General features: G+C 39.3%; 1 protein-coding gene across 1 annotated transcript; it reads right to left on the reverse strand.

Annotated features, from left to right (window-relative positions):
* Positions 1–95,554: 95,554 nt before the first annotated feature.
* On the reverse strand, positions 95,555–485,574 carry sorcs1 (sortilin-related VPS10 domain containing receptor 1; the record flags this gene model as incomplete). Its single annotated transcript, XM_079813234.1, has 27 exons — positions 484,758–485,574; positions 308,744–308,811; positions 284,075–284,174; positions 247,675–247,833; positions 241,264–241,337; positions 234,230–234,294; positions 233,718–233,836; positions 232,190–232,279; positions 228,796–228,975; positions 220,147–220,293; positions 217,418–217,520; positions 213,264–213,340; positions 208,520–208,611; positions 208,136–208,243; positions 206,320–206,437; positions 198,107–198,240; positions 184,691–184,804; positions 182,451–182,622; positions 178,901–179,087; positions 167,959–168,092; positions 167,679–167,802; positions 162,735–162,847; positions 157,655–157,789; positions 149,427–149,526; positions 149,071–149,176; positions 142,751–142,917; positions 95,555–95,979 (listed from the first exon to the last, which is right to left on the reverse strand). The coding sequence occupies exons 1-27, from the start codon at positions 485,433–485,435 to the stop codon at positions 95,555–95,557; spliced, it is 4,089 nt and encodes a 1,362-aa protein (XP_079669360.1). The 5' UTR covers positions 485,436–485,574.
* Positions 485,575–533,449: the final 47,875 nt, after the last annotated feature.

The following is a 533,449-nucleotide window of genomic DNA, read 5'->3' on the forward strand; positions in this document are numbered from 1 at the left end:
AGCCAGACAGGATTTAGACTTTGACGGCTGAAGACCCAAGTTTGGTTTGAAAACGAAAAATGTACCAAGCACAATGTTCTCTCACCATTCCTGATTCCTGGTGGTCTTGCGGCTGTTAGAGCAGAAACGAAAGCCGAAGCCTTCCGTATGTTTTTCCGTCGCCTCCGCTCACGTTCATCTGTAAATTGCGCACGCTTATTTTGTCCATTAGGAAAGATTTGAACAAAACCTTATAATTTACCCACCCATAGACCGTCTCCTCGAAGAAATCAGGACAGAAGTGGTTGAAAGTGGACAAAAGAGACGCCAGGTGTAAACGGGTATGTGTCTCCCTTGTCTACTTGGGATCCGATCGACTAAAACGCATTTTGATACCAGGTGTAAACAGGGCCTATATTACAGCTTTGCCTTCATGTTAGCAATCCTGCTTTGCAATCTTCTAAATTGTTGGTTGTTGAAACATTTCAACTTTTAATTACACATTTATCTCGCATATCTAGCCTTGGTCTGAAGGCGGAGAGATATGAACTAAAATGTGAATTTTTTTCAGTCAAGAAGTGAGATACCTTCCCAAAAGCACTGTGATAAAATGTCAATTTGAAGGCAAGCTTTTTGTACTTCTATAAAGCGAGAATACTATTGAAAACCACATCTCTATAGCTTGCTTTTTTTGGATCTCAAAACTTAGTCCATGAAATATCAGACGTTGAGAATGTTTTGTGGAATAAATCTCTTGCTATACAAACATAGACACAATAGCTTGATATCTTTCTTGAAAATGTAAACTTTAAATCTAACATACCTTCAGCTAAAAGTTCCTGTATAAGCTCCTCATGTATATAATGTACTGTCGGTGTGCATTCCATACATTCAGCTTGTACTTTACTTTTTGTAGATAAAATGGGTTACACGATCATTTTGCTTCATAAGTGAATGCCTTACAAATAAGAATGCCTTTTGAATAATGTGTATTCATCATAATAGCTGGCCATTTAGAATCAGAAAATTAATTTATAACAGTTTAACGAACTGCCATGATCGAGTTAAGTGCATTTTTATTTTATTTTCTTTCTTTCTTTCTTTCTTTTATTTTGCAAACATTGTTATAGTGTCTCATCTCCCAGGGATTGAAAAACCATTGAACTGTACAAAAGGTCTCAAGTTTTAATTTCTCTGTATATACAGCAAGTGTATTTTCATTTCATATCCTTATAATGTAAATATAATAGAAATGAAGACTGGACTTGACTGGACGTGGTCTGCTATACATTTCCGAAAAGAGGGTGTTTTACGTATAGAAACAGTGATTTATTGAAGTGCTGGAGATAAGCCAGCGCTGTAAATAGTTTTTTTTGTATTCATGCATTGTACAAGAAAAAAATAGTAAAGATGTATTGCATATGCTTCAGTGTTGCCATTCTGGATTTTGACCTCAGATTTAAAGTTGAACCTATAGAGAGCAGTGTTTGAGTATACGGTTAGACATTTTATATCAGAGTTGATTGCCTGTTTCACACGAAATTCATGAATAAGCAGGTGGTTTCTTAGATTCCATTGTGAATGTAAATGTATAGCAATATATCAGAAGATAAGGGACTTTGGCCAAAATGACTTCCCCCGCAATTCATACCTGTTCTATTCAATTAGGGACATATTACAAACCAAAACATTGTGCTTCATGTGTCCATAACTTTTTTTAAAGAATATTTTTCTTTATTTTATTTTTTTGCGTGACACAGAACAATCAATTTATTCTTAAACATGAAAAAAGTCAATTATGCACTAAAAATCTAAATGATAAGATGCCTCTGTATTTATCTTAACTTGTGCTGAATTAGTGAAGAAATAGATTGCCCTTTTTGTTGTTTTATTATCATTTTAATTAATGCATGCACCATACATTAATGTTCTGTTTTGAAACTTAGTCAGCTGCCTTGCTGTCTTCTAAGGCAGCATCCTAATTTAAACAAAACCCCTGTTTTGGAACTAGGCAGCAGTTGTGTGTGTCATAAAATAGTGCTCCTTACGTGAAGAGACGAGTCGTAATTGATTTCAATGGTGTTTGCTGTTAGCATGTTGCTAAGCTAATACTCTGATACTGTTAATATGCTTAATACAAATATTGGGTAAAGTGATATTTTCATTATATTGAACTAAGAATTGTATTGTTTATATGTATAACAGAGGTCGCGTTAATCAAATATTGACCACATTTTTTAGCAGTGACCGAAAAATCTGAAATTACACTAAGGGGCTATTATAACTTGTAACTGTAACCTCTGTCCACTTGGAGGCGTGTGCACTCTTGCTGACTATGAAGTTAATAGTCAACGGATGGCTTTTCTGAGTTAAGGCTAGGGATGCGCGGTATACTGGTACTGGGAAAATACCGGTGTATATTTTGTTTCAAACGGTACAATATCATGATTTTGCTCAATTCGGTATATGCGGTATATAAGTTCACCGCTAGGTGGTAGTGCGCTACCCAAAATGACGTGAAACCGGCAAATGTAGAACAACATAGAACATAGAACAAAATGAATACAGCAGTTTAATCTCACTCAACACACACAAAACTAATTAATAAAGAGAGGAGTAGACATGAAATTTGGAACCATTAAACATTGCCAAGCATCGGTCACTTGCCCATCCTGGCTTGTGTGAGTTATAAAAAGATCGACAGGAGAGTGCATAATTCAAACGATCTAATTTAGACATTTATTTTCTTTTAACACTGATATACGCACATACGATCGTACCATTTAAATATAACAAAATCTCCAGCGTTTGATTTCAACCAGTGACGTTTAGATCTCATAATATTTGCATGGATACTATTGCACTATTTACATTCGCGTAAGACTACTGTGTTTATGTGACTACTCACTAAAGATGGACATTTTTGACGTAATTTTGTGTGTATTTGACTAAGGAAAAACAACTTAATTTGGAATGTGCAAGCTCTTTAGGCTTGTGTGTTTGTTGTTGGTATGAGCACAAAGAAAACTCTCAAAGAGCTCCCATCCCATCTATTACGAAATGCTATAAGATCACTTGCATGTTCAAATTGGCAAGGTTTAAAAAGACGTGGGCAAGCGATTTCCGTCAACTCTCCCGAAACGACAGCGAAAGTGTTGAATTGGAGCGCGCAGATTGCTTTTATAGTGCAGGTGCGATTTCTTTTGAAGCCAGAAGCAATTTGCAAATTTTGAGAGATGGAGAAGAGAGACGCGCAGTATTGCTGAAATTACTTCCCACAAGAAAGTTTCCAAATGGCTGATTTGATGTAATAATCTTTGTTTAATAATAAACATTTGCGGTCATTTCCCGCTTCGTATACCCTAAACTTGCGAGAGCGAGTAAAATTATGCGCAATACGCGCGCCAAAATTCAGACCCTGTAGGGTGTCGATTTAATATTGGTACTTCGGTATTAGATTGTGGTACCGTGCCGAAGCCAAAATTGTGGTATCGAGCCATCCCTAGTTAAGGACAAAGTATCCTTCACTTTTTACACATACGCGAGGGTCAGCGTGTACAGTGTGCGTGATGCGAATTTTGTCATCAGAAGAGTATACGCGTACTAAGTACACACCGCAAGATTTTTTTAACCGCGCGTACAAGTCAAAATAAGTATACTTGAGTGTAATACAAGTATACTTTTTATACTTGTATGTGAGTTCGACTGTGTGCATACGTTCGCATACACATAAAAAAAAAAACGTATAAGTATACTTTTAATTTAAAGTATAAAAGTATAAGTATAAAAAGTATACTTGTATTACACTAAAGTATAATTTTGGCTTTACGTGCCATTGTTTATAAGCTGATTTATTGACGATTTTATGCAGTTGAAACACTGATTGATCGATTAACGTTGTTTGACGATACGGTAAGTTGGACTTTATCTTTCAACACATTTTCTAACGTTCATTTGTGTTTATTTCGTTCTGTAACGTAAAGAGTAATGCACTTGAAAGCTTCGCTTGAACTGAGGCACTACAGTGATCTCTCGCGCCACATTAAAGAGCACCAAAAACGTTTGAATTTTGAGATTAAATGGACAGAATTTGAAAGCTGAAAGTTTGTTTCATTATAAAAATAACAAAGCTCAAAGCTTATTGTGATTTATCGGACATTCATGATGAAACCTGAAAAGTAACCCACAGTCAACTTTCTCTTCATAAATAAATAAATGCATAATCTAGCCTACATGCTTGTCCTGTAAGTGCATGAATAATAATTAAATGTGAACAAAAACAGAGCCTTTTAAATGGATTATTATCATTAAAATTACAGGCAATATTATGACAGAATTTTTTACTACCCTGTCCGGACGATGTGGAAGTCTAACGCAACCTCTGATGTATAATCAATATTTTGCCATCAATGCATTATGGGATTTATTTTCCATGATGGATGCATTGCTGACTCAGAATTTGTCCCCAAAAAAGTGTGTTTTAGAATGAAACCTTTTTTTTTTTCATTGGGAGCACTATGATGCCTTAAAATGCTGCCTACCTAGGCAGCTAACTAGGTTTTTGGAACAGATTTCATATTATTCTATGTATTTCTATAATTTCATCATTTCAAGATTACTGATATACCAGCGAGACTAACCACAACCTCGACATGTATTTTACTTTAATTTTAATACAATGTGACCTCACAGGGTTCGACATTAAGCCTGTTCACATGCTTGTCCTTCAGACAAGTAAATCTGTCATTCACTTGTCCGAGTAAAAAATTAGCTTGTCCGGATTTTTTTTTTAAATTTAATCTATTCTGAAGCAATATTCTCACCAGTATTCAATCAGCTATTACATATTTAAATATGCATATTTGTGATATTTTTAAAGGACATTTTTCCATAATCTTATTAAATATAGGCTATGCTTCAGCTTTCATTAGATTTTTTTAATATTTGATCTATAAATTAAATTAGAATAAGACACTATAGGCTGTTACAATCAAATCAAATTATTTACACTGAAAAATTACAACTGCATTAAATAATGTTATGAGATTATTTTAAATATTTTTAAATATACAAATAAGAAATGTTGGGAAGATAAAACTAAACCACCAGTAGGTGGCAGCAGGTGACAATCTTAATGAGTGAGTCATTGAGTCGATTAGTTCAAACGGCTGATTCATTCAAGAATTAGGCAGTCGTTTACAAATAGGTCATTGAATCTTTGATTCAACCGATTCATTCAAAACGCTGAATCATTCAGTAACACACTGTCTGTGAGATGCGTTCCGTTTCTGTGGTGATCTTTGTTTGGAATTATTTTCGCTGCTGAAATAGATCAAAAACAGTCCATATTGCATCTAAAATGTAAGGGACTTAATGTTAAATAATTGTTTATGGAACTGGCGTATGAAATCAACGTCATTTTCAGTCGTGATGGTATTCAGGAAAACAACACTCTTGTTAATGTGATGTTGCTTAACTGTATCATATGTTATAAATATAAAAACTACACAATTTTAACCGTGTATGTTAAAAAAAAGTTTCTTTGTATGAGCGGCGCTCATTTGTTTTTGATTTTCTCCTCGAGAGGCTGCGCGAGCCTCAACAGGACAACCTTGTTGTCAGTTTGTTTTAAATTATTATCCACTATCGATCTCCACTTACACTAACTGAATGCAGAATCATTATTGCACTCTGGTGATTCCCTAGTTATTTTTTGTTGTGACGTTTTAGGATACCAGGATACTTGTCCGTCCGGCGAGTAAAATTCTTTTTCACTTGCCCGTTCAAAAAATCCACTTGTTCCGGACAAGCGGACAAGCGTTAATGTCGAGCCCTGCCTCATGTTTCGAATGTAGAACATCTAGTAGAATCTGACCCCAAATTCTGTTTCACCACAATATTTCAGGTATTTTACAGAAGTGAATTCAAAAATATGAGTTTGAAACATGCACTTTTGTTCAAAAGTTTATTGTCAGTAAGATTACATTTTTTGTTTTTAAGAAATTATACTTTTATTCAGCAAGAATGCGTTAATTTGATCAAAAGTGAGTAAATACATTTTTCTATTTATCAAAGAATCCTGAAAAAAAGTATCATGATTTCCACAAGAATATTATAGCATATTTTCGACATTGATAATAATAGTAAATGTTTCTTGAGGAGCAAATCATCATATTAGAATGATTTTTGAAGGATCACGTGACACTGAAGACTGGAGTTATGATGCTGAAAATTCAGCTTTGATAACAGGAATAAATTACATTTTAATACACAGTATATTATGGTAGCTTGTTTCCACCACGGAATAAAATACATTTTTATTTTGCAATTCTGACTTTTTTTCTATATACTATATCTATTATATACAAATATATAAAGTATAATATATATATATATATATATATATATATATATATATATATATATATATATATATATATATATATATATATATATATATATATATATATATATATATATAAACTCGCAATTATCAAGTATAAAGTCTATTTTTCTCGCAATTGTGAGTTTATATCTCGTAATTCTGACAATATAACTTGCAATTCTGACTTTTTTCTCGCAATTGTGAGTTTATATCTTAAAATTCTGACTTATATTCTCAGAAATGAGAGATATAAACCCTCAATTAAAAAAAAAAAAAAGAGTCAGAATTGAGGAAAAAAAAGCCACAATTACATTTTTTTTTTATTCGGTAGCAGAAACAAGCTTCCATATTGTATAAATTGTAATACTATTTCAAAATATTACCGTTTTAGCCAAATAGATGCAGTCTTGATAAGCATAAGATGCATAAAAAAATCTTACCACCCCAAACTTTTGAACGTGTGTGTGTGTGTGTGCACAGCCTAATTGTATTTTTGCATAACACTCTTACTTTAGGCTACATTTTCATGAACCTTACCATGGCATTTTGAACATCTCTAGAGCTGCTGAAAACAGCTTTGCATTTGTAAACGTGAGCATAGTCTCCACAGATGCTGGTTATGTTTAACATGCTTCCTCCCTCAAGAAACTTAAAACGGGACCAAGAGACTCATTTAATGCATGATGTCTGTGAAGTCCAAAGCAGTGTGACATAAAACAGTGTTTTACCCTTAATCTCGACTTCTCAGAGGCTCTACAGTGTGCTGAAGTCAGCATGCAATTACAGTAGCACAGGCCTTGAGTCGAGGGAACGGGGGAAAACTGGTACTTTACCATCCTGTCGCACATTCCCTCATTAACACTCGCGGGTTCGTCTTTGCCGCTTTATCTCTACAATTCATTTGTTGTCTCGCTCTAATATTGACATAGATTTTTATTTACTCATTGTTACTCATATCTTTAGTCCTAAATATATGTCTCCTTACAAGATCTACAAGACATAAAGCTAATTTCCCCTAGTTAAATCGTTTTTGTCCTAACCATCCATATTAAGTTACAAGTAGCAAGGCATTTTGGTGGTCCCTTGGGTTGACAAAGTTTTCGTTAACATTTACAGACCTATCAATTAATTTTGAACATATTTACAATATGAAATATGTGTTAATGATGTTATGATATATGTAGCCACCTTAAACTGCACTAATACATTTTGTTGGCCCAAAATTCAGCTCCACATCTGTGGCCCTGTTTTAACCCGGTATTAAGATGCATTTTGGTCGATCAGATCACAAGTAAGACAATGCTAAATACAGGTGGGGTCTAAAACATTTTGATCTTGTCCACTTTCAACCACTTCCAGAGGTAGTTGAAAACACGTCACTGTAAAAAAATTGTTTCAATTGTTTCAACTTAAAAAAGTTAGTGTTCGTGCTGCCTTAAAATGTTATGTTTAGTCAACTCAAATATATTAGTTGTCACTTAGTACAAGTTCACATTTCAAGTTGACTAAACTTAAAATTTTTAAGGGGTGGCTGATTATGATTTCACTTTTTTAACTTTAGTTAGTGTGTAATGTTGCTGTTTGAGCATAGACAATATCTGCAAAGTTACGACGCTCAAAAGTTCAAAGAGCAATATTTTCTTTTAAAGGGTAACTAAACCCTAAACCAACTTTTTTTTGTTAATGATAGAGTTAGAGTTAGAGATAGAGTTAATGATAAAGACTGGGGCTTTATTAATGCTGTTTCAATGATTCGAGTAAATGTTTTGACATTTGAGTATAAAGTCTTTCAATTTTATAATATATGGTGTAAAACCGTATAAGTGCTGCCCTCTTAAGGTTGAACGGTGGCTACTGCAGTTGAACTTTCCTATTGGACGTTGTGGGTCATCGTGACGTAGGATGGCACTTCCAACGGCTCACTATCCGCGCCCCTGGCACGAGCTCACCACGCCCTCAGAAATGTTATCCCCAATCACATGATGAGAACGGCTTCACTCCAGTATGAACTGTCACTACATGAAGTAGAAACATTATGAACGAAACTTACTTGACACTTGCTTTAACATTGTAATGAAGAAAATGTGGTTACATAATGCAGTTGTCCGTACACGTCGCCGCCCGTCATGTGTACAGATAAGTTTCATACATAAGACGCACTTTCAAACCCTGACACGCAAGTGGTTGTCACGGTAATGCACAAAACCCTGTAATGTGCTGGCATATATAGTCTTTTATTTGAGGAAATCTGTTTATAATAGGCTATTAGGTCTGAACTTATTGGTCCTGCGCTGCTTATTGATTCAGTTAATTTGAATGAAAATACATCGTATGTATCTGATCTATTTTTAGTGGCATTCAGTATAAGGATTTGACTGTTCATAGATTAGGTCAGTTCTCTTGCGCTGCTGCTTCACTAGCATCGTCGGCATCGGGAGTTAAATCAGTTTGAACCAGCGGCTCGCATTGATAAGGCTCTGGGTCTGTGTCTACAGACAATTCACCCTCCTCCACTTCAGGTGAAGGTGGGGAAGAATGACCGCTCTGTTGCAAAGCTACTGGGGTCATTCCAGTCATCCTCCATCTTTGCGACTCGCGAGTCAGACAGCTGTCAATCAATCCATGCCCTCCGCTCAGTCCCACCCTCGGTTCGTCCCCTCTGTCTCCGCCGGGCTCTGCCCACTTTTCCAGCATTTTTCAAAAATTGCCAGTGGGTGGAGTTAAGCTCTGAGCTGGGGTTTAGTTACCCTTTAAAGAAATCATTTTTTAAGGACTACAACAAACTAAAATTGACATAAACCCTGCCCCCGGAAACACATAACAAATGCCATGTTGACAAGAGGAAGAGTTGTTGTAGAGCACATTTGAGAGTCTGCTCAAGCCGTCACATCCGTCTTTTCACATTTATTACATTTATTTTAACGCAGATGCAAAAGCATGTCATAAAAGCAAGATGACACTAAACTATACTTGTTCTATCTTCATGCATATATTCTCTGGCTCTGCAGGCATCTTACAACAGTTCCCACATGACAGATTATGCTAATCAATGACTTGAAGATCCACTTTAGTGACATAAATTCCTCAACTAAGCATTCAGAAACGTCCTGTTGCATTCTACATGTTGTCACTTCTTCTTGACTCTCTCCATCATTGTCCGACTCCGGTTTGAACATAAAACATTTTCAGTGCGTGTCTGCATGAGGTAATCAGAGCTGCTAACATGAGCTCTTGAAGCTCCGCCCATTTCTTGAAAGGGGGCCGGGAGCAGTAGCTAATTTGCATTTAAAAAGTGACAATTTTAATTCAAAAAGTTTATCTGTGGGGTATTTTGAGCTAAAACTTCACATACACACTTTGGGGACATACAATACTTATTTTATATCTTGTAAAAAGGGGCATTATAGGACCCCTTTAATGCAGCACAAACACGTACTTTTTTTAAAGTTGAATCAACTATTTTTTACAGTGCTGACTGGATGGCTTTCGTAGTGTAGACACATGTGGTCGAATATGTTTGAATAGCCACAAAAGACCGCCTACTTGCCTAATGCGTAAGCATTATGGGAAGCGCGCTAGCCAGATGGGATTTAAACTTTGTCGCTAGAAGACTCAAGTTTGGTTTGAAAACGAAAACGTATCAAGCTCAATGTTCTCAATGTTCTCTCACCACTTCTGATTTCTAACACACACTCACTGTGAGCTTATTTGGTCCATTAGATCGAAATATATGAAAAAACCCATACTTTTACTCGCCCATAGACCCTTTCCTCGAAGAAATCAGGACAGAAGTGGTTGAAAGTGGACAAAAGCGACAGATTAAAACACAAGGTGTAAACGAGTATGTGTGTGTAAACGATCGACAAAAACACATCTTAATACCAGGTGTAAACAGGGCCTTTATGTCAAAAAAGAACATGTTCTGATTGGCTGTGATAGTGTTGCATCACGCATATTATCACAGCCTTCAGTGTAAAAGTTATGGTTAGTCTGGAGAGCGAGGACTATCTAGGTTAGTGAGAATCTCTTGCTAATATTGAAAAGTACTTGCTGATGTTTACCATCTATTTTTCTTTTTTTTATCTTATTTATTTATTGCCCTTCTGTGCTAATGAACCCTCTCTCCCTCATTCAGTGGAGTTTTATTTGCTGTACTGACACTCTCTTTGTGATATAAATCATAACTTTGTAACAATAACGACACTGTATACATTAAAGCAAAATGAAGCTGATTGAAAAGATACTTGCCATCCGATTTATGTGTGATAGAAAACCAGTAATGTTTTTGACGAGCAGATAATTGTAATCTCCCGTCGCACAAAATCTACAGCTGCATGACTCATGGTTATTGTTACATCTTTATTTCAATATTTCTATGGAAAACTACTGTCATTTTGGAATCGTTTCAAATAAATGTATTTTTGTACATCAGATACGGTTTCCAGTCTGATATTTTCAGAATCACAAGTTCACGGTTCGCACTACAGTGGCGGATCCTCGGTTTCTAATGATGTTTTGTTGTCATTAGTGTCTTTAGGCAAAATGTGCACAGCTGGTGTGTGCTGGAGGCAAATTGTGCAGGTACACAAGGAAAACCTTAGGCGAAAACGTATAATGCTATCACAGGCCTCTCAAGTCGTTCTATAAACAGAGGCACAAAGGTGCCGTGGGTATTTGGAGCTGTGCGACTGCGTGACATGTTTGCTGGTTAGATCTGCGAAATGAATTTCTTTAGTCGTTGCTAAAAATGACTGCCATTCCAGGGAGGAAAACAATTTTGTGTTCGGCAGCGAATCAGAGAACAGATTCGGTGTAGCGTTTGGTCTGATTCGCTGATCTAAAAACACATACGCACACAAGGTGTCCTTCACCGGCTGACTTGGGAATTCTTATGTGGAATGACAGGTGGATGTCTTTACTCTGATACAGCGTAAATGATAGTTGCTGTTTATGTGCGGATGAGGGAATCTAAATTTAGCCCAAGGCTGAGTTCCCATGCAGCTTTGCGGGCCCGTAAATACATAAATTCTCCCAATGGCAGAGGATTTGTGAGTTCAGTAATCAAACTTTGATATATGAAAGATACTCCCTCCGGTGTTCCATTAATTATCACTCGCTAGGGCATTTTCGTTTGTAGCCTTGAACATATGGGACACACACACACACACACACAAACAAACACTTTCATCAAAGCTACATTTTCTCAACTACAGAGACTATTTATGTGATTTCTATTGAATTTTTATGAAGGTCATATTCTTATTGTCCATCATGTACTTTTCAAATGCCTTCGTGTGTGTGTACATTTTATAGCCTGACGTCGTCATACTCAATTCTAGTCAGAATATGAGTCTGATACTGCTCTATTTTAATGTGATTATGGGGGCGTGTTTCAACCGAACCAGGGGAAAAAATGCCTCTGCACTCAATTGGATAGACCTACAACCAATCAGAGCAACGGAGCGATGCATAGTTGTCAACAGAACTCGACTGCACGCACGCTGGAAGAAGAAGAAGAAGAAGATGAGTGTAAACAATCTTTGCTGGTGTTGTTAAAATAATTTAAGGATACACAGAGTACTTACCAACACAATCATAATTTTTAGAGAAACAGTAAAGGTGAATGCATATACGAACAAGTTCTCAGTTTAGGATTAGAATGAATTCAACCCAAGCACTCTTTGGTGACGTGGATGATTACGATACTGTTGATCATCTGTCCATCATCGTATAAAGCACTCCCTGACAATTTGATTGGTCCGATCAGCTCTGGTTCGAGCATAGTTGCTCAACAACGGATCAAGTCCAGACCGAATTTCCCGACCTCAAATGTTATGGGCGGGGCTAAGTTCGGCTGGCATCCAGGCTACACATTTTTATTGTTTTCCTTGAAAATCCATCTTAAAGATATTACTATATTTATAAAACTATTGTAGCGACTGAGGCGAATCAGACACATAATCGCCGTTTACATTTAACAAATATGTTTCAAATGCTTTGTGCTTAGTAACAGACCTTCCCCCAACACAACAGAGAACTGTCCTCAGTCACAACTGGAAACGAACTGATAAGACGTTTTAAGGCCCAAAAGAATGTGGCCGCATGAAAAGTCCACAGTTAAAGACACAAAGCCTGTAAATCACACACTTTTGCCTCAAGTTATAGACAAAGCGTCTATAAATGAACATGCACCCCAGGACATTGTATGTACACATATAACTGTCTTGTAAAGTGTCCCTTGGATGTTATTTCCAGTAGCGTACCGTTTGGTTTCAGTCAGGGCCTTCACTAACAATCAACACACCCCTACTCTTAAACAAACAAACAAACAAACAAAAACACGGACCAACAAGAATATCAGCTACCGTTACTGGCTTGATATCAGGATTCACACGAAGCTCGCGCAGCCCATCATCCGCAGCGGCAATAGCTCATTTCACATTGATCACTCACAATCCGCAAAAATTGCAAACGGCTGATCAGCGGGGGGTAGTGCTGCCACATCGCTGGGCCTCTGGGTTGTTTTATCACTACACATCAAAATTTGATTGGCTGATGACCCATGTCAGTCAAAGTTATGATCCAATGGAAAATGGCAGCTTCAACTGAAGGCTAGCTATTCTATTAGTGCTGGTCCACGGAGCTGTGATGCGTTTAGATGATGACATATGGAAAATACAGCTCAGCCTCACAAAAAATAACCACATTCTTTCTGGAAATATAATTGTAACGTACTGAAATAGACAGTAATTGCATTTAGACATGTTCTGACACAAAACATTTTTTATTTTTTATTTTGACAGGGCCAGCAGAGAAGGCCCTGATGGCCATGACAGCCCACCACTGGTTATTTCGTTTATGCATGTCTTATGAACAACTTACTATTTCATGTAACCTCATATATGTCGTGTCTCCTATCAAATTAATGCTCGCTTCACGACTTACACTTTCATATATGTGATGTGATCTACGAAAACCCATCACATGGTGACATTTTACCTTTTACAGCTTTTGATACCATGTGAAAGCTGGGACCAAGCCCTTTTCAAATCTATTTGTATTTATTTCAAGGCTTGTCTGAAATAAAAGTTATGGTTATCTGAATTCGGCTGATCGCGATGATTTTTAGGAACGGAATTTTGAGAAAAACGGGTTTAAATATACGCCACCCCTTTTTTCGCATGGACGTGAAAATGCACTATCCAAACTTAAATGGCTGTAATTCAAGCATGCTCTATATGGAATATAGACCTAAGGTTGGTCTTGCTTTAAAGAAGACACTTGGTAGATTATTGTAGATGTCAAGTAAATTATGAAAGTAAAAAAGAAAAAAAGTTGTAAAAGTTTAAGTTTATGAAAATGTAAAAATATATATTTTATAATAATATTTTATAATAATATGTATTTTACAAAACATGTTTTACTCTAAAACTACAAGAAAATCAAAGCCAGAAATATGAACAAGTTGTGTTAAAAATTTTAGGTTGATATATCAAAAAATTAGCTTTCAGTAAGAGTGTGTTTGGGCGCAGTACCAAAATTTTCCTTCTAGATGACATCCAAGCTCCATACTGACCATATGCATCTCCACTTCGGTTTGAGTGATATGAACCACATATTTCTATAATTGTCATACATTTTATGAAGTAGACATCCTATTCAGAAGTATAGGCAGTTTATCAGTATTTGATTTGAATTCAACCTCTAATAAATATAAAAGAACATGTGCATTATAGCTCATTGCTGCATCACAAATGGCAAATCTTTATATATTTTTCCTTTATATTTAAAACATTTCCAGAACTTTTTATCTCGAAAAATTGACTGCATGTTATATTTTGAACTCTTGGCATGAAAACAAATTGGTTGTCTACAAATCTTTCAATTGTTCCGTGTTCATCGCTATTTCAAAATAAAGGTCTTAACTGAATATGAAAATATGAAAACTAGAATATATAAGGTACATCTCTACACAAGGGGACTAGCTAACGTTACTCTGAAGAGAACAGCAATTTAGTAAGTAGTGAAATACGTTTTCTATTGTTTATCATGGGCAGTCTCTGAACTTGTGGTCACCCGTCGTATGTTTAGATCGCACAGCTAGTGTACGTTTAGAATAGCAAGCACAGCGCACCTAGAGCATATCTATCTGACTTCTCTTCATTAACTTCTCCATCATCCGATCCTTCATCTCTGGATGTGAAATAATCCATTATATGGTCGTTTACGGCACTGACATCACCAGGATTAAGCAGATTTAGGCGAGCGAGATCATAAAAGCGATCAGTTACTTCTGACTCCGTTGTTCTCTTGTGCTCCGCCATCTCACGATATGATAACTTTGTATTAAATAAAAACTTTGCGTGCCATAGTTTACATAGGACTGGAGGGAAATGTGCATTTGATACACCTTTATTCTACAATTGCTGGGTTTATTTTGATCGGTGAAATGTCTTTGTGGTGTTAAGAGAGCAAAAACAATGGCCGTGTTTTTTTTTTTTTTGCACCTCCACCAGGCATGATCTAAAACATAGAAGACACAGTCTTTTCAGTTTTCCGCTATAAATTGCTATTTTTCTGCACTATACTAGTGATTTTTCTATACTGTGCAACCTCGATGGAGTCGAAACAACCATGCAAGCTCATCATTTCTTCTTCAATCGATGCAGAAGATCGCCACTTCAATGCCATCGGATGGAACCATCAAAACTTTCTCCTGCGATTTCACCTCTAACAGTCTTCTACAGCTCAGGCTAAATGCAAGTAAAGACAAAGGAGTTTGTCAAAGATGGTTCTTCCCAAGGTTTAGACTCTTTGCATAACCTCATCCATCTGTTCTGACCCTTTTCCCTGCATCCACTTTAACCTTACCTCTTGTCATGTATGTTTTGTGTATGTATGTTTCATGTTAGTTTTAGTCTTGTCCGCGCTTTAGTTAATAAAGTCTGTGCACAATAAATGTTTGGTCCTGACTCCCTGCCTGCAAACAAATTATCCCTTAAATGATCGATCTTGTTATGCACTCTAGGCGCTTACATGAATTCAAAGAAATAATTATTTTTCTGTGGCCATGAATAATATCCTTTTCTAAGAATTAATTAATAATCAATACTGAACGTTCATAGGATGAACTAATTTGAATTAGCTACATCAAGTTAATCTATTTAACTGACTCAAATATTCATAATGAACAATCATAATGAGTTATGAATAATTATTAATATTTCCCATCAGAGCTAATTCGCTACACTATGATCAGAGTGAAACAATCATAAACATATCATATTGTGTCAAAATGATTTTTTTGTTTTGAAGTCATTTGCACCATGACCAACAATTTTGACTCTAATGTTTTTTTCTTCTAAAGTTACTGTGGATTTAACAGTGTATGAAGTCTGTGAAATGAAATGTGATGTTTGAAGAAAAAGGACATCAAGACAAATATCACATATTTTATTATGTGTCGATTCCAATCAAGATGTATTTTTGTCAAATTATGCAGATAGTGTGAAATGTTTTTACTGTCTGTAACTGCACACAATTCAATGGAAAGAGATGCTTCAGAATTTCTTTTTGGACTAGTGCGATTGTGAAAAGTTTGTGTTGATTTATTTTCTAAAAGTTCCATTATTTATGTACCATAGTACTGTCAGGGTTGTTGAAGGGAAAGGAGCGAGGACTCAGATGCAGAGAAAATATGGGCTTTTAATGATAATAATAAAATAAAACAAGACAAAACATAACTACCCCGAGGGGGAAAAACAAGACTTGACTTGAGCTTGGCTTGGCGTAGGGAGCAGGGAAACACAAGGTACATTCGACGGGTAACAGTTGACGACGATCCAGCACTGGACTGCACAAAACATGACAACATGAAGGCACACAACACAAGACAAAACACATGGACAGAAGAGAGCACACTCACACGACAAGACAGAGTGCACAAGAACGAGCAAATGCTCCCAACACTCCCAACAAAAGACAAACACATGGAGCATGAATATCCCAATCCCAACACAAAACCAAACTAGACCAAAGTGCTGGGATCCGAACACCACGCCCCACACAGAGCATGCTCAAAGCTGCGCGCTCGCACAAGACAAACAATACGGGAGTGTCAGGGCTCTGTCACAAAACCATGAATAAACTAGACCGAAGTGACAGAACCCTGACAAGTACATTCATATTTTGAAGGTTTTATTTTTTTGTTTAATGTGGTTTTGTCATTTTTATTAGAATGTTTGCCTTCAGAACTGCCTTAATTTTTCATGTCACAGATTCAACAAGCTGCTGGAAACATTCCTCTGAGATTTTGGTCCATATTGTCATGATACATCATGCAGTTGCTGCATATCTGTCGGCTGCACATCCATCATGCGAATCTCCCGTTCCACCACATTCAAAGCGGCTCTATTGGATTGAGATCTGGTTACTGTGGAGGCCGTTTGAGTTTAGTGAACTCCCTGTCATGTTTGAGATGATTTGATCTTTGTGACATGGCATTATCCTGCTGGAAGTGTCAGAAGATGAGTACTGTGGTCATAAAGGGATGGACATGGTCAGCAACAATACTCATGTCGGCTGTGGCGTTTAAACGATGCTCAATTGGTACTAAGCGGCCAAAAGTGTGCCAAGAAAATATCTCACACACCATTACACCAGCAGCAGCCTGAACCGCTGAGACAAGACAGGATGGATCCATGCGTTCATGTTATTTATGCAAAATCTGAATGCCGCAGCAGAAATTGAGTCTCATCAAACCAGGCAATGTTTTTCCAATCTTGTCCAATTTAGTTGAGCCCGTGTGAATTGTAGCCTCAGTTTCCTGTGGCACCCAGTGTGTCTTCTGCTGTTGTAGCTCATCTGCTTCAAGGTTCAGAGATGCTCTTCTGCAGACCTCGGTTGTAATGAGTGCTTATTTGAGTTTCTATAAGCTCGAACCTTTCTGATCTGCCAGAGAACCATCGCTCGCTGGATATTTTCTCTTTTTCTCTGTAAACTCTAAAGTGAAAAAAAAAGTCAACATCCCAGTAAATCAACAGTTTCTGAGATACACAGACCAGCCCGTCTGGCACCAACAACCATGCCAGTGTTAATTTTGACTGCAAATTTTAATTTAGTTTTAGTCATAGTCTTTTGACTAAAATGCCATTTAGTTTTAGTCATATTTTAGTCACCTGAATTGTTTTCAGTTTTAGTTTACTAAATCTACAGTACATTTAGTCAACTAAAATCTAATGAGTTTAGTTAAATTGTAATGCATTAATTGGACATTTAAGCATTACTTAACTGACTATTACTTGAATACGTCAAAACTGATATTTTGTCATAATTGTGTTTTTTACATAAAAAATACACGAAAGAGCTCAATTCACTTTTTTTTTTTTTTAAACATATATTTTTTTATAATGTTGTATTTCTGTTTAGTATATCAGGTTCAGCTAAAGCTTCAAATACACTGTAAAAAAAAAATCTCCAATTGAACATTTTCTAGTGACTGATCACATCTAAATTTTTCAATTGGCCAAATTGAATTTCTGTGAATTGATGCAATTTAATTACATAAATTATTTTTGCCCAACTAAAAAAATTAGATGTGATCAGTCATTAGAACATTTTCAATTGGAGACCTGATTTCTTTTTACAGTGTAAGCTAAAGTTTTTATTTTTATTTTATATCAGTTAACATTTATTTAATTTCAAATAATGAATATTTTTAATTGTTTTAGTTAACTATTATAACCCTGATACTTTATTGAATAATATGTGTCAAATACTGTTCTTAGTCTTTCCTCCTGACTAGGAATTAAATGGGAATTAAATTAAATACAGTTTATTTTGTAACCAAAAACATATATATAATGTGTGACTTTTAATTATAAACAAGCTCGAAATACACTGTGACTCTTATTTTGAAATGCATGCGCCGTACTATTGCAGTTGCACCTGCTCGTTTAAGTTCAGATGAGGGAGATGAAATATGCATTGTTACAGCCGTCTAAAACATATTACTGTGTATAAACATCGTAAAGTAAACATTGTCATTATTCCTCAGCATTAGTCCATAAACAATTACCTGGCAAAAATGTGCGCTATTCATTGATTGCTAACCGCTCTGGGGTGCGTTTCCCGTACAACGACGTAACTCACTGCTTAACTACCATAGTACGATGCAAATCTGTCGTTCAACCACGTTGGTTAATGATGTCACGCAGGTGGTAAAAATGCTTTTAATTAATTATTTTGAGATCGAATTCATGCTAGATTTTTTGCTACACATTATGGATATGGAACCTGAGGAATAATTCAAATTTTTCTCAGTAATTTTGCTTTATTTCCAGATTCAAATAGGCTATTTTTTACGTACTAGAGTACGTCCGCACATGCGCACTCTTCAAAAACGGTGCTTTAAATCTCTTGACAAACTAAAAGACATTAATGACATTTGTATGTATTCTAAATAAAATATATAGGTTGTACTGAATGTCAGCTTGCTTATTTTGCTCTTTTTTTTTTGCTTTATAAGAATTTATTAAGTCCACATGTTATGCAAACAAGAAACTATGCTTCTAACCACATGTCGAGAGCTGTCGTTGCAACCACACAAGTTTGCGACGCTGTTTGCGAACGTTCGTTCGAACGACGGTTTCGGGAAACACTGACTGGTTGAACTATGTTGATAACGACGGAACTTGCGACCATAGTTGGCTAACGATGCTTTTGGGAAACGCACCCCTGAAGCGCAATAGCGCCGCATTTCCCCGCGGTTAGATCAGCATGTTACAAATCAAATGTGCACATCTATTACACAGAATATCAGTTCTAACTGGATATTTTCCCTAATCATCCGAAAATGGTAGATTTTCGTCATGGTTTTTGACATCCTAAAACCGGTTTTTATTTAGTTATCGTCTCGTCACTGACGTTTCGTCAGTGAAAAAAGGTCATTGACGAAAATGATGCCGAAAATCATTTGTCAGTGAAATGAACACTGAACCATGCCACGTTCAAAGTCACTTAAATCTTTCTTCCCTGTCCTGATGCTCAGTTTGAACTTCAGGAGATCGTTTTGACCATGTCTAAATTGAGTTGTTGCCAAATGATTGGCTGATTAGATATTTTCTATATAAGAGAAGAGGAGCTTGAGTTTGTTGTCCGTGAAAGCTTACACTACTCCTAAACTGTGTCAGGGTTTAGTCTTTTGGAGCAAGTCGACTTACGTAGGCCGTCTGCCGGAAAATAGTTATTTTAGTTTTTAAGGTTGGATATGGATATTTAAAATATGGCAACCTGTTCTCACTCCCAAGGCGTCAAAATCTGTCACAATAAAGACACTAAAGGTACCCCTAGGTATCACTATATTGACGTGCTCCATTCATTTCAATGAGAAACCTTTGGCGTCATACACAGACGCGTTGGGCATGGGAACGTTATTGTCATGATGATCATATATAGGGTTATGATTTTGCCATTATGACATGCTGGAGTGTGATTCTCAATTTAATCAGCCAGCATAATTGTATTTACGCTATCCAGACACTTTTTAACATGTAACCCAACCCCATTCCACTCCTAAACCTACCCATTTGTGTGGTATATAAAACACAGATATAACAGGCAGATACGACTGCATGCACAATTTATTAAAAAAGTACAAATATTCCGAGGCCAAGCGATTGATTTGTGTGAAGGAAATCCCCAAAAGCGATCAGCGTCTCCATCCGCAGAAGATCACGAACACATTAAATTTCAAATATTGCCGCCCGTTACGTCAGTTTTCATAGTGAAATTGCATTGGCTCTCGTATGCCTCGTGACCAATTGCGTCATTACGTCAGCTTTGATTGTAAAATGTCATTGGTTCTCGTGTGTCTTGTGACCGAATGCGTCATGCTAAAGAGTCGTGTGTATTATTTGAATGAGATATGACTGAGTGCGTTTATGGAGCGGCGGGATCATCATCTCAGCGATTAAAACATTAAGATCAACTCTGTTCTTTACATAAAGACATCGCGGGACTTCAGAAGACTTGGAATGCAACATGAGTTAATACTTTTATACTGTTTTTGGTCAGTTTTTGCAATAAATAGATGTGACCGTACTTGTATTTGCCTGTTATGTGTTTTATATTGTTTAGAAATGGGTAGGTTTAGGGTAGGAGTTGGGTTAACAGCTCCAAAATATAAAAATAACCTTTAAATATGAATAAAATATGAATAAAATCATGTCTGCTTTTACAAATGCAAAGAATAACATGCGTCTTGATCTGACGCATTGGGTAAACAACTGAAATGAATGGAGCACCCAGCGCGTCAATATAGTGACGCCTAGGGGTGACTTTAGCGTCTTCGATGTGACGCGGAAGGCACTTGACCATGCTTCGGATTTTGACGCCTTGGGAGTGAGAATGGGTTGGTTTCTATAACTGTTAACCGTAAAAGTTCATTACAAATTAGTCTGAATGTGTTAAATAGATGCCAAAGTAACCATAGAAACAGTAGTTTTCTGGAGCGCTTTTATTGACCAAACATAAGCACTGCCAATATTTATCACTTTATTACATATATTTTATGACAGATACATCACCAAACTTCACTTTTTTTAGTTTAAAACGTGTTTTAAGATTTAGGTTGCGTGAGGCGAACCTCAACAGATAATTACTGGCAGAAAAAGTCACACGCTGTCTAACACGACATCAACTGAAATCCACATCAACAGGAAGTAAGTAGAGTCTATGTGGGTGGATTGTCTCTCTGAATTTTCTCTGTTGCTTACTCTCTTTCTCGCTCCGGGAATGAAATGATTGGGACCTGGCTTTCCACAGAGCTTGATAAAAGACCCTTGTCAGGGAAGTTGGCAGCATTGTCATTGCACATTGGCATTTCAGAACTCGACCCACGAGATCGCTCTCGCCAGGGTAAGAAAGTAGTCTGTCAGTTAATAGGGCTTCCCTCCGTTAAAGTTTATATCATTATTTGATATTTTTGGGGGTGGGGGTACAGCTGGCTGATGGGACTTGGACATGCTAGATGGCAAGTTGGCATAAATACAGTCGATTTTTCTCTATCTGCGGAGGAAGGCAGCCAGACCGAGGCCTCATTACGCCATAGGTTAGATTAATCTCTCAACCTGTCCTTCCTTCTTTCTCCTACCCACATATACTCATTCTCTCTCTTTCTCTCTCATACACTCACGCAATTGCTATCTACCTTTCACATCCAATCTACTCCTCCATCTCTCCCTGTCGCCCCTCTGTCTCTCTCTCTTTCCTCTCTCGGTCTATTATTCTCTCACCTTCAACCTTGAGAGAGGATCACGGTGTGCTTTACATCTCTGTGTCCCCAAACATGGGCGCTCGAGTCTAGTGGGGTTACTGAAAATGAAAGAGGTAATGAAAAGACCTTAACTCAAACAATGAGTGCGGATTAACTCGCAGGACGTGTCGCAATTCTGGCAGGGGTCCTAATGTATAATTGCTTTTAAAAAACAATCAACATCTCATTAATCTTTGTGATGCCTTTGTCACACATGAAGATGTGAGGGGCGAATGTTTTAAAGACCCTTTTTACATCAGAACCGAAGGTGTGCTTGATGTCTGTTTTTGAAGCATCTATAAGCTTGAGTGCTCTTAGACTTTGGCAAAACTAAAGAAATGTTATGCTGTAGTTATTTATTTTTAGTTACTATAGTTGGCTTAAACAAACAAAAAAAAAATGTTGCTTTAAATAAAATAAACGTTAACTGAAATAAAATAAATAAAATCACTTATTTTTTATTTATTCATTTATTTTTTTATGGAATACAAAACAGTATTATTATTAATGTGCTCTCTTGTAATCATTATTTATTTATTTAATTAATTAATTAAAATTAAAATAGAAAATATAAAAACTAATTAAAAATATTAATTTTTTTATTGTTGTTGTTAATATGCATTATTTTGTCATTTGTATTTGTAATTTGCATTTGTTGTTTTTTATTTATTAATATAGTTTATGGAATACAAAATATTATCATTATTATTATTATTATTAATGTGTTATTAATAATTATTTATTCATTTATTTATTCATTCACATAACACAGTTGAGAAACTACGTGCAAAGCTTAGTGTATATTTATTTGAAGTTGATATTTCTTTGCCCTCCCCCAAAAAATGCAATAATTAAAACTTATTTTATTTTAGCTAGTTGCCAAAGGAACATTTCTCATTTGCATTTAGTTTTATGTGATGTACTAAAATAAAAAAAAATATTATTATTGTTAAAAACATAAAAATACCCTAAAAAATCTAAATGAATAAACAATTAACTAAAAATAAATAAAAAATGTGAAATATAAAATAAAATTTTACTTAAAATATCAATATTTTTAATTATTGTTGTTGTTGTTGTTTATATGTATTATTTTGATATTTGTATTTGTTGTTTATTATATGGAATACAAAACATTATTATTATTATTATTATTGTGTTATTTTTGTAATTATTATTTATTTATTTAATGAAAATGGAAAATATAAAATATAAAAATACATTTTAAATAATAATATTTTATTGTTGTTATGTATTTTTTTGTTATTTGTAATTTGTATTTGTAATTTTTTATTTATTAATTTATCGAATACAAAACATTATTATTATTAATGTTATTTTGCAATCATAATTTATTTATTTATTTGAAGTTGATATTTCTTAGCCAATACAACCCCCATAAAAAAATAATAATAAATTAAATGTGTTTTTATATTCATGTGTTTCTCTAAACACTAATGAGGTAAAAATGTTTTTCTGCTGGTTCCCAAGAGATTATAAATAGCTTGAAATTTCTCACAGTATTTTGATCTGATCAATTTAGTTATGTGCTATTCAATGTTATTCAGATACACCACATGATTAAAGCTTATAAAATATCGTATTTCCAATCTTCTCTGCCACAGGTTAGAGATGAGGGGTGGGGAGGATTTCATACATTTATGTATGACTATACACTTGCTTGTCTTCGGAGCAGATGGAAGTGCTAAATATTCAACATATGCCCAACATGAAAATTAATGTGAAACTTTTTGATCAGTTACCACCATCATGGTAACTGATTTATAAGCCAACAAACTACATATTTAGCACTATTTCTTACCTTCTGGTAAACAGTGGGCAGTCAGGAGCTCGTTATCATTACATGTTAATTTAGTCTGAATTATATAACTGCAGATGCATAAATGCTTATGACATGCAAGCATATCACAAGTCCATACAAATACATGCACAATAAATGGGCCTATAGTCCTTTAAATGAATACTTTTCCAGTGTTAATTAACAGAGAGTGACAGGTGACCAGAAAGGTCTCAGTAAATGTGGTATATGTCAGTTATTCTCATAAACTCATATTCAGCCTCATAATTGGTCTTTTGCTGATGTTCTATCCCATGACACGAGACCTTGGCGGATGACCTCTGAAAGTAATATCCAGCAGACTATCTATAAATGGAGGCACATCAATGATTCCAGATAAGAAAATGCCCTTCTGATATACAGATTATAACATTATCCTAGTGATTTTTAATTAAGATATACAGAATATATATTCATAAAGATAAGAGCAATCGTGTGTGAAGAAGTAGGAAATTGAAGTCTATTACCAGGCACTATTTTGTATCATTCTGTATGTCTCATTGGGATTTTATATTAGTTTCATAAGGTTACAAGGCTAAAAGATATCCAGTATCGATTTTACAGTGTTTAATAATATTAATATAAATCCAAATGATCATAATGCTTACTTGACTATAGTCCACACAACAGTTTACATCCTTCAGAAGGCATATGGCTCTGTTACTCTTAGCTAAAATAAATATGACACGACCCAGAAATGTCAATGATAGACCAAAATTGATCAGCACATTTAGTCAGACACACTAATGTGACACACTTTGGACAGGAAATACACTGTGAGTTACCAGGGTGTTTTGGAATTCCGTGAGCGTTCTCAAACTCTTTGATGAAGTCGGATCCCCAAATGATTCCAGACAACATCTGTCCCTTCACTTTCCATTAGTGTAACAAGCATATGGAATCTGTCTGAAGTTATTGTATTCTTTGTGAATACACTCCCAAAGCTTCCTCCACAGACCACCTTTATCTTAATGGAATGTTAATCCTTCGGGCATTAAAGGTTCTTGTCCTAGAACCGATAATAAGAAAATGACAACATCTCTTGCGGTAGATACATTAAAACAACTTTTTTTGAAGTATTTTGAACTTGTCATTGGTGTGGAACTGCATTTTCAATTACATAAGTGATATGGTTTTGTGAAACATGACCACAAATTCTGTGCACAAGATAAACACCAAAAGTAGACCACACACGAAAATAGTTTCCTATCTGCTAAGACTTCTGAAGCCATACAATGGATTTGCATGGGGCCAACCCAATCTCATGAGAAAGTATTTAAAGGTGCCCTAGAATGAGTTGAAACAATATTTTAAATTGTTCTGTGATATCTACATAGAGGGTATGCGACTTATTTAAGGGCAAAAATTGTCCAGATACGGTTTTACAGGTCCATTTACAACCCCTAGAAATTGTCCCTTAATGAAATGGTCTGTTTTTGCCTTATTTGGAAGGGCCATGAATATTAATGTGGAGTTCTGCTTTGATTGGCTGTTTCACTGCGCGGCTAATTTCAGTAGCTTTAGTGACAGAAACACATCTATGCTGTCCGTCATGAAAATGGAGAGATTATGCATCCAACCTTATATGTTTGATCCTGTTTCTGACGAAGACGCAGATTTTGAGGAACAACCAATTGTTTTGAGATTGGAAATGGACACTTCTGAGTGGTAAGTTTAGTCTTTTATTTTCAGTAAGAACTAGGAGTTTTTGTTGTTGTTATTGTTGTTGCACGCATGACTGTATTTTACTTTTCATTGTTAAAATTGAGATTGATGCATCATAATAAACAGCATACTGCAATAAAAATCACAATTCATTAGTTGTTTGCAGTTGTTGAAAATTATTTTAATTGATTTGCAGACTCATACATTTATTTCTAATCAGATGGACAATTAAACATTTACCTGAACCTTAGCTACACATTTTAATTTTACTGTCAGATGGGCAATTAAACATTTACTTGAACTTTAGTTTCAAGTTTACTAAAACAACATTTTAATTATACTGTTATATGGACAATTAATAATCAAATTACTAGGTTATTAGATAGACAGAGAGACAGACAGACGGACAGATAGATAGATAGACAGACAGACAGACAGACAGATAGATAGATAGATAGATAGATAGATAGATAGATAGATAGATAGATAGATAGATAGATAGATAGATAGATAGATAGATAGATAGATAGATAGATAGATAGATAGATAGATAGATAGATAGATAGATAGATAGATAGATAGATAGATAGATAGATAGATAGATAGATAGATAGATAGATAGATATCAACAGAGGGAACTGTTTTCGTTTTAGGGAGCTTATATTTGAAATTGACTTTGTGATGTTTTTTCCCCATATTATAATATTTTTTATCAAAACATTATTTGTGAACAAATATTAATTGGGGGACCCATGATTTCAGCCATTAGTCGACTAATCGTGTGTTTATATTACTAAGCCATAAATCATAATAATAAACCTTTAATTGCCCATATACACTGCCCGACCCAAAAAAAAGTCACTGTTTGGATTTAAATAGGCAAATGCTTAAGAGTCAATGAATGGATCATTATTGCAGTGATTATGTTTCTAGCATGTTATATATTTGGCAACAGTTATTCTAACCCTCATTGATTGAGTGTGTAGCTTTTCATTTCTTATACAACCATGTAGGAAGACACACACTCTAAAAAATGATTCAGTGGCTTAGTAAATATCACAGTAATAATTAACTTTATTAACTTAATAAAATTTCTAAATATCATTTACTTGATGTTTTGAGTTGAACATACCAAAGTAATTGACTAAAAATCCAACAGTTAATTTTGTCTCAAATTTACAGTTATATTTAAGTTTTTTAGTGTTCGAATAACCAATTATTTATTTCAAATATACTTAATATATTTGTGAAATTTCTATCAAAATATTTGAGAAAGGAGAATTAAATCGGTCTGTTTCAAGAACCACAAATATTACTTAATTCGAATCAAGATTATTAATATTTAACACGCACTGAAGAAATTGAGTAAGTTTACTCGATTATAACACTGCACCCCTCCCCTGCCCCTTGACATGACGACAGCTCGACGGTTGAGTGAGCGCTGCTGTTTGAATTCTCTTCAGTCTCCAGAGGAGTTCCTTCTTCTCAGCGTCGCAGAATATGAACATTTCCTCTGTGAAATTCAGGTTTGTGTGTTTTATTTTATCTATAAAATCATTACTGAGCTTAAAATCTTTATTTAATGCAAAACAACATACAGGGACACAATGTGAGTAAACGAGTGCTGCATCTGTCTTTGAAGCCCCTGGTGCCACTGCCTTGCTCAAAACACACAACTTTATTCCTTAAGATAATGAATATAATTAATTTGGATGATAAAATGTTCTTAAAACTGTGCACTGTTTGTTTATTGGCAGGTTATGGAGTCAGGCGCGTTGCAGCATCTTTGAGCTACGAGTGAAACGCTGGACGGCGGTCTCAAGTTCAAAGTCCACCCGGAGACTGCAAGTCCATCTCATGCTCGTGAAACGGCGCTGATATGGTGGAAATTGGATAACAGACAGGTTGATTACACTTGAATTACTTTTAAATGTTTAATTTTTACTTCTAAAATGTTTGTTACATGATTTTAAATGTTGTAAATATGTTGTAAAATATTGTATACATGTCAAAACTGTAATATATGCTGTATTGCTTTACTCATCGACAATAAAGGCCAATGCCTTGTATAAGTGTGGTTGTGTGGAGTATTTTACAAAGGTTTAGAGGAAATTAAAGTTATACTATAAGAGTTAATATTACTCATAAATAAAAACAGTTAATTTTACTCTTAAATATTGGTTTTTAAATGTTTTTCCCCCAATTTTTTCTACTAAATTTTATTTGTAAATGTACCAAATATAGTTACACAGATCTACTTAATTTTTTTACTTGCATTTGCTCAGCTCATACAGTGTATGTAATTGATTTCACTGCTTTAAAATTTACTAAAATTTTTTAGTGTAAAAATGTTTCACCAAAAAAATTGAGTAAATCATAGTAAACGTTTTTAGAGTGTATCATGGCCATATTCTAGGATGACAATGTCAAGATTCATCAGACCCAAAGTGTGAACGAAAGGTTGTGAGGGAGCATGAAGAATCATTTTCACTCATGGACTGGCACCTCTCCAGTCCAGACCTTAAATTCATTGAAAGTCTTAGGGGTGTGCTGGAGGAGACTTTACAGAGTGATGGACTCTTGCATTGGCAAAGCAAAAATCGATGCACCTCTTGGTGGAAATAACATCATAACATTTATTCCTACCAGAAAGACTCGGGAGGCTAGAGGAAGTAACAAATTTATTAACAGACCAGCAAGTATTATATTTAGAGGTTCTTTGGCGTAGGCCCCGTCCATAGCTCTCGTCTCGAGGGTAACGGACTCTGCATTTCCTGTCTGAAGATGAAGGCAGGGGCGCAGCCAACCCCCTGGGAGGTATAGGCAGGGACCATCCTGGTGGTCAGAGCCGGATTAAATAAATGGACTACACTAGGCAGGCTGCATTTTTTGGGCCCCCCTCCATCGATGTTATTTATGAATTGAAATCTGAAACTTACCAAAGTTACTAATAAAAGTGAATTCACATTTTACATAGCCTAGTCTTTGGTTACAAATTGTTGTATATTAAACAGTCCATCAGACTATTTTTTGATATTCATTATTTATACGTCATTACATGGCTCTATTAAATGCTATTAAATTATCCTCATCCATTGGGGGTGTCATTGTTAAGGCAGTAGTACCAGTAAATAAACAATAGGTATCAGTAAACTATGTAAACAGAGCAAATAATTTTATCTTATTTGCTCTGTTTACATTTAATCAACACATTTAATTAAGATTTTCTGCAAAATGCAATAGCTTACAACATTTATAAATGTTGTAATTAAGAACAAGAAGGCAAACATGACCCCTTCACATTCATCAAGACCATTTAGAAACTGTCTAACAATAAATAATAATAAATATAAGGATGGAGGATTTAAACTATGGAAAACTAAAGGTATTCAGACTATTAAAGACTTGTATATGGATGGTATACTTCTTACATTTCAAGAATTGTGTGATAAACACCAGATTCCCTCAAAACATTTAAAAAAAAAATATTCACAGCTTAAAAGTTTATGTCTTCCAGGTCTACAGATATTATGTACATTCCCAAACTGTCATTAATTAAGGAAATAATTGAAAAAAGAGGTGAAAAGGGCCAATTGTCAAAATATTATAATTTAATAATGTCTAACTATAAAGAGTCTGCTGTAGACAAATTAAACGCATGGAGGAAAGCCATTCAAGAATAAATAGAGGAATTTGAATGGACTGAAGCATGTTTAAAGGCGCAAAAACAAATCATAAACACGCGGCTTAAATTATTACAGTATAAATGGTTGACAAGGGTTTATATAACACCTGAAAAACTCAATCATATGTCTAGCAATATTCCTGATATATGTACAAAATGCCAAAATTATAAAGGAACTCTAATTCACTGTCTATGGGAATGTTCTGATATACAGAAGTTCTGGAAGGATGTCATAAACTGTTTGTCAGAACGGTTTAATCTTAAAATACCACATTGTGCCAAACTTTGTGTACTGGGAATATATCCTACAGGTTTCTCACAAACAAAGAAACACACTAGACTATTGGACTTTGGATTGTTACATGCCAGAAGAGCCATTGCTGAACTGGAAGAGCGTGGAAGCACCTTCTATAAAACAATGGATAAAAGAACTTTCAGAGTGCATTGGACTGGAAAGGCTGACTTATATCTCCAAGAGTAAAATAAAGGACTTTGTACAATTATGGGAGCCATACATGATTATTATATCATATGTAAAGTAGGGCCATGCCATTATTCTTTTAATGATTTATTTCTTTTTTTACATTTGTTTTTATCTTTTATTATCATTTTGAATTAGATTTTCTTGTAACTTAATGCTGCGTTCCGCGCGAAACGCGCCTTCTGCGCCGCGGGACCTCCAGACGCGCGTAAACGCGCCTTTCCATTGACTTAACATTGAAATCACTCGCGCCAGACGCTCTATTCGCGTTTGGTGTGAACGCAGCATAAAACTTGACACGGAAATGTTGTTTTACTTATTTTCCGCCGCATCTTCCACCGCGTCTTCGGGCCGTGTCTCCGGGCATGGCTCGGCCTTTGGCTCTGCTGACTCGAGCAGGTTCACAGCTGCCCGACAGAAACTTCTATAAAGCCCCCCGCTGTCTCTTCTTTTGTTCCTCTTCATTTTTTTCTTTTTACGTTTTGCCGCACCGAAAGCATCTTGAATGTTAGCCTACTCAAAACACCTGCCTGCTAGCTTTGTTGTCCCGCTCTGACCTGATTAGAATAAATACAGTCATGGGATGGCGTTAATGTGACGTAATTTAACAGTCTATGGTTAAGATAAACATTGTCACTGTTTTTAGTTAATTAATAAATATTGAAATAAATTGTAGATAGGACATTTGTACATTTTAATTATTTTTTTTTTTGTCCCTCTGTCTGGGCCCCATCCCGCCAATCGGGCCCTAGGCACGTGCCTAGTTTGCCTTTGCGTTAATCTGGCTCTGCTGGTGGTGGTGGGGAGGATGGAGGTAATTTTTGGCATCTGCGAACTCAGACATGTGTAAGTACCGATCGGTTAGGTCTGAATGTGATTAGTGACATAACATTGAATCTTCCTGGCAGAACCTACACTAGAGCTTTAATTTCCATCAAGACATGCATACATTTTTGGTACATGGTTGTTTAAGAAATGAAAAGCTACACATTCCATCAATGAGGGTTAGAAGAACTGTTGCCAAATATATAACATGCTAGAAACATAATAATCACTGCAATAATGATCCAATCATGGACTCTTACGCATTTGCCTATTTAAATCCAAACAGCGACTTTTTTTTGGGCCGGGCAGTGTATAATACATGGCATAATCAGCGCTAAAATGCACACATAAAGCTTGCCAGAGCGCACCGGCAAATGTAATGATTATGAGTGTGTCGTGAAAAAACAGAAGGAGACTGTCTACATTTGAACAGTTTATTAATGTTTATAATAATGTTTTCTGTGTTTTCAGCTGCAGAGATTAAGTCAATGATACTGACTCGTCATCTCCACAGTGGACATAATCAGAGAATATTTATTCTCCATTTGAAATGGTTTGTTTAAAAGCAGATATTTCAAGCTTTCTATAGGCCTAGATATATTTTTCATGTCTATGAGGCAAGTATACGCTGAGTTTAAGTTCATTTTTGCGACGTGCTCAAGTTCACCGAAACCTCAGAAAGTGCATGATTGTTTTCATTATTTTAAAAAAGCACAACGTTTTGTTGTTATTGTGAGTTTAAAGAAATAAAACCTTTGGCAGTTTGTATCACCCTTATCTGTATGACTAAAAGTTAAGTTCAATGCAAGTGATCACGCCAGCGCATGTATTTCCTGCAGTAAGCGTAATATTCCTAATAATAGAGCACATTTATCTAGGTTAACATTAGAGCGAGTAAAAGTTGTAAAGTTGCTACTACTTACATGTTTAAAGTGATAAGCCATATTTGAGGTCAATGCCGTTAACGATCACATCCTGTGGATCCCAACCATTTAAATTATGCCTTTACAAAAAACAAAACATGTTCCAGGATATCCAGGTTCCCTTTCGTTCAGTCACTACGACGTAACGTTAGTGACTAACGAATGGGGGTTTCGCTTAGAAGCCTATCAACTTCGAGTTTTGAGAAAACGCCCAATGGCGTGCCAATGCCATGGGCATGCGGAATTTGCATACGTAACTCCGCCTCACTGCGTGAGTATATAAGGAAGTACGAGGCAATATCGCATTATGTTCTGCTTTCGGAGCCAAGAGTACCTACCTCTTCACTCCTACAGCCTTCTGAGACTCTGTCAGCTTCTTCGAGACGAGCAGCTTTCCAGTCGGTGTTGGTGTGACGGCGCGTTCCAGTGATCGCATACTTCCTGCCTGCTGATCTGCGCAGTGGTCCGTTTGACAGCTGGTGTGTGTTTCCCTGGGCGCTTCGGCATCGACTGCGAGGCTTTCCTCTCACAAAAAGAGCTTGCGCGTGGCACGTCTTTTTCAAGACGGCTCGCCCGTGCACTTCCGGGTGCGATCGATTTTCCGCTGCTGTCTGTGGACGCATTCACTGCTCGAGCGTGTTTGGGCTTCAGCACGTTCGGGCAGTGTTTGCGGATGTGTCACGTTTCCATTGCGGGGGCGTGACCATCGCGATGTCGCGGTCGAGACTCAATGATCTCCGTGAGGAGAGAGAGTCCCCTCTGCCACACCCCAATCTACCGTCCCCGAGTGAGATGGTACTTTGGCTGGTGGCCAGGGTGACCTGAGGGCGGTGCTGTGGTATTAAGAACCCCGACGTTCATTCCTCGGGGAACCCCCCTTCTTATACATCGCTTCCGTGAGTGTTGGGTTGAATCTACGGCCCGTCTTTGACGCCCCGTTCGTTCAGTTCACGCTCCGGATAGCAGTGAGATGTCGATCGCCGCAACCCAAGGTGGGCTGGAGTCCTTTGGGGATGACGATTAGGTTGTGCTCCGCCTCCGGGTGTGTTAGCACTGCCTGATCTGACCTAAAGTTGACAGCCATGTTATCTCGGGCAGCCGCGAGTCTCGCGCTGGTGTGGAACTCCGCCCAGTCGCGGGTGCTCGTGGTTGCGCGATTGGTTTTTGGGGGCGGCACCCGACAGCTGTTGGGCCCCGCCCCCACTGCCTTTCGCTCCCGGGGTGCATGAGGAGATCACGCGGTCCCGGAGGTCCCCGTGCTTCCCGTGACCGTTTGGTGGCCTCCTCCGCCTTCTCTGCCCTTGATGGGGCCGCGGCCTAGGGTACACTGGGGCCCCCTCCCCCCCACTGTTGAACTCTCTGTTGCGCACTACGGTGTCCACAGAGGGCTTTGACGTGGCGTGGTGTGGCTGTCCTAAGCACCCCCCCCCCAAGCCTGTGGGCTCGTCTACTTCGGTGGCGTGGTCCCGCAGAGCTACGGGCAGGCCGCCGCCCCTTTGCACATGCACAGCAGCCTTCACCTGGGCCGCGCCGTGGAGGTGGTTGAGGATGTCGCCCAGTCCGCTCCCCAGCCTGGTTAAACGCCAGGATGGAGGTGGACAACTCAGAGATGGGTTCCAGTTCTTCCCAGGGGATGGTAGCAGGGCCTCTCCTTCCCCCGGTGGAGGGCCGGGGGAAAATCCTTCCGCTGCTGGCCCCCGGGCTAGCAGCGCTTGGGAAGAACTCATGTTCCTGTCTCTGAGCACCCAGAGACCGGTGATGACAGTGCGCGCCACCCTCGGGTCTCGCCACTCGCATCCCTCTCTGTCGCCAGCCCCCTGGCAGAGCAGACCCCAGTGGAACGCGAGTCCTTCCCTGGTCTCCTCTGTCAGGGCGCAGCCGTTAACCGTGCTCCGACCCCGGGACGCCCAACAGCCTCCCTTGTCCGCGCCGGTAACGCTGCCTCGCTGCCCCACCCAGGGTACGTCTGTCGTCCGTATGACCCCGTTGGTGCAGTCTCTGGAAGCCTGGCTTCCGGGGCTGTCCCGCTGGGTTGCCCGGACCGTCAGGCTCGGCTACGCGATTCAGTTCGCGCAGGCTCCTCCCCGTTACTGGGGAGTCCGCTATACCGTGACCGGGGCCCATCATGCGTGCGGAGATTGCCACTCTACTGGCGAAGGGTGCGATCGAGCCTGTCCCTCCAGCCGAAATGAGGTCGGGGTTCTACAGCCCCTACTTCATTGTACCCAAGAAAACCGGTGGGTTACGACCAATCCTGGACCTTCGCATCTTGAACCGATCCCTTCACCGGCTTCCGTTCAAGATGTTGACTGCGAAACGCCTTTTCGAATGCGTTCGTCCGTACGATTGGTTTGCAGCAATCGACCTGAAGGACGCCTACTTCCATGTCTCCATCCTTCCTCGACACAGACCGTTCCTACGGTTTGCTTTCGAGGGGCGGGCATACCAGTACGCGGTTCTCCCATTCGGGTTATCTCTGTCCCCTCGCGTCTTCACGAAGATCGCCGAGGCAGCCCTTGCGCCCCTTCGACAGCACGGGGTCCGCATCCTGAACTACCTCGACGACTGGCTTATACTAGGCCACTCTCGAGAGCAGGTTTGCGGACACAGAGATCTGGTTCTCCACCACTTAGCCCGTCTGGGCCTTCGGGTCAACTGGGAGAAGAGCAAACTTTGCCCCGTGCAGAGGATCTCTTTTCTCGGTATGGAGATCGACTCGGTCGCCATGTACGCGCAGCTTTCGAGCGAGCGCGCGCAGTCTCTGCTGACTTGCCTCCGACAAATCGAGAGCAAGAGTGCGGTTCCACTGAAACTATTTCAGAGGCTCCTGGGGCATATGGCATCTGCAGCCGCGGTAACGCCGCTCGGATTGCTTCATATGAGACCGCTTCAGCACTGGCTTCGCGATCGAATCCCGAGATGGGCATGGCAGTCTGGCACGCTCCGGGTCCAAGTGACTCGGGCCTGCTTACAGACGCTCACCCCGTGGTCGAACCTCAGTTTTCTACGGGCCGGTGTGCCCTTAGAACGAGTTTCCAGGCATGTTGTCGTATCGACGGATGCCTCTGCCACGGGCTGGGGTGCCATGTGCAATGGACAAGCAGCCGCGGGCTCCGTGACAGGACCCCAGCGCCTCCTGCATGTCTATTGCCTCGAGTTGCTGGCAGTACGGTTCGCCCTGCACCGCTTCCGAGCGCTGCTGAAGGGTCAACATGTGCTTGTCCGGACAGACAACACGGCCGTAGTAGCGTACATCAACCACCAGGGCGGTCTACGCTCCCGCCGTATGTCTCAACTCGCCCGCCATCTCATCCTATGGAGTCAGAAGCGCCTGAGGTCCCTTCGTGCTGTCCATATTCCGGGAGTCCTGAACCACGCAGCCGACGAGCTCTCGCGGTTTCAGCCTCTCCCGGGAGAATGGAGACTCCATCCCCGGACGGTTCAGCTGATTTGGGAACAGTTCGGCGACGCACAGGTAGATCTGTTTGCCTCCCACGACTCTTCCCACTGCAGCCTGTATTATTCCCTGACCGAGGGCACGCTCGGCACGGATGCACTGGCGCACAGCTGGCCGCGGGGCCTACGCAAATATGCGTTCCCCCCAGTGAGCCTACTCGCACAGCTCCTGTGCAAGATCAGGGAGGGCAAGGAGCAGGTCCTTTTGGTCGCCCCGTACTGGCACGGCCGGACCTGGTTCCCCGAACTCATACTCCTTGCGACAGCCCCTCCCTGGCCTATTCCTCTGAGACCGGACCTCCTTACTCAGAGACGGGGCACCCTTTGGCACCCGCGTCCCGACCTCTGGAGCCTCCACGTGTGGCTCCTAGACGGGACGCGGCAGGTTTGAGTGGCCTACCACCTACGGTGGTCGCTACATCACTTCCGCTAGGGCAGAGTCCACTCGGCATGCCTATGCGTTGAAGTGGAAGCTCTTCGTCACCTGGTGCTCTTCCCGCCAAGAAGACCCCTGGAAATGCCCGATCAGGTCCGTGCTTGAGTTTCTCCAAGAGGGGCTGGAGCGAAGGCTGTCTCCCTCCACCCTCAAAGTATATGTGGCCGCAATATCTGCCCACCACGATCTCTTGGAGAACAAGAAGGTAAGTCAGCACGACCTGGTCATCAGGTTTCTGAGGGGAGCCAGGAGACTGAATCCTCCTCGCTCTCCTCTCGTACCCTCTTGGGACCTCGCAGTAGTGTTAACTGCTCTGCAGAGACCTCCCTTTGAGCCTTTGCGGCCGGTTGATATTAAGTTTCTGTCTATGAAGACGGCTCTGCTGACCGCATTGGCCTCAGTCAAGAGGGTCGGGGACCTGCAGGCATTTTCGGTTGAAGAAGCGTGCCTGGAATTCGGGCCGGCTAACTCTCACGTGATCCTGAGACCCCGGCTTGGATATGTGCCCAAGGTTCCCACCACTCCGTTTAAGGACCAGGTGGTGAACCTGCAAGCGCTGCCTTTGGAGGAGGCAGACCCAGCCTTGGCATTGCTCTGTCCAGTACGCGCCCTCCGCGCCTACGTAGACATGACACAGTGTTTCAGGACCTCAGACCAGCTCTTTGTCTGTTATGGTGGAGAGCGGAAGGGAAGTGCTCTCTCAAAGCAAAGGCTGTCTCAATGGATAGTGGACACCATTGCTTTGGCTTACCAGCAGCAAGGCCGACCATGTCCCCTTGGTGTGAGGGCACACTTCCGGAGTGTGGCCTCCTCTTGGGCTCTAGCGCATGGCGCCTCGCTAGCAGACATCTGCAGAGCTGCAGGCTGGGCGACACCCAACACATTCGACAGATTCTACAATCTCCGAGTGGAGCCAGTGTCTCTTAAGTCCTCCCCACGGGTAGGCATTTTTGGCATTCCCTCACTGGGATATGCTTCCCAGTGTACCTTGGTATTCCTGTGTTAAGTGGGAGTCCTTCGTCCGTACTAGTCTTACGACAGGGTACTCACACTTACGCAGGGCGCTGGAAGACAGCTGAGTGGCGGGATTATATTGGGACCCCCATTCGTTAGTCACTAACGTTACGTCGTAGTGACTGAACGAAAGGGAACGTCTCGGTTACGGATGTAACCCTCGTTCCCTGAGGAGGGAACGGAGACGTAACGTCCCCTTGCCACATCAGCTGTGCTACCTGGAACGCAGGAGTTCAGTCTTGGCTCCTCAAGCAGGTAACATAATGCGATATTGCCTCGTACTTCCTTATATACTCACGCAGTGAGGCGGAGTTACGTATGCAAATTCCGCATGCCCATGGCATTGGCACGCCATTGGGCGTTTTCTCAAAACTCGAAGTTGATAGGCTTCTAAGCGAAACCCCCATTCGTTAGTCACTAACGTTACGTCTCCGTTCCCTCCTCAGGGAACGAGGGTTACATCCGTAACCGAGACGTTTCATTTAATCACTTAACGAAATTTGGGTTTATGACGTTTCAGAGCGATGCTTTCTACACAAAACATGAAGTAGCCTGAACCATCTTAAAGGTGGGGTAAGTGCTTTCTGGTAACCGATGTTGATATTTCAAATCACCAAAACAAACACGCCCCTACCCCAAAAGGGTCTCGCCCCCTATTTTGATAGCTCCGCCCCACACAAACGTAACCCAGGCAACAGCTGTGACGGAATCTGCTGTGCCAGCCGGCCGAGGGTATGATGTCATCAATAAGTGAAAGCAATGTGTGTTACTATGGTAATCCAGGTCGAATGTTCAGTGAAAAAGTCATCCCTTACATCCCAAAAACACAAACACAGTTCTCATGAACAACTCGATAGCACGAGCAGGACAGTCCAACTAACCAACATATTACAAATATGACTAGACTAGAGGGTTATATCGATCACGAAAAGAGGAACCAAAGGAAATAAACATATATTAGGAGTTTATTATCTTACTTTTCGGACACACTGCGAGCTGACGCTTGAAACAGACAGTGGTTTAACATTATAGGATGTGGAAATGAATGGGTCTTTGTCATCACTGAAGTGAACTACAATACGATCGCAAATGGACAAGCAAGCAAACATGAAACACAAGCATATTCAAGCAAAAGCCAGCATATATTAGTTCTGTGAAACAAAACAAAATCAATGTTACTCGCCTATCGATAAGAAATAAAGCAACCTCGGCCTTCGCTCCTTGAGTTCTCTCCAGCGCTGGAAAGCTGATATTTCTTGCCTGATTGTAAGCCTTCTTTTGTTTCACAGACATCTTCTACATTTGTTTTTTATGTGCCATCTCTCTATTTCTGTCGTCGCTCAGCCAATGTCCGTCCTGTGTCGTGTATTTTGAATAATGACGTGCTCTGAACGCTCTCTTCGCACCATCATTCGTAGACACGCCCCTTACTGCTGATTGGCTACAAGTTTGTTTTGGTCCACGGCCCGAGACACTTTACTAAAGCAGTTTTGAAATAACACTTACCTTTAAGTGAACGGAATAACTTAAAATACTGTTCTGTTCTTCAGAACGCTTGTGTCCTTTTTGAGTTCCAATCCTACTTTCATTTTTGAAAAAAAATATCTTCAAGACACGGAAGAAAGAAAGTCATATGGGTCTGGAATGATATGAAGGTAAGTAAATGACAAATATTTATTACTTTAGGTGAACTATTCTTTTAAGGTTAGGTAAAAGGCTTTGTGAGGAATTAGCTGAGATTTATTTCGAAAATGATTTATTTCCGTCTAAATCTTTAAGCGGTTCTTATAAGGGTGGATTACTTTAAAGGCTTAGTCTGGGTCATACATCTGTCACAGAATTTTCCCCTCACCTTGCAGAGGTGTTTACCTCAACAAGTCTCGGCACTGGGGCTCAAGTCTGTCATTTTGACGGCTCTTTGATCTAAGCGTAGCTGCAAATTTTAATACTTGATGCGCCATTAGCTGAGGATGCAAAGGTGAATCTTCCATCTGAAATTAAAAACAGCCTCCGAATACCACTTCAATAATGCAGTAATGCCCCGATTTATCCAGCTGTAATGGAATATTTTGCCATGGGCTAACTGTCTTGACTTCTTGAATATCTTCTACCTCCAAATGTGCTCAACTGTATAAGAGGCACAATCTGCTCATTTCTTTACTAGTGATTATTCGTTAACTTATGGGCATGATATATGCATACAGAGCTCTGGAAATTGTATAGTCCTCTGCATTAGAAATGATCATTTAAAGTTTACCCCAATAAATGCTCAGCAACTGACATTGAATGTCCAAATGTTTTTCTGAAATGAATGTTTATATTAAAAAAACACATCTTTTTAGTGTTGCACCTGCTGAATTCGTTCAACAGAAAATGAAAGGGAAAACACATTTGGTTTTCTCTGATTGCTCAAGCTCCCTTGTGTTACACAACCAAATGAGCCAAGTCTCTTTAATCTAAGATTTGACATTCAGCGGTGCGAGAAAGTCACTGAACTTGAATCGCATTTGCATCTTTCTCATGATGGATCAGATTAAAGAAACGAGATGATTGCGTGAGGTCCCCTGACAGTTTTTTTTAGGCCTTATACCTTCAGAATTAAAGGTAAGCCTAAACCCGTGCTTCTCTGTATGTCCTCGTACATCAAAAGGTGTTTTGTCTGGTGAGAAGTACATTTGCATAGATAACAAACAAGCGAGCACACCACAGATGCACAATGTTTTGGAATAATTCGAGTGAATATGGATGAAAGACAAGGTTCACGGAATAAGCATCTGGAATGTTCATCTCTGGTCAAGATGTTGGATTAGCTACAAACTGAAGCTTGATCATTGCACACGTGGGCCAATTAAACATCCATCATTTACAAGCTACAGAACACAAGTTTAGTCAAATAAAGGTCAGTCACGAATTGGAATTGAATCAAGAAACCTCTCTTAGGGTTTTTAGATGAGGAAGTCAACAGCTGGTATTTCTATAATGGTCAACAGAAACCATAAAAAAAAATGTGTGTTCCAGTTTTCCCCAATAGCAAAAAAAACTAAAAAGATGAAAAAAATATAAAGAGAGATCAAGATGTCAAATTTGCCATCACTACTTCAGCCATTTTTTTAGAAACACTTGCACAGCAGTGTTAATGGTAACACTTTATAAAAACGTTCAGTTATAAGTCACTTATAAGTTATTAGTTAATGATGATTTTTTTTATTCAGTTATGTCATTTAAAAATTAATAGTTAATGATGAACCAACCATTTACAAAACTTGACTCTACATTCATAAATCATTAATAAGTGATAAGCTAACATTTTATGAATATTTTGTTAATTCAGTTATAAATAATTTATAAATTATTAGTTAATACATTCATAAATTATTCATAATTGGTATGCTATACCGTACAGTAGAGCCCTGCACGGGCCTCAAATCTAGGCCCTGTCCCGAGACACTGAGGCAGGCTGATGCTGCTCGCAGCGGTGCTCGCAAACAAAACGGGCTACACAATCTAAAAAATTAAAAATAAAAAACTAAAAATGCAGGTTGTCTTACCTTACACCTCTCTGCAAAATGAATATAAATCCGATCTTCATTTCCCACGCTATAGGCTATGCACATTTAATGGAGTTCACGTCAACGAAAGCAACAGATATGAGCTGCATTTTATTCATCAAACATCAAAGACTGCAATATGAGAACGAGCAACCTAAGCACTGGTAAGAGCATTTAGTCTCATTAGTTTTAATGAAGATGATTGTGTTTTTGAGAATCAAAGACTTCAAAAAAAGCCGGGGCAGAAATGCAGGGCTCTACCATACAGTCCTTCTGGAAAGTGCACTGTGCGGTAGAGATATTTTCTGACTAAGGCCCTTCTCCCCTGATCGCTCAGTTTGGTCAGGCGCCAGCTCTTGGAAGAGTCCTGGTGGTTCCAAACTTCTTCCGTTTACGGATGATGGAGGTCATTGTGCTCATTGGGACCTTCAATGCTGGGAAAAAAAAATTCTGTACCCTTCTCCAGATCTGTCTCGGACGTCTACAGACAATTCCTTGCACTTCATGGCTTGGTTTGTGCTCTGACATGCGCTGTGACGTTACGTCAGCAGCGTCACTGTGGCGTCGTGAACACGGATTCAAACAAAACCGGAAGAGAAGACAATGCTTAATAAAGTCTTAGTTTTTGTTATTTTTGGACCAAAATGTATTGTCGACGCTTCAAATGGGTCTAACTAACCAAATGATGTCACATATGGACTACTTTGATGATGTTTTCATTACCTTTCTGGACGTGGACAGCAAAGTGTGCATACACTTACATTCAAAGGACTGAAAGCCCTCGGACTAAATCTGAAATATCTTAAACTGTGTTCCGAGGATGAATGGAGGTCTTACGAGTGTGGAACAACATTGGGGTGAGTCATTAATGGAAGAAATTTTATTTTTGGGTGAACTAACCCTTTAACTGTGGGACCTTATATAGACAGGTGTGTGCCTTTCCAAATCATGTCCAATCAACTGAATTTACCACAAGTGGACTCCAATCAAGTTGTAGAAACATCTCAAGGGCTGCGTCCAAAACCTGGAAAATGCAGCCTTCGTATGACACATTTTGAGGTAGGAAGGCATCAAGGTGTGTCCAAATCTATTTCCTGCCTCCTGAGAAAACTTCATCTGATCGATGTTTGAAGGCAGCATATATGTAGGGGAGCGCGAGGTTAGTTGTAACACGCATGTTTTAAACCTTTACACACTCCCAGAATGACGAAACTTAGTATATTTACTAGTTGCCATATCAACATTATTTAGAGAAAAATAGTGTCAAAATTAATAAATCTCTGGAAGATATTACTGAACATTTATTTAACCATAGCAACAGTACATTTCTTACTTAAAGGGTTAGTTCACCCAAAAATGAAAATTATGTAATTAATTACTCACCCTCATGTCGTTCGACACCCGTAAGACCTCCGTTCATCTTCGGAACACAAATGAAGATATTTTTGTTGAAAGCTGATGGCTGAGAAAGGCCTCAGAGAGGCCTCCATTGTCATTCAGTACATTCACACTCCCAAGACCCATAAAAGGCACTTAAAACGTTTTTACAAAGTCCATCTCACCACAGTGGCTCTACAATAATTTTCCGAAGCGACAACAATAGTTTTTGTGCGCAAAAAAAAATCAAAATAACGACTTTATTCAACCTCTTCTTGTCCTCTGTTTTGGCCTCTGCCGTGAACTAGCGCCGGCGTTCGGGAATCCATGAAATGCACACTTTAGCCCCATTTTGAGCACTACGCCGAGACCTAAAGCACGATCAATGTAGAATTCAACAGCTTAGACACGCGCGTCTTCCTATGCTTGTAAACAAATCGCTTCTGGGTCATGTGTCCGAACGCCGGATCTGCTTAATATTCTCACCTATGCGTCGTGGAGGCACACACGGAAGACAAGAACAAGTTGGATAAAGGCGTTATTTTGATTTTTTTTTGCGCACAAAAACTATTGTCGTCACATCGTAAAATTATTGTAGAGCCACTGTGGTGAGATGAACTTTGTAACGACGTTTTTAGTGCCTTTTATGGGTCTTTATGGGTCTCTGAATGTACTGAATGCCAATGGAGGCCTATCTGAGGCCTTTCTCAGCCATCGGATTTCAACAAAAATATCTTCATTTGTGTTCCGAAGATGAACGGAGGTCTTACGGGTGTCGAACGACATGAGGGTGAGTAATTAATGACAGAATTTTCATTTTTGGGTGAACTAACCCTTTAAGTTTAGTTTTCATCTCTGTTTTTTGTGTTTATTCAAAATAAGACAAATCTGATATTATTTTAATCCTATATCTGTTATTTAACAGTTGAGATCGTTCTTTAATGCTGATCTAGCCGCGATTTAAATCCCAGTTGCGCAGGTGGGGTGTGTTGTAACACTGCGTTACAATGAGCCCCTATAGAAATATGCCATTATATTCTATACTTTTATGAATTCTTTTGAGAAACCATTTTGAGAAAAAGGGGAATAATGACTGAGAGTCAATGTTCAGAAATTATTAATTTTTATTATGTATTGAACTATAGCTGTATAGCTGTATTTAGCAAGGTGTTTGTTGTCAAACTCAAAAATGAGTATATTTTTAATGATTAAAAAATGCCATTATTTTATTTTAAAAAGTTAATAATTGTATTTTGTTGACAAAATATTTTTGTTTGTCTTTTTGATTATATCAGGTAACATTTTAAGCTGTTATTTGGTCATGTTACATTGTGCCCCTTGCATGTTACAATGTACCCCACCTATGGGGCATGTTGTCACATTTCACTTAATTATTTCGGGGTAAATCAAGAAAAAAAGTATACACTGAAACAAATTATGTGGTTTTGTTTCAAAAGTATACAATGAAACAAAACCACATAATTGTACTAGACATTTTTGCAATTAATGTGGGAAAAAAATAAATACTCTGAACCCCAAGTGGATTTACACAAACTGAGAAATTCAAAAAGCGTTAGGTTGTGCCCCGCTCTCCCCTATCCTTTGCTGCCTTTGATATCCCACAATCCTGTGCGTTCAATTCTATGACAGTTGAGCTGGAAAAAAAAAAGATGGTCAGTTTGTGTGTAAATGTACGTTTTTTTTACCAACATTTTCCACTTTGATGTCATTTCTAGTAAGAAATTACTAATTTAGTAATTAAACATTTGTTTAGTTCTCACCAAAGCTCTCTCTATTTTGCTGTAGATCATTAAACTGTTATGCTGCCTCAGCAGTATGTCCGAAATTAGTTTTGTGAGGAGCCTTCTGTCACGGCTGTGTGCAGGTAGGAAGACGATGAGATAAGCATAAAGTGCAAAAGGGGGTTTAATATCAGGAACACGGTAGGTACACACAACAATTCACTACGGAAGACTGACAATACCGGGCAAGGAGTGACAGAAATGGTAGAACTTAAATAGCAGACAGAAACGAGATCATTAACAAGACACAGCTGGGACAAATTAACTAATGAGGGTAACTATGGGGACAGACAAATGGCGGGAAAACTGAACAAGGGAACATGTGACAGGAAGAAAACACTGAAAGTCCATGACAAAACAGAACATGAAGGTGACACCTTCATTGCACACACGCTGCCTTACAAGTCATTGTCTGATAAGGCAACGAGTCAACTGCCTAGGTTTTCGGACGCAGCCAAGGATGAAACAGGATGCACCTTAGCTCAATTTTGAGTGTCATGGCAAAGGCTGTGAACACTTATGTACGTGTATGTGATTTTTTTCATTTTTTGTTTTTTATAAATTTGAAAGATTTCAAACAAATTTCTTTCACATTGTCATTATGTGGTATTGTTTGTAGAATTGAGGAAAACAAATATGAATTTAATCCATTTTGGAATAAGGCTGTAACATAACAAAATATGGAAAAAGTGAAGCGCTGTGAATACTTTCCAGATTCACTGTATATCCGTTTATAAGTGATGAATAGTTTACACTTTAGATTAGGGGATGCAGAAAGTGTTGTAAATGACCTGTATACACGCACACGCAATGTAAGAAAGATCTACAAATGATGTGTAACATTTTCAAGTGATGAATTGTTCACACTTTAAATTAGGGGATGCAGAAAGCTTTGTAAATGATGTATTCATGCGTTTACACATAACTCTATAACAGGTGTTGAACACTGTTGTGTAAGTGATGACTGATGAGGGTATAGACCGCTGTCTTCTTTGACACACATGAAGTCTTTAACCGCTGTAGAGCACCTGATGTGAGCTTCATTGGAAGGTAAAACCGGTTCACATGAACACTACATCCCACACATGACCCAAGTCTGTGCTGATGAGTGAAAGGATTCATCATAACCCACTGCAATCCCCTGATAGTAAGTAATTTATAAATGTTTATCCCCTTAAAAACAATTCAATTACTCTTAAAAATATGTTTTAGCATCCTGCTTGAGCTTTTGAACACATACCAGCTTACAACTTAAAGATGAATCAATAAATTATACTGATCATTTATAAATGGTCTGTTCATAAGTTGTTCAAGATTAACCATTGTTCATTGAGATGATCCTTAAACAATTTTGACATAAGTACTTCAATGATGTATAAGTGATAAATAGTGTATCAACTAAGAACTCATCAAACATCTACTATTGACCTGTTTGATTTATTTCATGATTTACATTTTTTAAGATAACTTACAGTACATTTGTATATCGTTAGCATACCACTTATTAATAAGTTATACAAATATAGTCATGTTTTGTAAATGATTATTTCCCATTAACTAATAACTTATAACTGAACATTATTATAACTTAACTTCTTTGTAATGCCAACATAATAAAAGCTAGATTTACGGTGTCATTGGGATCATTTGAATTTGAACTGAGGTAGCAAACAGGATGCAGCAGAATTATATAGGAAAATTTGTCAAGATAGTTCGGTTCGCTTGGTTCGTTTGGTCATGTGAGTACAACTGTCCTCTGATTGGTTAGAGTTTCCTCTGCGTCATCCATCAAGATGATTTACAAGTTCGCTCCATGAGCTTATTGCGGCTTTATTTCTAACTGTCGAGACGCACGCATACGAATGTAGCTGTCATTTCCACTTTAACATTTTAAGGTAGTACTTTTTCAAAGTTCAGGAACTTTTGGGGGTGGGACTTGGGTGCTGAACATGCTGATTGATAGGTCCAAGAACATTTTCTTTGAAAAAAAAAACATTTAGTCCTGGTCCGCTTTTTATCACTGACCCTAAAGATAATGAACCTATGTCAAAGGCAAAGGGATATGTTCACAACCTGATTGGTCGGCTTTGATGAGGTATTGCCTATTTTGAGACAGAACTTACCGAACATCCAAAACAATGCTGTGTTCTGGGAAAAATGCATTCGCTGTATGTGCGTAGCTACATATGATGGTATCTATCAGCTGAGAACTTGTGAAGAGCTTATAAAATGTGTAAAGGAGTCAAAACAGCAGCAGGAATCCCTCCATCAAACACACAAACGAAGATCTGCTGTGAGGAGACGCGCTTCTGATGCCTGTACAGAACCGTGATGGGCAACATCACAACCATGACAAGAAAAAACAATTATACCTGAGCATTCTGTAATTTTTAGGGTCTCATTTTCCTATTATTGGTTTGTTGAATGAAATATGAACACAACACAGACCAAAGATATGTTCTTTGGTCTGTGTTGTGTTCATATTTCATCCGAACCGAACCAGAGTTTGTTTGGAAGCGGACGAGACCCATCTTTCCTGTGGTCGTGGTCCGCTTGTTTGGTGCGCACCAGGGTTCAGATGGCAGCCTTCACACTTATTCATATGAACCACACTAACAGAGCAATCGCACCAGGGTTTTATTTTAATCGAACCAAACATGCCAAGTGTGAACAAGTGTGAACAAGTGTGAAGTGAGAACCACCCCAGCACCAATTTCTGAAACAAACCCTCAGGTGTGAAAGCACCCTTAGTCACGTGACATAAATGACTCAAGTGATTGACTTAAACCTACAATGCTTTATTCATTTAGAATTAGAGGTAGGGTTTAAAAATTGGCATGTAAATTTACATTTCGGGATTTAGTGGCAGAACAAAATGCTACAAAATGTATGACGCTGTCACTTTGATAGCGATCCAGAAGAGCAGATTTGGTTATAGACTTCTTTGGTTACACTTTATTTTCCAGTACGTGTACTTACATGTACTTACAGTGTACTTACCTAAGAAAGTACTGGGTAATATAAGGTAATTACATAGGTTAACTCTAGGGGAGTTGGAAAATGAGCCTATTTTCAAAAATAGTGGAGTGTTTCTGGTTAGGTTTAGGGTTAGTACATTACCCAGTTATTGTAAATACTATAATAAGTACATAGAATGTACATGGGGAACAGAACTGTAAAATAAAGTGCTTCCACTTCTCATATAAAAATATTGTAAATACGAGGAATATTTACACAAATATATTCCTTTACACAAAAAAAATATGAGGAAGTTACACAAATAATACCGTATCCTTCTAGGTTTATGTTGGTGGGGGTCTATTGTGGAGATGCAATGACATTTAGCTCATGAACACTGGACTTCTCAGTAGGGATCTCTCATCGGCTGTCCGTCCAGCATTCTGCGCGTGTTTCTGTGGGAAACCACTGACTTCATCCCAGTTTCCTTGGACGGTGGATGTTATTTATGGACAGAAGCTGACATGAAACAACAGGGAATGACAGTTTTAAAGGATACTGCACAATCTGGCCAAATTCAAATATCAATGCAAAGGTCAATTCAATTTGATTTTCCTCTTGCAGCTCATGTAAAATAACTCTGCACGGACAGAAGAATTAATTAATGGAGCTTCGCAGATGGAGGCGCGTGTCCCGAACGATTGACCAGAAAGAGCCCATAAAAAGTCTCTTTTGTGAGCGGTGTCAGCTCCACAGGAGAAAACACTCGTTATATTATTCCCTTCTGCAGGATGGCTGAGTGTTTTGATATCCGGGCACAGCCGAATAGTAGCCTGTAAATGTCAATATCCCCTGTAGGCTCTTGCATTTGTGGTCAACAATCTGCCCCGCTGGTTCAGAACAAAATGCAAAAATAAACATAATTGTTCTGAATTTCAAAAATGAAAAACCACTGTAAAAGCCGGGGGGGGGGGGGGGGGGACGAATCATTATGAATGAGTCTTGCTGTGTCTTTATTAGATAGCTCTGATTTTGAGGTGAGTTGGATTTACATTGTACAGCGGGATGAGAAATCTGTTCCTAGAATTGTGTAAACTCTCTACGTAGTGCCTGCTGGACATGACTCCAGGAAACATAAGGAAAAATCACAGTCAGTCGTTCATCATCTCAAAAATAAATTCTGAGGGTAATTAGGGCTGCAGCGCAAAACAGAGAAGCCACTTAATACACATGAACATTACACATGAAATATTGATCGGCGTTGAAATAATGTCTGTCTTGTAGATTAGCTGAAAGCTTCCAGTAAAACTATCAGCCTACAAACATTGTGACAAATCATTATATGCAGTGCTTGGTAGATTGCTTGCAAATTGTAGTCCGTTACTGACTACAAATTGCATGATGACACACACACACACACGTGCACACAAGCCTCACTGCAGAGTCAGACAAATCAGCATGTTCAAAACTTCCGCGGTTGTATTTTTCCTTCGAATATCAAGTCAATAGAGTGAACAACGCACATCAAGAAAGGAATGTTATTCCACTATTTAAGATAGCCCGTCTGCAGGCCAGACTTACGTTTTGGTAGCCCGTCTGGAAAACACATGGGCTTTGCGAGCCCTGGCCCATATGTCCGAGTCTGATCCCGAATCGCAATGAACTAACAACACCACAAATAAAGGATTCCTCAGCCTGTGACAGCGTTCTAAGGTGTGTTCAGTTAGACACGTACATAATCAATAGATATCAAACGATCTGTAACAATTCAATACTATCACATAAAAAAAAAACATGTTTTACTCTCATTAGTGTGTTGCTTCATTCATTCATGTAATCTCATCCTGTCTGCAAATCCAGTCTCTTGTTTACAAACGAATCCACATGCAATGTCTTCCCCACGTGAGCTGGATATTCTTTAAAAATAAAGTTCATCCAAACATTCATAATATTGGAATCCGAATGAAGCTTATGCGGCATGTTTATTGCTTAGAAGTTCAATCCGGTTTAGCTCTATGTAGGCCTATATCAAGTCAGGCACGAGTCGGTGGGCGGGGCTACAGAATCAGGCGTTGTTCTTCTTCTGTTGAGGCGGTGTTTCACCGCATGATTTTTATAAAACGCAACTTTATAAAACTGAACCAAACTTTTTCAGAAACTATCAAAAATATGCCATTACAAAAGAAGAAAAACACAACGAAAATGAAAAAAAAAACTCAGTCGCTCAAATTTAACAGCCTCTTCAAATATGCTTCATTCTTTGTTAATGTTTTTCAAAGATTCGTTTTCACAAATTTCGTTTTTGCATTGTCACAGATTTCGCTTACGCTTCTCAGTTTTTCGTTTGCTTTTTTGACACAAACCTCTCGTGGGGGCGGGCTTAACAATGTTGCATAGGGAAAGATCTCGCTGTGATTTGTGCGCAATATGTTGTGCTTTGTATTAAGTATGCAAATAATATTTGACCTTCGATCGTCTCAGGCTGTAAAGACGAGCTCTCAGGAGAGACACGGAGCGGCATCATCTTCCTCATCCCCTTGGTTCCAGAGATCCAGTGCCCTTTATCTGAACAGAGATTGAATTGTTCCCCTGACATCACTGAACTACCCGAGAGCTCTATGTCCAGTCACTTGATATTATAAGACTGTGTTTTACTAACATTTTACTTCTGACATTAAAAAAAATATTTTTTTTAAGAGGTCAAATTAAACAAATAATGTAATTAGGTTATTTTATAGTTAAGATGTAAGCTATCACTGCTTTGTGACTGTGTAACTTTTGGGGGAAAAAGTCGCACCCTGTTGAGGCTCTGTTATAAAGCACATACAGTATTACTTGAATTTAACATGAATAGTTATTATTTTACTACCTTGAGAGCGATAACGATGTTTCTTTTGATATTTGATATTTTATAATGGCGCTCTGCTCTCAGTTACCACTCGTTCTTCATGAAGTAGTAACGCACGCGCGCGACCAAGTAGAGTGAGCGTATCTCACAGAATCATCTGCTGGTGAAAATAATCACTACACCATTGCTCCTATAACCAGCAGCTGCTGTGTGTTGATAGGGCGCTTTTTTTAGCAATATAAGTTATATGCTGGTTGTTTTGAACGAGTTGTAAAACGGGGACAGTTCCAGTCGGGAGCAGATTCAGAACACCAAAAACCGGGACTGTTCCTGGAAAACGGGGACATCTGGTCACCTTATCTTTACAGCCTGAGACGATCGAAGGTCAAATATTATTTACATACTTAGTAATACAAAGCACGACATATTGAGCACAAATCACAGCGTGATCTTTCCAATATGCGCGCCACTGAGTGATGTCTGTCGCCTACTTCCAGGCCAGAGAGCACCTGTCCATTAAAACCTCAATATCCAATCAGAGTAGATCACTGTTAAGCCCACCCCCACGAGAGGTTTGTGTCAAAAAAGCAAACGAAAAACTGAGAAATGTAAGCGAAATCTGTGGCAATGCATTCGGAATCCATGAATCTTTGAAAAACATTACCAAAGAATGGCTGTTAAATTTGAGCGACTGAGTTCATTTTTTTCATTTTCGTTGTGTTTTTCTTCTTTTGTAAGGGCATATTTTTTATATTTTCTGAAAAAGTTACGTTCAGTTTTATAAAGTTGCGTTCAGTTTTATAAAGGTATGTTCATTTTGGTTTAGACAATTCCATAGGTCTGGCACATTCTGAGATCGATCGTTTTCTGGGCCTGGTGTCAATAAAAGCTTTTCTTTGACTAAAAAAGGACGTTTTCAGCTCTGAAACATACGGGATATTCTTATATTACCATGACCTATTATATATCAAAAGCATTCATCACCTCTTTAAATTAAAAAGCAACTAAAAAAATAAATGTTAAAACTAGAAGTACTTTATTTGTTTTCCTGCTTTTGGGTAGTTGGGCATATTTGTGTTCGTTGTATGTGTGGTATTAACCTCACAAAGCCAGAGGAAGGATGTAGGATGTGCCATCAGCAGATCTGATTCTGAGCTGTCAGAACTGTTAGATTTTGGTATATTTGGCCGAGCAGTCGTTTGGGTGGCTCGCCAATGTATTAGATTTCTCCAATACATAAAATAAGTAAGCTTGACCAGAGTTCTTGTGGGGAGAAGATTTTATTGAAGGTTTGTAGTGTAGCAGTCTTTCAGCATCGATGTTATCATGCCGCCCTTCAACAATCTTAACCCACCGTTCTGTGTTCTGAGACAGAACTTTATACAGGGAAGACAAAGGGCTTCAGACAAAGGGAAACTGTTAGGACCTCCCACAGGAGATCGTTCTTACACACCCCAAACGTTCCTGCCATCGATACTGATCCAATCAGCATAACAGTGACATTCAAATGCATAGATGCTAATCCAATCACTCATGGGCTCCAAGGGCCATTAAAGACAAATGGTGCTCATTTTACAAACAGGAACTGGCCTAGAAGATTTACATACAAAATCTATCAATCCCTCCTTTGATCATTTTTGATCACAATATAGATATCATGTACACATGCTGTGTACAGGTTCCTTCTTAAAATTACAGTATAAGAGTTCATGGTGAAACTTATCATCCTCTTGAATGCTTGAATCCTCTTGAAGCTTTTATTTTGGAGTTGTGATCTTTTGGAAATGGCAGATAGTGTTGTGTTCTGTGTTTATTCATGAGAAAACAAACAGGAGCATTGCAATTTGGATGTTTTACTATTAAACTCATTGCTAAGAGGCTGCTAGCCCGCTCGCAAGTGAAGTTAATAGCTGAAGGCCTTGCATGAACAATGCAGTCAGCTCACTGAGAGCTTTACCTGTAAATGCGCGCTGATCTTTGCTTTTAGAAAGTAATTCCCTATTTTTCTGAAAATAAGGCGGAGGACGACCCTTTCCAAGTGACCAGCATTTTACCTCTGAATGGCCTATTTTCTGACAGGAACTGCAAAACCTGTTTTCTTTGCCATTTGGTTGTCTGCTATGTTCTCCTGGAGTTTGATTTAGAAGGGTATGTTTTTGTTCTTCAGTAAGCTGCTCAAACCTCTTGGTGAGATCATTCCCATCTTTGTTTTCATCCCTCATTCTCTTTTTGCATTCACGAAACCAGTGTCCTTCTTTGTTGCAATAGTTGCAATTTCTGTATCGTTCTTGTCGTTGTGGTTGTGTGTGTGTATATCTCCAACCTCCTTTTTCTTGAACATCAATCCCCATGTTCCTTGTGCTCTGTGTTAAAGATCCAGATTGCAGAGTTCTTAGTTTGACCTCATGTGTCCTTTCAATTTTTGCTGACCACTCAACAAGCTGATTCAAAGCTGTTCCAACACTGTCCCAGTCGTCATATCGGATTTTTAGGGCTTTTGAGATTTCAGGTTTCAGTCCATTCACAAATGCAGTTTTCAGAGGCATGCTAGTATCCTTGTCTAGATCCTCACTGTCATTTACACCGGAGTGTTCCAACCAGGTTTGTGTGAAGCGTTCTTCAAACTCTGTAACAGTTTCTCCTGTTTTCTGCATGCATAAGGTAATTTTAGCCCAATTAATCTCTGCAGGTTTCAATTCGAACAAGAAGGTTTTTACAGCTTCCCAGCCAGCCTCAATGTTCTCTTGAGACTCACCTACTCTGGATTCAACACTTCCAGTAAGTTTTTTTTGATCATTGTCTCTCAGGTTGATATTAAGTATCATTGATCCATCCAGTGGGTGTAAGGAATAGATTTTCTGCAACCGCTGAAGAACTTGCCATACTTTTCGTGGTTGTTTGTACACATCTGGTAATTCCTTAGACCACTTGTCTACTTGCTCCGGTGAAGCTGGCTGGTATGTCTTACAGGGAATGTATTTCTTAATAGTTTTCTTTACAATGTGGGTTCGTCTTTCGCCTTCCTCCTCATACCCCTCCTCATTGTCAACTTCAATTTCAGTCCTTCTGTTCTTGACAATTACAGGAGCAAGTCTAATCTTTTTGTTCTTCTTATGAACATGTGTCTCAGGTTCAACATCACTGCCATCAGAGCTCTCAGTTTCTCCTAGCAGATAATGACGCTGTTGAACCTTCTCGAGATCTTTAAAAGGATAGAGTAACTCTTTCTCTATCTTGCTGCTCGATTTTATGGAATTTTGTTGTCCAGAAAGCAATTTTAACAGCTTGTCATTATCATTCAAGAGTCTTTCTTTTTCCCTCTTTTCATTTTGCAGTTGTTCAGCAAGTGCTCGAACTTTTGCCTTTTCCGCATTGATCTCTCGATGTAGTTTGTCAGCCTCACACTTCTGCAAATGTTGCCGAATTTGTTTGCCCAGAATAACAGATAATCCATCTCTCTTAGTGTTTGACCTTAAGTGATGCGTCTTTCCGTAAACCCTTTTAATATCCTGCAAGTCCCATAATCCATCTTCTGAATTTTTAATGCCATATTTCTTCCACATGTCATCATGGCACTTCCTCAGTCCCAGCCTTTTGTCCAAATATTCAAACAGGTTGTCTTTCATTTCAGCAATGGTTACATTTGGGGGTTCTGTTCCATGCTTTTCTGTGGTTGGCCTTTTTGTCTGGTCATTATCTTTGATTTGTGTAGACTCGGCCATGGCAGTACAGCAGATGTGTCCCCAAATTAGAATATTTGAGCTCAGGATAACCGTCAAGTGGTATCTGCACAGAGTTAAGAAAGAAAACAAAAGACAACAGAGCAGTATTCGTTCTAAAATACAGCAACGTTAGGGTTGTCTCATCTGTTCAATCTGAGTCTGCTATTGTTGTTCCTTCTTTCCCTATTTCTTAATTCCTGCGACACCTAAAGAAACAGCGAGGTAAGGATGGACTATTGTGGGAATGCCTATGAAGTAAATCTTCACCCAAGGATTGGCCCCCGATGCCTGTTGCATTCGGATCTTTCCTGGGCTCCTCACTGGTCCATGTGTCCGTCCTATCCTATCCCTGTTGGTGGAGGAACAACTTTGCAGTGTGACGCATGAGTAAGCAGGTTGAGAAATATTTTCAATTTCCTCAAGTCTCTGAGATGTTCTCTTAGCGCCACATAGTTTCACTGAATCAAATGGCACATCAGATACTGATTGAATGGCTACGTCTGTTTCAAAGAAAGCTTGTAAATCAGGATAAATGTTATCAGGCTGACTAACTTCATTCACATCAGTTTTCTCTGCAGCTTTGATGAGGTTCAATTTCTTAGTCAAAGATGCCACTCTAGTACGGAGCTCTTTGTTCTGTTACCACACACTCACAAACAATGACTTCTCTGATCAACAGCCTTGTTAACACAGCTCAACTATTGTTAACTTTTTTTTTAGCAAAACAGAGGACAACACAAATATTAACTAAATGTTAATCTTCCCTGCCTAAAACAGAGGCAAACCAATTATTAGCACGTGATGCTAACCTTCTCTATGAAGAGGCAAACAACTTATTAGCATGTGATGCTAACCTTCTCTATGAAGAGGCAAACACAAAAAAAACAAAAACAAAGGACAAACACAAAAATTAGCCTGTATGCTAATCTTGCTACTCTAGTACGGAGCTCTTTGTTCTGTTACCACACACTCACAAACACTGACTTCTCTGATCAACAGCCTTGTTAACACAGCTCAACTATTGTTAACTTTTTTTAGCAAAACAGAGGACAACACAAATATTAACTAAATGTTAATCTTCCCTGCCTAAAACAGAGGCAAACCAATTATTAGCACGTGATGCTAACCTTCTCTATGAAGAGGCAAACACAAAAAAACAAAAACAAAGGACAAACACAAAAATTAGCCTGTATGCTAATCTTACCTAAAACAACTCTTCCCTGGCAGCGCAGAGGAAAACACAGAGATGGGACTCGAACCCACCACATCTCCTACAATCTCTCTGATGAACGGACTCAATGTGTTTCTTTAACAATTCCTACAGACATCAAAGTGAAAGGACTAAGCCTCAGATGGGACTCGAACCCACCAAAATAGCTCCTACAATCTCTCTGATGAACGGACTCAATTGTTTCTTTAACAATTCCTACAGACATCAAAGTGAAAGGACTAAGCCTCATACAGTTTCTACAGTCTCTGGACGAACGGACTCAATGTGTTTCTTTAACAATTCCTACAGACATCAAAGTGAAAGGGCTAAGCCTCTGCGTCTACAATCTCTCTGATGAACGGACTCAATTGTTTCTTTAACAATTCCTACAGACTTCCAGAGAAAGGACTAAACTTATTTCAATAGCTCCTTCAATCACATGAGAACGGACTCAACCGCTTCTTAAATGATTCTTACTGAGATGGGACTCGAACCCACCACAATAGCCCCTCAGAACTAAATCATTTAATGGGTTCCTACAGACTCATGAAAAAGGCCCAAGCTTAAAATTCTCAACAATACACAGTATGTGTGACTACACTACAAATCTTTACTGGTCTACTTATTTATTCTTTTCAGAAGTGGTTCTTTTAGAGAGCTGATAAGTTTCACTCACCAAATTAGGATATTTGAGAAAGATTCAGTCTGGAAATCTTTGTTCAGCTGGAAGTTTCACTCTGGATTCCACAAGATGCAGTCTGGAAAGCAGATCTTTGTGCTTGAAGTTTCAATCTGGATTCAGTTTCTTGTTGCAGCTGGTGAGTTCTCTTCTTGTCAGTCTCTCCTGGCTGGCTCGCCAAATTGTTAGATTTTGGTATATTTGGCCGAGCAGTCGTTTGGGTGGCTCGCCAATGTATTAGATTTCTCCAATACATAAAATAAGTAAGCTTGACCAGAGTTCTTGTGGGGAGAAGATTTTATTGAAGGTTTGTAGTGTAGCAGTCTTTCAGCATCGATGTTATCATGCCGCCCTTCAACAATCTTAACCCACCGTTCTGTGTTCTGAGACAGAACTTTATACAGGGAAGACAAAGGGCTTCAGACAAAGGGAAACTGTTAGGACCTCCCACAGGAGATCGTTCTTACACACCCCAAACGTTCCTGCCATCGATACTGATCCAATCAGCATAACAGTGACATTCAAATGCATAGATGCTAATCCAATCACTCATGGGCTCCAAGGGCCATTAAAGACAAATGGTGCTCATTTTACAAACAGGAACTGGCCTAGAAGATTTACATACAAAATCTATCAGAACCAATGTCTCAAACACAAGGGAACACATTGCATTTTTAACAGAGGGACTAAAAGAAATGAATATTTCATCATCTTTTTCTCTTTTGCCTTTTCTCCCTTTGTGTCACAGACCAGAAGAAAACGGTGTCAGTGCACATTACAAACAAAAAGCCATATGAAATACTAAGAGCAATTACAATTTTGGGTTGCCCTGAAGCCAAAAGCAAGCTGTGTGCTGGAGATGTGTCACAATGCCTAGTCTTTCTATGAACTACTTGTAGTGTGCAAACGGAAAATGATGCATGTAAAAAAGGATTACATCATGAAATGTAATAGTTACCAAAGTAAATATTTACAAATGAAATGGCTAGTAATTGACATCTAATAGCGAAGGCACTCGATATTTCTAGTGCATCATCAGGAGTACAAAATATCCAAAAGGTGTTCAGGTGTTCTTGGTTTGTTGTAAATAAAATCAGACTTTTCCACCGCTGCAGCTTTGATATTAAACACTGTGTTTGTCGCCCAACCAGTTGTATTTCTATTTTGGCCTATAAGGCCAGCTGCCCTGATTTACACCTGTGAATTCATTTGGGTGTAAATAACAACACCCCCGAAATGCAGTATTTTTCCTGTCCACTTTAATGTGTCCTCACTAAGTGCAAACCCCACTCCTGCAGCCAAGAGCGGTGAATCACGACTTGACAAGCCACAACATTTGCAATTTTGGAGACGGTTGGTAACAATTGCTTGCATGCTTGCAAATTATATTATTTCATAACATCTAAATACACTATGGATTTTAAATCCAATCACTTAATCTTAATTTTGGACATAATTACTATTAATACAATAGAAGAGGTGTTCTTCTAAGATTCAGAACTCTGTGCAAATGCCTTGAAGGGAGTAATATTTCAGTTTGATTAAAATATAAAGCTTTAAATTAAAATGAATTTGTATTTTAAGTTAGCTGCACGGTTGAAGAGATATAACTTATGCAGGCTATAGGTGATCATTAAGCTTCTACTTGAATGTTTCCAAACCATTTGTGTGTGTGTGTGTGTGTGTGTGTTTGTGTGTGGTCCAGGTAAACCCTACGTAGATGGCAATATCTGAAATCCACATTTTTTTTGTCCCCGTGAGGAAATCAGCTTATAAATCATATTAAATTATGCTTTTTGAAAATGTAAAAATTCAGGTTTTCTGTGATGGGTAGGTTTAGGGTTAGGGGATAGAATATAAAAATCATTATGTCTATGGAAAGTCCAGCGTTACACATTTTTCTTCCTCTCCAGCACTGGTCTAATGAAAGGACTACAAGCCTCATTTCTCTAATGTAGTTTGGCAGCTGCGAGACATACATTAGAGAGTGCAGACAACTGGACACTATATGGCCACTGTGGGGTTTTGTAAAGTGACGGCAGTAATTTTGAGTAAACAGAAAAAGAGCGAAGGTTAGTGATGAGTGTCTCAAAAGCAAATCAAGCTTAGTTTGTGGATTTGAGTAGTGGTTTAAGATCTGAGCTTGCAAACTCCAGAAGAGGTGATCCATGAACTGAAGAGCTCCTTAAATCCCACATCACCACTGTGCCCTTGAGCAAAGTGCTTAATTCTAGGTTTGCCCAAAGGGGACCGTTTCCTGTAATAAGTGTACTGTAAGCTGCTTTGGATGAAAGGTATTTGCCAAGTAGCTTCTGTCATTTTGAACATTTTCACCATAAGCGCCCTTGCAGAGAGAAAACTAAATCACTGGTTCTCAAACAGGTATGTTTGATCATATGTGAACTTACCACCTAGTCACAGCAATTTGTTGAGCTAATTGATATGTATGTGAGTGCAGAAGCTGTGTGAGTGACATATTTTGATTATATTTCCTCTGGTCAAAATATATAATCAGCCCCTTGACTGGCCATCTTGGAGGTCTTTGAAAGAAACCCACCAGCGCAGTATAAAGAAAAATAATTTGTGGAATAGGGGAGAGCGGGGCACAAATAACTCTTTTTGACTGTCTCAGTTTGTGTAAATCCACATGGGTTTCAGAGTATTTATTTTTTCCCACATTACTTTCACACCTCTAGTTCAATGATATGGTTTTGTTTCATTAATACAGTGTATACTTTTATATTGATTTACCCCGAGAGAATGGAAGTGAAATGTGACAACATGCCCCGTATGTGGGGTACATTGTAACATGTGAGGGGCACAATGTAACATGACCAAATGACAGCTTAAAGGGATAGTTCACCCAAAAATTGTAATTCTGTCATCATTTACTCACCCTCAAGTTGGTCCAAACCTCTATGAGTTTCTTTGTTCTGCTGAACACAAAAGAAGATATTTTGAAGAATGTTTGTAACCAAGCAGTAACCACTGACTACCATAGTAGGGAAAAAAATACTATGGTATAGTCAATGGTTGCTCTATCTGTTTGGTTACAAACATTCTTCAAAATCTCTTCTTTTGTGTTCAGCAGAACAAAGAAACTCATACAGGTTTGGAACAACTTGAGGCTGAGTAAATGATGACAGAATGTACATTTTTGGGTGAGCTATCCCTTTAAAATGTTACCTGACATAATAAAAAAAATATCCAAGACAAACTAAAATATTTAGCAAATAAAATACAATAATTAACTTTTTTAAATAAAATTATAGCATTTTTTAATCATTAAAAATGTACACATTTTTGAGTTTGACAACAAACACACCGCTAAATACAGCTATACAGCATAGTTCAAAACATAATAATAATTAATAATTTCTGAACATTGACTCTCAGTCTTTATTCACCTTTTTCTCATGGTTTCTCAATAGAATTAATAAAAGTATAGAATATAATATCATAGTTCTAATATGGGCTCATTGTAACGCAGTGTTACAACACACCCCATCTGCACAACTGGGATTTAATTCCGGCTTGTGTCTTCTGCTGGTTAGATCAGAATTAAAGAACTATATCAACTGTTAAATAACAGATATAAGATTCAAATAATATCAGATTTGTCTTATTTAAAAAATAATAATAATAATAATGCTAATTGATCTCCCTCCTGTGGGCTCACCACCTGCAGGAGGGATCGTAAGGGGTCGGTGCTTAGTGGATTGGGCGACATAGGGCTGTTTAGTCCCTGTACGACCGGAGCAGGAGCTTGGTTCGCATTGCCGGCAGTAAGTCCAGACCTGTTCCCGGTGCATGTTGGACTACGGCAGGGCTGCCCTTTGTCACCGGTTCTGTTCATAATTTTTATGGACAGAATTTCTAGGTGCAGCCAAGGGCCGGAGAGCGTCCGGTTTGGGGATCATACGATTTCGTCGCTGCTCAAACCAGGACCTTCAGCGTGCACTGGGACGGTTTGCGGCCGAGTGTGAAGCGGCGGGGATGAGAATCAGCACCTCCAAGTCCGTGGCCATGGTTCTCATTCGAAAAAGGTGGATTGCCCACTTCAGGTTAGTGGAGAGTTCCTGCCTCAGGTGGAGGAGTTCAGGTATCTCGGGGTCTTGTTCACGAGTGAGGGAAGGATGGAACGGGAGATTGACAGACAGTGTCTGCATAATGCGGTCGATGTACCGGTCTGTTGTGGTGAAGAAGTCAATCTACGTTCCTACTCTCACCTATGGTCATGAGCTGTGGGTCATGCCCGAAAGGACAAGATCCCGGATACAGGCGGCTGAAATTAGTTTTCTCCGTAGGGTGGCTGGGCGCTCCCTTAGAGATAGGGTGAGGAGCTCAGTCACTCGGGAGGAGCTCAGAGTAGAGCCGTTGCTCCTCCACATCGAGAGGAGCCAGCTGAGGTGGCTCGGGCATCTATATCGGATGCCTCCTGGACGCCTTCCCAGTGAGGTGTTCCAGGCACGTCCCACCGGGAGGAGGCCCCGGGGAAGACCTAGGACACGCTGGAGGGATTATGTCTCCCGGCTGGCCTGGGAACGCCTCAGGGTCCCCCCGGAAGAGCTGGAGGAAGTGGCTAGGGAGAGGGAAGTCTCTGCTTAGACTGTTGCCCCTGCGACCCGAGCCCGGATAAGCGAAAGATAATGGATGGATGGATGGATGGATGGAAGGATGTAAAAGGATTTTGGCGTAATTTTTTCTCTAAATAATGTTGATATGGCAACTAGTAAATACACTAGGTTTTATCATCCTGGCATGTGTGGGAAGTGTTAAACCATGTGTGTTACAACTAACCCCGCGTTAGGTTGTGCCCCGCTCTCCCCTAAGTTTGAAACAAAGTGTAGTATGAACTATACAGTATGCGATTTCGGACGTAGCAAATCACTAGTCGCCACCGACTGGTGTAACTATGCACTTACCCACCGAAAGTTTCAGACAAGGTAAGTGATTAAGCAGTGAACAATGCTATTATTTCAACACTTTTAGATTTGAGGACCAATTTGGAGATTGCTCTTTTGGGCCAAACTGAATAATACCTTTACTTCCTGTGGTCGGGCGCCAAGCCTCGATCCCCTTGAATGTACAAAATTGCTTTGAATAAAAGCATCTGCCAAACATATAAATGCAAATATCTCGAAATGCACTGCTTGTGAACAGTCAACAATTTGCAGAGGAATGTTTTTATTATTCATTTTCATCATATCTTGTACCACAGCTTGAGCTAAACAAATACACACAAACACACACACAAGGAAGGAAGGAATCGCATAGCTTGACTGAATCATACATTAAGGGTTGAGGGGATATTTAATCAGATATTTCTGAACACTCAACGGGAGTGTTGATATTAGTCAGTCCTCTGAGGCCATCATCATGTCCCATCCAGCTGAGCACATCTGCATCTGTCTCTATAAAACGAGGAGCCGGAAGTGATGTCTCTGATCACCCGGTGTGTGTGCTGCAGTGCCCATAAATAGAGTAGTAAATGTAATTATGGTGTAGAGGGAGCCCAGGTGCCTGTGGTTCGGTGTGTGTATGTGTGTGTGCGCTCGCAGGTCTCGCCCATATGTCTTCACACAGATGTGTACTCTGTAGACACTCTGATATGACTGTTCCACAGAGACCTGTACTCCAGCTGGGAGAGGTGTTGGCAGGTTGTGTGTGTGGATGCTTTCACCATCCTAGCTTACAAGCTGGTTGATTATTAATGCTGCAAGAGTAGCTGCAGTAAACTTTCTTTACTTATTTATTTCCTTATTCTTTTCCATGTCACTTGGCTTTTCAATATGTGTGTTACCTGGTATTATGATGTTCTAGACTATGAATTCAGTTTTTGAATGAAATAAGTCTTTTATGCTTACAAGGCATTTATTTGATTTAAAAAATACTGTAAAAACTGTACTATTGTGAAATATTATTACAATTTAAAATAAGTGTTATCTATATGAATATATTTTAAAATGGTATTTATTCCTGTGATGGCAAAGCTGAAATTTTCAGCAGCCGTTTCTCCAGTCGTCTTTATTGTCACATGATCCCTCGGCACATAGAGAACGGTGGCTGACACAGGACAAAAAAAGTCGTCATCGGAGTGAGCAGAGAGTGACTAGCGCTCTGTAGAGAAGTTTGTCCGTTTAGGGCTACTGTAGAAACATTGCGGCGCAAAATGGCGACTTCACCGTGAGGAGACCCGCTGTGTATGTAGATAGAAATGGCTCATTCTAAGGTAATAAAAACATAACAGTACATTATGTAAGGTATTTATACACCACTGAAAACATATTTGTGTATTTCATTTCTGTCAATAGATCCTCATAAATACTACACACTGCACTTTTAAAAGTTACACCATTGAGATATTGCTTATGCATTTTGTAATGTTTCTTAACATGGCATGTTTATTTTTGATTGTTCTCCTTATTTGAAAGAAAATCAAGTTTGTGTGTGTGTGTGTGTGTGTGTGTGTGTGTGTGTGTGTGTGTGTGTGTGTGTGTGTGTGTGTGTGTGTGTGTGTGTGTGTGTGTGTGTGTGTGTGTGTGTGTGTGTGTGTGTGTGTGTGTGTGTGTGTGTGTGGTGTGCGTGCGTGCGTGCGTGCGTATGTGTGTGTGTGGTTTCAGACAAACTATGTTAAAATTCATAAGTCAACACCATTGGTGAGTATTTTCTCCTTAAAAGTCCAGTGAACAAAACTTGGAAAATGAACACTGGTGTTTCTGATGTCACAAACTACCTAACCAATCCCATCGACGTGTGGGCGGGCTTTAGCATATCATTACTATGACCACTCTGAAGCAGGGGAGTCTCAATAGAAGCCATTCCGGTATTTTTTTCTGTTGATATAAGTTTACATTATAGCGGGTGATTTATGATGTATATTATGATGTTATGATGAACTATTTTACATATTCATGAATTCGCGTATATGAAATGAAGCGAGCATGTAGAGTGACATTCAAGCTATTTTTAAGGCATGAAGAAATTATTTTAAAAGGGAAAAAAATGTAAATATGCAATTTTGGGGATCAAAGATGAGTTTTAAGGGATAAAATTATTGACTACAGGGGGACTCTTATTTATCGTCTATTTATCATTTATTTATTTAACACTTATTTATCGTCTATATAAATAGTTTACATGTATTTTCTTCTTACTTTTTATTTATAAAAATGCATTTGTGGTGATGTATGCAGAACCTGATGTCCTACAACATGTCTTTGCTGATCGTGGAACAACATTTCAATCAACCGATCAGATTTAAGGGGCAAATACACAGTTAAAGTCAAGTTTACGCTTATAATCAGGGTTAGGTGCTTCTACATCAGTGTTATTTATATATATATCTAGCATTTCCCTCTGATTTTAGGGATAATTTATGGATAGGGTTAGGTTTAGAGGCAGGGGAATGACAAAATTTTCAGACAGGAATGTTGTTCCAGAACCAACAAAATATGTTGACCCAGGAATGCGTCTAACTCCGCAAAATTAGGATGTGCAGTGAGGCATAGACAAAACATTTTATTATTTTTTACACAGTGTGTACGTGACAAATAACACTTGAAACAAGTTAAAGGGGTAGTCCCAATTAAGATTGCTCATAGTTTTGTATAAACTAACACAAATCGTGTACCCATGAAATTAAAATCTACCATTTTTAAAAAAAATGCATCTTATTTGTATTATTGTGAATGAGTAATGCATTTTTTTTTTAATGGGTTTTCAGTAAAATGACAAACTTCTCTCTGGTGATGTATGCTTCTCAAAAAATGTAGTCTGCATAAACCCCAAGCTCTTATAAAGGGTGTGTTTCAATGCCTCTGCCCTGCATTTTTTAAATATATTTTTTGATAATGGATTTAAAAACAGAATATTAAAGCTTGTATTTGTTTTTCCATGCAAAATGTGTTATTTGAGCTATATATAAAAAAATTATTATAAATCATTAAAAGTATTACAATCTGTTAGCGCCAAACTACAAGTATGTAACTGGATAGCATGATTGCAAACTTCCTGTGAGGGACCAAGCAGTCAAGGGCAAAGAATACAGGATTTCCAACCAAAAACTAATTTATTAAATGCCAAACAAAGTGACAAATTAAATAACTTGGAAAACTGAATGAACATAAAGTCAGGTCTGGGCCCATAAACAAAGGTAAACTAAAGAGAATCAAAAACTGAACAATAATCAAACCAACAAACCAAACAAAGAAAACATGGCCTCCCAAATGCCACACATGGGAAAACTTATATACACAAAGGACTAGTCCATTACGCACACCGGGAACGACAAACACCAATTAAACACAGTTAGAATGAATACCATAATTCATTCACAAAAAATAAAGAAATGGGTCATAAACAAATTAGTTATATACACAAACAATTATAATTAACAAAAACAAACAAATAAACACACAACCCTACATCCCCCCAGCTAATCTGCAACATGGCCTCAACCACTGGAACAAAATGGCGGCTACTGGCGCCATGCGGTTCTTTATTAGAACGGACCTCCACTGAAGTGCAGCGCTTTAAATTACAGAAGAAGAGGAGGAAGAGCAGGAAGAGCAGGAAGAGCAGGAAGAGCAGGAAGAGCAGGAAGAGCAGGAAGAGCAGGAAGAGCAGGAAGAGCAGGAAGAGCAGGAAGAGCAGGAAGAGCAGGAAGAGCAGGAAGAGCAGGAAGAGCAGGAAGAGCAGGAAGAGCAGGAAGAGCAGCGCTTTGCCCAGACAGCATCAAACCTCCGCATTCCACACGTAGGTAACTTAAACTCAAAAGAAATAACTGTTAACACAATATACCACTCATATCTAGAAAGTGTGCACCCAAACTAGTCATGTATGGTAAAAGTGTAAATTAGGAATAAAGTGGTGAAAGTGAACCAAAGCTGTGTCTGTCTTTATTATGAAAATATATATATAAGGTGATCTGCAACTAAAATGTTTAATTATGAAATATACTAAAAGACAACCAAAATAACATGTAAACAAATGAAAGAGAAGGATGCATGTCTGTGTGTGTGGTTTAGTTACCGCCTTGCTGTGTGGCCACATTGTCGGCCATCACACTTCCACAAAGTATGTTTCTGGCTGCAATGTTGCATCATTCTCAGTGAAAGACACGACTGCACAGTGCACACAAGATCATCTGCACTTCTTGCCTTTCCATCCTCTATCTTTTAGGTTCTCCTGTTTCCGTAGGTGTTGTGAATAAACTTCAGGGAAACATCACGACCACTGTGACATAAACAGGCATCCCAGCATGCTCAGCTAATGAGTATGCAGGCTCTGTCCGCTTCTCTCTCTCAGACACAAGTTCTTTGCGGTCAGTGTGGATAAAGTGCTGGAAGACTGCTGGAGATCTCTGCTGAACTGTCTGCACCTGCTGAGTGTTTTCCTCACACTGTACCTTTACTTTGTGTGTGCACAGCGAAAAGTGCTCCATGTGGTGGTAACATCTGAACAAAACCATGTTATAATTTTCAACATTGATCATAGTAAATGTTTCTTGAGAATGATTTAGAATGATTTCTGAAGGATCATGTGACACTGAATGATGCTGAAAATTCAGCTTTGACATCACAGGAATAAATTACATTCTAAAATATAATAAAGTAGAAATAAGTTATTTTGAATTGTGATAATATTTTACTGTTTTTACTAGACTTTTGTTCAAATAAATTCAGCTTTAATTGGTTAGCATAAGAGACTTCTTTCAAAAACCCTTTGAACGGTAGTTTAAATACATACCAACAATACTACATTTAAAGGGATCGTTCACCCAAAAATGAAAATACTGTCATCATTCATTATCATCACCTGTATGTTGTTCCAACCCTGTATGACTTTCTTTCAACTATTTTTGTGCATTCATTGAATGGCAGTGAGGTCCAATACACACACACACACAAATAGGCCTACAAACATACATTATATTGCCAAAAGTATTGCAGTACACCTCTCGAAATAATTGAATTCAGGTGTTCACTTCCATGGCCACAGGTGAATAAAATCAAGCACCTAGGCATGCAGACGCTTCTACAAACATTTGTGAAACAATGGGGTCGCTCAGTGAATTCAAGTGTGGTACCGTGATAGGTTACCACCTGTGCAATAAGTCAATTCGTGAAATTTCCATACAACTAAACATTCCACGGTCAACTGTTAGTGGTATTATAACAAAGTGTTAGCAATTGGGAACAACAGCAACTCATCCACGAAGTGGTAGGCCACATAAATTCACAGAGCGGGGTCAGCGCATGCTGAGGTGCACAGTGCGCAGAAGTCGCCAACTTTCTGCAGAGTCAATAGCTACAGACCTCCAAAATTCATGTGGCCTTCAGATTAGCTCAAGAACAGTGCGTAGAGTGCTTCATGGAATGGGTTTCCATGGCCAATCAGCTGCATCCAAGCCTTAATTCACCAAGTGCATTGCAAAGTGTCAGATGCAGTGGTGTAAAGCATGCCGCCATAGAGCAGTGGAGACGTGTTGTCTGGAGTGACCAATCACGCTTCTCTGTCTGGCAATCTGATGGACGAGTCTGAGTTTGGCGGTTGCCAGGAGAACCAGGCGAGCCAGGCCTTCTCGTCCAACATCAGTGCCTGACCTCAGCAATGCGCTTTTAGAAGAATGGTCAAAAATTCCCATAAACACACTCCTAAACATTGTGGAAAGCCTTCCCAGTAGAGTTGAAGCTGGTATAGCTGCAAAGGGTGGGGCAACTCCATATTAAACCCTACGGATTAAGAATGGGATGTCATTAAAGTTCATGTGCATGTAAAGGCAGACGTCCCAAAACTTTTGGCAATATAGTGTATATTGTTGGGTTTCCAAGTTTTATGGGGAAATTCCATAGGCATAATGATTTTTATACTGTATATATTTTATCCGCTATACATACCAATCGCTGACAACTTTACATTTTCAAAAAACATCACTTAGTCTGATTTATAAGATGTTTACCTCAAATATTTCTGATATTGCCATCTTTCTGCAGACATTTTGTTCTCATAACAAAGAGTATACCTGAGCCACTAACACACACAAAGGCATTTAAAAAATATATATTTTGTGTTCATAAACAAAACGATGTTGAGTAACAATGTCATCTATATGTAGTAAAATCCACATATGCAAGACCCCACACATTTTTACCCCAGTGTAGCAGCTTTCCCAAAATATGCACCTCATAAAACCCAACATTTGGTTTTACTTTGAGTTCCATTAGGCTTTAATGTCACATATTTCTTTAGTTTGCCAACATAGTCCCCCTATGGCATATTTTTTTACACAACGCCTGAATGCTGAAACTTCATCCCTCCTCCAAAACTGCACAGATTTTTTCTTTGACTTCCCTCGGCAAGTTGATGTTTTACATGTAGAGTGTTGTGTCTGGCTGACCATGACTTCCTCTTCATTGTGAATGCGGGCAGGAAGAACTGATGCATGAAGCTCCTGCTCCTGTAAGGATGAATCCCTCGGAGCATCTGTTATGAGATTATAAATGAGGCAGCCAGTGCCACAAGGACAGAGGAACTATTGATGGACTTTTGATCAAACCAGTCAACACAAACACACGGAGGAGTCTGCTGTCCGAATGGAGAGAGAGTAACAACAAACTGATCTGCAATGGCTAACGATATCCAGTCAAAAAAAAGTTTGTTTATCAGACATGGGCATATATATGTCACAAAAATACTGTTCCTTCAACAGTTCCTGGAAGGTAACAAAAAAACATTTTACACAAACCTCTGTGGAGCATAAAGAAGGAAAGCCATAGGTGGCAACAATAGATTCTCACTGTTAAAATATACTGAAATTAGCTCACAGTTCTAATTATTAAATTACATTACAGACAACCATTCACAATCATTTGGGATCTGTATGAATTTTAATAATTTTGAAAGAAGTCTCTTATACTCACCAAGTCTGCATTTTTTTGTTGAAAATGCAGTAAAAACAGTAACATTGTGAAATAATGTTAAGATTTAAAATAGCTGTTTTCTGTTTGAATGTATTTTAAAATGGAATTGTGATATCCATTTTAGAATTTCTGAAGGATCATGTGACACTGAAGACTGTAGTGATGCTGCTAAAAAATCCAGCTTTGCGTCACAGAAATAATTTACATTTTAAAATGTATCCAAATGGAAAACAGCTATTTTACATTTTAATAATATTTCACAATACTACTGTTTTTTCCCCTTGCCTGTCACCCCCAAATGTCATACCCAAAATAAAATTGTTGCTGCTCATAAGTCATTCTGAATAGACACATAACTAACATATATCTAGAAAGCCAACACTTGAGAGTTTACAGTTCAAGACTCAGAATTACTCAGAATGTTATTAATATGGAGATATTTAGGCTCAAACATTAAAACAAAAGCACAAAATATTAAGAATATATTTTTAAATGTATACAAATATTATGTGAATGTAGTATAACAACTTATAACCACGACTAAAGTGAAGCCACAAGTGTGGTCATGCTTCATTACATTAAAACCTATTATCTGAAGTCTTTCTAGCAAACAAACAAACAAAAAAAGAGCATGTTCTTGGTTTGTGAAATATATCGTGAAATAGAATATAGCTCCTGGTGACAGATGCATTAGAGCTACAGTTAGCATCAAGCTACATAACACAATATAAAAGATTAATATTACACTTTAACTGCAAACTCACTTTAAAACAGCCAGCGAGTGTTTGTATTTACTTCCGATGGCGATATAATGTGGGTTTCAATTATGTTAAAATGTTATATTTAGCATTTTTTATGGAGCTAATCGCTACACCTGCTTAGCATGTATACTGGAAACATTCTTTATTCATATGAAAATACACCAAATTGCATGCAAATCACACACAAACCATTTGCAATCGTAATCATGCTTTTATTAGCTTCTTGTTTTACGTGTTCTGGCAATGTTTACAACAGAGAGATGAGAATGAGGAAGTGCACTGAACAGCATGACCAGAAGGGGCAGGATTATGATCACGTTGAGTCACGTAAGATGATTGACAGCTGTACAGTGAATGAGAGAGCTCTGAGATCATCATGAGTCATAGATATACATAATAAAGGCTAGATGTCTTACGGCGGAGTCGCTAACGTCATCACCGACGGCCATCTTGTCACAGGCAAGCTTTCTGGGGGGGCTCTGTGGTACCTGATGTAAGGTGAGTGATCTGCACGAACACAAATACTCTTATCTCGCTGAAATCTCGACGGATTTACAAATGGTTTGGTTTCTTAAAAACGTTATTGACGTGGCTATAATTCTGGATGCCTTTATTAGCATTAGCCTTTATTATGTATATCTATGATCATAAGTGACGTCCAGCAGGAAGAATCAGACACAGAGCTCGTCATTCAGATCTTCATAATTCAATGAGAAATTAATAGAAATGGTATTCTGTATGACGAAATATTTTTGCAAACATGTGATAATAAATCTATATTTGTCCAAATATGCGCACTTTTGGACTAATGCTGGGTACAAACCAAAAGATTTTTTACATCTTATAAGATTTTCAAAATGTGATAGACCACACACATGAGGACAAATAATCCTAGATTTAACCGTTTTGCTCCTATAGTGACACACAAACAGATTTTCAACCACAGTCCCGACTGTAAACACAGGAAATCTCGCAAAATCTTGCGAGACTTCAGAATAAGCATGGCGGTGATTGGCACAAATATCGATTTCGATCTTGATTCAATATCAATTCATATAGCCTACTGGTACATATAAGGAAAGTTTGCCTTTTTAGCACTATTTTAAACTTTTCTTGGGTAAATTATATTTGCTTGCATTCATTAATATTCACTTGTGTGTGCTTATATAAGTAGCCTATCATTAAAAAATATTAGGATGTAAATTGTTAACGTTTTAAAATTTCACATTTAATGAAATCTAGTGTTTGATCATAAATGTGTATTTAAATGCAAAACCTAAAAATAAGTAAGCAGTTATGATCTGCAATACTTTGAGCAACCAGACTAGATACATGTATATGTATTAAAGAGCCATTCATCCACCTGGTGGGTAATGACATTACTAATAAAAAATAATTTTTCCAGCCACAAAATGACTCTAATTTGCCTCTTTGCATTGGAATTCTCTATTTTAACCTTAATTACTACACTAATTGTAATATAAATAATAAAAAAATATATATATATTTTAAATGGTCATTAATTGACCATAATTATTGCACAAATAGTAGGCCTATATAGTACCAAAAGATATCCTCAAAATATTCAATAAATATTATTAAACTAAAATATAGAACATTTATTTAATTGAAAAATAATGTAAAAAGGTGTATAGTCACATTTGATCACCAATGAGTATGAGTGTGACCAATTAGGAATACCTGAGGGCTAAATACAAGAAAAACATTAACATTAATGTAACAATGTTGCGTATATCATCACTCTCCATAATAAAATGATACTGTAAAAGTAGTTGATGTAATAATCAATGCAAACTACGCTGTACTGTTTACCAAAACTTGCTGCAAACACCTGTATAGTGATATGAAGCTGTTGTGCATTCAAATGTATCAGCGCAGCTTTGTGTGGAACTATTGAGCGCTCCGTGAACCACGTACGTGAGTGTGCGCGCCGCCGGGAGATGAGAGCATGTCGCAACTCTGTTTTTCCACGTCTCTGGCTTTAACTTTTATGCCACATTAGCGCCAAAACGCTATATGTATTGTTTGAATTTCGTATTCAATTTAGAAGCTTAGACTTTCAAGTTTCATTTCAAAAGCAGGGTTGAGAGAAAGAGAGAGAGACGCATGAGTGACAGAGAGATGGAGAGAGAGAGAGCAGGGAAAGGAAATGAAGAATATGCTGCGTGTTTTAAATAGCGTTAAAAAGTTAATGAATAAAAACGAGCAATATGTGGCGGCCGGTTGATTCTGTGGCGCACCGCCACTAATTAGTCTATGTGTGGGAAACACTAATGTTACAGAGTGAGCTAGAGGTGAGTAATGGTTAAAAAAAAAATCCCACTGCTATGTTTTTTTTAATAATTGTTGTCCTCAGGTGTCTCTTGGAAAATATATATTATTCTCTTTGAAATTTCCTTATTAAATAAACTTTAAATAATTGTTTTTATAGTCGGAGTTCTAGTCAGTTCATGAATATTTCATCTCTCAGCGTGCTTTCGGATTGAATATTATTTAATTTCACGTGAGTGTGCGCGCGTTTGTCCTCGGGGTTCCCCCCACACATCAGGATTTCTGATCGTAAATATTCAACATGTTGAATATTTACAATTCGTGATCGGGACGGCTCCGACGTTCTTCCGTGCAGGTTCGGACACTCTTAACACACTTCACACCACAGGAAAATCTGATAAGATAATCTTAAGAACCATCAAGATAATCGGGACAAAGCTAGGATTGTCGGAAGGGGGGAAATCCCAAAATCAGCCCGATTATCTTTTGGTGTGTACCCAGCAGAAGAGCCCGAACGGATGCAGTTTGCATATATGTGACCACAAATAAAACGGAGAAGACCTGACTGGCTTTTCATTCTTGTTGATATTCCATTCAAAATATTGTTTATTACAGATTATTTTTTTATATTATTTTATTATATTTTGCCCTACTTAATTAAAATAAAAAAAAATAATTTCACTTCAACCCAGTTTTAGCATAAACAGGGGTCAAATATCGAAGCTGGAGTGTTAATCTTTGTACTGATACTCAGTTTGTCCAGATGAAGAAAGTGTGTGATGTGAATGTTGAACGTCGGCGATCCTTGACACTAAAGGGGTTAATAAAAATTAATCCAGCCTTGAGCATAAGAGACTTCTTCTAAAAACATAAAATCTTACTCATCAAAAACTTGCAGTGTACTCCATTCTTCAGTCAACTTCAGAAATCATTTGAATATGCTGATTTGCTGCTCAAGAAATATATATCAATGTTGAACATGTTGCTGCTTAATATTTCTGTAGAAACAGTGATGCATTTTTTCAAAGAAGTTTCTGATGTATAGAAAGTCCAAAAGAATTAGAGATAATTTTGCCTTTGACATGACATAAAGTTGTAGTTTAGACCCTTTTTAAATATCCAGATCAAGTGCTAGCGTTTGAAGTTGTGTGAAACCAAACATTTTAATATTTAAGGACAAATTTTGTTAAAAAATTGCTTGCATATTTTTAAAAGCATCCACAGAGAGTTTTGTGAGAGCTTTCAAAAGACACAAAATATTTGTCAGTTTAGCTATCAGAATAGTCATTTCCAGGGCTGTACTGGTAATCTGGCATACCAGGCATTTTCCTGGTGGGCCGACACACTTTGGGGACGATAGCCTACAAGGTTATTTATATATTTTTTTGTCACGGACTGGCCCATCATGCAGGGACAGCGGCCCATTGGTTTGTCTTCTAAATTGACAGGCCAAAGTGAGAGAGACCTTCCCTCGTCCATATTAGGCACTGATTTTTCTTCTTTTCTTTTTTTGAGCGCATGGGAAACTGCAAAAAGCAAATTTCCGCACAGCGCTGCCTCTGACGAACGTGCACTGCATTTCTGCTGCTCTATGAAGTGATGAACGGCACTTTGACTCCGAATTTTGTTTTATACAGTCGTGTCATATGGGAGAAAGCTGAAAAACTAGCTGAAAACAGCTGCGACCATGTAAATACACGACAAGGTAAACCAGTAGGCCACAAAATTTTTTTATTTATTTGGAGTGTCTATTCACACCAAGTGCAAATAGCGTGCCCTGTTGGCAAGAGCTATTTGCACTAGCTCCGCCTAACAATGCCTGGTTGGACCAAACAAGATTTAGGGTGCTTTCACACCTGCCTCATTTAGTTCGGTTGAATCATACTAGAGTTCGTTTTTCCCTTTGATGCGGTTCGTTTGGTCAGGTGTGAAAGCAGCAATCGCACTCGGATGCGCACCAAAAGCAGACAAAACAAGCGTACCGAGACCTCCTGAAGAGGGGTTTGTTTGTTGACAGTTTGCACTTTAGCATGGCAGCTCGCGGACAAACTTGGAGTAGTGAGGAGGTGCGGAGTCTCATAGAAATTTGGTCTGATGACCATATTAGGTCCCAACTTTTGAAAAAAGTTATTCTCATTGTTTAGCAAACAACTCAGAGAAAGGGGGTTTGATAGATCTGTGGAACAGTGCCGGGTTAAGGCAAAGAAGCTCCACCAGCAGTACATCCAAGTGCGGGATGCACTTCATAAAATTTTCCTGCACGTAAATTCTGACCAATCGAAAAGCAGTTTAGGAAATACGCCATGGCCAATGAGTGATGTGGATGTTGTCATGTGACTGCATTTTGGTTAGTTTCAACTGGTTCGGACCAAATCAATCAGTGTGGTGTGAAAAGGAACCAAAAAAGCTGAAAAATGCTGCAATGTATAATTGTTTGCCCTTGTTTCGGACCAAATGAACCGAACTAGAGATGTGAAAGCACCCTTAAAAAAGCATTTGGATTTCAATGTCTTCAGTGGCGTAGTCAGTAAAGCGTATGGCTAATGGATCTTGACTTTCACGCGATTGAAATGGGTTCGAATCCGCTTTTTGCAACGTTTTTTCTTCTCTCTTTTCTCATCACAAATCACACCAGAAATGCATTTACTTTCAATAAAAATTACGAAAATGTTCTAAATGTGGAAATAAAGTGCCTAACGAAATGTTTAATAATAATAAAAGCATTTATTGGGTACAGTTATGGGGTAGGTGTAGGGAGGGCTTTTATTGTCCCATTAAGGCGGCATCCATTTAGTAAATATCATCTATCATCATGTTATTTTCACTTAGTGCAAATAGCGGCTGCCTTATTTATTTACTTGAATATAAAGCAAAAACATTCAGGGGGAACTCGTGGGCCAGATGGGCTGGGTTTGTCCAGGGCCGAATTTTAGCCCCAGTCCAGCCCTGGTCATTTCACATAACTGTAGCTGGTTATTTATGAACCAAACGCTTAATAAGTCACTAAAACAGGTCAGACATATTGATTTTCCAGAGCTGAAATCTCAAAACAATATAATCACTTTCAGTGGACGTAAAAAACTTTTTTTCATTTATTTTACATCAAAGCTCTCTTCTCAGGCAAAATCATTTATTGGCTCTCCTATGTTTTAATCTGGTCGTGTTTTGAACAACAATGTATATTTGATCTGCTTCAAATGAGATATTAGTTAAACCCCGTACACAGCTGCTGACAAAACAATAAATCATCAGGGATAATCAGCCCTGGTTGAGCTGAAGAGGTTGTCCTTATAAACTGACCCTAGACCAGTTTTCACTACTCAAAGTCAAAATGAGTGATTTGGAAATCCGCAGAAAACCATAAAAACTCATTATAGATCGGAGGAAGTGAGCACTTTCACCACATTACCCACCCGCAGTGTGAATTTTCTCCATCAAATCTAACTTTTTATGCTCTGTCTTTTTTCTGGTATTGATCAGAAAGGAGGCAGATGACAGCTAAAATAATGCTTTTTTGAGGCTTGAGCGAGTGTTTCAACAGAGATGAATTACACTGTGTGTTATAAATGTCCCACAGAGCGCCTGTTGGGACCCACCCGGAACAATCTATTTGTAGAATGTCAGGAAAAAAATTGGGGATATAAATCTTTGGTTTGTAAGTAGCAAATCGGGAATAATCATTGAGGTGAATCTGTTTTTGATGGGGGTGTCACATGGGGTGTTTTGGAGATTATGCTTTGGTGCTTTTGGATTTCATCTGTTAACAACAATATTATGATTAGTCTTACAGTTGATCATGTGGAAGACTCGGGTATGAACCTGATCTGATAGGATTAATATTTCATGCAATCACAAGACAAGTCTGTTGAGCGCCTTATTGTAATGTCTTTTGTTTCACATTCATGTTTATGCTCATTTTCAAGTCAAATCAAGTTAAGTCAAGTCATCGCCACATTTCATTCCTTCAATAAACTGCACATGGGTCTTTACTTCATCTTGCGGTGGATGACTTACATAATACACACCCAACAAACATGGCTAACATGAGGGCTAAATGCTAAACTATGGGGAACACATGACCAAAACAACCAATAAAAAGATTGAACTAATGAACATGAACCAATGAAAACAAGACACATGAAGATCACAGGACATGAAACACGTGACTCTATAGACATGAACTTAAAATAAAAGACTCAACATAATAAAAATGAACTATTTAATAATTATAATTTGTTAGATTTATATAGCACTTTTCTAGGCACTCAAAGCGCTTTACACAGAAGGCGGGAATCTCCTCAACCACCACCAATGTGCAGCATCCACCTGGATGATGCAACGGCAGCCATATTGCGCCAGAACGCCCACCACACACCAGCTGATTGGTGGAGAGGAGACAGAGTGATGAAGCCAATCAGGATAAGGGGATGATTAGGAGGTCATGATGGACAGGGGCCAATGGGCAAATTTGGCCAGGATGCTGGGGTGACACCCCTACTCTTTATCGAAGGACAGATTTTTAATGACCACAGAGAGTCAGGACCTCGGTTTAACGTCTCATCCGAAGGCCGGTCCTTGTTACAGTACAGTGTCCCCATCACTATACTGGGGTGTTAGGACACACACAGACCACAGGGTGAGCGCCCCCTGCTGGCCTCACTAACACCTCTCCCGGCAGCAACCTAGTTTTCCCAGGAGGTCTCCCATCCAGGTACTGACCAGGCTCAGCCCTGCTTAGCTTCAGTGGGAAACCAGTCTTGGGCTACAGGGTGATATGGCTGCTGGACTAATATGCAAACATGAATGAACATGAAACAGACGTGACACACACAATGCATGAATTTGGCATTGACCTCCATGAATAGGAACACCTGTAGAGTGACCAAAGTGGTCAAATTATGTTTTACCTGAGAACTAACTTTAAAGTTTAATGCTTTATTTTCTTTGGAGACAAAAAATCTCTGTGATTTTTTTTTTTTAAACGCAATGTGCTCACATGCTTAAGCTTAAAGGAACATGGCATTATTTTTGATAGGCTCATTTTCCAACTCGCCTAGAGTTAAAAATTTGAGTTTTACCATTTTCAAATCCATTCAGCCGATCTCCGGGTCTGGCGGTAGCACTTTCAGCATAGCTTAGCATAGATCATTGAATCTGATTAGACCGTTAGCATCCAGCTCAAAAAATGACCAAAGAGTTTCGATATTTTTCCTATTTAAAACTTGACTCTTCTGTAGTTACATTGTGTAATAAGACCGACGGAAAATGAAAAGTTGTGATTTTCTAGGCCGATATGGCTAGGAACTATACTCTCATTCCTGCGTAATAATCAAGGAACTGCGGTGCAATGATATTACACAGTGCCTGAAAATAGGCTAACTTCCATCAACATGACGTGACAACCTAATCTTTAGTGTATTCCAGTTCAAATAGATACGGTTCAGGATCTGCACTAAAGCAAATATCTTCTGAATCGTCTCTCAGAAATGTCTCCATGGTTACAAGGCACGCTCCCTGTGCAAGCAGGTTGTCATGTTGGTTACGGTATGCCTATAATAAGTGTTTATATTCAGAATATTTTAGACCGGGTGAGACGACAACCGCTGCTGAGAACCTGCGTGAATCATCATAGACATAAACAGAGAGGAGTAGCTCCAACTACAATGTTCTTCCTCTAGACGCATGCAGTTTTATTTAACCGCTAGCGTGCTGTTAGTGAACCGTTAACTTCTTTTTGTGAAGTGCTTTGCTTGAAGGGTATGGAAGATTATTTCCACCAGAGAATAAAAAAAATAATTGAGACACAATTACCTTTTTTAAAATTCTGGAAAAATGCTTCCATATTAAGTGTGTTTTAAGTGTTTAAGTAATTTGGGGCCAATACATCCTACAAATGGAACCTCTTTGCTTTTGACCAATTTTGCCGGGTCTTCAATACTCAGAGCTAGATTACATTCGCAACACACCACACAACATCAAAATTAGCTTTTAAATGAGTTTTGGCGTCTTTGTTACCTCTGCTTCTGTCTCCGCACAGTCAGCAGTCGCTGAGGGTTGACTCTAATATGTGATCGGCAGCAATTACACGTGTCTCCTCTGATGCACAGCTAATGGGACTGGATGAGACCCAGTCCAGCTCCTCTGCCTGATCGGAAATCAATTTCACTTTTACAGCCCTACATAAATTCAAATACAGCGGGCCAGGACTGCTGAGAAGATACTCAAGCATAATGTCATTGGCGAGAACCATGACATATTTCAGCACACCTCTGGATCTGGCTATTTATTATTCTAACGGAAAAATAAAGCATAAAACATAAATGGAGGCAAGAAGCCATACAGCAGGGATGAATCATATTATAAGAGCCGACTGCAAAATAATCAACGTAAAGCTCTGGTATAATGTCATTTCACTTTACAATGGCACATATCCTATATTTCCTATGTACTGTATATAAAATGTGTCATCAGTATCTGTCTGATTCATCAGACATCAACCACGTGTGCATTTGTGCATAAAACCTGTGTGCAAACATTTTAAACAGAAATCATAATTCCTTGGTAAATTCACACTTTACATGTATTGTAAATTAGTGGTAAGCATTTCTAAGTGAGTCTTGCAGCAGGTTACATATGCTAGAGTAACGTTGAGTTATGCATATAACTACTGTTCCCAGAAGGAGGGAAACGAGGTACAACACATGACTATGTGATATCACGCTCTAGCGCCATCTTCTGAAGACACCTTTATTCACGCCTGAAAGGCCAATGATGCATGACAACGTGGGCGGGGTCACTCGCCACAGCATATAAATGCAGTCGTATGTGTCATTCCCTTTGTTCAGTCCAGCTCTTCACCGAGCCCCGACTGTGCGGGGCCCAGAGGTGTTGTACCTCGTTTCCCTCCTTCTGGGAACAGTAGTTATATGCATAACTCAACGTTCCCATTCAGTCGGTCAACTCGGTACAACACATGACTATGGGACATATATTCACGCCCCGCAAGTCGTTGAACTAGAACACAAATGCCAGCAAAGCCACACCTTTCATCCCCTTTTTTTCTGTTTTCAAGGAAGCGATGGGCCCTGGCTTAAAGTCCCTGCGGTAAGCACGGACCGAGCAACTGACGTAGCAGTAACATCAAGTCGGTAAAACCGAACAACTACCCAACTGGCTGCCACACAAATGTCCTCTACAGACACCCCTCTAAACAACGCCCATGACGTTGCAATGCCTCTTGTGGAATGCGTGCGTACACCTGCCGGCAGAGCTAACCCCATACTTTTGTATGCAATTGCAATCGCCTCCACAATCCAATGTGAAAGACGTTGTCTAGACAGGGGTTTCCCACTAACTGTTTTTGCGAAACACACAAAAAGTTGGTCAGATGTACGCACAGCCCGCGTCTGCGCGAAAGGAACTATAGCCGATAACCCCACTGAATCGTACGAAGAACCCACGGTGTTAGTGCGCATACGCGCCACCACTCGAGGCTGACAGCGAGGATCCCTGTCATCGCCTAGGGAACCCCCGCCCCTTTTTGTGAATTTAGTGGTTCTAAAACATTCTGATTGTTCTGAAAAATCAACACTTGAGGCATTGTATGCTGAACACAAAGTTTCTTTATTGATAAATTTAAGGCTGAACCCGCTCTCTTGCAGGTTTCCTTTTTCGGTGAGAGAGAAAAGCGGCTGCCCCTGGACCGACCTTTCTCCCTCATCTGCGAGCTAGGGATCCGACTGCCCCTTCTTTCCTGCAGAGAAATATTTCCCTTTCGCTGGGGGCGGCCTCTTCTTTTGCGACCCCGCCTGCTGTTTAGGATGTGTGTGCTTTCGCCCAGCCTCCCAACCAGGTCTCGGCGCTGTTACTGCAGCCAGCCTCTTAGCTGGTCGCGGCCGAAAAGACGCTCTAAAATCAGGCTGTGCCCCCGACTGCGTCGGTCTGCTGAACTTTCTAGGCATTGACCCCTTCAGCGATTCCGCCTGCTTCTTGGAGCTCTCAAATCGTGCCTGAAAAGTGTCTGGACCTTCTCCAAAAAGACCCGTCGGGGAGATCGGTGCACCGAGAAAAGCATTCCGGTTCCGTTCAGGCAAGTTCGCCACCATTAAGCACAGATGGCGTTGAGCAACCACTGTACTGGCCATCGCATGACCCAAAGACAACAACTAGCAACGTGTTGCACGCTGTCTATAGTCGACCGTGGACCGAACTTCTCCCATAAGCTCCTCACACGGCCTACCTCCAAATATAGCCTCGCTCAGTTCCCCCAAACAGATGGCCTGATACGTTTGCAGCAAGGACATAGTATTTAAAGCTCTGGCCGTGCAAGCTTGATCACTATAGATCCTGCTGAGCTGTTTATACGAGAACCTGCATGGTCCCGTTGGGGATTCGGGGTACCTGCAATCCCACTATTTTGCATTGGAGCTAGGTACGCAGCAAGCATATGCTCCATCGGGGGAGCCGACACTAACCCTGCTTCCCCCACTCCTTCGAATTCTGTGAACTTATTCATCCCCGGCACCGGGCCATGAAGCTGTAAGCTCTGCCATACAATCCGGGAAAAGCGGCAGATGTGTTCTGGCCACTGTTTGTACTGGAGACAAATAGAACCCCCTGAAGCGCGAGCTTTTCTGAATCGGGGGAGAGACTGGCCATTCTACGGACAACTTTCCTGCCGCTCTCTGACACAGCTCAATGAAAGAATCCCCCATTACCTCACTCCCATCTGCCACCTCAATGGGCGAGGAGGAAGCAATGATCTGCTCCACTTGAAAACTTTCGTCGGAGAATTCCTCGCCCGCTTCAAGCAAGACAGAGTCGTCATCCTCAAACCCCTGATTAACTTCCGAAGCAACTAGAGGACCAATGCCGAATGCACCCAGACCATCATTAGCCTCCATACGCTCAGCCCAAGATCCCATAGCCTCCTCAAAAACGGCTATAGCCACATCCGGATCAGCCCCAGAGGACAGAAGTGGACGATCTCTAGCCACTGCCCCACCGAGCACATGCTCAACGAACGCTACGGAGCTGCCGGCAGTGTACACATGACCCGGGGTTGGAGAGAGCCAGCTTGGCATGGACAATCCCCAGACACACCGGGCAGTGCTCGTGAGTATCTTTTTCTGACAGCATATACCCACATGTCATTGGACAGGGGCGAGCACCTTTGCTGTGCTTAGACATTTTCTCTCTCTTTTTTTTTTTCTCTGAGAAAAGTTTTAGCTTCTGTTAGCAATGCTAAACTTGTGCTTAAAAACTTTCTCTTTTCTTTGCCTTTCCACAAGATTCACCACCAGGGGCTACCTTCTTGCGAGAAAAACTGGCATGATGGCGTTCTAGCAGCACGGTGAAGAGCTGAAGAACAAAGGGAATGACGCATATGACTGCATTTATATGCTGTGGGCGAGTGACCCCGCCCACGTCGTCATGCCTCATTGGCCTTTCAGGCGTGAATAAAGGTGTCTTCAGCAGATGGCGCTAGAGCGTGATATCCCATAGTCATGTGTTGTACCGAGTTGACCGACTGAATGGGAACTGAATCATTCATTCAACTGATCTGTTCAAAATACTGATTAATTCAGGAATCGTTTAGTCAAGCGATTCATCCAGAACACTGATTCATTCGGGAACGCGACTTTCATGTGTTGCTTGGAGACGCACAACTGCTGATTCTGCCCTGAATATGTTTGGAACTATTGGTGAAGCACAAATGGAGTAACTAGAAATATTGTGCCTAAAAAGTAAGTCACTCAACTGATAATGGAACTGTAAAAGCAATGTAACGCTGTTTGTCTAAATATCATGTGCGTTTGTTTACCTTCAGCTTAATCACAGAATAACAGCACTCTCAGCGTGATAATGCTAAATCATTGATACATGCTGCATAAATATACCATTGAATAATTACACAACATCTAGGTCTATACATGAAAGCCTGTTTATTGTGTTTCAGCTTGTTTGGAGAGTATTCAAGCGACGGTATGAGATGTTTTCAGTAATTTGTGCGGAAACTTGAAAGTATTATGCTATGAATGTTATTTCACCTTATACCCTGCAAATAAAAAATGCAGCTTACTCTTTTATGGATTATTCTCAGTAAGAACAAAAAACGTGAGATCACCAACAGTATTTCAGTATTTCAATATTTCTCCAAGTTTTATTTTTGACTGCTAGCACTAAAAATACAGCCATGTAATATTCGAGAAAGGAACCAATAATCTGGTAACATTTATAACAACCATTCTGTAGAGGTTTTCTTGCAGGTTAATTAAAAAAGGTTGCAAAGCGTTGTACATTAACGAAAGAGTTCCTTCTTTTCAAGAAGACGCATTCATTGTACTGCTTTAATTTCAATGGATGTTTTCTCTGTAAAAAGAATACACTTCAGAAATCAGAATCGAGTAACTTTTCACCCCTGATTGTTTTTTGCTTGCAATTAATAAATAAACCTGATTAAAATATAAATCTGTTTTATGAAAGTTATTTGCTATATACATGGACTAGAATTTTAAATCACCACGTGAGAACACATTACATTAAAATATGCACTTCAATAAGCTGACAGAAAGCAGGTTAAGGCGATTACACGTTGAGCGACAAAAATCTAGCAGTAACTATCGGTTAATGCCTAATGCACTTTGAAGGCAAACAATCAAGCTAAATGAAGTGTTTCCAGCAGATGGCACCACGAGCTTGTATGGCGCTGACAGAATACGTACCATTTGTGCGGGTATTAGAAAATGTTATATTCTGCAGTAAATTTTTAGTAATTGTTTAAGGCAATTTCAAGATTTTAGTCATCATACAGTAACCAGCAACAACCCCCTTTGCCTCTCACACTAGGCTGGTCACTAATATGGTTGATTTGACAGGAAGGGAGTCGCGTGAGGCATGGAGTCACAAAACTGGTTATTCTTCTTAGCCAATCACGTTGATAGGAAAAAAAATTACGTAATGTAGCGACGGCAGGTTTAGGGAAAATAGCGCAGTAAAAGTACCGATACAGCACTGAAAGGGATAGTTCACCCAAAAAGGAAAATTCTGTCATCATTTACTCACCCTCAAGTTGTTTCAAAACTGTATGAGTTTCTTTGTTCTGTTGAACACAAAAGAAGATATTTTGAAGAATGTTTGTAACCAAGCAGAGAGCAACCATTGACTACCATAGTAGGGAAAAAAATAGTCTTTTTTTGCTCTCTTAAACACTTAAAACCCTCTGGTTGCTCTCTTGGTTTCTGCTTGGTTTTGGCGCTCAGCTCGCGAGGGCAGGACAGGACAACGCAACAGAAGGATTTACGCGTTGTTTTTATCCCCACATTTAATTCAGCCTTTTAAAATTTGGTGAATATGTTTATTTTTTATTTTTTATATAGATCGTGAGTCACCAACAACAAACTGTTGAGAACCTGCTACTGCCAATCAAACCATTTCTATGGCAACCATGGAACATGTATCATTGTGTCACAGAGAGCACTTCCTATAAAGGCTCGGACCCGCAACTTTTGCTGTACTGCGATCATCTGACCTGAGGCGAATTTGAGCGACACATCTTACGTTACAGCAATAACCTAGCGATACTAACTGTGACGGGTGCGTAGCTCACCTCACATTTTGACCTTTACCTTTAGTTAGTTTTGAAGTTTAATTTAATGTTTGTTACTTTATTTAAATCCCTGTATCATAATAACACCGGACAAGAAAATGAGTTAAAGTTTATTAAGATCTTGAATATACAGAAGGGTGCACACTTCTTATATTTCTCTTTGCTGTTTAACTTTACCTGAGTCCTAGATTACTTGAGGTCCATGGAGTGACGGCCGCATTCCATGTGGCAGCAGACAAAGGAAGAGGCGGGGCTTCAGCCTCCAAACTTATGCTGTTCAGAGGAAGCTGGACTGTACCATCATGTGTTGTTTTAGGAGGGATCTTTTAGATTTATTTTGTTCAGTTATTCCTTTGTTTGATTTGAGTATTTTCCTTTTCATATGTTTGGTTATATGATTCTATTATGTTAGGCATGATACTGGATATTGGGTTGTAAATGTTATTTTGTTTGAGTTTATTTAGTAAAGGTATTATTTTGATATTTACCTTTATTTTTGTTTGGTAGAGGCTAAATGGGTATTTATAGCCTTGTGGGTAAGAGCCTGAGTTAGTCAGTCTTGCACAGCCACATTACCATCATGACCTGCTGACCTTAGTGGTTTGAGTTTGTTACTTTGTTTACAGGGGAGGTTTAATTTTAAGCTTATTTCATTTTTGTTTATTTCAGTTAATATACCTCAAGTTTTGTTTTGTTGTTTGAAATCTGCCCCTGAATATAATTTTTCCCTTCATTTTGTTGGAAGAAATAAACTTCTGTTTTTGTTTTCACTACCTGTCCTGCCTGTTCTTGGCCACGACCACCACACTAACAGACAGACAGACAGCGTGTTCATACTCACAGATTATAGACTAAAACTATACAGTCACACACAGTGTGTAGCACACGTACAGTTTTGTACATCTGAGCGTTGGATTGTCAGCTTGCAAAACACACAATGGCTTCAAACTGCAGGGAGGTGTGTCTGGAGATTTATGTGAACGGCGAGCTGTACTGCATTGACAGCTGCTGGGTCCCGGATGAGGAAAATGTGCAGGTGAACTTTATGGTCACCAACCGAATATACAAGCTTCTCGGATGCTCACCAGGCGACATAACCGCAAAGATCAGAGAGAAGCACCGAACATCAGGGAGAACAACTAGTGTTACTCCGCGGCAGCGGAAGCGGCAGCCCTCGTGTGAAGCCCTCCTCGTGTGAAGACCGAAGAGTGTAAAGACATCGACTCTACTCTGTGCGACTCCACTCGGGCAAGGACACCGACAAGGCACTTAAGTATAGCTTTCCTTCCACTTTGTCCACTTTTGTGTTTTGCTTGTTTTCATCTGTTTATTTGTCTGACCTGTTTTCATAATGTGCTTCCAAATCTCTACTATTACCACACACACCCGTAAATCACGCTCAGGACATTCTAGACGCCGTAATCCCAATAATCTGCGTAGTGTACCTATTTCCTCTGCTACATTAATGTCCATTCCAATTGGTCTCTGGAATTGCCAGTCTGCTGTAAACAAAGCAGACTTTATTTCATCTCTTTCCACTCATTCACATCTCAGTCTCATGGCTCTAACTGAGACATGGATCAAACCAGAAGACACTGCCACTCCTGCAGCTCTCTCAAATAATTTCTCTTTTTCACACACCTCTCGCACGATTGGGAGGGGCGGAGGTACTGGTCTGCTCATTTCAAAGGATTGGAAATTTGAGCCCATCCCTTCTCTATCTGGCAACTGCTCATTTGAATCACACTCAATCACTATCACTCACCCTGCTAAAATCCATGTTGTAGTTATTTATCGCCCTCCAGGTCAACTGGGGAACTTCTTGGAGGAGTTGGATATGTTACTCTCTCACTTTCCCGAGGATGGCACTCCTCTGGTACTGCTCGGTGACTTCAACATTCACCTTGATAAACCACAGGCTGCAGACTTCACCACTCTTCTGACCTCATTTGACCTTAAGCGAGTATCTACTGCAGCTACTCACAAATCAGGTAATCATCTGGACCTTATCTACACGCGCTACTGCTCCACCGACGACCCTTTAGTTACTCCATTGCACACCTCTGATCACTTTCTCATCACTCTTAACCTCCTACTGACTCCTGACACAACACACACTCCTCCCCAGATCACCTTTCGGCGTAATCTACGCTCACTCTCTCCCTCCCGTCTATCCACTATGGTTTCATCCTCACTCCCTCCACCTGCTCAGTTCTCAGCACTGGACACTAACAGTGCTACTGACACTCTTTGCTCCACTCTAACATCTTGCTTGGACAACCTCTGTCCCGTTTCAACCAGGCCAGCCCGCACCACTCCCTCTGCCCCCTGGCTGTCTGATGTTCTCCGCGAACATCGTTCCGGGCTCCGGGCGGCAGAGAGGAAGTGGCGAAAAACTAAAAACACTACTGACCTGACCCTGTATCAGTCTCTCCTTGCTTCTTTCTCTGCTAATGTCTCCACTGCTAAATCTACATACTACCACAACAAAATCAACAACTGCTCTGACTCTCGTGCACTTTTCAGAACATTCTCTTCACTCCTTTGTCCTCCTCCCCCCCCTCCTTCATCAACTCTTACAGCTGGCGACTTTGCATCATTTTTCACAAATAAAATCTCCTCCATCAGCAGCCAATTCTCCGCACCACAAACCGACACGCACATCTCAACAACCATCACACATACGCTCCCCTCTTTTTCTCTGCTCTCTGAAGCTGACATCTCCAAACTCATCCTTTCCAACCACCCCACTACCTGTCCGCTTGACCCTATCCCCACTCACCTCCTTCAGGCCATCTCTTCTTCTGTTACTCCTGCACTCACTCACATTGTCAACACCTCTCTTCACACCGGGACTTTCCCCACAGCATTTAAGCAGGCTCGGGTAACCCCACTGCTTAAGAAACCCTCTCTGAACCCAGCACTTTTAGAAAACTACAGACCGGTATCCCTTCTGCCCTTCATTGCAAAGACACTCGAGCGAGTTGTTTTTAACCAGCTCTCTACGTTTCTTGAACAGAACAACCTCCTGGATATCAACCAATCTGGCTTCAAAAGTGGCCACTCAACTGAGACTGCCCTGCTCTCGGTTACTGAAGCACTGAGACAGGCAAGAGCGGCTTCCAAATCCACAGTACTTATCTTACTGGATTTGTCTGCTGCTTTTGACACAGTTAACCACCAGATACTCCTGTCAACTCTCATGGAGATGGGCATCTCAGGAACTGCTCTCCAGTGGCCCAAGTCTTACCTCTCAGGTAGGTCCTTCAGAGTGTCATGGAGAGGTGAAGTGTCTAAGTCACATCATCTAGCCACTGGAGTTCCCCAGGGCTCAGTGCTTGGACCACTTCTCTTCTCCATCTACATGTCATCACTGGGAACTGTCATTCAGAAACATGGCTTTTCCTATCATTGCTATGCTGACGACACTCAACTCTACTTCTCATTTCAACCAGATGATCCCACGGTTGGTGGTCGTATCGCTGCCTGCCTAACAGACATTTCTGCCTGGATGAAGGAGCATCACCTGCAACTCAACCTTCCAAAGACTGAACTGCTTGTGGTCTCAGCCAACCCAGCACTTCATCATAATCTCTCCATTCAGCTAGGATCATCAACCATAACTCCGTCCAGGACAGCCAGGAATCTTGGAGTTGTGATTGATGATCAGCTAAAATTCACTGACCACATTACTGCAACATCCCGGTCCTGCAGATTTGCGTTATACAATATTAGGAGGATCAGACCCTTCCTATCAGAGCAGGCCACACAACTCCTGGTCCAAGCTCTTGTTCTCTCCAGACTGGACTATTGTAATGCTCTTCTAGCGGGCCTTTCGGCATGCACTATCAAACCCTTGCAACTGATCCAGAATGCAGCGGCAAGGGTGGTCTTTAACGAGCCGAAGAGAGCGCACGTCACGCCTCTCTTCATCAGTCTCCACTGGCTGCCAATAGCTGCTCGCATCAAATTCAAGTCACTGGTGCTCGCCTTCAAAGCAACCACTGGCTCTGCACCAATATACCTAAACTCGCTTGTTCAGACTTACACACCCTCCAGGAGCTTACGGTCTGCCAGTGAACGACGCCTTGTAGTGCCATACCAAAGAGGCATGAAATCACTCTCACGGACCTTTTCCTGGACTGCCCCCACCTGGTGGAATAACCTGCCTATCTCAATTCGAGCCGCTGAGTCTGTAGCCATTTTCAAAAAACGGCTAAAGACACGTCTTTTCCAGCAGCACCTAACCAATCAAGAATAGCACTTAACATTCCATTCGATTCATTTTCTGTCTGTCTAATTTATTTAAAAAAAAAAAAAAAAAAAAAAAAAAAAAAAAAAAAAAAATTGTGTGTTCTGTGTTAGATTAACTGAGACTTGTTACAGCACTTGCATACTGTAGCCCTTGACCGTTCTAGTTGCTTCTATTGCTCTCATTTGTAAGTCGCTTTGGATAAAAGCGTCTGCTAAATGACTAAATGTAAATGTAAATGTAAGATGGAGGTTGACACGGATGACTGCATGTCAGTCAGTCGCGCCGCTTTAGACGGGGAGGATCTTCATGTCGACATTGACTTGAAGCGCCCTACCTGTACCTGCAAAACCCCCGAGAACAGCCCGACAGGTGAATGCTCAATATGCACCAATCACAACTTTTCCATATAACTTACTGTAACCATTATGATGATCACAACTTATAATCCGTACTGTCTTATAATGTCTTATAGTAAGGGCTGTGCCAAGTGTGCGAGGCCTTGCGCAAAGTAAAATGACAGCTGGCTTCATGTAAAAGCCATGTTTTTGCTCTTCGAAATACTTTAATGATTAAAAGACAGCTAGAAATGTGTATCGTTCGTGATGCTGTATTAGGGCATGTTCACACTTGACAAGAGTGCTAGAGTGTAGTACAGAGACGCAAAATGTCTTGAGACACCTGCGTAATTACAAAATACTGTTAATGTGTGACGAAATGTAGTTATAAGACTTTTTCAGGCGATAATGTGCTTGTAATTAACTAAAATCTGTGGTTTATTTATAAAGAAAGCACCTGTTTGAATATTTTATCTGGGGTTTTTCGGAGTTGTGAGATCCAGGCGATCAGCGGGCGCTCAGCGCTCATTAACCAGCAGAGAGCAGCCTTTCCTTGGCTAGTCCTTCTGGCGTTTGCCGCTGGCTCTGATGTCTCTGTAGTGGTTAAACATGAGATATAATTCGTCTTGTTTTGATCTAACAGGCGATCTTTGGCCTCATGGATCTATAATTTGTTCACTGGCATAAATCGTTTAGGCTGAGGGCAAAGTGAAGTTTCATAACTTTATATTTTTAGGTTATTTAACTTTAGCGTTGTACTAGCGCTGACTTTGTATGTTTGACTGAATTGTTTGCCTTATTTTTTGTATAGCATCGTTTTCCTTTTACTTAAATCCTAATAATTATAAAATTAGATCCTTGTTTCTTAAAAAATATTATGTTTTCTACTGGAACAATATCTTTAATAATGTAGATTGGTCTCAAGTTTGGTTATTACCTCAAAAATTCCTCCTTACAAATAAGGTTAAGGAAATATAATTTAAATTAATTCATAGAGTTTATCCAACAAAAGAATTTCTACAAAAATGTAAAATTTATATTGATTTAAAATGCTCTTTTTGTGAAGACTACACTTGAAACAAGTTCTCATTTGTTTTGGTCCTGTCAATATACCCAGCATTTTTGGAATAATGTGAAGGTTTTCATTGCTGATAATCTTTAAAAACATTTTCTTTATCTTATAAATATGTGATTTTGGGTTATTATATTAAAGAACACCCTTTAAAGGATGTCGGTTTTATCATAATTTTTTTTAATGTCAATTTTACATTCATAAATGCAAGTTTACAAAATGCAAACCAATTTTTATAGTCCTTGAAGAAAAATAGATTAAAATCTATATAGATGTGATGTCAAAATCTAAAAATAGTAAAGCAGTTAAAATGATTAATAAATGCTCCTCCTTAAACATTTTCACATAAGATAAAATGATATAATGGTGCGCACAGGCAAAGTATATTTTTCTGTTGGAACATTAAATTGTAATACAAATGTAAATATGTATTATATATATTTGTATGTAAACTGATGCTTATGTACCCTCTCTTTATTTTATTTTTCTTGGTTCCTTTATGTTGAGGCATGTGAAATGTGTTTTGTTATACAGTGAGATATGGCTTTGTACATGCTTTTTGTTGAAAATAAAGCATAAAAAAATTACTTATACTTTTATAATGGCCATTATTAATCATACATAAACTTACATTTAACAAAAAGAGACTGGGTTGTGTTCTATATAATTTAATTTTATTACAGTGATAAATATATGCACACTTGTCTGAACCACATATTAATGTTTAATATTGTTTTAAATGTCAACGAAATAAGGCAGGGTTGTGTTTTATTACATATTTCATTTTATTGTAGATTAAAATATACATACAGAGATAGCCGCACCTTCTCAATAGAGAAATGTCTTTGAAGTCAGATTAATTATTCATGCCTAATCTGTGGTTTGAGATGTTTCTAATAACATATGATTTGTTTTTCAGAAAGTACCACAGAATGGATGATGAGAAAAATTAATGGATTCTTTAAAACACTTTTTTGGATGGATCCGGCTGTTCCAGAGCCAACACCAGTTCCTGAATCTGAAGTGAATCTGGTTAATATCTGCTGGCCACCAGAAGTGCCAGAGATTGAAAAGAACAGAGGTTAATGTCAACAGAGCATTTGAGATGCAACATTACAATGGCCATGTACACACTGTAAAGCTTCAGGAGTGACGACCGCATTTAACGTCATTAACAACTAGTTGTTCAGTTCGGTTCCATACACACTGCGTATAGTTTTTGTAAATGCGGTTGTCACTCCCATAAATTACTGAACTGTGTGTGTACAGAACGAATGAGATGCAAACAGAAATTTCTTTCAAGTTGGACTAATTATTCATTTTTGATCTGTGATTAGTAGGGATGCCACAATTCTCAATCTATTGAACCGTTCGGTACGGCATTCACAGTTCAATACGCGCTTGTGAATTGCGGGGGTTTTTTTCGGTTTCGCATTAAATTAGGCTAATTATTTTTCTATTATTTGCCTCCATCCCAATATACTGAACAATGCGACATACATTTACATCACACGTTAGTGGTAGAGTTATACTCACGGAACACTATAGTAATTCACAATCACCAAAGTTAATTATTTGCATGCGTTTTAAAGCCTTGCCGGTTTCATTCGCATGCGCGGTGTTAACATGCGCTTCTCCGAGCGCGCGCACTAAACGCCTGCCAAACACGTGATTACAGGACTAAATAGTCGTTTTACCAGGGGCGCCGCTAGCAATGTTGGGCCCTATGAAAGAATATGATGTTGGGCCCTCTACCACACGAACCTAGGTATCCAAAATCTTTGTCTACAATTTAATAATACTGACCAAATATTCAGTCCCTCCAGAAAAACGCGATTATGCGATCACATGATTTAATGCATAATCAGCCAAAGTCTGCATATTTATGCGGGGGCCGCATTTTTTCAAATACGCCGCACCTTCGCCGCATAAATTGCCTATTTTCATGTGAAAAATATGCGGGGCTAGTATGATTTCAAAAAAGTCATATATATTAGCAGAAAGTTGAAAAATGTTTGTTTACTTCACACAAGAGCCGCCATTTCCCCCTATTGCCATGGGAACATTTTGAAGTGACGTAATTACCCGACGTGAACGTCATCGAAAAGCTGCAAACCCCGTGGTGAAACCATATATATTGGTGAAACCATGATGAAGCACGCAAATTCCCATTGGCCAACAAAAATAACAGCAAAAGACCAAAGCAAAGCAGTTTCCCGGTGTGTTAACCGATTTCAAAACACACCATCATGAAGCTTCGAAGCGTTATGAATCAGTGAGTCGATTCAGCAGTTCGGAGCGTTATGAATCAGTGAGTCGATTCAGCGGTTTGGATCACCAAAGTCACGTATTTCAGCAGTTTGACACACGATCCGAATCATGAATCGACTCGCTGATTCATCACCATACAAGGCGTTATTTAGGGTTTTTTTGTGCACAGAAACTATTCTCGTCGCTTCATAAAGTTATTGTAGAGCCACTGTAGTGAGATGGACTTTTTATCGACATCTTTAGTGTCTTTTATGGGTCTTGAGAGTGTAAAGTGCATTGAGCCAATGAAGGCCTTTCTGAGCCATCGGATTTACACTAAAATATCTTCATTCGTGTCTGAAGATGAACGGAGGTCTTACGGGTGTCCAACGACATGAGGGTCAGTCATTAATGACAGAATTTACATTTTTGGGTTAACTAACCCTTTAAGAGGCTGCAATTTGAGCATTGGAAGCACTCAAATGTCTGTTTTGTAAAGCTACCTCTGTAAATCAGGAAGTTATTTATTCATTTTTTCAGAAGTTAGCATATTCCTTTTGTAAAGCTACAGAACTTGTTTGACTCAATGTTTTGTAAATTTGAGCCATGTGTTTATTAAGGTCTTCAATAAAACAAGATGAGAACTTAAATATTCCCAGCACTTTCTGTGATGTAGTGCTTTTTTTGTCTTTTTCATCAAACCGCAGTTTTTGCAAGTTCCCGTAATTTTATAGCATAAAATTGCATAAATATCCCGCATTTTCCATCGCATCTTTTAAGAAAACGTGCCGCATAATCATGAATTTTTGCCCGCAACAATCACAAAAAAAAGCCGTATTTTTCTGGAAGGACTGAATTAAGCTCTGCTCGCTCAACCCAGAATGCCCCGATTGGCTGATGAAACATTGATTAAAATTAAGATACAATTTATACAAAACAAAACTTAATGAAGTGGTCACAATCATATCTGATCAACTCCATTCATCTTATGATGTGTCCTATCTCATGCTGTTCACTTTTCATAATCAACATAGATTGACAGATTGAAAACATAGACATACATTATAATATTTAAACATAAATATAAAAATAAATACCTTAATGGCTGCACAATTATAGCACAGAGAAATGTCATGTCGGAGTGGGATATGAGTGAACGTAGTTTTACCGGTGAGTGTGAGCGGTTCATGAGTGGAGCGTTTTGCTGGATTTTGCCGGAAATGCCATAATTTTTTTTATATTTGTAACGCTTTGGTAGATTTTACATATATAATACATTACTACTAGAACTGTTACTACTAATAAAACCCATCTCTGGTGGCCCCAAAAGTGTGTGGGCCCTTAGAATCGTCCTAACTTTCCCCCCCTTAGCTGCGCCCCTGCGTTTTACTGCACTGTCAAATACACACATAAACCCAGTCGGTTATGTCTAAAGTGAAAGTAAAATCTGTATATTAGATGCACGCAGGTCTTAAATTGACAACAGCAGCCTAGTGAACACGCGGTCCTTAAAGGGACAGTTCACCTCTAAAATTATGTCATTAAAAACTCACTCTAATGTTGTTTCAAACCTGTATTAATTTCTCGATGACAGAATTTTCAGTTTTTAATGAACTATCCCTTTAATGTTAATACAACAACAAAAGATGAACAGAAAATCTCTCACTGCTCTTGACTGAAAAACTTTAATACAGTAGCTATAATAAGAATCAATGTATATTTTATAGTGAAGTCTATGTAGTGTTTTATTTTTACTTTCATTCATTCAATTTCATACTTTAATGCTGCTTTACAGCTCTGAGCTGCCAGTGTAAATCTTATAAATAATAAATATATTATATTATATTACTGTATATTATACAATACACTAGGAATACAAGGGTTTTTTTAAGTAAAGTTTTAAGTTCAAGGTAGGTTTTTCAATTATTTTAAGTAAAATAAAGAAAGAGCATTGCAATACAAAATATTTTTTTTTCTCCATAACCTCTTGCTGTTCCCGTCGCCTAAGAATAGAATAACAAAAAATGTATTTCACAAGCCATCAGAACCGAACCAAACCGAAAACCGTGGTTAAAAACCGAGGTATGTATTGAACCGTGGACTAACTGTATTGTTGCATCCCTAGTGATTAGTGATATTTCTAATAACATGTTATTTGTTTTCTTCTTTTTTTATTAAAGTGATGAAGAAAATTAGTGAGTATTTTCCGATCGATCCGTCTGAGCCCTTATGTGATCCTGAGACGGAACCTGAATTGGATCTGGTCGATCTGAAGGAATCGTGTGTCCCAGATGCAAGCGTTCCGGAGCCAGAACCTGTGTCTGCAGAAGGTCAGGAGGTTGACATCAGTGATGGGATGGATGCTTATCCTGAAAAAAGGAAGAAAATTAGTGCTTTCTTCAAAAAGCATTTTCCATTGGATCCGTCTGAGCCCTGACCTCGACACACACAGATGCAAGCGTTCCGGAGCCAGAACCGTTATAATAAATAAATAACTTGATAATTTATAACTGTGTAGAACTATTTTCCTTGGAACAAATATATGGATTATACAAGCTCATTTGGGCGATTCATGGCACAGTGTTTCTCCTAGTGCTGGGTGGTATGACCAAAAATTTATATCACAGTATTTTTCAAAATTATACTGGTTTTGCTGTATTTTTCCATATGCATAACTGGGTGTTAAATTCATTTCTACTGACTGAGGGAGGAAATACTGCAGTAGATTGACTAGAATGCCTTATTTTACTGTCATGATGAGTGAATATTGTAGAAAAATTCCACACTAGAATTAATACAGGTTTGCAAAGCCCCACAAAATGATGCTGTGGGGAGACAACAACCAATAAAACACACTCACAGACACATATTAAAATATGATATAATATTAACCCTCTGGGGTACTTCGTTAATGGGTCACACTCAGGACCTTCGGGTAAAAAATTACCCGGAGGGCTGGATTAAGATAAAAAGATTTGAGTAAAATCAATGAAATATATTTTTGTTCAATAATATTTTTTTCTTTTCTTTTTTGGTGTTTTGAGATAATTTTATGATTTATAATTAATATTTATGCAATAATTATGACCCATTTTTTCCCATTGAATATAATAAAAAATGTATATATAATTTATTAAAGCTGTATTTCATTTTAGAGTGAAGCCTAGGCCTCATGAAAGCAATTTTTTAAATGAGATCGGTGCCATCCGGTGGACACATTGAGCATTTTTATCACGCAATAGCACATTTTTACCACTATAGTGGCTCTTGCGTTTTACACAATTTTTTTTAAAAAATCGTAGCTTCATCGGCATGGTCCGAAACTGGTGACTTTATTAGTACTTGGTATATATACCAAAGAAATTGGTATATATACCAAAGAAATTGGGGACAGGATTTGAAAAGTCTAAGTGGTCGTAAAAAAAAATAGTCATACTCAGGACCTTCGGGTCAAAAATGACCCCCATAGGAAATGAATGGGAAATTGGCAAAAATATGAAAATACAGAGTTTTTTTGTGCATACAATCTACAAATCAGCCAGGATGCCGGAAAAAGGACTCAACAGTGAAGGGGTGAATCTCTAAAACATCAAGAGTGCAAAACAGAAAAAAAACCACACACACACACACTTATACTCACAAAAACACACGCACACACAAATTAATGTGTGCCATTCTAAAATCTAATTCGGCTTGTGTGTGTGTGTGTGTGTGTGTGTGTGTGTGTGTGTGTGTGTGTGTGTGTGTGTGTGTGTGTGTGTGTGTGTGTGTGTGTGTGTGTGTGTGTGTGTGTGTGTGTGTGTGTGTGTGTGTGTGTGTGTGTGTGTGTGCCTACAGTTGGAATGCTTAGAATTGATTGCCAGGTAATGTGTATGCATCCATGTAGAGCAGAGATATTTGTTCATTCTTCTCTCTCATTGTTGTCACTACTAGAGCAAGCTCCTGATTGGTTAACGCGGCGCGAAATATCCGCCAAAGTTCAGATTTTTCAACTTGAGCGTTTCGCGCGTTCAAAACGCTCAATTCGCGTCCTTCGCGCCGCCTCAATCGCGCGAATCGCGCCGCAGAATGCCATTTCGCGTCTCTGCATTGACTTAACATGTAAATCACTCGCGCGAATCGCGTCCGGTGGAAACGCACCATAAGAAGTGTTATTAGTTGGGAATTCTGCTACTTGAGGCCAACATCGTTGGGGAGTAAACACATATAGCAATACAAAAGGGGCCGACTTTGCAAAAGGCCTACTTTCCAAGGCTGACTACCTATCTAGGTTGCAGCTATTAATCACTAACCTCCCCAACGTCGGGACTCACTCGCAAGGAGGCCTACAGAGGCCTACCACCTGACCCGGAGTCTACTGCCCAGACTGCCCAAGTTGGCTGCTCACAGCCAACTGGCTTCCCAGATGTCCCAACCTGGGGCTAATCCATCCCAGAGGCCTCCTTTGGGCCTACTGTATGACCGTGCAGTCCTACCGGCAGCGCCTACAAGCTCTGGAACCTAATTACATTGCTCATGACAGGGTACTCGGCAAAAAACGCCCTGGACCCCCTAAGCGGGGGGAGTATCACGTACGCCACCCACCTCATGAGGGCCTTGCTTCAATAGCCTACCATTCCGTGCGAGGGCGCCTGGCTTCAAGGGAGCTCACTACCAAACCAACATATGACAAAGGTTACGAAGTGCTGCTGAGCCCGAGCCATGGGTGAGGCAAAATGATACAGAGCTAGGAGTGGGATACTCAAATCTACCCTGCCTTATCAGAGGAGTACTGCCATCTGGCCAGGACATATAAACAGGGCAAGAGCCAAAAACTGGCAGCTTTTTAAGAGACTAGCTCTGGAGGGCAGGGTTGAGCTACACATACAATCTCTTCGTATTTAAATGAAAGATGGCCTATCCCTGCCCCACGACCACTGGCTAGGTCGCTATCAATTCTGCACAGCACCAACCTGCATTACTAGTAAAAACCCCAGAACGCAGGAAAGGGGGCGGGCCTTGGCCGGACGACTCTACATAGAGGAGGCTACATTAGGGACACAATAAAAGCTACATTCTATAACAGAATAGCTACCCGTAGTGCCAACGCTTTTTGGTGGGTGACTCCGTAATCCCTAGAAAGCCTAGGCCAATATAGATCTATACCCGAGGTCCGAAAAAGGGCCACTATTATTGCATCAAACAAAAAAGGGGCACTCGGGAAGAAGTGCCAGTTGTATATTGAATCTGGCTCTAGATCTAACTGTAGTTCTAACATAGTCTGATCCTGCATTCTCCAGAAAATGTATACTGAGAGAAGATACAGACCGCCTTACCCTGAGGCGGCTACCAGTTACAAGCTTAAAGCTAGGATATTTATACGCACAGCCTTTCCATTTTTAGAGAAAAAACGCTACATACCCGCAGGAATGAGCGGCACTACCAGCGATATTCCCATTTTTTTATTTTTTTTTAACTTGGGAGGTTAAAAAACTGTATTCCATACAGCGAGCAATACAGCTCTAAAATATAACTCTATATCCTTTCTGCTGGCTCTCTATTAGCAACACTAGCTCACCATGGAGCCCAATAGCGACTGCTGTATAATGATCGTTCTGGCCATCTGAACAGGTGAACTACAGGCCCTACAGAAATATCCAACGATCCAACGGTGATCCCGAAACCCTCAGCAGGGAGCATAAGTCAGAAAATATTGATATTTTCCCTCTCATAGGGGACTTACCCGCTCGTCTGCAGCGCGCCATTGATATCCACCCAAATGCTTTAATTCACAATGTGTGTGCTTAGGTGCAACATTACCACCGACCCGCTCAGGGGCGCTGTCACACACAAAGCTAGGCGGGCCGTCAGAGACTGGCGTACTTCCTTTTCCCGCTCATCATGGGCCCACCCGGCCTTATGTAAAAGGCATCGGGGAAAAGGGAATTAAATTGGAGGAAGGGAATGTGGCAGTCTAGCGCCTCCTCGGAGGCAGAGACTGATCCCAGCGTGGTCCTCCACGGCGCTGGTTCCGGGCCACCTGCCCGACGTCCTTCCTCTTCCGGGTGCGGGAGTCACGCTTCTTCCACGCCCTACTCCGACCAGGAGGGGCGCACGAGAAGCGACACTAGCTCGCTGGTCCTGCTGCCAGTCCTCAGACCGTGACGGACCGGAGCCTCCCGCCTGTCTGGGTGCCGCCCCGGATCTCCGCGGAATGCAAGATCTAAATGCCGCCGGGCGCGCCCTCGCCTCTCTGAATCTTCCCACCACCGCCTCGACGGAGGTGCCGAAGAGCTCAGAGGGCGAGACCGGGGCATCGAGGAAAAAGGTATTTTCTTTCCCCCCGATGTCAGCCAGGTTCAGCCACAGATGTCTCTCCGTGGCCACCATAGCCGCCATCGAACGACCGATGGCGACCGCTGTTTGTTTGGTGGCCCGGAGAGCAAAATCCATGGTGCGGCGCAACTCGGCCATCGCATCAGGGGGTAGGCCCTCCCCCTGATCGAGATCCCTCAGGAGATCAGCCTGGTAGGCCTGTAACACCGCCATGGTGTGCAGTGCCGCCGCAGCCTGACCTGCTGACGTGTATGCCCTGCCGTTAAGGCACGAGGTGGTTTTAAGCGCCTTAGAGAGCAGGGCGGGAGTTCTTTGTGTCGATGGCCTCCCAGACGCGAGATAGTTCGCGAACGTCTCATCGATTGGTGGCATCGACACGTACCCGGACTCGGCGGATCCCTCGACATCAGCGAAATTTCCTCACTGATATCGGAAGATCCGAGCCGAGTACGGTTTCTTCCATGCCCCCGAGATCTGATCATGAAGATCCAGGAGGAATGGAAGACTCCCGGGAGCCGCTGGGTTATCGTCGGAGAGAAACCGATCGTCGAGATGGCTCGTACGCGCGGGCTCTCTCCTCACTGCAGCTGCAGCCTAGCGGTGGCACGTTCCATCACCTCTAGCAGCTCCTCATACACGGGGCAGGGCGGCTGAGAGGGTTCGGCCTCAGCCAATTCGTCACCACCATGCTCAGCCATCCCTTGCTCATCCGGAAGAGCACCAGCTGACGAAGAGGAGGAAAGGTCTGACTCCTCCCCCAGCAGCTGCCCCTCGCGATCTGGCTGATCGTCAGAGAGAACTACACCTCTCTCTAGATGATGAGCCAGGTCCAACTGGGAACCCCAAGAGTGTAGCCGCCGCTCGGCCTCAGCACCGGCGGGACCATCCCCAGAAGCTGGACCCACTTCCCTCGAGAAGAGGGCCAGGCGAGAGCGGAGCGTTCGGATGGGAAGCCGCTCACAATTGGCACAGGAGGCTCGCTCGAGAACCTCCCGTGCGTGCTCTTACCCCAGACAGATGACACAGAGAGTGTGCGTGTCCTCAGGTGTAAGGAACCTGTGACACGGATCCGCGCACTTCCTGAAGTTGTGCTTGGATTTCCCTGTGTACTTCATTGTAGACTTTCTTTACGTGATTCTTAACCTCGAAACAGACAAACAGTCCCTGAAGACGAAGAAGCGGTGTCATGTTGGCAAGGCGCCCTTATATACTTCCTGGCATCTTGATGACGTCATGGGCTGTCGCCGGTCAATAGGATTGACGTGGTTCGATTGTGATTCAGACACCTGTCACGCTGGAGGCGTTCCCCGTAGCGTCAGCTGACGCAGCGCGAGTTCCCTTTTGAAAGGGAACTACTAATTCTAATACTAATAACAATATACAATGCACTAAGGATTGATGAGCTGCTGGGTTCATGAATAATAATCACGTTGACAGGATTCGCTCAAACTGATTTGCTGAAATCAAAACAGGGACAAGAAAAGATGAGCGCCAGCCAATGAGATTGCCTTTTGCGCATTAGTTCCGCCCACTACTGAAAAAAGGATGGCATATCTTCTGCTTGTTCTTAAAAGCTGAATAATTCCAAATGAACTCCGTTATTTTGACAGGAAAATACAACAAAGAATATTGTTAACATGTAGCACGTCGATTTTGCGTGGTATGTAAGACTCTCACGTGTGAGTGAGAAATGCGCTTAGCAAAGTGACGGAGTTCTTCACACTAGAGTTCACGGTACGTCAGATGAGCTGATTTGAAATCGTATAGATCGCTTGACAAGAGCGAAACTCTCAAGCGCTCATTCAGAGTGTTCAGCGAGTAAAAATGTATTTATGCTAAACTTATTCTTAGCACCTAACACACACTGGCGAGTCAAATCTGAGAATTTATTAGCCAATGGCTAATGATAGATATTATTTAATCACCCAGAGTGATGATTTGTTTTACTCGCATTGTAGAGGGTTGTGTTAGTCATTAACTTACATCATTGTCTTCGATGTATCATAATAACTCATCGTGATCAGATGTACGGCTGTATCAGTGTCCTTGTTTGCATACATTTCATTTGAAGAAGATGTGATGAAATATGTCTATAAAAAACTTGAGCGCGCTCGCTCTGGTCTGTCTCTGATCTATAGGGCAAAAAAAATTTCACCATGTGGTGAGCGTTGTTAATCTCACGGCGCTCCGTGCAGAAACCGCTCTTGCCTGTGGCATGTGTTGTTTGAATTCTCCACTGTAATCAAGGGCTGAATCCAAAATCGCCCCCTATACCCTTAAAGGGTTAGTTCACCCAAAAATGAAAATGTTCACCCTCACCCTCAAGTCATCCTATTTGTATATGACATTCTTCTTTCAGACGAATAAAATCTGAGTTATATTACAAAAGTCCAGGCTAATCCAAGCTTTATAATAGCAGTAATAGTTGCTCTGTTTTTGAAGTCCATAAAAAAAGGCATCTGTCTGTCAAATAACTGCTCCACGCGGCTCCGGGGTGTTAATAAAGGCCTTCTGAAGTGAATCGATGCGTTTGTCAAATTAAAACTTTATAAAGTAAAGTTTCGGCCCTCATTGGGGCCTCAGAGTCTAATCTCCCATTCCCTTTAAAAGCCAGTTGTGCTTGCACCATAACGGATTCGCTATTTATATGGCGGGATTTGCGATCGGAAAGACTGAATGATTCTCCAGAGAGGAATCCTTTTATTTTTTATATTTACAAATGATTTTGTGCCCTGTGTGTAAAATGAGCATAGTCTACGCCACACAAGCCTTGTGTGCCCGCCTATAGACGCATATTACTAACATGCCCTTTAATTAACACAAAAAAAATACGGCATTATTGTATTTAGACCAGATTTGTGTTGGTCAATGGTGCAGTCGTTTTCAGTTGCCTCAAAATAGCAACGTGCCAACAATGCGCCTGAACACACCTTGTTTTCAGACCAGCCCAAAAACACTATCTTCTTGTTGTGTGGTGGCGACATCATGTGGTCAACGTGAACGTGACTGCCTGGAACTCACTGAGGTCTGAAGTGGGACATTCAATTTGGGATATTCCCATGTCCAACTCATCTGGAACACAGAATACGTTTAGAATAATCCGGATTCGTCGATGTTAGAACAAGAACACATTCATGTTGTAAATTAAATATCTAGGATGTCTGTGCTCATATGAAACTTACTCATTACTGCCTTGCATAACCATATGCTACATACATGCGGATATGACCTAACAGCGTGTGACTGGGGACAACGTTTAACTGGAAATTCATGTCAAGGAAGCCTCAACAAGTAGTTCATTAAAAAAAAAGTTGAAATAAGAACTCACAAGGGCATTAGAATTCATGGCTTTGAACATAAAACTCTGTTTAATTAATTATGAGACATAGCCTTTACTTCTGCCGCATCTATAAGTTGTGCCCGTCTTAAATGGTCGAAGGAGAGATTTTTCACACCAGTGCTACATTACAACTGTAGATTGGGGACCAGCCTTGTGATAAATGCCACATTTAATGCCTGGGGGAAAATGATGGGCAGTGATAATTTCACTCCTGTAATGTTTGACCTGCTTGCAGAGCTGCATGGTGGAGTGATGGATGCTTTCTGCATCCATCAGCCTGGTTATAGTGGTCGTAATGAGGAACGGCTGAAATACTACATAGACGCCAGGGTTCACGGACTCAGCTACCCGAGACTTCCTTAGTGTAGCTTCTTATGACTACAAAACACAAGAGATGTGCTGCAAAATGCAGATTTAACAAAGTGGTGAATTGCCAGTGAGGTGAACAAGCAGTTTTGTCTTGGGGGTTTGTCGATGGGTGTAGCTAATTACACCGCTAATAAATGACAAGCTTTATTCTTCATAGGCATCTGGCCAGCCGCCGGCTCGTTAGGGAGTGTTAATAAATGGGCCAACAGTTCCTTTAGCAAGAAATGTATCTTTAGTCGATTATTCTTGCTCAATAGAGGTTTTGGACTTAAAGTTATGAACTCTTTGTACATATTCTACTGTTAGAATAGACCTCTGCTGTGCAGTATCTGTGCATTTAAGCAGTTATTTTTCTGTTGTTGATGTGAAAAACAAGCTCTTGAGAGCGATTATTAATTTTTCTTTTTGTGAACATGGTTGAAAAATGTCTGTGAAAATATCTGTCACTTACGCAATCTTCTTTTCTGATGCCTGACAGGAAAATACTAATTAAACTGTTTTGTGGAGACAGGCTATAGTTCAAACATCTAGTTTTTTTGTCAATTCTGTCCTTCAAACTACAATTGATGGACATAAATTTTGCTTTGAGTTTCAGAATTTTGGTGTCAGTAGATCATTCAATTGATCAAAACAGCCAGAAGAGAACTTTTATTATGCTAAAAAAAAATGCTATTCTTTTAAAGTTTTTATTTATCAAAGAATCCTGAAAAAAATGGTACAATATGTAAATGTTAAAATCTTAATCAACTGATATTAATATAAAATGTTTTTTTAGAAGCAAATAAGCATATTAGAATGATTTCTGAAGGATCATGAAGATGAAAATTCAGATTTGCATCACATGAATACATTACTTTTAATGTAATTAAATTACTTTTAACAATTAAAATATATTAAAACAGAAAACAGCGACTTTAAATTGTAATAATATTTAACAATATTACTGTTTTTACTGTATTTTTAAATGCAGCTTTGGTGATCATAAGTGCATGACTTCTTTAATAACATTGTAAGTGTACACTCAAAAAAATTGCTTGTTGGTCTAACTTAATACAATTATGACACCTATTTCCACACAGTTGAACTGATTTATTTGAACTTCAACTGGGTTAATTGCACCGATGAGCACAATTCATCCTAAGTGAATGAGATCACACCAGTTTCAATGAATTTTTCCTGAACATAATTCACTCTTGTTGAGCCAACCGGTGCTGTTGCTGTTCAGACTGATGCCTTTGTGTAGAGTTGCATGAGTTTTCTGTGTTTTTAAGAAAATGGAAAGACCTGTTAGTGTTTAAGTGTTTACTGTTTAGTTATTTTGAACATTTACAGTAGTTTGTAGAATATATATATATATATATATATATATATATATATATATATATATATATATATATATATATATATATATATATATATATATATATATATATACACTCACCTAAAGGATTATTAGGAACACCTGTTCAATTTCTCATTAATGCAATTATCTAATCAACCAATCACATGGCAGTTGCTTCAATGCATTTAGGGGTGTGGTCCTGGTCAAGACAATCTCCTGAACTCCAAACTGAATGTCAGAATGGGAAAGAAAGGTGATTTAAGCAATTTTGAGCGTGGCATGGTTGTTGGTGCCAGACGGGCCGGTCTGAGTATTTCACAATCTGCTCAGTTACTGGGATTTTCACGCACAACCATTTCTAGGGTTTACAAAGAATGGTGTGAAAAGGGAAAAACATCCAGTATGCAGCAGTCCTGTGGGCCAAAATGCCTTGTTGATGCTAGAGGTCAGAGGAGAATGGGCCGACTGATTCAAGCTGATAGAAGAGTAACTTTGACTGAAATAACCACTCGTTACAACCGAGGTATTCAGCAAAGCATTTGTGAAGCCACAACACGCACAACCTTGAGGCGGATGGGCTACAACAGCAGAAGACCCCACTGGGTACCACTCATCTCCGCTACAAATAGGAAAAAGAGGCTACAATTTGCACAAGCTCACCAAAATTGGACAGTTGAAGACTGGAAAAATGTTGCCTGGTCTGATGAGTCTCGATTTCTGTTGAGACATTCAGATGGTAGAGTCAGAATTTGGCGTAAACAGAATGAGAACATGGATCCATCATGCCTTGTTACCACTGTGCAGGCTGCTGGTGGTGGTGTAATGGTGTGGGGGATGTTTTCTTGACACACTTTAGGCCCCTTAGTGCCAATTGGGCATCGTTTAAATGCCACGGCCTACCTGAGCATTGTTTCTGACCATGTCCATCCCTTTATGACCACCATGTACCCATCCTCTGATGGCTACTTCCAGCAGGATAATGCACCATGTCACAAAGCTTAAATAATTTCAAAATAGTTTCTTGAACATGACAATGAGTTCACTGTACTAAAATGGCCCCCACAGTCACCAGATCCCAACCCAATAGAGCATCTTTGGGATGTGGTGGAACGGGAGCTTCGTGCCCTGGATGTGCATCCCACAAATCTCCATCAACTGCAAGATGCTATCCTATCAATATGGGCCAACATTTCTAAAGAATGCTTTCAGCACCTTGTTGAATCAATGGCACGTAGAATTAAGGCAGTTCTGAAGGCGAAAGGGGGTCAAACACAGTATTAGTATGGTGTTCCTAATAATCCTTTAGGTGAGTGTATATACCATTGTGGTAAAGAGTTAAGTTTGTGGTTAGGTTGTAGGTAGCTGTCGTGCACACATATATGTTCCATGATCGTTTGATTGCAAGGGGTAGAATTGATGACCATTTATAGACTGTGTAAATGATGTGCTGACCCTCAAACTAAATTATTTTATTTATGTCTATAAAAACTAATAGCAACACAACACTTGTTCATATGCCAAGTGTAACATTTGTAGCATGCAAGTATTGATCACGTAAAAAAAATTCTCATCACTGGCATTAACTTATTTCACATAGCCACTCACAGCCTAACCACAAGGCATACACTTCACGATAATGGTAACCTCAAAAATGTACTCTTTTAAATGTCAAATATAGCTGAACATCAAACATTAACTGGTCTTTCCCTTTACTAAAAAACAATAAACAGCACTTAATTTCAACATTTACTCTCCTGATCAATCCCTATGCAAAGCATGCTGGGAACTAGAAATCCACTGCCCAGTTTCAGTCAATGCAACAGAAATGTATCATGTAGTCCCAACACAAATGGTTTGTGTTAACTTAACATTTTAAAAATGTAATTTCATTTAAAGTAATTCAATTGAATGTAAATTACAATAAAGTAAAAAACTAAAGATTTGTGTTGGTTAAACTTATTTTATGTAAATAAACTGAGCAAAGAGCTAGAATCATGTTTTGAGTGTAGGGTAAATTCAGGGTGATTGGGACACATTTTCCAAGTCATCTCAATGGCAAAAAGTGTACCAATAACCCTGAAATCACCCTATAGAAAAACGTAATTTAAATAGTTTTTATTGAATATAAATATCTGACCACAGAATGCGAATGCTATTTAATGGGATATAATCATTAATCAATAGCAAAAATCTAGATTTACATCTAAAACTACAGTTTATATAACCTGTAAATCAAAAGAAAACTAAAATAAAAATATTTTTAAATGCTAAATGTGTATTTCTAAATGCTAACATTAAAGTTGTGAGTATTCACAATCTGACATTCGCAACTGATGTCCTACAGTTTTACCAGATTACACAGCTGTCTGGATATATATTAAACATTTATGCATCTGTCAACACAAACACTGCACTTAGCTTACTTAGCCTTTGTTGCTGGGGCGGCTAAAATTTGTGCTAGTGCTGGAAAACCGAGAGGTCTCTCTCTTTCTCTCCTTTGTTCTTTTTTCTCTCTCTCTCTTTCTTTTTGCTGATGTGAAACAGGTCTTTCTGGCATTCCTCCTACAACATTAATTAAAACTCCTGCTCGTGATGGATCGCTCCCGCTTTAGCCCATTCATCACTTCCTGTATGAGGCTACGACTCAAAGCTAGCTCGCTCCAGCTCTGTTACTTCTCTCCGATCTGACAAAACACTTTCATATTTTGTGTGATATTGCTGTAAGATCACAAATAGAGAGAGCTGCTCTTTAGCTCCTTGAGTCAAACCTGTTCGTTAGCATTATACAGATTAATCTTGAGCATTAGCGCACATTCGTCATGGCTTGTCGAGACATTGCAGGATTTTGAGATGCCATAAATCAGCGCTGTTGCTTAATGTTTTGACTCTGCTTCTGCATTACAGGCACTGAGAATATAATTCAGAACAGTTGTAAAAGTGACAAATATGCTAGCAATTTACCGTTCCCCCAAAAAACCCTGTCAAGAGTCTGTCCATCTCCCGGGCTTTTTATATGTGGCTCTTGCAACTCAACAACGGTGCCTTTAACCTTCGGCAAAATGAAGCCCGGCACTTTAATTACAGGCCAGGAAAGGCTCTGCTAATGATTAGCTGTTAGCACTGACACCCTAATATAGATCTTTCTCTCCTCGGAGACTAGGGAAGTGATGCATCGTCCTGCTTGGTTCGTAGAGACCCGCACCTGCCAAGCAAAAACAGACCTAACGTAAATTAATATGCAGAGATGGCAGTCACTGCAGGCTGTAGTCTGGATAACAGGGGTGTGTCGCTGATGCTTCCACATGATGAAACGTTTTATTGAGGTGTGGGATGATTTAGGGGCCGCCGGGGACTGCGGAGCGGTAATGTTACAGTTTAGGAGGGGACAATGATCCAAGGATTTTGATGCAAAGAGAATGTCGTAGATTTCATTGTTTAAAGGGATGACCCAAACTCAATCTCACGGGAAAATGTAACTATTAAGGTGGCATTTTTGTGTGAATCTTTACGATGTAAATCATGATTTTTAAATGTATGCATGAGGGTTCTACGCCACAAGCCATCTGAGCAGTACAGTATTCTGTTGTTGAATAAATATATATTGCAATCTGTTCTTGTTATTCATTCTAAATAGGACACCCTACACGTTTGCAACATTTTATTTTGTACACTTAAGTACACTTTAAGTCAAGTCTCTTGCGCTAAAACAATTTCAATCCTCTTTCTGACGATATTAAACAGACCTTAGGCAGTCAGCAGATCATACAAAAATGATTTATTAACTTGAAATAAAATTAAAGTTAACTGAAAAAAAAAATAAAAAAATTACATACATACATTTATAGTGGATGTACCAAAATTGAAATATATACACTGGTCAAAAGTTTCATCATTACTCCAGTATTCAGTCACATGATCCTTCAGAAATCATTCTAATAAAAAAATGATTAAAAAACATTTCTGAAGGATCATGTGACACTGAAGACTGGTGTAATGGCTATATATTAATTTTTAGTTTAAGTTCAAGTTCAGTTTTATTCATAAAGCACATTTACAACAGCCTCTAGGCTGAATAAAGTGCTTTACAACAGAACAAGATTCAAAGAAAAAATATACAACATACTGTCACAGAGTCACTCTCTCCTTCTGTCACGCCCCTTCGTTCACAGTCACCGGAGTTCTGATCACCTGCACCTGTCCATCCTCATCACCGTCCCTATTTCAAGTACACTCTCTCCTCAGTTCACCGTCTGATCTCGTTACGGATACAAAGACCCAACCTGCTCACCTGAGTCCTTACCTGAACCGCCGTCATTGTCTTCATCTTCAACCCTTGTCCTTTCGTCTCGTCATTCCCTTGTCCCTGTGGTCATCCCAGTCAGTCTTTGTCAGCTAAGTTCAAGATCTGCAAGCTACCATTCATTCTTCTGTCTTGTGCCGTGTCTGCTCTAAAATGCTGTAGTATTTAAGGGGGACTCTGTTAAAGGGAAACAGGTCTATTTAGCTCAAATTAATTTATGAATAGGGTATTTTGAAAGAGTCTATTTTACGGCCGAGCAAATGACTTGTCCAGCGTTCATTTGAACGGGCCGTAACTATCAACTCTGCAGTGGATATTAATATCCAAACAATTGAAACACTATTTAAAAGCCAGGTAACCTAGATCAGCAGTTTAAGACATAAAATTCGTAAGCACATAACACAAGAACACTTATCTTTAAATACAAAACTTTTGATCAACGTCTTGGGAAGCCAATAACATGGCGTGTTGGCAGCTGGATGGAAAGTCTCGTCGGTGCTGTTTGAAGTTGAAGCGCACTTGCTTTAGATTCGTTGGTTGAAACTTTGCGGCAAAACTTAACTTGGAACACGAGACTCAACAGAAAGAAAATTAACTTAAGTAAAAGAAAGGAAAGCTAGAGGAGAGTATTCAGATGGCTTGAAATGAAAACCCATTTTCTCTGAGCTTGGTCTGCCACAATGGACTGATTGTCTATCTCGTCATCTTAGGTCTCCTTGAACGGATTCTGGAACTCACTAGGAACTAATTCTTTGTTCGTGTTCTGAGATTAACTCAAAATGTCTGCCCATCCTCCTATATGGGTTGACCAATTAGGCATCATCTTTGGTTCCGAGGTGACTGTCTCCACCCAACCATAAACTGTTGTCTGTGGTCTCTTACTTTCCTGCTCTAAGCAGAGAGTACATTTAGACCTGATTTCTTATTATAAGAACATGATACATTCTACACAAAATTCAATCAAGTCATCTTCTGGATTATAAACAAACAGACCTAAATATACCAAGCACGGTGTACCTTCATTCACTCATTCAATAGTTACATTATTACTGTGTGTGCGCGTGTGCGCGACATGATATTATGCAGTCGAAGGCTGTTTGAATGCATGTCCGACAATCATCTTTTGAATCATCTGATGCAGTTTATATGTAACAATCATCGGTTTCTGTGCGTTTTTCCTATGGATTGTAACCGTGTCACTTTAAAGGTCGTTGTGAAAACAAAGATCTGGTTTGTTTCTTTGTCTTGTGATCGAACAACCTCTGCCAAAAAAAAGTTTGTCAGGTTGTAAAGTACTTAGCTGATGGTTTTGTGGCTTGGCTGCAGACTGACCGGCGTCCACTTCAATTAAGGCCATATATTGTTGATTTGTTCAGTTTTATGTGGAATAATGTTTGAAGGAATCATATCATATCAGATCTGAGATTTGAGGGCACACCAGACACAAATGAATCTTCCATTTGTGTCTGGTGTGCCCTCAAATCTCAGATATGACGTTGTCATACTCAATTATAGTCAGAATATGAGTCTGATACTGCTCCGTTGGGCTGTGATTATGGGGCGTGTTTCAACCGAACCAGGAAAGACCTCAATTGGATAGACCTACAACACCCAAAACCCATGGTTTATCCATGTCCGCGGGTTGAAACGACCCCAATTATGTGATATGCAGACCCAGGGATGCGAATTTTAGCAGGCAGCCCAGCCAAAATAACACATATTTTACCCCCCAAATAAGTTTTTTTTTTTTTCGGAGAACACCCCGGAAAGCTATTGGGCTTGTTTTTGGTTAGTTTTGAGTAGCAATTGGGCGGGTTTTGTTGTAAAAACTTGGCAACCCTGTCTGCCTGCACGCTGGAATAAGTAAAGTTAGATGAAAAAATGAGTGTAAACGATCTTTGTCGGTGTTGTAAAAAAATAATTTAAGGATACACAGAGTACTTACCAACACGATCATCATTTCTGAGAGAAATAGTAAAGGTGACTGCATATACGAACAAGTTCTCCGTTTAGGATTAGAACAAATTCAACCCAAGCGCCTTTGATGACGTGGATGATTACGTTACTGTTTATCATCTGTCCATCATCGTCTAAAGCCCGCTGTGTTGCCATTAAGGCAAAATGTTAGGGACTTTTAATTTGATAGAGACTTTTATTTTGATTTGATGTAGACCTGGAGTTTGGGGTTAGAGTTTATTTCCTGTACAGAAGTAAGGAAGGTGACAGAATGTGAGCACATGTAATCCATTTGTTGTTAGCACTAGAAGCAATGTTGTAAGTACAAAAATAATTTTTATGTTAATAAGTTAATGTTACAATACTGTTTAAAAAGAAAAGACTACACATAGTTACAATATTTATTTACGTTTATTTACAGGTATATTTCATTAGACAAGATTTATGTTAAAACAGTCAAACTTTATTTCTTTGTTACAGTTTTCACTCTGTCATGTAAGATGATGTTGAAGCCACAGTAAACAGCAAGAAATCGCTCACTACGACTTGTCGTCATTTTTGCATCAGAGTTAGCTGGTTGTATAGCTACAGTTGCTACACTGCAGTGAGGACAACACACCCGCCTTGACAATTTCATTGGTCCGAACAGTTTCTGTTCGGGCATAATTACTCCTCTACGGATCAAGTCCAGACCGAACTGCCCGAGCTCAAATGTTGTGGGCGGGGCTATGTTCGGCTGGCATCCATGCTACTCAAATCTTACACTGCTCTGTTAATAAACTTCACCTTTTATCACATCCGCTGTCTGTTCCCTTCTGTGTTGTGACACATGCATAGAAAACAAATCAAAACAAAAAATAATAGCAACATTACCATGAAGCAGGAGGACCAGAAACAGAAATCAAAACTCAATATAAATTAATAAACCCAAAATCAATAATCAAGATAAAACGGGTAGGTTTTTAAAAGAGATTAAAAACAGACAAAGAAGGGGCCGTTCTAATCGCTAGAGGCAGGGAGTTTCAGAGTAGTGGCCCAGCCACCGCAAATGCACGCTCCCCTCTACGCTTGAGACTAAAGTGAGGGACTACCAGCAGATCCTGGTCGCAGGATCTTAGGCTTCGAGATGGGGTGTAGTGATAAAGAAGTTCAGAAAGGTAAACAGGAGCTAGATATTGTAGATATTTAAATACAAAGATCTGAGAATAGGAGTGATATATTCATGTTTCCGACACTTGTGAAGAAGTATCGGGCTGCAGCCTTTTGGACTAGTGAAAGACGAGCAATTTGAGATTTAGGTAAACATATAAAGAATTGCAGTAATCTAGTTGAGATGTAACAAATGCATGAACCGCCATTTCTAGAGGGTCATTTTTAAATGAAAAAGCAGTATATTTCGAAATGTATTTGTCATCAGTGTAAATGAGTAAAATGATAATTTCTTTGTGTATTTACTAAATTAATTAAGCGTTGCTTGCACTAACAAAAACGTAAAAAAAAGCTGATAGATTCATGCACTATAGTAATACTACGGTATGTGAATATAATCATTCAGTACCATGATGTATAACATTATACTGCAGTATGACAACTGTACCTAGTATTATTTCAATTTGAGTCAAACTAGAACATATTGACTAAACTGACTCTGCTGCATTATTGAAAATGAGTAGGAAAATTTGACAAAGTGCTAATCAAAAATAATTCTTACCTCAGATTTGTTATAAATATATTGGATAACTTGACTCCTGGTTAATGATTATACAAATTGAAATATATTTTATATTTATTAGACTATTTTGAGTATTTAATGCGTTCTTTCCCAGAATGGGATTTTTTTTTTTTTCAACGTATTAACATGATTGTCATGTTATTTACAAGCTCAAACTTTTTTGCATCAGTCTTCTTATAATTTACTCCTATTCCTTAGCCAAACAGACTCAATGGAAGACATTCTGCAACCTGCCAGAACAAAAGCAGTGTCATTTCAGCAGGTGTCTGAAGTGGAAGACAGATTGTTAACTCGGGACACTTACTCTTTCTCATACCTCGGATGTCGCCTGTCCCTTCTCCCCCTCTCTATGCAGTCGTTCAGCATCTTGATCTGGACCGTCCTCTCATAAAGAGAGTCTGGCGGTCTACAGTCTCATTAAACCTCTCACAGGACCCGATGGCACCTGCTGGTCTACTAGATATCATACACAGGTGTGACACATGTTAAATGAGCCATCAGAACAGTACAGTATGTGTTAATCATAGTTCCATCTCTGTTGCCGTGTCATAATTGTTAAAAAAAGAATATACATTGTACTTTTTTTTTATCAAGTTCTGTCTGTTCTGGACATTTCAGACACTTTTGCAGCTTTTAAAATTTTTATTGAATAAGCCAAGTTTTTGCGTTATTGTATACTGTTGAATGTTTTACATTACCATTTTTGTCCTCTTTCTGTGCTATTAAACAACATATTTTCGTACTGTATCTGTACCAATGCAAACCTATAAAGAGAGAGAAAAGCACTTTTCACATTTGTAGGAGAATTGTACAAAACAAATAAACATTCTGTAATGGTAAATTCTGTAATTAAATATTTGTAGAAATTCGTTTTTATAATAGTTTGTCAGAATGGACAGGTAAACAGTGTGTCCTTAAACAGAGAACATTTGTTTGTTTGCTTATTTATTTTTAAGGAGAAGAAGAATTATTAGCGACAAGTGTCCCTATTATACTATTTTAAAGGTTTACTAATTTTGTTTTGGAAAAAAACACATTAATTAATAATTCCTCATAATATCTCAAAGATTCTGAAATGGTTTGAGAAAGGATTCAGTCTCTCTAAACCCCTCCTTTCCAAGAGCCTGCTCTAACTTTGTTTAACTCAAAATACTTATCTTCTCGTTTTTTTTTTTTACTACGCCTACATATATAGGCAGAGGTGGGTAGTAACGAATTACATTTACTTCGTTACATTTACTTGAGTAAATTTTTTGGGTAACTTGTACTTTTAGAGTAGATTTAAAGATGGGTAGGCTACTTTTACTCTTACTCAAGTAAATTTCTTGTGAAAAAACTGTACTTTTACTTAGCTACATTCGGTGGCGTTCCTCCGCTACTGTCAAATGGTAATAATTATATTATATATTTTAAAATAAGTGAATATGACTTTCGCAAGTCTCGCGAAACGTTGGAGAGGCTGCTTCGCGAGAGGTTGCTACGCATCACCCGCTTATAATTAGCGCGCGTTTCGTCGGAAGATGATGGCCGAAGCAGAGGAAGATGTGTGTGAGCTACGGGAGGCAGATTGCCCGTGGCCTCAAGTTCAGTCTATGTTTTCACTCCAAGATGTCAAAAAGAATAGTTTCATAATGTGATGCATGTTGTGTGCACCAAAACGAACTGACATCTCTCAGCATACAATAATTCCACCCTGAAAAGAACATGTAGCGGTAAGTGTCACAATGATGCCTATATTTGAACACTATTAACGGTCATTTTGGTAACTATGGGAAATTTTCCCTTATTATAATACTATTTCACACACTGTCCGAGTGTTTTCCTCATATGCGCTCTTGTGCAAGCAATGAAATCGCTTGAATCCTCCAAACAACACACGTCCACGAACAAACGTTCTCATCTTCACATTTACATATCCTTTTCTTCACAAAACGAAACAAACTGAATAGCCTAATGTGACGTCTTGCATTTATACACAAATCCGGACAGACACCTGTCTGAAGTGTAGAAAATAAATACAAATAAAAACGGTATTGTATTTTATTCCTCCCTAAAGAATAGCCTATATATAAACATATAAGAACAAAGTATATTTTAAGAAGAGCTCTAGTTTGCCCAGCACACCATTAATTTACACTGTTTAACCATTAAACACACACACACACACACACACACACACACACACACACACACATATAAGGTTCATTAGCGTACATTAGTTAACATGAACTAATAATGAACTGCACTTATAAAGCACTTATTTATCTTTATGTTAATTTAAACATTTACTAATGCATTATTAAAATATTGTTAACATTAGTCAATGCACTGTGAACTAACATGAATAAACCATGAACAGCTGGATTTTTATTAACTAACGTTGACAAAGATTAACTAATGCTGAACAGAGGTGTTGTTCATGGTTAGTTCATGTTAACTAATACATTAACTAATGTTAACTAATACAACCTTATTGTAAGTTACAGAGAGGTGTGTGAAAGCTCTCCAAGTAGCCTGAAATTCAGGGTTTTCGCTTCTTATCAATCAGATCGAAAGTAACTAGTAACTAACTACTTGAGTAGTTTTCTCATCGAATACTTTTTTACTCTTACTCAAGTAAATATTACGATTGTTACTTTTACTTTTACTTGAGTAAATATTTCAGTAAGTACTTGTACTTTTACTTGAGTACAGATTTTGGGTACTCTACCCACCTCTGTATATAGGCCACAAAAGTATTAAGCAAAGATATTAAGAGTCTCTGAGAGAATGTGCTGAAAGCTAGTCAGTTTTTACTTTCACTTTCTGTATAGTAGCTAAATAATTGACTCAAAATTGAGGTTTGAGACCTCACCAGCATAACTTTTGTGCAAAGCTTGCACATTGCTTGTGTGATATCCACTGACTCGCATTCATGGTTTAAAACACAAAAATGTCCAATCTTTCTACGTGACTTTCTTTATCACCAATTGTAAAATGATGGACAACAGTTCACATTTACCTGTGAAAATATATTTAAGTAAATACACTGAACAAAATTATAAACGTAACACTTTTGTTTTTGTCCCCATTTTTTAATGAGCTGAACTCAAAGATCTAAGACTTTTTCTATGTACACAAATCTAAATCTAAATCTGTGTTAGTGAGCACTTCTCCTTTGCCGAGATAATCCATCTAGCTCACAGATGTGGCATATCAAGATGCTGATCAACCGATTAATCGGAAAAAAATAATCGGCCAACTAATCGATTATCAAAATAATCGTTAGTTGCAGCCCTAATTAATAAGCTAGCCTATATGTTAAAATTTGTAAGCTACAATACATATTACTCTCATCTCAGTCTTTTAAATCAATTCACTGATAGGCTATCTTAATCTTGTTTATTATTTGTGCGTGTGTGTGTATAATATATTATATTATAAGCCTATTAATTTCTGATAATTCCACATTGCTATGGTAGCACAGGTTGTTTACGCATTTAACTTGTGACCATGTGAAATAGATCGTTCCCTCATATCCACAAGAAAAATATATTGTCCCCTCGACAAATGATCTCGAGGCCACGACTTATCACGTTCACCGAATGAATATCTCGTGGCCACGGCAAAATTAACTGAACCAAATATGTCCCCTCCCGGTCACCGTAATTTTATAGTGTTCAACTGCCTTAATTTGTATTTTAGCCATTTCTTACCAAGTAATATTTTAACTGCAATTAAAGAAATTTCAACAACTTTTCTAGTCAACACATGTTGCCTGATTTCTTTTCTTATTTTTTTGCAGTGATATAAACTGTGTTTGGCTAAGCAAAATAATAAGAGCTGGAGCGAACGAGACCCATCTGGTGTGTGCAGTGCACCGCTGTTCTTCACTGAGGTTTAAAGCGCTATACTCAAAGACAGACTCTCTGCTAGGCTTCAAACCGTAGAACAGTCATCAGGAAAAAAAGGCTTGTCCGCGGTACAGCTCATTTTTTCATCATCATCATCATCGTTTGTAGCTTTCATATTGCTGCTGCGCCTTTGGAGGCCTTCCATGCCATTGGATTGATTTCTCTTTGAGACAGATAATTACTCTCTCCGTTTGGCAAAGGAAATGTGTAAATAGCTCTGCGAGTCCCACCCCTGAGACGATGTGTCTTTGCATGCCTTCCATCTGCCAGAGCTCAGGGGTAACAGCTAACAACATTTAAAACATTACAAGCTATTATACAACCCTCTCCCCTGAACTAACATCTATCGTCTTAAAAAAATCAAATAAATAAATAACTGGAAGTGCAGCGTTGAGTTGAGATTCACGGTGGGTGCTGAATTACAGTTATGGCATAAATACCAAACACTTAATCACTGGTTTTAATGAGAACATCGCTCTTAATGAGCACTTGCTTTTATCATTAATTGTTTGCAGTGAACATTGGGGTGTGGGTTTGTGAGGAAATGGGCAGTTGCTTCAGGCAGTATAGCTCTCTAAATGAGTTCTGTGGATGCTTCTGTTTCTGCGTACATTTGTGTCTGCACGTGTGTGAGGGAGTTTTTGTGTGTCTTGACTCTTGAAAGACGCTGATGAGCCTATCGGAATCAACATTGCATAATGCATATTTTTTTTCTGGAATGTCTGGATAACTAACTACACGACAGATATCACTCAAATAGGTGTCTTGAGAAATCACATCTGTCTTTTTGACAGCCCTTGGAAAAATAATCAGGTGAATGGTCCATGTATTTTTATTATTATTTTTTTTCTTAACTAAACTTGCCAATCAGAAACAGAGGGTGCATTTTCAGAGAGTGTGGCGTCACTGGCTACAAATAAAAAATGAACGAATCCCCAAATATGTTGCAAATAATTCCTTCACTAAAATATAAAAACAGCCAGGAACATTTTAAGACCCATTTAAACAGTAAAATATAAAATTGTTATTGTATGGAAATTATTTGATTCATATTTTGCACTCACATTTATTTATTTATTTATTTATTTATTTATTTACAATGGCTTTCAAAAGTTTGGGGTCAGAAAGATTTTATACTGTTTATTTTTTAGAAAGTAATTACTATAATTCAGCAAGAATTGATTGAATTTATCAAAAGTGACAGTAAAGAGGGACGAGAGCCATGGGAAACGGAGCGAGGCCGGTGGTGCGAGCCTTTATGAATGTCACCTGCGTGCCACACCGGTCTCGAGTCCCACAGAAGAGCTCTGGAGGGATAAAAGGAGGAGTGACGAGAGTGAAGGATGAAAGAGGACCAGGCCTGGACATTATGTTGTTCCTTTAGTTTATGCGGCAGTTGTCTGTGAGGGGCTGCCGCTTTACTTTCGTTTTGTTGTGTATGTTTATTTTGTGATTTAAAGTTCCCACCTCCTTATTCCCTGAGCCTTTAACTATGTTACTTTGGTACTGATACCCAGGAAGAAGGAGGTTCCTCATCAATGCCATCGAGCTTGCATTGATCAGAATCTGCTGCCATGGACGCTTGAGGCAGTGGTACTAGAAGAGCTTGCAGAGAAGATCCGCCGGAGGGGCGGCTGCTGTCATGAGGGTCTGAGGAGGTTTCGCCATTTGCCAGAGTCTAGCTGCCGGATTGGGGAGGAGCAAATGCCACGAGTACAAGGCCTCGCTGCCGGACGCTGAGGAGGAGCCGTTGCCGGCCATCAGGGGATGAGGGAGGATGAGGCCATCCACCGAGGGACATCTAGTGCCTCTGCCAGGCACAGCGAAGAGTTCTCCTAGCTGGTGGATGACCGGATGGCAGTGTGTTCTAGGAACCGGACCCAGAATTTTTTTCTCTTCCTCTCTCGCTTCTGTCTCTCCTTATCCTTCCGTCTCCTTTTCTCTCACCTCGTCTGTCCTTACCCCCAGGTGCTGCAGACTGCCAAGGGCGATTGGGTTATGTGGCAAGCAGGGCGAGGCCGTGAGCCGTGAGAACAGGGAAGAAACTAAACCACCATGCAATCCCTGTCAGGTTCGTAATCAAGTCGCTCCCAGGCCTTCATCAGGAACACCATTAAGCCCTGCTGGATCTGAGGGAGGACCAAGAGCATAGGTGCCGAGCCCTCGTCCAGGCGCAGCAGGAGGACCACAAGTTGTTCCGGAGCTGGATGAACCAGGAGGTTAAGTCCACGAGGATGCCATCCAACCCTGTCCACATGCCTCCAAGATGTGTCCAGAAGACCCAGAGGCCTTTGTGGATCTCTTTGAGAAGACTGCCATATAAACTAAAACAAAACAACAACATAAAGTCCTAGGCCTGGTCCTCTCTCGTCTTTCACTGTTGTCACTCCTCCTTTTATCCTTCCAGTGTTCCTCCGTAGGACTCGAGACTGGTGTGTTATTAAAACTCAGGCCACCAGAGTCGCTCCGTTCCCATGGCTCTCAGCCCCCCATTCTTGCCACATAAATAAAGGCAGTTTTTTTTCTTCTTTTTTTCTATTGATTAAAGAATCGTGAAAAAAAAAAATCCACAAATTATGTATTATTAACAAAGTTTGGGAGGAACACGTTCAAATGATCTATCCAATCATCATGTCATTCAAACCAGCTGTCAGCAATCAGTAATCAACATGTCTACCCAATCAGCACAAGTGGAGGATTATATAACTACCCAGTCAACTCACCAATGTTCCTCGACAGGTTTTCAGCATCCCTCCACCACCCCGTCTTCCTCACACTCACCTGGTTACTTTCCCAACCAGAGATACTAGTTGAGTACTCTGGATTCGGGCCAAATGCCGAGCTCGGAGCCCTCTCCTCGGACAGCACGCCAAATAGGCATATTTATTATATCTGACTTATTTGTAACTCGTGAAAAATATTACAAACTGTTTTTAACATTGATAATAAGAAATGTTACTTAAGCACCAAGATCAGCATATTATAATTATTATATAATTGCATTTTGTTGTATATTAAAATGAAAAACAGTTATTACTAATAAATAAATATATATATATATATATATATATATATATATATATATATATATATATATATATATATATATATATTTTTTTTTTTTTTTACTGGTATTTGTGTTCAAATAAATACAGCTTTGAAGACCATAACACAATAATTTGTGATTTAATGTTTTCTTATCTATAGAAAGCTTTAGAATATTATAAAAAAATATCCATTTAAACACACCTATTTTATTATTGTTAATATTTTTCTTTTCAAAATGGTTTCTCTGAACATTTCTGTGGATCCCCTGGTGATCCCGGACCCTAGTATTCATTGGAGTTAGACACTCCCTTTACTAATGAGCATCCATGAAATTAGTATAGTTGCGAGACAGGTGGTTGAACCGTCCCGCCAAGCTGGTTTTTAACTGATCTGCCAGCTGGTCTCCAAGTCTGACTAGCCGTAAAGTCTCCAAGCCTGACTAGCTCCCCTTTAAAATCATCAAACAGAGCATTGGCTAGTTTAAGTCTTTTCCCTCCAGCTTTTAGGACTTTGTAGAGGTGAGCTGATGTAAGACTTGGCCGACATACCTGGGAATCTTGCCAGTCAGGACTGATTGCTTGGTGGTGCTTAAATCGGGAATAGCATCTAACCAAATGGATGAAGTGACACTCAGGATTTCAACCAAAAAATACAATTATGTCATCCTTTACTGATGCCTCATGGCATTCCAAACCTGCAAAACACAAGATATTTTGAGAAATGTCATAGTGTTTTTTTGTTGTTGTTGTTGTTGTTGTTTTCACTGATCTCCAAAACTGCTTGGATACCAACATTCTTTAAAATGTCTTTTGTGTCCAGCAAGAGAAATAATGTAATTGGAATGACTGGGTAAATGATGGCAGAATTATCATTTACTGGATGAACTATCACATTAATAAATCAATCTGAAGGGTTTCGTTTTCAGTGTTGATGCATGGTTTCTTATAAATGCTTTATAGCAAGAATAATGTATTAGTATCTGGTTGTTTATGTTTAGCAATAAATAGACTGCAGCAGCATATGTGATATTGTGTGCTGTAATGTGGGCTCATTCTCTTGTGCTCTCTTTCCCAACAAGGAAGAAGAGTTTCTTACAGGAAAAATACAGAAAATAAGAGTTCTATCTAGTTAAAGCATTTTCTTTGTTAGTCCAAGCATTCCGTTCACACAACAGCATATATGCAGTGCCATCTACTGCACGAGCCAGTGTACTGCAGACAGCTGGAATAAAACCCCTGCCTTGCATTATAACTCCAACAGGAATTGACTAAGTTAGTCAACATTTGTCCATTGTTTTTTTCCCCCCACTGACCCTTTATACTTTCATAACACATGTTCCTTGTCTTATACTACATAATTCATTCTAAGAAATTATATTCATAGTCTGTAATGTAATAAAATATAATAACTGTGCTTTGCTTCTTTTGCAATACCCACTTTTAATGATCCCAATCAGATCTCAATATATACGACTCCTTTTCCTGAATATACTGATACACATTAATATATAAATCATTTATCAATTGAATATAAGTTATCAAACACCTTTCTTAACTGCATCAATTATAAATTATATATAGATTAATCCTTATTAGGAGTGTAACGATACCCTCATGTCACAATTCGATACACATCACGATACTGAACTCCCGATACGATATTATTGCGATACTCAAAGACAAATGGTAAAAGGTTAACAAAAATTTTTTAAATTCTAAATTTGGTATTACATTGGGGGTTTGAATGAATAGGACTTGGTGCTGGTAACCCAATGCACAGGACAATGATGACACCAGAATAAAAATATTCATGATTCTGAAGCTGAAAATACAGAATTATTGTTGACTAAGCTTGCACTCTGTCACTGACTAGATATATTTAACATAATGTAGGCCACTTTTTACTGGAAACATAAGACATTTGACATTATCAGGACCCACAAATATTCCCCCACTGCATTATTATACATTATATTCAACATTATATAATATATAGTATTATGTAATATTATGTAGTACTGGCACTAGAATTTTTTCTCACAGTTATTTTCATTTTGCTTGAACTACACAATATATATAACTATCCACTATCCATATATAATTGTTGTATTTTTTATTGCGATATTTTGCGACGATATAATGTTGCATCCCTAATCCTTATTAAAGCTACAATTTTCTCCATTACCTTTGTTCTTTGATTAACATTACTGACAGACATCACAGTAACTGCACACAGAGAAAAAGGGTGTCAAAATTTTTACCTTTAGGGGTACAAAAGCTTGTCGCTGCACTGCCGTACCCTTAAAAAGACATCTTTGTAAATAGTTTTACTCCTAAAAGGTGCATATTAGAGTACAAATATGCAACTTAAGGTACTACTATGAACCTTTTTGTGTTAAAAAAGATACAAAGATGTCTTTTTAAGGGTACTGCCCCTTGCAGCGACAAGCTGTTGTACCCCTAAAGATACAATTTTGACACCCATTTTCTCTGTGTGTGGTTTATGAGGCTGCTGTCACTTTAAGATCTGCCACTGCCGAACATGACGCGCATCTCATTTTCTCACAACTCTTTAAGTTCATTTTAGACGTTATTGAACTCATCTAAGACTGTTCTTATGAAAATACCTGACAAAACTGGAATTTTGGCATAATTATGTGTTATGTAAGGGATAATGTCCATCCAGCCGCTTGTTATCGCAGACTAAACCCCGACAGAGTGATCAGGACTCCGATGCGAAGGGGTTTCATTCATTATGTACATTATCCCGCTTATTACATGGCTACTTGTCTCAAGTAAATTAGACACAATATTTTATTAGCTCTTACGCAAACCTTCTGCGAATAAAAAACTGTTCCAAACTGCTTTAAGCCTTTATCTATTGCTGAAAAGATTTGTTTTTATATTTAGAAATTAATGCTGAAAGGGATAGGTCACCCAAAAATGAAAATTAGCCCATGATTTACTTACCCTTAAGTGATTCTAGGTGTATATGACACTTGAATTGAATTGCGAGAAGGCACTTTCAACACTTTTCTATGGAAGGCGATCGGCTGGAACTTTACTTTATAAAGTTTAAAATATGGATATTTTTATTACACGAACGCATCGATTCGCTTCAGAAGGCCTTTATCAACCTCCCGGAGCTGTGTGGAGCACGTTATTTGACGGACAGATAAAAATGTTTATGGACTTCAAAAACAGAGCAACAATCACTGCTATTATAAAGCTTGGATTAGCCAAGACTTTTTTAATATAACTCTGAGTATATCATGGGCTAATTTTCAATTTTGGGTGAACTATCCCTTTAAGGTACGTATTTATACTCTTTATGTGCTGGTCATATAACTGGAATATCATCAAAACGTTGATTTATTTCACTAATTCCATTCAAAAAGTGAAACTTGTATATTATATATTCATTCATTACACACAGACTGATATATTTTAAATGTTTATTTATTTTAATTTTGATGATTATAACTGACAACTAAGGAAAATCCCAAATTCAGTCTCTCCGAAAATTAGAATATTGTGAAAAGGTTCAATATTGAAGACACCTGGTGCCACACTCTAATCAGCTAATTAACTCAAAACACCTGCAAAGGCCTTTAAATGGGCTCTCATTCTAGTTATGTAGGCTACACAATCAGGGGGAAGACTGCTGACTTGACAGTTGTCCAAAAGACGACCATTGACACCTTGCACAAGGAGGGCAAGACACAAAAGGTCATTGCAAAAGAGGCTGGCTGTTCACAGAGCTCTGTGTCCAAACACATTAATAGAGAGCCGAAGGGAAGGAAAAGATGTGGTAGAAAAAAGTGTACAAGCAATAGGGATAACCGCACCCTGGAGAGGATTGTGAAACAAAACCCATTCAAAAATGTGGGAGAGATTCACAAAGAGTGGACTGCAGCTGGAGTCAGTGCTTCAAGAACCACTACGCACAGACGTATGCAAGACATGGGTTTCAGCTGTCGCATTCCTTGTGTCAAGCCACTCTTGAAAAACAGACAGCGTCAGAAGCGTATCGCTTGGGCTAAAGACAAAAAGGACTGGACTGCTGCTGAGTGGTCCAAAGTTATGTTCTCTGATGAAAGTAAATTTTCCTTTGGAAATCTCTTCCCAGAGTCTGGAGGAAGAGAGGAGAGGCACACAATCCACGTTGCTTGAGGTCCAGTGTAAAGTTTCCACAGTCAGTGATGGTTTGGTGTGCCATGTCATCTGCTGGTGTTGGTCCACTGTGTTTTCTGAGGTCCAAGGTCAACGCAGCCGTATACCAGGAAGTTTAAGAGCACTTCATGCTTCCTGCTGCTGGCCAACTTTATGGAGATGCAGATTTCATTTTCCAACAGGACTTGGCACCTGCACACAGTGCCAAAGCAACCAGTACCTGGTTTAAGGACCATGGTATCCCTGTTCTTAATTGGCCAGCAAACTCGCCTGACCTTAACCCCATAGAAAATCTATGGGGTATTGTGAAGAGGAAGATGCGATATGCCAGACCCAACAATGCAGAAGAGCTGAAAGCCACTATCAGAGCAACCTGGGCTCTCATAACACCTGAGCAGTGCCACAGACTGATTGACTCCATGCCACGTCGCATTGCTGCAGTAATTCAGGAAAAAGGAGCCCCAACTAAGTATTGAGTGCTGTACATGCTCATACTTTTCATGTTCATACTTTTCAGTTGGCCAGAACATTTTCTGAGATACTGAATTTTGGATTTTCCTTAGTTGTCAGTTATAATCATCAAAATTAAAAGAAATAAACATCTGAAATATATCCGTCTGTGTGTAACGAATTAATATAATATACAAGTTTCACTTTTTGAATGGAATTAGTGAAATAAATCAACTTTTTGATTATATTCAAATTACATAACCAGCACCTGTAGGTACTAATATGCACCTTTTAGGAGTAAAAAAGGTACAAAGATGTCCTTTTAAGGGTACTACCCCAGCGACAAGCTGTTGTACCCCTAAATGTACAATGTTGACACCCTTTTTCTCTGTGTGTAGCCAAAGGATGATAGAAAAACAGAGCTGAAAAAAAATATTTTGACAGCACAAATCAATACACATATCATACCATTTTCCACTATAAAGAACCGTTGTGTGATTTAACTGTTCCATGGTTAAAGGTTCTTCATGGAACCATAGATGCCAATTTTAAGACTGTACATGATTATATTCCAGCTATGAGGCTAATAGTCTGTATCAGTGTAACACATCACTCTTCCCATTCTTCTTCAGAATTCCTCAGGCTACATCAGGTTGGATGGGGATCGATCGTGAACTGCAATCTTTAAATCGTTCCAGAAGACCGATGTCTGAATTCTGGCAGGGCCACTCGAGACGATTAACCTTTTTTGCTTTGAAGTCACTCCATTGTGGCTTTTACTGTATGTTTCAGGTGCTGTGGGAAGATGAAGTGTCTTTAAAGTGCCAGCGTTCTTGCTGATTGCAGCACTTTATCCTATGAGATATTTCTGGAGTTAGCTCCATCCATTTTTCCTTCTTCCTTTATGAGTTTTCTACGGAAAAGCATTCCCCCTAAAAGAGTGATGCTTCCTCCACCATACCTCACTGTTAGGAGGATGATATTCTCAGGGTGATGTGCTGCATTCGGTTTGCACTAAACATAGCGCTTACCACTCAGGCCAAGAAAGTTCAATTTTAGAATCATAGAGTCTTTCCTCAGTCTCTCATATGCCTTAAGGCAAAGCCCATATGAGATATGAGAGGATTTTTTCTCATTCGAATGCTTTCTTCTCACCATCCTTCCACACAAAGAAGCTTTATGAACTGTGTGTTCTATTGCTGTAAATACAGAGGGGAGAATATACCAGGAATAAAGGCTTGTTTTGGAACTGTCTATGTTGTTTTAGCACCTAATTCACTAAAGAAATCATGCAAATTAGATTATAGCGCAAACACGCCCCAAAAACCTGTGCTGAACTCAATTTGCTATTTGCCAAATGCAAATCCATGGCATGGCGTCATTACACATTTCTGTTTTAAATAAAATCCTGTTTACCTCCTGCTTTCTTTGGGTGGCAATAGTGCATTTTTGTAAATGCTCTGTGTTTTATAATACGCTTAATTTGCATGGCAAAGAAGTATGATTGAACTGAAAAGAATGACAGTGACTTAAATGCTCACTGTGCTAATCCAGCACATTTTGCAACTGCTTAAACTGGATTGCTGTTGTTTGATTTGTGTTGAAATTGTCGCTATATTTTTTGCTGTCTATTTCTTGTACTGTTACTGGGTCTCTTCTTATGTATGAGCTCTTTGGAAGACGCCCTCAGCATATTTGCTGTCATCTTTCCTTTTAGGTTAGATCTTACTGTGCTTCCTGTGAAAATGTTTTCTCCACTAATGACGCTTTTCCACTGCATGGTACAGTTCGGTACGGCTCGCTTTGGTGCGTTTCCACTGCATGGTACAGTTCGGTACGGCTCGCTTTGGTGCGTTTCCACTGCATGGTACAGTTCGGTACGGCTCGCTTTGGCGCATTTCCACTGCATGGTACAGTTCGGTACGCCTCGCTTTGGTGCGTTTCCACTGCATGGTACAGTTCGGTACGGCTCGCTTTGGTGCGTTTCCACTGCATGGTACAGTTCGGTACGGCTCGCTTTGGTGCGTTTCCACTGCATGGTACAGTTCGGTACGCCTCGCTTTGGTGCGTTTCCACTGCATGGTACAGTTCGGTACGGCTCGCTTTGGTGCGTTTCCACTGCATGGTACAGTTCGGTACGGCTCGCCTTGGTGCTTTTCCACTGCATGGTACAGTTCGGCTACAAACTACCAGTGTTTTTGGAATAGCTATTCATAATTCAATGCAATTTGTAACTGAATATGATCTATTGGATCATTTGCTACTAGTATTAAAAGTCAAGTAGAAACATAAAATAGAAAATAGTTGAAGGCACTAAATGTTAAAACGGCATGCCATGTGATTATTCGGTGATCGTATAGCAACTGGACGCCGCTCGTCCGAATCTCACTTCTCAAATTCCGTGTTGAGTTGCAAGCACAAGGATTCACACGGTCTATACTTAGCTCTCCCAAACGTTAAAGTCAGCCGCAAGACATGATCTGTTTCTGTCAAGTGACATCAATTGATGTCGTCATCTGCGCTTTGTTGTACGAATGTCTACTCTCTTGTTTTTAGCAGTATTTTGTTTTGCTGCTATCAGCCTCCTTTGAAACAAACGTATTCATCTTGTAGTTTAAAACATCCACATGCCAGAGACGGCACAATTACAACAATCATTCTATAATCCCACCCACTTTAAAGCAGTGCTAACTGCAATGGAAAACCAAAGCGAGCCGAACCGAGTCGCACCACGTAGGAAAAGCGAAGTGAGCTAAGCCCTGCCATACTGTACCGAGCCATACCAAGCGTAACCATGAAGTGGAAAAGCGCTATTGTTCTCACATTCTGGACTTCAAAGAGTAGTGTTGGGTGTTAAAGGTCCCATGGCAGGGCATTTTTCTATTATTTTATAGTGTTTCCTGAGGTGTACTTATATTGTTAGTATGATTTTTACATCATAAAATGTCATAATTTAGAAATAAAAGGCATTTTTTCTATACTGATGTTTGCCCTCTGGCTGAAATGCCCTGTTTCAAGAGTGTCTGCTGTGAGACTTCAGTAAAAACGCCCACTGTTGTGATTGGCTGACATCTTTACATTTGAATGAGTATCAGATCTTGTAGCGGAGGGGGCGTGGTTTAACGAGATCTACGAGGCACGAGCAGGCACGAGCCTTTAAGAGAGACGGATGAACCGGAGCTCACTTCTCATCAGTTCTGTCAGTCTCAGTTCAGTGAACTGTTGTAGTTACAGCATATACTTCAGGTTATTAGTTTATTTCTAGTCGGAGGGACTGTCACTCATGTCAGAAAGTTAGTAACTCTAGTGAATTATGGATCAGCGCTGACTGGAGACGCGAACCGTTTAAAACGATTCAGTCCGATTTGGTGAACTGGTTTGGTTCACTAAAAAGAACAGGTTCAAAAGAAAGATTTGTTCGCGAACCGAACATCACGGACCAGAGACAGAGCGATTGCTAACAAAGTTATTTATAGTAACTACTGAGTTATGAGAGCGCTATCAGTGCAAGTTTATTTTGTTTGTATCTGAGAGTTCTAAATAAACACGAGTCCCAGTCACACCGAGTCCGTCTTCATCATTATTCTACCAACTTTGTAACACATGCAATGTAAGTTACCAGTACAGCTGTCGAGATGAACGAGTTACGAGTAAGTGTTGATTATAGCATTATTTTTAGATATTTTCCTATCATATGAAAAGCGTCAGTGACGCTCATTGAGTACACAGCGCAAACAAAGACACAACAGCATTAATCGAATGTAATCCAGTTTATTGTGGGGATAGCTGGCTAGCCCGGATATGCTCACGCTTATCCCCCTTCTGCTTAATCTCGCGCCGCGTTTGGTGCCTCCGCTGTGGGCCAGATGCAGTACTGGGGGTCGGTGATGGTGAAGGCCGACCGGCCAATGCAGCCCGAGCCTCGGCGTGTGTGAGGTTTATCTCTAAAGAGATGTGAGTCTGCCCATGTTGAGCAGAAACTCATGACTGTATGCACATTTTAGAACAGATAGACGCGATGAGGACGTACAAAAACACTGACTCACAAGATAGAAAACACCGTTATGTCGGGAGAGAGAGAAGCCGCAGCGTGTGCACGAATAATAAAGTTCTGTGTGAACTTGAATAATTATCTACACATCAGAAATCACTGATCACAGATCAGAAGGAACTGAAAAAAGACTTATGTTTTCATTTATACATCCAAACACTGAGAAACTGCCGGCATTCACTCGTTCACAAGCCATGATCTCTCGAGGACAAACAAATATGGCGCTTGCATGGGCGTGCCAAATTCTCTGGGTGGAGGAAAGGGAGGTAACCATTCCTGTTTTGACTTCATAACAGGAGACTTCAAGATTGGCTAGTCTGGCCTGTCATTTTCTCAAAGGCAGAGAAAGACACCCAGAACTCGGTTTTACACCGATCAAAATTTCTAGCCACTTGGGGACAATATTCAGGCTAGGGGAACTCATATTAATGTTGAAAAACCTCATAAAATGAAAATTTCATGCCATGGGACCTTTAATAACCAATAATAACCATAATGAATGGGGTGTTCCCAGATACAGGTAAAATATGAATATGAATGGCAATGCTTCAAATTCCGGAGGGGCAATTGGCTTTGTAGCCTTAATATCAGTTCTTGAGAATTAATAAAGCTAATGCAATATTTCTTATTTTATTGTGCAATTAACTGGTGTAATAAAAGACAATAGAGATAATTATGTTAAACATTATGCATATACATGTTTGTTTGTATTTATATATTCTTTTGTACATATCTTTTGTAATTATTTTAGTATTATTACACTACTGTACTGTTATTTTTTTAAAGAAGCGTCAGCCAATGCTGCATTTATTTGATTAAAAATATAGTAAAATTAGTAATATTGTGAATTATTTCAATTTAAAATAACTGTTTCCTATTTAAATATATTTAAAAATGTAATTTTTCTGATGGCTTTTCAGCATCATTACTCCAATCTTCAGTGTCACATGATCATTCAGAAATCATTTTAATAGCTGATTTGCTGCACAGGAAATACAACCCCAAATCAGAAAAAGTTGGGACAGTATGGAAAACGCAAAAAAAAAAAAAAGAAGTGATTTCTAAATTTACTTTGACTTGTATTTCATTGCAGACAATATGAACACAAAATATTTCATGTTTTGTCTGGTAAACTTCATGTCATTTGTAAATATGCATCCTTTCCTGTCATTCAGACGTGCAACACATTTAAAAAAAAGTTGGGACAGGAGCAATTTAGGGCTAGTAATGAGGTAAAATGGTTAAATAATGATGTGATATGAAACAGGTGATGTCAACAGGTGATTGTAATTATGATTTGGTACAAAAGCAGCATCCAAGAAAAGTCTAATCCTTTAGGAGCAAAGATGGGCCGAGGATCACCAGTTTGCCAACAAATACGTGAGAAAATTATTGAAATGTTTAAAAACAATGTTCCTCAAAGAAAGATAGGAAGAGATTTGGATATTTCACATTCAACAGTGCATAACATAATTAAAAGATTCAAGGAATCTTGAGGAATTTCAGTGCGTAAAGGACAAGGGCGCAAGCCTAAGCTGAACAACCGTGATCTCTGATCCCTCAGGCGGCACTGCATCAAGAATCGTCATTCATCTATAAGCGATATCTCCGCATGGGCTCAGGACTACTTTGGCAAACCTTTGTCAAGTACCACAATACGTAGTTAAATCCACAAATGCCAGTTAAAACTGTACTGTGCCAAAAGGAAACCCTATGTTAACAGTGTCCAGAAGCGCCGTCGACTTCTCTGGGCTCGGAGGCATCTGGGATGGACCATCACACAGTAGAAACGTGTACTGTGGTCAGATGAATCAGTATTTGAGGTATTTTTTGGGAGGAATGGACGCCGTGTGCTCCGGACCAAAGAAGAAAAGGATCATCCAGACTGTTACCAGCAACAAGTCCAAAAGCCAGGGTCTGTCATGGTATAGGGTTGTGTCAGCGCCCTTGGCAAAGGTAACTTGCACTTCTGTGAAGGCACCATTAATGCTGAAAAGTACATAGAGATTTTGGAGCATAATATGCTGCCTTCAAGAAGACATCTTTTCCAGGGACGTCCATGCATATTTCAACAAGACAATGCAAAACCACATTCTGCACACATTACAAAGTCCTGGCTGCGGAGGAAGAGGGTACGGGTACTTGACTGGCCTGCCTGCAGTCCCGACCTGTCTCCAATAGAGAATGTGTGGCGCATTTTGAAGCGCAAAATGCGACAACGAAGACCCCGTACTGTTGCCCACCTTAAGAGTTGTTTGCAGGAAGAATGGGACAAAATTACACCTGAAACACTTCATCACTTGGTGTCTTCAGTCCCTAAACGTCTTTTAAGTGTTGTGAAAAGGAATGGCAACATTACAAAGTGGTAAATGCTTTACTGTCCCAACTTTTTGTGAAATGTGTTGCAGGTCTGAATGACAGGAAAGGATGCATATTTACAAATGACATGAAGTTGACCAGACAAAACATGAAATATTTTTTGTTCATATTGTCTGCAATGAAATACAAGTCAAAGTAAATTTGGAAATCACTTGTTTTTTTTATTTTATTTGCGTTTTCCATACTGTCCCAACTTTTTCTGATTTGGGGTTGTATTTCTTTGGAAAAATCTTTTTGTGGAAAACATTTTTTTTTTTAGGATTTTTTTTTTGAAGGAAGTTCAAAAGAGTGGTATTTAAAAAAAAAGAAGAGAAAACGTTATTATTTTCTTTACTGTCACATTTGATCAATTTTGCCATCATTGCTGAATAAAAGTTTAAATTTCTTAAAAAAAAAAAAAAAAAACTTTTATTCCCAAAGTTTTGAACAGAAGTGTACATCACTTCGGTATTCCATTGGATAAATACTGAAGGTTCTTCAGATAGTGCTGAAGAAAAAACACATGCATATAATAGTGCTGTCAAACGATTAATCACGATTAATCACATCCAAAATAAAAGTTTGTGTTTAATATGTGTGTGTACTGTGTATAATTATTATGTAAATACACACACATGCATGTATAAGAATTTTTTTCATATATATATAAAATATTTATATTTATGTATAATATAAATTATATATATATATATATATATATATATATATATATATATATATATATATATATATATATATATATATATATATATATATATATATATATATATAAAATTATACACACATATTCTAATTAAACACAAACTTTGAATTCCCAAACACTTCCCCTGCCTTCACTTAAACAAACACCTTCTACCCCAAACTGTTTAAGCAAATGTTGCCGTGGCGGCTGGTTGTGATTCTTAAACAGAGAAATGTTTTGATAGCACCACAAAAAGACTCTTTTTGGGGAAATCAACTTCTGAACTACTTACAGTTGTCTGTGCATGTTAAGCTGTAACAGGAGGAAGTATTTTAACAGCGAAAAAATAGCTCAGTTAACTTCTCCTTTATGGCTGATGTCAGAAATGGCACCATTCTGCCAATTAAAGACTAGGACAGCACTTTTCCGTTGCTTTGGCAGAATGAAGAGTTAGAGGGAAAAAAAACTTCTCAAACTGCTCTTTAAATTGCGGAAGGAGAAGCACTCCCACATTTTTTGCCACTTCACCTATAGGTTATGATTAGAGTGTCACCTTAAGTGTTGTTTGGCTCACCTGGATATAGCTTATCTCTCTTGTCACTTGGCATTATAGGTATTTCCGTCCTCATGTGTATTTTGAGCAGGTTAAGCGAAGAAACCTATGTATGATTTGACAGTAATTGTTATTTAAAGAAAGGGAGACCTATCTGTGAGACAGGCTGGGGGAGACAGACGATACCAATGCCCACCATTTAGGTAACCACTTTTTTCTTTCTCCTGTAGAATAGCCATTTCTGTGAAAGATGAACGTGTGCAGGTGGTCCCACATCTCCCCCTGTGGAGAACATATGGTACTGCAAGTCATGCACAGGGGGAGAAAGTTACGGAATAGTTTCAGCAAACTATCATACATCATCTTTCGGGACCAATCACAGCTGTTTCAAGTGGAATGCCTTATGCAACTTCCCCATAATTCGTACTTATCTAAAATATCAGGGGATGGATTATGTGGTTTCATGATGCAATTATCAAATAAATCATTCTCCAATGTCCTCACTGAGCAAAATGGATAACAGAATCTGGTGCGAGTGTTTACATTCACACAGCTGTGATTAATGGCTTTGATTAGAGCTAAGTCATTGTAAGGCATAAAGTCATTTATACACTTCTCTAACTGATATTTTATACCTCAAAAATGTTACTTGGCAAAATAAACAATGTAATGTAGATGAAATTGTCAAAGAATGGTTTATTACTAGCTTTTATTTCATTAACCCCTTAAGTCTCACCCCCCTTTTTGAGGATAGACGTGAAACTCAAATGGTTGTAATTCAAGAATGCTTTGGAACAAGTTTGGTGTTAAGACACTCAGCAGATTATTGCTGAAATGAAAGCACTTCACAAAATGAAAGTATGAAAAAGTTGTGGAAGTTTAAATCAAATGTACTTTTTATTTTATATAAAATATATTTTACAAAATAATTTTTACTCTAAAATGCTATATGTCTAACCAAGTTGTTCCAAATTTGAATTTAATATCACAAAAATTGAAGTTCTTATGAGATTTTGTTTAGGCACTGTACCAAAAATAGCACATCGTACTGATTTTTTTTTTATGCATTCTCATGTAACAAATTAATACATTTGACCTAATATCACTTCTATCACAAAACAGTCACCAAATATGGAACCTTGAGACTCTTTCCGACGATATGTTTTGTCAAGAGTATAACATATTTTGACTATATAAGTAGTTAAAATATATTTTGTAATGTGAAACCTGCAGTGTTGGGCAAGTTACTGAAAATCAGTATTTAGTTACAGTTACTAGTTACTTCTTTTAAAAGTAATTGAATTACTTTACCAATTACTTTATATAAAAATTAATTAGTTACTAGGGAAAGTAACTTTTAAGTTACTTTTATGTCTGCTTTTTAAATGTAAATATGAACCGTACTGAACAGTCAAAACACAATAAACATATTTTTTAGACCGATTTACTGTAATCAACAGGGCAACAGGCCTTCAAATCAAGCAGTAGCACAAAATTCCCTTTTAATACTTGAAACGAAATAACAACTGTCTCAGTCATTTAACGGTGTTTTATTTATTTATTTATTTATTTATTTATTTATTTATTTATTTATTTATTTATTTATTTATTTATTTATTTATTTATTTATTTATTTATTTATTTATTTATTTTTTTTTTTTTTTTTTTTTACCACATTAGGCCCAATGAAATGAAAGTGATTGGCCTACAGTATTAACACTAATTCAAAGAGCAAACAAAGCCTTAAGGTGCTGCATATCATTGAATATGTGATTCAACAAAAGCTTAACAAAATGGTTTAACAAACATGCCTCATAAGGCAAAACTAAATAGAGGTACAACTAAAACAAATGTTTAAAGTCAACATGTAATCAAAACTTGTTTCGCTTTCTTAAAATACATTTCTGTTCATGTTTTTTTTCCTTTCTGATGTCACTAAACCCCTTTAGTTTCAACCCTGCCCATCCAACCACTTCCAGCTTTCTCTGCATATCTATTCTGATATGGAATGTGGAGTTTTCAAAATCCAATCAATTCCCAATGGATAACATCAAGCCCTATCCATTTTATTTCTTATTGAATACCCCGTTTAACTTAGAAGCATGTGACATTACTGAAGTGAAATGGGTTTTGAACATGATTTAATGTTCACTCTACAGGTTTCGTCCATATGCTACTGATAAAAATAGGCAAAATAATTAAAAGATGAAGTTAATTACTGCAATCATGATGTCAGCGAAGTGTACACTGATTACACTCCAGTGGAGCGTGGTTTTAATGACCCTTTCTGCCACGGTGGGTGTTTCATTGTGCAAATACAAAGAACCAGTTTGATCAATACATGAAAACCTTTTACAGGTTGCATAGAAACGATTCAGTTCTCCAGCTCTGGGTTTTATTCAAAACTGCACAAGCAGATTAATGAGTATTCAGCCATTTACATAAGTATGGAGTTTGCTTATTTTGCGGTTCTACTGAGCATGGTAATCAATCAGGCCAAACAAAATTGTTCATTCATTTGAAATATATCATCCATTTTGCCTCGGAAAAAGGAGGGTGTCCCACAAGGGTCCGTTTCCGGTCCGTTTTCATTTTCCCTCTGCCACCTTCAAGGCCTCTGCATGTGTTTCAGCTGTTTCATTCTCATTAAAATAAACTTTTCGCTCTGTTCTGCTGCATAAGTAACAGATTAATCATTGATGAAGGGAATATGCTCATGGAATCACTGTCAAATGATCATTGTTGCTTTTCCAGTGGCGTTAAGAACAAGGACAACGTGCGATAGAGTCTCCAGAAGTGAAGCGTACCCCTGGACCTCCTAATCAAATACAGCTTTTCTGAATGCCAATTACCAACAGACCATGCAAATCAGTCTGCAGAAGAGAGTGGCTTTCTCTTTGCTAGCCTGAGTTAACCTCTAGAGAATGCACTCTGTCCCCAGGGAAGTTAATGAAGTGAATGGCTATTGATGCTTGGTCTCTCTCTCTCTCTCTCTCTCTCTCTCTCTCTCTCTCTCTCTCTCTCTCTCTCTCTCTCTCTCTCTCTCTCTCTCTCTCTAATTGAATTGCATTTAATAATTTTATTCAGCAAGGAGGTATTACATTGATAAAAAGTAAAGACGTTAATACGCAATATTTCTGTTTTAAATAAAGGCTTTTAATTGAACTTTCTATCCATCAACGAATCCTGGAAAAAAAAAAAAAAAAAAAAAATATATATATATATATATATATATACTCACCTAAAGGATTATTAGGAAAACCTGTTCAATTTCTCATTAATGCTATTATCTAATCAACCAGTCACATGGCAGTTGCTTCAATGCATTTAGGGGTGTGGTCCTGGTCAAGACAATCTCCTGAACTCCAAACTGAATGTCAGAATGGGAAAGAAAGGTGATTTAAGCAATTTTGAGCGTGGCATGGTTGTTGGTGCCAGACGGGCCGGTCTGAGTATTTCACAATCTGCTCAGTTACTGGGATTTTCACGCACAACCATTTCTAGAGTTTACAAAGAATGGTGTGAAAAGGGAAAAACATCCAGTATGCGGCAGTCCTGTGGGCGAAAATAATGAGTCTCGATTTCTGTTGAGACATTCAGATGGTAGAGTCAGAATTTGGCGTAAACAGAATGAGAACATGGATCCATCATGCCTTTTTACCACTGTGCAGGCTGCTGGTGGTGGTGTAATGGTGTGGGGGATGTTTTCTTGGCACACTTTAGGCCCCTTAGTGACAACTGGGCATCGTTTAAATGGCACGGCCTACCTGAGCATTGTTTCTGATCATGTCCATCCCTTTATGACCACCATGTACCCATCCTCTGATGGCTACTTCCAGCAGGATAATGCAACATGTCACAAAGCTCGAATCATTTCAAATTGGTGTCTTGAACATGACAATGAGTTCACTGTACTAAAATGGCCCCCACAGTCACCAGATCCCAACCCAATAGAGAATCTTTGGAATGTTGTGAAACAGGAGCTTCGTGCCCTGAATGTGCATCCCACAAATCTCCATCAACTGCAAGATGCTATCCTATCAATATGGGCCAACATTTCTAAAGAATGCATTCAGCACCTTGTTGAATCAATGCCACGTAGAATTAAGGCAGTTCTGAAGGCGAAAGGGGGTCAAACACAGTATTAGTATGGTGTTCCTAATAATCCTTTAGGTGAGTGTATATATATACAGTATATAGTATGATTTTCTGATTTTTCATCATCCATCCATCCACCCACAAAAAAATAAACAACTATATATTTAAAATGAAAGCATGATTTACACCCCCCCCCCCCCCCCCACACACACACACACACACACACACATTTTTTCATCATCCATCTATGAAAATACACTATATTGCCAAAAGTTTTGGGATGCCTGCCTTTACATGCACATGAACTTCAATGACATCCCATTCTTAATATGGAGTTGGCCAACCCTTTACAGTTATAACAGCTTCAACTGTTCTAGGAAGGCTTTCCACAAGGTTTAGGAGTGTGTTTATGGGAATTTTTGACCATTCTTCTAGACATACATTTGTGAGGTCAGGCACTGATGTTGGATGAGAAGGCCTGGCTTGCAGTCTCCGCTATAATTCATCCCAAAGGTGTTCGAAAGGATGGAGGTCAGGAATCTGTGCAGGCCAGTCAAGTTCCTCCAAACCAAACTCGCTCATCCATGTCTTTATGTACCTTGCTTTGTGCACTGCTTTGTGCACTTTACACCACTGCATCCGACGCTTTGCGTTGCACTTGGTAATGTAAGGCTTGGATGCAGCTGCTTGGCCATGGAAACCCATTCCATGAAGCTCTCTACACACTGTTCTTGAGCTAATCTGAAGGCCACACAAAGTTTGGAGGTCTGTAGCTTGTGACTCTGCAGAAAGTTGGTGACTTCTGCGCACTGTGCGCCTCAGCATGCGCTGACCCCGCTCTGTGATTTTACGTGGCATACCACTTCGTGGCTGAGTTGCTGTTGTTCCCAAATGCTTACACTTAGTTATAATACCACTAACAGTTGACCATTGAATATTTAGTAGTAAAGGGAATTTCATGAATGGACTTATTGCACAGGTGGCAACCTATCACGGTACTACGCTTTAATTCACTGAGCTCCTGAGGGCGACCCATTCTTTCACAAAAGTGTCTGCATGTCAAGGTGCTTGATTTTATACACCTGTGGACATGGAAGTGACGGGAACACCTGAATTAAATTATTTGGAGGGCTGTCCCAATACTTTTGGCAATAGAGTATATATAGAGAAGCGCCTGGAGATATTATTCACCTTCGGCACCTTTGGACTTACCGATGGTATTAAAATCATGGTTTCCAGCGTTATTGGGAAACCCAGCTCGATAAAATTATGCTTTGCATAAAGCACATTCATACTGTCCTATAACTTTCAAATAAAAGAGTAAAATGTCCTAGCAGGATATCTGACACAAAACATTCATCAGATGATTGACGCTCTTTGGATATAACGTTACCCTACATTGCCTATCAAAGAAAAGAGCTCCTTTCATTGTTTGGATTATAATAGGAGTATGGAATGAATTACTAATGCAGTTCCCCCTTTGGTGTATGTGTGTGTGTTTCTCTCTCTCTCTCCCGCTGGTCTTTCTTTCCAAAGGTAATTAAACGTGGTGAGTCGGCTGGCTGAGAGCAGAGATGCCAGCGGTGGACACTGTTCGCCGTAGGCACACGTGTCACGAGAGGAAGATTGAGTCTAATGTCCTTGGAGTAACTACAGTTCGAAACCCACAGGGAGTGGATTGAGCTGGTTATTATGCTGGAGGAGACAGGCCTCTAATATACTTGCATTTGTACACAAGAGGTACGCTGATCGTCTAATACTTTGTTGTGAGGGTATCATTTTTTATGAAGAAAATCAAAATGAATCATTAGGCTTGAATTAAGCTGTGCCCTTGACTGCTATTGCATAACAGGCACACAAACACAAACACACTCATACTTACAGTTCCCTGGGCGCCGTTGAAAGTTACCTTGAGATGTCAGTAGAGCCAGGGCCCCTGTAGCATTGATTGCTCCTTAATCTGCAGTCTCATGTGCCTTCCAGTTAACTCCCTCACTGTCTCTCTAGCTGCGCTGTCGCAAAACCATTCATCGCTAATGGCTGCTCATTTCTCCTCATTTCTCACGTTCTTCTTTCTCTAGAAGGGGGCAGAAATCTTACACCCAGCATGTTGTGAGCTCACGTTTAACCAGAACACTACATGTGCATATAAAAGACTTTTATATTGTTGTAAAAATTGCAAGTAAATGGTGTTCTTTTGAACTTTCTATTCAGAGAATCCTGAAGAAATCACCGTTTACACTGAAATATTAAGCAGCGCAACTGTTTTCATCACTGATAATGATAAGAAATGTGCACATATTATAGGGCCCTACAAATTTGATATGCAGAAAACACAGAATCGTGGAATCCAATCATAAAAACGTGTCAAAATCTTGGTTGAATGAATCAAAAGTAGGTCAGTACACTTAATTCAAATTGCGATATAGACTAGTGTCTGTGAATATTATACCACAAAAAGACTATTTAAATATGAATCCTGCATGTTCTAAGTGTCTCTGTGTGAATGAATGCCGCAGACGCATGGTTTCGTCTACCACACACACACTGAAGCACACGTGACGCTCGCGCTGTTTTCAGCCTCTGCCGCCTCACTATATAATGACATGAATGCATGAACTTCATCTCCAGAGCCACTCTGAGAGTCACTCCATCAGCATTTTACGGTTTCATTTGAGAAAAACTATCGTCATATAATAAACACGAAACTCAAAAGGTCTTCACGGCAACCCATCAAAATAAAAGTGGTTTAACCTGAAGAAATTATGACAGAAATATATTACTGTTGTACAGTAGAATTCAGCTATGTCTCAATGTAAAAATATTAAAAAATAATAATTATTATTATTAAAACTAAAAAAAAATTAAGCTGCATTCTGTAACTTTTTTGGGTTAAAAATTATCCTAAATATATTTTTGAGCAAGTAGATAAACAGCCAGTCTTCAATACTATCTGCTTACCTTATCTTGTTTTACAACGGTAAGCTTGTATTAATGTTTTTAATTCCAGTGGTACTGGTGGATTTCCGCGGGAAACTCATTACGTCACATCTGTACACAGAAGGAGTCCCGGCTAGTAGGCTATATTGCGTGTGGGGATTTATAGCCTTTTCTCACAGTACTTGATATAATTTGATGGCGGATCCAGAAAGGTTCAAACGACAATCATCAGTGACAACTGGTTGTAAAATGCAAAAGACTTTGGACTTTCTGAGTGGCTACAGAAAAAAAGAGACCGCAACCGGGCCCATGCGAAAACAGGAATAAAAAGGGCTTTTGAAAGGTGAACTCCGTGTTTTGAAGGAGTTCAAAACGGACTGATTTTTTTCTGCTGGACAGGTAAGACATTTCAGTGGTTAAAATTTGTAACTGTAGCATACTGTTCGTTTAATTCAGTTACGGAGTAAAATTTTTTTGTTGTGCCTTTCTCGTTTTGCTATGTGCATTATAGTAAATATCAATTATTTTGCGCTAGCTATGAGAGGGAACAATTCACCTCTACTCCACATTAATTTGTCGGTATATGACAGTTAGAAAATTAGACTGCACAGAAATGGAAACTGAACTACAGGTAGCCCTAATACACATTAAATTTAGTTACACAATGCTGATGTTTTTAACTTTAACTATTTGAAAACAAAGTATAATTTGCACGGTTTGACAAATGATAAGCGATCGTTAGATTTGATCATTGCGATTTTTTGCAATGCTTTTTTCCCTTAGTTGGTCAGAACAAAAGTGGATGTTATCTACTTACTTGTTCAGATGACATATTCCGGTGAAAATTCTTATGTTGGTCATACTTTCAAAAAGTAGAATATGTGATTCCGAATGACAGCATCCACACCGGTGCGGTGACTCAAGTCATCCTAGGTGTATAAGACATTCTTCTTTCAGACGAATAAAATCTGAGTTATATTACAAAAGTCCTGGCTAATCCAAGCTTTATAATAGCAGTAATTGTTGCTCTGTTTTTGAAGTCTGTTTTTGATGCATAAAAAATGCATCTGTCTGTCAAATAACGTGCTCCATGCGGCACCGGGGTGTTAATAAAGGCCTTCTGAAGCTAATCGATGCTTTTGTGTAAGAAAAATATCCATATTTTAAAAATTATTTCATTTTTTTCTATGGCTCTGCATCAGCCGTCCCCGCGCCATCACTTCCGGCGAATAAGGTCAAAATACATGCAAAATACCGGCGCAATCATAGATATATACATAGATTCCTCATTAGTGCCTGCGCGGATCGGTCGAATGAGGCATTTATGTATATATATCTTTGATCGCGCTAGTATTTTGACCTTATTCGCCGGAAGTTATGGCGCTGGTAATACTAGATGACATTCATCTGATAAGAGGTTTCTCGCAGAAACCGATCGTTTCGCGTCTTAAGACATCAATGTGTCACCACGAGCCGCATGGTTTAATAAGGATTCATATGTCTATGTGTTTTTACTCTCATTGCTCTCATACTCTAAAATATCCCCATTGACATGCATTATACGACTATCACACTGCAACAGTTGGAGTCAAAAATCTTCATTTGTGTTCTACTGAAGAAACAAAGACACATACATCTTGGATGCCCTGGGAGTAAGCAGATACACATAAAAATTTCGTTTTTGGGTTTTTCTTCCATGTTTAAATTTTAACAGCAAAGCTCTGTTGTGCAGCCCTTTCCTTGACAAAAAAAGTTTGTTCAATTTCATATGATTAAAAGATGAATTAAATGAATGTTTATGCCTTCATTTGATTGCCAGAAAAATTAAAATACACAACACAGAATTTCAGATTTTTTTTTTTTAATTTAACCATTAAAATGGGAGTCCAAAAAATGAAAACGGAAAAAAACTGAATTCGGGAAAAAAAAATGACGGAATTTTAACGGAATATTAGAATGATTTCTGAAGGATCATGTCACATTGGAGTAATGATGCTGAAAATTCAGTTTTGCATCAGTTTTTAAAATATATTCACATAGAATATTTTACAATATTACTGCATTTTCACCAAATAAATGCAGCCTTGTAGCCTAGAAATCTAGACGCACCCTAGCGGCAGCAAATCTAATTTGCAGCCAGGGCAGTCTAGCAACTCTCCGTTGGCTTGCAAGCTGGAAAAAACCAAACTCTGGTCAGGCTTTTGAATACTATAGCATACATTATATACAGCTTCGAGAAAAATAACACATTCAATAACAATAAAAAATTTTTTGGACCATATCATTGTTCTTATATTTTAATCATCAATAAAACGTTGCATACACATGAAAAAAAGGCATTATTGCAAGCCTATTAATAAAATAAAAGCATAGACCATTGGATTGATTGATACTTTATTATCTATGATTTAAAGGTTACTTCAGCAAATTACATAATGTTTTTCCAAATACTGTAAGAAAATCAAAACACAATTACAGGGACCGATTTCATTTAATAAATACGATTGCACCAAACAGAAACAATTCCACACAGCACAGAGTCGAGGTCAAAGAAAGAAAGATAGATATATATACATAAAAAAAAAAAAAAAAACTAAAACCATGACACGCCTACAATTTTTTATATATTTATATATATAGATATATAAAATCTTTACAGTAATAAAACACGTCTTCTACAAAAATAATCTTCCTTACTCTTAAGAGTAAAGTGGCAGCGCTGGATTTTGATTTCCCGGCTGCCACAGTTTGTCCATTCAAAGCTCATAAAGTGTCTTGTTTTATAGCCAGTGGTTTAACAAGTTATATAATCTCCGTCTTCAATCTAAATGAACTCGGTTTAATAATTCAAATGTATTTCTCTTCCACCATCAGATAATTTTTAAGTCTGGATCTTCAGACTTTGATTTAGTCTGTGTTTTATTGATCTGCCTTTTAGTAGAAACAATTTAATGATATTGCTGTTGCTCATTTTATAGCCCCTACCCACAATGCCCTGCGCTCATTTGAACGACAGTTTCGACTCATAACTTGAGAGTATCGTCGTCCATTCTGTCATTTGCCAAAGACAGCATCAGACCGCTCATGATATTATGAAAATATAATCTGTACTGTGATTGTATCAAGTCCATTGTGAATTGTCTTGGTACGAATACCCTTTACTGCTGTGACATGGTATTTATAGGTAGTGTACAAAAGGTGACGGACAAGGACAATTCAAATCAAATTACCCATTAAAAATTCCCTTTTAAACATGCTGTCTTCAATATCCTGACAATTGAGTAATAAAGATGACCTCCATTTACATTCGTTGATGTATGAGAATAGAAAGACTGTAATATAACCTTGATATTCAAATATTGAAAGAAGAGCAGAAATGGGAAGCAAAATATCAGTAGTGGATAGATGACGACAAAGATAACGCGAGGACCATGATCTCGGCCATGTGTGTAACAGCACCATTATAATAAACAGGAGGACATGCAGTGGTTCTCAATTGGTGGTCTCTGACCCACTATGAGTTGCAATGCTAAATGTAAATATCAATAATACGAATAAATAATAAAATGCAAATATACACCGATCAGGCATAATTTTATGACATTATGAGGTGAAGTGAATAACTGATTTTCTCTTCATCACGGCACCTGTTAGTGGGTAAACATTGTCGTTTACGAAAAGTTGACGTGTTCGAAGCAGGAAAAATGGGCAAGTGTAAGGATTTGAGCGAGTTTGACAAGGGCTGATGGCTAGACGACTGGGTCAGAGCATCTCCCAAACTGCTGCTCTTATGGGGTGTTCCCGGTCTGCAGTTGTCAGTATCTATCAAAAGCGCTCCAAGGAAGGAACAGTGGTGAACCGGTGACAGGGCCATAGGCGGCCACGGCACATTGATGCACGTGGGGAGCGAAGACTGGCCTGTGTGGTCCGATCAATCAGACAAGCTACTGTAGCTCAAAATGCTCAAGAAGTTAAAGCTGGTTCTGATAGAAAGGTGTCAGAATACACAGTGCATCGCAGTTTGTTGCGTATGGGGCTGGATGATGACAATGGTCCACCGGCGTAAGTGCCAGCAGTGGGCATGTGAGCATCAGAACTGGACCACGGAGCAATGACGAAGGTGGCCTGGTTTGATGAATCACGCTTTCTTTTACATCACGTGGAAGGCTGGGTGTGTGTGCGTCGCTTACATGTGTAACACATGGCACCAGGATGCACTATGGGAAGAAGGCAAGCAGGCGGAGGCAGTGTGATGCTTTGGGCAATGTTCTGCTGGGAAACCTTGGGTCCTGCAATCCGTGTGGATGTTACTTTGACACGTACCACCTACCTAAGCATTGTTGCAGACCATGTATACCCTTTCATGGAAATGGTATTCCCTGGTGGCTGTGGCTCTTTCAGCAGATAATGCGCCTGCCACAAAGCAAAAATGGTCAGTTTGAGGTGTTGACTTGGCCTCCAAATTCCCTGGATCTCAATCCAATCGAGCATCTGTGGGATGTGCTGAACAAACAAGTCCAATCCATGGAGGCTCCACCTCACAACTAACATCTTGGTGCCAGATACTACAGCACACCTTCAGGGGTCTAGTGGAGTCCATGCCTCGGGTCAGGGCTGTTTTGGCAGCAAAAGGGGGACCAACAGAATATTAGGTCGTAATGTTATGACTGATCGGTGTGGTGTCATATTCCAATATGGATACAAACAGTCTATCCATATTGCAATATGACTAATTTGGCTAGCCAAATGGCAATTTTAATAAAAGATTTGAACCAAAATACCAGTTTACATGGACATGGGGCAACAATAAAATTGCATACAATTATATGGTTATTGTTATTTGCACGTGTGTAATAGTGGATGATGCCTACTGAACGTGACATTATTTTGGTATTGCGTGATATCTGATTCATTAGTGCTAATCAATTCATTAGTTCAAGTAACTGCTCGTAGCCTCCCTGTGATTTTATACTGTTAATATGTAAAGAGGGCAAAGTGGGGGAAAAAAAAAGTCTTAAATATTTAAACGTACTTACACATTCATACATTCATATCCGTCAGCTTTTGGTATGACATGACTGAATTTAAATGCAAACAAGACAAACAAAAATCATCATAAAATAAACCAATAAATCATGTAACCCCCCTGTGAGTGCACACATTATTTCATACAAAATTGTTTATGAAACACTAGACAGAACCGTATATGATTATCATCTTCTGCTTGGCCTCATCAAGTCAGTTTACACAGCATATCTGTAAACTAACAGTCAGTTATTTCTACATAGGAATACATCATTTATTTTACTATTAAAAATAATACTTTAATATTTCAGAGAAACTTCTACATTAACCCTGCTTCATGTGTAATCGCATGAAACTTAGTCAAATCAAAAATAAAATTAGTGGTAAATCCTACATTTGTGTGTTACATGTAAAGTACAGATGTGCTAAATATAGTTTTACAAAATGAAACCCAGGAAATGGTTCATTTTACAATAATCATTAATATTGTTACAGTTTATTATTAAAACACTTCCAAAATGTCACACGTCCATGTTTTACTCTCATGAATACTGTACTGCCACTGTTAACGATAAAAAATAAACAGACAGTTAACCGAGAATACTTTTCGTTTTCCACCCTTCATGCTGGCCTTTCCCTCCAACTTTATACACACTGGCATCTTTAGAAATGAACAGCATCAAAAATGATTTATTGAATACACAGACATATAAAAAAGCTGTACAAAGTTTGTTCTAGTATTCATAGAGCACAGTAAAGTTAATGTCCAACATGCACAAGTACTGAATAAAGCTTGAAACCTTTGTGTCCGCATGACCAAAGTCCTTGACATGGCGGAGTCTAGAGTTCAAACGTCGATGTATGTAGGAAGATCTGATGAGAATTTGACACGTGGATGAGGTTTGATGCATTCTGGGAGGGGGGAAAACAGTGTGAATTGCCAGTGGTAACATGTCTCATAGCCACCTAAAAAGCTGAAATGCATCATGACATTTGCTGTTGTGTTGATTTATTATAGGCATGAGCAACCCTGCAATCAACCTTTTCCAACAAAAGCCATTTCCAAGAAGTTGCCTAACACACCCAGACTGAGCCGAGACACAGGTAAAGTGTGTCTGCTTTTTTTCCCCTCAAGAATCAAAGCTACGAGTTCAGTATAAGAGAGAATCTGAGTAGCCAGCCAAGCTCTTCAGGTGTGTTAAATGGAAAGGTAACAGTAGTGGGCGCTAGTGTTGTAGTCAAGACCACCTAAACCGAGACCAAATGTGAGTTGAGACCAAGACAAGACAAGACCAAGGCAGGACTCCTTAACCCTTAAACAGGCACTGCAATTTTTATTTCATCTGGACTTAAATAAAGCATATCCAAAGGATTTTTTTAAATATTTGATGTAGTTTTGATTTCATGAGTTGTAACTCCCAGTTCACGTTGCCTGTTTAGGGTATAAAAAAAGGATCATCGACAGGATTGACAATGAATGGTGTTTCAAGGTAAACTGGGCTCCCTGTACTGGTCATTGCATTATTGCGAATTCCAGGGTGACGAATAGCAAATAGAGCATCAAAATCGCATCTACCGCAACGCAATTTTTAATAATATATTAAAAATATATATTAAACATTAATAGCCACACAAATGTGGTCCAGGCAACGCACTACCTACATAATCTTCACTGCATGTATATTTAAATATCCTAAAAAAATAAAGTCATGAAACTTCTCTTTGCCCTCAGTCAAAACGATTTGGCAGACAACAAATTATAGATATATGACACCAAAGATCGCCCGTTAGATCTACACAAGACGAATTCTATCTCATGTTTAACCACTACAGAGGCATCCGAGCCAGTGGCAAATGTCAGAAGGACTGGCCGAGGAAAGGCTGCTCTTGGCGGGTTAATGAGCGATGAGCGCCCGGTGATCGCCTGGATCTCACAACTCCAAAAACGCAAGATGATTTTTTTAAAATAGGCGCTCTCTTTATAAATAAACCACAGATTTGAACTTTAAACAACTACATTCTCACCTAAAAAAGTCTTAAAACTACATTTTGTGACACAATAGTAGTATTTTTAAATTATGCAGGATTTCTCATCACGTCACTTTACCACGTGACCGCAGCGAGCAGGCTCCTGATTGGTTAACGCGACGCAAATTGACGTCAAAGTTCACATTTTTCAACTAGGGCGTCAGACGCGAATTCGCTTCAAACGTGTGAATGCACAAAAAGCACCACTCGTGCAAGACGCTCAATTCACGTCAAATTCGCGTCATTCGTGCGAACTCGACGCACGAATGAGGCGGAATTGCGTCTATCACGCTCCAGGACCTCCACGTCACGTCAACTACCTTTCCATTGACTTAACATTGAAATCCCTCGCTCCTGACGCTCTATTCGTGTTTGGTGTGAACTTGGTGTGAATAGGCCCTCCAGGCCTCTGGGCCCACTGTACACAGTTCCCCTTCTCAATCTATGTATTTTGAGTTAAAAAAAAATTGTAAATGTTAATACTCACATGCAAAACTGATATTATTACTTTTTTTTGACTACATAGTTGCATTTTGTGGCTTCTGATTCAGACAATTTTATTTCGCTTTCATTAAAAGCATCAAAGCTTCCCACAAATGACCATTAAGTTACACGCAACACATATATACCACATGGTTTTGTAAGCTCACTGTAACACAAATACATATTTATCCTGTTACAGCTATAATTCTATGGAGAATTAAATGCATTCGCAATTTGTTCTCTGCATCGAAAATATATATGAGCACGCTGTTGCATACCTTTGGTAACTTTTGAGGCTTATTTTGTGGAGTTTTTATAAGCCGTTTGGTCGGTTAAATGGCCGTAAAGAGCGGTTACACTCACAGTGTGGATGAATCGCGTTTGTGTCGTAGACTCATGATCTATTGAAGAGAACGTATGCAATGCAGAAACTCATACAAAGCAAAAACAAACACTCGCTTTTGATCCATTAATGTATCTCACTTACTGTAAGCGATCTCACTGTTTGAAGCGCCAGTCAGAGGAAAATGCCTATCAACTCGTGCTGTCATGAATAATTAAGCATGTGCTGTCATGAATTAAGCAATGCGTCTTCGCATAGGACAAGCAGTCTCATGAATAATTATGAGACACCAATGAGTCATCGCCATACTATAGAGAAATATACGAGAAAACGTCACAGCCTATGACGTTGACATGAAGACGAATTTAAACCAGGAAGTTGAAAAGGTTTCAAATTAACTAGTGTTCTCCCACAATCAAAACTAACAGATGGTGACATTGTCTTCCATGATATTCAACACACATACTTCTATTCAAATCTCAGAAAATTTAGTTTAGGGTTTCATGACCCTTTAAGACCAAGACCGGTCTCGAGTACACTACAACACTAGTGGGCGCTGCAGGACTGATCTGATGGAGAGCGCTACTCACCGATGGTCTGGGTGTTGGGCTCTGTGTCCAGAGGTTCCAGTGATGTGAGCAGCTCTCTCTGAGAGCTGCAGCTGGGTGTGCTGTCAGTGGGAGAAACTGGACTCTGGATCATTTCTTGCTCTTTTTCGTCCTGCATCGCTGCATAGATGTGGAGGCCTGGGATCTTCCTTGAGGAAAGATTTACAATGAGACATGGGCAAACAAACCATGATGCTACAGGATATGCTTGGGGGAATCAGCCAGAGGGAAACGGGGGGAGAAAAACAAAATCGATATTATCAAGTGGTAAGCAAGCATAATAACTGAAGGGGACAGGTCTTGTCAACTTTTAGAAATGATTTATTCATCTTTACGTTAGAAATACGTTATTATACGTTTCAGCAATCTTAATCATTTAAATATATACACTACTGTGCAAAAGTTTGGGGCCAGTAAGATAAAAAAAAAAAAGAAGATCACCAAAATAGACAAAAGAGACAGTAAATACATTACAATGTTATAAAATGTTTCTATTTCAAATAAATGCTGTTATTATTAATAATAAATGTTTCTTGAGTATTAAATCATCATTAGAATGATTTCTGAAGGATCATGTGACACTGAAGACTGGAGTAATGATGCCAAAAATTCAGCTTTCCATCACATGAATACATTACATTTTACGATATATTCAAATAGAAAAAAGTTATTTTAAATTGTAATAACATTTCACAATATTACTGAATTTACTGCATTTTTTTAATCAAATAAATGCAGCCTTGGTGAGCATAAGAGGCAAAAAAAAAAATATTTTATAAATAAAATGTATTTATTATTTACATAAACAGACAGACACCAAAACTTTTGAACAGTAGTGTTTATAATGTGAACGGTATATGAAGTGATATTTTAAATAAAACTTGTAGCCAACTGCCTGGTAATTTAATGTGTAGTTTAACCGATTAAAAACAAAAAGGTAGATGTAAACGATTGCTGCCTCCCAATTCGTATACTATACCTCCCAAATAGTATTCAAAAATATTAGTGCGTCCCAAATTGTAGTATATTGAAATGGGTATCCCAAAGATACCCGGATGGTCTACTTCTTCCGGTTAGAATCCGAAGTGCAGATTTCTCTAACCACAATCCGTTGTCCGTTGGACGAGGATTCGATTAGAACTACAAATTCATGTAAAAAACTACAAACATGGTGGATATATGAGAATGACAGTTAAATAGAGAGGTTTATGCTGCGTTCCAGGTCGGTTTTTGAGCCTGTGAGTCACGCCTTCAAACCACGACTCACGACTTTGTAGCGTTCCAGGCAAAGTCACGCTAAACTGCCTGAGCGCGAGGAATTGGGGTAGCTAGATGTAAACAAAGCATGGCGGACCGTACGGGGCTTATGCTCATTTACAATCATTTCTATCGCAAAAGGTGCCTACTCCTTGCTTATTTGAGGGAGAAGGACGAGATTTTTTTTTGGCATATTTTACGTTATTTGTAAAATACAGTGTAGGACTTCCATAAACACCACATCCGTAGGGGCTGCCATTGTTGTTTTGCGGGTCATGTGAAGTCAGAGCTCGTAACTGGGAGTACATCGATCTAGTATGAGTTCATGGGTGGAAAGTCACGTGTTTGACCGCCGTTCCAGTGCACTTTCACGGGTAGAAGGTTGGAAAAACACGGGTTACCGGTTGCCTGGAATGCGGCATTAGGTAAAGGGGATGGAGTGAATAATTATGAGTATCTAACCTGACAAAAATGTATTTATTCACTGTTATCCACTTTATATTTCATCTGCAACAGCATTGTGGAAAATTTAATTAAATTGAAATGTGGAGGATTTTAACTGTGACAGGATGATTGACAGGACATTTTTAACCGGTGGGGCAATTATGACGAAGTAGTAGAAAGCTTGCCGACTATTCTGAAACACACTCAAAAGTATGTACTTTTTCTTCCCAAAAACAGTACATACTTTTAGGGCATAGTAAGTAGGCGACTTGGGACGCAACAAGTGATCTACTGTGGCTAGCAGACACGTCACTTACTGTATCTTTCACTGGGCAAACATTACCTAATTAATATTCATGAGCTGATAAGGTTCATAATGTGCCCTTCCGCACTTTTTCCCGAATGTTTCAGCGGCCCTGGCATTATCAGCTATGCAATTCACATCATTCTGGTCGTTTATCGCAGGAAGCATGTGTTTATAGTTTGTGAATGCGGACTACTGCATTTACAAGACACAATCTGGGATCTGCCTCAGGGAAAAAAATGTACAAAGACACGGGAATAGGAAAAAAAAGCACTCTGTGTGAAAAGTCTCACTAACTGAGCTGTTAAATCAAGGCCTCCCTTTAGAGAGGTGATTTTATCCGACTTGGTCTGCATCATTAAGGAGGGAGAGTGTCACGTAAGCAAAAAAACAGAATAGAGCTTTAACAGGGCATTGCCTAAGAGGATTCAAAAGCAAATTTATTGTGCCAAACACGACCAGAGAGGGATTTAGCAGGAAGAAAATGCAACACAAACGGACAGCTCATTAAGATGTGATATAACACCCTCATTAGAGGACCAGTTCACACAATGAAACGGAAATTCTGACACTATTTACTCACACTCATGTCGCTCTAAACCCATTTACATATGCATTTGGCAGATGCTTTTATTCAGAGCTTTCTGTAATTTACCGGGTCATTTTTGTACACAACTGTACTGTGATTTTGCCAACATATTTAGCTGATCCTGGAACAACATTCCTGTCCAAAAATGTAGTCAAAACCCTATACCTGCCTCTAAACCTAACCCTACCTATAACTTATCCCTAAAATCAGAGGGAAACACTGATGTAGGAGCACCTAACCCTGATTATAAGCCTAAACTTGAAAAACTCTAAACTTGTCCCTCAAATCTGATTGGTTGTTTGGAAAGTTGCTCCAGGATCAGCAACAGGACGTGAGGCTTTCAAGCATCAAAAACGCACTAAATGCACTAAAAGTAGTCCATGCCACTTGTACTTTATATTTAGTTCGTTATTCACTTATATTCTGAGAACTTGTCAGTTCAGAACTTGAGTTTACAACCTTGTCAGTTTGATTCAGGAATGAATCGTTCTGGTGGGTTTAGTGAACTAGATCAACTGAATCATTAAAAAGAGCTGTTTTTCATCATTATTTCTGGGTGAACTGATTAACAATTAACAAAAGTTCCTCATGTTCCTTCAGGAAGTTACCGGCAGCTACAATGTCACTGACTGCCAGACTGTGTTACGTACGAACAAATTAAAGCATCGGAAAATTCTTGGCACTTCTGTTATCTCCCTCTGCTGCCTCCAGATCTTGTCTTATTGACCTCTCGTGCCCTTTTCTCTCTCAGTCCGGTGATGGAAACGGTGCAATCATTTAACATTTCTTAAAGGTCAACTTGAAATACTCAAAGGGCTAAATATTGATAATGTCTGTGCATTGACTGACATTTCTCATTTGTTATGAGCGCTTGGACAAAAGAAAGAAGGTTCTGCAACAGCGTAAGGGTGAATCACCACTCGACATATCCGCTCGGTGGTTTATGTGGTTTTGTGAGCTAAACTGAGCCACAACACCTAAACTTGCTGATCTGAGAGAATGAGAACGATTTGCCTCATATTCCTTGTGCAGATCATAGACGGTAACAAAAGATGGACGACGCCCCTTCACTATCTTCCATTATAGAAGCTGCCAATGTCCGAATATGGTGCTGGCATCTTGCGCTGATTTGGGATCTGCGTCTGCGCAGTAGTGACCTCTGGACCCGAGTCTGCGCAGTAGAGAGCAGGAAGTAGTGTCGCGATATCAAAACCCCACCCGCACTCCCACAGTTTATACTCATTATGTCGGTGTGAAATAAACAGTTATGGAATATTAAAGGGGGGTGAAACACTCAGTTTCAGTCAATCTCATGTCAATCTTAAGTACCTATAGAGTAGTATTTCATCCTAAATATCTCCGAAAAGTCTTTAGTTTTATTATATTTATAAAAGAAAGAAAGGCTGTACCGAGTCTTTCCGGAAAAAAACGAGCGGCTGGAGGCGTATCGTGTGGGCGGAGCTAAAGAATCAGGAGCGCGCGCAGCTATTCCGTTGAGAGTGTGTGAAAGCTGTGACATCCTTAAACGTGGAAAAAAACGTTATCCTAAATAAACCATGGAGATCAATCAGATTTAGCCATACATATATGATCCAGAGTCAGATCTAGAGGCTGAAATTGAAGAGGAGAAGCAGCAACGACGACTACAGCAGGACGTCTCAATGGTATGTAACTTACTGTAACTTAACAGTTTATACTTGCTTTGCGGCTTGTCATGCGCGAGTTTTACAACATTTGTGTGTTTACTTGTGGTTAATGAGGACCTGATTTGGTTTATGGACTATTATATGTGATTTAATGTTAGCAGTAGCAAGCGGAACGGTTTTGCACGTCAGACTAGTGCGTGTTTATTTGAATGAACGAGTCGATAGCTAACAAAACACAGACATTTGAAGCAGTTTTACTCACCGCCTGCTTCCAAAACACGAGTCGCGACCTTGAACTTTAATCGCTGGGACCGCTCCATCTTTCAACATTAGACGAGCTAAAAATCCGGCGTCGAACTGGGCCTTGCTTATAAAATTCAGCCGAAATGCAGGGAACAAACAAAACACTTGTATAACTCCGATGCTGCTCCGAAAAAAACAAACTCCATCCACTGTCCCATTCACCGTTGTTTCTTTGGGAAGCTGTGCAGGGTTGTCTTGCCTTGACAACCAAAAACACACATCTTTGGTGACATTGTTGATGTCGTGAAGTCCTGTGACTGCAGCGCAGCCGAGCAAAGCGCTTTGATGGGCGTACTGCTTTCGCTCTCTCGCTCTGGTCTGTGGGTGCGTGCGCCCTTCCGGGAAAAGTGCCCTTAGGACCCGTATAAGGAAATTCCACCCCATTTGATGTCTCACATAGAAAAAACTTTCTGAAACTTGTGCGAAACCGGAAGGAGTATTTTTGGCACAAAAATACTCTATCAAACGTCCAACTTATTTTTTTAAACTTTGTCCATGTTTAGCATGGGAATCCAAGTCTTTAACAGTGTAAAAAACTCAGTATGCATGAAACAGCATTTTACCCCCCCTTTAAAGCTAACGCTCCAATCTCCTCCTGAAACTCCTAAACAAATCAGTTGGTGCCTCAGTATCAACTTCGATCGGTGAAGCTGTCAATCATAACGTCACACCCCCGTTTTTATAGCATCAAATAACTAACAAAAAAAAAACGTATTTAAAAAAAACGAACACTTGAACTTGAATAAAAACTACCGAAAATGACAGAAACCTTCTTTGGACATTTTTTTTTAAAGTGTAATTTGATTGTTTAGTTTCTCTTGCATCCCATTAGAATACATGGAGTGGGCAGGGTTTATGAGCTATACTGGGACCAACCACCTGGGGGCGATTGAGACGCTTTGGCTTCACTTTTCAGGATGCGTGAGGCACACTTGGTGCAGACACCTGCTTGGCTTTTTTTTGTAGCAAAAACTTGATTACTTAATTACTTGAGAACTTTTTACCTATATTAAGCAATTGCTTATTGCTGTGATTTATATTTTTGGTCATATTTCCCACCCAAAGCGATCATGTTATTAAAGCTAGATAGCATAGCACAGCACCAGCCTTTTTTTTGTAATACCAAACAAGATTCATACATTTTGTTTGTTTTATTGTCATGCGTGACTATTGTGCATTGCATCTAACATAATAATATGGTAAATGTGACATCCTAATTATGAAAAAGAAAAAGCTAATTTCTGGAAATGACCACCCCAAAATCAGTCATTTTGACCTCACATAAATCACAAAAAATCATATAATATAGTGAAATCCTGGTGGGATTGAGCTATGAGGAAATAATTTTGTGATTTTAATTGTGTAATATAGGTCTTAAATTTAATTCATAATGGTCTTAAAAAGGTCTTTAAAAATCTTAAATTTGACTTGGTGAAACCTGCAGATACCCTGGTTATAGCAACAACAACAAAAATTATTATGAAAATAATTAATTTTGACTTTACAGTAAACTGCCAAGTGTCTGCTTTCAAATGCAAACGTTTAGTGCAAAAGATTAATGAACCGTATCTGCTTTAGTTTGGGTATGCCATTTCTTGGGATTTTAGTTTTTTTTTAAAGCTGGCTAACAGGTTAAATAACTTGCCTTTCAATCTTTCACAAACTGAATATTTTCCACTAGACATTTAACAAAATTAAAAAACACTGCAAATACATACATTATGATCCAAGTTGAGGTTTTAAAAATGGATAACAGTACCTTTTGAATTTATAGATGAGGAACACTGCTAAACCCACCACCACCACAGAGAGGAGCATGAGCATAGCTGAGCCGCTGTGATTCTCACTTGTGTCCACTAGAGGCGCTAGACACAGGGGAAAAATAAGGCAGACAGCTGTTGTCAGTGCACACAGTCTGGCATGTTTCCCAACCTCCTTTTAATAAACAAAACACACAACTCAAAGATTTATATTATATTAACAATACGACCAATGTTATATTAGAATTGTTCCTTATCAATGATTCATTTTCATCTTTAGGAGAACTATTCCTACAAGTTGCAAGTCTTGTCTGGTTCATATTTAGAACAACAGTGTTTGATTACAGTTCATTACCTGCTGATAAATGGGCAGCGTATACCGTGATCTGGACTCCTGGTCTGAGTGTGAACAGAACCAGATTCTGATTGAGAGCACTGAGCACCAGTTCTGAGAGCTGAAAGGGAAATCACATTATTGTATCATATTCACGCCACATTTGTGAAGAAAAATGCTGCCTTGTATATAATACATCCAAATCTGTTACTAAATTACATAAACAATCACATAACCCTGCCGAATGAGTCCTGATGCATTGCACTGTAGGTTGAGGCAAAGCGTGATGTTTGTCGTACATGAGCCGGTACCACACTGGGAAGACATTTCAGCATAAATCAACTCTATCACCTTCACTCGCAAATATGGATATATGACATGGGAGGGATCTAATTTAGGCCTAACATCTCTCTCTTCTCCCTCAAACACACACAGAGCCCTTGACTGCCAGGCTCTTTTATGTATGCATAAATCTTGAAAGCAGATAGCAATTCCTCCCTGAAAATGAGTTTGTGTTTGTTTTTGTGCTTGATTATGACACATCAGGATTTTTAAAGGTTATTCTGAAACAGGTGCTTGCTGACCAGTTTGATTTTCGTTCTCTTTGTTTTTTTGTTGTTGTACTTTTATAAAACTTTCTGTCAGACTAATAATGCGTTTAAGTGTTAAAAAACTGACACTGCGACATCTCATGCTAAATTAATTCAGTTTAATGTAGGTCGGGGGATATAATTCCTTCTCTACGGTTGGCGGTAACAGGATTGACAGTGTCACAGTTTAATTTCACACTACAAGCCTTGTGTTTAAAGTCAGAAAACTACAGTGTGTTTCTCAAAAAGAGATCTGAATGCTCAAATCTATGCAAATTTTCACTTTTAGTTTATCAATTGTTTTTCATACAATCATTGCAATGAGGTTGAGGGGATTTTAAGATCATTCAACATAGCAAAACATAAGATGCTAAAACCTTTCATGTTCAATTTATGAAACTATGCTGATTTCATAATTAAAACTTGTTTGTCTTTTATTTATGTATTTGTTCATTATCATCACAAGGAAATAAAAAAGATTATGGTAACAGGGTTGACAGATAATAAGGAGACAATAGATAGATAGATAGATAGATAGATAGATAGATAGATAGATAGACAGACAGACAGACAGACAGACAGACAGACAGACAGACAGACAGACAGACAGACAGACAGACAGACAGACAGACAGACAGACAGACAGACAGACAGACAGACAGATAGATAGATAGATAGATAGATAGATAGATAGATAGATAGATAGATAGATAGATAGATAGATAGACAGACAGACAGACAGACAGACAGACAGACAGACAGATAATAGAGAGATAGACAGACATACAGACAGACAATAGATGGATAGACAGACAGACAGACAGACAGACAGACAGACAGACAGACAGACAGACACACAGACAGATAGATAGATAGATAGATAGATAGATAGATAGATAGATAGATAGATAGATAGATAGATAGATAGATAGATAGATAGATAGATAGATAGATAGATAGATAGATAGATAGATAGATAGATAGATCGTCTAAGGTTACGTATGTAACCTCTGTTCCCTGAGAACAGGGAACGAGCGCTGCGTCTAGCTGACGCTATGGGGAACGCCCTCGGCGTGACTGGTGTCTGAAGCTACTATCGAATCACGGCAAAGTCTTTGACCGACGTCAGCCCATGACGTCATCAACGTGCGACCCGGAAGTATAAAAGGGCGCCGTGCCAACACATACACATCTTCTCGTCTGAAGGGACTGTATGGCAGATAGGCCCTGAAGCATGGCAACGCGACGCAGCGCTCGTTCCCTGTTCTCAGGGAACAGAGGTTACATACGTAACCTTAGACGTTCCCTTTCGAAAGGGAACTCTCGCTGCGTCTAGCTGACGCTATGGGGAACGATATACCAACGCCGCCATGCTGAGGGGAGTGTCTGCCCATTGGCAGTGACAACTGTCAACTCAAGTAATTCATAGAAAAAACCTGAGCGATTCCCCCTCAGGTCCTGGGCTGACAGTGACAGCACTCCCTACGGTCATAGCCCAAGCTATACAACTAAACGGAACCCTAACGCACTGCGTGGAGTTCCATCTAGACAGCTTGAAGGCCCGGGACCACTACTTCCAAAGAAGGGGTCCCTTCAAGGGAATGTGGCTAGGGGACCCGAAGGAACCCCAGCCAGTCACTACTCGGGAAATGTTCTCCCGAGTGCCACCAGGGAGGCCTGACCTGGTGCCCTAAGTGTTATGGACACTTCGGTTTAGCCAACCCTGTCTGTTCAAACAGAGCCTCTGGATGGTGCCCAAGGGGCGTCCAAGCTAAGGGACTGAAACACAGGCAGTCTTACTTAGCCCGGAACTCAGAGACGGGTTATCCAAGAGAGCAACACTCAGCGTAGTGCTTTTCAACCCTTGCTATCGAGGGGAGTCTGCCTGCTCAAATCAAGGATCTACCAGGTGCTTGTGTTTCAAAGCAGTAGGGAGGCCGAAAGGGCCTTAATGACTGATCTAACAGGGAGGCCTCATGAGAGGCCTACGACCGTCTGACCAGGCTCAGGCGGCTGAGCACTCATAGACGACCCTCATAGAGGGGAGCAGCTGAGCCTGCCTGGCGAGTAACCTCCAGCTGTAAGCCCAACTACCACAATTTCTCACAGAGAACTGGTAATCAAAGTGCCTAGCTCAGGAACTTCAACTTCAAGGAGGCCCTGTGGGCCTACTACTTGATAGCGGGTATTCCAGGGAGGCCTATAGAGGCCTACTACCTAACCGCAAGCCATGCTGGAAACCCAAGCATCCAGGCTCGGGACTCCGTCCTCAGGGAGGCCTTAGTGAGGCCTACTACCTGACAGCAATACCGCCTGCTGAGGTTACCCTTGTTTTCTCAAGGAGGCCTATGGAGGCCTACTACTTGACAGTCAAGCTACGCAGGCTAGTCGGGCATCCTGTTTAAGGAACCCGTCCTCAAGGGAGGCCTATTTAAGGCCTACTACCTGATAACCAGCCTTTAGGGAGGCCTGGAGAGGCCTACTACCTGATTGCAATACGTGCTAAATGACTGGGTCCCAGGAACACCTCAGGGAGGCCTGATGGGGCCTACTACCTCGTTCGAGTGACCACCATCTGGGACTCGACAGTCAAGCTACGCAGGCTTTTCGAGCATCCTGATTAAGGAACTCGCCCTCAAGGGAGGCCTATTAAGGCCTACTACCTGATAAGCAGCCTTCAGGGAGGCCTGGAGAGGCCTACTACCTGTTTGCAATACGTGCTAACTGTTTCAAATGACTGGGTCCCAGGAACACATTAGGGAGGCCTGATGGGGCCTACTACCTTGTTCGAGTGACCACAATCTGGGAGCTCACCCTCCGGGAGGCCTATTGAGGCCTACTACCCGATAGTCAAGCTACGCAGGCTTTTCGAGCATCCTGATTAAGGAACTCGCCCTCAAGGGAGGCCTATTAAGGCCTACTACCTGATAACCAGCCTTCAGGGAGGCCTGGAGAGGCCTGCTACCTGTTTGCAATGCGTGCTAACTGTATCAAATGACTGGATCCCAGGAACGCCTTAGGGAGGCCTGATGGGGCCTACTACCTCGTTCGAGTGACCACAACCTGGGAGCTCACCCTCAGGGAGGCCTATTGAGGCCTACTAGTCGACAGTCAAGCTACGCAGGCTATCCGAGCATCCTGATTAAGGAACTCGCTCTCAAGGGAGGCCTATTGAGGCCTACTACCAGATAATCAGCCTTTAGGGAGGCCTGGAGAGGCCTGCTACCTGTTTGCAATTCGTGCTTAACTGTTTTAGATGACTGGATCCCAGGAACACCTTAGGGAGGCCTGATGGGGCCTACTACCTTAGAATTTAACAGCAGGTCTTCAGGGAGGCCTGATGAGGCCTACAACCTGCCTCTGGGAGTGACCACAATCTGGGAGCTCACCCTCAGAAAGGCCTAGTAAGGTCTTAGAGTTAACAGCAGGCCTTCAGGGAGGCCTGATGAGGCCTACAACCTGCCTCTGGTAGTGATCACAACCTGAGAGCTCACCCTCAGGGAGGCCTAATAAGGCCTTACAACTAACAGCGGGCCTTCAGGGAGGCCTGATGAGGCCTACAACCTGATAGCCGCCAGGCTAGCTGTCCCGATGCGCACATCGGTACATACCTCCAGTGAGGCCTGGTTGAGGCCTTCCAACTGAAAACGCGCCTTGTTCAAGAGGCCTACTGAGGCCTACAATTGACAGCCGACCTTCAGGAGAGCGTTTTTGCCCCTCTTTAACCTGATAGCCAGCTAGGCTAGCAGTACCTTGATGCCTCAGCATTGGCACCTGCCTTACTAGAGCCTCCGATCTAAGTGGTACATATTACCAACGGTGGCGGTGCCTCAGCAACGCGCCTCCTTCATCCACATCCCAACTGACGCCTCAGCGTTCAGTCGTTGATGAATACCCAACTCTATACAGGAAACCTGGGGTCTGTAAGAAATACATATTTTTAGTGTAATACACAAAAATGACCACTCTCACCTGCGGCATGCTGAGCGAAGACTCATTGTGCGGTTCTCACCACCATGTTCTACCGCCCTTGAATGCCTGAAAGGGGCGTTCTCACTGAGCAGGTCCGGGTGGGCCATCAGAACATAGTTCTACTCATCATGGGCCCGCCTCAGGCCTGATGTAAGAAGTGCCTGGGTAAAAAATCATTAAAAGACATTAAAAAGGAAAAAGGAGAGGGCTAGGATGTAACCGCCCTCAAGGGAAGTGATCCATCACCAACGGAGAGAGCGTTGGTCCTGGATCACCTCCCTCAGATCCTTTTTCCCCCCCGGGAATCCCATCTCCTCTGTGCCCTGCTCCTCCACGGAGGGGGGGGCACGAGAGGAGACGCTAGCTCTCTGGTCCTGCCTACGGTCCTCAGACCGTGAAGGACCAGGTCCCGCCTGCCTGGGTGGGGGCGCGGATCTCAGCGGTATGCATGTCTTAAATGCCGCTGAACGCGCCTTCGCCTCCCTGAACTTTCCAACCCCCGCCTCAACGGAGGTGCCGAAAAGTTCAGTCGGCGAAACCGGCGAATCGAGGAGAAAGCCTTTCTCTTTCTCCCCGATATCAGCCAGGCTCAGCCACAGATGCCTCTCCGTGACCACCATAGCCGCCATAGAGCGGCCGATGGCAGCAGCAGTCTGCTTGGTGGCCCGGAGAGCAAGATCTGTGGTGCGGCGCAGCTCAGCAACCGCCTCAGGGGACAGCCCGGCCCCCTGGTCGAGATCCTCCAGCAGGTCCGCCTGGTACGCCTGAAACACCGCCATGGTGTGAAAAGCAGCACCAGCCTGACCCGCTGCCGTGTATGCCCCTGCCATTAAAGCACAGTTTGAGCTCTCAGTGTTGATGCCCACGAAATGCGAGAAAAGTCTGCAAACTTTCCTCGCCAGTCGGTAGCCTCAACACATATCCATATTCCCCTATCCCCTCGACATCAGCGAAGTTAAACGCTGATGCTGATGAATATTGGGTCGAATATGGATTCTTCCATGCCCTCTCGATCTCTGTAAGAATCTCAAGAAGGAATGGAAGGCTCATCTGAGCTGATGGTTTATGGCCAAGGAGAAAACGATTGTGCAATCTACCACGAGCGATCTCTCCTCTAACGCGCCAACATGGCAGCCGCAGCCTGCCTGCAGTACGTTCCATAACATTCATCAGCTCAGCATACACGGTCAGGGTGGCTGAGAGGATTCATACCACTCTCACCAGCCATCCCTAAGAGCACTTGCTGTTTAGTCTCGTTAACCGCCAGATCGTCGCGACGATCGGCGAGCTGCATCTGAGAACCCATGATGTATGCCAACGCTCAGCCTCAGCTTGAACGGGACAGCATCATCCAGTCCCAGATGCCAAACTTTCTTCCCTCAGGAAAAAAGCCAGACTAGAGTGGAGCGATCTCAGATTGAAAACCGCTCACACTCACACACAAACAACTTCAAATGAACTTGACTGTGCATGCTCTTGATCCCAGGCAGTAAATACACACTCGTGTGTATTAATAATTGAATTTGTTTTACCTTAACTCGTATAGCAGTTCAAACAGACAGTCCCTGAAGACGAGAAAGATGTGTATGTGTTGGCACGGCGCCCTTTTATACTTCCGGGTCGCACGTTGATGACGTCATGGGCTGACGTCGGTCAAAGACTTTGCCGTGATTCGATAGTAGCTTCAGACACCAGTCACGCCGAGGGCGTTCCCCATAGCGTCAGCTAGACGCAGCGAGAGTTCCCTTTCGAAAGGGAAAGATAGATAGATAGATAGATAGATAGATAGATAGATAGATAGATAGATAGATAGATAGATAGATAGATAGATAGATAGATGATAGATAGATAGATAGATAGATAGATAGATAGATAGATAGATAGATAGATAGATAGATTGATTGATTATTGATAGATGAGTATTGCATTTCTGAGGACACAAATGGCACTTCATTTCGTAAACCATTCTTGCGCTTTATCTTGGGCATCAGATCTGAGTCCTGTGATGATGGAGTTATTAAACCTCACACAAAACTACTTCCTGTTCACAGACTCCCTTTTTTCACTCTTTCTTCCGAAGCTTTATTAAAACCTGTCTCATTTACTAAATGACTCCTGACTTATTTCTGCGTCGCTCTCACCTTCTGTCTCTCTCTCCTTATTCCTCACCCTTTTAAAATTAGACCATTCCATGAATAATTGCATTCTTTATGAATTGTACCACGGTCAGTAAGACTATAATACTTTTTTAATAAGGCTATCTACACATTATACTTTGAACATGCCATCCTTGAATAGAGATTTATGAGGATCTGCTGTGATTAGATTTGTAGATTCAAGGTAGGTTTGGATGAGGGGGGAGAATGCACCCATGCATAGACATCCACAAAGTGGAGATACCCCCTTTCATCTGTGATATAATATCTTAGGCTCATAATGACTGAATGATCTGGTGGATGGATTACTAATGACCTTCTCTACAACATGTATGGTGAGAAATCACTGCCTCAAAAATACAGATGACTCTGCATTGTGATATTGGAGGATATGAGCCATCTTCTCATATTCCATAATGGCTGTTCTCGGTTTTGCCCAGAATTACCCACGACCTAACGATTCAACCCACAACCTTACAGGTGAGCAAGATAATGAATGTGAAAATTAGGGTGACCCGGGACAGGGACAGTCCTGTATTTCAGCTCCACAGTATTTTTAGTGTCCCATATTTCTTCTTTCCTAAATTGTCTTTGCTAGGTGATCATATAAAAGCAAGTAGCAGTCAAAGGTAGCCAATCGCATCATATTATATTTGGGGGAACAAAATGACCATCCAATCACAATTCATTATCGATTAACTTGCAGTTAGTGAAGGCTGGATATTAGAGTGCCCAAATATATTAGAGTCAGAGTCAGAAGTGAAGATCTCAGACATGAAGATGTCAAAGAAGTGTGTGTACATTTAACGGTAACAGCTCAGTGAAAACCGGATATGTGTCAGTATATTAGAAGCAGTCCGTAGCCTAAAATACCTGCCTGTGTCATTGTCAATCAAACAACAAAAGATGGTAAATGAATGTATTCGTGTTTAATAAACCTACTGTACCTGAAAAACGTAGTTTATTTCATTTGTAACTATTGTATTTGTCCCATTGTTTGAAATTTGCTTTGTTCTTTTTTACATAACCAAAAATAAAATAACTATGATATATTTCGTTATTATGAAATAAAATTGCTCATATCATGACATATGTGAAATATTCCGTCCCGTATTCCAGCATGACAAATCTGGTCACCCTAGTGAAAATCTTACTTGGCTTTGACATCTAAATCAGGAAAATCTTTGTTCTTTGTTTACTGATACTTTCTGAAGTTGCATATGAAAGTGTGTTTCTGTGCTTGTCTTTATATGCCAATTATTTAATTTCAGAAGAACAGATTTTCTGAACAAGAGAAAGTGTGAACCAGTAAAAACAGGGTTTAATCAAGTGTTAAACAGGCCAACATTGACATCTGCTGGAGACCATAAGAAACTCTTGCCATGATTTCCCTTTTATCCACTATCCTTACAAACGCATTTGGAAAAAAAAGGACTGAAAATAATGTACTTTCTTCCGAACAAGAGACATACACAAAGCAAAACATACGTTATAGCCGAGTGTTTCATGACAGAGATGTGAAGTCCAGTACCTGGTCTAAATGAGTAGCTGTTTTGTCTGGCTTCCCCTCTGTCAGTTGTTTGTCCGGTAACAGGAAGAACTCGGCCGTTGTTGGCAGTCCGGGCAACACAGTGACCAACAGCTGTTCAGGACTCACTTCTGTCGCCTGAGGACCAGGGAACAGAGTATTAGAGACACAAAAGTTCAGGATTTGAGAAATACAAGGGTCAAAGATTGAGGTAAAAACGAGGAGGCCTTTAACTCTCATGTCCTTGTGCGATTAACATGTCGCCCCAGTCCAAATACCTCATGTATGATTTTATTTCATTAATACTTTTCTATGAACTTTCTACAGTCACAATAATAAGAAATGTTTCCAAAATCATCATATTAGAATGATTTCTGAAGGATCATGTGACACTGAAGACTGGAGTCATGATGCTGAAAATCCAGCTTTGACATACATTATATTTTACAATATATTCAAAATATATTCAGTCATTTTAAATTGCAATACTATTTCACAACATTACTTTTTCTCTTTATTTCTAATCAAATCAATTAACAAAACATAAAATAATAATTTTCTTACAAATATTTTATTGCTGGGCAAATTAACGCGTTAACATTTTTTCAGTTTAACGCATTACATTTTTTTTAACGCAATTAACGCAGTGTTCATAGTTCAGTAGTCAGGGCACTGATCAGGGAGTCGGCCACATTAATGTAGTGTACGTTACACGATATACTGATTCACCACCTAGGAAGATAGGGAGCTCACACACACACACACACACACTCGACGCACAGAAAGATTTGCGCCAGTCTCGTGCACACATCGAGTTCTCTTTCGCTCTTGAACAAACAATAACAACAACACAGAGAATGTTGCCAAAATGCCAGTTTTGTCGAGTATTAGGAGTCTCATAGTCTCATAATAGGAGTCTTAAATGAACTTGAGAAATGACCGTGAGAAAATGAGATGCGCGTGACAGCACGTCAGATCCGCGTCATGTTCGGCGGTGGCCAACCTTAAAGTCACAGCAGTCAATGTTCATTAAAGAACAAAGGGAACAGAGAAAAGTGTAGCTTTAATGATGATTAATCTATATTTAATTTATTATTTATGCAGTAATGGAAGGTGTTTGATAACTTTAAAATTTCTGTAGACTCAAAAAAAAAAAGGTTCTATATGGCACCAAAAATGGTTCTTCGGCGTAATCGAGGAACCACTTTTGGGGCTATATAGCACCATATCTTAACATGTTATGTATATGGTAGCGGTGCTATATAGCACCTTAGTCAAAGAACCTCTGAAGAACCGCTGAAGAACCACTGAAGCACCAAAATTGGTGCTATATAGCACTAAAAAAGGTTCCCCTATGATTACGAACCAAGAACCATTTTTGGTGCCATATAGAACCTTTTTTTTTTGAGTGTATATGTCTAAAAGGGAAGGCCACAGGTAAATATAACATTTATTATAACGGGTTTATGTAAAGATTGTTTTAAGTTCACTTAAATTAAAAGTATTTTTTTAAAGCCTAATAAATGTTGAAATTGGTAGCTTTCAGTTATACTGTAATGTTGATGTTTCATAGAGACATTAGTATCAGTGATACTGGCCTTCATTCATAAAAAGATGCCATTACAACATATATTTAAAATATGCTGTCTTTAAATTGTTGCTACATTAATTTGGAGAGTAACTGAAATTAATATAATATAAAAATATAAAAAAACTAAACAAATATTAAAAACTTGCGATTAATCGCGATTAATTACAAAAAAAAGTGATGAATTAGTATTTTTTTAATCGATTCCCAGCACTATGTACTATTTATTTATTTATTTTACTATACAAAACCTGAATAAGTTGGCAAACCTCAAAAATGGTGAGGTAATCATTTACATCCCAATTATTAAGAAACTCAAAGTTTAAGTAAGCAGAACTGACAGGTTTTTATTTTGTACTTGTTTTAATTGCTCTTTACTTGACATATTTGAGTAAGCTAATTCTTACATTTAACTTAAAATAATCACTGTAATCTCAACTTAAATCTTTTTAGTAAAGGAAACTAAGTTAGCTTTTACTAACCAATTCAATAAATGCTAAATTGCTGGTTGGTAACACGATGCTTTGATAGCATTAGCATAGCATAGCACTTGCAGAATGAGTACAGCAATATAGAATAGGGGAGAACCGGGGCGAAAGTAACACGGGACGAAAGTAACAAAGCGATTTTCTCAGAGCCCTTGACTACATTTGCATTTCAAGATATGACAGCACGTTCAGCACACAACCCTTGATGGATCTGCCAAATATCACGTGATTCCGTCATTGTTTTCCGCGGTTAGGTCCGAAATACAGTTTTCAAGTACGGAAAGTAAATTAATGAAGCGGTACTATTTTTTCTAACTACAAGTTGTGTTTCTTGTTTCATGTGTCACAGTAATGATCAATCTACGGGTTATTTAGTGCTGTTACACACCCTGAAGGTTTGTCTTTTCAGAGTTTTTCAGTATAAAAGTAAATCGTGTTTAAATGTCAGGACTTCCTGTCCGGACGAAAGTAACACTTGTTACTTTTGTCCCGCTATTATATATATAATGCATATTATGCTAATTTAATTTAATTTAATTTTCATATTGTTCATTCTGTTGAAGAAAAAACGTATCGAATAGATTTACATTGCAAATAAAAAAAATATTCTAAACAATTCAAGTTTGTCCTGTCAGGTTACATTTGAAACATTTGATAAACTTTAACATTTAAAATGAAAATGTAATTTAATATTTATTTTGCAAAGATCAAGGACAAAATATGTTGCAGTTACATATTAACATGGTCATAGTCAGGTATGTTTAAAAAAAAAAACAAGAGTATCACAAAAAAATCTAGCTTGTATTGTTGTGTTACTTTTGACCCACTTGTGTGTTACTTTCGTCCCACCTGATGGGGTCAAAAGTAACAATGTGCAGCTTATGTTCAAAGTGAAAATATACTGTAGTCATTCTACATTTGTACAAAATACCACCTGCTATTTATAGACCACATTTGTGAGTTATTGACCACAGCAAAAATATATCTCTGTCTAAAATATTATCTTTTAAAATTACGTTTTTCTGAAAAATGGTACTTTCGTCCCTGCTCTCCCCTAAACCAAACTCATGCTCCACTCGTCACCTCCCAAAAAACCCACATAACAGAAACTCAATTAGCATAATTTAATTAACTCAATAAGCTAAATTAGCATAGCTAAACATAAAAAACTAATCTCCCACTTGACATTAATCTTGCACAAAAAAAAAAAACACGTAATTTTAGCATTTACTCTCCCTTTTGAGTGTCATGGCAAAGATTGCTGGGAAATAGAAATCCCAGCCCGGTTTCAGTCAAATTTAAGTTGGTCTAAATGAAAAGAAACAAGTTCATAAAACTCAACCCAATGAAACAATTCAGATTACTTAAACTGTGCCAGTTTTGTGAACTCATAAGAAAAAGAAAGTTCTAAATACTTATAAAAGTTGATTTGATTGAACTAATTTGTTTAATTTAAGTTGGCTCTACTTAATTATGTTGAGCATTAGGTTTTACAGAGTATTTATCATTACAAAGTCAATTATAGCCTCAATCCATTTACACGTGTAGTTTAATTTACTCCCTCATGTCTTATATATGGTTTGAGCTGATTTGACATCAGTCATGTCACACATAATTCGTTCTCACTCTGGCAAACAAAAAAAACTAGTATTTCTCCTTTTATGTTCCACGAAAAAAGGCCCAAAATTAGGGTGAGTGAATGAAGACAGTCATTACAGTTTCTGTTTCGGACGGAATATAAATATATCAAATCGTCCCTGGTTCATATTACAAGGTCACAACGTCCGCCGCGTTCCTGTCCATATGCCCAGTGCAAAACTCATTACACACATTACCAATAAACAACTGGAGCAGAACACGCATATGGCTCACATGAGAACCGTTATTCTCAAGTGTCATATTCTATAAACATCCATAAAGAAAGTCCCAATGTTCAGTTTTAACGGCCTCTTGAAAATGCCACGGGGTAAGTGAGGGAGAACACTGATGATTATTTCGGTCTGTCGTGCCATATGTTTCAATGTTTGTGAAGCTCTTCCTGTCACGGTGATGTTTCCTTCCATCAGTGAAGCCGAATCTAGACGTTGATTTCACAACAAAAGTGTCAACTTGAGCTCTTCAAGCAAAGTGTGGAGCGTGAAAACCCACCAAAGATCCTGACTACCCTTAAATTTTGACATGTTTTATAACTGGAATTTATATTTTTCGACTCGGATTGGCCAAAATAGCACTTGAAATTGAGATTCTCTAAAGGTTTTAGGCAGTGGTGGACAAAGTACACAAGTCAAGTACTTGAGTAAACGTACAGATACTAAGTAAAACTGCCTTGTTACCATCTATTGGATTTTGGGAGGTTATGACTAATGCATTGTCTATGACACTGAACTCTTTATGCTCATATTTGACGTCCATCTTAAAAAATCATCAGAAGATGCCACCATGTTTCTGAGAGACACATCCATTAGTTGTTTATTGTGGTCCTTCATGTTTAAAATGCATACAGGAGATACCTAGAAGACATTGGTCGTTGTTTGATTTTTCTGCTCATGATAGAAATGAGTCATTTTATACTCTGTTTGTATCCTAGAGCTTTCAGATTGTGAAAATCTTGCTCACACTCGTTTGAACTGCATTCAAAAAGCACTGAAAGACATTAGGAAAGAGATAAAGAGAATGATCAATTTCTTTCCTATACAAATGTTTAACTGAGCATTAATGTTAATTAATGGGCTTTCCTCAAAAAAAAAAAAGAGATAAAGAAGCCGATAAATAGGTGAATCAACCTGAATTAACCCTATATCTTTTATATAGATGACCTCAAAGCAAACAGAAGTGGACAATGTTGAGTTTATAGTATGTAATTGCAGGGCTGTTTGCTTATGCTGTATTATATTGAATACACAATGAAGTATTCTAGATAGAACTCTTTAATGCCACCGAACAGGGGAACCAGATGTTCTGCTGCATGACCAGTGAATGTTTTTTGTATAATGGTATATGAACTCACCTGCACCATGGAGGTTTTAATGACTCGACTCACATCAAGTCTCCATTCGGCCACATCAGGGTTGTGATCATCCAGATTGGATGAAAAGGCAAGAAGATGAGATCTGAAGTATTCTGCAATTGGGACATTACAAAAAGTCTTACATTATTATATATATATATATATATATATATTTTTTTTTTTAGAGAGGCATGTGTGGCTAAATTAATTTTCAACACGTGCATTTACTGTGATATAGCGCTTACAATGGGTTGAGAATGCATTTCATTTAGAGGATTGCTGAGGATATCCAATGAGAAAAATGTAAGGTTGGACTGATTTTGGACTGATTTTTTTATCCATCAGGAATTAATTGCATTGTAAAAAAGTGTTTAATGGTCCCTACGTGATGAGAATGGTTGAAAATTAAGAGACCGTGGTGATGTTGAAAAGATTAACCATTGATTTGTTTAAATCATTTTGATTTTATGTTGACTTTATTTCTGTTACATATTAACATAATATTGTGGAAGTGCTGTTTGTTTGTTTATGTATTCATTTATTTATAATGTTCATTCACGATGCCATATATAATTAATTACAATAGGTAAAGTGTTGCATTTTTTATTAAATATACAACACAATTATATAATTAGACCCATATATACATCGATCAGGCATAACACTAATATTGTGTTGGTCCCCCATTTGCTGCCAAAACAGCCCTGATACATCGAGGCATGGACTCCACTAGACCCCTGAAGGTGTGCTGTGGTATCTGGCACCAAGATGTTAGCAGCAGATCCTTTAAGTCCTGTAAGTTGTGAGGTGGGGCCTCCATGGATCGGACTTGTTTGTTCAGCACATCCCACAGATGCTCTATTGGATTGAGGTCTGGGGAATTTGGACACCTCAAACTTGTTGATTCCTGAACCATTTTAGCTTTGTGGCAGGCGCATTATCCTGCTGAAAGAGCCCCAGCCATCAGGGAATACCGTTTCCATGAAAAGATGCACATGGTCTGCAACAATGCTTGGGTAGGTGAAACGTGTCAAAGTAACATCCACATGGATGACAGGACCCATTCATCAGACCAGGCCACCTTCTTCCATTGCTCTGTGGTCCAGTTCTGATGCTCACATGCCCATTGTTGGCACTTTCGGCGGTGGACAGGGGTCAGCATGGGCACCCTGACTGGTCTGTGGCTATGCTGCGATGCTCTGTGTATTCTGACACCTTTCTGTCAGAACCAGCATTAACTTCATGAGCAATTTGAGCTACAGTAGCTTGTCTGTTTGATCGGACCACACCGGCCAGCCTTCCCGGCTGATGCACGTGCATCAATGAGCCTTGGCCACCCATGACCCTGTCGCCGGTTCACCTTCCTTGTTCCTTCCTTGGATCACTTTTGATAGTCTGACCACTGCAGACCGGGAACACCCCACAAGAACTGCAGTTTTGGAGATGCTCTGAGCCAGTCGTCTAGCCATCACAATTTGGCTCTTGTCAAACTCACTCAAATCCTTACACTTGCCCATTTTTCCTGCTTCTGCTTCTAACACATCAACTTTGAGGACAGAATTTTCACTTGCTGCCTAATATATCCCACCCACTAACAGGTGCTGTGATGAAGAGACAATCATATTATATATTATCATCATAATGTTATGCCTGATCTGTGTATATATATATATATATATATATATATATATATATATATATATATATATATATATATATATATATATATATATATTATATATCCCCTTAAGCCCTGAAGGTGTTTTTTGAGTTTTTTTGTCTGAGTGACATATACAACTTTAAAGACTCATAACTCCAAAACTATAGTAAGGAGAGTCAAATGGTAGGTATCATTTGTTAGCAAACATTTTATATTTTTGGAAAATATAAATTGTATTATATTTGGACAATATATAGCTGAGAAACTGCTGATAAAAGGCATTTTTTTAATATATATTTTTAATAATATTACAAATATGTCTTATTTAACATTCAATAACTCAGGAAGGAAATAGGCCAGCAGTATAATTCTTTTTTGGTGATGTTCCCATATATGTGGTCTGCATCTGGATCAAATTTTGTGGCGATTGCATCAAGTAATCAAAAGTTACAGCATTTAGAACAAAAGTAGCTTTTTTGTTCAATCCTTGACACCCTGAAAAAATCTAGAAAACAGTTGTTATTTGAGTGACATGTACAACTTTAAAGACTCACAACTCCAAAACTATAGTAAGGAGAGTCAAATGGTAGGTATCATTTGTTAGCAAATATTTTATATTTTTGGAAAATATAAATTGTATTATATTTGGACAATATATTGCTGAGAAACTGCTGATAAAAGGGAATATTTTAAAATATTTTTTTAATAATTTTATAAATATTTCTTATTTAACATTCAATAACTCAGGAAGGAAATAGGGCAGCAGAAAAATTCTTTTTTGGTGATGTTCTCCTATATGTGGTCTGCATCTGGATCAAATTTTGTGGCGATATCATAAAGTAATCAAAAGTTACAGCATTTAGAACAAAGGTAGCCTTTTTGTTCAGTCCTTGACATTTACAAAACTGTTGTTTTCTGAGAGAAATACACAAATTTAAAGACTCATAACTCAAATTATAGCAAGGAGAGTCAAAAAGTATGTATTATTTGTTAAAACACTTTTAATATTTTTAGAAAATATAAATTATTATTACATTTGGACAATCTAATGCTGAGAAACTGCTGATAAAACATTATATTATTACAATATTATGTATATTATATTATATATATTATATAATAACACATAATGGGTATAATTTTAAAGCTTAGAATCTCAGCTTTTCAATGAATCTATCATTTTTTATATGCTCTTGACGAGCGCTGAGTTATTCATCTAAACCGGAGTGTACCGCCCCCGGGCGCCCTCTAGCTGCTATATAACGTAAATGGCCATGTTCTGCCAACCAGCACTGATCAACACATCATCTGTGAGGAATATCTCGTGATCGACGCAATGGATTATGGTGTCCTTGGTCTCTTTTTAATCGCGGGAATCTCCTGCAAAGAAGGTTGTGCCATGTTTAACGATCGGAGAAAGTTTCATGAAGCTACAAGCGTAAACGCGACTTTAAAGCTACTGTTTATTAGCGTATGTGCTCCTGTCAGGCTATAATGTGTAATAATTCAATGAGTGATATTTTCTGATTCGAGTGACGGATTGTGGTGTTCTTGGTCTTTTCTTAATCGTGAGAATCTGCTGTAAATAATGATGTGCCATTTTCAACGATCAGAGAACGTTTCACGAAGTTACAATGATAAACGCGATGTTAGTGCAACAATAGCTTATTTAAGAGTATGTGCGCCTGTTAGGTTTTAATGTATAATAATTCCATGAGCCATATTTTCTGATCCGAGTGACGGATTATGATGTCCTTGGTCTCTTTTTAATCGTTGGAATCTTCTGTAAATAATGTTGTGCCATGTGCCATCGGAGAAAGTTTCATGAAGTTGTAAGCATAAACGTGACTTTTGTGCAAAAATAGCATGTGCTCCTGTCATGTACATAATTCAATAAATCATAACTTCTGATCTGAGTGGCCGATTATGGTGTCCTTTGTCTTTTTTTAATCGTGGGAATCTGCTGTAAATAAAGGTGTGTCATTTTCAACGATCGGAGCTTGGTTCATGAAGTTACAAGCATAAACGCGACTTTACCACAACGTTAGCATATTTAGCATATTTGCGCCTGTGAGGTTATAATTCAATGAGTGAGAACTTTGGATGAGTGTGACGGATTGTTGTGTTCTTGGTCTCTTTTTAATCGTGTGAATCTGCTGTAAATAAGGGTGTGTCATTTTTAACGATCGGAGCTTGTTTCATGAAGTCACCAGCAAAAACGCCAAGTCTAAGCAACTGCTATTTTTGTACTCCGCTCATGTGCTCCTGTGAGGTTTTCTGTGTGCCATATCTCAACGAGGGATATCTATAGATCTAAAAGACAGATTATGGTGACGTTGGGGTCTTTTTAATCGTGAGAATCTGCTGTAAATAATGATGTGCCATTTTCCACGTTTCATGAAGTTACAAGCTAAAAACGCCACATGAATGCTGCATCAGTATATTATTTACATATGGGTCTTGCAGGACTTAACTTACAAAAACTTGCTAAAAGTTTAGTCAAAGCCCAAAACAATTAGGCTTGTTGTATTCTGCTCCACGAGACCTTCCAAATGACATATGACACATGACTATCTGAGCTGTATGATGTGATTGACACATGGCAGAACATAATAATCCCCCCCTCCCTCCATAAATTATGTTTTTTTTTCTTCCATTTTATCAGCAAATAACTCATCACTACTTTGGAGATAATCATAATGGCTACATTCATTGTAAAGTTTAGACTCTAAGCTTTCAAATGACACCTATTTTGTGTTGATCAATGCAGTAGTTTTGAAAAATATGACAATTAATTTTTGTCACAGCTAGGTGGCGCCCTCGGGCGGTACACTCCGTTTTAGATTAATAACTCAGCACTCGTTTTGAGTATCCCAACATGGATAGATGCATTGAAAAGCTGAGATTCTAAGCTTTAAAATGATACCTATTTTATGTTATTACATTCAGTGGTTGCTTAGTAACCCCCCCGCGAAAAAAAATCGCGGGGGGGGGGGGGGGGGGGGGAGGGGGGGTGTCCCGGGGCTGGGACACTTCGGGTTTAAGGGGATATATAAACATTAAATTATTTTTTTATTTCCGTTTTAGTCATTTTAGTACTTGAACTTATTTGAGTTAGTTGCCAAAGCAACATTTCTACATATAATTTCGATGTTTTGCTTAGATAAAAAAAAAAAATCTAATATTTTATTTTATTTCGGTTACCAAAAGCATAATTTTTTATTCGTTTTTGTTTCAGTTAACAAGAACAACACTGCTCTGTTTACTCAATATGTAAAACTCACCATGGACAGCGATGGTTTTCCTGTCTTGCAGGATGTAATTCCCAGCGGACACCTGTACAGTGACAACACTGATTCCCTCTCGAGAGAACGTGAACGCCACACTCCCCTCCAGCGTGATCACGGGCTGTGAATACAGCGTGAAAGAGACTCTCAAGAGGATGCCCTGTCAGCGTAGTTGCAGTGAAGATGCCAACTTTATTTACATGGAGCCCGGTGAGGCAAAAACACACACAGACTGAGTCATGCACAGGTGTCCAGTGGGTGACACATGAGACTTTACCTCTGAATTGTTCCCAAACCACCAGATATAGGTGACTGTTCCCACTTGGCCTGGCCAGAGAACCACTGTTAGATTGACTTCTTTATTTTTCACAGCGACAAATGGGGCAGAGAGATGAACAGACTCCAGCTGACCTGCTCGGAGAAAGAAGGAAAGAGAAAAGTGGGGTTGGTCAAGCCAGAGAGTTAAAACGTTTCCGCTAGTTCTCAAATCTTTTTCACTTCATACTATTCAATAAAGAAAGACAGACAAGATAACCTGTTTGTTTTATTTTAGTGGCAAAACTTGGTACTTCAATAGTCCACCTTGGAGATTTTACTAACTATAAGTAACTTTGCAACTATGTCAACTACCAGTCAGAGTATTGGGCCTACTAACTGTAATGGCTGGTAGTTGAGATGTAGTTGCAAAGTTACTTATAGTAAGTAGGCCCAATACTCTGACTGGTAGCTAACATGTAGTTGCAAAGTTACGTATAGTTAGTAGTATTCTACTAATACTCTAATGACAGGTAGTTGACATGCAATTACAAAGTTACTTATAGTTAGGATTAGTCTACTAACACTCTAATGGCTGGTAGTTGACATGTAGTTGCAAAGTTATTTAGAGTGTTAGTAGACTAATCCTAACTATAAGTAACTTTGTAATTGCATGTCAACTACCTGTCATTAGAGTATTAGTAGAATACTACTAACTATAAGTAACTTTGCAACTACATGTCAGCTACCAGTCAGAGTATTGGGCCTACTTACTATAAGTAACTTTGCAACTACATCTCAACTACCAGTCATTATAGGGTTAGTAGACTACTACTTACTATAAGTAACTTTACAACTACATGTCAACTACCAGTCATTAAAGTGTTAATAGACTAATCCTAACTATAAGTAAATTTGCAACTTCATGTCAACTACCAGTCAGAGTATTGGGCCTACTAACTATAAGTAACTTTGCTACTACATGTCAACTACCAGTCATAAGAGTGTTAGTAGACTAATCCTAACTATAAGTAAATTTGCAACTTCATGTCAACTACCAGTCAGAGTATTGGGCCTACTAACTATAAGTAAATTTGCAACTTCATGTCAACTACCAGTCAGAGTATTGGGCCAACTAACTATAAGTAAATTTGCAACTTCATGTCAACTACCAGTCAGAGTATTGGGCCTACTAACTATAAGTAACTTTGCAACTACATGTCAACTACCAGTCAGAGTATTGGGCCTACTAACTATAAGTAACTTTGCAACTACATGTCAACTACCAGTCATAAGAGTGTTAGTAGACTAATCCTAACTATAAGTTAATTTGCAACTTCATGTCAACTACCAGTCAGAGTATTGGGCCTACTAACTATAAGTAAATTTGCAACTTCATGTCAACTACCAGAAATAGTATTGGGCCTACTAACTATAAGTAACTTTGCAACTACATGTCAACAACCAGTCATAAGAGTGTTAGTAGACTAATGCTAACTATAAGTACATTTGCAACTTCATGTCAACTACCAGTCAGAGTATTGGGCCTACTAACTATAAGTACCTTTGTCACTACATGTCAACTACCAGTCATTAAAGTGTTAGTAGACTACTACTACTAACTATAAGTAACTTTGCAACTACATGTCAACTACCAGTCATTAAAGTGTTAGTAGACTACTACTAACTATAAGTAACTTTGCAAATACATGTCAACTACCAGTCATTAGATTGTAAGTAGACTACTACTAACTATAAGTAACTTTGCAACTACCAGCCATTAGAGTGTTAGTAGAATGTCTGCTTAATATCTGCTAAATCTATTTTGATGCTCCCCAACAGACAATATACTGACTAGAAGTAACTTTGCAATATGTCAACTTATTCTAATACTCTAATGAGAGTTAGTTGACATGTAGTTGCAAAGTTACTTATAGTTAGTAGAATGTCTAATATGGACTATCAAAATAAAGGTAACCCAAAACTGATCTTTTTTCACAGCAGTAATATGTGACCAGGTTATGGTGGAATCTGTTTTTTGTTTAAAAAAACATGTATATTGAATGAGATTAATGAAACAAATGCCTAAACAAAGCACAACTAAAACATCCTCCTAATGATTCCACCATATATTCATTCATTCACAAACAGTTCTCTTAGGGACACAGAGCCATCTGCGTGTGAATTTCAGCTCATGCACCAAGGGCCCTATTTGCTTTGCCTGGCACGACAGGATTGACAGATTGGAAGTGTTCCGTCTCCCTGATCAATATGTCAGTGTGGAGGCATCTGTCTGCCTGAAAGCAGCAGGGGGTGGCAAGTTCACTGAGTAGGTGGACATGAGAAAAAACTGGACATTTGAATGAAAACGCTCAGATAATTGCAGATACGTGATGAGCTTCCTTTAGCATAAACGGACTAAACCAAAAAAATAAATTAAAAAAAATGATACAAGAAGCCATCTGTTCTTAGAATGTGTTAAAATAACATCTCCCAACATTAGAACAAGACTTTGTTACATAAGAGGATAGAGTAGTCTGTTCGATTATTGGCATGAAGTCTAATCCATATTCTGGCCAAGAACCACCCACGTATAGACACAAAGAGGCCATTTGACTACCATGTGAAATGACCAATCACACTTTTTTTATTCTTCTTCAAAACATTAAAATGCAAGTCCATCAGAAATTGATGCTTTTTAATGACTTTTCAAACCTTTTCAGATGTAGCATAAATGCAGTTCAATAATGGTCTTAACTTTATGTTATATAGGCAAAATTGAACTGCACACTCACTTAAGGATTTTATATGCATTATTTATTTAACAAAAAATATTAAACAAGCTAAAATATGAAAACAATTCCTTAATCCATTAATACATTTATAGTCCACTTTAGACATTCTACTAACTAAAAGTAGCTTTGCAACTACATGTCAACTACCAGCCATTAGAGTATTAGTAGACTACTACTAACTATAAGTAACTTTGCAACTACATGTCATCTACCAGTCATTACAGTTTTAGTAGACTACTACTAACGTCTCGGTTACGTATGGTAACCCTCGTTCCCTGAAGGAGGGAACGGAGACGTACGTCGGTAATAACCGACGAATTGGGGATCACTTCAGAGAGCCCCTATCAGCTTCGAGAACTTAAGAACAGGCCAATGAACAATTGGCGTGCGAGATTTGCATCTCGCGCTCCGCCCCGCGCCGCGGGTATAAACGGGAAGCGAGAGCACCGCACTGACGTTTTTCACTGAGGAGCCGAACCAGTGACTCGGCCAAGCAGTGATGGAAGGAACTGTGGCGACGGGACGTACGTCTCCGTTCCCTCCTTCAGGGAACGAGGGTTACCATACGTAACCGAGACGTTCCCTTTCAGTCGGTCACTACGACGTACGTCGGTAATAACCGACGAATTGGGATCCCTATGGAAAACGCCACAGTTACTACCACTTCCAGCGCCCAGCGAGAGCCCCTCAGACCCCGTTCTGAAGCGGGCGGGAAGATTCACGCTAGAAGAGTCATACTGCTGTTCCGCAAGACCCATTCAGCAGACTTGATTGGATAACGCTGGGAAAGCGTGCCCGAAGGACGCTGCGGGAGCCACATCATGCCCGGAGGGAGTTACCATGTGGAGAACACGTATGGGCTGGCCGTGGGCAGCACAACATACGGAGTCCCAGGGGAGGCCCCGGCCTAATGCAGGCGGGAGACGACACCGTACTGAGACGGCAGAGAACTCTGCCAAGGGAAAGACACGAGCTCGCCGTAGGGAGCTGTACCGTGGAAATACACGTATGGGACCGCCGTAGGGGTCACGACATACGGAACCCAGCCTGACACAAGTTCCACCAATGCATACGAGTGCCAGACCTGGCGTCGGACGCTCCGCAACATCCGACTGCCGAGGGGTGCGGAGGACTCAACAGGGTTCGCCTATCCTGGGGAACTCGACTGGAGAAAATAAGCGCACGTATCCGTTCCAGGGGAAGGGAATGGCGCAGCAAGCCGACACTAGAACGGGCACTTCAGTGAAGCTGACTATGGGAAGCGAGCACACGAGAAGCCACCGGCTCTACACGCAGGCTATAAAACCTAGCGAACGTGTTGGGTGTCGCCCAGCCCGCAGCTCTACAAATGTCTGTCAGCGAGGCGCCACGAGCCAGCGCCCAGGAAGAAGCTACACCCCAGGTGGAGTGAGCTCTAACCCCGAGCGGGCAGGGCACGTCTTGGGATTCATACGCCAAGACGATGGCATCCACTATCCAGTGGGCCATCCTCTGCTTGGAGACAGCCTTTCCCTTCTGCTGTCCTCCGTAACAGACGAAGAGCTGCTCTGAGGTCCTGAAGCTTTGCGTTCTGTCCACGTAAGTCCGGAGAGCACGGACGGGACAGAGCAAAGCTAGGGCTGGGTCTGCCTCCTCCGAAGGCAGCGCTTGCAGGCTCACCACTTGGTCCCGGAAGGGAGTAGTGGGAACCTTGGGCACATATCCAGGCCAGGGTCTCAGGGTCACCTGAGAATCACCCGGCCCGAATTCCAGGCACGATTCGTCGACCGAAAATGCCTGCAGGTCCCCTACCCTCTTAACTGAGGCCAATGCAATCAGGAGTATTGTCTTTAGAGACAAGATCTTAAGCTCTACTGACTGTAAAGGCTCGAAGGGCGCCCTCTGCAGTGCGGTCAGCACCAGAGACAAGTCCCAAGAGGGTATAGAAGAAGGGCGAGGAGGATTTAGTCTCCTCGCTCCCCTTAGGAACCTGACGATCAGATCATGCTTGCCCAAGGACTCACCATCAATGAGGTCATGGCTTGCGGCGATGGCGGCAACATATACCTTGAGGGTGGAGGGAGACAGCCTTCGCTCCAACCCGTCTTGAAGAAAAGATAGCACAGATCCGATCGAACACTTCCGGGGGTCTTCTCGGCGAGAAGAGCACCAATCGACGAACAGGTTCCACTTCAACGCATAAAGCCGTCTCGTAGAGGGGGCTCTGGCGGAAGCGATGGTGTCGACTACCGCTTGCGGTAGGTCACCTAGAACCTCCGCGTCCCGTCCTTAGGGACCAGACATGGAGTTTCCAGAGGTCTGGACGCGGGTGCCATAGGGTGCCCCGTCTCTGAGACAGAAGGTCCTACCTCAGAGGAATGGGCCAAGGAGGTGCTGTCGCGAGGAGCACTAGTTCCGGGAACCACGTCCTGTTGGGCCAGTACAGAGCTACCAAGAGGAGATGCTCCTCGTCCTCCCTGACCTTGCACAGTGTCTGTGCAAGAAGGCTCACTGGGGGAAACGCATATTTGCGCAGAGCCCGGGGCCAGCTGTGTGCCAGTGCATCCGTGCCGAGGGTCCCCTCGGACAGGGAATAAAACAACTGGCAGTGGGTCGTGTCGTGGGCGGCAAACAGATCGATCTGTGCGGCCCCAAAGCGACTCCAAATCAGCTGGACCACCTGGGGGTGGAGTCGCCACTCTCCGGGAAGCACTGGCAACCGTGACAGCTCGTCGGCCGCACGATTGAGCAGGCCCGGAATGTGGATAGCACGAAGGGACCTCAGATGCTTCTGACTCCACAGGAGGAGATGGCGGGCGAGTTGGGACAAACGGCGGGAGCGTAGACCACCTTGTTTGTTGATGTACGCAACGGCCGTCGTGCTGTCCGTCCGGACCAGAACGTGCTTGTCTTTGAGCGACCCTTTGAGGCGGCTGAGAGCAAGACGAACTGCCAGCAACTCTAGGCAATTGATATGCCATTGCAGTTGGGGCCCCGTCCACAGACCCGATACTGCAAGCCCGTTGTACGTGGCCCCCCAACCCGTGGGTGAGGCATCCGTGGAGACAACATGATGCCTGGACACTTGTTCTAGAGGCACTCCTGCCCGTAGAAATGAAGGGTCCGACCACGGGGTGAGGGTTTGGCGGCATCTCGGCGTCACTTGGACACGGAGGGACCCGCTGTGCCACGCCCATCTCGGGACTCGGTCGTGTAGCCAGTGCTGAAGCGGTCTCATATGGAGCAGCCCTAGCGGCGTTACTGCGGCTGCTGCTGCCATATGCCCCAGGAGCCTCTGAAAATGTTTCAGTGGAACCGCTGTACTGCGTTTGAGCGTACTCAAGCAGCTCAGCACCGACTGGACGCACTCCTCTTTGAGGCGCGCAGTCATGGCGACCGAGTCGATCTCCATCCCGAGAAAAGAGATCCTCTGTACGGGACAGAGTTTGCTCTTCTCCCACTTGACCCGAAGACCCAACTGGCTGAGGTGCCGGAGCACCATGTCCCTGTGTTCGCACAACTGCTCCCGTGACTGGGCAAGAATCAGCCAGTCGTCGAGATAGTTGAGGATGCGAACACCACGCTCTCTCATGGGAGCAATGGCCGCCTCCGCGACTTTTGTGAAGACACGGGGCGACAGGGACAGCCCGAAGGGCAGGACTTAGTACTGGTATGCCCGTCCGTCGAAAGCAAAGCGTAGAAACGGTCTGTGTCGAGCGAGAATCGAGACATGAAAGTACACGTCCTTCAGGTCGATCGCTGCAAACCAATCCTGGGGACGGATGCATCTGAAGATGCGTTTCTGGGTTAACATTCGGAACGGCATCCTGTGGAGGGAGCGGTTCAGGTAACGCAGGTCCAGGATCGGTCGTAACCCGCCACCTTTCTTGGGTACAATGAAGTACGGGCTGTAGAACCCAGACTTCATATCGGCTGGAGGGACCGGCTTTATCGCGTCCTTCGCCAGTAGGACAGCGATCTCCGCCCGAAGCACGGGGGCATCCACCCACGCAATAGACGTGAAGTGAACGCCCCCGAACTTGGGCGGACGCCGGGCGAACTGAATCGCAAACCGAGTCTGATGGTACAGATGACCCAGCGAGACGGGCTGGGGAGCGCTAGCCAGGCCCCCAGAGACCGAACAAGCGGGGTCATCGGTACCACAGACGTACCCGCAGCAGGGCAGCGAGGCGGAATGCAGGGACCCCAGGACGACATGGGAGTGGTCCGTGTAGGGGTCTGGGTCTGACACACGACCTGCATCCGCTGAGGGGGTGCGCGAGTGTGGGAAGGCCGCTTGAGTGCGTTCCCACAGCCGGCACCCCCTGCTGGCGATTTGGAGAGGCACCAGAGGCTGACAAGGCATGGGAGCGTTGTACACCGCCCAGCGCGCTCTCCAAATGAAGGAGGGGCTGAGCGTGGCAAGGCTTTGTGGCGTTGCACACGGTCTGCCTCACCTCCTTCCTCAGCGGGGAACAAGAGCGGCGAGGCATAGCGTCGCGCACTGTCGTCCACACACCGCTGAGAAGAGGGGAATGAGAGTGGCGAGGCTTGTAGCGTCACACACTGCCATTCTCGCCCTCTTGTGGGGAGGGGAATGAGGGCGGCGAGGCTTGTAGCGTCACACGCTGCCATTCCTGAACTCCTGAGACCCAGAGATATTGGAACTGTTCTTCTCTTTTTTTTTTTTTTTTTTAGATATATATTTGGGTACCACTGGCTGTTTTTAACCCCAGTGGCGGAACAGAATTACTAATGGTTTTTACCCGGCCCTCCTCCGGGGGAAGAACAGTCCCGAACCAAATCCGGGTCAATGGTGTTTCTGGACATCGTCTAGCCAAGGGCCAGCGCTGTGCGCAGCTCAACCTCGGCTGAGAACTACCCTCATGCCCTAAGCAGGGCGGAGGTGGCCTGCCAGTGGCACTGCCACCCCACCGATGAGGGTAGTGAGAGAGAGGAAAACTTTATACAGATTATGGCCCTATTGGTGTTCCATATTTTGCCACCAATAGTTCCATAATGCAAAAGCCTTCCAACGCACATCCGGGAAAGGCAAGAGGCAGGCAAGGCGAATTATGCGTTGCACTATGCCTCAGCCACCCGGGAAAGCATGGCTGTCGAGCATGAATCGGATTCAGCACGAGCGCCCACTATTATAGTGGGAATCTCAGCATCATCTTCATTTTCAACACATAACAGCCCTCTCTCCGATGCAGCGATTGACATCTGTCCTCTGCTAGAGCCCCAAACGAAACGCTAGGTCCTTTTTTTTTTATTTTTTTATTATTTATTTATTTATTTTTTAGGACCAGCAATCCCATCTGTAAGCTACCGGCAGACATGTGAGACAGTGGGCGTGGCCGTGAGACGGCACACGGCGCGCTGAACACTCAAGCCCTTATGAAAAAGGCAAGATGAACAGCGCGCCGACGTGGCCATGCTCTCATTAGAGAGCATAGACCACCCACAAACACTGTCTCAACATGCGTAGCCGCCGAGTGACGCGCGCTGAGCTGCCGTGGCAACCCGCGCTGTCACTCGGCAGCTAGACGGCACACGGCGCGCTGAACACTCAAACCCTCACGCGGAAGGCGAGATGACCAGCGCGTCGACGTGGTCCCGTTCCCCTGAGAGAACACGGATCACCCACGAACACAGTCTCAACATGTTTATGCGAGAGGGATCGTGGCCGTCAGGACAGGAAACAACCGCATCCAGAAACGCACGAGTGGAATGACGTCTTGAAAAAGACGCAGTGTCACACCCGTGTTGCTCTTTTTGTGAGGAACGCTCTTTTAAGAGAGTGCTGAAGCACCCAGGGAAACCGCGGCAACACACAGGGGATAGTGCAGCCTGTGTTTGCACTCAAAGAATGGAACGCCCACCGATACCAACAGATTGCTGTGATAACAGCAGTTTGTTCCTTCTAGCAGCTTGAGTTCGCGGTCCCGCTGGAAAGCGCCGTCACACCAGCACACGATCCTCTTCTCTGTTCTGATGAATTCTCTTTCGCTGAAAAGACAGGAAAGCAGTCTCTGCAACTTCAAACGCCGGTTCGGCTCCGAAGTGAATGACGTCAGTGCGGTGCTCTCGCTTCCCGTTTATACCCGCGGCGCGGGGCGGAGCGCGAGATGCAAATCTCGCACGCCAATTGTTCATTGGCCTGTTCTTAAGTTCTCGAAGCTGATAGGGGCTCTCTGAAGTGATCCCCAATTCGTCGGTTATTACCGACGTACGTCGTAGTGACCGACTGAAAGGGAACTATAAGTAACTTTGCAACTACATGTCAACTACCAGCCATTAGAGTATTAGTAGACTACTACTAACTATAAGTAACTTTGCAACTACATGTCATCTACCAGTCATTACAGTATTAGTAGACTACTACTACTAACTAGAAGTAAATTTGCAACTACATGTCAACTACCAGCCATTACAGTATTAGTAGACTACTACTAACTAAAAGTAGCTTTGCAACTACATGTCAACTACCAGTCATTAGAGTATTAGTATACTACTACTAACTATAAGTAACTTTGCAACTACATGTCATCTACCAGTCATTACAGTATTAATAGACTACTACTAATTATAAGTAACTTTGCAACTACATGTCATCTACCAGTCATTACAGTATTAGTAGACTACTACTAACTTTAAGTAACTTTGCAACTACATGCCAACTACCAGTCATTACCCCATTAGTAGACTACTACTAACTATAAGTAGCTGTGCAACTAAATACCAACTACCAGTCATTACAGTACTAGTACTACTAGTTATACTACTACTACTTACTATAAGTAGCTTTGCAACTACATGTAAACTACCAGTCATTACAGTATTAGTAGACTACTACTAACTATAAGTAACTTTGCAACTACATGTCAACAACCAGCCATTACTGTATTAGTATACTACTACTAACTATAAGTAGCTTTGCCACTACATGTCATCTGCCAGTCTAATTACAGTATTAGTAGACTACTACTAACTAAAAGTAGCTTTGCAACTAAATGTAAACTACCAGTCATTACAGTATTAGTAGACTACTACTAACTATAAGTAACTTTGCAACTACATGTCAACTACCAGTCCTTACAGTATTATTAGGCTACTACTAACTATAAGTAACTTTGTAACTACATGTCAACTAGCAGTCATTAGAGTATTAGTAGACTGTCTGCTTAATATCTGCTAACACTTTATTTTGATGCTCCTAACAGACATTCTACTGACTATAAGTAACTTGGCAACTACTCTCAACTATGCAACTATGTCAACTTATTCTACTAACCAGGGCCCGTATTCTTAAAGCTTCTAAGAATCCTCTCAGAAAGCTCCTAAATGACCTTAAAAACTTATACGTAGGAGTCTTAGCTCAAGAGTTATTCAGGAACAATCTGAGAGAAACTCAGGAAAATACAACTACTTTTATCTCAGTGAGGAGGTGGGGCTGACCCCGTTGCTATGTATGACACAGTCTTTAAAAGACTGTGATTGGTTGGTTGTCCAAGAAGGGGGGAAAAAAGAGCGCTTTTAAGTGTAGAATCCATATAAACCTTCACTTTTAAATTACAGGCGCCATTTTTACCGTACTTTCTGTGATGGGCAACATCACGACTGTGACGAGTCCTCCTGTCTTTGGTTTGTTTACATGTCTTCGGTCCGTGTTGCATTCATATTGGAACAGTACCAGAGTTCATTTGGAAGCGGACCGAGACCCATCTTCTCTTTAATGGTCTCAGTCCGCTTGTTGGTGCGCACCAGGGTTCAGATGGCAGCGTTCACACTTATTCAAATTAACCGCACTAACAGAGCAATCGCACAAGGGTTCGTTTTAATCAAACCAAACATCACAAGTGTGAACACACCCTAAGTAAAGTTCATCAGAGCTATATGATATTTTGCGTCCTTAGGACCTTGAAGTGTCTGTCGGCAATAACTTTGAGGGATGATTTCAATCTGGTCGTCCAGTTAGAGACTATGAGCTTGAAATCTAGATTGCTTAATATGGAGTGGAATACGACCGAGGCCAAATGAGATTTTTCTGGTCAATAAAGCATAAATGAGTTCAGAGTGCACAGACCCAGTGGGTCTTTAAAATACATTATGGATATAGAAGTAGAATACGATATGGCTGTCTGTATTATGCATATTGTTACTCGCCCCTCCCACGTCTTGGCTTACACGTAATGTGTAGGAAGAGGAGCACAGTTTCAGAGCCCAGACTGTTCTCTGCCATGGCTGACACTCGGTAGATTCCCACGTTCTTGTAGATGTGTTTAATGCCATCTTCAATAGAGCTCACGTTGGAGTAGGTGAAGGCGTTTCCGTCGCCGAAATCCACCGTGATGCTGGTTTTCGATCCATCACCCTGAGGAAAAAAAGTCATGAAACATCATTGAGTCTGACTGAAAAAAAGCACAGACGAACAAAACAAAAAACAGCCAGGATGGTCTAGCTGGTGGATCTCACAAATGTTCTTTAGTTAGAATACTTTCTGTAATAAAGGTTTTTTTTTTTAGGCAGGAAGCAAAACTGTTCCTGACTACAATACTGCCAAAGCTCTGTGTACGATTTCTTTCAGCTGTCGGTTCATCTGCTCTGGAGGGCATCTTGTCTGGAGATCTATCATGGGAAAACATTGCTCTTGTGCAGGCAAAACGCTCTCTAAGGAGTTCTCAAAATCTCAAACTATGGTAAGGATGAGGGTTATCTCTGTTCTTTTGGGGTTAGCAGCACAACTGTTTCTGTCAGAAGTCCAAGAGAGTTGTGTGACGCAGAGTGAACGAGAAATAGTCTTTTAATAAAAGCAAGGAGCAAGTGCATACACAACTTTTCGTTTACACAAGACAATGAACAGACGGATCACAGGGATTAAATACACAGGAGGAGGAGGATCAACAGAACAGGGAACAGGTGTGAACTAATTAGGAACCATGACAACTAATTAATGACCATAAGGCTGCGTGTCCACCAAAGCGTTTTTAGTTGGCTGAAAACTCCTCGCTGTGGGTGCTTGAGGGCGTTTTGGCAGTTTTTATTTTCAATTGAGACTCTTTGCTTGATATGATACGGAATATCCGCAGAAGTGTTATTAGTATCTCATTTCACAGATAGTTTGTAGTTCTGTATTAATTCGATATAAAAATGCAGATACAATGTAAAGTATTTGCTCTGGCTCTCGTTTTAAATTATTTTCTTCCGTCATTATGCTTGTTGTCATCTGTTGCCGTTGTACAAGCAGGATGTGGCGGTTGGTCAGTGTTGTATTTTTCAACACCAACCGCCACTCCTCCACTGTGATTGGATGGCTGGGTAAAAACTGACAGTGATGAGCGCTGTTGAAGTGGAAAATTCTTCTACTCTTTGCGACTAGTAAAAAACGATGAGTGTTCAGCGGTTGAGCGTGAAATACTCGCTCAGCACCTGGTTATTCTCATGGTGTTCTAAAAACGTGGCGCTCCCATTGAAAACAATTGAATACACCAGCCAGCCGCGTGAAATAACGCTTTGGTGGACACACGACCTAACTCAAATGGCAAATGGTGACAATGGAAACTAAGCAGCCGTTTACAAAACACTGTTTTAAACTAAAAACTGAAAACTTTTTATGCCGTTCATTTACACAACATTCACGAGTTCACACTTACATCAAATTAAATAGAGTAAAGATTATGCGTATTTGGCGTGCTGTCCAGGGGAGGGCTATCCCTATATAAAAATACACGAAAGAGCTCAATTCACTTTTTTGTTTGTTTTTTAAAACCAGCTATATAGTTTTTATAACTTTGTATTACTGTTTTAGTCAGTAGGTCTTATCAGGTTAAGCTAAAGCTTCAAATAAGTTTATTTATTTATTTTTTTTATTTAATTTATTTAATTTCAAGTAATGAAGATTTTTTAAATGGTTTTAGTTAACTATTATAACCCTGATACTTTATTGCATATGTGTCAAATACTGGTCTTTCCTCCTGAATATGAATTAAATGGGAATTAAATTAAATACAGTTTATTGTGTAAACAAAAACAAATATATAATGCGTGACTTGTAATTATAAACAAGCTCGAAATACACCTGGACTCTTATTTTGAAATGTCTACGCCTCTGTTGCAGTTGCAGCTGCTCATTCAAGTTCAGATGAGGAGATAAAATATGCATTGATACAACCGTCTAAAACATATTACTATATAAACATCGTAAAGTAAACATTGTCATTATTCATCCGCATTAGTTCATAAACAATGGCCTGGCATAAATGTGCGTTATTCATTGATTGTGAACCGCTCTGGAGCGCTGGATTGGGGATGCGTGAGCCTGTAGAGCGCGCAACAGCGACATGTTTTCCAGCGGTTAGATCAGTTCAAATCAAATGTGCGCATCTGTTACACAGGATATATCAGTTCTGACAGGATCTCTTCCCTAATCGTCCCTCCCTAACATTTTCGTCTTGTTTTTATTTGTTGACAAAAATGACAGTTGATTTTCGTCATAGTTTTTGTCATCCAACACTAGTTTTTATTTAGTTATCGTCTCGTTTTCGTCAGTGAAAAAATTTTGTTGACGAAAATGATGACACAAATTATTCGTCACAAAATTAACACTGATTAAAATCAAAGAGAGGAGATAGGTTGGTGGAGGGATGCTAAAATAAAAACGGTCAACGAAAGCAGGTAAATCTGCTGTATATATACACCTCTTATCGTTGATTAAATTGATTAGCTTAATGTGCTTCACTTGTGTTTAATTAGGTTTATTTTTCTGCACGTGCTCCTCCCGAAATTTGTTAATAAAACATCACGTGTTTTGGGGGCCTGAAAACGGAATTTTCAAAGTGCAAGATTTGAAAAACAATAGCCTGCCGTTATCGCCTCAGTGTAAACTACAAAAACGCACATTTTTGAAAACGGCGATGCCATGCTCATGCATATGTTCAGTCTATATGCTTGTAGTGTTTCTTTACAAAGTGACATCACCATCTACTGGCCTGGCAGCATAACACTGCGTTTTTAGTAGTTTTCACGGATAAGCCAAAAAATCGTTTGTCTGTGCGCAAATTGTCTGTACGCAAAAAAAGAAAAGGAAAACTTTTCAATTTTATTACATTGTTGTCGTGTTAACGTACTCTAACATCGTATCCTAAATACACGTACCGCGACACAAAAACAACACAAAACATTATCTCAGGTAATGTTTATGTGCTTTATTTAATGTTAAAAGCGTGTAATGTGACTCTTAATATCATTTAGTGCTCCTAGCTTTGTAAAATAGTCATACTAAAAGCAACAATGGATAATTCACCTCAGATCTTAAAATGAAACAGATTGCTCTGATTGATTGATTAGATTTGTAATCTTGTAGACACGCATCTGGTGTGGATAGACAAATTGCTTGTCGCTGGAATCTTATCGCATCGCGTGTAGTTAGGACACGGTGTAAGACTGAAAACTAAACATGACCATGACAGTTTTCAACATGTTTAAAAATATTTATTAAGTAGCAAATCGGCATTTTAGAATGATTTCTGAAGGATCATGTGACACTGAAGACTGGAGTAATGATGCTGAAAATTCAGCTTTGATCACAAAATACATTAAAATAGAAAACAATATTTTAAGGAAATAACAGAACCTATGTTTTTGTTGCATTGATAGTAGTTAGATGCTATTTGAAATATTTCAGCAAAAGAAATATAAGAATTTGTCGCTGAAAAGGGGAGACTGAATCTATCTGTACCTCTTCCAGGAACACGAGGAAGGTGACGTTGCTGGCCAGAGTGGCCGTTAGCTTCCCTTCGCTGGTCACTAAGTGGAGGCCGCGAGGGGCCAGGCTAGGGCACAGCTGCCTACGAGCCGTGTACTGCTCCATCACCCCACCGGTGCAGTTGTTTGACACCACCTTTCTGTACCTGCACACACACAGACGCATAAAACACACTCCCATTAAAACCTATGCACAAAATGATCAGTTGACAGCACTGAAATAAGTGTGCTTATCTGTGACAGTGAAAACACAGACACTAATGAGTCACACATCAAAATCATTTGGGAATACAGATGGTGAAAATTTTTAATTGAAAATCACACACGCACACAAGTTTTCTTAGCTAAATGGGGACATTGCATAGACGTTTGTTGTTTTTATACTGAGCTAGTTATGAAGCAGTTTACTATAATCGAACCTTAACCCACATCCTAATTTATGGAGCTATCAGGGGTTTCCGAAGTCGGTCCTGGAGAGCCACTGTCTTGCAGAGTTGCAACTTGCCTTAACACACCTTTCTGGAAGTTTCTAGTAAGCCTAGTAAGGCCCTTTCCCAAATGGCACACTTCATATGCACTTTCAGTCTTGTGGACTTACAATGGCTGCATTGTGTGCGTGTGTCCGTTAAGTCCACGAGACCGTAGGGTGTCCCATTTGTCATTTTAGGTCTCAGAAGGGTGATTGCGAGCGCCCACTTTGCGGTCGATATGCGCCCTTGATGCGCACTTTTGCTGAGCCTGCACTGATGCGAGTTCCCCAGCAGACTCCCCGACATTCAAAGCGGTGTTACGTCACGAAAGTACAGACTTGTAGGAAGACCGCGAGAGTTTAGGGTGTCATTTGGGACAGGGCCTAAGACCTTGATCTGGTTTAGGTGTGATTAATTAGGGTTAGAGCTAATCTTTGCAGGACACTGGCTCTCCAGGAGACAGATTGGCCACCCCTGCTCTACATCAATTTTAAACTATTTATGAGGTTTTGAATACACTAAAATAAACTGAATCAAAGTTTACTGAAAAATACTGGAACATTTAATTTAAATACATATGAAAAGTCACCATGAAATCAAAATTGACAGTTCTTATTTTTTTATGGAATATTGTAGTATTTATTATAAATTATTTATCTGTGCACATTTTAATTTTTTTCCCATATACACATGCCATCATAATTTTTCCTCAAAATGACTTTGCCTCCCTCTTGCAGTGACATCTCTTCTCTGATGATGATCATGTGTTTACGGGGCGGGACAACCTGTCACTCACATGAGATCCACCAATAGCAAACCACAACTATCCAACTATCCAACCATCCAGCAGCCATATCACCCTGTAGCCCAAGACTGGTTTCCCACTGAAGCTAAGCAGAGCTGAGCCTGGTCAGTACCTGGATGGGAGACCTCCTGGAAAAATTAGGTTGCTGCTGGTAGAGGTGTTAGTGAGGCCAGCAGGGGGCGCTCACCCTGTGGTCTGTGTGGGTCCTAACACCCCAGTATAGGGATGGGGACACTATACTGTAACAAGCACTGTCCTTCGGATGAGACGTTAAACCGAGGTCCTGACTCTCTGTGGTCATTAAAAATCCCAGGATTTCCTTCGGAAAAAGAGTAGGGGTGTAACCCCGGCATCCTGGCCAAATTTGCCGATTGGCCTCTGTCCATCATGGCCTCCTAATCATCCCCCTATCCTGATTGGCTTCATCACTCTGTCTCCTCTCCACCAATCAGCTGGTGTGTGGTGGGCGTTCTGGCGCAATATGGCTGCCGTCGCATCATCCAGGTGGATGCTGCACATCGGTGGTGGTTGAGAAGATTCCCTCCCTTTCATGTAAATCGCTTTGAGTACCCAGAAAAACCGCTATATAAATTTAACAAATTATTATTATTATTATTAATTCCCCATGGACAAAAGTTCTCCCCTACATTTGTTTTTCCTTGTTCAAGAAGCTGTTCCTCTCCGATATACAGTTCACAACTTCCGTTTCATACATAACCTTATCCCAACTATCCAATTCCGTAAATATGAATAACTCCTAATTGATAATTTTCTGCATGCACCTGGAAAAGTTACACTATGTATAAATAAAATAAAAATAATAAGAGAGACATATTGCTGGAACAACATTACCATCAACCAGTCATTGTTGTTGAAGGAACACGTTCAGCATGTGTAAACCTCTTTAAATGGTGATGCATACATCACACAAGATCTCACCCAGTGCTGTTGAGGAACGTGTGTTCTGTGGTACAGGTGCGAGACATGGAGGAGGGGGGGAACCAGAATGCTGGAGTACATTTCCCATTAGTCCTTCTCTCGAAACCATAATCACTGTAAGAAGAGAAGAAGAAAAAAAAAAAACATGGTAAGAACACTGGGACCACAAAACCCATCAGTCCTCCATTTCTTGTTTCTAGGACCATCAACTTCCAATAAGTAATTTAAACACACGTCTTGTCATGATCCCAGCCTGTGTTTCCAAGTCTTGTGAGGACTCTTTTGTTATTTCCTGTCTTGTCATGTTTTGTAGTTCTTTGTAGTTTTTCATGTTGATTCGTTTTCCCAGGGGTTTCCCATTTACCACACCCCCTTGTTATCTTGTTAACCTTGTTTCCCTGTGTGTATGTGTAGATCAGAAATTTGTTATTTTAATATTATTTATATGTATAATTAAATCTATAATGTATTTGTGAAGTTTAAGTGCATGAGAAAGTTATATATACTGCATGAGCTTAAGTTTGCATGACATATTACTGTCATATGGATGGAGAAGGACAGGGAGATATTTTGGTCATACAAGAATGTGAGTACATGTTCTGTATGAAGGACCTCACTGTACATGTAGCACCTGTTTCCGATGATGTAACAGTAGCTTATATTATCAACTGATGTAAGCATGAAGTATACATTCTATTTTAAACAGACCAACATGTTTCTTTACCTTGTAAGGATTTGCAAATCCTGTGGTCAGTGGTATATAATGCTCACTGTTAATGTACAACCTCAGAGAAACATACAGCTGGCACGATAACAACACGTTTCTCTCCTATGTCGAGACATATGACAATAAAGAGCTTTTTGACAAGGCAACTGGTATTCCGGTCCTGTGATTCAATCATAACGGGGACAAAAGCTGAATTTTCAGATCTACAACTTGGCGTCACACGAACAGGATCTGCATTTCAGACATTGGTCTCAATCAATTCATCAGGTAAGACATTTTCTTTTTCTTAAAGATTCAAAGTCTGCCTGATGATCTATATTGTTGAGACAGTGACTGAAACTGCTAAAAAGATCTGTGTTATTTTGAAATACCAGTTGTGTTGCCAATGAATATGTGTCAGACATAGTTACATTTTAAGTAATTTAATTGGATGTGATTTACTTGAGTTGTTCTGATCAGTGTACCTCCAAAATATTGAATGAAGCTGGGTTTTAAAGTGGATTCTTTTGTGCAAAAGACCATTTAGTCAAATTTTCGGGAGATTAATCCGTAATGCGATTTAGCAATTAGTTCGTTGTGACTGTAAGGTGGTCGGAACACGGCGAGACTGCAGTTTTGTTTTATTTTTAAATTTTGTTATTTTTGGAGCAGAGAAAAATCTCTAATGTGTCCTTCGGGCCTTAGAACCGTGCTTAGAAGAAGTACGGGGAAGTGCAACGAACTGTGAGATTAAAGCGGTTTAAAGTGGCGGGTCTGCGCTAAAGGGTGCGCAGCTTTAGAAAACCCTAAAACGTTTAAACACGCTAAAGGTATAAAGGCGCCTTGATGAATAAAAGTGGCTAGAATCGTTGGCCTTCTGATTTTGACTGTAAAGCTGTTCAATATTTGGGGAAGAAACTGATCTGAGTTCAACTGTAAATTTGTAAGAATTATTAGAATATTTAGGATTTAACTTTTGTTTTCTTTCTCTTCTTTCTTTGTTTTCTGAGTTGTCAGCTAGGGAGAAAGAGGGAGAGGGAGAGAGTGGAGGGCAGGACCCCCAGCAGTCACACACACAGTCACGCACACACCTAGACACACACTCATACACGCACACACAAAGCTATACATAGCCCTGCTGCTGAGAAGCACAGAGACACAGACCATCTGCAAAATGGCAGAGGGTGTTTATAATAGCAGAACAATATCTGCTTGGTACTTAGAAAAGAAGAACAAAAAACAAGCCAAGTTTTCAAAGAAAGGACTGGACATTGATGCCTCTTTGGATGAACAGTTTAGATGGTTCATGATCCAAAAAGACTCTGTTAAACTGAAAGCCTTTCCGATCCTTGCAGCTAACTGGATTGTGAAACAAGGAGGGATTTGTTGCAGTGCGGATGGGAGTCCAGTTCCACTTGTTGAAGCAATGAAGCCACAGATTGAAGCATATAACAAGTTGAATAAAATCATGTCTATTACATGTTCAGAAAAAGATACAACAATCATTAATGATTCATTTGATCCAGATTGGACAAATATAATAGCTGAGGCTGAAAGTAAATTTTTGCAAGCACCAGTAAACTCAGCAAAAACTGTAATGCCTCCTCCATACAATCCAATTTATCCAAATTTGCCTGAACAATGTAAAACTTCTTGTAAGCCAAATGGAGGGCCAGTTGACAAAATATTTATTGCATCTGCACAGGCCGCTCCAGTAATAACCAGATCCAAATCAACCCAGCCAAACAGAGACATGCTGCGAGTTATACCAGCACCTGCCTCTGATTGGGGTGATGAGACAAGAGAGGACGACATGATAACAATTGATAAGGTTGGTCCTGAATTTTCTTCACCTGCTATTAAAAGGGAAGAAGTACAATCTGAAATGATGATGGAGGAAAGACCATTCACACCAGGAGAACGTCAAGCCATTCTCACAGCCTTGCCTCCTCTGAAGAGACAAGATCCAAACACAGAGTTTTGGCGAGAATTAGATTCCTTGGTTGAAGCACATCAAATGACACTGAGAGACATACACACCATTGTGAAAGCTAAAATCCCAAGAGACAGATGGGAACGCTTGCCAGCGTCAATAACAACAGCCCAATGGATAGACTTGTGGGTTGATGGCCAGGGACGACCCCTGGGTCTTTGGCAAGCCTTAGATGTGTTCCGAAAAGAAATCCAAGAGATCCTGGGCAGTGGTAAGATTCCTTTCACATCAGTAACATTGATTAAGCAAAAAGATGATGAATCTCCAGATGAATATGCCTTGCGTAAATGGAATGCTTATGAAAGATGGGCCCTCTGTGCTAAAAAAGAACCAGACAGAGATGATGTACAGTTTACTGACACACTTGTGGATGGTTTTAGCACAAAATACCAACAAGCCTTATCACTTGGAGTCAATCCAGGAGAAACGTTTGACCAAATTATGCAATGGGCTGGTCGTCTAGAGATGGCTATTAGATCAAACAAGGATGAAGGAAACAAACCAAATCGAAGAGGAGTGGCATTCGCTCAATCCAACATCGACGCAGATAGGATGTTGAAGTTCTGCCACAATTGTAGAAAGACTGGCCACATCGTAAAAGACTGCTGGGCTAAAGGAGGTGGAGCAGAAGGTAAAGGTCCATCATTTAAACAAGTAAATGCCAAAAACAATGATAAAACCTCTCAAGGAAAGACGTGGACGGAAGCACAAGTTCGTCAGCTCATTGAGGGAATTATACGTCCGCAATAGGAATTAGCGGCCCCCTGTAAGAGTAACAAAAGAGACAATCGACTTTTCATCCCTGCTTTGATAGGGGGCCATCAATGTGACTGTCTAATCGATACAGGAGCCTCACTCTCCATAACTGATTTGAACCTTCCTACAACACATGAAACCATAGAAGTTGAAGGAGTTGGAGGAGATATCATGATATTTCACAAAAGTATACCAGTTCCTCTGCAAATACATGAAGATGAAGTTCTATGGACACCTTTCTGGGTGGGGCCGAATTCACAAGGAAGCCTTATAGGTATGGACATTTTACCATTGTTAAACATGATCATATTTACTGACAGTCGTCAAATTACTACAACAGCTGGAATAATACCACATGAAGATCGCACATGTAATATAAGTTCTGTTGGTATAGCAAAACCAATTATCAGAGACTGGGGAAAAGACGGTGTGTGGGGTCTTCTGTGTAGCGTATATCCAGATGTTTGGGCTAAACACAAATTGGATTGTGGTAAAGCCAACATTGACCCTGTTATTATTGAGGGACCGATACATACCCCTCATAAACAATACCCCATTCGACCAGAAGCAAGACAAGCTGTTTTTGAGATTGTGGCAGACTTGGAAGCTGAGGGAATTGTTCGACGAACTTCTTCTACTACCAATAGCCCTGTCTGGCCTGTCAAAAAGTCCGACAATTCATGGAGATTAACCATAGATTACACAAGACTTAACAGTGTAACGCCAAAACCACACCCTATTGTGGCTAACCCTGCTACCATTTTGAATGATATTCCAGGGAATGCAAGAATCTTCACGGTCTTGGATGTGCTGTCAGCTTTCTGGTCTATACCTATTGATGAAAAATCTCAAGAGAAATTGGCCTTCACTGTCGGCGCAAACCAGTATGTCTGGAACAGACTTCCGCAAGGTCTTAACCTTTCTCCAGTTGTATTTCATAGAGCCCTGGACCAATTCTTAACTGAGCGAAAAGCTGAAATTGAGAGTTCAGGAAGTGTTTGCCTCCAATATGTTGATGACTTGTTGATTGCAAGCCCAGATGAAAAAAGCCATCTATCTGCTCTAAATATTACTCTGCAAGCTCTAAGAAAAGGTGGATTTAAAGTTAACCCCGACAAAGCACAGCTGGCCAAAGCTAAAGTTATTTATTTAGGCCAAGAAATATCTGCTGAGGGAAGAAGAATGACAACAGAGCGTGTAGAGGCATTGCAGCAACTTCCAAAACCTCTGACAGTTACAGGGATGCGGAAGGTGATGGGACTTTTTAACTATTGTCGTCAATATATCCCTGATTTTGCCAGTATCACTATTCCTCTCATTGATCTGTATAAAGGGGGAAAGCCTGGAGTGGAACAGCTGGAATGGACACCAGAAGCTGAGGAAGCATTTACTGCTATGAAAAAGAAACTGATTTCAGCCCCAGCCTTGGGTCTTCCTGATGGTCGTTTGCCATTTCATTTGTGGACCAGGGTGGGAGATGAGACCTACTCAGCAGTACTGTGTCAAAAACCAGGTGATCGATACAAACCAGTTGGATACTTTTCCACAAAGATTCCTGTCACCATGATAGGTCAACCACGATGTATACAAGCCCTTGATGGTGCCACGTGGGCAGTGAATGCTGTGGAAAATCTGATTGGTGCACAAACTGTCACACTGCACACTCCACACAGTATAGTAACGCTGTTGAACAACACAAACATCAAGACTATCACTGATGCGAGGAGAGCAAAATGGGAAGCAACCTTGCTGAACAAGGACTTGAGAGTGGAAATCATCAGAGACACTTCACTTAACCCAGCAACAATGATGCTGGAACCGCATGAGGGAATACCACATGAGTGTGAAAAACAGGTAGAAGAAGAAAGCCTTGGTCCAGTTAATCCAATCCCTCTTGAAAATCCAGATAATGAGTTATGGGTCGACGGATCCAGTTACTACATTGATGGAAAACGACATACTGGATGGGCTGTAGTAAAGGCTGATGGAACTGTTGTGAAGCAAGGAGCTCTTCCTGGGCAATTTTCAGCACAAGTAGCTGAGCTCATGGCGCTTACGGAAGCTCTTGAGCTATCGGAGGGAGGTCGAGTCAACATTTATACAGATAGTCGTTATGCTTTCGGAGTGGTCCATGACTACCTTGCCCTATGGAAAAGACGTGGACTCATCACCAGCAGTGGGAGCATAATACAACATGCTTCCATAATTCGTCGCTTAATTGCAGCATGTCAATTACCACAAGAAGCAGCTGTGGTCAAAGTAAAAGCACATCAATCTGACAAGTCCAAGGAAAGCAAAGGAAATTCTGCAGCTGATGCAGCAGCCAGAGAAGCGGCTTTACTTTCCCCTACTCCTGTGACCTTGGTTCAAGAAAACAGAAAAGATAATCCTGAGCTGCATCTTCTGTCATATCACACAGAGACAGAAGAAGAGAAAGAACAATGGAAAAAAGCAGGAGCAAAAGAAGACGATCAAGGTATCTGGAGAATTCCAACAGGACAAGTGGTAATGCCTATCGGAACAAGGAAAGAACTAATGCAGCTGTATCATGGAAAAGTGCATGCTGGAGCAAAAGCAATGAAAGCTCAAATCAGCGAGACTTGGTGGTGGCCGCGAATGATGAGAGACATTGATGACTATTGTAGGAGATGTTTGATCTGCATAAAAGCAAATGTGGGAAAATCTGTTAAGGTGAGAATGTCACATGCACCCAGACCCACAGGTCCATGGACAAATCTTCAAATTGATTTCACAGGACCATTGTCACCCAGTGGAGGATACCAATACATTCTAGTAATCATAGATCGATTTACTAGATGGGTGGAAGCATTTCCGACAAAAACTTGCACTGCTGAAGCTGCAGCACGAGTAATGGTGGAGGAAGTTTTTCCACGCTGGGGCCTTCCATATGAAATTGATTCTGACAATGGAACTCACTTCACTGGAAAATTGATGAAGGAAGCAATGAAACTGATTGGGATCAAACAGAAGTTCCATATCCCCTACAGGCCAGAAAGTTCGGGTTTCGTAGAACGCATGAACCGCTCGTTAAAAACGGCACTTACCAAGGCTATTCTGCAGACTGGCCAAGGTTGGCACAAGTTATTGCCTGCTATTCTATGGAACTTAAGAGCAACTCCAAACAGAGTAACAGGACTAACCCCTTTTGAACTGATGACTGGAAGAGCAATGGTTCTACCCCCTGATGCTCCGCCCCCTGCGGGAACAGGAGGAGATTCCACTCTGTTCCAAGAAAAGTTAAAACGTTATCTCACTATGCTGGACAAAGCTACCAAAGGAAACAACCAGAGAGTGCGAGAAGCTCAGCAGCAGTGGGATGAAAAACACACCACTACTGATATTCCACACATTCCCGAGTTAGGCAGTTTTGTTATGGTCAAACGAATTGCTAGGAAAGGTTTAGAGGCTAGATGGGAAGGACCATATGAGATAATCTTAACTACAGATACGAGTGTTTGCCTTAAAGGGAAGGGTGTAGGGACAGATAGATGGTATCATTGGTCACAAGTTAAACCTTGTTTAGTGAATGAACAAAATGATAGCGATAGCTTATGGCCTGAAAATGAGCAATGTTCATCAGTTACTTTTAAAGACTGGGTAACAAGGAGTGGTGTTAATGATTTCTCTGCTTCCATTTTAGGAATCAATTCCATTGACATTGATTAACTATATGGATAAAGCCGAAAATGGAAAATACAGAGTAAAATAGGATATTTTATACATTGCACCACTTACAAAACACAACCCCACAAACAATCAACACCCGCTTACTGATTTACAACCCCAAGGGATAGGATTCTTTAATATCAACGTTTGTTTTAGTTTGTTATTTTGAACCAGGAACTGAAGGAATTCAGGTATTTTTACCGAAGGAGTTCAGGAACTGGCGAAGACTCATTAATGTTTCCTTTCTTAGATGTATGGGGTACATTTTAAATACGTACACATAGACGTAAGTTACACACATAGTATGCGGGAACATATCATGGGTTGGGGTCATTTCATTTTATTTTGTTTTGTTTTGTTTGTTCTATTCCCGATTCCTCATGTTTCTACTTTTATGTCTTTCGTATGTCTTTTGTTTCTTGGTTTGCTTTTCTCTCCTTACTATCACTCCATTAGGTGGCGATGATGGTGTGGAACTGACGGCCGGTAGTTCCAATGGAGGGAGCTGTAGATCAGAAATTTGTTATTTTAATATTATTTATATGTATAATTAAATCTATAATGTATTTGTGAAGTTTAAGTGCATGAGAAAGTTATATATACTGCATGAGCTTAAGTTTGCATGACATATTACTGTCATATGGATGGAGAAGGACAGGGAGATATTTTGGTCATACAAGAATGTGAGTACATGTTCTGTATGAAGGACCTCACTGTACATGTAGCACCTGTTTCCGATGATGTAACAGTAGCTTATATTATCAACTGATGTAAGCATGAAGTATACATTCTATTTTAAACAGACCAACATGTTTCTTTACCTTGTAAGGATTTGCAAATCCTGTGGTCAGTGGTATATAATGCTCACTGTTAATGTACAACCTCAGAGAAACATACAGCTGGCACGATAACAACACGTTTCTCTCCTATGTCGAGACATATGACAATAAAGAGCTTTTTGACAAGGCAACTGGTATTCCGGTCCTGTGATTCAATCATAACGGGGACAAAAGCTGAATTTTCAGATCTACAGTATGTATACCCCAGTGCTTCAGTTGTTGTTTGTTGGCCGTTGCTCCTGTATGTGTGTTCCTGCCATTGCGCTCCTGCCTGTTTTTGGATTTTCTGTTGATGTTGTTTGTTATTAAATCCTTCATACTGCATTTGGATTCTCACTCAGCTTCATCCCTGCTCAGACGTTACACTTCTATACAAAACAGAAGTGTACAAAACAGTAGCAGTAAAATTAGCAATGTAAGATCTATTGAAGGAACCTAGTTTCAAGTGCTTTGATCTCTAGGACTCAACTGTGATAATTCATGGATCGCTCATTGCAGGGCTTGAACTTACCCAGATCTCAAACCGCTAAGCTAAAATTCCACTGGTCTCTCATTCATCATTAAAGGAGGCCATTATAACATTTGTATTTCATAACTCACAGAAAATAAAAATTCTTGTTCAAAGATAGTATTTATAATGAGAAAGACTTTTAGCATAATATTGCTTTAATACAATAGGTCAGAATGCTTTAATCATCCTGCTATACGATTCATTAGACAGAATACTTTATGTGGAACTAGTTATATTAGCTGTCAGGAATAATATATATTTAAAGAAAAAGTCAAAGTAGTACCTACATTATAATTATTGAAATGGACTAAATCTTTTTTTAATATATAATATATGGTACATCAAAGTCAAGAAAAAACACATAGACATTTTATGTTCATTATATGCTTTAAAGATTCAATCTTTATTGTCAATTTAATTTTCTTGACAATTTAATTAGTATTTAATTTCCAGGAGTCAAAGCAGAACTAATAATAAGATCTAATAATCTAGAGATAAAATGAACATGTGCTTGAGGCATCGACATTTTTAACAACAGAAGAAAAATACTTGGCATCCAAAAATAATTAACACCTACATTTTCTACATTTTTAGAACTAACCGTCAGACAACAAAAGCCAACGTTGTTTGTCATACAATGCAACTCAACACCCCAATCAAGAAAACAAATTACACTAATTACCATGACAAGTTACACAGATGCAGCCAGCTTGTGTTAGTAAACGCACAGCGTTTCACTCCCTGATTAACAACTTTCACACTTTGTTCCATGCGGCCTCGAGGGGCCTGCAAATTCGGAACTTTCCAGAACAGCGACATTAATAACTTTGATAATTCGGGGGAAAATGAGGGGAGAGGCCACATTTACATGACGAGGGAGGAGTGTCAGGAATACAAATGGAGGGTTTAAGCCACAAAGCGTGTAGGGTGAAATCCTTCAGAAGAGAGGCTGGTGCTGACAGACGGAGAGAACAGTACCACGGAGGGACCCTCTTCTGCAACGAGAATCTGATGAGGACTGGCCACATCTTTATTCCTTCATTCTGTCTTGACAAAATACGGGCTGCAATTCTAAATTAAATGTTATAGCCCCAGGAGACCTAATAGGGATCTTGGCTATGTTTCATTTAAGTATTAACTTTGTCTCAGATATTTCTCCTAAAATGTCCTGATCCTGTAAAATTTCCTGACTGTCGACATGCACTGCTGTTTAAAAGTTTGGGGTCAGTAATATTTTTTTTTAATGTTTTTAATCCCTTACTCCAAACCCCAATTTTGGCAAGTGGGGCATAAATTTCATACCCAAAAAACCAATTGTTGCTGCTCATACGTCATTCTGAATAGACCAACACTTGAGAGTTTACAGTTCAAGATTACTAAGGAGATTTATAAGCTCAAACTTAAAAACTAAAATAAAAAGAATATATTAAGCATATATTTCTTAAATGTATAAAAATATGACGTGTCTGTGTTGTAGAAACTTAGAAACACAATAAAGCTGAAGCCACAAATCTGCTCATCAAATTTGATCTCATAAACTATTCATTTTATGAAACATTTTCTAAGGCCGTGTCATGTGATTTTTTAGAGAATGCTGATAATAATAAAATATTTTATTGCCCTGTAAACACATATTTGCAGTGTCTAATGTCTGGCGAGGAGAACTGTCCTATTCATGTTTCTATTGTTCTAACTCTACAATGTCACACCTCTGAATGAGACATAATCTTCATTATAATTTTATTATTATTCTTTTGTTTGTATTCAGCTATTATTAGCCTTTGTTCTGGCATTACATGGCTTGCCCATCTACACCACTTTGATCCCACTATACATTAATCCACCTATTATCTGAAGTCTTTCTAGAAAACAAAAAAAAACCCCACATATTCTTGGGACCTTATGTGAATTCTTTTAACAAATTTGATTATGAAATAGAACAGCTCCTGGCGCGACAGGTGCATGATAGCTACTATTAGCATCAAGCTACTGTACATAACACAATTTAAGAGATTAATCACATTTTTTACTCAAAACTCACTTTAAACTAGCATTGAATGTTTGTATTAACTTCGATTGCGATCTAATGTGGATTTCAGTCATATAATGATGTTGAAATATGTTAGATTAGCCTATTACCCAGATAGCAACATTGTGTCGGCCCAGATCTGGCCCACATCTGGCGCTTGTGGCATACTGATCTGGCCCACATGCTGCGTGGAATGACGGCCCTTGAGTGGACCACTCCTGTTTGCCAGATCTGGGCCACAAGCAGGCCAGAGCAATGCCACATGTCAGCCAAGAGCAAAGAAATAAACCAGAACTGGACCTTATCTGAGCCACAAAAACTTTGTAGATTAAATGTGGAGTCATCTCAGCCTTAATAAACCTGTTAACAAGCAGAATCACTGAAGGAGAGAAGAGAACAGAAAAAGAGACAAGCAGAAAGACAAGAACTACAACTTACTTCAGCCACAGCCTTAGATGAAATCAACTGAAGATAAAAGAAGACATTAAATCTCTGAAGATCTCAGCAGAGGAGGATTAAACAACTCCACAAACAGCATTACCAGCTTCACACATTACTAACCAGACTGACTTTATTTCTGTTATACGTCTACAGAAGCTCTTATTGAGAATTAACAGAAGTTTAACTCTAATGTGTTTCATCTGAAGTCACCATAACAGTGATCAGTGTTTCCATTAGTTGGGCTCTTTACTCTTATTAAGTGTCTTCCTCTTTTGGCTTCTGCGAATGTGTGTTGGTAAAACACATTTGAAATAGCAAAGGAAGCTAAAGAGACATCCGGTGATTATAATTACCTGATGATGGTTTTATAATGACATTTTATATATGAAATTGCCTGGTGTTATTTGAGTATAACAAGTGTGTTGTGTTAATAATACATTTGCACTACAAACCCTGTGTACAGAAGCATGAGATCCTGGAGTATTATAATAATCAGTTATTAGATTTTAAAAAGCACAAAAAGTTAATCTGACGTCAATCAGATTCACACAGATATCAAGAATCGGCGTATGAATCTCATCAATGGTGACAAACAAAATAATAGGAAAATTCAGCTGCATAATATATTTATGCTGCAATGCATGCTGGGAGTTCTGTACTATGCTGGTACCCAGCATGCATTGCAACATGGCCTTTTTGATTGTCACCATTGTTGAGATTCATGTGCTGATTGTTGATGTCTGTGTGTGTCTACCTTTCATCATAGGTTACATTTTTTTTTTTGTTCATGTTTGTTAAACTCTTCTAACTGTTTTTTAAAACACTGCAAGATCTGATGCTTCAGTAACACGGGTTTGTAATGAAAATGCATTAATAACACAATTGTTAGAACTAAATGACATCATTGATTTCATGACGATTTTAAAACCATCACTAGGTAATCATAATCACCTGATGTTACTTCTCTTTAGCTTCCTTTGCTACTTCAAATCTGTTTTACCAACACACTATCGCAGAAGCCAAAAGAAGAAGACACTTAAGAAGAGTAAAGAGCCCAACTAATGGAAACACTGATCACTGTCATGGTGACTTCAGATGAAACACATTAGAGTTAAACTTCTGTTAATTCTCAATAAGAGTTTCTGTAGACATATAACAGAAATAAAGTCAGTCTGGTTAGTAATGTGTGAAGCTGGTAATGCTGTTTGTGGAGTTGTTTAATCTTCCTCTGCTGAGATCTTCAGAGATTTAATGTCTTCTTTTATCTTCAGTTGATTTAATCTAAGGCTGTGGCTGAAGTAAGTTGTAGTTCTTGTCTTTCTGCTTGTCTCTTTTTCTGTTCTCTTCTCTCCTTCAGTGATTCTGCTTGTTAACAGGTTTATTAAGGCTGAGATGACTCCATATTTAATCTACACGGATTTTGTGGCTCAGATAAGGTCCAGATCTGGTTTATTTCTTTGCTCTTGGCTGACATGTGGCATTGTTCTGGCCTGCTTGTGGCCCAGATCTGGCAAACAGGAGTGGTCCACTCAAGGGCCCTCATTCCACGCAGCATGTGGGCCAGATCAGTATGTCACAAGTGCCAGATGTGGGCCAGATCTGGGCCGACACAATGTTGCTATCTGGGTATATGCAGGTAATCGCTACACCTGCATAGCATTTATAATGTAAACATCCATTTTTTATATGAAATTAACCCAAAATCACATGACCATATACTATCGAATTTGTGTGTTTATTAGCTTCTTGTTTCACATGTAGAAATGTTGCTTTGGGTTTATTTTTCATGGAGCTCAGAACAAGGAAGTGTACAGGACAGCGTCATCCAGAAAGGCAGGAATTATGTTCATGTAAGATGATTGACAGCTCTAGGCTGAATGAGCGTTTGATGAGTAATAACTCACGCAAAACCGGGAACAGGAGAGACAGGGCACGCTTTGAACACTTTTTCAGCTCTTCAGGTAGCATAATTCAGTGGGAAATGAATATAAATTATATTCTGTGTGAGGAAATATTTTGCAAACATGTGAGAATAAATCAATATTTCTCAAAGTATGCGCTGTCTAGTGCAGCTGTGTGAACACAAATAAACCAGAGCAGACGTGACAGAATATGGTTTTGTGTTGTTATTCTATTCAAATTACAGACTGATTATTTTGCACTTGCAAAAGAACAACATTTATTTGCAATATAAATCTTTTGTAACATTGTAAATGTCTTTACTGTCACATTTGATCAGATTAATGCATCCTTGTTGAATTGAAATATTATTTTTATTATTATTATTTTTCTGACCCCAAATCCGAAACGCTGAATGTTCCAAATCAGTCAGGTTCACTTACAGTTAGAATGATCCCTTTGAAATATCTAACTAGACAGTAGACAGCAAAACAGCTCGATATGTTTTAGAACAGACCCTGAATCTTAGAAGAAAAAAAAAAATAGTTTGCTTACCATTCAAAGTCTGACCCAGTGCAGTCACACGGCTCCGAAATCATCGTGACAGAGTAGGTTTTACCCATAACACACCTTGCTATGGCCTTCAGCTTTCGGTAGACTCTTTTGACTCCCATGAGGCAGCGTTCACCCTACAAGGAGGATTTCAACATATACATACAGTACATGCCTACACATACACACACACAAATATTTTCTTCAATAAAGTTGGCATATGGCGTTCTCGTTCAAGTTTATTTCAGATCTCACATGAATAATTCATAACAATGAACCATATGTGTTTCACCTTGAATTTAGAAAAAAAAGAGAGACTGGAAAGAAGACGAGAGAAAATAGGAAAGAGAGAAAAAAATATTTTCCCTCTCAATGTACTATGTTGTTCCATATTTAATATCTCACATCCAAACTCTGCGGAGTTCATTTTGTGAAAGGTTTCAGGGTACTATACCTCTCACTCACATTTCAGCTCTAATGTAATAAAAGTTTTTTTGTCTAGTCTTTTGTTTATATGCTTTCTTCAAATTAGTGTTACACATAATAAAGTTTTGTTTTGTGCATCAGATTCCTATGGAAGCTTGTTTCCCCTCATAGAATAAAAAAAAAAAAATAACTTTTTATCTCACAACTCTGAGAAAAAAGTATGAATTGTGGGATATAAACGTGAAACATTTCACAATTCTGACATTATGTCTCGCAATTCAGACTTTTTTCGTGACGTTTTACTCAGAATTGAGAGAAATAAACACACAATTGCGAGTTATAAAGTCTGGATTGTGAGAAAAAAAAACTAGCAATTCTGAAAAAAAAAAAATTTGAAATGTGAGATAAAACTTGCAAAAAAAAGAAATTTCTCCCAATTGTGATTTTTTTTCTCTCAAAATTGTGAGATATAAACAAGCAATTGAAAGTTATAAAGTCTGAATTTTGAGATATAAACTTGCATCAAAAAAACTCACAATTGCAAGAATTTTTTCTGACTTTATTTCTTGCAGTTCTGACCTTTTCCCTTCAGAAATGTGGGATATAAACTCACATTTGCAAGTTTTAAAGTCCGAAGAATAAAACAAAAATACCTAACAATCTTCCATATTTATGCTAGTTTAGTTGAAAACCTTGTAACACCTTTAAAGGTGCACAATGTAACTTTTCCGTCCGCTAGAGGTCGGATGTGGTCTTGGGACAACGGAAAACACAACGAAAAATCTTGGGACGTGGTCTTCACCTCACAGCCGGTGGAAAAGATTATTAGTGATTATTAACGTTACTGTAGTATGAAGCAGAGCTGGACTGAGTGTTGTGGAGCTGAGCAAGGCCGCTGGAGCGATTGTTAATAAGATGAAGGCAACACACGCCTCATGAGCAGCGGGACTTTTATTATGGCATAGTCGCCTGCGCCATTTCCGCTTTTCTGGTCATAAGTATGAGGTAACGCAGCTCTGTTTATCATATTAGATACATTGGAGTGTTGAAAATTATGTTATGATGTTACTCTGTGCGTTCGCTCTGCGGCTGCTATGACACTCGTTGCACACTGCAGTGAGAGTAAAGAGTTTCTGCAAAATAAAACCGGAAACCGAGGGTAACCCAGATATGAAACACACTCTACAAACGCAACACTTCCTCTTCTCCACGTGGGAGAGCAACAAGACCACGCCCCCTTTTTTGCGTATTCTTGCGGGCGGAGGTTAGTCAACAAACTGTTCAATTGACGTCATTAAAGCAGGAAGTACAGGGATGTAGTCCAAACCTACAAAGCTTTCCCTTTCCCTTTCCCAAGGGAACTTCTGTTAAATAAAATATCTCGCTTGGCATTGAACTTTGAGTTTTATAATTTTACAGGTATTATTTATGCTCTAACAGCAACATTACACACTAACTAAAGTTTGAAAAATGGGATCGCGAAGAACGACCTTTAAAATAGCAATTTTCTCACGATTTACAAATAGTTGGAAACATATGGGAAATTGTAAGTACTCAACTGAACAAAATATATAACACTGGCCTTGTGGTTTTTGGATATTTTACTGCAAACATTTTACATTTTGCAGCTTTAATGTTGAAAACGTCTCTTTCACTGTAAAAAATGTTATGTTCAATAAGTTATGAATGATTGACTATTGTACACCCAAAGCGTTTTACAACTATGTCAGGGGTCTCTCCTCAATCACCACCAGTTATGACAACATGCTTTAACTCATATGACAACATGCTTTAATGACAACATGCTTTAATGCTTTAACTCATCAAAATGATTTAAGCAATTTGAAACTTTTTTATAAGTTATAGAAGATTCAACTCATTTAATGTAATTTAAGTTGAAATGACTTAAACAAGTTGATCATACTTAATTTAAGTCAGCAACTTTTTTTTAAAACGGTGTTGGAACTGATCTGAGCTTACAGTGTGCGTCTCAGTTTTTGAGTGAAAAAAGTACGGTGGCCCAGTAGTGCACAACACAACGAAATTTAAAAAGCATACATAAGTTCACAACACAACAAAATAAATCCACAGCACAACGAAATGAAGCCGCAACACAACGAAATAAAGCCATAACACAACGAAAAAGCCACAACACAACGAAATCAAGACACAACACAACGAAATCAAGACACAACACAACAAAAAATCCAAAACACAACAAAATCAAGCCACAACAAAACGAAAAATCCACAACACAACGAAAAAGCCACAACACCACGCAATCAAGCCACAACACAATGAAAAATCCACAACACAACGAAATAGCCACAACACAACGGAAATGCTCCCGACCAATAGGGGACTCTCTGAGTGCGGTAAAGTTAGTTTTCCTTGCATTGTTCTATAGATTTGCCAATCTTACAAATATTTAAACACTACAATCAGTTTTAAGTGTGCAGTTGTATATTGACATGAAATATCAATTCAAAATCACCTACGTGCATTGTAGCTGCATATTTATACGCTTTTACCCGCTGCCACTGCGCTAAGGGAGTGTCTGCCAATTCCACCAAGTTGAAACATATAATTTGTATGAACTAAATTTATATTTTTTTTAATTTTCAAATTCCAATGTTGTGCATCATTAAGTCAGTTTTAACAATACAATCAAACTGTGGAATTCTTTGTCTGTTTTTAAATGTTAAAAGCTATTTTAATTCATACAAATTATACGTTTCAATCAATAGGTAGAATTGGCCGACGTTCCCTAAGCGCCATGGTATCGGGTCAAAGCATTATCGAGCATAAATATGCAGCTATAATGCATGTAGGTGATTTTAAATTAATATTTCATATCGATAAACAATGGTTAGCCTACATACTGTTAAAACTAAATGTGGTATTCATTTCTTTGTAAGATTGCCGATTCTATAGAACAGTAGCAACTTTACAGCGCTCCGAGTGCCGCCGAGTGGTCGGGAGCATTTCCGTTGTGTTGTGGCTTGATTTCATTGTGTTGTGGCTTTTTGTTGTATTGTGGCTTGTTTCCGTTGTGTTGTGGCTTGATTTATTTGTGTTGTGGCTTTTCCGTTGTGTTGTGGCTTGTTTCCGTTGTGTTGTGGCTTGTTTCCGTTGTGTTGTGGCTTGATTTATTTGTGTTGTGGCTTGTTTCCGTTGTGTTGTGGCTTGATTTATTTGTGTTGTGGCTTTTTCGTTGTGTTGTGGCTTGTTTTCGTTGTGTTGTGGCTTGTTTCCGTTGTGTTGTGGCTTGTTTTCGTTGTGTTGTGGCTTGATTTATTTGTGTTGTGGCTTGTTTTAGTTGTGTTGTGGCTTGTTTTCGTTGTGTTGTGGCTTGTTTCCATTGTGTTGTGGCTTGTTTCCGTTGTGTTGTGGCTTGTTTCCGTTGTGTTGTGGCTTGATTTATTTGTGTTGTGGCTTTTTCGTTGTGTTGTGGCTTGTTTTCGTTGTGTTGTGCACTTATGTTTGCTTTTTATATTTCGTTGTGTTGTGCACTACTGGGCCACCGTAAAAAGCATTATTAGTGGCAAAATTTTTTCAATATTCAACAAATATGGGGGTACAATGCACTGATTATCACACTATAGTGTGCTTTAAAGTTTAACCAGGACGTTTGTTTTTTAAATGCTTTTATTTTGTACAAAATGGAACAAAGTCACACGTATGTTGTTCCCGGTCAAAAATGACAGGCCTACAAAAAACTAAAACAAAAGATTTTTTTTTTTCATTATGTTCTATTATCACCAATACTGATTTCAGTCAGTTTGTTTTCTTTCAATTAGGCCTTTCTTTCAACAAGTTTGTTCATAGGCCTCATTGATCTGAGGATAAAGTTAATCTCTGTGAAAAAGAAAGCCTGTAATACTTAATATCGTTTGTTTGTGTACATGAACGTATGTGTATGTGTGTGTGTGTGCTCAGTAGCGCAAGTGTGCATGTATCCACGCATCCACATGTCCGAGGGTTTTATCTTTGCAAGCATGTACATATGAACATCCTCCTGAATATTAAATGTTTCTCATATTTCGATCTCCTCCATTCATTTTTCAATAAACGGTAATTTTTTACCATATTAAGCTCAGATCAATGAGGCCTACAATCAGTCAATTTCCAAATTAAATACAAAATCAGCTCTAAATGAAAGAAACAAAGTTAACAAAAAGATTGAATCCAATATTTGTTGATAATTTTGCATAACGAAATATTTACACACAATTTTTTTGTAGGCTGATCATTTCTGATCAAAATCTCCAAAAAGTACAAATTATCCCAAAAATGTTTGGGTTATATGCTGTGTGAGCGAAATCTGTAAGCTTTAGTCGAATGTGATAATATTAACTAACATTTTCAGGAAAAAGAAATTCACCGGATCAAAATGACCCAAACACAACATAAGGTTTAAAAATGTTTTGCTTTACAGCCATGGTTCATTGCCTGTCATGTCCTCTTTTTTGGATTTCATATTTATCAGACTAACCGGTATGAGTGGCGCTGAAAACGCCTACAGCACAGGATGTAGACTGCGTAGGTTCAGATGTATGGCTTCATCTCATCTCAGCATGTTACTGTAGTTTACAGCCCAAAAGTTGGGTTTTTTGACATTGTTCTCTCTTCTGTCAACTTCTGCTTCTCAGAGTTTGCAACAGAAATAGAACGTACCACAAGGCTTCAGGTTAAAGTAGGCCAGTCTATTGCCATGTCCTAACAACTAATAAACGTGCATCTGTTATTCTCCTGTGAGAGGCCGCTTCTGGCTTGACTTTTGGGATATATATTATTCTATCTTTTCAAATATAGTCTCGACAGTGAACTCTGGGAAAGCATGTCAGTGCCAGTTAGAAAGGAATCTTATGAAAAGTTCCAAACAACAAGAAGCCATAGCGACACGCTCTTTAGTTCAATCTAAAGTATTAGGCCTCAATGGAGGGATGCTGGAAAGACTAGAAAACATGTATATGTCAGACATACAATAGTAGAGACATTGAAAAGTTGTCTCATGCCAGCTGTATGTGTTTTTCCATTCCTCCTTCCTCTACCCCTCTCCCTTGCTCCATCCTCCTTCTGTCCCTCACCCTCTGTCTGCCTGTCTGCTATCTTCTTCTCTTCTCATCTGGGGCAGTACACTCAATTTGGATGTTATATACTATTAACAGAGGAACTCACTAGGAAGAGATTTCCTTAGAAGGTAGAGAAACATGCATCCTATGTAAAATAGTATACTTCATGCTTACATGTGGCACAATCCACTTCCCATATAAAGAATACTGACATCAGTCGACGTATGCATCATGGAATAAATGCATCAGCGGAAAACATATGCTATGTACACACATTCCTGTACCAAATATAGCTCATCCCATGTCTCTCCTGGGGACACATATACAGACACAGCCTGACTTCACAAAATACATTATACAAATAATTATAAACATTAAGAAAAATATATTAATAGTGAAAATAACATTAAACAATACAATTTTAGTCTTCAATACAAAGGATACACCAGCTCGTGACAGCATGGTAAGTTATCATTAATTATGTTTAGTTAAGTTCAGTTCACGTACAGATAATCAATAGATATCAAATAAATAGTTGTACCTAACCAGTTTTAGTAACAATGCAATAAACACATTTTTACTCTCATAAGTGTGTTGCACCATTCCAATCGGATCCAATATAGAAGTCTCAGCATCGTTTTTTAATCTCATACAGTTTGCAAATCCAGTCTCTTGTTTACAAAAGAATCCGCAGTGAAATGAAGCGAACAAACGCGCAAACGTGAGCTAGATCTTCATTAAAAATAAAGTTCAACTGCATTCATAATATTAGAATCCGTCAGAAGCTTATGCAGCGACTGTGTTCTTCCACAACTAGGCACTGCACACTATTTTGTAATATTCAACAGCATTAGAAGTTTATTGCTTGGAAGTTTGATCCTGTTTAGCTCCACATAGGCCCATGTTATTTATGTTACATGTCATGAGTGAATCGGTGGGCGGGGGTACAGAACTAGGCGTTCTTCTTCTTCTGTTGAGGCAGTGTTTTGCTGCTCTCTGGCGTCACGGAAGCAAATTCGCAGATCCCTCGTTTGATGAGCCAGCTTTCAATAAAAGCTTTTCTTTGACTAACAAGGAAGTTTTCAGCTCCGAAACTTACAGGATATTCTTATATTACGATGACCTTTTAAACACTCACCTAACGGATTATTAGGAACACTTTTTCAATTTCTCATTAATGCAATTATCTAATCAACCAATCACATGGCAGTTGCTTCAATGCATTTAGGGGTGTGGTCCTGGTCAAGACAATCTCCTGAACTCCAAACTGAATGTCAGAATGGGAAAGAAAGGTGATTTACGCAATTTTGAGCATGGCATGGTTGTTGGTGCCAGACAGGCCGGTCTGAGTATTTCACAATCTGCTCAGTTACTGGGATTTTCACGCACAACCATTTCTAGGGTTTACAAAGAATGGTGTGAAAAGGGAAAAACATCCAGCATACGGCAGTCCTGTGGGCGAAAATGACTTGTTGATGCTAGAAGTCAGAGGAGAATGGGCCGACTGATTCAAGCTGATAAAAGAGCAACTTTGACTGAAATAACCACTCGTTACAACCGAGGTATGCAGCAAAGCATTTGTGAAGCCAAAACACGTACAACCTTGAGGCGGATGGGCTACAACAGCAGAAGACCCCACCGGGTACCACTCATCTCCACTACAAATAGGGAAAAAGAGGCTACAATTTGCACAAGCTCACCAAAATTGGACAGTTGAAGACTGGAAAAAAATTGCCTTGTCTGATGAGTCTCGATTTCTGTTGAGACATTCCGATGGTAAAGTCAGAATTTGGCGTAAACAGAATGAGAACATGGATCCATCATGCCTTGTTACCACTGTGCAGGCTGGTGGTGGTGGTATAATGGTGTGGGGGATGTTTTCTTGGCACACTTTAGGCCCCTTAGTGCCAATTGGGCACCGTTTAAATGCCACGGCCTACCTGAGCATTGTTTCTGACCATGTCCATCCCTTTATGACCACCATGTACCCATCCTCTGACGGCTACTTCCAGCAGGATAATGCACCATGTCACAAAGCTCGAATCATTTCAAATTGGTTTCTTGAACATGACAATGAGTTCACTGTACTAAAATGGCCCCCACAGTCACCAGATCTCAACCCAATAGAGCATCTTTGGGATGTGGTGGAACGGTAGCTTCATGCCCTGGATGTGCATCCCACAAATCTCCATCAACTGCAAGATGCTATCCTATCAATATGGGCCAACATTTCTAAAGAATGCTTTCAGCACCCTGTTGAATCAATGCCACGTAGAATTAAGGCAGTTCTGAAGGCGAAAGGGGGTCAAACACAGTATTAGTATGGTGTTCCTAATAATCCTTTAGGTGAGTGTATATCAAAAGCTCAAGGGAAAGTTGATTTTTCAATTCATCAACCCTTTAAAGAATGTCGGTAACCAAACAGTTGATGGGCAAAATTGACATTATATTTTTTCCCAGACTATTGAAGTCAATGGCTACCGTCAACTGTTTATATTCTTCAAAATATCTTTTGTGTTCAGAAGAAGAAAGAATTTCATACAGGTTTGGAACAACATGAGGGTGAGTATGTGACTACAGAATATTAATTTTGGGTGAACTATCACTTTAATACTTTTAGTTTTAGCTAACCCTGATTTATAAAATAATATGTGAAAAAAGTATGTAACCAAATATTCAGATTGGGGATCCATGATGATAAAAAAGATTTCTCACCTGGTCATGTAAATCCCACTGCACATAGTCAGACTCTATGCATCTTCTGTTAAAGATAGACCTGAAGTCTATCTTTACCAGCTGCCATTCTGAGCGGTGACTGACATGACCGAAGATCCTGCAAACAAAGGCATAACATCAGCCACTGTATGTCTGGCGAGCAGTGGCATATCGAGACCGCTGTGACTCCAATGATTAGAACGATGCAGAGCGGACAGGGAGAGGAAATGCTTAGCAATGTTATCCAAGTCAAACCATATCAGTGGAAACCTGCGTCAAACTGTCAACAAAAAGTCTGAAACTCACATTGAGAAAGTCTGACACTCAAGAACAGTGCGACACTTTTAGGGCCTGTCAGAAAGACAGCAGAAAGTATCTAGGAATATCCTACAAGGGAAAACTTCATGAAATACTTCTCAAAATAATTTTAGGTTGAGCTGGATTTAGAGGATTATGATGTGATATCAGAACTGGCATGATGGTTTTAATGATTTCCCTTTTAAAATAGGCGATTCGCTACTGGAAGGTCTAAAAACATCACTTGGTTTATCATTGATTTATTTTTTATCACCAAGCATCATCAAGCAATGCACTGAACATTTCATATTTACACAGTTTATGCACCATTTTTATGGAAGTAAAACTTTTAGTAATTTTTAGAAAGTTTAAAATAAGAAATAAAGTAGAAATGGTGTGATTTGAAGTCTTAAGTAAAAAATTTAAAGTTACAATTGTGAGATAAACTTGCATTTGTTAACAATAAAATATAAAAAATATTATATTATAAAATATAGTGTTTTCAAAAATTATATATTTGAAATATTATTAGAATACAAATTAATCGTTATACAGAATAGATTGATGATATCGACAGACAGACAGTAGATAGATAGATGGATGGATGGATGGATGGATGGATGGATGGATGGATGGATGGATGGATGGATGGATGGATGGATGGATAGATGGATAGATGGATAGATGGATAGATGGATAGATGGATAGATGGATAGATGGATAGATGGATAGATAGATAGATAGATAGATAGATAGATAGATAGATAGATAGATAGATAGATAGATAGATAGATAGATATAATCTATTCATCCACCCATGTTACCACAGACAGACAGACAGACAGACAGACAGACAGACAGACAGACATTACTTTGAGGCAACGGATTTACTGACATTCTTTTTCAGTTTTCAGGGTTTAGATGGATGGATGGATGGATGGATGGATGGATGGATGGATGGATGGATGGATGGATGGATGGATGGATGGATGGATGGATGGATGGATGGATGGATGGATGGATGGATGGATGGATGGATGGATGGATGGATGGATGGATGGATGGATGGATGGATGGATGGATGGATGGATGGATGGATGGATGGATGGATGGATGGATGGATGGATGGATGGATGGATGGATGGATGGATGGATGGATGGATAGATAGATAGATAGATAGATAGATAGATAGATAGATAGATAGATAGATAGATAGATAGATAGATAGATAGATAGATATATAGATAGATAGATAGATAGATAGATAGATAGATAGATAAATATAATCTATTCATCCACCCATCTTACCACAGACAGACAGACAGACATACAGACAGACAGACAGACAGACAGACAGACAGACAGACATTACTTTGAGGCAACGGATTTACTGACATTCTTTTTCAGTTTTCAGGGTTTAGCTACTGTGTTCATCACATAAACTACATTTCATCAAGCACCATTTTCACATTCCAGAACCATCCAAATGTATTACTACTGAATATTCATCATACGTACGTCATAATGAGCGTCTCCTCGCCCGGTTCGCCCAAGACCCCGTCCACGAACAGGGGCGATGAAGTGAAACTGTATTTGTTCCACACTCTCCCCTCATCAAAGCTCAACCTGCACAGAAACCAGCAGCACACACCTGAAACTGCGATAGAGTTTAGAAACGATTGCATTTCCACACACAGCTGGAAAATAATTCAAACAGAACTTTACTGCACCTTTCCGACATTTCATCTAGATTACTAGACAAAAGTATTACACAGTCTACTGGGTTTAATGAGAATGTTCACACTTCCCATGATTATGTGAGTCAGCTTGGTGTGATTACATCGACTCATCTTTTATGAACATATGCATGAAATATTAATGATGATATTAGCGTGGGATTACCAGAGATGCCTGATGGGAAGAGGGGTGTGTCTAATAGCTACTAAAGCTCCGCCTTGGTCCAGATACAGAACGCTGTACTCTTCATCGAATATCTGCAACAGACATAGTTTAACAGTTAAGCAGTTTGAATATATGCACATGTATGTGTGTTAGTATGGTCTGATATTCCGGACAATATTTAAAAGGAATTGCAAATTGTATTTGCACGCATATGGTGTGACATAGTAGAAACACAAATTAGTGATTTGTATTCCGTGTATGAGGGTGTGGCATACTTTCCGACTATATTAATAAACCCCACCTTCAAGACTGATTGACAGCTGACTGTGTTGGGCATTGGAAATGCAAGTGCAAAGGGGATTGCGATTCCCTTTGAATTTTGTGAGGGTTGGGACAGGACGCGGAGGAATTGAAATAGCAAATGGGTGATTTTCTATTGCTATTCCAAAATGGCAGTGTCATAACTCGTAAGATTTGTAAGACATGTTACATACACAGAAAAGAAAATCCAAACGCAATTGCAAATCAAGTGGAGATGGTGGTCTAGTGGGTTAAACCACTAAACTGATATGCAGAAGGTTGCTGGTTCGATCCCAGCAATTGCCACCAGTGTGTCCTTGAGCAAGGCACTTTACTCCACGTTGCTCCAGGGGGATTGTCCCTGTAATACGGGTACTGTAAGTCGCGTTGGATAAAAGCGTCTGCCAAATGCGTAAATGTAAAATGTAAATCTCATGCATTTGTGTTTCCATTATGTCCCATCGTATGCGTGCATACATTGAAAATGCAATTTCAAATACAATTTGCAATTCATTTTTAATATTATCCGGAATATCATTCCATATATTTGAGTCCTATAGATGTGCAAAACAAATAAAGTAAATAATAAGTAAGTAAATAAATTTATAAATTGTATGCTGTTCCCTTAATTTTGATATTCCCATTAAGATGTCATAAATGATAAAACTTTATACAATATAAAATATTATTTAGTTTTCGGACAGGGGTACGCTTTAATTCATTTTAATACTTTAGTTTAAGGAGATGTTGCTATTTTTATCTTATCACCAGCATGCTAACTTCTAAAATGAAAAACAGGCAATTTATTAAAAAATAATTGATTCCGGGTGTTCTTCAAATCATGTTTTCTTGGAAATATTGTTAAAAAGTTAAAGGTGGGGAAAGTGTTATTTCAAAACTGCTTTAGTAAAGCGTCTCGGACCGAGTATCAAAACAATCTGATAGCCAATCAGCAGTAAGAGGCGTTTCTACTAATGATGGGGAGAAGAGAGCGCTCGGTGCACGTCATTATTCAAAAGACATGACACAGGACGGACATTAGCCGAGCGAAAAAACAAATGTGGAAGATGTCTGTGGAACAAAAGAAGGCTTACGATCAGGCAAGAAGTATCAGCTTTCCAGCGCTGGAGAGAACTCAAGGAGCGAAGGCCGAGGTTGCTTTATTTCTTCTCGATAGGCGAGTACCATTGATTTTGTTTTGTTTGACAGAACTAATATATGCTGGCTTTTGCTTGAATATGCTCGTGTGTCATGTTTGCTTGCTTGTCCATTTGCAATCGTATTGTTGTTCACTTCAGAAATGACAATTACTCAATCATTTCCACACCATATAAGTCTGGAGTGTCTAAACCTCTTTACATGATCGATATAACCCTATAATCTTGTCATATTTTTAATACGTTCGATAGTTGGTCTGTTGTGCTAATGCTATCGAGTTGTTCATGAGAACTGTTTGTGTTATTGTGATCGCTATAACCCTCTAATCTGTAATATGTTGGTTAGTTGGACTGTCGTGCTCATGCTATCGAGTTGTTCATGAGAACTGTGTTTGTGTTTTTGGGATGTAAGGGATGAGTTTTTCACTGAACATTCGACCTGGATTACCATAGTAACACATATTGCTTTCACTTATTGACGACATCATAGCCTCGGCCGGCTGGCACAGCAGATTCCGCCATAGTCTTTGTCTGGGCTATGTATGTGTGGGGCGGAGCTATCAAAATAGGGGCGTTTGGTTTGGTGATTTGAAATCAACATCGGTTACCAGAAAGCACTTACCCCACCTTTAATGTAGTGTTCTTTTTCTCTTTATTCTTTATATAATAAAGTCCTTAATATAATGTTCTATTCTGTTTATTTTTATTTTTTTTGTGATAACTCTTTAAATAATGAAATCCAGTTCCTCCACAAATTTACATAATTTAAGAGAGAAAACAACAGCACATCAGCGAGTATTAGGAATTTAAATGTTCCCTGATGTTTTATGATATTAGTTGCTTTTTCCTCAGTTAAAGCATTTTGTCCTGCTTGATACAATTACATCAACTGGTAATAGATCATCTAAAACTTCACACTCTCGTAAACAAATGCTAAGGCTAGTTTGATTCTGTTTGATTACATTGTGTTAATCTAGCCTGGCTCCGCCCTCCAACGTACTTCCTCTCAATTTTCATTTTCCTTCAGTACTCTGTCTGGGACTGCTGTATATTCTTAGTTTTTATCGGTCCAATCAGCGAACAGAAGGAGTGGCTGAGAACGATGACGTTGATGTCGTGCGCTAGTTTGAGTTGTAGTTCAGAAATGGTGGCGGAGAAAGATGCGAACGAAGCCATTCATTCCGTTGTGGCACCGCTGCCGAATATCCAGAAGTTAAAGCCGGAGCAAGAACAATCTTTGCTGAGTTCTGTTGGTGGCCATGATGTTGTGGCCGTCCTCCCCACAGGGTTCGGGAAAAGTTTGATTTTCCAGCTCGCTCCGTTAGTGGTGAAGGAGTTTGCTGATGCCCTATTCGGACGGTAATTGTTTCTCGTGGAGTCAGAAGGCATTGAAATAATTTACAGGGGCTAGTCAGTGATTTTATTGCCGTCCGTCTCCCACCACCCGCGTAAAAATCCCCGGCCGAATTACCTACTGTTTAAGACAAACACCAAGGTCGTGTGGTAATTTAATTGCTGTCCGAATCCACATCTCTGAGTTTTCAAGAATATATCACTTCAAAATTCACTGTTTATATCCTTTTTGACCACTGCAGAGCACTGTACGGTTGCGCTTTGCTGTCATTTGGATGCATTTCTAGACTTGTATTTCTTTAAATGCTGGCAAGTATTTACAAGAGCAATATATTTCATCACCGCTCAAAAAATAAAAAGAAGAAAAGCACGTAGACATTTGAATTTAGCATTTATTCTTATCATACCAAGCATATGATATTTTATTTACAGCATACAATCATGTTACGGACCACTTGAGTAGCGCGTTCCCGATTACAAAACTCTCCCCTCCACTAAATCACAACCCGAATGCACAAGTTTTAGGTTTTATCACTGAGGTGGCGTGCACAGTTATTTTCACGGACTTCCATGTGAGAAACAGAGGCAAACGGCGCATGACATACGTGATGACCAAACGTTAGCGATTGGTTATGGTAGATCCAGAGTGGCTCTGGGCAGATCTAATAGTTTTAAACTTCAACAGAGTACCCGCCTTCAGGGAAGTAAACGCTTGTCAATGGAGAGTGGCCAGACTCTCTGTACAAATGAAATGTACGAGAATCTGGCAAGACCATGCTAGTGTTAATCTTCTTGGGATTGTATATATACTTTATAATATATGTATACTAAAAATATACAGAGCTCAAAAAATGCCTAAAACAAATGACCCCCTCCAGTCACCATTACAGAATTGCTAGTGGTTGCAAACATGTACCAAACAAGTAATTGCCTTACAGAGCAAAAAATACACCCAGATGCTCGGTTGACCTACTGCAGAGTTGAACCGAAAATTGAGGCCCTCATTAGTATTTTCCATTTGTTTGCCCCAGAGCAGCGATAACTTCACTGTATGTGCTGTGAATTCTTGCTGATGTGAATTCCCGTTGAGTTCTGGCCTTGGGGCTTCAAGCATTTAGCATGCGCAAGTCCGTTTAAGTGGATAAAACACCATCTGATTGGCTGAAGCACTTCACAGGCTAATTGTGAGGATAGTATTTATGTTAGCGAGATACTGTGTGGGGTTTGCGTTGTTGTTCTTTAAGAGTAAGCTCACTTGAAAAGTTGGATCAACCAAGTCACACTGGAGTAATTATAACCGAGAAACGCAGCTGACCCCTGTTGCCCTGATCAACATAAATCTATAATAAATAAGGACTGCTAATTTCTGAAATCATTGTTTGCTGGTTGAGCGCCAACGTTAAAAACAACAACATTAATAATAACTTCTGCTTATGCAGCTATGCGTCTCGTATGTTCCAATGTTATTTTCATTCATAATGTCAGATTGGCTGAGTTATGACAATATTTCATCTCCTTTACTCTTCTTGGGAGGGCTTTCAATTTGATTATATGAAAGCTGGCAACCACAGGTCTGCTGTCCTTGAAATGATGCTATTTCTCAAATCCCAGTGATTGTAATTCCTACTGACAAGATATACGACATCAAACCCATGCCCTACCCAGCATGCTTTAACTTTTTGCCACATCAATTTTCTCTTAATTATTTGAGCGCTCCATTTTTAATTAGACAGCTGGCCCCATAAATTTAAATTGCATCATCAAACATGCACCCACGGGCATCATATATGTCATTGAATTTTGTTTTCTCTGAAGGTGTCATTTGATTATCGGCTCTGAAATGGGGCACGTGGATTTATCTGCTCAAAGATATGCATCAGTGCTGAAATGACTGCCCACCCCCATCTGGCTGAACACCCCACGGTCAGAGTCACCTGTCGCCATGTGTTTCCAGCGTCGGATGTGATGAACATGCTAACGTTGCTGCTCGTTAACTCTGCACCGATTGAACCTGTGGAAAGAAGAGCAGAATAATTACAGTCATGCTTACCAAAGCAGATAGAGAGTTGATAACTAAAGCTATATGAATATGAAGATTGAGTATTGTGCTTCTTTTGCAACACAAAAGTCATATATACTTCATTCCAAAGAAACACCGATCAGGCTAATATTTGCTGCCAAAACAGTCCTGACCCGTCGAGGCATGGACTCCACTAGACCCCTGAAGGTGTGCTGTGGTGTCTGGCACCAAGATGTGCAGTAAATCCTTTAAGTCCTGTAAGTTGTGAGGTGGGGCCTTCATGGATCGGACTTGTTTGTTCAGCACATCCCACAGATGCTCGATTGGATTGAGGTCTGGGGAATTTGGAGGCCAAGTCAACACCTCAAACTCGTTGTTGTGCTCCTCAAACCATTCCTGAACAATTTTTGCTTTGTGGCAGTGCGCATTATCCTTCTGAAAGAGGACATTCCCACCAGGGAATACCGTTTCCATGAAAGGGTGTACATGGTCTGCAACAATGCTTAGGTAGGTGGTACGTGTCAAAGTAACATCCACATGGATGACAGATTTCCTAGCAGAACATTGCCCAAAGCATCACACTGCCTCTGCCGGCTTGCCTTCTTCCCATAGTGCATCCTGGTGCCATGTGTTCCCCTGTAAAGCAACACACGCACCCGGTCATCCACGTGATGTAAAAGAAAATGTGATTCACCAGACCATGGAAGAATGTGTTCTTCCATTGCTCCGTGGTCCAGCTCTGATGCTCACGTTCCCACTGTTGGCGGTGGACAGGGGTCAGCATGGGCACCCTGACTGGTCTGCGGCTATGCAGCCCCATACGCAACAAACTGTGATGCACTGTGTATTCTGACACCTTTCTATCAGAACCAGCATTAACTTCTTGAGCAATTTGAGCTACAGTAGCTTATCGGACCACACGGGCCAGCCTTCGCTCCCCACGTGCATCAATGAGCCTTGGCCGCCCATGACCCTGTCACCGGTTCACCACTGTTCCTTCCTTGGACCACTTTTGATAGATACTGACCACTGCAGACCGGGAACACCCCACAAGAGCTGCAGTTTTGGAGATGCTCTGACCCAATTGTCTAGCCATCACAATTTGGCTCTTGTCAAACTCGCTCAAATTCTTACGCTTGCCCATTTTTCCCGCTTCTAACACCACAACTTTGAGAACAAAATGTTCACTTGCTGCCTAATATATCCCACCCAGATAGATAGATAGATAGAGATAGATAGATAGAGATAGATATATAGATAGAGCAGCAAATGCATCATGTGTAATAAAATCTGCCATTCTGATGCTTTGTGAGCTAACTAGGAGTTCTGGAAAACCTCTATATCTAATAAGCTAAGAAACCCAGGAAAGTCTTTGCCGTCCCCACAACTCTTATACGATCAAATCAATCAACTAAATGTCAATTTAGAGCCTAATATCAAATAGTCGGCCTCCTCCTAGGATTACTTATCCAGATAGTTACAGTGCCAAGACATTTATATTTCCTCTGCGTTCATCCGGAGGCAATATAATCGACGAACGTCGCGGAAGACACAAGCCTGAAGGAGTAAAATGAAAAAGTGACAAGCGCTTTCAATCTTATAAAATAAACATTTGAAGTTTGAAGTGGTGGAAGAGTTAGTCGGTTGTGAAAACAGAAGATGATGGAGAGAGAATCATAAGAACACTCTAAAGACTCTCTGCCGCTAATCTCAAGAGTAGCACTTAGCATTTCCATTTGTTTATGCTAGCACAACACTAATCTTGTTTATAGTCCATATACAGATGCCTGTGCTCCACGAGCGCAAAATGAACGTCTTCAACAATAACAGTGTCATAAGCGCTTAAGATGAAAGGAATTTTAATATGCTTTGCTTTGGAGTTCTAGGACAAAAAACACACTGATGTCAAGGATTTAAGGAAGAATACAAGAACTACACACTTTAAAAATTGTTTCGTTTTCCAGGACCTGCCAACTAGACTGTTTTTTTTTTCTACCTGTCTGTAACCAAAACAAAAATACAAATAATCCTTTGCCATTATCTTTTTCCCCCTTTTAATACGTGTCATTTCAACTTTGAAATGCTTCTTTAAAGATTAAAGGAGGATCAAAAAATGGAATGATACATTTCAATCACATTTTTAAATGAATACAACATTTTTCCATGATAACCAAAGTTTCACATACTTACTACAGTTATTGTTACTACATCGACTAGAACAGTGGTAATAAGCCACCACTTTCATCAAAAACAAAAAAGCTTGAGAGAAAGATGTGTTAAGATATATTGAAAGTATGCATACTAAGATACAGGGAAAATTCTGCTACGGGACTCTGTTTTGAGTACTAAATTTGACAAAAGTTGTACATATATTAAAGTATGGAAGCTTGTTTCCACTGCGGAATAAAATGTAAAAATGGTAATTGCGACTTTTATATAGCATTTCTGACTTTTTTCTCAATAAATGTTAGATATAAACTCACAATTGTGAGAAATAAATTAGCAATTTCAAGTCGTTTCAAATTTTGAGATGTAAAGCAATTTTTATGATGTAGAGATGTAAAGTATTTTTTTTTCTTCTCAGAATTGTGAGATATAAAGTCGCAATTGTGAATTATAAAGCCTGAATTGTGAGATATAAAATCCCACCTCTAAGAAATAGTCAGAATTCTGAGAAATAATGTCGCAATTTTGAGAAATAAAGTCAGAATTTTGAGATATAGAAATGCAATTGAGTTGTAAGGTCCGAACTGGAAGATAGAAAGTTCTATAGAAATATAAATCGTAATTTTGAGAAGTTAAGTCAGACTTTTGAGATGTAAAGTTGTAATTTTTACATTTTCTTGCAATTATCTCACAATTCTCACTTTTTCTCAGAATCGTGAGATATAAACTTGCAATGTGAGTTATAAATTCTGAATTGTGAGATATAAAGTTGTCGGAATTTTGAGAAATAAAGTCAGAATTTTGAGATAGATAGTCGCAATTTTGACTTTTCAGAATTGTGATATAAACTAGCAATTGAGTAAAGTTCGAATTGTGAGACAAAGTTGCAATTTTGACCTTTTTCTCAGAGTTGTCCGATTTATAAAGTTATAAAGTCCAAAATCACAACCCTGAGAAATAAAGTCAGGATTTTGAGAAATAAAGTTGCAATTTGGACTTTTTCTCAGAATTGTTAGATACAAATTTGCAACTATGAGTTGTAAAGTCTGAATTGCAAGATATTAAGTTGCAATTCTGAGAAATAATGTCACGATTTTGAGAAAGTCCGAATTTTTAGATATATAGTCGCAATTTTGACTTTTTTTCCAGAATTGTGATATAAACTCGCAATTGAGTTATAAAGTTCGAATTGCGAGATAGAAAGTTCCATAGAAATAAAAAATCATAATTTTGAGAAGTTAAGTCAGACTTTCGAGATGTAAAGTTGTAATTTTGACATTTTCTTGCAATGTTTTATCTCGCAATTCTCACTTTTTCTCAGAATTGTTAGATTTAATCTTGCAATCTGAGTTATAAAGTCTGAATTGTGAGATATAAAGTCCCAATTGTGTTATAAAGGCCAAAATGTGAGATATAAAGTCGCAACTCTGAGAAAGTCAGAAAGTCATTATTTTGAAAAAATTGTGAGATATAAAGTTGCAATTCTGAGAAATAATGTCGCAATTTTGATAAAGTCAGAATAGAGAGAAAGTTGCAACTGCCACGTTGTATCTCGCAATTCAGATTTTTTTTTCTCAGAGTTGCGAGATATACACTTGCAATTGCAAAAACATTTTAAAATTGTGAGCTTACTTTTTTCTCAGAATATCTTGCAATTATGACTTTATAACTCAATATTGCAATCAAATAAATGTAGGCTTGGTGAGCATAAGAGAATTTGTCACAATTTGTGTGTTTAGTTTCCCTTTGTTCTATTTCCCGCCACTATCCGTTACCATAGACATTCATTATGATCACACCTGTTTGTATTAAGTTCATCATTAGCCTGTGTTTTTAAGTTCCTCTGGAGCTTTCTGCCATTTCTTTCTAAACTACAGGATCAGTCCTTTCACTCAAACTCACCTGACGCCACTATGATTCCAGGAGCCGACTCTCTGCTGGCTATATTTCCAGAGGTGTATGGGTTTGCTGATACGTGCAGTTGAAGATGCAGGGAACAGTACGGCTAGAAGCAACACACACACACAAAAATCATCCAGATCAAGCATGGTCTCTAAATCGATAAACCCCCAGTGTGTGGCCTCCACTAAACTGTCATTGTGCTTGGGCTTGAATAAAATCCCATTAAAAGAAGTCCCATAACAGAAAAGGCTTGTGACTTTTTTCCCTCCCAACATTAATTTTGATTGGAATAACCTTTAGTGACACAATTCTCATTATAAGCCTGGAAATGCCAATGGTAAGCACATGTTGCAAGGGTTGTTTAGGGGTTTATTAAAACTTTGACATTTTCTAACAAATAGCTCCATAATGGATGGTGAAGGCAAGGCCAAACAGTGGGACCATTAATTAGTTGAGTTTATCAAAGGGTAATTATTTTTGTTTGCATTTTGGGAGGTTGCGGAGGCCATTCACCGGGGATGCATAACATCTCCACGGAATGAAATATATGTCTTGTCGTTTGAAATGACAAGCAGCACTGATTACGTAAACCTATTCCAAACGCCCATGTCCACAGGAATACCAACCCATTCTCACTCCCTAGGCGTCAAAATCTGAAGCATGGTCAAGTGCCATGGTCAAGTGCCACAATGAAGGTACCCCTAAGCGTCACTATATTGATGCTCAGGGGTACTCCATTGATTTCAATGAGAAACCTTTGGTGTCATACACAGACGCGTTGGGCATGGGAATGTTATCGTTATGATGAAATTATATATTGGGTTTTGATTTTGCCATCATGACATGGAGTGTGATTCTCAATTTAATCAGCCAGAATAATTTTATTTACATTTATTTTATTTTTTTATTATCACTATTTAGACACGTTTGAACATGTAACCCAACCCAACCCCACCCCTAAACCTACCCATTTGTGTGTTATATGATATAAAACACAGGATATAACAGGCAGATACGACTATAGGCACACTTTATTCAAAAAGTGTCAGCTTTGATTGTAAAATGTCATTGGCTCTCGTGTGTCTCATGATCGATTGTGTCATGCTCAAGAGTCAGGAGTCAGGTGCGTGCGTTCACGGAGCGGCGGGATCATCATTTCAGCTATTAAAACATTAAGATCAACTCTGTTCTTTACATGAAGATAGTATGACTTCAGAAGACTTGGAATGCAACATGAGTTTTATACTGTTTTTAACCTATAAATAGTCATAAAATCATGTCTGCTTTTACAAATGCAAATAATTATGATCTGACGCATTGGGCAAACAACTGAAATCAATGGAGTACCCTACCCCAAGGCACTTGACCATGCTTCAGATTTTGACGCCTTGGGAATGAGAATGGGTTGGATTACTTGCTTTTTATACTTTTTTGAACCAATTATTATTGCCTCATTGTTATTACATATGTATTTTAAGTCATTTTAAGGGCTATTGTTCACTTAGGTATATGTTTATTACCTCAAAAAAATATCTGATTACTCGATTAATCATCACAATCATCGTCTGATTACTCGAAATACTCGTTAGAGACAGACCAAGATCAATTAAAACATTTCAAAATGCACAATGCTTTGCATTTTAGGACTTTCAATTGAATAAAAAATATTTTACTTTGTCATTGAATTTTTCTTAAATTGTATTAAAATATTGTCTCATTCTCATCTTGTCTCTTTAGTTAAGTGTACCGCCACACCCCTAGTTTTAGCTGTAGATAATAATAATAATAATAATAATAATAATAATAATAATAATAATAATAATAATAATAATAATAACACTGATCTCAAATTATATATTGTGCTATATAGCATGGAAATGACGATTACAAAAAAAATAATATTATATTTGAATATATATATTTTTTTTTTTACAAAATTTTAAATGTATTTTTATTAAATGTCTGACTCCTTACTCTTGCAAGGGCTAATTTATTTGCTAACATTTTATGTATCAAATTCATGTGTATCCATACATTCAAATGTATCAAAACAGTGTATTCACACATTTTACATAATTTGACAAAACTGCAGCTTGATAGGAAATGACACATGCACAATAAAATATTCTGTTCACAAGTGCTTTTTTTCCCCCTCACATCACATCTCATATTTAAATTATGCTCCTTCATTGACACTCTCCTTGGTAACAAAATGCAATAATAATAATACAAATAATAAAAAAATTAAATTGTATTAGAGCCAAAATTGTTGGATGTGGCGGAAATTATGGACATAATACATCATTTTCACACAATACATTTTTTTAACTCTCTGTTCCTGTTATCATAATTGTAAAAAATCTAATGATTCATATTTTATCATGGATTTGCATATTTTTAAGATTGAAAGTCTGGGTACAAAGAAGCAATAAAACAAGCAGCATTTGACAAGAAACAAAACAAGTGATCATGATGATCAAAAAAAAAAAAAAACCAAGACAGATTTAATGCGATCATCAAAAAACCAAAGAAAAAAAAAATCTGTTAGTTTTAATAAGAATCTATCCAAAGTGCCTGCAGTTGAAGAAACACCCAGCCTTGTTCAATGTTTCAAAAGATAAAATCTGATGAGTTGGCCGTTGGAAAGAGCGTTGACCTCATAAATCTCATCTTTGAATGTCAAATTTGGACAAATCTCCCGCTTTCTGTTTTCCCACACTTCCACTCACCAGTATGCAATGGATTTGGTTCCCTCTGAGATCGGCTGAGGGAGCCTGCAGGAGCCTCCAGTCTCGGCCTTTGTTATAGGTTATATGTGTCTTCACCTCATTATTTAGCTTCTTATTGGCCAGGAACATGCCTTTTATCCCTGCTACCTAGGGACAGGAACAAGTAAGATAATGAGGAAGAGACACACCACTAATAATCATATCTGTAAAGTTACAACATTTTCTCCTATAGGTAAACAAGCCTATGATGCATTTATTACTTAGTGCCCCTGGGGCACTAAACCCAGCCAAGTGAACTTCTAAAAAGCAGCATTCCTAGTAAAATATATCTATTGGAGTGGAATGAGAGTATGTAAGGGAATGAGAAGGTAATCCATGTCTGTCCTGAGCAGAAGTGACATCTCTTCAGGGCCAGGAAGCACTAGAGAGGAGGAGAGGCAGCCCAGGATGAGCCTCGGAAGGCACTCACTATTCAATAATTGACGAATATTTCAATCTCGCCGACGGCTGAGATTTTAGCATATGTTACATGGAGGTGGCGACCTCAATCAAGTCACCGGACTCTTCAGCCTATCCGAGGGCCAAATGTGATTTTATGGGGGTTGCTATCATCAACAGTTTAATTATTTGATCAGGAGATAGCTTGACACCTACTGGCCTCTGTTGCAATGCGCGGCTCCGTGCGGCGTTCCATCTAGAGGTACATGAATAGAGATCTGGTGTATTCTTCAAAGAGACGAGCGGTCTACACCCAAACCCTAATCATGGCTTCACTCCGTCACTCTTTGTGCGCTGTCAGCGCTATCAGACCCAATTGCAGTACTATTAAAACTTGTGAACTAAGATCACTCCAAAGCCCTGCCAGCTCTCAAACTGCAAGATATCATGTAACATACAGGTATTTGCAAAGACATTGAGCAGAGTTAAAAAGGAAGTGAACCAATAGTAGATCCGAAATTGGAAACTTTGTTCAGACAGGGTGAAAATATTTTCTGGCATATCTGACTCAAATACAATGGGGGGGCATTTTGAATTTGAATATCAAGGTAAATAGGACTATATTTGTCTTCCAAGAAACATTAAAAAGTATATTCTGTGGCTTCCGAACGGCAGTAAATGTGATATTTAAACAAAATAAGAAACATTTTGACATCTTCATCCTGTTCAAAAGTTTTGATGCATCGTGTTTTCTTCTGGAGCATCCGTGAAGGTTTGAACCTTTTGTAATAGTTGTGTTTGAGTCCCTCAATTGTCCTCAGTGTGAAAAGACGGATCTCAAAATCATACAGTCACTGCTGGAAAGGGTTCAAATATGCAAAAGATGCTGAAGAATTTGTAGGACCTGAAGGATTTTTCTGAAGAACTTTGGGCGGTTTAACTACTCGGGACCATTGCTCGAAGTGGGGTGGTACTCACCAGTACGCAGTACTGGCACTTCTACATTTTACTCTTAAGTGTACCTGCACTTTTTCTTGCATACCGCTACTTCTCGCTTTTATAATGGATCAATTGTCGGTGCAATATGACTGTGACTGAAGCCCAATTGTTTAAAGTGACGCGCAAATCACTGTAGGTGCGCTCACCAGCGCAGTCCAAAAGTGTTAAGATTTGCATGAGCCGTTTCTATGCGACGTTGATGATAAAATGTGCGTCCCATTTGAATTCTATTGAGAATGTAGTAAAACACTACGGAGAAAGACGAACATGAGCTAAAACAGCCACTAAAATGACTGATGAAAAAAGCATCATCCTGCAAGCTTTTTAAACTCATGATGACCACATTTACTAGAATTTATCACGTTCAATTGTATTTATTGCTGTACATTTTGACTAGTTGTAGAATTTATAATAGATAACCCAAACAGACGAGGAGTTTATACTTGACGCGCTCGCCGTTGTACTTTTCTTTGAAACGACAGAGGGCGAATTGGAGTAATTGTTCTACAAACCATCAGTAAAAAGCGTAAAGAAGAAGTAGAAGAACGTACACAGGTGACGATATTTATTTTAGTACACTTTACCAAAAACCACGCTACAAAAGAATTGTGTAAAACTCAGTAAACCTTTATAATTACTTGTGACATGAGAACAAAATATATGCACACATGTATACAACTAAATTAACAATTTCTTAAATATTTCCTAATTTCATTAAACATTTTCATTTAGTTTCGTGATTTTTTCACTGGCTTTTTCGGGATCTTTATTTAAAAGGATTTATTTATGCCTTTGTAGGCTCATTCTGTAAATATAAGCAACTTGTATTTGCAAACTGGGTGCCGGTGTGATGAGATGTCATCCTCGGCTAGATTCGCCTCGAATTCAGGCATCTTCGGATGCGGAGCCGCGCGAAAAGTAAAAAAAAATGCGCTGCACACCGGCACGCGAAATGGGGTCTCACGCACTCAACGCACACTACTACCCACTCCGCGATGACGTGATTTTTGTCACGCACACCCTGGCGCTCGTGTGGATGCGTCGAGTATAAACAAGGCTTCATTGTGTTGCTATTTTTCATAACCAATGCTATAGAGTAAAAAAAAGAAAGAAAAAAGTTAACATTGGCCTGCATGGTAATAAGGAGCCATGCCCTTATTGTAACAAATGCTATAGTTAAACAATTACAAGAACTATATGTTAGTTTTAAGGCTGAGTACATGTTAGAAAGAGCTTTAAAATATGGACCTTCTTGAATTATTGACTTAACAATTGCCCCATAACCACGCCCCCCCAACAAAGCCTCGCCTCCTTTGGTGAGTACTGGCACTTAATTTTTTCCACTTCAAGCACTGCTCAGGACAAACAAGGGACTCAAGAACAACCATCACGACACAAAAAAAACAGCTATTGATTATCCAGGTAACGTCTCGGTTACGGATGTAACCCTCGTTCCCTGAGGAGGGAACGAAGACATAACGTTAGTGACTAACGAATGGGGGTTTCGCTTAGAAGCCTATCATCCTCGAGCTTATAGAAAACGCCCAATGGCGTGCCAATGCCATGGGGCATGCGGAATTTGCATACGTAACTCCGCCTCACCGCGTGAGTATATAAGGAAGTACGTGGCAATATCGCATTATGTTACCTGCTTGAGGAGCCAAGACTGAACTCCTGCGTTCCAGGTAGCACAGCTGATGTGGCAACGGGACGTTACGTCTCCGTTCCCTCCTCAGGGAACGAGGGTTACATCCATAACCGAGGCGTTCCCTTTCGTTCAGTCACTACGACGTAACGTTAGTGACTAACGAATGGGGGTCCCAATATAATCCCGCCACTCAGCTGTCTTCCAGTGCCCTGCGTAAGTGTGAGTACCCTGTCGTAAGACTAGTACGGACGAAGGACTCCTTACCACACTTATCACAGGATAACCAAGGTACACTGGGAAGCATATCCCAGTGAGGGAATGCCAAGGATGCCTACCCGTGGGGAGGACTTAAGAGAGACATATGACCCGGCTAGGGGCTGCATATGGAGATCTCTAGGGTACCACCCGAAGGTGGATTTTTAACCCTAGGGTTGGCGGGGGACAAGCCAAGGGAAGAAACCCGCTCACTGCGGAGACTTACGGTGAAATACTCGTGTGGGGGTCGCCGGAGGGGAACCATGCACACGGGGCACCTGGCCGGAGACGAGGGTCTGGGCTCGCTAGAGGGCAGACACACAGGTATCGGCGTAAGCAGTGCTGGAGGAGCTCAGGGCTCTCGGGGAGCTCACCTGAGGAAATATCGCACGTATCCAGCCCGTGGAGTGGAGTGGCGAGCAAGCGAAGACACCAAAGCCTGGTCCATTACCGGCCCCTCGGGGGGGCGAGTACATAGTCGGACACTGGCTCCACTCGGAGATAGTAGAATCTGGCGAATGTGTTGGGTGTCGCCCAGCCTGCAGCTCTGCAGATGTCTGTCAGCGAGGCGCCATGCGCTAGAGCCCAAGAGGAGGCCACACTCCGAGCGGAGTGTGCCCTCACACCAAGGGGACATGGTCGACCTTGCTGCTGGTAAGCCAAAACAACGGTGTCCACTATCCAGTGGGACAACCTTTGCTTTGAGAGAGCACTTCCCTTCCGCTCTCCACCATAACAGACAAAGAGCTGGTCTGAGGTCCTGAAACACTGCGTCATGTCTACGTAGGCGCGGAGGGCGCGTACTGGACAGAGCAATGCCAAGGCTGGGTCTGCCTCCTCCAAAGGCAGCGCTTGCAGGTTCACTACCTGATCTCTGAAGGGAGTGGTAGGAACCTTGGGCACATATCCAGGCCGGGGTCTCAGGATCACGTGAGAGTTAGCCGGCCCGAATTCCAGGCACGCTTCGTCAACCGAAAAAGCCTGCAGGTCCCCGACCCTCTTAAGAGAGGCCAATGCGGTCAGCAGAGCCGTCTTCATCGACAGGAACTTAATATCAACCGACCGCAAAGGCTCAAGGGAGGCCTCTGCAGAGCACTTAGAACTACTGAGAGGTCCCAAGAGGGTACGAGAGGAGAGCGAGGAGGATTCAGTCTCCTCGCTCCCCTCAGGAACCTGATGATCAGGTCGTGCTGACTTACCTTTTTGTTCTCCAAGAGATCGTGGTGGGCAGATATAGCGGCCACATAAACTTTGAGGGTGGAGGGAGACAGCCTTCGCTCCAGCCCCTCTTGGAGAAACTCAAGCACGGACCCGATCGGGCATTTCCAGGGGTCTTCTTGGCGGGAAGAGCACCAGGTGACGAAGAGGTTCCACTTCAACGCATAGGCATGCCGAGTGGACTCTGCCCTAGCGGAAGTGATGGTGGCGACCACCGTAGGTGGCAGGCCACTCAAACCTGCCGCGTCCCATCTAGGAGCCACACGTGGAGGTTCCAGAGGTCGGGACGCGGGTGCCATAGGGTGCCCCGTCTCTGAGTAAGGAGGTCCGGTCTCAGAGGAATAGGCCAGGGAGGGGCTGTCGCAAGAAGTATGAGTTCGGGGAACCAGGTCCGGCCGTGCCAGTACGGGGCGACCAAAAGGACCTGCTCCTTGTCCTCCCTGATCTTGCACAGGAGTTGTGCGAGTAGGCTCACTGGGGGGAACACATATTTGCGTAGGCCCCGCGGCCAGCTGTGCGCCAGTGCATCCGAGCCGAGCGTGCCCTCGGTCAGGGAATAAAACAGGCTGCAGTGGGAAGAGTCGTGGGAGGCAAACAGATCTACCTGTGCGTCGCCGAACTGTTCCCAAATCAGCTGGACCGTCTGGGGATGGAGTCTCCATTCTCCCGGGAGAGGCTGAAACTCGTCGAGCTGAGAGCTCGTCGGCAGCGTGGTTCAGGACTCCCGGAATATGGACAGCACGAAGGGACCTCAGGCGCTTCTGACTCCATAGGACGAGATGGCGGGCGAGTTGAGACATACGGCGGGAGCGTAGACCGCCCTGGTGGTTGATGTACGCTACTACGGCCGTGTTGTCTGTCCGGACAAGCACGTGTTGACCCTTCAGCAACGCTCGGAAGCGGTGCAGGGCGAACCGTACTTGACATGCAGTAGGCGCTGGGGTCCTGTCCAGGAGCCCGCGGCTGCTTGTCCATTGCACATGGCACCCCAACCCGTGGCAGAGGCATCCGCCGATACGACAACATGCCTGGAAACTCGTTCTAAGGGAACACCTGCCCGTAGAAAGCTGAGGTTCGACCACGGGGTGAGCGTCTGTAGGCAGGGCCGGGTCACTTGAACCCGGAGCGTGCCAGACTGCCATGCCCATCTCGGGACTCGATCGCGAAGCCAGTGCTGAAGCGGTCTCATATGAAGCAATCCGAGCGGCGTTACTGCGGCTGCAGATGCCATATGCCCCAGGAGCCTCTGAAACAGTTTCAGTGGAACCGCACTCTTGCTCTCGATTTGACGGAGGCAAGTCAGCAGAGACTGCGCGCGCTCGCTCGAAAGCTGCGTGCACATGGCGACCGAGTCGATGTCCATACCGAGAAAAGAGATCCTCTGCGCGGGGCAGAGTTTGCTCTTCTCCCAGTTGACCCGAAGGCCCAGACGGGCTAGGTGTTGGAGCACCCGATCTCTGTGTCCGCAAACCTGCTCCCGAGAGTGGCCCAGTATGAGCCAGTCGTCGAGATAGTTCAGGATGCGAACCCCGTGCTGCCGAAGGGGCGCAAGGGCTGCCTCGGCAATCTTCGTAAAGACACGAGGGGACAGAGATAGCCCGAATGGGAGGACCGCGTACTGATATGCCCGCCCCTCGAAAGCAAAAAGTAGGAACGGTCTGTGTCGAGGAAGGATGGAGACATGAAAGTAGGCGTCCCTCAGGTCGATCGCTGCAAACCAATCGTGAGGACGAACGCATTCGAAAAGGCGTTTCGCAGTCAACATCTTGAACGGAAGCCGGTGAAGGGATCGGTTCAAGATGCGAAGGTCCAGGATTGGCCGTAACCCACCGGTTTTCTTGGGTACAATTAAGTAGGGGCTGTAGAACCCCGACTTCATTTCGGCTGGAGGGACAGGCTCGATCGCACCCTTCGCCAGCAGGGTGGCAATCTCCGCACGCATGACGGGGGCATGGGCCCCGGTCACGGTATAGCGGACTCCCCTGTAGCGGGGAGGAGCCTGCGTGAACTGAATCGCGTAGCCGTGCCTGGCGGTCCGTGCGACCCAGCGGGACAGCCCCGGAAGCTGAAGCCATGCTTCCAGAGACTGCACCAACGGGGTCATACGGACGGCAGACGTACCCAGGGTGGGGCAGCGTTACCGGCCCGGACAGTGGAGGCTGTTGGGTGTCCCGGGGTCGGGGCACGGTTAACGGCTGCGTCCTGACAGAGGAGACCAGGGAAGGACGCACGTTCCACTGGGGTCTGCTCTGCCAGGAGGCTGGCGACAGAGAGGGATGCGAGTGGCGGGACCCGTGGGTGGCGCACACCGTCATCACCGGTCTCTGGGTCCTCAGAGACAGGAACATGAGTTCTTCCCAAGCGCTGCTAGCCCGGGGGCCAGCAGCGGAAGGATTTTCCCCCGGCCCTCCACCGGGGGAAGGAGAGGCCCTGCTACCATCCCCTGGGAAGAACTGGAACCCATCTCTGAGTTGTCCACCTCCAGCCTGGCGTTTAACCAGTCTGGGGAGCGGACTGGGCGACATCCTCAACCACCTCCACGGCGCGGCCCAGGTGAAGGCTGGCCTTGGGATGCGGGCGATCGACATCTCACTGCTATCCGGAGCGTGAACTGAACGAACGGGGCGTCAGAGACGGGCCGCTGATTCAGTCCAACACTCGCGGGAAGCGATGTGCAAGAGGGGGGCGTGGCCCGAGGAATGAACGTCGGGGTTCTTAATACCACAGCACCGCCCTCAGGTCACCCTGGCCACCAGCCAAAGTACCATCTCACTCGGGGACGGTAGATTGGGGTGTGGCAGAGGGGACTCTCTCTCCTCACGGAGATCATTGAGTCTCGACCGCGACATCGCGATGGTCACGTTCCCGCAATGGAAACGTGACACATCCGCAAACACCGCCCGAACGTGCTGAAGCCCAAACACGCTCGAGCAGTGAATGCGCCCATAGACAGCAGCGGAAATCGATCGCACCCGGAAGTGCACGGGCGAGCCGTCTTGAAAAAGACGTGCCACGCGCAAGCTCTTTTTGTGAGAGGAAAGCCTCGCAGTCGATGCCGAAGCGCCCAGGGAAACACACACCAGCTGTCAAACGGACCACTGCGCAGATCAGCAGGCAGGAAGTATGTGATCACTGGAACGCGTCGTTACACCAACACCGACTGGAAAGCTGCTCGTCTCGAAGAAGCTGACAGAGTCTCAGAAGGCTGTAGGAGTGAAGAGGTAGGTTCTCTTGGCTCCGAAAGTAGAAACATAATGCGATATTGCCACGTACTTCCTTATATACTCACGCGGTGAGGCGGAGTTACATATGCAAATTCCGCATGCCCCATGGCATTGGCACGCCTTTGGGCGTTTTCTCTAAGCTCGAAGATGATAGGCTTCTAAGCGAAACCCCCATTCGTTAGTCACTAACGTTACGTCGTAGTGACTGAACGAAAGGGAACGACAGTATTAAGAATCAAGGGTTCATAAACTTTTGAACGGGGGTATTTTTTACAAATTCAGCTATGGGTTCATCTTGTGGACTATATGTAAATATATTTTATGTAAAATATCTTATTCAGGACAGTACTAAATAAAAAAAAGACGTGCATTTTGTATGATCCCTCTTATTTTGTTTTGCAGATTCCGCAAGGGGTATGTAAACTTTTGAGCACGATTGTGTACATTAAATTCGTTATTATTTTAATATCCAGAGAAGCTAGAAGCTGAAACAGTAATATTGAATTAGCATACATCTGTATTTTATTGCTGCACTTTAATATGCTACAAAAGATGTTATGAAATGAACACGCCAATGGATTTCACCTATAGTTATACAATCAAAATAGACCGCATACTGCTTTATTTCAAGGCTCCTAACAGCTCCTTGTTTAGATAATCCACTGATAATCATGTAATGAATACCTAAATTAATTAGCGTTGCTATTTAATCAATTAGCACTACAATCAATTAGCATTAATTAGTGTATCCAATTTGCTCGTGCTTTTAATATCCAGAGAAATATGAACTGAGAGCAGTGATATTGCATCAGCATACATCTGTGCAGTGTGGAAACGAAATGACATCGTTCTGTTTTACAAAGGTACCTCATATAGATCTATCATGACATTTCCCTCTGGACCCATACTGCTCATGACGTTCTCCAAAGCCAGCGTGTAGTAAATGCCTCCGGCCTCTGACACGTACAGGTTGTAAGTGTCATTCTGGTTCCACTCTTGAACCGCCGCCACGACCCGGTTCTCATCTGTACTGATCACATGCAGATCCTGGGGAAAAAAGAAAAGACATTTCACAAAACAGACCTCTGTGATTTATTTGACAAAAGAATATTTTGCCTCTGGTGCGATCCAAATATTTATATACACGTCAATCTGACATGGAACGTTTTAAAATATTAGGTTATGAATGATGCACTAGGTTGTGGATCACATTCGGCCCAGTGTAGCTGCATGACTTCAGTTTGTGTTAGTAATTTGGCTAACACATTAGAACAATGGTCTGTCATGAATATATGCAACTATGCAGGACATAATCAAAGACCAATGAGTGGTACTTCACTGACACTTCAGCTATTACTATTAACTAATATAAAAACAAGCTAAACAAATCAGTAAGCAATAGCAAATGTATGACTAAGATCCTTGTTAGGTAATCAATAATTACTGAATGAGAATAGCCTCATTAATTACCTCATTCAACTATGACAAATTGTAAAGAATTACCAATTTATTACTAATCACAACATTAACATGTGTCTGATACATAATCAATTGTCTTTTTTCTCTGAAGTAGGGATGTCAAGGTGAGGAAGTTTTCACAGTGGTATATAAACTTGCGACAACACTGGATTGAAATCACTTTCGAATTTGCGCTTGCTTTTACTTTCGCTTTTGAATTCACGATCACGTGTGCATTTGTGGATTTCTGTGTGCGTGGATCCGTTTTCTGGACTACAGGCGCTTGGTTAATGGTAGAATATGGCCTATTTGGCGTTCCATACATTTGTGGATTGCCGTGTGCTTGGATGTCTCGCTTGCATTTGTATGGATAGCCGAACAGATCTAAAACGCTGATATGAAAAACGCTAAAACGCCAGTTCTGCGGTGAAAACGTCGTAATTTATACCGCTTGTACTACAGAACACTGTCTTTTAATCGAAAATGCTGTAATACCTGCCGTTGTCTGGACACTAGGCGCTTGGTTAATGGCGGAATAGGGCCTGTTTGGCGTTCCATACATTTGTGGATTGGTGTGTGCGTGTGTGGATCTCTTGCGTGTATTTGTTGTTATCAATGATGCTCAGAATCTGTTGCGCTCACATGATAAGTGAAATCTGACTCTGTACACTGTACTGCAGCTCGTGCTGTATAGAGCAGAACAAACACTTTCAGTTTATAATTGCATCATCCATTGTCCAACTGAACTTCTAACTTAAACCTTACGGTCTGCAAACTTTTGAGCAGTAGACTTTTGAAACTTTTGAGCAGAACACACACACACACACACACACACACACACACACACACACACACACACACACACACACACACACACACACACACACACACACACACACACACACACACACACACACACACACACACACACACACACACACACACACACACACACACACACACACACACACACACACACACACACACACACACACACACACACACACACACACACACACACACACACACACACACACACACACACACACATATATATATATATAAGAAAATGGCTGTAAAAAAAAAAGATAAAGCATTGAAAATTCCCATTTCCACCATCAGGGCAATAATTAGGAAGTTGTTACGCATCTGGAAGAGGACGTGTGTCTATATCGTCCTAATGCACTGTGAGGAGGAGAGTTTGAGTGACTCTCCAAGGATCAAAGATGGATAATTGCAGAGATTAGTTGATTCTTGGGGTCAGAAAGCAAAAAAAAAAGATCAAACAGCTCCTACATCACCACAAGTTCTTCGGGAAGGTTTCAAGAAAAATCCTCCTCACTCATCCAAAAACAAACTCCAGCATATTCAGTTGTCAGACACAACTGGAATTTTAAAAGGGACCAGCTTCTATGATCAGATGAAACTAAAAAAAAGCTTTTTGGCAGCAAACCCACCAGATGGTTTTGGTGCAAACAGGGATAAAAAGTCCCAGATGTACACGGTTAAATATACCGCTGGATCTTTAATGTTGTGGGCCTATTTTTTTGCTGGAGGTCCTGGACATCTTGTTCAGATACATGGTACCATGGATTCTAGCAAATACCAACAGATAAAAAATCATCAAATGGTTGGATCTTCCATCAGGACAATGATCCAAAACAAACATCAAAATCAACACAAAAAATGTGTCACTGAGCACAAAATGAAGCTTATGCCATGGCCGTCCCAGTCCCCTGACATGAACCCTATAGAAAATGAGTGGGCTGAACTGAAGAGAAGAATTACCAACATGGATCTGGGACTCTGAAGGATCTGGAGAGATTCTGTATGGAGAATGGTCTCTGATCTCTTCTCAGGTGTTTTCCAAACGTATAAATATATAAATAATAAATGTCTACATAAAATGTCACGGCTGTTGTATAGTAATTTCCCTTCTGTCTAGCTGATTTCTCTATATGTATTACTAAAATTGAGGTCAATAAACTTCAGTTGCATTTTATTTACTACGTTTTCCAGTGAAGTCCCCCATAACTGAGCAATTCAGATGATTTAACAAATCCACTCTGTCTTTTTCTTCATCCGAAATAAAAGGTAGGCCTCCAAAGCGCCTTTTAATACTCAAAACATCAAAACACCTTTACCTTTCATATTTACATACATCAAAGGAGGATGACTTTAACCTTTAATGTGATTTTTGCCTCTAATCAAGTGAGATTGAATATGAATGTAGTTGCCGGGATGGCAGGGGACAGCTGGAGTGCAGTGGCGGTTTCACCCCACTGAGCTGAATCCGATTAATAATCAGTATCAGACACAACTCTCACCTGCCTTGTTTTGCTCACAGCTCCGGCGTACGGCAAATATTCTTATTAGCCTTAAATTGAGCTTGTCAGTTGGGCAAATGCAACAAAACCACATGCTGGCAGTTTGCGAATTTCATCTACCCCAGACCGCGCAAGGGTTGCTGGGTGTGTGCTGAAAGGAGCGCAGAGAGCTTGATTGAATAAAACATGTTTAATTGTCATGTGAGCGCAGCAGATTTTAAGCTTTGAATAATAACACAACATCCTGAGAGGCGAGGGACCGCGGTAGCATCTGCGTTCCTGAATTCACTCACTCAGAAGTAAGAGCCTGCCAGATGCCTGGGAAAAAAAAATCGGATTTTGTAAAGGTTTGAAGCTTCAAAGGCTAACATCGAGGGACATGATGATCTCGGTCTAAAATAGCAATGTTTGTTTACTCTGTCACGGTGTGGCAGATTCTGACTTCGTGTCGAGCAAGTGTGAATGAGTTACCCTACCTTTGGAAGGGTGTATTTGGGAAGCTTCATGGGTGTAAACACATCTCGCCTGGATGACACATAGTAGATTGGCCGACCACCGGTTGACACCTTGGGTAATGGAGGGATCACAAACAGACAGGACAAAGACACTTTAGAAAGAAGTAACATTTCGAGTGCCACTAGATATTGGTCACATATTAGGGCTGGCTAGTATTGGTGATATGTTCGCCACACATTCAATCATAATCAGATTGCAGTAGAAACTGTGCCAAATGCATAACACTGAATTTGGAGGATTAGTTTCTATCTTTGCTTCAATCTTCCCCAATATGGCATACACCTGGTATTAAGATTAAGTGCTTATTACAGGGCCCAAAACATTCAAAGGTAGTTGAAAAAGTTATGCATCAACATTGCATTTGTCCAGATGTGTCCCGCTAAAACAAGAAAATAACCGTTCTATGAAATAATTTGGAAAAGTGCAAATGTATCAATTATGGTGGTTTAATGAAGGAAGCTGACTAAAATAAAAGAGAACTTAGCTTGAAGATATCACGTTTATGCTTAAATTCAAATTTAAGGATATAAGTATTGTTGAATAACTGAATAAATACAAGTGTAAATGAACTGTAGGAAATGCTAAAATATTGAAAAAGAAAAAGTATGTATTGCTGCCAATCCTAAGGAAGCTTGTCTCCACCATGGATTTAAAAATATACACTGTATTTGCAACTATTTAACTCACAATTCAGACTTTTTTTCTCGCAATTGCAAACAAATAAATAACGACAGAATAGCAAGATATAAATTCACAATTGTGAAAAAAACGTTGTGAGTTTTAGTGCTGTCAAATCGATTAATCTCGATTAATCGCATCCAAAATAAAAGTTTGTTTACATAATATATGTGTGTGAACTGTGTATAATTTTTATGTATATATATAAATACACACACATTCATGTATATATTGAAATATTTGCATGTATATACATATTTATATAATTTATATTATATATAAATATTTTTTCTTAAATATATACATGCATGTATGTGTATTTACATATACATAATAATTACACACAGTACACACTACACACACATATATTATGTAAACACAAACTTTTATTTTGGATGTGATTAATCGCGATTAATTGATTTGACAGCACTAGAGTTTATATTGTGCAAGTCTGACTTTTTTCCTAACAATTCTGAGGTTATATTTATATGAACTCACAATACAGACTTTATTTCTTTCAATCGCGAATTTATAACAAGCAATTCTGACTTTTTTTCTCAGAATTGTGATATATACAGAAAATTGTGATATATTGTAAACTCACAATTACTAGTTATAAAGTCCGAAGTGTGAAATGTAAACTTGCAACAACAAAAAAAGGGTCAGTATTGTGAGATAAAAAGTTGCAACAACCTATTTTATTTTTTATTCTGTGGTGGGAACAAGCTTCCATACATTACACCACACACACAGCATGCATTAAACTTCATTCCATTATAAAGGTACTAGTCTCCTCTATAAATTACTCACCTGGACAAATACATACTCATCTTGGACCACCAGGGAGTTGGGGTCAATGTATCCAGGAAAAGGTTTGCCCTTGTTGGCATCTGTGCAGTTCTGAAGTTTACATGTGACATACAGAGCCTCTGCAACAGGATAAATGGCAGAAAGAGATGAAGGTACACTGGGTTTATATAATGCCATAAACCAGATGATAGGAAACTATGAGAGGATGTCACTCTGAACCTGAAAGAGCACTATGGGGTAAGAAAGGCTGAGGGTAATTGTACAAGGCCCAACTGTGACACACTCAGTCTTCAAAAAACACATTTACTTCAACTTGCCAATTGTTTGTAATTATTTGTGAAATGTACTAGCAATTTCTGAGAAAAAATTTTTTCAAGATAAATCCAAATGTTTTTATGTTTATGTTTTGCGCTGTTAGTAAATCTGGCCCTAAGTGTTGCCTTGTGCTGTGTTAGAATTATGGCTTCTTGAAATGTAATCAAAGCACGTCCAGGGACGCCATTCAGACTTACGGGTTTCTGAGATGCTGGTCTCAAGGTGAATCAGGCCTGGCTCTTTATCAAGGCCCAGTTTAGACCTAGAGAGACCAAAGGAAAGAAAAAACAATGTTTTATAAAATGTGCTTTGGAAAAAAGAAAATCCTCTGTGTTTCCATACAACAACAGATGGGTCAAAATAAGGGCATTGGATTTTTTTGTGTGTCGGCTAAAAGATCCATGTTTGCCTCCCAAAGGACCAATACGGGTTTAGGTGGGAAAGTACCATCAGAACACCCTGTCCTGTTAAGCTCCCATTTCCATCTCCTTCTTTCTGTGCTCTCTGACAGAAGCGAGGAGCATATCCTGACATCATTAAAAGTAAGCCCTTCTCATTTGCTTCCCAAGAACACCCACAGGCAGCGCACATAGCTCTCTCCCTCTTTTTAGTGTTGGAAAAAAATCATTGTTGCATGAAATATTTATTCGAGACTGAAAAATCAGAGAGAGCTGCTCCAGTGAGGAACCTACAAAGGTAGAAGCAGACTAGCTCAAGACTTTATCATGACACTTATTGGAAGTATTGACGCTTTCACAAATATAGCATCCCTTGGCGTGCACTGGGATCAAGCTTAATACAGAGCAGCAAATTCACGGAAAAGTTATGTTGCTTTTGCGCACAGAATTTCAGCGCAAAACCCGCATTTTCAAGTTTGATCGGCAATCCATTAAGATGCAGAGTGGAGGTTCAGCCTGAATGGATTTATTTAGCAAAAAATTATATTTAATGTGAGCTGACTACAGATCCAACTTATGCAGCTACTCGGATGGATGGATGGATGGATGGATGGATGGATGGATGGATGGATGGATGGATGGATGGATGGATGGATGGATGGATGGATGGATGATGGATGAATGGGTGGGTGGGTGGATAGATGGATGGGTAGACGCATGAATGGATGGATGGATGGATGGATGGATAGGTAGACGGATGGATGGGTAGACGCATGGATGGATGGATGAATGGATGGATGGATGGATAGATGGATGGATGGATGGACATTGATTTGAGCTTAAATGAATATTATGTTACAGTTTCCACATAGAAAAAAAAATTGTCTAGTGCAATGTACAAACAATCAAACTGAATTCCCCTGAATGTAATATACAAGTGCTGCCGTCACTTGTGTTTGAACGCAACAAGAAAATTAGTCCCCATTGACATGATGATAGTAAGCAGAAGTAAATTTCAGGTCGCTGGATGGCGCGATTGACCAATCAGAATAATAATAATAATTTGTTAGATTCATATAGCACTTTTCTAGGGACTCAAAGCGCTTTACATATAGAAGGGGGGAATCTCCTCAACCACCACCAATGTGCAGAATCCACCTGGATGATGCAACGACAGCCATATTGCGCCAGAACGCCCACCACACACCAGCTGATTGGTGGAGAGGAGACAGAGTGATGAAGCCAATTATATAAATATATATATATATTAGGGGTGGCACGGTACATGGAAAAAAAACAAACCGTTCGGTTCGCTTGTCTCGGTTCGGAGTGTGTGCGTCGCACGGTTCGACGCGTGCGCAATGTATCCTCGTGCCCGTATGTTACCTCAGACAGTGGGTGTCCTTTTCGCGCTAAATAAGAGGTGTGTGTGTGTGTGGACATACAGTAAAGTAAAAGTGGACTGCTGCAGGTCACGTCACGTGTAGAAATGCAAGTGGGAGAGATAAGGAAGGCTGCCCGGAGCTGTTTGAGGATGCGCCAGCGTCGTATAGCAGGCAGGGCAGATGCAGTGCGGAGAGCGGGACCCGCGCGCGCCCGTTGCGCACACACACACTGGCAGTGTTTGTCTCGCGCAGCTGAACCGCGGCTCGTGTATTGCAAATATTGTCAAAATTTGCAATACAAATATTGCCCATTCTGTCACATTTTCCGGTGTTCTCCTCCAACCTCTGTCTGTCTCATGCTTTGATTTATGATGGGTAGCATCTGCTGCAAATGCGACCTGTTCCCCTCTGTCTCATACACACACGCATATAACATGTTGTATATAAGTAGTGCATATGATAAATGTAACATTTAAAAGTTAAGATATGCTTTTAGTTTTAATAATTGAAACATGCCTTTGAAGTTTGGGCAAAAACTTCTGGCAGTGTTGTGTTTTCGTGGATTTATTTATTTCTTTTCACAGCGCTGGATGTCATATGGTGATTGTGAAACACACGGAACACTTCATGGTGAAATTTGTTAATTAGGTCAGCTGAATTAAAGCCACAGTGCATTGTTCTGATCAAAATTGATATGATTAACATGAAAAATGTTACGCCAATGTGTCAGACTTGGTAGACAGCCAGTAAGGAAACAACTTGATATAAAAAAAATTTAATACTGTATCCTAAATTGTGGATGATTAAGCTATATCATATGCTGAAGTAAATTTCTGGAGTGTTAACGATAAAAAACAACAACAACAAGAACCGTACAGAACCTGAAAACCGTGACCCTAAAACCGTGATACGAACCGAACCGTGGGTTTTGTGAACCGTGCCACCCCTAATATATATATATATATGGGGATGAATAGGAGGCCATGATGGACAGGGACCAATGGGCAAATTTGGCCAGGATGCCGGGGTTACACCCCTACTTTTTATCGAAGGACATCCTGGGATTTTTAATGACCACAGAGATTCAGGTTTAACGTCTCATCCGAAGGACGGTGCTTGTTACAGTATAGTGTCCCCATCACTATACTGGGGCGTTAGGACCCACACAGACCACAGGGTGAGCACCCCCTGCTGGCCTCACGGCATGCTACAGTGCCCGCCCACTTATCAGCGTCTTTGATTCCGAAAGTAGTTTTTTCCATTTATTTTTCCATAGGGATTTTTAAAATGTCTTTGCAAAAGCAATGAACTGAACAACCACCAACCACAGCAAAAAATAATTTGAAAATCAATGGGATGATAAAAAAAGGTACATGACTGTGTAATTAAATTTAATGAGGGGAAAAAAAAAAAATACAATCCTATGAAGCACTGCGGAAGACAATTAAATAAAAAATGATCCATATTATGCATATAAATATTTAAGTATTTTGAGACCAAAGTGAAACTCCATGTCTCTCGCAGTGTTTCATGGGAGTGGGTCAGTGCTTAAAATGTATTTTGGTACGATTCTATGATTGGTGGAGATTTCTCTGCAGAATCATGGGTAATGTAGTTTTCAGCAGGAATTCCACTGTTGAACATGATTATTTAAAAAATAAGTTGAAATAATGTGGGCTAATGGCTTTAACAAAAGCATATACCATTGTTTAACAACCTCAGCTCACAGTAGGTCCGTCTTTTAAGGTTTACAAGTTATTGTTCAAAATCAATCCCCCTATGGAGAAAATAAATGGGATTTTTACTTCCAGAACCTGACTGCACAAAAAAGTGCAGTGCGTCATGCTGGTTTAAATTCATTGCCGCTCTTTTCAATACAAACACAGTCCCTTTATATTTAAATCAGGCTTATTATAGTGCTTATTTAGAATTCAACGCAATGTGGGCATGTATATCAGCATTAATTCCGTTTTACGTGATTCTCATCCAAGATTTTTTAGATGCCTTCAGTTATAGTTCATTACCTTACAACCTTGCTTACTCAAAAGAATAGTTCATTTTCAAATATCTATAAAGAACTGTCTAGGTTTCGATTTGAGATCAATAGTGAAGGTGAAAGTAAAGGAGTTCCTGACCTGTTCAATTCCACCAAGACTCTAAATCTATGCGGGTATTAGGCCGCATCAGATCTGAGTTCCTTTTGAAGCGCTGACAGATACAAAAGTCCATTTCATCCATTCAAAGCGCCATTTCTTCAATCATCTCATATTCTGGCCGCGACCATGGTGGTGTATCTCATCAAAAGGGACAATCTAATTTTACATAGTCAATAGCTGCACATTTGTAAGGGTTATATGCCTCATCTCACTTCAGATAATAAGACTCGATATGTGAGAGTTCATTGAGGGGAACTTGTGAGGGTAGATCATTACCAGACTAAAAATAACGGTACTGCAGGCTGACTCTCTGATGTCTTCGCTCTGTCCCACTTTGACTGCGCTTATGCAAAAAATTGTCCTCAAAAAACAAAACCCTGTTGCTAAATGACTAGAACTGAATTTGGATGGCACGTAAAAGACAGACATGATCAATGAAAAACTGACCAGTAGGGTTGAGACACACACACACACACATATTGGTACCAAAAGTGTATATATTAGCACATATATGCACATATTAGAACTTTTTTGAAGGGGTCCGTCCCAGTGACAGCTTTTGTTGGAGTTAGATGTAATGCTTTATATATTATACAAATTTGTATCTCCCTACACTAAACCTACCCATCACAGAAAACTTTCTGATATTTTAGATTTTCAAAAAAGATCATTCTGTATGATTTATAAGCTTGTTTCCTTATGGGGACCACAAAAAAATGTCCCCACAAGGTCAAAATTTACAGCTATTACCAAAGCTATCGCACGACCAATTCGTACGTATTTGTACGAGGTGGCTATTACGTACAAATTTGTACAACCTCACTCAACGTCACTATGAATTCATACGATTTTTCTATACTGCAGTGATGGGTAGGTTTAGGGGCGGGGTTAGGGGTAGGTCATTCGTACGAAATCATCCGAATCTACCAACTCGTCAAATACGTACAATTTAGCAAAAGTCAATTTTTGAAATTTGAATGTGAGCATTATCTTCGGCGGATGGAGACCCTGATCGCTTTTGGGAATTTTCTTCACACAAATCAATCGTTTGGCCTCGGAACACTTGGAATATTTGTACTTTTTGAATAAATTGTGCATGCAGTCGTATCTGCCTCTTATATCCTGTTTTTTTATCATATAATACACAAATGGGTAGGTTTAGGGATGGGATAGGGTTGGGTTGGGTTGGGTTACATGTTCAAACATGTCTAAATAGTGTAAATAAATGTAAATAAAATGATGCTGGCTGATTAAATTGAGAATCACACTCCAACATGTCATAATGGCAAAATCATAACCCAATATGTAATTTCATCATGCCAATAACGTTCCCATGCCCAACGCGTCTGTGAATGACACCAAAGGTTTCTCACTGAAATCAATAAACCACCTTACGCTTCGAAAAATGACGCCATGGGGTGCCTTTAGCGTCTTCGTTGTGACGGTGCTTCAAATTTTGACGCCTTGGGAGTGAGAACGGGTTGTCAACCGCTAATCTGGGGTCGGGTCGCGGAGGCATTAGCTCCAGCAAGGGACCCTAAACCTCCCTTTCCCGAGGCACATTAACTAGCTCTGACTGTAGGATCCCCAAGGCGTTCCCAGGCCAGTGTGGAGATTGAATCTCTCCACCTAGTCCTGGGACTTCCCCGAGGCCTCCTCCCAGCTGGACGTGCCTGGAAAACCTCCCTAGGGAGGCACCCAGAAGGCATCTTTACCAGATGCCCGAACCACCTCAACTGGCTCCTTTCAACGCAAAGAAGCAGCGGCTCTACTACGAGTTCCTCACGGATAGCCAAAATTCTCACCCTATCTCTAAGGTAGACGCCAGCCACCCTCCTGAGGAAACCCATTCCGGACGCTTGTACCCGCTATCTAGTTCTCTTGGTCATAGCGACAACATTATTTGTCTTCATGTCTTTATGGCCATGAAGACAAATATACAGTCAAACCAAAAATTATTCAGACGCCAGATATAATTTTTTATATTTTTTTACTAGTGGGTGCAGGACACTAGTTCATTTATGTAAGTGAGGATAGCAAATGAAAGTAAACTGACATATTATACCCCAAAATTCTTCATACAGTGGACTACCAGTAAAACTTATAAAAAATTGGGAACAAAATTATTCAGACACTTTGACCCGACAATGTTTTACTTAAGAGATTTTTCTTTAATTGATAATGCAACCTTTTACACCACGGACCGATCAAAATGAAGCATTGCTTGGTAATTGGTTGACCTAAATTGGTATTATCTAATTGGGTACTAAAATTTAACAGCTGACAGCTGATTGGTTGATTGTAATTGTCAAAACCTTTCTATCAAAGTTATCTGAGATTATCAAGATTCATTTGTTCTGACAGTTTAACTCTTGACTTCATATTTTACTATATGTTTTTCTAAACTATAGCGAATAAACTGAGAAAATGTAGAAGGTGTCTGAATAAATGTTTGTTTGACTGTACACACACATAAAAATATTAAGTTTAAGTCTTTTTGGTCTTACTTTATCAGTAGTTAGCAACAACAGAAAACATGTCTACAGAATTTAATACATATGTGATATGACAATATAGTTATTTTGTCAACTCTACAAGATTCAAATCTCTACCAGATTGATTAAATATATAAAAAAATATTTTCAAACCATCTTGCAGTTTTATTTATTAGTTTATCCATGCATCAATACGAATGTCAAATGCTGTAAAAATATTTGACATGCCTCTATATTTTAAACTGATTCCTTTGTACATTATTTAATTTTATTTATTTATTTTCACTTCTTCACTTCCCAGTAGTCAAGATTTAGTGGAGTATATATTTATAATATTAAATAAACTTGTCAAAAATAAAGAAAAGAAAAAATAAATCAATCCATGCACCCTTTTCAGTTCATTCCAGCTTGTCCACTTGAGACCAGAGATAAACATAAAATCGAATCGCATTTAGAATTTATTTCTCAACCGGTCTCTTTAATCACCGCAGTCTAGACATCTATTAGCCATCCTGATCGAGTTGAATAAGCTTTCTTAATGACTAAATCATTTGCAACATTGCAAATGCAGACTCCGACTTAGTAACAAGGTCTACTGACAACATTCATTAAAAAACTTCTAAGGTTTGGACATAAACCTTGAGATAGCGTTGGTGGTGGAACACAGTGGGGAAGATCACATCAGGGTTGAACAACAATCCGTGTTCTTTGGTTTATTTTTTTATCCTCCACAAAATGCAGGAGTTCAAATGATTGATGTTCCACACGCAGAAAGAGGAATCACACAGAGAGCTTACCAGTAGAATCGATTGGGTGCCACCCGCTCGTGAACGAGCTGCCATCGACGGCCAAACTCAACAGAGCTGTAGAGCTGAGGACGAAAAATTGTGTTAGCAAAGAAATTATATGAATATTTCTGCCACTTCTCATTGTATATTAGTCTGCTATAATTAAATCGTACAACTGCCTAGTGGCATTGTTTAAGTTTGGTTTACTCTATATTCTTATCATTAGCTCTGTTCAACAACCTAGTGTGCTGCCTTACCACCTACATAGTCAGCTGCCTTCTAAGGCCACAATATTACTATTATGAAATCTAGAAGCAACTCCACACACACTACACAAAATGGAAGTGCAATTTCCATGCATATTTTGACATTAGCTTGTTGGCATTATAATCCAATATGCATCAAAATACACACATTGGGTGAAAATATTTGTTATCAATATTTTTTTCCCATTATTGAATAAGATACTATCAGTATACTGTTCAAAACTTTGGGGTCAGTCTTTTTTTTAAAGAAATTATTTTAAGAAATTATGGTTACACTTTATTTTAAGGTGTCATTGTTACAGTGTAATTAAATATTTAAGTAATGAGTAATATTAATTAACTACATGTTACTATAGGGTTAAGGTAGGATTAGGGTTTGGTTGAGGGTTAGTTGCATGTAATTATGCATAATTTACTGTTATTACAATGGTAAGTACATGTAAAGTGTAACAAGGATACTGTAAAATAAAGTTACCAAAATTATTTAGCAAGGATGCATTAAAATGCTCAAAAGTGATAGTAAAGAGAATTAAAAATTATAAAACATTTCAAATCAGTGCTGTTCTTTTGAACTTTCTATTCCTCGAAGAATTTTAGAAAAGGGCGTCATGGATTCCACAAAAATATTACTATTTTTGATAATAATAAGAAATTAATTATGTGCACCAAATCAGCATATTAGAAGGATCATGTGATGCTAAAGAAAATGTGACATGACAGGAATAAACTCATTTTAAAATGCATTCAAATAGGAAATGTATATTTTAAATTATAATAACATTTCACAATATTAATGTTTTTACTGTATTTTTGATGATTCTTGATGAGCATAAAAAAACATACAAAATCTTAGCAACACAAAATTTTTAATGGAAGTATATTTATAATCAGCATTCCTCTCACATTTAAAAAAAAAAAGTTTGTTGCAAGGCATGGGAATTGTCTTCTCGAAGAATATGATGCTGCCTTAAAATTGATCCAAAACAAGGTATCTTAGAAGGCAGCATAACGAAGTTGCCTACTTTTTTAAACCTAATTCGCATCAGGAACGTGCCACAGATGTCTTAAAATACTGCTTACGTAGGCAGCTAACTAGGTTTTCAAACGGAGCAAAGGAAATTATGAATTTTCCAATAAGATACAGAATAAAACAATCCTAACATGCTCATTTCAAAATTAGTATAATTACACTGGAAAAGTGGCAATCAGCAAGAGAACAAACATGAAGATCTGAAATTCGGCATAAAAATTACTCACACATATATATTTCTCAGTATGACAAGAAACATCATATTTATGTGCACAGTGCTTTGGGTAAACTCATATTATATAAATGGCAAATACAAATATGAAAAAGCACTTTGGAATGATATGCGTTGAGCTGAGGTTTTCCAGAGGTGTGAAACTTTACTTGCCTTGCACATAGCAGCATATTTTTACCATGTTTTACGAGACAGTTATAAAACAGTGAGGGGTTTCAATGCAGCACTTGTATTTACATTAGTTGGAAACTGTCCACAATCTTGTATCCATTATAACATCCTGACTGTGGGTGGATGGAGCTCGTCATATTTAGACATAGACAAATGGGATCAAACTAAACCAAATCAGACAGAATCGAAGAGTATAGTCTTGCTGAAAACAACTGCTTAAAGCTAGCCTAAGCCAGTCTCCCAGCCTGCATATACTCATATATATATATATATCACTAATTCGCATAAGCCAGCTAACACGGGTTCATTCAATAGTATTCGTGCGGCGAAAGTGCTGTAGTTGTGATTAAATAAGAGGCGAGGTTCTCCACAAAATCCAAAAGCAAGTGGTCACAGAAGACAACAGGTGAAACGGTAATGCATCTTGGCTGACCACTTGTGATCGATTCACCGAAAACCCATCTTAATACAAGGTGGAAAGGTTTCTCTCTCGCTCGCTTAATTTCCAGGATATTGCATATAATCTGCGGGCTTCAGGGAGCTGCTATCAGTATGCGGGAGACTCCCATGGGAGGTGGGATGTCTGAATTGGTGTTCAGTTGGTTTAAGACCAGCATAGTCTGTTTTAAGCTGTTTTATAGGTAACACTTTATTTTGATGGTCCTCTTTGAACATTCTGTTGCCTATAAGTACATTTGCAACTAACTCTCATTAGTATACCCTAACACTCAAAATTGCTTAATTGTTTTGAGTAGGACGAACTTAAATGAAACAAATTAGCATAATTCAATCAAATATTATGACTATGTTGAACTTTCTTTTTTCTTTTGAGTTCACAACACTGACATGTTTCAAGTAAACTGAGCCGTTTCATTGTTTTGAGTTGTATGAACTCGTTTCCTTTCTTTTAGACTAACATAAGTTTAACTGAAACTGGGCTGGGATGTTTTTCCCCAGCATGCTTTGCCCATGGCACTCGAAAGGGAGAGTAAATGCTAAAATTACGTTTTATATCATGTTTTTTTGTGCAAGATTAGAGAGATTTAGTAGTGATTAATATTGTGTTATGCTAATGTAGAAGAGTTTATGTTAATGTGTTTTTTTTGGAGAGTTACCATCATGGTCAGTTACATATTTTAAGTTGCTGTACTCATTCAGCAAGAGCTATACCATGCTATTGTTAACATGTTAGCAAATTGGCATATTTCTGAATTAGTTTGTTATTGCTAGCAAAATATTTATGTTGAGATAACCTGATAATTTAAGTTAAATGTTTAAATTAGAGTACTCAAATATTTCAAGTAAAGAAACATGTAAATATACGTTGTCTAAGCTGTAATAACCCCCCCAAAAAGAGATGCTTTTTTATTTTTTTGGTTATAAATTCAGTTTTGAAAGTGTATAACTCAGGCTCTGTGGGGTCTAGCCCCCTGCTGACAGTTTGGGCTGTTTCCACTAGATTCCAGAAAATAGTGGAAAAAAGAATTTTGTCTGTATCATGTTGTATGCAAGATTTATTCAAATGGATCTGAAGGGAGTAATTTCAGCGTTTTCTGTAAACAAAAGCCCTATTCGCATGGGATTATATTATCTGGGGACCTCTGGTGATTTGTAATAATTGCAGAGAATGTCTGTGATCTTAATCCCGTGCGAATCGGCCATGTCTGTAATATGTAAAGTAAAAATTCCCCCGCAAATGACCTACCATATTTCGCCAAACACTGAGGTCCTGTGATAATATTAGTCCCGTGCGAATCGGCATCTCTGTGATTTGGCCGGGATTAGGCGGATCGTATATAATTTTTGCAAGGTTTTGCGCATTTTTATCTTTATCTTTCACGAAGAATGGAGCTAGGCTGCATAAAATGCGCACCGTTATGAATTCCGTGCGGCCGCGCGGATTATACTTTAACTTTAGAATGAGCGCTAATTTGGGAGTAAATTATTTGAATGGTGTGTTTAATATTATTCTTAATTAAAACTCGCTTAAATGGGCGCTTTTACATTTAGGTTTGAAACTGAATCTTCCGCCGTATATTGTTATTATTGCTCAGTTCAGTTTTTAATTGTAGCGTCTGTTCTCTAACTGAACTAAAATTATTTGTATTACTATAAAACAATCAAAATTATATCGATACGATATAGTTTATAATTTCATACAGCTATATCTATAACGAAAAAACATTTACAAGTCTTGACATCATATCCGGGAGATAAGTCAGTAAATTCGAGTAAAATCACAGGCTTGCTTATCCCGTGTGAATGCGCCACGCAAAGTTCAGATGTGGGGGAGTAATTTCTAAATCACATGAGGTCCCCAGATAACACTAATCCCGTGCGAATAGGGCTAAAGACAGGGATATTGCATTTATACCACGGAAGATGGAAATTACATAAAAAGGTCATATTCTTCCATTTAGATTAATTTGAATAAATCTTGCATAGGCCTACATGATCAAGACAAAAATCTTTTTTCCAGTATTTTCTAGAATGTAGTGGAAACAGCAAAAACTGTCCGCAGGGTGCTAGAGCTCACAGGGCTTGAGTTACACACTTTCAAAAATGAATTTTTAACCAAAAAAATTAAAAAGCGTCTCTTTTTGGGGGGGTTATTACAGCTCAGACAACATATACTTACATGTTTATCCCTTTTACCAGTGCTTTATGTAACTTCAAAGGGTTTTCTGTAAAATGACACCAACATTGTGTATTTAGACCACTGTATGTGGGTATGGGAAGCTTTTCCATTTGGTTAGGCCAAATCCAGGCGGAAATGGTACCAGAGTAATTTAGTGTAAATAAGTTACTTTGTGTAAAACAAATGCCAAAGTGATGCATATCTCCAGAAAGTAGAGACTCTAAGCTTTCAAATGGTACCCCAAATGAGGTCAGAGCTCCTCCACAGACATTTAAAATTGAAAGTATATACGTGATGATTTCATTCCGGACCCTGTACAGGGCCCGCAGAGAAAAACTCTAATTCAACTTTTCTGAGTTCTGACAACTTAGGGCAGGGGTTCCTCATACTCGGTCCTGGAGGGCCGCTGTCCTGCAGAGTTTAGCTCCAACCCTGATCAAACACACCGCAGGACAGTGGCCCTCCAGGACCGAGTTTGATGAACCCTGACTTAGGGTTTACAGTGAAGTAAATAACTCATTTGATTTGCAAGAACTCAACATAGAAGAAAAAGTTAGCTAACTCAGTACTTCAAGTTAGGAGCAATTAAGATGAGTACTACAAACTCAAAACTTGATAGTTCTGCTAACTTAAAATTGGGAATATAATAACTCAAAAAAATTTATGTAACTGATTACCTCAATTTTTATAGTTAGCCCAACTTATTCGGGTTTACAGTGTATCCGCTAACTCTTTATTTTGATGGTCCAACAACAGACATTCTACTGACTAGAAGTAACTTTGCAAGTACATGTCAACTTATTCTAACCCTAACCCTACCAGTCTACTAATACTCTACTAACACTCTAATGAGAGTTAGTAGACATGTTGATGCAACCTTACTTATACAGAATGTGTTAAAGAGCCCATCAAAATAAAGTGAAGCACAAATATGTTCACCAATGAAGGTTACTGTGCTTTTTATTTGAGATTGTTCCCTCTCTGATGTTTACTGTTATAATAAAACAAACCTCAGGAACTTCGCCAATGACACTATACAAAATCTGTCAACACTAATAAATTATGCATTTATTTGTAGCATAGATTTGATAGGGTTTAATTACACTGGTGATTGTGTTTTCTTTTTGTGCTGTTTGCTTGCTGCCGTGGCTAGTCATGCACATTATGCAAACAGTCAACTATTAGCCGTCAATTGGCTGATGATTCTTTTTGATTGTGTTCATTTAATTGTAATTCTCACTGGCCCTCATTCAAGGGTGAAGTCAATGCTGTCTAACACCATCACTCGAGACTTGAAACTATCATCAATGTTATTTGATTATACTGCATGTCACTGTGAAAGGTAATTTGTCAGATTTCTTTTGGTAATTTGTCATTGTTATTTTTGAATAAAACCTTTTTTCAAAAGTGTATGTTCATAATCTTAATCAATTAGATCATTTAGATCCACATCAAGGAGTAAAAAATCAAATCAATTCAGAAATGAATATAATCCAAAATTAAAGAGGGAAAGAATTAAAATGATTCATCAGTTGCATCAGGAAAAAAAAAACTAAAAACAAATCTTGAATAGTTAAATTATCTTTTGATATGATTAAATCTGATGCTTAAACAATCTTTTCAGAAGAGTAAAATTTTTTCATAATTTATTAGCCCTAAACCATGAGCTCGAAAGCATATAATTAATGGTAATTCCCTTCAACTGGGGATCCATAAATTGTCTTAATTGCCAACTTTAAGCTCACTGAAATTGTCTCTTTAAGACTTACTTCCTCTCACATTGATAATTGCCCTTTGAGGACATATTTCAATCCCAAATATAGATTAGCACCCATTTGCACGCATGCGTTTCATTATTATAATGTCTTGCTTTGCAGCTTGTGCCTCGAATGTTTATCAAGTATGCAAATACTATGAATGTGTTTTTCCGTTGGCTTTCTTGCATTTGGTTTTGTTTGGCAATAAAACAGCTTGATAATTAGAGAACCACATGAAGTGTGCCTTTCTGAATGCTATTCCTCATAATTTGATGCTGTTTGCCATATTTTTCCAGGAATTATTTAACTAAAATGATTGTGTATACCTTCTGGTCATGGCCATAAGCAAGGATCCAGTCCTCCTGCTCAGGATGAAACAACAGGCTGAGGATGTAGAAGTTGAGACGGTATTTTTGATAAGTGGCGCCTTCATCTGAGCTGATGAGCAAACTGCTCTCCACCTCTGGATCCGTCAGCAACATGATCTGAAACACAGACAAGAGGTTCTTAGTCTCTAGTATCTTCACTGTCCCTCAGGGACCAAATAGCTCAGCTAGTGGACGTGAAGAGCTCCGTCTGTGACGTTTTGTCTACAAACAGATATTGTAGAGTGGTGAGAGATTGCAATAAGACCAGTGCATTTGTTTGCTTCATTAAAGGTCCCATGGCATGGCATTTTTCTATTATTTTATAATGTTTCCTGAGGTGTACTTATATTGTTAGTATGATTTTTACATCCTAAAATATCATAATTTAGAAATAAAAGGCATTTTTTCTATACTGCTGTTTGCCCTGTGGCTGAAGGCCCTGTTACAAGAGGCGTGTCTGCTGTGAGACTTCAGTAAAAACGCCCACTGTTGTGATTGGCTGACATCTTTGCATTTGAAATGAGCGGAGGGGGCGTGGTTTAACGAGGTCTACGAGGCACGAGCAGGCACGAGCTGCTGCCAGAGAGACGGATGGACCGGAGTTCACTTCACATCGGTTCTGTCAGTCTCAGTTCAGTGAACTGTTTTAGTTACAGCATATACTTCAGGTTATTAGTCTATTCCTAGTCGGAGGGACTGTCACTCATGTCAGAAAGTTAGTAACTTTAGTAAATTATGGATCAGCGCTGACTGGAGAAGCGAACCGTTTAGAACGATTCAGTCAGATTTGGTGAACTGATTCGGTTCACTAAAAAGAACCGGTTCAAAAGAAAGGTCGTTCGCGAACCGGACATCACAAATGTACCAGAGACTGAGCTCAGCGATTGCTAACAAAGTTATTTATAGGAACTACTGAGTTATGAGAGCGCTGTCAGTCAGCACGAGTTTATTGTGTTTGTATATGAGAGTTCTGAATAAACACGAGTCCCAGTCACGCCGAGTCCGTCTTCATCATTATTACCAACTTTGTAACACATGCAAAGTACCATTACAGCTGTCGAGATGAACGAGTTATGAGTAAGTGTTGATAATACCATTATTTTTAGATGTTCCTATCATATGGAAAGCGTCAGTGACGCGCATTGAGTACACAGCGCAAACAAAGACACAACATCAGTAATCAAATGTAATCCAGTTTATTGTGGGAATAGCTGGCTAGCCTAGCCCAGATACCCTCACGCTTACCCCCCTTCTGCTTAATCTCGTGCCGCGTAAGGCGCCTCCGCTGTGGGCCAGATGCAGTACTGGGGGTCGGGGATGTTGGAGGCCGACCGGACAGTGCAGCCCGAGCCTCGGCGTGTGTAAGGTTTATCTCTAAAGATGTAACGACTGTATGCACATTGTAGAACCGATAGACGCGACGAGGACGTACAAAAACACTGACTCACAAGATAGAAAACACGAAAACACCGTTCTGTCGGGAGAGAGAGAAGCCGCAGCGTGTGCACGAATAATAAATAATTAGCTACACATAAGAAATCACTGATCACAGATCAGAAGGAACTGAAAAAAGACTTCTGTTTGCATTTGTACATCCAAACACTGAGAAACTGCCAGCATTCACTCATTCACAAGCAATGATGCAATGATCTCTCGAGCGTTTGCATGGGCGTGCCAGATTCTCTGGGTGGAGGAAAGGGAGGTAACAGTTCCTGCTTGGACGTCAAACCAGGAGACTTCAGGATTGGCTCGTCTGGCCTGTCATTTTCTCAAAGGCAGAGAGAGACAGCCAGAACTCGGGTTTACACCGATCAACATTTCTATCCACTTGGGGACAATATTCAGGCTAGGGGAACTCATATTAATGTTGAAAAACCTCATAAAATGAAAATTTCATGCCATGGGACCTTTAAAAAATATTCTGTTTAACTAAAAAAAAGAACTTTATAAAAATAGTCACAAATTACAGTTATACATACAGGGCCTAAACTAACTTTTTACCACACCTGCATAAGGCCGTGCATGAATATTTTTAACCAGTCATGAAACGATTTTTGCAAAAACAGACAGTTATGACACCAACATTTTAGATACCAGTAAAAATTCACTTTCAGATAATAACACTGTAAAATAACACTGCGTAGTCTTCACTGTATAAATTAAACAGATGAATCCTTATTAAAGTTACCAAAGTTATTCAGTCAAGAGCAGTGAGGGATTTTTGCCTCTGTTTGGTTAACATTAAAAACACAGACTGCAGCAGGACTATTAGGATGCTGTCCCTTTAAGAACGAATTCATGGATCTAATATGATGATACACGTGTTATCTTTCTCAACTGTTTAAGGCATAACCTGTGTTTACCAGAGATGTTTTGACAATTTTGTATGAATTTGTCCGTTCAAGCACAAGAAGACGTTAAAGGAGGGGTAAGTGGTATTTCAAAACTGCTTTAGTAAAGTGTCTCGGGCGAGTACAAAAACGAACTTATAGCCAATCAGCAGTAAGGGGCGTGTCTACTAATGACGGAGAGAAGAGAGCGCTCGGTGCACGTCATTATTCAAAATACACAACACAGGACAGCCGAGCGACGACAGAAGGAAAGAGATGGCAGATAAAAAAACACATGTGGAAGATGTCTGTGGAACAAAAGAAGGCTTACAATCAGGCAAGAAGTAGGACCTGTGTAAATATCAGATCAGCTTTCCAGCGCTGGAGAGAACTCAAGGAGCAAAGGTCGAGGTTGCTTTATTTCTTCTCGGTAGGCGAGTAACATTGATTTTGTTTTGTTTCACAGAACTAATATATGCTGGCTTTTGCTGGAATATGCTTGTGTGTCATGTTTGCTTGTTTGTCCATTTGTGATCGTATTGTCATTCACTTCAGCGATGATAAAGACCCATTCATTTCCACACTGTATAAGTCTGGAGCGTCTAAACCTCCTCCAGTGTCTGTTTCAAGCGTCAGCTCCCAAAGTGTATCCGAAAAGTAAGATAATAAACTCCTAATATATGTATGTTTCCTTTGGTTCCTCTTTTCGTGATTTATATAACCCTCTAATCTTGTCATAATTGTAATATGTTCGTTAGTTGAACTGTTGTGCTCGTGCTTTGAGTTGTTCATGAGAACTCTGTTTGTGTTTTTGGGATGCAAGGGATTACTTTTTACTTTTTTGTAAGGGATTACTTTTACCGGCTGGCACAGCAGATTCCGCCATGTGTGGGGCGGAGCTATCAAAATAGGGGCGTGTTTGTTTTGGTGATTTGAAATCAACATCGGTTACCAGAAAGCACTTACCCCACCTTTAAACGGAGCTTAATTCAGTATTTGCGCGCGGTCTGAGAAACAGCTTTTCTAGGCGCATGCTTTGGATGTTTGCACAGAGAGAAAACTTCCCACACAACCCGAGTAACGCATTTCAATATTTAAATGGCCATTTATTTGATAAAAAATACAGAAAAAACATTAATATTGTGAAATATTATTGCAATTTAAAATAATGGTTTTCTATTTTACTTTAAAATATAATTTATTTTTGTGATTCAAAGCTGAATTTTCAGCATCATTACTCCAGTCTTCAGTGTCACATGATCCTTCAGAAATCATTCTAATATGCCAATTTGATAGTTATTATCAATGTTGGAAACAAACAAATCTATTCTAAAAATATAAATCTTTACAATCACTTCTTATCAATTTATTACATCCTTGCTTAATAAAATAATTAATTTCTTTAAAAAAAAAGAAAGACAAAAATTACTGACGCCAGTAGTGTATATTGTTACAAAATATTTATATTTTAAATAAATGCTGTTCTTTTTAACTTTTTATTCATTCACCTTAAAAAAAAAAATCACAGGTTGTTAAGCAGCACAAGTGTTTCCAATACTGGAATAAATAAATCAGCATATTAGAATGATTTCTGATAATAAAATTCAGCTTTGCATCACAGAAATGCATTGTATTTTAAAGTATATTAAAAAAACATTATTTTAAATTGGTATAATATTTCACAATATTACTGTATTTTTGATCAAATAAATGCATGTTTGATGAGCATAAGAGACTTCTTTTAAAAACATAAATAAAAAGTAATGTTACCAAACGTTTGAACGGTACTGTGTAATATATAATAATGAAGCGAATATCATTGATCCTCCTAACAAGGCCACATATTAAGATCTGGGAAGATTAGACGGAAAGCAAAAATCAGTTTTTCTAATCAGCATGTTGGATGCAGGAGTGACTTAGAAAAGGGCCAAATTATTATGGCAAGGCCGACTGGGAGTATCTCTGAAATGGCAAGGTTTGTGTGTTGCTCCCCGTCAGCAGTGGTGAGCATTTACCAACAGTGGTTAGAGAAGGAACAATCCACAAACCGGGTGTTGAGTGCCCAAGGCTCATTGATGCATGAGGGCATTGAAGGCTATCCTATCTACCCTATCTTGTTTAAGCCAATAGAAGGTCTACTGTGGCACAAGTCCCACAAAATTTGAATGATGGTTATGGGAGGAATGTGTCACAACACAGTGCTTGCAGTCTGCTGTGTATGGGGCTGTATAGCTGTATAGAGTGCCTATGATGACCCCTGTCCACCGTCAAAAGCGCCTACAATGGAAATGTGAGCGCTGGAACTGGACCTTAGATCAGTGGAAGAAGGTCGCCTCTTCCGATGAGTCCCGTTTCCTTCTACACACTGCGTTTCCACCATCGGACCAGAAGCTTCACAGAGCTACACTAAAACCCAGCCGTAACACGCCTCTCTGGAACAACGTCACATAAACCCATCATTTCACCAACAAATGGAAGTTTTATCAGAAAACTAATCAGAAAGAAATAATTGGAAACTAGCGAGATAGCAAAACAATCACAAAGCAGCAGTTTGTAGCCATTTTTTGTTGTTAATTTAAAGATTTTAAACCCAAACATCAATGTTTTACCAAAGTTTTACAATAATAAGTGATATATTGATCCGAATGTAAATGGGTCTGGGAACTCACCATTGACAGGGCTCAATCCGAGGGGGGGGATAAACGGTTGTCTTTCAAATTCCCTCTGCACGCTACAACCAACCAGAGCAAAGAAGAAGGTGAAGCGGAGCTAGTTGATAGATTAAACTTTCGCCGTATCTGGTCGGCAAAACTCCGAACACATCTTCCTTTCTTAAGAATTACTTGTGCCATTCTTTGTTCTTTCCTCCAAGAAAAGCTTAACAAGTCTTCCAGAGTCACGGCCAAAGCTGATTCGAAAGGCCGCTGTTCGCCAGCTTATTTGTTTACGGGTAACACGCAGAACCGCAGCAACTCTACCGTCATTATGTTAAGCCCGCCCACCGACTCTATACACGATGTGATTGGCCTGACCAGAGTTTGGTTTTTCCAGCTCGCAAGCCAATGGAGAGTTGCTAGACTACCCTGGCTGCAAATTAGATTTGCTACCGCTAGGGTGTGTCTTGATTTCTAGACTACAAACTTACGGCAATTGGTACATATTTTTTACGAGGTGGCTAATTTGTACGAATTTGTACAACCTCACTCATACGACTTTGAAAGATTTTTGCTAAATTATATGACGAGTTGGTCAATTCATATAATTTTGTACGAAAAATCAGTAGCAGTATAGACAAATCGTATGAATTCATATGAGTGAGGTTGTACGAATTCGTATGAATTAGCCACTTCGTACAAATACGTAATGATCATGAGACAGCGTTGGACAGTCCGGTATAAAAAGACGAGACGTACTGACAGATAAAATAAATACGCAATTGTGATAGCCTACAGTATATGGTTTGTCTGATTTCTTCAAGAGGTCATATTTACTATGGTAATGGTTAACAAGTTTTTTGAATGGCATATACATATTTCTGCCTTTTACGGTGATCAGAATCCACATCTCAACACTCAACACACGCTGCTGTCTGAAAGAGAGTTTTGAGCTAAAATGATTTTTAAAGTCTTTAATGCTGATGCTAGCTGGTATATACAATCATCCGCGGTGCTGCTGTCTCCAGATAATCTCCGCCTTTGTTTGTAACCACTCCTCAAGCCTGAGCTGGCCCGCTTTGGACCAAGGTATTTGGTGGGCCAAAAATCCCTAGCCATTGGCCCTGAGGAAGCCGAGATGAGACCCGATCAAGCCCCGGAAGTGACAGTAGAAACGCGACTGGCCCTGGCACGCACTAGCATGCCTGCTTTTGACCCAACAGTGGAAATTGGCCTGTTTTAGCAGGATAATGCACACTGCCACACTGCACACATTGTTCAGGAATGGTTTAAGAAATATGAGGAAGAGTTCAAGGAGTTGCCCTGGCCTTCAAACTCCCCAGAACTCAACCCAATCGAGCATCTTTGGGATTTGCTGGTCCAACATGTTTGATCCAGGGTAGCTCCAGCTCTCAATCTATAGGACTTGAAGGATCTGCTGCTAACGTCTTGGTGCCAGATACCACAGGACACTTTCAGAGCTCTTGTAGAGTTCATGCCCCAGTGGGTCGCGCTGTTTTGGCTCATGGATATATATATATACACTCACCTAAAGGATTATTAGGAACACCATACTAATACTGTGTTTGACCCCCTTTCGCCTTCAGAACTGCCTTAATTCTACGTGGCATTGATTCAACAAGGTGCTGAAAGCATTCTTTAGAAATGTTGGCCCATATTGATAGGATAGCATCTTGCAGTTGATGGAGATTTGTGGGATGCACATCCAGGGCACGAAGCTCCCGTTCCACCACATCCCAAAGATGCTCTATTGGGTTGAGATCTGGTGACTGTGGGGGCCATTTTAGTACAGTGAACTCATTGTGATGTTCAAGAAACCAATTTGAAATGATTCGAGCTTTGTGACATGGTGCATTATCCTGCTGGAAGTAGCCATCAGAGGATGGGTACATGGTGGTCATAAAGGGATGGACATGATCAGAAACAATGCTCAGGTAGGCCGTGGCATTTAAACTATGCCCAATTGTCACTAAGGGGCCTAAAGTGTGCCAAGAAAACATCCCCCACACCATTACACCACCACCACCAGCCTGCACAGTGGTAACAAGGCATGATGGATTCATGTTCTCATTCAGTTCACGCCAAATTCTGACTTTACCATCTGAATGTCTCAACAGAAATCGAGACTCATCAGACCAAGCAACATTTTTCCAGTCTTCAACTGTCCAATTTTGGTGAGCTCGTGCAAATTGTAGCCTTTTTTTCCTATTTGTAGTGGAGATGAGTGGTACCCGGTGGGGTCTTCTGCTGTTGTAGCCCATCCGCCTCAAGGTTGTGCGTGTTGTGGCTTCACAAATGCTTTGCTGCATACCTCGGTTGTAACGAGTGGTTATTTCAGTCAAAGTTGCTCTTCTATCAGCTTGAATCAGTCGGCCCATTCTCCTCTGACCTCTAGCATCAACAAGGCATTTTCGCCCACAGGACTGCCGCACACTGGATGTTTTTCCCTTTTCACACCATTCTTTGTAAACCCTAGAAATGGTTGTGCGTGAAAATCCCAGTAACTGAGCAGATTGTGAAATACTCAGACCGGCCCGTCTGGCACCAACAACCATGCCACGCTCAAAATTACTTAAATCACCTTTCTTTCCCATTCTGACATTCAGTTTGGAGTTCAGGAGATTGTCTTGACCAGGACCACACCCCTAAATGCATTGAAGCAACTGCCATGTGATTGGTTGATTAGATAATTGCATTAATGAGAAATTGAACAGGTGTTCCTAATAATCCTTTAGGTGAGTTTATATTTAGATATATTTCATTGATTATTATAAAATATTATATTGAACAGTTATTTTAATAATAGTTCACAATATTTCTCAGCCTCAAATGATTTTATATTCAAAAACATATTGTTTGATATACAATACATATAAAACAATAAACACATATGAAAGTGAATGGTGGTAATACAGCCATGATGCTTTTGGTAGATTTGAACATGTATTAAACCTAGAGCAATCCTTTAAACAATAACAACTAATAACAATAATAAAACATGATCAACACTGCATCTCAATTTGTATTTCCTATACAAGACAGGAAACTCATAAATTTGATGAACACACAAACCGTGTTCCTAATTTGCAAGTCTTAATGAACACGTTTAAAGTTGTGGCAGCACCGCCTCGTGTTTAATGTGATATCTTCATTTCCAATCCCTGACTTGCTTGTTTTGATCTCATCATAATCGCAGTGCATCACAAGCATAAATCTCTTTAACGCTGTCAATCTTGTAACACACTCCGATGAGTAATTCATTACGGCACGAAAGCACACACACTTTAACTCACCCTAAAGCGCAGTCACACTGTTAAATCTATCATTTCCCTTGAGCTTTTTTTTCTTCTTCCTTTTCTGTTTTAAAGTGCCACCAGTCTTAAGTTTGTGCCAAATTTGAAAATAAATAAATAAATAAATATAATCTGCCTCAAATATAATTGAATCGGCGAGGCTGAACCGTTTCAAAACCTTATCATTGACAGAGAGCTGGAGGTGTCAGGGTCTAAGGAGTGTGTAAGTGTGTGTCTGAGCTCCATAGCAGAATTGCTTTAGGGTCTTTTTTTCTGTTCCATTGGTTGGTAAATCTTTAAACAGGCCGGATATTAACTCTTCTCATAGCTATTTTATGGACACAAGCTTCGATTATATTAACAGATCAATAGCCCTCTTGCTCATGTAATACGGGTCAGTGCAACTTGTTCATGAACTGTCTTGTTTCATCCTCGGCACATAAAGCATTAGCATCCACTTCAGAATCGGTTTCCATTTCAATTGCGTTCTTGACCCATCTCTCCAGGGCAATATCATTATTAAGTAGAGCAGGGCAGCAGAGCTCACCGGACCATTCGTCAAATGGGACATGCTAATGCTAACCATAGCGGCGGGAACCCAGAACACCCGCTCATCAATCATCACCAACTCATCCAACATGACCCAGATGCCAACCAATCAGTGGATTGCTTCACTGGTGGATTCTTTATTTTCTTTTAAAGAAGCAAACTAATGCATTTGTATGATATGCTAGTATGCAAGTGATTAATGAAAATGTGTACTCTTGCAACGCTACCCTAAATGAACTCTACAATTGTTTAAGTCAAAAGTTAATGAGCGGCCAGCCATTTTAAGCACCAAAAAGGTCAATCCTGAAAAACTCCTTGAAAAAAAGGGTGCCTGTAGGCCTGTAATACAAACATTTTAGTCTGTTCCTCACATAAAGCTATTGCATGGGTTTTGGAATATAATCCCACAACTTTTTATGATACTTTGTGGAGCTTTTTGGACAAAATACTTTAAGTCCCCCTGCAGTCAATAATTTTATCCCTTAAAACTCCTCTTTGTCACCAAAATTACATGTATAAACGTTTTTTTCATGAGACAAAATGTTCTTCATGCCTTAAAATAACATAAATATGCAACACTTAATCACACCTATCATCATAACATCATAATATATATCATATACATAATTCACCCGCTATATTGCTAAATGTATCCGATTTTTCATATCAACAGAAATATATAACGGTATAACCTGGCTTCTCTTTCTCTTCGCTACTCCCCTGCTTCAGAGCGGTCATAATTAATGATATGCTAAAGCCCGCCCACACGTTGACATGATTGGGTAAAAGGTAGTATGTGATGAAGAGAACAACTTGAACAATTTCAAACCACATCTTTGGTTCACTGCACACTGAAAAAAAAAGATTTTTGCTGCTTGTTCAAATAGCTTAATTAAAATGAGCTAAAGTAAAACAATTGCAAAACATTTTGTCCTAACTTAATTTTATTGTGTTCAATCCACTTAAATACAAGTAAAATTGTTTACTTAATCTTTTCGTGTTGATTAACTCAAACTGGGCGGAGCTTGTTAGTTCCCATGCTTTGCATATGGCTAAATCAAGAGAGAGTAAATGTTATTTTAAATGTAATGCTGCTTTTACACCAAAAGCGAAAAGAGTGTCAAATTCATGTCTAGTTGGACGCTTGAACATTTTGAATACATTCGCGCGTCTACAGCGAATTGGACGCACGTATAAATCGAGCATTTGAATCAAAATAGACGCGGAGCTGAGCCTGGATGACAGCTCGCTCTCACTCCTGTGTGTATATTTTAGGCTACAATAAAACAAAATATGTCATAAAACACCACTCTGCCTCTTTACATTTTCATAAAAATATTCATATAAATATTAAACACTAATAGACACACAAAGGTGGTTCAGGCAACGCATACCTGGATTATCTTCACTGCATGTATATAACAAACGAAATATAAAACACAACCATGCCTCTTTTCGTTTATGTTTAAACAAAAAGTTCAGAAAATAAGTGTGCATATATATGATTATCACTGTAATAAAATTAAATATGACATAAAACACAACCCAGTCTCTTTTTGTTAAATGTCCGTTTATGTGTGATCAATAGCCATTATAAAAGTATAAGTAAAAGTTAAAAGAAGCTATACAATAAATAAAGCAAACAATTCAGTCAAACAAAGTCAGCGCTAGTAGGCTACAACGGTAAAGTTAAATAGCCTAAAAAAATAAAGTTATGAAACTTCACTTTCAGGCCTCTATCCAGGACGCTAGGACCTCCAGAGGCGCGTCAACGCGCCTTTACATTGACTTAACATGGAAATCACTCACTCCAGACGCTCTATTCGCATTTGGTGTGAACTCAGCATAAAAGTGTTATTTTATGTATTTTTGAGATGAGAAAGGGGGAGACTTATAGTCTCTTATAGTAGACTTATAGTAGATAGTGTTTAATTTTCAATTGTGTTGGAATTATTTGAACGATTTAATGCTTAGCATTTAAGATGCTAAAAATATGTTTAGTGTGCAGTATTATGATTCAGTTGTGTGACATTAAAATATATGAAGTTGAATTGGATGAATGAATATATGAAATTGAATGCATGAATCAGCGAGCAATATCAAATTCACTTTGAGACTACTTAATTGAGTCACTTAAAATGTCCACATTCCATGATGTTGAAGTTACATGAACAAATTATGTTTGTTTAACTTAATTGATTCATGTGGGACCGATGTACATGATGAAATCATGTAAATCCAACATACTTGTTTTTTTTTTCAGTACGGTTTTAAGGAGAAAATACTCGGTAATGGTGTTGACTTATGAATTTGCACATGGCGTTTCTTAAAGCATGATGAAAACACCACATAGACATATAAACAACATTAAAAACAACACAGGGGGTCGTTAAAATGGCCTTATTATGTTTTTTTTTATGTTTTTTTATTACCTTTCATGCAGTGTGTAATGTAGTTGTTTGTGAATGTAAAAGATCTGCAAAGCTGTAAAGATCAAAGTGCACAACAAGTTCTGTCAGGAACACTGTCGTCAAAAAATATTGACAATCATGGATAAGAGCAGGGAGAGCAGCGATAAATCCCTAGGGTAAACAGAACATAACCAACATAAATGTATTGCAGATGTTCCATAATTTAATGTACAACATAATTCGAGAAATAGTCTGATTTGAAGAGGAATCAGAAGGCCAGATCCTGACTGGACGAGAGGAGGAGCTGGGGGTGGAGGAGGGTAATTAGCTCCTGAGAAACAATAAAGCTAATGATAATACTTATTTATGATTCTATGATTGGTATAGACAATATCTATTTTTTTTTTTTACATAACTCAAGTTTTACAGTGTAAAGTAAATGCAAACCAAGCATTCAAACCACATTTGGAGGTGAACAAATGAAATGGCCACATTGCATCTGTTAGAGTAAATGCAATTCAGTCATCCTTTGCCCAATAACTTGGTTTTAAACTTGACAGGTTACATGCAGCTTTATAAGATGCTAGTCATCCAATGCAAAATAAAAACTCTATATCTATGTTGCCATTAAATCAGGGACCATTCACTCAAAAGTTGAGAACACATCTGAGATGGGTTTTAAAAGGGTCTAAAAAATTATGACATTTTCATTTTTGTGTGAACTGTCCCTTTAAGTCAGACATGTTCAGATCGTATTCAGATCATGCTAAAATCCGCCGTGCTGAACAGAAAGTGCACGTATCAGTCATACAAGCTGTCACACGCTCCGAAGCTGTTATGGATAAAGGCCTCTCCATCTGCATTTCTATACCTGACATAGACATATGAAAATACAATATGCAGATGCAGGTGTAGGTGTGTGTGTCTCTCACTCACTCTCTTTTGACCTTCAGTTGTGCGGAAATAGAAGGAAGGCACAGGTAGCAAAGAAAAGAAAGAGTCGAAGAGTGCGACACTGCGGGTATTCCAAAGAAATGTAGTTAAAAAATGAAATACAGATTTTACTATTTCACATACCTACTTTAGAAAGCTTTGATCAGCACTATAAAAGTGAAATGCAGATAATTCAAGAACAAGTAATTCCGGTTTTAGATAAAATTAAGTATGGTCTGCACTGGCCTTGTCGACTTCGCTTTTATAATGTGAGTCACACATTACCAAGGGCAATTAATTTTATCTTCTTTTCTCCGTCTCCGTACTCATGCAGCCTTGCAAAATCCACCTCCGTATCTTTCCTCTGATTCTGTATGTTAAGTCCCTATCAGTGACTTGAAGCATAAGAGCAGAGGTTTCTGGGAAGACAAAGGTTAATGAAGCAGCAGATGAGGTGGCTGGAGAGACGCTTAGAGAGTGTGGTGGAGAATCTTTGAGTCCCGCTGTGCGGTGATACGTTGGCTCTGATAGAATATTAATGAAATTAGGAACATGTTTCGGCTCCATCTTAAACTAATTGGATTGTCTCACTCTTGTAAATCCTGACCATAACGAGGTCAGTCGTGAATGCCTTTTTTTTTTTCTTTACCACTAACCTGACATGGATAAATGGTCTTCTAAGCTTGGAATTCAGATTCCTTTATTATGGATTTTGCTTATGTAAAGATAAAGCAGAGATGAAAGAGGACAATGGGTCAAAGCATGGCGTAGGCCAGACTAAAACAAGTGTCACTTACTTTTGCACCACTGCACACACAAACCAGTAACCAAAAAATCAGCAGGGAATTTAGCTTTTTAGCACTATATTCAAGGTTTCTAAGTAATACATAGTTCCAATTACCTACCAACCAACCTGTGTTACAAACTTTCATCAGAGACAACTGGGATTCACTGATAATCCGCTGACAGCCATATAGTAATTTTTAAACAATAGTTGGGTTAAATAAAGCACATTGGGCGAACATTTAACCCATTTGCTGGGTTTGTCCATTATATATATTTATGTATCCTTTTGACCAAATGTATTTTAGGTGGACAGATCAATATAGTACACAATTGTTTGTTTTGTGTTTTTCCAAAGCGTATGTCCTGCAACCTACAGTACTAACATTCCAACCAATCAACCAACCTACCTACCTACTAATCTACCAACCAATGAAAGCCAAACAACCTAACAATCAACCAACCACCACCATTCCAACCTACCAAGCATCATTCCAACAAAAACCAAACAACTAAACAACCTACCTACCAATCAATCAACCAACCAACCAACCAACCAACCAACCAACCAACCAACCAACTAACCTACCACCATTCCAACCAACTAACTAACCAACCAACCAACCTACCTACCTACCTACCTACCTACCTACCTTCCTACCAACCAATAAAAACCAAACAACCTACCAATCAACCAACCAACCAACCACCATTCCAACCTACCAACCAACTAACCAACTTACCTACAGTACCAAAGTTCCAACCTACCAACCAACTAACAAACCAACCAACTAACCTACCACCATTCCAACCAACCAACCTACCTACAGTACCAACATTCCAACTAACAAACTAACCAACCAACTAACCTACCACCATGCCAACCTACCAACCAACCAACCTACAGTACCAACATTCCAACCAACTATCAAACCAACCAACCAACCAACCAACCAACTATCCTACCACCATTCCAACCTACCAACCAACTAACCAACCTACCTACAGTATCAACATTCCAACCTACCAACCAATTATACTTATATTATGCAAATAAATAAGTAAGGAATAATTGACTCCGGGCCGTTCAATTATTAGAATGATAATGCACACCCGAGGTGGTGATGCGGTCACGACGCGAAGCGGAGTGGCCGTTACACCTCGGGTGTGCATTATCATTCTAATAATTAAACGGCCCGGAGTCAATTATTCCGCTTATGCTACGGTTACCACACCTCAAGACATCGATCCGATTATATATTTAAAGGGATTCGTCCGGTTTTTGTACTTAAATCGCTATTGTGAGTAGGACTATTTCTTCCGCGTCTCATCCAACGGCTCTTTTTCTGTCTTAACTCTCGATTTCCCTCACGCCCCCTCCTCGCCAGGTTCAGCTGAATGTCAAACCAGACCTTGCGAACCAGTCCGGCTGCTGTGTCTGGTGACAGATACGGAGAGTGACGAATGCGCTGTATTTCAGCAGTGGAGATGGGAGGATGATGAGTACTGACGTCTTTCCCAGCCTTTCGAAACTTTTTGAGGACGGCCCTGAATACGTCGTTGGATGACTTAAATTCCGATTGACCAATGATGTTGTATTTGGATATATAGCGGTTCAGTCCAGCTCTAAGGGAAATAAAACTTGACACTGAATACTCTGCGCCGGATGCGTTTCGGACAGTGGCATAGAAAGCTCGCAGCAGGGTATTTAAAGTGGATGCCCCCTCTCTCTCTACCTCATCCAGAGACGTATTTTTGGCTTCAAGCCAGTCGTTAAACACATTAACTGCCCAAGCTGTTGTTTTTTTTGTGTTTTCTTCGTGTTTTTCTCCCTCGAGTATGTCTAGCTGTTCTTCGCTAATCATTTTATGTCTTTTGTTGTTGCCGGCTGTCTTTGATGTCCGCTTCCGTTTATGTTGTTCTTCATCTGGACCGTCTAATACTCCTGCCGCCCATTTGTTGAACGTTTTATAGTTCCCGTAAATATTAAAATTAACTTTAGGAAAATCGTCTGTCATGGTGTTTTTTTTTAGTCCTGTAATTTCCGTTATTACAGTTAACTATGTGAAGTGATATGGAACTGTAATGCGGTCAAGAGCTGCCTGGAACTACGTTCGCTGTGCGTCTCCCAGAAAATAATTGCACACCTCAGAACGTTCATCAACCAATCAGATTCAAGCATTCAACGGCCCCGTAGTATAAATAAAAATAATTCATTATTATTAATAATTTGAGAAACAATAATTCAGAACAAATGAAACAAATTATAATTGTCACTTACATAGCCTATAAAAAAACAATTATTTTATCATGAACATTTAAACATAAATTAGTGACTGCAGTAATATATTTGAAGTCTATAATTCCCATGAATGTCTGCATGGTTCAGATGGCAATATTCTTTTTTGTATTTATTTTTTTTATTATTTAGCAAAGTTCCAAATGTGATCATCTGTTTGGTTTCTCACATTCTCACAGTGTGTGGTTTTCAGTGAACAACTACTTAACTTTAAATTTGTTCCTCATAAAGCTGTTGTATTACTTCAGAAGAGATATACGAGTCATACAGAGATACTTTTACAATCCTTTGCTTTTATGTGCTTTTCTAAGCTTTACATTTTGAATCACTGTCCTCAGATCCCTCCTTTTTCTTATTTTGGGTTCTATGATTGAAAATTAATAATATCAATAATAATAATAATAATATTTTTGTATTATTACTAATACAAATAATACAGGATTATAATAATATGAGGATGAAAATATATTTCTCCTCCAGAGCAGTGTTCCCTCAATTTACTAAAGTGTGGACATGTTGTAATAACTCGTTCCCTTGTTTTAGTGAAATCAAAATGAAGGAAACAATTAGTTCAACTTGGCCATGATTTAATAAAACAAGGAAAAATATATATATAAATTCATATATATATATATTAATTCTTAATTTGTGGGAACAGGTTCTTAATTTTTCAGTAAAATTAGTGAATAAATTAGTAAATTGTGGCCACAATTTCTTTTCGCAATTTCAAGAATTCTTTGGAAGGCAAAAAACTAAACAAAAAAACCCCTCTGATTAACTTATTAAAGATTGAACAAACATTTTTTAACAATCCATAAATATGTTTAATAGCAAATATTTAAAAGTGAAAGTCTTAGTAATAAAGCGTGAAAATAGAATCTTAAAAGCAGCATATTAACTGTAATAACTGACCGTTTTTTTTTTATTATTATTTAAGAAAGTCAAAGAAAAAATTAATGTTGGTGCAACACAGCACCATAGAAGGTGAATGCTATTATAACCTTATTGACCAGGTGAGGACAGTTAATCTATGGTTATTGAATTTGTGATCAGATGAAAATGAAGTCTCATTAAAATGTGTACACAAGCTTCCACAGTCGCATATATAAAGCAGGGCTTTACAGTCCTTATTTAAGTGAATGAACACACACACACACACACACAACACACACACTCGTTCTTCCACTGATGACTAAACATCATTAAAAAACTGTAAACCAAGCTGTTTGCCCTTTCAGTGCTTACGCTTATGTTTTCACAACGCACACAAATCTCTCCAACAGTCTTTGTAGGTATGCACAGGTGGACCACATTTTTATCCCTCATGCAGCTCAGGAAAGACTGAGCGCTAAGTTACTTTTGCACCCTTGCTGATGCCACAGATCTGAGGACTGAATGTGCTCCCTGAACTCAGACATGTTTTTTGTTTTTTTCCTGCTCTTATTAGGGATGCAGGTGGTGAACTCGTCCATATTGCCTTATTAACCAAGGCTATTGTTTGCTCACAGGAGAACTGACCAATTAGGGTGAAATGCTGTGTCGGGTCCCAGGTGAGTGCTCAATGTGTTTACAAAACATCCAAGGTGCTGTTATTTAAGGTAGCCTTGGGAGACAGGGGTGCTGGGATAACTTAGGCCGGTTATTGGAGAGGATTGTGTGTGTTAGTGGGGGAAAGGTAGTAGCTATGTTTTTTTTCGGCTGTGAACAACTTGGTGTTTTTGAAAGAAACTCAATACATTTTCCTACTCTTGTCCTTAAAGGCATAGTTCACCCCAAAATTCTCACATCATTTATTCACCCTCACATCATCGCAAATGACGTTCTTTCTTCAGTAGAATTCAAAGATATTTTGAAACATATTGTATGGACAAAACAGAATACTTTTTTCAAAATATGTCAGCTAAATGGTAACAATTTTCATTTTTGGGTGAACTATCCCTTTAATTTCAACATTTTCATTAAGAGACATAAGTTTGTGGGTTCTGCCTAAATAAAAATCATAACAAATACAATACAGACAATACAATAAAGACAATATTGTATAGACAATTCAATATGGATGTTTTCTGGTGACCAGTTATTATAACATTATAATATGAATCAATCGGTCTCGTGGCATTTATGGCGCAATAAAATTAAATAAAAATGAAAAATAAAGTAATATAAAATAAATTAAATTAAATGAAAAAAAAAAAAACTGTTATTTGACTGTTGAGTGAATCTGTTGTGTTATTTTTCTTTTAACACACACACATACATACACACATACACGTGTTGGGTTGTCATGTTTTATGGAGACTTTCCATAGACATAATGATAACATAATTTTTATACTGATCACTTAAGCCCTATTCGTACGGTAATTGTTTCTCGTGGGGTCATAAGGTATTTTCATCATTGACAGGGGCTAGTCCGTGATTTTAATGCCGTCCGAATCCAGAATGTCAGTGTTTTCTCCCACCACCCGCGAAAAAATCCCCGGCCGAATTACCTACTGTTTTTTGACAAACACCATGGTCGTGTGGTTATTTAATTGCCGTCCGAATCAACATTCATTGAGTTTTCAAGAATATTACACTTCAGAATTCACAGTTTAGCCTATATCCTTTTTGACCACTGCAGAGCACCGTACGGTTGCGCTTCGCTGTAATTTGGATGTATTTTAAAGATCTAGACATTTATTACTGAAATGCTGGCAAGTATTTACAAGAGCAATAGCCTCTATTTCATCACTGCTCAAAAAATAAAAAGAAGAAAAGCATGTAAACATTTTAAATGGGCTGTATTACGGCAGCAATTATGGCCTATATGTTAAAATAACAAAGCAGCATTATGTTTACCTCATTTTAATAAGAGGCTGTATTTACTTATTTCCGCTCATTTCCATGTGGAATAAAATTACTTTTTTTTTTTTTGATAAAATACAAGACAGAAAACAATTTTAACTATAATGTGCGTTTATATTTCTTCCTATTTTTAAACTTAAATAACTAAAAGATAATTAGGATATTATTTTCCTATTATTATTAATTAACTATGCATTCATTCTTATTATACCAAGCATATGCATTTTATTTACAGCATACAATCATGTTACTGACCAAGAGAGCAGCGCGTTCCCACAGGTGCACAAGATCACAAAAGTTGCTGCTCCACCGTGAATAAATCACCATCCGAATGCACGAGTTTTATCACTGAGGTGGCATGCAAATGTATTTTTACGGACTTCCACGTGAGAAACAATTACCGTCCGAATAGGGCTTTAGTATGATTTATAAGCCGTTTCCTCATGATGATCAAAACATGCTCCCACAAGAACAAGGTTTTAGGATATTGCCATCTATGCGGGAGATTTTGTCCCCATTACGTATCGTTTACCTAAACGACACACACACACAGAAGGAGAGAGAGAGAGTGTGCAAGAGAGAATTTATGGTTCCCTTTTAGTCTGTCATTTCGAACATACGTCTCCGTTCCCTACTTCAGGGATAGAGGGTTACATACGTAACCGAGACGGTACAAATCTAAATGGTCAAAGTCACCAATGAGAGGCCATATGTCCCATAAAGAGCCAGTTTATACATTTTCTCTCTCTCTCTAGTTTGAAATTCTCAACTAGATGTTCATTTAAAGTTGCGACGAAACGGAATAGTAGCAACATACTTTTTTCTCTAATGTGGTACATCTGAGTGAAAGTGGACCACGGAGCAATGGAAGAAGGTGGCCTGGTCTGTTCCTGGATGTTACTTTAACACGTATCGCCTACCTAAGCTTTGTTGCAGACCATGTACACCCTTTAATGGAAACGGTATTCCCTGGTGGCTGTGTCCTCTTTCAGCATGATAATACTCCCTGCCACAAAGCAAAAATGGTTCAGGAATGGTTTGAGGAGCACAACAACGAGTTTGAGGTGTTGACTTGGCCTCCAAATTCCCCAGATCTCAATCCAATCGAGCATCTGTGGGATGTGCTGAACAAACAAGTCCGATCCATGGAGGCCCCACCTCGAAACTTACAGGACTTAAAGGATCTGCTGCCAACATCTTGGTGCCAGACACCACAGCACACCTTCAGGGGTCTAGTGGAGTCTATGCCTCGACGGGTCAGGGCAACAAAAGTGGGACCAACACTATTAGGTCATAATGTAATGCCTGATCTGTATATGTAACATGCATTTAGAAAATAGATAGGGTAAATTTTCATTTCATGCCAACTTTAAGAAATTGAAATATAATACTGCTGACTGCTCTATACAGAAATAGCACATCCCATTGATTTGATATAAATGAAAATAAGCTGGTTTTTTTTTCCTCATTAGTACAAAAAAGCAGTAAATCAGTGTCACACACCCTCCCTCTTCACAAGCAAACACTTGCCACATAAACCTTAGTACACGACACTGAAGAATAACTACCATCTAGTGGCTGAGACGCTTATGCACCGTTTACTGCTGTTGCTGAAGGTCAGGGCGATTAAAAACACAAAGACAATCAGCTAAATGTTGAAATCTGTATCTCAGGAGGCACAATCTCTCGCTCTGACGGAAAGATTGTGCTGATGGCTCAGTTTTAGGGCCGTCTTTGAGGGAGTAGATGGCACTCGTGGGGTTGCCAGGCGACAGGCAAAGCTGATTATGACTCAAGCATTCATTCCAGCATGGAATACCTTGAAAATGATCGAAACACACCAGCTTTAAGCTTACAGTACATACAGTACATACTAATGCTCAACTCTAAATTATCAAATAACTAGTGCTAATACAAAATGGAAGAATGACTAAATGAATGTCAAGGCAGAAAGAAAGCATTCAAGTTTTTCATCTCTTATTCTCTTTGTATGCACACATCCTTTCATTCTCTCCCTCTACATGAAAACATGAGTACAATTCTTCCCCCAAAAAGATCAACTGCTGTTATCAGGCAATTATCTTTCCAAAGACACATACGCGACCATATGAGCTTGTCAGCGGGGCAAGGGTGGTAAAGCCGAGCCGGGATGGAAGCGGAGATCTGGTCAGGAAAGCTGAGCCTAATTAAAGCTTGGGAAAGAGAAAGGTCAGGAAGGCAGTGACTTCCACCGACGAGGGAAAATGTGAAGTCTTCATATGAGAATGAGAAATGTCAGGCGCGGGCCTGAGCAAACGAAGCAAAGGTCTCATGTGTGATTGAGAGTTTGACGAAGGGGCGAGCTAACAAGCGGCGGTTTGAGGCACACGGAAGGAAATGCAGACGAGAGGGGGTCATTTAACACATTTCGGCTGAAAACATGCCATGGAGTGGCCACTCATACCCTTTTGATATTCTGTGAATCAGCTGACCATGTTAAAGCAATATGAATACATGGTGTAAAAACTATGACATTTTAGCATGATTTAAAGGTATAGTGGTAACACTTTACAATAATAATTAATAATTTGTTACATTTATATAGCGCTTTTATAGGCACTCAAAGCGCTTTACATAGAAGGGGGAATCTCCTCACCCACCACCAATGTGCAGCATCCACCTGGATCATGGGACGGCAGCCATATTGCGCCAGAACGCCCACCACACACCAGCTGATTGGTGGAGAGGAGACCGAGGGATGAAGCCAATCAGTATATGGGGATTATTAGGAGGCCATGATGGACAGGGGCCAATGGGCAAATTTTGGCCAGGATGCGGGGGTTACACCCCTACTCTTTATCGAAGGACATCCTGGGATTTTTAATGACCACAGAGAGTCAGGACCTCGGTTTAACGTCTCCTCCGAAGGACGGATAAGGTTCCATTTGTTACCATCATGGGGATGATCTGTGAGAATGATACCATTTATGTGTTTCACATTCTTTCTGGGAAAAGAAAGCATCGCTACAACTTCTGAAAGTGACCAGCAGTGTTTTAGCAAAAATCAGACATTTTGTCACAAATCGGACAATATCATTTTAACATCAATGTAAACAAACAAAAAATGTAAAGCCAACATTTAAATACCAAAAGCTCTTTGCTTGACTTGGTAATATATAGTTACATCAACCTAAAACTTAACATCAAGAACATCCAGGAAAACAAAGACACCTGAACTAGGGGTGGATGATTATTTTTGTTATTTTAATTTATCTTTGTTATTAAAAAATAAGAATTAAAAACGGTAGTCAACACATTAATTAAATATACACTGATACATAATAAAGCTACAAAGGTTATTCAGCCAAGAGCACTGAGTGATTTTCTCCTTTTCTTTTGTTGTTTGACAGACAGAGGCAGGTTTACTGTATTAGCAGGTTTACTGTATGTTTACTGTATTAGCATGTTTACTGTATTAGCAGATTTACTGTATTTTTTACCGTATTAGCAGGTTTACTGTATTGTTTACTGTATTAGCAGGTTTACTGTATGTTTACTGTATTAGCATGTTTACTGTATTAGCAGGTTTACTGTATTGTTTACTGTATTAGCAGGTTTACTGTATGTTTACTGTATAAGCATGTTTACTGTATTGTTTACTGTATTAGCATGTTTACTGTATTAGCAGGTTTACTGTATTGTTTACCGTATTAGCAGGTTTACTGTATAAGCATGTTTACTGTATTAGCAGATTTACTGTATTGTTTACTGTATTAGCATGTTTACTGTATTAGCAGGTTTACTGTATTGTCTACTGTATTAGCAGGATTACTGTATTAGCAGGTTTACTGTATTGTTCACTGTATTAGCAGGTTTACTGTATTGTTTACTGTATTAGCATGTTTACTGTATTAGCAGGTTTACTGTATTGTTTACTGTATTAGCAGGTTTACTGTATTGTTTACTGTATTAGCAGGTTTACTGTATTAGCAGGCTGTCACTTTAAGAGCTAATGCACGGATCCGATTGACACGCATTCAGTTTCTTTCCCCAACTAATATCGTTCACTTAAAGCATAACTGACTGTGTTTACATTAATACTCGTCAAGACAGCCATTTTGACATAACTGTGTGTGTGTTTGACAGTTTGAGTGTGTAACAAGGCATGAAACAAATCTGAAGGGATCACACGCTTTCAGAGAGGCGGCTGGTGCGCACATTTAGGTGTGTGTGTCAGACAGCAGACAGCGCGAGACTGCAAGGAGTTGTTTTTCGCAAGTTATTGCATTTATTTAATAACTCTTTTTAACGTCAAGCAAGTCACATAAGTAACAGTCGTGTGCCCAGTCTATTCTCTGCTACATGCGTCGACCTAAAACGTACACTCTTCACAATGTTGAAGTAGCCTATTAAAATCCTTCAGATATTGCGTGCTGTTGCCATATGTATATTGCTATAGGTACATTTGCGATATTTCGATATATTGCACAGCCCTAGTATAAATATATAAATATAAATGTATACCTATACAAATATATACTCTATAGGTCATTTTTCAAGCACCTTATTACGACCTTTATTTACGTTTTAAAGTCGTGCAACTTTAGTAAACGCTCCTATGGGTCGTATTTCAGGGAAGTGACAAAAAACATATATAGGCGTTTTGGTTGGAGGACATGTTGCAATATAGTTATACACAGTCCAACGTAATATGCCAATGTATGGTCTAAAATACAGACAAACATAAAGACAAAATGTTTTAGAGCCGAACAGCACATTCATGAGAGCATTTATCAAACGAAATTTCATTGCCAGCACTGTTTGGGCCAATGTGCCAAAAAATACTTTGAACTAAAATAAATGAAGCTGTCCTAAGATTCTTATGCTCATTACTGAGGATGCATGGTGATCATCCTCATTAATAATCAAATAAATAATAAATGAATTCTTAAATAAATGAGACCTTTTCTCAAAGTTGTCCGTTTCATCAAAGTGTGCAAACAAGTGCTCATCTCTCCTTTTCTTTCTCTCTCTCTCAACCCTGATTTTATCACCTCTCTGTTCTCTCTCTACTCATTGCGTTTTGAAATGATGCCTGAGGGCTAACAGATGTTCATCTTTATTTCTTTCTCAGTCAGGACATTTGCTCACGCCCCATCAGTGTGGAGTGTTTCCCCTGCAGATCTCAAGCCATCAGAGCCACTCGCACCATCTCAGAAACCAACTGAAAAGCTAACCTATATATTGTGTTTTCACTTTAGTGGCACACAAAAACTGCTACAGCTTCAGTTCTCACAAAGTGAATCATGAATTATGAATTAAAGATAGATTTGCATCTATCTTAACTTTATGTGTCTCGACTTTACAGTATTCATCCGGTTTCTGATGCTAAAGTTGTTGCTATGCTAAGAGACACTCTTGTTACATTAGTAGACACAGTATGGTATAATTAGCACACTCATTTCACCCCTAGCATCAACAGCAAATGCTAAAAGCTTCGAGAGAATCCTACACAAATTATCTGAATCTCAACCTTGGTTTAGTGGCGCTAACTGCTTTAGCCATCAGCTATCGTTGTTTATCATGAGGTCACTATCAGCCCTTCATTCCCAGCGGGCAGTTAGTGTGGTGTAGCTACTACTATCAAGTGGGTGTTTAATGTGGATGTTTTTCTTTTTAAAATGTGCTTTTATTGTGAGGGGCAGATATTATGAATACAGGTCCTTGAACGTGAGATGTACTAACTCTGTTTACATGATAGTTATTGTAATTCACACCCATAAAGCGCAAATAGTTTTAAACAGGGGCAAACATATTCACAACTACACACACCCACACAGTTGTACGCCGGTACACTTCAACTGTGGCTCATATGGCAGTGCAAGGTTTTTGTGCAGGCCAACAGAGAGCTATTAAATAAAAAAAGTTGAAAATTCACTTTGTAAAAAGACAGTTCACTCGCTCTTATCTGAATGAAAGCTCCCTCGTGATAACAATTACAGGCTGGGGCACTAGAGTAGAGCAAACTGTCAAAACATTTTTACCTTTACATTATTTAACAGTGGGTTTTGTCTCTATGTGTGTGTGTAGGCTTTTCTATTCTCATGAGGTCGTAACTTTTGAATCACAGAAAAAAAAGCAAACCCTAATAGAGTCATGTTGAAAGGGCATCTCTACAAAGAAAAGATTTATTAAGAAACTTTAAGACATGTATTATGTATTATCCCTAATTTTAATTGATCGTTTTAGGCTACCTGTAAATGTATATAGCTTCTATTTGAGCCCAAAATGCAAATTCTGTCATAATATAGGCTACTCTTTATGCCTAAACCTGTATTTGTTTTTATTCTGCACAGCTCAGTTTGGAGCAATGTACTGCACAACAAATGGTGACTGGAGCTTTAAAGTTACAAAAAGTAAACCATAAAAGTATCATAAAAGTGTGCTATATTGTGCTATATTACAAAGGCTTTGAACAGACTGAAGTTGAAGTAATTCTTTGCACATCTTTCGAGCTGTCTTGGAGCATGTATCAGCAAACAAGCAATGCCTGATTCAAAAAATGAATCACTCTTTTGAGTCAGAAATTTTCAACAATTTTCCAAAACTAGTCTGAATGATTCATTCATGAATTGACCTGATCTGGTGAGATGACTCGTGGCTTCATAATAAGATTAATTTGAAAATCGAATGTTTTTGTACAAATCAAATCGTACAAATTCATATGAAATCACCACCTTGTAAAATACTTACGTTTTCAGTTAGCAGCTCACTGGAGGGAAGGATTATTAGAGAATCTCATTTTATTTATTGAGAAAAAAATTCTAATTTCTGATGCTTTGCAACCTTTTTCCTTATGAGGCTCATTCATTATGGCATTAGGGGTAAAAAAAATTAAAGAGTTGTTTTACAGTACACATATCTAAACACTTTAAAATCGAGATACATTTACTAGAAATGCAAAATAACTGAAGGCATTAAGTCTTATTTTCTAAATTAATTATCAAAATTAAGTAAATATAAACGTAAATAAAACGTTAATTCAAAGGGAAAACTATTGTTATTATTCTTACCCCATTGGCAGCTATTTGGGTAACAATTAATTTTACAGTGTCCTGTAAACTGTAAACACTTACAATGCACTGTAGTAATGACTTATTATTTATACATTTATAATAATAAATTATGCATGATTGAATCCAACTAACCCCATACCCAACCCTATTCCTAATCCTAACAGCAAGTTAATTAATATTACACAGTACTTAAATGTATAATTGCACTGTAACAAGTACACCTTAAAATAAAGTGTAACCAATTTCTGTTCTTGTTTTAAGCATAAAGTCACTTAATTTAGTTTTTTCAGAAAACAAGACTTTATATCTTGTCATAAAATTGTGACAAGTGTAAAGTTTGGTGGAGGGGGGATTATGGTGTGGATTGTTTTTCAGGGGTTGGGCTTGGCCCCTTAGATCCAGTGAAAGGAACTCTTAATGCTTCAGCATACCAAGACATTTTGGACAATTTCATGCTCCCAACTTTGTGGGAACAGTTTGGGAATGTCCCCTTCCTGATCCAACATGACTGCGCACCAGTGCATAACGCAAAGTCCATAAAGACATGGATGAGCGAGTTTGGTGTGGAGGAACTTGACTGGACTGCACAGAGTCCTGCCCTCAACCTGATAGAACACCATTGGGATGAATTAGACCGGAGACTGCAAGCCAGGCCTTCTCGTCCAACATCAGTGCCTGACCTCAGAAATGCGCTTCTAGAAGAATGGTGAAAAATTCCCATAAACACACTCCTAAACCTTGTGGAAAGCCCTTCCAGAATAGTTGAAGCTGTTATAGCTGCAAAGGGTGGGCCAACCCCATATTAAACCCTACGGATTAAGAATGGGATTTCCTTAAAGTTCATGCGCATGTAAAGGCAGGCGTTCCAAAACCTTTGGCAATATAATGTACTTTACTGGCCTGATAGGATGTACATTTAGCAAACAGAATAGATAGGAGTTGTCTTCACTAAGGACATAGATCATTAGAATTGCTTTTTCACACACATTTAATCCAATCTGTAAAGAAATTTCTCGTCATGCATTATCGGCGTACAAAACAGTCACATCAATCAAGAATAATGTTTTTGGTCATGAGTGATTTGAGTCTAACTCACGTCCAAGTCATGAGTCTTGACATCTGTGCTAAACATAATACTAAAATTAGATGACTTGAGCATAACTAAATCAGTCAATTGAAGAGCTTGAATATTATTCGAGGATTAACAATCAGTTGTGGATCTTGTGGTGCCGATGCCAAAATGTCATGTGGGTAATTCGTCCAAGGCAGTGGAATCAAGCAGACATTTAAATGAGAAAAATGAGCAATGCCAAAATGCTTTGTAGCGAATATGAAATTTACTCAAGATGAGATTGCTATTATGTTCTGTCCTGAAATAGCCTGTTCTCTTCAGGAGAACAATTGTATTTGAAGAAATTTCTCATTCTTTTTTGAATGGCTTTTAAGAAGGCATTACAGGGAGTGACAAATTGAATTTGAGGCATCAACAAATACCAAAATATGTCAAATTCTGTTCCAGTGGCAAAAGTGTTACTGCAAAATTAAATTTTGCAAGCTTCTATAGCAAAGATTATATGATGTCAGAGTGTAATGAGATGAGTTCACCCTGTTGAATTGACTGTCATATCGGGCTAAAATATTTCTCTAAAATCATTAAAGGACTGGGAATAATTAGACTAGTGAGGTAGAAGCCAAACCATCGAGTGGTAGTTTTGAGCAGTGAGCGCCACAGGGAAAAAAGGTAAATGCGCATAGCAGAAAGTGCAGCCACAGCAGATTGTAGACGGGAGAGGAAAATCAAATGGCGGCAGTGCCAAAACCCTGAAAGAGAAGCAGTCAAATGCTGGTGGGAGACCGGCGGCGCGAGAGAGAGAGAAAAAGAGGCATGCAAAGACTACTATTGAAATAAAGTTATCATTTCTGTATCACATTTTGTGGTTTGGAAGATTCAAAGGAATTGGTTCATTGATTCATATAATTTTACCCTGGCATTCAAGTCATCATAAATTATATACATTTTGATTATGAGTATGAGTATAAGTAGCTTTGCAACTAAATGTCAACTAACTCTCATTAGAGTATTGGTAGATTGTCTGCTTAATATCTGCTGATCTTTATTTTGATGATCCCCAGTGTAACCCCTCCTGTTCAAACCGCCCGCTCCAAGCGGGACTCGAACCCGGGTCCACCGGCATGAGAGTCAGACGCTTTAACAAGGAGGCCAAAGGCTGTAACCTCTAGCATCAGTCGCTAGAGCATCTCTTGAGATCAGAGGAGTGAGGTTTACTCGCACAAAATGTATTACTAGAAATTACTAGCTGGCATCTGTTACACTCACCCCCCTAAACATCACTCCCATCCGGGTCATGGCACCAATTTAACCCCTCCTGTTTGAACTGCCTGTTCCGATTGGGACTCGAACTCAGGTCCGCCGACATGAGAGTCGGGTGCTCTAACAAGGAGGCTAAAGGCTGCAACCTAGAGTCAGTCACTAGAGCATCTCTTGAGATCAGAGGAGTGAGGTTTACCCGCACAGCAACTACTAGCTGGCCTCTGTTACAATCACTCCCCTAAACCTCACTCTCATCCGGGTCACGGCACCAATTTAACCCCTCCTAGTCGAACCGCCTGCTCCGATTGGGACTCGAACCCGGGTCTGCCGACATGATAGTCGGGCGCTAAAACAAGGAGGCTAAATGCTGCAACCTCTAGAGTCAGTCACTAGAGCATCTCTTGAGATCAGAGGAGTGAGGTTTACTCGCACAGCAACTATTAGCTGGCCGACATTCTATAAGTAACTATGTCTCAACTTGTTCTACAAACCCGAACTCTACACCTAACCCTAACCTAACAGTCTATTAATACTCTAATAAGAGTTAGTTGACATGTAGTTGCAAAGTTACTTATACAAATAATTAAAATAAGTACATAATTTATGATGTCTTTTGAGAGGATACAGATATACAAGAGAGACTGTTCCATAAGCTATGGCCGGAAACTGCAAATGCATGGTCACCTCTAAACTTCATTCTTGAACTCGGATGAGATAGAGAATTATTGTATGTGGATCACAAACATCTGACAGTCATCAGACAAGTAGGAGGGCGCCAGACCATTTAGGGATTTGAAAAGAAACAACAGTATTTTACATTCAACTCTATAACAATTGGCAATCAACTGAGAGACATTAAAATCAGATATGTTCACGTTAGGGACCCCAGTTAAAAATCTGGCTGTGGCATTTTGAACCATATGAAGCCGTGACATATAGGAGGTATAGGAGGAAATACAATAATCCAAACGAGAAAAGATGAAAGCATGTATGACTCTTTCAAGATCTTTAAGAGATATAGGAAAGACTTAACTTTGCACAGAAGTTTTAAATGAAAGAAGCTTGACTTTACTACTGTATTAACTCCGCCAGAGTTATTGATCATTTTGACAAAAATGTCATGGCCCCCAGAATATTTTGTGTTATGAATATCTGAATATGCAATATATCAAAAGAAAGAACAGAGCTGCTTCTTTAAAAAACAACAACAACAACAAAACTATTTATTCTAGCTTCATGGATTTTTTTTATTTTTATCAACACTTAAATGTGGGGGAAAAAAAACAAAACATTTTGAGCAAAAAGGCGAGAAAATTGCATTTTTGTCAAAGACTATATCCAGATTCAGAACGATGATCAAATTGTAGATGGAGTAGATTGAGTCTATCAACACCACTAACGCTTCACGGTCCTATAGCTTGCCCTGGGTCGGCATTTCATTCTGTAACATTAGGTAGTTTTGATTTATATGCTGTTTAATGTTGATGATCGCATCATTTTACATTTGCATATGATTACATATGAGAGCGCTTGTTTCTGCTTCTTCTTTTCATGTGTTTTGATCAAGAGATTCAGTACTCTTTCAGAAGATGTGTAATAGCGCCCCCCTACCGTATAACAGCAGAAACACGGAAAGCCGGACAAATTCCGTCAATGGCATGGAAAGTGATAGGGCCAGATTTACTAAACAGGGCAAATTAGTGTGAGAGCGCAATTCCATAAAAGTGCAGATGGGAGTGGACAGTTCTGCGTGTGATCTAATGATGAACACAGATGCAGCCAAATCATTTCCATAATGACCAGCGCAATCTAACAGTTAGCATCTGGTTTAAGATACGCTTTTTTGGGGCAGTAAATAATGGCGCAAACACCAGTAAATTGACGCGTGTAAATCTCAGTAAATCACCTTGCATGATTCATTTAAATACTCTCCTCCCATATATTTTGCCTCTGAAAGGGAAACTCCTAAAAATGCATATGCAATAAGATCAGCCGCAAAAATAACTGTGTCCACGCCTTTTCAGAGCTAATTTATCACTGCGTGTCTTTAGTAAATCCTGACAGCAGTTTTTAACGGCAAAACAGGGTTTGCGCTGGCGCAAACTGTTAGTAAATCTGGCCCTTAATATGTTGGTCAAACTTAATTGAGGAATCAAAAACAACTCCCAAATTTTCCACATATCAGATTGATATAGGAATTTAAGTTGCCAAAATGAAAAATAGTTTTTCCTTTACACACAGAGGGCCCAAAAACAATTGCTTCTGTCTGGAACAAGGTTTGTGCTCAGGGGAAAAGGAGGCAGGAACCGGCGAACGTTAAACATAAAGAAATCAAAGCGGCAGCCCCTCATGGAAAACTGCTGCATATAAACATAATAAAGCACAACATAAATGTCCCAGGCCTGGTCCTCTCTTGTCCTTCATTCTGTCATTTTATCCTTTCATAGCTCCTCCGTGGGACTCCGTGTGCGCAGGTGACGCTCAATAACACCGTGCCACCGGCCTTGCTACGTTCACATAGACTGGCAGATAGATATTGGTGTCATCTGCATACAAATAAAAAGACACTCCATGCTTCCTAAAAACTGAACCTAATGGAAGCGTGTACAGAGAAAACAAAGTTGGAGCCAAATAATTAGTAGAGTGTCAAAAGTGGAGCATGGAAATAAAGTGTAACCCCATAGTCTATTGGCACAAGCTTCCAACCTTTGACTATAACGGTCAATAGAAAGTGGCATAAAAAACACATATACTATATAATTACTATATTTCTAAATGAATCACTCCCTGTTCTCTATGTTGAATATGGTCCATTGCCTCCTCAAGAACACTTTCAACTAACATTAATGAATTAATAAAGCTCTACTATCCACTCCACACTATACTCATTATGGCTCTTTGCGATGTACTGCATTGACCAGCCCTGCTTCAATTCACCATTCACATTAAAGGATAATCATTGCTTTTTATATATATATAAATAGCCGTCCCACATTACATGTTAATGTAAAAGCAGAAAAATGGATGCAGACTATTGTATTAGACCCAAAGCTGTTATTATGTTTACAGTAGAGCACTTAATTACAACCCAGACCTGGTTTTATAATGTCATTGGAAGTGAGAGTAGCTATTTAATGTGAACTTGGCTTCCGACTTCATTACTGGCTGGAAAATGAAGTGCTTAGATGCAACAGAAGGAAGGGACATCTCCTATGGGTTCGTCTCTTTTCCCCTGGTGTACAAGTTTGCTGTTTTGCTGAAGACAAAAACTATCCGCTGGCATTCAAAGTGGATGAACAATACAGTACAGTGTTGAGCAGATGTTGATGACATTTGTGCGTGTGTTGGTGGTAGAGATGCCGTCTAGACACAGTGTAATTAAATCTGCCGGTTCAGAACTGCTGGGAAATATGAATCCCTAAATAAGCGCCAACAACTGTAGGCAAAACAAAATTGATCTGTTAGAAAAACATCCCAGATTATTACATTATGATTGAGCGCCACAGTTCCCGCATCTTCACAACACACTGAAGTGAACAAGACTGAGCAGAAGTGCTGGGGAGTAATTAACTGAAACTAGCACACAACTAACTTAACTACATTTTAGCTTAGCTGATTTAAGGCAGTTTTAGGCACTGGTCAGTTTTGAGGTTTGGGCTATTTTGCTTCGCATAATTTGTCTTCTTTCAGATTAGTGAAATGAAAACAAAATACACATTTAAGTTTTTATTACATTTTATCCATTTGGGACTGTACATTGTAATTTCAAGATTTGTTATGACAAGTTTTTTTTTTTTTTTGTCAAATCAACTGATTAATGTAGTTCAGATAATATCATATTTTGAGTTTCTGTTGATTAAACCAATCTCCTTCATTGTATTAAGTCAACATTTTAATGTAAATGAACTTGTTAAGGGAACAAATGGAATACATACACTATATTGTCAAAAGTATTGGGACAGCCCTCCAAATCATTAAATTCAGGTGTTCAAATCACTTCCATGGCCACAGGTGTATAAAACCAAGGACCTAGGCATGCAGACGCTTCTACGAAAATTTGTTGAAGAATGGGTTGCCCTCAAGAGCTCAGTGAATTCAAGCGTAGTACCGTGATAGGTTGCCACCTGTGCAATAAGTCCATTTGTGAAATTTCCTCACTACTAAATATTCAACGGTCAACTGTTAGTGGTATTATATCAAAGTGGAAGCAATTGGGAACCACAGCAACTCAGCCACGAAGTGGTAGGCCACGTAAAATCACAGAGCGGGGTCAGCGCAGGGGGCACATTGCTAAGAAGTCGCCAACTTTCAGCAAGTCAAAAGCTACAGACCTCCAAACTTTGTGTGGCCTTCAGATTAGCTCATGAACAGTGTGTAGAGAGCTTCATGGAATGGGTTTCCATAGCCGAGCAGCTGCATCCAAGCCTTACATCACTAAGTGTAATGAAAATAGTCGGGTGCAGTGATGTAAAGCACGCCGCCACTGGACTCTACAGCAGTGGAGACGTGTTCTCTGGAGTGACGGATCACGCTTCTCTGTCTGGCAATCCGATGGACGAGTCTGGGTTTGGTGGTTGCAAGGAAAACAGTACTTACCTGACTGCATTGTGCCAAGTGTAAAGTTTGGTGGAGGGGGGTTATGGTGTGGGGTTGTTTTTCAGGGGTTGGGCATGGCCCCTTAGTTCCAGTGAAAGGAACTCTTAATGCTTCAGCATACCAATACATTTTGGACAGTTTCATGCTCCAAACTTTGTGGGAACAGTTTGGGGATGACCCCTTCCTGTTCCAACCTGACTGTGCAACAGTACACAAAGGACCATAAGTCCTGACCTCAACCCGATAGAACACCTTTGGGATGAATTAGAGCGGAGACTGTGAGCCAGGCCTTCTCGTCCAACATCAGTGCCTGACCTCACAAATGCGCTTCTAAAAGAATGGTGAAAAATTCCCATAAACACACTCCTAAACCTTGTGGAAAGCCTTCCCAGAAGAGTTGAAACTTATTGTTATACCTGTAAAGGGTGGGCCAACTCCATTTTAAACCCTATGGATTAAGAATGTGCATGTGCATGTAAAGGCAGATGTCCCAGAACTTTGGGCAATATAGTGTATCTTTTTTTTCTTAGAATTATTATTTTTTTCTCCACTTCAGCAAACCAAACTTTCCAGTATTCCCATTTATATTCTAATGGTTTCTACAGAGGGGTTTGTTAACGTATAATTCACCTTATTTGAATAGCTTTTTATTTCTAAAATAAAATCTATAGCAATTTGTTTTCTGACTAGACTTTTTATGATTTATGGAGTGATAAAAAGAGATATCACCAAACCTCCCTAAAAACATTTAACTCTAACATAGTATGTCAACAAAATGAAACAAGATTTTTGAAACTAGCTTTCTGCTCTGTAAATGTACAATTTGTGCAAATTTAATTAGATAATGCCTTATTTACATATGTAAACATAACCTTTTAGAAAATGTGTAATAGAAAACAGTCGTCTTAATAAACTGTGATTAATCAAGTGGGACAAGTGATATAATAATTACCATATTGTTTTGCCTAAAACAGTGTTCCAATTACAATACTTTTTTTCAACAAGGTCACACACATTGGATTATGCATAAACTGTTTATTTTATTTACCTTTGGGAAATCTAGATTCATTCTAGTGAATAAGACTGTTTGGATGGTTTATTTGAATTGACTAAATTCCATAAAACAACTCACTGATTCAAATCCCTGCTCAGAAAGTGTGTTCTGTATTTTAAATCCCCTTCATTATAGCAAACTCGTCAGATAGTTAGGTGTCTGATTCAGTTTGTACCAAACTTAAATGAATTGTTCATTTTAGGGTCTCCACAAGTATGGAAACCTGAAATTATCAGCAAATTTAGGAATTGTGCAGACATGGGATAACTGAAAATGTTAATTTATTAATAATAACCATTAAGTAAACCGAACATGTCCGTTCACATTCTATGCTATGTTAAAGTCACCAGTGTCTGGGATAACGTATTACAATTATCTTGGGTTACGTAATCAGATTACTTTTTTCAAGTAACTAGCAAAGTAGCACATTACTTTTACAACACAACATCTGGGTTACTTTTTCAAATAAGTAACGCAAGTTATTTTGTTTTCACATGTATTGACCGACAGCTCTCCTGTCCCTATGTTAAGAAAATTCGGGAGTAAGTGAAGAGGCGTTGTGTGCGCCAAAACATAATAGCTATTGTAGTTCTAGACTAAATGTAAGCATGCATTTATTCATCTCTCTTGCGCAAAAAATCAAGATTCAGTCAAAATGAATAAAAAATATTACGTAAACCTCCAATAATTAAATATGTTAACTAAAACAAATATTTTTATGCATTTAATCTCACTTTATTGACCAATGTGCTGCTGACCATCGATAATTCAGTTAAACCATAAGCAAAAATGACTTTAGATTTTTTTTGTTTTTATTAGTGAACTTTTAAACTTTATTCACCTGCTTCCGATTCTTCATGCAATCCATGGAATGGCAGCACAGCTGAAAGGTTTTTCTAATGTAAAAGTGTGAATTTGCATTTCCTTTTGTTGTAAAAGGGCCTTTACATTTGCCAAAAAATATTAAAAATAAATGTATATTATTTTTTTATAAATTATATTATTTAAAAAAAAGTAACGTAACGCATTACTTTTCTTAAAAAATAACTAAGTACTGCAATTAGTTACTTTTTAAGGAAGTAACGCAATATTGTAATGCATTACTTTCCCCAACACTGCTGGTCACACAGGTTTGTTTATGCATCTCATGGCCACGAGAAAAATATGTAATTCCCTCAACATAAGGCACGACTTCACATCATGCGGCCATGACATAAGGATGTCGTTACCTCAACAAAATGATCATGTGGCCGCAACATAATATTACATTCCCATAAGTTAATATGTCGTGTCGTCAACATGCTATACCGATCCCACGAGTTAATGTGTCGTGGCCACGACAAAACTAAGTGAACGTATATGACAAGTTATAATTATAGATACTTAAATTTCACTAAAATAAAAAAGTAATTCAAATGAACAGACTTCAGCTTATAGAACTTTATGACTAGCATGTAGCTTAGCACACTACAGTCTTAAACGATTAGTTCACTTCAAATTTCCTGATATTTCCCTCACCCCCATCTCATCCAAGATGTTCATGTCTTATCTAGCGAAACGATCGGTCTTTTAAATTTAAAAAAAAAAATGAATATACTTTTTAACCTAAATTGCTCATCTTGAGCTGCTCCGCGGCTCGCTAGCGCAATCACGTCAAAAACGTCACACTAGACGTATAGGCAGAAGTACCGCCCCCGTGTTAACAAACGCCCTTTAGCAACAAAAAAAAGGGTAAAACAACGATGTCGGACTATTTTGAAATAGAAGATGGAGTGTTTTTTGGTAAAGGGCGTTTGTATTACTCGCACGTTCGTTGGGGCGGTACTTCCGCCTACGTCTAGTGTGACGTTTTCGACGTGATTGTGCAATCACTGGCGAGCCGCAGAGCAGTGCAAGAAGAGTAATTTAGGTTAAAAAGTATATTCATTTTTATTGAAAATGACAGATCGTTTCGCTAAATGAGACCCTATTCCTCGTCTGGGATCGTGCAGAGCCTCTGTAGTCCTTCGAAGCGCTTTGAAACTGCATTGATTTGGACCTTCAACATTTTGGTTGTCTTGGAAGTAAATGGTGTGGAGAAAAATCCTGGAATGTTTTCCTCCAAAAAAACTTCTAATTTATTTTCGACTGAAGAAAGAAAGACATGAACATCTTGGATTGAGATGGGGGTGAGTAAAATATCAATACATTTTCATTTTGAAGTGAACTAATCCTTTAAGAACAATAAGAAAACTATATTAGCGTCCACATCAGCAGACGATATCGTTCTGTTTATTCTAAGCGCGTGCGTGTCTGCCGTTTTAAATGCTCGAGCTTTTTACTGCAGGCCTGATTCTGATTGGCTGTCAATGTTTTAATCGTTCATCAGCTGGATAAAATCGGTCTGAAAGTGATTCCAACGATTTTGTTTCTCTGTGCTGTATCGTTATAGCTGTGGTGTGAACTCTGCTATTCTTTAATATTGGGAATGATTTTTAGAACTGTACCTTTATCCTTATCTAAGTTATCGTCCTTGGTGTGAACGGGCCTTTATAGTAGCTTCCCCAACACCAACTACAGGAAGTGTGTTCCATCTTCATTAAAGGCCATAATTAACTAACTAACTAATAGCCACAATTAAGTAATAAATTACTCTTCTTGTTAAATAAAAAAAGTAAACTAGGAGAAAAAGAGGTTTAAAAAACGAGGACGGAGAAAGATAGCTTGCACTGTCAAAGCAAACTCCCAAGCCTCAAGCCATAAATACAAGCCTTTTTGTCATGCCTTTGATTAAAACACTAGCAATTTATGCATTTCTTTTCATCCAGTTCATAATTCATTAGACCTCAGAGTAAAAAAATAAAAAATACAGCCTTATCAATATTAATGATATGAATGCTTTTTGCTTTGAATGCTACTATATCTCCAAGTGAAAACTGCGTGCTGTAGCCAGTGAATCTTTAAAATACATTGATCTCATAAAAAGCTGGAGAGGTTAGTAAATACTACCAGAGGATAAATTAGCCAACAGTACACTGAGCCAAGAAGAAGAATCCTTCCAAACGCGTTTAGCGGTCATAAATGAGCAGGGGGGTTTGAGCTCCGCACTCACATAAACATAATCACCTTGAAAGACGTTTTGACACCTTCGTAAAAGAGACATCATGAAGACTAACAATGTGTAGGTGTACCAGACGGAAGAAGCGGATGCCATAAATCTTACCTTGCGCTTGTTGTTAGGGCTGACGTACAGATAGCTGAGGATGGTCTTCACGCCCACCTTTTCATTGAGTTTCTCATAAGTGGTTCCGTAATCTGTTGATCTGAAATGTAATCAGAGGCCTTGATGAGAATCTGGGGAATCAGCTGTCGTAATTAAAGACCTACTGTGCACTTTAAACAAGGCTGAAGTGAGTATGGAACTTTAACTTATTCATGGAAGCAAAACACTTCTTAAGTGCCTAATTTGTTTTAAGGAACGTAATTACAGGTTTACGAAATGTTGCAACAATTTGTTTATGTAGTGAAGTTGCCACGACCCTTTACAGTCCCTTAAGGTGCCGTCACATTAGTGAAATTTCAGCGAAATTTCGCATTCAAAAAATGTCCATTCTTCATTGCTAATAGCATAGTGCTGTATGAAGTCAGAAACATTCAGGAGCACATAACGCATCAATGCTGCCCGCCACTTTTAGTAATAAAATTGAATTGCTACACAATTTTTTTTAGCAATGAGGGGGTTACATCGCTATTTTGAATAAGCAATTACTCAAAGCTTCATTGTTAATAGAGAGAGAGACGCTTAACAGACACAGGAACATATTTTTTGAACTCTCTCTCTCTCTCCCTCTCTCTCTCTTTCTCACTCTCTCTCTCTCTCTCTCTCTCTCTCTCTCTCTCTCAATAATTAATTAAAATAAATTTAATCTTACACAGTACTTTATCTCTGCGTCTAATTCAAAGTGGGCAGAATCCTTGATCTAACGAGCCGTAACTGACGGAAATAACCCTAAATTGTATCCGTCTGGTCAAAATTGCACTGCAAACATCAATAACAGTTTTGAGTAGTCAATGCTGGCAAATGACCATGGTATAAATGGGATAATCCACGGCTAGCTGTGCATTAACCTTCGTGCACTGTTCGATTTCTGGTTACACTCGTTATGGTCCGGGTCAAATTGACCCTAATTGGATTCAATACAATTCCCCAAAAATCACACTATGAAAAAAAACATACAATCAGGTACAAACAATTAACTTTTAATATCAATACTTTTCACACATTACAAAGAATAAATATCTGAATTTAGGATTCATAAAAATACTTTTAACCACTATTTTTAAGATTGGCCCTTGGGACACTTACCTTTATACATTTAGAACAATAATATCTAAACCTAAAGTAATCTTGACCAACTATATAGCCTTTTAAAGCTTTCAGACTTATAATATTTGATAGATAAATAGCGATAGATTCGTCATTTGTGATGCGGTGCCAAACTATAACGCACGTTTTGACTCTTTCCATATGTTTTTTTTTTATGTGCATTTTAGAGATTGAATTAAAATCAAATATTAACATTATTGCCCAAACTACTTCTGAATAGGATGTCTACTTCATATATATTCTGAAAAGTAGGAATATATATATATATATATATATATATATATATATATATATATATATATATATATATATATATATATATATATATATATATATATATATATATATATTAGTCACAGTTATGTTCTGTTTGGTTTTGTTTTTATGGACATTCAGTTTGGTCTCATCTGTCACATGTCTTCCTTTGTTCTGTTTTCCCGCCATCTTCAGTCACCATGGACACTAATCGTCATCATCAGCTGTTTGTCATTTGAGTGTCACCTGATGTTCGTCATCTGTGTTAATTCATCTGTGTATTTAGTTCTAGTTCGTCTTCAGTTCATGGTCTGGTATTGTCTGTGCACGAGCACACTGTTTCAAATGTTTGCTGTATTTTGAGACTTATTATTAAAACCCTGAGTTGTCTTCATCGACTTCGTCTCTGTCTTCATCTCCCTAGAACCTGATTGTAACATATATGTTATAAACTTTGTTCATAATGTTCATAAACTTCTATAACTTGTAAACTTTACTTTTACGACTTATACAGTGATGGCCGATTTCAAAACACAGCTCTGACATACAACAAAGTATTTTGTGTCTGTACAGTTGCTTTTGAATAGCTGTCCTATATGGCTCAAATTGACCCATAAACAGCAAGAGTGTATAACATTTTGATCTATGCACATTTCACAACGTATCAGCATGTTGAAACTTGGCATGCATGTTAATGACCCTAAATGAGAAAAGGTCACTCAATTTCAAGAAAAACAATGTGGGTTAGATAGTATTTCAGATAGATTGAAAAAAGAAATTATAGCTCATTTTTACCATTTGTGGCATACAAAAAAATATTTCTGTATTGAAAAAAATGGGGAAAAGCTATTTTTTTTTTAGCTTCATAGGTTAGTAAAAAAACTAAAACAACAAACTATAACCAAGAAATGTTATTATTTTGAGTCTCTACAATTGCCTTAGAACATTAAAATATGCGGGTCAAATTGACCCGTGAACATCATGAACGTAACAGTACTTTTGTGTGTATATGTCAAAACACATCAGCGTGTTGAAACTTTGCATGCATGTTCATGTCCCTAAATGAGAAAAAGTCACAAAATTTTAAGACAAAAAACCTATTTCTGACAACTTAAAAATCAAAACGGATCAAATTGATCCGCAACATAACACAAGGGTTAAACAATTTTAATGCACCTCCGCTTCGAGTTGGGCAGTTCTTTTTCTCCACGTCATGCATTAAAATCATTTAATGCACAGCTAGCCGTGGATTTTCCCTTACTTATTACATGGCTCTGTGGAATACTTGATTCTGATTGGTCAATCGCACCATCCAGCGGTATATCATTCCTTGATAAAAAAAACTGTACCGGTAAGAAAAACGGTAAAAACTGTTAACACAGGCTCATCCGGGTAACTGTCACTGAAGTCTGCGCTTTGCGCTTGCTAGGAACGTTTTTTCCTCATGGAAGTTTCAACCTGATCTCACGGCAATTCGTACATATTTTATGAGGTGGCTAATTCGTACTAATTTGTACGACCTCACTCGTACGAATTGGTAAGATTTTTGCTAAATCGTACGTATTTGACGAGTTGGTCAATTTGTATGATTTCGACCTAACCTCAAACCCCGCCCCTAAACTTACCCATCACTGCAGTGTAGACAAATCGTACTAATTCATACGAGTGAGGCCAAACGAATTCATATGAATTAGCCACTTAGAGCACTACAAATTGGTCGTGAGATAGCATTGGAAGTTTTGCGCTTGGTAAGCTAATACAATATCAAAACTCAAGTCAATATTTTGTGTACAGTTATTTAATTATGTCATCTGGTATCCCAGACTCGCTCTCTCTTGCAGCAGCTGTGCCATTTTGCGACAATTGTTTTATACACTGTAATGGACTATAAAATAACAAACAGGTAATATTTTCAACAGCTTCATCTCAAATAAACATCTCTTATCCCCATAATTATTTATGTGGTGAAATACCATGTAATAAGTGGTATGACTGTACAGTATCCCTTAAATATCCATCTAGTTTGAACTCGCAACTTGTTAGCAACTTCTCTTTCCGCAGAAGCTTTGCGTTTATAGAGCTAATAAAATATTTCGATCAATATTTCATGTCTAATTATTTACAAGTAGCCGTGTATTAAGTGGGATAATGTACATCCAGCTGTTTTTTTTATTGCAGAATAAAAGAGTGATGCTACACCCCTCTGCTCCCCTCCTGATAACCCCAACACTAGGGTTTATTCTGTGATAACAACTGGCTGGATGTACATTATCCCTTACATGACCAACCTGACTGAAATCTGCGTTCCAGATCACAAGTATTCTGATTGGAAAGACTGGATTTTGCAAGTAAAATTTTGTCGACCAACAATAAATGTGAAAAACATCTTTAAAGAGATGGATAACGCAACAATCTCACAGTAAAGCTTTTTACGAGATGCCGATTTCATATAAATTTGATGAACATTTATGTCTTTTAGGTTTTTTTACAAAAGTAAGTATACAAAATGAAGGTCTACCTTTAACCACACCCCTGAATATAACTGTCATGAAGGCATAAGCAGAGCATATGAAAACATACAAATTTATTTGTGGCAAGCAGGGCGGGGCAGAGAGCCATGGGAACGGAGCAAGGCCATGGCGCGAGTGCTAATGATCGTCCCCTGTGCGCCACACCGGACTCATGTCCCAAGGAGTAGCTGGGAAGGATAAAAAGAGGAGTGACGACAGTGAAGGACGAGAGAGGACCAGGCCTGGGACATTCATGTTGCTGCTTTAATTTATGCGGCAGTCGTCTGTGGGGGACTGCTGCTACACGTTCGTTTTGTTGTGTGTCTAATTTGCCATTAAAGTTACATTGATCATTTGCCAGTACCCGCCTCCTCCTTCCCTGAGTCTTTAAAGGTCCCATTCCGCATGATCCCATTGTTCAAACTTTAGTTAGTGTGTAATGTTGCTGTTAGAGCATAAATAATACCTGTAAAATTATAAAGCTCAAAGTTCAATGCCAAGCGAGATATTTTATTTAACAGAAGTTCCCTTTCAAAGCCTACAGCGAACGGCTGGCTTGGACTACATCCTGGTACTTCCTTCTTTAATTACGTCAGTAGAGCAGTAGAACAGACTTACCTCCGCCCACAAAGAAACGCGAAAAAGGGGGCGCGGTCTTGTTGCTGTCCCACGTGGAGAAGCGGACGTGTCGCGTGGAGAAAAGGAACTGTTGCGTTGAGTGTGTTTATCGCTATGTCGTCGAGACGCTGTTATTTTCATCCAGGAGTCAAATCACCTTTGTTTGGCTTTCCCAGGGACGCTGTAGAGATTATTGAACGCATACATCTCTCCGTTAAGAGGCGTGACCTTTCCAACGTGCGCTAAGCTGCTGTCGAATCATAACACAGGAACTGCTGGCACGTGCGCTAAGCTGCGGTCGAATTACAACACGGTAAGCGCTTGCACAATCAGAACTCGTTACGTATTTCTGAAGGAGGGACTTCATAGAAAGAGGAAATCACCAGCCGTTTTTAGGACAGTGGAAACAGCGGTACACAGATAAGTACATTGTGTGAAAAATACTGTGTTTTTTTACACGCGAAACATGAACACATGTTATATTGCACACTGTAAACACAATCAAAGCTTCAAAAAAACACGAAGAACGGGACCTTTAACTTTGCTACAAAATTCATAACAATTTGTAAAAATGTAAAATAGTTAAGCCAGACTGACTGTGTTGGATTATGAGGATTTAAGTTTACTGTAATTTTATATAGTATTTATCTACAGAAAAAGGAATAGATCATATCAACAAAGAAGTGTATTTACTTATTTTAATAGATAATATGTGTTGTTAAATATTTTTTTTTTTATCCATGTAATGCAATGACGATCTATTTATTTCACAGGTCGCCGTGATTTTGCCAAGAAATGTTCCTAGAACAACATTCCTGTCTAAAAACAGGTAAGAAAAAGTACATACTTTGAGTGTGAAGCAAAAGAGTAGACAAGCTTTGAACGGACGCTCTGTCGCATAGTTACACGCATCAAGTCACCGCAAACTGGCCTGTCAATCATCTTGTCACTGTTAAATCCTCCATATTCCTTTTCATTTAATTTCCTAACGTATCGGAGAGAAATGCAGTAGCACGTTGATCTGCCAGACATGGGTCTTTCATGCGGAGACTCTCATGCATTTGCATAATGACGCATTTAAAAGTTAATGGCCTAACGGATCTTTATAGAAGTCCCCATTGTTGCTGCAGATGAAATATGCAGTGAATAATATTTTATCAGGTTAAATGTTGATTATTAGTCACTCAAACCCCTTAATCTAAACATCTCTACTTAACCGTCGATCACACATCCACCATGTTTTGTAGTTCTGAACCGAATCCTCCTCCAAAGCTCAATGGGTTGTGGGCAATATTAGCCGTTAGAGTGTGTAGTCTATCCCTACCCCTAAACCTAACCCTTACCCATAAATTACCCTTAAAATCAGAGGTAAATGATAGATGAATAACACTGAGAGAAGCACCTAACCATGGTTCTAAGAATAAACTTGACATAAGCTCTAAACTTATCCCTCAAATCTGATTGTTGTTTGACAAAGATGTTGATCCATGAACGTCGCACTCGGTAAAATCACGTTCACATTAGTTAATTAGTTCAACATCGTGTCGATAGAGAATTGAGTCCTTTTTAAATTAGCAAATATTTTGAGTTTAAGTAGACACCCAGCCAGCCCATCATCCCAATGCTCATTGGCATTCACACAAAATGTCAGTTTTTAATTAAACTTACAGTATGGGGGGGGGGGGGGGGGGGGTAAAGAAAAGAGACCATCAGTCAAAGCTGAGGAAAGACACAGAGAGAGTTTTATCTCTAGAATCTGTCAACGCTCAATATGACGTTTTAACGTTAATGAGACTTTGCTAACTGACGTTTCATGTTCAGTTTTCATTTTTCGAGTTCTGTATACTAGAAATTCAGCAGTTTCTAGCCTATACAACACCAACTTCAACAACAAACTACAGGCCAACAATAATATCGATATTTGTAAAATGTTTGTCATCCAGCCCGATACATTGTTACAATGGAATAAGAATTCAATCCAAGGTGCAGACGAGGTCGAAACGACAATGTTTATTAACAGGAGTATAACACAGAATACACAAAGACAGCTGGTCCGGATCACATTAATCCAGCAAATAAGACTTCACAAATGACCGTAGAAACAAAGGGAGCATTTAGCGGTTGACTAATGAGCTCCAAATGCAACACAGGTGTGTGGTAACTATGGTAACGAGCTTCTGATAAACACAGAATTCCAGAGAGGATGCCCTCTGTTGACTGTTAGGGGAACAACAGACATTTCCCTGACATCTACATAAACAAACACAGTCGTTTCAGAGGATACAGCTTTGCTGCTCTGGTGCTATATGTAGCACTTCTTGGTTATTAACTAAATATATGTCATTTTCTAGACTAAGGAAGGTCCACTGAGATGAAATTAAAGTTCTCAGCATTGTGAACAGAACAGAAACGACCATTTAGCTCTTTTATTCAAGCGACTTACAGCACACTTAAAGGCCCCCTGAAATCAAAATGGAAGTTTTTTAGCTTTTAGTATGATTATCTTAGCCTTAAGGTTATGAATAAGCTGTTGTGTTCCAAAACAATGACAACATTTGCATTTAGGAGATATAAGCATTCAAAACCTACAGTCTCTCACTTCTGTTAAAACGGATCACAGATTTTGATGACATCATCGCAGACTTCACCTTCTCATCAAATCTTCAGGCCAATCAAATGGTCTCTAGAATCTGAAGTGCCCGCCCCCTACACTATAAATAGACGCTGTAGCAGTGGCTGAAATCGGTCAGCTGTTCACACGTTTACTATTTTCTACAAGGTGAAAGGCACATAGCGCACTATACATGCGATAGGAAACGATTCAGAAAGCGTAAATATGTTTTCAGTTGAGGCGAATGAGGTCTGATTTCACGTTACTTTCCCACACACCGCTGCAGCACACACACATTGTCTAGACCAGAGCCGTTGACTAGAGACACGAGAGCGCAGAGCGGATCATATGCGCGAGTCGGCGCATACAACAAAACATATCGGACCCATTTAAATTCTGCACAGAATGCTGTATTTCAAAGCGATATGGAGGAGATTATGATGATAAACGGTTAGAGATTAGGAGGAAACTCTGGCTTTCCTAAAACAGAAAGGCTAGTCAAAACTGTAATATTAACGAAACGCTATTGGCTGTTTCTTACTTACTTAAACTTACTTACTAAAACTTCAAAAAAGGGAAGGAGCTGCTAACAGCTGGAGCCGTTTCAGGGGAAATTACGTCAACACATTGAATAATGCTGCGCGTTTCAAGGCACTTCAGTGGGCCTTAAAGGCCCTTTTACAAGCTTCAGTGCATCACTTCAATGCAACGCACGAACACCTCCACATGAAAAGTGACAATTTTACAAAGTTGCTATAAACGCAAGTAATCACTTTTTTAGTTGTATAGTTATTTATACACCGATCAGGCATAACATTATGATTATTCCTAATATTGTGTTGGTCCCCCTTTTGCTGCCAAAACAGCCCTGACCCATCGAGGCATGGACTCCACTAGACATTTACATTTACATTTAGTCATTTAGCAGACGCTTTTATCCAAAGCGACTTACAAATGAGGGCAATAGAAGCAACTAGAGCAGTCAAGGGCAACAATATGCAAGTGCTGTAACAAGTCTCAGTTAATCTAGCACAGAACAGAATTTTTTTTTTTTTTTTTTTTTTTTTTATAAATTAGACAGACAGACAATGAATAGAATGATAAGTGCTATTCTTGATTGGTCAGGTGTTGCTGGAAAAGATGTGTCTTTAGACGTTTTTTGAAAATGGCTACAGACTCGGCCACACGAATTGAGATAGGCAGGTCATTCCACCAGGTGGGAACGCTCCAGGAAAAGGTCCGTGACAGCGATTTCATGCCTCTCTGGTATGGCACCACAAGGCGTTGTTCACTGGCAGAACGCAAGTTCCTGGAGGGTGTGTAAGTCTGAACAAGCGAGTATAGGTATATTGGTGCAGAGCCAGTGGTTGTTTTGAAGGTGAGCACCAGTGCCTTGAATTTAATGCGAGCGGCTATTGGTAGCCAGTGCAGACTGATGAAGAGAGGCGTGACGTGTGCTCTCTTCGGCTTATTAAAGACCAACCTCGCCGCTGCGTTCTGGATCAGTTGCAAGGGTTTGATAGTGCATGCCGGAAGGCCCGCTAGAAGAGCATTACAGTAGTCCAGTCTGGAGAGAACAAGAGCTTGTACCAGTAGTTGTGTGGCATGATCTGATAGGAAGGGTCTAATCTTCCTAATGTTGAATAGAGCAAATCTGCAGGACCGGGTTGTTGCAGTGATGTGGTCAGTGAATTTTAGCTGATCATCAATCACAACCCCAAGGTTCCTGGCTGTCCTGGACGGAGTTATGGTTGATGATCCAAGCTGAATGGACAGATTGTGATGCAGTGCTGGTTTGGCTGAGACCACAAGCAGTTCTGTCTTTGCAAGGTTGAGTTGCAGGTGATGTTCCTTCATCCAGGCTGAAATGTCTGTTAGGCAGGCAGCGATACGAATACCAACCGATGGATCATCAGGTTGAAATGAGAAGTAGAGTTGAGTGTCGTCGGCATAGCAGTGATAGGAAAAGCCATGTTTCTGAATGACCGATCCCAATGATGACATGTAGATGGAGAAGAGAAGTGGTCCAAGCACTGAGCCCTGGGGAACGCCAGTGGCTAGATGATGTGACTTAGACACTTCACCACTCCATGACACCCTGAAGGACCTACCTGAGAGGTAAGACTTGAACCACTGGAGAGCGGTTCCTGAGATGCCCATCTTCATGAGATTTGACAGGAGGATCTAGTGATTAACTGTGTCAAAAGCAGCAGACAAATCCAGTAAGATAAGTTCTGTGGATTTGGAGGCTGCTCTTGCCTGTCTCAGTGCCTCCGTAACTGAGAGCAGGGCAGTCTCAGTTGAGTGGCCGCTTTTGAAACCGGATTGGTTGATGTCCAGGAGGTTGTTCTGTTCAAGAAACGTAGATAGCTGATTAAACACAACCCGCTCAAGTGTCTTTGCAATGAAAGGCAGAAGGGATACCGGTCTGTAGTTTTCTAAAAGTGCTGGGTTTAAAGAGGGTTTCTTAAGCAGTGGGGTTACCCGAGCCAGCTTAAATGCTGTGGGGAAAGTCCCGGTGTGAAGAGAGGTGTTGACAATGTGAGTGAGTGCAGGAGTAACAGAAGAAGAAATGGCCTGAAGGAGGTGAGTGGGGATAGGATCAAGCGGACATGTAGTGGGATGATTGGAAAGGATGAGTTTGGAGACATCTGCTTCGGAGAGCAGAGAGAAGGAGGGGAGCATGTTTGTGGTGTGGAGAATTGGCTGCTGATGGAAGAGGTTTTGTTTGTGAAAAATGATGCAAAGTCATCAGCTGTAAGAGTTGACGAAGGAGGGGGGGGGGGCGACAAAGGAGCGAAGAGAATGTTTTGAAAAGTGCACGAGAATTGGAGCAGTTGTTGATTTTGTTGTGGTAGTATGGAGTTTTAGCAGTGGAGACATTAGTAGAGAAAGAAGTGAGAAGAGACTGATACAGGGTTAGGTCAGTAGCGTTTTTAGTTTTGCGCCACTTCCTCTCTGCTGCCCGGAGTCCAGAGCGATGTTCACCGAGAACATCGGACAGCCAGGGGGCAGAGGGGGTGGTGCGGGCTGGCCTGGATGAAAGGGGACAGAGGTTGTCGAAGCAAGATTTTAGAGTGGAGCAAAGAGTGTCAGTAGCACTGTTAGTGTCTAGAGCTGAGAACTGAGCAGTTGGAGGGAGTGAGGATGAAACCATAGTGGATAGACGAGAGGGAGAGAGCGAGCGTAGATTACGCCGAAAGGTGATCTGCGGAGGAGTGCGTGTTGTGTCCGGAGTCAGTATGAGGTTAAGAGTGATGAGAAAGTGATCTGAGGTGTGCAGTGGAGTAACTAAAGTGTTGTCTGTGGAGCAGTAGCGTGTGTAGATCAGGTCCAGATGGTTACCTGATTTGTGAGTAGCTGTAGTAGATACTCGCTTAAGGTCAAATGAGGTCAGAAGAGTGGTGAAGTCAGCAGCCTGGGGTTTATCAAGGTGGATGTTGAAGTCACCAAGCATTACCAGAGGAGTGCCATCCTCAGGGAAGTGAGAGAGTAAAATATCCAAATCATCCAAGAAGTTACCCAGTTGACCTGGAGGGCTATAAATAACTACAACATGGATTTTAGCCGGGTGAGTGATAGTGATTGAGTGTGATTCAAATGAGCAGTTGCCAGATAGAAAAGGAATGGGCTTAAATTTCCAATCATTTGAGATGAGCAAACCAGTACCTCCACCCCTCCCAATCGGGCGTTGGGTGTGTGAAAAAGTGAAATTATTTGAGAGAGCAGCAGGAGTGGCAGTGTCTTCTGGTTTGATCCAGGTTTCAGTTAGAGCCATGAGACTGAGATGTGAATGAGTGGAAATAGATGGAATAAAGACTGCTTTGTTTACAGCAGACTGGCAATTCCACAGACCAATTGGAATTAGGGCTGTAGCGATACACTAATCTCACGATACGATACACGATATTCAGCTCACGATACGATATATATCACGATATTCAGCCAACGATACGATTCGATATAATTCGATACACTTACATCATTTTCTGAAAGATTTAAAGGGGACAGAGTGATTTTGGTGACATCTTGTGAGTGTTTCATTTACTTGGATTGAATTAACTGAACTGAAAACTAAAATCATCAATTACACAATATATGTCTCTGACGGAACAGAGAGTCTACAGCTTGCAAATGCTGGACAAAATTAATCAAAGATGTGTTGAGAAAATTAGTTCCATTTATTGAAACAGTGCAAACTGTAGCTTACAAGCCTTTGAAAAGTAAATAAAGTGCAGTATTGCAATTAACAATGGAGTTTTAAAAATTGCAGCAAGTGGCCTGTTCTGAACAGTTTCTTTGACAGCTTTTTTAGCTTGACACTGACATTTGGTAGTATTTCCAGAGTATTTCACGTTTGTGTCACACAGCTTGCAAACCAACCGCGATGCTTTGTCTAAGTCAAGGGTCTCCAACCTTTTTTCATTTGAGAGCTACTTTTTAAAAAAGAAAGTCAAAGAGAGCTACTCATGTTATATAATACTTAAAACTCTTAAATAATGCATCATAATTCTCATATTAACAACTGTCCAAACTTTTTTACACCTGAAAGAGTATAGTAGTAGTCCCAGTAGTCGGTACAATACCATTATTTTTTTTTTAAATAAATGTTTTATTAAATATAATGATAATCATAAGTAAATAATACATAAACATGTAAAGGCTGTATGCTGTTTAAAAGTAAACATTGTTTATAAATGAAAGATCAAGTGAAAAATAAGCAACCATTAATAATTATATAATTAGTATTATTTATTTCATAATTATTATTATTAGTAGAGACGTATTATTATTACATAGAGACGTAGCTAAATTTACTGTAGGCTACAATCTGTAGTCCATCTCTTCACGTTAAACCAAACTTTTATTTTGACGGGTTGCCGTGATTACCAGTGTCTGTGTTCATGATGATATGACAGTGGGTGCGAGTCTCAGTCATTCAGCTCCCTAGCTCAGTCAGGGATCAGATCAGAGATCAGCCCATTGACTCATGTCCTGATCAGTGCCCTGACTATTGAACCAGGAGCAGAATGAGACGCAGCCAGTTTTCTCAAATGAAACGGTAAATTCTCATGAAGTGACGGTTTCTGCGTTCGTGTCGGCAGAGACTATAAGAGCGAGTGCGCGCGCGGCGGTCGTCATCCACACAGACGCAGAACATGCAGGAGTAATATTTAAATAGTATTTTGCCGTTTATTATTTACAGACACTAGTATATATTCGGCTTCAGTCTGGAGCCCTGCGCTTAAATGAACACGGAAGCGACTGAACGCAGCTGCTATGGTGAGCTATTTTTAGAACAGACCCGCGGGCAACTCCTGTGGTCCTTGCGGGCGACTCATGTTGTTGACCCCTGAGTCTAAGTCGTCGCTTTCCTTCTTGTTTTTAAACCCAAAGTGCTCCTACACATCTGCTTTTAAGCATGAAGGCGCTGGATTTATATTCGCCGCCATTTTTTTTTAATCTCCTCGCTCTGACTCCGTAAACAAGAAGAGGTAGACGTCGGCGTTTTTGTAAAGTTAGTAGTACGGGTAACTTGCTCTACAGCGATACTAGCAGCTGGCTGACCAAATCGCTCTTCCTGCAACGCAAATGGGGGTAAACACGGGATTTGAATGGGACTTATGTATCGATACTCGCAGCTTAAAAATCGATACTTTCTTTGGAGAAAAAATATCGATTTATATCGCAGAATCGATAAAATTGCCCAGCCCTAATTGGAATGGACATTAATGTGGCAGAGGAAATAGGTACACTTCGCAGATTATTAAGATTACGGCGCCTAGAATGTACTGAGCGTGATTTACAGGTGTATGTGGTAATAGTAGCAGTTTGGAAGCACATGGTGAATACGGGTTAGAGAAATAAACAGATGAAAACACAAAGTGGACAAAGTAGAAGGAAAGCTATTAAGTGCCTTGTCGGTGTTCTTGCTCGAGTGGAGTCGTGCAGAGTAGAGTCGAATGGTCTTTACACTGTTCGGTCTTCAGACGAGGAGGCTGAACGCTCCCGCTGACGCTTCCGCACCAGCGTTAACGAGTGTATTAAATAGATGCTAATCACTACATTCAGAACAGGTGAGGACGCTTTTGTAATTCGCCCAAACAATCAAGACCCCTGAAGGATCATTTAAAGGTCCCATGGCATGGCATTTTTCTATTATTTTATAGTGTTTCCTGAGGTGTACTTATATTGTTAGTATGATTTTTACATCATAAAATGTCATAATTTAGAAATAAAAGGCATTTTTTCTATACTGCTGTTTGCCCTGTGGCTGAAGGCCCTGTTACAAGAGGCATGTCTGCTGTGAGACTTCAGTAAAAATGCCCACTGTTGTGATTGGCTGACATCTTTGCATTTTAAATGAGCGGAGGGGGCGTGGTTTAACGAGGCACGAGCAGGCACGAGTCTGCCAGAGACGATGGACCGGAGTTCACTTCTCATCAGTTCTCTCAGCATGTCTCAGTTCAGGGTGAACTGTTGTTACTAGAATATACTTCAGGTTATTAGTTTATTTCTAGTCGGAGGGGCTGTCACTCATGTCAGAAAGTTAGTAACTTTAGTAAATTATGGATCAGCGCTGACTCGAGACGTGAACCGTTTACGATTCAGTCCGATTTGGTGAACTGGTTCGGTTCACTAAAAAGAACCGATTCAAAAGAATGATTCGTTCGCGAACCGGACATCACGGAGACGGAGCGATTGCTAACAAAGTTATTTATAGTAACTACTGAGTTATGAGAGCGCTGTCAGTCAGCACGAGTTTATTGTGTTTGTATCTGAGAGTTCTGAATAAACACCAGTCACACCAGAGTCCGTCTTCATCATTATTCTACCAACATCAATATTCTACCAACTGTCTGGCATGGATGAGTAAAAATCACCTACAGCTCAACCTGGCAAAGACTGAGTTCCTCATCTTTCCCGTCAGTCCCACTATGCAACATGACTTCACCATCCAGTTAGGTGCATCCCTGATCTCCCCTTCAAAATCAGTCAGAAATCTTGGAGTTACATTTGATGACCAGTTGTCCTTCAGAGATCACATTGCTAAGACAGCTCGCTCTTGCAGGTTTGCGCTCTACAACATCAGGAAGATCAGACCGTTCCTAACAGAACACGCAACACAGCTTCTTGTCCAGGCCCTGGTTATTTCTAGACTTGACTACTGCAATGCGCTTCTGGCTGGACTCCCCTCTTGTGCGATCCAAACACTTCGAATGATCCAGAATGCAGCGGCACGTCTGGTCTTCAACGAGCCCAAAAGGACCCACGTCACACCACTCTTCATCTCTCTGCACTGGCTACCACTCGCTGCTCGCATCAAGTTTAAGTCGCTGACGCTTGCCTACAGAGCCACCACGCGCTCAGCTCCTGCATACTTTGACTCGATTCTACGTCGCCACACCCCCACCAGAAGCCTTCGTTCAGCTAAGGAGCGAAGGCTTGTGGTACCATCACAGAGAGGCAAAAAATCCCTCTCCAGAACATTTTCATTCAACGTTCCCAGCTGGTGGAACGATCTGCCCACCGCCATCCGAAATGCGGATTCATTGACAACATTCAAAAGTCAACTAAAAACTCATCTCTTCCGTGAGCACTTAACCTCCTAAAAAAAAAAAAAAAAAACTTTCCTTTCCTCTTTTCCTCCTCTTTCCCTCCCTACTCTAACCTGTGCTACACTGAGAAATGTACACGGACCAAGTATTTCAGGCACTTGTTGCGCTCACTCGACTCTTCACGACCAATCGCTTATTGTTCCCCCAAGTTGTAAGTCGCTTTGGATAAAAGCGTCTGCTAAATGCATAAATGTAAATGTAAATGTAAATGTAACTTTGTAACACATGCAAAGTACCATTACAGCGAGATGAACGAGTTAGTAAGTGTTGAGTATAGCATTATTTCTAGATATGTTCCAATCATATGAATAGCGTCAGTGACGCGCATTGAGTAACGTTACACAGCGCAAACAAAGACACAACAGCAGTAATCGAATGTAATCCAGTTTATTGTGGGGAAAGCTGGCTAGCCTAGCCAGATACCCTCACGCTTACCCCCCTTCTGCTTAATCTCACGCCGCGTTTGGTGCCTCCGCTGTGGGCCAGATGCAGTACTGGGGGTCGGGGATGTTGAAGCTGGGGGTCGGGGATGTTGAAGGCCGAGTTTCGGCGTGTGTGAAGTTTATCTCTAAAGATGTGGCTCTGCCGATGTTAAGCAGAAACTCCCGACTGTATGCACATTTTAGAACAGATAGACGCGACGAGGACGTACAAAAACACTGACTCACAAGATAGAAAACACGAAAACACCTTTCTGTCGGGTATAATAAATAATTGCACGAATAATAAATAATTAGCTACACATCAGAAATCAATGATCACAGATCAGAAGGAACTGAAGAAAGACTTCTGTTTTCATTTGTACATCCAAACACTGAGAAACTGCCAGCATTCACTCGTTCACAAGCAATGATCTCTCCAGGACAAATATAGCGTTTGCATGGGCGTGCCAGATTCTCTGGGCGGAGGAAAGGGAGGAAACCGTTCCTGCTTGGACGTCAAAGCAGGAGACTTCAGGATTGGCTCGTCTGGCCTGTCATTTTCTCAAAGGCAGAGAGAGACAGCCAGAACTCGGTTTTACACCGATCAACATTTCTATCCACTTGGGGACAATATTCAGGCTAGGGGAACTCATATTAATGTTGAAATACCTCATAAAATGAAAATTTCATGCCATGGGACCTTTAAGTCCTGTAAGTTGTGAGTTGAGGCCTCCATGGATCGGACTTGTTTGCTCAGCACATCCCACAGATGCTCGATTGGATTGAGATCTGGGGAATTAGGAGGCCAAGTCAACACCTCAAACTCGTTGTTTTGCTCCTCAAACCATTCCTGAACCATTTTTCCTTTGTGGCAGGTGCATTATCCTGCTGAAAGAGGCCACAGCCACCAGGGAATACCGTTTCCGTGAAAGGGTGTACATGGTCTGCAACAATGCTTAGGTAGGTGGTACATGTCAAATTAACATCCACATGGATGGCAGGACCCAAGGTTTCCCAGTGAAACATTGCCCAAAGCATCAGACTGCCTCCTCCGGCTTGCCTTCTTCCCAAAGTGCATCCTGGTGCCATATGTTCCCCAGGTAAGCGACGCACATGCACCCGGCCATCCACATGATGTAAAAGAATACTTGATTTATCAAACCTGGCTACCTTCTTCTATTGCTCCGTGGTCCAGTTATGATGCTCATGTGCCCGCTGTTGACACTTTTGGTGGTGGATAGAGGTCAGCATTGACATCCTGACTGGTCTGCGGCCATGCAGCCCCGTACGCAACAAACTGCGATACACTGTGTACTCTGACACATTTCAATCAGAACCAGCTTAAACTTCTTGAGCAATTTGAGCTACAGTAGCTCGTCTGTTTGATCGGACCACACGGGGCCAGCCTTCGCTCCCCACGTGCATCAATGAACCCGCCCATGACCCTGTCACCGTTTCACTTTTGATAGATACTGACCACTGCAGACCGGCAACACCCCACAAGAGTTGCAGTTTTGGAGATGCTCTCACCCAGTCATCTAGCCATCCCAATTTGTCCCTTATCAAACTCGCTCAAATCCTACGCTTGCCCATTTTTCCTGCTTCTAACACATCAACTTTGAGGACAAAATGTTCACTAGCTGCATAAAATATCCCAGCCACTAACAGTTGCCGTGATGAAGAGACAATCAGTGGGAATAAAATAGCAAATTAAACTAATATGACAAATTCCATAGTGGTTTTTTGTAGATATTCAGAGGATTCTTCAAAAAAGCAGTTTTGATTGAAGCATCACGGATATGCTATTCTAAGTGTTTTAGGACTGTCAGTCACGAGTTAGTGAACTGAGGCATTTGTGTCTTTTTTTTTTTCCAGAAGCCCAGAGACATCCGGCCGCCTCATTAAGCTGTTATTGAAATATAAAGCACTTTCCATTCACTAGCCTAACGGTATCTACACACATGCATACACACAAGGAGATACAGAAAGAGAGAGAAGGAAAGATATCCAACAACCCGTTGTTTACATTTCCTGTAATATGAAATGTTGAATATTGACAGCATTTGAAAATAGGCTGTGGTGTAGATGTGGTGAGTTTTATAAAATATTCATACGTTCATCTGTGTGCTAATGTGAAACTTGTGTTTGGTTGAGACCTGACATTTTTTTAAACATGTTTTTTTTTCCCGGGTAGAACTGCCATTTCAAATCTATTTTAGAAGAGCAAAGTCTTGCCAACTCACACAGAAATGACGCAAAGACACATAACATCAGAGAATCAAAATACCTGCTACTGCTTTAAAAGCGTGCAATCAAGCGTACACCGGAAATATAAAAAATCATGTTTTGATGTTAAAGTTTCACAAACCTCATTTGACTTGCAGTTTGATAAGACGAGGGAACTCCAGTGCCATTCTTAAATCTTAAGAAACACTTGGAACGTCATCTTTTTATAACAAGCTTGTACTTTTGCCTGCTGCCGCTTCAAAATTCTAGCCTGAAGCTGTGGAACCGCACAAAAGCCTTTTTTCCCCCCCACCGAAGTTTGACCTTGGACCGTTTAGAGTTTCGCTCTCATTGCTCTGATATTTTAATTAATACATTAAAAGCATGGCAGTTGTAATTTAGTTGTACGGGACTAATTTTTTTTTACCAGAAAGCTTATATCATTTAATTTCAATAATATCTTTACTATTTTTAATGCAATTTTTGTGGAAGATTTGTTTATTATTTTATTTTATGTACCTTTAAATTATCATTTGATCAATACATAATATAACTTAAGCACATTCTTCACATACTTTCAAATTAAATTCAAAACAACTCTCCAATACATGCAATATTCAACTCAAATCAGCTCAAAATATCTCACATTGGATCAATTTGGGTGTCTCTGCCTACCTCTTGTGTAAAAAAAATAAAATAATAATATAGCATGATATTTCATGACTCTTGCCATGGATGACCTTATAGCATCCGGAGCATATGAGCTGTTCCGCTGGGTCCTAAAGTCAGATCTCGAGTTTAACTTTTCAGTATGCATTCAGCATGTAGTAGACATTATAGAATCTTTTTTTGGTATAGTTAGCATTTTTAGTTTGAATTTTGAGCATTGTATAGGATTTTCTATGTGCATTCCTTACATTCCATTAATTCCTAAGGGTGACCCACGAGGGAAGGATTTGTTAACTTTTTATTACATAAAATGATTACATAAAATCCATGAATCAAAAAAGAAAGTCAGTTTTTCATTTATTTATTTTTTTAAATATTTTTCGGGTCAAAAGATGTTTTCGTTTTGTTTTGTTTTTTACATGGTCGCATTAGCGGATAATGAAGAGGCTCGCGGGTGGCTGACATCTATCTCTTTTCAAACAGATTACATAAACACAGAATATTTGTTTTCAATTTGGTTTACATTGTTTAAAACCTGACATTTCAACGTTTCTTTAGACATATGTCTCATGTTTGTGAGACAAATATTAACTAAGAAATATTAATATATTTAAAGTTAAATATTATTAAATATTAACTAGAGTTCCTTTTCTGAAGACTATCTGAATGAACGTCTTTGAGAGAGAGGCTGCAGATCGCGCATCATGTTTGTTTTCTTTATTTTGCAAAAAGCAAAACATTTAGCTTTTATTGTGACTGTACTCAAAAAAATAGAAACTTAACAGATTATAATGGTGTATAACACTTGCCTGAATGATAAAAAATGACAGTTATTTGAGTCTCTTGGGCACTGATACGAAAAAAAGCAAGCCGACCGCGCCGGCGCGACCGCCGACTCGAGGGGGTTAACGAGGGGGTTGGTATTTAACACTGATTGTTTGTTATTTAACAGTAAGTATACCATATGTATACAAGAAGTAGAGATAGTATAAATAGTAGTATTAGTAGTAGTAGAAGTAGTAGTAGTAGTAGTAGGAGGAGGAGGAGGAGGGGGAATAATAATATTAACAGTATCAGTAATCTTGTGAATTTTGTAGGTATAGACTGGATTTAGAGTTTTAAAAATGTACTGTAAGGGAATTCTAATGTTTTTTATGTTTTAAAAGCTATTATAATAATAAAAATATTACATGTTTTTCTGTCAGTTGATAATGAAATAGTTTTCTCATCATGTAAAATTTGTTATTACATTATGAGCTCAAGATTTTATTAAATTTTGAGAAAATTATTACATTATGGACATTTTATTACAATAATAATGTAATACTTATTACATTATGTGCAGTTATTACATTATGAGTTTCTACAAAGTTATCAAACTATTTTGATAAACATTAATAATACATTAAATATAGATTAATCCTTATTAAAGCTACAATTTTCTTTGTTACCTTTGTTCTTTCTCCACGATAAAGAACTCGGTAGTGGATTGCGTCTTACTGAGCGTTGTGTGTGTCACATAGACAGGACATTCACAGACAGCGTGTTCTCTTTTGTCTTGTTGCGCTTGAATGGTTTAAAAGCATTTGCATGAATAAGAGCGTGATCATATGATTTAACGCTAGCATGGTTTGACAGAAAAACGGGTGTTAATTGCGTTAAATTTTCATAATATATTTTGACTTTTTCACCAAAACAATCAGACGCTACCACACAAAGCACATTTTTCGTTTTTCTGATAAAACCCCTTTTACAATGTAATTTTTCAGAAGAATTACTTTTTCAATTAAAAAAATTAGGTTAATAATCTTGTTATTTCCTTTTTCCAATCACTCGCAGAGACTGAAAACTACTGAAGCGCAAGTGCACAAGGCGAAATATTTCCATAAATCAAACCTTCTTTCAGTCTCAAAATATATTTAATAACCAGCACCTCAATGAGAGCTATCACAATGCAGCTCTTTTCAAAGCTAACAACACAAATTAAGTACAAATACATTTTTTTTGTGTGTGTCCATTTTGGCTTTGTAAATGTTTAAGGGTACTAGAGGCTGGTACTTTTATAATAATATTTAATGATTGCACAAATACTCTCCTGGTTCCAGAAACAGCACTAACTTTGCCAACCATGTGCTTACAGTGTTCCTCTATACACTTTATACTATACTACTCTAAGAAATGCTTACAGTAACTACTATACAGGAAGTGTCTCTGTATTTTATACCTTCCCATGAAAGTTTAATTATCTGCCACGGAAGGCATTTGACTACATTCATTAAAGCACTCCTGAATTTATCTACCCGGGTGAAGGGGAAATAATTGTCTTGAAATATGCAAATATCTTGAGGGAACACCAATGCACCTACCCTGTAATATGGCCTTGGTTATTATATTACCATCTATTAGAACTGATAACTCGCATGAGACACTCTTACTCTTACACTGCACTGTACAGTACTGTACTTATACACGGATACTGTACACTTATATGATAACTCGCATGAGACATTCTTACACTTACACTGCACTGTACAGTACTGTACTTATACATGGATACTGTATGATATCTCCTATGAGGCAGAATGCACATCACACTCATCCGGATATTTAAAGGTTGTGCAATTTAAAAAAAAAATGAAATCATGCAGCATTATCATTATGGAGTTTACTACTAAACAAAGTCTATTTTTAATGATTGCATTATAGACCTTTAATCAATTGCACACATATTGTATTAATATAATATAATATAATATAATATAATATAATATAATATATAATATAATATATAATATAATATAATATAATATAATATAATATAATATAATATAATATAATATAATATAATTAATATATTAAATTATATTATATTAAATTATATTATATTATTATATTATATTAAATTTTTTAGGGCTAGTAATGAGGTAAAATGGTTAAATAATGATGTGATTTGAAACAGGTGATGTCAACAGGTGATTGTAATTATGATTTGGTACAAAAGCAGCATCCAAGAAAGGTCTAATCCTTTAGGAGCAAAGATGGGCCGAGGATCGCCAGTTTGCCAACAAATACGTGAGAAAATTATTGAAATGTTTAAAAACAATATAAAAAAAAATTATAATGCTGATATTTATGCTTTAATTTCTACAACCTTGAATTGAGTTCCAATATAGAAATTAGGGGAGAGCGGGGCACAACCTATTGCGGTCATGGTTTAGCACTTTCCACACATGCCAGGATGACGAAACTTGTCATATTAACATTATTTAGAGAAAAACAATTGCGTCAAAATTAAAATATCACTGAATATTTATTTAACCATAGCAAATGTACATTTCTTACTTAAGTAAATTTTTCATCTCTGTTTTTTGCATTTATTTAAAATAAGACATCAGATATTATGTTAATCTTATATCTGTTATTTAACAGTTGAGATAGTTCTTTAATGCTGATCTAACAGCAAAAGACCCAAGCTGGGTTGCGCAGGTGGGGCATGTAGTCACATGCGCTACAATGAGCCCCTATTATGCTGCGTTCACACCAAACGCGAATTGAGCGTCAAAATCGCGTCTACCGCGTCTAGTTTCACGCGCGAACATTTTGAATGCATTCGCGCGTCAGCAGAGAATTGGACGCGCGTAGAAATCGAGTGCTGGAAGCGAAATTGACGTGCGTTCAAGGCACTCCAGGAGAAATATGTCATAAAACACCACTCTGCCTCTTTTCATTTTCATTAAAAATATATATTAAGCATTAATAGCCAGACAAATGTGGTCCAGGCAACTCCTACATTATCTTCACTGCATGTATGTTTAAATATCCTTAAAATATAAAGTTATGAAACTTCTCTTTGCCCTCAGTCAAAACGATTTGGCAGACAACAAATTATAGATTCATGAGAGCAAAGCTCGGCCGTTAGATCTACACAAAACGAACCACTACAGGACATCAGAGCCAGCGGCAGACGCCAGAAGGACTAGCCGAGGAAAGGCTGCCTTCGCTGGGGTTATGAGCAGTGATTGCCCGGTGATCGCCTGGATCTCACAACTCCAAAAACACAAGATTATTTTTTTTAAATAGGCACTCTCTTTATAAATAAACCACAGATTTGAGCTTTAAACAACTACATTCCCACCTGAAAAAGTCTTAAAACTACATTTTGTGACACAATAGTACTATTTTTAATTTATGCAGGGTTTCTCATTCACGTCACTTTACCACGTGACAGCAGCAAGCAGGCTCCTGATTGGTTAACGCGGCACGAATTGACGCCAAAGTTCAAATTTTTCAACTCGGGCGTTAGACGCGAATTCGCTTCAAACGCGTGAATGCTCAAAAGCACCATTCGCGTGTAACGCGCGTATCGCGCAAGACGCTCAATTCGCGTCCAATTCTCGCGAACTGGACGCGCGAATGAGGCGGATTCGCGTCCTTCGCGCGAAACGCGCCTTCCGCGCCGCGAGACCTCCAGACGCGCGTCAACGCGCCTTTCCATTGACTTAACATTGAAATCACTCGCGCCAGACGCTCAATTCGCGTTTGGTGTGAACGCAGCATTAGAACTATGCTATAATTGTATGAATTCTATTGAGAAACCATGAGAAAAAGGTGAATAAAGACTGAGAGTCAATATTCAGAAATGCTTAATTATTATAATTTTTTTAACTATGCTGTATAGCGGTGTAACATTTTAAACTGTAATTTGGTCATGTTACAATGTGCCCCTCACATGTTACAATGTACCCAACCTATGGGGCATGTTGTCACATTTGACTTCCATTCTTTTGAGGTAAATCAAGAAAAAAAGTATACACTGTATTAATGAAACAAAACCACATAAATGTAACAGACATTAGTGCAAGTAATGTGAAAACTGAGAAAGTCAAAAAGTGTTAGGTTGTGCCCCGCTTTCCCCTACTTAAGCCGCGTTTCCACTGTGGGAACTTTCCTCAGGAACTAGGGACTTTGGGGTGGTACTCGCTGTGTTTCAACCACAGAAACCGGGGTCTAAATTAAGTTCCGGGTAAAGATTTCCCCCTCAAAATGGCCCTGCTTGCGAGGTAGTACTTTTAATGTTCAGAAACTTTTGGGGGTAAGACTTTTGGGCTCTGAACATGCTGATTGGTTGAGTCACGCAGCATTATATTTCAACCTAAACGTCTGCTGCGATGCGCGCAGTAAGAGTTGTTTGCTATTCAAATCAACAATGGAGTCAAAGAAATACGACCGATGGGCCGATGACGAAGTTAAGTTTATTTGCGGAGGACGAAATCCGGTGGGCTCTGGAAAGTTGTGCGCAGTCCTGCGCCACCGGACTAATCTTCACAGTACTTTAGACAGCGATGGAAACGCAGACAGCAGCAGGTCTGGGGGGAAAAGAGTTCCTTGGAAAAAAGTTCCTGGGACAAATTGTTCTGGGTAATTTTGGTGGAAACGGGGCTTTAGTTTTTTAAAATTCTTGCCTGAACTAACTTTTTCATGAAGAAATTACATTACATTTTTATCAGTGTATTTGAAAAATAACCCTTTTTTTTCATTATACCTCTTACACGATTAACTTGAGAGTACTTACACACACACAAAGGACAGTCATCACTGCAGAACACTCACACACAGACTCGCACAAAGGATAGACATCTAGACATCTAGAAATCCAATTATCATTTCCCGTTCGTGTAATATGATTGGATAGGTAACTACACTGCATACTGCCGTTTGATTAATCACCCTCTGGTTACCAGCATATTTTATGCGGGGTCACTAACTTCATTACTGAAATGCTGGGTCAACAACGAAGCATTGTCTGAGAGGAAGAGATTGCTGAACATATCAGATTTCTCTCTGAGAGATCTTTGTTTATGAGCTCAGCTGGATCTTTTCCTGTCCTGCTATAATACAGGGTGTTTGGCCACTGCATTTCCGATGGAAGCTCCATCTTTCCAAGCTAAAGGGCCACACAGTCTGCTGAGCATCTCCACTCCAATCTGCTGCTGGTAGAAGCTGCCAGATCTGATGATCTGAAGCCAGTTTCACCATTTGTTTGATAATTGCAGAGCTTTAGATTAGAGGACGTTAAAGATATAGCTCAAAAATGAGAACGGAACAACATTTTTGCGTGAACAATCCCTTTAAGATCTTCAACGTCAGATCCATTCATGTTATTCTAATGCATGTACGTTATGTCCAATCAGATCAATGAGCTGTGTTCTGCGCATCTTACAAGGGTATAAAGACAATCAACGATAGAGACACCATTAATCAGCTAATGTAGCTTCAACAGAATATTAATACAGAGTTGATTTAAAAGTCACAACAATGGATGTGTTTCTACTGTCACTTTTTAAACACATGCAATTGCAGAGAAACTACGAGAACCTTTAAACCGAACTGTATTTGTTCTTTCTGATGTTTGAGGAGCTACCGTAGGGACATGGGTTTTATCTGCTTTTTTATATCTTTCACAAGTTGAGAACAAACTGTCACAAAGGTATATTACGTAACATGATTGTAATATATTTCCCTTGAAGCATGTGCACATAAAGATTGAAGCCCTGAATAATCATTCATATTCTTACCTCCATAAAGAGCTTTCCGTGACACTGCCCAGATTGAAGTCGTACAGTTTGGTCAGCATGAGGATCACCTGTACAAGAGAAAAAGAAGTTGTAAAATGTTAAATATCTAGTTCAGCGCAGACTGACAGGACTTTACATGCAATCTGCAAGCAATCACATCATTACCGCATAGCACAAGCTGAATGGCCTCTGCTAATGAGAGCCAATGAGATTGCTTGCTCAACATTTAAATAGTCTGGTTCAGTGTTCAGTGTAAGCAAACTGTAAAGTGCTATACTATAATCTAAAGGAACTATAATCAGAGTTAATCAGATAATCAGAGTTCCTTTGAACCCCTCCACCTCCCCAGCTCCACCTGATATGCTATGGGATTTATGTCTATTTATGCAGCAGCAACTCCTCCCATAAATTTTGTGTCCGAAAGGGAAACTCCTACAAATGCATATGCAATAAGGTCAGCCGCAAAAATAACTCTGTCCACGCCTTTTCAGCGTGAATTTATCACTGCGTGTCTTTAGTAAATCCTCACAGTAGTTTTTTAGCGCCAAAAGAGAGTTTTGCTCTGGCGCAAGCTGTTAGTAAATCTGGCCCTTAATCTATTTCATGAGTTGTCATGATTTAAATATTTATATACACTTAATTAATCAGAAATTATTCATATGATAAAAATAAAAAAACGGAGTGTCTATTTACACAATGTATAAATAGTCTTGTTGGCAAAGGATATTTACCCTAACTCCGCCCACCAATGTCTGGTTGGGCCACACAAGATTAAAAAAGTCGCTTACTATTGAAAGTCTGCAGTGGCATAGGCTGTAAGGAGTATACTTATACATGATCGACCCAAATTCTAATCCGCCTTTTGCCAAACTCACTCTTCTCCCTTTTCCCCATCACATATCAGATCGGAAAGGCATTTATTTTCAATAAAAATCAAGAAAATATTTGAAAAGTGAAAATAAAGTGCCTAACGAGTGGGTATAGGGTTAGGTGTGGAGAGGGCATTTTGTCCCAATAAGGTGTCATCCATTTAATAATTGTAATAAATATAACAATTTACACTCTGTTATTATTGCATCATGTTAATATACAACAATACGGAGGTGTGAATATAGTAAATAGTATCTGCCACTATTTATAAGTATAAATAGCATCTAACAAATATTAGCACTTATTACAAATACGTGTAAATAGAATTTATCACTATTTTCACATAGCATATTGGCTATGCCAATAAGTAAATGCTGCTATTGTCATGAAAATAGCATCTATAAAATGTCATGATGGCATCCTCATCTAGAGCAAATTGAAGTCTTTTTAGGCAGTTTATATTGTTTTGTTGTCGTGTATCAAATGCAAAGTTGGTATTCATAGAAATATCTGCATTCATTTATTTTTCTGAGATGCTGGACTTTTACAACATTAAGCATAAGGCTTGTTAAATTAAACTGCAAAACTGTAAACCCCTTTAGCCTTCTGAAAGCATGTTTACTGTATATCTTTTAAGATGGTGCAATGCAATTTAGTAACACTTTTAAATGCATTATTTTTTTAATAGAAGGTTTCAAAACTTATACTGCATAAATTTACTTAAAAAGCTCATTATCAAATTCGAAAATGTACCCAGAATGAGAATCCCCAACCTGAAAAGGCTGACAACACCTGCTAAAAATGAATACATGAGTAGCGGATTGATGCACACACACACACAAAAGAAGAAAGAAAACCTACTAACTACTTAGATCCTGTGACTGGTTAGCATTTCATAAAATGTTGTTTTACAAGTCCTACAGTGTGGCAAATTATTCAGTTAATATGACTGTAGATCATAAAATCTGCATGAAAAAATAGCACAAAAATAGCAAAGCGCTATTTAAAGTCGTTTTAGATGGATGTCACAAGTATGTCAAAAACATTTCAAACACCGGCATATACACATATCACACTCCCTATCACACTTGCCTTCTTCCCATAGTGCATCCTGGTAAGTGACGCACATGCACCCGGCCATCCACCTGATGTAAAAGAAAACGTGATTCATCAGACCAGGCCACCTTCTTCCATTGCTCCGTGGTCCAGTTCTGATGCTCACGTGCCACTGTTGGCACTTTCGGTGGTGGACAGGGGTCAGCATGGATGGGCAGCCTGACTGGTCTGCGGCTATGCAGCCCCATACGCAACAAACTGCGATGCACTATGTATTCTAACACATTTCTATCAGAACCAGCATTAACTTCTTGAGCAAATTGAACTACATTAGCTCGTTTGTTTGATCGGATCACACGGGCCAGCCTTCGCTCCCCACGTGCATCAATGAGCCTTGGCCGCCCATGACCCTGTCACCGGTTCACCACTGTTCCTTCCTTGGAAACTTTTGATAGATACTGACCACTGCAGACCGGGAACACCCCACAAGAACTGCAGTTTTGGAGATGCTAGCCATCACAATTTGGCCTTTGTCAAACTCGCTCAAATCCTTACGCTTGCCCATTTTTCCTGCTTCTAACACATCAACTTTGAGGACAAAATGTTCACTTGCTGCCTAATATATCCCACCCACTAACAGGCGCCGTGATGAAGAGACAATCAGTGTTATTCAGTATATATCAGTGTATCTGTGTTGGACTGATCACTTGCCAGTGAAAACAAATTAAAAAAATGGATTTTGGATTCTATTTTTCATGCATAGAAGAAACACCATCATTAAATCAACTCTTAGCAGAAAAGTCCACATCAAATCTGAATCAGAGTCATTATTGAATCACCCATTATATAAACTGCTCAATAAATCAACCTATAACAACCTCAAAATTCACAAATCCTCACATCTTGCTGCTCTTCATCTCAGCATAAACCACCATTAAATGATGCATCAGGCTTCCTCCTTGACACCCTAATAATTCATCTCCTCATTACTTAATCATATCATGCTGAATCTAAATACAGCGCTGTAAATATCCTTTATAAGATTCTTAAGGTGCACGAGACTGTGCTAACTAGGTCAGTCAAATTCCTCCAGGAAAATTAGAGACGGGAAGGAGAGAGAGGAAATTCATGCCTAGAGCAAAAAAAGTAGACTCATAAACTTACAATCTATTTATGTTCCAAGAGAGAATTCATACCTATATAAACCTCAAAGCCTTTTGAAGGAGCGCTGATCATTATTGGGGAAGAGTTCATCGATTCTCTCAGAACTTGGTTACAATAACAAGCGTGGGAAAAAAATACATATTAACCTTTTGAAAAGCCCTTCAATGATATGGTAGAGTACATTCTGAATCAAGATATCTTATCTTAAAATAAAAAATGTCATTAGTTTATAAGGACAGTCACCCAAATCATTTCAGGAAGAAAACAACGAAATCAGCCATAACAGCCTTCTACATGTGACAAATAGAGGAAAGGATAAAACTGTGAAGAGCTATTCAAACAAAAGGGTACTCTAGGAATAATGATATTCTTCTTTAGCTCAAAGAATACTTCAGGTCTCCATGTAAAACAGGCTTTAGTCAACCAGACAGCACCTTTAATGCTATAGTCAATTCGTTCAGCAATATGGGGAGCAGCCTGAACTGCTGAAATCTCTTGTAGTATTTGAAAAGCTGCCCTGACATTTACATACATTTCAGGAACTGAGAGCAAAGCACCAGTGCACTGCTCAACCACGAGAACAGATCTGTATAATATGAAGACGGACAGAAAAAAATACTATGAAAGTCAATGGCTACCGTCAACCAACATAGTTCAACAGAAGAAAGAAACTCATACAGATTTGGAACAACATGAGTGGTGATAAATGGTGACAAAATTGTCATTTTTGGGTGAACTATCCCACATATATTTTGCATTACATAAAACCTTATTGTAAAGTGATATGCTTAGTATCTAACAAAAACATTTATTCTGCATAAAATGTGAAAGACGAGCGATTACGTTTACATCTATAAGCTCTTTTTCATACGTAGCACCTTTAAATGATTGAAATACAGCATAGAAAATTAAAATAATAATCATTTATTACCATTCACGGCAGATTTGTTAGCCATCATGTTCCAAAACGACATTCCAACTTGGACATTATCTGAAATTCTGCATTTCCCGCTTGTAAAATGACTTCTCTTGGTCATTTGTGTGCTTGAAACTCGTATACGTTTCCAACTCCACTTGAAGGCCAAATGACTTCATATAGCCACTAAAATTTTATTTGGATCCAGTTGGTTAAAATCCTTTTCAAAAACAATTAGGAAAACGATAGAAAAACTTCCATAATTTTGAATTGTGACTTAGGTATCCAAAAGGTCCAAATACTCTTTTTAATAGTTTTAATAGTGACCCAGTTTCAATGTATAAAAAGGTTTTGTGATTAGATGGAAACGAGACATTTCATACTGTATGAATGGTGCAAAAGAACCCTATTCTTTCAGTGAATTATGCTGGCGATAGCATCATGCTGTGTGCTTTTCTCATCAACAGAGTGCGCATGTTGTTGAAAGGGGGAAAAAAAGGAACAATGGATAGTGCAATATACAGGAAAACACTGCAAGGGAACCTGCTTCAGTCTGCTGGATCATCTTACTTGGACAATGATCTCAAACTCCAGGGCAATTTAAAATGGAGAGTTCAAAAAGAAAAAAAGATGCATATCCAGTGACTCTGAAATTCAGTGGCACTGTTTAAAAAAAAAGTGCTGTAAAATGCACTTATTCTTTATCTTCTTCTTCTCATTGATGGCCATTCATTCTTTGGATCATTACCGTCACCTACAGTACTTTCACAGATACTGTATAGCCGGACTATATTGGTGTTTGCTTTGGTCCTAAAATTAAAATCACACACAGGATTGCCAGGTCTGCATAACAAAAGCCTATAGGCCAAACAAAAGTAGCCCAATGTTCCTATCCCAAATATCAAAACGATATGCCAGTCTATATTTTGCAGTCACTGTATGCAATTCAACTTAAAAATCACTAGCCTAGTCATAAAGACATGTTTTCAGCTCCCTACCAATACCCTTCCTCACAAAACTCATCATCTGGCAAAGTTGTACCATTGTTAGAATGTAAAATGGGTAAAATATCTCAAATAAACCTTTAAAGGTACAGTGTGTAGTATTTATGATGATCTATTGACAGAAATGCAATATAATATGCATAACTATGTTTTCAGTGGTGTATAAAGACCTTACATAATGTACCGTTATGTTTTTATTACCTTAGAATGAGCCATTTCTATCTACATACACCGGTCTTCTTACAGTGAATTCGGCATTTTGCGCCATCATGTTACTACAGTAGCCCTAAATGGACAAACTTCTCTACAGAGAGCGCTAGTCACTCTCTGCTCTCTCCGACGACTACATTTTTGTCCTGTGTCGGCCCCCATAGCTTCTCTGCGTGCTTCGAAAGGGAGGGGTAAGCGATGGGCAATTGCAATTCACAACCTCACCACTAGATGCCGCTAAAATTCACACACTGCACATGTAACCTGGCCTCGAAATCTAGACGCACCCTAGCGGTAGCAAATATAACTTGCAGCCAGGGCGTCTAGCAACTCTCCGTTGGCTTGCGCACTGGAAAAACCAAACTCTGGTCAGGCCAATCACATCTTAACATAATGACGGCAGAGTTGCGGCGGTTCCGCGTGCTACTTGTAAACAAAGAAGCTGGCGAACAGCGGTCTTTCGAAACGGCATTAGCCGCGACTCTGGAAAACGAAGCTTTTCTTTGAGAAAAGAACAAAGAACGGCACTGAAATTCTTAAAAAAGGAAGATGTGTTCTGAGTTTTGCAGACCGGAAACGGCAAAAGTTTAATCTATCAACTAGCTCCGCTTCACCTTCTTCGTTGCTCTGGTTGGTTGTAGCGCTATCCTATTGCGTGCAGAGGGAATTTGAAAGAATTTTTAAAAATTTTATCCCGCCCCTCGGATTGAGCCCTGCCAATGGTGAGTTCCCAGACCCAACATCTTGATGTGGGTCTGGCTTGTCAGGCTACCCTAAAGGCCAATTTATACTTCTGCGTCGAGTGTACGCCGTAGGCTACGCGCGTAGCCGACGGCGTTGTGAGCATTTATACTTCTGCGCTGTTGTCCGCGTCAATGTGCAATTACACATGCAGACGCTAATAGGCAGTGTCCTCTGGCATGTTGGTGTAATCAAGACAACAGCCGAAGAAGAAGCAGCTTGTTGTGTTGAATGTGTACATTCATGTCGGAATATCAGCAGCAGTGAGAGAGCGGATTTTCTTGCAGCTTGAGTTGTTGTATCTAATACAAATTAAGCATCTCTAGTTGATTAGTAAAGTTAAATAAGGCGATCTGGCGCTGGAATGTGTTTGTGAAATCATGCAGAGTGCTCGTGGCCGCTGTTTTCAGTAGCGGTGGCTCGAGCAATCGATTGCTGTTGCGGAGACTTCATTCACGAAATGTACCCTAATGTGTCCCTGTTCTTGATATACAATTACTGATTAACATCTTTGGTTTTAATGAGAAAATAAATAAATTATACTCAGCGGATCTATGTATTTATTTACTAGCATAAAGAATCGCTGGACTACAAAATATTGTGTTATAGCAGACGTAAGGAACTATCATCCCATTTCTGGACATACACACACTCCTATCGCAGATTTTTTATTTATTTATTGACCTGAGGGAGGGGTTCTGGCAGACCAATCACAGCGCTTGCGGTCCGCGTAGAATTGACGCGTTGTTACATTTTTGGAGAGGTGCGCGTCAGGGTACGGCGTCAGGGTACGGCGTATCCAACGCGTCTATGCGCATGGTACGCCGTACCTTCTGCGTGCCCTCGACGCAGAAGTATAAATTGGCCTTTAACCCACATAGGGGAATGACTGACAGATAAAGAGCCTTTCTGATTTGCTAAAAAGTGTGGGCCACTCCCCCGGCACTTATTAGTGTCCGTCACAGAAACAGGTGTGATTTTGTAAGTGATCTGTAATTTAGTAGTGACAAAAAAAAATATATATATATATGCAATTACATTAAATTAAGCTTTAACCTCACAAACATTGTAGGATAAAGTATGTATGTCATTAGAATAGAATCATACATTTCCTTTCAGAATATCAGAATATTTTCTGATATTAAACAATATATATATTTTTTAACAAACGTAAGACTTGTAATTCAGTAAAATAAGCAAGGAAATGAATACATTAGATAAGATGGTTCCGCTTGTTAATTCTGCACCCCTAATATAATACAACACAGCCATTAAAGCTGAAAAAATGACTTTAATACTGCTGAAGCATGTTTCTGTGCGTAATGAATATAAGCTGTTTACATGTTAAGCTTATTCTGATTAAACTTTCCTCATTTACAAAGGCTCTGGTTTGATTCTCTGTGCATTCTGATTAGGCTTATTAGACACTTCACTACAGTGCTGTTCTGAGCACCTTATTAGATCAAGTATTTTCTTCAATTTTAGTTATGTACGCTGAATTATAAATTGTTTTACAGATGAAACAAAGCTTTTTTTTTTTTATATATTGATTTAACAAAAAATAAATCAATATATAAATATACATTGAACCCTATTGCATTCATGTTAGAGAAGTCATGTTGAACTTTTCAAAGGATAGCTCATACAAAAATGCTTTGTATAATGGTCAAATAAATCCACTGCATTCAGTATCAAGCATGTTTGCTTTGTACAGCAGTGAAGCAAAAACCAGTTATACATATCTCACAGGCTGAACTCTCCAAATGGCTTGTGGGTAGTGTTTTTGATTGGATGGTATTGGGACATTCTCTTGTATTAGAGAGGAGAAGATCATTCCCACTGAAAAAATAATATGGTGCACTCACACAGGTGTTGTCAAACCAAATAATCCCAGTCTCGGACAGCGAAAGCAATTCGGCAACAATTTCACGTGTGGGAGAGGGGCGTAAAACCTATAAGGCCATCCACATAAAATTCACTATCTTAACAAATAGTGACATGCGGCCATAGCTTAGCATTGCCAGGACTAAATTGTCCAAGTCGAATTTGTTCTAGTTTATTTTCCTCCACAAAACTCGAAGTACTGTCTCTATACACCCAATTTATAACAGTCACAGCCCGTGGCTACAACTGAGGAATGTTTGGAGGGAAGAAAGGCTATTAACTATACTGTAAAAACAATCTACAGCCCTATTCAGACGGGATCAGTTTTACATCTGTGATTTTAATCCTGTCCGAATTGGCCATGTCAGTGATTTTTTTCCCCCCAAGACTTTTTACAGAGAAGAATTACACTGTCTTTTAACTACTATAAAATGCCCTGGAAAAATACCCACAGGTGAAAGTAGTCCTGTGTGAATTGGCTTGCTGTAAAAATCCTTTGAATTGACTCTCAGCAGTCCATGTCTCCAGTCCGCAGGCTGCGCACTGTAGATCAAGCACTCCAAGTGTCTTGGTAGACTTGACCAATAAAAGCACACACAACATTAAAAGGCGTAGTTTACAACGTGTTGGTCTTTGGGCGACCCGAGTTCGAGTCTCTGCTTAGGGACCTTTGATCCCGATCCTGTTCCCCTCTCTCTCCCACTTCGCCTCCTATCAGTTCCCTACCATCAGTTCTATATCCATCTGTCATGATCTCTGTGTTTGTCTTTGGACATTTGTTTACTCCACTAATATAGTCCACTTAAAGGAGTGAATGAAAGCGAGTGAGTAAATTCAGACACTGAGGGCAGAGTTGCTTCTTTTGCATAGTCTGTGCTTGATGTGTAATAATTGGCAAAATAAATTGGCATACTGCCATCTCCAGCAGTAATGAAAAGATTTATCTTGAACTCTGTGATGGAAACTAGCCTTGATTAAACTATTTAATAATTATTCAAAAAGGAATTTATACCCGAATGATATTACGCTGTAGCCACATTGGACCAGCGGTTTAGAAAATGGATGGATGAATGGATGGCTGATTCAGACGCGCAAGTTCATTCAGTGCGACCGTCATAGTGCATTATGGGTATTCTCTAGCCATTGAGCATACATCGGTTGTACACACGTTATCATGGGAATGGATGAGAGAATGGATCACTTTTTAACGCACAGGGTACACCTTTAGTGTCATTTTCTGATGCGAAGGGTACTCCATTTGATTTCAATGAGAAACCTTTGGCATCATACACAGACGGGTTGGGCATGGGAATGTTACCGTCATGAAGAAATTATATATTGGGATATGATTTTGCCATTATGACATTTTGGAGTGTGATTCTCAATTTAATCAGCCAGCATAATTTTATTTACAATAATTTTATTTTTTATTTACACTATTTAGACACATTTGAACACGTAACCCAAACCCTTGATTAAACTATTTAATAATTATTCAAAAAGGAATTTATACCCGAATGATATTACGCTGTAGCCACATTGGACCAGCGGTTTAGAAAATGGATGGATGAATGGATGGCTGATTCAGACGCGCAAATTCATTCAGCGCAACCGTCATAGTGCATTATGGGTATTCTCTAGCCATTGAGCATACATCGGTTGTACACACGTTATCATGGGAATGAATGAGAGCAATCAATAATGCCACTATGGTTTCAGACACCACTACAAATGGCTGTCCCCTCAAAAAATATGGACGTAGTGTCCGTGACGTCACCCATATGATTCTGAAGAGCAGTTTTGAAGCGCAAAGTAGGGTCGATTTGGCCGTTGCCATCTTGGCAGCGCGTCACTCCCGGATGACAGAAAATGGGCAAAAAGGTGGGACGTGGGCGGAGCTGAAGTGACGCGATGACTAACAGACAGCAGATAAATGGCAATCCACCTGTCACTCAAAGTGGCCACGCCCTTAATTATGCAGAATTTTAAGGCTTTATATAATGTAAACAAATGAGTTATAAAAAAATTCACCCCCCTCATGACAAGGCAAATGAGGCATGAGGGGCAAAATTAGCCATATAGACCAAAACCACAATTTGTACCAGACTGTAAACATGTTTTTTTTCTGCTGTAAAGTTGGGCATTTTAACATGGGGCTCAATGAGATTCTGCTCCCTTCTGGAGCATGTCCCTAGTGGCCAGTCAATGAATTGCAGTTTAAGTCACTTTACTGGCTTCAAGATAAACTGCGGGAGGTTGCCGCTTGTTTTCACCTTGATTTGTTCCTTGATTGTTTCCACAGGTGTTTTGTGATGTGGTCGGTCATTGTTTTGGGCTCTTTCTGTATCTTTTGGATTTCCCTCGAGGTTCTCAGTTCTGTTTTTTTCTGTTTTTGTTGTTTGGTCATTAAACGGATTCGCATTTGGATCCTCGCCTCTCCTATCATCTTTATCGTCTATCTCATTAAAGGCAAAAAATAAATCTCTTTTAAAAAATATATATATTTTAATCAAGCATTTTGTGAGGTAAAAAACAACATTTTCTCACACCTAACTCATCACATATTGACGCTTGGTCAGGACCCTTTGGTGTCACTTTTTAACGCACAGGGTACATCTTTAGTGTCATTTTCTGATGCGAAGGGTACTCCATTTGATTTCAATGAGAAACCTTTGGCGTCATACACAGACGCGTTGGGCATGGGAATGTTACCGTCATGAAGAAATTATATATTGGGATATGATTTTGCCATTATGACATTTTGGAGTGTGATTCTCAATTTAATCAGCCAGCATAATTTTATTTACAATAATTAAATTTTTTATTTACACTATTTAGACACATTTGAACACGTAACCCAAACCCACCCCTAAACCTACCCATTTGTGTGTTATATGATATAAAACACAGGATATAACAGGCAGATACGACTGCATGCACAATTTATTCAAAAAGTACAAATATTCCAAGTGTTCCGAGGCCAAACGATTGATTTGTGTGAAGAAAATCCCCAAAAGCGGTCAGCGTCTCCATCCGCCGAAGATCATGCACACATTCAAAAATTACCGCCTGAGGGAAAATTACATCAGCTTCGATTGTGAAATTGCATTGGTTCTCGTATGTTTGCATCATTACGTCAGCTGTGATTTTAAAATGTCATTGGCTCTCGTGTGTCTCGTGACCGATCGCGTCATGCTAAAGAGTCGTGTGTATCATTGAATGAGATATGACTGACTGAGTGTGTGCATTCACGGAGCGGCGGGATCATCGAGTGATTAAAACATTAATATCAACTCTGTTCTTTACATGAAGATAATCTATGACTTCAGAAGACTTGGAATGCAACATGAGTTAATACTTTTATACTGTTTTGGTCAGTTTTTGCAATAAATACAAAAGCAAGTTTTTTCAATGAATTCCTATGGAAGTTAAGCTTCCATAGGCATGCACTGAAAATTGGGCCAGTGGACACGCACCGTGAATGACGGTGCGGCCGTGAATGAATGACAGTGAGGCCGTGCTCCATTTTACTTTCGGTTTAGAATTAAAATTGCTTGAATGGTGGGTTCATTAGCCCATTATTCTTGATGAAAAACACAACAACAAAACAGTACAATGACAAACTCACTTAAATAGACGCTTTAACATTTCCTTTGAAACCAAATGTTCCGCGATCATCTTGTCAATCAGGTCCTTGCTCCCGTGATAAATGTAATCTGACTCCTGCCGCTAGTTTGTGCTGTGATTCTCGTTCGGCTCACAAGGCTTTATGAAGCAGACACTTCAGTTTTGAATTGTAGTGTCTGTTCTCTAACTGAACTTGATTATTTTATTACTATAAAAATCAAAACGACGGTGGAGGCGGTGCCATATGGTTTGCTATTGGTCAATTTCATCCCAGTAAACACGTCACAAAGAAAAGAGATGAGCTGCAAGAGGGAGGGGAAGTTATTTTGATTAAAGATTACGAGGACACAAAAATGATGTGCACAGATACATTATAATAAATACTGCAATATTGCATAAAAAAACAAGAATTTACACTTTTCATTGCATGATGACTTTAAGTAGAGATGTTCTGAAAATATCTAACTAGGTGAATTTTTTTTTTAATGTGATCTGTGTAATATTTCATCTGCAACAACATTGCGAATTTTAATAAAGATACCAATAGTACAATAGAAAAATATAAGTTAATACAATTAACTAATAAACACATCAATATGCAAAAAAACAACAACAAAAAATGCCAGTTCTGTGGCTGACTAAATCTAGTTCCCTTCCAATATTATTGCACTTACATTTCATTATGATGAGCGATTCATGAGATAAATAATCGGTTACATTTTTTTGGCCATCGGAAACCATATTTGTTGACACTTATCAAATAAAAAGCTTTTTGGCTTATATTTGCAAAACAATTTGACAAAATCACAATTATTTTGGTAAGTTTTTATCCGACGGGCTAGGATGAGTTTGAAAAAGTGTGTTTTTTACAGAAACTTCAAAATAGCAGACAAAACATCGCCATTGTTTCGCAGATTTCAAATGCACAACGCATCATTTTCAGCAGTGTATTGACTGCCTTTATGTTTTTGTCGGTGTGTGAGGTCAATTACTCATCTCTGGACAGCGTCTTTTACTGCAGCGCGGTAAACATTAGCTGAAGGACGGCGAGCCCTTCTGTCTCTTACATATGGGGAGTGTTGTAGGTGGCCTTGCTACTGCCAGCTACTGTCAGAAGAACTCCTACCGCAGTGTGCATATGTCGTATTACCCAGCTTGCCAATTAATCCTAGCAATGCCATTCAGTGCCAGTCAATTAGATTCACACTTTATATACTTATGGATTTCTGGGTGAGTATATGTTATTTTGTGAAAGTCATGTTGATGTGATGCCACGCATATGTTGCCAATCAGTCTGTAAAGAAGTGCACTGTATCATCTGAAAAGCAATGCTGTTTATATTAAGTATTTTAACTTTATGGGTGCCAAGTTAATTAATGTGGTATAATTAGTTCAGATACACAAGTCTGTAAATAAATAGATGAATCTCTATCTCTCAGTGTGTGACTGTTATTTTAGTATTATTTCTGTACTATTGGAGTATTTATTATTTATTTAACCCATTTGAGCACAATTTTTTCTGAATGTTTCCATGCATATAGTCATGTTAATAGTGTCCTATGTGAACATGTTCTGCATTTATTTTTCCCAGGTTTTTTTGTTCTTTTCTTGAAAATCGTATTTGAATGTGCGATGGGCAAATATGCTGTTTGCACCCCTTCAATGTCAAATTTGAACAGGAGGAGAACATTTGGCATCTAACTCAAAATAAACAGATCAATCTTTATTCATAAACAAATTTATTATGTATAAAAGTCGAAGAACATTCGATGTAAACTCCAAAAAGCTGCATCTATCTTATAATCTTTTGAATATGACAAACAACAAATACATTTGTCTTAAAGTGGTGGAACGTAGTGCAGAACAAAGTGCAGCCATTAAGTTGCCCAACAGGGCATTGTGAATCAAAAAATTAAATGAAAATAAATAAACAGAATAACGAAAAAATTACATCTTTATAACAAAAAAAACAAATAACAATATAGTCCCATAGTATTAAATGGCTCACTGTAGTAGATGATTTCACATAATAATGTAAATGTAAACTCATTACTTGTCTGAATTTCCACATTATAATAGAATCATAAGCTACTAGTCATAAAAATAATTGGGGTCCTTGACCAATTAGAATGAAACTCACCCAATCTGGATGAAGGGTCCTCAATATTCTGGCCCTTACAAGACATAATATCATAAAATATGATATGATCGAATTAAGGTCTACTGTACAGTACAGATGTCAGATAAAGGGTTAAGTTATGTTTTAGGTGGGATATTATTAAAGCAAAAAGCGCTAAAAAAAACCAAAAATCTTGATTTATTAACCTATTAACACAGTATACCCCATTTCCCCGTGATATATCTACTTACAAATCATTTGCCCACCAGCAACTACAGTTGTCGCTTGGACTTTTGACTAAGTATACAAAAAAACTATAGATCTGTTATAAGATTTGTTTTGTTTGGATGATTCTAGAGACCTTCATGATTATGTAGGGGAAGGAAGTTCTCTTGAGATCCTTTATTTGGTTGTTTGCTTGCATGTCATTGAGACATAAAACATGGATAACATCTAGAAAAATACTTGCAAAAGGAAAATGACAGCTATACACTGCGGCAAAAATAGTTGCCGGTGGGCTTTTAGCACATTTTCAGTTTTCTTTTAATTACGTTTTATAAAGTTGGGTGTAATGCATTAATAAGTAATTAATTACTGTAATTTAATTACTTTTCCTTGAAAAAGTATGAAGTACAGGATTACTCTTATTTTTTTCTATCCTTGTGTTCATCAATTGGTTGAGGTTGATATGGGATTTAGAAAGTAATTAGTAATGAGTAATAAGTAATGCAATACTTTTTAGAGAGAGTAATTGCTACAGTAATCTTTACACTGATGAAGATGTAATTAGCAAGTAATTAATCAATTATTAGAGTAACTTTAAAACTTTTAATATGTTTAGCATTTTTCAGTTTTATTTGGATTAATTTCAGACTTATTTATTTTAGCTAGCAGCAAAAGCAACATTTATAATTTATGATTAAGCTTTTTTTCATCAAATATTTAGATTTTATTGCAGCTTTATTTCAATTACGAAAACCATTTTAAAAGTTCTAGTTTTAGTTTACAATATTAAACCACTGGGATGTGAGACTGGTCATCTTATAGTAGGAAAAAGGCATCAAAGTTTGATTTGTGGTGACGTCTCATATTAAAAAATCCGGTCTGGTAATTCCTCAAATGGAACAGCAGCGTTCATGATAGCGTCACTTAGCTCGCTCTGGCTACTCCGGTTATCTCTGTATGCATATTTTAGGCAATAATAAAAGGAAATATGTTATAAAACACCACCCTCTTTTCGTTTAAATTTTTTTGAAAAATCTTAAACATATCAATAGCCACACAAATGTGGTCCAGGCAATGTGTGATTGGTTATCTTCACTGCATGTATATTTATAACAAAAAATATAAACTATTTTTGTTTACAATTTAAAAATATTAAACATATACTATGTGGTTCAGGCAATATGTGTGCAGATTATCTTAACTGTAATAAAATGAAATGACATAAAACACAACCCTGTCTCTTGATCAATAACAGCCATTACAGAAATCAAAGTAAAAGGTATAAGAAGCTATACAAGAAATAAAGCAAACAATTCTGTCTAACATACAAAGTCAGCGCTCTAATAGGCTACAACGGTAAAGTTAAATAGCCTAAATATATAAAGTTATGAAACTTCACTTTGCCTTCAGCCAAAACGATTTGCCAGGGAAAAAATTATAGATTCATGAGACCAAAGATCACCCATTAGATCAAAAGCCAGAAGGACTCGGCTGGGTTAGTGAGTGCTTGGTGAAAGATGCATTCTGGGATACCTGGCTGTGTCAAGTCCGCAAAAGTCACCTCTCGATGCATCCTCGATAAATGGGGCGGATCAAGGACACAGCCGGGGATTTGAACTGTACTAGATGTGAACTTTGAATTGGAACAGTACTTGGGCAGCAACTGATGAAGTTTTACAAGTCCACAAAAGCACAAGTAGACAAGAACACACTTTGAGAAATTGCCCCTGAGAAAGAGCAGCTGTGGGTCCAGAGGTCTGAGGCCAGATGCTCACAGATTATGTGTCAATACAACTGCATTACACTGATCCAGGACCTTGAGGATACTCTGGGATTGCGTTTGAGAAAACAGTCACGTCTGGTTCAGTTAGTTCGGTTATAAGACTCTTATTATGAATGTTCTGTTAGTTCCATTGTTCCTAGTTGTGTCTTAAAGGAACACGCCGACTTTTTGGGACTTTATCTTATGCACCGTATCCCCCAGAGTTAGATAAGTCCATACATACCATTATCATCTCTGTGCATGCCATAACTCTGTGTGACGCACCCACCACTAGCCTAAATCAACTGCTGCGAGCAAATCACTCCGCAGAAGTAGAGCAGTGCTTCGCCTTCTGAGAATATAGTTCCCAGTATGTATACGGTTAGAAGATGGCTGTGTCTCATGTGACCTTGTTATTTGTACACGTTGTGAATATACACATCACAACATGTAAATAGGAAAATGTTGGCGTTATTTTGTCACTTATTGAGCAGTAGGCTAGCTGGAGCCTTTTACCTTCAGTCTTTGTGCTAAGCTAGGCTATAGCGGTGTGTGCGTCAGGCAGAGTTATGGCACGCACGGAGATGAGAATGGTATGTATGGACTTATAACTCTGGGGGATTAAGTGAATAAGCTAAAGTCCCAAAAAGTCAGCGTGCTCCTAAATGACATACTTTATGCACTTATACTACGCACCATGTACTGAACCATCTAGTTTAAAGGAACACGCCAACTTTTTGGGACTTTATCTTATTCCCTGTATCCCCCAGAGTTAGATAAGTCCATACATACTATTCTCATCTCCGTGCATGCCATAACTCTGTCTGACACACCCACTGCTAGCCTAGCTTAGCACAAAGACTGGAGGTAAATGGCTCCAGCTAGCCTACTGCTCAATAAGTGACAAAATAACGCCGACATTTTCCTATTTACATGTTGTGATGTGTATAGTTACATTGTGTATTAAGACCGACGGAAAATTAAAAGTTGTGATTTTCTAGACCGATATGACTAGGAACTATTCTCTCATTCCTGTGTAATGATCAAGGAATTTTACTGCCGTACCATGAGTGCAGCGGCACAATGATATTACACAGTGCCGAGAATAGGCTAACTTCGGTCAACATAACCAACATGTAACAGACTTCATTGTGATTTATCTTATAATTCGTTTTTTGTGTACATTTTTGACATTTCTGTGGGGTTAAATAGGTTTAAGGTCTGCATTATCTGTCTTAATAAGTAGGGACTTTTATTTTGACGGATGTTGTAGTCTACGGAAAGATAGTGAGAGTGGTTCAACGGAGTGGTTAGGCAGATTTAAAGTTTGCAGTTTGTTAAGCACCCCCCAAAAAGGCATAAGGTGTGTATGTGCTTGTTTACTGTCATCTGTAATGAGTATTTTTGTGTATTTCGCTGTATGTTAATGATAATGCTATGAAGAGAGAGAGTTTGTGTACGAGGTGTTAATGCGCACTTCTTTGCTTTATTTGTTCAGCTCTTACAGTGATATTTTGGAGATCAAACGGTTTCAATAAACTCCATGAAACATCAGTAAAGTCTGGCCATCATTCGGACAGGGTCCGCTACACAACGTGACAATCTGCTTGCACAGAGAGCGCTGGGGACTATTATCAGGCACTGCATAATATCATTGCGCCGCTGCACTCATGGTACGGCTCAAAGTTCCTTGATCATTACACAGAAATGAGAGTATAGTTCCTAGCCATATCAGTCTAGAAAATCGCAACTTTTCATTTTCCGTCGGTCTTAGTACACTATGTAACTATACACATCACAACATGAAAATAGGAAAATGTTGGTGTTATTTTGTCACTTATTGAGCAGTAGGCTAGCTGGAGCCATTTACCTCCAGTCTTTGTGCTAAGCTAGGCAAGCAGTGGGTGCGTCAGAAAGAGTTATGGCACGCACGGAGATGAGAATGGTATGGAATTATCTAACTCTGGGGGATACGATGAATAAGCTAAAGTCCCAAAAAGTCAGCGTGTTCCTTTAAAATGTTATTTTGTCATCCAGCTGCAGATTCTGCTAGCCATTCCCTTTTGGCTATAAGTGTAACGGGATTGTTCTAACTGGGGATCAAACTCAGGACTCTAGTGTTCAAAGTCACTGAGTTTACTGATTGAGCTAACTCCCCAAATAATGAATCAAAGAGCAGAGGTGGCAAAACGCAAGGAGTCATACATCTTCAACAAAAGACAATCTTTACTGAAGAAAAGAACAACAAAACAAAGAAACATAGAAAAGCAAAACAGACACAAGGGTCCAAAAACATGAACCAATACACACTTAGCTTGCAGCAGGCAAAAGGTAACATAGGCTCAAAACTGAACAACAACGTATGGCACAAACCCACTTAAATAGAGCAAAACACAGGTGTCACACATCAGGGATAATAGTGGTAGTGTTCAGCAGGAGCCTGGTGAGAGGCACCACCTGCTGACCAGGAGGAAAATAGCAGTCCAGTGATGAGCTCTTACAATAAGTAAAGCTGCGACAGTTGAGTGCATGAAGTATCCAACATTACCTTATGGAGATGACGTGATTACGCTGTTTACAGTAAGCTTCTCTGCTTTTTAATAGCTTTTCTATGAAAATGTGCACTAGATAGACATCTTTGACAGTCGCAGTTTTCAACAACCCTGCCTTCTTTTCCATTCAACAGCGCTGCGGCTCTGCAGTTGGATACTATTATGCGCATCTCATGTTTTTAAGAGCAAAAGCGCATTCTGTTTGATCATCCCCTCATGCCTGTCACTCAGACGTCAAAAAGTGTGCTGTCAAATTGAACAGAGAGTGACACTAAAGCACTTCTTCTCATGCGGGCGAATGAAGACAACGGCGTGGCGTTTAAAGATCCTTTCCGATGACTGACATCATAGAAATTACCAGTATTTTGGTGCTGACGTGTGAATTGTCTGTTAACGGTAAAAATCCTGAACGCCGTTGCTTGGGTGAACGGCATATTCGTTTATTTACCGGTAAATTCATTCTGGTAATTTGACGGTAATTTACTGGGATTGCTGTGTGAAAGCGGCAATTGGCGTTTTTTGCCTTAAATGGATAGTTCACCTAAAAATTATAAAATCTGTCATCATTTACTCATCATCACATCATTCCAAATCTGTATGATTTGATTTCTCTGTGAAACACAAATGAAAATATTCTCAGTTTTTCTTTTGTTGTCCATACAATGCAAGTCAACGGGGTCCAATGTCGTCTTTTGTGACCTGCAGAAGAAAGTAAGTTATACAGCTTTGGAATGACACAAGGGAAAAGTAACACTGATGCTATATCAGTCATCTGAGTTTATTATCTGCACTACTCATAGCTGCCAGCTCGCACCTCTTGCTTTCACTTTCTTGCGCTTGTCCTTGGCTTAGAAAACCAAGGACTGAAGTTTCACAACAATCCTCACACACACAGAGGCACAAATAAACAGCACTCACAATCTCCTGTGGCTCTGGAGGCCACTAAGTGAACACACAGAGAATACTGAACTCAACAACCAACAGACTGCAAGACAAGCTGACTACATTGAGACCGATTGAGGTATTTTACTAATGCAAAGGTACCGTTGCTGGCCGTATTGGTGCCCGCGATAGCAGCTTTTTGCACTAGGTGCCCTACGCACAGTGTGTGGTGGGAGCCGCGGCGCTGGGTACAACACACACATATAGTGTAGACCAGGCCTGGGCATTGTACGGCCCGCGGGCCACATCCGGCCCTCTGGCTATCCTTGACCGGCCCGCGTGAGGTAATTCAGGGTTCGACAATAAGGACAGTATGGCCCCTGGCCAGCGTGAACGACGCTCGGGACGAAACTGCCCGATTGGACCAGTGCTGCATTGTAGGTGTGTGATATACTGGGCTACTGTCTGACATTATCGAGTATGTCCCTCACTTTACAAAAGCCAAACAGAAACACACCTATAGAGCACGCACACGCTCTGCCATGTATTCTAGCATGTTAGACTAATGCCCATGCATATTTATTTGAGTGCATGCTTTCACTGCATGATTTAGTCTATTAAAATGCATTTAGAATACCCCAAAATTCAAGATAAGGGGCAAAAATGCCAATATGCTTTTTTATATTTGTATAATTTAATATAGTTAGCCAATATCACACGAATAGTGCCGTTTTTATCCAAATATCAGTATAATTACAAATGATATACATTTTATACAACAGTTCAATAAACAAGAAGATAATATTAAGATACTTACTTTATAGACACCATATTGCCCGTTTTTGCTCTATTTCGCCAACGAAAGTAGTTCCAAACAAAGATCACAGCACTGTTTTGCTTCTTTGAGCAACCCGCGACAGTGACGGCAATCTCAATGACCCACATATTAACGCAGTCAAATGCTTCGTTCTTGAATGAATCAGCCGTTTGAATGAATCGGTTGAATCTCAATCATTAACAGTGACATGCTGCCACCTACTGCCGGTTTTAATTTCACATTTAAAGTATCTTTTCATTTGAAATAACTTCAAATATCAATACTCAACATTTTATGTTTAAAACATCAAAACCTGAGCCAATAGAAAAAATCCTCAGTGTTGAGCCCTGTAATTGGTCAATTAAATGTCAAACGCAAATAGGTGTAATTAGGTGCATGCAATACAACCGCACTGCTTTTATTTATTTTTTACAGAAACTGTATGCTCCGTCACTCAAATGGGTTCACGATCATGTAGGACAGCTTTCATGAAAGCTTTGCCGTTAGCCCTTAAATATGTTAGCTAACATTAAAAGAATATCTTCAGAATGTAGAGTTTTTAACAAGGCATGAACTTCTAAGTAGTTATTTACTGAATTCAATTGGTCCGGCCCTCTACAACCGCCCCAGATTCTCATGTGGCCCCTTGGGAAAATGAATTGCCCACCCCTGGTGTAGACCAACAGAGCAAGACCAGTTGACCAGCTTGTCAAGTTCAAGTATAACGTATATATACAGTATGAGTGCAGTATGCGTTTCTACTCATAAGTGCAAAAGTGAGAAAGAGCTGTTTGTGTGTAATGTTGTTGGCTGGGGAATCTCCTGGCGGAACAGCGTGATGGGAAAAGGAGGAGATGTTGCATTGTCTGATGGCAGCAGGTAGAATCAATCCCCAGCAGCGATTGTGTAAACATTGTGTTGGAAAGAGCCGTTGGTTACAGATGCTTAAAGGCAATGCATTGTGGGTAAGATTTATAAAATTGATGGATTCCACTACCACTGTTTTTTTAAAGAAACAAAATTGTCCTATTACAGTCCTGGCCTTCTTGATTAGTTATTGAGAAACTGTTTTTTTTAAAATATATATATTAGGGTTGATGGATTGTATGTATTATTTATACTGTCCTGAGCCACTCATAACTTTCTATTCATCAAAGAACCCTGAAAAATAAGTAGGGGCCTACACTGGGGAGGGGCCTACTGGCTGCACGAAAATTATATAATAAAAAAAAATAATGTTTGTATATATGGGTATTTGCAGCAGTCACAACAAAATTGGGGAAAACAAACTCATACACTCGTGAATTTTCAGGACTGCTGTGCAACTTTCTGTAATTTCATACAGATCAAAAGAGCCGCTCTGCGCTGAACGTGGATTCAGTGGGCTAACTTGCACATGGCTATAACCTGCGTGTTATCTGAAGGTTTTAGATCCAATCCATCAGTGCTGCTTTAGGCTAAATTTTGATCTCAGGAGGTTTTGAAATCTGCTAACAGAAAAAAAGGAATCGCAATATTGCTGAAATGTAATAATTAAACTTTAAAGGCTATGATTTAATTAAACGTAAAAACACAGTGCTGTTGCGCATTCTAAGTTCTCGCACTTTTTAGAGCATTTTGCAATCAGCAAATAGCCCACATTTATGCCACAAGTAATTGTTTTGATCTACTGCTGTTGGATGATATTTTAATTTATGGAGTTTATATCATGGAGCGGTAGCCTACCTGTAAACTCCCATTTTGGCCAGGAATGTTTTGATGGCATTTTATTTTCATACCTCTGTATAATGCCTATAAACATAGTGTTTATAAGCAGTGCACTGCTTCGTCTATAATTATGCTGTTCCACAAGCGCCACCTACTGTCAAAGAGTGAATTTGCATATTCTCCTGCCTGATCGATTGCTCCTGCCTGATCGATTGCTCCTGTCTGCCTGCTGTGTCTGTTGCTCTGTAGCTCAAGTCTGTAGCTCTGTAGAGCCTTGCTTACGTTTGAATCTTTATTTTGATATTTCCTCTTTCTTCTACTGCTAAATATAACTTACTCATCACAATACATTGTTTAAAAATTGCCTATCACGTTAAATTTGACATCGCTAGCTTTTAATCTAAATCACCATCACACGTTAGCATTTCGCTAGCCTGTTAGCTTGTTATCTCTGCACCCGGATCTCCCTTTTTCTGAGTTCATAACTTGGATTAGTAAATTGTGTCCAGCAAACGATTGTGGTAAGTGGTAAATTGGATTAATCAACAAACACGGTAAGTCATGTCTTCTCCTGTCATTATCACTTGCACCGCATGTCGCATGTTCAGTATAGGCTTCTCCGCTGGCGAACAGGGCTTCACATGTGATAAATGTAAGGAGATAGTTAGGCTGACGGAGAAGATTTCAGAATTAGAAACACGCATCCATACTTTATCTGAGAGTAGTGAGGATGTAACAGTTTTAGACACTGATTTGGATGCGAATAGCTTAGTGAACTCTGTACATTCTTCGGTTCCGGCTGCAGGGCCCTCGCAGCAGGGAAACTGGGTAACAGTGAGGCAGCATAGTCGCAGACCAAAGAACCGCTTTTCCGTTCCGGTTAGAACATCAAACAGGTTCTCCCCTCTCAGTGAAGCACCCACTGAGTATCCTGTTGAAAGTGCCTTAGTCATTGGCGATTCTATTACACGGAACGTGAAGATAGAGACACCAGCCACCATAGTCACTTGTTTACCGGGAGCCAGAGCACCTGACATCAAAGCAAATTTAAAAGTGCTGGCTAAAGCTAATCATAAATTCTCTAAGATTATAATTCACGTCGGTACTAATGATGTTCGACTTCGCCAGTCGGAGATCACCAAAATTAACATTAAAGAGGTGTGTGAACTCGCTAGTACGATGTCAGAGGCTGTTTTTTGTTCTGGACCGCTCCCTGTAAAAAGGAGTGATGAGATAGTTAGCAGACTATCATCACTCAATGGCTGGTTGTCTAAGTGGTGTCTGCAAAATAACATAGGGTTCATAGACAATTGGAAAAGTTTTTGGGGCAGACCTGACCTGTTGAAGAAGGATGGCATCCATCCCTCTTGGGGTGGTGCCGCTCTTCTCTCTAGTAATTTGGCACATAGTCTTAGAGCTAAACCTTGACTCACTAGGGCCCAGGTCAGGAAGCAGACAAACTGGCTAAACCGACCGTCTGCTAGCTGTCTCACGTTACCGGAGTCAGATAAATCCCAGCACATAGATACTCTTTCACCTAGATATTATCATATAGAGACTGTGTCTATTCCCCGAATTAGTAAATACAAAAAAACATCAAAACCATTCAACAGTAAAAATTGTATTGACGTCCAACAAATAAACAAAAGATATAATACAGATGAACAATTGATAAAGCTTGGGTTGCTGAATATTAGATCCCTTTCCCCAAAAGCGCTTATTGTTAATGATATTATTACAGATAATAATCTAGATGTGCTCTGTTTGACAGAAACCTGGCTAAAACCTGACGACTACATTACCTTAAATGAGTCCACCCCCCAAGATTATTTTTATAAACATGAGCCGCGTCTGAAAGGTAAAGGGGGAGGGGTTGCTGTAATTTATAATAATATCTTCAGTATTACTCAGAAGTCTAGTTTCAAATATAATTCCTTCGAAGTTTTGGTGCTTTATGTAACGCTATGTAGTGTACATGATAAAACCCGTTCAACATTTGTGTTAGCTACTGTATACAGGCCACCAGGGCATAATACAGACTTTATCAAAGAATTTGCTGATTTTCTATCAGAGTTAGTGCTGGCCATAGATAAAGTACTAATTGTTGGTGATTTTAATATCCATGTAGACAACGGAAAAGACGTATTGGGATTAGCATTTAAAGACACACTAAACTCTATTGGAGTTAGGCAACACGTGTCAGGAGCCACTCATCGCCATAATCATACTTTAGACCTAATATTGTCAAATGGAATAAATGTTGATACCGTTGAAATTCTGCAGCAGAGCGATGACATCTCAGATCATTACTTAGTATCATGTATACTTAATTTAGCTAAGGTTGCAAAGCCGCCCCCTCGCTTCAAAAATGGCAGGACAATCACTGCCGCTACTAAAGATTGCTTTTTAAATAATCTCCCTCATCAGTATCATCTGCTCAGCATCCCAGATAGTATAGAAGAACTCTATGTTGCAACAGAAACTACTGACTCTCTCTTTTCCAGTACTTTAGACACAGTTGCTCCTCTGCGCTTAAAGAAGATTAAAGAAAATAGTCCAACGCCGTGGTACAATGAGCACACCCGGGCCCTTAAAACAGCAGCCAGAAAAATGTAGCGCAGCCTGAAGAAAACAAAATTGGAGGTATTTCGTAATTCGTGGAAAGAGCACATGATCACATACAGAAAGGCCGTAAAAACTGCTAGATCTGCTTATTTCTCAACTCTCTTGGAAGAAAACAAACACAACCCAAGGTATTTATTCGATACAGTGGCTAAATTAACCAAAAATAAAGCTTCAACTTCTGATGATTGTAAACAGCACAGCAGTAATGACTTTATGAACTTCTTCACATGTAAGATTGATAATATTAGGAAAAAAATTTTAACCATGCAGCCGTCTACTACAGCATCACATCAGACAGAGCATTGTAGTGTCACTGAGGAAAAATTATACTCATTCACTGCTATAGGAGAAGAAGAATTGGCTAAACTCGTTAAATCATCAAAATCAACAACATGTATGCTCGACCCTATACCGACTAGGCTATTAAAAGAGATGCTACCAGAGGTCATAGATCCTCTTCTTAATATCATTAATTCATCTTTGTCATTAGGATATGTACCAAAATCTTTTAAGTTGGCTATTATTAAACCACTTATTAAAAAACCGCAACTTGATCCTACAGATTTAGTCAATTATAGACCAATCTCAAATCTACCCTTTCTGTCAAAAATACTTGAAAAGGCAGTGTCTTCACAATTATGTTCCTTTTTAGAAAGAAATGGTATCTGTGAGGATTTCCAGTCAGGATTTAGACCGTATCATAGCACTGAGACTGCTCTCATCAGAGTTACAAATGATTTACTCTTATCATCCGATCGTGGCTGTATCTCTCTATTAGTGTTACTCGATCTTAGCGCTGCATTTGATCACAACATTCTTTTGAATAGACTCGAAAATTATGTAGGTATTAGTGGAATTGCATTATCAAGGTTTAAATCATACCTATCTGACCGTTATCAGTTTGTAGCAGTAAATGAAGAGATGTCACACCGATCGCAAGTTCAGTATGGAGTACCGCAAGGCTCAGTGCTAGGACCGCTACTCTTCACCCTGTACATGCTACCACTGGGAGATATCATTAGGAAGCATGGCGTTAGTTTTCATTGTTATGCTGACGATACTCAGCTCTATATTTCTTCACGCCCTGAAGAAACTTACCAATTCACAAGATTAACAGAATGCATAGCTGATATAAAACATTGGATGACCGGTAATTTCCTGCAACTCAATTCAGAAAAAAAATAATTTTTAATTATTGGACAAAAAAGCTCCACAAGTAGTAACCTAGAATACTGTCTAACACTTGATGGCTGTTCTGTCAAGTCCTCGTCGTCAGTGAGGAACCTGGGTGTGCTCTTTGATACCAATCTTTCGTTTGAAAGCCACGTTTCTAGCATCTGTAAAACTGCTTTCTACCATCTTAAAAATATATCTAAATTACGGCACATGCTCTCAATGCAAAATGCTGAACAGTTAGTTAATGCGTTCATGACCTCAAGGTTAGATTATTGTAATGCTCTACTGGGTGGTTGCCCTGCTCGCTTAATAAATAAACTCCAGCTGGTCCAAAACGCAGCAGCTCGAGTTCTTACTAGAACCAGGAAGTATGACCATATTAGCCCAGTTCTGTCAACACTGCACTGGCTGCCTATTAAACATCGCATACATTTTAAAATCTTACTTATTACTTACAAAGCACTAAATGGTTTAGCTGCCCAATACTTGAGCGAGCTCTTAACATATTATACTCCATCACGTCTACTGCGGTCTCAAAATTCTGGCCAGTTGATAATACCGAGAATATCCAAATCAACTGCAGGCGGTCGATCCTTTTCCTATTTAGCTCCAAAAAAGAAGCAGACACACTCTGTCAGTTTAAATCTAGACTAAAAACACATCTCTTTACTGTGGCATACACATAAAACACTTTTTCAATGAAATGATTGTTAGGCTGCATTAACTAGGTCAGCCGGAACCGGGAACACTTCCCATATCACCTGATGTACTCGTTACATCATCAGAAGAATGGCATCTACGCTAATGATAGTCTCTCTGTTTTATCCCGAGGTTTACTGCAGTCAGCTGGATCCGGGCCGTTTCCAGTTCAGATGGTGGACCTGCGCCCAGAGAAGACCAACACAGGACCCCGAAGTGTCTGCAGAGACCGTGACTAGACTCCCCCTGCAACTGCCTCATCGACACGGCATCTCAATAAACCCGTCTCCGGCGTGTTGACTCAGATTGTTCGAATATTACAATTAAATAATACTTAAATCGATATGTCATCCTCAATAAACCCGTCTCCGGTGTGTTGCCTCCGATCATTCGAATATTGCACTTTAATAATTATTTAATCAACATCATCCTCAATAAACCCGTCTCCAGCATGTTGCCCCCGGTCCCTCGAATATTCTGATCTATTATGACCTCTGAGCTGTAAAGCTGCCAGAATAATAATAATAATAATACGCTGTTTGTTAATTGGCCAGAGGAGAACTGGCACCCCGACTGAGCCTGGTTTCTCCCAAGGTTTAATTTTCTCCATTAGGTCACCTAATGGGGTTTTGGTTTCCTTGCCACTGTTGCCTCTGGCTTGGCGTGCTCAGTTGGGGACACTACATTTTTCAACTAAACATCGAAATAAATCTAAATAATAAACTAAATTAACCATTTAAACTAAATTATTGATCTAAAGCCCACACTGTCACTGTATGATAATTGAAATGAACTGATGACATCAGCGTTTTTTCCAGAATGGCTATACAGCTGAATAAAATTATGCTGCATTATTTTCCTGTTTAACACTGTAAAGCTGCTTTGAAACAATCTACACAATTGACTTGACTTGACTTGACATATTCACCTATATTTTTACGCAGCATACACAGTGTTATAAATATTCACTGGAGTATCGACAAGATAAACTTTGACGTAAACAATTGGCAGCAATTGGCTGTTTATTATTATTTTTATTTTTTTATCTGAGGTGTGTGTGTGTGTGTGGGGGGGTGCTCATCGCATTCAAATTTTGACTTGAGAGGGTGTTCATGTTAAATTTTTTATCTAAGAAACTAGTATTTACGATAAAGTGAAGGTGCATCATCCATCTTTTTAACAGTCTATGGCCAATACATTCACAGACATTGCTGTGAGCATGTAAAATATGCTGCTGCACATATAACATACATGAATTAACCCCTGTAGCAGATCTATACAGGTGGAGCTGGGGAGGGTGGAGGGTTTCTGAAAGCGCGCTGCAGACTGCTAACAGCAACACAACCGGTATGTGTTTGAATGTTGAGCTCATTGGCCGCTGATGCAACTGCATCCAATCAGATGTGCTATGTGGATAAGGATGTGATCCCTACCAAATGAGTTAAAGGCCTATCATTGTAATAATATTTCATAATGTTACAGTTTTTATTGTTTTGCTGATGCCAAGCCTTGTTGAGCATAAGAGACTTCTATCAAAAACATTTTAAAAAATCGTACAGATTCCAGTTTTTTGAACAGTAGTTTATGCATATTAAGTGTGCATTTAAAAACGTATACCACTGTATAAGTAAATCCCTTGGTGGCATGGCTTATACATGTTTTACAAGTTGTTATAAAATGCTTGTGGCATGACAGTTATATAAAAAATAATCTGCTGTGTGTTTAGTCCTTAGGTCTGCTTTCTTTCTTTTTTTGCCATACAAGTACTTAGTACCATAAATCAGATTTCTCTCTCCCCCCTCCCTGAAATTCCATGTCAAAAACTGTATAGAGAGAAGATTTAATCTTCCCACACAACTTGTCAAGTGTGCTCCATCTTACTTTAGAACGACAGCATCTTAAACGTACAGTCTACAGATAATTCACAAGCTGAGAGGAGATAAAAACACAGGGTTGCTTCTTTATGAAGATTCAAAAAGGAAACAGGCATCGACTTCCTCAACATAAAACCTGTGAATATATCATAAACAGATAAATAAAAATAAAAACATCTCTCATACTAAATTAAGCTCCCAGTACAGGCTTGTTGCTTTCACAGTTTTTTTCCCCCCCATGTTCTGTATTTCAAAGTGAAAAAGAGTGTCATCTGTCTTAGAGCTTTTAAGGAGACAGTTGTCAGATTGTGAGACAGCGAGTGTGTCTTTATTTGCATATAGTAAACAGATGACAGCATATGCAAATGACAACAAACATCAGCGAGGTAATGTAAATGTAAGTTTTGTAAAATGTAAACAATCCATTGTTAACAAGACACCCTTGTCATTTTTTTTTTTTTTTGGACATAAAACTGAAAGTAATTAGTGGTGGTGCATGAGAATAAATAAATATGTTAGCAAAGGTGTCTGAGAATGTTATTTTCTCATCTATTTTCTATCTCTCAGGGCTGATTTATCCCCCCTAAAAATTAAATAGCATCTTACTAAATTCATATTTGTGTCACCCCTAGTATTTAGAAACCGGAATATTAGCTTAATCCAATTAGCACAATTACACAACGCATACATAATCAAATCTTCATTAATCTGAATATTGTTGTGCATATAAACACAATCAAAGAGCTGTGCTAAATGCAGCTCTCATTTTAAACCTGAAGGCCCTCGTGGCCTGAGCTAACATCAACATAACCGCTCTGAAACCCGGCCCTCGGCCCAAAACCGCAACCCAAGATGAAAATACAGGGCTGGCCAAATCATTAGCTAATGCCTCTGTGTATGGCAGTGTGACTCACAAGTTTCGATGAATTATGAAGCGCGCCATCGTACCAGATTAATTATGTCCAGCAAAATCTGAATGCCTTTTCCAGGGCTGGCACCTTGGGATGCCAAAGAGAGATGTCAGTATCTCATAAAGGGCTTGCTGAACAAAATATACGAGTTCTCCATTTAAAAAAAAAAATGGTGTAAAAATAATTTTCATTCAGAAATTGCTGGTAAATTTCACAAAGAAATGAAAAGAAACATTAGCTGCTTTCAAAATCGCATACTATGTGAGTAGGTACTACATTTGAATTTGAAATTCGCGACCGAAGAGTGTAGTATGAATGCAATCCGGACGTATTAGCCGCCATGTTGTCGTTATCATGTGAACTACCAGCGCCAGTTGCGTCCCTTCACCTCCATTCATAAATCCTCTCCCATTGCCTCATGGCAGAGCCATAACATATCCCCCCAATAATTAGAAATGGCCAAATTGATACAATATGTCCATCGTATGCGCACTTCAGAATCTCACCGGAAGTAGATGATCATCCTTTTCGCCTACTGTTTTCCGAATACTATGTATTCAGACCTACTCTGTTGGCGTACTGTTTTTGGCCTACTATATAGTAGGGAAGTAGTCGATTTTGGCTTCAGCGATTGTATTAAACATGAATTTTTGAAGTGGAAAGGCTGAAATATTAGTATTTCCTAGTAAAATGCACTTCAATAATCCTTGATTTTGTATTTAGCAGCTTTATTCTCCAGTAAAACATCCTATGAACAAGAAAAAAGTAAAAAAAAAAATCTAAAAGCATAAACATCAGTAACAAGGCAAGAAAGATAATAATAGATATACACTACCGTTACATTTTTTTTGGATCAGAATGTTTTTTTGTTTTGTTTTTCTTGAAAGAAATGTATGCTTTTATTCAGCAATAAATGCTGTCATTTCAAATAAATGCTGTTGTTTTGGACTTTCTATTCATCAAATGTATTACGGTTTCCATTAAAATATGAAGCAGCACAACTGTATTCAACATTGGTAATAATCAGAAGTGTTTCTTGAGCATAGAATGATTTCTGTTGGATCATGTGACAGTGGAGTAATGATGCTGAAAATTCAGCTTTGCATCACAGGAATCAATAACATTTTAAAATATATTTTAATACAAAACTGTTATTTTAATAGGAATTAATATTTAACAATATTACAGTTTTTACTGTATTTTTGATCAAATAAATGTAGCCTTGGTGAGCAGAAGAGACTTCTTTCAAAAATATTAAATAATCTTACCGACCCCAAACTTTTAAACGGTAAGGTCCTTTCACACTGGACGCGATTTTGACGCGCAAATAATTTGCTGGATGGTTTTATTTTTTGATCAGCTGTTGTGTAATGAGAGCTTCCACACCGAACGCGAATGTTTTTTCGCATCAGCACAATGTCGATTTTTTTAACACTCTCAGCAATAGAAAAGGCTTAAGCCAATCACAAAAAAGAAAACAAAGGTCACGAAATGTCCAGTTGATGTCACTAGCCATTCAATCAACATTAACCTTTGCCAGGTATCGCATTTCTCACGTTGGAGCTCTGAAACGTCTAAAACTCGCGTCACGGCTGATGTGAATGGTTTTGACGCGAACTATTCGCACACAAAATATTCGCTTTTTCCGCTTCGCTTTTTCGTTACGCGTCCGGTGTGAAAAGGCCTGTAGAGTGTTCTCTGAAAATAAGTTATACTTCAACCCCAAATCCCTGGCCTGCCTGCAGTCCTGACCTGTCTCCAATAGAGAATGTGTGGCGCATTTTGAAGCGCAAAATGCGACAACGAAGACCCCGTACTGTTGCCCACCTTAAGACTTGTTTGCAGGAAGAATGGGACAAAATTACACCTGAAACACTTCATCACTTGGTGTCTTCAGTCCCTAAACGTCTTTTAAGTGTTGTGAAAAGGAATGGCAACATTACAAAGTGGTAAATGCTTTACTGTCCCAACTTTTTTTGAAATGTGTTGCAGGTCAGGAAAGGATGCATATTTACAAATGACATGAAGTTGACCAGACAAAACATGACATATTTTGTGTTCATAGTGTCTGCAATGAAATACAAGTCAAAGTAAATTTAGAAATAACTTTTTTTTTTTTTTTTGCATTTTCCATACTGTCCCAACTTTTTCTGATTTGGGGTTGTATATTTTCTGTGTACTTAAATTTATCTTGTTTAAAGAATGTCGAGATACTTTTACTGGAGCGGAAAACAACATTTTGTTTCTAACTATTTATTTCTATTTTCCCTTATGGTTTTTAAGTTGTTGTTTTTTCTTCCAATAGTGTGTTTTATGTTTGCTTTCAACTGTGTTTTTGCCTTTTCACTTGTTTGACTAAAATGTCAAATCTCCCAGAAAGAAAAAGTCTTTTATCTTTTATTAAACTCTAAACAGCTCCTAATTTCCTGATAGAAGCTGAAAATGAATAGTACATCAGTGTTACTTTACCTTTGCGCCTTGTTTCCCAAGAGCATTATTACCTTGTTACACTTCCATTTACGTCTTCCAATAGTTTCCCAAAATATATTTTTTTTCTTCCCCATAATAAATGTTTTAACAAACACCCTACATGTTGCTTTAAGTGCAGCTCCATCATTAAATAACAAATGGCACAATTTTAGTGACATTATGGGGAACATTATGTATAAATCTGGGACTTGTTCCCGAAGACAAATCCTAACCGTGAGCATAAAATGTTCATTCCCAAATGTGCAGTCAGCTTCTCTCGGGTCTTCGCGGCATACTGATTTTCCCTGTGCACTTCACCCTGCGTTCTGATGCAGGACTCTATGCATAAATCAATATCCCACTCAGACATGAGAATAGTTTTAAACAAGGGCCTTGATGAGCAATTTTGAGCGCAAAGCACTACCTCTTCTTACGGATGACATGCTGGAACATGCTGACGCTCTTTACACGGATTGACAAGAGAGAGAGAGAGAGACACTTGACACAGACCGATGCTTCTTGAGAAAGTCCAGAAAACCACTAGTTTTTCCACTTGTCCTCCTCCCTGTTTCTCTAGCAGTGTCTGTCTTTCACCTTGTTCAAAAACATCACACATTATAATCTTTTTGTGAATGTAGAAATCTTTTTTCTATAAACAATTATCAATTTTCCAAGAAGGTTAAAAACTGAAAAAAGGATCGGTTTGTAATTTAGTTTTTTTGTTGTTGACTGTGCTAAAGCATAAAAATACCATAATATGTTTGCAGAGAATTCATGGAAGCATGCTAATTTCACATAATTGTTTCTATGAAAAACATACTTCGGGGCTCTTGAGCGCTTGATTCTGGTTGGTTGACGAATGTAAGGTGTGCAATTATTTCCAGGGAAACGCACGGCTAAAGTAGTTCCAGGCAGGTTTTGACAGTTCCATATCACTTCGCCAAATGATTTCAGTTATTTCAAAGGTCTTTACAGCCGACAACAGCAAAATAACCAAAACCCACAACGACACTGACCAAGTAAAGAAAAATAATAAACAATAGGATAAAAACGACAAATGAAGAGTTCAGATGCAAAAGCCGCTGAACGCCACCGCCGTCAAAAATGAGATATTGAGCAAATGCTCTCTGCACATAGTTTACGTTTATCAAATACTTTTATTTCAAATCCGCTAAATCCCAGCGTCAGCCCATTCAGAAATACCCCAGTTTGTTGGCCGAAATCTCTAAACGCCACTTCCCTTTGTCAGCAGAAACCATGAATCGAATCATATGATTTCAAGATGAATGATACTGTGCGAAAGAGCCGTCTTTCATTTGCCAAGCTTCCATCGTTACAGTTGCAATTACTGGATTTTGCGAGTGGCAAGCAAACACAACAGTGTTCCTTGTGCTTCTCTAAAACGCTGACAGAAACAGATGTGGCAGTCACTTTGTATCGCAGCTCCCACTACTGTGTGGATCAGTTTCTTCATTGTTACATTTTGAATTCTACTTTCATCATTTGCAATGTTTCCAGTTACATCTTTAGTGATTTTGCAACTGTTTACCATGTATTTTTGTCCAAACAGGTGGACTTAGAGGTTTTTGCATACAAACACTTTAAATTATGTTTTTTTTGCCACAAAACTATATTTTATTATGTATGGAAAGCACATACTCTCTTTCTCCCGCTGAAAACATACATACATACAGTATGGACACACACTTGCACAGAAGCGTGTTGTCAGCGCTGCTCTAACAATTTTATCAGTAAACCAATTTAACAACTTAAAAGCTACAAAACATCTCTCACTAGCGAGGTAATAATGACGCTGTTCTTGGAGCAGATGTACTTACAGTTTTGGTATTAGAGATGCTGCTGTCGAACACTGAGACGCACAGACACAGGTAAATCACACACGCTTCATCTCTCTCTCTCTCTCTCTCTCTCTCTCTCTCTCTCTCTCTCTCTCAATAACTGCATTCGACTGCTATCATTGGCTCAAGCCTCCATTACTAGCTCTAAAATTACATTTTGGAATTAGCAACGGAGGCTTGGGATTAGATGCGTAAGAAATTAGTCCTGCACACAGAGCATTTTAAGGACAAAAACTTGACAAATGTCTTGAAAAACATCATCTGAACAATGTTTTGAAATGTGTTGACCATAGTATAAGCGGAATAATTGATTCTGAATTACTGAAAAATAATGCACAATCAAGGTGTAACGGCATTACCACCTCACGTGGTACCAGCTAATAATTCAACGGCCCGTCAACAATTATTCCTCACTGAAATGTGCGTTCCGTGTCAGAATGTTTGCTGCCAATTTACCCAATAGTATTTTGACACCCAGGGTTGCCAGTTGGCAGGAAGCACAGCAATGGAAGCCATTGAAAAGCCAACAAATAAGTTCGACCTAAAAAGCGTCGGCAAACATCTAAACAGCTCTATGACCAGAGGCATATTAAAAATATTAAAATGCGGATAAATCAAACCACCAGACGCAATTTGTGTGAGTAAATCGCGCTATTGGCACGTAGTCGGGACCCTTGAACATGTTGAATTTACTCGCTTAATTCGCGCGTGAAATTCACTTCACAACAGATGCAAATTCTCGTCATGGGAGGGGCTTCTGCTTCTGCTCCAGTCTCGATGCAAAATGGCTGACATGGATTTTGTTGAGAGGGTAGCTGCGCTTTACTTGCTATGGATATATATATAGCTCAATTGAGTAAAGAGCGTTTTTTACAACTTACGACCAGATATTCCGACCTCCTAACTCACATTCTTCCAAGCAAGATCATTTTTATTCCTGTTTCTATAATAAATTGAAATCCCTCTGGTGCGAGGACGATCCATTTAGATCTGTATAGCCTTGGTGGTGAGAGGAAGGACCGTGTAGATCCGCTCTGACGGTCAAACATAGTGTTGATGGGAATATTCCGTTTTGACAATTAATATTTGACAAAAATTTGATAAAGAGACCCCTGTGATGTTAAATTTCAACAGCCAGAGGCTTGTCCGGGATATTCCCAAGAAACAAGGGACTGAGAAGTCATCCTCCATCACAGGTAAGTTGTCTTTGTATGATTTCCTGTGGTGGTAGGATTGATTGATTGATCCCATAGAAGGTAGAGATAGCCCTGGTGAGCCAGTCCAGGAAGATTTTTCTGAAAGGGTAATGTTTAAATGCACAGTTACCTGACAAATATTTTTTAAAGTAAACCTGACTCTCCATTTTCTTCCACTCCAGATAGGGGTTATACTATATATCGGTTTTTATTTTATTCACTTACGAATATTTTAATTCCATTTCTGTGTAAAGCACTTTGAATTGCCACTATGTATGAAATGTGCTATACAAATAAACTTGCCTTGCCTTGCCTATAATAATACGAAAATGTATCGTACAGCTCCGGGTATCCACATACAGCAACATCGGATCTCTGCCTCCGCCTGTAATCACATCACTAGTAGAGCAAGCTCCTGATTGGTTAACCTCATTCGTGTGAATTGCGCCACAGAATGTCTATTCGCGTCTTTGCATTGACTTAACATGTAAATCACTTGTGCTTAGCGCTTCATTCGCGTCTAATGTGAACGCATGCTCCTCGCCTTCCATTGTCAATTGCGCTCGTTCCTGTTGTGTGTCCTTAATCTGGCAACCCGCGTGAGTGTTGAGTCACCTTTAAAATTCTTAAATTTACTCATAGGACATAGAGTGTATCCTGAAAAATATATCCAAATGATGTGGGTTTAGGCTTAAAATAGGAAAAATATCATTTTTGCAGCATACAAAACTTGCTTCTCAAGTAAATCTCGACTTAAGAATGTTCAGGTATTTGTAATGGAAAACGAGACCGAAATACCAAGTAAGAAAATCATGTTTGCAGTGTTCAAGAAATCCGACCTTCACATCAAAACTTTTCTGTTTTAAATGCTAAGTCCTAAAACGTTCGATTTATTTCCAGGTTTACAAACAAACAAACACACATGGATCCCAGACTTTATGGCACTCTATGTATTTGTATTCCAATGTGAGTTCTTGATTAAAATACGATCACTTATAATCAAAAGTAATATTTAAATCAGTAGAGTGTAATACAGCTCCCGTGGTTAGATTGCTTTAATATAGGTAGCTTGATAAGCAGCATATTTTCACAGCAGGGATCTTAGATGATGATAGTCATTATGAAAGTGCAAAAAATGTATTGTTTCTCACTGTGCGCGAGTTTGCATAAGAGAGAAGAAGAAGAAAAAGCAGACCGAAATGTCTGCATGTGTTTGTGTGTGTACATCTCAGCATGTGTACAGCGAATGTGAACACCCTTGTGTTTGACAGGCCAGGGGCCAAAATGAATGATGTGAGTGAAAACTGTGCTTATTCGAGTGATAAATCATTGTTTAGCAAGTTGCCATAAGGGCGAGATAACACTTGACACAATATTGAAATGGAATGCGTGTCCACTCTCTCTCTCGGCCGATAATGCCAGACACGATGCCACTTGCGCAAAGGTACTTCCACACTATCTGCTACCGAATCTAAACTTCTGACGTTGCCCTACTTAAATAAAGTGCATCATTTTTAGGCTGCACGACTGCAAATGTTGTTACTAACAAGCCGAATAAACAAGATCACACCGCACAAGCTTGCTGCACATTTTAAAACTCACAGTTTCTTGTTTGGTGTCGTGTTGGGGAAAACTTTATATAAATAATCACAAACTAGGTGCATCAGTTACAAGACTACCCCCCCCCCCCTCCCTCTTTCTCTCGGCTTGCTCCCTTTTTGCTTTTCTGACTATGGATGCGATTCTGAAATTCATTCTCAAACACCCTGACATGTCAACAAACAATTCAGAGGAAAATAGAGCAAACAAACAGACAAAAGAAAGAGTAGTTTAGATTTTTTTTGTTTTTCCTACAGACTTAAAACATGCAAGACTGATGAGTTTCAGTGTTGTGGTGTGCGCTTGGCTTTAGTGATGCCTCTATTATGAAGAACAGAATTTGGTCGGAATGGCTAGAATGATTTAAAAAAAATAATAATAATCAAAAACCTCAGAATCATTTAGAATTTCTTGAGTTGTAATGATTATAAATTCCAACTGACGACTTGTCAAGAAAATGTGAAACACAAATTTCACAGAAGTCTGAATAACACAGATGGAAGTATTTCAAGGACTTGCACTTTTTTTCACACCCTTGGTTTCATTGCCCGCAACCTAAGAGCTGAGGATCTGGAAAAGTAAATAAATGTATGAAAACAGAATTAGATTTCTAAAGGTGTAAATCAAGTTGTAAGTATGTACGAAAACACATTTTGCAGCATTTTGTATGCATTGACCAAAGAAACTGCATTAAAGGGATAGTTCACCCAAAAACGAAATTTACCCCATGATTTACTCACCCTCAAGCAATCCTAGGTGTGTATTACATTCTTCTTTCACACGAATACAATCGGAAAAAATGTCCTGGGCTGCATTTCCCAATAACGTTATCTCTTAGCGTGCTACGAAGACTCTAAAGGTATAACTTAACTAAAGTTATCCCATTTCTAGGCGTGTTCCCTGGACTATACCTTAGGAGGTTGCTTAAGGTATGCCTTCTTAAGTGCGACGTTAGCAGGTGCTGTCCGTGGTGGTGTTGCTGATTTGGTTTATCAATGGCTCAAAAATCGATTAATCACTCTATGCAGGGGCTGTTTAACTGTGTTATGAGAAAGCGGTGTTCTTTTAATAGAAGCACTTCAGAAATAGTTGAAATTGCCTTTATCAGGACTCTTATAAACATAATCCAAATTATCTATCCATCTATCCATCTAACCATGGATATTTTAAATACTTTTGAAATGATGGTGCGAACCCGCAAACCCTCATGCTCAAGCGTATCATGCATCAACCCCACTCTAAAAAAAAAGGTTCTATATTGCACCAAAAATGGTTCTTGGCTCGTAATCATAGGGGAACCTTTTTTAGTGCTATATAGCACCAATTTTGGTTCTTCAGAGGTTCTTCACCGGTTCTTTGACTAAGGTGCTACATAGCACCTCTGAAGAACCACTGAAGCACCAAAATTGGTGCTATATAGCACTAAAAAAGGTTCCCCTATGATTACGAGCCAAGAACCATTTTTGGTGCCATATAAAACCTTTTTTTTTTTTTGAGTGCTGGCATTATGCCTATGCCATTTATATTATCATAATATATTTTGCCATTTGTATTAATTTACTCCACAACCAGAGTTGATTGCCGGCATCACATTATTGGTGTAAATCACTTTCTGTTATTGGATGACCTACTCAATAAAAGCGCAACATGCGAAACATAATCAACAACTACTATAGCAGAGAAAAAAAGAAAGAAAAGGAGAGCTGCCAGTCGGACCAACAAGATCTAAAAGCTGCTGAATTTGCTGCCATGGCAGGCAACATTTATTTTGAATAGGTTGTTTGCATGTGACGTCACTGCTGAGGCGCGAAATGCAGATGGAGGGCAGGAAGCGATTTTCTACACACATAGATACATCTTAAGGTATAACTTAAGAACGATGTAGTGTTAAGAAGGTTTTGGGAAATCCAGCCCTGGCTAATCCAAGCTTTATAATGGCAGTGAATGGGAGCCCAAAATTTGAAGCCCAAAAAAGTGCATCCATCCATTATAAAAGTAATCCACATGGCTCCGGGGGGTTAATAAAGGCCTTCTGAAGCGAATCGATGGGTTTGTGTAAGACAAATATCCATATTTAACACGTTAAAAAAAAGTAAAATATCTAGCTTCCACCAGAATGCCTTCCGTATTCAACTTACAGAAAAAGTGTAACTGATGCGACGTTGGACGTTTTTTTGGAGTGATGCACTTTTTTGGGCTTAAATAATGGTACCATTCACTCCCATTATAAAGCTCGGAAGAGCCAGGACATTTTTTTATATAACTCTGATTGCATTCGTCTGAAAGAAGAATTTCCTATACACCTGGGATGGCTTGAACTATCCCTTCAATATGAACATTGTGTTTTAGACCAAATGAATGCTATGTCAAATGAAAAAAGCGCCTTCTCCTTCACATACTGTATATACAACCCCGAATCCAGAAAAGTTGGGGCATTTTGTAAAATGCAATTCAATCGAGAATCTGTGATTTGTTAATTATCTTTCAACTTTATTTAACTGACACATATACAGAGAAAAGATTTCCAAATGTTTTCACTGAACAACGTAATTGTATTTTGTAAATATAAACACGTCTTGGCTGCTACACACTCCGAAAAAGTTGGGACAGAGGCAAAATAAAAGTGAAAAGCTTATAGAATATATAGAAAGCTTATAGAAAGTTAGACTCCTTTGAAACAGTCCACCATGAGTAGATGAATTGGTAATAGGTGAGTATATCATGCTTGAGTGTAAACGGATCATCTCAGTCTTGGCTAGCAAAGATGGGTCATGGCTCATCACATTGTGCCAAATATCATGTGAGAATATTCAAACAATTCAAAAATTGCATTTCTCAAAGCAAGATTGTAAAGAATTTAGGTCTTTCGCCATCTACCATACATAATATCGTGAAAAGATTCAGGGAATCCAGAGAAATCTCAGTAGGCCAAGGCAAGACAACTCTGTTGAATGTAGGGATGAAACGGTATGGAAATTTAACATCACGATTATAGTGACCCAAATTATCACGGTTATCAATATTATCACGGTTTTGTTCAAACGAAATGAAAGTGTTCAAAAAGAACAGATGCACACACTTAAAACATTTCAACAAGTTTTATATTTGAAATTCAACAAACAACAAATAACTAAAGCAGCTCTAAGCACTTTTTTAAGCTAGATTCTGTGGGATTTCCTTCCTTAATGGCCGTCATCAATAGCAACGCATAACACATAAATAATAATAATTTGTCGTAAATATAATCTCTAATATTATCACTGTAAATATATTCCCAAGCAATATTCTCATCAGTGTTCTATCAGACACATTTAAATCTAGCATATTTTGTGTTAGAGCCCAAACAGTATCCTAGTGAAATAATGCATATCCATATTTCCATATGATTTGACAGTTTATTTTATTAAATATCAAAATGTGTGCATCATACCTGAGACCTAGATGAACACTTTACAGTCTTTTTATGACTGTCATTCTCTTCAAATGCTATTGAAGTTTGAAACGTGTATAACGTTACCAATGTTGTATGTAACTTTACAGACGGTCCCTAAATTCGCCTGCGTTATGCCAGTCATATCAGATGCGCTGTGGTTCTGCTGTGTTTTTTTAAACCATTTTCGCTGCTGAAATAGAACAAAAACAGTCAACCACTGTATGATGAATGAATCTCCTGCGTACAGCACACGTTTATCTCTGCTTTGAGTGCAGATTTCAGCGTGTGAGAGCGGCGCGCACTCTGAACAAAACTCCGCTAATCTGAACGCCTCTGATTATGAGATATTGCATTCATAAACTCAATAGAAACACGTGTAAGTGCTTATAATGCGCAACGCGATTATAACAGATGGCTTTTGAGAAGACTATTATAAGTTCAACAGCCAGAGTGGCTAGTGTGCAGCCGAAATAACGTTACACTCGCAAATGGCGGTTGTTAATGTCAAACCCTGATTATTATCCCTTAAATGTAGTCTTGTCTGAATTTGTTCGTTCGCTTCACGTTATTATTTCCCAGACGTAGGTTTGGTATTGAGGTCAAAGTCCACTTGCCTTGCGTTCGTAGTTTTGAAGTGTTTTCCCAATTACAGCGACTTTCTTCTGGCATGTTTGCAGACAGGGTGACCATCTTAGATTAAGTTTCCCTCAGGACTTTTTTAAAAGCCAAAATATGACCACGCCTCAGATTTGGTCCTTTTAGAAGGCAGAACAATCCCCCGAGTGCTGTCACTGCTTTCTGCCATTTCTCCTCATTCAGAAAACAGCGGTGCGCCAGACTGACGCTGACTGGACAAGATTTACCGCGAGTTTTCACAACCGTGATAATCACACGCGGTTTTAATGATAATAAAATTTTATACGATATTACTAACCGTCACTAAATTTTATCGTGGTTTATCGTGAAACCGGTAATCGTTTCATCCCTAGTTGAATGTGACTGACCTTTGAGCCTTTAGACAGCATTGCATGAGAAACCGCTATGCTACTCTGTTACATATAGGCACATGTGCTCGGGAGTTCTTTGTCACTTAACACAGTCTGCCGCTGCATAAAGTATTTCCACTTGAATCTTTGTCACGCAAGGAGAAAGCTATACATCTGTTCAATGCAGAGATGCTGGAGATTCAGAGCTTATCTCAGATCCGAAACAGTGGAAATGTCTGCTGCGGTCAGATGAGTCCACATTTCAGATTGTTTTGGGGAAAAACAGACATTGAGTTCTCAGTCCCAAAGACAAAAAAGACCATCCGGACTTTCATCAGCGACAGGTGCAAAAGCAAACATCTGTCACGGCATGGGTGACATTTGTACCACTGACGCGGAGGCATATATTGGGATTGTACAGGGACATATCCTGCCATGAAGATGACATCTTTCCTAGGAAGCAAGACAATGCCAGGGCTCATTCAGCATGTGCTACAACAGAGTGCTTTTGTAGACACTCTACACTATAGAGTGGATGTGCTTGACTGCCTGCCTGCAGTCCAGAACTGTCTCTTTTTGAAAATGTATGGCCCATCATGAAAAGGAGAAGCAGACAATGACAACTATGGACTGTTGAGCAGACTGCCTTGTCTCAGGCGAGATTTCAAAAAAGGTAATTAAGTAATTAAGTGTAATTAAAATTGTGAATTGTGAGTTATAAAGTAAGAATTGCGAGATATTAAGTCAGAATTGTGCAATTCTGACTTTATATCTCACAATTCTGACTTTATAACTCACAATTCTGATTTTATAATTCACAATTCTGACTTTATATCTCGCAATTCTGACTTTATATCTCACAATTCTGTAGCCTGGCGTGGCCATACTCAATTCTAGTCAGAATATGAGTCTGGTACCGCTCCATTGAGTTTTGATTATGGGGCGTGTTTCAACCGAGCCAGGAAAGACCTCAATTGGATAGACCCACAACCAATCAGGGCAACGGAGCGACGCGTAACGTTAGTTGTCAAATGTCAACGGAACTCAACTGCACTGTTACCAAGTCCGTGTTTTTCTCCATGTCCGCGGGTTGAAGCGACCCCAATTATGTGATTATATAAACCCAGGAATGCGAATTTTAGCAGGCAACCTTGCCAAAATAACATATTTTGCCAACCAAACGCCATTTTTTTCCGGAGAACCCCCCGGAAAGTTATTGTTTTGAGTAGCAATTGTGCGCGACATTGCAAAAACACTTGGAAACCCTGTCTGGACGCACGCTGGATTAAGTAACGTTACAAGAAAAAGATGAGTGTAAACGATCTTTGTGTATCCTTAAATTATTTTATTACTGGCAGAGTACTTACCAACACGATCATCGTTTCTGAGAGAAATAGTGAAGGTGACTGCATATACGAACAAGTTCTCCGTTTAGGATAAGAGCAAATTCAACCCAAGAGCCTTCGATGACGTGGATGATGACGTTACTGTTTATCATCTGTCCATCATCGTCTAAAGCCCGCCCTGACAATTTCATTGGTCCGAACAGTTTCTGTTCGGGCATAATTCCTCCTCTATGGAGCGAGTCCAGACCGAATTGCCCGAGCAAAACATTTTGTGGGCGGGGCTAAATTCGGCTGGCATCCAGGCTAACAATTCTGACTTTATAACTCACAATTCTGACTTTATAACTCACAATTCTGATTTTATATCTCACAATTCTGACTTTATATCTCACAATTCTCCCTTTATAACTCACAATTCTCACTTTATATCTCACAATTCTCACTTTATAACTCACAATTCTGACTTTATATCTCACAATTCTGACTTTATAACTCACAATTCTCACTTTATAACTCACAATTCTGACTTTATATCTCACAATTCTGACTTTATATCTCGCAATTCTCCCTTTATAACTCACAATTCTCACTTTATAACTCACAATTCTCACTTTATAACTCACAATTCTCACTTTATATCTCGCAATTCTGACTTTATATCTCACAATTCTCACTTTATAACTCACAATTCTCACTTTATAACTCACAATTCTGACTTTATATCTCACAATTCTGACTTTATATCTCGCAATTCTGACTTTATAACTCACAATTCTCACTTTATATCTCGCAATTCTGACTTTATATCTCACAATTCTGACTTTATAACTCACAATTCTGACTTTATAACTCACAATTCTCACTTTATAACTCACAATTCTGACTTTATATCTCACAATTCTCACTTTATAACTCACAATTCTGACTTTATAACTCACAATTCTCACTTTATAACTCACAATTCTCACACAATTCTCACTTTATAACTCACAATTCTGACTTTATAACTCACAATTCTGACTTTATAACTCACAATTCTGACTTTATAACTCACAATTCTCACTTTATAACTCACAATTCTGACTTTATATCTCGCAATTCTGACTTTATATCTCGCAATTCTGACTTTATATCTCACAATTCTCACTTAATAACTCACAATTCTGACTTTATATCTCGCAATTCTGACTTTATATCTCACAATTCTGACTTTATAACTCACCATTCTCACTTTATAACTCACAATTCTCACTTTATAACTCACAATTCTCACTTTATAACTCACAATTCAAAAACTCAAAAAGTGAGAATTGTGAGTTATAAAGTCAGAATTGCGAGTTATAAAGTCAAAATTGTGAGTTATAAAGTCAGAATTGTATCTCGCAATTCTGACTTTATAACTTGCAATTCTGACTGTTTAACTCGCAAACTTATAAGTAGAATTGCGTGATATAAAGTTGCAGTTGTGCGTAATAAAGTCAGAACTGTGATATAAAAAGTCACAATTACCTTTTATTACTTTTTATTCTGTGGCGGAAACAAGCCTCCATATATATATATATATATATATATATATATCCTTGTTAATCCTTGTTATATATCCTTGTTATCCTTGTTGACAACAACATTTGTAGTCGTGTAGCCTAAAATGGTAAAGTGAAAAATATGACTTATGATTTCATTTCTGAGTGATCATTTGTCCTGAATGTTCTCAAACATGATAGAAACAGGATCCAAAGATACAAACTGTGTTGCTTTTTTTGAGTATTTGGATAACTGACACAGTTTTTATGATTTGAACATTTGAACAAGAATAAAGCTATACAGTGATGTTTATGACAGGCTGAACAAACAAAAACTTATATTTGCACAAAAAAATGGCCCTCAATTTCATCAAAGTTAACACAAAATAACTCAAAATCCTGGGTTTAAATTCTAACACACTGCACTTTATTTTTTGTTTCCTTTCAGGAAGATGGTTTGCTCTGCTTCTATCGAGTTGATTTAGTCTCTGAGGTTTCCATACCATGCGTTTTATTCTTTCAAAACACCCCTTGTTCTTTGCGTACCCTAATCAAAGCTTGTTCTCATCACTTCTGTCTGATTAGAAACGATTACGGTTTCGATGGCTTTGCTCCTCATAGCCCACCCGGGCCCTTGAGACACACACAGTTATGGCGTTGACCTTCTATGTTCATTGTCTATAATGGAATGGACCATTTCCACCCCACATGTTATCTAGACTGCAATTTACAAATGCAGTCTGGTGTGAAAAGTGAGTGATAGAAATCAGTATACAGAATGCAGTGCATATAGTACGACAACTATATGACTGGTGGGTGCGTTCTCTTTGAAGGCGGGTTTCCAAAGCCATTTTCTTCCTGTACAGAGAAAGTCATATTGATTGACATACACAGACATACAAGCATGGCTACAAAAACAAATAAGCTTATGTTGTTACGGAAGATGCTAGTGCAGTGAAATGGAAAGATTATTAGTTCTGTTACACTTACTTGATAGGATGAAAATGATGTTTGCTTATGGTGACTGAATTATATGCTGACAACAGTACAGTAGCTGTAGTGCTGCATGTGAGCAGTCAATATTAATATCTTTTGGCTGATTAAACTGGACAGCCAACTTGATGCCTTTTCTATTTTATTGATCAGTATTGTGGAGTAAATATTCATCTTGAAACTAGGATTTCATTTTACTTTGCATCACAATCAAAACAATGTAAAATATCTAATGTATCCATTCAAGTTGAACTTGAGAACACAAGTGTAGGTTGTTTAATTATAAAAAAAGAGAGAGATCAAAAAGCTTGACTGAAAATAGGCTAACTTCCATCAACATAAAATTTCAGGTGCTGTGTAATATCATTGCGCCTCTGCACCCATGGTACGGCACAAAGTTCCTTGATTACTACGCTGGAATGAGAGAATAGTTCCAAGGCATATCAGTCTAGAAAATCGCAACTTTTCATTTTCTGTCGGTCTTAATACACAATGTAACTATACACATCACAACATGTAAATAGGAAAATGTTGGTGTTATTTTGTCACTTATTGAGCAGTAGGCTAGCGGGAGCCATTTACCTCCAGTCCAAGGTTGCCAACTCTCACGCATTTGGCATGATACTCACGCTTTCAGGCTCTGTCTCACGCTCTCACGCTGCCCAATTCAATCTCACGCCAAATTGCCAAACCTGCTTTTGATATTAAACAAAGTCTAAGCTTTTACATTTTTTTAAGTTTTAATGCGAAATTCAAACAATAAATAGCGCTTTGGCGCTAATATGGCATAACAGTTTAAGCCAGAGTGTTGAAAAACTGAGTTTTTCACGTGCTTCACGGAGCTCTCAATACTTCTAGCGCGGTGTCAATTCATTTGAATGGCTTGATACACAACAGCTCCACTTTACAGGTGTTTGCAGCCAGTTTTGGTAAACAGTACAGCATAGTGTGCATTGATTATTACGTCAACCATACAGGATCTGTTTTATTATGGAGAGTGATGGAGATGCAACAATGTTAACATTAATGTTAATGTTTTTTATTGTATTTAGCCCTCAGGTATTCCTTACTAATTGGTCACACTCATACTCATTGATGGTCAAATGTGACCATACACCTTAACTATTTTTCAATTGAATAAATGTTCTATATTTTAGTTCAATAATATTTATTGAATATTTTGAGATATTTTGGTACTAAATACTATTTGTGCAATAATTATGGTCCATTAATGACCACTTAAAATATTTTTCTTCTAATATTTGTATTATTTATATTACAATTAGTATAGTAATTAAGGTTAAATTAGAGAATTCTTATTCAAAGGGGCAAATTAGAGTCATTTTGTGGCTCGAAAAATAATTTCCATTTGTAATGCCATTTCCCACTGGTGCTTTTATGGCTCTTTAATCGATATACATGTATCTAATCTATTTTCTCAAAAACTATTGCAGTTTTGCATTTTAATAAATATTTAGATATGATCAAACACAAGATTTCTAAAAAAAATAAAACTTTCTTTGAAATTTTAAAATGTAGGCTATGAGTTGATACTGAAATCGAAATCGATATACCGTCGTATACCATCACATGACATATGTGTCGATAAATTAAACTTGTGTACTATTGAAATTGATTTCTGGACATTGTAAGGTTATTTTTTCTGCAATTGTTATTGTACATATCATTGTATTAAAACCCCCCACCCCCCATTCCTGTCCTACCCACTTTTTAAAACAAAGTTATGCAACTGTTTTGAACTAATTAATTTAAAGAGAAACATCTGAGACAAAATTGGCCTGAAGGTTGAAGTCAGACTAATAACCCAAAGGTTGGGGGTTGACTCTCAGTCTCAATACCGACAGGAAATGACTGACTACTCATAATGTACTATAATGAGTGTGTACTAACTTGGTTGGGTTAACTGCAGAGGACAAATTCTGAGTATGCGTTGCCATACTTGGCCATCATGTGTAATTTTCTTTATTTTTTTGCTCATAGGAAATATGATTGATGAATTGCAGTGTTTTTGGAAATTAAAAAAGCAGGATGTTTAATATTAGGTCTGCATTATCTTCTACAAAACCCTAGTGACAAGGAATTATAAATCAGAAGCGTGTCTCGTCTGCGAGACACTTTGTCAAGCTCAAACATTGACAGAAGAGACTCCTCTGTCTGTCCATGATAACATCACAGCCGTCCGTGATCAGTGCCATGTTGGAATAAAATATTTCCCCTTCTCCAGACTGAAAGGAGGATGTTTGGGAATGTGAGCGCAGGCTTACTGATCTTAGTCCTTAGAATCAATCAAGACAGCATTGCCCAGCAGATAATATGGGACGTGTTGTAACCTGATCAATATTTAGCCCTGCCGCACTGCATATAAATCTTCTATGCTGGATATTGATAAATTAACCTTAAATAACCTTAACTAGATATATGTAGAGATCTCCGTGGATGCAGATAGATTTATAACTTGTCAAAAGATGAATGCTGAATCAATAGAGGAGAAACTTGGTTTCGTTTGTTGATCCCTTTGCTGGAAATTGATTTCATACACTCTTGTTTCAAAAGTGCATGAGGAAATCCTGTTTAAAGTACTGTAAACCCAGCATTACACAAGCTACTGATTTAAAGAGATAATACACCCAAAAAAGGAAATACTGTCATTATTCACAACCCTCATGTCATTCCAAAGATTCTTGAAGAACATAGACAGCGAAAACTCATCATACATTTATATGTCCGAATCCACTTTTCCTATGATGGAAAAATTGGTTGGCGGTCCAAAAGGGTTGTATGATGTTGTTAAATTAATGTTTATTGCATTTTTTAAATTTCATGTGTTTTACCATGATGGTGTTTAGTGTTTGTGTGAATGACACTGAGCACCTTCTTTAAATTAGTATTGTCCTCTTAAAAGCTGCTTGTGATGAGCTTTGATTCATCACGTGATTCTTATCACCACTGTGATTGGTGGTTGTCCATATATATCAAAGGTACATAACTGATATTAGTATTTCAATAGGTTGGTAATTTAACATTATTTAAGTTAATGAAATATATTTTTTTTACCGTAAATTTTTTTAACATGTTTTAACCGTAATTATTACATTATAAACCTTTAAATTATACGGTTTTGAACTGTAAAATAAAAAATTTTTTAACCGTAATTATTACATTATAAACCTTTAAATTATATGGTGCTGTACCTAAAAACCTAAAACGTTACTGTCGTATTTTTTACGGTAAAGTTCTGGCAACCACAGCTGCCGTTTTTTTACTGTAAATTTTACGGGGATTTTTTTTACGGTGTAGTCTCTTAATAAGTAAAGGGTGTGTTTTGGCGTTTGCACCATGGTGGATTCGCTATTTACATGACGGAATTTGCGAGCGGAAAGACTGAACACTTCTCCGGAAAGGAATCATTTTATTTTTAATATTTAAAAATGTTTGTGTGCCCTGTGTGTGTAATAAGCAGAGTTTATGCACTTTGTACACCCGCCTATAGGCGTATATTACTAACGCGCCCTTTAAATTACACCAAAAATAATTTTGCGCTATTGACATTAGACCAGGTTTTTTTTGTCAATGGCGCAGTCGTTTTCAGTTGCCTCAAAATAGCAACGCGCCTGAACACCTCGTTTTCAGATCAGCACGCCCATGGGCGTACAGATGGGCGTGATTGCATTTGCTATTTAAATAACGTGATGCTGGATGTGAAAATGATTACTGCGTCGAGCTGAAACTAGCAAAAAACACTTGCCTGGCGTCACATTGCTCAGGGTGTATGATAAGGCCCTAAATTTGTTGTTTCAACTTAAAAGTAAGTGTTCATGCTGGTTTAAAATTTTGTTTAGTAAAAAAAAAAGTTTTTTAGTCACTTAGTACAACTTTAAATTTCAAGTTGACTAAATTTTAAATGTTAAGGCAACACGAACGCTTACTTTTTTAAGATTAAACTTTTTTTTTTTTTTTACAGTGCAACAACAACACAAAGTATGAAATGATAATCTCAGGAACTGGTTATGTCCTTTATATAATGTTAAAATAATTTACAGTGTGTTTGAATATAGTTTGAGTGACTTGTATATATATACTAAAAGTAACAATATAGATCATTCACCTCAGATCTTAAAAACAAATGAAAGGGAACAAGTGTGTAACAACTCAGTTGGAAATAAACAAGTGTATTCTATGATAAAGATTGCCTCAGTCACTCAGTATGTCTTTTTAATAATGTTAAAGGGATAGTTCACCCAAAAATGAAAATTTGATGTCCAGGGCATCCAAAATGTAGGTGACTTTGTTTCTTCAGTAGAGCACAAATTAATATTTTTAGCTCCAACCGTTGCAGTTTGCCAGTCGTAATAAATGTCAAATTTTCATTTTTGGCTGAACTATCCCTTTAAATTAGTGTAATATTCCTGAATTTGATTATGTACTTATCCATTTCATTGCGAGTGCAGTGCGCTTGAAGAGTGAGCTCCACCCACACACTCTTCTGATTTGCTGTAATTTTGACTGATTTTGTCGAGTCTCATAGGCTGAATCCAAAATTGCCCCCTATATCCTCAAATAGGCCATTATTCGAGGGGACAGCCAGTTGTAGTCGTGTCCGAAACCATAGTGAACGTTATTGAGTGCACTCATTCTATCCCACGCTCAATGACTGTCCGAATTCACTCACTCGTTTACATTCGCTCCTTCAAGTGAACTTTATTAGTGGGGTAACGTAGGGAATAGTCAACGCTATCTAACGGCAATTTGTGCGTATTTTACAAGGTGGCAAATTCGTACGAATTTGTACGTTTTGTCTAAACCCCAGTGACGGGTAGGTTTAGGGGCGGGGTTTGAGGTAGGTAATTTGTACGAATTCATACGAATTTGGCCACTCGTCAAATACGTACGATTTAGCGAAAATTTGCCACCTCGTAAAATATGTACGAATTGCCGTGAGATCAGGTTGGAATAGTGAATGAGGGTTTACAGGGTTTTTCCTGGGTCAAAAATGGTCTTCGGTGGTGGCTGACCGACATGGTCATCCACACATACACAGTAAAAAGTACCCTACCCACGTGATCTGCAAGCGCAATACTGACAATACATTTAAAATAAATTCAAAGAAACAGTTTGTAATTTTTGCTTATCTTATTTCGATACCTTGATTTTTGTTTCTTTTGTTCCTCATTTTTACACTATTTACAAATAATTGTTTTGGTATATAACCATATCAATATTAAAAAATAGTATTAAAAAAATAACAAATAGCCTAATTTTCTGCCATATACAATTTCATAAAATTATCAGCTAGCTAATAACAACTTTGTTCTGGTTTCACCTCACTCCATTCTAAACTAAATGATTTTAGGCTATTTATTTACTACACATTGTCAACAGAAATAAGCTGAAAGACTGTGGATAATTCAAACTAATTCTTACTATCCACTCTTGCTAAATTGGGTGAGCACACTTGTGTTCTCATTTCAGATGTTCTGAGTAAATGATTAAACTGATTCGTGAGTTCAGTGTTGGACAGTTCAGTTGTTCTAACCAGTCGTTAAAATGATTCGATTCAAAGGAGTCATTAGGTCGCGAATCGGACACTAGCAGACGCGTTGTGTGTGAATCCCGTCTGTTAGAACATCGCGAAAGATTTGTCAACACACAGAAAACACTTAATAACTGGATAGGATTTGTTTCCCGTTTATTGAAAGTATGGTTTATGTCAGCTGGTCGGTGAAGAGTTAGCGTTTTTTGAGCGCAATTCACATCCAGCGGTAGTTCAAGGGAAAAAATGTCCGAATCCACCACGTGCAACATGGATTCGGTCTTCCGACCTTTTGATTAACGTGATATGTGAAATATTAGAATGCTAAAACGGTGCTTATTTTGAAGACCGAGAGCGTGCGCGCGGGATAGGGCTCTCCGCTCGTTCTCTCTGTCATCAGTTAACATGCGCCGATCACAAGCGCGGTAGATCTACATCACTCATAAATCACAATAACTGATCAAATAAGGCTTTGGCGGGGCAAAAATTTGTTTTGGCGGCCGCCAAAAAATTTTCAATGTAGGAAAAACCCTGGTTTAGGGGGCGATTTCAGATTCATCCAAAGTCACGTCACATCTGGTGTGAACAGACAAATTGCATGGCGCTGGAATCTTATCGCATTGCGTTTGCTTTGGACATTCGTTGGGAATTTTATTGTGGTTTATCGTCAAACCAGTAATCGTTTCATCCGTAGCACAAACATCTATTAAAAAGCTTTAGATGAAAATGAGTGGTGTTGTGTATGGACCCCACAGCTTGTATGCGCTTGATTGATCACTGGCTCTCTGTTTCTCTGGCCCCGCCGCATTAATGGCCTTCCTCGCACCCTCCAATTACTCTCAGGAAAATGATTTGAGCCTCTCCTGATGTCTAAGAGCCACTGAAAATTTCTGAACTGGATCCTGTCCAACTTAATGCATAAATTAACAGAGCCTCACCATGCAGGAGGAAGGGGAGTTATTCATCTCTCGAGCACCAAAGGCTACTCGTGTTACAGTAACCAGCGGAATCTTACAACCTGAGGTGCATCGTAAACCTCGGTGTTCCTACCTGCATGTTTACAGAATATTGTCACTTAAGAACTGAAAGCGAGGCTGCATGGCTGGGTGGCTTCGGAAAGAGGATTAAGGGCGGGAGGCTCTGTAGCGGAGCGCAGGGGTGGGGAATGGAGCACTGATGCGGAGAGATAGACAGAGGAAGAAGAGTGAGAAGGGAAGATATGTAGAAAGGGAGGACATGTTGACGGATAGGCAGAACTATGTTTCGGCTCAAAGCTACTGATGAGGAAAGAGGCACAGCAAACTTCCTCACACAAAAGCTGCTGCTTTGTAATGCGCAGACTGTTACAAATATATGGCTACTATGGAATGAGAAAATAAGGTTGAAAATAAGGATGGACAGCTTTTTTCTTTTCTTCATGAAGAGGCGCCTGTCTAGGGTAAAGCAATGTAAAGTAAAAGTGTTTATAGAGTGGTGGCCAAAATTATTAGAACATTTGGCATCTGGGGAGTCGTCTTATTGGGCCTGGATTTATTTTCCAAGAAGACAATGACCTGAAACATTCTTCTAACTATTGCCGGAACTTCTTGCGAAGGAAGGAATCTGCTGGAAGATTGAAAATGATGGACTGGCCCCCTCAAAGTGCGGACCTCAACCCCATCGAGCACATTTGGGACAAATTGAACACAAAACTGGACAGATCTATTGTACATTCGAATGAAAGCCTTTAGCTTCAGTTGTAGAAGGCATGGGATAACATTAGTGTTGAAATTCTCAGATGAAATATATTTGACACTATGCAAGTGCCGCTGTAATTGCTGAAAAAGGTGGACATACCAAATATTAAAGTTAAAAGTAGATAACAACAGTATGACTCACTTCATCTTAAATTTGGTCAGAGCAATCATCTGCATGTTTCATGAACATTGTGAAATGAAATTGTGTTTTGGAGGCAAAAATGGTCAATATTTTCAGATCTGTCAGGTGTTCTAATTATTTTGGCCACCATTGTATACAGAAAAAAAAGAAAGAAAGAAAAACGCTAGTTTAGCTCCTCTTTTTTTTTTTTTCCTTCATCCCAAAAATGCAACATGTAAAACTTAGGCTACAGTTTATAGAGATACCAAAACAGTATACGGTGCATATTTGTCTTGAGTTTGTAGTTACAGGCTCATTTTTACAAAATAAACTAATAAATAAATATTTTTCCTGTCCAAGTAATGCAAACAAAAAGAAAGCTTTCAAAAATGTAATAAACTGTATACACACACAGTTACAGCTGGATTAAGCCAGTGTATCATAATGACATTTGGATATCCTGAAGATGAGGTTATTACTGAAAAAAGCAAATACTTGACAGCTTTACCCACAATGCAATTCATCTCTTCTGTTTAGCCTTATCAGCATTTGGAATTAGCAAACCTCATCAAGTTCACTGTCTGCGTATTTACAGAGAGTAATTAATCATATGCTAATATATTGACTTGGCTTGGAGAAAAATAAATTGTGAGCTAAGCTGGACCTGATTAAAACCTGCCAGAGACTTCATGGAGAAGGAAACACGAAGGAGCAGAACGTCTGAAGTGTTCATTGTTCCGTAACACTTACGTCTTCAGCTGTCATTAACCGATACCGGCATGATTCTTTTACCAAAATATTTTCTATGCATTCATTTAGTTATTGAATGTATTGCTTTTATTCATTCAAACAGTAAGCAGTCTGTGGATGCATTCATTACTTTCAGACTGTTGCCTTACAGGTGAAGTTTAAAGTGGCTACATGTAGAATTCAGAAACCCTTGTTATTAGCGATGACCGTTAAGTGAACTGCAGCCAGCAACTTCTTTCTTGTGCACATAACGTACAAGAGACTGAATGTGATTACTCACAGCAAAGTTATTTTTCGTTCATTGCTTACAAAAATAAGTGGAAATACCTTTGCAGCGATAAACTGTTGTTAACCAACATTGAGACGCTGTCCACGCGGCTGAGAGTGACTTTAGATGAATATGAAAATATGTGCGCTTTCCTATTAATAACACAAACACAACAAAAATGACAGATGTAAGAAAGCGGTCGTTAGGAAAGCATCTGATCGTAGCGATGTGGATATGTTAGCACCAGATCTGCAATATTCACTGGCATCATATCAACAGATGAGGTAATTAAAATTACACTGTAATGATAGTTTGATTATAATTTATAGGGTGTAGTGTCTAGTGTTTTGGTTGTTTTATGTTCATGTTTCATGTTCTTATTTCTGTAATGTATTGATCCACTGGATGCAAGCTTTATGAACCCAAGTGCAGTTTATTTACAAAACACAAACAAAGACTTGACTTGAACAGACTTGACTAAACAAAGAACTCACCAACAGTGGTTTGCAGGAAACAATACTCGACAAGGGAACAAGGCAAACATGAGTGCTAAATACACAAAGACTAATTACTAACCAAGACACACCTGGGAACAATCAAGACAATGAACCAATGACAGATCTGAACTGGTAACTCACATGACTAAATCAACCAATGACAACCAAGCCTGCACCACTCCTCTCAGAAACTGAAGCCTCCGCACCACAATCGCCCCCCGGTGGTTGGTCCCAGTATAGCTCATAACCCCCACCTCTCCATGTATTAGAATGGACGCGAGACACACTTTCCTAAAGATGGTTTCTGTCATTTTAGGCAGTTTTTAATCACAATTATTTAATTTCAAGTGTTCGTTTTTTAAATAAGTTTAGTTTTAGTTAGTTATTTAATACTATAAAAACGGGGGGTGTGACGTCATGATTGACAGCTGAGATTGACGGCTTCTCTGAGTGAAGTTGTCACTAAGGCACTAACAGACTTTTTTCTGGATTTTTGGGAGGAGATTGAAGCTTTAGCTTTAATTTCTACATTTCTATAACTGTTTATTTCACACCAACATAATTAATTGTTCTGCATCTGTGAGAGTGTGGGCGGCCTTTTGATAATCGCGCCTCTACTTCCTGCTCTCTACTGCGCAACTCCGGTCCCGAGATCATTACTGCGCAGACTCTGTCCCAAGATGTCAGCGCCGTGTGCGGGCCTACGAAAGCTTCAACTCTGGTCAGCGAAAGTCAATGAAGTCACGTCGTCCATATTTTTTTTTTACGGTCTATGATGACAACATGACACAAGAAGGCTTGTTCGACTTGAGACACCGATGCCACGTGACTAGGGGTGCACCGAAATTTCGGCCGAAAATGGCATTATCGGTATCGGGCCGAAACAAAAAAAAAAGGCAAAAACGTAAACCGAAAATGAATGTCACCCGCCCCTCCCATCCGTGCGCAAGCGCTTAGGTTTCACTCACGGTCGAGCTGTTATCACGCGACGTGTCTGCCTATTAAAGATTAAGCATGTCAGCGGTATGAGAACAAATAGTGACGTATCGAGCTGAACTACCCATAGCCAGAAGCGACAATCCCCTTGACTATTGGCGCGCAAACGAAGGCCGCTTTCCATTGCTTGTAAGGATTGCACGCAGGTATTTGTCTGCCCCAAGCAGTGTTGCCAAGTCCGCGGTTTTCCCGTGGGATGTTTTTTCTTGTCCGCGGGTTGAAGCAACCCCAATTATGTGATATTTAGACCCAGGAATGCGAATTTTAGCAGGCAACTCTGCCAAAAAAACACATATTTTACCCCCCAAATGCCATTTTTCCCAGAGAACAGTGACAGACAGTGAGAGACGATTTCGTGCAGCGTCTCATGTTCTTAATGAGAACCATTCTGTGATTTTGTGTGAAGTTATTCAGATAATTGTAGATCTTTTTTTGCACAACTGTAATTTTATGGAACATAAAACTTGAAGAATAATATTAGGCCTATTTGGTATTATTATTTATGTTTATTGTTAAAAATGTTTTAGGTTTTGTTAGGTAACTTAATAAAAGTTAGATTATTCTATTGGTTCCTGATTTTTTCATTTCAGATCCATTAAATTCAAGCAATTTATATATATATACATTTTTGGCTTCAGTTCCGGTTTTCGGCCAAGTGCATCCAAAAATTTTGTTCCCTTTCGTTCAGTCACTACGACGTACGTTAGTGACTAACGAATGGGGGTTTCACTTAGAAGCCAATTATCTCAGAGAATTCAACAGCGCCCAATGGCAGTGCCAATGCCATGGGCATGCGGAATTTGCATGCGTAACTCCGCCCCACCTCGTGGGTATATAAGGAAGTACGCTGGCAACATCGCATTATGTTTCTGCTTTGGAGCCAAGAGTATCTCTTCACTCCTTCAAGCCTGTTCTGAGTCTTCGACAAGCCTTCGAGACGAGCAGCTTTCCAGAGACGTTGGTGTTACGGCGCGTTCCAGTGATCATCATACTGCCTGCCTGCTGATCTGCGCAGTGGTCCGCTAGACAGCTGGTGTGTGGTCCCTGGGCGCTTTGGCGTTCTCTGCGAAGCTTCCTCTCACAAAAGAGCTTACACGTGACGCGTCCTTTTCAGGATGTCTCGTCCGTGTACTTCTGGGTGTGGCCGGTTGTTATCTTCTTCTGATGGGCACAAACACTGTCTGGTATGTTTGGGCTTTCAGCATGCCCAGGCAGCGTTTGTGGATGAGTCATGTTCCCACTGCGGGAACATGACCATTGCGGTGTTGCGGTCAAGACTCCATGACCTTCGTAATGAAGTGAGAGTCCCCTCTACCACACCCCGATCTACTGAGTCCCAGAGGCCCAGTACTTCGGCTGGTGGTCAGGGTGACCCGACGGTTACGGTGTGGAACAAAGCCCCGACGCTCATGCCTCGGGCCACACCCCCGTCTTGCACACTGCAACCCGCGAGTGTCCAGACGCAGATCGCGGGGCCGGCTCCTGCCCCCCCCGCGCATCTCGTTTGGCGCTCCGGAGGAAGATGCGATGTCGGTCACCGCATCACAAGGTGGGCTCGAGTCCTCTGAGGATGATGACTCGGCTGTGCTGCCGCCTTTGGGCGCTCCAGCATTGCCCGAGTCGGACCCAGAGCTGACAGCCATGTTGTCTCGGGCAGCCGCGAGCTTAGGGATAGAGTGGAACCCTCCGCCCTGTCCCGAACGCTCCAGGCTCGATGATTGGTTTTTGGGAGCGCGCGCTGACAACTGTCAGTCCCCGCCCCCAATACCTTTCTTTCCCGTGCTTCATGAGGAACTCGCACGGTCCTGGAAGTCCCCGTTGTCTTCCCGTGACCGTTCGGCGACTTCCTCCGCCTTCTCCGTCCTCGATGGGGCGGCGGCCAATGGGTACACTGGGGTCCCCCCAGTTGAACGTTCTGTTGTGATGCAACTGTGTCCTCAGAGCGCTTCAACCTGGCGCGGTGATCCTAAGCACCCCTCCAAAGCCTGTCGATTCACATCAACCTTGGTGGCGAAATCGCACAGAGCCGCGGGGCAGGCTGCCGCTTCTTTGCATGCCATGGCGATCCTTCAGGTCTACCAGGCGAGGATCCTCAAGGACATGCACGAGGGTGGAGTTGATCCGGGGCTCTTAAATGAGCTGCGTGCCGCCACCGACCTCGCTCTCCGGGCGACGAAGGTGACCGCACGCTCCCTGGGTCAAGTGATGTCCACAAACGTGGTCCAGGAGCGTCACTTATGGCTGAACCTGGCCGATATGCGGGACACCGAGCGGACCCGGTTCCTCGATGCCCCCATATCCCAGGCCGGCCTCTTCGGCGGGGCGGTTGAGGACTTTGCCCAACAGTTCTCAATCGCCCAGAAGCAGACTGAGGCTATAAAACATGTACTGCCCCGGCGGCCAGCTGCTGCCTCCACCCAGCCGCCGGCACAGTCGCCTCAGTCTGCTCCACGCCGAGGACGCCCTCCTAAGGCTCCCGCCCACCCCGCCCGGCCCAAGCAGCAGCCTTCACCCGGGCCCGGTGGCAGAGGTCGCCGAAGGAAGGCGTCACAATCCGCTCAGCCCGCCCCGCGCCCCGCTAAACGCCAGGCCAAGCGGCGTTCCTGAGACGGATGGCTCAGGGATGGAGTATTCTTTCCAGGAGATGGTAGCAGGACCACTCCTTCCCCCGGTGGAGGGCCGGGGGAGAATCCTTTGTTCAGCTGCTGACCCACGGGTCAGCAGCACCCTAATTTGGTCAAAGAAAGAATTAACACTCCCATCCCTGAGCCCACAGAGTCCGGTGATGACGGTGCGCGCCACCCACGGGACCCACCACTCATCGCTGCAAGCCCACACCGGGTACGTCTGACCCCGCTGGCGCAGTTTCTGGGAGTCTGGCTTCAGCTTCCAGGGCTGTCCCGCTGGGTCGCGCGGCTACGCGATTCAGTTCGCGCAGGTTCCTCCCTGCTTCCTTCTCCGGTTTCCGTTCAAGATGTTGACAGCGAAACGCCTTTTCGAATGCGTTCGTCCAGACGATTGGTTTGCAGCGATCGACCTGAAGGACGCCTACTTCCATGTCTCCATTCTACCTCGACACAGACCGTTCCTACGGTTTGCTTTCAAGGGGCGGGCATATCAGTACGCAGTTCTACCATTCGGGCTATCTCTGTCCCCTCGCGTCTTTACGAAGATTGCCGAGGCAGCCCTTGCGCCCCTTCGGCAGCACGGGGTTCCCATTCTGAACTACCTCGACGACTGGCTCATACTGGGTCACTCTCGAGAGCAGGTTTGCGGACACAGAGATTTGGTGCTCCATCACCTAGCCCGTCTGGGCCTTCGGGTCAACAGGGAGAAGAGCAAACTTTGCCCCGCGCAGAGGATCTCTTTTCTCGGTATGGATATCGACTCGGTCGCCATGTGCGCGCAGCTTTCGAGCGAGCGCGCGCAGTCTCTGCTGACTTCCCTTCGTCAAATCGAGGGCAAGAGTGCGGTTCCACTGAAACTATTTCAAAGGCTCCTGGGGCATATGGCATCTGCAGCCGCGGTGACGCCGCTCGGATTGCTTCATATGAGACCGCTTCAGCACTGGCTACGCGATCGAGTCCCGAGATGGGCATGGCGGTCTGGCACGCTCCGGGTACAAGTGACTCGGGCCTGCTTACAGACTCTCACCCCGTGGTCGAACCTCAGCTTTTTACGGACCGGAGTGTCCTTAGAACGAGTTTCCAGGCATGTTGTTGTATCAACAGATGCATCATCCACGGGCTGGGGTGCCATGTGCAATGGACAAGCAGCCGCGGGCTCCTGGATAGGACTGGCAGTATGGTTCGCCCTGCACCACTTCCGAGCGTTGCTGAGGGGTCAACATGTACTAGTCAGGACAGACAACACGGCCGTAGTAGCGTACATCAACCACCAGGGCGGTCTACGCTCCCGCCGTATGTCTCAACTCGCCCGCCATCTCGTTTTGTGGAGTCAGAAGCGCCTGAGGTCCCTTCGTGCTGTCCACATCCCGGGAGACCTGAACCGTGCAGCCGACGAGCTCTCAGGGATTCAGCCTCTCCCCGGAGAGTGGAGACTCCACCCCCAGACATTCCAGCTGATATGGGAACGGTTCGGCGACGCACAGGTAGATCTGTTTGCCTCCCAGGACTCTTCCCATTGCTCCCTGTATTATTCCCTGACCAAGGGCACCCTTGGCACGGATGCACTGGCGCACAGCTGGCCGCCAGGGCTACGCAAGTATGCGTTTCCCCCAGTGAGCCTCCTTGCACGGGTACTGTGCAAGATCAGGGAGGACAAGGAGCAGGTCATGTTGGTCGCCCCGTATTGGCACGGCCAGGCCTGGTTCCCAGAACTTCTACTCCTTGCGACAGCCCCTCCCTGGCCTATTCCTCTGAGACCGGACCTCCTCACTCAGAGACGGGGCACCTTTTGGCACCCGCGTCCAGCGTTCTGGAAGCTCCACGTGTGGCTTCTGGATGGGACGCGGCAGGTTTGAGTAGTCTTCCACCTGCGGTGGTCGCTACCATCACTTCCACTAGAGCTGAGTCTACGCGACGTCTCTATGCATTGAAGTGGAACCTCTTCGTCACATGGTTTTCTTCCCGCCAAGAAGACCCCTGGAAATGCCCGATCGGGTCCGTGCTATCGTTTCTCCAGGAGGGGGTGTAGCGTAGGCTGTCTCCTTCCACCCTTAAAGTGTATGTGGCCGCAATATCTGCCTACCACGATCTCCTGGGAGACAAAAAGGTAAGTCAGCACGACCTGATCATCAGGTTCCTGAGGGGGGCGAGGAGACTGAATCCTCCTCGCTCTCCTCTCGTTCCCTCTTGGGACCTCTCAGTAGTCTTAAGTGCTCTGCAGAGGCCTCCCTTTGAGCCTTTGCGGTCGGCTGAGATTAAGTTCTTGTCTATGAAGACGGCTCTGCAGACCGCATTGGCCTCGCTTAAGAGGGTCGGGGACCTGCAAGCATTTTCGGTTGACGAAGCGTGCCTTGAGTTCGGGCCGGCTAACTCTCACGTGATCCTGAGACCCCGGCCCGGATATGTGCCCAAGGTTCCCACCACTCCGTTCCGAGATCAGGTGGTGAACCTGCAAGCGCTGCCTTTGGAGGAGGCAGACCCAGCCTTGGCATTGCTCTGTCCAGTACGCGCTCTCCGCGCCTATGTAGACAGTACGCAATGTTTCAGGACCTCAGACCAGCTCTTTGTCTGTTATGGTGGAGAGCGGAAGGGAAGTGCTCTCTCAAAGCAGAGGTTGTCTCACTGGATAGTGGACACCATTGTTTTGGCTTACCAACAGCAAGGTCGACCATGTCCCCTTGGTGTGAGGGCACACTCCACCCGGAATGTGGCCTCCTCTTGGGCTCTAGCGCATGGCGCCTCGCTAACAGACATTTGCAGAGCTGCAGGCTGGGCGACACCCAACACATTCGCCAGATTCTACAATCTCCGAGTGGAGCCAGTGTCCAACTATGTACTCGCCCCTACGGGTGGCCGGTAATGGGCCAGGCTCAGGTGTCTTCGCTTGCTCGCCATTCCACTCCAAGGACTGGATACGTGCGATATTTTCCCTCAGGTGAGCTCCCCGAGAGCCCTGAGCTCCTCCAGCACTGCTTACGCCGACATCAGTTCAGTCTGCCCTTTCGAGCCCAGACCCTCATGTCCGGCCAGGTGCTCCGTGTGCATGGTTCCCCTCCGGCGACCCCCACACGAGTATTTCCACCGTAAGCCTCCTCAGCGAGCAGGTGTCTTTCCCTTGGCAAGCCCCTGCCGCCCCTAGGGTTAAAAATCCACCTTCGGCTGGTACCCTAGAGATCTTCCATATGCAGCCCTTAGCGGGTCATATGTGTGTTCTTAAGCCCTCCCTACGGGTAGGCATCTTGGCATTCCCTCACTGGGATATGCTTCCCAGTGTACCTTGGTAATCCTGTGATAAGTGGGAGTCCTTCGTCCGTACTAGTCTTACGACAGGGTACTCACACTTACGTAGGGCACTGGATGACAGCTGAGTGGCGTTGTTGTATTGGAACCCCCATTCGTTAGTCACTAACGTACGTCGTAGTGACTGAACGAAAGGGAACGTCTCGGTTACGTATGTAACCCTCGTTCCCTGAGGAGGGAACGGAGACGTACGTTTCCTTTGCCACATCAGCTGTGCTGCCTGGAACGCGGAGTTCAGTCTTGGCTCCTGCAGCAGTAACATAATGCGATGTTGCCAGCGTACTTCCTTATATACCCACGAGGTGGGGCGGAGTTACGCATGCAAATTCCAGATGCCCATGGCATTGGCACTGCCATTGGGCGCTGTTGAATTCTCTGAGATAATTGGCTTCTAAGCGAAACCCCCATTCGTTAGTCACTACATACGTCTCCGTTCCCTCCTCAGGGAACGAGGGTTACATACGTAACCGAGACGGTTTCGGCCCAGAATTTTCATTTCGGTGCATCACTACACGTGACAGTGACGTATGACATCCAAGTACCGCAAGAGCGATTCGAGAGCAGTCGGCTAATACAGCCGGTGCAGTTTCTCCAGAGCGGCTGCACCAGACTCTGATGACGACACAGCTGTCCCACGATTGGCCGGATTCACCGATTGGCCGGTGTTTCGTGTTTATTCTAAATCCTTCGGTTCCACTAATGCGCACAAATCAGTTTTTTATAACAGTAAAACTTCGTTTCATGTAGTCGCGAGGTTATATTTTCGTGTTTATCAAAATAAAACTGATAAAAATCGTAGACCTCACTTTGATAGTGTAGGCTTATATGTTAAACCTTATTCTACAAACACATGCTGTATTAAGCAGTGCATAAAGTATTACATGACAATAATGTCTCTGAAACGTATTGCCAAATATTATTTAACTTCAGCTGTGGTAAAGTATGCAAACACAGCGCGAGCGTCACTGCGGGAAGCAGAAAGTGTCCTCCCCTACTCTCACCAATTAGTTACATCCAGCCGCAGCCGATGTCGAACACACCTATCGACTAGGGAAGCACATGACATGATCACATGAGGGCACAATGGAATCACATGACAAACCAGAAAACATGGCAGTGAACATGACAAAATAAGAACATGAAACAAAACCAAAACACTAAACAATAGGTCTGGATATTTGAGACTATAGTTTGAATGAAACCCTTTTCTTTGAATGAAACATTGACATTACAATACAGAATGGCTCTTTCGGCATTATCCTGAACACTGTATAAGCATTTGTTTCATGTGTCAGAACAGAAGAGAGGATCTCAGGAGCATGGGTACCATCACACACTTTTGATTTTCTCAAATAAACGTCCTTCACATATTAAAAATCAGTCTACAGGCTTTCATAGGCAACCTAGGTCTCTTTTTTTTTTTTTTTTGTTACAAGCTGTTCACACATTGGCAATAAAAAAGTGATTAATACATGACAATTCTTACATATAGCCCCTTTAAATAAACTCACTAACTTCAAATACTTTAGAAGTCAATGGCTACCATCAACTGTCTGGTTACCAACATTCTTTAAAATATATTATAGTGTTCAAAAGAAGAAAGAAACCAATACAGGTTTGGAACAACTTGAGGATGAGTATGGGATGACAGAATGTTCAGTTTTGGTTGAACTATCCCTTTAAAATGAAGATATATTTGAACACAGATGAGCTCTTCTCCTGAGCTATTAGATCCTTCCTCTTCTCTTCTCTGTCTGTCTGCAATATCCATGAGCCTGGAGACATCATACAAGTTCTGCCGCTGCGACTGTCTTGTTCAGCACATGTACAACACAGCTGCACCATCTTGTGAGGCTGTGTGAGTGCGTGTGCCTCTTCATCTGCTCTCCTTCTCCAGTCATTCCCATCTGAGTCAGGTGGCAGGCGATGCTGCGTTTAGTATTGATGTTCAGAAATAGAGTCAAAATCCGAGGGAAGCATACATCAGACAAGATCCTCTCATTGCTTTAAAGATCCCTTCCCTTCCATTTCCTGTCATGCCAGACCGCATGCGACATGAAAATAGCACAGAAATCCTGAGTGTTCTGGCTGAACATTGATGCTTGGTCATCTAGTGGTGTCATGCAGGGCCGCACTATATAGATGGTGGGAATCAGCAATTCTGTGCTCTCATCAAGTGGATGCTGGAGGGAGTGTGATTATGAAAGAGAGTGCGGATGTGAGGGTCATTTCAGGGGAAATTGAGGCATGGAAGAGAACCGCAAAAATGTCTGTGAGATGTTACAGAAGTAAGTTTTTAGTATGGTTACCTCAGCTGAAATACACATTTATATGCACAAGTAAAAAAACAATTTGACGCTTATGCCACAATTCAAACATGTGTGGATGTCTTTGCATCATATAACAAGTGATTTATCACTCCAGAGAACATGTCTCCACTGCACTAGAGTCCAGTGATGCTTTGCATTGCACTTGGTGAAGTAAGGCTTGGATGCAGCTGATCGACCATGCAAACCCATTCCATGAAGCTCTCTATGCACTGTTCTTGGGCTAATCTGTAGGTCTGTAGCTATTGACTCTGCAGAAAGTTAGCGACTTCTGCGCACTGTGCACCTCAGCATGTGCTGACCCCGCTATGTGATCTTACATCTCCTACCACTTTGTGGCTGTGTTACTGTTGTTCCCAATTGCTTCCACTTTGTTATAACACCTCTAACAGTTGACCGTGGAATATTTAGTAGTGAGGAAATTTCATGAATGGATTTATAGCACGGGTGGCAAACTATCACGGTACCACACTTGAATTCACTGAGCTCCTGAGAGCGACCCATTCTTTCACAAATGTTTGTAGAGGCAGTCTACAGGCCTAGGTGCTTGATTTTATACACCTGTGGCCATGGAAGTGATTGGAACACCTGAATTACCTATACTTTTGGCAATATAATATAAATAGATTTAAATACTGCATACGATACAGTTGACCACGAGGTCCTACTTTGTTGGCTAGAGCAAGTTTTGGGCATCAGAGGAACTACACCAAGTTGGTTTCAGTCATACCTTAAAAATAGAAGCTTTTCAATCAATATAGGGTGCCATTCGGGAGTGGTCCCCCTGACTTGTGTGGTCCCCCAAGGCTCTATTCTGGCCCCTTTATATTTTCCTCTATATATGTTTCCTTTAGGCTCTATTTTTGAAAAAGCATTGCTTATACTATCATTTCTATGCAGATGATACACAACTTTATTTGACCCTGAAGCACAAAAATTGACTCCCTCTGTGCCTATCTTTCAGATGTCAAAGCCTGGATGTCCTTACATTCAAGTCTTTCAAGTCTCAAACATTTGACATTGACTCTGGTGTTTTATTTTCCTCAGTTAAATCAAACTTGGGCATCTTCTTTGATAGTGCACTTAAATTTGATAAGCAAATTATTTTAGTTGTCAAATCAAATTTTTAACAACTAGAGCGCTGGCTAAAGTGAAGACTATTATTTCTTTTAAGCACTTTGAAACTGTGATTCACGCTTTTATTTCTTCTAGAATTGACTATTGTAACTCCCTGTATCTGGGAATAAACAATTCTTATTATCTAGATTACAAATGGTCCAAAATGTGGCTGCAAGACTCTTAACCGGTGATCGCAAACACAAACATATTACTGTGTTAATGTCTTTACATTGGCTCCCAGTCTACTTTAGAATTGATTTTAAAGTGCTTCTGCTTGTTTTTAAATGTTTAAATGGCCTCTCTTCATCTTAGCTTTCTGACTTGTTATGTGAACACCATCCATTGAGAACTCTTAAGTCTGCCAACCAGAGTTTGTTTACCGTTCCAAAGTCAGTTAAAATCTAGGGGTGATCGAGCTTTTGCCATAGCTGCACCTACATTTTGGAACAGTTTACCGATCCATATTAGAACTGCACCAACTTACAAGAACTGCACCATTTAGATCAGATACCTTTAGTATGTATTTCCCAATATTAACCTTGTGACCTCATATAAAATTTCAGCACATTATTCCATAAATTAATCTCCAGAGGACAGAACTAATGAGCAGATTTTTCAGTATGCAGGAAAAACGTAAAACAGGGACCAATTATCGCTTGTCCAAATCACAGACATATAAAAAGACATAAATAGAAGGGATTCTATCATGAACAGTTCTTTAACAGTCATTTTGAATTCTGTACCTTTTTAATGTTGTGAATTCATTAGCAGTAAAAGATCCGCTCTGCTTAATTATTTGCGGATTGACCCGACCATGACGTCGTGCACTGGAATGGTAAATAAACGGAAGCATTGCCATCTCAGCATTCAGAAAGCAGAGTTTTGTGGCATAATTTGTTGACATGCACTTAAAGTCCCATTTATGTTCGCTTTTTGTGTCGGTCTGTGCGGCTGGACGATTATGGGTGTGTGCCAGAGCTCTGGACTTTAAGAGGGTTTTTTTTTTCTCGCACGTTTTTATCAAGATAATGCTTCTTTTGAGTGACTGCCATCTACATTGATGTAATCAATATAGATAATGTATCCTTGAGCATCAGGGCTCACTAAATCAGAGCGAGCATCCATTCAAATGCAGCCTGGCAGATATGATAGCTGCTGTTATATAAGTTAGCAATTCAAAATCACTGTTCTCGAACAACCTGACCTAGCACTGTGATTATATTGCACTGCCCTATTAGTGACCCGGCCATTTTTCACAAGGATTGAGATAATGAATAGTCTGACCACAAGATTGTGCTCTGCATATTAGAAAACATGCTTGACTATCCCGTGAACCCATTTAAAACACACAATCTATGATAAAGATGTACAGGCAGACTCAAAACGCAGCTCTTTCGCCCTTTTTTATTCCATTCGCTTCTCTGCCGCGATGGCAAATTTCTTCCGCTCTGTGAAATTCCTCTGATGGAGCTGTATTAGGTGCCATTTCGCTAAGACTCAGATGTGACCGGCGCATAGCAGGTATCTCATTATTTCTCAATGACCACGGTAAAACACAAGGTCAGAACTCAGCAGATCTTGCTGCTAGCAGGCTTAGCATTCCATTTAGATGCGATTTTCAGCTCCCTGCTCTATATTACTGTGCAGATGTCATTCATATCTCATCTGTCCAACTCTCATCCGTTTTACTTCCATCGCCCAGATCCAACAAGTATTTGACAGAGTGCAAAGACTGCGATTCTCAGTGTGTTGCAAAACCTAGTGAGCTGCCTACAGAGATAGTATTTATTGGCATCATAGGAACGTTCCCAACACCTTTGTTCAACCAACGGCAACATTCTAAGTGTACTTAAAGTGCCCCTATATTGTGCTTTTTCGAATATTACCTTTCATGCAGTGTGTAATATAGGCGTTTGCGAATGTAAAAGATCTGCAAAGTTTCAAAGATCAAAAATATAGCGGGGTAGAGGACAGGGCCTACCCCATCTTAGGGTTGTCCCCCTCCTCCTAAACATATAATTAAAAACCACACTGTGTATTGTAAATAATATAATGATATATGCTTAAAATAAAATTTAAATTTTAAATTTAAGTTTAGAAACATTTTGAGTCCCCCCTCCCTTGCCTCAGTGGTTTGGTCCACTGCTTTCCCCCTTTACCTCACCTAGTACACACACAAGTCTGGTGGGTGAGAATTTTATTCACTATAAACATCCGACGAAGTGATTATTTTCTCTTTAATACAGATGATGCTGAGGCATTAATAAATTAGTCATGACAAAACAATGACGATAAGCAATGTATTTTCAATGAGTCCGCTATGTCAGCGATTATAGCGTTACCTAGCTTGTTTGGCAGCTTGTTTAATACTGTAGCTTTTTGGATAGTAAGTCACCCACTACAACTAACATGGTGATAAGCCGATGTGTGAACTTATTAGGTTAATATTGTATATACCGTTTTGTTGGGTTTTGCGCAATATGATTTTAAGTGGCAGATGGGTTTGCTGCAGTTATCTAAGTAAGAGACATCCTCTGTCCCAGAAGAGGAGTACGCAAAATAATTTAATAAGTATAATATGACCGCATGGTGAAACTAGGAACCTAACTCATATTTAAACAATTGTCGCTTGTGTTGTTGGCCAGATAAAATGACAGAGAAAAGAAAAACAGCTCTATTATTTGATAAATGTTTTGTTTACATTTTATTTTACATTTTACATTTAAAATCCATCCTCAATCACCCCCCCCCCCCAACTACACACACACACACATTGTTAGATGAAATTTATGCCCATGAGAAGACGCTTTTCTCTGCACTGTGAATCCATTTTGCATGCACTTCAAAAAGCAGAGGACTAACACAAAAACAGATTCAGTATTCCTCGAAATGAATAAAAAGAGTGAGATGCGTTATATTATGCGCAAATATTATGTTAAATTACACAAATATACTTTATGTATTTAATCTCACTTTATTAAGCAATGTCTTTGTTTGTTGACCTTCGAGGATCCAATTCATCCATACTAATAATCAAAAAATACTTTTCTTCTGCAAACTAGAATAGCAGCACAGCTGAATGGTTTGTTTGAGCAGCGCCCTCTACAGTAAAGGAGTGCATTTCCTTCAGCCTGAGATTTATTGGGTATTTGCCAAATATAGACGTTTTTTGTGTTATTAAAACAAACAAACAAGCCCAGCCAGGAGAGAAAAAGTAACACAAAAGTAATGTAACTAAGTTACAAAAAGTAACTAAGTACCACAATTAGTTACTTTTATAGGGAGTAACGCAATATTGTAATGCATTACTTTTGAAAGTAACTTTTCCCAATACTGTTTGGGAATGCTAATGGATAACTTCCTTCCATGTATTACAGACATCTTTGGATCTCAGCAAACCCAAATGTTCGAAATGATTCACAGGCAAAGAGTATTTCTGCTTCCGATGTTTTCTGATTAGCTAAACAAGTGCAGATCACTGACTCTTTCTTGACTATTTTTAGAGTCTAGGGCTGTCAGAGCGACAGGAGTGATCTCTCTATTTCAGCAATGTCTGTCAGTTAGCAGGGACTTTATATGCATTCTATTCTATAATAAAACAAAACATGCTTTACAGCATCTTTTACGTATCCAAACAATGTGGATTCCTGCACAAATCCACCATGTTCATGATTCTTTGACAATCTTTTGTCTTAAAAATGAAGATTCTCATCCAAATCACCAGCTGGGACTCTCCACTCATAATTGTCGTTCAGCTTGAATCGTCATCTCATTTATGTTCACATCTGGCTTTCAGCGGCTTGTCTTTGAATTCCTAAACTGACGGGCACAATTGAACATTCTGGAAGACGTTGCATTGCAAAACATTTATATTCCAAACCCTGAAATATGACCCTGAGAAGAAAGCTATAAAACTTCTCAGAACAGTAGAGATGCACTTTTGAAAAGGTTTCGCGTTCATTCTACAGAACATTAACAAGGAAAGTAGAAGAAGAAAAATAGTCAAAGGAAGAGTACATCAATAGCTATAATGCCCATGCCCGTGGCAACAGGAACAAGTTGAGATGGTCAAGGTTGAATAAATAGTGTTTAATGTGATGCAATAAAAGTATTTATGTATAAACAGATGGCCTAGTGCACATGTACATCTCAGGAGAAGCCGCAGAGGTAGTTATGCAGGCCCTAAAATGAATGCACTGTCAGTGAAAAATTAAGTCAAGCCCCTGAAACCATAACAACGAAGAAGATAGATTTCAAAAAGGGGGGACTTTAAACACATCAGCACAACACCTGAGGCCTATGACAGGTTTAAAGTGGGAAAACTGTTTAGCATGGATGGGAATATGTTGCATACACATACCGGTAAACATTCAGAATAATACAGTATGTCCTTAAAGAAGTGCATAGTTCAAGATGCAGTATAACGTGTAATGCAAGTAAGTGTGTGAATGGCAGAGAGAACTAAACTCGGACAGGTCGTACAGGTTTAAAATCAAAATCGGAATCTTTACCTAAAGTCATGCTCAGTGAAAACACTCATAATGACTCATAATCCAAATCCGAGCTTCTCATATAGCCACTAATAACACTAATTTAAATAAACTAGCCCAAAGCCTAACAAGTAATTATTGAGACCGCCACATGTGCGCACTTTTACTTTTTAGAATGCCGGTTGGTGTTGTATGCTAATTGAAAGCGGCCTCATAACAGCTGTCTAAAAATAAATCACCACTGTTCTATAATAAAGATAGCTTTAGACTGTGTAATTGTAATGTACTGTCATAGTAATCACATCAATACAACATAAAACAGCACGCAAATCAGTTTGCAACTACATTTCCAGCAGTGATGCGCGGGTCAATGTATAAACAACCCGCACCCGACCGACGTTTTCAACTAACCCGCCCGCAACTCGGACCGCAAAAAAAAAAGAAGAAAATACTGTACCCGACCCGCTTCCTGACCCGCATTTTTTTAAAGTAATAAATGCTCATCGTAGCTCATTGGGCCATTGAGAAAATGTTTCAGGCCCTGACGTGGTGCGCTCAGAGGTGCAGCGGCGAGAGCAGGCAGTTCTTGAGGCGGCCCATCATTTTCCATTTCAGCTGTCTAGATGCATATTGATGAACGCGATGTTTATGTTTCGACCCGGCTTGAAGGTCATCAGCAGGTCAACTGCGAGAAAGCCCTTAAGAGCTAGTTTCACTTTCTTATGCCAGCTGAGTGATGTAGTTGCTTTTGAATAGAAGCTTCAACTAAATTACATGTTTATTACATAACACTAGACTAGGCCTATAGCTCAAAGATGGCGCCGCCGTGCTCGGTCGCCGTTCAGGTCGCTCCGCTAAGACTTTGCTTTTATTTATTATTCTACTCTCTTTTACTCTCTATTTTTTCCAACGGATCATCTGCTTTGATCTGTTACGACAGCAAAACACTTCTGGAAATTGGTTACCGCTACACTGACCTGTTTCAGGACACTTTCTCCAATCTTCCATCTGAGATTCGCCGGGACGCCGAGTTGAACAATGGCCACTCGAGTCGACGGCGAAGATTCAAAAAACACCGCGGGAAACGCGCTGGGATCCGCAACAGACTGAGAAAAAGAGCATTCAGTCCTCCTCTCCCGAGCATTTTGCTCGCAAATGTCCAATCCTTGGAGAATAAGATGGACGATCTTAGAGCCAGGATAAGTTTTCAACGGGACATGAGAGACTGCAACATCTATTGTCTGTCCGAAACATGGCTCACGCCAGCGGTCCCGGATACAGCCGTGACGCCGTCCGAGAACTTCTCTGTTTTTCGGATGGACAGAACAGCCGAGGCCGGGAAATCTAAAGGCGGTGGAGTGTGTTTCATGATAAACAAGAAATGGTGCGATCCTAGGAACATCTCCATTCTTTCGCGATCCTGCTCGCCTCACTTGGAACATTTAACTCTCATGTGCCGGCCTTTCTACCTACCGAGGGAGTTTTCCTCGGTCATCACCACTGCCGTTTATATTCCACCACAAGCAGACACGGGGCTGGCTTTATCTGCCCTCCATGATGTGACCAGCGGCTTCATAAACAAACACCCCGACGCTGCTTTCATCGTCGCGGGTGATTTTAACAAAGCAAACCTAAAGAAAGTATTGCCAAACTTTCACCAGCATGTCTCCTGTCCCACACGAGGAGCAAACACACTGGATCATTGCTACTCTCCGTTTAAGAACGCCTACAAAGCTCGTTCACAGCCAGCTTTTGGCAAATCGGACCATGCCGCCATTTTCCTCACACCGGAATATAAACAAAGGCTCGTTCAAGAGCCCCCGGTGAGGAGGGAAGTCAAACGCTGGTCATCCCATTCAGAGATCACGCTACAGGCAGCTCTTGATGACGTCGACTGGGACATGTTCCGCGCGAGTTCTGAAGATGTCAGCGAGTTCACAGAAGTGGCGCTCTGCTTTATTAACACACTGACAGAGCAAGCCACACAAACATTAACTATAACGTCCTTCCCTAATCAGAAACCGTGGGTGGACCGTTCAATCCGCACTGCAGTTAACACGCGCACTATCGCGTACAATGCCGGTCTCCTAACGGGGGATATGAGGGAGTACAAAGCTTCATGTTACGCCCTCCGGCGCGCCGTTAAAGCCGCAAAACTCCGCTATAAAGACCGAGTGGAATCTCATTTCCAACTCAACGACTCCCGGCGGATGTGGCAGGGACTGAGAACCATCTGTGCTTTTGGAACTAAATCCTCTGCAGAGGTGAGAGCTGATCCGTTACTGGTGAACGAGTTAAACTCTTTCTACGCTCGCTTTGATGGTAATCGCGGCAGCGCGACTCCGGCGAGTGACCGGAGAGAGTCCCTCAGAGCAGCAACGGTCACGTGATCTCTGTCTCGGAGGACGAGGTTCGGAGGGCACTCAAACGTGTGGATGTCAGGAAAGCTGCTGGGCCGGATGGTATTTCAGGTCGTGTTCTGCGGTCCTGTGCTGATCAGCTCGCAGGGCTCTTTACATCCATATTCAACGAGTCCCTTGCTACATCTGTTGTCCCCACCTCCTTCAAACGATCCTCCATCATCCCTGTACCTAAGATCAGTAAACCCTCTTGCCTAAATGACTATCGTCCAGTGGCTCTCACATCTTTAGTCATGAAGGTCTTTGAGAGACTCATTAAAAACAACATTTGCTCCTCCATTCCTGACACTTTGGACCCTCTTCAGTTTGCCTATCGTCCCAATAGATCGACTGAAGATGCCATTTCTCACGTCCTTCACTCCTGCCTCACTCACATCGACAGCAAAAGTGGGAACTATGTCAGGCTGCTATTTATTGACTATAGCTCAGCCTTTAACACCATAGTTCCCATTAAGCTAACACACAAACTCCTGGATCTAGGCCTGAATTCTTCTCTCTGCCTCTGGATTGAAGATTTCCTCACTGGCAGACCCCAGGCGGTGAGAGTAGGCCAGTTCACCTCCACCTCCATCACCCTGAGTGTTGGAGCTCCACAGGGCTGTGTGCTGAGTCCCCTGCTCTACTCTCTCTACACCCATGACTGTTTGTCCACACACAGCTCCACCTCGATCATCAAGTTTGCTGATGATACTGTTGTCCTGGGTCTCATCTCCAACAACAATGAGACGGCATACTTGGACGAAGTGGAGCAACTGACATCATGGTGCCAGGACAACTGTCTCTCTCTGAATGTTAACAAGACCAAAGAACTGATTGTGGACTTCAGGAAGAGACAGCATCGGTCATACTCCCCTCTCATGATCAGCGGGACACCGGTAGAGAGAGTGAGCAGCTTCAAATACCTGGGTGTGAACATCTCCGAGGATCTGACCTGGACTACACACATCCAGACACAGGTGAAAAAAGCCAGGCAAAGACTGTACCACCTGCGCCAGCTGAGGAAATTCAGGGTTTCACCAGCCATCCTGAAAACTTTCTATCGAGGGGCGATAGAAAGTGTCCTGACTCAGTGCATCACAGCGTGGTACGGGAACAGCACCAGTCACGACTGCAAAGCCCTGCAAAGAGTGGTGCGCTTATCCGAGCGCATCTCAGGCTCAGCTCTCCCGTCTCTGCAGGACATCTTCACCAAACGCTGCAGAGGTAGAGCTACTAAAATCATCAGAGACATTAATCACCCTGCAAACTCTCACTTCACCCTGCTGCCATCTGGTAAGCGCTTCCGTAGCCTGATGGCAAAGACTGAAAGACTCAGGAGGAGTTTCTTCCCCCAGGCCATCAGACTCCTGAACTCAGTCACGTGACTCACTTCACCCCCGCACACGCATAAACATACGGTCTTTCAACATTAACATCCACATACTGCAATTGCACTGCACTTTACGTCCCTATTGTTACTGCGTAACAACCTGTAATAAACCTTGCACATTATACTTCTTTATATATACATATTATATATTTTATGTTAACCACTTATTTTTAAGTCTACAGTTTATCTCACTTATCATATCCACATATTTTTTTTAATATTTTTATTTTTATCTTATTTCCTATTTTTATCTTTTACTTGATTTATTTATAATTCTACTTATGTTAATACTTTTTATTCTAATTTTATTCTATTTCTATTTAATTTCTTGTAACTGTTATTTGCACTGTCCATGGAGCGGACCTGTTTACATTTCACTGCCAGTTGTATATTGTGTATATAACTGTGTATGTGACAAATAAAACTCTTGAATCTTGAATCTCTTGAATCATACAGCATTCAGAAAAAGAACAGTTTGCGCTCCTAATGGATTGATTTATTCATTTATTTTGTTTCATTTTCTTAACAATTAAGATGCTGCAAGTGTTTATCCAGTCTAATCGATGTGTGCGTCTCTCCCCTGACAACAAAAATCCCGCCCCCTCTCAGAAAATACATAAAACTGACTTTTCTGAGCTATATGCGTTTAAAAGTAGCCTATTAAAATGGCACAATGGCATTGCTGTTGGGAAAGCGGGCATTTTGTCCCGCGTCAGTATTTATTAAAAAGTTAATAACGCTCAACATTCAAAAGGAAAATAAGGATGACCCGACCGACCGCGACCCGAATATCATTAAAAATTATTTTGGATGACTCGTTACCGCGGGTAACCGCGGGTGACCGCAGGCACCCGCTCATTTTGGATCAACCCGCACATCACTGATTTCCAGAAGGACAAACACTGAACAAAATTGGAGGATCTACTATAAAAATCACTGAATTTCAGTCATAAATAATTACAAAGAAATGGCATTTGAATTAAACATGAAATTCTGAGACTGAAAATAGTAGGTATTTTCTTGTCAAATGTACTCCAATAATCTTTATCTACACAACTCAGCACACATCTTGATTTCTGTCAGCTGCACAAGAATCAGTGTACAATGCAACCATCTTTTGAGTGTCTACATGACGATGAATGCAGTTAAAGACCCAACCTGATCTCACAGAATTCCGTGAAATGAAAAGCGATCAGCAGCGTCGAGTCCATTCGCCAAAGATCAAAAATACATTTCAAATTTGCCGCTGTCGTATGTCTCGTGACCAATAGCGTCATTACGTCGGCTTCGATTGTAAAATGCCATTGGCTCTCGTGTGTCTCGTGACAGAATGCGTCACGCTGAAGAGTCGTGTGTATTATTTGAATCAGATATGAATGAGTGTGTTCACGGAGCGGCGGGATCATCATTTTAGCAATTAAAACATTAAGATCAACTCTGTTCTTTACATGAAGACATCGTGTGACTTCAAAAGACTTGGAATGCAACATGAGTTAATACTTTTATACTGTTTTTGGTCAGTTTTTGCAATAAAAACCTGTGACTGTACTTGTATTTGCCTGTTATGTGTTTTTATATTGTTGAGAGTGGGTAGGTTTAGGGTAGGAGTGGAGTTAGTTGCTCCAAAATATGAAAGTAGCCTATAAATATTCATAAAATCATGTCTGCTTTTTACTGTCATTGACTTGCATTGGAATCACTTCCATGGACCCATCACGGAATTTTCGGCGATTCCGTGAAACTGTCACGGATTGTGAGTTAAGGGACCCGTGTTCATTTCACGGAATTCTGTGAGATCAGGTTGTAAAGACCACAATCACAAATCAGTCTGAAAATAGACCAGTGGTTCTCAACCAAGGGACTAGGGCACACTAGGGGGACTTAAAATAGTATTATTAAAATAACTCTAAAAAGATGACAACATATAATCAAGAGGTAAACAGAACTAAAAATAGTACACCTAGTACAAATAGTACAAACATATAACACCATGTTCTAACAAGGTAATCCCAGCAATTTGTCTGTCCACAATGAACATGAAAATAGGGCATGACATGACACAATCACAAAAAAACACAGCCAATCAGAATGGTTCGCAATGCACTGCAGCAAAAGAGCGCAAACTACATCTACTACCTTGTGGCGTCATGACAAAGATACTTTTTTAAGGTTTTCCTCATGATATTTAAAGGTGCGGTGTATAATATTTATGAGGATCTATTGACAAAAATGCAATATAATATACATAACTATGTTTTCTGTGGTTTAAAAAGACCTTACATAATGTACCGTTATGTATTTATCACCTTAGAATGAGCTGTTTCTATTTACATACACCGCGGTAGGGCTGGACGATTCTTGCTAAAATGTGAGTCACGATTTTTCTCCATGGGAATTGAGATCACGATTCTCTTACACGATTCTAATTTTTTCTTATACTTTAAAAAAATGAATCAAAATTTTAAATAAAAGTAATTAGTTACAATTAAATTAAAATGTAGAAACAACAAATGTAGACAGACTAGATGTAAATCTATGCTTATTACTGTTTATTTCTATTTTTATGATTATTTAATATCTTGCCTTGTGGAGAGAGGGTTTTTGTTGTCTTATTTCATTGTTTCTTTTTGTTTTTGTAAAAAATGAAAACTATAAATAAAATATTTTTTTAAAAATGTTATAAGAAAACGCTTAACGTGGCTTAATGTACTAAGACAGTGAGTAAGTCACAGTCAGTAAGTGTTTTGTTATTGTGTGAGTGTGACAAGCTCTGGTGTGACCAATAACGCGTGAACGCAGCATGATCTGAGGGAAATACACGGAAGTGAATCGCCAACATTAAGAAAGGAGATCACATATATGTTTGAATCGAGATCGTGATTTTTTTTTCGATTAATCGTGCAGCCCTACACCGCGGGTCCCTTTATGGTGAAGTCGCCATTTTGCGCCGCCATCTTTCTACAGTAGCCCTAAACGGACAAACTTCTCTAAAGAGCGCTAGCTACTCTCTGCTGTCTCAGACGACGACATCTTTGTCCTGTGTCGGCCACCGTAGCTTCTCTATGTGCTTTGAAAGGGATGGGTGCTAAAATTCACACACTGCACCTTTAACCCACATAGGGGATTGACTGACAGACAGAGAGCATTTCTAATTGGCTAAAAAGTGTGGGCCACTCCCCTGTCTCTTGATAGATGCCGCTAAAATGTACACAGTGCACCTTCAAAGTCCTTCTGTAGTCAATAATTGAATCCCTTAAAACTTTGATCACCAAAATTAAATTAAATAATAAATCCTGTGAAAAAGAAAAATCTTCATGCCTTGAAATAGCTTGAATGTAACTCTACGCCCTTATTTCACTTAGTATTTGTGGATACATGAATATGGAAATTATCCCCGCCTCCACTCACTCACACCAGTTCAGAGACCCACTCGCTCAACTTTTACTCAAATTACTGTAGAAAACCCTGCACAAATGTACCTCTCTTTACAAAGACGGACACATAACGGTAATTAAAATGATTAGCCTTTGCATTTAACACATTAACAAACAGCTAATAATGTGTTGCTAATGGTACACTTTCTAATATTACATTGTGTATTTTCTGTTGATTTATGCTTTAATAATATATATATATATATATATATTTTTTTTTTTTTTGCCATTTATCTGTTGATATTATTTTATATGTCTTTTGATATATTTTGTTTAATTTGTTAGAATGAGAAATATATATATATTTTTATTTGTTTTTTAGATCTCATCCTATTTTGTTCATATTATATTGGTTATTTGGGTTTGTTATTATATTTATTTTTCTGTTGATTTATGCTTAATTGTGAAATCTTTTCTCTTGTTGACGCTACATTGGATGATTGGGTAATTGGTTCACTAATGAGGTCAGGTGTGATGGTTCACACTGATACAAATTATACCTTTTTGTGCTTGTTGTTTGCCTGACGAAGACCCTTTGGGTCAAAACGTTGTCTTTTTAATAAACCTTTGGGAGCAACAACAGCAGTGTGCAGATTCTTGTTCACCGAGTTTAATGTTACACAAACCATGCTTCCGTTCGCCATCTTAGAGTCAGACAGCTGCCTTCTATCCTTACAAACGCTTTGAACAACTCAGAACGTCAGTGGAGAAAGGCATATAGTTCATCATAACATAATATACATCATATACATAAATCACCCGCTGTATTGCTAAATGTACAAGATTTTTCATATCAAAAGAAAAATATACCGGTATGGCTTCTCTTGAGACTCTCCTGCTTCAGAGTGTTCATAGTTAATGATATGCTAAAGCCCGCCCACACGTTGACGTGATTGGTTACAAGGTACCGTTTGTGACGTCAGAAACACCAGCGATTTCTTTGGTTCACTGCAGTTTTAAGGAGAAAATACTCAGTAATGGTGTTGACTTATGAATTTGCACGGTTTGTCTTAAAGCATATTAAAAACACCACATAGACACATAAACAACATTAAAAACCACAGGGAAGATTGATCTTATCGTATCTGATTTAACATTTCTATAAACAGTCTTTCCACACTCAAAAACAACCCTGAAAAGGGGTTTTCCATATGCCATATAACCATTTTTGTTTCTCCAAAGATCCTTTTAATGAACATTTCTTAAAATAACCATTTTTCATAGTTTGAATAACATTTTAATAATCTAAAGAATCGTTTTATCACTATAAAGAACCGTTTGTCCATTTTTTTATGATTAATATACAGGGCTACAAGAAGTGACGTCATGCACAGAAACAGACATTTGGACTAAAACCCTTGATTAACGAGCTGTAATACTAATTCATTTGATGTGCTATTTGATGAACGCCATCTCACATATTCATCTATCCGCATCTCTAATTCCTTGTTTCTGCATTTCTCTCACTCTCTCTTTCTTGTACAAAAACACACACACAGTCCTGTCTGCATCTCCCCAGCCTCTCTATAAAAGGAGCCTTTTTAAGGGGTCTGTGTCAGGGAGAATAGGCCAGGAAGCTTGCCAGAGGCTTACCAATGGAGACAGAGCACTTTAATGCTGCTACTTTACGCTGAAATCAGCACAAATAGAATGGAGGGAAAGGTGGAGACAAACAGAGAAACGGAAAGAGAGAGACTGTGAAACTCAGGGAGACAGGCAGACAGACGGGGGGGGTGAAGTCTGATTAGCACCACACAAAACTATACATCTATCTTGAAAAGAAAAGAAAAAAAGAATGTCTAGCAAGAGGGAGACATCTGTTAGCATTGATGTCAATGGCAGCTGCTTGGATGGCATGCAATATATAAACAAAAATTAAATGAAGCAACCATTGGATGTATGACATTTGAAATCTACCAATCAATTGAGCTGTAAATGCCACGTGACAAATCACTCCGGAGACGGAAAATGACATCATGTCAATGTTCTTTGCCTGATGGCACCACAAGAACATGCACAGATCTCAAATCCTTCACTAGAGAGGCAGTGATTTGATATGTACCCATACCCGGGGGAGCGGGCGGCATTCTTCATTTATTATTAAACAAAAAAAAAGGGAAAAGTAATGTATGTTTAAGCAGTGGCTGAACCCGAAGCTGTTTACACTAAATGCAAATATCATACAACTGAAAATAATGATAGTGTGTTTATATATTTGTATATGTGAGTAGTTAAATATTTATGAGCCATTTATTTTACTTGCTTGCTTTCTGCAACAAAAAAGTTCCAACATGCTGTTATACATACTTTTCATTTTGCATTAATAATATAATATAATATATTTTTCATATAATATAATTGCGATGTGCGATGCAAGTGTTTTTTGCTAGTTTCAGCTCGACGCAGTTAGCATTTTCACATCCAGTGCCACATTTGTTTAAATAGCCAGACTGATCTCATGAAATGGCGTATGTATGACACGCCAATTCGTATGCCATTTTGGCGTGCTATCAAGACGCATAATCGGTTTTTAGCGTGTTCATCAACGCTGTTTCATTCTATCCCCCTACACTGCCCCTACCCCTAAACCTACCTATCACACACACACACACTGCCTAAACCTACCCATCACAAGAAACATTCTGCATTTTTACATTTTCAAAAAAACATAATTTGGTTTGTTTATAAATCCATGTACATTGTGGACACACACACACACACACACACACACACACATAATGGTTCGTTTCGGCGTAGACATTCACGCTGAATCACACGGCGTAGACATACACGCGGAATCACATGGCGTAGACATACCAGCGGAGATGATGGTTCGTTTTGGTGTACACATCGGGCGGAATCACACGGCGTAGACATACACGCGGATACTTCAAAATGCGTACAGATAACACGCCATTTGGCTTTAGAAAGTGGCGTGTATGTTTACGCAAAGTCATGATGTCATGTTGAAATAGCAAATGCACTCGCGCCCATCTGTTCGCCCATTGGCGTGCTGGTCTGAAAACAAGGTGTGTTCAGACGCATTGTTGGCACGTTGCTATTTTCAGGCAACTGAAAACAACTGTGTCATTGACCAACAAAAACCTGGACTAAAGTCAATAGCGCAGTATTTTGTGTGTTATTTAAAGGGCGTGTTAGTAATATGTGCCTATAGGCGGGTGCTATTGACTCTGCTTATTACACACAAAGGGATGCGCAGCAGCACACAAACATTTTTAAATATTAAAAATAAAAGGATTCCTCTCTGGAGAAGCGTTCAGTTTTTCCGCTCGCAAATTCCGCCATGTAAATAGTGAATCCGCCATGGTGCAAGCGCAACTGGCTTTTAAAGGGAATAGGAGATGAGACTCTTATTGGTTTATGGCACGTTACACCCAAAACACACCCATGACTCATTACGAGATACAATCCCTTTGGACCATGTGCCTGGCGCGCTGGCCGTTTTTTCTGCGGCATGCGCTTCTGACCATGCGCTAAGATCGTTAAAATAGGGCCCTTTATTTTAACATCTGCAAACAACTATAATATTATGGAGAAACATAACTAATATTCTCAAATTAAGAAAAGCCGTTTTGTTCAGTACTGTGAGTCAGCGAAATGTTGTGATTTTATGATCTAACTAAAACTGACTTCCAATTTACACAGGGGACGCATAAAAAGCAGCGACTCAACAGGGCTGTGGCATTTAATAAAGATTTAATGTGTTGTGTTGTATACATACATAAGTGGTGAAATTGGAGGTGTTCACCTCTGTGCCAGCAACAAAAAGCACAAGCCACAAACAAGGCTGACTAGGCTTGTTTTAAAACGCATATGTAAATTAGGCTGGCAGTTATTGTAGAGGTTATGCCAGAGTTGGCCTTTTTGTTGACTCTCTAATATCAGTCTTGGTCTGAGGAGAGGAAGCTGGTTATGAGCAGAGCAAAAGGCCAGAGCTGCAGGTAGCAGCCTTCTAATGGCGCTTTTAATAAGAGCCTCTCTCTCTCTCTCTCTCTCTCTCTCTCTCTCTCTCTCAGGAGCTGAATTGCTAAATATATTCTAAGCCACACATGGTTCTGTGATGAATAAAACATTGCATCAGTGAAACTTAGACTTTTGCTCGACAATTACCAAATGCATCTAGACATTGCAAATGTTTCTTGCTAGATCAAGGAATTTAGACAGTTTGTCCTTTAAGTGCTTTGTTTAAAACGCAAGGCAAGGAAAACACTACTCTTTGGGAGAGCGCTCATCTCGTGCACCTGGCATTTTATTAATCTGTATTAAAAGAGCAGCCAGTTAATTATATGTACTTACTTTCAAATATACATATTAATGTTCATGAATTAAACATTGCCAAAAAAATTAGGGATGATGCCTGCACACACATTTACTGTAGTACTAATAAGCATAGTTTCTGTGTAAATGCATATTTAGATCTTCACATCCGCTAAAAGCAAACCAGACTCATAGGAAAAACCTACACTCTCAGAAAAATGAGAGTGTAGCTAACACTCTCCTTGTTGCATAGGGACTTGCATAGTGTTACCTATGAAATGTACACGCATGTTTCTAGGTTATAGGTAAAGAAACATATTTGACCTGTAATATTTTAATGTTTAAATTATTTTCTGAATAATTTGTTCTGTTAGAACTTCTTATTTTAATATTCATATTTATTTTAATTTAGCACATTTTCATGAATCAGTACTGTTTTTTATTTCTTGTTATAAAGTTCAGCTCTGTTTTACTTATGTTTTTTTTTTCCAGGGTCCATTGGTCGATTAATCGGTTATCGGCAAGTGCGGTCCAACCTAGTTATCGGTATCGGTAAAATCCACTATCGGTCAACCTCTAATTGTAAAAAAAAAAAAATTTACATAGTGCACCCTTAATGACACAGGCAGATATTTTCGGCTGCTGTCACTTTAAGACCGAATACTTCTAATATACTGACACATATTCGGTTTTCACTGAGTTTTTATGTTCACTTAATCCACAATCGACTGTATTTACGTGAAATACATAATGATGAGCGTAGAGAAGAACTGAATTCAGGATGAGAGAGACCTTCTGGTGTGCATCATTCACCGCGATACTCTGAGTTCCTTTTTTCACAACTTACTGTACATAATAACTTGATAAACTCTTTTTTTGACGATCCTCTTTAAATGTACACACGCTTCTTAGATATCTTAGCGTCTAACTTGATCTCCTCTGCGTTCTCTAGTCTAGTATCCCTTCACTAAATGAAGTTTTATTTAACAAAGTTCGGAAGGAGCAGGTAATCAACGAATCAGTGCAAGAGGAAGCCAGTATATATAGCCGTCTCTCACCTCTGTCCTGCGACAAGTTTCACAGCATCCCTCCACCACCCCATCGCCTCACTCGTGGCTGTTTCTATCCCAGTTAAGGAGGGGGAGCCCTTCCCCTGACAAGTTTCACAGCATCCCTCCACCACCCCATCGCCTCACTCTTGGCTGTTTCTATCCCAGTTAAGGAGGGGGAGTCCTTCCCCGGACAGCATGGCAAATATGCAAAAATGACTATATTTGATTTCATGTATGTGTAAACTCGTGAACTGCTAGTTAATATATAACGAATTGTGATTGGATGGTAATTTTGTTCTCCAAAATATACTATGACAAGATTGGCTACCTTTGATTAGGCTATTCTCACGCGACAGAATACTAGCATTATTAGACCGTCATTTGTGATGATTCGTGATGTACAGAAGATAATTGTTTATATTATGCATATTACATTATGTATTTTAACAGTGTCGTTCAATATAACCATAAGATTAATTGCATTTGATACTTTTTTTGAACCAATTAAACCATTTTCAAGGCTATTGTTCTCTTATAGGTCTATTTTAATACCACAAAAAATATATATATTGCACGATATTGCTTGATTACTCGATTCCTAAAATAATCGTTAGTGACAGCCCTAGTTCTATGGTACAAGCCTTTTGAGGTTTTTACGTAGTATTGTGCAAGGAACCAAGCAAATATAAGTCTTTATTAATCGATAATCTGCCCTTGTAATCATAATTTGTGTGAAAAGGAAATAAAGTGGTTGGTGTTTTACTGCCACTAGTGATCATTTCAACTGGAAACTGCAGTTAATTGTATATAAAGTATGTTTTTGCTGTTTTCAGAAAGGTAAGTAAAGGCACGTTTTTCCAATGAGCTAAGGTTAGCTAAAAGGGAAGTGTAAAGGTATACACCGGTTTGAATTACCGTCCTAAATAAAAGAGCCCAACGAACAAAATCAAGCTTATAGACATAACTTATGTGTGGTCACATACTTATGGTGTTGCTCCTGTGCAGACAACAAGAAGTAAACAAAACATTGAGGAAGCACACTCAAAAAAAAAGTGTGGAATAAAGCTAGAATTTTTTTTTTTTTTTAAATCAGAGCTAAATGATTGAGCAGTCAGCTCTGCATGTCCATTGATTTTCAGTATGGAACTGAAGCTGACTAATTTGCATGCTAGGAAAGGACAGAGAACTGAAGTTCACAGTGACACCCAATGGAACTGAAGAAATAAGGGCTCATTCCAAACATTCGGAAGCCCACTGAGGCCAAGCAATATTAATTATCTGGCTTGTTTTGTTGACAAAACAAGTTATCTTTAGCTTTTCCTAGATACTTTAGACATTTCTCAAGGAAACAAGGCTGAAGCACAACAGTAGTACAAAAAACAGCAGTACAAAAAAATGTGTAAATAATAAAATAAAAATAAAAACAAAAATAAACGAAACTAAATTAAATTTGTAAAATATTTTTGTATCATTAATTTTGTTTTTTGTTGGTTTGGGTTATCACTTAAAATAAAATAAAATAAATAAAAATAAATTTTTAAAATGTGTTTGTATCATTATATATATATCTTTTTTTTTTTTTTTTTTTTTCTGTATGGGTTGTCACTTAAAAATTACATTTCCCCTGACAACATTTCCACAATCAAGCATGTGTGCCACATTTTCTTTAACCTGTTTAGAGTCTCAAGTGCCATTTGATTTGTAAATGAATCCTAGCTAGCTAGCCTAGCTAATTTTCATGTAGTGTTGTCAATGTATGAGCTTTGGAATAGCTTGCCCAGCCTGTTACGTAGTTGGTAAACAGATAATTTAAACTCTGGAACAAACAATTAATTTGCATGCTATTTGAATTATTTCTGCATAGCGCGTTCTGTGCGCTTTTTGCTTCTGAAAAGTGAAAGACAAAATGCAAACTCGAAAAGCAGCATAATCACCAAAAAGCTCACACTTGTGACCATTAGCGAGTTTCAAGCCCGTGAGCAAAAACATCAAAATAAAGAAGCCCTCTAGTTACCATAATTGTTGCATAATTCCTCTCATAAAATAATCCCTTTAAAGCAAGTGGTCTTGTAAAGATTGCGTGCTGTAAGACAGAAGCTTTGTGACTCACGTACAGCAGCTGGCAAGGGCAACATCAGAGGAACAGAACAGCTGATGCTCCCCCTATTAACTTTCAACTTATGGATATGGTGGCACCTCTCCAAAGATATCCTGAACCCAGGAGCCATGATTGCCAAGGTCAGAACTGATGAAAACATGATGAGACGGCAGTTTATATTTCAACTCTCCCTCATTTTTTTTTTTCCTTCTGATCAATTTTTCTTCTCACTCCCTATTTTATTGCGCGGTAGGAGACTCTTTTAATTACAACCTGAACTGGTGGGTTAATTGAACATAACAGAAGCCCAATTTTGTGTTACAGCAAATCAAGATGTTACTTATGCAAATTGGGAGTTGTCCCCTCAGGGGGCTTGGGACGCCTCTTTAGATGCCAATGTCACACTCCACACTCAAAGTGCACACTGTGCTCTGAGTATATCGTCTAGCGGGAAGAAAGAGCCTTTTATGGAGATTATCGCTTCTAATGGATGTTCCTGGGGTGTGTCTGCCAGCCTTATTTTCTCATTTCTGTCTATCACAGTTAATGTATTTATAACGGTATTCAAGACTATGCCCTTTCTGAAAAAATGATCGTATTTTCCATAAGAAACAACTGAACAGGTAAAGGACAAAAAGGATGTGAATTTGCTGAAAGCAGGTGATTATAGCTATGCAGTGATTCAGATATAAACTTTACATTTTCAGCTTAAAAACAATCAAATAAAACAAATCCATCTCAAATCATGTTATATACTGTGTGTGTACATATATCAGACAGCTTTTCTCTGCGGGCACATGAGTGCTGTACGGCCGCTGATGGTCTGGAGCTCACATCTGTGAAAGCGTACCAAAACAGGCACTATGTTTACATACGAGTCACATATTTGAGGTCTTAATAATCACAGTCTCGCCTAAATAAGTCTAAAAACTAAACTGTGACACAACAACAGTAGTATTTGTATTAAAAAATATATATATGGTGGATTTGCTAACAGTCGTCGCAAGTGGAGTGATACAAACTGTGAAACGGTACCAGTGCTGATACTGGGGGAATATCGCATGGCTGGAAGAAAAACCAATCAGTAAACTAATCAGATTCAAGAACTAGAAAGAACTGTTGTATAAAAAATATATTATATAATCTAGCTATATTGTAAAATATAGTGTATATGAGCAATATCACACGAGTAGCAGTGCGATATGGCTGTATATCAGCACGGCTGTGATTCGGCCGTAGGTAATCACAGCGTGCTGATACAGCCATAATGCATGTCTACTAGGGATGGGCGATATGGACTTAAAAATGTATCCCGATATTTTCTAGTATTTATTGCGATAACGATATCAATGACGATAAATGTAGTATCATTCCCCATGTTTTTGGATACAAGTGAAAGCTGCATGCATTCTTGCGAGTTTCAGAAAAACAAACAATGATCTAAAGTAAAACGTACATGTCATCAAATAGGCTCCTATAATACATAAAAAAAAAAAAATAAAAATAAAAATATATATATATATATATATATATATATATATATATATATATATATATATATATATATATATATATATATATATAAATAATTCATTAATTTTTTTTTATGTCAAATTTCACACCAGCCTTTTCAGAAATGGAAAAGTTGCAGATATAATTGTCTTCTGTAAAGGTGCAGGTAATGTTTAAATAGTGCAACTGTGCTGAAAAACATCAGACCATACAAACAATAATAATTAAAATCAATGACAAGTTTTACATGTAAACCGATTCTGTATTTATTCATACATGGTGCAAAAAGTGGTAAAAATAGCAGAAACCGCAAAAGTAATTATCCCAAAAATGTCTTCAGATTACAAAAAAGTTGAAAATAATGATTTAATGATAGAACTTCAGTAATTTGAGTTGATAAGATAATAATACCACGAATTCTTCTTCTATTAAAAATAAACTGCACTAAGGAATATTGAGCTTCTGAGTTCATGAATATTAATCACGTTGTCAGCTCTCATTCTAACCGATTTGCTGAAATCAAAACCAGCCAATGAGATTCCCGTTTGTGCATTCGTTTCTTCCTGTTCACGAAAGGCTGAATAATTCCAAATAAACGCTATTATTTTACAGGAAAATACAACAAAGGATATTGTTTACATGTAGCACGTCAATTCTGTGTGGTATAAGACTCTCTCGCTCTCTCTTTGAGTGTGTGTGAAACACTGAGCGCTCTCAGTCGCGCGCCTCACACTAGTGTTTAATGTGCGTCAAATGCACTGCGCATTCATTGAGATGAACTGAAATAGTATGCTTTACCGATCGATTGAGACAGCGCGAATCTCTTAAGCGCTCAGTCCAAGTGCTCAGCGAGTGAAAATACATCTGTATGTACAGGTTCAGATTGCCCTCAGGTAGCCCCTCGTTTAGTTATGAACTCTTCCGCCATAGTTGTCTTCGCTCTGCACGTGAGATGCGGATTCAGTGCCGCCGCTCCCATTGCGCGGCGCTTAGGGCACCGAGTGGTGCGGGGGCACCACAAGAAAATTCTCTCTCCATCCCCCGTTCAGCTATACAAATTGACGAACGCAGCCACCATAAAGTAACCGCTTTAAGCATCAAGAGACGGCCAGCGTTGGCACGGTGCGGATGGGTCGCGCTATCAACTAGGCGTTATCGTTATTATCGCGGGAAGTCAAATTCTTATCGTGGGGAGAATTTTTACCGGTATATCGCAAACGATAAGATATCGCCCATCCCTAATGTCTACAAGTCTGATATTGCGTATATATATGATTTATAACAGTTTGACGGCACAAGCAAGTAAATAAATAAGAAACAACAACAGAATGAATAAAAAAAAAACTCTTTTGTGCAGAACTACTTCCTTCCGCCACGGATTCAAATCTCAAGTTGACAGTTGAGCCCAAGCCTCCGTTATTAATTCTAAAACGATCGACTAAACGAGTGCATTACCTGCATCTGATATAGCATTCATTCTTCAGGTCGATGTCCGTAGCCTAATATTATATCCATTAAAAAATCTGTTTGAATATCCGCTGAAAAAAAGTGATATCTTTGTCTTTGTCCTTTTAAAAGTTAAGGGGATTTTGCAAGACAGCGCTAAAACAACTTCCTTGTTTACAACCAGTCACTCCTAAAGTCTTTGCTGCCATCTAATGGTGTAATAATGTATATTTCACTGAAGTCCATATCACAATCACTAATGGACCCTTTCTCACTACCAAATACGGCATATTATGCATATAAAATTATATGTATTGAACCACATTATTTAAATGAACAACAACCCAGCAAACACAAAAGTTTTTACAACGTTTCACAACGTTGTATTTTGGTTGCAATTAGGTAATGTTGCAGTACAACGTTTTAAAGACGTTTTAAAAACGTTTTTTTAAATAGAAAAATAATGTAACCAAAATAAAACGTTTCAAAAACGTTGTAAAAATACCAACCTGGTACGTTTTCTTTAAGTAGTCAAAAAAACGTAAATACTACCAAACTACAACTTTTGTTAGAAGTTTTATTCTGGTGTTAAAATAACGTAATCTGCACGTTGGAATAGGACGTTTAAAAAACGTCATGACAGTACCAAAATACATCCATATGCCAAACCTCCAATGATAGGCTACATTCTGTTTGTGTAAAAATATCAGTAACATTTTACCATTGAGGCGATTCAGTGACTGAGTGAGACTGATTTATGCAGCTGAGCATTCGATATCAAAAGGACTTAAAGGTAGCCTAATATGTGAATGCTTACTTTCAGTGGTCTCTGCTCATTTAACTGATAGCAAGCTATATTAGAATAATCCAATCGATTATTGTTGTTTCATGGCTCATCACGAGCCTGGCGCGTGGATCAAACAGCTCATAGAGTGTAAAAATGAGCCCGATCACACGAAAATGCGTATAAATAATGTAACTATAAATATATACGCACAAACCTAGGCTGTGATGATGTAGGCCTGCACTATCCAATTAAACAACGTTATCAACTTTCGGGACATTTTCTACTCCATCAGTAAGCCTATGTGATGTTTTAATTCTTGAAACGCTGTGTAATTGACATATGACGTGTTTAATGGGCGTGTGTGTTGAACATTCGAGTCGCTTTTAAACTGGAGCGGTGGGAGTTACCATGGAAACGGGGCGACACAGTGAAACAGCAAGACTCCGCCTGCGTCCTGTCACTGTTGTTTTCACTGATTTCAGGTAAGTTTAGTCCCTAAAATTACACATATAATACATACAACTGTTCCGTTGTTATGTTAAATATCTGCATCTGTAAAACCCCAAAACATAAATTCTGATATCTAAAGATATTATATATTGTATATCCTGTATATTCTTACTTTTTTCAGCATTTTAACTACGTGCTCTAGTTTATTTATTTCTAATAAACCTGACATTGTATACCACATATTGTTGGCTCTGTGACAAATTGTTTATGTTTCTAGATTGTGATGGATGTGCAGAGAACATCTCTAAGGTATGAACCATCTGAATTGTCGTGTATGATACAACAAATGTTGATAGTTCTTGTAAATTAAATGGTAAAATGTTCATGAAGTGACTCTGAGAGCAGCTCTGCAGATAAAGTTAATGTATAGAGAGACAGCAGACACTGAAATCATTGCAAGCGTCACACACGCTTTAGTTTGCGTAGTAGTCGAAACACTAGTCTGTATCGGTATCTGATTCATTGTACCGCCCTACTTTTAATTTATTAATTCAAAAATTGCCAAATTCTGTGGCGTTCCGCTTTATACAGTAAATTGTGACTGGATTCTGTGGTTTCATGCATGTTTTTGCATCACGGAAATCATATGACTCTACGTGGTATTTGCAGTATTAAAGAGATTTAGTTTTGAGAGTTATTTATTGTTGTGTTATAAATTTGTTACCATTAGTATAAGAAGAGTATGAATGACTAAAAGACTAAATTTCAGTCCGGCAGAATTCTCTGCACACTTTAACACAGAGGCCAAATGAGCATTTTGAATGTAAGAACCTCACGTTATGTTTATAACAATCCTTGTTGATATTTGAATTGTATTTCAGGGCAGTTTGTGAAGACAGATAAACAAGAGATGTTGGACAACCTGGACAGAAGTCGGTTCCAGATCCACCTTCCACACCAGATTTCTCTCTCATATGGATTGCTGTCTGCTGTCATATTATATGTTCTCTGCAGAATTAGGTGCATGCAGATATTACTCAAGAACATGACTAAACTTTGCTTGCTATAATACATCTATTTAGTGCACCGTTGTGAAACATACTTCCCCCCACATTTGCTGTATATCTATATCTTTGTCATAGTATTCTTTCAGTGGTTAAGGGGATTTTACATGACGGGCGTCAACGTTAGTAAATGCAATGATCTCAATCAAATGAAGCGTCCGATTTCTGGTGTTGTGCCGAAATCTGACCTACCAAATTATGTGACCCTAGTTGACTGTTACAACTAAACCCATCCCTAATCCTAACCTTATAACTAGGGTCACAGAATTCAGCACTATAACAGAATGAATCGGCATTGAATGAATGGTTTACTTACTAACTCACTCATTAAGACAGCCCCTTGCTGCCACCTACTGGCATAACAATGTAACCTGCTACGAAAGCACTGAAAAACAACTAAAACACAGACTGTTTCTCAAAATCAAGTATGCCAATATTGTAAAATATTATTTATTGAAAAATAATAGCCATTATAAACTTTACATATGTAATGTATATTAATTAATAAGTTATAAATTGTATTTTAATTATTATAATAATTGCAATAAAATAATTTGTTAGAGAAAATGTACATTTTACAGATGAGTTTTTTTCTGTTATAACATCTGTGCACTGACTTTTCTTGGATTTTTCTATTTGTTAATGTTCTTATTTAAATTTGCTGTACTTTATTTGTACCATTTTGTTTTATTGGCGTAGGTTTATTTATCTGTTAAGAATTTTCTGTTATTATTAATGAGGGCGCTAATTGTAGTCTTTGAAAAAAATCTCAAGGTCCTTGAAAGTACTGGAATTTAATTATACATTATCTCTACAAACAATGACAAAGGTGTTATCATTTAACACTTTTGTTGTTGTTCCAAACTTGTATGACTTTGTTAGACCTTAAAGTTAATGTTTCTGACCTTATTCACCTTTCACTTTCTTTGGTTCAAAAAAAGTGAATGGTGAATAAGGAACATTATGCTTATCTCCTGACTAAGGTTGACATTAACACCTCCATTTGTTCAACAGTGGAAAGAAAGTCATACAGGTTTACATTGGATTTACGCAGGGATGAGTAAATGACAGATTTTTCTTTTTTGTGAACGACCTAATCATATTTCTTATATTGTGTGAATAAATACAATGAGTGACTACATTTGTGTATAGTATAAATTATTAGTACTACATATGTTAATGTAGTTTTATAAAATGGGCAACAACCAGAGGTCAGCCCTACAGGTAAGGTGAAACGTAAAAAGTGTTAGTAATGAGCTGAATATTCAGATGTACAGAAATATCATAACCTGTGACTAGCCTATGACGAATTATAAAGAGATCTATAAATACCACTTAATCTATTTCTCTTACTGTAGTTATAATATTGTTTTATATTAAAGTCATTTTTCAAAGATAACAGTAAAAACATTTTGATCACATGTGTGAAGTGAACAGTTTGGACGTGATAAATACGTTTCTGCAACGTTGAAAGGAGACGTGGTAACGTGATAAAAACGTTATAAATACATTTCTGCAACGTTGTGAAAAAACGTTTTTATAACGTGAAAAAAACCCGACATCTGTCGTATTAAATACGTAGGATAAAAACGTTATCACGACCTTTTCACAACGTGAAAAAAACTTTTTTCAACGTTGCAGTGTTTGCTGGGAATAGCCATTATAAAAGACAATAGGAAATAAACACAAGCAAATTACCTGGAGCTGGAGCTATACTAAATATATTCTTTACTGATTCTTGAATTCACTTTAATATAAGCTTGATTGCTTATATTGTTGCAAAATGTAAACTATATTATCGCCCACCTCTAATATGTTAAATGCGACTATGGCATGAATGCATTAAAATATTATAAACATTAACATCATGATTTTCTGTAAAGCTAAGACAATGTGTCTTGTAATAAGAACTATAATACATTTTATTTGACTTGACTTTAGAATCAATATTCTCTAGTAGGCCTATCAAAAAATTTCAAATTTAGAAACATTTTAAAAAGCAGTATGATGTAATAAAGCCTCGTTTTTTTTTTTAATTGCTTTGATATGCACTCCAAAGTATCGATTTGAAAGAGATTCATAAATGTTTCAGAGTTTTGCGAAACGTGGCTATTCTGGTCATTACTAGGGTTCACTGTTTCATCAATTTGACTACTTATCAAAGAGTTTAAGATCATATTCAAATGTTGTAACAAAGAAAAGAAAAGTAAAGTAAAGAAAGGTGCACCAATTCGACACTATTTGACACAATTTGACGGCATGGTAATTTACATCTCTTTTTTTAGCTCACAAAAGTCTTGAGTTAAAGTACTGTTTATTACTACATTTTTAATTAAGTTATATCAGTTAGAGTAATCACCCTAATTGGTGTAAATTATAATGTGTTGCAGTTAATGTTGTTTGTCACACATAAGTGGTGCACCATTTCTTCAAGCTGTTTTCTTGTTGTTAAAAATTTGAATGTGACAAATATGCCACTTTTATTTAAATCTCCCGCATATGTTTTCCACAAAATAAGCATTTTGTCTGTAAACTATAATTAAGTCTAAATCTCTTGCATGTGCATCAATGAGGAAACTTGTTCCATTCCAAAAGCAAATCATTAATATTTCGTTTGATTAATTATTAGATTATTTGCTTGAAAACAAGCTTTTTCCTTTCATTTGACATAACTTGGGAAAAAAAACATGATAAAAAACCCTATGTGCATGTAAATATTTTTTATAATACATAATGCAATATTCCATTAAAAAAAATATTGTCCATTTTGATTTCATGGTGACTTTAAATTTAGACTATGAATTTCAATGCACCTCTAAAAAAGTCAAGGCTTTATTTCAATAAGTAAAGGCAATAACTTGTTCCGAAAGTGCATTACCACGCTGTTGATCCAAATGCTGGCCACTTCAATGACTAAACGTGATCCTGCACAGATGCCAAGCAAATATACAAAAGAACACTTGAAATCATACTCAGGACGAAAGCTCAAATGATTACAGTGCAGCCAAACGCTAGATTAATGTTCCATATCAAAGGTTCACAGAGGAAGCTGAGATGGTTGCTCTGGAGCTGTGGAAGAATTACTGGAGCTCTTTACTTCCTCAAAGCTCTGTTTGTGCTGGCATCCCAAGGGAAATCCCGACCAGTCGGCCATGTGTCTGTGGCAACAAAAGACAAGAATTCCTCTATGCCTCTATTCTTTCCCTCTTTTCTCTCTCTCTCTCTCTCCTGCTCATTCCCACCTTGACACCTGCACTGAAGAACCTGGGAGTTGAATCACTTAGTTAAGGGGAGCTGTCAAACCAGACCCCAGAAATAGAGCCTGGTTGGTGGGATGAAATGCGAGCAGTCTGGTCTCCACATGAACGCACACTTTGGAGCTTGTCCAGTTCTGAGCTTTGTTCGCCGCTCTAAGAACGGCTTCTAGTGTGCAATCCCTGACCTGAACGTATGAACAAGTTTATGAACCGATTTCAGATCTGTTTGATACTTCTGTTAGGAGTGCCCTCCGGCCACCAGCTGTTTCTGGGGGGTTCAAGAGGAAATGAGAGGAGAGACATCTGTGAGATGGACCAAAGGTTGTATACCTGTGGAGTTACCTTAGCATAATGCCTGAAATAGCCCATTCCTCACGTCAGAAAGAATCTATCTGCCTGTCTCTCTGTCTAACTGTCTGTCTCTCTGTCTGTCTGTATATCTGTCTGTCTTTATATCTGTCTGTCTCTCTGTCTATCTGTCTGTCTGTCTATCTGTCTGTCTGTCTGTCTCTCTGTCTATCTGTCTGTCTGTCTATCTGCCTATCTGTCTATCTGTCTGTCTGTCCCTCTGTCTATCTGCCTGTCTGTCTGTCTGTCTCACTGTCTGTCTGCATGTTTCTCTGTCTGTCTGTCTGTCTGTCTGTCTGTCTGTCTTTCTGTCTCACTGTCTGTCTGCCTGTTTCTCTATCTATCTATCTATCTATCTATCTATCTATCTATCTATCTATCTATCTATCTATCTATCTATCTATCTATCTATCTATCTATCTATCTATCTATCTATCTATCTATCTATCTATCTATCTATCTATCTATCTATCTATCTATCTATCTATCTATCTATCTATCTATCTATCATCTATCTATCTATCTATCTATCTATCTATCTATCTATCTATCTATCTATCTATCTATCTATCTATCTATCTATCTATCTATCCGTCTGTCTGTCTGTCTGTCTGTCTCTCTCTCTCTGTCTGTCTGTCTCACTGTCTGTCTGTCTGTCTGTCTCTCTGTCTGTCTATCTGCCTGTCTCTCTGCCTGTCTCTCTTTCTATCTGTCTGTCTTTCTATCTGTCTGTCTATCTGTATATTTGTCTGTCTTTCTATCTGTCTGTCTATCTGTCTGTCTGATTATCTGTCTGTCTTTCTATCTGCCTGTCACTCTGTCTATCTATTTCTCTGTCTGTCTGTCTCTATGTCTGTCTCTCTGTCTGTCTATCTGTCTGTCTGATTATCTGTCTGTCTTTCTATCTGCCTGTCACTCTGTCTATCTATTTCTCTGTCTGTCTGTCTCTATGTCTGTCTCTCTGTCTGTCTGTCCACTAGCATTGACCGTTTATCTTGACAAACAGTTTTCTCAGTTAAAAAGGCATTCTATTTTGAAGTTGAATATGAGTGTGAGTAAATCATGAAAAAAAAAACATTTAGAGTGAACTACATTTTACAGTGGGCTCATTTATGAAAAAAAGAAGAAGAAGAAGAAGAAGATATTTTTAAACGCTGTGTCTGGAACTTAAAGTTCAGCCTCCTACTACAATGAAAATGCAACAGAAGATTATCACTCCCTCTCTGTGTCAAATCAAATCTTTTCATTTTCTTTGGAATAAAACCAAAGGATAGACTGTTTGTGGGATCTTAAAACGACTTGTTCTTTCAATAAGACCGGAAAAAACACAACACCAACTCCTCAAACAAAAGTAAATAAACTACTTTTACTTTCATTTCTCATTTTAATACAGGCTTTTGCTCTTTTTAAAAGGTGTTTGTTTTCGATAACCCAGCAGGCACACTTTGACAGGGTTTGAGTTCACTGAACCCTGCTAAAAGCATGTTGTTATCTCAAAACACGCTGAAATCTCTTCAAATAAACGAAAAATATCTTTGAACGACCTTGTGAGGGTGAGCTTTTTAGCCTGATAGACGTGTTAAATTCGCTTATGTCATTTTTACATAAGGTCTCAAATGGCAGACCCTCGGCCTCAGACCCCGACGCCCTCCTTTCAATTTGCTGCTTTGTGTTCTCTCAAAGAGGAGACATGTCCCATCAGCCCTCGGTCTTTGTGTTTCGCATTCCTGAATCCTTAACGGGGCACTTCTAAAATAAGACGAAAATGCGTTGAGGCGAGGGAACGCGTTCCTCAGCCTTTGCTCTGTAGGGTGGCTTGCATCAGCTCGCGAGACAAGACAAGGATAGAGATTCAGAGACTGATGTCGAAGTACCAGTCTGGGACAGTCTGTGTCAGGTACATATGCATGGGAGGATGGTTAGAGGCCAAAGGGGGTTGAAAAAAGCACGCTGAGCCCCCTTCGCTATCAGCGTCAAGATCAAAGTCATTTTCTGCCACCTCGTACATGTGCTACAGGCTCTTGCCTGAGAGACAGCGAGACGCCGTGCATATGGGATGGTCTTGTGCTGCTAAACTGAGTCTCCGCCATGTACTTTTTTATAGCCACAGAAGTTATTTGATTTAGCTTTGCTGTTTACTTATTCATAGTAGCATTAACATACTGCTACTCTAGTAGTTTTTCATTTGTAGTAAATTATACGCCAAAATCAATAAACATTCATTATTTCAGCCTTCCTTTTCATTTACTTATTTATACAGAAAAGTGTCTGGGGTGGGCATTACAAACAGTAAAATTCCTTATCTGGGTGAATCAGAATGTATTTGATTTTTTTTTTGCATAAAAAGAGAAGCTTATTTATATAAATTTTTGATTGTGGCCTTATTTTCATTATGTAAATTCAACACATTTCACTCCAAATTTTTAGATATTTTTCTCTTGAGTTTTTTTGTAATTTCTGTTATTCACAATGCTGATGCTGCTTTAATACGTTTTACTGTACACTGTAAACCCTAACACTCAAAATAATGAATTGGTTTGAGTAGAGCCAACTCAAATTAAACAAATCAAGGCCGTAACCATGTCTTTAACATGTCATTTTTATTTTATTTTTATAAAGCATAAAGAAACAGAACAGTGAACACAATTCTAGGTCTAATTCTAGTTAGGAAATAATCCTGTTGGGACTATTTGCAAACAATATTTGCGTCAACTATATTATTAGTCCCGAGTTTCTTCACATTAGTGAATAAATATTGACATTTGAGCTCCCTAGTGGTCTGGTGATAGAATTTTTGTAAACTGTGTCAAAGGTTCCGGATCCGAGTGTTTTTAAAAAAAAATGTCTTCATTAAAATCAAACATGTTCATCAATAATTGTATATTAAGAGCAGGGACACGTTTGTGTGCATTTTGTTTTGTGATTTCACCGGAAAGAATATAAGTCTCTCTCCGCAACGGCATTAAGTGATAGATTGACGCACTTGTCTGTTTGTGAAGAGAACGTTTGGCCATTTCTAATTATTGGGGGTGACTTGTCCCCCTCAATGTCTATGGTGGTTATGGCCCTGAAACAAAATAGTTCAATCAAATCAACTTTTATAAGTATTAAGAACTTTCTTTTTCATTTGAGTTCACAAAACTGAAACATTTTAAGTAATCTGAATTGTTCATTGTTTTGAGTTTTATGAACTTGTTTCTTTTCATTTAGGCAAACTTAAATTTAACTGAAACTGGGCTGGGATTTCGATTTCCCCGCATGCTTTGCCATGACACTCGAAAGGGAGAGTAAATGCTAAAACTACTATAATTTTTTTGTGTAATATTAATGTTAAAGGGATAGTTCACCCAAAAATGAAAATTCTGGTCATCATTTACTCACCCTCAAGTTGTTCCAAACCTGTATGAGTTTATTTGTTCTGCTGAACACAAAAGAAGATATTTAGAAGAATGTTTGTAAGAAAGCAGATAGAGCAACCATTGACTACCATATTTGGGAAAAAATACTCTGGTAGTCAATGGTTGCTCTATCTGCTTTGTTACAAACATTCTTCTAAATATCTTCTTTTGTGTTCAGCAGAACAAAGAAACTCATACAGGTTTGGAACAACTTGAGGGTGAGTAAATGATGACAGGATTTTCATTTTGGGGTGAACTATCCCTTTAAGTGGGATTTTGTTTAATGTTTTGCTATGATAGAAGAGTTTCTGTTATGTTGGTTTTTTGGGGGGTTACCATCATGGTGACAAGTGGAGCATGAGCTTAGTTTGAGAACAGATCATAGATTGTAAATTAAGATGGACGATGCAGCTTCACTCTCATCTATTGAAGCAAGTGAAGCTCCCAGTGTTTAAAGGGTTAGTTCACCCAAAAATGAAAATTCTGTCATTAATTACTTACCCTCATGTCGTTCGACACCCGTCAGACCCGTCAGACCCATCAGAAATTAAGATATTTTAGTTGAAATCTGATGGCTTTGAAAGGCCTCCATTGGCTCAATGGCACTTTACACTCTCAAGACCCTTAAAAGTTACTAAAGACGTCGTTACAAAGTCCATCTCACTACAGTGGTTCTAAAATAACTTTATGAATCGGCGACAATAGTTTTTGTGCGCAAAAAAACCCTAAATAATGACTTACATAGTGATGACGATTTCAAAACACGGCCTCATGAAGCTTCGAAGCGTTATGAATCAGTGAGTCGAATCAGCGGTTTGAATCGCCAAATTTCAGCAGTTTGGCGGTTTGACACGCGATCCGAATCATCATTCGGATCACTGATTCATAACGCTTCGAAGCTTCATGAGGCCGTGTTTTGAAATCGTCATACTAAAATATCTTAATTTCTGTTCCGAAGATGAATGGAGGTCTGACGGGCGTCGAACGACATGAGGGTAAGTAATTAGAACAGAATTTTCATTTTTGGGTGAACTAACCCTTTAAATATGGCGCTGACATCTTGGGTCTCGAGTCTGTGCGGTAGCAACTTGTCTGAGTCTGCGCACTAGTGAGCTTGAAGTGGAGCCGCGATATCATGGTCCCGAGTCGAAATGTTTTGGTTTCACTTTTCAGGACTTGTGTGGCACACTTGGACAGATTTACATTTATGTTCTATATTGCTGTACTCGTTCTGCAATTGCTATGCACACAGAGAAATAGGGTGTCAAAATATGCTAATCCAATCAAAGCATTGTGTTACCAGTTAGCAAGGTAGCATTTATTGAATTAGCTAGTTTAAGCAAACCAAGTTTCCACTTCTAAAAATATTTAAGTTGATCATTTTAATTTGAATGTATGAATTAGCTTACTCAAATATTTGAAGTTAAGAGCAACTAAAATATATGACTACAAAATAAAAATATGCAAGTTTTACTTACTTAAACTTGACTTACTTTTACTTAAACATAATGATTGCCTCAATTTAGTTGAGTTTTGCCAACTTATTCAGGTTTACAGTGTATTATAATACAAATTATATAAATTTTTTATTTAAATCAGCATAAAGTTAAAACAAATAGCTACCAAGCCCCTTGTCCTATAGGGTCGTAGACACTACCAAATCATTTTTAATATGTTACACTGTGTGCAGAATTATTAAGCACACTCATTTTCTGATCACATTTTTTTTCCAGGCACATTTTACCAATTCCAAACCACATTAATCTAAAAAACTACAATTCATTTTGTATTTAATCATGTATAAGTGATATATAATTGTTCATGAAGAATGGAAAAAAAAACACCTCATATTCAGGTGTGCAGAATTATTAGGCACGTTTTCTTTTACGGATAAAATGAGCCAAAAAAGAGATTTAACTCAGACTGAAAAGTCAAAAATCATTAAATGCCCATGAGAAGGATGCAATACCAATGCAATACTAGACATTGCAGTTAAGGCGTGACCATTGGACCGTGAAATGCTCATTGGATCAGCAGGGTCAGACAAAAACAGCTGGCGAAGAAAAGACACCTGTTAACTGCAAAAGAATGAAGAATTAAGGTGAAGAATAGACAGATAGGTTGAGAGTGACTCTTGAAGGACCAGCACCACATCCTCTTGTACCACTGTTTGAAGAATTCATCTTCCAGAATCTGGCAGTACGTTTTGGGAGTTCATTTTTAGTCCATCTCCTATCCTGAAGTCCCTTTTACAGAGATGGACTATTTACTCCCAAAACTTACTGCCAGATTCTGTCTATAAAGCCTATAAAAAAAACAGCCTGCATGTATTTTACAACACTTCAGCTTGTGATTCTTATTAAGTGGGGGTCATTTTTTTAGGATTCTTTACCTAACTTAAGTCTCTGAGATCCTGACGCCGTGCACTTCTGGAGACTCCAGGTGGGTTGCAGTTCTGGAAAATGGTGGCGCTGGAAACTAAAGGGTTCCTGATGGTTTCACACCTAATTCTTCACCTTAATTCTTAATTATTTTGCCGTTAACATGTGTCTTTTCTTCTCCCCCTGTTTTTCTCTGACCCTACTGACCCAATGAGCATTTCACTGTCCAATGGTCCAATGCCTTAACTGCAATGTCTAGTATTGCATTAGTATAATTTTTGACTTTTCAGTCTGAGTTAAATCTCCTTTTTGGCTCATTTTATCTGTAAAAGAAAATGTGCCTAATAATTCTGCATACCTGCCTATAAGGTGTTTTCATTTCCATCCTTCATGAACAATTATATATCACTTATAAATGATTAAATACACAATTTATAGTAGTTATTAGGAATAATGTGGTTTGGAATTGGTAAAATATGCCTGGGAAAAAAAATATGATCAGAAAATCAACGTGCCTAATATATTCATATATACTGTATGTGTGTGTGTGTGTGTGTATATATATATATATATATATATATAATTATAATTTAATTTATATAATAATTTTTTTTTGTGAGCTATAACCTGTATCTGGACCTACTGGACTGTTTATGATCCAATTTGTCATATAAAACTACTATGAATGAAAATATAGTATAGCAGAACTTGAATCAAATACATTCTGCTTCACCCAGATAAGGAATTTTACTGTTTCTAATGCACAGTATATGTTAAATGACCAATGTTTGGACTTCCTGTCCTCCATACTGTCTGCTGTCTTTACTTGAGTACTGATCCTTTCATCTCTGCAAATAGACAATCCAGGTGTAAATCAACACGGTTTCACCCCTGTTGCTCACAAATCAGAAAGAACAGAGTCCCTTTCTGTGAAAAAACAAAACAAAACTGTCTTCTGCCTCTGTAGAGACTAATTATTTTCTGTCTTCACTTTCTTCCAGGATGCATTTCTCTATATCTAACATGAGCGATTTACAGATGGGAGGGAGCCTGCCAACATGTTATTTCTCTGTCTTTTCAAGTCTTTCTCTCTTCATCCTCGCACATCATTCTAATTCAGTCGGAATCTTTGGTTATTTATATGTTTTTATGCTTCACTCTCTTTCGGCTGTCACATCTGGAGATGACAAAGGCGTCAGTCTCACTGAATGCATTAAAACTTGCGCTCCAGACACGCGTTGTTAACGCTAACCTGGATTTTGTTTGTTTATTGTAAATTCTTAACAACGAACCTTGTGTTTGCAGATGTATTTACCTCATGACCACAAAGGAAGTTATAACTGCTCACTGTAAGATGTGCTGGAAACTTGAACGACAAAACAATCTCTGGCAATGGAAAGTTTATGATGAATGAAATACATTTTTTAATGTTTTCCAGAAAAATATGCAAACATCCCTAAAAACATAAATTTACATAAGAAGCAAAACTGTATAAAACAAAATATTTGCATTGTAACATCATTTTCATGTAAATTTTCTTTCTTTCTTTTTTTATTTTTAATGAATCATGTTTTTTTTCAGGTAAAATCTCTTTTTTTTATTGTCTTTTACTTAAGTTTTATGGTAATTCCCATTATTCACAGATTCAAATTAAATTTTCATTACTTTGGTATATTTTAAATGAGTTACAGTAAAAAAAGAAGAAGCATAAAACCTTTCCATTTTAATTTAATTTAATTGTCTTAATCAGTATTTTCAGTATTATCTTGATTTTCAGCTAAAATATTCAAACATCCTTAAAAAAGATGTGTTTATTTGACAAAAAATTATTAAAATAGTATTACCTGCATTATTATTATATTATTATTTCACAAATAAATAAAACAACTAAGACTTGTTAGAGAATATATCGTTTTTTATTCTCTTAACTCTCATTGATTGATTGATTGGTTGAATGATTGGTTGGTTGATTGATTGATTTAATGATTGATTGATTGATTGATTGATTGATTGATTGATTGATTGATTGATTGATTGATTGACTGATTGATTGATTGATTGAATGATTGGTTGTTTGAATGATTGGTCAATTGATCAATTGGTCAATTGGTTGATTGGTCAATTGGTCGATTGGTTAATTGGTTGATTGGTTGATTGGTTGATTGGTTGATTGGTTGATTGGTTGATTGGTTGATTGGTTGATTGGTTGATTGATTGATTGGTTGATTGATTGATTGGTTGATTGATTGATTGATTGATTGAATGAATGATTGGTTGATTGAATGATTGGTTGATTGAATGATTGGTTGATTGATCGATTGGTTGATTGGTCGATCGATCGATTGATTGATTGATTGGTCGATTGATCGATTGTTCGATTGATTGACCGATTGATCGATTGATTGACCGATTGATCGATTGATTGACCGATTGATCGATTGATTGACCGATTGACCGATTGACCGATTGATCGATTGATTGATTGATTGATTGATTGATTGATTGATTGATTGACCGATTGACCGATTGACCGATTGATCGATTGATCGATTGATCGATTGATTGATTGATTGATTGATTGATTGATTGATTGATTGATTGATTGATTGATTGATTGATTGATTGATTGATTGATTGATTGATTGATTGATGAGGCATAAAACTCACAAAACAAATTGGGCCATTCAAAAAAAAACTTTCTTCAGTGTTTTTATTTTTTAACTAAAATCTACAACAAGTCTTATCAAATGATGTTTAGATGTTTTACTGGAAAACAAGATTTATTTGTTTTATTTGGTTTAATAAAAGGCTTTCATTTATGTTGATTTAATATAAGCAATAGCGGGAAACAAGACAAAAGTACTGTTTAAGAAAATGTTCTTTTGCAGTACATTTATGCTCTTTATGTTAATGCTATGCCACTGCATTGCGTTTGAAGTATCTAAAAATGAAGCTTTAAAACCTCCAAGATGAAGTCTAGTTTCTGAGCGGGAGTGTATGTCAGACATCTGAGACAGAGACTAATTTGCACTAAGTCTCGCACAATCTCTCCAGTCTCCATACTAATGATTGATAATGTTTTATTAATGCTGAGATATCCTCCACCGAGGATCTAAACAAATTGTAGCAATTTAGTCAATCCCATGCACAGAATCAATCATAGAGAGCTCTGAATGATCATGCATCACTGCCAACATCCCCGCCTCGCAGGCCTTTTGGAGCCCCGCAGCTTTCTTTGTATCTGTAATACAAAACAAGCTCCTCCATCCTCACCTCACACGCTCCTCATTTCACTCCATACTAAGACTTATCTCTCTTCCCACTGCAGCACTCACTGCAGTTTGATATGGATGGTTTAATTTCACTTCATGTGAAGGAAATGATGTATAGTTTGTGTCTAGAGGTAGTGTTTTTAATATCTGTAGAACTAATATTTGTAGCTGTTGACATGTACTGATATTGTATTTCGAGTATATATTTCAAAGGGGGTGTACTGATGGCTCAAAATTAACTTTCTGCTAATGGCAGATGAATTGGAAAAAAATACTGCTCATAAATACCTTATTTATAAACATATATAAACATACAGGCATTTTAAAAATGAAATAAAAGTTAATAAAAACTTTACTACTACATATCATTCTATAATACATCATTTAAAATAAACGAATAAAAATGACAGATATACACAACATATAGTGTACACCGATCAGGCTTAACATGACAGGTGAAGTGAATAACACTGATTGTCTCTTCATCACAGCACCGGTTAGTGGGTGGGATATATTAGGCAGCAAGTGAACATTTTGTCCTCAAAGTTGATGTGTTAGAAGCAGGAAAAATGGGCTAAACAAGCTACTGTAGCTCAAATTGCTCAAGAAGTTAATGCTGGTTCTGACAGAAGGTGTCAGAATACACAGTGCATCGCAAATGTTGCGAATGGGGCATAGCTGCAGACCAGTCTGGGTGCCCATGCTGACCCCTGTCCACCACCAAAAGCGTCAACAGTGGGCATGTGCGCATCAGAACTGAACCAATGGAAGAAGGTGGCCTGGTCTGATGAATCACGTTTTCTTTTACATCACGTGGATGGCCGGGTGCGTGTGCATCGCTTACCTGGGGAACACATGGCACCAGGATGCACTATGGGAAGAAGGCAAGCCGGCGGAGGCAGTGTGATGCTTTGGGCAATGTTCTGCTGGGAAACCTTGGGTCCTGCCATCCATGTGGATGTTACTTTAACACTTACCACCGACCTAAACATTGTTGCAGAGCATGTACACCCTTTCATGGAAGCGGTATTCCCTGGTGGCTGCGGCTCTTTCAGCAGATAATGCACCTGCCACAAAGCAAAAATGGTTCAGGAATGGTTTGAGGAGCACAACAACAAGTTTAAAATGTTGAATTGGTCTCCAAATTTCCCAGATATCGATCCAATCGAGCATCTGTGGGATGTGCTGAACAAACAAGTCAGATCCATGGAGGCACCACCTCACAACTTACAGGACTTAAAGGATCTGCTGCTAACATCTTGGTGCCAGATACCACCGCACACCTTCAGGGGTCTAGTGGAGTCCATGCCTCAGGGCTGTTTTGGTGGCAAAAACGGGACCAACACAATATTAGGAATATTAATATTAGTCATAATGTTATGCCTGATATATATATATAGACACATTTTGTTGTGTTTTTGTCATTTTTCTTAGTTTTTTATTAGCCTATTTAGTACTAGAGTTTAAATATGTCTATATGGTTTGTTTTTATTTTTATTTCAGTTTAAGTCTTATTGCATCAAAATGAGAAATGTTGCTGAATTGTTTATATTTTTTATTTTATTTACCATTTATTTCATTTCAGGTAAAGTTTTTCAAGTGTTTTTTTTACGGTTTTAGTTTTAGTTAACTATGATGACTCACATGATCAGATGACACAGAACCCTTTAAGTGGATTATTTTCTGATAAGAACATTATTTCTTACATATTAGTAACAAACCACATGCCACCATACGAAATATGAAATAAGCAAAATGCAAATAAAACTGCTCTGATAGATATATTCTGGATGCATCTAAACTAAACAGCGCATCTGTTTCTCTAAACTATTACACTACCATGACAATGTAAACACCTGCTAACAAGAAGGGAAGTGACAAAAAGCAACTGTTTTCACTTGTTCTAACATTAATTTCTGGAAAAATGTGTTCCTCAAGACACAGAATTCAGTTCAATTATTTGGGTAGCACTTTATTTTACAGCTTTGGTCCTCATAACTCGGTTCTACTTTTAAAAGTGCAATAGTATTTCAAAAGTAATAACAACTGGAATTTTATGCATTTGGTTTCTGAAAACACAGAGGCCAACTTTCATTCAAAATAAATATAAAAAAACAACACCTGACATTCCAATCAAAAAAACGAAACAAACAAAAAATCTTACAACTAACAAGATTCACAGGAATCTGATCTCTATGCCGAATCTTAACTTCAGGACAATGTAATTCATCCAACTAAAGCTTCTTGCTGAATAATTCTACTCCACATTTCTCATCTTAGACAAGCAGCTTAATGCAAATCTCCTACGTGTCTTACTGTTCTGAACAAAGACTGACTTCCACAGCTAAAACCTGCCCATGACATTGAGGCTATTATGCATGGAAGCTTTATGTGGAAAAGTGTTCTTCTCTGTTATATCCAAGAGTCCTTGGTGAGGGTGACGCAATGAGTGGAAATGACTGCATCTCATTGAGGAGCACAAAGGTCAAAATGTACACCACAAATATAAACATATAAACTATCGTAAGTCTCACAGAGGCTTTGTCACTGAATGATCCTAATAGTATTCCTGAATGATTCTACATATTCAGTTTCTTTTGTCTTTCTCTTATTCTCCAACATCAAAGCCTTTTCACTCTGTGTGAAGTTATTATAAAAGAGAAGAAGAATATAGTAGAAAAGGACAACAGCACGGAGTAAACTGGAGAACAAAAATGTGTAATTAACAGACATAAATATGCTACAGGAGTCCCTTAAGGGACATGGTGAAGGAAACAAATATGAGATGGAGGAAAATATGTTTGTAAATGCTTTTGCGTTCTCTCGCAAATATTTTGCGTTCCCCTTATAAACTTTGCATTCCGTCTCAAAACTTTTTGCGTTCGCTCGCGAAGAGCTCAAAACTTTCTTGGAGGAACGTAAAAGCATTGACATCTTTTTCCCTTTAGGGGCATAGATACAGATTTACCAAAAAATGCATCTTGATAAGGGGCTTAAAATGTTTAGGAAAGTCTAGTCGTCTATAGCCCTATTGGATGTTAATATTTTCTCATGGGGACGTAATGTATTTTCAACATTTACAGGGGCTAGACTGTGATTTTATTGCTGTCCGAATCCAGAATGTCAGTGTTTTTCTCCCACCACCCACGTAAAAATCCCGGCCGAATTACCTACAGTTTTTTGACAAGCAGCAAGGTCATGTGGTAATGTAATTGCTGTACGAATCCACATCTCTGAGTTTACAAGAAGAGATCACTTCAAAATTCACTGTTAAACCTTCTGTTGCTCTCCGTGGGTTGGTCAAAAGAAAAAAAATTGTTATTAAGTGAATGTATTATATTTTAGTTCAATAATTTTTAGGGGTTTTTATGGTACTAAATTATATTTACACTATTTATAATCCATTTATTCACCATTTGAGCATAGTTAAAAATTACATTTCCAACTTAAACTGTCGTAAATCTTGAATGATTTAGAGAACAGACTTAAGTTTAATCTCTTTTTAAAGAAGACACTATTGCTGAAGTGAAAAAAGTTTTAAAAAATGGAACTTTAAAAAAGTTACGTAATTTTACGCGTATTATTATGAAAAATGCACAAAAATACTATTTTAAAATGTTCAATATTTCAAAAACACTTTTTACTTTAAAGGAACTCCACTTTTTTGGAAAATAGGCTCATTTTCCAACTCCCCTAGAGTTAAACAGTTGAGTTTTACCATTTTCGAATCCGTTCAGCCGGTAGCACTTTTAGCATAGCTTAGCATAGATCATTGAATCTGATTAGACCGTTAGCATCTCGCTCAAAAATGACCAAAGAGTTTCCATATTTTTCATATTTATAACTTGACTCTTCTGTAGTTACACCGTGTACTAAGACCGACAGAAAATGAAAAGTTGTGATTTTCTAGACCGATATGGCTAGGAACTATACTCTCATTCCTGCGAAATAATCAAGGAACTTTGTGCCGTACCATGGGTGCAGAGGTGCAATGATATTACGCAGCACCTGAAAATAGTCCCCAGCATGCTCTCTGTGCAAGCAGGTTGTCACGTTGGTTATGTTGACGGAAGTTAGACTATTTCAGGCGCTGTGTAATATCATTGCACCGCTGCACCCATGGTACGGCATAAAGTTCCTTGATTATTATGCAGGAATGAGAGTATAGTTCCTAGCCATATCGGTCTAGAAAATCACATAAAAAACTTTTCATTTTCCGTCAGTCTTAGTACACGACTACAGAAGAGTCAAGTTATAAATAGGAAAAATATGGAAACTTTTTGGTCACTTTTGAGCGAGATGCTAATGGTCTAATCAGATTAAATGATCTATGCTAAGCTGTGTTACCGTGTTACCGCCAGATCCAGAGATCGGCTGAATGGATTCGAAAACGGTAAAACTCAAACTGTTTAACTCTAGGGGAGTTGGAAAAAAAAGTGGAGTGTTCCTTTAAAACGGCATACAATCCAAAGCTATACATCTAAACACGTTGTGTTCCAAATTTGAGCTTGATATCTCAAAAAATGAGCTTTCAGTAAGATTCTGTTTGGCCGCGGTACCAAAAGTTTTCACTAGGTGAAATTTGTCTCCCAATTCTCCCAATTCATTTACAATAAAGGAGCCTTTACCAAGTTTCGTACCATTCCGATAAAGTTCCGGAAAAAAAAAGTGAAACATTTCAGTCAAAAATGACAGAAGAGCATCATTTACATTTACAAATTTGGCAGATGCTTTTATCCAAAGCGACTTACAGTGCCTTTATTACAGGGACAATCCCCCTGGAGCAACATGGAGTAAAGTGCCTTGCTCAAGGACACACTAGTGGTAACCACTGGGATCAAACCTTCTGCATATCAGTTCCTTGGTTTAACCCACTGGACCACCATCTCACATCAGAAGGTTAAATCGTTTTTTACCACATGCGGAGAAACGTATATGATAACTGTTGTGCTTCACTGTAATGTGCATACATTTTTAAGATGTACACTGAAATGTACACTTATTACTGAAATGCTGGAAAGTATTTAAGATAATAATATTTCATCACTGCTCCACCTCAGCGAGTGGGAGCTGTTAAGAACAAAAAGTCATGTAAACATTTGATATGGACCGTTATTGTGGCAGCAATATTATATACATTAAAAATATAAACCAAGCAGCTCAATGTTTACCTCATATAAATAAGAGGCTGCATTAACTTATTTCTGCTAATTTCCTTTTTTGTTTTAAATGACATCCATCATTTTGAGATAAAATATCGACCATTTCAAATAGCATTTCTAGCTTCCTATATTAAACAGGAGATTTAAATAACTAAATAATAAATAGGACATTGTTTTTCTGTTATTGTCAATGTATTCTTATTATTCCAAGCGTATGACATTTTATTTACAGGGGTTAAAAGTTTTATTACTAAGGTACCATGCAAATGTATTTTAACAGACGTCCACGTGAGAAACAATTGCCATCCGAATAGAGCTTATGGTCTGAAAATTCCCATTTTCATTATTTGTCATTATTTATTCATTATTTGTTCCAAAACTAAGGGTGCTCTTTTTTCGGCTTTCAAGCTTCAAACAGTGCCAAAAAAAGCCCCATAAAAGTAATTTATATGAGTCTTCAGAAGATATAACTTTGCGTTAGGAACAACATAATGGTGGATAACTGATGACAGAATTTAAAATGATCTACTTGTCAATATGGTGGACTTGCTAACCAGTCCTATTTTAAGTCCTCTCAAAAGTAAGCCCACAGTGTTTTCTTTTTTCTATCTTTTTCTATCTTTCTGTCTTAATTAACTTCAGGGAATAGAACATGTGGTGAAATTAGTGGTATATGGCAGCAGGTTAATTATGCTGTTTGCTGCCCTAAGCCGTGGATTTAAAAAAAAAAAAAAAAAAAAAAAGCCTCTGCACAGCTATGATAGTTTTGTTTGTTTGAGACTAAGGGCCCTATTTTAACGATCTGAAACGCAAGTGTCAAAACGCGAAGCGCAAGTAACTTTGTGGGCGGGTCTCGGCGCTGTTGCTATTTTCCCGGCGGGATAAATGGCTCTTGCGCCCGGCGCAAATCTAAAATGGGTTGGTCTGAAGTAGCTTCATTATTCATAGGTGTGGTTTGGGCGTAACGTGAATAAACCAATCCGAGCGTCATCCAACATTCCCTTTAAAAGCAGGTGCGCAAGTTCCATTATGGATTGCTATTATTATGGCGTATTTACCAGGCGCACGCCAGGAGCGGTTCACAGCCGAGGAGACTGATGTTCTTGTAAGAGCAGTGAAAGACAGAGAAGTGAAGTTGTAATGTTGTACATTATGGTAAAGGTGATTTCTTGAGAGGTGCGGCAACAATGTCAAATATGTGAAAAGTAATGTGTTTATTGAACATTCAAGTTTTAGTAGACCACAAAAACAAAAAGGGACATTATTCAGTTGTGATCAGAATTATTGGCACCCTTGGTGAACATGATGAAAGATGGCTGTAAAAATAAATCTGCATTGTTTATCCCATTGATCTTTCATTAAAAAAACATCTAAACTGTCATTGAAGTAAAAGAATTGAAAGTTGGGGGAAAATCACATTGTGAAATGAATGTTTTTCTCCAAAACACATTGGTCATAATTATTGGCACCCTTTTATTAAATACTATTTGCAGCCTCCTCAAGATAACAGCTCTGAGTGTTCTCATATAATGAGTTTGGAGAACACCTGAGAAGAGATCAGAGACCATTCCTTAATACAGAATCTCTCCAGATCCTTCAGTTCAGCCCACTCATTTTCTATAGGGTCCAAGTCAGGACACTGGGACGACCATGGCAGAAGCTTCATTTTGTGCTCAGTGACAGACTTTGTGTTGATTTTGATGTTTTATTTTGGATCATTGTCCTGATGGAAGATCCGACCACGGCCCATTATAAGATTTCTGGGAGAAGTGGTCAGGTTTTGATTTTTTTAATCTGTTCTAGAACCCATGATACCATGCATCTGAACAAGATGTCCAAGTCCTGACATGAATCATGAATCATTGTCTTATTACATAACTCTACAAACGTTTGAATGATTGAGGACACGGTTGTAGCCATAAGGTCATGGTTGAGAACATTGTCCACAATAGTGGCCCTTATTTCATTAGAAACATCTCTACAATCTTGACCTCCTCTACCTCTTCCACTGTTTTGCCTCTGTACCCTTCCACCACACATTCGTACTACTCGTCTTCTTCCCAGCTGTTGACCCTGTTTGTTTCCCTGTTGTTCTTCCATTATAAGAAGTCTGTATATGCTTGCCAAAGGTTTGTGATCTCAGAGAGCTATTTTAGAGAACTGGTTGATCATTGGTTGATATAGACCTTTACATTTCCCTTCATTATTGAAAATTCTCCTCTGCAATTCATCAATTCAGGACACAAGTCTAATAGCAATGTACAGAACATACTCAACGAATTATGACAACTAGTTCAACCATTTTGCATTTAATGACTTATGCAAGGAACGAATGCTTATATGTTTTGAGGGGTAAAACTATTCAATGAGAACCAGTATAATACATTTTGATAAACATAACTTAAGCAATTGATAACGTAGGAAACAGCAGACAGTCGCATCTAATCAATTGCATGACTGTACCAAAGCATTTGCAATTTGTTCAAAACAATGAGAAATTGCTTTTGTGATGTGCACAAATGACTTGATGCTATGGAGGTTGAACAAGCAGTTTTTAGAATTTCAGTTGTGATCTGAGAAATGTACCAAAGCATAATTAAATGTAATTATTTCCCTGATGGTGGAAATGTGGATTTTCAACGCTATTTTCTTACAGCCACTTTCTATTTCGGCCTTTGTGTTTCCTCACATTTATATTCCTGTGAAACAAGAAGTCGTGGCTGGAAAATGTCATGCTCCTAGTCACCTTGGTGTGCTAAAAATGTAAATATTAATGGGAATATACTTCAGAGTTGTTTTACTCATAAACAAATTCTAGGGGTGCTAATAATTGTGGCCAACGTGTTTTGGAGATTTCATAACGTGATTTCCCCCCCCACTTTCAGTTCTTTTACTTCAATGAAAGGTTAGGTTTTTTGCAATTTTTTAAAAGAAATATCAGAAGGATAAACAATGCAGATTTACGTTTACAGCCAGCTTTGATCCTATTTAACAGGGGTGCCAATAATTCTGACTGCAAGTCCACTTTAATAAGCAATCCAGTTTAAGATATCCTATTGCATTTTTTCTCTATATATATATTTCATAAGATTGAATCCATATGATGACAACTAATCAGAATTTGCATGCATAAAGGGTCTATATAACTTTGTGTCATTTTGGGACACATGAGATATGCTGTGTGGTTGCCTAGTAACTAGCTGTTAAATTTGCAATATTCAAAACGTAAGCCCCGCTACCTCACTTGAGACTTACAAATTCACATGAGAGTCCTTTTCCTCATGAGGAATAAATTTGCTTCATAAGCTCCTGCAAGTTTTCTAGTATGTGACAAACCAACCACTTGTCCGATGGGGTTGAGCTTTTTACATGCCATCTTTGTGTTTGTAAAATGTGTTGAACTTTCTTGGATGTAGAACACTGCCACATACTGTAAAGATAAATGTGTTATTTTAAAAAAAGACATTCTTGTGACAAGCAATGGTTGTATTGTCCAATCAGACTGCACACGGGCCAAAGAAAATGTGAAAGATGGGTGAACAAAGTGCACTACATTTTTAGAGAAAAATATGTACAGTTTTAAAAGCGATACAAAGTAGTCTCTGTCATAGCAATAGCAGAACCAGGAACTCTGGATCAATTTCCATTCCAGAATTCAAACAAGTGGCCAGAAAGACCCTCAAATTTTTTGAATTAGATGACCAACAAATTGCTACATATCAACATTTATTCAGACAGCTTTTCACCTGTACTCGAGTTTACATACAGATTTGCATTTAACATGTCAACTGGACCAGATGTGTATGGTGTACTTTTAGTTTGAAGCACAGATTTCAATTGTCACTTAGGAATGAATGAAGTCATATCATGTTGTATCAAATTCACCACATTGTGACACAAGATAAAATTGTTAATAAGTAACGTGTCCCCGAAAAACTACTCAAGATCAAGAGAGAAAATTGCTGTTATCTCCTAATGAGCATCAATGGCCCAGTTCCATTCCATAGCAGGCCTCATCCGAACGAGTGGAATTGATTAATAGAGAAACTCATTAATGAATGCGAGGATGAAACACTAATCTGCATACAGCGTCAGTAAGGCAAACGGGCTCGCTGGAGGTACACCTGCTTGCAATTTCCAGCTCAGCGGCAGAAGCTGCAAGCGTTCCCTGTGGGACCTTTGATTTCTGGATGGAGAGACAAACTTTATTTGGTGAATTATACAGGGCTGTGGGGGGAGGCCTGTCCCCTAAGCAGATGGCTCTGTTTGCCGTAATCGGAGCACTAAACACTGGATAATACAAACTTTAATGAGTTTAATGTCAACTTCTCCCTCATCTTCTTCTGGCTTCTTCTCTTGGCTGCAAGGATGTTTTAGGCAACAAACACTGTTGCGGTCAGAAGCCCTGATGTCATTGTAAACTGAGACTGTGAAAGAATGATGAGATTACACTACAATATTCAATTAGGCTATATGAAAAAGTATACAGTACAAAATAGGCAAATGTAACCCCTCCTGTTTGAACCACCTGCTCCAAGCGGGACTCGAACCCGGGTCCACCGGAATGAGAGTCAGACACTCTAACAGCAGGCATCCTTTGCATGTCTTTCTGATGGCTCAGAAGAGCAACCGTAGTGACAGGCTCCTCTCCCTGTGCTATCTATCTACAACCCCAAATCAGAAGTTGGGACAGTATGGAAAACGCAAATAAAAAAAAAAAGAAGTGATTTCTAAATTTACTTTGACTTATATTTCATTGCAGACAATATGAACACAAAATATTTAATGTTTTGTCTGGTCAACTTCATGTCATTTTTAAATATGCATCCTTTCCTGTCATTCAAACCTGCAACACATTTCAAAAAAAGTTGGGACAGTAAAGCATTTACCACTTTGTAATGTTGCCATTCCTTTTCACAACACTTAAAAGATGTTTAGGGACTGAAGACACCAAGTGATGAAGTGTTTCAGGTGTAACTTTGTCCCATTCTTCCTGCAAACAAGTCTTAAGGTGGGCAACAGTACGGGGTCTTCGTTGTCGCATTTTGCGCTTCAAAATGCGCCACACATTCTTTATTGGAGACAGGTCAGGACTGCAGGCAGGCCAGCCAAGTACCCGTACCCTCTTCCTCCGCAGCCAGGACTTTGTAATGTGTGCAGAATGTGGTTTTGCATTGTCTTGTTGAAATATGCATGGACGTCCCTGGAAAAGATGTCTTCTTGAAGGCAGCATATTATGCTCCAAAATCTCTATGTACTTTTCAGCATTAATGTTGCCTTCACAGAAGTGCAAGTTACCTTTGCCAAGGGCACTGACACAACCCCATACCATGACAGACCCTGGCTTTTGGACTTGTTGCTGGTAACAATCTGGATGATCCTTTTCTTCTTTGGTCCGGAGCACACGGCGTCCATTCCTCCCACAAAATACCTGAAATACTGATTCATCTGACCACAGTACACGTTTCCACTGTGTGATGGTCCATCCCAGATGCCTCTGAGCCCAAAGAAGTCGACGGCGCTTCTGGACACTGTTAACATAGGGCTTCCTTTTGGCACAGTACAGTTTTAACTGGCATTTGTGGATGTAACTACGTATTGTGGTACTTGACAAAGGTTTGCCAAAGTAGTCCTGAGCCCATGTGGTGATATCGCTTATAGATGAATGACGATTCTTGATGCAGTGCCGCCTGAGGGATCAGAGATCACGGTGGTTCAGCTTAGGCTTGCGCCCTTGTCCTTTACGCACTGAAATTCCTCCAGATTCCTTGAATCTTTTAATTATGTTATGCACTGTTGAATGTGAAATATCCAAATCTCTTCCTATCTTTCTTTGAGGAACATTGTTTTTAAACATTTCAATAATTTTCTCACGTATTTGCTGGCAAACTGGTGATCCTCGGCCCATCTTTGCTCCTAAAGGATTAGACCTTTCTTGGATGCTGCTTTTGTACCAAATCATAATTACAATCACCTGTTGACATCACCTGTTTCAAATCACATCATTATTTAACCATTTTACCTCATTACTAGCCCTAAATTGCTCCTGTCCCAACTTTTTTTTAAATGTGTTGCCGGTCTAAATGACAGGAAAGAATGCATATTGACAAATGACATGAAGTTGACCAGACAAAACATGAAAAATGTTGTGTTCATATTGTCTGCAATGAAATACAAGTCAAAGTAAATTGAGAAATCACTTTTTTTTTTTTTTTTTGCATTTTCCATACTGTCCCAACTTTTTCTGATTTGGGGTTGTATCAGAGGTGGAAAGTAGCGAATTACATTTACTCACGTTACTGTAATTGAGTTGTTTTTCTGTGTACTTCTACTTTTTTAAGTAGTTTTAAAAGTCTGTAATTTTACTTTTACTTAAGTATGTTTTGTTTGAAGTATTGTACTTCGCTACATTTTAAACCACATCTGTTACTGAGTAAAAAAAAAAAAATTATAATACAAAGGAGGGAAATCGCAACAAGCCAGATGCAGACCCAGCTGAAAGCGAAACGCCGTCGCGTATCCCTGGCTAAATCCAATCGTGAGATGGTCTGTGAATATTAAAGCGCAAAACACTGCTATATAAATTTATGATCTGCTTCTTCTGTCTCTGTGAGTAAGCAGTGCCAGCGCCGTTTCATCTACTGCATTATAGGCTAAAGTAGGCTGTGATGCGCTTGATGCTCAAGGGCTGAATCCGAAATCGCCCCCAAACCCTCATTCACTATTCCCTACGTTAGTCCAGTTCACTTCAAGGAGTGAGTGAATTCGGAAACATCGGCTGTACACTCGTTTTTGCGGTGCAATGTGGGATTGAATGAGTACACTCTGTCCACTGGTTTCGGACACCACTACAAATACCTGTCCCCTCAAATAATGCCCCATTTAAGGGTCAGTCAAGGTGTTTTTTAACGTCTCACAAACCTTATTTGGACATTAACTTTCCAGAGCTGATCTGAGAGAACCCCTAATGTCTTGAGCATGTTCATTTTATTTGAATAAACCACTGTCAAATACACTCTGAAACAGGTCTTCACTAAAACCAGTCAAAATAAACGTTTGGTCTAACTACAAGAAATTATAACAGAAATATATTACTATGCCTACAATAGAATGTACTTGTCAAAATAATAATAATAATAGGCTAATAATAATAACAATAATAATAATACATAATTTAAACATTATTTAAGAATATATTTTTTAATCCATGGTTTAATTTAATAAATCTGTTTTGCATCATAAAATAAAAGTATAAAAGTTTGTTACATTTTATTTGATTACCACTGTTTCTTGATAATATATTTGCATTAAATCATAAAAATAAAAATAATTATATTTATATTATTATATTAAATTATAGGACTATTATTCTTAAACATTTGAATAAATGAATGATATCACTTTAATTTTCACTTTATTATCACACAGTGGGTTGTTTAAAAGTATTTTATACATGATTTCATTAGTGGCATGTGCTCTTAGCATTTATGCAAGTGGAGTTTTTGACTAAAAAGTTTAAAATGGAAAATTCTGTTAACATCAAACTCTGTTACCAAAGTAGAGTAACAATGTTGACAGGATGTAACAGAATTGACAGTAACAGAGTTGACAAGCAATACTATAAAGCAATCTGTTTGTTCTTTAAAAGAAAAGAAAAGAAAAGGGGAAAAAAAAAATATATATATATATCCATATAAAGTATGGTCCTTTGTATTTTCACAAGTATGTTATGTCAAGACTCCTAATCTGACTTGTGCATTTTATGAACATTGATAATCAAACTTTAAAGGTCCTGTTCTTCGTGATCCCATTTTTCAAACTTTAGTTAGTGTGTAATGTTGCTGTTAGAGCATTTATAATACCTGTAAAATTATAAAGCTCAAAGTTCAATGCCAAGCGAGATATTTTACTTAACAGAAGTTCCCTTTTAAAGCCTACAGCGAACGGCTGGTTAGGACTACATCCTGGTATTTCCTGCTTTAATTACGTCAGTAGAGCAGTATGTCGACTAACCTCCGCGAAAAAGGGGGCGTGGTCTTGTTGCTCCCGCGTGGAGAATAGGAAGTGTTGCGTTCGGTTGCGTTCGTATAGTTTGTTTGTTGCCATGTCGTCGAGACGCTGTTATTTTCATCCCGGAGTCAAGTCACCTTAGTTTGGCTTTCCCAGGGACGCTGTACTTAGAGATCATTGAGCGCATGCATCCCCGTTATGGTGAGAGGCGTGACCTTTCCGGTAACGTGCGCTCTGCGTGCTCTAAGCTGCTGTCGAATCACAACACGGGAACCGCTGGCACAATCAGAACTCGTTACGTATTTCTGAAGGAGGGACTTCATAGAACAGGGAAATCTTTCAAGCCGTTTTGAGGACAGTGAAAACACTTGGGGTTACTTGACTGTAACCCTGTTCCCTGATAAAGCGGAACGAGATGCTGCATAAGCTTATGCAAATGGGAAATGTCTTTGACATAACCAGCTGTGAAAATAGTGTGAAAACACGTCAATGAAATTGACCCGGAGGTATTTATAGCCTCGGCCGGTGACGTCATAGGCGCACCTGCTGCACGAGGCTATAAATAGATGAGCTTCCGCTGGAGCAAACCAGATCTTCTTTGTTTGAAGACCAGTCCTGAAGCATCATCAGCACGGCCTAGCAATGCAGCATCTCGTTCCGCTTTATCAGGGAACAGGGTTACAGTCAAGTAACCCCAAGTGTTCCCTTTCAAAAGCTACACTCAATGCTGCATAAGCTTATGCAAATGGGAACGAGAATACCCACGCCGCCGTGCTTGATGGTGCCTGGACCCCTTACGGTTGTGTAGGTGTGCACAAGAACGCAAGAAGCCTCAGGCATTAGCCTGTGATGTCGACTCAAGGACATGAGAGCCCAGAGTGGCATGAGCATCCAAGCTATAAAGTCTTAAGAATGTGTGCGGAGAGGACCAACCTGCCGCATCACAAACACTTTGTAAGGGAGCACCCCTTGCTAACGCAGTAGAAGAGGCGACTCCCCTGGTGGAGTGAGCCCTTAATCCTATAGGCGAAGCTTGACCGCGCACCTCATAGGCAAGAGCAGTAGCATCCCTGACCCAATGTGACATTGTTTGATGGTGGCAGAACCTCTGTTACGGCCCCCATGGCAAACAAACAGTTGCTCTGACTTACGCCACTGGCTAGTGCGGTGGACGTAGGCCTGAAGAGCATGGACTGGACACAGTCTATGAAGTTTCTCCTGATCCGGCGTTGTGAACGGCAGAGGGCAGAAGGTTTCAAGAGTGACAGGATGTACAGTCGACAAAGGAACCTTAGGCAGGTAGTCAGGGTGGGGATGCAAAATCACTTTCACCAAACCTGGGGCAAAGTCTAAGCAGGATGGCGATATTGACAGAGCCTGCATGTCCCCAATTCTTTTCAGAGAAGTTATAGCCATAAGAAAAACCATCTTTAGAGTCAGAAGTTCGTCATACGCTGATTCTAGAGGTTCAAAGGGGGTCTCAACCAGACCCGCGAGGGCTAAAACTAAGTCCCATGAAGGGATCTTGGCTCTTAATGGAGGCCACAACTGCCTGGCACAACAAAGTGAGCAGGCAGAAGATGCCTCCCAAGCGGCACCCCATCCACCAGGGCGTGGCAAGCCAAAAGAGCGGCCACATGAACCCTGAGAGTGGAGGGGCAAGCTAATGTTTCAAAGGGGGTCTCAACCAGACCCTCGAAGACTAAAGCTAAGTCCCATGAAGGGATCTTGGTTCTAACAGGTGGCCTCAACCGCCTACCCCACGAATGAAGCGAGCGAGTAGAGGATGTCTCCCGAGCGGCACCCCATCCACCAAGGCGTGGCAAGCCGAAAGAGCGGCCACATGAACCCTGAGAGTGGAGGGGCAGGTGCCTGATGACAACTTTTCTTGCAGAAAATCCAGAACTGAAGTTACCTGGCAGTTGACTGAATCTACATTGTGTCGTACACCACCTTTCAAAGACACCCCATTTATTAGCATAAACTTCCGAGTGGAGGAAGCTCTAGCACTTAGAATGGTCTCAATAACTGCAGGCGAAAGCCCCGTGTCCCTCAGTTGGTGCCCTTCAGGGGCCAAACATGAAGGTTCCACAGGTCGGGCCTGGAATGGAATATCGTGCTCTCTGCCTGAGACAGAAGGTCCCTCCTCGCCGGAATCGCCCAAGGCGAGCCGTTGAGGAGAGACACTATCTCCGAGAACCAAACCCTGTTCGACCAACGCAGCGCTATTGATAAGAAGCAAGACCCTTGTTGGCGAACCCCGGCTAGAACTCCCAGGAGCAGAGCGACTGGAAGGAGGGCATACAGACACATTTTGGGCCATGTATGAACCATCACACCCAGACCCAGCGGGGCTGGGTGACAGAGAGAAGCAGGGACATTGCGCTGTCTGAGAAGAGGCGAAGAGGTCCACTCCCTGTGGTCAGCTCTGTAAAATCTGATCCAGATCTGCTTGACTACTTCTGGGTGGAGTTTCCACCCCCCCATCTGTAACTCTATCTGGACAGTAAATCTGCTCCTGCCCTTGAATGTACACTGCTCGAGTGACAGGAACTTGTTCTGAGCCCAGAGAAAAATCTGTCTCGCTATTCTGATAGCGTGAGCACAGACCCCCCTGGTGATTATATACAAGATATTTAGCTGTACTGTCCACCCGCACTAGGACATGACAGCCCCTCAATTGGGGGAGAAAGTATTTCAGGGCCAGAAATACAGCCGTCAACTCGAGGCAGTTGATGTGCCAACTGAGTTGATGACCCTCCCATTCCCGTTGGGCTGGACGACCACTTAAGGCCGCACCCCAGCCCGTCAGGGAAGCGTCCGTCGTTAGCAACTTGCGACGACAAGGTACGCCTAGAGTGGGACCCAAGGCAAAAACCGGGGTCTGAACCACATAGTTAGTGTACGAAGCCACATGGCGCGCCACTTTATTTGCCTGAGGATTGGCCCTAAGTCCTCTGGCTTTGAGCCACAACTGAAACGGTCTTATGTGCAACAACCCCAAAGGGAAACCCGTGGATGCTGATGCCATTAGACCTAACACTCTGGTGCTGATGATCAGTAAGATCTTGGTCTAGCCTGACTTTGCTCAGGGAATACTGAATGGTCTTGATTCAAGCGGGAAACCATTGTGCCCACCTTGTGACCAAAAACCGAACAAACCCTAGATAAGTCGTTCTCTGGGCAGGAGAAAGAACACTTTTCTTGGTGTTGAGTCTCAACCCTAGAGAAACTAGATGAGCCAACACACTGTGTTGAAGCACCATCTCATGTGATTGTGCTAATTTTAGCAATCGCCTTTGTAATTCAAAATTTGAATGTCCCGGAATCCCAATGGAGCCAGTAATACATCCATACATTTTGTTTATGTGCGGTTACAAGGCTAGCCAAATGGAAGACCCGAAATTGGTAAGCTTTTGCCCCCAAGAGCGAACCTCAGGAACTTCCTGTGTTGTGGCAGACTTTATATGCGAATACATGCGTCCTTCGGATCAATCGTGCCGAATCCAATCACAATGTTGAATATGCGACACGACCGCCTTCACTGTAACATCTTGACCTTGAGTACTTTAACTGCTTCACGGTTTAAGACTCGAAGATCTGAGATTAGACACCCCCCCCACCCTACTGGGGACCAGGAAGTAACTGCTGTCACTTGTGACAGTACGAACGCCAACTCCGCCTTCACGGAAGTGGAGACCACGCCGTTCAAACAAGGAGGATGACAAATAAATTAGTTTACTAATTTTTACTGTGCTTAACACCAATGCAGAAACGCCTGGCAGAAGTTAACACGCTGCCTGAGACTCTGAGAGTGACAATTTTAACACTTCCTGTTGAGGGGATGTTAGACGTTCTATGTCCTGGATGATAGCAGGATTTAAACACTGAACGTCTAACATTTCACTGGAAACCACTGCCCCCCCGAATCACCAGAGGCGGCGGGGATGGAGTAGTTTTGAGGATAACGGGGTGGGGCGAGCAAATGTTTGACACGCCCTGTCCCGTGGGGGCAGACTGGGCACCAGACCACCGGACTTCTTATATTGATGACAGTCCCGAGGTCTGCCCTGGGAGGTTGTTGAGGATGACGAGCCGGTCTCCAATCTTTACGAGGGAGAGCGCGACTCGCCACACTCTGCTTATTACCCCCCTAAATCTTGAAGGACTGAAGAGAGGTTGTGTGGCTGATAGCCCCTCCCCTTGAGTGCATTGAGGAAGAAACTGAGTGAACACTTCATGTTTCTTCCACTCCTTTAAATCTGGCCACTACAGAGTTAACTGAGTCACCAAATGAACCACTCAAATCCTTCAGAAGGTCAGCCTGATATGCTTGCAAGACAGCCATAGTGTGCAGCGCAGCACCAGCCTGTCCCTTTATATTTATTATTCTTATATAAATCATATACAATATATATTGATATAAAATAATATATTATATATATATATATATATATATATATATATATATATATATATATATATATATATATATATATATATATATATATATATATATATATATATATATATATATATATATATATATATATATATATATATATATATATATATATATTCCATATAAAATAATATACAATATATAATTCATATATATAAGCTTTGCCCATGACAGCCGATGTTTATTTTCTACATGGCTTTATGGGGAGGTATGTCTCTTTAATGAAAATGCAGACCCAGGCGAGAGATAGCTCGTGAGCGTCTCCCACCTGGGGTATTCTCACATATCCACGCGATTTCGCACCCATGAGCTCACTGCGTTCGGGGATCTCTCGTTCACGGTACCAGACAAACTGCCCTGGCCACCGCGCGAACAACCACCTCGATAAATTCCTCGTATGGATTCACCATCATGTGAGGAACGATCGCAGGTGGCTGCTCGAGGTCCGCGGACCCAGAGATTCATCATCATTCCCCGCGCGAGCCGAAGAAACGCTGGAGCGCGCTTCGGGATCACGCGGGGAAACATGCATTTGTTGAGCGAGCAAGCGAAAGGGACGGACCCGTCTCTTGCTCGTCAACAAACCCATTCGAGAGCTCCGAAAACTGGTGCGGACTGAAAGTAGCCCAGACGAGCATAAAGCATTCTAACTGTAAAGGCTTGCAATGCTCGCACTCGTCTGACTCAATGCAGCAACCGCATGCTCTTCCCCAAACACACACAGCAATACACGTGTGCATCCAGTTCTGTTTTTTGAAAGAGAACATGGATATACAGCGTTTTACTCTGCTGACTCGTTTCCAACTGATCAGATTTAACTAGAACTCTTTCCACTTATGTTTCTTTGTAACAGAGATGAGAAAGAGAGAGAAATCTGCACACTGCCATGTTGAAAACTAACTCCTAACAAAGATCTCGAGTTGAGTCTTGAAAGAGAGAGAGAATTTTTTTTTTTTTTTTTCAGAGACTTTGTAACACACCATAACACAGAGTTGGTCTGAAAACAAAAAGACCTGGTTTGCTCCAGCGGAAGCTCATCTATTTATAGCCTCGTGCAGCAGGTGCGCCTATGACGTCACCGGCCGAGGCTATAAATACCTCCGGGTCAATTTCATTGACGTGTTTTCACACTATTTTCACAGCTGGTTATGTCAAAGACATTTCCCATTTGCATAAGCTTATGCAGCATTGAGTGTAGCTTTTGAAAGGGAACAGCAGTATACAGATAAGTAAATTGTGTGAAAAATACTGTGTTTTTTTACACGCGAAACATGAACACATGTTATATTGCACACTGTAAACACAATCAAAGCTTCAAAAAAACACGAAAAACGGGACCTTTAAGTGAAGTGACCTTCTGCAGGTTGTGTTCAGTATGAAGAAGGAGTGAATAGTGCATTGGAACGCAGCTGAAGTGTTACTGTGCTCTCTCTCTATGCGCTGCAGAGGGAAAGATAAGGCATTCAATGACAGCATGTTTCAACCTTAGGAAAGAATGGTCTCAGACTGGCTAACTGAATACGAATTTTCAGCAAATGCTCATAAATCATTTGAGGTATGTTCCTAAGAGCCCACCCTTGTCTACCGTTTTGGAGATGGCAAATTTAGCTCTGTCTTTCAGTGCTGGTTCTCCAGGGCTCTGGATGGACGGATTTAAGAATAGTGGCAAAGGCTGGTGTTATTTAGGGTCTAATTTAGTCGGTTCAGAGCAAGAACGGGGACTATGTGGACCTTCCAGGTGCTATCAGTCAAAAACCTTGAGTTTCCAATGGCCTGGCCGATAAAACAAGTGAAAAAGAAAGTTTTGTTCACTTATACATAAAGAATAGATTAGCCAAAAGCTAAAATATTGTCATTACTTGCACTAGAACAATAAACCATAAAAAGGTTTAATGGCAGAGTTTTCATTTTGGAGTATTCCCTAGTATTTAGCAATACTGGTTTGCAAATAGAAAAACATTAGATATTACAAAAGATAAGGATCACATGAAATAAATGATGGAAGAATGAGAAGAATGTTTTGACCTAGATTATGAATCATTATTTTACATCAGTTTTTACATCAAAAATGGTCATAATTTAGAAATAAAAGGCATTTTTCCTACCCTGATATTAGCCTCTGATTTGAACGCTCTGTTTTGAAGGGGCGTGTCTGCTGTAAGACTTCAGTGTAAACACCCACTGCTGTGATTGGTTGACATCTTCGCATATGACATAGCTAAGTATTACATGTGGAACTCTCTCGAAAACCTTTAGCAGTTTTTTACTGTTACAGCTCTCAAGGTTAACTAATTGTGAAAAGAGTTGATTATAGCATTATATTCAGATTTATGGCCTTATATTTAGATTTGGCATGAAAGGTTGCAGTGATGAGCACTGTGGCCGGTTCCAGACATGTTGAGCACATAAATGCAGTGATCTCATCATTGCAACTCAGTTTCAACTCAGTGCAAACACAATGTAACTCAGAAATTCATTGATTATTACGGGAGTTTTGTTGCGAGTCCAGAACTCAGTCACAAAAAAGCTTGCACTGTTTGATTGACAGCTCCAGCAATTGTAACAGCGTTCTTTGAACACTTTATATATATAATTTAAGCACAGTTTAAATAACATATTATTTCCTACAGATTCATCCTACTAAGAGAAACAATGTGAAGTTGACTGTTTAGTCACTGGTTTTACTAACACATAGACAAAGAACATCTTAATGGACGAGCCCGACCACACGAAAATGCATATAAATAATACGAGTGTACAATGTTGTGGAATGTATAGCCCAAAATGAGTTTTGGCGTGCATATGGTACGCCGTTTTTCACGTGCATATGATACGCACTTTATGGCGTATTATACGCACAAACCCCCCACCCCCATCCTACCCAAGAGCGTGTCATATACACGCCATAAAGTGCGTATCACATGCACGCGGAAAACTGCGTACCATATGCACGCCAAAACTCATTTTGGCGTATACATTCCATACTCATACTATTGATACGCATTCTCATGTGATCGTGTTGGAATGTACATGAATCACTGGTCACAGGTCAGGCATTATAATTAACACAGTTACTTACATGTTGTCGCATTACTGTCGAGTCCATATTAAAAGTCGGATTACAAAGTCTGCGGCAAAATTGTGACTGATTTACCAAAGAATCCCCAGTGAAATGTAATGAATACAAATAAATAATGTTCAAATGAGACATTCACATTGTTGAAAAGAAATAACATTAGGATCCTTTGGAAGGTAATGTTATTTTTAGTCCAGTTATCCTGTATTTCTCTTCTCTCCTCATCATCTCACTAACACGCCAGTGGGCGGGGCCAAAGTTACAATGATGATCTTCTCCAGCAGAGGCGGTCTTTCGCCTATCTGTCATAGTCAAATTCCACAACGAGTCGTTCTCTGGGTTTGGTTACAATAAAAGCTGTCACAGGAAGTAACAATGAAGTTCTCAGTTCTGAAACTTGCAGGATATTCTTATAGTAGGATGACCACTGATACGTCAAAAGCTCAAGGAAAATTTGATTTCTCAGTTCATGACCCCTATACATTTTCCCCAAATGTTTCAAGAACATTTACTTACACTGATATGATCTGAATAAGAGGAGGGACTGCACTACTTACTTTTGACAATAATTTATTTTAATCAAGTTTTAATTTAATCACTACCGTTGCCTTGTTTTTTACAGTAAACACATCCAAAATCCCTTAAAGCATTTCAAAAGCATAATTGCATAAGGTAGTAAGAATTGCCACCTCAGAATTGATCTTAACTTAATTTGGCAACAATGGCATTTCCTCCCCTAAGGTTTTATTGTGAGTTTTATAAATAAATAGTTTATATTGCAAGGTTCACGCTAACAAAAACACCAAAAATAATTGCCAATGCAGTACTAAAATAATCTTGATATCTTCACAATTAAATTGAACAGGTACTGCATGGATTTCTACTGGAAAATAAGACAAAATACTGATTAATTATGTTTTTTTACTTTTGCAGTGAACTTGTGGTTACTACAATTATTATTAAAGTTACCAAAAAAAGAAAAGAAAATGAGAGAAGAGCTCTATACTCATAACTACAGTTGTTTTCTTCTATTAAATAGAGAAATATTCAAATAATGGTGTATGGAGGAAATCCTGTTTAATTTAGCCTTCTGCATTTAGGCAGCCCGATTTATTCTTCGGACAATACACGGATAAGCAAAATGTACATTCATTGCATGTCTTGCTCAGAATACCTCAATTCAACTGATACTTAATCTGTTTGAATAGAAATTCTATCAGACGGCATTCAATTCTACGCTAACAGAAAAGACAAGGCAAACATTCCACTTCTAAGCCCTTTCAGCCCAGACTGCCGCATGACATTGTATAATTCCCAATAATTATTCAGGAACCACAGGTCCTTTTCACTTCCTAATCTGCTCATCTTTTGATAGAGGGAATGAAATCTCATCAAAACCAGCATCGGAGCTCTCTGACACGTCTGTGGCATACCATCACAGCATGGCATTCGGTGTGCTCAAAGAAAGGATTTCCATGATATATTCATCTGCACTGAATAATGTGCTCATGGGGAGACTGATATGAATGGTTTTTGTAGACCTTTTCCATTCTGTTCAGGTTTTTACACTCGAGATTTTCTTGAAAATTGCCACTTTTAGGGTGTTTTGTTTGCCCGGTTGCTCATTTTCTGACATTGACCAATGACGAGCAAGTGCTCATTGGCAGCGTTGAGACAAAGAGCAGATAAACTATTGCTTGAGCCCTGGAAGTTGTTACATTTTTGTTCTCACTTTTCTGCAATCAATGAAATGTTGACAAATGTTGAAAGACCAACGGTGACTTTTTACTGTTAGACATTTTAGCTGCACTAATATGCTTCAAAAACGTGTCTTCCTGGAAAGAAATGGCAATAGAAAATATATTAAAATGTAACAAGTTACTTCAAGTAAAGCAAAGGCTACAGGCAATTTAGCCATGCTTTTAAAGGATTTGTTCACCTAAAAAATGTACTCGCCCTCATGCCGTTTCAAACCCGAGTGACTTTCTTTTTGAATTGTACTGCACCGAAGGGGGGGTGAGGCATTCAAGCTTCAACAAATGATACAAAAAAGCTCTAAGTTTTGTTTTTCATTGAAAACCTTTACTTTGTATGATTTCAGGGGACTTGAAATATAAGTTATACAAGTTCCAGGAGTTATAAAAAACGGAATAAATAAACTAAAAAAACAAGAGCGTGAAATGTTATGACAATTTCCATTTTAGCCATTTCCATCTGTATCGTATTTGAAACGCATAATTCTAAAGCCTCTAAATTATCAGCATGATCAAAACACTTGTACACAATCTACTGCCTTCTGTCATCTGATTGATAGTTTATACTTTTTAGCAAGTAAAAAGCCTTTTAATTGTCAAAATGGCCCCCTTCAGGTCATGGTACATATGTATTTTTGCAGTGAAATTATAAAATGTCTTTTTTAAGTGTTTACTTGTACATATCTCAATCATCATTGTATTGCATTGCATATATGTTTCCCCCCACAAATAAATGACTACAGACCATTGATCATAAAACTAAGAATTTAAAGGTATGTTTACACATCAATGATGACAACACTGTCAAAACAATCCTGTTCACACAGATCCGTGGAAACGACTAAAAAAGGCTGTATCATTCATGCCAGGCCAGTAGTTGGCGATGTCACTTGGTAAAAAAAAAAAACTACGCGCCTAGAGACTGAACACATAATACACATGCGCATGATATCACCGTTTTCACAAATTAGCATTTTTGTTTAAGACAATAACATTATCGCTTTCAAAAACTGCATTTTGAAACCCGTTTTCAAAAGTTTGCATTTTCAGGCTCCCAAAATGCTGTTGTTGTATAAATGAACGTCAATTTTTTTTAGTTGAAAACAGTGTAAATGGCCCCTGAATATCATCTTAATAAGACACATTATTAGGATATAAGACACATTATTAGGAGAAATATCAGCTGTGATAGCTAATATTTATTTGCATTGTATGCAAGTAGTCTGCTGTACTGTTAAAACATTTCATCTTACTTTTTGGCCATAGATATCAGCAACTGCACAATGTTGCATATTTTTGCTGAGTTTGGGCTTCTGAATAAAACAGGTTTCTTTCTTGTCAAGTATTCTCCTATATCATGCTGTGTAATAAAAAAAAAGCATCAAAAATGATACTCAAACAAAAAACGCATACCGTAGCTGTCAGGCGGAAACCTTGTATCTCCAAAAATGCTTCCAGGAAATGGGAAAAAAAACACTGTATTTTAAAAAAAATAATTAAACATTGTGTTGTCAGAGTTGATATTGTGGCTTTTTATATCTGTTCAGACACTTGCATGTATCATTATATTATTAAAATTTTACCGAAATCAAGCTTAAATGGAGTAATAATCAATTAATCTCTTTTTTACATTGTGTTTGCACTGTTAAATATGATATAAGGATTTCGGACATACGTGTTTTGTCCATCATTAGAACGGCCACATCCAGGGGCGGACTGACCATCAATGTGGGCCGGCGCGTTGCTACGTAAATATATATGATGAATGAATAATAGTACATTTACGTAGCCTAGTCTATCCTTCCGTCAGCCCAGGCGATTGGCCCGCATGGCCCACGTGAGGGGAAAACTCTAATACATTTTGCCTGATTAGTCTCAGTGGTGTAAAAGCGCTCGTCAATGTCAAAATGTTTGAGATAGCCAATCAAATTGAAGGAGGCGGGATTTATTGTCCACAGAAACCGAGCACCGCTGCACTTGGATGCGAGCCGAGGTAAAATAAACAGCTGAACTTGACGAGTCAATACAGCAATATTTTCCGACTGTTTAACGATTAACAAAATTGAAACAATGGACATTAATTTCCAGGGATGCAAACTACTGCTGACCTTTTCTAATTTCTCTGATTGTAATGCCATTTACGTTAGTCGACACACAATGCACAAAGAAACATTAACGTAGCGGTTTTCAGCATATCAGAGTGAATGTTTGTATGTCTGTTTCCAGGCTTTCTTCAGTAATATCACAGTCATTTTAAAGTGATTTATAAAACTCAAAATATTAATTTCACTAAAACATGGTAAAACTGGCAACTTTCATATTCAAGTAGCCTATGTCCCGTGAAGGAATGTGTCATATAGCCTACTAAAATAAATATAGGCTATAATTTGCTAGTTAGTTCACATGCATTATTTTACACACTAGCAATCAACAGGTTGAAATAATTAAGACTTTTTAAAATGTTTTTGAAAGGTAAAGGCTGAATTTATTTGATTAAAAATACAGTAAAAACACAATATTAAGAAATATTAATACAATTTCTAATAGCTGTTGTGAATATATTGTAAAATGTAATTCATTCCTGTGATGGTAAAGCGGAATTTTCAGCATCATTACTCCAGTCTTCAGTGTCACAAGATCCTGCAGAAATCATTCTAATATGCTGTATTTTTCATTAAAATAATAATAATAAAAAAAACTCCAGGACCAATATAATTTTAAAACAAATTTTTAAACAATTGGAGCTCTATTCCATAAAATGACAGATGTCAAACTCCTGAAAGGACAAATCAAATACTATAACCACTAGAAAGGCACCATAAAATATTCTACACTACATACTAAGTCTTCTAAACGGACTGATTTTATGGTAGGTATTGAACTTTAGTGATATTAAACTTTACTGTATGGAAAAGATAAAAAAAAAAACATTAATATTAATGATAAAATTTCTGTATAAATAGCATCTATATTTTTTATGTTAGTAAGTGGTGTTTAAAATTGCTTTAATGAGCATAATGAGCTGGTGAGTTTATGGTGAGATGTGTTGCGGACCGGTTGTTATGGGCCGCTTTGTGCCAGAAAGTCCAGGGCCACTTTTTTTTTGCCACAGTCCGCCCCTGGCCACATCTGAGGCAGTAAGTGCATTTCGGCATTATGTTTTCATCAACTCACAGGCTATATAAAGTTTACTGTAGCTATGTGTGTTTTTCTGTCATTTGGCCAAAATCTCTTGTTATTAAAGACTAAGTGCTACAGACAGACTTTTGAAGACGGTATGACTCGACGACAAATACCAGACTAAGACACCCGTTTCCACTCCTTAAACAGGCCTGCATAAAACATTGGCTTTTATAGTGATTCTTGAGTAAAGAACATATGGCAAACATCTCCATACTGCATCTGGCACTTCACAATGGAGGCGGGGTGAAGTTATGAGGTTTGACCGACAGTTTGAAGATCCAGTGGAGTTACAAAGTTTAGTCACAAGCTCTTTTTTAATACGTCTCATTGGTTAAATATTTGCAAAACCCACAGACAGACTTAAAGGGTCAACAATAGTAATGATTTATGGGGAAACAATTATACACATTACGAAATATGGAGATACAAGGTTTCTGCCCGACAGCGACAATATGCAACTTTTTTTTAAATATTTGGTCTAAAGGTTCAATAAACTGTTCCATTTCACAAAATAGTATACTGACTAGTTTATATGTCAGGCTTTACAAAGTAAAGAATGGGAAAACTGAGGCTTATATTTTATGGGAAAGGACAAACAAAAAAACCTTTGACTTTCAGTGACTTTCACTTTCACAGCGAGTTTTCACTGTAAAGCAGAGAAAGAGCTCTGGTCTGGCCCTGTGAATGAGTAAAATAGGGTTTCTTGTACAACTTTTGCTACTTTAATTTAGAAAGCTGCTGATGCACTTCTTTGAGAAAGCCGGTTCTTTTTACAGCATGTGGGCTCGCTAAAGCACTTTTAAACTGCAGTCCAGAATTCATAGAGGTGCACACAGAGACACAAAAAGTGTGTGCGCGTCTGTAGTTTAAACTGATGTGTCCTGCTTTCTTTCAAAAGTGAGATCTAATTACTGAGGCTGAGGTCTAACACTGTCAGCTTTCTCACTTCATGAAAGGCTGAACTTGGGGGTTTAATCAGGTTTAAAACCAACCTATACCTCTGGACACCTCATTTTCACTCCACCCCCAGTCTAATATCTACATCACTGGATATTTCTCTAGGTTTGCTGCAATCGAACTGACAGAAGCCATTAATCTCGTAATTAAGCTGCTGCATTTCATATTCACATTCAAATGGATTTCGCTGTTTATTGGTGTTTAATTGCATGGTAGCGATCCTGCATATCATCACATACTATTCTGGGATTACTTGCGTTGAATAAGATATTTGCTTGTTAAACTAGCATACATTACAAAAGAAACAAAAACAAAGTTGCAAATAAGCATTTAATTCAACGTGTAGTCAATTGTTTAAGTTTAGTTTTTCACTGACTTTTAGGGTATGTTTACACGACAATGATGTACTAAAAATGGAAACGTTTTTCCTTTGTGTACAACCAGGGACGATTCTAGGATTTCAATATTAGGGGGGCTCAGCCTCCAATGAGGGTATGATATATATATATATGAAGACACTTTAGATGCAAAAGTCTGTCTGACGTTTTTCTTTGAAATAAGCATTTTTGTCAGGCTTCTGTGTATAGGTTTCTACCTAATTACCGGTACTTCTGAATGGGCTGAGGTTGGGATTTAGTGGGTTTGAAATGAAAGTATTTTATGAACGTATACTATATGCGGAGAGCATACGGAGAGCATACGCGGGGTACTCCCCGCCTACGAGGGGTTTTGGGGGCATGTGGCGAGGTGGACGAGCGAGAGACATGGGAGGAGCGAGCGAGATCGGTGTGCGTGATTGAGAATGAGCGTCACCTGCGAGGCACACCGGTCTCGAGTCCTCTCATGAGGGAGCGCGGAGGCATATAAGGACGAGCAACACCGGTGAAGGACGAGAGAGGACCAGGCCTGGATTTTAAGTTGTGGGTGTAGTAAATGTTGTTTGTACGGGAAGAAGGAGGCGGGAACCGGCGAACAGTCAAAACATTTAATCAAAATAAAATGGCGGCGACAGCCCCTCACGGTCGACTGCCGCCTACATACAAACAAACACAATGAAAATAAAAAGCTGCAGCCCCTCACGGTCGACTGCAGCAACACATAACAAAACATAAATAAAACTCAACATAAAATCCAGGCCTGGTCCTCTCTCGTCCCTCACTGTTGTCGCTCCTCCTTTATAGTCCCTCACTCCTCCGCAAGGGCCGAGATCGCTGCGGCGCGCAGCTGGCGCTCATCCTCCCTGATGAGCGCCGCCTCGTCCCGCCCTCACGGTCCCTCGGCCTCGCTGCCCGCCACATACCCCCAACGCCCTTCGCAGGCCGGGGGGTACTCCCGAGTCTGCGCTCTACTCCCCCCCCCCCCTCCCCGGGGGGGCCGATCACGGCGGCCTCGGGACCTGGGGGTAAGAACAGCGAGGTGAGAGAACGGAGCGAGGAACCTGAGGAGCGACAGGGACGAGAGAGTGGAGAGAGGAGAAAAAAGAGAAAGAAAAAAAAAAAAAAAATTCTGGTCCGGTTCCCAGACACACTGCCGCTCGGTCCTCAGCCAGCCAAGAGGTTCTTCTTCGCGGTGCCATGCGGTGGTACTGGACGGCCGGTGGACGGCTCGACGCTCCTCCGCCCCCTGGCGGCCGGCGGTGGCTCCTCCTGTCGAGGACAGCCGGCAGCGAGTCCCGCGCGCTCCCTGCCCCTCCCCTACACGGCGGAGGGATACAGGCTCCGGCCCACGGCGAACGCCGGTGACTCCTCCGCGCTCCCTCTAGGACGGCAGCCACCCCACCTCGACCCAGGGGCACGGCAGCGAGCTCTCCGTCCCACCGACCTTCATCCGCTCCAGCACCACCGCTTCGGGCAGCCGCTCGCGGACTTCTCTCCTCCGCGCTGCCCGAACTCCGCGGCACCGCGATCCCCCTCAGCTGCGAGGGCTCTTCGACAGCGCGTCCCTCCTTCCTCCCGGGCTTCGGCACCACTGTAGTAAACGTTGTTTGTACGGGAAGAAGGAGGCGGGAACCGGCGAACATTAAACAAACTTTTAATCAAAATAAAATGGCGGCGACAGCCCCTCACGGTCGACTGCCGCCTACATACAAACAAACACAATGAAAATAAAAAGCTGCAGCCCCTCACGGTCGACTGCAGCAACACATAACAAAACATAAATAAAACTCAACATAAAATCCAGGCCTGGTCCTCTCTCGTCCCTCACTGTTGTCGCTCCTCCTTTATAGTCCCTCACTCCTCCGCAAGGGCCGAGATCGCTGCGGCGCGCAGCTGGCGCTCATCCTCCCTGATGAGCGCCGCCTCGTCCCGCCCTCACGGTCCCTCGGCCTCGCTGCCCGCCACAGTGGGTTTTTTATGTTTGTTTATGTATGTGCGCGGCAGTCGACCGTGAGGGGCTGTCGCTTTTACTTTCATTTTGTGTTCATTTATTTTGATTAAAATTGTTGAATGTTCGCCGATTCCCGTCTCCTTCTTCCCTTATCTACAAACGACGTTACAAACACTTTACAATAAGGTTCATCAGTTAACATTAGTTAATTACATTAGTTAACACGAACTAATAATTAACTGCACTTATAAAGCGTTTATTTATCTTTGTTACTAATGCATTATTCAAATCTTGTTAACTTTAGTAAATGCACTGTGAACTAACATGAACGAACCATGAACAGCTTTTTGTTAACTAATGTTAACAAAGATTAACTAATGCTGAACAGAGGTGTTGTTCATGGTTAGTTCATGTTAACTAAAGCATTAACTAACGTTAACTAATACAACCTTATTGTAAAGTGTTCCCAAAATCTCTGTATTCTGCTGCCAGGCCAGTAGTTGGCGAAGTCACTTTGTAAAGAAACACTATGCGTCTATAGACTGAACACGTAACATGCATGCACATGACGTCACCGTTTTCACAGATTTGCATTTTTGTAGTTTACGTGGGGACAATAACGGTATAATTTTCAAAACTTGCACTTTGAAATCCATTTTCAAAAGTTTGCGTTTCAGGCACCCAAAATGCATTTGTCGTGTAAATGAACGGCCAAAACAGTGTTGTGTAAACGGCCCCTTAGTTTGGTCCTCATTGTTTCCTGTTTATCCTTCGTTTCTTTGGTTCCTCAGTTTGAAGATGTTGTCAGTGATTCATTAGTGGATTGATGTGCTCCTGTGTATTTGTTATTTTGATATATTCTTTATTAAAGATGTTACTGCTGCGCTTTGATCCAACCTCAATTTATCCTTGCTGCAACCTGCCATGACAACTTGCCGTTTCTTTGTATTTATTTGTCAAATCTGCCTGCAATTTCTGAGGGAAAATTATTTCAAACTAAGTCCACCAAATATATTTCAGTATATAAACAGATATGCAAAAGTGAGTTTTGTTTACTGCTATAAAGACAAATACAACAGAAAAAAATCACTTAGACAAGTCAACAATTGCTCTTTGAGATCACTAGGGAAATCCTTTACATTTATTTATTGAAAAAAAGTACATAGTTTGCCCTATCCCAGAGAGCAGACATCAGGTTTTGCACAAGGATAAGGAATTATGAAATTCAAATAAATATCCAATTCAACTTTCCACTCAAATTGTTATATTGTTTTTTTGTTTGTTTATTTAAGGGAATATGAAAACATATTATTAAATAAAAAATAGACTTATTTTTTACATTATTAAATTATCAACATAACAGTTTGAGTGAAAATTTGATTGGAATTTCAGACCTTCTTTATATTAGGTGGCCTTAAATACTATGTACTAACATTTTAATTAATAATTTGATACAATGCACTTTGTGTACATACATGTTTTTACATTGTACTTACATTTTTAAAATTACCTGCACGTCATTACATCTGTAATTAATTTCTGTAGTTACATTTGTAATTACACTGTTGACACTTCCCTTACACCTAACCCTATACCGTTAAACTTACCCATACCAACACACCTGTCCATAACTTTACCCGTATCCCACCTAAATATCAGCAAAGGTGTTTTACAATACAATATGAACACAATAAGTACATAGTACTTATTTTTTGATGTACGTACATAGTAGTTAAGGCCACCTAATATAAAGCGGGCCGGAATTTCTTATCTGTACGCAAAACATGAGGATCCATGTTATTAATATGCCACCGCAGCCAATCACAATATTAAATCAAGTCACACAATGTGTTTTGATGATCAATCAAAATGTCCAGCTCTAATATGAGCAAGAACACAATCTAGCTAGCTTATTAATAGTCATAGAACAATATCAAACAAGCATCTGTTGACAGGTTTGTTGTGCCGAGTTAAACTATCTGACAGACTTCAATCACAGTGCTAAACCACAGCTGGAATTACTAAGAGAATTACAGGTTTCAAGGCCAAAGAGCAGGGAAATGGTGTAAGAATGAGTCGGAGTGACGCAAACACACAGGAGAAATCAAACCAAAAGTTGATCGCTTGTCCTCATCAGCACTCAAAGAGAAACCAGCACAAAGATCTGCCTTTATCTGCCGATCACAAACAGACGAGACCCACATCTAATCCGAAACACAATCCAGTCCATACAAAGGAGTTTGTGTATACTTGTATTCATTATTTATTCATGACAAACATTTCAGTGTTATCACATCTCTTACTCATACAATATGCTGCTTCATATGATAATCTCTTCAACTGTTGGAATACAATCTCATTTGTATTCATAGGCATTCGTAAGTGTAGCGTGCATGTACATTTTTGTTTTTTTCGGAGACGCAATGAAATGTACAATACCGTTCAAAAGTTTGGGGTTGGTACAATTTTATTTTATATTTTTTTTATTTCTTCTGTTACCAAGGTTGCATTTATTTGATCACAAATATAAAAGTAATAGTATTGGAATTTAAAATAATGGTTTTCTACATTCAGCATGCAAAACACAACAATGGTAACAAGGTTTTTTTTGTATTATTTATTTTGATTTTTATTATTAATAAGACCTTTACAATTGTATTTGCTGTCTTTATTGGGGTTATACTGACAAAAGACAAATGGTAAAATAGGGCCAAAAATAGTAAAACAAAGCAAAGAACACAGACGACAGATAGAATTAAGTTGACAAAAACTTAAACGGTTTAAGTACGATCATCTTGATGCAATTAAGTTATGCTTACTTAATTGAATCAAGGTAATGAGTTTGCACAGTTGAATTAAGTAAACTGAACAAATTTGTTTTCACGGTGTGGATACCTTTATGCTGCGTTCACACCAAACGCGAATAGAGCGTCTGGCGCGAGTGATTTCAATGTTATGTCAATGGAAAGGCGCGTTGACACGCGTCTGGAGGTCTCGGGGCGCGGAAGGCGCGTTTTGCGCGGCGCGAAGGACGCGAATCCGCCTCATTCGCGCGTCCAGTTCGCGCGAATGCCGCAAATTGGACGCGAATGGTGCTTTTGTGCATTCACGCGTTTGAAGCGAATTCGCGTCTGACGCCCGAGTTGAAAAATTTGAACTTTGGCGTCAATTCGCGCCTCATTAACCAATCAGGAGCCTGCTTGCTGCTGTCACGTGGTAAAGTGACGTGTATGAGAAACCCTGCATAAATTAAAAATAGTACTATTGTGTCACAAAATGTAGTTTTAAGACTTTTTCAGGTGGGAATGTAGTTGTTTAAAGCTCAAATATGTGGTTTATTTATAAAGAGAGCGCCTATTTAAAAAAAATAATCTTGTGTTTTTGGAGTTGTGAGATCGGGCAATCACTGCTCATAACCCCGGCGAAGGCAGCCTTTCCTTGGCCAGTCCTTCTGGCGTCTGCCGCTGGCTCTGATGTCCTGTAGTGGTTCGTTTTGTGTAGATCTAACGGCCAAGCTTTGCTCTCATGAATCTATAATTTGTTGTCTGCCAAATCGTTTTGCCTGAGGGCAAAGAGAAGTTTCATAACTTTATACTTTAAGGATATTTAAACATACATGCAGTGAAGATAATGTAGGAGTTGCCTGGACCACATTTGTGTGGCTATTAATGCTTAATATATATTTTTAATGAAAATGAAAAGAGGCAGTGTGGTGTTTAATGACATATTTGTCCTGGAGTGCCTTGAACCAATTCTCTGCGGACGCGCGAATGCATTCAAAATGTTCGCGCGTGAAACTAGACGTGGTAGACACGATTTTGACGCTCAATTCGCGTTTGGTGTGAACGCAGCATTAGAAAGAACAACTTTAATTTGAAATTATTTTGTAACATTATAAATGTCTTTAGTGTCACTTTTGACCTATTTAATGCATCCTTGCTAAATAAAAGTGTTCATTTCTTTTTTCTTTTTTATCTTACCCCCAAATATTATCAATATAGAGAGCATCACATGCACAACATGAATCCTCAGGAACTGCCAGCAACTTTACATGATTCACAAATACAACTTTCTATGAACCTCAAAGCATCCATAAACACTCATAAATCAACAAGCAAGTAAAGCACTATTCTCTTCAATGCAAAGAGTTGTATGCCTGGTAATGACATGGAGTGGTTTGCCCAAAGTAGAACATTACTCACGCTTAAGTAGTAACCTTAATCTCTACAGTTTATTTCCCACAAGCATTGCTATCTAAGTAACAAGTAAAACTTTATAAATGAACAATAAATAAACAGCACTTCCAACTTTCTCTTGCTCCTCATCTTCCTTCTTCAAACGCAAGGTCTTAATCTGCTCCAATATCCGTACCAGTCACACATAGCATGCTGCATAATGGCAGTTACAAGTGCTTAGACCTCAAAGCAGATGATTTATGAATGCACCAAGTTTTCTCTATCTACACTCCATATATAGTGTCACTCCAGCTCTGATGCACGTCACTGTAATGAAGGAACAAAACTACAGGCTAAACTGTAACTGCAGAGCCCCTTAATGACCCACATTGTGTGTAATCAAATTAACTGTATTTATCGTGGGCTATTTTCATTCATCTCCCTGAAGTCGAGCATTAATATATTCTGAAACTCTGCCTTACCAAAACCATCATTTTTTCTTTTATTAAATTCAGAAATCTTTAATAACTTTCAGCTCCTCGCAAAAAAAAAAGATGCTGCAGTTTCCGCATTGGACAACATTTTCATGCTTCTTTCGTACTGAGGCAGAAAACATGGACATATATATGTGAGAGTTTTGTCACATTTGAACATTAGATGCTGTCAATATGTTGCTATCATACTATTAAGTGTCTATCCGAAATGTACATGTACTAGAATCACAATATATATAGATAAATTAATAAATAAATAGATCTGGCAGTCGCTTAATCCATTTGAATACAAGCACAACATCATGTGTACAGTAAAGGCTCTGTCGCGAAACTAGCTGAACCAGACTGAATAGCTCCAACCATGTAAACCAAAGTTTTTTTTTTCTTTCATGTAAGTGTTGAGGTAAACTATAAACTATATTTTTCGTGGTGTTTTTAAATGTTGTGAAACAATTGACTAATAGACTATTAACACAACTTTAGTGCTGCAAGGATATCTTCTCATCTGAGCTGCCTGCGGTCTATCACCTTTCGTCAATGTCAAAATATTTGAGATGACCAATCAAATTTAAGTAGGCGGGGTTTATGTTCACAGAAGCTGCTGCGCGAGTCGCGCAACGCTTCAGTAAACGGTGCCAGATGTTAGTAGCTAAACTAAACATTTCATATTTGACAGCTGTTTTAGAATAGAAATGTTAAACAACCGACACAAACAATCAGGCAAACTAATAAAATGTTGTCCAATTTCGCCATTTTAAATGTAAAAAGTACATTAACGAAGCCGATTTCATCAGATTAGGCACAATATAATGAATGTGTGTGTACACATATTGTGAATTAATTTATTAAACTTATTTACCTAGCGTTCGTAGCCTTCAGTGAATTAACTTGTCTAAGAAAATGCTTACTAAAATATAGGCTAAATATCAGTTGACCCTACATTTACTTTCTTCACTGACACAGACGAAAATGAAAAGCATTTTCAGTCAGGATCAGTCAGAGCTCAGATTTAGGAGGGGAAGAGACAGGGCAAGAGAAGGAGACTGAGAGAAAAAGAAAAAGTGATGGAAATGAGGGGAGTGTTAGAAATGAGAGAGTGATGAAATGAGAAGAGAGCAGGCAGATAATCTACTGGCCACTAACAGGGTTTTGAAAGCTATTTATTATTCATGTTTTAGACTTCAAACATCTTAAAATGCACATGTAGATCAGAGAAATCTAATTTTTCTTGGGGGACCAAGAAAGATCCCCCCGAACCCCCCTAAATAGCTCAAATTTGGGAGCTCACTGGTTTTAAAACTCCTTAAGGCAGTTGCATGCTCAAACGTTGTTGCTGTTTCTGGAAACCTGTTTGCTTTGACCTCATATCTGGAGTTAATGCATTTATGCTGTTAATGTGTTGCAGCCTGGAATATTTATATATAGGCCTTCTTAATATTAAAATTGTATATTCAGACAGTATATACTCATTGTATCTCTGTGCTTTTAAGATTTCGTTTTTTAAAAATACTCATTATTTATGTGGTATAAAACGTTGTGGCACCAAGATCTGCTACTATGGGGCCCCTGGGTTTGCTATAGCCCCAGGGCCCTACGTGTTCTTAATCCGGGCCATAGTATAGTCATCATATCAGTGGAGATGTAGATGGACCAAAATAAAACCATTAAAATATCAAGTAAATAAGTATTGTGATACTTGGTGCCACAGTGACACTCTTGTCCCAAAAAGTATTGCTATACCACGATACTCATGTTGTCCCACGGTGAGGCATTTTTCCCTGTTGCACTTACACAAAATTGGAGGGTTCCCCCACCTGTCATATCCCACAAGCATAACATTATGACTAATATTATTAAATATCCTAATATTGTGTTGGTCCCCCTTTTGCTGCCAAAACAGCCCTGACCCATCGAGGCAATGAGTCCACTAGACCCCTGAATGTTAGCTGTGGTATCATGGCACAAAGATGTTAGCAGCAGATCATTTAAGTCCTGTAAGTTGTGAGGTGGGACCTCCATGGATTAGACTTGTTTGTTCAGCACATCCCACAGATGCTCGATTAGATTAGGATTGTTGTTGTGCTTCTCAAACCATTTCAAACAATTCCTGAACCCTTTTTGCTTTGTGGCAGGCGCATTATCCTGCTGAAAGAGGACACAGCCACCAGGGAATATCGTTTCCATGAAAGGGTGTACATGGTCTCCAACAATACTTGGGTAGGTGGTAAGTGTCAAAGTAACATCCACATGGATGACAGGACCCATTCATCAGACCAGGCCACCTTCTTCCATTGCTCTGTGGTCCAGTCCTGATGCTCACATGCCCAATGTTGGCACTTTCGGCGGTGGACAGGGGTCAGCATAGGCACCTTGACTGGTCAGTGGCTATGCCCCATATGCAACAAACTGCGATGCACTGTGTATTGTGAAACCTTTCTATCAGAAGCAGCATTAATTTCTTGAGCAATTTAAGCTACAGTAGCTCGTCTGTTTGATCGGATCACACGGGCCAGCCTTCGCTCCCCACGTGCATCAATGAGCCTTGGCCACTCATGACCCTGTCGCCGGTTCTCCACTGTTCCTTCCTTTTGAGAGATACTGACCACTGCAGACCGGGAACACCCCACAAGAGCTGCAGTTTTGGAGATGCTCTGACCCAGTCGTCTAGCTCTCACAATTTGGCCCTTGTCAAACTCGCTCAAGTCCTTATGCTTGCCCATTTTTCCTGCTTCTAACACATCAACTTTGAGGACAAAATGTTCACTTGCTGCCTAATATATCACACCCACTAACAGGTGCTGTGATGAAGAGACAATCAATGTTATTCACATTCACTTCACCTGTCATAATGTTATGCCTGAACGGTGTATATATATATATATATATATATATATATAACTAACAAGACTGCATGGTGGTATTTAAAGAGGTTTGAATACCAAAATGCCTCTTTGCCAAAAAGAAGCATGTAAGTGACTCCTCCGCATGCTTTAAGTGGAAGGTTCAAGCTGAAACTATTGCAGCAGGTTTTCCTCTTGGTTACAGTTACTGGTGGTCATTCATATGAATGTTTCTTGTCAACAACATTTTGAATGTTTGCAGTTTCCAGAAAGCTGCTATGACAGAATTAAATTGTTGCAATTCTTTGTGGATGTCAGAAGACTAATGCTTAAACTCAGAATGAAATGGAAGTTGCGATTGTCTTTTCTTCTCTGTTGTGCTGTATATTTGAGTGAAACGGCTTCTCAAACAAGAAAGGGTCCAATTCTCACTATTAACTAGTTACTTACTAGTATGCATATTACTAGGATATTGGCTGTTTATTAGTACTTATAAAGCACATATTAATGCCTTATTCTGCATGACCTTATTCTACATCCCTTAATCCTACCCAATTTTATTGAGGCAAAAGTCATAGCTAATAGTAAGTTAATAGTAGGAATGCACCCAAAGCCTAAATCCGAATTCGGAAAGGCACAGAAAATGTATAACGCTTATGGAGCGTAAGATCACGTGAAGATTGTAAGGAGAGATGACTGACAGGACTATGTCGGAAGATTTGGTGCGCATCAGATTAATAGTGAGGACACTATTGGACCCTTATCTAAAGTGTGACCGGAAAAAATAAGGGTGGGACTTGATTTTGTCCATGGGGACTCGATTGGATGGTTGTGGTTTGCCATTGGTGGATATCATGTGAGTGACAGGTTGCCCCGCCCTCACACCAGTAAACACGTCATCAGAGAAAAAATGATTTTACATGAGAGAGGGGAAGTTATTTTAATGAAAGATTACGAGGGTGGATGAATTAAAAAAATTAAATAATGATGTGCACGGATGAATTATGCATAATAAATACTGCAAAATTCCTTTTTTTTCATGGTAACTTAAATTCATTAGCAAACACCAGTAAATGCCTTGAGCAGTCCTCCCTATGATCTCTTGTTATTGCCAATGTTCTTATTATAGCATGCTATAAATAAAGAGAATTAAACATGAATGATAGATTTTCAGAGGCTGCTCAAAGCCTGAACCTGGATAATCATGTTGCGTTGCCCTGTATGAACAACACGTCACACTGGTGTCTCGTCTCGTTAAGCATATGGTCTTGCAACTGTGATAGCTTCGGGAAGTTATGATCTTGTTCATGTGGTGAATCACAGCAAGCATAAAAAAAAAAGCCTGAGGAAGTAAAAACAGCTTGTTTCAGCCTGATAGATTCCAGCAGAAGTTTCTAGCGTTGCTGTTGTTGATTGATAATAAAAAAACAACAACAACAGCTTAAACATTTCGTTGTTGAGTCTGTAACATATGCACGGCAGATGGAGCGTTGAAAGTAAGCTGATGTATGCGAAGATGGACTTTTTTTTTCTGTATACAATATTAAAACTCATCATAATTGTACGATTTTTGGTAACACTTTCACCGTTCAAAAGTTTTGGGTGGGAATTTAAATTGATTCTTTTGCTCAGCAGGGACGCATTTAATTGATCAAAAGTGGCAAAGAAATGTATAATGTTGCAACAGATTTCTATTTCAAATAAATTATGTTCTTTAGAACACTATTCAGCAAAGAATCCTGAAAAAATGTAAACATTGATAATAATCAGAAGCAGCAAATCATCATATTAGAATGATTTCTGAGGGATGTGACACTGAAGAATGGAGCGAAGATGCTGAAAATTCAGCTTTACATTTACATTTTAAATATTTGCATTTTGATCAAATAAATGATCAAATTAAAAATAAAGAAAAAAATAAAGAAAATATTTTAATTAAAATTTTTATTAATAATATTAATAAATATTTGTATCAATGTTTTATTTATTTTATTAATATTTGTATTTATTATATATATTTAAATATATATAAAAATGTAAAAAAAAAAAATTTTTTTGAGACTTTTACAAAAACGCATTACAAAAATCATTAAATATACTAATTATTAAATTACTATTTAATTAATAATTATTTTCATGTTATGGCTAATAAACAATAAATGGTTGATAATAAAATTCTATTTTGTCTAAATAAAAAATAAAATAAAAAAATCAGTCGTAAATACTAGTTAAAATGTAGTTAACAAATGCAACATATGATTTTAATAATGTATCAGTAAATGTTGAAATTAGCATTAACAAAGACTAATAAATCCTGCAGAAGTGCAGTTCATTTTTACTTCATGTTAACTAGAGTAGTTAACTAATGAAACCGCATTGTAAAGTGTTACCAGTTTAGTTAACATGTCATTTATCTCTTAGTAAATTATTAGTGTTTTTAACGATTAACTTTAAATAACAACAAAAGGCATTTAAATGTAAAAATAAGGCAAGTAATCATGCACACGTAGCGAGGCGCACGCCCTGCCTTTTTGGAGTGAACTAATCCTTTAAATATCTAACATCAACTGATACCAACTGATAAACATAAAACAAATCACTAATATCCAGTGATAACCAACGTCCGTATACGATATAGTCCTATAACATATTGTGCATCCCTCTCAATGCGTCCAAAGCAGAAAGAAAAGAGCGTGATACACAGCAGATTGACTCTTTTTTCATCCTCTAGCCATGTAATTTTGATTTGCTTCAGATCAATCTCGAGCACTCTGGTCTCAAGGATCAAACATGATGGGAATTGGCTGGAGGTGAGAACCTCCCCTCTCTTTCTCCCACAATCTCTCTGTACCTCACCTTTTTTTCCCCCAAATGACTTTCTGACAGTGGAATACAGTAATAGGCCTCTCCATTTGAACTAAACAGCCTCCTCAGCAGCAGAAGATGCCCAGGGGCAGCGGGAAAGCACACGGAAATCTCATTAGGTACAATATCATACCTTTTTCTACAGGGCCCTGCCACAGAGCCGGAGAGCTCAGGCACTGGAAGTCTTAAATGACAGCAGTCGGCTATAGAGGAGAGCAGTGGAAGAGCACCTTAAAGGAGCACGCCACACTTGATGTGCCTTTCTCCTCTGATGCTTTAATGCGAAAGCTGCAGCGCTGCAAATTTAATACTTGTGTGGAAAGGATAGAGAAAGAGAAGTAAAAACTGCACAAACCAGCAATATTAAACCGTCCCAGGTGGGGGGACAACACTTGCATACCAGGCACATATAAACACAAGCTTCCCCACAGATAAAAATAGATGACTTCAAAGAAACTTACACTTATTGAACACTAGAGGCTTACTAGGGGAAATGATTCCGCTTTGCTCATGAGAAAACACTCACAGCATTTTCAAACAAATCTTCATTAAACTGGAACAGAGTTACGGAAAGTTCCAGTCGAGTGTGTTTAACACGAGGTTGAGGCGGTGAGGAACTCAGAGCCGTTTGTCAAGAAGCATTTGGTTAGGTTTGCTGCACACTGCCGTGGGCTCCCGGCGGATGGCTTTGTGCTCACCAGTCAATAAACACACAGAGAGCTGCTTCTCACTTTCAGGGAGATTATCAGCCACATTTACATAAAAGAAGAAAGTGCTGTCTATCCCATGCCTAGAATCAACAGCACACTGCAGTAATAAAAGCAAAAGCAATAAAAATTAGTTGGCAATATGCAACAAACAATCCATATCGTTTGGTTGCTTTCGCAGCCTCTTATGTAAAGACTTTTTATGTAGGAGAGGTCGGGGCAAGTTTTCACAAGGAAAGCTGTCATCTTAGTAACTACAATATTTTGAATCACGAGATGTAGAAGTCCAATTACACAAATGCTTTTATCCTTTTTTCCATTGTCAGACAAGGACAAGGTATTTTTATACGGCTTATGGGCTTTAGGCCAAAGCTATTTGTTACATACATTATCTGTTCCATTATTTTCTGTTTTTCCAATTGTTTTGTGTTCATAACTGTCTACATATAATTGAGTGGCTTATAATAGATTGCTTAATGACCTGTTCCCATGGTGTCTGAAAACGTGTTTATTTAGTTTTATTCTTGCCAATAAAAGAAATGACTGCAGTTTTGTAGCCGATAATCTACGGTTTGTGTTTACACAGATATAGGGGCCTATACCACGAAGCCGGTTTAGCTGGCTAGCCAGATATGTTTAAACTTAGTTTGTGCCAATCTCCACAGTAACTTACGCTCCACGGCTAACCTGCTCCAGGGGAGGTTATGTTCTGGATAAGAGATCTCAAACTGAAATTGGACTAATCAGCTGTGAGCAAAGTGACACACCTCTGATGCAATAAAGTCACTCCCCCTGTTTCTACTCCAAATTAAAGGTCACTGCATAGCATATGGTTTTTAACCCCCTCGAGTCGGCCGGCGCGCCGGCGCGATCGATTTGTTTTTTTGCTTATCAGTAACAAAGAGAATCAAATGACTATGTCATTTTTTATCATTCAGTCAAGTGTTATACATCATTATAATCTGTTAAGTTTCTATTTTGTTTGTGTACAGTCCAAAAAAAAAATAATCGCTGTGCTTTTTGCAAAATAAAGAAAACAAAAATGTTGCGTGATTTGCAGCCTCTCTGTCAAAGACGTTCATTCAGATAGTCTTCAGAAAAGGAACTCAAGCTTAGTGAATACTTGTCTCACAAATATGAGACATATGTCTAAAGAAATGTTGAAATGTCAGGTTTTAAATAATGTAAATCAAATCGAAAACAAATATTCTGTGTTAATGTAATCTGTTTGAAAACAGAGAGATGTCAGTCGTTTGCGAGTGTCTCATTATGGCACTATGAAGGTAGGGAAAAGTATAATAATAATATTAATTGTATTATTATTAATAATAATTATAATAATAATAGTAGTAGTAATAGTAGTGAAATAGTAATACAGAGGTACTTGAAAGCTGCTTGTGTCTTGTCCATGGCCTTGACAAAGTTCTTCATCAGACCCATCTTGATGTGTAAGGGTGGTAACAAAATCACTTTTCCTCCCGGGCTCCAATGACTGTCGGAGAGGCCAATCTTCCTTGATGTAATGGGAATCTCTTGCACGACTATCCCATTCTCAGAGAAAACAGCAGTACATTGTGTATCCAGTCTGCAGACCAAGCAAGTTGTTTCATGTTGTCATGCGTTTGCTTCATATGGGCTGCATGAACAACTGGAATAGATGGCAAAACATTGCCATTGCTATTATGCAGCAAAACAGCTTTATACTGTCATATTTGTTGTAATACTGACCCAATAGCATATCTCGAAAACTAGAGCCAATCAACAATTTTTAAAGTTTGACTACATTTATTTCAGAAGCATTTTGGCTGTAGACCAGTGTTATCTTGACAATTCTTCAGATATTACAAAATGTGACATTAAAACATGTAGAAGTCACACATTTTTATAAAGTAACACTGTCCAACAGCGACACCTGAAGGTAAAATTACAGCGGGAGGCGCGCGTCCTCTCTCCCCATTGACTTAAAATAAAACCCCTAATGCGTGTGGTGAGTTTTGTGTGGGGTAATTGAAATGAATTGGGAAAAGTCATGTGAGAGGAGGCAATGGCTCCATCGCACTATGATTGGACTGTTCCAACTAAGACTGTTCCAAAGTGTAGGCACTAAATAGGAAAAGGATCTACCGCCAGCAGTTGATTTTGATATTCTAGGTATTATCAACTGGCCAGAATTTTGAGAACGCAATAGATTTGAAGGACTTTAATGCGTTAAGAGCTCACTCAAGTACTGGGGAGCTAAATAATTTAGTGCTTTGTAAGTAGTAAGCAAGATTTTAAAATGTATACGATCTTATCTCTGACAAACTCGAAGTCATGCGCATACGTCCATCTCGCAAAAGTACAGTCTTCTTCTGCCATCTTCACCCATTAGCCACTTTTCCACTGGCCAGCGCGAGCACAGAGGCCAAAATCATGCCTCGCGGCACTCCTGTAAAACACGCCCTAAACACGCCTTCACTGGACTATGTCACACAATACAAAGTTACACCAGCAGGAAGATGAATGAAATAAATTGCTATACAAATATATCAGAAGCTGTCATTTAGTCTGTATTTACAAACTTGGACACCACACACGGCTATTGACTGACCACGAACAGATAATAAATTAGCTAGGTAATAAAAAGTAATACGTTACTGTAATGCATTACTTTTGTAACGCGTTACTCCCAACACTGGTAAGAACTCACAGCTTAACAGCACATCCCCCAAAAATATGCATTTATTGAACCACTTAAACCAATATCTAGTCCAAGTATGGTGTCTAGTTTAATCCAAAGTTTTGCTTTGTCTCTGCCAGCCAACTGAAATGTGAGATCTGCTGCTAGTTTTCTACATAACACATTGCGACTGCCACCGAAATGGAACAAGGGACACCTTTTTTCACTCTTTTTTTTGTTTCAGACCAGAATGAAAAGGCATCTTTGTTTAAACTGAGCACAGAGGCACAGTAGCTGGCTTCGATTCCACAATTCATCACTTCACATTATCAATACACGTCTCAATACAATCCTATAACCATCTGCACGGTTTCAACTAGCAAACATCCACGTAACACTGTATCCACTGCATAAATCTTTGGAACATCTAAACTAAAAGGCTGTTCTCATCCTATATATAATGCACATTTTCTTTGCACCCTCAAATGATACTCGCAAGCGTCACAACACTTGTTCAAAGCGTCTGGCTTACCCACAAGCCCCCACCATCCCTTCCCACACTCCCTTCTGAGGTTATGTAAGATGTTGCTTTTTGAAACATCGTCTGAGCATCTCACTATGCCCGTCCGACAGCTGTGTTGTCAACCACATCCACACTGCTGTTCTAACCTGATTCAGTCAAACCCTGACAGTTAAGAGAGAGGTAGACTCGACAACAAGGGGCTGACATGCTAAGCAAATATTTTTCATAGTTTCATATTCGTGCCTTTCCATGAAGTAGCAGGGGGAGATCAGCAACGCCAGGTGTGCCAGCGGATGTGAAGTGTTTTTTCCCTGCATTGAACGTATCTCCATGGACACCTGGGCAAGTTCATTACAGTTTAAAACACACACACAATACTCTGGTGTTTGAAGTTAGAAAGTGGAGACTAAACAAACAGGGAATAAACACACATGCTGCGTCGATTGACGATGAGGGAACGCTTTGCGTGATGATGTCTTGAAGCACATGTAAAATCAGTCCAATGGTGTGGTGGGACGTCAGAGGCGGGTGGCGTCACAAACCAGGAAATGATAAAGCCTGTAGCGTTAGCAGTAGCGGTCTGTGTGAAACTGCCCTTGTCTTATTTGGTGTTGTCTGTCTATATACAATATATATATATATATATATATATAAAGTATGGCGAGTAAGCAGCAGTTCAGGATTTGTGTGCACCCCTGCCCACGAGCTGGTTGAGGTTGTGACCAGAGCAGTTGATAGGCTGAGCATTGACTGGTCAGCAGATAGACAGGACGTTCGTTCTAAAAGCACACTGGACAAACGCTTCCTGCCATCACGGTCACAAACTCAACGCCGGAGACTACCGTTTTTTTACAGACACCGAGGTGTCGAGATTGTGGGAGAACCCGGTATCATATAGAGTTTATAGTGCAAAAACATCAAACTATTCCTCTATATTAAACTTCAAAGAGCATGCCAAAAGTAGAAGAAACGTTAGCGAGCTATCTTTCCCCTGAGTCGGTATCTTCCCTAAAGGCCGGCTAAAGGCATTACCCACTAAGCCAGTCAGAACAACGTCATCGCTAGTGGGTAAAGCTTACTCAGCTGCTGGTCAGGCTGCAGCATGTCTTCACATCATGTCGCTGCTGCAGGCCTACCAGGCTGAATTATTAGGAGATATGGATGAGGGCGGGGGTATTGGCCCTGACATAGTTTGAGAATTGTTTCGGGCACAGAGGTGGTGGAGCAGAAATGGAGGGTGTTCAGCTAGGCTCAAGTGGATCTGTTTGCGTCTTGAGAGACGTCTCACTGTCCACTCTGGTTCTCCCTCACGCATCCTGCTCCCCTGGGGTTGGATGCTATGGTACAAAGCCGAGGCTGCATTTGTATGCTTTTCCCCCAATCGCTCTGCTCCCGGGAGTTCTGGAGATAGTTTGAAGGGACCAGGTGCGCCTAATTATGATAGCCCCGCGGCGGCCGAGCCGAGTATGGTTCCCGGATCTAGTGTCTCTTCTCGACTGGCCTCCACTAGAAATACAGGTCAGGTCTCTCAACTGAGGTTGTGGAGACCATTCTACACTCCAGAGCTCCCTCCACAAGGAAACTGTATGCTTAAAAGTGGAAAGTCTTCACTTCATGGTGTAGTGAACGTCAGTGGGACCCAGTTAACTGCCCGGTCGGTACAGTGCTGGAGGTCCTGCAGGAGCAGTTCACTGCAGGTTTATCCCCCGTCCACCACTTTTATGTGGGGGCTATAGGTGCTTACCATATTCCTTTGGGTGGTATGTCTTTGGGTAAAGATCCGTTAGTATCTTGTTTCCTCCGTGGTACTCTGAGGCCTAGGGTGCCGACTTGGGATCTGGCTACTGTCCTTCAGGGCCTTTCCTTGGCTCCCTTTGAGCCATTGGAGGAGGTTACGGCTGAGTTTTTGACCTTGAAATCTCTTTTCCTCCTTGCTATCTCATCTCTTAAAATAATAGGAGATCTGCAAGCACTGTCGGTTGCACCCTTGTGCCTGGAATTTTCACCTGGCATGGTTAAAACCTTCCTTCATCCTAGACCAGGTTATGTTCCTAAAGTTCCTACTTTTTCTTCTTCTCCTTTCCAAAACTCAGACCAGGAAAATAATAATTTGATATGCCCTGTTAGGGCGCTAGATGCCTATGTCCACAGAGCTGCCCTGTGGCGTAAATCGGAACAGCTGTTTGTGTGTTCTGGGCCCCCTGACAAAGGGTCCCCTGCATCTAAGCAAAGAATGAGCAAGTGGGTGAGACTTGATTATGAGTCGGTCGGACAGCCTTCACCTATGGCTGTCCATTCCCATTCTACTAGGAGTATGGCGGCCTCTAAGGCCCTTATCTCAGGAGTTGCTCTTCAAGATGTTTGTGCTGCGGCAGGGTGGTCCTCATCGCACACATTTGTAAGATTATACTCTTTGGATTTGGTCTCAACACCAGGGTCCCAGGTGCTCTTGTCTTAAGCTTGGTACATACTCCACAAGAACAAAGAAATGTATTCGTTTTCTCGAGGTGGCAAGAACAAGAACAAAGTTTGTTCTGGCCATGACATTCCATACCTCACGAGAAAAACAGGTGCCGAACATTTCCGTTTCTCCGCATTAACCCCGTCCACATTAAATTTCTGACCAATCACACAATAGTTCTCGGACACCCACAAAAAGAAAGTTCTGCTCAGCTGATGTGTCGAGAACAAGCTGCGAGAACTCCCAAACCAGGGCTCTGAGAACAAATTGACGCAATTTTGTTCTTGCAGCCTTGGGAGCAATAACTTTTTTATCTGTTCTTGCAGAGTATGTAATGGCCTTTAGTGCTGCTTTTCTCTTTTCAAACTGGACAGACACTTCTAGCTATGGAGGCGTTGGTGTAGATGTTCCCTCAGCGTCAATTGAGGCAGCGCGAGTTCCCTTGAAAGTGAACTTGACGCTTGTGTCACCTTGCCATATCTCCTACATTCCTGTCAGCGACTACTTCAGACTTTTACGAAGCTAGCGCGACTGTGTTTTGGGCAGGCTTTATAATTTAACCAGTGCAACCAGTGTTGTCCTATTCCAAAATTAACAATTCTAATGAGTCGGCTCTTTTCACTGAATCAAACTCATGCAACATAGCCACAGACAGATTCCAAAATGAGTGTAAGGGGCCTTACACAACATTTTCAACTAGAAGCGGAAAACTTTTTATGCGTTTCCAGCGTTAATTTACACGACAATGGCATTTTGGCAGCCTGAAAACACAAACTTCTGAGAACGGGTTTTAAAGTGCATGTTTTTGAAAATTATAACATTATCGTCTCTGTGTAAACAACAAAAACATGAATTTGTGAAAACGGTGACGTCATGCAGACGCGTATTATGTGTTCAGTCTATAGATGCATAGTGTTTCTTTACAAAGTAACATCGCTAACTACTGGCCTGGCATGAATAATACAGCATTTTGTGTTGTTTTTGCGTATGGTGTCATCTTTACACGCTTTAGTAAATCAAACATATGCAGCATAACCAGTGTAGTCCGATTCCAAAACAAATGATTCCAACGAGTCAGTTCTTCGTAACTGTTTCCCCGCCATAGACGGAATTTTCCGGCTTTCCGTATTTTCACTGTTATACGGTAGGGGGTGCTATTGCGCATCTTCTAAAAGAGTACTGAATCTCCTGATCAAAACACAGGAAAAGAACAAGCAGAAACAAGTGATAGCATATGTAGTACTGTAAGCAGATGCATATAAATCAAAACTGACTAATGTTACTGAATAAAATGTCGACCCAGGAAAGGCTAGGACTGTGCAAACATTAGGGGTGTCTGAATCTGATCTGGTTGTAGTCTTTGATAAAAATGAGATTTTCTCAGCTTTCTCAGCCAGGCACTCTGCTTTTTTTGCTAGTTTCAGCCCAACGCAGTTACACAGTCATTTTCACGTAATTGCATGTTATGCCCAAAACACAACCATTACTCATTTAGAGACTAGGTACAACCCTTTTAGACCATTGTTCCCCCTGTTAAACTAGCAAAAGTGGATTCGGACATGCCCTAAGTGCACTTGCGCCGTGTGCTTTAGACCATGCACTTCAATCGTTAAAATAGGGCCCTATGAGTTTTGTCAGTAGTATTTTATAAAAATAAATAAATGAAAATGTCACATTTTTGGTTTAGTATTCTATTTGCTATATAGTTGGATTGCATTTATGCCACTGATAATAAGGCTGTGAACAGTCATTAAAAGTGGTAAAAATTAACGCACATTTTTTTTAAACTATATAATATTACAAATATTATATATTATTACAAATAGTCATTATTGGAACCAGAGTGGATACATTTATGTTTTGAAAGTGTTCTGTAAATGTTAAAATGTAACATTATTAATAACTGAATTGAGCTGAATAATGATATTATTACCTTGCTACAGCTGCTTTACGGCAGAGCTATCTCTTATTTGATAAATAATTATTTCATAATTCTGTTATATTCTGTTTCTTTTTGTGAAGCTGCTTTGAAACAATTTCTATTGTATAATGTGCTATAAAAATAAAGGTGACTTGATTTGATTTGATGATACATAAAAAGGGGAAAACGGCTCTATTAGAATTATAAATGAGATAAAAATGTGCTCTACCACAAAAGCCAGCAATCATATCAAATTATCAAACATTACAAAATTGGCGGATCACACTGTAAGCCTGTGTGGGCCGTTCTTTCTTTTTCACCACTGGCTTTTTGTTCAATGGATATCATTAAAAATCTTTCTAATTTGTCAAATTTGCCCTTTCGTTTTTTCATATCAACCAGAATCAACAAAGAGTGTAGAAAAGAAGGCTCTACTACTCTCTCTCTATTAGAGTTGCAGGCATTCTAACACACACTGAGTGAATAGATGTGCTTGCCCAGCCAGTTCAGCCCAAATGTCCTTGACCTCAGAGACAGCCTGCAGGAATACGTATATTATGTTGAAGAGACTGGACTGGCTACCTATGCGCCACTCTTTCAGCCTGCTTCCTCCTCCTCCTCCTCCTCCTCTCTTTTTAGAGTTTGATTGTTCATGTCCTGATTTATAACAATCAAGCTCAGTCTCTGCGATGATGTACTTTAACACCAGCAGGGCTGGCGAGCAGAAATGGGCCCCGTTGATTGCGTCGTACGGTTCACGGACGGGTCTGATGTAACTGAGGGTGAACAGAGTATTTCACACGTGGGTAATCTCATGAGGAAAGGTCTTCAAAGTGACCTGACACTCAAACACGTTTACTGCACCTATAAAACACTCTAATGGTGAGAAGATAAGACAAAGTATGATCTGAGAGAGATAGAAATAACTGACGCTCTCCAGAAATCACAAATAATCACCTTAAATCAGCCACACAAAAGGATTTCAAGGCTTAGTTCTTGAATTTTTGTTGGATTTTTTTACACTGATCTTTCCACAAAACAACCACAACCGTCAAATTCCAAAAAAAATCACCATAAAATGTATCATGATATTAGTACCAGTACATAATATTAGTACAAAATATTGTCACTAAAGCTGCATCTAGTTTCTTCAAAAGTTTTACTCCTGGGCTGTACAGAAAGAAAAAATAAAACATGTTGAGTAAATAATGTCAGATATTTCCATTTAGGGTGAAAAAATCCTTTAAAATGGTGCCAAAGTAAATAATTGATCGCAATATTCAAGAAATCACTTTTCCGTTTCATTTTTTTTTGAGAAGCGGCTGCCATCGCAGCGGTGCTCCAGTTTTCATTCCGAGTTATCTGTCTTTCAACGCATTTTGTCATTCAAATGTTTCACTGCATATTTCCCTATGCTCTTTGTTCATCCATTTGCATCTGGGCCTGTATTCCTCCCTTCCGTTTGCTGCAGTACCATCTGCCTCGGAGAAGAGTGGTACCTGGACTGGCACGGCTTTGCAGGATGCAGTTGCCTGCCAGCCCTGGCTTGGATTGCCTGTGGATGTGCCAGCCGGGGTCCAAGGAGCATGAGCCAGACTGGTGTGAAGTTAGAAGCGTGGTAACCAGCAGGGGAAGAGGAAGTATTGCCCATTTGCCTCAAAGCAAGGTGTAGTGGAGGGCACAGGCGGTCATTTTCAGATGCAGGTTTGGGACACTGATGGCTGTACAGTACATGTAAGGTGATAATTAATGCATGGGTTAACAGCATTAGTTGACAGCATGATATTTTTGTTAGGTTGCTGGGTTAGCATACACTCGGTTGCTCGCTTATTCATCTATATTTCTCTCATTTATGTTCTTGCTTAGAAAAGCCTATTTCTAGTTAGAAAACCCCAAAAATTGTGTATTATTTTTTGGTGATTCTCACAAAGACTAAAAAAAGCCCAATAAATACATGATATACTATACCATGATATATTACTATTAAAGTTTACATTTTTTCATGAACTTTTACAGTCCACATTTTCACAGTTACGTGGGGGGCGCTTTATATCTTCTGAAAGAGTACAGAATCACTGAATCCAAAAACAAGCAAAGAAGAAGCAGAAACAAGCGATAAAAGCATTGCTTACGCTCATGTAAAATAACGTGATCATCAAACATTAAACAGCATATCAATACAAAACTGCCTATAATGTTGTCGAATGAAATGTCGACCCAGGACGAGCTATAGGACTGTGCAAGCATTGGGGACTCGATCTACTCCATCTATGTTTTGATCTTCATTCTGAATCTGATCCGGATGTAGTCTTTGACAAAAGCACCATTTTGTTGGTTTCAGATATTCATACTACAAAATATTCTGGTTCAGGTAAACCCTATGTTATGAGGACAAAATGTCCCCACAAAGGTGGCAATATCCAAAACCCTTGTCCTTGTGGGGACATTTTTGGTCCCCATAAGGAAAACAGCTTATAAATCACACCAAGTGATGTTTTTTTTATTTTATTTTTTTATGTGAAAATGCAGAAAGCTTTGTGTGATGGGTTGGTTTAGGAGTAGGGCGATGGAAAGTGTGTGTGTGTGTCTGTGTGTGTTTTTTTTGTGATTTATGAGGACACAAATTTGTATAATGACACGGGTATTACACTGGTATTATTACGTAAACATGAAATATGAGGACATTTCATATGTCCTCATATTTAAAATAGCTTTAAAAACATACTAAACTATGTTTTATTAAAAATGTAAAAATGCAGAATGTTTCCTGTGATGGCTAGGTTTAGGGGTAGGGGTAGTGTAGGGGGATAGAATGTACAGTTTGTACAATATAAAAACCATTACGTCTATGACATGTCCTCACTTAGATAGCAAAAGAAACCTGTGTGTGTGTGTGTGTGTGTGTGTGTGTGTGTGTGTGTGTGTGTGTGTGTGTGTGTGTGTGTGTGTGTGTGTGTGTGTGTGTGTGTGTGTGTGTGTGTGTGTGTGTGTGTGTATGTGTGTGTGTATGAGTGACATCAAACTTTGACAGAAGGGGCAATAATGCATGGCCTCTGAGCTTCAGAATGTTTGGAAAGTCATGATTTTTGCAATTTGGTGCCGTTCTGAACTGAATCTTCATACTATTCTAGGATACGGTCCTTAGTCAGTGCTGCATATTTCTGTGCCCAAGTTTTTAACAGCTTAACATCCATACTGAAAATCGATGGACATATACAGATGGACTCCAGTTGGAATGCTGCCCATTCATTTAATTCAAGTATCAAATATCTAGCTTTTTTTTTATCTAGCAATTATTGAGTCGATGGAAGAAATAAACCTAATAAGCCTAAAGCCAGGGTCAGAGAAAAAAGATAAAGACAACTTAGCGCAAGCTTATAAAATTACAGTCAAGTACAAGAATCACATTACACCAAAGGATATTTTTAAAACTCTATGGCCCTGTTTACACCTGGTATTGAAATGCATTTTGGTAGTAGATGAGGAAACCACACACCCGTTTACACCTGGAGTTTTAATCCGTCTCCTTTGTCCACTTTCAACCACTTCTGTCCTGATTTCTTCGAGGAAAGGGTCTATGGGCAAGTAAATGTATGGGGTTTTTTTCAGATCTTTTGATCTAATGGACAAAATAAGCGTACGCAATTTACATTTTAATTTGTCATTTTTGATTTCTGCTCTGATAGCCGCAAGTCCACATGCTAGACATCAGGAATAGTGAGAGAACATTGTGCTTGGTATGTTTTTCCTCTTCAAAGCAAACCTGGGTCTTCAGCCGGCAAAGTCAAAGTCCTGTCTGGCTAGCGCGCTTCACATAATGTTTACGCATTAAGTCAGTAGGCGGAGAGCAGGAGGTCTTTTGTGGCTGTGCGAACATATTCGACCACATGAGCGTCTACACTATGAAAGCAATCCAGTCGAATATGTTTTCAACTACCTCTGGAAGTGGTCGAAAGTGGACAAGCTCAAAACGTTTTAGACCCTGTTTACACCTGTATTTAGCGTCGTCCTCTTATGATCCGATCGACCAAAAGGCATCCTAATACCAGGTGTAAACAGGTCATCTAAAACGAGGATTAGCATGAACTGAGGACTTTCAGTCCAACTGGCCAAAGCTTTAAAAAGAAATCAAAATTTGAAGCACACACAATAGGCGTCAATGCATGTCCTTGAAGCGGTGAGAATTAAATAAGGATCTGTGGGCTTGAACATAAGAGCAACACCCTGAGAAATTGACTCTTGCCCTTTCATTTCAGCATCTCCCTGTGTGAATCCTGACGCCACTCATTTCTACAGCCTGGATGACTTTCAAGTCACCAACAGACCTCCATAGCTTCCGCAATCTCTCCTCCACCTATCAAATGATTGCTCTGTGATGCCTATTTAACTTAAAATAAATAAATTACTGGAGTATCAGGCAGACCACCTGGTTCAATAAATGATGAATGGGATGAACGATTAATAATGCATTGGAGCAAGTCTTCTAGTCTGTTTGATTGGCAGTGCTAAGAGACTTAAAAGGGAAGGATGTGACACAGCCGGTCACAGGAGTGTAGCTACCAAAAAATATTTATTTGCTCTTTTCCCCTCATTTGTGTGTGGCTATCATAAAATAATGCACTGTGTTCTGTCACTCCACAAAAGGTATTATGCGCCATGTGACTTAGCAAATAGTATGCGTCTGTTTTCTTCAGCATGGATCTTCATCAGCAATGTCTCTCCGACACAAAGCTCGGAGCGCAAAAACTCAAACACAACTCACTGGACTGTGACTGGCGCTTGCTTTTATCTCACCTTTCTTTTCGCTTATCTTGTCGAGAGCGCGAGCGAGCGAGCGGAGGATGCGTCCCAACCTTTTAGCTTTCCAACCTCATCTTTTCCCCATAGTGAAGTGGCCCATGGGGCGTGCGGATAAATCAATTAATCCTGATCTCTTTTGCCAATCCGAACGACCTGAACGCTAATGATCTGCGGCCTGTTGCGGTTTAGCGCTTAACCAATTCATCATCTCTCCACCTGCACTTCCCACACTGCTTTACATATAAATTACAGACCGGCGGAAGAAAAAAAAACACAGGTTGGACAGTGGCATCTTTATTCCCCAGCCCCCTGGTTTCATTTGCAAAAACATTAAGACAGTGGAAATGAAAGCTGATGGAAAGGGAGATGAAGGAGGAGAGCGATGGATACAATTATCAGATGCCTATCATCACTTACCGCCACCTCGGAGTAATTTAAAATCATGTACACCTTCACAACAACATGAAGACACACTGCAAGGCCAGAGAAGACATGAAATGAAAAACCTTGTTACATTTAAATCGTCTGCTAAGCTAGAGAATATAAAGTGCCTAGCACATATTAAAGCAATAAGCCACGGGTCGTGAGCTAAAGTGATTTCATCACGGGTAAAGAGTGTTCTTTAGCACAAGACGAAGGAGGGCTGCCAGAAAACGATTTAACTGTGGTAAAATCACTGTAGCTCATAGACTCAAGTAGCTTATTGCTTTTATAAGACACTGAGGGACTGATTTACTTACAGCTTAAAAAAATTTAAAAACTTTACTAAAAGACACGCAGTGAAAAATAAGCGCTGAAAAGGCATGGACAGAGTTATTTTTGCGGCTGAGCTTATTGCATTTGCATTTGTAGGAGTTTCCTTTAAGATGCAAAATTTATGGGAGGAGAATATTTAAATTAATGTATTCATGTATTAATATTACTGATTAGAATTAGGGCTGTGCAAGTCATCGTCATAAGCAATTATCAAATCACAAACGCTGCGATTTAATTAAATAAATAAATGCACTGCGTGTTTCAGAGCGAAGCATGGCATTGTGGCCTTTAACACACGAACACCTCATGATTCACTGTTTTCACTTTCTCTAAACGGCTCGGTTCACACTTTGGGTCTCTTTTAATGTGCATTTGGGAACGCAACATGCCCCAACCATCTTCCCAAACCTGCAATGGGAAGAACTTATAAACCGGCTGTGGACAACAAAAGAGAAGCCTTCAATTCGGTTTTCCAGCAAAATAATAGCTCTATGTTTACTAGGTTATCTATTTGAAAATTAAGAAATGAAGACATTCATAAATATTAATCTTACAAGTTCTTGTCTTACTGTAAAAAAATATATATAACTATTATTATTATTAAAGGCTTGATTTTTTTATTTTACAGTGAAATATTATTTACAAATTATATATTATTTTGTTTCATAATTTTATTTATTAGTATTATTGCTGTTGTGTATAGTCTTGTTGATATATAATCATCATTTTTGGTAAAATTGGAAAATCAGGGGAACAACTGCATATTATTTTTTCTTTAATTTTTTTCAGAAAAATCACAATTACATGTTACTCCAAAGCCTGCAACCTACAGAATAATCAAGTTTCATCCAATCAGAATAACCGTTCTATAATAAATAAATAAATGAGTATGTGTTACAAACAGAGGTGACACGGAGAACAAAGGCAAGTGAAAGCTGAGTTTATTACTGAACCAGGAAGTGAGCAGGTGCGGTGAGAGTCAGAGTGAGAGTTTCTGGTAATGCTGGATATGTTGATAATACGATACGTCTTGGAATCTTGAACACAGGAACAATGGATCGAAGGAGACGAGGACCAGGAGGCAGGACGAGACGAGGAGACACTCAGGGTTCGTAGGAGATCAGGTAGGTTATCAGGTGAGTCCGAGGAAGCAAGCATGTAGGGTCATGTGCAAACGATACCGGACAGTGACTGAGTGTGAGCATGCGGCTTAAGTGCAGGTGGTGATTACTGTGGTGATGACGTGCAGGTGTGTGTGCTCACTACTCCATAGCTGTCAACCCTCCCGTTTTTTCCGGGTTTCTCACGTATTTTAGCTCTTTTCCCGCTGTCTTCCCGTTTTAGTATTTTCCCGTAAAATATCCCGTATTTTTACGTTCTGATTGTGTTAACTCAGAACACGCAACTATCTGTGTCTGTGAAGTGCGCTCTTGCAGCGGGGTTGCTAGACCTCCAGTCCAGCAGGTGGCAGTACACAGACAGTAGCTTGGGCCAGTTTTTCCCAACCGGGGTGCCGTCTGACGAGAGCAGGGGTGCCGTGTAAAAGTCCTTTAAATATTTTTTTTTTTGTTCAAATTTTTCAAATAATTCTCTCTTTGTAAACTTTGTTCATTGCATGCCGTATGTTCGAATATGACCAGTCATTTTCGCCGTCATCACCCGGGTTTAGTGCCAGAAGACGCAAATGAGAAGACGCACGTCTCTCAGCGAGCAAATATTGAGTTCTCTTTCAAGTCTTGCTCTTGAACGGACAAACTCACGCAAAAAGTATGTCAACATGTCCATCTTGATGAGTATTCTAGCAAACATAGTCTGTATATGCCTTAAGTAAACTTTATACAGTCGAGAAAAGACGATGCATATCCGAGCATTAGGTCTTAAAGGGGCAGTAGCCTTTACTGCTGTCTGTTTAATGTCAAACAACAAAAGACAAGGACATCACTCATTGCTCTTGATTGAATAGCTTTTGTAAGTTTAATAGAATTAATCTTTAATTTATACAGTCAAAAATGCAATGTTATTTTACATTTGATCAATTTCTGTACCTGAAAACCGTGATACTAACCGAACCGTGAGCAATCTGTACCGTTACACCCCTAGCGTAACGTATGATAAAATGAATGAAAAAAGTTGGGAAACACTGGCTTAGGCTACTATCGAAGAAGAAGAAGACAGTTGCAGCGGCGGGCAGGAGGAAGAGGGAAAAAGTAGCGGGAAGTAAACTTCAAGGAGAGTATAGTAGATGAGTGTGATGTGCGATGATGGATCAGGACGCTGATGGCCAAAATCAAAATATATTGTGTAGTTATAAACTCTTTAGACTCTTTTTTTAAGTTTGCTGGTAAGAATCGTGTAAAAAAAAATCCCTTATTTTGTGGATGGATTCCGGGAAATCTCCCTTATTTTCAATGTTCAATGTTGACAGCTATGCAGTACTCTGGTGATTGGGATCGTTGTGGTAGTGAGGAGGTGGAGCCTGGCGTGCTTGTAACAGTATGTTGAGTACAATTAAGATTATTAATAGGGTGATGTGACAGTTTTCCAAGCACATCACAGGTAGGACATCTTCTTTATTATTTCTCAAATTAAAAAAGTATTTTTTTTATGTGCTTATCACAAACTTAAAGCACAAATTTCAGTGTCCAATAACCTTCAAAGGGCATAATTACCATTGTCAAAAAAATAAATAATTACAAATAAAATGCATGCAGTTCGCAATGTGTGGGTTGTTGTCATTAAATTTTGAAGTATTTCCACACCCCTGAGGCTGACATTGTGTCTGCTGCTGCCGCCGGTGTCGCTGTGCACGGAAAATTCTGTCAGTTACGTCACGTGAGGTATCTGTCTTTGGTATCGGGGGTATTTCTACGAGTACAAGTACAAATACATGAGCTTGGTATCAGGCCCGATACCGATACTGGTATCCCTAATTATTAATGTAATAGACCGTATTCACAGCAGTACATCTCTTCAGTGAGTTGTGTGTTATTTAATGTGTTTTTGGATTGGTCTGCTGACGAAACACTGCGAAAGTATCCTTCCAAGAAGTTTCAGAAGACAAAAAAAAATCATGAGCTGTGGAAAATGATGAGTGATCTAGGAGCTTTTACAGCCATTGAAAACACGGTAAGTCTATCCCCTCAAAGCCTTTCATACCTGTCATGTCTTTGCTCTAAATAAGGTCTATTATGAAGCAAATTTTGAGTATAACTGCATCCGTAATTTAATGAATAAGTGTATAAAAGGCTGCTGATGTGTACTTAGGCTGTGCGGAATCATTTCAAATTGATAATGTGTTTGTTTTGAATGTAAATGACCGGTGGAGGAGGTAACGTCTCCTAACGGCCATGAGAACGGTGACACGTGGAGGTACTTGATCAAAGCTATGGCTAAGAGGAGCGCAGTCTTTTAGCGCTCTTGAGGGAAGTGAGGAAAACATGTTTGGACATAAGCAGATGCGGCAGGTGCTTCCAGATGTCTTCATTTATCTCCAAAGTGTCTTTTCAAAGACGTCTCACACAGATGGGCCTAGCCTAGCACTGGCACTCACCATACCTCAATCTTTTTTTTTATCAGAGCTCGCTTGAGGTGGTCCGCTACGCCGCTTCTGAACGCAAATCACATTTAACGTCAAGGAAAAAAGAAAGTATCGAATCAAATGCTCAGTAAAACCATTTGCATATTGCTTTTTTAAAATGGGTTTGCAGGCCTATTCAAAGGCCTTTTTAACATGACTTATTTAATACATTCATGTGCACCTGCCTTTGATATGCCATACCTTCACGAGAGGGAACTGCATTGTTCCACAGCAATTGTTTGATGTTGTTTTCCAGTTTGTTTCTCTTTATTGTTTTTTTTACTGCCGTTGACCTGACATTAATGCTTTATTGTGGATGTAGCACAGCTGCGCATTGTGCCTAACAATGGCCGTTTGCTGTCACTTTGCGGTTATAATATAGCACAACCTTGAGATATCACAATCACTGCTAGCGGGATAGTTTACATAAAAAAAACAAACCAAAAAAAAAACTGATTCTGTCATCATTTACTCATTCTTAGGACATTCAAACTCGTATGGCTTTTTTTCTTCTTCCGTGGAACACATTTGAAGATATTTTGAAGAATGTTTCAGCTGTTTTTGTCCATTTTAAAGTTTCAAAAAGGGATACTAGTAAATATCATGATACCACAACAAATTCTGGCATTGGTATCGGCGAGTACTTGAACCCATGTACCGATCCGATACCATTTTCTTAAAGACCTAGTTATTATGACCGCTAGCTTTGCCTAACGGTTCTTCTTCGCTGCTCAGAATGCATTGCAAACACAGGAAGTTGTGCTGTGTCGCCACAAGCAACCACTGTTTAGAGCAGCGAAGAAGAAATGAAAAAGCGTTAGCAGTTTGTCCGCTGTTTAGCAGAATTTCATCTCTGTGTGGATGGCGGGCGCCTGCGCGCACACACACACGCGTGACACTCACTCGCTGTTTTTGTCCTCCCCCAGTTTCTCTACCTCTACCTCTAAGTGCGTTTTTACAGTCTATGGTCCCTATATGAGGACAGGAACGCATAAACCGTCACTTCATGAGAATTTACTATGTCATATCATGAACACAGACACGCAAAGGTGTTCACGACAACCCGTCAAAATAAAAGTTCGGTTTAACATGAAGAAATTGTATTAGGCTACTGTTGTAGCCTGCTGTAGATTTAGCTACTCTATATCTCTATGTAATAATAATACGTCTCTACTAATAATAATAATTATGCCTAGAAGGTTGTAAAGAGATTATTTTCTAATTAATATACAATTTTTAATAGTTCTACATTTATTTGTTGCACTGTTTTTTATACAGTTATATTGTAAAACTAAAATACCTTTTTCAGTTTGCAGTGTTAGATTTGTGGCTGCATTTGAAGTTCTTTTTCGCTCAAGAAAAATAAATAATATTACTGTCAAATGCATGTCAGATAATAAAAAATACTGTAATAAATACAATAGTTCACTGTATGTATTTGTTCATGTTTTATTAAGGGATAAGTCTGAAGCACACCATAAAATAATTCTAGTAATTCATACAGGGCTGTATATACACACCCAGGTATCGGATCAGTACTCGGTATCGGCTGATACTAGCCCAGGTATCGGAATCGGAATCGGGATCGGGAAGGGAAAAAGGGTATCGGAACATCTCTAATACAAGAGCAGCACAAATTAGCGTCCGGTTTAAGACATGCTTTAATAATGGTGCAAAAAGCAGTAAATTGACAAGCGCAAATAAGCAACAATGTCAGCCATAAAAAATAACCCTCTACACCTTTTCAGTGCAATTTTTTTTACTGTGCGCCATTTGTAAAATACAAAAAAAGTTAGTAAATCTGGCCCAAAAATTAATTATGAGAATTATGAGAAAAACTTTAGATTATGACAAATAATTACTATAAGATAAACATCAAAATTGTTAGAGAAAGTTAAAATTATGAGATAAAAATGCATACTTATATATTAAAAAGTCGAAACTGACGTCATTTTTCAAAAAGAAAAGTCAAAATTAAAGTAAATTATGACATTGAGAAAAATGTACCTTTTTATCTAATAATTTACTTATCTCATAATTAGATATTACTTTTTCCTCTAATAAATTTAGATTGTGTTATAATAGTTGTAATCATTCTATGAGATTGTCATCATTATATGTCATAACTATCAGTGGTGGGGGTTTTAATGCATTACAAGTAACGCGAGTTACATAATCAGATTACGTTTTTTTGAGTAACCAGTAAAGTAATGCATTACTTTTAAATTTACAGCCGAATATCTGTTACTTTGTTTTCCCATTTATTGACTGACAACATGTTGAGAGATGTCATGAGTAAGTGTAGAGGCGTTGTGTGAACAAGTTGTACTGATGCTGCGTGAACATGACGGTTATTGCAGTTCTAGACTAAATGTGAGCCTTTACTAATCTCACATGCTCAAAAACAGATCCAGTATTCCTCAAAATGAATAAAAACAAGCTAACTCTTTCACAAACCTGCAATAATTAAATATGTTAAATAACACAAATATACTTTATGTATTTAATCTCACTTTATTAACCGATGTCTTTGCTGCTGACCCTTGATGATACAATTCAATCATACTAAAAGCAAAATTTACTTTACTTAAACATCACATTTTGTGTTTATTTTTATTATTATTATAATTATTATTACTGAATTAAGAGTGTTGAACTATCTTCACCTGCATCTTATTCTTCTGCAATCCTACTGCACAGGTGTACATTTGCATTTCCTTCAGCCTGAGGCTTATTCATTTCACTTTTGCTGTGAAAGGGCCTTTACATTTGCAAAAAAAATAAAATAAAATTGTGTGTGTGTGCGTGCGTGCGTGCGTGCTATTAAAAAAACAAACAAGCAAGTTCAGCCCAAGTGAAAACAAGTAATGCAAAAGCAACGTAATGCATTACTTTCCACAAAAAGTAACACTATTAGTTACTTTTTTATGGAGTAATGCAATATTGTAATGCATTACTTTTAAAAGTAACTTTCCCCAACACTTTATGGCATTTATGTCACAACTAAGGATGTTCCTATGTTGTGGAAACGAGCTTCCATTCCTTTGAAAAATTGGACTAAAACAACACTGGTGGTATCTTTATCCAAGACTATCTGGAATGTGTTTGAATTTACATAGTCTCAGCAATTTCAGATACCGCTCAAGGCTCTGCTGTCTCTTTGAAATTGGACAACAGTTTGTTAATTTCGCCACTTACATCAGCTCTCTGAAACAAACATCCTTTTCTGAAAGCAGTGGGATTCTCCATCCCTCCTCCACTCTACATCTGGCCGATTAAAAACGTCCACTAAGCCAAATCTAGTTCAAAAATAGGGCCTGGCCGCTGCATTTTCAATCCATTTGGGTCTTTGCATCAATGTCTTAAAGCATTTCCCAGTTGTTTTTGGTTGTCAGCTAGTTTGGAGGGTGTGAGCAGGTTTGGGTTGTAGCGAGACAGCGGCAAGTATTGAGGTGCTGCATGTTTAATAGCATCTAGAGGGAATGTCAATTACATGTGTAAGATTGATTTGGCTTTTCTGTGCTCCACAGAGATCCGCGTTGATTCCCTTAGACTGTATCTCACACCCTGTCTCACCCTAGCACCTACACACACACACACACACACAAATGTATATTAGCAGTATCTTTCTTTCTTTCTTATACCCTAAGAATTATTTGAGCATATCTTGTCATACCATTTGTGGGTAAAACTTTATTTCAATGGTCCACGATCAACATTCTATAAGTAACTTTGCAACTACATGTCAACTAGCAGTCATTAGAGTATTAGTAGACTGACTATCTGCTAACACTTTATTTTGATGCTCCTCAACAGACATTCTACTAACTATTAGTAACTTTGCAAGCACATGCCAACTTATTCTACTAACCCTAACAGTATACTACAGTCTATTAATACTTTAATAAGAACTAGTTGGCATGTAGTTGAGAAGTTACTTATAGTTAGTAGAATGTCTAAACTGGACATTCAAAATAAAGTGTAACCCATTTGATACGTAATGTGCCCCAGTAGTGCACAACACAACAAAATTTTAAAAGCATACATAAGTTCACAACACAACGAAATCAAGCCACAACACAACGAAATCAAGCCACAACACAATGGAATCAAGCCACAACACAACGGAAAAGCCACAACACAACAGAAACAAGCCACAACACAACGGAAAAGCTACAACACAACAAAATCAAGCCACAACACAAGGGAATCAAGCCACAACACAACAGCCCAAGCAACAACACAATGAAATCAAGCCACAACACAACGGAAACAAGCCACAACACAACAAAAAAGCCACAACACAACGAAAAAGCCACAACACAACGAAATCAAGCCACAACACAACAAAATCAAGACACAACACAAGGGAATCAAGCCACAACACAACAACATTTAAAAAGCATACATAAGTTCACAACACAATGAAATGAAGCCACAACACAACAAAATCATGCCACAACACAACGGAAACAAGCCACAGCACAACAAAAAAGCCAAAACACAACGAAAAGGCCACAACACAACGAAAAAGCCACAATACAATGAAATCAAGCCACAACACAACAAAATCACACCACAACACAACGGAAACAAGCCACAACACAACGGAAAAGCCAAAACACAACGAAAAGGCCACAACACAACGAAAAAGCCACAACACAACGAAATCAAGCCACAATACAACGAAATCACGCCACAACACAACGGAAACAAGCCACAACACAACGGAAAAGCCAAAACACAACGAAAAGGCCACAACACAACGAAAAAGCCACAACACAACAAAATCAAGCCACAATACAACGAAATCACACCACAACACAACGGAAACAAGCCACAACACAACGAAAAGCCAAAACACAACGAAAAGACACAACACAACGAAATCAAGCCACAACACAACAAAATCAAGCCACAACACAAGGGAATCAAGCCACAACACAACAAAATTTAAAAAGCATACATAAGTTCACTACACAACGGAATCAAGCCACAACGGAAACAAGCCACAACATAACGGAAAAGCCCCAACACAACGAAAAGGCCACAACACATCGAAAAAGCCACAACACAAGGGAATCAAGCCAAAAGATGGGCTCTTTTGACTATAGGAAAACCACCTGACAACCACCAAAAAAAAACAAGCAACCTCTAGAACATTCTGAAATTGCATGGAAAAGCCACTCAGAACTCCTTAGCAACTGCACAACCACCTAAAACACCACCTAAAACACCCTAACATTGTGGTGCCAAGTTTAACAGAGGCATATCGCAACTTACATCATCTTCAGAACATGTTCTTCCGTTCAATTTCACATAAAGTAAGCATTAAATATAGTTTTTAAGGGCGTTAATTGCCATGTGTCACTCTTTTGCGCATTTCTAGTCAAAGCTTTCAACACTCAAGTATTATTCTATATAACATTTTTTCATATTAGCTGGTTTATTACCAGACATTTACATGGATTAATCCCTTAACTGCCATTTAGTCTGAAGTAAATCATAACACAGATGTCAATATCACCAAATTGCTTTGCTCTTGAGAGGAGAAGAGAGGTAATAATCGCTGGCAGTATGCGAGGCAATAGCAATAATGGCTTTATTCAGATGTTGTAATCTCAGTAGATTTGTGACGTTTAGCCACGCCATTTTCCAGCATGCAACGGCTAACTCGCACAATTATCACAATCTTTCATCTCATCTCTCAGCATGATTCGCGTCTACTGAAAAAAAAAGTGTTTTCTTTGGCATTTTCACTTCTGTTCCTGAGGGCTACAGATTGCTTGAAATTCAATTTGTGCCACAGATATACACAGGCTGCCAGTGGCTGAGATGGGTGTTTCCCCTCTGCATTCTGGGATATGGAAACCCCTGACTAGCCTTAAGTACCGCTAGCACTCACCCCTGTCAAAAAGAATGAAATGCATGCTGGGAGAAAAAAAGACTTATGTGCGTTCTCTCCGCACAGTGATATGTCACTCTTGTTTATCTCTTTCATTCTGACATTTGTCTCTCGCTGTGTCATTCTCTCTCCACTTAGAGTGACGCTAACACTCATTCAGTTAATGAACATTTTGAGAGGATCACTTTTTAACACTTACATTTGGCTTGATGTATTATTTTTCATGAAATACAATAACTGATCCTTATTAGAAGATACAAATGAACTTACTCCCATGCAAAAGTGCCAGCCTTTCTGAAATGATGTCAACACAACACAACAACAGCAAGGCCACATATGGGTCACATTTAGACAGGTTTCACATTCAAGACTGTGAATATTGAATACCGTGTGTGTGTGTGTGTGTGTGTGTGTGTGTGTGTGTGTGTGTGTGTGTGTGTGTGTGTGTGTGTGTGTGTGTGTGTGTGTGTGTGTGTACATCTTAGGCTTTATGAATCATATAGCAATGTGTAATCATGACTACATAACATGATATGTTGCCTGGCTAATACACTTGAAATGAAATTGAATCTAATATCTTGAAAATATGTTGCAGCTTGACTATACTGCGGAACAACATATGGAGCTGGACAAGAAATTAAATCACACTTACTTTCTTAGGGAATAGACACGTCCACTGTTTCATAACTTGTTTTTGAAATCGGAAAGCAAATGCTCTTCAATAAGGTGTTAAATGCAGTGTGATATTATGAAAAACCTATCAATAACATATTTTACCCACAAAATAAAGTTTTTCACTGAGATTTTTGCCTATAAAAATATGCTGCACTGGTGAATTTTTGGATACAAAGCAAGCATCAAGCTAATGCTCTGGGGCCGTATTCACAAAACATTTTATCTTACCACTAAGAGTTCTCCTAAACGGCAGTAAAAGTTAAGAGTTTTCTCTTAAAACCTATCCACAAAGCTGCTGAGAGCAACTTTTACTAAGGAATAGAGAGAAGTCTTAAGCTAAAAGTAAGGGTGGGGTTGACCTCGTTGCTATGGATGATGTCAACAGTCTTACTAACTATGACCACAGTGATTGGCTGGTAGGGGGGGGGTCTCTGTCAGTGATGTAATTATATAAATATTTTGTTGAACGAGGTTTCATGTTGGTATATTCAAATAAAATGTTGCCATATTCAAATAAAGATTTTAAAAAGTAGGCCAAGTGTCACTAGTTTAACTAGTGTATGTTCATCTAATTGTCAGCCTCTTACATGTCTGCGTCTCGAGAGATTGCAGAATTCAAGCAAACATTTTGTTTGTGAGTAGCACGTTCGAATGGTCTATATCGAATCCGCGCGAGAGGAGGTATATACACAGCAGAGAGGCGACTCACCTAGTTAACTAAACCGTTTTCTGCATTCCTCCACCACCCCGTTCCTTACTCACGGGCTGCGTCCGAAACCTGCAAAATGTTGCCTTCGGAAGACACATTTCAAGGCAGGAAGGCATGAAGGCACGTCCGAATCTAATGCTAGCTTCACTTCCTGTCTCCAGAGATACCTTCATCTGATCGATTTTTGAAGGCAGCATATTTGTATCCTTCGCTGCTTTGATATCCTACAATCCTGTGCTTTACATTTTGACAGTTGAGCTGGAAAAAAAAGATGGTGTCCGAAAGTTGCGTTTGCTGGTCAGTTTGTGTGTAAATGTACGTTTTTTACCAACATTTTCTACTTCTGAAATCTTTTCTAGCGAGAAATTACTAATGTATAGTAATTCAATATTTGTTTAGTTCTCACCAAAGCTCTCTTTAATTTGCTGTAGATCATTAAACTGTTACACCTAAGAAGTCTGTCCGAAATTAGTTTCGTGAGGTGCCTTCATGCACAAACGCTGCCTTACAAGTCATTGTCTGATAAGGCAGCGAGGCAACGAGCCACTGTCTGCAATGCGGGGCAGAACTCTGGGTTTGGGCTAAATTCCAAGCTCTGAGCTCTCGATCCCCTCAGACAGTGCGGCTAATATGCTTATATTTTTTTTACTCTATTCGATCATTTGTAAGTGTGAACTCGTGAAAACAACTGCCACAGGTAATCTGATAAAAAAAAATAAAAAAAACATTTATTATCATTGCCTCAATGTTGTGTAGTGTCTTTGGGCGGATTGCGGCAACAGCCAGTAGGATTGTTTAGTGATTTGGTTTCATGGATTTAGGAGCTAGTTTTAGTGCTAAAATGCTTTGTGAAATACTCTTAGAGCAAAAATTTTGTCCTAAAATTAGGACAGATATTTTAGGACTGACCATTATTTTTAAGAGTTTCTCCTAAATCAGCAAGTTAGGAGCTACTTTTAGCCTTAAGATGTTTTGTGAATACGGCCCCTGATGTTCAAACACACCTTTCAACATTATTGAAGATGACCACTGTCCAGCTAACAGAGCAGTTAAAAAGAACACTGCACTCGTTACAACACGGCATCCTGGGGTACTTTTGACCTTTGCACTAATAGTGCTTTATACTACTATTAATACATTCATATTCACATCACACTTTGAGTTGAAATGCCACCAGCAAATCCTGAACAGTATGAACTTATATAAGTGGCTATCTGCTATGATGGAGGAACAGTTGAAAATATTAAATCCTTCAATTATCAAGGTAGTGAAGAAAGATTACAGACTAATTACCATAACTACACTCTCAAAACACTGAATAACCAAATCACTAAAGTAAATTAGAAAAGTATTATAAATCATTTTAAGCTAAAAAAAGGTCTGTGTTTTTGAGTAGCACTCCTAAAATTTCCTTATGTTGGTAATTTTCAGCAAATCAATTCCTTTGAACTGATGAATTCTAAACTTAAACTGACTCGTTTAAGTCATACGTTTTCACCAAAAAAAAGCATTTATGGCTACATTTTTGTAATAGAGATGTGTTGAAATTGCAGTTAGTGCATGATATAATGTTTACACGTAGTTTAAATATAAATTAAATATAGACCTATATTTAAAAAAAAGCTTTTTCATTTAAAGATTTAATCTTTAATTTTTACCTTCATGCAACATAAACAAATTTGGCAATGCAATCATGAGTTGCAGTGTTCTGAATTGGCACTTAATGTCAAACATTAAGCCTACATATGGCATATATGCCATTTTCTCTTTCTTTTAGAACAATAAACATCACTGTGACACTTGGGAGAAAATAAAATTGCAGACTTGCTAGATCAGGACCTAAATTGATTAGGATTGGTCAGTAAGAAATGAAGAAAACAATAAGATTAAGACACCTGCATCTAGTTTTATCCCATTATCTTCATATTACTCTCATGCTTTATAAAATTTCTCATTCAAACGGCCATGCTTGTTCCCTACATAAATCCCAGAGGAAGCTGCCATTATTCATATATTAATTAGTGAATAAAGACAGAACTCAAGTATAGATGAAGGAATGGACCAGGTAAAATGGCTATAAAAGAATCAACCTAAACATTCATAATAAAAATCCAGCACTTTATTTTTCAGTCCTCTTCCCCAGTGCATACTATGTTCTTATTATAGTATTTACAATAACTGGGTGATAACTAGGTACTAACCCTGAACCTATCCCTAAACCTAACATTAACCTATTTAGTAACCTTATATTACCAGTTACCTTATATAGTACTTCTTAGGTAAGTACACCGTAGGCCTACACGTAAATGCCCGTGCTTCAGCACTGAACCAAAATTCAGTTAGAGTCAATATGAAAACAGAATTGACCATATCTGTAACGTAACTGCTCTGAGACAGAAGGTAGAGAATCCTATCGCATCTTTTTTGAAAGGGTAATCCACAAATTGTAGTCAAAAACAGGCAAACGGTACTACAAAGGCAAGCAGTCCAAACAGGCAAACAAGGCAGGAGACAGGCAAAAGGGTAATCGACGGAATAGGCGAGTAATCCAAGACCAAGAGACAAGAAACCAGGGAGAATGCTCAGAAATGCAGTACAACAAACAAGACTTCGCAATAAATGACTGAGATAACCAGGCTTATATAGGGTGAAGTGAACAGGGTAATGAGACACAGGTGGATGTAATCAGGGATGATGAGTCCGGGCAGAGAGAATTATGGGTAATGTAGTTTGTGGTGATATGGTAATAGTTTGAGGTGGAGTGCCCTCTGGTGGACTACACCGGCACTCTCACTGGTGATTGTGACAATATCTCTCTTTTATTTTGGATGCGATTAATCGCGATTAATCGATTTGACAGCACTGCTTTCATACATGTTCCTGGTCATAATGTGAACAATTCATCTGTGGACATAATTCCAAAGAAAAGGTCCGTTTTTTGTGTTGATCATAACTGTACAATAGCATAAACACACAATCATTTTTTAAAAGAAGTGAAACCCTCCAACATAAAAATGATTTACTCATTTACTCAGCCTTGTATCTTTCCGAATATTGTTTGTGTTCCTCAGAACAAAAGAAAATCATACAGGTTTTGGAACAACACAAGGAAGAGAATACGAACAGAATACGTAACATTTCCATTGATTAAAATTTCTGTCATTTATGAGACAATGCTTCCCTGCCACTGACAGAAATTTCAGGTTTTCGTATTTTCACTGTTATACAGTAGGGGAGGGGGGGGGGGGGGCGCTATTACACATCTTCTGAAAGAGTACTGAATCTCCTGATCAAAACACAAGCAGAAACAAGCGATAGCATACTGTAAGCAGAAGAGTAAAATAACGTGGTCATCAACATTTGTCATAAATTCCCTGTGAGTTTGAGGACACTTTTGTTATTTCCTGTCTTGTGCCATGTGTTGTAGTCCTTTGTAGTTTTTCGTGTTGATTAGTTTTCCCAGATGTTTCCCATTTACGACACCCCCTTGTTATCTTGTTAACCTTGCTTCCCTTTGTGTATATATACCCCAGTGATTGGTCGTTGCTCCTGTATGTGTGTTATTGACTTTGCACTCCTGCCTGTTTTTGGATACCCTTGTTCTTGGATTTTCTGTTGATGTTGTTTTGTATTAAATCGTTAATGCTGCACTTGGATTCTCACTCAGCTTCATCCCTGCTCACACGTTACAACATTAAACATCATTTAAATCAAAATGTTACTGAGTAAAATGTCGACCTGGGACGAGCTACAGGACTGTGAAGCTTTGGGGGTGTTGATGGACTAGATTTACTCCATCTGTGTTTTGATCATCGTTTTAAATCCGATCCAGACATAGTCTTTGACAAAAATGCGATTTTCTCAGTTAATAAACCTGACACTGGTATCCTTCTGAAGACTGTACAGCGATGAAAACAAGCTGTTACAGGCCGCGTAAAAGTGAATTGTTCCTTTACGCTTCTATTTACTCCTTCGTTTGTCCTGTTGTCGGCACACTCAAGCGCGGAGTAAAGTGAGCGCGCATACTGTATCCAGTGTAGACAGCATCAGTGATGACAATGTTTTTTGGGGGGGGCTTTTGACGCGACGCTTGCATCCACATAAGCGACTGAACGCCAGTGGGTGGGGCTTATGGTGCGATGATATAAGGTCGACGTCTTGCTCTGGAGGCGAGCATATGCAAATTAACTTGCCAGTGTGATGTCACAAATCCTGCAATATCCAAACAAGCTGTTTTTGGAGCCGTTTAATCAAATAAATGCTGTGTTCATAATGAGGAGGAGCTCTGAAATTTGCAGGATGCTTTATTAGTACAAAGAACTCTTCCGTGTCAAAAGATCAAGGCGATTTTGATTTATTATGTCATGACCCCTTTAAAAAATGATTGTGTGTTTATATTGTACAGTTGTAGTCAACACAAAAGCTTCACGTTGGCAATGAGACCTTTTCTTTGGATTATATCCACCATTGAATCCATCACATTTTGATCAGGAACATGTATAAAGAAAGTAAATACAGTCAGTTCGGGTTTTATGTAGACTCAAACTGAATTATAGCTTGAACTACAACTGGTTTGTAATGCTAGCAATAAGTCAATCTGCCATACTGCTATGAGTTTGCCATTTCCAGTAGGGTGCTATTCATTTTTCAAGAGCTTAAAAAATGCCCTGGTATTGAATGTTTGGAATGCGGTTACACTGGAGAGTTATTTGTTTCAACAGGCGAAATTATCTCGAAGGGTAAAATGTTTGTGGTGGCTGTTCGTTTTTGTCTAGCAATGGCATTTTCAGTGCTATTTGTCTTCATTTGCATTTCTTGCCAAATACTTCATGGCAGAGCAACCATTCATATCAGAAAAATAAAAATGGTTGCCCTTCAGCTGTCCACCCACAAACCCTTGCACAGGATGTTTTTGTTTTATTGTTTTGTTTAGTTTTAATCATTGTTCTTTTTCGCTCTCACTTTTAAAATATAAAATAGCTTTTTTCAGTCTGAACCAAATAAGTTTGTGCAATATTTGAGGTAGGGGTCAAGAAAGGACACTGAATAGCAAGATGTTTTAGTAGTGGAATACATTAGTCCTGGCATTACTGTTGTTGACAAGTTTATGTGCCTTTCAAATAAAATAACATATGTGGTTTATTACTCAATAAAAAGAAATACAACCTCAATATCACTCAGGTTGGAAATAAAGTATTAGTCAAGCGGGTTTGCAAGGCACTATTCTTTGGAAATCTGTATTGGAACAATACATATTCTGTGAAGCCTTGTATAAATAAAAAGAATTGCAAATAGTTATCCATTGGGACATTGGGGAGATGACTACGTTTCTTAAGAGCACTTAGATGGAGGAACCACCCTGCAAAGACAACTCCAAACTAGTCATGATGCTTCCCACATCAAACCATTGTGCTATTTAGGCTTGAATCAAAGAGACAGTGTTGACTGCATAATATGTTTTAACCATCCAATTAATTGCATTTTAGTCAGCTGGTAATGTAGTGTTATAAGATCAGATATACTGCTCTTTCCTCTTACAAGTGGTGCACTAAAGGAGGCCAGAAATAGATTTGAGCGAGTTAACGGCATTAGCGTGAGACTGTGTCACATATGACAACTGGTGCTGATTGCATATTTTACAGGGTTCTCAGAAACTTTTTCAAATAACTTCTTACTAATTGGCTACAAAAAATTCTCTCTTGATACTCTACTTGCTGACAAGGACTAGGACAAATAGTCACCCAACTGCCCTGGACTGAAAGCCAGTATAAGATGGCTTTAACGCAGTGACACATAGTGTTTATCTGGCTTTTTTTCCCGTCAGGGAACTTATGAAGTTGTGCATAGCCTGAAATGGTGCATTTCCCAGACTCTGACTGGAAAAAAGGACAGATGTTTTTTCCCCCTTTTTTGTCTCTTTCAAGAAAACAGCCTTTGCATGCCTTATAAATATATAAAAATATACTAAAGATATTGCTGGTATAAGCTGTGCACTACACATGAAAATGCATATAAACATTTACATGCTCATAGATCAAGAATACAATAACAAATGCTAGCTTTCACCAACTCACAAACAGCCACACCCCAAAGCCAGTGTTGGGGGAAGTTACTTTTAAAAGTAATGCCTTACAATATTGGATTACTCCCTACAAAACTAACTAATTGCATTACTTTTAATGGAAAGTGATGCATTATGTTACTTTTGTGTTACTTTTTCTCACCTGGGCTGGGCTAGGCTTGTTTGTATTTTAATAACAAAGTTCTATTTTTTTATAAAGGCTAAATGTAAAGGCTCTTTCACACCAAAAGTGAAATACCTCAAGCTGAAGGAAATGCAAACTCACACCTGTACAGTAGAGGGCACAGCTCAAACAAACCTTTCAGATGGGCTGCCATTCTGGATCACAGAAGAATATGCATAGGCAATTCTAACGCTATCTCACAACCAATTCGTACGTATTTTACAAGGTGGCTAATTCGTGAGAATTCATACGATTCGTCTAAACCCCAGTGACGGGTAGGTTTAGGGGCGTGGTTAGGGTTAGGTCATTCATACGAATTCATACAAATTAGCCACCTCGTAAAATACGGACGAATTGCCGTGAGATCGGGTTGGCAATTCATATACTATCTATCCTAAATAGTATTCGAAAGTAGAATTAGTGCGTCTCAAATCGTAGTATGTTGAAATGAGTATTCCAAAGATACCCGGATGCTCTACTTTTTTCCGGTTAGAATCCGAAGTGCACACTCTAACGACTAATATTGCCCAGAAGCCATTGCAAATTGTACGAGGATTTGATTAGAACTACAAACACGGATAAAAAAAGTGTTGAAAAAAACTACAAACATGGCAGATGTGCGACTCAGATGGTTAAGTACAGGTTTAGATAAAGGGTTTAGAGTGATTATCAGTATCTAACCTTACGAAAATATATTTATTCAATGTTATCCACATTATATTTAATCTGCTACAGCATTGTGCACTTTTGTAATGATATGTTTGGCCATTGACTTTTGAATGCATTATTATATTCAAATTGCAAACACACGAGGAGAGTCTCCACATGAAAGACCCACGATTGACAGATCAACGTGCTACTACATTTCTCTCTGATACGTTAGGAAATTAAATGAAATTGAATGTGGAGGATTTGAACTGTGACAGGATGATTGACGGTGACTGAGCTGTCCATTAAAGATGACGAAGTAGTATGTCCCAAAGCTTGCCTACTCTTCTGTTACACACTCTTCACAAAAAGAGTACTTTAGGGCATAGTATAAGTAGGCGAATTGGGACACCGCATCTTACTTCAGCAATGAAACAGAAAAATGATGTTTATCTAAAGTCAGTTGAAGGTGAGCAGCAAAGATATTGGTTAATAAAGTGAGATTAAATATATAAAGTATTTCTGTGTTCTTTAACATTTTTAATTGTTGCAGGTTTGCGTAATATATTCTGAGTTTGCATTTTAAAGTTTTTTTTCATTTTGAGGAACACTGAAATACAACTGTAAATGTCTGCTTATGTGTAGTCTAGAAATGCAATAAGCATCATATTCACACAGCGCACACAACTCCTCTGCACTTACTCTCGATTTCTCTCAACATGGAGAGGTGTGTAGCAGCTAATAACGTAATAACTGCACATAATGTAAAAACTGTAATAAAACGTAATAAGTAATAAAATCTTGAGCTCATAGTGTAATAACAATTTTTACATTATGAGAATTGTATTACATTATAAACTCACCAAAAACAAGTCATATTTTCATTATTGTAATAGCTTTTTAAACATAAAAAATATTAGTATTCCCTTACAGTACATTTAAAAAAAAATCTAAAGCCAGTTTTAAACTACCTGAGAAATGCAACAGATGTAAATATTCATGAAATTGTTATTATTATTATTAAAAATTATTCCTTTATAGTACATTAAAAAAAATATATATATTTTTTTTTTTACATTTAACAGTGTTGGTAATTAACACTGTTTGTCATTTAACAGTAAGTATACCATATGTATACTAGAAGTAGAAGTAGTAGAAGGAGGAGGAGGAGGAGGAGGAAGAGAAGGAGGAAGAGAAGTGTAGTGTAGTAGTAGTAATACTAGTAGTAGTCTCAGTAATCTGGTGGATTTTGTAGGTAGGTCAAGACTTAGATTTAGATTTTTTAAATGTACTCTAAAGGAATACCCATGCTTTATTTTTAATAATAATAATAATAATAATAACAATACAAATAATTGCATGAATATTTAAATATTGCACTTCACATGTAGTTTAAGACTGGCTTTAGATTTTTAAAAATGTACTGTAAGGGACTACTAATAATTTTTATGTTTTAAAAGCTATATTACAAAAATGCAAATATATGTTTTTGGTGAGTTTATAATGTAATAATTTTCTCATAATGTAACATTTGTATATGACCTCAAGAAAATTTTAAGAAAATTATTACATTATGAACATTTTATTACAATAATAATGTAATACTTATTACATTATGTGTATTTTTACATTATGAGTTGCTACAAGGTGTCGGTCAATAAATGGGAAAGTAACTTGTGTTACTTATTTGAAAAAGTAACTCAGTTACTCAGTAATAATTTGTTGTAATTTTAAAATGTGTTACTTTACTAGTTACTTGAAAAAGCTAATCTGATTACGTAACTCGCATAACTTTTAATGTGTCCCCAACACTGGCAAAACCCATAGCATTCTTCAACTCTTCTTCAAAAATCTGTGATATACAGCAAGCATGTCACAGATCCAGCCAACATTAATCCTCATTTCCATTTGCACAATGAAAATCATTATACACTACAGCTGTTTCTTTATTCATACAGTACCTAAGGAAAGAAACTCCCGGCCTACTCAATTATTCCTTATTCTGCAATGACTCTGAATACTTAATGAAAGTCATCGTTTTTACTTTGCCCATTGTTAATTTTCCCTGTATACCTACCTATTGAGAACCAAAAAGACCATATATATCGAGTCTACTGAATATGCTATTCACACAGCACAACAGTGGGAAAATTCAATTAAGGAATATGATAATGGCAGCAGCTCTGAGCCAAAATGATTGAGTTCTGCTAGTGGGACGTACTGAAGTTAATTCCCCTGAGGTTACTTTCTCCCCGTATCTGTCCTGAAAGTTTTCGGTGGTTGACTATCATCTCACTAACAAATGTGTCGTGTTAGTGAGTACAGTGTTTAAATTAGGAAATGCCCTCAGATTTTACCTGAAGGCAAGAAAACATCTGCTCTGTCAAGCGAGGGAAGGAAAATATAATGGGGATGAGGAATTATATCTGAAATGTAGTTGCTCTGATGTGATATATTGCACAGGAGAATTGTGGAAAATGCTCATTATCTCAGTGCACAATAGTCATTAGTACATTATCACAATACGGAAAGAAAGAAAGTTTACTCAATATACAGTAATCTAAAAGTGACATTTGTGATTAAAAATTAGTGTTGAAGGGTACGTGCATTATTAATAATAATTATTAATAACAGACCCTTTAAAAGTTATTTCAAGATAGCTCGGCATATAGTAGCTTGCTCACAAGACATGTAAATATGAAAAACAAAAATACTAATTTGTGAAAAAGCCTAATAAAATTTGCTGATTTTACATTAATCTGAAAAAGTGTGAGTGAATTTTTTAAAAGTGCATTATAATTTCCTTGTTCTGCACAATTGCCTAAAAAACTGGATCACACTTGAGTTTAGGTCCAATTCTTATTATTAACCAACTATAATGCATTTTGCTTCAATAAACTCCTAATTATTGCTTATAGTTGGTAAGGTAGTTTGTGTAGCGTTTAAGTTTAGGTATTGGGTATGATTAAGGGACGTATAATATGGTCATGCAGAATAAGGCATTAATATAACTATACAATATTACTATTATTTATTATAATGTTATTTATCTAAACTAGGAAGGTTATTTAATCATACACCTGTCCTGTTTTGTGTTTTTTTTTGTACTCCTTTTAAAATTGTCTAGTCGCTCTCTGCTCTACCTCATTATGCGTATGTGTATGTGTGTATGTATGTGTATGTGTAAATATAGATATTTGTGTGTACGTATATATGTATATATGCAGGCTATGTGTGGGTGTATGCATATATATATATTATTCGTTTTTATACATCATTTTTTTATCTAGAACTTGACTTTGAGAAACGCATAAGAATTCCAATGTACCTGTACTGAAACGTACCTGTGCAAATGGCAATAAACTTAAAACTTTAAACTTATATGTGCTTTATAAGTATACAGCCAATATCCTATACTACTATGCATGCATGAGCAACTAGTTAGTGAGAACTGGACCCTAAACTAAAGTGTTACCAAAAACTGTATCATGTTTGCAATTTTGGTCACACTTTAGTTTAGGGTTCAATTCTCACTATTAACTACTAATTTTGCCTCTATAGCTCCTAATTACTGCTTATTAATAGTTAGTAGTTGTTAATTTTAGGTATTGAGTAGGATTAAAGGATGTAGAATATGGTCATGCAAGGCATTATTATGTGCTTTATAAGTACTAATAAACAGCCAATATCCTAGTAATATGCATGCTAATAAGCAACTTAATAGTGAGAATTGAGCCCTAAACGTGTTACTGCATTTTTTTATTATTTGGTGTTATTAATACCATTTAATTTGGCTATACAACGAGTAAAATATACATTAGTTTACTTATCTGTTAATAATTTGATGGGTTATATCAATATACCAGATTGCAAAGTGTATATAATGTGATTACTGCACATTATGGATCTGTATGAAGTGGGTTTCATTCAGTTCATTCAGTCACTCACAATATATCTGCTAAAGTGTTTCAGGTAACAAACAAGATCCATGTATCACCTAAAAATATGCCAGTTGAAAAAAAAAAAAAAAACACCTACACACACACATCCAGCCAACATAAGCTGATGGTCTCATAGCTTGGCCAAGCTGGTGTTTAGCTGACTTAGACAGTGGACAAGTCGGTTCTCTAGCCTGCCCAGCTTATAAGCACACCAGCCTGGCCAAGTGTAGGGAGTATTTTAATCTGTTTTTATTTATTTTTTCTAGGGATACAAAAGCAACACAGCTTAACACTCAAAAGCACGAGCTGGTGAGCCAACATCTCGACATCACAAACAATCATAAGTGGGAAACGTGTTGCACAAGTGTCCTTCATTTTGCCAGGGTTAACCAAAAACAACGAAAGTTGAACAAATAAAACTGGCGTGAAACGCATATGAAACATCTCTTGGACATCAACAATGGACATCTGTTCGTCTCTGCGCCCCAAACCCCTCATACAGCCTTTACACACACACACACACACACGCACTTTCGAAAACACTCGTTTAGATCAGAATGTAGGGATATCTCAACAGTGTGAACTGCGTGGTTTTTATTTGCACTTACGCTGCTGTTTTGGCCGGACCAGTGCACCATGGCTTGGTTGTGAGCGGAATCCCCTGTCAGTGCAAAGGTAGAGCTGGTAAGTTTCAGCTCCTCCTGTCGTGATGTGGCCGTTCTCCGCTCGTCCCTGTTCCACCTCAGCTCAGAGCGGGGGACTCTGCGCGCAGCTCGCGCGGTGCTGTTGCCAAAAGCCGGCGGCGAGCGCGCACCTGGGGGCGAGCCGGGTCCCCGGGTGCTTCTACGCACTCGCTGATGGTGATCTCCAGGGGATGAAGCTTGAGAGCCTGCCCGTTCGAGATTATAAACTTTGCCATTACTGCGCATCGACTTCCATTTATCACCGGGTGGCGTTTTCTCTGAGCGAAGCCTGTCTGTATTCCTTTTACGCACAGAGTGAGCGTGTTCGCCGTTGTCGGTTGCTCCGCAGTCGGGCTGAGCAGTTTCAGCACCAGCCGAGTTAAACAGCGCCGCTGACCCGTCTCCATTTTCCCCACTAACTTTACCAGAGTCGACACCACTGTCCATCCTCACCAATAATTCCTGACCGCTCCACTTATCCAGCAGGTGACATGACCTGCAAGTTATCACTGTTTTGGTCACCGGAACCCAAGCGAACAAAACCAAAAGCAGGGTGCAGAAAGCACTGGCATTAACCCGGCAATATCTGATCCCCCTCTCCATCGCTGATCACAACAGGATACAGTGTCCTTTTTCCCCTCTTCAGCGTCAGTTATTGATGAAAACAAGTCCTCGTACAAGTTGCAGCGCGGCGAGGCAAGCCACAGTTAGGATGTTGTGGAAAAGTGCGATTCAGCGAAGCGCTCCAACTTGAAGGATTTGATCAAATGAAGCTCTCCACGCACTGAGGGGAGGAGCTCGGGGGATTACAGAGGAGAGCAAGACCATAAAGACACGATTCTTTCCAGAGCCACAACATTCATATTCACCCAGACATTTTCCAACAATGCATTCTGCAGTCAAATATAACACGGACGCAATCTGAGTGATTTTGTTCGTCGCATTGATTCTCGGGGACGGAACTTTCAGACGAACAGAAAAGGAATTTCACTCAGAGCTTGAGTAAATTTTATCCCGGGTAATTCGCATACTAATAGCCCGAGAGACAAGTATGACGTTTGTCAGAATGTGGGAGTTATTAGCTGCATGGGCTGCTAATAGCAGTGTGCTAATTGAATGACTTCTTAAATTAATTTCTGACAGCAATTTCCTTGCAGTCTCGGAAAAGAATTGTTAAACGTCTTATTTGTGACATGTAAATATGATATAACGTTATAAATAATTACTTAAAATGTTTCACAGATGTCGAACGCTAGGTTCTTCTAATCTTTATTTAGTGTAATGACGAACTTGTAAAAGGGTGGTTAATGAAACGAGAAATATTATAAAATTGTGGTGTTTATATATACTCCCTAAACGCTCCATAATTAGAAACGGATATCAAGGATTTACCAAAGAATTTCATTTCAAGATTAATTTGATGTTCTCGCACGTCTCGGGACAAATTCACATTCTTCACAGCATCCTTTGGATCGATGAGCGAATTGCAAATGGATCTGATGCGCATCAATCAGGTTTTTGTGTCTAGAGCTGTGCTCCAATTTCAAGACAACAAACTTAACAAATGAACTATTACCAACTCCAATGCAGACCTCGAATTACAGTACAGGCAACAAAAAAGACTACAAAAAACAAACAAACACCAAGACAACACCAGAACAGTACACAATTCTACACCTCGCCAATTGCAAAATGCATTAAATGGGTTATGCTGAATGCAATCCATACCAGATCTGCAGATGCCACATACATTTTAATGCCTCAGGCTCAGACAGAGACTCTCAATCTCAGTATCTCTGCTTAGAGAGAGAACTACAGCTGCCCTGTTGCATCAAACCATTAGTATGGTTAAACATGCCTTTAAAAAAAAAAGGAATAGTCATTATACAGATTAATTCACCAGCCCACATTACACATTTCCCTTCCATAATTAGGATGAACAAAGTTTTGTTATGGTACACACGCAGAATAGAGCTCATTACAACATTTTCTCACCCTCACACCTTAGAAATGAATTGAATGCTCACTATAAAGAAAATCTTTATTTATGTAGCAAATGTCAATTCCAAGAGAAGCTGTAAGATTATCTCTCGCGCCCATGCTGATCTATTCTTACTTTTCTCTAGAGTCCCTGATAAGGAAAATGTTGAGTCTAAAAATATACAACAATACTTTTTTAGTTTTATAAATGAATGCTAACACAAGTTTGTTTTAATTAAAAGTCATGTAAATATTATGACAGCAAGGGCTCTATAAAGGTGACAATTTGCAATTTTAAAATAGTGATTATTATTCTCCCTTAAATGACTATTTGAAGCTCCAGTTTTACTATACAGTCATATTTCAAAAATTATTCTCCGATTGTGATTTGAGCAGTCAGTGTGCATTTACTTTAAAGTCACCATGAAATCTAGACTGGGTAAACCCAGCCTGATCTGCTGGTGATTTGATTTCGCCCTGCAACTCAGTCTGGAAACCTCTACATTCATTTCTACTGCTTCTGTTACACTTTTGCGGGAACCAATCACAGACTGGCTTATCCACCTGGTGCTCTATTGGCGGGTTTAACACGATGACGGATAGAGAAGCGATGGGTCGTTGCCCGTTGATCATGCCTCTTGTTGTCTGATTGGTTAAAGGACTATTCAATTGCGTACAGAGTCATTTAATTTATGCTTGTTTATCACGCCTCTTGTGCAGTAGAAAATACAGAGCAGACTCCCCAGACCAATGTTCAATCTCAAATTGAACTTGGTCTGGTGATAGCCAGACAACATGAAATCGAAAATGACAATTCATGTTTTTTTATGGAATACTGATCTATCCATGCACATGATTTTTTTAAAGTTCATCATACACACACACGCACACAAACACAAACATTTACTGGTGTGAGGGCGGGATCAACCTGTCACTCACATGATATCCACCAATAGCAATGCACAACCATCCAATCAATTCCCGATGGACAAAATCAAGTCCCGCCCTACATTTTTCACAATAGGGAAGAAAATACTATCTAAACTTAGTTTATGTTGACTTTAAACATGCTTTGCAACAAATCTATTTTCCCTCAAAAATAAGTCGTCACCTTCATTTATATAGAGCTTTTTACAATACGGATTGTTTCAAAGCAGCTTTACAGTGATAATAGGAAATTAATGCAACAAAGCAGTTGAGATTTACTCGCACAGCAACTAGCTGGCCTCCGACACTCACCCCCCTAAACCTCACCCTCATCCGGGTCACGGCACCAATGTAACCCCTCCTGTTCGAACCACCCGTTCCAAGTGAGACTCGAACCCGGGTCCGCCAGCATGAGAGTCGGACGCTCTAACAAGGAGGCTAAAGGCTGCAACCACTAGCATCAGTCACTAGAGCCTCTCTTGAGATCAGAGGAGTGAGGTTTACTCGCACAGCAACTACTAGCTGGCCTCCGTTACACTCACCCCCCTAAACCTCACCCCCATCCTGGTCACAGCACCAATGTAACCCCTCCAGTTCGAACCACCCGCTCCAAGTGAGACTCGAACCCGGGTCCGCCGGCATGAGAGTCGGACGCTCTAACAAGGAGGCTAAAGGCTGCAACCTCTAGTGTCAGTCGCTAGATCGTCTCTTGAGATCAGAGGAGTGAGGTTTACTCACACAGCCTCCGTTACACTCCCTTAAAAGAAGTTCTGAAGTGCAAACTTAAATCACGTGAGCCAACTCACTACACATAGCGACTGATAATGACACAATCTTTATGTTTTTAAAAATAGAAACCATTATGCCATATTGCCAGCAGCCATATCACCCTGTATCCCAAGACTGGTTTCCCACTGAAGCTAAGCAGGGCTGAGCCTGGTCAGTACCTGGATGGGAGACCTCCTGGAAAAACTAAATTTCTTTTGGTAGAGGTGTTAGTGAGACCAGCAGGGGGTGCTCACCCTGTGGTCTGTGTGGTCCTAACACCCCAGTATAGGGATGGGGAAACTATACTGTCAATAAGCACCATCCTTCGGATGAGACGTTAAACCGAGGTCCTGACTCTCTGTGGTCATTAAAAATCGCAGGATGTCCTTCGGGGGGAAAAAAAGAGTAGGGGTGTAACCCTGGCATCCTGGTCAAATTTGCCCATTGGCCTCTGTCCATCATGGCCTCCTAATAATCCCCATATACCGATATACTGACTGGCTTCATTACTCAGTCTCCTCTCCACCATAAGCTGGTGTGTGGTGGACGTTATGGCGCAATATGGCTGCCGTCGCATCATCCAGGTGGATGCTGCCCATTGGTGGTGGTTGAAGAGATTCCCTCCGTCCATGTAAAGCGCTTTGAGTACCCAGCAAAGCGCTATATAAATGTAACAAATTATTATTATTATTTTATTATATTTCAGCATAAACATACATCGTTAGACAGGTAATGAACACAATCTAGCTAACAGTTATAATTTATTTACGGCTGAAATGTTGCACGTATATGTAACAAGCAAAGTATTTATCATAATGTACTTTAAATAACATTAAAAGTAATGTCATAAAGATATCAGCTCTGCTGTTGTTCATAAATACCAGAAGTGATGTTGTACAATGAGAACATTGTCACGTCACCGGAAATAGAGTCATCAGTGTCCCAATGTGTAGTGAGCCAGCGTCCTGTACTGGCCTTACCTGTGCCCGAATTCATGAAAACAATATACTGATTCACAAGCTCGGGAGATAGGGAACTGATTGAGACACACCAATGTGTTTGGTCCATGCACGTTTGGATGTGCATGTGTGCGGGCGCCTAGTCTTTCTTTACAAAGTGACATTGGCAAATTTTGTCTGGCATGCATAATACAGTGTTTTAGTCGTTTCTGCGGATAACGTTTTCTTAAAAACCTTTGGTCGTGACACTTCAGGGCTGCGTTGTGGTCGTTTCTAGGCGCAGGTCCTTCATCAGATCTGGATACGGCCCGGATACTATGGCAAGCCGTTTTGACTTTTATTCATTCACAGGATTTGAATTCTTGATATCAACAATTGTATTTTCACTAGTAAAATTTGTCACTATAGGCTGCCATTCAAATTCAATTGTTGATATCAGGAATTGAATTGTTGATATCAAAAATTGAATTGCTACTAGTAAAAGTGTAATTTTGTTTATATCAACAATTCAATTGCCACTATAGTGACAATGCTAATTTCGGATATCATGAATGTGATTGTTACTAGTAAGAAAGCCATTTTAGATATCTGAAATTTTATTGATCAGGAAATTGAATTCTTGATATCAGAAATGCTAATTGTTGATATCAGAAATTGAATTGTTGATATCAAGAATTAAATTCCTGATGTCAACAATTGATTTTGAATGGCAGCCTGTGGTGACATTTCACTAGTGAAAATACAATTACTGATATCAAGAATTAGAATTTTTACTAGTTGAAATTCAATTGTTGATATCAAGAATTAGCATTTTAACTAGCGAAAATTTTATTATTGATATCAAGAAGTAGCATTTTAACTAGTGAAAATTAAGTAGTTGATATCAAGAATTCATATCCTGTGAATGAATAAAAGTCAAAACGGCTTGCCATACGGATCCGGCTGACTATGGTAAACCTCGGGATAAACAGAGAGACTAATATTAGCGTAGATCTCATTATGATGTAACGAGTACACCAAGAGTTATGGGAATTCAAAAATAACTATTGCAGTTCAGATATTCTGCATTTCCCCAAATCACATTGAACAAAATTTAAAAACATAATATATGTTACATCTCAAAATATGCGATCGATTCAAGGATTCTAAAAAAAACATGTTATGTGGACCAAATGACCTCGATTTTGACCTCAAAGTTCAGGCATTTTTTTCAGGTGTTTAGTATATAATATATTATATGCATACAATAATTGTTTGTGCATGTTACTCTCTATCTCTGTCTGCATCCATGCCATTCCTATATGAGTTAAATCCACCGCCTTGTCATTCTAAAAGCATTAAAATGACTAACAGCTAGACAGGCCCAGACTCACAGTATTAAATAGATATATTGTATTGGATTAATAGCACAGCTATGGACAGGCCTCCAGAGATGAGAACACACTCATCACTTTCTCTCTTTCTCTCACCCTCTCTCTCCATAGGTGCTCAAGAAGACATCATGGTCCATCATCTTATATCCCCCCCTGCACAGCACAGAAATCAATGCTATTTAAATGTGATCTACCCGACACATCTGTTAAAACCAATGGGGATATTTGGAGGCCTTCCTCTGTGAGCTGCGAGCAGCACTTCCTGGAACAGATCTCTCGGATTTATACTTATCCGACGGACGGACAGATGCTGAAGTCTTTTTTGTGCTTGCAGTCAACTGGTTTGACTGAGGAAAGCAACGTCTTTCTGGTAAACCAGACACTTCTGCTGGTATTTGTCAAATGTGCACATAAAATGAGCTGTGTCATCAATCCGAACAAGTTCTTCTGTTCTGCCAGGCAGAATTCTAGGAGGGAAAGTTTCAAGGTTTGGTTTCATGTCAAATTAAGCACAGGATTCAGCCTGTTGTCATCCGTGTTCCCAGGGCAACAGCCGAGGATGACTATAACAGGAACAGGCGCAGATATCATGCCAAAACAGGCACAGATCATAAGTAGAAGAACGACAGAGCTCGCGTATTTGATTGGTGTTCAAAGCAAGGACGTGGTTTTAGCCTATAGGCTGCCAATGACTTTTGTAGCAGCAACAGTTGAGAGAGCAATAATTATAACACATGACTCACAGAGGCTTTCCATCAAAGAAGAAACTGAGAACAAAGCAAAAAGACGGGGGAAAAGGGAAGAAAATACCAGGCAAACACCCTAGGGTAAGCTATATCTGCCGTAAAAACCCATTGGTTCCCAGGTCCCAACGAGATTGTTCTTTTTAATAGAGCTATTTCCTCACATTATTTGGTATTCTTTCTCTGTAAGGTCCAGGGGGAAGGTCAGGATCAGTTGCAGAGCTGGATCTCAACCTGTAATATTTAAACTGAGTTCAGGCTCTTGATTCTTGCGCTGTCTCACACTCTGCAATAATTCATTTAAGAAAAATCACAGCAGTATCTATAGATACACTATAGGTTTAGGTTAGCATTTAAGTCTTGGTTAGAATGCAAAGCATGCCTCTGAGTGGATTGGCATTTAAATGCTTTGGGCAATAACTTGTAATTCAGTTCATGCTTGTCAATAAAATAAGTGGGCAAAGATCAAATCAAAATTCTACACATAAGGGAGATGCTATTTGCACTCTGGTGTAAATAGTGGGAAAATGGCATTTGCTGCATTTTGGTACATATAACAAAGTAAATTATTTGCATTTTATATTTTTTTTAAACCGGAGAGTGCCTTGTTGGCAAGTGCTATTCGCACTAGCTCTGCCTAAAAATGCCTGGTTGGGCCAAACAAGATTTTAAAAAGTGCCCACATTTCAATATCTTCAGTGGTGTAGTCAGTAAAGTGTAAGGCTTTGATCTTGGTTTTGACGCGATCGACCCAGGTTCGAATCCGCCTTTTGCAGAGCTCGCTCTTATCCCGTTTCCCATTACATATCACATCGGAAAGGCATTTACTTTCAATAAAAATTAAGAAAATGTTTTAAAAGTGGAAATAAAGTGCCTAACGAAATGTTTAATAATAATAAAAGCATTTATTGGGTAGGGGTAGGGTTAGGGGTAGGTGTAGGGAGGGCTTTTATTGTCCCATTAAGGCAGCATCCATTTAATAATTTTAATAAATATAATCATTTACACTTTGTTATTATTGCAGATAGTATGTATCTGTCAAAATACTATTTACACATTGCAAAGAACTGCTACTTTTATATGGTGTAAATAGAATATATCACTATTTTCACTTAGTATGCTATTTCACTTAGTGAATAGCATCTACAGCTATTAGCAATTTGTGTAAATATCATCTATCTATCACTAAGAAAATGTTATTTTCACTCAGTGTAAATAGAATCTAGTTGCTATTTACACTTGATAAAAACAGGTTGACTAGGTTTTATTTTTTAACTGGCTAAGAAATCAAAAACAATGCTCAACAATCATTTGTGTTCTATAATATTATAATAATAATTTGATCATATTTTATTTATTTTCATAATGACAACTTTATGATTGTTTTGTGTACTACAAACACTTGTGCATTAAGTCATCATGGATTTTATACAATGTAAAAATGTGTGTTAACACGTTACCACTCTAACACTTGATGAGGCTTTTTATCACTATATGGTATAATGTGATAAAGGCTGTGTCAAGCACTGGTACAGTATTTATGAACAACAGCAGAGCTGATATCTTTATGAAAGTACTTGCAATGTTATTTAAAGTAGATTATGATAAATTGCTTTTACATATACTGTACGTTAAAGTGACCAGATGACCGGTGACGTTTCTATAGTTAAATGGTCAAAATATCATTGAAGTCTCACTTATTGTTGTCTATGAATTTAAAAAAGGGGACAAAACATTTTTGCATCTTTTCGTTTTTAAATTGTTGTGGGTTCCAAATACTATTATTATAATTAATCATTATTATGATGTTTGTGAGTCAAGCTTCAGTTAAGCGTGATCTGCTGTGACATCACAATCAAGTTGAATTGTGGGATATAGAGCTGCTTGAACTTTACATTAGAGTAGACTCGCTCCCTCTGTCATAATCGAGCCACTCGTCCACTTCACGAAGTGAAACACACTTCAAAATGGCGGTGGGGATTCCCCCAAGGGGAAGTGCTTAGGGAAGTTTGCGAGTATGTGTCTAAAAGTGGTGTGGAATGCAGCCCTATAGTGAGCACCAATGCAACCTGGTTTTCCCTTTGCATTGCAGGACTTTTTAGGGAGGAAACCTTTCAGTGCCCTTAAAGGATTCTGCGATTGAGACAGCCCTTAAAATGGCTGAATCCCTGATCAGTGCCCTGACTACTGAACTATAGGGAGCTGATTGAGATGCAACTCATTTCCCCTTTCTATTAAACTACAGCGATAGTTGTATGCTATCACATATTAAGGGATTTCCTGGAACGTCATAAGTTACAGTTTTTTTTATTCGCTTTGGTACTATTTTCACAAGCAAGGTGTGCATTTTCAAAACTCATGGTACTAATATCACAACAGATCATCAAAAGTGCACTTTTTTCAAACATTTAAGCATATTTTCAATTGTGTTAGTACAATACACAAAACTACAAAGTATCCTTTTCACCACAAAAAATAACTGTTTCATCTATGTAAATGTTTCATTCACAGTAACTGCCTTTCATAAAGCTCTTTCTATGAAACTTTTGATTTGCATCTCTTCTCGTTCAGTTTAATACATTTGTCTATTATTTAATCCAACAGATCTTAATGGTTAATCAATTAATCATTTGGTTCCCCTATAGATTTCTTTTAGATATTGATTCTATATACATAGTTTCTACTTTGTTTGCAATTTCCGATATAGATAACCATATGTAATTATTTATTTTTACATTATAAGCAATTGATCATAGATTATAACTACTATGTTCAAAGTGCGTGCGCGTGTGTGGCCTGGTAAACTCTACATTATGGGGACAAGATGTCCCTATAAAGATGGCAGTATCCTAATTACTTGTCCTTGCAGGGACTTTTTTTTTTTCTTACTGTAATGTAAAAATGTAGAAAGTTTTGTGTGATTGATAGGTTTATGGGTAGGGTTAGTGTAAGGGGAGAGAATATACAGTTTGTAACCATTATGCCTGCTTATACCCAGAAAGATAGTGAACCAGACATATGTGTGTGAGTGTGTGTGTGTGAGTGAGTGAACAGAGCAGAGTAGAGTATAAGGGAAAGGAAATAGTCAATGACAATGTAACATCAGACTGATCAGAAATACATCAGAAGAAGGGAGACAGATGGCATCAAATACAGCATTTTACTGTACATTACAGTATGTATGCATTTGATACTGTAAACAGATTACCATGGTAGAGACACATTACTGTAACTCACCCTTATAAAGCTCAACTACAGTAGATTCAGTCATATGGTACAGTGAGAGCATTTACTGTATTGGCAGCAAACTCTGTTCTATAGCCCAGAACCTCATGGCTGTGTTGTAACTTCATCACACCTTTTGATAACACACTGAATAGATAGATACTATTACAAACATTATAGATTAAATAACATAAATTAGGTAATGTAAGCGTATTTTCTTATGTGGCATCTGTAGCCTGTGTTACTGTAGATAATTCAGCAACAAGGGTGATTTGAAACATGTATCTTGCATTGTTTGCTGTTGGATGAACTGATTGTTAAAAGTACTAAACTGACAGAAGATCATACTGTTGTGTTTCAGTGATTAAACCGAATGTTCTCATTACATATTACAATAATCTTGTGTTTGAAACGATGATTATGTGGACTGAAGATATGTGCCACTGAATGAAAGCATTACATCAGGTTTTGAAAGAATGACTAGCTGTGTTACAAGTGTGATCAGTTTAGATTTTTGTACTAAGAGTTTTGAAAATGTACACCTTACTAGTGAAAATAGTACCAAAGCAAATAAAAAAAACTGTATTACTATGATAATGAGTCTATGAGTCAGTTTTGTTCTTTGTGCGCGAGGGTGTCCTCAGGCTTCTAGTATGAATGAAACAGACATTACATGATGGTGTTTAGATCATGGATATATTACTTTGTTTTGTATAATAATAAAACATCAGGTCATGCATAGACTATCGTGTCTCGTTGAATTTAAATCTAAAATTATTTACATTGACCCATGAAACCTCTATTGAACACATATTCATTGTCCATGCTAATGAGCAACATGAGTATAAGAATGGTGATGGTTCATGATTATCAAAATGTTGGTCACCAGCTTAGATCTGTATCCACCACTCTTTGAAATTGCATACTTCATCTTTAACACTTCACTTTATTATTATTATTATTTTTTGATGATGATGGTTCCGTAACATACCGAACAGAACAGTTAGAAAGCCAATTAGAAAATGCATGTAAACTGCTTAATCTCAATAGTGTCATATTTGGAATGAGACCAATATGATTACTGCAGTCCATATGAATATAGTTACTGCCTGTAACACCAGCAAATCTAGCCCATACGGTTCTCATTGTAATATCAAAAGCGACGCCAGCCAGGATGCCAGCTGCTCCGTACTCGTGGATTTCACCAGCAGGACTTGAGTCGCTGCTGTTTCAACAAATTTACCGTGACACCTGCCGATCCAAACCCAGCTTCCTCTTTGCTTCCTTTCCGCCAACCTACACCACCCTCAGAACCTCCAGGAATTATTTTAGAGAAAATGAGAAATGTTTGATTTCCAGCCAAATACGAGTCACTTCTGCAAGATGAATTAATTTACCCCCCTTTTCACATTAATCTCTTATTAGAGTCTGTTTTTTGGCTGGAAAACCAAATAACTCAATCTGAAAAATAAGATTATGCCACTGAACTATAATTTGGTGGAGGGGTGGGGGGTGGGGGGGATTTGTTGATATCTCAGATACTATTTCCCAACATTATCGAGACCCTAAATCATCTCCAGCACTCAACAATGAGAGAATCAAGAATGAAATGTTTGTTATGACAAAAACATGATTGCTTCAGTCCATTTAACATCATCTTTGGCAATGCTCATCATATAATTCTTAAATATAAATGTTAAGAGAAGAGGGGCTCGAGTTTGTTGCCCAGCCCTATCCGCTTCAAAGCTTGCGATGCTCCTGTACATCGCGTCACGGGTCACTCTTTCGCATAAGTCGACCTGCGTACCGCTGACCGCCGGAAGCTAGTTATTTTAGTCTATACAATTTTAAATATGGATATTTTTCTTACACAAACGCACCAAAACTTCCTTCCAGAAGGCCTTTATTAACCCCCCGGAGCCGTGTGGAGCAGTTATATAATGGATAGATGCACTTTTATGGAATTCAAAAATGAACCAACAAGTCACTGCCATTATAAGTTTGGAGGAGCCAGGACTTTTTTAATATAACTCCAATTGTATTCGTCTGAAAGAGCGTCAGTTCTGGCAGATAACGTTAATCAAGGTTGCATCAGCTGACAGTCAGCTGATCACGTCTACCTATAGGAATACAACGTCTATCACAGCATACTTATATAAGCTCCTTCAGTATTATCAGCAGCTATAGCGTATCTCCAGAGCTCATTTACCCTCCTCCACCCCCAGCTCCTCCTCTCGTCCCGTCAGGATCTGGTATTCTAATTCCCCTTGAATCAGACTAAGCTCCTGAATTATTTTGTACATTTAATATCGACATTAATGATATCTGCATACATTATGTTGGTTCTGTTCTGTTTACCCTAAGGGGGGTTATTGCTGCTCTCCCTGCTCTTATCCGTGCTAGGTTGCATGGATGCGCAGGGAGTTCTTGCCCAGATCAGAACCATACCGCCAATCCAAACTATATGCTAATAGTCAATCAATCATCTTTGACGATAGTGGTCCTGACAGAACTAGGATGACTTGAGGGTGAGAAAATCATGACATTTTCATTTTTTGGGTGAACTATCTCTTTAAATGAATCATGCAAGGTTTGCGCTTGTCAGTTTCCTGGTGTTTGCACCATTATTTACTGCCCAAAAAAATGATCCGGCTGCGTCTGTGTTCTTTCACTTGCATCAGTGTGCCCTGTTTAGTAAATCTGGCCCTTCATTTCCCTAAATGTTCAAATGTGAATGAAACGGTGTTTAAACTCCAATTCAACATCATGTGGGGTGTGGCCAATTCAGCTCAAATTCCAACTCATGATAGAAAACCAATTCACAAATTCAGAATTTTGCACAACCCTGTCCTGTAGTTCAACACACCCACTAAATGCACTGTGCCCACCGCACATTCAGTTGGGATATCATTGGGCAACCCAGATAATTGCAGTACCTTTGCCCTCCCATTTACCTTCCTTCAACTACATCCATTACCCACCACGAGAACAGCAGTATTTTCTTTCTCCAAACGCTCAGGTCTTTCCATTGAGACGCCTGCATCAGTGCCTGTCATTCAAACTCGCTCTCCTCCTGTGGTCTTGATGACTGCAAGTGCACCTGCAGTGTCTCCTCCTGTTCCCTGCCTCTCTGTCTCTTACAGAACCTACATTTTCTACCTGTTGGGCCCTGTCAGCCCATCGTGGTACTTGCTGGGTTTTTTATGACTGCTAGCATAACCCCAACCGGAGAGTTCATCTGCCATCTACATGTGATTATGGTGATCGCTACTGTACTTTCCACCCAGTCTACCAATTATCATCCTCGTTTTCTACTGCAGTTAGCTGGATTCCCTGAGTACTGTAAGAACAACCAGAGAGCAAGTGGCTTATGTTGTCTGTACCTCATGTTTGCAGTTTCACACCACCTCTTTTGCAATCTTGGTGGTTGCCACTGAATTCACAGTGCTTCCTTTGCACTCTATCCCTCTTGGATTGTTTTATGTTCATTCATACAACATTCTCAAGTAATTTCATTCCTTTTCCCCAATCCAATTATATATTATGACAGTAGTCAACATTGCTGATAAAAAAGTGTTGTCACACGATCAAGTCTAAAACAATAGGACACTCAAAATATGGCAAGCCAACTTCACAATCAATTTGTAATATGGCAATCAATCAATATTCAAATATGGCAATCAATTTGTGATATCGAGAATTCGATTTTCACTAGTTAAAATGCTATTCTTGATATCAGGAATAAAAATGTGACTAGTAACAATGGCAATTTTTGGAAAGAAATGCCTCTGCACTCAATTGGATAGACCTACAACCAATCAGAGCAACGGAGCGACGCATAGTTGTCAACAGAACTCAACTGCATGCACGCTGGAAGAAGTAGAAGAAGAAGAAGAAGACGAAGAGTGTAAACGGTCTTTGCCGGTGTTGTAAAAAAGAATTTAAGGACACACGGAGTACTTACCAACACGATCATCATTTTTGAGAGTAACGGTGAATGCGAACAAGTTCTCCATTTAGGAATAAAACGAATTTAACCCAATCGCTCTTTGGTGATGTGGATGATTACGTTACTGTTGATCATCTGTCCATCATCGTATAAACCCCGCCCTGACAATTTGATTGGTCCGAACAGCTCTGGTTCGAGCATAGTTGCTCCACAACAGATCAAGTCCAGACCGAACTTCCCGACCTCAAATGTTGTGGGCGGGGCTAAGTTCGGCTGGCATCCAGGCTAAGGAATTTATATTTTTTCAAGTAACAAAGTAATTATTGTTATCAAAAATTATGATTTTTACTATAGAACTAGTAAGAAATTAGTTCTCGATATCAACAATTGAATTTGAATGACAGCCTATGACATTTGACAAGTGAAAATGCAATTACAGATATCAAGAATTGTTGTTTTTACTACACTCTAAAAAATGCTCGGTTAAAAATAACCCAAGTTGGGTTGAAAATAGACTAACCCAGCAACTGGGTTGTTTTAACCCAGCGATTGGGTTTTTTTAAGCAAACATTTAACCCAACTGCTGGGTTAAAACAACCCAATTGCTGGGTTAGTCCATTTTCAACCCAACTTGGGTTATTTTTAACCCAGCATTTTTTAGAGTGTAGTTGAAATGTAATACAGATATCAAGAATTGTTGTTTTTACTAGTTGAAATGTAATTCTTGATATCAAGAATTCGATTTCTGCAGGTGATGACATCATTGTTGATATCAAGATTTAACATTTTTACTAGTGGAAAGTAATTCCTGATATCAAAAAATGTCATTGTTAATAGTAGAAATCTAATTCCTGATATCAAAAAAGTAAGCATTTTAACAAGTGAAAATTGAAATCAAGAATTCATATCCTGAGAATGATTAAAAGTCAAAACGGCTTGCCATACTCCAAATACTATCAGTATCAGCTCACTAATTCTCGGCTCATTTTCAAGTTGACTTAAGAACCACTCAAACAGATTTAGTTAGATTTAGACCGCTTTTGATTCGTTCGCAAATTGGACATCGCAACTAGGGTTTAAATTGGGATTTTGGAGGTGGGAGAACCCTCACATATGGTGGCTGAATTAAATAAATCAAACGGAATGGATTAACAACATAAGCCGCCAGTCATTTTGGTCTTGTAACGAATGGAAGTTCTTGCAGATTTTGGCCCAGATGAATCCCTTTTCAAAAATGAATCCAATTTCAGGCATAGCAGCAAACCTTTACTTTGGTTGTACATGCAGTTCCTTGGTAGATGAGCGTTCAATGCTTTCATATGAAATGTGATAGCACATTTGTTAAGAACTCATTTAATAAACATCGATCAGAACTTCAAAGCTAAAGATCGTTTCGGGAGCAAGCTCTCGCTGTAATGGATTTAACCAGAAATGTTCCTGCTAAAATTTCAACCGGTACAACCTTCACACGATTCAACCACTTTCGAATTTCTCAACTGTGCACACTCAAGTTCACACATAACTCTCTATATTGTTCGCTATGCTTATTAAAATATCTTGTGATCTCCATGGTCCAGATATTCAATGATTAAAATACTGAATTAAGTTAAAACATATTATATAAATGTGAACAAGTACAATTAGACCACTTGGCTTCAACATCCAATGCCCATAACCGACATTATTTATTTACTTAGCATTATCTTATCCTGCTTCAACTTTAGGAGAACATTCTTCCCCCATGAATAATGAATGACTCACATTCAGACACTGGTTTTAGGAACACCCCAAACCCATCTTGCTGTTTTAAGATGTAACACCCAGCCTCGACTCCAGTCATCAAAGCAGCTACAATGGTCACAAATGCTCTCAGACTCAGACATTACGCCCACGGATCACCCACTGTTCCTTTGCTGACCGTCTGATGTATATTACCACACAAAAGGCAAGAGCTGGCAGAAACACCAAGGTTACAAGACACCAGGTTGATACAATGAGAGCTTTTAAGGGAGAAAGAAACTTCAGAGTTACTGGCATCTACGTATAAAAGATGTTCATAGTTTTGTTTGAGGCACTTTAGCAGCACGTACACTATCTGAACTGTATGTTTATTTTAAGTTATAATAATAATAATCTGCACTTGCTACTTTTTTTTCTCAATGGCACTTCAAGTGTGTGCCATTTCATAAAATTATCTTTAATGTTACATTTTAATAAAACAAATTGTGACTGGTCGTTGACTGTCAGACCCTTTTCTGGCTAAGCGATTTTTGGCTGGAACAAGTTGCAAACAAATTTACTAGGAAAATATGATGTATTGAAGGATTTGCTCATGAGTACAAATGCAAATTGGAATGACAGCAATAGGAATTTATTAACCTGAAATTCTAAGAGAATTTACACAGTTGCATTCTGGGAAAATCCATCCATCCATCCATCCATCCATCCATCCATCCATCCATCCATCCATCCATCCATCCATCCATCCATCCATCCATCCATCCATCCATCCATCCATCCATCCATCCATCCATCCATCCATCCATCCATCCATCCATCTATCTATCTATCTATCTATCTATCTATCTATCTATCTATCTATCTATCTATCTATCTATCTATCTATCTATCTATCTATCTATCTATCTATCTATCTATCTATCTATCTATCTATCCATGTCTGTTCATCCGTCCGTCCATCCGTCAATCCGTCCATCTGTCTATCTATCTATCTATCTATCTATCTATCTATCTATCTATCTATCTATCTATCTATCTATCTATCTATCTATCTATCTATCTATCTATCTATCTATCTATCTATCTATCTATCTATCTATCTATCTATCTATCTATCTATCTATCTATCTATCTATCTATCTATCTATCTATCTATCTATCTATCTATCTATCTATCTCTGTCCGTCTGTCCATCTGTCCCTTTTCAAAACATTGAAACATGGCTGTCAAGCCAACATTCAAGTTTGTCTTGACACATCTTCTTTTGCTTTTGGTAGTTAGTGATTATTTTAACTTTTCTTGCATTTTAATACATTTTAATTCAACTTTGAATATCAATTTTTCAGTACTTGCATTGCAAAGCTTTCTCATTTCAAATCCTAATGGTGCACAAACCTGACAAGTCTGGCACATGTATATTTCATAACTACCAGACACTGTCCACATGCGAAACTCTGAAATCGACACAGCAATCACACACTTTCTTGAGATGAGTGTCAAGCTCAAGACCTGTCATTACAAATGACGAACCCAACTTTCTAAACCTTTTCTATTTTGGCAATAGAGGGCAAATGCCGCTGGGAGCTCATTCTAATATAATTCCACCTATCATTTTCTACGTATCCGCTTCTGAAACATATCATTACTTATAAAGATACAGCAGTTGAGTTGATTTGTGCGAGCAGCTCATCGTTGGCATGAATAATATTCTATTGTCTCGACAGGCTATTTTCCTCACCAAAGTTCTGAGAAGTCTGATTGTCTTTGAATACATATATCTGGAGACGGCTCTGCATACTGAATATTGCATGAACCTTTGCACTGTACAGAGCACCCATTCATACGAATCCCCCAGAGGACATATCCCACAATGCAATTCCCGGGTAATGCCATAGTGCTAGTGAGCCATATGCATTCCCAACTAATGCAGCTAATCCTTCCTGCTCTTTTTCCCTTTCCCCTTTTGAGGAGTACTGTTAGCGTCAGTGGTCCTGACTGATGTTACAGATTTAAATAGAAGTGAAATTCTTCCTTACCTAGCAATCTGTCATCAAAATGAACGACTCGAGCAAGAAATCTGTGAGACAGCATCATATTTTCATTAAAAAGTTCAGGTTGCATTACAATTGCAGATATCTTTGCTGACATCTACAATTACATGCTAATGTTTTTTGGCAAAAACCCTTTCAGAAATCAGTGTCTTCTCGCTCTCTCTCTCTCTCATTCACTCGCTCGCTCTCTATCTACCGTGTTTTCAGAAAACCAGGTATGACACTAGAGCGATAACAATTGATCTGCCTGATTTAAGTGTAAATCCTCTGTGAGCGCTTTAAAAGCTTTCCCACGAGGAGTAAAATATTCATACTAGCAGCCTTGCGTGACCAGTCATGGAGAGTGAGACAACCACAATAATTAATGAGATTTTGTTTCAGCCGACATTACTATCTATCAAATCACGTGGACTGGCAGAGAACGAGACTCCAAATTCTCAAAATTAAAATCTGTTTTGATTATGATATGATTTAGGATCTAATAATAGGATACATTCAATTACATAATTACTACACTCTAAAAGAAAAATGATGGTTCTTTAAAGGTTCTTTACAGTTCTATTTAGAACCGTATTGTCCTGAAGAACCCATGGTTCTTTGTGTTAGAGTTTAGAGTTATTTATTATATCTTGTTGTTTTCCAAATATGTAACTGTCAAAGCCACCTCAATTCTGATTTTCTGGAGCTCAGCTATACAGCCACACTGACTGTCAACACACTCTCAACAGGTAAATGTTTTCTTTCTTAAAACGTCTATAAACTAATTTTCACATTTTAAATTGTTTCCTAAAAAATGCTGGGTTGTTTCAACCCATGCTTGAGTCAAATACTAGAAATGTAATTAAAAAATCTAAACCAGTGGTTGGGTTTGTCTAGACTGACAAGCCAGACCCACATCTATAGATGTTGGGTCTGGGAACTCACCATTGGCAGGGCTCAGTCTATCCGGTCGGCAAAACTCAGAACACATCTTCCTTTTTTAAGAATGACTTCAGTGCCGTAACGTTCTTGTTAGCAGGGAAGTAGCAGGGATTTCACGCGGAACTGTCACAACTCTTCCGTCATTATGTTAAGCCCGCCCACCGACTCTATACACGATGTGATTGGCCTGACTAGAGTTTGATTTTTCAAGCTCGCAAGTCTACGGAGAGTTGCTAGACGACCCTGGCTGAAAATTACATTTGCTGCCGCTAGGGCGCGTCTAGATTTCTAGGCTAGGGTTTGTCCATATCTTACACAAACATGGGTTGAAACAACCCAGAATTGTCTTTCTATTTTGGTGTAAGAATGACATTTTGTTTGTAGATTAGGGTTATTTGGACTGCTTAAGTATGATATGTATGAATGATAGTCTTAGGAAAAAAAAGGTTCAAATGAGTTTCTATTTAGAACCCTAGGATTCTTGACTCAATTTTAAAGAATGCTTTTTGCCACAAAGTTTCTCTTCAGCTCTGCAGCATATTTAGAATTTTTTTGAGAATTAGGCTTATCTGAATTTAAAAGAGCGCCCTACCCACATACTGTACATTGGAGTAAATTGATAAAAATGGTCTCATTTTAGAGAACACACTCTAAATTTGAACACAGTGGTGGAATATTGCATATATTATATTGTATTTATTCACAATTTTATGATAAACATTGATAAAAGTCATATTTTGATTTATTTTTTAATTCATTTGCTATTTGAAAATCTATAATTTTTAATCTGTTTGGTCTTTTTCCCTTCAGAAAGTTTCTGTGGATTCCACTAGTTGTCAGTAAACAGGGGGAAAAAAGAATTTTCTTGATATCTCCTTCCAAAAAAAAAAGTTATTGAGATTAATCTGTGCAAACTATCAAATAACTCCTACTCATCTCCATTGATTTTCCATAGCCGCTGGGAAATCGAAAAGAAGGCTCCGCCTCCTCAACTTTGTAAAGGAAGATCTCGGGCTCTGATTGGTCTAGAAGCATGATCGACATGTCTATAGAGAGCTGAGATACTCAGCTTTTTTGCCGTGTGACGCAATACATGATGATGTCATCAAAAATCGCGGCTAACAAATACGATCAAAACTAAGGATAATAAGAGTATTTGTCTGCATCACATGTTTTGATCTGGACATCGGTGACATATTACAGTGTCAATTGGCATAATGAAGCTTCGAAGCGTTGTGAATCACTGAGTCGATTCAGCGGTTTGAATCGCCAAATTTCAGCAGTTTGGCGGTTTGACACGCGATCCGAATCATCATTCGGCTCAGTGATTCATAACGCTTCGAAGCTTCATGATGCTTTGTTTTGAAATCGTCATCACTATGTAAGTCGTTATTTAGGGTTTTTTTGCGCATAAAAACTATTGTCGCCGATTCACAAAGTTATTTTAGAACCACTGTAGTGAGATGGACTTTGTAACAACGTCTTTAGTACCTTTTAAGGGTCTTGAGAGTGAACGGTGCCATTGAGACAATGGAGGCCTTTCAGAGCCATCAGATTTCAACTAAAATATCTTAATTTCTGTTCCGAAGATGAACGGAGGTCTGATGGGTGTCGAACGACATGAGGGTAAGTAATTAATGACAGAATTTTCATTTTTGGGTGAACTAACCCTTTAAGGAGAACGTCTTAAATAATTGCATAAAGCGTTCATGTTTTATAGGTAATTTCAGGTTTTTCTACTAATAAAGTATGTTTAAAGGCTGTTAATCCATAACATTTAATCAAAATCAAAAATGTATTTAAACAAAAATATTTTCAAATAAATCCATAAAATGATGCCATTATGGGAACCCCTAATAGGTTCTATATGTGAAGAGGCTAATAGAACCCTTTACGTTTCTATATAGAAACCATCTCACAGTTAAAACTGTGAAATAATCAGAAATAACAATAGGTTTAATTCAGTACAGATATAGCCAAACAGCCTGGATTCTTACTGCTGATATAGTCAAACAAAGTGAGGAACATGTGACTTACAGCTTGTGACCTCTGCAGATCTGTTCATGTACATTAAGTCTTGGACGGAGGGTGGAAACAGGCTTTGGACTGAACATGGTATTGTTCTGCGGCATTTGACCTCTGTGGGAATTTGGAATGTAAGGCATCTTCCCTTATGAAAGGCTTATTCTGTCCCAGCACAACATCACTGTCTGCAGCAATAGAACTATAATGAACTGTACTGGTGACTTATTACATAACACACAATCAATATTACAGATAGTTTATGCCAAGAGGTGTGTTTCTGTTTTTGGCAACAGCTTTCTGTATAGAAATGTCTTTGGTCATGTGTTGTAAGATGCTAAAGAAGCAGTGTTTATTTCATGTTACTTTCGGCGTTTGTACTCTATGACCAATTGCATAACAGAACGTAATACTTAAGCATTCAGGTTGTCTGTGCATTTACTTTGAATACCTTTTAGCTACAAGGAAAAATAGTTTCTATATTCATGCCATAACTTTTCTTACAATATTATTTAAATGTATAGTTCTGCTAGAATGTTAAACACTCATCAGCAAACAATCTTTTTTGCATGTCAGTTGCTGAATGTCATATTAATTTACTGTGAAAACAGGCTCATGTTTCCCATTTGATTAACATTAATTAAACTAAAGTCCTAATGAAAGAACTGAAATTTCCTAATTACATTAGCCATTCTCTTCAGATAGAATGACAGAGTGCTCTGAAATACTACATCACTAACATTAGACTTTTTTACCTGTATAAAATAAAAGGTGAAAATTCAGAGGAAAATACAACATGTCAATGCATAGACTATTTCACACAAAATATCAGAGAGCTATACATCTGCAGAGAAATGTAGTTTATGCAACTCAGTGCAACAAAGAATACCTTGACATCAAGGAAACAGAGCAATCCCTTTATAAGCCAACAGCTCAACACGGAAGAGCGAAAACCTCCAGGCAAGTCACAAATTTACCTGCATTTGAAGGACAAGGATCATTCGTTCAAGGGCAGGTTCTATATACACCGATCAGGCATAACATTATGATAGGTGAAGTGAATAACACTGATTATCTCTTCATCACGGCACCTGTTAGTGGGTGGGATATATTAGGCAGCAAGTGAACATTTTGTCAAGAAGGCAAGCCGGCGAAGGCAGTGTGTTGTTGCAGTGAGTACGTTTACATGGACAATAATACTCTGATATTAACCTGATTAAGACAATACTCTGATTAAGAAACTACCATGCAAACAGCTATTTCTAAGGACCTTAACTACTCGAAGTAAACACAAATCGAATTAAGACATGTGGAGGATTCCTAGTCAAATTCTCAAAGTGCATTATCGACATGTACACACCTTAATCTAACTATTAACGTTGTGTAGGAGTTTTCGCCGCATTTTGCGACAGGACACAGATGCACACGCAGTGGTCAACCATTTGACGGAAAACAAGAGAGCATGGCTTGGCTTCAAGCAACTTTCTCCCATGCACCAGTCCTTACTTTGTGCTGTCATCCAGTACCTCAGAGTTTGTCTTCCTAATGAAGGTGTTCTTCCGATGTTTATACGTGAAATTCTGGAGGGAACGTCGGAAGGTGTGGCATGGAGACGTAATGACGTGTGCCATTAATCGGTTTATGTTCTATAACATGTAAAATGGGGACATGAATGGAATATTCTAAAAGCAACTTGTGTAAACACCTTAATCAGAATATTGTCTTATTCAGAATAAGGCTAATAATTAGATTACTGCTGTCCATGTAAACGTAGTCAGTGTGTTGTTGCAGACCATGTGCACCCTTTCATGGAAACGGTATTCCCTGGTGGCTGTGGCTCCTTCAGCAGGATAGTGAGCCCTGGCGCAAAGCAAAAATGGTTCAGGAATGGTTTGAGGTAGCCTGGATGCCAGCCAAATTTAGCCCCGCCCACAATTATTTTTTGCTCGGGCAATTCGGTCTGGACTCGCTCCATAGAGGAGTAATTATGCCCGAACAGAAACTGTTCGGACCAATGAAATTGTCAGGGCGGGCTTTAGACGATGATGGACAGATGATAAACAGTAACGTAATCATCCACGTCATCGAAGGCTCTTGGGTTGAATTTGTTCTTATCCTAAACGGAGAACTTGTTCGTATATGCATTCACCTTCACTATTTCTCTCAGAAACGATGATCGTGTTGGTAAGTACTCTGTGTATCCTTAAATAATTTTATTACTGGCAAAGATCGTTTACACTCATATTTTTCTTGTAACGTTACTTAATCCAGCGTGCGTGCAGACAGGGTTTCCAAGTGTTTTTGCAATGTCGCGCACAATTGCTACTCAAAACTATAGCCCAAAACAATAACTTTCCGGGGTGTTCTCCGGAAAAAAATGGCGTTTGGTTGGCAAAATATGTTATTTTGGCAAGGTTGCCTGCTAAAATTCGCATTCCTGGGTTTATATAATCACATAATTGGGGTCGCTTCAACCCGCGGACATGGAGAAAAACACGGACTTGGTAACAGTGCAGTTGAGTTCTGTTGACATTTGACAACTAACGTTACGCGTCGCTCCGTTGCTCTGATTGGTTGTGGGTCTATCCAATTGAGGTCTTTCCTGGCTCGGTTGAAACACACCCCATAATCAAAGCTCAATGGAGCGGTACCAGACTCAAATTCTGACTAGAATTGAGTATGGCCACGCCAGGCTAGGTTTGAGGAGCACAACAGCGAGTTTGAGGTGTTGACTTGGCCTCCAAATTCCCCAGACCTCAATCCAATCGAGTATCTGTGGGATGTGCTGAACAAACAAATCTGATCCATGGAGGCCCCGCATCGCAACTTACAGGATTTAAAGGATCTGCTGCTAACATCTTGGTGCCAGACACCACACCTTCAGGGGTCTAGTGGAGTCCATGTCTCAATGTTTTGGCAGCAAAAAGGGGACCAACACAATATTAGGAAGGTGGTCATAATGGTATGCCTGATTGGTGTGTATGAAAGTAATTTGCATACTACATTTGCCATGCTGTAATTATCGTGTAACTTAAACCAGCGTCAGTCTCTAAGTACTATAACACTTAATCTCAACTGTTTCCCAAAAGCAAAAAAAAATTTTTAATAAGCACCTCGGACTAAATTATTAGTGAAAATAATTTACATTAATATAATTGGTTACTGCGAAACAATTATTGCAAATTTAAAAGTGTAAATCTTTTCAAAAGGTGCAGTTTGTGCATACTATGTGGTTTTACAAGACAAACCTGATGTATGTCTTGTAAATTAAGGCAAATCACGTGGTATGCACAAACTGCACCTTATAATATAATGCCCAATTCGATAAGCGTGGTCAATTAATATTATATAACCTCATATATATAACCTCAACAACGCAGCAGCTACAACTGCAGAACCCCTTATAAAGGTCAGAATTGCACATGATCACATTAAATAAAGTGTTTTTGTGCTACAGTATTTTCATATTGGCGAGACAAAACTATGGAGATATTGGCAAACGTTTTGGCCTTAGCTCAGCAACTTTGAACCTGAGAGCTCTGTAACGATGCACTTATTTGCTACTTAATATGTGCTGGCATGGGAAAATTGCTGGCTTGGCGTTTATCCATCATACAACATAAGATACAATGATCTGTGAGTGTAATTTGCAATGTTATCTGGAAACCCAGCCACCATCTACTGTATATCAAACTATTGTCTGCTGCTTATAATATTTTAGGTTTTAATTCTGGTTATGTTTCCTCTGTCTTCCTGTCTTAGTGACTAATTATGCCCTCGTTAGTCTCCATAGTAACCTATGATTTTAACCTGTGTCTCGTTTACTGCAATTCCTTGTTTGCATGTGTGTATACAGTTGTGGTCAGAATTATTGGCACTCCTGCTAAATATAATCAAACAAATCTGCATTGTTTATCCTTCTGATCTTCCATTCAAAAAAATCAAACCTTTTATTGAAGTGAAAAACTGAAAGTGGTGGGAAACTCCACCCATGAAATACTCCATGAAATAATGTTTTTCTCCAAAACACGTATGCCACAATTATTAGCACCCCTAGAATTGTTTATGAGTAAAATATCTCTAAAGTATATTCCCATTAATATTAATATTTTTTAGCACACCAGGGTGACTAGGAGCATGAAATTGTCCAGCCACGACTTCTTGTTTCACAGGAACATAAATGTGAGGAAACAGAAAGGCCAAATTCCCTTAATCATCCATCACAATAAGTAAAACCACGGAATATAGTTCTGATGTGCAGCAAAAGGTCTTCTAAAAATAGAAAGTGGCTGTAAGAAAATAGCTAAAGCATTGAAAATCCCCATTTCCACCATCAGGGCAATAATTAAGAAGTTCCAATCAACTAAATGTGTTACAAAAGAGGATGTGTCTATATCGTCCTAATGTACGGTGAGGAGGAGAGTTTGAGTGGACAAACACTCTCCAAGGATCACAGATGGAGAATTGCAGAGATTCGTTGAGTCTAAAGCCTGGCTCACACTACAGGAGTTTTAAAATCCTATCCGATTGTAAAATCTGGTTGCAGCACACACTTCAGGAGAATCTTTGCAGATTTTCTTCCCTCAAATCTTAAACTTGCTCACACTACAAGATTTGAAATTCGTGAAGCATCACACACTACAAAATGTTATTAAGATTATCTTGCCAGATTTAGCACGTCACGTGACGCGATCTCACGGGGAAGCGCATGTAAACAAAATGGATAGTGTGTCGCGGCAACTTGCTGTATTAATACTTATTCTTTGTAGCAATAAAAACAAAAGAAAATAAATATAAGCGTTAGCTAGGTGTAGCACAGCAATGTACATAGTTAGAAGATTACATCATTTATATTTTTGTGGTATTTAAATATTGCAATTATTTCAAAACAAATTATAATTTAAACTCACAGCATGTCTATTAGCTATTATTAAAATAAAGACAGTATTCATGATCACATTTCAGTTCTTTATTCAATTATTTTCAACATACAAAAGTATTAAACTGCCAACTCAACATTTCAAAATATTCATTCATTCATAAAACTTTCAAAAGCTTTCACTTTGAACTACACATCTCTTACAGTAACCTCAAATGCCATAGTCATACATTTCAGGTGTTAAAGGGATAGTTCCCCCAAAAATGAATATTTTGTCATAAACAGGTTTGGAACAACATGAGGGTGAGTAAGTAATGACAGAATATTCATTTTTTGGGTGAACTATCCCTTTAATGAAGTTTTGTGCATGTGTGATGAACTTTGTGTATATCATACTGCATATTTTATCTGCAACTATTCATCCAAATCTTCTAACAACCTGAAATAGTTTTGAGGCTCTGCAGGACCCTGAGGAGGCAGGAGCTTATGAGTGAGCCCTTTCTCCCCACTCCCACTTGGTTTAGGTTTGAGAAGCTTGGTGTATTGTGTCCGTAATGTTGTTGTTCTTGTTTTCACCTCCTCCACTGAAAATATACACTGACACTGACATACACTGTGTTTCCTCTCTAAATTCAACTGAATTAATATATTAAAATATTAGTAATATTATTCAAACAAACTGTGCAATTCATCTTTTGTTAGACCTGAATGTAGCAGATGATAATTGACCTAGATCTAATGTTTACATTTGCTAGCTAGTGCGCTAGCAACTTTTTACACTCACCCGGTAACGTACGTTCAAATCTGAAGCGATCTCTCCCCTGCTCTTCTCTTTGTCGCTCCGGTTGTGGTATTCTTTTGAGGAGACATTAAATAGACACTCATACTGTTGCCACATCTCCACCATCCGTTCTTCCATCTCCGTTGTCCACCGGACCCGTACAGCTGCTTTCGCGGTTGACATTTTCAAAACTTCCTTCAAACCTTCCGTCACTCCCGTCTCCTTGTAGACCTGTCTCTCATTGGCTATTGTGGAAGTACTGACGTAATCATAGTTTTACGCCCGATTTATAATCCTAGATATCAAACATGTTTGATATTATCGGGGCGGCCCCGATGTGTCTGCGAGCAGATCGGGAGGTGCAAGATTCGATCTGTGAACGCCTCATATTACCAGATAATCTGCGCCGAACATCGGAACCGATCGAGGTCCTCGACAAGATTTTTCTCAGATTCTCGGGAGGGGGTAAATCGGGCATAAATCGGCCTAAAACTCCTGTAGTGTGAGCCAGGCATTAGGGTCAAAAATCCCCCCAAAAAATTATCAAACAGCACCTACATCACCACATGTTGTTCGGGAGGGTTCTCCTTGTTTATCCAAAAACTCCAGCATATTCAGTTATCAGACGTGACTGGAACTTCAAACAGGACGGGGTTCTGTGGTCATATGAAGCTAAAAAGATGGGTTTGGTGGTGCAAACAGGGATAAAAAGTACCCCATGTCCACGGTTAAATATACTGCTGGATCTTAAAAGTTGTGGGCCTTAAACATCTTGTTCAGATACGTATCATGTGTTCTAGCAAATACCAGATAAAAACTCTAAACCTGACGGCCTCTGCTAGAAATCTTATAATGGGCCGTGGTTGGATCTTCCATCAGGACAACGATCCAAAACAAACAATAAACCAACAGAAAAATGTGTCACTGAGCACAAAATGAAGCTTCTGCCATGGCCGTCCCAGTGTCCTGACTTGGACCCTATAGAAAATGAGTGGGGTGAACCACCAACATGGATCTGGGAATCTGAAGGATCTGGAGAGATTCTGTATGGAGGAATGGTCTCTGATCTCTTCTCAGGTGTTCTCCAAACTCATCAGGCATTATAGAAGAAGACTCAGAGTCAGAGCTGTTATCTTGGAAAAAGGAGGTTGCAACAATTATTTATTAAAAGGGTGCCAATGTGTTTTGGAGAAAAGCGTTTATTTCATAATGTGATTCACCCCCCACTTTCAAGTTGTTTTGATAATTGGAATTATGCTGGAATTTGATCCTCTCCTTTGTGTCCTTGACCACTACCTAACATAACGTCATGACACCATTTTCAACTAAAAACAGAAAACTTTTAATGGGCTTTGGCCGTTCTTTTAACATACAACAGCATTATGGGGTCATGAATATGCAAATCTTTGAAAAAAATGTTTTGAAAACAATACCGACAAATGCTTTAGTCACAATTAGCTTTAAAAAGTGCATAAAAAAATGAAATCCCTCAATTCAAATGAAGTGCCATTAAATGAGAATTCAAAAGGTATTCACTATTCAGTTCTGAATAATGCACAAACCTGTTATACATAAAGTGCTGGGGACTTTGCGATGTAAAGTCAATCTCAACAGAACATGAGGATTAATCAAGGTAATAGGGCAAAGATTGATGCAGGCTATGAACAGACAGACTAGGAGGTGAAGCACTAAAATCCGGCCAAACAAAACGATTTTGGTCTGATTGGTTGATTGATTAATTGTGTCACTAAAGCTCTTTTAGACAGCAGCAGATTCTGAATTTTAATGTTTCCGCCTTTCTGTGTTCAAACACATAAATTTTCTGTCTGCTAAAGTGACTATTTGGCTATAAATATGATGCACTGATTAATTACTTAGCAAACCATATATATTCTCTCAGTCTCAGCTGTAGGCTGTTCTTTGGCTGAAAGAAATGTGGCAGGCAGTATTTATTCTGGAGCATCTGGGTTTGTTTATTCATTTAAGGCATTTTGTCGCTTATCCAAGCTGCATCATCAGTTGTAGGATGTCAGGGATTTCTTGGCATGTCATTTCACAATGCCACGTCATAAGATTTGTGAATCACTGTAGAAATTGCCTCCTCTGATGCCAATGCTGTGTAAATTGGAGCACAACTGCTAGACTAAGGGTACTTTTGCACAACATTGTATTACCAAAAACAGAACAGTTTTTCCTTAAAGGGTTAGTTCACCCAAAAATGAAAATTCTGTCATTAATTACTTACCCTCATGTCGTTCGACACCCGTAAGACCTCCGTTCATCTTCAGAACACAAATGAAGATATTTTAGTTGAAATCTGATGGCTCTGAAAGGCCTCCATTGGCACAGTTCACGCTCAAGACCCTAAAAAGGTACTAAAGACGTCGTTACAAAGTCCATCTCGCTACAGTGGTTCTAAAATAACTTTATAAATCTGCGAGAATAGTTTTTGTGCGCAAAAAAACCCTAAATAACGACTTGCATAGTGATGACCAAATAACCAAATATTTTATATATGTAAATATAACATATTTTTCTTAAATATATACATGCATGTGTGTGTATTTATATACAGTGTTGGGGAAAGTTACTTTGAAAAGTAATGCATTACAATATTGCGTTACTCCCTTAAAAAGTAACTAATTGAGTTACTTAGTTACTTTTTAAGAAAAGTAATGTGTTACGTTACTTTTGCGTTACTTTTTCTCATCTGGGCTGGGCTTGTTTTTGTTTATAACAAAAAAGTTATATTTTTGTGCAACCGTAAAGACCTCTTAATACCAAAATTTAAATAACAAGCCCCAGGCTGAGGTAAAAATGCAAATTGACGCATGAACAGTAGAGGGCGCAGCTCTGGATAATGCTAGAAGAGGATGCAGGAGAAAAAAGTTTTACCAATAAAAACAAAAAATCTAATAATTTATCATCAAAGGTCAGCAGCAAGACATTGGTAAATTACATGTAAAGGTAGATTATGCAAAAAATAGTTGTTTTATTTAACATTAATTTTTTGACTGAAAGCATTTGACTGATTTTATATTAATGTGAAAAAGTAACTTGCATTACTTTTTTGAAAAAGTAACTCAGATATTTTTTTGTAAATTTGAAAAGTAATGCATTACTTTACTAGTTACTTGGAAAAAGTAATATTATTACGTAACTCAAGTTACTTGTAATGCGTTACCCCAACACTGTTTATATATACATAATAATTATACACAGTACACACACATATATTATGACAACACAACTTTTATTTTGGATGCGATTAATCACGATTAATCAATTGCCCAGCACTAAAAAATATCTAGAAATATTTGGACATTTATCTTTATGTCGTTCCAAACCCGTTAACCTTTGTTCATCTTCGGAACACAAATGAAGATCTTTTTGATGAAATCCGTGAGCTTTGTGTATGTTGTGTTGCTCCCAATGGAGGGACAGAAAGTTCTCGGATTTCATCAAAAATATCTTAATTCCTGTTCCGAAGATGAATGAAGGTCTTATGGGTTTGGAACGACATGAGGGTGAGTAATAAATGACAGAATTTTCATTTTTGAGTGAACTAACCCTTTAACACATACTGTTATGTCATATGCAAATTGAAATTCTGAAAAACTTCCAATGACATCATAGTGGAAAATGTGAAAAAGATGCTCATGAGATTAAAGTAAAAAGTCTAATTACCAATCTCAAAATTAAAAGGCTCTTTTTGTGGCATCGGGGTCTCCAAATCCCAAACAGGCCATTAGGGTGACACGTTCAGGAGCTGTGTGAAGGGCTGTAGAAATCTTCAGGGAATTTCACAGTAAAATACAGACCATGAATGATGGTGAAATGTAGTGATTGACACCCGTTGGAGATGCTTGATATTCTCATGATATATAGCGCATGCTGGATATTTACAGGCTGCCCTTCAAATCTGAAAACAGATCTCAACACCACTGATGCTTTCCTTTGGTTCCCTCAGCACTGTCTGTCAAAGAGCACAAGGGATGGAGCAGTGGCAGTTTCATCCTCAGAGCACCGTGTTCAAGATGTTACAGTCAAAACATAGAAATTCGGGCATACAAATGAGTTTCACTGTGATTATCTGGCCTCCCCTTTAGCTAGTGTGTTCAAAAATACTCCAAAACATGCCAGTCAGTTGATTTTTAACGAGGGTTAATGAGTGTTTTTGAACAACAAAACTACAGACGGCACATTTGGGAATCAGCGCTGAAAACGTGTAATTGCTGGAAAATAAGTGGGATGGCGTGACAAAATGCTTTCAAACCGCCGATAATTTAGCATTCAGTCAATGATGCCGCACGTCCTGCTTTGCCTTTCGAGTGATGATGGATTTGACGCACATTTGAAGGGCAGAGTGGAAATGAAAGACCGCCTTCAAACAATCATTCCTCCGAAACTTGCGACTATTTTAATTTAAATTTTCCTCATCATGAAAGTTACATATGAAGGGGAAAAAATGCAAAGCAGCATTCCAAGAGTTGTGACAGCATATCAAGAGAAATAAAAATGTGCTGGTTGGTTGAGAAAATATGATCTCTCCCTCCCTCTCTGTAACTTGCTCTTTTCTCTCTCTTTTACACAGAGATGATACAACCCATTTGGATTAATTTGTACAGAGATGTGAGCTTTTGGTGTGCCATTATGAAATATTAGCAATTACGGCCAATTTATTCCTGGTATTCATCATCACCAGCATTAAATATGTTTAGAGGTGGTGTTTGCAGAATGAGGCTTTTAGAGAGTATAATAAGATTGATGGAAATTTGTATCTCATGCCCTCCACTCATATATTGCCTGGAAAATGGCTTTATAGTGTCTCAGGATTCAAGCATACATTACCAACGTTAGTAATTGTTTTATATGAAAATGTCTTGCTTTAATATTTCAATTTTCAAATGATCATAAAAAGCAGAAATTACTTAAAAACTGCAAAGGATAAACTGATTTTTAGAGGAAAAATGTTGCTGCTAAAACAAGTCACCAGTGCAAGTTTGTCCACATGCTACAAATGTTAAAAATATAACATTTTAGTATTTTCATGAAACATCTTGAGATGTAACATTAACAATCAGATTTTTAAAACTACACAATGTATAAAAGTAATAAGTACAAAAAAGTACACAGTGGATAGCATACATCACTTGCTATATTTCAGCAACAATTCATACTATTACTATGACGATGTTTTTGAAAATACTTCATCTGCAGTAACTTTTTTGACTGTAAATAAATGTATTCTGATTATGCAATGCACGTTACTTGTAATGCATTACTTTACTCCTTACATCAAAAAGTAATCTGATTACTTTATGCTTGTTACTTGTAATGCATTACTTTACTCCTTAGATCAAAAAGTAATCTGATTATGTTATGCTTGTTACTTGTAATGTGCTACTTGTAATATCAAAAAGTAATCTGATTATATAATGCACATTACTTGTAATGCATTACTTTACTCATAACATTAAAAAAGTAATCTGATTTTGTAATGCACATTACTTGTAATGCATTACTTTACTCCTTAGATCAAAAAGTAATCTGACTATGTAATGCACGTTACTTGTAATGCATTATTTTACTCGTTAAATTAAAACAGTAATCTGATTACATAATGCACATTACTTGTAATGCATTACTTTACTCATTACATCAAAACAGTAATCTGATTATGTAACACACGTTACTTGTAATGCATTACTTCACTAGTAACATTAAAAAGTAATCTGATTACATAATGCACATTACTTTTAATGCATTATTGTACTCGTTACGTTAAAAAAGTAATCTGATTACATAATGGACGTTATTGTAATGCATTACTTAACTTTTAACATTAAAAAGTAGGGGTGTGCATTGGCACTGCCCTCACAATTCGATTCGATTACGATTCACCAGGTAACGATTCGATTCGATTCGATTCGATTCGATTCAATTCGATTCAACGATGCATTGCGATGCATCAAAATTCTACTGCACACAACAAGGCAAATTTTTAATCAGTCATGAGGCAATACAAGCAGTCAGATATTGAACAACAGATTGTATTTGCTGCTATGTGTGTATTATCACTCTCCTGTATCTTTGACATAAATGTCATTAAATAAAATAAAATTGAATGGTACAGGGTATTGAATATGGCATTTCTCATTTTTGAATGAGAAATGTTTCTCTTCTCTCTGCTTTAGAACCATTTGAAATTATATAGAGCAATTATAACCAACTAAGCCAACTTTTTCCAGCAGTGAACATAAGTGTTTTTTTTTTTACACACAGTAAAAAGCTCTAAGACAGGGCACTTCATGAACTCCTGTGCAAATATTAATCCGTAATTATTTGACCTTAAGCGAGTATCTACTGCAGCTACTCACAAATCAGGTAATCATCTGGACCTTATCTACACGCGCTACTGCTCCACCGACGACCCTTTAGTTACTCCATTGCACACCTCTGATCACTTTCTCATCACTCTTAACCTCCTACTGACTCCTGACACAACACACACTCCTCCCCAGATCACCTTTCGGCGTAATCTACGCTCACTCTCTCCCTCCCGTCTATCCACTATGGTTTCATCCTCACTCCCTCCACCTGCTCAGTTCTCAGCACTGGACACTAACAGTGCTACTGACACTCTTTGCTCCACTCTAACATCTTGCTTGGACAACCTCTGTCCCGTTTCAACCAGGCCAGCCCGCACCACTCCCTCTGCCCCCTGGCTGTCTGATGTTCTCCGCGAACATCGTTCTGGGCTCCGGGCGGCAGAGAGGAAGTGGCGAAAAACTAAAAACACTACTGACCTGACCCTGTATCAGTCTCTCCTTGCTTCTTTCTCTGCTAATGTCTCCACTGCTAAATCTACATACTACCACAACAAAATCAACAACTGCTCTGACTCTCGTGCACTTTTCAGAACATTCTCTTCACTCCTTTGTCCTCCTCCCCCCCCTCCTTCATCAACTCTTACAGCTGGCGACTTTGCATCATTTTTCACAAATAAAATCTCCTCCATCAGCAGCCAATTCTCCGCTGCACAAACCGACACGCACATCTCAACAACCATCACACATACGCTCCCCTCTTTTTCTCTGCTCTCTGAAGCTGACATCTCCAAACTCATCCTTTCCAACCACCCCACTACCTGTCCACTTGACCCTATCCCCACTCACCTCCTTCAGGCCATCTCTTCTTCTGTTACTCCTGCACTCACTCACATTGTCAACACCTCTCTTCACACCGGGACTTTCCCCACAGCATTTAAGCAGGCTCGGGTAACCCCACTGCTTAAGAAACCCTCTCTGAACCCAGCACTTTTAGAAAACTACAGACCGGTATCCCTTCTGCCTTTCATTGCAAAGACACTCGAGCGAGTTGTTTTTAACCAGCTCTCTACGTTTCTTGAACAGAACAACCTCCTGGATATCAACCAATCTGGCTTCAAAAGTGGCCACTCAACTGAGACTGCCCTGCTCTCGGTTACCGAAGCACTGAGACAGGCAAGAGCGGCTTCCAAATCCACAGTACTTATCTTACTGGATTTGTCTGCTGCTTTTGACACAGTTAACCACCAGATACTCCTGTCAACTCTCATGGAGATGGGCATCTCAGGAACTGCTCTCCAGTGGCTCAAGTCTTACCTCTCAGGTAGGTCCTTCAGAGTGTCATGGAGAGGTGAAGTGTCTAAGTCACATCATCTAGCCACTGGAGTTCCCCAGGGCTCAGTGCTTGGACCACTTCTCTTCTCCATCTACATGTCATCACTGGGAACTGTCATTCAGAAACATGGCTTTTCCTATCATTGCTACGCTGACGACACTCAACTCTACTTCTCATTTCAACCAGATGATCCCACGGTTGGTGGTCGTATCGCTGCCTGCCTAACAGACATTTCTGCCTGGATGAAGGAACATCACCTGCAACTCAACCTTCCAAAGACAGAACTGCTTGTGGTCTCAGCCAACCCAGCACTTCATCATAATCTCTCCATTCAGCTAGGATCATCAACCATAACTCCGTCCAGGACAGCCAGGAATCTTGGAGTTGTGATTGATGATCAGCTAAAATTCACTGACCACATTACTGCAACATCCCGGTCCTGCAGATTTGCGTTATACAATATTAGGAGGATCAGACCCTTCCTATCAGAGCAGGCCACACAACTCCTGGTCCAAGCTCTTGTTCTCTCCAGACTGGACTATTGTAATGCTCTTCTAGCGGGCCTTTCGGCATGCACTATCAAACCCTTGCAACTGATCCAGAATGCAGCGGCAAGGGTGGTCTTTAACGAGCCGAAGAGAGCGCACGTCACGCCTCTCTTCATCAGTCTCCACTGGCTGCCAATAGCTGCTCGCATCAAATTCAAGTCACTGGTGCTCGCCTTCAAAGCAACCACTGGCTCTGCACCAATATACCTAAACTCGCTTGTTCAGACTTACACACCCTCCAGGAGCTTACGGTCTGCCAGTGAACGACGCCTTGTAGTGCCATACCAAAGAGGCATGAAATCACTCTCACGGACCTTTTCCTGGACTGCCCCCACCTGGTGGAATGACCTGCCTATCTCAATTCGAGCCGCCGAGTCTGTAGCCATTTTCAAAAAACGGCTAAAGACACGTCTTTTCCAGCAGCACCTAACCAATCAAGAATAGCACTTAACATTCCATTCGATTCATTTTCTGTCTGTCTAATTTATTTAAAAAAAAAAAAAAAACTGTGTTAGATTAACTGAGACTTGTTACAGCACTTGCATACTGTAGCCCTTGACCGTTCTAGTTGCTTCTATTGCTCTCATTTGTAAGTCGCTTTGGATAAAAGCGTCTGCTAAATGACTAAATGTTAAATGTAAATGTAATTACAGTCACACTATTGTAACAACAACCACCACCCAGGCACCCAGCAATAAAAAATATTCAGTGCAACACACACAGTAACGTTGACACTAGGGACTCGTCAATTCTCGTGCTTGATTTTAGTGTGGCAGGCGCGTTAGCAGGGCGTAAGCAGCGCATATTTTTTTCGGCGCCCATGTTAACAGATTAGAGCATTCACATCGCACGCAGAGGCGGCACGGCACGGCAGCGCATCGCAGGAGCATGTTGGGGGGATCGTTTCGCCGCCGAGTCTATTTTTGCCGCGCTGCTCACGCTGATTTAAAGCCACAGTGGATTGTTCTTGATCAAAACTGACCAGATTAACATGGAAAATAACAAATTTCACCATGAAATCATGTAGTGAAGTGCCTCGTGTGTTTCACAATCACCATATGACATCCAGAGCTGTTAAAAAAAATAAAAACACAACACTGCCAGAAGTTTTTGCCCAAACTTCAAAAGCCTGTTTAAATGATTAAAACTAGAAGCATATATTCACTTTAATGTTAACTTACATTTATCATGTGAACTACTTATATACAACAAGTTATATGCATGTGTGTTTGGGACAGAGGGGAACACGGTCGCATTTGCAGCATATGCTGCCCATCATAAATCAAAGCACGAGACAGACGGGGCTCGGAGTAGAAGACCGGAAAATGTGACAATGTACAATATTTGTCTGTATTTGCAATATCTGCGCGAGACAAACGCTGCCAGTGTGAATCCACAATGGGGGCGCGGGCTCCGGCTATACCCACCGCTCCGCGTGCGGTGTGAAGCCGGCGTCAGAATCCGAAATGTGCCCAGATGTCCGCTTTCCAAGCTTCGGGGGCGTTTTTAATTACCCGTCTATCGCAGTCATCTCCCTCGCCTCAGCCATCTTGATTGTTGTTGTTATGAACCTGGAAGTAATTGAAACTTCACAACTTTATTGTCCAACTCAAGGCCAGAAAATAAACTGTGACATAATCGATTATGGCACTTTGCCGCATCGATGCTGAATCGTGCATGCCCCGCATTGCGATGCATCGCTGAATCGATTATTGTTGACACCACTATTAAAAAGTAATCTAATTACGTAATGCGCGTTATTGTAATGCATTACTTTACTTTTTACATCAAAACAGTAATCTGATTATGTAATGCGTTACTTGTAATGCATTACTTTACTCCTTACATCAAAAAGTAATCTGATTACATAATGCTTGTTACTCATAATGTGCTACTTTACTCGTAATATCAAAAAGTAATCTGATTACATAATACACGTTACTTGTAATACATTACTTCACTCGTACCATCAAAAAGTAATCTGATTAAGTAATGCTTGTTACTCGTAATGTGCTACTTTACTTGTAATTTCAAAAAGTAATCTGATTACGTAATGCGTGTTACTTGTAATGCATTATTTCATTCGTAACATTAAAAAGTAATCTGATTACGTAATGCACATTACTTGTAATGCATTACTTTACTCCTTACATCAAAAAGTAATCTGATTACGTAATGCATGTTCCTTGTAATGCATTAATTCACTCGTAACATTAAAGAGTAATCTGATTATGAAATGCACATTACTTGTAATGCATTACTTTGCTCCTTACATCAAAAAGTGTCCTGATTACGTAATGCACTTTTATTGAAATGCATTACTTTACTCCTTACATCAAAAAGTAATCTGATTACGTAATGCGTGTTACTTGTAATTCATTAATTCACTCGTAACATTAAAAAGTAATCTGATTACGTAACGCGTGTTACTTGTAATTCATTAATTCACTCGTAACATTAAAAAGTAATCTGATTACGTAATGCACATTACTTGTAATGCATTACTTTACTCCTTACATCAAAAGAGTAATTTGATTACATAATGCACGTTTCTTGAAATGCATTACTTTACTCCTTATATCAAACAATGTCATGTAACGTTAGCATCACATTTCTCTCAGGCAGTCATTCAGTGTCCACAGAACTTTATTCACAAGATAAATCAACTCTTTCACTAAATATATGACCTATAATAGCCTATTCATTATATTCTACATAACCTGTTACTGATGTCTTGATTATTTAATTTATGTTTAGAACTTCTAATAATTTAGAAGTTATTGCAAAAACTGTCTAATGTGAAGTTTACATGTTTGCGTACTATGTTATTTGAGTGTTGATTATTATACCAAAAAATAAATAGCAACTAAATAGGCTAATAGTTTGGGCTCTGTTGTTAACCTTTAATATTAATGTGCAAGTAAGGGCTCCCTATGTAGTTTACAGCATTATCTTCAATTAACTTTTAGTTATAATTTAATTCATTTAAGGACAGACACATTTTTTTTCTGTAAATCAATACAAATAAATAAAGCCATTTTGTAAAACTGCCGAACTACCAAACCCGTACCAAACCGTGACTTCAAAACCGAGGTACGTACCGAACCGTCAGTTTTGTGTACCGTTACACCCCTACTGATTACATAATGCATGTTACTTTTAATGCATTACTTTACTCCTTTGATCAAAAAGTAACCTGATTACATAATGCACATTGCTTGTAATGCATTACTTTACTCGTTAACACCAAAAAGTTGTACCTTGACAGGTTGTAGAGATCTTTGAATCACGTCCTCATGTTCTGAAATCAAAAATACACAAAGTTCAACTTGTATGACGTTCAATTGCGTTTGCAATATTTTGAGTTTATATTATTTGTATATATTTGATAGTTTTCACATAATTTTATATAAATGTACTCACTGGTTTGTTAAATACACACAGTATTGCTTTTTTATTACTGTATTATGTTTAATACAGTATCTCTTTAGTTAAAACCAAATTATAAACTAAAATTATTCTGGGAAATAAATGACAAAAGGAATGATTAAAAAATTATTTTGGCAGTTTTTCATGTTGTTAAGCACCAAAATAGCTTCTAGACTTCAGGTTTATTCATGAAAATGAGCTAAAAGGTTTGCATCTGTACTTTGTTTTTTAATGGATCTCAATAACTTGATAATATCTGTCTGTTAATATATATTCACACAACACTATCTGTTCACCTCAGTTCAATATTTGTTGAACCTTTTAGTGAGCAAAGCGCAGGTGATCTGTTTTGTTTATGACACAGTGGTGAAATCATATTTGAAGGCAAAAACTTTGTTTTTACGAGATGGATCTATTGCCGCAGGAAAATGTCAAGACCCGAAATGTAGAGAGACCATTAGCATAAAATTAACATTTTAATTAAGCCAATCCATAAACCGCATCAAAATCCTTCATATTAATAAATGCATTTCTATTTATTGCAATCTGCAGTGGACTCCAAACAAGTGGGCCTATCCTGACCTGAAATGAAACTTCCCACATACCTCTATCAGGAACCATTATATCCATTACTTTTGGCCATCTTGGCTAAATTATGATCCATGCATATGAATTCCAGGCCAAGGGGTGTGATATTTCAGAGGGTGAATCCAACTGGGAGATGCGATGAGGCAAAGCGCTTGTTTTGGGCATGATTAGGCTATAACTTCCTCAGTTCGGCAAACAAAAACACAATCAATATTTAATGAGTATCTATAACGACGTAGGGAGGAGCTCACAACCCCTTCTGACCTCGGTAAATTTAAGTTCACTTTTTAAAAAACTGAACCATTTTGAACCAGGCTGACAGTGTAGACTTTCTACCCATTTAAGCCCACCGGCAACTATAGTTGTCATTTTCCATTTGTAAGTATTTTTCTAGATATTATCCATGTTTTATATCTCAATGACATGCAAACAAACAACCAAATAAAGGATTTCAAGAAAAAAAAAAAAAGGTATTAACTTCCTCCCTGTCACATGAGGCTGCCAACTTCCTACCCCTACTTCCAGGAAGCATGGCGAAGACAAACCCTGCACTAAAGGTTATTTTCATGTTACTAATAAGTATTTTCTTATAACAGATCTATAGCTTTTTGGACACTTAGTCAAAAGTCCAAGCGGAAACTATCGTTGCTGGTGGGCAAATGACTTGTAAGTACATATAACGGGGAAATGGGGTGTACTGTGTTAATAGGTTAATAAATCAAGATTTTTGGTCTTGTTTAGCGCTTTTTGCTTTCATACTATCCCTCCTAAAACATAGCTTTACCCTTTAACCAACATCTCTACTGTACAGTATTTTATGATATTATGTCTTGTAAGGGCCAAAATATTGACCCTTCATCCAGTTTGGGTGCGTTTCATTCTAATCGGTCAAGGACCCCAATTATTTTTATGACTAGTAGCTTATGATTCCATTATAATGTGGAAATTCATACAAGTAATGAGTTTACATTTACATTATTATATGAAATCATCTACTACAGTGAGCCATTGAATACTATGGGACTATTTTTTTGTTTTGTTATATATATATGTATATATGTAATTTTTTCGTCATTCTATTTATTTATTTTATTTATTTATTTTTTTGATACACAATGCCCTGTTGGGCAACTTAATGGCTGCACTTTGTTCTGCACTACGTTCCACCACTTTAAGACAAATGTATTTGTTGTTTGTTGTGTTTTCATATTCAAAAGATTATAAGATAGATGCAGCTTTTTTTGTGTTTGCATCAAATGTTCTTCAACTTTTATACATACTAAATTTGTTTATGAATAAATATTGATCTGTTGAAAGCAGTTATTTTGAGTTAGATGCCAAATGTTCTCCTCCTAGTCAAATTTGACATTGAAGGGGTGCATACAGCATATTTGCCCACCGGCAACTATAGTTGCCGCACATTGAAATACTATTTTCAAGAAAAAAGACACAAAAACATGGGAAAAATAAATGCAGAACATGTTCACATAGGACACTATTAACATGACTATATGCATGAACACATTCAGAAAAATTTGGGCAAAAAAGGGTTAATGAAAGTTGTTTTTGGATGTTGTGAGATGTTGTGGTCATATGCATGAAGTATAAGATCCTCACTTTTTGAATCTTAATAAGGTCCATTCTCGTGCTAAGAAGGATTTAATACTTTAATTCACACCGTAATTAAACCATGTTTTAGGTGATCAACCTCTGTGGGGCCAGTTATAATTGTGTTTAATGTGGTTTCATTTTCGCCCAGGCAGCCCAGTAAATGCTGGCCTCTGCAATTATGACTGTTGGCGCTACTGGCTAATGTTTCTTTAATCACTAAAGTCAATAGGACTTTTTGTTTTATTTTTGGTCCTTTTTAATAGGAACAGTGAAAGAGCGGCAGAATGACGCAAGATTCACATTCACGTTGCCAAGACACGTGCACAAACCACCGTGCCTCACCACTTCGACATCAAACCAATTCATGATATGATCAAGTCACGAGGTAGTTCTTGCACATGCTGTGCAGTCACAATTTTGTTTAGTTTTTTTTGTTTTTAATGATGCTTTCCGACAATATAGTATAGGCTCTGCTACACCCACCCTCACACACAAATGCTTTTCATCTACTGTAATAATCACAAGCTTAATAAAAGGTTTCAGTGAAACTCGTGAGCATATCATTAATTCTGTTGAACTGTTGCTGTAGTGTTTACTAAAGTGTGCAGATCATTGTGAAAAGACAAAACATATTTAATTGGGCTTAAAGCTCCAATCTGAACCCCTCTTACTCTTCATGAAAAAAAGAAGAGGATTTTGCATCTCATGAAACTAAACAGTTTTTTAAAGAAAATCAGAAAGTCCATCCATCCATCCATCCATCCGTCCGTCCCTCCGTCCGTCCATCATCTATCTATCTATCTATCTATCTATCTATCTATCTATCTATCTATCTATCTATCTATCTATCTATCTATCTATCTATCTATCTATCTATCTATCTATCTATCTATCTATCTATCTATCTATCTATCTATCTATCTATCTATCTATCTATCTATCTATCTATCTATCTCTGTTCATCTTTCTATCTGTCTCTCCATCCATCTACCTGTCCATCTATCCATCTATCCATCTATTAATTCATCGGTCCATCCATCTGTCCATCCATCAGACCATCCCTTCATCCATCTATCTATCTATCTATCTATCTATCTATCTATCTATCTATCTATCTATCTATCTATCTATCTATCTATCTATCTATCTATCTATCTATCTATCTATCTATCTATCTATCTATCTATCTATCTATCTATCTATCTATCTGTCTATCTGTCTATCTGTCTGTCTGTCTGTCTGTCTGTCTGTCCGTCCGTCCGTCTATCTATCTATCTATCTATCTATCTATCTGTTCATCCATCCATCCATCCATCCATCCATCCATCCATCTGTCTATCTGTCTATCTATCGTGAAATTGAGACGGAATGTATAAAACGTGTCACTTTGAATAAATGATTTATATATTAAGTTTCTTCTAGCTCACTTCTCTTATGGCGATGCCACCACTGATCCGAGCTGACTCTAATGCTGTTGAATGTGATTTTGAATATAGCTATGTAAATGAATTATTCACTTCAGCTGAAAATTTCATGAGGAAGGTGATTATGTAAAGAACTGTGGTCCTTATCTTTGCTTTTCTCGTCTATGTTGTTTAGTAAAGTGAAAATGAACTCTACTCTTAACAGGATTTTTACTAAAGGTCGTAACTAAATGCAAACACCTACCTCTCTTCTTAATCTTCAGGAAATATTTATAGTGTCTGTGCATTTGGGTCTGTGCATTTGGGAGTGAATTGGGCCATCTTGGATTTCTGTCATTAAAACCAGGAAATTCATAGAAAGTTTACCACAATAAATTCATAAGAAATATTTCAGATTCTAGGTCACACATCAAGTAAGGAAACTTTTGACGCTAACCAAGTACAGGCCAACCCGATCTCATGAGATAAGTATTTACAATAAATATACATATAGGTTTGGAATGACATGAGGGTGAATAAATTATAACAGAATGAACTAGAATAAAAAAATGATGAATCCCTCTGTTTGATCTGAATTGAAATGTTAAAGGTTGAAGACTTGTCTACAAAAGTGCTGCCTTGGAAATCTAAAGCCTTTGATAAATGTGTCAAATTCAAATTAAACGCATGACGAAGCCTTTTTGAAATAAAGCTGTGAACGACACTGACTGAGACAACCTGTTCTCATTCACAGTCCACGCACTCTGTCTCTCTGCACGTGTGACTTTGTGTCTCACAATCCGAATGCTTCTGTTCCACAATGCACACATTGTTCATTCAGAAGGAATAGACATTACGCTTTCAAGTTTGTGCCACTGGTACTTTATGTGTGTGTGTGCACATGTCTGTCTGCTGTGTACCCTGGACAAAGGGCAGTTAGCATTTAGAAGAATTAAGGACTGTCAGCTTCTATCTGATGGTGTGAGGAAGTCCTTAAATCTCTGCGTCGGTGCGATCCGTCTCTGTCCAGCCGTCGAGCGAGAAAAAGATAGATGCATTCAATAATCGTGGTCTTGAGAAATCTGCAGGAAATGATTAAGAGTGATAAATAGGGGACAGGGGATTTTTTTCTCACATCCATTTGACATTTTTATGCCTTTGGTGCCACAGACAAGGACAGAGGAGAGAAAGTATTGGACAACCAGCTGCCATCGAGTCAGATGTCATTTTAGGCACAATAAGGGGAGATGGTTTGAAAGCATTTTCTAACCACACTTGAGCAGCAGACAGCATAGAAAAAGTTGGAATCTCCTGCTGAAGCACAATGTGTGCGCTGAGTCTTAAAGAGACCACATTGTGCCAAGATAGATATCTTGATTTTGTTTTTGGAGGTCTACTAGAATAGGTTTTTATGCTTCAATGTTCAAACACATTATTTTTCACATATCTTACATTGTTGCAGCACCTTTTTCCCCAGTCTGTCAGTAACGCTCTGTTTAGTTCCTGTCTCTATGAAGCCCCAGCAAGCAATAGCTGTCATTTCACCATCTCCAGGGTGCAAACTACGGGGAGGGAGCTCGGCTCCCGTTAACAAGACACAGGCTCCATTGAAAACGTGATTTGTGAAATTTTGGGGGGGGGCTCAAAAAATATTGACAATGTGTTATTTTGAAGTGCAATTTAAGTTTTGTGAATGTGATCATTGTGGATTATTATGTGTAAAATTGCAAAAATATTAATTCATGCATGACGGCGATTTAAACCAATAAAGATAACTATACATGTTATGAGCATCAAGGTGTGGTGGCGCTGCGGTGCAAATTCCACTGATGTTTAGTACATGTTAACCCAAAGATTCGTGGAAAAAAATATCAATGATTATCCACTTCTAGGATTTCTGGAAGAACAGCAGCTGACCCCAGGCCTCTGTGGTCGATTCTGTGTTAAGGAAAGGCATGTAAGTCCTAATTATGTTGTGGCTGGGTTGATATAGGTCTGCGTGACGCTCAATGTCTTAGACCTAATTGAACAGAGGAATTATGGTATTCTTCTGTAGCCTGACGAGTAACTTTAACCACTGTTCATGCGACCCCCCCCCCAAAAAAAACAAACAAACAAACAAACAAAACAAAAACAAAACAAGTGGGCTCCCCCAAAGGCCACGGTAATATCGAACACTGACCATCTCAGTTACTATAAACCTGATATAGTATAGCTATGAGTAACCCACTTCTAGCCAAAATAACCTTGAATTAGATTATGTTGTGTTTTCCAAAATAACTCGCGAGATGTATGATATTCCATCATGTAAGCAAAGTCAACAGTGATTAGAACAAAATAATATTCATGATTGGTCATCACAACTTTAAATTTTTTCATCAACTTGGATAATTCATGTGATTCAGAAAACATTTTTTTATTTTTTATATTTATTAAATCAATCTCACTTGTTGTATTAACTCAAATATTTAATTTCAATGAACTGGCAACCAGGTAACTTACTTTTTTAAGTTAAACCAACAATATTTTTTCTATAGTGAAGGTGTTTGGTCTTGTTTGGTGTTCATGTTCTAGATGACTATTCTTGGACTATGGTTAGACGGCCATAAAATTTTCACTCACTGCCCAAATTTTGCCTTGTTTTAGCCCGGATGTCAGGGCTGTGTTTGGACGGATATTAGACGTCTTTTAAACGCAAAACTGCGTGCTGGGGGCCCTCCTTCTGAAAAGAGCAATGTGCTCTGATTGGTTGACTAGATCAGTGTGTTGTGATTGGTCAACTGCTATGAGGGTGTCAGGGAAATGTCACACCTTTTACCATAAGTTTCAACACTATATGTGTGTTCAACATCGGCTGCAGCTGGATGTAACTGAACGGCGAGAGTTGCCGCATGTAGGCGGGGAGGAGCTGCAAATGGAGATGTGAAGTCGGAGCTTGTCAGAACTTGTGCAGCTGCTCTGGAGAAGCTGCGCAGAATGCACCAGTCGGCTGCTCTAGAATCGTTCTCGAGACACTTTGATGGCACACGTCACAGTCATGTGGCGCCGGCACTGCCCCCCCCCCTTTTTTTATTTTGTTTTAGTTTGTTTTATTTATATGCCTTGGGTGGGAATTATTTAAATGAGGAATATTGTGACATGTTCATTCCCTGGAGAAAAGTCAAGACTACAATCGAGATGATTCGGGGAGTTCAGAAACAGGATCAAAATTTGACCTCCAAATCATTGAATTCAGGTGTTCCAATCACTTCCATGGCCACAGTTGTATAAAATCAAGCACCTAGGCCTGCAGACGCTTCTACAAACATCTGTTAAAGAAAGGGTCACTCTCAGGAGCTCAGTGAATTCAAGCATGGTATCGTGACAGGTTGCCACCTGTGCAATAAATCCATTTGTGAAATTTCCTCACTATAAATATTTTGCAGTCAACTGTTAAAAAAGTGCAAGCAATTGGGAACAACAGCAACTCAGCCACAAAGTGATAGGCCACGTAAAATCACAGAGCAGGGTCAGCGCATGCTAAGGTGCACAGTGTGCAGAAGTCGCCAACTTTCTGCAGTCAATATCTACAGACCTCTAAACTTTTTGTGACCTTCAGATTAGTTCAAGAACAGTGCATAGAGAACTTCATGGAATGGGTTTCCATGGCTGAGCAGCTGCATCCAAGCCTTACTTCACTAAGTGCAATGCAAAGCTTTGGATGCAGTGGTGTAAAGCACGCCGCCACTGGACTCTAGTGCAGTGGAGATGTGTTCTCTGGAGTGATAAATCACGCTTCTCTGTCTGGCAATCCAATGGAAGAGTCTGGGTTTATTGTTTGCCAGGAGAACGTTACTTGCCTGACTGCATTGTGCCAAGTGTAAAGTTTGGTGGAGGGGGGATTATGGTGCAGGGTTGTTTTTCAGGGGTTGGGCTTGGCCCCTTAGTTCCATTGAAAGGAACTCTTAATGTTTGGAGATGGCCCCTTCCTGTTCCAGCATAACTGCGCACCAGTGCACAAAGCAAGTTCCATAAAGACATAGATGAGCGAGTTTGGTGTGGAGGAACTTGACTGGCATGCCCTGATCTCATCCCGATAGAACACCTTTGGGATGAATTAGAGCGGAGACTGTGAGCCAGGCCTACTCGTCCAACATCAGTGCCTGACCTCACAAATGCGCTTGTAGAAAAATGGTTTAACAAATTCCCTAAACCTTGTGGAATGCCTTCCCAGAAGAGTTGAAGCTGTTATAGGGCCATCTCCATATTAAACCCTACGGATTAAGAATGGGATGTCATTAAATTTCATGTGCATGTAAAGGCAGGCGTCCCAAAACATTTGGCAATATAGTGTATGTCTCTAAAGGCTTACTATGTGTAAAAGTGTTTAGATGCAATTAATGCATTGATATTTTACACCTTAGGCTTGGTGTCTAACTTTCTTTTGTTAACTTATGAATTATCTGATAAAACTGGGATGTAGTATGACAACAAGGCATGTTTTCTATCTCTGTCTTAAAATTGTCTTGCATTCATCTGAGAAACAAGTGGAAATCATGTTTGGGACTGTTGCAAAAACTTTTCTTCGGTGTCATATATACATTAAATATTATTTTCTGTATCTTGTGTCTCAAAGTCTATTTTCTCTCTTTAAAATTTCTCAAAATATGTTTTTTTCTTGAACAGATCAAGCATATCTAGTTATAATTCAGCATCATGAGATTTATATACTTCAAAATACTAATTTATATTTTACATCTCAGTGTCTGCCTCTTTCTTGATTTTATGTTAGCGATACAGTAATAACAGAGAAACTCTGAGAAAAAGGATCTGTGCAGTTGTGGGATTTTGAGTGTCACAGTCTCTAAGACATCTCATCACATTGATAGGCGTGTCAGATGAGCATTGCCTCGTCACTTCATGATCTCTTACCCTGACCTCCATGGCAAATGAGCCATATACTGAGGCAGAAGTCAATGGGAGAACATGATCTATAGACAGACAAATCTCTGAACAGGACGTCTTGGAGTTTCTTTCTTTCAGTAATCAGCAAACCGAAGTGGGTCATGACATCTAATATTAAAGAAATCATTCAGAATATTTTACTCACCCTGTTTTTTTTCTTTCCTCTGCGAAACGCAAAAGATGATGAAGAAAACCCTGGTCATTCTTTTTAAAATAATTAAGAGTGAATGAAAACTGGGTCTGCAAGGCTCTGAAATGGAAGAAGAAAAAAAGAAAGAAAATGTACCATAGAAGTTGTCCCTATCACTTGTCCAGTATTTTTCAAGTCCTCTGATAGCAAATGATAGATCTGTGTGACAACCAGAAAAAGTTATTATTAAATGTCAATCTTGACATCTGTCTTATATCTCCTTAGAGCTATACATGTCTTATTCATTAAAGGGATCCTATTATGCTTTTTCACTTTTTCAACTTAAGTGTGTGTAATGCAAGGTTACAAAGCTCAAAGTCCTCTTCGAAGGGAGATATTTTATTTAACAGAATCCACTTTCCAAGAAATGGGAGCTCTAGCATAGTTAGTTCTCCAAAACTCATTCGTTTGTGTCAGGAATCGGTATGGAGAAATGGAGATGGACTCAAATGCAGGAAAGAAACAAAGATTTATTAAATGAAATGCAAACACAAATAAAACACCCACGAGGGGGAAAACCAAACTAGAACTACCAAAAACACCAGGAGCAGTAAACATGAAACACGACAGGGAGCAGACGACATCCAACAATGATCCAGCATAGGACTGCAGACACAAGGAGACTATAAAGGGTAACAAATAGGCAGGTGATGAGGGACAACAGGTGGGGATAATTAATCAATAACCAGATAACAAGATGGGGCGGTAGACAAGAGACCAGAGACATGACATCATACCAAAACATGACAAACTCACCACATGTGCCTACACAGGACAAGACAGACATGTGACATTACCCCCTCCCTACGGAGCAGCTCCAGACGCTCCACCAAGAAGAAAAAATAAACACTTCAGGAGAAAATTGGGAAATAGACAAAATAGGTGGAACCTGGCTGGAAAGTTCTAGAAAGGACCAGGGAGGGACTGACCAGGGTGGGACAGGAGGGACAGACCAGGGCGGGACACACAGTTTGGAAGGCCAGGGCGCAAAACACAGTTCAGGGGGCCAGGGCGGTGCACACAGTTCAGGAGGCCAGGGCGGCGCACACAGTTCAGGAGGCCAGGGCGGCGCACACAGTTCAGGAAGCCACCTCTCTGGATTTGAAACGGGAGGTCGAGTCCTCTCTGGACTCGAAACAGGGGACAGAGTCCCCTCTGGGCTCTGTGCAAGGGACGGAGTCCTCTCCGGAATCTCGATGGGGAATGGAGCACTCTCCGGATCTTTGACGGGGAACGAAGCCCTCTCTGGCCTCTGGACAGAGGACAGAGCCCTCTCCGGACCCTTGACAGGGGCAGGAGCCATCTCCAGACGCTGGTCAGTGGCTGGAGCCATCTGCGAATGCTGGTCAATGGCAGGAGCCATCTCTGGACGCTGGACAGTGGCTGACCACAGCAGAGCAAGGCGCCTGGGCGGTACGGACAGGGCTAAACGCCTGGGCGGCGCGAGCAGAGCAAGACGCCTGGGTGGTGCATTAGGGGCGGCAGCGACCTCTGGAATAGTCTCTGGACTTGGGACCACCGGACCTGGGACCACCGAACCTGGGACCACCGGACTTGGGACCAGTTCTGAAGCCTTCCTTTTCCTGCGCCTACACGGCCCAGGCGAGGTGGAGACCATTGCCTCAACTTCTCTAGCCGCCTCTGGGGTAGCTGCAGCAGCTTCGGCCACCTTAGGAAGAGTCACCGTCTCTCTGGCAGCCTTCTCCATCTGGCGTGCCAAATATTCCACTGCCACCTCAAAGGATATAAAATCCAGCCCTCTCATTACCACCCAATCGAACGGTTCATCCAGGGCGTAATTAAAAAGGTCCTTGAGCGCCCGTCGTTGAGTCCTAGACCCTTCGCTTCTCTACTGAATTGTTCAGCAAACCTTCTAGGATCCGCCCCTTGCTGACGGAGGGAACATAAGACCTCAAACTGT

This window comes from Gobio gobio, assembly GCF_949357685.1.
Source record: "Gobio gobio genome assembly, chromosome: 3".
In the NCBI taxonomy this organism is placed as follows: Eukaryota; Metazoa; Chordata; class Actinopteri; order Cypriniformes; family Gobionidae; genus Gobio; species Gobio gobio.